The sequence below is a fragment of the Ursus arctos genome, unplaced genomic scaffold, assembly GCF_023065955.2.
Source record: "Ursus arctos isolate Adak ecotype North America unplaced genomic scaffold, UrsArc2.0 scaffold_5, whole genome shotgun sequence".
Lineage (NCBI taxonomy): Eukaryota > Metazoa > Chordata > Mammalia > Carnivora > Ursidae > Ursus > Ursus arctos.
In genome coordinates, this window is record NW_026623067.1 from 88,308,323 (window position 1) to 88,885,038 (window position 576,716).

General features: G+C 37.0%; 4 protein-coding genes and 2 pseudogenes across 6 annotated transcripts; 4 read left to right on the forward strand and 2 right to left on the reverse strand.

Moving 5' to 3' along the window:
- Positions 1 to 265: 265 nt before the first annotated feature.
- On the reverse strand, positions 266 to 247,227 carry TMEM232 (transmembrane protein 232). Of its 3 annotated transcripts, XM_057307002.1 has the most exons (18): positions 246,743 to 247,227; positions 244,356 to 244,533; positions 239,556 to 239,660; positions 237,975 to 238,096; positions 234,505 to 234,642; positions 224,550 to 224,685; positions 213,510 to 213,621; positions 211,798 to 211,903; positions 209,228 to 209,385; positions 205,057 to 205,156; positions 201,310 to 201,476; positions 193,232 to 193,386; positions 181,737 to 181,860; positions 180,320 to 180,572; positions 144,148 to 144,329; positions 121,828 to 122,072; positions 2,934 to 3,027; positions 268 to 1,036 (listed from the first exon to the last, which is right to left on the reverse strand). In XM_057307002.1, the coding sequence occupies exons 6-18, from the start codon at positions 224,666 to 224,668 to the stop codon at positions 788 to 790; spliced, it is 2,064 nt and encodes a 687-aa protein (XP_057162985.1). In that variant the 5' UTR covers positions 224,669 to 224,685; positions 234,505 to 234,642; positions 237,975 to 238,096; positions 239,556 to 239,660; positions 244,356 to 244,533; positions 246,743 to 247,227; the 3' UTR covers positions 268 to 787. The 3 variants fall into 3 exon arrangements, with proteins under 3 accessions (XP_057162987.1, XP_057162985.1, XP_057162986.1); XM_057307003.1 differs by lacking the exon at positions 268 to 1,036 and having other exon boundaries at positions 2,591 to 3,027; positions 247,133 to 247,227; XM_057307004.1 differs by lacking the exons at positions 224,550 to 224,685; positions 234,505 to 234,642; positions 237,975 to 238,096; ... (1 more) ...; positions 244,356 to 244,533; positions 246,743 to 247,227 and having other exon boundaries at positions 266 to 1,036; positions 213,515 to 213,593.
- Positions 38,653 to 40,082, forward strand: LOC113255005 (L-lactate dehydrogenase B chain-like; annotated as a pseudogene).
- A 22-nt stretch (positions 247,228 to 247,249) lies between the features above and the next one.
- SLC25A46 (solute carrier family 25 member 46) lies at positions 247,250 to 269,532 on the forward strand. Its single transcript, XM_026498477.4, has 8 exons — positions 247,250 to 247,679; positions 250,155 to 250,197; positions 251,418 to 251,475; positions 253,340 to 253,417; positions 253,884 to 253,984; positions 261,354 to 261,410; positions 262,625 to 262,682; positions 265,541 to 269,532. Exons 1-8 carry the CDS (start codon positions 247,388 to 247,390, stop codon positions 266,117 to 266,119), a joined length of 1,266 nt encoding a protein of 421 aa, XP_026354262.1. The 5' UTR covers positions 247,250 to 247,387; the 3' UTR covers positions 266,120 to 269,532.
- An 82,076-nt stretch (positions 269,533 to 351,608) lies between these two features.
- On the reverse strand, positions 351,609 to 353,406 carry LOC113254911 (thioredoxin-dependent peroxide reductase, mitochondrial-like; annotated as a pseudogene).
- Positions 353,407 to 477,191: 123,785 nt separating this feature from the next.
- TSLP (thymic stromal lymphopoietin) lies at positions 477,192 to 482,993 on the forward strand. Its single transcript, XM_026498436.4, has 5 exons — positions 477,192 to 477,482; positions 478,437 to 478,586; positions 479,449 to 479,493; positions 480,167 to 480,301; positions 482,157 to 482,993. Exons 1-5 carry the CDS (start codon positions 477,192 to 477,194, stop codon positions 482,271 to 482,273), a joined length of 738 nt encoding a protein of 245 aa, XP_026354221.1. The 3' UTR covers positions 482,274 to 482,993.
- A 16,135-nt stretch (positions 482,994 to 499,128) lies between these two features.
- Positions 499,129 to 537,691, forward strand: WDR36 (WD repeat domain 36). Its single transcript, XM_026498435.4, has 23 exons — positions 499,129 to 499,447; positions 501,398 to 501,425; positions 503,029 to 503,129; positions 504,570 to 504,687; positions 506,373 to 506,505; positions 507,294 to 507,348; positions 508,937 to 509,069; positions 509,353 to 509,528; positions 509,854 to 509,974; positions 510,671 to 510,736; positions 512,152 to 512,238; positions 513,302 to 513,447; positions 517,389 to 517,503; positions 517,997 to 518,162; positions 518,393 to 518,501; positions 520,581 to 520,660; positions 526,641 to 526,748; positions 528,322 to 528,419; positions 528,788 to 528,933; positions 531,306 to 531,425; positions 531,608 to 531,689; positions 533,095 to 533,282; positions 534,426 to 537,691. The coding sequence occupies exons 1-23, from the start codon at positions 499,286 to 499,288 to the stop codon at positions 534,573 to 534,575; spliced, it is 2,688 nt and encodes an 895-aa protein (XP_026354220.2). The 5' UTR covers positions 499,129 to 499,285; the 3' UTR covers positions 534,576 to 537,691.
- Positions 537,692 to 576,716: the final 39,025 nt, after the last annotated feature.

Here is a 576,716-nt window from a genome sequence, read left to right on the forward strand (position 1 = left end):
TGTTACCTTCCTAATCTGGTAGTCATTTATCATCCCTAATGAGGTAACTGGCTCTTGAGTATCAAGAAATTGAGGTGTGGTTATTATCTCTGTTTTTCAGAAAAGGAGTATAAGCCATCATGGGAACCCAAACCCAATCTATAGATTGAGAGTTTCAGAGGAAGTGAGTACCATTTAAGAAATGACTCCTAATTGGTTGAATCTCTTTGGTAAGTGTTCCTGTACCTTCCAGGACCATCCAGATCCATCCTCATAAACTCATCTGCCAAGGTAAAACCACTGTCACTCAGGGGTCTCCTTTGGTATCTGCCAAAACCCAAATCATCCTGAGATGAATGGCCTGCTCAGATTTGTCTGCTGTATTCATTGAACTCAAGTTCCTGACATATAGCCTGATGTGGCATTGACTATGAAATACAAACCCAAGCAGGTGCCTTAGTTCTTTTATTTGTATAATAGTCAACATAGGAGTATCAGTTGGTGCTCATTCTGTTTTCAAGGAATAATTCTTAAATGTGACTCATTAATAATTTACAGTTCGTTTCTATCTAACTGTCCACTGAAAATCAAGACTCTGAGAATCATTAAGTATGGTGTATGATCACAAAAAAAAGTCAGGAAGAGCTCTAGACATATTCCTGAAAATGTTTTAACTAGTAAGATCACTTCACTCAAATGTGATTAAGAGCTGCTAATTTAGGACTAAGATACGACTATTAAAGAGTCTGCACCAGGATAACAACTCCTAAGAAATGGCTTCTAGTTAATTAGAAATTTTTCCTACAATCTAGCTATCTTCATCTCTTTCATGCAATTTCTGGCATATGGACTTCAGTTTGGGGGGTTCTTTTATTTCTAATGAAATTACTGCAGTCCTCGGAGGAAGCTCGTAGGGTTTTGTTTGCTTGTGTAGTTTCTCTTCTCTTCTCTTCATAATTTCTCTGAAGTGATTTTTTTCCTCTAACTCTCTGTCTTTACGTTCCTGGGCCTCACATATTGCATCTTCTTTCTGTCGAATCTTTAGCTCTTCCTGCCACTGTCACAGAGAGAAAGTGTCATTTACATGTGATTTTCCATGAAAAAATGAAAAAATACATCAATTTAGCTTCTCAAAATACAGATTCTAAATCCAATTATCTTCTCAGTTTTTCTCACAGATATTCTTGAGGAATTTAACCCCAACCATAACTGGAAAAATATACAAGCCCTCTATTAGAAAGTATACGAGTCTCTCTCCCTCCCCCCAAAAAGAAAGAAAAAAAAACCAGATTCCCTCTTAACATTTTTAATAGTAATAAACCATTCAAAAGAAGAGATAACAGGGTTTGCATTTTTATATTACAAAAGAATGTCATTACTTAATGAATATTGTTATTTACATGATAGCATGGAGTCATAAAATGAAAAATCAAGCCAAAGCAAAACAAAAAGAAAACCAAATTAAAGTGAAAGGCAAAAATGTGATGCTATTACATATGAAGTAGAAAATGAAATTGATGGGCAGACAAATGCTGATTCTGCAACAGACAAATACAAAGACTTCTAAGGGATTCACCTCAATCGAGCATGTTAATTAATGCCAATAACAGCATTATGTGGAAGCAAAAGTTCTAGGACTCAGTAGTTGGAAGTAAGGACTGCAAATCAACCAAACGTCGTCATGAGGAGCTATTTCCCTTCTACTGTCTTTGATGAAGAAAATGGTTAAAGAGGTGGTAATCTGTCTTCAAGCTGGGTAAAAAAGTTCAGGAGAGAATGGCCCTTAGCATGAAATATTGGAAATTCCAAAAGACACTTCATACCCTTGTTCATTTCTTATTTTGTTACCCTCAGCCCATCCATACTCACAGACAACCAGACTAAGCTTAATGACCTACCAATTAACTTATAAATTACTGTATACTAGTGCTATGGATTACAACTATTATTTGGGGTATGTAGACATTATTAATAAGCAGGACTAAACCACAGAATTTACAACCGATCTCTTAGCTTTCCAAAGGCAATAAACATACTCAGAGTAAATATTAAACAAAAAAGTTTAATAAAATCATATTCATTTTTCTTACTCCCAGTTAAATTTTAAATACAAAGTTACCTTGATAACTATGATACCCATCTGTGACATAACTTTTGTCATATAACTGAATAATAATACTGTTTGACCAAACTACCGATTTTATGTTGTGGCATAAAAGTGGTAAGTGGTGTAATAATGACAGTGTCTATAACCAAAGACAACTAATCTGCCTTATTTGAGAGATTTCAGTGTACTTCATGACCTTGATCTTTACATTGTGAAAAATGAACAGAGGATTAATTCTTAAGAATTTAAACACATTCTATGTGCTATTTAGGCCATACTGTATTCTAAGAAAAACAGAAAATAAGTACTTTCTCTCCTATTCCAACTCTACTCCTAAAAAGAAGCAGTTACAAAATTATTTCATAAATCAACTAAATATAACTCAACGGATTAAAGGGTCTGAAGTGAACGGCCTTGTACTGCCACTGCTTGTTTAACTCATAACAAGAACAAAGTGAGTAAAGTCCCTGCAAAATTTCAAGGGTAAAGAATGGTCATCAAAAATTGAGTCAAAAGATTTTTGTTCCTTTATTAAAACTACACTATGTAAGAAATCAGTGTTCAGTGTTCAGTATCAGATCTTTGTCACAAGAAGTCAGTACTAGCCCAGGAAACAGGATAAAGCTAGTATTTCACAAATGACAGAAAGCCAAATTTTCTGTAACCCAGTAAAGGCACTGAAGTACATAGATAGCACAGTAAGATATAATTAAGTTTGGCAAAGCCAATCATGGCTTTATTTTTAAGTTCCACGCGTTAATGTTTCAGTCTCAGAACTACACTTTCTAATTCAAAGTGCCTTTAAAGAACAAAGCTTTTGCTGCTAATTCAAGGACGTCAGTCTTACGTGATGGTCAATGATTCTTGCCAACTCTTCATCAGCCTTGGTGAAGAAATCCGGGTAAGAAAACAGGGGAAGTTCTGATACAGAAGGATGTTCCCTACAAAAGAGCACAAGAAGAACAGATCCAGTGTTAGATATAGATATTCCTTCTCCAAGGGATACATGGATTTGCAAGTCATTTCATTACTAAGCATTTTCATTCTACCTTGTTAACATTATGTACTTTACTTATTCTTCAAAGACTATTATATCTAGCTTTTAGTTTCTGTAAGCCATTTTGGGATACCTAAACTGACATTTTGAAGAGTAGGGAATGACATATAGTATGAGAACTACAAAGTAATAAAAAAAGTAATCTTTTTCTAGGAGGTATAAATACTACAGCTGGTCAGTAACACAGGAGATGTTATGAAGGCTTCATGGAAGGCTGAAATAATTTGACTCCATGGGGAGATGAAAATAACCATAGTCATACACAACTCCATGACCTGGAAGTTCTGGTGAAAGTCTAAGCCTAAGAATTTGATCTAAGATATACAAAAAAAAAAAAAAAAAAAAAAAAAGTTTGATTTCAGTACCTCTCCAAGGTCTTTGTAGTGCTAAGGGTGAAACTGTGGCAGACACTTCAGCAACAGTTCAGTAGAAGTGTCGGCAGTGCAAATCTAGGCCCTAAGGTAGTGGAGACTTAGTGTTAAACTGTCCACTTGATAGGGGTTTTATGTTAAAGTTATTATGAAGAAATGATTGTGAGTCCAGAAATAAGTAAAGCAACAAAATGGGGGTAGAGAATATGGTTTTAAAGGAAAGAAAGTGGGTGTAAAGGAAAAGCTCTTAGGCAGGAGGCTAAGAAGAGACATAGCTCATGAAAATTTCCCTTATTCAAAAACCTTTGATCACTTTTTCAGACTGCAGTGTCTAACATGTACTTTGCGCAATTTGCTGTCTATACTATTTTAGCAAGCTTTGTATTTTTGACATCCTGTGCTTCCTTCATATCATCAGGTCTTACTTTTTGCTGCATTAAATGCTTCGCAAGTCTTTCCATTTATCTTCGTCTCCACCATCATTTCCCTACTCTAAACCATCATCTTTTATCTGGACCAACACTTCCTTTTAGGAATCCCTGCATCCACCATGCCTCAGCCTTTTAGTTCTTGTCTGTAGCCAGAATTTTTTTTTCAAAATACAAAGAGTATCATATCAATCTCCTACTTTGAACTGTTCAATAACTCCCAATTAACTTTAGAATTAAGATCCCATTTGTTATTAAAGAACCCTGAAGTAGACTGTGCAGTCGGTAAAGTGGCTCTGCACGTTTTCTCCAGGCTCACTCCGCTCCCTTCTTGGCCTAGCTTTATGCATCCCTAGCAATGGGCTGTCCTGTTGTTGCTGTAGTGTACCTTGCTCCACGCTACTGTGCTTTATTTGCATGTGCTGTCCTCCTTTCTTCAGTGCTCTTCTCCTCCTCCAGCTCTCTGCCATAGGGCTGGCTAATGCGTGCTTATCCTTCTGTTCTCTGTTCATTGTACTTACCTCAGCTGTAATTTTATATTCATCTGTGCATCTGTGGGAGTTTTGTTTTTCTCGCTTGACTATGAGCTACACGAATGTGGGGACTTTCATTTGTTTGGTTATCATTGGTCTCCCCAGTGCCCAGCACAGTGCTGCTAGACACTCAATGGATGCTTGTGTGTTCGTTGAATTATTGAATGAATAAACGAAAGCGGTGATATGCTTTAATCCCCTTTACATTCCAGGCAATGAGTAGCAGTCTACCAGACAGCACTTTCATGTCAGTGGAACAGTGTCCAGGATAACAAGATGGCAGTCTCAGGGGACAAGTCACAGAATGAAGCTAATAGCAGGAGCTCAAAGGGAAACAACTCAAGTGGTAGGTGAGCAGGGGACATATATGGACCCTTCTCCCAACTCGTAAGATTCAGGATTATTGTTGGGCAGAAGAGCAATGGGTTTCCCACTGCATATACAGTAGGGGCCTGTGCCATTCTATTAAAATATTAAAGGAAAATACAATCCTAGAATGCTGGGAAATTGGGGAACAACTGGGGGGCTGATACTTGGGTTAACTATAGTCAATAAAATTTGAGCACTTCTGACATTCAAAGAATTGTGCTAAATGCTGTGAAAAGATAAATAAGGGATGCTTGGGTCTCTCGGTTGGTTGTGTCTGCCTTCAGCTTAGGTCATGATCCCAGGGTCCTGGGATGGAGTCCCACATCAGACTCCCTGCTCAGTAGGGTGTCTGCTTCTCCCTCTTCCCCTCCCCTTGCCTGTGCTCTCTTGCTCTATCTCAAATAGATAAAATCTTTTTTAAAAAAAGGTAAATAAGACAGAACTTTTAAATTACTTAAAGGTTAAAAGTATTTGTACAACTTGCTTTAATTCCTTCCTGAAATATAAAAGTTGAAAGAAATGCATCACAATATAAATAATATTAGAAAACCTTTAAAATGGGAAGATTAAATGGATATGCTTGTGCATCTGTGATTTTTAGTTATCTTGGTTGAATGTTTGCAGTAGAAAAGAAAAATGCATAGTTATTTATAGAAGGCAACATGAGACAAACATTCAATCATATATACAGAAAAATATAGTAAAATCGTTAAGCACATGGGCTCTGTAGTCAGATCTCAAAGCAAATTTTCATTCTGCCACTTAGTACTATTTAATCCCTCTGCTCCTCAACGCCTTTGTTTTTAATATAAAAAATAATAGTACCTGCCTTGTTATGTTTTTATGAGGATTAAAAAGGATAAGGCGTAAGGTTGTTTGATGGAGCAAATACTAAACAAGTTTCTGCTGTATTATCCTTATCAGCAACATTATCAAAAGAATGTAGAGGAGGAAGCCATGGCTTTTGGCTGGTACTTAAAAGAGAGGAAAAAATAAGAGGAAAGAAAAAAAGGAATAGAGGACTAAACAATTAAGTCATTAATGAGATGTACAATTTTGATATTTGGAGTTAAATGAGAGCTGGAGAGAAACCTGTCAGAAAGCTGTTATATAACAATCCTAGGTCCGCCATAACAAATTACCACAAATTGATAGGCTTAAAAAAATCCATTCTCTCACAGTTCTTGAACCCAAAAGACCTAAATCAAGATGTGGCAGGGTTGGTTCCTCTGGAGGCTCTGGGGAAAATACATTCCATGCCTCTCTTAGCCTCTGATGGCTGTCAGAAATCCTTAGCGTTCCTTGGATTATGGACACAACACTCCCATATTTCTCTGTCTTCACCTTGGCCTTCTCCTTTTGTGTCTCTGTATGTCTTTTCTGCCTTTCTCTTGTAAGAACACAAGGACACTGATACTGGATTTAAGGCCCACATGAACAAGAGAGCCTTAACTTTCCCCTAAGCTTGACTAAACTTAGACAGGCTTCTTCCTGACCATAGGCCCCTGGCCATCCCTTTAAAATTCAATCAAGAAAGATAGTGCTCCTATCTTCTAGTCTCTGTGGTGGAGTAGGAGCCTAAGTTAGAAAGTGACAGAGAGCAAGCACAGATGACCTCATCACACTCCTCTAACATCCTCCGGTACTTTTCCACTACCTCACATCAGCACTTAAAAATCCTCCTGTCTTTTGTTTCAAGGGAGCTGAATTCAATCTCTGTCCTCTATTGCAAGACTTGAATAAAGTCTTCTTTGTTTAATTTCTGTGCAATTTTTCTTTCACACCCTATTTCAAGATGATCTTTTTTATTAAGTTTTTATTTAAATTCTAGTTAGTTAATGTATAGTGTAATGCTGGTTTCAAGAATGAAATTAGTGATGCATCACTAACATACAACACTCATTGCTCATCACAAGAAGTGCCCTCCTTAATACCCGTCACCCATTTAACCAAACCCCCCCACCTCCCCTCCATCAACCCTCAGTGTCTTCTCTATAGTGTAGAGTCTCTTATGGTTTTCTTCCCTCTCTTTTTTCCCCCTTCGCCTATGTTCATCTGTTTTGTTTCTTAAATTTCACACACAAGTGAAATACATGGTACTTGTCTTTCTCTGATTGGCTTATTTCACTTAGCATAATACATCCTAGCTCCGTACATGTCCTTTCAGGGTTCATTCTTTTTGATGGCTGAGTAATATTCCATTGTGTGTGTATATACACACACCATGCACACACACACATCATCTTTATACATTCATCAGTTGATGCACATTTGAGCTATTCCTATAATTTGGCTATTGTTGATACGCTGCTATAAACATTGGGGTACACGTGACCCTTTGAATCTGTATTTTTGTTGTAGGGTAGTTCTATTTTTAACTTTTTGAGGAACCTCCATACTATTTTCCAGGGTGCCTGCTCCAGTTTGCAGTCCCACCAACAGTATAAGAGGGTTCCCATTTCTCCACATCCTCCCTAACATGTTGTTTCCTGTGTTAATTTTAGCCATTCTGACAGGTGTGAGGTAGCATCTCATTGTGGTTTTGATTTGTATTTCCCTGATGATGAGTGATGTTGAGCATCTTTTCATGTGTCTGTTAGCCATTTGGAAGTCTTCTTTGGAAAAATGTCTATTCCTGTCTTCAGCCCACCTTCAACAGGATTACTTGTTCTTTGAGTGTTGAGTTTGGTAAATTCTTTATAGATTTTGGATACTAACCATCTATCAAATATGTCATTTGTAAATATCTTCTCCCATTCTGCAGGTTGCCTTTTAGTTTTATTGATTATTTCCTTTGCTGTGCAGAAGCTTTTAATCTTGATGAGGTCCCAATAGTTCATTTTTGCTTTTGTTTCCCTTGACTCAGGAGACATGTCTAGAAAAGAGTTGGTATGGCCAGTGTCAAAGAGGGTGCTGCCTGTGTTTCCCTCTAGGACTTTGATGGTTTCCTGTCTCACATTTAGGTCTTTCATCCACTTTGAATTTATTTTTGTGTATGGTATAAGAAAGTGGTCCCATTTCATTCTTTTGCATGTGGCTGTCTAGTTTTCCCAACACCATTTGTTGAAGAGACTGCCTTTTTTTCCATTGGATATTCTTTCCTGCTTTGTCAAAGATTAATTGAGCATATAGTTGTGGGTTCATTTCTGGATTTTCTATTCAGTTATATTGATCTCTGTGTCTGTTTTTTTGCTAGTTCCATACTGTCTTGATGATCACAGATTTGTAATAGAGCTTGAATTCCAGAATCCTGATGCCTCCAACTTTGCTTTTCTTTTTCAAGGTTCCTTTGGCTATTCAGGGTCTTTTGTGGTTCCATACAAATTTTAGCATTGTTTATTGTAGCTCAGAAAAATGCTAGTGGTATTTTGGTAGGGATTGCATTGAATCCATAGATTCCCTTGGGTAGTATAGATATTTTAACAATATTTGTTCTTCCAAGCCATTAGCATGAGAGGTTTTTCCATTTCTTTGTGTCATCTTCAAATGCTTCCATAAGTATTCTATAGTTTTCAAAATACGGATCTTTTATCTCTTTGGATAGATTTAAACCTGGGTACCCTATGTTTTTTAGTGCAGTTGTAAATGGGATCAATTATTTGATTTCTCTTTTTGCTGCTTCCTTATTGGCGTAAAGAAATGCAGTAGATTTCTGTACATCGATTTTGTATCCTACAACTTTGCTGAATTCATGTATCAGTTCCAGCAATTTTTGGTGGAGTCTTTCAAGTTTTTTACATACAGTATCATGTCATCTGTGACTAGTCAAAATTTGACTTCTTCCTTACCAATTTGAATTACTTTTGTTCCTTTTTGTTGTCTAATTGCTTAAGCTGGACTTCCAATACTATGTTAAATAACAGTGGTGAGTGTGGGCATCCCTATCTTGTTCCTGACCATAGAAGAAAAATTCTGTTTTTCCCTACTAAGGATGATATATGGCCTTTATGACATTGAGGTATGTTCCCTCTATCCCTACTTTTTTGAGGGTTTTGATCAAGAATGTATTCTGTACTTTATCAAATGCTTTCTCTGCATCTATAGAGAGTATCATATGGTTCTTATCCTTTCTTTTATTAATGTAGTGTATCACATTGATTTGCAAATATTAAACTAGCCTTGCAACCCAGAAATAAATCCCACTTGATTGTGGTGAATAATTTTTTAATGTACTACTGAATTCAGTTTGCTAGTATTTTGTTGAGAATTTTTGCAGCCATGTTTGTGAGAGATACTGGCCTGGAATTCTCCTTTTTATTGGGGTCTTTGGTTTTGGAATCAAGGTAATGCCTCGTAGAATGATTTTGGAAGTTTTCCTTCTATTTATATTTTATTTTGTATTTATTTTTTTCTTTACATTTTTATTTAAATTCTAATTAGTTAACATTCAGTGCAATATTGTTTTCAAGAGTAGAATTCAGTGATTCATCACTTACATACAACACCCAGTGCTCAATAAGACAAGTGCCCTCCATAACACCCATCATTTCTATTTTTTTGGAACAGTTGAGAACAATTGGTATTAACGCTTCTTTAAATGTTTGGTAGAATTCCCCTAGGAAGCCATCTGGCCCTGGACATTGTTTGTTGAGAGATTTTTGATTACTGATTTCCTGTCTTTGTTGGTTATGGAACTATTCAAATTTCCTATTTCTTCCTGTTGTAATTTTGATAGTTCATATGTTTCTAGGAATTTATCCATTTCTTGCAGATTGCCCAATTTGTTGGCATGTTATTTTTCATAGTATTCTCATAATTGCTTGTATTTCTGTGGTGTTAGTTGTGATCTCTCCTCTTTATTTTATTTATTTGGGTCCTTTCTCTTTTCTTTTTGGTAACTCTGGCTGAGGGGTTATCAATTTTATTAAATGATTCAAAGAACCAGCTCCTAGTTTTATTGATCTTTTCTACTATTTGTTTGTTTCCATATCATTTATTTCTGCTCTAATCTTAATATTTCCCTTCTGCTGACTTTAGGCTTTATTTGCTTTTCCTTTTCTAGTTTCTGTAGGTATACGGTTAGGTTGTGTATTTGAGACTTCTCTTGCTTGAGGCCTGTATTGCCATGTACTTCTCTCTTATGACTGCTTTTCCTGCATCACAAAGGTTCCGGACCATTGGGTTTTCATTTTCATTTGTTTCCATATATTTTCTTATTTCTTCTTTAAATTTCTGGTTGACTCATTCATTTCTTTAGGAGGATTTTTTTTTTTTTAACCTCCATGTATTTGCAGTCTTCCCAATTATTTCTTGTGGTTGACTTCAAGTCACATAGCACTGTGGTCTGAAAATATGCATGGTACGATCTCAACCTTTTTATACTTGTTGAGGCCTCATTTGTGACCCAGTATGTGATCTGCTCTGGAGAATATTCCACGTGCACTCAAAAAGAATGTGTATTCTGCTGCTTTAGGATGAAATGTTCTGAATATACCTGTTAAGTCCCTCTGGTCCAGTGTGTCATTCAAAGCCAGGGTTTCCTTGTTGATTTTCTGCATAGATGATCTGTCCATTGCTGTCAGTGGGGTGTTAAAGTCCCCTACTATTATTGTATTGTTATCGATGAGTTTCTTTATGTTTCTTACTAATTGATTTATATATTTGGGTGTTCCCAAGTTGGGGCATACATATTTACAATTGTTAGATCTTCTTGTTGGATAGAACCCTTATTATGATATAGTGCCTTTCTTCATCTCTTATGACAGTCTTTGGTTTAAAATCTAGTTTGTCTGATCTAAGTATGGCTAGTCTGTTTGATGTTCATTAGCGTGATAAACAGTTCTCCATCCCCTACTTTCAATCTGCAGGTGTCTTTAGGTCTAAAATAAGTCTCTTGTAAGCAGCAAATAGATGGGTCTTGGTCTCTATCCATTCTTATACTCTATGGTCTTTTGATTGGACCATTTAGTCCATTTACACTCAGAGTGATTATTGAGAAATACACATTTAGTGCCATTGTATTACCTGTTAGGTCACGGTTTCTGGAGATTTTCTCTGTTCCCTTCTAGTCTTAGTTGCTGTTGGTCTTTCTTTCTCACTCAAAGAATCCCCTTTGCTGTTCCTTGCAGGGCTGGTTTAGAAACCATGAGCTCCTTTAGTTTTTGTCTGTCTGGGAACCTCTTTATCTCGCCTTCTATTCTGAATGACAGCCTTGCTGGATAGTCTTCTTGGCTGCATCTTTTCCCATCCAGCAGGTTGAATATATCATGCCAGTCTCTTCTGGCTTGCCAAGCTTCTGTGGAGAGATCTGTTGCTAACCTTATTTGTCTTCCCTTGTATGTTAGGGATTTCTTTTCTCTTGCTGCTTTCAGGATTCTTTCCTTATCTCCATATTTTGCAAAATTTACTATGGCACTATGTCTTGGTGTTGGCCTGCTTTTGTTGATTTTGGTGGGAGTTCCCTGGATTTGGATGTCCATTTCCTTCCCCAGATTAGGGACGTTTTCAGCTATAAACTGCTCAAATAAACCTTCTGTCCCTTTTTCCCTCTCTTCTTCTTCTGGCACTCCTATGATACGAATGCTATTATGCCTTATGGAGTTAGTGAGTTCCCCGAGTCTACGTTTGTGATCTAATATTTTTCTTTCCCTCTTTCTTCAGCTTCACTATTTTCCATAATTTTATCTTCTATATACTTATTTGTTCCTGTATCTCTTCCTTCCTTGTGATCATTACATCCAGTTTGTCATCTCAGTTATAGCAGTTTTTTATTTCAGCTTGACTAGTTTTGAGGTCCTTTATCTCTGTGGTAAGAGACTCCCTGGTGTCTTGTTGGCTTTTCTCAAGCCCAGCTAGTATCCTTATGATTATTGTTTTAAATTCTGGTCCAGGCATATTACTTGTATCTGTTCTGATTAGATCCCTGGCCATGACCTCTTCTTTTTTCTTTTGGGATGAATTCCTCCATCTTGGCATTTTGTCTGGGTCTCTGTCTTCTGTGTGTTAGGAAAGCCTGTTATGTTTCCTGCTCCTGAGAGTAATGGCTATAGTAAGGAGAGGTCATATGCTGTCCAGGGCCTGGGGCTTCAGGAGGTGTTTCTGGTATATGCTGTTCACTCCGCTCTTGTGCTTTGGCTCTCTTTTCCTCAGGTCAGTCCTCTGCAGAGTTTCTCCTTGCCTGCTGGGGTAAGTGTCTGCACCTTTTCCACTGTGTGGCGAGTTTTAACTTAGGTTGTTTTGGTCTGCTTGTTAAAAGAGGCTAGATCCTATTTCCCCTAGAGATGGAGCTCTGCAGCAGTCTCTCATCAGTAGACTTGGTGTGTGCCACTGGGGTTTGTGGGGGGAGGTGCTGGTCTTCTGGGGGAGGGCCCCCTGCTGCTCTGACTTTAGGCACTCTTGCCCTAGTGAAAAACCACCTGCAGAGTGCAGGAGGCAGGGCTCTGTTAACTTCAAATTTTAGGGACCCAGCATGGCATGGACCTGCACTGATCCTTTGGGAGAGGGTCTTGCTGGGCTGTCACTGGTGCTGGTTTGTCCTAGAATGGCAGTCCAATGAATGTGCAAGGACATGGAGTTTACGTTAAGGTGCAGCAAAAAGCTGGCCTCCAGGTTAGCTCCCCTCAGCAGCTGCCTCTGCTCCTATGCTAATGAATGGGGCAGTTCAGTGTTGCCTGCTGGCTCTTTTGTCCCCAGAGAGGCAGTGTCACTTTTCCAGAATGCACTCCAAGAAGTGTAACTTTCTCTCCCCATACAACCCAGGGGATCCACCCACCATGTTTGCTCTGGAGCCTCTGCTCTCCTCCTCCGTAGGAGCACCCCTGTACCTACCAGGATCCACCCAGGCGATGGCAGGGACTTCTAAAACTTGAGACTTTGAGCTCCACTTCTTACAAAAACTTGTAATAATCGGCCCCTCTCCTTTTCCCATTAAGTGGTTTTGGGGAAGTATTTTTCTTGTGCAATGCCATGTACTCTGTTCTCTCTCTCTGTCTCCCTCTTTCTCCCCCCCTCCTTAATCAGGGCTCCTTCCCCTCCACAACCCGGTGATTCTTTTCTCCCCCAAATCACCTGTCTGCACCTCCTACCTTCCACAATTTGGCCTCTTTTCTCCCTCATGTTGTGCAGTTTGTTCTCTCAGCCCTTAGATCAATTTTGTGGGTGTTCAGAATGAGTTGATACTGATCTAGCTGTGTTGGAGGGATGAGGCTAGCATAGAGTCCTCCTGTTGCCTCCTGGGCCATCTTAACTCCTCCTCAAGATGATCTCATCTTGAGATCCTTATCTTAGTTACCCAAATAAAGTCACATTGACAAGTGTGGGGGCTTAGAACTTGGACATGTGTTTTGGAGGATTCAGTTCAACCCATTACAGGTGACAAAGCAAGAGCAAAGACAGGGATGAAGAAAACAAAGGACTCATATGAGAAGCACACAGACTCAGAAGAATGGAATCTAGAATACATATAAGGGAAGAGTTGGTGACTCATTTATTCACTCATTCACTCATTTATTCAACACTTACTGCAAGAGGGATATTATAAGGACTGGAAGAAAAATCATTTTTTAAAATTTGATTACAGTGTTCTAGAAATTTGACGTTCACATAGGATGTAGACATGTAAACAGCTACAGTACACTCAAAAAAACTGTAAAATGGTAAAATAGGATTATATGGAGTACAGAGGTGGGAGGTGACATCATTTAATGTAGTCTGAGAGTAAAAGAAAATTTCCTGAATGAGTTATACATGGTTGTCCCAATAGGATGATTACAGATTTTTTTAAGAAAAGACACATTTAGGAAACGTTCTGTTTCTTTAGTATGTCAAGGATGAGAGATGTACCGCTATATTTACTAAACAGAAAAACAAGGGATAACACAGTTCCTTATAGAGTTATGTTTTTTCAGGTTCCCAAGGTATTCTGAGGATATACAAGTATGGAGTGAACATCCCATCACACAAGAGGTTTCCGCAGGAGCATGTGATGACCGTATCTCAGGCCTCTTTAATCCTGCACTTCACACTCTGAGCTGTGATTCAGTGTTGAAGCATCAACTCAGCAGGTAAAATACTGCTTTTATCTCAGGCAGACTGAAATAACTTATGGAATTCCCCAATGAGGAAAAGATGCTGTACTGTTTAAACAACTCACAGACTACAACCTTGTTTAGCAATTGAACGACTTGTGCCTTTATCCCACATTTATTCATTTATTTGTTTATTTATTTGCAGGGAAACCGGGCACCCAGACTCATTGGCTGACATTTTTCCTAATAGATTTTATTTTCCTTTTTGATGTTCACCATAGATTTATGATCCTCAAAAACACCATGGATATTACTTTTCACTGATTCCAAACTTGGTCCAATCAATTGTATACTTTTCCCCCCTTTGGGAAGCTTAAATTTTCATTATTTGGCTACTAGAATACTGTCTTTAACAAACTTATTTCCTCAAAGACTTCCTCAGATCTACTGCAGTTTCTCCTTTTATTTCAACTTTATTGAGATATAATTGACATATAATACTGTAAATTTAAGATATACAACATGATCATTAAATACAGTTATATATTTACAAAATGGCTACCACAAAATTAGTTTACACCTCATTTCACACAACTAGCAGTTTTTGTATGTGATGAGAACATTTAAGATCTACTCTGTTAACATAGGTCAAATGTATAACACAGTATTGCTAACTATGTTAACAGTGTTACTATGCTATGTATTACATCTTTAGAACTTAGTCATCTTATAATTACAAGTTTGTACCCTTTGATCAGTATCATCCTATTTCTTCCTTACTCCCACCCCTGGCAAATAACAATCTACTCTCTATTTCTATGAGTTCTGCTTTTTTAGATTCCACATAAAAGTGGAATATTTGTCTTTCTCTGTTGGGCTTATTTCATATTTAACATAGCATAATACCCTCAAGGTCAGCACATGCTATCACAAGTGGCAGAATTTTCTCCTTCTTTTATGGCTGGATAATATTCTGTTGTGCATATATACCACATTTCTTTATTCGTTTGTCAGTGGACACTTAAATTGTTTCCATATCTTGGCTATTGTAAACAGTGCTGCAGTGAATATGGGGGTACAGATATCTTTTTGAGATAATGATTTTGTTTCCTTTGGATATTTACCCAAAACTGGAATTGCTGGATCACACTGCAGGTCTCTTTTTAATTTCTGAGGAACCGCCATATGATTTTCCATAACTGTGCTCATTTTAAATTCCCATCAGGAGTGCACAAGGATTCCCTTTTCTCCACATTCTCATCAACACTTAAGTATCTTTTTTTGTTAACAGACATTCTAAGAACTGTGAAGTAATAATTCATTATGGTTTTGATATGCATTTTCTTGATGGTTTGTGATGTCGAGCACTTTTTTTTTGTACCTATTGGCCATGTGTATGTCTTCTTTGGAAAGAATGTCTGTTCAGGTCTTTTGCCCATTTTACAGTTGGATTGATTTTTTGCTACTGACTTGTGTAAGTTCCTTATGCATTTTGTATATTAACTCCTATCACATAGATGGTTTGGAAATATTTCCTCCCATTCTGTAGGTTGCCTTTTCATGTTTTGATTGTTTCTTTTTCTGTGCAGAAGCTTTTTAGTCTGATGTAGTCCCACTTGCTTATTTTTGCTTTTGTTCCCTGTGCTTTTCATGTCAGGTGCAAAAAAATGTTGCCAATGTAGAGGTGCTTTTTTCTTGTTTTCCTCTAGGAATTTACGGTTTCAGTTCTTACGTTTAAGTCTTTAATCCATCTCACATTACTTTTTCTGAGTGGTGTAAGAGGGGCATCTGATTTCATTCTTCTGCATATGAATACCCAATTTTCCCGGCACCAATTATTGAAGAGACTTTTTTTCCATTGAGTATTCTTGGCTGCCTTGTCAAATATTAGTTCATCGTATATGCCTGGGTTTATTTCTGGGCTCTTGATTGCCCTCCATTAGTCTATATTTCTGTTTTTAGGCCACTACCATACCATTTTCATAATTATAGCTTTGTAATATAGTTTGAAATTGGGATGTGTAAAGCCTCCAACTTTGTTCTTAGGATTGCTTTGCCTCATGGAGGTCTTTGTGATTTCATACAAATTTTAGGATTGTCTTTTTCTATTTCTGTGAAAAATTTCATTGAAATTTTGGTAGTAATTACATTGAATCTATAGATTGCTTTGGATAGTATGGACATTTTAACAATGTTAAAATCTTCCAATATATAGGCACAGAATACCCATTTCCTTGTGTCTTCTTCAGTTTCTTTCATTAGTGACTTAAAGTTGTCAGTGTACAGAAATTTCACCTCTTTGATTCAGTTTATTCCTAAGTATCTTATTGTTTTTGTTGCTTCTGTAAAAGGTTATTTTTTAGGTAGTTCATTGTCAGTGTATAGAAAAGCAACTGATTTTGTATGTTGATTTTGTATCCTGCAACTTTACTGAATTCATTAATTAGTTCTAATAGTTTTTCATGGGTCCTTTTTGTTTTCCTATATATAAAATTAAGTCATCTGCAAAACAAAGACAGTTTAAGTACTTCCTTTCTGACTTCGATGCCTTTAATTTCCTTTTCTTGCTGAATTGCTCTGGCTAGGACTTCCAGTGGTATGCTTTCACCATTGAGTACAAGATTAGCTGTGGGCTTGCTCTTTATGGGCTTTATCATGTTGTGGTATGTTCCTTTCTATACTCACCTTGTTGAGTATTTTTACCATGAAGGAATAAAAATTTGAATTTTGTCATATGTCTTCTCCGCATCTATTGAGATGATCATATGGTTTTTATCTTACTCTATTAACATGTTTTATCACATTTATTGATTTAGGTGTGTTGAAACATCCCTGTATCCCAGGGATAAATCCCACTTGATCATGATGTATGGTCCTTTTAATGTGCTATTGAATTCGATTTGCTGGTATGTTGAGAATTTTTGCATCTATAGTCATCAGGGTAAATGACCAGTATTTTTCTTTTCTTGTAGTATCCTTATATGGCTTTGGTATTAAGGTTATGCTGGCATCATAAAATCAGTTTAGGAGTCTTCTCTTTAGTTTTTTTTTTTTAGAAGACTTTGAGAAGGATTAATCTTAATTCTTCTTTAAATGTCTGGTAGAATTAACCAGTGAAGTTGTTTGGTGTGGAATTTTCTTTGTTGAGAGGTTTTTTAAATTTTTTTCATTTTTTGATTACTGATTCAATCATCCTACTTGTTGTCTATACAGATTTTCTATTTCTTCATGATTCGTTCTTGGTAGGTTTTATAGTTCTAGAAACTTATCCATTTCTTCTAGTTTATCCAATTTGTTGGAATACCATTCATAGTAGTCTTTTATGATCCTTTTATTTCCTTTTTTTAAAGATTATATTTATTTGAGAGAGAAAAAGAGAGAGAGGGAGTGAGCACGAGTGGGGTGAGGGGCAGAGGGAAAAGCAGGGTCTCCGCTGAGCAGGGAGTCTGATGTGGGGCTCCATCCCAGGACTCCAGGATCATGCCCTGAGCGCAAGGCAGACACTCAACTGACTGAGTCACCCAGGTGCCCCAACCCTTTGTATTTCTGTAGTATCTGGTATAATGCCATTTCTTTCTTATTTGTTTGAGTTTTCTCCTTGGTGGGGGGGGGGGGGGGGAGTTGAAATGAAGTTTTGTCAATTTGTTTTTTATCTTCTCAAAACAACAGATCTTGGTTTTGTTAATCATTTTTATTGTTTTCTGGCCTCTATTTCATTTATTTCTACTCTGATCTGCTATTTCTTTACTTCTGCTAACTTCAGGCTTATTTTATTCTTTATCTAATTCCTTGAAGTATAAAGTTAGGTCATTTGAGACTTTTCTTAAGGTAGATGTTTATCACTATAAACGTCCTCAGAACTGCTTTTGCTGCATACCATAAATTTTGCTATGTTGTGTTTCCATTTTCATTTGTTTCAAGATTTTTTTGGACTTCACATTTCTTCTATGTTCCATTGATTATTCAGAATTATGTTTAATTTCCATGTATTTATGAATTTCCAGTTTTTCTTCTGTGATTGGTTTTTAGTTTTATAACATTGTGATTGGAAAAACTTCTTGGTATGATTCCAGTCCTCTTAAATTTGCTAAAGACATGTCTTGTTGCCTAACATATGGTCTCTCCTGGAGAATGCTCCCTGTGCACTCAGGTGCTGCTCATCAGCTGCTGGTAGGTAGAATATTATGTAAGTGTCTGTTAGGTTCAGTTGGTATAAATATAATTTAAGTCCAGTGTTCCTTTTTATTTTTCTGTCTGAATGTTCTATACATTGTTGAAAGTAGAGTATTAAAGTCTCCTGCTATTATTGTATTGTCTATTTCTCCCTTCAGATCTGTTAGTATTTGCTTTATACATTTTGGTGCTCCAATGTTGGGTGCACATAAATTTACAACTGTTATATCCTCTTGATGAATTGACCCCTTTTTCATTATGTTATGACCTTCTTTGTCTCTTGTTACAGTTTTTGACTTAAAGTCTGTTTTGTCCAATGTAAGTATAGCTGCCCTTCTTTTTTGTTTTTTTTTTTTTAATTTCGTTTGCATGGCATATCTTTTCCATCCCTTTATTCTGACTCTCTGTCTTTAGAATCGAAGTGAGTCTCCTGTAGGCAGTATATAGTAGGTCTTGTTTTTTTATCCATTTACTCTTTAGCTTTTTATTGGAAAATTTAGTACATTTACATTTAATTATTGATGGGTAGGATTAATTAATGCCATCTTATTTTTGTTTTGGACTGTTTTATAGTTCCTTTGTTTCTTTCTTCCACTTTTACTGTCTTCCTTTGTGAAGTGATATTTTTCCATATTGATAGGTTTTGATTCACTTTTCTTTACCTTTTGTGTATTTACTGTAGGTTTTTGTTTTGTGGCTACCATGAGGCTTATATAAAACATCTTATTAAAAAATACATCTTACTGATACCATAGTCTATTTTAAGCTAATAACAACTTTTATTACATACAAAATTAGATCTTAAGTAGAACTGTCCATTAGTACTTCAGCAGCATTTTTCCCAACTCCATTTTAATTCAGTAATATTAGGAACCCTGGAACATTCATGGAACTAAAAGTTTCAAGTCCTTAGAGATACATTTAACCATAACTTTGACACTCAACCTATTCAGATTTAATCTTTCATATATCTTTTTAAAATGAAGTTACAAAAATAAATTATTTTCTGGGCACATGAATGGAAGATTTTTATCTCAAATAAATAATGTTGGTTTTTCCACTTGGGAAGGATGATTGGTTCAAGCAGTAAATCAATCATATCTAAGTATTCTTTGAACATTATTTTTATCTTTCTTCACATAATCAGTTTGCCCAAATCACAGAGCCTCCAGATTACAGCTTCCCGTAAGGGTCAAGATTTAAAGCACAGATATTTACAAGAAGATTATCCAAAACAGGCTAGTAAAAGCAGACTAGTAAAGAAAAAAATTGTTCTCAACTTAACCGTTACTATTACGACTACTTAATCCTCCTTTTAAAGATATCTGAAACCTATTTAGTTGCTACTGTTTTGTAGTTCCTGTATTTTAAACCATTCTCTAAATACTGTTTGCTCAGTGTGATTTAAAAAATTGTTCTGCTCTCCCCCGTCTGACATCTTCATCCTGGGCAGTGATCCCATTTCTATTGGGCATGAAGAATTGCCAGTGAGGGGAGGCTCCATGGTCACTGGGCTTCTGCCATTCCCAAAGATTCCCATCGCAGGGGGCTCTGTCTCAGACATCAGGTTCTAAAGTTTCAGTCTCACTTTTCTTTGCCAGTCAGACTATTGATCTGGTGGTTTCCATATACAGTGCCTGCTGGAAAGTTCCAGGGTTCATTTTTACATTGACCAGAGCTTAAAGAGCAAATATGGAACTCAAAGTCAAGGCTTTTTGAATATTAATATATTTTCAATCATCTACTAAGTGAAAATTTGCAATGGACATGTTCCACTGAAATAATTCTTCTTGCATTTCCAGATACAAACTTTTGCAGTACTGAGCCAGGGATGGTCCTCTGCCACCCTAGCATTGCAGATTCATCTACTGTAGTTTTTCTACAATCCCCTAAGTCAATTTGGCCATTAGAGTCTGGAGTCATTTCATCCTTCTCATGTTAGATACTAATTTGTGTGGTTATCACAACAGGATTGTGATGTGATTGATTGAAAGATTCCAAAAGACATAGTAAAAGGATGTTAATTCTTTAAAATGTTATTTTTTTAAGGACAGCTTATAAAAACATGTAGATGGTTTCACAAAGCAGGAAAAAAATAATGATCTGCCCCCAGACAGAGGTATGGCCCTAGGAATACCTCTGAAACAAATCTGGAAGGATGGAGTGAGTAGGAATTAGTATAGTGTTAGTGAAAATAAGGATGTGTATAACTTCACTGAGTACATGTTAGTCCTTTAAGGGACACAGACTGTGTGGAGAATAAGTCAGGTTTGAACATGTTAAGTTTAAGTGTCTTCTTACACTATTTGGAACTGGTTGCTCTCTAGATCAACTGTATCACTGTCATCCTGGGAATACCCCAGGCCACTGTTCTGTGTTGGGGTCACTGTTTCCTAAACCTCCTATGCTTTTTCTTGATTTATTCCCTCCTTTGTGGGACATTCTCAAGAAGCTTCCAAAGACATGGTGAATAGAAAGTAAATCATTTGAAAATATCTTTATTTTACCCTCACATTTAATAAGCTGAGGCAGGAAAATATTCGGGTTTCATTTGTTATCTGGACTTAACCCAAATTGAAGAACAGAATAGATTCAGCTGAATTTTTATGTGAAATCTTGTCACATATTTCCCAAATATTATGAAGCAAATATATTTAAATACCAAGGGATATTTATAATTCTAGAGTGGATTGCTCCACTGTCTTCTTGCTTCTGATGCTGATTTTATGGCATCTGATGCCATCCTGATTCCCAGGCATTTGTAGTAGCCAGTTTAGTCTCTCTGGAGCTATATTATGTATTTATTGCTAATTTTCTTAATAGGTGAACATTAAAATCTCAATTAGGAAAGCAAAGCTTATTTCTTGTTCACACAAAGTCTGATACGGTTCGTTAGGAGCTCTCCTCCATCTGGTGACCCAGGAATCCAAGCTCTTTCCATATTGTAATGCCACCGTCTCAACGTGTGGCTTTCAAGTTTCCTTTGACAAAGGAAGAAAGACTGGGAGGAAATATGCTAGGTCTTAATTGCTTTGGCACAGAACTGTCATGTTATTTCAGCTTATAGTATTTAGCAAAAAATACATGATTCTAACCCAGGATTTCTGAACCTTGACCTATTGACATTTAGATTAGATATTGTTTTGTTGTGTGGGCTGTCCTATGCATTGTAGGATATGTGGCAACATCTCTGTTTTCCACATGAATGCCAATAACACTCCCCACTTATGACAGTGAAAAATGTCTATTAATGTTGCCAGGGCCTCCTGGGAGGCAAAATTACTGCTGACTGAGAACCACTACTCTAACTGCAAGGAAGTCTTCTAGAAAAACAAAAAACACAAAATATTTTATGATTGCTAATGTTTTCTGTCACAGGAAGTTTGAAGCTTCTTTTTTCCTTAGTTTTTAAATTTTCACAAGGAAGTGTGTGGTAGGCAGAGTTCCAAATTCACCCCAATAATCCCCACCTCCTTCTACTCATGCCCTGGGTAATTCTCCTGGAGTCTGTATGGGCTGGCCCAATGACTTGCTTCTAGCCAATGCAAAATAACAAATGTAATGGGATATCACTTCTGTGATTAGGTATGACTCCTGTCTTGTTAGCAAACTCTTTCTTTTGTCTTCTTGGCATTTATGAGTTGGTAAATCAAGTTGCCATATTGAAGAGCCCTATAAGGCAAGTAGCAAAGATGGTCTATGGCTGATAGCCAGCATGTTGTTTAGCTTCTCAGTGTAATAACCCACAAGGAATTAAACCCTGCCAATAATTTGTGAGTGATCTTGAAAGTGGAGTCTTCCCAGGTATGCCTTCAGATGAGACCCCAGTCTTGACCAACACCTTGATTGCAGCCTTGTGAGAGACCTTCATACAATGAACCTGGATAAATTATGTCTGATTCCTGACTCATTGAAACTGTGAGATGATAAATGTGTGTTTTAGTTGCTACATGTTGTAGTCATTTATTACATACAATGGATAATACAAAGTACCTTACAATAGGTCTTTTAAAAGTTATATTTGAGCACTATTTGGACACCTTAAATGTATAAAATTTGTCTTTAGTTCTTCAAATTAAAAAAGAAAAACAAAAACCTTTCATTGGTAAGTTCCCATGGTCTTCTTTGTTCTTTTTTTCCCCCTGGAATTCTCTTTATTCTAATGTCAGACTCTGGAACTATGCCTCTCGTGTCTTATCTTCTTGTTCCCATTTTCCTCCTCTGTCTTTATTTTACTTTCTGAGAGATCTCTTCAACTTTATCATCTAAACCTGTTGAATTTTTAGCTTCCTCTATTATTTTGTTAATTTCTAAGAATTCTTTCTCTCTTGCACTATTCTTTTTTATAGCCTCCCTTTTTAATGGATGAGAAAATTTTCACCTATTTCTCAGAAGATAATTATAGATTTTTAACTTTTTTTTCTGTCCTAGTGCATGGTTTCAGTCTTCTGAATGACTTTCCATTTTATTTGGGTCCCTGCCTATTATGTTTGGGAGTTGTTGCGTTGTTTTTTTTGTTTGTTTGTTTTACAAATATTTGGTGTATGTTATATCTCCATTCACATTTTAACAGCTTTATTGAGGTATAACTAGCACACAATAAACTGTACATGCTTAAAATATATAATTTCATATATTTTGATAATGCATATATACCCATGGAAATATCATCATGTTCTGGAAAATGAACATAACCATTTCCCAAGTTTTCCTCATGCCCCATTTCTTAATTATTTGTGTTTAAAAGCAAAATAGTAAAAAGGTGATGGGAAGCTCTGAGTGGGTTGTTGGGGCTTGTTGAATAATGGCTCTTATGGTGTGATTGGATAGTGATTATATTAGCTACATAACAAATTACTCCTAAATTAGCAGTTTCTGTACATCTTTAGAGCAGGAGGTTAATCATCTCATAGTTTTTCTGGGTCAGGATTTTGGACATGGCCTTTGGCTCAGCATCTCTTACTGGGCTGAAATCAAGGTGTTGGCAAAGGTTGCAGGCATCTCAGAGTTCCTTAGGGGAGGATTCACTTTCAAGCTTATTCATATGACTATTGGCAAGTCTTAGTCCTTGCTGGTTATTGGTCAGAGACATCAGTTTCTTACCACTCATGCCCTTCCTTGGGGCAACATGGCAGTTGATTTCCCTCAGAGTGAGTGAGTGAGAATCCCCAAGACAGAAGCCTCTGGCATTTTGTATCCTAATCTTTGCTATATTCTAGTCATTAGAAGTGAATCGCTAAATCCAACCCATACTCAAGGGATTACACCACGGCATGAATATCAAGAAGCAGGGATAATGGAGGCCATTTTAGGGGCTGCCTAACACAGGAGTGAAGCCATTTTCTTGAAGAACCCAGAAATATCAGGATTTATTGGCCTTTTCTTGTATGCCAGACAGAGACATCAGACAATCTGTTATGTCGGGCATATCATTCTGGTCCCCAATAAGAGGAGAAAAGGGAGGAAAGTGGAAGTGATAGAGATGGAAACTAGGGGCTCTGAATCTGACTGTTCTGTATGAAGCTTTTGCCTTCATTCAACACAATATCCTTGTAGTCTTTGAAGACTTTTAAGCAGTAAAACAGTATGATGAGAATTGTGTTTTGAAATGATTACTCTGACAGTTGTGCAGATTGAACAAGAAGTACTTAAAGACGTGGGACCACTTCAGGTGTTACTGAAATGGAATGGTGGCAGAGTATGAAAGATTGGAAGAGTTGTCTCACCAGAGGAGCAATTAATTGCCATAGCAACTCTACAGATTCGGGGTAGGCAAATGGGGAAATGTAAGAGACTGTTTTTTTCCCTCCCTTTCCTGCTTCTGAAGGACTCAACTGTTGCTAGAGAACATAATGATATAGGACCTTCAGGTTTGAAGCTAAACAACTAATAACGCCTAAATATTAGTATTCCACCAGTGTTTTATTCCACAAGTTGTCAACTATGATTTCTTGACATGCTAATATGTTTCTATAATTATGAGATTTACTACAAATAATGTTATTAATAATAGCTAAGGAAAAAAATCTGGAAATTATTCATACTTTTAAAATACTCTATGCTAGATTTGCAGCATCCCTATAATAATTCTCTTACCCTTATCCTTTATAATATGTCCTTGATTGGGCATTGATCAATGGAGCATGCTAAAAAACAGAGTATAACTGAGAATCTGTATTTACTATGTGGCAATCTTCAGTAATAGAGAAATCATAGGAACTGGATTTCAAAATGGAACTGAGAACCCACCAATAATCTTCAGACAGAAATAGGGAGAAATGCTCACATGAAAGCAGGTAGTCGTTACTCTATAATTGTTTGCTTACAAGGTTTTTACCGACCAATAATACAGGTACCGATATTTGCAGCATTACCTAAAGGGTTACTTTTCACCTCCCCATATCAGCTCCCCTATATATACAGTTAGCTTCTGCAGGCCATAAAAATTAATTTAAAAATTAATGAAATTCAAAATTTTTCTTCTATTTATATTTCCTTTGAGAGGGAGGGAAAGAGAAGCAGGGAGGGGCAGAGGGAAAGGGAGAAAAAGAATCCCAAGCAGACTCCACACCCAGTGCAGAGCCTGACGTGGGGCTTGATCTGACAACACTGAGATCATGACCTGAGCTGAAATCAAGAGTTGGATGCCTAACCAACTGAACCACCCAGGTGCCCTAAGTAGAAGAAAATTGATGGACAGAGATTAATTATATCCTAGAAAGGTTACTTAATCTAAATGAAGTTCTACTGAGGGTTAAAAGAATCTTGCAGGGGCGCCTGGGTGGCACAGCAGTTAAGTGTCTGCCTTCGGCTCAGGGCGTGATCCCGGCGATCTGGGATCGGGCCCCACATCAGGCTCCTCCGCTATGAGCCTGCTTCTTCCTCTCCCACTTCCCCTGCTTGTGTTCCCTCTCTCGCTGGCTGTCTCTATCTCTGTCAAATAAATAAAATCTTTAAAATAAAATAAAATAAAATAAATAAAAATAAATAAAAATCTTGCAGAAATAGGAAGGGCCCTGTTTTCCAAACAGACTGAGGATAATAGCACTATTCAGCAATATGAAATACAGGTAAAATGGGTAGAAAAAACAATTTCCTCACATTCCAGCATAGCCATATTAGATAAAAACCTACCAGAAACTGGGAACCATGCTATCCAGCTATAGATCTAACTTTGGGTATCCACTAGCTTGCAAATGTATAGAAAGGGACACAGGACAATTTGTAAATACCATTTGTTGGAAAACACCAGTCCTATATAGACCTCTCAATAAATGGCAAGTAGAAGAAAACTTCCAAAGTAATCTCTAACATACTGAAAGCCAAAAAAAATGCACATCATTGCATATATCCAGAAGAAAATAAACTTTTAAAAAATTATTTACAGCAGGAATTTGAAAGTAGGTACAGAAAACTACTTGGCACTCAATAGGATATAAAATTTTTCTACAAAATAGGAACTTAAAGTCCTAAGAATAGAAAAGTCAGAAAAAAATGTGAAAAGGATGGTATGAAAAGATAAAAATGCCATAGTAAAAGACCAAGACATAGGAAAGCATTTTAAGAAAACAGAAGACATTATGAAAAATAAACCAGTATTAAGGATTATGAAGTCAAGATTTCCAGTGATAGAGGAAAATATGAAGTTCGAATAAAGAGAAAACTAAAATGGGATAAAATATTATACAACCCAAGAATTATCAATTTTTTAAAATCCCAGAAAATTTGAAATAGAAGCAATATTCAAAGATATGACCACAGAAAACTTACAGAGCTGAAACAGACCTGTGTGTGTATGTTTTAATGATTTTCTATTCCAGTTCAAAAAACAATGAAGAGAGACCCGAGGAAAAAAGTAACTACAAGAATAAAAGCAAAATTCTACAAATAAATAACTTAAATAAAATAAGCCTTAGGTTTCACTGCTGCAATATGAAAATAATAAAAGAACTGATTCTGTTCCCAAGAATTTTTAGATTTTCAAGTACTTAAATTCTTCACATGTACTTTTTTCCTGTTATATTGGCTTTATTTTAATTTGTTCTAAAATGTTTTCCAATTGCATTTTTAAATTTCAATTCCAGTATACTTAACATACGGTGTTATATTAGTTTCAGGTATACAATATAGTGATTCAGTGATTCTGTACATTACTCAGTGCTTGTTGTGATAAATCTACTCTTAATCCCCATGACCTATTTCATCCATCCTCCCACCAGTCACCCCTCTGGTTTGGTATGAGGATAATGCTGGCGTCATAGAATGAATTCGAAAGCATTCTTTCATCATCATCTTTTTTTTTTTTTTTTTTTGGAATAATTTGAGAAGAGGATGTACTAACCCTTCTATAAATGTTTGGTAGAATTTACCTGTGAAGCTGTCTGGACCTGGATTTTAGTTTGTTGGGAGTTTTTTGTTTACTGATTCAAGTTCATTGCTGGTAATCGGTCTCTTTAATTTTTCTGTATCTTCCTAATTCAATTTTGAGGGTTATACGTTGGCTAGGAATTTATCCGTTTCTTCTAGGTTGTCCAATTTGTTGGATAATAATTTTTCATGATAGTCTCATAATGCTTTGTATTTCTGTGGTATCTGTTATTATTTCTCTTTCATTTCTGATTTTGTTTGAATCCCCCCCCCTCTTTTTATGATTTATGAGTCTGGCTAAAGGTTTATCCATTTTGTTGATTTTTTTCAAAGAACCAGCTCCTGGTTTCATTGTTGTTTTCTTAGTTTCATTTTGTTATTATTGTTTTGGTTATTTTGTTTATTTGCTTTATGTTTTGGAGTTTTTGTATTGTTTTGTTTTGTTTTTAAGTGGGCTCCATGCTGGGCTCAACCTCACAACCCTGAGCTGAGATTAAGAGAGACTTTTAACCAGCTGAGCCACCCAGACACCCCTCTGCTTTACTCTTTATTATTTCCTTTCTTCTACCGGTTTTGAATTTTGTTTGTTGTTCTTTTTCTTGCTCCTATAGGTGTAAGGTTGGGTTGTTTATTTCAGATTTTTCTTGCTGCTTGAGGTAGGCCTGTAATGCTATAAAATTAACTCTTAGAACAACTTTTGCTGCATCCCAAAGATTTGGACCTATAGTGTTTTCATTTTCATTTATCTGCATGTACTTTTGGACTACTACTTTGATTTCCTGGTTGACCCATTTATTGTGTTAGTAGCATATTATTTAACCTCCATGTATTTGTGTTCTTTCCAGATTTTTTTCTTGTGGTTGATTTCTAGTTTCTGGGCCCTGCAATGCAGTTTCCCCTGTTCACCAGGACCTGGCACTTCAGACGTATCTCCTATGTGTGTTGCATGTACCTTAGTCCTACAAGACTCTCCTACAAGACTGTTGATTTTTATAATTTTAGGTTTAAGTTCTGATTATAAGAACTCTTGAAATTTGGCCCCTCTGGTTTTCATAGCTGAATGTTATGAGGATTAGTCTCCCCATGCAGGCTCCCTAATATGAGTCTGTTTCTCTTCCTTGTCTGTGTCCGTGGTATCCATCCTTTCTCTGGACAGTTCCATAAGTCCAGTTAGCTTCTGACCTGGTCTCCACCCTTGCTGCTATCTTTGATGCGGCCTCTTGTGAAGAGTCCATTCTGCTAGTCTTCGGGTCATTTTCTTGGTTATTTACACTGATGTGGATTTCATCTAATTGTATTCTCGGAACTCTTCCATCTTTTTCCAAGAATCTAGTTTATGATTTTTTAAAAATCTAATGGCTCATGCTTTTGATGTAGTAATTAAATCTTACATAACCCACAAAAGATTTTCTTCTATTTTCTTGCAGAAATTATATTATTTTATTTATTATGTTCAATTAGCCAACATATAATACATCATTAGTTTTTGATGTAGTGTTCAACAATTCATTAGTTGTGTATAACACCCAGTGCCCATCACCTTACTCCTTCCACCACCCCCTCCCTTCTGTAACCCTCAGTTTAGAAATTATATAATTTTAAATGTGAAATTTATTTCAAATCCATTTTAATTTTCTATATCATACAAGGTATTTGTCAATTTTTTTGTATATGGAATTCCAGTCATCCCAGCACCATTTAAGAGACTGTCCTTTATCCATTGTCATTACATTTGCACCTTTGTCAAAATACAGTTGACTGCATTTGTGTAGGTATATTGCCAGACTTTTTCTGTTCTGTTGATCTATTTGTCTTAATACCCATACCACACTCTCTCACTTGCTGTAGTTACATAACAAGTGTGGATACCAGATAATCTTATTTTTCAAAAATTTTTTTTTAATTCTAGTTTTTTTCCCATGTAAATTTCATAACCAATTTTATGGGCTACAGCTATAAAAATACTTTTGAGATATTGATTGTGATTGCATTGTAGCTCTGGATGTTTCAAGAATATTGACATCTTGGGGCGCCTGGGTGGCACAGCGGTTAAGCGTCTGCCTTCGGCTCAGGGCATGATCCCGGCGTTATGGGATCGAGCCCCACATCAGGCTCCTCTGCTATGAGCCTGCTTCTTCCTCTCCCACTCCCCCTGCTGTGTTCCCTCTCTCACTGGCTGTATCTATCTCTGTCGAATAAATAAATAAAATCTTAAAAAAAAAAAAAAAGAATATTGACATCTTCACAATATTGATTTCACCAATTCATGAACACTGTGCCTCTCTCCTCTTCAGATCTTTTTTGGTTTATCCGTGTTGTTTTTTTTTAACTTTCTGCACATTATATCTAATTATTGCATGGTTTGGTTTTGCTGCTATTGTAAAACATTTTTATTGTGATTCTAATTCTTAATTACTAGTATATAGAATTACAGTTGATTTTGTATATTGGCCTTTTATTATGTAACCTTGCTAAACTCACTTATTTTGGTGACTCTTACAGATTTCATAGGATTTTAGCAGATTATTTTGTTCTGTAAGAGTGCATTTTCATTTCCTTTCTCCATTACATATAATGTAAGCCATAAGTTCTCATAGAGTTCCTTTATTAGTTTGAAGAAGTTCTTTTCTATTTCTAGTTTTATGTTTTTTAAGATTTATTTGTGAGAGAGAGAGAGAACATAAGCAGCGGGGAGAGGCAGACTCCCCACTTAGCAGGGAGCCAGATATAGGGCTTGATCCCAGGACCCCAAGATCGTAACCTGAGCCTAACGTAGATGTTAACCAACTGAGCCACCCAGGTGGGCCTAGTTCTAATTTTAAAAGTTTTTGTTTTGAAGGAATATTGAATTTAGTTAAATGCTTTTCTTCATCTATTTAAATAATCCTATAAAGGTTTTCCTTCTTCAGTCTAGGAATATGGTAATTATAATGATTGATTTTTCACTGTTGAAATGGCACTCCTGGAAGTAAAACCACTGGCTCATAATTTATCTTTTTCCCATATTGCTGAATTTGATTTGGTATCATTTTGTTAAAAATTTTATGTCTATGTTCATGAAAAATATCCATCACTGATTTTTTCTTGTAACACCTTTCTCTGGTTTTAGTATCAGGGCAGTGCTGGCCTCATAATATGAATTAGAAAGTGTTACTTTCATGAAGATTTTTTGTAGAGAAGATAGGATTTCTTCCTTAAAGGTTTGGGAGAATTAATGAATCCATTGGGCTCAGTATTTTCTTTCTTGGAAGGATTTTAACTATGAATTCAATTCCTTTATATAGATTAGTCATGTTACACTCATTTCTTCTTGAATGAACTTTTACAGTTTTTGCCTTTCAAGGAATTTTCCTGTTGCATCTAAGCTGTTCAATTTATGGGCATTAAATAGTTTGTAGTATTATTATCCTTTTAATGTCTGTAAGATCTGTGATGATGTTTCCTTTTTAAATTTGAGATTGATAATTTGTAGCTTCCCTTTTTTTTTTAAACTTGGTAAGTCTGGCTGGAGGTTTATCATTTTTATTGATCTTTGCCAAGAACTAGCATTTGATTTCCATTTACTCTATTGTTTTTTCACCTTCAGTTTCATTTATTATTGCACCTATATTTATTATACTTTCTTCTACTTCAAGTTTGCTTTTCTTTTCCCATTTTCTTAAAGTGGAAGCTTAGATCACCAATTTGAGATGTTTTGTTTTCTAATATAAACATTTAATGCTATACATTTCCCTTTAAACATTGCTTTAACTGCATTTTACATTTTATATTCTTTAACTGCATTTGTTTTCTTTCGATTTAAAACATTTTCTCCTTTTCATATGACTTCCTTTCTCATGGAATTAAAGTACACACTTCTAAATAACCCAAGTATTTGGAGATTTTCCAGATATCTGTTACTGTTTTCTAATTTAAGGTTCTATGTATACGTGAAAATGATTTATATTTTGCTGTTAGTGGGAATGTTCTATAATGTTAATTACTTAAAGTTTGTTGATAGTGTTGTTTCAGGCCTTGATATCTTTACAGACTTTCTAATTGTTATATTAGTTGCTGAGGAAGAGTTTTATAGATACTTCAAATCCAAAATATGGATTTCTATTTCTCTTTTCACTTCCATTATTTGGTTCATGTATTATTCGTAAGCACAGGTTTTAGGCCCATACATTTTGAGGATTGTTTTTTATTCTTAGTGAATTGATTTCTACCCCTATCATTTAGTAATGTCCTTTTTTAGTTTAGCCCTGGTAATGTTTTTTGTTCTGAAGTCTATGTCACACTGCTTAAGGTGTTTATGTTTTATAATATTGGCCTTTATTAATTGCCTTATGGAATTAAAAATGAGTCTTGGTTTTTATAAAATGAAATTGTAGAATAACTAAACAGGTTGACTATGATGAGTAACTCAGTTGAGGAAACCAAGGCTCAGAGAGTTCAGGCAAGCTAATAGAGGCTCAAATGAGATGAGGAAATTAAAGTGCTGAGAGGCCGGAGGCTGTGTTAGAAGCTGCACAGTGGTAGAGCCAGAGCTAAAATCCTTACACTGGGTCATCTCTAGTTTCACCCCAACTAAAAACAAACATGTCTGCCAATGAATTTGCTGTTAATGAGCACCTTATTATCTAATAGTTCAAAAGGTAAACAAACAGTAGAGATTTAAAGTCAAGCATCTTATGCCTGGGATTTTCAGAATGGGGATCCCACTTCACTCTGCTAATAAATTACAGGGAACAGCTCATTGTGCTGCAGGTAAATGCACCAAAAGAAATTGTAAAGTCATTTTCATTTTGTATATTCTGATCTCATGACATCAGTGAAATAATCAGTATGTGACAGCAATGTGACCCTCAAAGTCAGCTCCAGTTTTTGGTGCAATGCCTTTATGAATTAGCTATTATTTTTTGGTTTTCCAGGTGCTATGCTTTACAAAAAAGCTGTTAAGCACCTCACACATGGAAGAGAGTATATGTATGCATTGGGGTAGAGTGTCTTCCATTGTATTTGGAACTGAACACTGCCCTTTATCACTTTTGCAGGAGAAATGATTGACAAGTGCAGTTGATCTAAAGTCATTAGTAGATTGCTCTTTTAGTCTTTTTCTTTCACTGGTGTCATCCTTCTAAATTGATTAAACATAATTAAAACACTAGGCTATATATTGGGAAATTGTTTTATCGAAATATCTTTTCATTTCCTGTCCTTTCTTCCATGTTCTCTTATTCAAATTGCTACAGTAATCTTGGAATTTTTGTAGCTGTCCCTTTTAAGATACATTTTCAGAATTTGCTCAGAGAAGACTTGATGGAATCTATTTTCAGTCTCAGTAGGAGAATCCTAATTTGCATCTCCTCATGGGTTGCTGTGGCCTAAATTGATCTACACTGACCTAGTTCATTTTAAATCAATTCAAGTTTTTTTCTGTGTGCACACAGAACCAACTACTACCTGTACTTAGAGGCTGCAAAATCAATCCCAAGGAAATTTAAGCAATCTAGATGGATTCTTTAAATAAAAGTGTACTGTATTGTACTTCAGAATTGAGAAGGGCACTGAGGTGAAACTAAGAAGTTAGAAGAGTTTAATCAACCAACTAGTCAAAAATTTTATCAGTTGTCTGTGATACAAAATACATTTTGTTCCTACTAATGTCTATTACTGTATCATCTTATGTCATTGCTATAAAAATAAGTTCTAATACCATGTTACTATATTTCTTTTAAGCATAATTTCCTTTAAGTACTTTGTGGCAAGAGGGACAACTATTGCTCTCCTACAATTGTAGAGATTGTACTAGGCTATTTCTTAAAGCCAAGATTCTGTAGCTGGCTTTACTTAAGAAGTGAGATGTTTAGAAAAAAAAATCTAAACTGAATAAGGGTCTTCGGTAGTTTACTTTGCTAGAACTTGCTGTGCTATTTAGCCAGATTTAACAAAAATAATGGAACTTCTCTATTTTAGCCTTGCTTGTAAACAAAATTTCTCTTAAGTAAGCTGCTGAACTATAAGGAGTTAACAATTATAATTCTTTTGTATTTAAAAAAAGATCCGTACTGGAAATATATCACCCTATTGAGCTTTAAAAATACCAAATGTGCAATGAATGCTGTTCATAAATGCCTATAATATTAAATAATAAATGCTACAAGGAAAGTAGGGCTATAGGAGTTCCTAGAGGGAAAACAAAACTTCTTGCTGGAAGGAATTAGGAAATGTTTAATTTGACAGTAAGTCACTTCCACAATTTACCTGCACTTGTGCTAAGCCTGGAAGAGTGAGGGTGAATCCGAGAGTTGTATACTTTAACAAGATTGAGCAATAGATTATAAGATGAATCAAAAGTGCAGAGATTTGTAATAAGAATTTAGGAGACTATTTCAAAGTACAGGTGAGGGTTGTGAAACGTGAATAGAGAGTAGCCAGTAGAGATGAAGACCAGGTAGAAAAGTGAAAACATAACTTCAGGCCACTATTTGGATTTGAACAGGAGGGAGAAGAGTAAACTAACCAACTGACTACCTACCTACTAACAAACTAAATCAAGTCAGTGATATTGGGTCTAGATAGTTCAGAGGTTGACAGTGCTTTTACCAAAACAGAGGATAAGAAAGAGGGCCAAATTTTAGAGGATCCATTAAATTCTTAGCCTTTTGAAGGCTAAGGTAGATACTTGCTTGATTACTGGTGAATGACACTAATGGTGTACTGAGCTTTTGGTGTCACCAAGATGTTCAAGTAGAGGTACCACCAAGGAGCTGCAAAGGTAGAAGCGTGGTAGGGAGGTGATAAAAACTTCCAAGGGAAAGACAGTAGTTAAATCCACATGATTACAAGCAAGGAGGTAATAGCAAGGAGAGAAAACTTTGGAACAATCCCTATAGTTAGAGGGGAAGAAAATCCAGGGAAGATATAACCACAGATGGAAGAGGAAAACTAGAAAGAAAAAATGTGTTAGAAAACAGAGAAGCAATTTTAAAAGACGGTAGTTAGGCAAAGTCAGAGACATGGATATATGATATGTTAAGAACAAAGAAAAAAGCTTAAAAACCAGTTACATTTATTTTATTTTGTAGAAGGTTTTTTCTTTCTTTCATTCACTTCTTTCCTTTCTAAATATTTATGGGCATGAATCCAGAACATTATGTATCATGAAAGTGCAAATTATCTATCATCATACCTCCTTGAGATAATTGCTAATAATTTGGCATAATTTTCCTTTGGCTATTATGGATTAATGGTATTTATTTTTGTTACAATTTATATGTTGTCTTTTTATTTGCTTTGTCTTAAATGATCTCTTGTTTTTACTGCGTATATTTTCTATTTAGAATTTTGTTATTCCTCTTCTGATTTACTCTCATGATTAGGAAGGCATATATTTTATTTTTAATTCTTTTCATTACATTCACAGTTCTCAAAAAGTTCTATATATCAAAAATTATTAGGGTAAAAAATATACTTTGCATCATATTCTCCTTTTTTTTTTTTTTAAAGATTTTATTTATTTATGTGACAGAGAGACAGCCAGCGAGAGAGGGAACACAGCAGGGGGAGTGGGAGAGGAAGAAGCAGGCTCCCAGCGGAGGAGCCCGATGTGGGACTCGATCCCGGAAAGCCGGGATCATGCCCCGAGCTGAAGGCAGGCGCTTAACGACTGCGCCACCCAGGCGCCCCTCATATTCTCCTTTTGATTCTTTCCCCACTCTATATAAAGGGAGGAATATAACACATTTTTACTTCTTTACTTTCTCAGATTTTAAAACTATAATGTGTATTTTAGGAGCCACACTAATGTTATTTAAACTTATTAAATAATAATTTTATTTTTACACAATACTATTTTTTTTCGATTTTGTAACAAATTTAAAACAAACCAAAATCTATGTTTAATTTGATTCAATGTTCACTGCCAGTGTTTGTAGAAGTATTAGTTTCTAAAGCTATATAACAGATCATTGTCTTCAACGAATCTGTAGAGTGTAATGGCTTTCTTTCAGTGGTATTACTCTTTCTTGTTCTCTAATTTGGTTGAAAACACACTGAAGCTTTGCATTAAGTCCATTCTTAATCTCTTAATTTAGGTACTTTATAGAAAGTAGAGGTGTTCCAGTGAAGATGGTGACGTCAGAGGACCCTAACCTCACCTTGTCCCATGGATACAACTAGATAACGGACACATCAATAACCCAGAAAATGGCCCAAAGACTGATTGATAGAACAGACTCTTCTCAGCTAAATGTAGACAGGAATCCACATCAAAAAGGGTAGGAAGGGCAGCGACCAGGTCAGGAGCTAAACAGACCAGCAGGAATGTCCCCAAGAGGGAGGCACTTCGTAGGCATGGAGAAGGGAGAGAACTAGATACCCTCATACCTGAAACTCCAGGCACAGGGAGCCAGAATGGGGAAGATGAATCCCTGTAACATTTGGCTTTGAAAGCCAGAGGGGCCAAATTTTTGAGTTCTTACACTCAGTGGGGCTTAAAAGCTGTAATTTAAAAAATCAGTAGGCTTCTAGAACACCTGGGAGGGGAAGGGAAACTGAATCCCCACCCTTAAAGAGACAGCACAACAAAAGCCCCACAGTGATACAGCACAGAAGCAGCAGTTTGAAAAACACCTGTGGTATATGGGAGGAAGATTTGTTTACTAATGTCAGAGAGTGTGCTGGAGGGGCAGGGATCATTGGGAGGCTTCTCCAGCAACAGGGGTGGTATGTGCCATTTCCCACCCGTACTTCCAAGGCTAGGCACAGGGATACCTGTGGGGACCACCACAGCACAACACTCACCACTTTTTTTTTTTTTAAAAGATTTTATTTATTTATTCGACAGAGATAGAGACAGCCAGCGAGAGAGGGAACACAAGCAGGGGGAGTGGGAGAGGAAGAAGCAGGCTCATAGCGGAGGAGCCTGATGTGGGGCTCGATCCCATAACGCCGGGATCACGCCCTGAGCCGAAGGCAGATGCTTAACCGCTGTGCCACCCAGGCGCCCCACCACCTAACTTTCTAACAGTGCAAGTCACACTACCTTATTCTGCAGACACAGCCCTTCCATCCAGGCCTCAGCTCCAGGTTATCTCCCACAGCACACTGGACAAAACACTGCTACACCCTGCCTCCCAACCTTGTGGGCTTCTTTAGATCTGCCGCCTCTCACCTGGCCTGCCTAGGTCCCTGGGCAGAAATTACTGGCACTGCATGCCCCACCCCTGCAGTTTCATGCTGTTCAATGCTATCACGTCATTGGCAAATGCCTGGTCTGACTGAACTTAAGTCCAGGTGGCCCGAGACTGCCTACAAATAGGGGACCAAACTCTGCCCACAACAGGCAAAGAGAGCCATCACAGATAACTGGAAGGAAGGCAAAAGTAGCTCAGCCACAACAGCAGGGTGTGCGCAACACACACAGGAAACACCCCTGAAGTGCCAGGTTCTGGTAAACAGGGATAGTACACTGCAGGGCAGTCCAGTATCTCTTCTTCATAAGGCCACTACTTTCAAATCAGGAGATGTACCTTACTTCCATAACACACACATAAAGACACAGAGTAAGACAAAATGAAGAGTCAGAGTAGTATGTCCCAAATGAAAAAAAAGGACAAATGGCAAGAAACCTAAATGAAATGGAGATAAGTAACATGCCTGATAGAGAATATAAAGTAATCATCATAAAGATACTCAGTGGATTTGAGAAAAGAGTGGAGGACCTCAGTGAGACCCTTAACAAAGGGACAGGAAACATAAAAAGGAAACAGAAATGAAGAATTCAATAAATTAAATTAAAAATACACCAGATGCATTCATCAGTCGATGGAGACTAGATGCAATATATAGTAGACTAGAGGAAGCACAAGGACACATCAGTTACCTGTAGAACAGAATAATCAAAAGCAAGCTAAAGAGGAGAAACAAAAAATAATAAAATATGAAAATAGACCAAGGGAACACAGTGACACCATTAAGCATAATAACATTCACATTATAAGGGTCCTAGGAGAAATGAGATATAATAGCTGAAAACTTCCCTAATCTGGGGAAGGAAACAGATATCCAGATCCAGGAGGCAGAGAGAGCCCTCAACAAAATCAACCCAAGGAGGTTCACACCAAGACACACAGTAATTAAAATGGCAAAAAGTAGTGAGAAAGAGAGAAGTTTAAAAGCAAGAGGAAAGAAAACAGTTACATACAAGGTAAACCCCATAAGGCTATCAGCTGATTTTTCAGCAGAAACTTGGCAGGCCAGAAGTGAGTGGCATGACATATTCAAAGTGCTGAAAGAAAATATCTGCAGCCAAGAATATCCAGCAAGGCTATCCTTCAGAATAGAGGAGAGGTGAAAAGTTTTCCAGACAAACAAAAGCTAGGGTAATTCATGACCAGTAAACCAGCCCTACAAGAAATGTTAAAGGGAATCTGATTGGAAAGGAAAGACCATAAGAAGGGGTAAGAAAATTAGAAGCACAAAAGCAGTAAAATTAAGTATATCTATAAAAATCAGTCAAGAGAGTCACAAAATGAAAGGATGTAAGTATGACCCTATGGACCTAAAACATGGTGGTGAGAGGAGTAAAGAATGGGTTCAAACTTAAGTGACCATCAACTTAATATAGTTTGTTATATGTGAAAGATGTTATAGCCAAACCTAATGATAACCACAAATCAAAAACCACTAATAGATATGCAAACAATAAAGAGAAAGGAATCCAAGTATATCACTAAAGAAAGCCAGAAAACCATGAGAGAAGAGAGCAAGAAAGGAACAGAGTAGAACTACACAAACCACGAAACAAATAACAAAATGGCAATATGTACATACCTATCAATAATTACTTTGAATGTAAGTGGACTAAATGCTCTAATCAAATACACAGGGTGATAGAATGGATTAAATAAAAAAGATTGTATTTATATTCTGCCTACAAGAGACACATTTCAGACCTAAAGACACATACAGATTGAAAGTGAAGGGTGGAAAAGCATTATGCAAATGGAAGTGAAAAGAAAGCCAGGGTAGCAATACACATATCAGACAAAATAGACTTTAAAACAAAGACAGTATACAAGAGAAAAAGAAGAATGTTACATCATAAAGGGAATAATCTAACAAGATACAAACATTGTAAATATTTATGCATCCAACATGGGAGTACCCAAATACATAAAATAGCTTATAACAAACATGAAGTAATTGATAGTAATACAATAATAATAGGTGATTTTAACACCCTACTTACATCAACCAACAGGTCATCCAAACAGAAAAATCACAAAGGAAACAATGGCTTTGAATGACATACCGGAAGGATAGATTTAGCAGATACGTTCAAAATAATTCATCCTAAAACAATACACATTCTCTTCAAGTGCACATGGAACCATCTCCAAAATAGATCACATATTAAGCCACAAAACAGTCTCAATAAATTCAAAAAGATCAAAATCATACTGTGCATCTTTTCCAACCACAATGCTATAAAACTAGAAATTAACCATGAGAAAAAATCTGGAAAGAGCATAAAATCTGGATGTTAAATAAGTTATCTGATTTGTTAGTATGTAATTGGCTATAGTAATCTGTTATCACACTATGCATTTCTGTGGTTATGTGTTGTATTGTTTTTCTCTTCCCTTTCTCATTTTGGTGTTTGAGTCTACTCTTTTTTTCTTAGCCAATGTAGTTAAAACACTGAAATTTTATTTTTTGGAAACACTGGTCATTACTTTTATTAAAAAAATAACATGCTACTTCACAATATGGGCCAACCAAGAAATCAAAGAGGAAATCAAAACTACTGGAGACAAATGAAAATGAAAACATGACAATCCAAAATCTTTGGGATGCAGCAAAGGTTTTCTAAGAGAAAGCTTATAGCTATACCAGCCTACCTTAAAGACAAGAAAAATCTCAAATAAAAAACCTAACTTTACACCTGAAAAGCTAGAAAAGAACAAACAAAACCCAAAGCCAGTAGAAGGAAGTAAAAAAGAGTAGAGCAAAAATAAAACAGAAACTAAAAAAACTCAAAAGAACAAATCAATGAAACCAGGAGATGGTTCTTTGAAAAGATCAACAAAATTGATAAACCTTTAGCCAGACTCATTCAAAAGACAGAGAGAGAGAGAGAGGATCCAAATAAAAATTAGAAATGAAAGAGAAATAACAGACACCACATAAATACAAAAGATTATAAGAGGATATTATGAAAAAATTATAAAGCAACAAATTGCACAACCTAGAAGAAATGGATAAATTCCTAGAAATATATCACCTACCAAAACTGAAGCAGAAAGAAAGAAAAAATTTGAACAGACTGATTAACAGCAATGAAATTGATTCAGTAATCAAAAAAGCTCCCAGTAGGCAGATCCTACACTGGAGGAGACAGACATAGCTGACATTGTCTTCTTCCCATGACTCTTACAGCCACTTCTCTCCTGGGCACAATGGCAACTCTTAAGGAAAAACTGCACCAGTTGCAGAAGAGGCAACCATCCCAAACAATAAGATCATTGTAAGGGGTGTGGACAAGTTGGTATGGCATATGCAATCAGCATTCTGGGAAAGTCTCTGGCAGATGAACTTGTCCTTGCGATGTTTTGGAAAACAAATTCAAAGGAGAAATGGATCTGCAACATGGGAGCTTATTCCTTCAGATACCTAAAATTGTGGCAGATAAAGCCAATTTTAAGATTTTGGTGTAACTGTGGAAGTCCACCAGTAGGAGGGAGAGAGCTGCCTCAATGTGGTGCAGAGGACTATTTATGTCTTCAAATTAGTTATTCCTCAGGTAGTCAAGTACAGTCCTGATTGTATCATAATTATGTTTTCCAACCCAGTGGATATTCTCACATACGTTACTAAGTGGCCTAACCAAGCACCCTGTGATTGGAAATGGGTGTGAACTGGATTCTGCTAGATTTCACTATCATATGGCTGCAAAACATGTCATTCATCCCAGCAACTGCCAGGGATGAACTTTGGGAGAACATGGAGACTCACACGTGGCTGTGTGGAGTAGAGTAAATGTGGCAGGCATTTCTCTCCAGGAGCTGAATCCAGAAATGAGAATAGACGGTGACAGTGAAAATTGGAAAGAAGAGAATAAGATTGTGGTTGAAAGTGCCTATGAAATTATCAAGCTAAAAGGACATACCAACTGAGCTATTGGATTGGAGTGTGGCTAATCTCACTGAATCCATGTTAAAAAATCTATCCAGGATACATCCAGTGGCAACAATGGTGAAGGGAATGTATGGCACTGAGAATGAAGTGTTCCTGAGCCTCCTGTGTATCCTGAATGCTCAGAGATTAACCAGTGTTATCAACCAGAAACTGAAGGATGTTAAGGTTCCTCAGCCCAAGAAAAGTGCGAATACCTTATGGGACATCCAGAAAGACCTAAAACACTAAGACTTCTGGCTTCTAGGCTGTAGAAATTTAAAACTATAATGTGATTAACCATGAGCCTTTAGTTTTTCATCCATATGCATGGATCACAGTTGTTTTTATCTTCCTAAATATGTTAATCTGGGCTCACAGAATCAACACCCAGATTTAATGCTTGCAATAGGAGCCCTTGAACAAATATAATATCACAGAATCAACACCCAGATTCAATGCAAGCTTGATTTAATGCTTGAAAGGAGCCCTTGAACAAATAAGATTAATTATTGTAGCGTGCTTCTAAAAACAAAACAACAACAACAAAACTAATGTCCAGGACCAGAATGTTTCATGGGTGAATTCTGCCAAACATTTAAAGAAAAATTCAGAGCTATTCTCAAACTATTCTAAAAAATAGAAGATGAAGGAAAGCTTCCAAATTCATTCTATGAGACCGGCATTACCTTGATACTAAAACCAGATAATGACACTACAAAAAAGAGATCTACAGGCCAATATCTTTGATGAACATAGAGGCAATAATCCTCAACAAAATATTAACAAACTGAATCCAACAATACTTAAAAGCATCATTCCCTATGATCACATGAGATTTATTCCTGTTATGCAAGAGTGGTTCAATATTCTCAAATCAGTCAACATGACACATCATGTTAGCAAAACTTAGGATAAAAACCATATGATCATTTCAGTAGATACAGAGAAAGCATTTGACAAAGTACAACATAGATACATGGTAAAAACCCTCAACAAATTAGGGTTAGATGGAACATTTCTCAACATAATAAAGGCCATATATGAAAAAAACAACAGCGAACATCAAACTCAATGAGGACAAACAGCTTTTTCCCTAAAATCAGGAAAAGACAAGGATGTACACTCTCACCATTTTTATTTAATATAATACTAGAAGTGCTAGCCACAGCAATCAGACAAGAAGGAGGAACAAAAGACATCCAAATTGGTAAAGAAGAAGTAAAACTTTCATTATTTGCAGATGACATACTATATATAGAAAGCCGTAAAAACTCCACCAAAAAACTACTAGAACTGATAAATGAATTCAGTAAGGTCACAGGATACAAAATCAATATACAGAAATCTGTTGCATTTCTGTACACTAATAATGAAGCAGAAGAAAGAGAAATTAAGAAAACAATCCCATTTACAGTTGCACCAAAAATAATAATATACCTAGGACTAAACTTAACCAAGGAAGTGAAAGAAGTGTACTCAAAAACTATGAAACACTGATGAAAGGTATTGAAGATGAGACAAACAAATGGAAAGATATTTCATTCTCATGAATTGGGAGAACAAACATTGTTAAAATGATCATACTACCCAAAGCAATCTACAGACTTAATGCAATCTCTGTCAAAATACCAACAGCATTTTTTCACAGAACTAGAACAAATAATCTTAAAATTTATATGGAACCATAAAAGACCCTGAAGAGCCAAAGCAATCTTGAAAAAGAAAAACAAAACTAGAGGTCTCATGATCATAGACTTCAAGATATACTACAAAGCTAGAGTAATCAAAACAGTATGATATGCAGAAAAGTAGACACATAGATCAATGGAACAGAAAAAGTCCAGAAATGAACCCACAAATATATGGTCAGTTAATATTTGACAAAGGAGTCAAGTATATGCAGTGGGGAAAAAAGATTGTCTCTTCAACATTGGGTGTTGGGCAAATTGGACAGCTACATGCAAAAGAATGAAACTGGACCACTTCCTTACACCATACACAAAAATAAACTCAAAATGGGTTAAAGACCTAAATGTGATACCAGAAACCATAATAATCCCAGAAGAGAGCACAGGCAGTAATTTCAGACATCAGCCTTGCAACATTTTTCTAGATATGTCTCCTGAGGCAAGAGAAAGAAAAGCAAAAATATACTGTTGGGACTACATCATAATAAAAGGCCTCGGCACAGCAAAGGAAATGATTAACAAAACTAAAAGGCAACCTATGGAGTGGGAGAAGATATTTGCAAATGATGTATCCAATAAAGTATTCGTATCCAAAATATGTAAAGAACTTATAAAAATCAACACCAATAAACCCCCAAATAATCCAAATTTAAAAATGGGTAGAAGACATTTCTCCAAAGAAGACATCAGGTGGCCAACAGACCCATGAAAAGATGCTCAGCATCATTCATCACCAGTGAAAAGCCAAGCAAAATCACAATGAGATATCAGCTCACACCTGTCAGAATGGCTAAAACCAAAAATAAGACACAACAGGTGTTGATGGGGAGAAAAAGCAACCCTCATAACACTGTTGGTGGGAATGCAAACTGGTGCAGCCCCTGTGGAAGACAGTGTGGAGGTTCCTCAAAAAATTAAATATAGAATTACCATATATTTCAGTAATTATTCTACTGGGTATTTACCCAAATAATACGAGAACAGTAATTCAAAAAGATTTATGTGCCCCTTTGTTTATTTCAGCTTTATTTACAATAGCCAAATTAGAGAAGCAACCCAAGTGTTGCTCAATAGATGAATATTGAAGATGTGAGATAGATAGATACACATACAATAGACTATTACTCAACCATAAAAAAGTTTGAAACCTTGGGGTCCCCGGGTGGCACAGTTGGTTGAGCATCTGACTCTTGGTTTTGGCTCGGTTCATGATTTCAGGGTCATGAGATCAAGCCTCACATCAGCACCAAGTCTGCTTAAGTTTCTCCCTCCCTCTCCCACTGCCCCTCCCTGCCCCCATGCTCGCGCGCGCTCTCTCTCTCTCTCTAAAATAAATAAATCATAAAAAGAAAAGTTTGAAATCTTGCCATTTACTGCAACATGGGTGGATCTAGAGAGTATAATGCTAAGTGAAATAAATCAGTCACAGAAAGGTAAATATCTTATGACTTCACTCAGATGTGGAATTTAAGAAACAAATGAACAAAGAAAAAAAAAAAGAGACAAGAAAGCATATCCTCAACCATAGAGAACAAACTGATGGTTACCTGAGGGGAGGTGGGTGGGGAATGGATGAAATAGGTGATGGGGATTAAGAGTAGATTCATCACGATGAGCACTAAGTAATATATAGAACTGCTGAATCACTATATTGTACACCTGAAATTAATATAAAACTATTTTAACAATACAAATTTTTAAGTCATTAATTGGACTTCTTCAAAATTAATATGTTTCTCCTTATGAAACATACTGCCTTGAAAGATGTAAAGACATACCACAGATAGAAAATATTTGCAAACAGATATCTAACAACTTACATCCATGATTTAAAAAAAAAAAAACTTTCAAGTATTTTACAAAACAAGATATACAGATGCTAAATAAGTACTTGAAAATTTGCTCTGCATCAGTAATCATTAGGCAAAGGAGATTCAAGACTACAGCAAGATACTACTACATATCTCTAAGAATGTCTACAATTAAAAAACAAAAATTAAAATTAAAAAAAACTGACAATATCAAGTGTTCACAACTAGAGCTTTACTATGTTCCAGATGGGAAGACAGAAGAGTGTAGCCACTTTGGATAACAGAGTGGCTGTTTTTTATAAAACTAAACATACTTTTTACATACAATCCAGGAATCTTGCCCCTAGGTATTTATCTAGATGAAATAATAATATATATTTATCCAAAAATATTTATGGGTATATTTATAGTGACTATATTCATAGTCCCCAAAAAACTGGAAACCACATGTCCTTAAACTGATATAAAAACTTTGTATATTCATACAGTGAAAGCTACTCTGCAATGAAAGCTACAAACATATGCAGCAACATAGACCAATCTCAAATGCATTATATTAAGAGAAAGAAGTCACTGAAGACAGAACTTAGGTGCTATAAGTTAAAATGGAATTCAAATAATATCTTCCAATAGAAATAATGATATCTGTCAGAAGGAACTTCTCCATCTTTTTATGAAAATCACTGCAAATATCACAGATAATAAAAATAATAACATTATAATACATTCTAAAATTTGTATGTACTTTGGACAAGGTGGCAAAGTAGATACATATATATTATGTATATGTATTAATAAAGTCAGATATATATTCTATATGTTATATAACATATTTTTTTTCACTCATTGCTTATGATGATAAAGGTACTATATCCATATCTATCATCTATCCAGAAACAGAGAGAGAATCTTTATGATAAACTCTTGAGGATGGAAGCTGTGTTTTTCTGCCATTGTTTATCATAACTTCTTTTTTTAAAGATTTTATTCATTTATTTATTTGAGAGAGAGAGAGAGCACGCGCACACAAGCAGGGGCAGGGGCAAAGTGAGAGGGAGAAACAGATCTCCCCACCAAGCCAGGAGTCCGACACAGGGCTCAATCCCAGGATGCTGGGATCATGACCTGCGCCAAAGGCAGATGCTTAACCAACTGAGCCACCTAGGCTCCCCTATCATAACTTCTTATAAGTAAAGGAAGTTCTCCCATCAGTTATATCCTGAAGATCATATGTGTGTTTACTATTATTGTTTTTAACTTTTTGTAATCTTAGTTTCACCTTAACTTAATCCATCTTTCAGCCGCTGATTTTCTTAGTTCTCTTGTAGTATTCATTTGTGGGAATTTTGGTTGTAAGCTAATTTTAAGTTAATGTTGTAATTTCTCTCTCTCTTCTCCTTCACCCTTCACTTGCTTTCCTCCTCACTCTTTCTTTGCTCAACCTTTCCTGTGTCTTAGTTTTACAACCATCTTCTACAGGTTGTCCCAGTATTCCGGTGTTCTAATACAAAAGAAGGTCACATGTTGGCTTTGTGGGCCTCTCCTCCTTTAGTTACGTGGAGATACTGCAAATCAATGAGCCGGCAGAGTCTTAGCTCTGTCCCTAGTTTAGAGGTAATATCTGTGTCCTCCTAATTTCCTGGGAATGCAGCCTGATATAAGCCACAGGCTCAGGCATGATTCATAGCAGCTATCGTCATTCTTTCAGGAGAGAAGGGGAGCTGAATGAAGTTAGTGAGCCTGGCTACAGCTCCCTACCTTATGTTGGGGTGCTTTAATTCCCTGAAACCCCATTGCAGCTGAACCCAAGGAAATCTCTATGAGATTTGGCCACCATTATAAGCCCCACTTACTACTCTCCATTTCTTTTATGGTTTTTATATATGGATATGCTTTCCTCATTTTTTGTAGAACTATGAAGTTTTTATTTTTAAAAGCCATTTTTATATACCTTCTATGTGCTTGAAGCAGTTAGAAGGGGTGAAATGCTCTGGGCCTTAAAGTATGTACTTACTGTGCTAGCTTGGTTAGAAGTCTTGTATGTAAAACACTCCAAATATTTGCTAAACTAACTCACACAAAATTTCATCCAGTGTGAAACATTACGGTTACGTTCTACTGAATTCTTTTTCCCCCATCCATCATTGTGCATTGCATCAAATCAAAATGAAGGTCTCTGTGAGGTTAATAGGAACTAATCCTTTAGGATGAATATCAAGCATCTGTGAAGAGGCAAGACCACTGGATGGCATAGGTAGAAATTAACCTAGGCCCATTCTTTTCCTGCATCATTTGGCTTACATACTTCTGTGTAGCAAATACAGATATTAGAGATCACATTTTATGCTACTGCCTTGGAAACATCAACTTTCTGCTATTCTCAACTATTTCAGCAGCAATCCTTGCCCCCTGATGCTAGGCAAAGTAGAACTCTCTTTAGACTACACGGACCAACTCTTATTTGCACTAAAGCCTTTATTCTTTGATCTATTAGCAGGGTTGATGTCTCTTAATGTCAAAAGGTGAACAAAGCTTCAAAGACACGTAGCACTGAGTTTGATCTTAAAAATACAAAATCAAAAGATTTTTGAAATCTTAGGAATAAGTCCTGCCTTTTACCTTATACTAGTGAATTAAAAATATTACCAGCTCATGCCTACTGGCCATTGATATTAAAAATAAGTAGCTGTGAAGTAGGACTTCCAAATATTCTTCAAAGTATTTGCGTTGGTGAGACACGAAGAGCCTTGGTTTCTTAATGGCTTCTAAATACCATTCCCCACTAAAAGGAACCAGGACTCCTTGAAGAAAAGGCTGACCTCAGAAGGGGGGCAGAAAAGATACAAGGTGAAAAGTATCTTGTTCCAGAAAGTCTGAAAGCACTTAAAAAGACTGGGACATATCAAAATGACAGAGGAACCTGACTGAAGGGCTCCAAATGGCAATATGGACCAAGTAAATGATGAGAAAAATAGATTAAAATTCATTGAAAAAATAATCAGCAAAATGCTAGTGATATAAATAAGTAAATGAATAAATAATTGCATAAAGGAGGAGGACGGGAGAGCTCTTGTGGAAGACAAGTGACTTCATAAATGTAGTAGAAACACTAGAGGTAGAAAATCACAATTTTGCAACTATGATTGCTATGCAAGAAACACCAAACAAAAAATGTCAGTGAATACTGAAACTAGTAGGTGGAGGTTTAATGGGAACCAAGAAACAAAAATTAAAATCACCAGTAATTGAATAGGTTAGTATCATCCTTGGTATGATACACTGAGAAGAACATATCATTTCTGTACTTTCATTGCTGAAGATGGACAGCCTGAATCCAATTATGAGGAAAAATTAAACTCACATTGTGTTTCATTCTACAATGTGGTTTCCTGTAGTCTGTAAAAAATGTCAAGATAAAAAAACAAAGTTTAAGGAACAGTTCCAGACTAAATAAGACGAGAGAGATATGACAATCAAATGCAATGTGTGATTCTGGACTAGATCCTGGACGTAGGGGGGAAAAATAGCTATAAAGGAATTTTCAGAAAAATTGGAAAAATTTGAATATGTACTGGGTCTATCAATTTTAATTTCCTGATTTCAGTAATTGTTCTGTTTATATAAGAGAATATTCTTGTTCTGGGGAAATACACTATAGTATTTTGGAATAAAGGAGCATGACGTATGCAGTTTACTTTCAAATGGTTTGGTAAAAATGTATGTTGTGCCTGACGTACATATATTATGTGTGTGTGTGTGTGTGTGTGTGTGTGTGTGTGTGTGTGTGTTTGTGGATAGATGGATAGATAATAGGCATTGCATGATAAAGTAAATGTAGCAGAAATGTTAATCTCTGATTCTGGAAAAAGGGCTTATGAATATCCTTTGTACTACTCTGGCAAATTTTCTTTTGTTTGAAATTTCAAAACTAAAAGCCATCCCCCAAAATACTTGTATTAGGATGCTAAACATTTATTCCAAAAATATTGCAAATATTATTTTCCTCAGATCATTTTTGAAGTACTTTTAAAAAATTATCTTTAAGGATACTTTGCCACCTCTCTCTCACACGCACACGCACGCGTGCACACACAGATGCTTCTATACATATCATAGTTGGATATTTGTTAGATAGCTTACACTTTACGTGTCCCAAGCATATTATTTTTGCCCATTTAGTTCTGTCTTTTCCCTTGATCTAATTCCAAAACATTCTTAATTTAGTTAAATGGCAAAATTCTCCCTCTTGCTGAGTTCAAATACACGGCGCTTATTCCCAAGACCTCTTTTTCCTTCCTTTTCTCCGTCTCCAATTCATTAGTATTTACTGTTAGTTCTACCTTTAAACACTCTTCTCCAACTCTGCCTTTCCATCCTTACTCCAGACCCTCTACTGCATTTCACCTGCCCTTCAGTACCACCTTCCCACTTGATCTCCCTGTAGCTCCTCTTGCCTCCATGATCTCCATCACAGTGGCCTTCCTTCAGCCCATCCCCCAGCCAGGCTGACAGTTCTCATCTGAAGGCCTTTGTGCTTGCTATCTGAAACACTCCCTCCAGGGATTCACATGGCTCTCTCTTTTCATCATCCAGGTCTTCACTCAAACGTCACCTCCTCTGAGAGGCCTTTCCTGACCACCCTGTGTATTTTCATCCCATTACTTGAACTTTTTCATAGCACTTTTCACACACTAAACTTATGATAATATATTTTTAATATAGTTATTTTTATTCCCACATTAAAAGAGCCATAGAGGAGAGAATTGCCTCTTCAGTCTTTTATCAGCAGAGTACGGTATCTGACAAATTGTAGATGATCAATAAATATCAAATGAGTATTTAAAATGGAGAAAAGCTACACAAGAAATAGAGACTTGTAATGTTGTTGCTACTGGACAGTAATATCTCACTACTCAGTGCTTGAGTCAGCAACTTGGGACTACGTTGATGGGGGCTGAAAAGTAGAAAAGTTGGGGAGAGGAGAACAAGGGAAAAAAACTGCAAGACAGACAAGCCATTATGGGGCCTAGTCTGGGATCTAGATTTATGCTGCCAGTTTGCTCAAAATGCCATTAACTAGTAGGTGGTTGCACCCAGAAGAATGGGATAAATGTAAATGATACCTAGGAGGTCAGCCCTGCTCGCACATGGTATAACCTTTAAGCTCAAATTTATTCAGGTGTAACACACAGCATCCGTCGGAGGATGCACAGTTCTCATAGTCAAAAACATCTTTATATAACAAGAGAAATCATTCCATATAAAATATCAATGAAGAAGAACTTTACATTTTGAACAAGAGACATAACTGAAGACAAAATCAGAGAAGGAGACAAACCATAAGAGACTCTGAACTATAGCAAACAAACTGAGGGTTGCAGGAGGGGAGGTGTGTAGGGGGATACCGTAACTGGGCGATGGGCATTAAGGAGGCCATTCGATATAATGAGCACTGAGTGTTATAAGCAACTGATGCATCACTAAATTCTGCCTCTGAAACTAATAATATATATTAATTAAAAATTGATCTTAAATTAAATTTTTTTTAAAAACTCTTTTTTAAGAGTTTTAAGAGACATAACTGAGATAATATGAATCACCATAGCATTTGGAAAGACCTGAGAGCTAAACTTATATATACCATGAAACTAGTATATATTATGTATCATGAAACTACTATAAAATTCCATGCTTCTGGCCCACTAACTACAAATGTTTTCCATGGACTTTGACGCAGGAAATTAAAAGTAAATCATGCTAATGTTTGTCCTGGTAATACACAGGAAACCAGGCTTCGTAAGTCAGTACCATCCTCATAAGCAGACAATTTTCCTGAAGAAAACTGAGGCTATCTAACAAACCACACCAAGAAAAGCACTACCAAGAGGCAAAGATTTTCAGTGTAGATACAGAGTGAAAAACTGTCTTCACTTTCTGCCACTGCATTAGCACACTGTCAAATGAATACGCTGATAGACAAAGACAGGGAAAACCAGGTCAAGAAGATCAGCCTGATTGGGAAGCTGTCTTGATAAAATATTTTATCAGTGAGGCATCAAACTGGAAGTTCCTCAGAGCTGTGGTTATGTCTAGCTTTCTGTTTGTCACTGGGACCTCCACCTGACAAAGCTGTCACATTCAACTTCCTAAGACATTCCATCAGTGTCATCTGTGATTGGTAGTTAACATCATATGACAAGGCAGGTCCATGAAAGGGTAGACTAGAGCCCAGACCCTTTACCAGCCCTGAAGTTAGTCTGCCTAATATTTTGGCTGGGTCCAATTTCAGTAAAGGGATCTGAATGTACCAGAATATTACTTTCTTATCCTTCTTAGAATGCCTCTTATTTAAAGAAAATTTCAATTTCAATTTGCTATTTAAATAGACTACCTTCTCAGGATTTTGGCATATAAATAAACATTATAAAGTTTGCTTTAACAATTCAGCAATTCCAAAAATTTAACACATATGCACAACCACTAATTTAGGAACTCGAATAAATAATAATAAAACGTGCCCAACCATGTATCTACAAATTCGCTTATCAGTGCATCGTTAGTAAAAGTAAAAGGGGATGTAATGTACAATATGATGACCGCAGCTAACACTGCGGCGTGATACATAGGAAGGTCACTGGGAGGGCAAATCCTAAGAGTTCTCATCAGAGGAGACATTTTTTTCTTCTTCCTTTTTACTTTATATGAGGAGGTAGATATTAACTGAACCTACTGTAGTAATCATCGCACAAAGTATGTAAATCAAACTATCACGTTGTATGTCTTAAACATTTCCATGGTTATGTCAATTATTGCTCAATAAAACTGAGCGGAAAATGTAATAGGCTATTAGAGAGCCAGACTGTAGTGGAACAGCACCACTTCCAATCAGAAACAGCTGCAGAAATGTTAGGAAAATTCTATTTTTAATGACTAATAGCAAATTTCTGAAAGGACAAATGATTAGCCAACAAATCCCTGGGATTTGCTTGGCTCCTCCAAAGTAAACATTATCAAAATTCTGTGTTTTCTCCTAATAGGATATTAGGCATATGTGTTATGAGCAAAATTCAACAATAAATTTTATTTTATTTTAACTTGAAGTAAAATATTTGGAAATTAGCTAAATGACCAATGATAAAGAATCGGTTAAATGAGCTAGGACTCCTGCTGGCAATATGGTACTCAATACTACTAATTGAGTAGAAAATAATAGTTCATTTATTGATTTATTCTCCCAATATTTGCTGAGTATCTACCATGCATCAGCCTCTATGTTCGCAATGAACAAGACAGAAAAATCCCTGCCCTCATGATATTTTCATTCTAAAGAGATTTGATGAGTTGGAAAAACCTTCACATTCTAAGAATAACTGAAAAGAGATTAAAATTGTATATACAAAATAATCTCAATTATGTAAAATAAATAAGCTACTTATTTACTAAGTGAATATTGCTATTTGAATTGAAAGGCATCTGTGGAGAAATTGGGTGTTGCCTGAGAAAAGCGAATAGCTACTCGGACAGATCCCCACCGTGTTACCACCTCAGTACTTCTTAGACAGATGCTAGTTATATCAGTGCAGGAAAGTAGATCGCTCTCTAACGTAGATTCATATAAACTAATTTTTAAAAAAAGATGCACAAAAAACAGAATGCCGGATATTGATTTACAAAAAGAACTAATTTAGCAGCATAATCTCTCCCTATAGGCAATTCCATACAGGAAAGCAATTTTGTTCTTTTCAAGTTTGCATATTGAACAAAAGATCAGAGCAAAGGAAATTAGATTAGAGCTGGTTGCCGCAATGCTCACTTTTCTCTGCTTCCACCGCTGACTAGCCTCCTAAATTGACCCATTCTTTCTTGAGTTTTTTCACTCTGAAGAGTAAAGTAACATGATTGAATGAGGGTCTTTTGGCATGTATAATTTCTCCCCTTATCCATTAATGTGTATGTATTTCTATGTTTTGAAGTTCATAGGGCCACAGTGGTATCTTAGGGGTTGGCCAAAGTATGTATGGGGTGGGTGTGTTTTAGTTTTGTGTGGTAAACCACCTCCAAAAAACAGATCTGGAAGGGGACACACTAAAATAGTAATAACGATTATCTAAGGTTGATAGGAAAAGGGGTGAGTGAGGGCTCATTTCTTTCTCTCAATTTTTATGAAAAATACTATGTTTATAACCGGAAAAGGTATTTGTGACAGACCAATAGTCCCACCAAGAAAATGGGGGACACAAGCTTAAATCATTCACCTTTCAAAAGGAATAGTGCTGCTAAAACAATGAAGACCAGATAAGAAAGGTTTTCAATGGAAGAGAACAAAAGAGATGAGCTAATCCTTCCCCCATACTATTTCTCCATGTAATTTGCCAATTGTGAATGCAAAATAAGAGCTTAAAAATCTGGGCTTTGCCTGGGTAGAGGCCTACTGATGGGGGACAGAAAAGCTAGGAGAATTTTTGGTGGTCTTCTAAGGCTGGAGAGATAAAATTGAATAATTAATGAGCTTTAGAATCCAGCCAGTTTTTCTTTAGAAGTATCGCCAAATTCTAAAACTATGTAGTATGGGAAGTTAACACACTAGCAGAACACCTCTGAAAATCAAAAGAACATTTGCAGCATAGTTTCAAAACTATGCGTGCTGTCAATTCCAAAACTCATGAAATATTTCAAAAAGCTTGCAAACAAAAAATAAGACAAATAAAAAGAAAATAACACCTAGGCATATCATATTTAAAACTACTGAAAACAAAAGATAAAAATTTTCAAATGAGATCTATATTAGCTTGCTTTGGCTCCTGTAAAAAAAAGTGTCACAAACTAAGGAGCTTCAACAATAGAATTTTATAGTCTCGTCGTTTTGGATGCTATTAGACAACAAGATCAAGGTGTTGGCAAGGTTGTTCTCTCATGAGATCTATGAGGGAGAAATATGTTCCATGTTCCTATCTAAGCTTCTAATGATTTTCTGACAATCTTGGCATTCCTTGGATTTGGCTGCATCGCTCTGATATTGGTATCTTCACGTGGCATTCTCCCTGTGTGTGTGTCTGCATCCAAATTCTCCCTTTTTATAAGAACATTAGTCATACTGATTTAGGGGCCCACTCCAGTAGGACCTCATCTTTACCAATTACATAGGCAATATCTCTATTTTGAGGTACTGAGGAGGACTTCAACATATTAATTTTGGGGAGACAGTTTGAAACCATAACAAATTATTGCCTTAAATAAATGGATAACTTTAAATACAAATGTAGAAAAGAAAGACTGATAATTAATGATATTCCTTATGAGAAGGGATGTGATAATGGTAAATGAAACATTAGCAAATTTATTTGAGTGGTATATACAGACCATAATATATCATGATCATAAGGGTATAATTCCAGGAATACAAGTTCAGTTTATCAAATCAAAAATCAAGCAATGTAAATTATCAGTTTAACAGAATAAAAAAAAAAATATCATCTTAAGAGATACATGAATATATTTGATAAAATCCAAGATCCTTGCATAATAAAAAAAAATCTTAGTAAATTAGAAATAGGAATTTCTTAACTTGATAAAAGTGATTTTTAAAATCCACAGCTTATAATTAATGGTGATTCATTGAAAACTTTATCCATTTAATTTTTTGAGGACCCTCCCTACTGTTCTCCAGAGTGGCTGTACCAGTTTGCATTCCCACCAACGGTGTAAGAGGGTTCCCCTTTCTCCACATCCTTCCCAACATCTGCTGTTTCCTGTGTTAATTTTAGCCATTCTGATGGGTGTGAGGTGGTATCTCATTATGGTTTTGATTTGTATTTCTCTGATGATGAATGATGTTGAGCATCTTTTCATGTGTTTGTTGGCCATTTGGATGTCGTCTTTGGAAAAATGTCTATTCATGTCTCCTTAACTGGATTAGGAGTTGCTATGGTCGAGGGCAAAGAAGTTGTTGCCTGTGTAGTCCTCTAGGATTTTGATGGTTTCCTGTCTCACATTCAGGTCTTTCATCCATTTTGAATTTACTTTTGTGTAGAGTGTAAGAAAGTGGTCCAATTTCATTCTTCATTCTGCATGTTGCTTTCCAATTTTCCCAACACTATTTGTTGAAGAGACTGTCTTTTTTCCATTGCATATTCTTTCCCACTTTGTCAGAGACTAATTGAGCATATAGTTGTGGGTCCATTTCTGGATTTTCTATTCTGTCCCATTAATCTGTATGTCTATTTTTGTCCTACTGCCTTGATCACTACAGCTTTGTAATACAGCTTGAAGTCCAGAATTGTGATGCCTCCAGCTTTGTTTTTCTTTGCTTTGGCTATTTGAGATCTTTACAAATGATTGTATACAAATTACATACAAATTTTAGCATTGCTTGTTCTCACTCTGTGAAAAATGCCAGTGGTATTTTGACAAGGATTGCATTAAATATGTAGATAGCTTTGGGTAGTATATACATTTTAACAATATTTGTTCTTCCAGGCCATGAACATGGAATGTTTTTTCCATTTCTTCGTGTTGTCTTCAGTTTCTTTCATAAGTGCTCTATAGTTTTCAGAGTAAGGATATTTTACCTCTTTGGTTAGGTTTATTACTGGGTATCTCATGGTTTTTGGTTCAGTTGTAAGTGGAATTGGTTCCTTGAGTTCTCTTTCTGCTGTTCATTATTGCTGTAAAGAAATGCAACAGATTTCTGTATGTTGATTTTATAACCTGATTTTATAACCTACTGAATTTGTGTATCAGTTCTAGCAGGTTTTTTTGGTGGAGTCTTTTGGGTTTTCTACATAGAGTATCTTATCATATGTGAATAGTCAAAGTTTGACTTCTTCCTTGCTGTAGAGAACTACCCTACGACCCAGCAATTACACTAGTAGGTATCTACCCAAAGGATACAAAAATACTAATTCGAAGGGGTACATGCATCCTGATGTTTATAGCAGCACTATCAACAATAGCCAAATTATAGAAAAAGCCCAAACGTCCATCCACTGATGAATGGATAAAGAAGATGTGGTATAGGTATATATACAATGGAATATTATTCATCCATAAAAAAGAATGAAATCTTGCTATTTGCAACAACATAGATGGAGCTAGTGAAATTATGTATTCTAAGCAAAATAAGTCAGTCAGATAAAGACTAATACCATATGGCTTCACTCGTGGAATTTAAGAACAAAATAGATGAACAGAGGGGAAGGGTAAAAAAAAAAGAGAGGGTAGCAAACCACAGAGACTCTTAACTATAGAGAACAACTATGGAGGGGAGGTGGGTGGGGATGGGCTAAGTGGATGATGAGCATTAAGGAGGGCACTTGTGTTGAGCACTGGGTGTTATATGTAAGTGATGGATCACTAAAATCTACTCCTGAAAACAATATTATATACATGTTAACTAGAATTTAAATACGTTTGAGACAAGAAAAAGTCTATAGGAAATGAAAATAAAAGATAGTTAATAAGAAAAAGAAAGAAAAAGAAAAAAGAAAAGAAAAGAAAAGAAAAGAAAAGAAAAGAAAAAAGAAAAGAAAGAGAAAAAGAAAAAAGAAACCTTTATCTGTGAGACTGGGTATTATTCAGGAAATGCACCCTATCATCACTTCTCTTCAACTATAAACTGAAGGTCCTGGCCAGTATAATGAGGAGAGACAAGTACACAAAACACATAAGTCCTGGGACAGAGAAAAGGAAAGAAAAACAATATTATTTATCCTCAGTGACTTTTGTATGTAGAAGATAAAGATATCCATAGATACATTTTTAGACTTAATATCTATATTTAACAAGGCTGCTGTATACAAAATGCCCAAAACACTGCCATTTATGACAATAGCAAATAAAAATTTTAAGATACCATTGATAAAATATCAAAAAATCAAATATCCAGAAGTAATGCTAGCTAACAAAGGTATTTAAGCATTCTATACTGAATATTATCAGAAATTAAAGAAATCTTAGTAAATTTAAGAATATATTACTATGAACTGAAAGTCTCAATACTCTAAAGATAGTACTTTTCCCCAAATTAACTCCTGTATGCAACATTCATTAGCTGATGCCAAAATCTGTGTGAAAATTAAATCAGCCTGAAGAGCCTTAAGGCAATACTAAAGTAGAAGAATAGGTATTTCAAACAAGATTTATTATACCAAAAAAAAAATTTTTTTTTTTTACAGTCACAGAAATTCAGACTATGATATTAGTTAAGGATACAGAAGTAGATCAATGGCACAAAACACAGTCCAGGAAAAGACCACTCATTTACAGTTATTTACGACTAAGGTAATTCTGCAGTGCAGTGAGGAAAGGCTATCTTTTTTCTTTTTCAATAACTATGCTAGCTCCATTGAATATCCATAGAGAAGAAACATTTTGATATCTGTGGCATCAGATATTACAGAATTTACAAAATTCTACCCCTTATAGATTGTATTTTTTAATATGAATGACAGTTTCCAGGCAAGATAAAATAACAGAACTTAATGTATGCTCCTGTTTGAAAAATTGCTTTTTTAAAAAAGGAAAATGTATAAATACAGATTTTTTAAAAACCTGTTGTCAACACACTGGACATCAAAAAATGATAGACAGCAGGGGCGCCTGGGTGGCACAGTGGTTAAGCGTCTGCCTTCGGCTCAGGGCGTGATCCCGGCATTACGGGATCGAGCCCCACATCAGGCTCCTCCGCTATGAGCCTGCTTCTCCCTCTCCCACTCCCCCTGCTTGTGTTCCCTCTCTCGCTGGCTGTCTCTATCTCTGTCGAATAAATAAATAAAATCTTTAAAAAAAAAATGATCGCAATCCTCAAAGACAGGAAACAGAAGAGGTCCCATTATCCTAACTTACTGCTGACAGTCATCAAACCATGGTCTAAGGAGGGAGAATCCAGGCAGAACTCAGCTGTTGCCTGAATCAAAGAGGTGGAGCTGGTTGTAAAAAGAGGCCAAAACAGCTAGTTTTCAGGGCAAGTTTCTGGAAAGGAGAGAGCTTCATAGAGTGAGAACTCTAGACACCTCCAGAAGGCCCCACTCAGCTGAGTAGTGATCAACCCAGCATTTGAGGGAACTACCAGGGACTGAAAAAAGAACCAATGGAAAAAAATAGAGAAAACAATCCTTGGTGCTCATACAGGAGCAGAAATAGTCCAGCTGCAAACACATTTCTCCTTCCTTTCATTATCCCACCTTAGTGGCTTGAAATGCAGAAAGCAGTGATTTCTATCTTTTGTTGTATTTACCATTTACAGTAAATATTATAACATCTCTTGTATGATTTGCAACCCATGCAGAAGTAAAATTCATGACAGATAAAAGTATAGTGTCCTTATGTGATATGTGAAATATTATAGTAGCTCTCGGAAGTTGACTGTGATAGGCTAAAGATGTATACCATGACCCATATAGCAACCACATAAATAAGAGAGCAAAGAGTTAAAACTAATAAGCCAACAAAGGAGATAAAATGCATCATAAAATGCTCAATTAATTCCAAATTAATTCAAAGGTAAGAACAAAAAGACAGCAAAGAATAGGCAGGATAAATAGAAAAAAAAAGAAAGTATAATTAAACCAAATCATATTACTAATTAATGTATATGGTCTGAACATCCCAATTCAATGGTAAAGACTGACAGAATGGCTAAAGAAAGACTGAAGTAAAATCTGCCTATAAGAAACACACTCCTCACTACAGTAGATTAAAAGTAGAACAGAAAACCATATTCCATTCTAACATCAATCATACAACATGTTAACATTAATCAAAATAACATTGGAGTGGCTATAAAAATGGCCGTTTGTGGGAGAAACCACAGACAGGCTGTTTTTGGCCTACCATGATAATCAGGAATGATCTTGAAGTCTAGACAGAGGCCAGTGTGAGACGGGGTGACAGCTATGAGCCCATCAACTACATTCTCTCCTTCATTATCTCACCTTCCTCACTGGAAATACAGCAAGTAATTATTGTGTTTCTTTTGTTGTAAAAAAACATTACGTTTGGGCTCTTTATAAAGAGTATTTACCACTGATGGACAGGGTGCTCAGTAAAGAAGTTCAAGAGGCCACTGGTTCCCCAGCCACATCTAGTCTGGCTGCACTCAGTCCACTCTCTGCAAAACAATTATTCAAATATAAAAGGATACAATCTTTTCCCAGGTTATAATCTATGTAGAAAATCTAACATGAGCTCTTTCACAGCCTTACCTGGAGCAAAGAGAGATGTTATTGTCACAGTTTTTGTTGTAATTAAATTACTTTATCTTGTTGATTTCAGAAGGCCTAGTTAGCAGATCAAAGGATACATGAAAGCAAGCTTCTTAGTTAGAATAAAGCTGTTTTTATTTAGAAAATACATTTCAGTACATGACCTTTTTTATTGCCTAAATTAAGAATTTGAAATTATTAAAATGAAATTAGCTCTTGAGATAAAGAATTATTTTTCTCTGGAAATGCTGTTAAGTGTAGAAATGCTTTCATAGACACTATTTCATTTAATCCTTATAATCTCATGAAACTCACGAGGCAGACAAAATGATTCCAATTTCACATTCAGAAACTGAGGCTCTGACAGATCCCTTGCTTAAATTCACATAGCTAGTTTTGAACAAAAACTGGAACTAAAGTTTTTCAGTAACAATGAAAGTAACATTAATGCTATATCACAGCTCCCTCATAACATGTTGCTAATGAATTTAACCTGAACAATTGACCCTTAAAGTGAAAATTATTTTTTAAACTGTAATCTCTTTAAATTTGAAGAAAAATAATGAGAAAAATGTTGGCTTATTCAGTATTGATTTTAATGTCAGAACCAGGGTCTATATTTAACTATCAAATTGACTATTTTTCCAGACATGTTAACCTAATTGAGTTGCTCTAGTACTATCCATTAAATTTAATCAAAAGCATTGGGAAAAACATTTTTCATTCTTGTAAAGATTCGAATCATGATTCAATGGCTCACTCTTTCAAACGTATTTGCTCCAATGTGTTATGTCTCCTACTTTTTCAAAATAATATAAGGTACTTCAAATTATAATTACTTATATCGTTAAAGGAATTACTTGACCCAGGAGTTCCATTTTAGCCCTATCAATAACTCAATTAGAATGCTTGTTGAACATTTATTATCAGATCAATACAGAAACAGGAATAAAATATATTATCCTAATTCTCAATAGGTTTACAATCTAGCATTAGAAAGAACATAAAGGCAAACACTAAGTTAAATAAAAGAATAAGGAGATAATGAAGGAAAACTAACTTTAAAAAATGGGAAGTAATAATAAATATAAGGTAATAAAATTATCAGTACATAAACCATGTATAAAAACATAATTTTAGGTCTAAACTTTGGGGAATGCTCCAAGTGCTATAAGATTTCTGAGTTGGGAAAATAATGTGGGGTGGGATATCTAAGAACACTTCATGAACTCCAAAAATTACTACTAAAATGGACATTACTCAGAAGACACGGTAAATGAGGGCAATTTTATCATTGGATGGAGTGATTCTTATTACCATTGTAGAGATCAATCATATATCAAGATTCCCTCTACTTTTCTACTCAGAATGAAGGCACACCTCATAGGTAAATCATTCACTCAGTGAGGTAAAATATTAGTCGAATAGTAAAGCACAGGCTGGTTTCAAGAAAGTCAAAACTGGAAGTGGAGAAATCACATTGAGGCTACAGTAATTATCAAGATGAAAGATGATGGCAGCTTGGACTTGGGGATTAACAGTAGAGAGGAGAAACATCAGTGCATTGAAATATATTTCGTCAGCAGAACTCTCAAGAGTGTACTGAACTGAAGATAGTGCTAAGGAGAAGACCTGCCGAGGAAAATGAACATATCTTAATGAGTTCTATTTATTTGAGAAATGCAAGATTCTTAGCTTCCTTTGTTCTTCTATTCATCGTTCTCCTTCCATTTGGTTTACAACTGAAGAAGAATACAGTTGATTGTTATTAGCATTTAAGACCAGAGACAATGTTTTAAATCTCTTGTAGCTAAGAAACCACCAGTACAGAGAAGTCAGGATTTGGATCGTACTTAAAAAGTGGAGAACAAAAAAGGAGAAAAGACCTAGCCAGGATCAACACCCATCTTCAGACTGAAATAATATGAAAAATAAAATTTGTAAACCCTAGAGTTAATTTTAAATAATTTTAATGTACTTATAAAAATCAACATAGAAATGTTAAAAATAATTATTTAGAAAGAAAATTAAGATTATTTAAAGACATTTATTTGAGAGAGAGAGAGACTCGTTTGTGTGTAGTATGCATGTGGGGATAAAGGAAGAGAGAGAGAGAAATTCAAGCAGATGCTGCTGCTGAGCATGGAACCTGACAGAATGCTCAATCTCATGATCTTGAGTTCACTACCTGTGACAAAACCAAGAGTTGGATACTCAACTGAGTCCGCCACCCAGGCACCCTGAAAATTAAGATTTAAAAATTAATAACATTTCTGCTCATTTGGCTGTGAATTTAAAACTGCTCTAAAAAAGATTGTATTTCAGAAAAAAAAAAGTAATATGATCCTGAATCTAAACACCCAAATTATTCTAAAAAAATATGGAGAAGGCTATTTCTAGGAAAAATATAACAATTCAATTTTTTTTAATTGTATAAAGGGAAAATAGAAGAGGTAATGGATACCTAAAACAGCTGTCATTTTTTGAACATTATTTAGCAGGAACTATTTTAAATATTTAATCCTCTTGGCAATAAAAACTTATAATTTTAATTATGTTCAAAAAAGAAAAAGTATTTTAAATGTTAAAAACTGAAAAATGGGCACCTGGGTGGCTCAGTCAGTTGAGCATTGGACTCTTGTCTTTGGCTCAGTTCATGATCTCAACTTCGTGTCAGCCTCCACGCTGAGCTGAAGACTGCTTAGGTTTCTCTCTCCCTCTCCCCCTGCCCCTCTTCCCCCACCCCCCAGAAAAAGAAAAAAAATCACATAATACAAACAATATGGTTTTCAAAAAGTAAGTAATGAGAAAGGGAACATATATGCTTACCCTAAAAAGAAAAAGATTCTGAGAATGGAAAAATATAAAATAAAATCCCCAAATAGACTGTTTTGTTAAAGCATACGGGGGGAAAAAAGTAATAAAGAGATATTGAGAAAACAGAATGCAAAAACTAGGCTGAAAATGCCAATATATCATAAAAAGCAGTGTTAGGAGTATTGATAAAAAATGAGGTAGAATATACCAATAATGCAAGGATAGTTTAACATTTAAAAATTTTTTAATTTAATTTATAACATTAATAAGTTAGAGGGAAAAATTATCATCTCAATAGATTTAAAAAAACAAATTATTCAGTCCCAAAATAAATGCATTTTAAAACTCTAATCAAATTGAATTAAGGGGGGGGGCTTCTTTAACTTAAAAAAATATACCTTTGTAAAACTGCAGCAAAAAATATACTTAATCCTGTGACTTTAGAAGAATCTCTTTTTGATTCGGAGAAAAACATCAAAGATGCTCATTATCGCTACCTCTTTTCAAGATTACACAGACATCCTAGTCTAGATATAAGAAAAAGGAATAAGCATATAAATAATACTGTTATTTTCATGTGATATGATGTATACATAAAAATACAAGTGAATCGACAAACTATCAAGTACAGTAAGATGTAGAGTGATCAATAGTTTATGCAGTATCCAATGAGAAGTTTTGCAAGAAATTTATATAACTTCATTGAGGAACAAAAGATCTAAATAAAATGGAGGCCCATCGTGGAGATTACAAACATCTCCAATACTCTATAAACCCATTATAATTCAAATAAAAATTTTAACAAGACTCTTTAGAGAATTGGACAAATTCAACCTAAAATCTATAAAAAGTAAAGGATTAAGAAGAGATAAACCATGTGATACATAAAAAACTAGAAAAGAAGATCTGCCCTGTCACACTCAAAGACTCATTAGAAAGCTATAATCATTCAAGCAGTGAGTAATTGGAATAGAAACAGAAAAACAAAAGACCAAGTTGAGAAACAGACTATATGTGTATGGTATATGACATAGCATTACAAATCTGTTGCAAAGAATAGACTATTCGATAAAAGAATACCAAGACGATTTGTGTCCCCAAGAGAAAATGATAATAGATCCCTACCTTTAAGATGCACAAAAATAAAATATTTTAACCAGGTGGTTTAGAGACTGAAATGTGAAAAACAAAACTGTGGAGGTTTCTCAGGGAAATAAGGGAGAATAATTTAGGATAACAAGATAGGGAAGAATTTTTTAAGTAAGATACAAAAATGCAGAATACTTAAAGGAAATTATAAATTGAATGCACTAAACAACTTTTATACCTCAAAACCCATTTAAAGAAAATTAAAACTTCTATCTTAGGAACAATCTGGGCAACACTCAAATTTAAATTTAAAAAATCAAATTAATGAGAAAAATTCAAACAACGATAGAAAAACATGGCACAGTGTAATGGTCAGGTATTTCATGACAGAGGATTCAAAATAACCCATCAACATATTAATAAATGTACAACTGTAGGGGCGCCTGGGTGGCACAGCAGTTAAGCATCTGCCTTCGGCTCAGGGCGTGATCCCGGCGTTGTGGGATCGAGCCCCACATCAGGCTCCTCCGCTATGAGCCTGCTTCTTCCTCTCCCACTCCCCCTGCTTGTGTTCCCTCTCTCGCTGGCTGTCTCTGTCAAATAAATAAATAAAATCTTAAAAAAAAAAAAAAGAAATGTACAACTGTACAAGATAATGCAAATCAAAGCAATAAAGGGACACTCTTTCACATACTGGTAAAGAAATTTAAATCTCTTAAGTTTTGGCAAGAATTTGGATTATCAAGAATTTTTACACATAGCACTGTAAGTTATACAACCACTTTAGAGAACAATTTGGCGATAGCTAGCAAAGTTTAAGATGCACACTTATATGACTCAACAGTTCCTCTTCTGGGTATGTCTCTCTTGGAAGCTCTTACTCATGTTCCCAAGGAAACGAGCTAGAATATTCATTCTAACACTAGAAATCAAATATTTAAAAAGTTGGAATTACCTAATTCTCCAGTTGTAGCAGAAAAGATGATCTAAGGTTTAATCTTACATTTGTATACACCGTGCATGCTGTATACAACAGTGAACTAGATCTATAACCGTCAGCATAGGTAGTTCTAAACTACGTAATGTTGGGGAAAAACAATTGCCACAGTAGAGAATTTCAGAACCACAATTTTGAGTAAAAAGGCATGTTGCAAAATAAAGAAGTACTAGAAAAATTTTAATAAAAATTTAATACACTGAAACAAGTAAATTGCTTATTGATATATCTAGACTATGTATAGACATCTGGACACAAACGACAGCCTGCAATCTTAGAATAGTGATTACTTCTGAAAAGACAGGGAAGATACATGGCTGGAGGTATGACAATGTACTTGCAACTCTAATTTCTTTAATCAAAAAACAGAAAAAAGGAATATGAGCACAGTGAAGGAAATGTGGAAAGCTTACCTCTCTTAAATACACACCCACATGTGTTCTATTATTTTGTTATTTCGTTCATGTTTGACAATTTTTATATTTTCAGTTGTATTTAAACCTAAGACTTAGGTATAAAATATAGGCCATATGAAGGTAAGAAGGCCATTCTAATTCTGACACCAAAGATAGAAAAACATACGAGATAGTACTGACTCATTTGACTATAGAAAAATTGAAAATTAGACAAAATGTGTGGCTAAAACAACAAAAAGGAAATTTAAATATAAATGATTACCAGGAGAATATAATACCAACATACAGAAAAAAGTATTAAAAATTCTAAATTGAAAAGAGTTTTAACACAATTAGAAAAAAGTATAGACTATCTTTTTAAAAAATGAGCAAAAGAAGGAAGCTGTGGCCAACAAAATTAGAAAATAAAAACATCGTGGCAAATAAATTAGCAAGACATTGCACCTGCAGCTCTATAGTAACCAGAGACACACAAATTATAGCAATTTATAATTATAACTAACATTATATAATATTTTTCACTTTAAAATTGGAAAATACCCCAAAAATTAACACATTAAAAGTTAATAATAAAATTTGTATGGAACCACAAAAGACCCTGAATAGCCGAAGCAATTTTGAAAAAGAAAAACCTGGTGGTAACACGATTCCAGACTTTAAGCTCTATTACAAAGCTGGAGTAGTCAAAACAGTACGGTACTGGCACAAATACAGACGCATATATCAAGAGAAAAGAATAGAAAACCCAGAAATACACCCACAATTATATGGTCAATTAATATTTGAAAGAGGCAAAAATATGCAATGAGAAAAAGTCTTTTCAATAAATGATGATAGGAAAACGACAGCAACATGCAAAAGAATGAAACTGGACCACTTTTACACCATACACAAAAATAAACTCAAAATGGATTAAGGACTTAAATGTGAGATATAAAACATAAAAATCCTAAAAGAGAGCACAGGCAGCAGTTTCTCTGACATTTGCATAGCAACATTTCTCAAGATGTATTTCTGGAAGCAAGGGACATAAAACCAAAAATAAACTATTGGGACTATATCGAAATAAAAAGCTTTGCACAGTTAAAGAAACAACAAAACTCAAAGCAACCTACTGAATGGGAGAAGATATCTGTAAACGATATATCTGATAAAGGGTTAGTATCCAAAATAAATAAAGAACTTATACAACTCAACACCCTAAAATCAAATATCCAACTTAAAAATGGGCAGAAGACATGCACAGACATTTCTCCAAAGAACACATGCAGGTGGTCAACAGACCCATAAAAAGATGTTCAACATCACTCAATATCTGAGAAGTGTAAATCAAAACCATAATGAGATATCATCTCACACCTGTCAGAATGGCTGAAATCAAAAACACAAGAAGCAAGAAGTGTTGGGGGGTGGGATGTGGAGAAATAAGAACCTCATGCACCGCTGGTGGGAATGCAAGCTAGTGCAGCCACTGTGGAAGACTGTATGAAGGTTCCTCAAAAAATTAAAATAGAACTACCCCATGATCAAGAAATGGCACTACTATGTATTTATCCAAAAAATACAAAACACAAATTCAAAGGGATACATGCACCCCTATGTTTATTGTGGCATTATTTATAATAGCCAAATTATGGAATCAACCTGTGTCCATCGATAGATGAATGAAGAAGGTGTGATATATATATTTATATATATACACATACACATTGGAATATTATTTAGCTATAAAAAAAGAATGAAATGTTGCCATTTGCAACAACAAAGATGGATCTAAAGAGTATAATGGTAATCGAAACAAGCCAGTAAAAAAAAGACAAATACCATATGATTTCACTCATATTTAGAATTGAAGAAACAGAACTGAACAAAGGGAAAAAATAAGGGGCAAACCAAAAAACTGACTCTTAACTATAGAAAACAAACGGATGTTTACCAGAGGGGAGGTTGGCGGGAAGACGGGTGAAATAGGTGAAGAGGATTAAGAGTACACTTATCTTGATGAGCACTGAATAATATATGGAATTGTTGAATTGCTATGCTGTACACCTAAAATGAGTGTTAAGTCCGTACTGGTGGGAAATATAAATTGGTAAGGGCTTCTGAATGGTGGTTTAGAAGTACTCACCAACAGCCACCAAATATGTATACCTCTGACTCTATACAGTCGTGCTTATACACTTACTCTAAGTAATAAGAAAGAATGTTCACTAATTATTCATTGTAAGGGTATTAACTTCAGCAAATAGTTTAAATATGCATAAAATCATATAAAGCATAAATATGCATAAAATATAAGTGTTCAATAATTTGATAGAGGCAAGAATATACACTGAGGAAAATAGTTAAATAATATGGGTAACTACTCAATAGATTACTTAGAAATAAATACGCTACAAAAAATCTGATTATGATACATTAATAAGAGAAAAAACAAGTCGTAAACCTCTCAAACAGTTCAATTTTCTATGTGTATAGATTTATGATGTGTATACTTAATTGTATATGTTTAATACATGCCCCATATATGGCTTATGTGTAGGCGTGTGTGTACATACTGTTGAAAGAGCAGAATTGTATAGCGCTCAAGCAGAATACCTGGCCTGCCCTTTCCAACTGGTTTTTAGTTAGATCTAATTTTTTTTATATCTTGGGTAAAATTTGGTCAGGCCAGATCTAGTTTATGATCACTTTAGACAAATACTCCTTCAGTTATTTTTGTTATAATTTAATTTCAATACTTAAAACATCCAGTCACATGTAATGGACAAACTTCATTTTAGATGAATGTTTCTGTCCTCCTCCAGTTTGGAAACAGTACTGTCGACAGATGACACGAGCAACTTCTTTTTACTCGAAAAGCTCTTCTGTCTGTCTGCTAGCCCTGACTTCTAACCTCCCCAGGGCACCACAGAAGGAAGCGGGTGAAGTGGGGAGAAGAGGTGAAGAACGGAAACGGTGTCTGCTGTCCAGCGGCATCGTGCTGTGGCATAACCATCCTCTGGGCCTGATACATGCCTTATACATGCTTCCTGGAGATTTCCCAAGCAGTGGTTACGTTACTGTGAGCTGTGTCTTCTCTAGCTGACCACTTACTGCTCCCCTCAGCTATTCATTCCCTGCAGCCCTCCCATTCTGTTTGCTACCAGGGTCTCTCACTCCCGGACAGCCCATATCTTGACCATGAAAAACATCCACGTATTCTTTTGGTCTGAAAAAAGTGATGAGTATTTCAAAAGAGCCACTTCTTCTCTAGGACAGCAAGCACACAGGCCAGGTTTCTATGTATGTATGTAAGCATCTTGCTTGGCTAGAAGTGAAAAAAACTCTTAAGAAGGCAGACACAGAACACAGAGCACAACGCTCCCTTGGACCCTTCAGAAAGGAACACTTTTATATGATGCATCCTTAGTAATAACTGGTGGCCAATTGTAGTCAAACCTGTTCTTCGGGAATTCCTCAAGAGGTGCTGTATAGGTAACCCAGTAGCTCACTTTGGCATGTGGGTGCTTGCTGTCATTGTACATCCTTTTGGCACCTTGATCCATCTGAGACAGAAATAGACTCATTTCCACATTTATGTGGATTTACACACATATTTAAGGATACATAAATATTGGATGTTTATTTAACAAATGTTATCAGTAGTTATCACTAGCAAGTAGAATTATAATGACTGTTGCTTGCTTTTCTTGTGTCTTTTTACTTTTATTTTCCCATTTTTCCATAATATACATATAATACTTATATATTTTTTTAATTCTCTTAATAAGCTTAAAATACAGGTATTTCTTGGTGATGGAGGAAAGAATCCCTAAAGATTGTATAGAAATTTGTGCTCAAAGTACAATGATGTACAAAATGAATAATGTAAACACATCTCCTCGCTTGCCCCCAAACTACTAAGGATTTACAGTCTGGTTGGAGCTACGTATATGTTAAAGGTTCACAGCTCCACCGTTGCCTCTAAAACTCAGACTGGCAACTAGATGGATGTTTAATAAGAAAGTATGCGCAAAACCCCACCTAGATTTCAAGACAGTATAATTTTATTTCCTTTCTATTTTCTGCTCAATGTCTTTGGCTGGTAGCCATGCAATAAAATCTTTCTTAAATCTGTTTGGTGGTCATATTCTAAGAAATGTTTTATGTATACACTAAAGGATCATATTCCTGTGCTATCTTCTGCCATGATTGAGAGTTTTTCTCATCAGCAATAAGCTCAGGTACAAAATATCTAAATCACAGCTCTAAATTAATAACTGACTTACAAATTATTTCATCCTTTCATCCATCCATCCATCCATCCATCCATCCATCTATTCATCTATCCATCTATCCAATTATCCATTTATTTCCCTAATATTTATAGAGTGCCTAGATCCTGTGCTAGCTGTAAAGTGCAATACATACTCATATAAATCATGGTCTCGTCTCAAAGAACTTACTCCTTATAGAAAAAATAAGACCTAGAATGGAAGGAATTCAATACATAAATACTTTATCAATGTAAGATTATACCACAATGATAGACTTTGGGTTGTGGCCAAAGATTTAGAAGAATAAAAGTGACAATCCTTTCAACAAAGAATCATTTTTTTTCATGTTTTTTTGAAAATCATATATCGTAATGGCTTTATTGCTAACTTTATAGCTGGTGTTGGCAACCTATTTTCACTTAATGCTTCAGGTTTTTTAATGTATAATATTAAAATTCAAAAGATATCTTATTAGTATGTGTTATAAGCTGAACTGGGTCCCCCCCAAATTCATATGTTGAAGTCCTAACCCACAGTAACTCAGAAGGTGAGTGTAATTGGACATAGGGCCTTTTTAAAAAAATAAGGTTAAAAGAGGTAATATAGGTTAACCCTAATCCAATCTGACTGGTATCCTTATAAAAAGAGCAAATTGAGAAATACAAAAAGATGTCAGGAATACGCGTGCACAAAGTCCATGTGTGTGTGAGGTCCCAAAGGAAAGGCAGCCATCTGCAAGCCAAAAACACATATTTCAGGAGAAACCATACCTTGCTGATACCTTGATCTTGGACTTTTATCCTCTGGAACTGCCCCAGTCTGTGGTGTTTTTTTATGGAAGCCATAGCAAACTAATATAGTATGTGATCATAAAAATGGAGTTATAACAAAATTACCATAAAAACTGATTTCTGATTAGTAAAGAAATATCGTAATAATGATTCTAGGTCTTCTTTTCATAAAGGAAGTAATCTGACAGTGGACTGCCCATATTGTAATGAACAACCTAATGATAAGAGTATGACAAGAGTTAATGAAAGACTAGTGCAATTCTGCCAGCATTTACCAGATGACACTCTTACTGCACTTGTGGCCATTCTGATTTTTTTTTTCCTGAATGGCCTGAAGGATATATGTGCTTGATGATTTGCATTTTTATAAAAAAATAATAGCTTTTTCAGTTACTTTACTTCTTGTATTTTGAAGATTGAGCTTTTAATTTCCAGGTTTTTGGCCTTGTAGCACCAAGAGACAAAGGATTATAACATAGATGGCCTTAGAAATACAAAATTCATTTATTTCAAGATAGTCAACCAACAGGACAAGAAGGTATGTGAAATCAGACCTGCCTCTGTACTAGTTGGGCTCAACTTAAAAAGTTGGTAAAGCTTTTCAAAGCAAACCTGAGGCCTGTTTCAGGTGTTAAAGAATAAGTATTTATAAATGAAACGCAATATTCTAAACACATTCAGTGGAATACATGCAACTATTTTGGCATTCAAGTACTGCTACAATAGAAAGTAAGCAATGGGTTTCCATTTTCCACTAGAAATAATGGCTGGTTTGTCTTAAATGGTTGAGCTTCTATAAGAAGTCAAAAACTATCTTGCACAATGGGTCTTGGTATTATTTTTTTATTTTTTGTATAATAGAAATATGGAATGATGTTATAATGATATCTACTGTTATTAAGCAGTCACTCAAAGTAACAAAACTGGTTTTGTAAATGCCTTAGTAAAGCACTTTGAGAAAGAGTTCAACTTTGTGGTGTTGTGGTTTTTTGCTCAAATAATTTAATTATGTTTGCCTGTCAGCAAATTGAAATATGGAAGTATAATATTAACAAGACTATTACATAAACTTTTTTTGAGTATGTCAATCATAAAGTCCTTCAATAGTTATATTAACTATTACTTTCTTTCTTTTTTTTTTTATAATGATTTTTTATTATATTATGTCAGTCACCATACAGTACATCCCCGGTTTCCGATGTAAAGCTCGATGATTCATTAGTTGCGTATAACACCCAGTGCACCATGCAATACGTGCCCTCCTTACTACCCATCACCGGCCTATCCCATTCCCCCACCCCCCTCCCCTCTGAAACCCTCAGTTTGTTTCTCATAGTCCATAGTCTCTCATGTTTCATTCCCCCTTCTGATTACCCCCCCTTTCTTTATCCCTTTCTTCCCCTACCGATCATCCTAGTTCTTATGTTCCATAGATGAGAGAAATCATATGATAGTTGTCTTTCTCTGCTCGACTTATTTCACTTAGCATTATCTCCTCTAGTGCAGTCCATGTTGCAGCAAATGTTGAGAACTCGTTCTGATAGCTGAGTAATATTCCATTGTATATATGGACCACATCTTCTTAATCCAGTCATCTGTTGAAGGGCATGTCGGTTGCTTCCATGATTTAGCTATTGCGGACAATGCTGCTATGAACATTGGGGTGCATAAGGCCCTTCTCTTAACTACGTCTGTATCTTTGGGGTAAACACCCAGTAGTGCAATGGCTGGATCATAGGGTAGCTCAATTTTTAACTTTTTAAGGGACCTCCACACTGTTTTCCAGAGTGGCTGTACCAACTTGCATTCCCACCAACAATGTAGGAGGGATCCCCTTTCTCCACATCCTCTCCAACAATTGTTGTTTCTTGCCTTGTCTATTTTTGCCATTCTAATTGGCGTAAGGTGGTATCTCAGTGTGGTTTTGATTTGAATTTCCTTGATGGCTAATGATTTTGAACATTTTTTCATGTGTCTGTTAGCCATTTGTATGTCTTCATTGGAAAAGTGTCTGTTCATATCTTCTCCTCATTTTATGATTTGTTTCTCGTGTATTGAGTTTGAGAAGTTTTTTTTTTTTTAATGATTTTTTATTATATTATGTTAGTCACCATACAGTACATCCCCGGTTTCCGATGTAAGGCTCGATGATTCATTAGTTGTGTATAACACCCAGTGCACCATGCAATACGTGCCCTCCTTACTACCCATCACCGGTCTGTCCCATTCCCCCACCCCCCTCCCCTCTGAAGTCCTCAGCTTGTTTCTCATAGTCCATAGTCTCTCATGTTTCATTCCCCCTTCTGATTACCCCCCCTTTCTTTATCCCTTTCTTCCCCTACCGATCATCCTAGTTCTTATGTTCCATAGATGAGAGAAATCATATGATAGTTGTCTTTCTCTGCTCGACTTATTTCACTTAGCATTATCTCCTCCAGTGCCGTCCATGTTGTAGCAAATGTTGAGAACTCGTTCTTTCTGATAGCTGAGTAATATTCCATTGTATCTATGGACCACAACTTCTTAATCCAGTCATCTGTTGAAGGGCATCTCGGCTCCTTCCACGATTTAGCTATTGTGGACATTGCTGCTATGAACATTGGGGTGCATATGGCCCTTCTCTTCACTACGTCTGTATCTTTGGGGTAAATACCCAGTAGTGCAATTGCTGGGTCATAGGGTAGCTCAATTTTTAACTTTTTAAGGGACCTCCACACTGTTTTCCAGAGTGGCTGTACCAACTTGCATTCCCACCAACAATGTAGGAGGGATCCCCTTTCTCCACATCCTCTCCAACAATTGTTGTTTCTTGCCTTGTCTATTTTTGCCATTCTAACTGGCGTAAGGTGGTATCTCAGTGTGGTTTTGATTTGAATTTCCTTGATGGCTAATGATTTTGAACATTTTTTCATGTGTCTGTTAGCCATTTGTATGTCTTCATTGGAAAAGTGTTTGTTCATATCTTCTGCCCATTTTTTGATTTATTTGTTTCTCATGTATTGAGTTTGAGAAGTTCTTTGTAGATCTTGGATACCAGTCCTTTATCTGTAGTGTCATTTGCAAATATCTTCTCCCATTCCGTGGGCTGCCTCTTAGTTTTTCTGACTGTTTCCTTGGCTGTGCAGAAACTTTTAATCTTGATGAAGTCCCATAAATTCATTTTATCTTTTGTTTCTCTTGCCTTTGGGGATGTATCATGAAAAAGGTTGCTTTGGCCGATGTCGTAGAGGTTGCTGCGTATCTTCTCCTCTAGAATTTTGATGGATTCCTGTCTCACATTGAGGTCTTTCATCCATTTGGAGTTTATTTTTGTGTATGGTGTGAGATAGTGGTCAAGTTTCATTCTTTTGCATGTAGCTGTCGAATTTTCCCAGCACCATTTATTGAAGAGACTGTCTTTTTCCCACCGGATGTTTTTTCCTGCTTTATCAAAGATTAGTTGCCCAAAGAGCCGAGGGTTCATTTCTGGGTTCTCTATTCTGTTTCATTGGTCTATGTGTCTGTTTTTGTGCCAGTACCATGCTGTCTTTGTGATCACAGCTTTGTAGTACAGCTCGAAATCCGGCATTGTGATGCCCCCAGCTTTGTTTTTCCTTTTCAACAGTTCCTTGGAGATTCGGGGCCTTTTCTGTTTCCATACAAATTTAAGGACTATTTGTTCCAGTTCTTTGAAAAATGTCCTTGGTATTTTGATCGGGATAGCATTGAAAGTGTAGATTGCTCTGGGTAGCATGGACATTTTAACTATGTTAATTCTTCCGAACCATGAGCATGGAATATCTTTCCATCTTTTTATGTCTTCCTCAATGTCTTTCAAGAATGATTTATAGTTTCTAGAATATAGGTCCTTTACGTCTCTGGTTAAGTTAATTCCAAGGTAACGTATGGTTTTTGGTGCTATTGTAAATGGGATGGATTCCCTAATTTCTCTTTCTTCGGTCTCGTTATTCGTGTACAGAAATGCAACTGATTTTTGAGCATTTATTTTGTATCCCGCCACGTTACTGAATTGCTCTATAACTTCTAATAGTTTGGGAGTGGCTTCTTTTGGGTTTTCCATATAGAGTATCATGTCATCTGCGAAGAGAGACATTTGACTTCTTCTTTGCTGATTTGAATACCTTTGATCCCTTTTTGTTGTCTGATTGCTGTTGCAAGGACTTCTAGTACTATGTTGAATAATAGTGGCGAGAGTGGGCATCCTTGTCGTGTTCCTGATTTTAAGGGAAAGGCTTCCAGCTTTTCCCCATTGAGAATAATATTTGCAGTAGGCTTTTCATAGATGGCTTTTATGAGATTGAGAAATGTACCTTCTATTCCTACACTCTGAAGGGTTTTAATCAGGAAAGGATGCTGTATTTTGTCAAATGCTTTTTCGGCATCGATTGAGAGGATCACATGGTTCCTGAGTCTTTTCTTGTTGATATGATGTATCACACTGATTGATTTGAACCACGCTTGCATCCCAGGTATGAATCCCACTTGATCGTGATGGATAATCCTTTTAATGAACTGTTAGATTCTATTAGCAAGTATCTTGTTGAGGATTTTGGTGTCCATATTCATTAGGGAAATCGGTCTGTAATTCTCCTTTTTGAGGGGGTCTTTGCCTGGTTTGGGGATCAAGGTAATATTGGCCTCATAGAATGAGTTTGGTAGCTTTCCTTCTGTTTCTATTTTTTGAAATAGCTTTAGGAGAATAGGTATTATTTCTTCTTTGAATGTTTGGTAGAATTCCCCAGGAAAACCGTCCGGGCCTGGAGTTTGACCTCTCCTTTTTCATTCATAATTTTAATAATCTGGGTCCTTTCTCTCTTCTTTTGGATAAGTGTTGCCAGTTGTCTGTCAATTTTATTGATTCTCTCAAAGAACCAGCTTCTAGTTCTGTTGATCTGCTCTACTGTACTTCTGGTTTCTGCTTGATTGATTTCAGCTCTAATTTTGGTCAACTGCTTCCTCGTGCGTGGATTAGGCCTGTCCCTCTGTTGCTGTTCCAGCTTCTTGAGGTGAGAATATAAAAACTGCATTTTAGATTTTTCTATTCTTTTGAGTGAGGCTTGGATGGCTATGTATTTCCCCCTTAGGACTGCCTTTGCAGTATCCCATAGGTTTTGGACTGTTGTATTTTCATTCTCATTGGTCTCCATAAATTGTTTGAATTTTGATTTCCTGGTTTATCGAGTCATTCCTGAGCAGGATGATTCTTAGTCTCCAAGTGTTTGAGTTTCTTCCAAATGTTTCCTTGTGGTTGAGTTCCCATTTCAGAGCGTTGTGGTCTGAGAATATGCAGGGGATAATTTCAATCTTTTGGTATCGGTTGAGACCTGTTTTGTGTCCCAGAACATGGTCTATTCTTGAGAATGTTCCATGGGCATTAGAATAGAATGAGTATTCTTTGGTTCTGGGGTGTAGTGTTCTATATATATCTATGAGGTCCAACTCGTCGAGTATGGCATTCAAAGCCTTTGATTCTTTGCTTAGTTTTTGCCAGGATGTTCTGTCTATTTCTGATAGTGGAGTGTTGAGGTCCCCTACTATTAATGTATTTTTATTTATATGTCTCTTTATTCTGGTTAAGAGTTGGCTTGTGTATCTTGCTGCTCCCCTGTTGGGGGCATATATATTTATAATTGTCATATCCACTTGTTGAATACTTCCTTTAAGAATAATATAGTGCCCTTCTGCGTCTCTAACTATAGTCTGTAGTTTAAAATCCAATTTATCTGGTATGAGAATTGCTACCCCAGCTTTCTTTTGAGGTCCATTTGCGTGAGAGATGGTACTCCATCCCCTTACTCTCAGTCTGAATGCATCTTTGGGTTCGAAATGAGTCTCTTGTAGACAGCAAATGGATGGGTCATTTCTTTTTATCCAATCTGCAACCCTGTGGCGTTTGAAGCAAGAATTTAAACTATTAATGTTCAGGCTGAGTACTGAGAGATATGCTTTTAATTCTGCCATGTTGTCAGTAAAGTCTTTATTTGTATTGGCTGTGACTTTCTGTTCTGTATCACTCTTGGGGCCTTTTTACTTTTACAGAACCCCCCGTAATATCTCCTGTAGGGCTGGTTTCGTGGTTATGAAATTGGTTAGTGACTGGCGATTCTGAAATGTCTTTATTTCTCCATCAATTCTGAATGACAGCCTTGCTGGATAAAGGATCCTTGGCTGCATGTTTTTCTCTGAAAGAGCTTTAAATATGCTCCCCCAACCCTTTCTCTCATTCCAGGTCTGTGTAGACAGGTCTGACGTAATTCTGATGCCTTTGCCTTGGTACGTGAGAAATTTCTTTGCCCTGGCCACTTTCAATACTGTATCCTTGGATCTAATATTTGCGAATTGTACTATGACGTGACGTGGCGTAGGTTTGTCGTGGTTGAGCTTGGGAGGGGTCCTCTCTGCCTCTTGGACACAAATGTTTGTTTCCTTCGTTAGATTAGGGAAGTTTTCAGCTACAATTTGTTCAAATATCTCTTCTAGACCTCTGTTTTTCTCCACCCCCTCGGGGATGCCGATGATTCTAACATTGGATCATTTCATTGAGTCAGTAATCTCCCGTAACCTACATTCGTGGGCGTGGATTTTTTTAAGACCATCTTCTTTTTTTTTTTTTTTCTTTTCTTTTATTTTTTTTTAATGATTTTTTATTATATTATGTTAGTCACCATACAGTACATCCCCGGTTTCCGATGTAAGGCTCAATGATTCATTAGTTCTGTATAACACCCAGTGCACCATGCAATACGTGCCCTCCTTACTACCCATCACCGGTCTGTCCCATTCCCCCATCCCCCTCCCCTCTGAAGTCCTCAGTTTGTTTCTCATAGTCCATAGTCTCTCATGTTTCATTCCCCCTTCTGATTAACCCCCCTTTCTTTATCCCTTTCTTCCCCTACTGATCATCCTAGTTCTTATGTTCCATAGATGAGAGATATCATATGACAATTGTCTTTCTCTGCTTGACTTATTTCACTTAGCATTATCTCCTCCAGTGCTGTCCATGTTGTAGCAAATGTTGAGAACTCGTTCTTTCTGATAGCTGAGTAATATTCCATCGTATATATGGACCACAACTTCTTAATCCAGTCATCTGTTGAAGGGCATCTCGGCTCCTTCCACGATTTAGCTATTGTGGACATTGCTGCTATGAACATTGGGGCGCATATGGCCCTTCTCTTCACTACGTCTGTATCTTTGGGGTAAATACCCAGTAGTGCAATGGCTGGGTCATAGGGTAGCTCAATTTTTAACTTTTTAAGGGACCTCCACACTGTTTTCCAGAGTGGCTGTACCAACTTGCATTCCCACCAACAATGTAGGAGGGATCCCCTTTCTCCACATCCTCTCCAACAATTGTTGTTTCTTGCCTTGTCTATTTTTGCCATTCTAACTGGCGTAAGATGGTATCTCAGTGTGGTTTTGATTTGAATTTCCTTGATGGCTAATGATTTTGAACATTTTTTCATGTGTTAAGACCATCTTCTATTTTCATTTTTTCCTCTATTAACCCATCCTCCAATTCACTAACCTGTTCCTCTGCTTCTGTGACCCTGGCCGTCAGAGCCTCTAGTTTTGCCTGCATTTGGCTCATAGAATTTTTAATTTCTGTCAGATTCGCTCTCATTTCTGTCCTTAGGGATTCTATATTCTCAGTAACCTTCTCGTTAATACTTTTTTCAATTCTACTCATCATTTTGACCATCGTTACTCTGAATTCCATTTCTGATAATTTGGTTACATCCATATCCATTATTTCTGTGGCAGAGGCCACAGACTCACTGTCTTTTCTTTGTTGGGGGGGGCTTCTCCTTCTTGTCATTCTGATGAGGAGAGGTGGGGGGGTTGTCCAGAGCCCAAATTATTGACTGGGTCCCAGGCCGTGCCCCTTGTTTTATAGGGATCTTAGGGATGTGGGCTTCTTTAAAGATTTTATTTATTTATTTATCTGAGAGAGAGAGACAGACAGTCAGCAAGAACGGGAACAGAAGCAGGGGAATGGGGGAGGAAGAAGCAGGCTCCCAGGGGAGGAGCCCGATGAGGGACTCCTTTCCGGAACGCTGGGATCACGCCCTAAGCCGGAGACAGGCGCTCAATGACTGCGCCACCCAGGCGCCCCGGGTTGTGGGCTTCTTGATTTTTCAGCCTGCCTTCTGTGTTCTGGGGGAGGGGCCTGCCGCGCCGATACTCAGGCAACCCTGTTTGGGTAGAGTCTCCGTGTCCCCTGCGAGGGGGGATGGGGATGGGCACGCTGTGAGCCGGTATTTCCAGGCTTTTGTTCTCTGGCGGCTTTCCCTGGCGGTTTGCTGTGCCTCTTCTGAGAGTCAGAGCAGCAGCGGCCGGATTTCAGCCTCTGTCTCAGAACAGAGGGATCGCGGACAGTTCTCCACTGATGTTCTGGCCACTTTAACTCTGTTACTGTTGGTGCTGCTCAACCCTGCAGCGTCCCGGGATGTGCGCCCCACACCCGGCGTCCCTGCCCTCACTTCCAGGGCCGGCGCATCTCTGTCCTTTGTGTTTCTAATGCTGCTAGCCGCCCCGCGCGCTCCCGGATCTCCCGGTCTCAGTCTATGCCCGGTGAGCACACCGGGATTCCGGAGTTCCGTGAGAAGCCTGGTGGCGCGCGCACCCAGTTCAGGGTCTCAGTCTGCTGTTTCGCGGGTGCCGACCGACCACGAGTCCGCCCGCTCCCCCGTGCAGGTGGCCCGCCAGCCGCCAGCCGCCCCGTGCGCGCGCTCTGGAAGCTCCAGGTCTCAGTCTGGATCCAGTGAGCGTACCGGGATTCTGGTGTTCCGCGAGATGCCTGGTGGCGCGCGCTCCCGGCTCACCGGTCTCAGTCCGCTCTCTCGAGGGTGCCCTGAGTCCGCCCGCTCCCCCTTGCAGGTGGCTGCAGCTTCCCGGCGCCCTAACGCGGCGGCTCCCTCCCCCTTCCGTTTATCTTCCGATATCTGTGCGTGGTTTCACGGCTCCCCTCTTCGTACCTCAGTACTCAGCGCTGGAGATGTTCATTTGTAGAGATCCAGATGTATCTTCCTGCATCTCAGGCTGATTCCGTGGTTATTTAGGCTGGTCTGGTAACTATCCAGCTCGACTCAGGGGACCGGCTGAAAAAGGGGTCCCCTACTCCTCCGCCATCTTAACTCTCTCCAACTATTACTTTCTTAAGGAAAACCAACCTCTAGCTAGTCAGAAGCCTCTATTTCCCCTCACCTTAAAAGTTAAATTTCCTAAAACATCTGTATTTTCTTTAATAAACTGCCTACAAGACTACAACAATTTCATAACGATGATAAACCACTGTCAATTTACTACATCAACATACATCAAATGAATTGATTAAATCTACATGCTCATTTTATATAATAGAAATACAATCACTGCAATAAAACACTGTCATGGGATTAATGTCTTCTACACTGAAAATGTAAGTCTTGCCTTTGGCTTGGTATTTTATGAAGCAGCAGGAGACCATTATCCTGTGACAACATTTTATTTCATTGACGTCTCAAATATTCTTAATATCCTTTATATTTATGTTCAGTTTAGAATGAGGATTAGAATAGGTGTTATTATAGTGGAAAGGCATTCATTATTACATTCTGAATAGCATTACCATGTGACATGTCTCAGCCACAGAATCTCTTGGCAAGCATTGCATCTTATATTCTTATGTATTCACAGCAAAGCTGACTATATCCAATGCTACAATTTTTTCTTGTGTGAATCGTCAACTTCGACCCAGTTTTGCTGCTATATGTGCCCACTTTAATTTACATACTATGAAAATCAATCTGATCACTAAAACATTAATAAAATATTAAAAAGAGCAAGTTTTCTAACTTTAAGCCAAAATAATAACCATAAATTCAAATTCTTACTCTACTTTAAATAGATTCCTTCCTTTCATTTTGAAATCACTGCCCTCAGCACTTTTCCACACTCTGAATTCTAAGGATTGGCCTATGCATGTAAAATACAGAATTGCAATAATTATCCTTATAACTCAAACTAAGAGAAACACAACTTCATCTGAAATATCTAGGCAACTGGGGCCATTTTTTGGCTTGGATTATCCAGAAAATGACTTCAGTTTTCTACCACATTTTGTGTGTGTGTGTGTGTGTGTGTGTGTGTGTGTGTGTGTGTGTATAAGCAGATACAGGGTAAATTATACAAAATAAGATTCAGAGTGTTAAATGTAGAGTGGAAGATAGAATAAGAAACTATGAAAATTCATTTGTGGACATCAATATCGAAAGTCTATGCACAGCAAAGGGAATTAACACAATTTTCAAGATGCTGATATCATAAGGCAACGTTTTGAGTTTATTGAGCTTTTAAGGTGCCAAAGTTGCTTTGTGTTAGACCACTGCTGCAATTACAGTTCAGCTAGCTAATGAAATGCTAAGCAGTGTTTTGTCTATGCATTGTTACAGAAGAAGTGTTTTGATTAAGAGCAGATGGAGACATTAATTTTTTTGGCTACTTCTTTGTGGTTTAAGAGTAGGGTAACAAAAAGCCATGGGTTGGTATCCTTAGTTGAGACTTAAAATGTCAATGAATTTATGGGTAGGTCTACATGACCATGATAGAACTAGAAATTCTTTAAAAAGCTGCTGTCTGGTTTCAATATACCATGACCAGTCTATAATTTTGTGACTTCCCTTTTCTCCTAAAATATCCAAGAAGAACTCATGAGTCACAGCAATTAATGTCTTAAAGGCCTGAGGTATCAATTTCACTGCTTTATTTATTCATTTCTTTTTGTCCAGCTGCTCCTGTCAAAATACATTTAGATGTAAGTCATAATGAAGGTATGGTGATTTCTTTTAGCCATATATCCTATATATTTTTCTCCATGTAGGCCCAGTTAAATTATAATATATAGAGAAAATATTGCATATCATAAGTGCACAACTTGATGAGTTATCACTAAGTGAATGCATTATATTAAACAACACCCATATCAAGAAATAAAACATTGCCAAAGTAACAGAAGGCACTTCATGACACCTTTCGAGTCACTGGTCCCTTCCCAAATATAACTACTGTCCTACATTACAGCACTATATATTAGTTATGATTCTTTTTAAACTTTATGTAAGTGGCATAGCACATAATCTTTTCCAATTTGATTCTTTAGCTCAAACTTATTTTATATGTAAATATAGTCCGTTCATTTTCATTATATAACCTTTAATGATTATACTACAGTTCGATCTACTGTCCATGCATATTTGGATTTTTCCAGTTGTCCACTAGTTTTTACTTAACAGTCTGTTTTGCGGTAGTTGTTCATTAAATGCATTATTTTCAAAATATGGTCCTGTCAGTATCTGCCAAGGCACTACTGAATGCAACTTACTTTCTGTCTGTAGTCAAGGGCTCTATCCCAAAATCCAATTCTTTTTTGCAAAGGATTCCCTTAAATTCATAGCAACTTGTATGAGCATGTATTATCCATATATCAAATTCAAAATAATATTAAAATGCATGATTTTTTTCAACTGGGAAGAAAAATATATAATTCTAATTTTTCTTCCTTTAAATCTGTTCAATTAATATACTAGTTCCTTTTCATTTATTACTTTAAACATTCATCCTTAAAATGGCTAGTCATTATTTCTGTATTCTTTTTTTTTTAGTTCTCAGTGACATTTACAACTTGTTTTACATCCTATAGAAATAAAAATTGGAAGTTAAAGTTAAGTAATCACAGTCTACTTCAGTGTTCCTTAAATAAATAGCAATGGGAGGAAAGGGAAACCTCTATATTTTACATGAAAGAAATCATCTCCAGAGATTAAGAAATGAATTACTATTTCCTTTTTTAATACTCAGCTCTTACTAGAATAGTCTAACATCATCCTTTATTTATATCCACATGCAAGCCTCTGAGCAACTCACCCTACCAGTATGAAGAATTTAGAGATATTTTTCCTCCAAAGTAGTTAGAGATAATGAAAAGGATGAACAGTTAGAGAGTTCATATTAAGCTACTGACCACACCTAAATAGATTTGAGGGTTTTTTGTTGTTAGTCACCTGTTTTCTTAGAGAATAAAGGAGAAGAAATTCTTCCAGGTGCCCCTTTTTTCCCAAAACTTATAATACTTTTATTACAATGGGACTTGTTCTTCACTCATTTCCTTTGATATTGATGGGGACTCCACTTGAACTGGTTCTCTGGAGCATGGTACAAGATTTTAAAAAGTGGCAGGGAGCTTTAAAAGGAGTTCCTGTTCTATATAAAAAAAAGAGATGTGGAGAGTAAAGGTAAAGGTCAACTCTCCATCATCATCTAAAAAGGTGTGTGTCTACTGAAATAAAATATTCCATTTCCTACTTGTATTTGTAGAATAAAAATAAATAACCTATTTCACAACAGCATTTACACTAATAATTGTGTTCTCTTTAGTAGTAAAGACTGATCAGTACTGGCAAGTAAATGAGTGGCTTATTTTGAATCCAAACACCTGCCTCTCTGATTTATTCTTGTTTTATACTTTAAATTAGAAGATTACTATATATCATTTTTTCTTATATAAATAATATACACTTGATATCTGTTATCTTCTAGTTACCAATAAATAACTCACAAGTATTTAATAAAGACATCTGTTGTAATTTGGCACATGAGAATAAAGTGAAGTGATGTTAATACTGAATCTTAGACCTTTATTTTTTTTTAAGATTTTATTTATTTATTTGATAGAGAGCAAGCACAAGCAGGGGGAGTGGCAAAGGGAAAGGGAGAAGTAGGCTCCCTGCTTGAACACGGAGCCAGATGTGGGGCTCGATCCCAGGACTCTGGGATCATGACCTGCGATGAAGGCAGGCACTTAACCAACTGAGCCACCCAGGCACCCCTTAGACCTTTATTTCTAGGTAATCTTCCTTCATGTGATGCTAATGATAGTGAACTAGAGGGTGTTATGCTATGTGAAATTATCATGTGATCTCACTCATATGTGAAATTATCATGTGATCTCACTCATGTGAAATTATCATGTGATCTCACTCATATGTGGAATTTAAGAAACAAGCAGAGGATCATAAAGAAGGAAAAAATGAAACAAGATGAAACCAGGGAGGGAGACAAACCATAAGAGACTCAATCTTAGGAAATAAGCTAAGGGTTGCTGGAGGGAGGGGGACAGGGGGATGGGGTAACTGGGTGTTGGGAATTGGGGAAAGTATACATTGTAATGAGCACTGGGTATTATATAAGACTGATGAATCACAGACATGTACCCCTGAAACAAATAATATATGTTAACTTTTTTAATAAATAAGTAAAGTATAATGTTAATGTCTGTTTCTTAAAATTCATTAGGACCCTCTAATTTCACTTATAAGGTAAGCTTTTCAATGTTAAATTACATTATTTTATATGTGGATGATGAAATTACTTCTCAGATTATTTTATTGAAAAAACAAGTATGATATAAGGAAAATCAACACAAGTCAAGAAATCAAATTTCCATTCCTAGTTGCCAAAGAGCTGAAGATCTTCAAACAAAAAAAAAACCTTGCTTTTGGGATCTAGATTTTGTGTTTAAAATGAAGTGACTGATCCCTGGATCATGGTGATAGACTTGGAACACACTCTTCCCCAGTTCTGTCATGCCAAATCCTAGAAATTATGTAGCACTGCCCCCTAACACACACGCGCACACGCGCACACACACACACACACACACACACACACACCAAATATGTCGTATCAGAAAACAAGATGGGGTACATTTTGACCAATCTCTGAATCATGGAAAGTACATTTTGATACACCAAAGTAGGGGTGCCTGGATGGCTCAGTGGGGTAAACATCTGCCTTCTGCTCAGGTCATGATCCCAGGGTCCTGGGCTTGAGCCCCACGTCGGGCTCCCTGCTCAGTGGGGAGCCTGGTCTTCCCTCTCCTTCTGCCCCTCCCCACCTCCCACTTGTACTCTCTCTCGCTCTCTCAAATAAATAAGCTCTTTTAAAAACCACACTGAAGTAGAAAACCACAGCTCCAAATTATAGGAGCAGACTTTCTTCAGAAGATGGAAATGGCACTTGTAGTTGGTGTATATGAGGAGTGGACTTTGAAGCAATCATCTGCACAATCCTTTGGTCTTCTACATCCAGGTGCATGACAATAGTAGTACAAAGGGGAGGAAAGTATGAAGCTATAGAGGAGCAAAGTTTTCATACTGTTGAAATTAAATTGGTAGCAATGTGAACTAAATTTTCATAAATTATGATATTATTAATTGTAATCCCCAGGCAACCACAAAGAAAATAAATTTGATGAAATAGCAAAATAAATGAAAAGGGAATTAAAACAGTTCACTAGAAAAATATTTAACAGAAAAGAAGGCAGTAATCAAAGAATAGAGAAACAACAAAAAAAGATTTAAAAAAATTGGAAAATGACAGCTATAAATCCTCCTTTATCAGTAATATTAAATATAAATGGATTAACCACTCCAATTAAAGGCAGAGATTAGGAGAACATTTTTTTAAATGTAGATCTGTTAGCAATAAGACACTTTAGATTCAAAGACATATATATTTAAAAGTATATACCATTTAAATAGTAATCAAAATATCCTAACATGAAACATAGATTTTAAAACAAAAATTGTTATTAGAGGGGGAAAAAAGGACTCTCAATAATCATGAAAAGGTCAATCCATCAAGAAGATATAACAATTATATATATGTACAAAGCTAACAAGAGAGCCTCAAAATACATGAAGCAGAAATGCATAAAATTTAAGGGAGTAATAGACAACAATAATAGAAGAGACTTCAATATCCCATTCTCTGTATGCATAAAACAACTGGACAAAACGTCAATAAGGAATAGAAGATTTGAATGATACTATAAACCAAATATGCATAACAATGTTAGGAACAGAAAAATACACATTTTTCTCAAGTGCACATAGTAATGTTCTCCAGGATAAATCACACAATAGACCATAATACTACAGGTCTCAAGACATTAAAAAGGACTAAAGTCATACAAAGTATCTTCTCCACAAACGACAGAACAAAATTAGAAATCAGGAAAAGGAGGAAATTTGGGAAATTCACATGTATGTAGAATTAAACAATACATCCCTAAATAAGCAATTGGGCCAAGAAAAAAAATAACAAAGAAAATTAGAAAATACTTTGAGATAAATTAAAATTAAGCATAGCATACTAAAATCTTAAAAAAGAAGACAGCTCTCAAATCAAAAAACCTTCCATTTTATATAAAACTGGAAAAAGTAGAGAAAAACCAAAGCCAGCAAAATTAATGTAACTAACATTAGAGTGGAAATAAATGCAATAGAGAATAGAAAAACAATAAAGAAAACTGCAAAACCAAAAGTTGGTTCCTTGAGCAGAAAAAAGAAAAGACTCAGAGTTCTAAAATCGAGATGAAAAAGAAATCATTACTACTGACCTTACAGAAATTAAAAAAAAAAAATTACAAGGGAATATTGTGAATAGTGTGTCTACAAAATAGATAACTTAGTTGAAATGAACAAATACCTAGAAACCACAAACTACTAAAAATGACTCAAGAAGAAACAGAAATTCTAAATAGATCTATAACAAATAAAGGAATTGAATCCGTAAAAACAACAGTAAAATTTCCTAAACAAAATCCCAACACAAGATGGATTTACTGGTGAATTCTACTAAGTATTTAAAGGAGAATTAACATCAATATTTCATACTCTTCCAACAAATAGAGGGGGACACTTCCCACCTCATTCTATGAGGCTGATATCCTGATACCAAAACCAAAGAACTGACCAGAAAAGAAAATGACAGACCAATATCCTCATGAATTGGACACAGAAATTCTAAGCAAAATACTAGCAAACAAATCCAGGAAAACATAAGTAAACTGAATATAGGCACATTAGAAAAGTAAAATATCATGACCAATTTGGAGTCATCCTAGGAATATTAGAGTACAGTTAAATATTATATAACAAATCAAAACAAGAAAGTGAAGGTATCTCAATAATGGAGAAAATAATTTGATAGAATTGAATAACCATTCCTGATAAGAAGTCATAGCTAACTATGAATTAAACATTATCCCATATTCTAATGAACCACATCTACCAAAAATATACAGCAAATATTATTCTAATGGTAAAAGGTTCAAAACATTTCCATTACATTTGTGAATAATACACTAATACTGCTTCTATTCAAAATTAATGTAGTACTCAAAAGTGTAGTGAGTCAAGAAAAACAAAGCTCTAAGGATCTGAAAAGAAGATTTTTAAAAATCTCAGTCACAAATTTCACAGAAAACACTCTAGAGATTTTACTGAGATTTCAGAAAGTTGGCTATATACATAATAATGACAGAAAAACATATTTATTCCCATATATTTGCAACTATTAGGAGATATTTTCTTAAAAATTTTTCAAAGCCACCATTCACTAGTTATAAATGATATGATGTCAAGTATTTGCCTCAAAATAATCAGGGGTTGGAGGGAAACAATGGGTGGCAGGATACATAAATCACAATTTGCCATAAGACGTTACTGTTGTAACTAGGGGTTGTGTAAAAGGAGGTTAATTATATTTTTCTACCGATTTTAAATTTTTTGTAATGAAAGTTTGAAAAAGAGCATTCATAATAGCAAAAAAATATATGAAAATAAATTCAACAAAACATGAACAATCTTTATACAGGAAATTTAAAAACTTTACTGAACTTTATTTTAAAATCAGTAATTAAATGAAAAGATATGCTATGTTCATAGAGTAGAAACTTAGCATCATAAAGGAGTAAATTCCCAAAATTGATAAACTCAGTGCAATTTTAGGCAAAATCCACAAAAAGTTTTTCAAAAAAACATACCAATCTAATTCTGAAATTTATAGAGAGGACTACAGGCCCAATAGAAAAAAATAAAAATTTCTGAAGAAATATAAAGTGGAAGGAATTGTCTCACAAAATGTGAAGAATCACTATGAGTTTGTAGCAAATAAGTAAAGTGGAATGTTTTTAACATAAGGATGAATAAATTCACAAATGGAACATATCAGAAAGCCCATATTAAGTCCATTGTCTATATAGGAAATTAATATATAACATACATAGCATACCTGATAGTGTGAACAAAACAGTTTTCAATAAACAGTATATGACTATTGGCTATCCATTTGGGAAAACAAAAAACAAAACCAACCAAACAAACAAACAAAAAACCCTAGATTCCTATCCTACAACATAACCACAAATTCTTTAATGACCTAAATACGAGAGGCAAACTTTACAACTTTGGGAGAAGATGCAGAAGCATATTTTTAATGATATAGGTGTGGGGAAGGATTTTTTAAACTGGACAAAATATTTGAATAAGTAGTAAATTCAACCTCGCTGAAATTGAGAACTTACATTCATCATAAAATAGCCTAACATGTGTAGAAAAGCAAACTACAATCAACAAAATGAACAAACCAAAAGATAAATGGACAAATGACAAGAATAGTCATTTCTTAAGAAGCTACCCAAAAGGGAAACAAATAAAAATAAATTCAACCCATTATAAATCACTACAGTGAACTATTGTTTACCCACTAGATTTCCCAAAATAAAGAACTCTGAGAGTAGTAAGTGTTGGTGAGAATATGAAGCAGTGGGAAGTCTTACAAGTGCTGGTGAGACTATAAATCAACACAACCATCTCAGGGGCTGGGAGGGAACCAGTATGATCTTGAATATTATTCATTAACATATCTTATGACCCAGCAATCCCACTCCTGGGTGTATCGTAGGAAAATGGTACCATACATACACCAGGAGTCTGCATAAAAACGTTCATAGCAGTTTTGTTTGTAATAACAAAAATTTCCAAGAAGTACTGAATGTCCACTCAAGAAGCACTGAAAAACAGTTTATTGCATATTCCCACAATGAAATATTTTACCTCTGTAAAAATAATTGAATTACTATGGCTACATAAAACATGAGAGTGTCTCTGAATCATAATATTAATTGATCAAAGAGAGTAAGTAGTCTTAAATACTACATATAGCAAGAACATTTTTTCAAATTCTTATTGAAATTCTGGTCAGTTAATATACAGTGTAATATTGGTTTCAGGAGAATTTAGTGATTTATCACTTACATATAAAACCCAGTGCTCAACACAACAAGTGCCCTCCCTAACATCCATTACCCATTTAGCCCATCCCCTGCCTACCTCCTGTCCAGCAACCCTCAGTTTGTTCTCTATAGTTAAATGTCTCTTATGGTTTGTTTCCCTCTTCTTTTTCCCCCTTTCCCTATGTTCATCTGTTTTATTTCTTAAATTCCACACACGAGTGAAATCATATGGAATTTGTCATTCTCTGACTGGCTTATTACACTTAGCATAATACACTCCAGCTTCATCAATGTCAGTGAAAATGGCAAGATTTCATTCTTTTTCATGGCTGAGTAATATTCCAGTGTGTGTGTGTGTGTGTGTGTGTGTGTGTGTGTGTGTGTATGCACGCGCATGCACGTGCGTGAGTATTTTATCCATTCTTTATCCATTCATCACTTGATGAACATTTGGGTTCTTTCCATGATTTTGCTTACGGTTGAAAATGCTGCTATAAACATCGGGGTGGATGTGCTCCTTTGAATCAGTAGTTTTCAATCCTTTGGGTAAATACCTAGTACTACAATTATTGGGTTGTAGGGTAGTTCCTTTTGAGGAACCTCCATACTGTTTTCCAGAGTGCCTGCACCAGTTTGAATTCCCACCAACAGTGAAGAAGGGTTCCCCTTTCTCCACATCCTCCCAACATCTGTTGCTTCCTGTGTTGTTAATTTTAACCATTCTGACAGGTGTGAATTGGTATCTCATTGTGGTTTTGATTTGTATTTCCCTGAAGATGACTGATGTTGAGCATCTTTTCATGTGTCTGTTGGCCATCTGGATGTCTTCTTTGGAAAAACATCTATTCATGTCTTCTGCCCATTTTTTAATTGGAATATTTGTTTTTTAGGAGTTCAATTTGATAAGTTCTTTATAGAGTTTGGATACTAATCATTTATCAAATATGTCACTTGGAAGTATCTTTTCTCATTCCATAGGATGCTTTTTAGTTTTGTTGTTTCCCTCACTGTGCAGCTTTTTATCTTGGTAAAGTCCCAAGAGCGGGAAGTTGCTATGACTATGGTTATAGTGGATGCTGCCTGTGTAGTCCTCTAAGATTTTGATGGTTTCCTGTCCCACATTTAGGTCTTTCATCCATTTTGAATTTATTTTTGCATATGGTGTAAGAAAGTGGTCCAGTTTCTTTCCTTTGCATATTACTGCCCAGTTTTCCCAACACCAATTGTTCAAGAGACTGTCTTTCTTCCATTGCATATTCTTTCCTGCTTTGTCGAAGATTAGTTGACCATATAGTGGTGGGCCCATTTCTGGGTTATCCATTTTGTTTCATTGATCGATTTGTCTGTTTTTGTGCCAGTACCATACTGCCTTGATCACTACAGCTTTGCAAAATAGCTTGAGGTCTGGAATTATGATGCCTCCAGCTTTTTCTTTTTCAAGATTGCTTTGGCTATTTGGGGTCTTTTGTGATTCCATACAAATTTTAGGATTGTTTGTTCTCACTCTGTGAAAAATGCTGGTGGTGTTTTGACAGGGACTGCATTAAATGTATATATTGCTTTGGGTAGTATAGATACTTTAACGATATTTGTTCTTCCAGTCCATGAGCATGAAATGTTGTTTTTTTCCATTTCTTTTTGTCATCTTCAATTTCTTTCATAAGTGTTCTATAGTTTTCAGAGTACAGCTCTTTTACCTCTTTGGATAGGTTTATTCCTAGGTATCTGATGTTTTTTTGTGGAATTGTAACTGGGATTGATTCCTTGAATTCTCTTTCTGCTGCTTCATTATTGGTATATAGAAATTAACCAGATTTCTGTGTGTTGATTTTATATCCTGTGACTTAGCTGAACTTGTGTATCAGTTCTAGCAATTTTCCAATGGAGTGTTTCAGATTTTCTACATAGAGTATCATGTCATATGTGAATAGTGAAAGTCTGACTTCTTCCTTGCCAATTTGGATGCCTTTTATTTCTTTTTGTTTTCTGATTATTGAGGCTAGCACTTCCAGTATGAAGTTAAATAACAATGGTGAAAGTGGACATCCCTGTCTTGTTCCTGCCTATAGAGGAAAAGCTCTGTTTTTCCCCTTTGAGGATGATATTAGCTGTGGGTCTTTAGATGAGATGTAGTACATTTCTAGATTCTTTAGATGTAAAGTTAGGTTGTGTATTTGAGACTTCTCTTGCTTGAGGTAGGCCTGTATTGCCAGGTACTTCTCTCTTATGACTGCTTTTCCTGCATCACAAAAGTTCCAGACCATTGGGTTTTCATTTTCATTTGTTTCCATATATTTTCTTATTTCTTCTTTAATTTTCTGGTTGACCCATTCATTTCTTTTGTAGGATATTTTTTAACCTCCATGCATTTGCAGTCTTCCCAATTATTTCTTGTGGTTGACTTCAAGTCACATAGCACTGTGGTCTGAAAATATGCATGGTACGATCTCAACCTTTTTATACTTGTTGAGGCCTCATTTGTGACCCAGTATGTGATCTGCTCTGGAGAATGTTCCACGTGCACTCAAAAAGAATGTGTATTCTGCTGCTTTAGGATGAAATGTTCTGTTAAGTCCATCTGGTCCAGTGTGTCATTCAAAGCCAGGGTTTCCTTGTTGATTTTCTGCATAGATGATCTGTCCATTGCTGTCAGTGGGGTGTTAAAGTCCCCTACTATTATTGTATTGTTATCGATGGGTTTCTTTATGTTTCTTACTAATTGATTTATATATTCGGGTGCTCCCAAGTTGGGGCATACATATTTACAATTGTTAGATCTTCTTGTTGGATAGAACCCTTGTTATGATATAGTGCCTTTCTTCATCTCTTGTGACAGTCTTTGGTTTAAAATCTAGTTTGTCTGATCTAAGTATGGCTAGTCTGTTTGATGTTCATTAGCATGATAAACAGTTCTCCATCCCCTCACTTGCAATCTGCAGGTGTCTTTAGGTCTAAAATAAGTCTCTTGTAAGCAGCAAATAGATGGGTCTTGGTCTCTATCCATTCTTATACTCTATGGTCTTTTGATTGGACCATTTAGTCCATTTACACTCAGAGTGATTATTGAGAAATACAAATTTAGTGCCATTGTATTACCTGTTAGGTCACAGTTTCTGGAGATTTTCTCTGTTCCCTTCTAGTCTTAGTTGCTGTTGGTCTTTCTTTCTCACTCAAAGAATCCCCTTTGCTGTTCCTTGCAGGGCTGGTTTAGAAACCATGAGCTCCTTTAGTTTTTGTCTGTCTGGGAACCTCTTTATCTCGCCTTCTATTCTGAATGACAGCCTTGCTGGATAGTCTTCTTGGCTGCATCTTTTCCCATCCAGCAGGTTGAATATATCATGCCAGTCTCTTCTGGCTTGCCAAGCTTCTGTGGAGAGATCTGTTGCTAACCTTATTTGTCTTCCCTTGTATGTTAGGGATTTCTTTTCTCTTGCTGCTTTCAGGATTCTTTCCTTATCTCCGTATTTTGCAAAATTTACTATGGCACTATGTCTTGGTGTTGGCCTGCTTTTGTTGATTTTGGTGGGAGTTCCCTGGATTTGGATGTCCATTTCCTTCCCCAGATTAGGGACGTTTTCAGCTATAAACTGCTCAAATAAACCTTCTGTCCCTTTTTCCCTCTCTTCCTCTTCTGGCACTCCTATGATACGAATGCTATTATGCCTTATGGAGTTAGTGAGTTCCCCGAGTCTACGTTTGTGATCTAATATTTTTCTTTCCCTCTTTCTTCAGCTTCACTATTTTCCATAATTTTATCTTCTATATACTTATTTGTTCCTGTATCTCTTCCTTCCTTGTGATCATTACAACCAGTTTGTCATCTCAGTTATAGCAGTTTTTTATTTCAGCTTGACTAGTTTTGAGGTCCTTTATCTCTGTGGTAAGAGACTCCCTGGTGTCTTGTTGGCTTTTCTCAAGCCCAGCTAGTATCCTTATGATTATTGTTTTAAATTCTGGTCCAGGCATATTACTTGTATCTGTTCTGATTAGATCCCTGGCCATGACCTCTTCTTTTTTCTTTTGGGATGAATTCCTCCATCTTGGCATTTTGTCTGGGTCTCTGTCCTCTGTGTGTTAGGAAAGCCTGTTATGTTTCCTGCTCCTGAGAGTAATGGCTATAGTAAGGAGAGGTCATATGCTGTCCAGGGCCTGGGGCTTCAGGAGGTGTTTCTGGTATATGCTGTGTTCACTCCGCTCTTGTGCTTTGGCTCTCTTTTCCTCAGGTCAGTCCTCTGCAGAGTTTCTCCTTGCCTGCTGGGGTAAGTGTCTGCACCTTTTCCACTGTGTGGCGAGTTTTAACTTAGGTTGTTTTGGTCTGCTTGTTAAAAGAAGCTAGATCCTATTTCCCCTAGAGATGGACCTTTGCAGCAGTCCAGCATCAGTAGACTTGGTGTGTGCCACTGGGGTTTGTGGGGGGAGGTGCTGATCTTCTTGGGGAGGGCCCCCTGCTGCTCTGACTTTAGGCACTCTTGCCCTAGTGAAAAAGCACCTGCAGAGTGCAGGAGGCAGGGCTCTGTTTAAGTGGTTGAAGCCTCCACTCTGGGCACCGTGCCTCTCACTGAAGTCCACCTGTGCTGATCGCAGAGGTAAAAATGGTGTCAGCCAGCTCTGTTGTCCCCAGAGAGGGGAGTTTGGGCTTGCTACTATTCAGGAAGCCTTAACAGAGGGAACAGTCCCCCTCATTTGTCCTAGGCATCCCTCAGATTTCTGCCTTCACCCTGTCTGGGTCTGAGCCATCTGTCCACCTGGCAGCACAGTGCTCCTGTGTTTTATCTCAGGTGAGCTGCCTAGGTTTCAAAACGCCAATTTTTTTTTTTTTAAGATTTTATTTATTTATTTATTTGATAGAGATAGAGACAGCCAGCAAGAGAGGGAACACAAGCAGGGGGAGCGGGAGAGGAAGAAGCAGGCTCATAGTGGAGGAGCCTGATGTGGGGCTCGATCCCATAACGCTGGGATCACGCCCTGAGCCAAAGGCAGACGCTTAACCGCTGTGCCACCCAGGTGCCCCTCAAAACTCCAATTTTTAAGGACCCAGCATGGCATGGACCTGCACTGATCGTCTGGGGGTGGCTCTCACTGGGCTGTCACTGGTGTCGGTTAATCCCAGAAAGGTAGTCTTACTAATGTGCAGGGGCTTGGAGTTTATGTTAAGGTGCAGCAAAAAGCTGGCTTCTGTGTTAATGGCCCTGAGCAGCTGCCTCTGCTCCTAAGCTAATGAATGGGGCAGCTCAATGGTGCCCACTGGCTCTTCTGTCCCAGGAGAAGCAGTGCCCCCTGTCCCAAATGCATTCTAAGAAGGAGACTATCTCTCCCAGCATGACCCAGGGGATACTCAGAGCGTGCTGTTTGCTTCCAGGCCTCTGCCCACCTTTCCCAGAGCACTGTTACACCTGCAGTCTCAACTCTGGTGATGGTACAGACTTCTAAAACTTAAGACTTCAGCTCCACTGCTTGTAAAAACTTGGGATAAACAGCCCCTCTCTTTTTCCCAGTCAATGGTTTTGGGGAAGTGTTTTTCTTGTGCAATCCCCTATGTATTGCTTTATCTCTCTTTCTCTCTTCTCTCTCTGCGATCAGGGCTCCCTCCCCTCTGCAGCACCTGCAATTCCTTTCTCCCCCAAATCAGGTCTCCACACCTCCCACCTTCCCTGATTTGGCCTCTTTTCTCCCTCTAGTTGTGCAGTTTCTGGGGTGTTCATAATGATTTGATCATTATCTGGCTGTGTTCAAGGGATGAGGCAAACATAAGGTCCTCCTACTCCACCATCTTAACTCCTCCTCCCAATAAGGAATTTTTTTAATAAAGCCTAAAATCAAGCTAAATTAGATAACAAGCTAGTCATAGAAACATACACATATTATAAACATTTTCACAAAAACAAATGAAAGATAGACACAAAATTCAGGATAGTGGTTACCTGTGAGTTCACGCAGGTAAATGAGACTGTGAATAAGCACACATTATAACTTTTAATACCGAAGTTATATGGTGGACTAATGGGTATTTACTATCTTAATTAAACTTTATAACATATTTACATTGTGTATATTTCTCATATATTAAATGTTACACATAATAAATTGGAGCTTAGAAAAGTAAGCAAATCAGATCATTGCAAGAGCAAAAGATTTATGGTTTCAACTAGGTTAGTCTTATCCTTATATAATGTAAACATTTCCTACCATTCCAGTGGTTCTTAAACTTGGATGCATATTGGAATCACCTAGAGAATTTTTTTTAATTATGATATCTAGATTCAACCTTTAGAGAGTTTGATTTAATTGGATTGAGATAGGGCCTTGACATAGGATTTTAGAAGATTCCAGCAATTCTATGTGTAACAAAGTATGATACATCAAATAATAATGTCACAGACACTATCTCACTTGTTGGAAACAACAAAATGAAAACAAAGCTGTTGACTAAATTTTTAAAAAAATTCCATTTAGCCCAAAGGTCTTACTTGTATGAAGAAATGTTGAAATAAAAACATCAAGGTAAATAATAAAAGTATAAGATATGAAAATCATAATTTTCTAATCCAAAAATCTAGATAGAGGCAAGAATATATATTAGTATAGCCATTGTAATAACAAATGTAAAATAAAATTGAATAAAATATCCTATTTAACTCCAGGAAATAAATAGAGACATTGCTGAGCTATGAGAATAAACAGAGTGAATGTCATTAACTTAATGCCACATTTGTAACCTTTATATTTGCTAGAACCAAAATGAAAGTGATCTGTCTTTTTGGAAGAGTAATGACTCAATTATTAAGTTTCAATTGAAGGGAATAAATATTTGTTATATAAAAATGAGGACAAATGCATTATCCCTTTGTTAGTAAAGAACCACTGTGCTAAAATACTGACAAAGATATAACAGAACTTTAACATTTCATGAAGAGGGAACTATCCTGTTTGCATTATTTTTCAAGTTAGATATGCTTATTTGTAATTTAAGGCTGTGGTTTCTTAAATTGCATTCAAAGCACAAAATTAGGACAAAAAAATTCCATTCACAAATTATTGGAAATTTAGAGGTTTTATTTAAAACTTCTATAGTCACTTTGGTAGCTTTATTCTGTAGTTCATTATAAGAAGATTTTTAGTCTCTGCATGCTAAAAATTATGTGAGTATATTAAATTTACTTGTAGGGTATAATATTTAAGCTCTTTAACAATTGAAAATGATAGTGAATACAGTTTTATTTCATAAAAACAATTGCTACTTTTTTCATATCAAGTTCTGAACAAAGCAGCTGCAAATAATTGTAATGAATTGAAGCTCATGAATAATGTTACTCATCTAGATTTTTGGATTAAAAAAGCATAAGTTTCATAAATGTAAAGCCTTATATTTTTAACTTCAGTGTTGCATTTATAGAAATTGATTTAGGATGCCATCGTGTGGTATAATGACTCTGTTCAAAAGGCAAATGCATACCAGAGTAGAATATAGATTATAGCAATTCTACAGTTTTCTTAATAAAATTTAATTCCACTTAAGAATTTATGAAAGAATAGGTAGTTCAGATTAGAGGACAAATTCTGTTCTTTCACAATCAGGATACCTCCTTGTCTGTAAGGCTCATAAGGGGAAATAGATACTATAAAATAAAAATCTTGTAAACAACAGAGTTAGGCTGATTTATAATCTTCTCCATTACCAAACTTAAGTGATTGGATAAAGCTATCAGATAGTCTCAATTTGAGGGGAAAGATATTTTACATTATCTCTTTGGCTCTAAAGAATCTGATTCTATGTCACTCAGCTACCCTAAGAAGAAAGAACATACGGGAGGAAACAGAATAAATACATCTTTTGATACTAAAGGTAAAATACTTTGTCCTAAATCTACTGAGTTCTGTGTCTTTGGTGGAAAGAGAAACCAACAGGAGGTTTGGAGTTCTGAGATCTAGCCATCAACTTTCTGATTGCTCATTGGTAAATCATTTAATTTACTGGGCCTTAGTTTCCTCATTTGTCAAATAAGGGATTTGGATTAGATGTATCTATGAACTCCAAATCAATAATCCTCCTACAATTTCACCTTCCCTCACATTTCAAAAAAAGCCTTATGTATGAACAACTACCATAAATTCATAAAGAAAATTGAAAACCTATGGGAGAAATAAAAGACACTGGGAACTGAAGCACAATTCACAGTGCACAAAGGCGTAAAATTAAGCCATAAAATGTTTTCTAAGACTATAAACAGTATAGATTTCACAGAAGGAGAAGATGAACAATGAAGACTGGAAGACCTCTCAGCAGCTTTATGAGGATGTGAAACTTGAATTGAGCATAGAAAACAGGATTTAGGTAGATTTGCATGGGGTAGCATTCCAAATGAGTGAGGGAGAATAAGCAAATGGAAGACAAGCCAACAATGGAAACAAGTCCACAATTCAAGAGACAAGAATTCTGTATACTAACTGCTATAGACTGAAATGCCTATGTTGAAACCTAATCCCCAAAGTGATGGTATTTGGAGATAGGGCCTTTGGGATGTAGGTAAGTAATAAGAGCAGAGCCCTCATGAATGAGATTCATGCCCTTATAAAAGAGATCCTACAGAGCAACCTTGCCCTTTCTGCCATGTAAGGACACAGCCAGAGGCACGCACTAGACAGTGAATCTGCCAGCACCCTGATCTTGAACTTCCCAACCTCCAGAACTATAAGAAAGAAATGTTTGTTGTTTCAGCCACCAAGTCTATGGTATTCTGTTATAGCAGCTCAAGTGGACTAAGATTTGACCTGAGAGGTATTTTAATAATCAGGATATTTCACATAGAAATTCCTATTTCCAGCTTCTCTTAGAAGTGGAATATCTGGTAACACTGGCCCATAGATCCCTATATGCCAAATGCTGATGAGGTTTACCTTTTATATAATGCATGTTTTCTCCAATCTACCTCATTTTCCAGAACTCTCTCATGTTTCCCTATGCTGGCCTGCTTGACACATTTATGTTGTTCACCTAGGCCTGCAGGCATTACTTTGTTGAATATGGAACCTCTGGCTGTAAATACATATAAGCCAAGGTAGAGGACATGAGAACAGAGGGCAGTTAGAAAACAAGTGAAGAGAGTGGGTACTTTCAGTGTCTGATAAGAGTTTAAATGCATCTATTTATAAAACCTAAGTTAAAAGACTTTTGAAATAAGCATGGGAAATTATACAGACTATATATAAAGTAAGGTTTCACCAGATTTGGAAGCTTTTATACTCCCTAATCTTATAAAATGAATTTCATGTTAAAGCAAGAAGAAAACAATATTCTCTGTTTTAGCAAATAAACCACGTCCCTGTAACCACATCACTGGATTCAACTTTAGAATGAAGAAACCAGTGATAGAATTGACTTAAAAAAAAAAATAAGTAGGTTGATCATGCCACTGCACAGAGTTTGTATGTATCTAGATTGTATGACTTGCTAAGCCTTGTGTGGCTCAGAATCTTCCTCAGCTATTTTCTTAAGGGAGCCTTGATATATTTTTTTAAAATCATTTTCCAATTCCAGTTCTTGGCATAACAAAGTAGTTTAATTTTAATTAACCTCCCAGAAATGACAGTTATTAATTCCAGATAAGATATAAAAACCCAAAAGTAGGCAAACTGAAGGGAGTTGAACTCTCGAAAGTATAAGAATGCAACTGGGTGATATCAACATTTATGTGACCTCTGTTGAGGTCACACTCTAGTCTTCCCAGATTTGAAATAGCTAATAGTCAAGCAAAACCTTTAGGTATATTGCTTTAGGTGTCAGAGGATGGAGTTTGAGGCTGCCATAGTGGCTGGAAACTAACAGAGGAAATTCCAGAAAGCAGTGCACCATAAAGGATGGAAGCCTGAAAATCTGTGTGCAAACCCCCTTCAAATCTTGGACAACCCATGAACTGTACTCATATGAAAGAGATTCTTAAGAGCAGAGTGAAAAGTAACGGCTGAAGGCTGAAGAGCTAAGCAGAAATTTAAGCTGACTACTGCAGGAAAGAGTTTGGAATTTGCATACTGCTAAGTCTGAGGGGGTCAGCAAAAATTGTTAGTTGGTCATTAAACTTCAAAAAGACCATACCTCAGGAGTAATGAAGTTTCAGGACTAAGGAATGTTTCTTAAGACTAAAGGCTACAATGTAACAGACTCTCCTAAAAAAGTGAAAACCAAAACTTCTCAAGTTCAATGTGATCAGCCAACAATTAAATTGCTAGCTAACAAAAATCTAAACTCTTCACAGGAAGTTACCAGAATCCAGAGTCTCTACAATGTTCTTACATTTTATATGAAGTAATACAATACTAAGGATATGTTAAAGATGCATATTATAATACCTTAAACAACCATCAAATAATATAAAAAAATGACCCAAAAAAGCCAATAGCTGTTATAAAATGGAATAGTAAAACATATTCCAATAACCCAAAATAGGGCAGGAAAGAAGGAACAAAAAGAGGACAAAGATGCAACATACGGAAAACAAATAGAAAAATTGGTAGCAGTAAATCCAACCATAGCAATATTTACATTAAATTTATAGGAGCAAAGGGGTACCTCGGTGGCCTGGTTCAGCATCTGATTTCAGCTCAGGTCATGATCTCAAGGTCCAGGTATGGAGCCCCAAGTCAGGCTCCATGCTCAGCGGGGAGTCTGCTTCCTGCTATCCCTCTCCTTCTGCCCCTCCCCACACTTCTGCCGTCTTTCTCTATCAAATAAATAAATAAAATCTTTTTTAAAAATGTACAGGAACAATGAAGAAAAAAGAGACAGAGAAAGACAAACCAAGAAACCGACTCTAAGAAAACACACTGATGGTTCGGGGTGAGGGAGAAGATGGATGAAATAGGCCATGGGGATTAAGGAGTACTCTTGTGATGAGCACTGGGGGAATGTATGGAATTGCTGAATCACTATGGTGTACACCTGAAACTAATATAACACTGTATGTTAACTCTATTGGAAATAAAATAAAATAAAATTTTTAAAAGCCTTTTATATTATAATGAAAGAAAAAAACTGAGTATTTACCAGAAGTAAAGAGGGATATTGGGTCAATTGCTTAGGAAACATTAAAATAATAAATGTATGTGTACTTAATAGCAGAGATTCAACAAACACAAAGCAAAGTCTACAGGATAAAAAGGTGATACAGTCTAATCTATAATCATAGTTGGAGATTTTTACACCATACTCTCACAGATACAGATGTAAAAATGAGTAAAAAAAAAATAGTAATGATAGAGAAGATTTTAATTATACTACCAACCATTTTGAGCTAATTTGACATTTATATAATATTACACACAACTGCAGAATGCATACTGTTTTAAAGTATGTTCAGTAATGCACCTGGAACATTCACCAATATAGATCAAATGTTTGAGCATAAAAAAATCTCATCAAATTTTTAAAAATTGAAATTTCACCAAGTATGACCTCTAATAACAGTGGAATAATATTTTATATGAATAAGTATGATATCTATAAACCCCCACATATTTTGAAATTAAAAGGCATAATTCTAAATAACCATGATTCGAAGAAGAAATCACAAGAACAATAAGAAAATATTTTGCACTGAGTTAAAATGAAAATATAACATCTCAAAGCAGAATTTAGAGGGAAATTTGTGGCTTTGAGGACATCTTATAAAAAATAAGAGTTTTTAAATGAATGACCTGTTTCTAACTTAGAAAACTAAAAAAAGAGACAAAGTATACCCAAGGTAAATAGAAAAATAAGAAAACAGACAATAATCTAAGAAAAACAAAAACCAAAATACTATGAGATAATGACACCAAATAGTCACAAAAGTACATTGAAGGATAAAGACTAGGCAAGGGAACAACCTCCATGTAAAGCTGAGGACAGCAGACTCCCTGCTGCATCGTGGGGCTGAAAAGGACACTTAGGGAGGTGAAATACATAGCCACCTTGTGTTATGAAAGTAATTCCGACCACTTTTCTAACTTTTCATAAACTGGTCACAATAAAAGATATGGAATGGTGTGGTTTGTTTGCAAATGATTCTTCACCTGTTTCATAGGAATATACATCTTATTTCTGGAATAAATTTACATGTTATATCCCACTAAAATTTTCTCCAAAGAAAGTGACTTTCTTCCCATTGTTTCTAGAGCTTTTTTCAAGCACAAATGGATGTAGTAAGTAGTCCAAACACCTTTTACCTGCTTACAGTGGAAGAGGAAAGAAAAATAGCTGCCTTCTGTTATACTGTATACTGCATCAAATAAAAATGCTGAAGAAGCACTTGAGCTAAACATAAATAATTTAAAGAATTAAACTCTTTGAAGACAAAATATCAGCATCTGATCTATTAATTAGCTTATGTTTATAAAGGAATTTCATGAGAAAAGTAGAATGTAAATACTAATTAATCTTACTATAATGAATCATTATATTTCTTTATCCTTATGATAATGTTATATAACCCTTAAGAGGAAATTATGATGACATTTTAAGTATAATCGAGGACAAAACTTTCGAGTGCCTATATTACAAAGTTATAGGATATCTTCCCCTGAGACAAATTTATCTCAGGCAGGTGTAGCCTTAGGATGAATGCAGCATAGGCGACCATTTTAAGGGTCCTTACAGGGGGTGTAGTTTAAGGAAAGAAAGGCCTTCCAGATCTCAAATAGCCCCCACATGACTTGGCTATGTTCCTGGAATTTCCCCCATTAAAAATTCATTCTGTAGGGTCAATGGCTTTTAGGCCTTCAAGAGACCTCTATGAAATTTTCAGCAAACTGTTAGAAGAAAAACCCCTTAAGACATGGTAAATTAACATCTCAAAAATCATTGGTTGACACTAACAAAGTACACAAGAGGTGGTTGTGGAAAACACCATCAGAAGTGGGAAAGAGCTCTAGCATATTTAATTTGTGTAGGTCTCATCTATATTGAGACTATATTGTAGGGAAGCAAAGTTTCGTTAGCTTTTAATAGATCTGTATTGAATTATAGCTAGGAGCTATAGCAAGGAGAATGATCTCAGAGCCTAAAGTGTAAAATGTGTACGCAATATAAAATAAATTTTATAATTGGAATCACTATCAAAATGAGAATTTCCTTGCTTATTGCTTGAAATTTTGTGGTAACAGAAAAAGAGAACTACAAGAGAAATGCATGTTATTATTGTCATTGTTGGGATAGCAAATATCTTAACTATAAAAAAACAAATAGTTACTAGTACATAATTTCTAAATTTGTATGTTTTGTTTTTGCCTTAAACTCCCTATGGACTGTATATTTATGTATGTATATGATTTTTAAACAAGTTAAATACATGCAAATATCTCCATTTAAGCAAAACACCTAAAATTAAAGACCAACCTCAAGTCTGACCTTCTTTTTTTTTTTTTTAAAGATTTTATTTATTTATTCAACAGAGATAGAGACAGCCAGCGAGAGAGGGAGGGAACACAAGCAGGGGGAGTGGGAGAGGAAGAAGCAGGCTCATAGCGGAGGAGCCTAATGTGGGGCTCAATCCCATAACGCCAGGATCACGCCCTGAGCCGAAGGCAGATGCTTAACCGCTGTGCCACCCAGGTGCCCCTCAAGTCTGGCCTTTGATATTATCATAATTTAAAAATACCAGTATCATTTCATAAATACGATCCTATTCTTAGTATGCCAATCCCATTGAATGAGTTGATCAAATGTTGCCCTCATCAGGCCAGGTTTACCAGCGAATTTCTGCAGTTTCTAGGCGCTGAAACCATGGCCAGTTAATAGAGCTGTAGATGAAAATGGAAATCTCAATGATTGGGAAGGTTGAGTCCTATCAAAGCAATTTTCAACAGGCATTTAACATAAACCTAGGTTATTTTCAAGTCGAGTTTTAAATCTCAAAAAGGGGATAAAGGAATAAGGGCAATGCCAATTTAATTCAGCCTTCACCTTCAGACCACATTCTGTTCTCTTTAAAAAGTAAATTGGCTTCTGTTACACCTCTGATTAAAACCTTCCAGTGACTTCCTTTTGCAATGAAATGAAACCAGAATTCCTTATCTGAACTGACAGCCTTTAAGGTCTGGCTTCAGTGACAACTTCACCTGCTCCCCCTCTCCCCTCACTCATTACCCTGCAACCACACTGACCACCTTTTTAGTTACCACTTGTAGTAAGTCCTTTCCTTCCTCTGGGCCTCACACTCACTGTCCCCTCTGCCTACACTCTCTCTTGCAAGGCATGCTCATTCTCCTCCAGCAGGTCTCTGCCTAAAATAAAAATAAAAATAAAAATCTCCACTCATAGAAATCTTTCCTAGTCCTCCAATTCCAATCTTATCACCTAGTTAATTTCACTCATGGGCCTTAAAATAATCTGGAGTTACCTCATTTGCTTATAGATTTATCTGTCCACTATCTTAGATTATGAACTTCATGAAGGTGAACAGCCTATTTGCCTAGGTCACCACTCTTAGTGCTTAGCCCTGCATCTGGTCTATAGAATAGATTCCAGCTCTGTTGAGCTTCCTACTGTTTTTACCAATATTGCAAGGCTTAACAAAAGTCCCTTCCAAAGGCAGACTATCCTATCCCAAATGTCAATTTGTTTTCTTCTTTTTTGAATCAGGTGAAAAGAGTGGAAGTAGTGAAAGACTTTGGAAATATTTTGAAGGTAAAAACTACAGGGTTGTCTGACAGACAGAGTATACAATGTGAGTAAATTTAGAGTCAAGGATGGTTTCAAGGTCTAAATTAACAGAAGGATGAATTTTCCATTTACTGAGAAAATAATGGAACGGGCAGGTTGGTTCAGAAGAAGAGTAAATTTTGGTATTTTAAATTTAAGGTGCTTATAAGACCGTCTAAATGACAGCAACATGTAGGTGACTGTATACCTGAGTACAAAAGTCAAGGGACAAGTCAAGCTTCTAAGGGACCACGAGGATGACACAAAAACCCTTATCAGTTTGAACTTCACTAATTTAATTGAATGATTTCACTTTTTATCCAGATGTGTCTAGTAAATGCGCCCAGATCCTAGTTTACTCAGCTTTGCATAGGTTGAAACTCCATGGGATAAATTTGGCCAAGATCTTTGTTCTTCTCTCTCTCTGCTCTTAGCTGAAAGCTCATTTTCCTAGCCATGTACAAAAATACAGAGAAAGCCTTAAATTTTGCTGAATTCACAGCATGTGTTTTTCTTTCACCTTATCTTCTACTTCCAAAACACTGATCTGTGTGGTTGTCAAATGACTGAGCATTAAATGGAGCTGTGTGACTTTTTTTAGAAGAAAATGATGCCCTTGACTTCTATACCCAAGAAACTGACCCTTAAAATGGTATAAGAACATTGGATAATTGATTGTCTTTTTTTTTCCTTTCTTCTCCCCGTTTGTTGTTTGCAAGTCATACCATGTATTCCTTGGAATGAATATCTTGGCAGCTTTTAAGCCTAAATCAATCAGAAAATTTATAAGCATTAAACAAGTTGTATATGTGCAGCTATAAATGAAAATAGCTATTCATCTATCTTTAGTTGTAACAGTCACTTTAGAGAGTGCCATTTTAATTAGTGTAAGTTTTGGAACTAGTCTTCATCTTGTAATGTGAATACTTTACTACCTTCCATTAAAACTCTTTGAGATGTAGAGCTAAAGAATACCAATCAGAAAAAAATATATCTAAGACATATTTTATATAGCTACTTGAGCAGAGGAAAGTAGTTCCCTGAGAGTTTAAAATGCTGGGCTTTCAATGAGAGATGCTGATGCTGGAGTAGGAGAGAGCATAGCTAGAGCCCAAAGATAATATAAAAATTGCCACGTAAGTATGACAAGCATTTATTTTCATCTAAGAATTCCTGAATATTTTAGTTCAAGAAAGTTAACAAAATTTTAGTTGCTACCCATCCATATACCCTTTGAAGAAAGTCTATTTCAACTATTAGAGTGTTGCTACAGGTCTATGAAAGCATCCTGGGAATGAGGAAATCTTGGGTTCTTATCCCAAGTCTGCTGCTTTCTTCCTTATCTTCTGAGTGATCTTGGGAAAGTCAGTTAACCTTGTGAAATCTTAGTTTCCTCAAACACAAGAAGAGCACTAGACCAAGTGACTCCTATGCTTCTTCCATGGAATGGCTCTTGAAACTGATGATGGCTTTGCCTGGTTGGTCTCCCCACAGGTAGAACTGAACTCCCCAGTTCCTAACCTAAAACAAGTCCTTGCAGTGGTCCTGATGGTCAGCTAAGTAGAAGAGGCAAAGCAACATGACCTGCTAACCTGAATGGTTTACACTGATCACAGTTGGAAGAACCAGGTCTGCGGTACCTTTGGACGTTCTCAAACAGGCATGCTTAGATTCACAGAAGTTGAATTAAACCATTCTCCTTTCTTAATTTCCTGTTTCTGTTTTTGTTGTTATTCCATTCAAATGTCTTGAGCAGGGAGAGGGAAGTGGTAATGAGGGGAAAAACAACGAGGGGTGGAGGGGCCTGACTGGTGCCACAGCAGGGCCTATTTGCATGCCCAAATGAGACTTGCACATCTAATTCCTTGAATTTCCCTATCATTAAAACACAGAGGATGTTTATTGTTCTGGGATACTTTCACCCTCAATGACTCCCTAATAGTTACCTGGGGTATTTTTTTGTTTTGTTTTTAATTCTAATATAGTTAACATACAGTTTTATATTAATAGTAACCTGCTTTTTCAAGGCAGTGCCAACCACAGTAATCTTTCGCAGTCCCAGCTATATGAAAAGACTAGAAGTTTGCTTTCTATCACACCTCACAGATGCCTGTGGGTGTTAAAATGACCTAATTTTTCCCCCCACCAACCTTACATTGTTGTGGTGTTTTAATTATTTGCTTTTGTGTTTGGGGTTTTTGTATTTTTGTTTGGTGCCTGTTTTCCTTCAGATTAAATCTAGTTATTTTTTAAATCTATTTAAACTCAAATATATTAAAGTATTTAATGGTCCATTTTACCCCTCATAATTTAAGTCTCCAATAATCTAAATGCAGGTAAGCTGAAAAAACAGTATTAAAGGTAGTTGTTCACAAAACAGAGGGAAAATAAGACCATTATCCCACCGCTGTGATGTACCGAGATTGCCAAAAAGGATCATTGAAGCCCTAAAGGGAATTTCAGGGGTCTGAAATGCCCACTTTGGCTGTCTACATCAATCAAATTAACTGCCCTCTTCTCCCATTCTCAGTCATCCGGTAATATACAGCCACAATTAAAGGTGAACGATATGGAATGGCTTCCTGACAGTGAGGCTTGCTCAGCAACAGAGCATGTGAACACTGAAATTTCCATTTCTGATGACTGGAAACCCCATGGAGTCTCCGTTGGATTAGATGCATCCCTGAGTAGGGGACGGAAAGGGAGAAAAGCCTTCTTGAGAACTTCTGCTCTTCGATTTATTTAAGTACATTCTTTCTCAAATGTATAGTGTTCTGGATATATATCATCTCAAAATGCAATTATATTTTTCTTTTTCATATCTTGTAGCCAAATGACCACTACCTTGGGCCTATCACTTCATCACACTCCTGAACACATCTGACGCAGTGGCAGTAATATTCTCACATACAGGGCTAAAGTGACCGCTTACGTAGCCAGGGGTGGAAGAATGTACAGTAATACTACACACGGGTCCTATCTGGACTCATGTCCAGTATCAGTGGTTTTCTAGCATCCAAAATTTAGAGACTTTCATAACACTGGGCTTATCAATAGAGTAGAATAAGGAATTTGAACAAGAGATGGGGAAAGGGAGCCTCTGAATTATTCTTTTATAGAGATGGTTTTTTCTTTTATAGAGATGCCTCTGTCATAAACTCTCCCTGCTTGTCATCAGTATGCTTCACGTGCCATTGATTCTTTGGCCAGCTGTGTTTAAGGCTCTGTGATGGCAAGTGCTACATGATGATTGAAGACAATTAGAATGCATATAGAGATGTTGGAAGCTCTTCCCAAATGAAACAGAGGGTCTTGCAGGACAAGCCATGACTTGTCCAGTTGTGTTGCGTGTTCCTGCCACCACTTCCACTGCTCCATCACCTCCTCCATCTTGACCACCATTGCTGTGACACACTGATATGCCGAACATACCTGCCAAGGCTTCGGTCTGGGCTAATCCAGTTCACACTTGACTCGAACTCCTCGGAGGCAGATACACAGACTAGTGGCAGAGAGGTGCTGGCCCAGGTTCTAAGAGTGGGGTTAACTGCCTCAGCCCACAGGCTGTGTCACTTCCAGACTCACCCCTCCCAGCCAGATACAGTTCTGTCGGGGAAGCTGTCCTGAGTGCCAAATAGAATTCACCGTTTATTGTCCCTTCTTTCTATATCTTATCCATGGATAGAAGGTGAACATAATAGGAAAAAGATCCAAGGGCATTTGGGAATTTGTGAGGAGGAGTACGTTAGATTCCTTTTTAATGCTTGGCCTTTAGAGACAGGCTCCTGAAAATCACTGCTGGCTGCAATACATGCTATTTATAGCTCAGCAAGAAAAGCTAGTGAAATTATTAGATGTGACTTTTTTTTGGTACAATTCACTTATCACAGCTTTCCTTGCTTGATATCAGTATGCTAATAGGTGGTTGATTTGTCAGCCAGCTGTGCTTAGACTTCTGTGTGACAATATTGGTTTGCTCATGTAAATGGTTTAGTAAAATTACAATGCTAAAGATAGGCTTTTTCCTTTGGATAGCTTTATGTAGAGGGGAAAAAACCAGACGGGACCACTCGACATTAGTTCTAGCTTGACAAGACTCAGGTTAGTGAACTATTGTGAACAGCCAAGAATTTAGTGACACATCACTTCAGATGTGATGGATGCTTGGTAATTACTGATCTTATATTGCAGGGACAGAGTTGGCGCTGCAAGTGCAAGCTGTTCAGAGTGATAAATGCGTGTGACAATTTATTAAAGATTAAGACATGATTAGTGTTGGGTGTAGATGCACCCTCTTGAGAGGGAGGTGGAAGATGAAAGAAAAAAAAGGGAATTTAGAATGTGAGAATTAAAATTTGGGGAAGAAAGGTAAATTGGCAGCACACAACAAATTTATAGACAAATGCACAAATTCTAGTAATGTAGCAGCACAACGGTTTATCAATGATGAAGAAATGTAGAAACAAGTGTCACATAATTGTCACCCATTCACGGTACCATCTCCTACTCTCCCAGTCGGTACCTTCCCCATATGCTTGCTTTCTGCATTGCTCTTCCCCGTTGGACTCCGTAGTGCAGAACACCTGAAGCCTGTTTGAAGGACGTTCTGAACCCTCTCTAGGACCTCTGATTTCACTGCAGTCCTTGCCACGAACATTTTCACACAGTCTGGTTGACTTGTTAGGGCTGAGAAGGTTTTACTTTCTCAAGTGAAAATGGAGGACGTTAAGTGCTGGTTCTAAAAGTGCTTATGGGGAGATATCAATCCCCTAAATACACATCTCTGTGCCTTGTTTATCGGATAAAATGATGGAAGAGACATACTGCGCTACTGCTAATGACATAAATACATCATTAACAAGTTTTATCTTTAAAATAATTGGAAAGACTAGTAACATTTTTAAAAAGCCTATAAGCCTGTGAAATAACCAGAAAGGCCAATTACATTTTGCTCCTATGTGACAATCTATCTCTATAATTTCTGGGTACTTTGGTGCCAGTCTTGGTATTTCTTGACATGTGCAAATGTTTCATTAGAGGACAGAAATTTATTACTGTTGTGTGTACACAGATATACATATATTATGAGCAGTATACCTATTACTGCCCTTCCTGACTAATGGATCTTTTTTACAAACTTGGAAAGCTTCACGCACTGGTTGGGCACTTAATTTGTTTTCATTAGGTAGATATTGCAAGTTCTTTGAAAGTATGCTTCCTATACAAACAATTCTTTGCAGTTTTTTTGTCACCTGCACTTATATCTTTTTGTGCAGTGAGCAGAAAGTGTTGCTCAAAGACACTCAAAGAAGGAGATTCTATCACTATTTGGGTAGATTATTTAAGAAAGACTCCCTTACATGTCCTTAATATCAACATTTCCATACACTTAAATTTTTAAAAAGCATTACTGTACCATCTTTTCAAACGTTAAATGCTGGTAATCCTCAAAACTCCACCCTAGCCTTGCCTCCCCTCTCATTTAAGTTTCTTTACCAAGGCAGTGTTGTTTATGCCCAGGACTCAGTCAGCACTTTCATTCTATGACTCAGCTCAGACTTCTCTGAATTGCAGAAGTGAAATTCACTGCCTACAGTACATCTCCACTTGAAGAACTCAAAAGCACTACTTCAAATTCAACATGTCTAAACCAAACCACACTCTTCCCTTATCCCCAGCTACACCTTGATCTCCCCCACCATTCTTATCTCAGTGAATGGCACCATTATTGGACTAGTTGCTCAATCTGGAAAAGACATTTCCTTCTCCTCACTTGTCTCACTTTTTCATCTCTAACATCCTCAAATTCTGTTGCTTTTTCTTCCAGATATTATGCAGATCCATCTTCCTCCTACCCATTTCCATTGCCACCGACATCGTGCATGTTATATACAACAGCATCCTATGCACTTTCCCTACATAACCAAGCCATCAACAGCAGTAGCGAAAATTGTTATGGTGCATATAATATTGATCAATAACATAGCATATATTTATTATGTTGTATTTATAGTTATACTATAATACATTTATTAATATAATGATGATGAACATTTTTTGGTGCCTACTTTGTGCCAGATACTGTAATGAGCACTTTTTTTAAAGATTTTATTTATTTGTCAGAGAGAGAGAGCAAGCATACAAGCAGGGAGAGCTGCAGGCAGAGGAAGAAGAAGGCTCCCTGCTAAGCAAGGAGCTCAATGTGGGACTCAATCCCAGGACCTTGGGATCATGACCTAAGCCAAAGGCAGATGCTTAACCAACTGAGCCACCCAGGCATCCCTGTAATAAGCACTTTTAATTGACTTTCTCATAGGCATCCAATAAGAAAGGTGCTATCGTCATTCAATTTTATAGAGAAAGACATTTAGGTTTAGAGAAGTTAAATAACTTGCCCAAGGTCACTTAGCTCTAGTACTTCTCACCTGTGATCATGCCACAACTCAAACACACACACACACACACACACACGGCCTTGTACCATCCGCTCCTCACTCCACTACAAAAACAAAAAAACAAAAAACAAAAGACAACCCAACACATTTAATTCCTGCTTTGACTTCTAAAATAAAGCTGAAAACTGACCACCTCTCCAGCCTCAGCGGCCCATGGTCTCAGTGACCCAGCCACAGCACTATTCTCCTAGCTCTTCAGGTGCTTGTAATCCCTTTCACCGAGGGGACTCTGTGCATCCCGTGCCTCTCTGTTTGGCATGCCACCTTCCTTCCCTGATCTCCCCTCCCAACTCTGAGTCTTCATAATACCATGTACCTCTCTCCAGAGGCACTTATTCTTTATAGCGCCATGTAATTTTCCTTCACAGCACTTACCATTATAAAGATTTAACACATATGTGATTTTGATTAACATCTATCTCCTACACTTGCTTATAAGTTCCACTGGGAAGGACAGTAACTATTTTTACTATTTTGTCTGAGACATATTCTTTCATAGTATTTAACCTATATTAATCATTCAATAAATAATTATTGAATAAATGAATATATGAAAAAAATAGAAAATTTTTCAGTGCAAAACCCAACTAGAAAGGGGGAAGACTACCCTGATCTGATTAGTGCCATACCTAGGTTTACATTCTAATTAAGCAGCTAATACACATTTGTCAGCCACTGCAAATGCATTTCCTCACAAGCTGAGCACTGTGCTTTTCTTTGAAAGAGCCAAGTGCTGACATCAGCATCATGGCCCTGTGAATTGTTCCTCTTTTCTCTCCCCTTTGATATACAACTAATTAGACATCTATCACTGAGGGGGAGGGGGAAGCATCTCTGCACAGCATACCAGGACATCCAAGAGATCCATCCGTCTGTGAGCCCAGAACTGGACCATGGAAGAGGTGGTGGAGTGAGGGAAGTGGCAGTGTTGTCCACAACAGCAGAGGCAGTGATAGCAAAGAAAACAGTCGAGGGTCCAGCAGTAAGCCAACACAACTTGTCTAACAGAGGAGGTAACTGTTGGAAGTGGCGAGTGGGAGTCTACCCAGCTACAGGCACTGCAGTTAGAGGGACCAGTTGCTATCTCTAAGGGAGACCTCAGTGACTGGAGGGAGAGAAAGGACAGGGAAGTAGGCAAAGAGCACTGAGGGAAAGCATCTTCTGCTGTCTTCCCTGGAAGATTAAGGACCATCCACACACTTCTGGAACCCCCTCAACCGAGGATCCCCCTGCCAGACTGTGGGCAAACGCAAAGGCCCAAGTACTAACTGTATACCTCCCCCTGACCCCTGCCACCAACCTTTTTTTTTTCCCCATCTGTATTACTCCGTCTTAGCTGGCAAGAGAAACCAAAAACTTGTGCTGTAGCACCATCTTCTGGAAAACAGAAGGAAGGCTCCTGACTACCAACCTGTTGACCTGTTAGAATCAAAGTAAACACAACCTTGCTTAAACAAGAAAGCTGGTCACCACTTCAAATGCAGAGACAGAGGCTCTTCTCATCAAACACAATGAAAAATCACAATGATATGGTATCACAAAAAGAAAATGACAATTTTCCAAAAACTGAACCCAAAAATGCATGGAATATTGCAATCGAACTGAGAAGGAATTTAAAACAGCCATTATAGAGAAATTAAACAAGCTATAAGAAAATTCATAAAGGCAATACAATGATCTCAGGAATAAAATTAACAAACAGAAGGAGTACTTTACCAAAGAAATTGAAATTCTAAAAAAGAACCAAGCAGAAATTCTAGAACTAAAGAACTTAAATGAAATGAAGAATGCATTAGAATGCATTGGAAATAGAGCAGATCATATGGAAGAGAGAATTAGCAAGCTTGAGGACAGAAATACAGAAATGACTCAGGTGGAAGAAGAAAGATAAGATTTTTAAAAAGTGAACACTATAATAACTATCTGACGCCATTAGAAAAGCCAACATACATGGGTACACCAGAAGGAGAAGAGAGGGAGAAGGGAGCAGAGAGAATATTTTAAAAAATAATAGCTGAGAACTTCCCAAACCTGAGGAAGCAACTTGATATACAAGTTCATAAAGTTAATAGAACATCTTATTATCTCAACACAAAAAGACCTTCTCCAAGAAACACTTTATTAAAACCATCAAAAGTCAATGATTCAAAAAAGAATTTCAGAGACAATCAAGAAAAAGACAGTAACATACAAAGATACTCCCATTAAGCTACCACCAGATTTCTCAGCAGAAACTCTATAGGCCAAGAGACAGTAGAATGACATATTCAAAACACTGAAGATAAAAACTGCCAGCCAAGAATATTCTATCCAGTATTTACCCTTCAGATACAGAGGAGGCGGCTTTTTCTAGACAAGAAAAGCTGAGGGAGTTTACCACCACTAGACCTGCCTTACAAGAAATGTTGAAAGGAGCTCTTCAAGCTGAAACAAAAAGACAAAAGTATGAAAAACTCTGATTAAGGTGATAAACAGAATATTACAACTTTTTTAGAATACTATATTAAACTCTGAACTATTGCATATAGGTTAAAGGAAAGGAGCATTAAACATAACTTTAGCTACTACAACTTGGTAATGAAATCACAGCATAAAGAGAGATAATTTGTGAGATCAAAAATATAAAAAGGGAAGAGAAAAAGATGTAACTTTTATATGCGAATAAAGATAAATTGCTATCAGCAGGAAAAGGAATATTTTTTAAAGTAGGTTCCAGGTCCAGCATGGAGTGCAATGTAGGTCCTGAACTCAGGGCCCCGATATCAAGACCTGAGCTGAGATCAAGAGTCAGATGCCCAGCTGACTAAGCCACCCAGGCGCCCTGAAAAAGGACTATTTTATCTGATATGTTTTGTGTAAACCTCATGGTAACCACAAAGCAAAAATGTGTAGAAGAGACATGAAACAAAAAAAGGTGCAGGCGAAATACTGAGCAAATTGCCATGGAAAACTGCCAATTTACAAGGTAGACAGAGAAGGAAAAAGAAACAATGGAGAAACAAAATAACCAGAAGGCAAAAGATAAAATGGCAGTAGTAAATCTTTCCATATCAATAATCACCCTAAATGTAAAAAGATTGAAATCACCAATCAAAAGGCACAGAGTGGCTGGATGGATTAAAAAACAAAACAAAACAATATCCAACTAAAAGCTGCCTGCAAGAGACTTATTTCAACTCTAAAGATACACATAGGCTCAAGCTGAAAGGATGGTAGAGGATATCCCAAGCAAACAGAAACAAAACAAAGGCTGACACTTATTTCACTTACTTTATCAGTCAAAATAGACTTGAAGCCAAAAAGGGTAACAGGAAACAAAAAAGATCATTATATCATGATAAAGGGGTCAATATATCAAGATATATCATAAACATATACACTCCCAACACCCAAGCACCAAAATATATTAAGCAATTAATAATAGACCTTAGGGGTGAAATGGACAACAACACGATAATTTTAAGGGACTTCAATACCCCACTACCAGCAGTGGATCGATCATCCAGACAAAAAAAAAAAAAAAAATCAACAATAAAATGTTGGAACTGAATCATAACAAACTTAATAAACTTAACAGACATTCTCTCTCTAAATTCTCTCTCCATAGAACATTCTCTCCAGGGGCGCCTGGGTAGCGCAGTCGTTAAAGCGTCTGCCTTCGGCTCAGGGCGTGATCCCGGCGTACTGGGATCAAGTCCCACATCGGGCTCCTCCGCTATGAGCCTGCTTCTTCCTCTCCCACTCCCCCTGCTGTGTTCCCTCTCTCGCTGGCTGTCTGTCACATAAATAAATAAAATCTTTAAAAAAAAAAAAAAAAAAAAAAAGAACATTCTCTCCAACAGCAACAGAATACACATTCTTCTCAAGTGGACATGAAACATTCTCCAGGACAGATCAGACAGACCACAAAACAAATCTTAGCAAATTTAAGAAGACTGAAGTCATACCCCAGCGTCTCTGACTGATGGTATGAAACTAGACATCAACAATAAGAGGGAAGTGAGAAGATCTACAAATATATGAAAACTAAACAACACACTTCTAAACAGCCATTGGGTCAAAGAGTAAATGAAAAGAAAAATAAAATAAATTATCTCGAAATAAATGAAGACACAACATATCAAATTCTGCAAAAACAGTTCTGAAAGGAAAGTTCACAGTAATAAATGCACATACTAAGAAATTAGAAGGATCTCAAATACACAATCCAACTATACACCTCAAGAAAATAGACCAAAAAAAAGTAAGCCCAAAATTAGCAGAGAAAAGGAAATAAAAAGGATCAGTGCAGAAATAGAGAACAACAACAACAAAAAAAAACCCCAAACAGTAGAAAAGATCAATAAAGCTAAGAGATGGTTCTTAAAAAAGATTGACAAAATTAACAAGCCTTATCTAGACTAACTTAAAAAGGGGGAGGGGAGAGAAGACTCAAAATTAGAAACGAAAGAGAAGACATTACAACTGACATTACAGAAATACATGGAATCACAAGAGACTGTACCATGAACAATTACACACCAACAAATTACATAACCTAGAAGAAACTGGTACATTTCTAGAAACAACCTACCAAGACTGAATCAGGAAGAATTCGAAAATCTGAATAGACCAATAACAAGTAAAGACATTATTTGAGTAATCAAAAAATTCCCAACATAGAAAATTCCAGGACCAGATGGCTTCACTAAAGAATTCTACCAAACACTTAGAGAATACCAATTATCCTCAAACTCTTGCAAAATATCAAGGAGAAGGAAATACTTCCAAACTTATTCTACAAGGCCAGCACTACTTTGATTAACAAAACCAGATATGGATACCACAAGAAAGAAAAACTATAGACCGATATCCATGATAAATAAAGATGCAGGAATTCTCAAAAAAATATTAGCAAACCAAATTAAAGAACACATTAAAAGGCTTATACACCATGACCAAATGAGATTTATTCCTGGGATGCAGGGATTAACAGATGCAAATCAATAAATGTAATTCATCACATCAAAAAAAATGAAAGATAAAAATCATACAATCATCTCAATAAACATAGAAAAAGCATTTGATAAAATACAACATCCTTTCACGATAAAATCCCTCAACTGAGTGAGTATAGAAGGAACATACCTCAACATAACTGAGGCCATATATGACAAACTCAGAGCTAGCATTATATTCAATGGAGAGAAACTGAAAACATTTTCCCTAGGAGGAGAAAAAAGGCAAAGATGCTCACCCTCACTATTCAGTATAGAACTAGAAGTCCAAGCTAGAGCAATTAGGCAAGGTAAAGAACCACATGGCATTCAAACTAGAAAGGAAAAAGTAAAATTGTTGTTATTTGCTAAGAATATGATCCTATATATAGAAAAACCCAAAGAATCAGTCAAAAAAACATGCTGGAATTAATCAATGATTTCAGTAAAGTGATAGGGTACAAAAATCAACATATAGAAATCAATTGCATTCCTTTACACTAATGATAAAGCATCTGAAAAAGAAACAAAATCATACTACTCACAATAGCATCAAAAACAAACAGGAATAAACCGAACCAAAGAAGTGAGAGGTCCATACAGTGAAAACTACAAAGCTTTGCTGAAAGAAATTGAGGAAGACACAAACAAATGGAAAGATATCAATGTTCACATATCAGAAGAATTAATACTGTTAAAATGGCCATACTACCCAAAGCCAACCACAGATTCAATGAAATACCCATCAAAATACCAAAGATATACTACACAAAAAAATATTAGAAACAATCCTAAAATTTAAGTGGAACTACTTAAGCCACGTAATAGCCAAAGCAATCCCGAGAAAAAAGAACAAAGCTAGAGGTACCGTGTTTCTGGATTTCAAACTATACTACAAACCCATGGTAATAAAAACTGGATGGTACTGCCACAAAAAGTGACACATCCATCAACAGAACAGAGTAGAGAGCACAGAATTAAACCTCAGCATATATGGTCAACTAATATTCAACAAGGGAGCCAAGAATACCAGTGGGGAAAGGATAGTCTCTTCAACACATGGTGCTGGGAAACTGGAGAAACACAGGCAGAATAATGAAATTGAACCCTTATCTCACACAACTCTCAGGAAAGAAATGGATCAGAAGCTTAAACATAGGGGCGCCTGGGTGGCTCAGTCGTTAAGCGTCTGCCTTCGGCTCAGGGCGTGATCCCGGAGTTCTGGGATCGAGCCCCACATCAGGCTCCTCCGCTGGAGGCCTGCTTCTCCCTCTCCCACTCCCCCTGCTTGTGTTCCCTCTCTTACTGGCTGTCTCTATCTCTGTCAAATGAATAAATAAAATCTTTAAAAAAAATAAAAATAAAAAGAAGCTTAAACATAGACTTGATACCATAAACTCCTAGGAGAAAACATAGGGAAGAAGTTCACTGATACTGGTCTTGGCAATAATTTTAGGGGAATGACATGAAAAGCACAAACAACAAGAGAAAAATCCAACAAACTGGGCTATATTAAATTTAAAAACTTCTCAACGGCAAAAGAATTAACAAAATGAAAAGACAACATACAGTATGGGAAAAAACTTTTGCAAACCATATATCGAATAAGGGGTTAATACTCAAAATATATGAAGAGCTCAGTCAACTCAGGAACAAAAAAACATTTTCAATTTTTAAAATGGGCAAAACAACTAAATAGACATTTCTCCAGAAAGGACATCAAAATGGCCAACTGACACATGAAAAAATGCTCAACATCACTAATCAGGGAAATGCAAATCAAAACCACAATGAGGTATCACTTCACACTATTAGAATGGCTATCATCAAAAAGACAAGAGACAACAGATGCTGACAAGGACGTGGTGAAAAAGAAACCATTATATATTGTTGGAGCGGATGTAAAGTATCTATAATCCAACCATTATAGAAAACAGTATGGAGGTTTCCCAAAAAATCAAAAATAGATGTATAATATAATCTAGCAATTCTAATTCTGGAAATACATCCAAAGGAAATGAAAATGGGATTTCAAAGAAATATATGCACTCCCATATTTATTGCAGCATTACTCAACAATAGCCAAGATGTGAAAATGCCCCAAATGTCCATCAATGGATGAATGGATAAAAAAAAAGATGTGCTGTCAATACACAACAGAACATTATTCATGAGAATGGAAGATAGCTTCCCATTTGTGACAACATGGGTAGACTTTCAGCACATTGTGCTAAGCAAGATAATTCAGAGAAAGACAAATCCTGCATCTTACTTGTAAGTGAGACCTGAAAAAGTTAAAACTGTAAAAAACAGAGTAAAATGGTGGTTAACAGGTGATAGAGGAGAACAGTGATGCCGCTTAAGGGTACATACTTGTAATGAGCAAATAAACAAATAACCCATAGGCTATAATGCCCAGTATAATGAATATAGACAATAATATTGTACTATAATTATGTAATGTGATAAATATCACTATATTGACAATCATATGACAATTTATAAAGTGTATCAGAGTAATACCTATACATCTTAAACTTATACAATGTTACATGTCAAGTTTATCTTTTAAAAAGAGGAAAGTTCACATGATAAACCGAACAAAACACAGAAGAAAAAATAGATTTTGTTGTTTTCCATTACACAACTTTGTCTTCCCATAAGGCTATCATTTTGATTCTAGCTGACCTGTATTTGAAACATAGAATTTTTTTTACATCTCACCCAGTTCATTTTAATACTTAAGCCATTTTTAAGATACTGCATTCCCATCATGTTACTATGAATGGAAAACTCTTGGGGTTGATGATTGTATTGAAGCTAGACCCCTGTTGTATAAGCATAAAGACACCACAGTGAAAGTGACAGCTAAAGCTGTGGTCCCATCGATGACATCTAAAATTGCTGTTCAGACCAAGTCTCCAGTGAAAAGGCAGGAAAGGCTAGGAAACAGTAGAAGACAGATGAGGACTGATTTCTCTCTCAGGCAAGACTGCAGGTAAACTGAGTCACGTATTGGAATGGATTTGGGATGTGTGAAATTTGTTTCTGTCACTGGCAGTTGGACTTCACTTCTAATACCACTTTAAACTCTAGAAGTCTTAACACTTTAAATGATTGATCTGAGCTGATGATCTAACTAATTTTTAATAATCAAATCACAAAACCTCAAAAATTAGGAGCTCATCTCTGAAGACCCATTCATGCTCTTTATCTCTCTTCAGCTGAAAATTATGAATTGCCATGCTAACTATTAACGTTCCACTTTACTCTTCCGTAATGGGTCTTGACAGCATACCCTTAAAGCATGTATGACATAGAGCCATCGTGAAGTGTGTTTTCATTTTAAAACTAGAAACAAGGGGAAAAAACATAGCCAAAAAGGAAATCGTCATGAAACTATAAGCTCCCTTTGAAAAGTTGCTAACAGCAATTCATAGCTTAATAATATATATGTGCACAAAAATGTAAATCTTCCACTTATTGATCCTAATTTTCCTAAGAATTAAATATTATATTCTAAAGAAAAATATTTAAGAAAATCTACTAATTATAGAACAAAGGGGAAAAGGAACTGACATGCCCAGGCTCTGTATCCACAGTTCTACCTTCTATCGTCAGGACAGGCCTGAGAGGATGTACGGCTTTTACATTTTCAAAGATTAGAAGCCTGAGGCTCAGAAAAGTTAAATTACTTAATCTAAATCAGTCAGAAAGAAACTACAAATAAACATATTTGACATTTTGTGAGGGAGACACAGATTTCTTTTTTCCCTTCGTGAAACAGAACTAGAAAGTTTTAAAACATTTAAGAATTCTTTGCAGCTCTCCATTTTTTAACTTTCAGTCTCTCGCGCGCGCTCCTTCTCTCCCCCTCTCTTCACATATATGCACTCTACATCGAGGAGGAGGCACTTTCTAGTAAGTCAGTATGATTTTCACTAAAGCCAATGGAAGGGGAAAAAAATCATACTGACTTATTCAAAGTGCCTCCACCTTGACGTAGATTTCCTAATATTAACTAGAGAGATGCAGAGTCCAGAAAAAAACATCCCTTAATCAAAATCAAGTTCTGAAAAATCAAGAGACAGAAATTGAAAAGAAATAAAAACCTTTTTCTTATGAAGTTTAACAAACTGCTCAAGGCTTTGCCATCAGATTAATTTCACATGAGGGGAAAGACAGGATCACAGTAGACTCAGAAGTCAGAACGCACTTAAGTTCAGACTCCCACACTTAATGACTGTGAGTCCTTGGGCAAATTACTTAACCTCTCAGATTCCACATCTACAAAAGGGAGATTTTTATAGATCTATAAAATCTATATAATGGACAAAATAATCATATCTATCCATATCCAAGGGTCATACATCTAAGTGCTTAGCACAGTGCCTTGTTTTTAAAAGGCTCTCATATGGGATGGCAAACAGAATTGTTCAACTATGACATCAGAGATTCATCTTGAAATTGCCGGGCAACTTGCTGGCTAGAACTAGGGGTCCTAAGAGTCCGTTCATTTGGTGGAGTTTTTCCTAAACCCAACTTCACAAGGAGCCCAATGACTATCTTTTACAACCATTAAGAAAACTTCCCAAGGGCTCCTGGTTTTGGGCAGCTGGCATTTCTACTATCCCCTATCCAGTTGGTGCCCCACCTCAGATGGCTTGGCAACCGAGTCCAAAATGTGTATTTCTTCCTTGAGAAGGTATTTTTCCACACTTCCATTTTAAGAAGGTGCAGTAGCAGTCAGGCAGGGTCTCTTCCCTCAAAACACAAACCCAGTGAATGTCCAATTACTTCCCTAACCCCAGCACCCCTCTATGTGGGATAATGAGAAAGAACCATGTGCCTCATCCACTGACCACTGGTCTTTCCAATAAAGCCTGTTCTTACGGGACATTGAATTACCTTTCCCTGCTTTGTTGCTGTTCAATAAATGTTAGCTACTCCTCATTCTATTACTTTGGAATTAGCTCCATTTATAAAGGAAGCTTCAGGGAAGATGCAGTAGCCTTAGGTATGACTATTTATGAAGTCAGCTTTGTAAAATTTCCTGCCTAAATGACAACAGATACGCTCAACCCATTCTTGCTAGTTTCACCTCAGATCTCTTCCGTGTGCTGGTCTCATGAAGCCTTCTGACATAAAACTTGTGAGCAAACTAAGCACAACCAGAGATAAAGTTTTAAGTTAGAATTTTCCAAGTCTTGGGCCACCTGGGTGGCACAGCGGTTAAGCGCCTGCCTTCGGCTCAGGGCGTGATCCCGGCGTTATGGGATCGAGCCCCACATCAGGCTCTTCAGCTATGAGCCTGCTTCTTCCTCTCCCACTCCCCCTGCTTGTGTTCCTTCTCTCGCTGGCTGTCTCTATATCTGTCAAATAAATAAATAAAATCTTTAAAGAAAAAAAAAGAATTTTCCAAGTCTTTACATATGTGCAAGAAATTAGTTGTTCGTAAGTTTATAGGGATTCAAGACGTAAGCTTAGAAAATACACTTAGAAAGTTCAGAAGCAAAACAGATGTGGGAACTGGTTTTTGAAAATTTGGTCTTTAGAGTCCTCAATTCTCAGCCTTAAGGTAAATTTATGATATTTTTACTAACAATGAGAGAAAAGGAAAATACTATGCTTTGAAGTAGAAGTATTATATGCCTAGTTTTTTGGCTGCAGTTTTATGATATAGTAAAAAACCATAATGATTTTTTTATTTTAAAAAATGCTAAGGGGCAAAAAGAACATGCATCCAAGAGCATGTTCCACTAACTTGAAGCAAAACAAACAAAGAAAGAAAGAAAATATACAAAAGCAAAATAATTTTCTTTTGAAAATTTTCATAAAAGAAACCAAATCTGCAAATCCTTCAGAGTAAAATATATATTTATGAACATACAAAAGACAGAATTCCTGCTTTCAAAGAATGTTATAGGCTAAAAACACAAGTGAAGAAAAATATTTTTGGAGAAAATTATAGGTCATGAGATGTAGCAGATGCTTTATCAGTAAGGAAGCTCCCATTTTCTCCTTAATAGTAAATTTTCAGATTTTCACACTAAAGTAAGTATGCTTTAGTTCTCCAAGGCAATGAAAAAACATTCTCTTAGATTTCCTGTCCTCCTACCCATCTTCTGTAGGTGTCCTTAAATGTTGGCCTTCTCACTATCTTCCACATTGCTACTGGTGGAAAGCACAAAATGGACATTTCTAGGAACACTTGATGAAAAATTGGTGATACGACCCTGCACCCGACGACCTTTAAGAGGTGAAAAGAGCGGAGCACCCAGCAGGCTTTGCGTTAAGTCTTTGTGCACGAGCTACAGAACTTGAGCGTGCTCAGGTGTTCATTAACTGCGCTGATTCCAGCTTGTGGACCTGGAAGTGGCAGGAGGTGGAGAAGCAACACAAGGAGCTAGCTGTGAGGCTGAACAGATGCAGAACCCAGCGAACGGAAGAAATAACATTTCCTGCACTTCATGTTTAGTGAACCAGAGACATTTCATCAATGCGTAGCTTAGACTGAAGTTTGTTTTTCAACAACTTTTTGAAAAGCAGGGATTTCATTCACATAGCCCTACTGGACGGTAGAGACTGTTCAGCCAGGCCTGATCTAAACTGTGTCTTCAGGCCGCTGAGCTGTAGCCCTACTCCACTCACCCCTGCTGTCCCCAAGAGGACTCTGTCCCTAAAGGAAGCTGGTAATATGCACAACTCCAGGGGGCACTGTTCACACACACTACAGCATGAATGGTGCATTGTGAAAGCTGCACCCCCCACCCCGAGCTGTGCCACGTGAGGTGCTCCTGCCAGAGGGATGCTGAGGCTGCTGGGGCTCTCTCGGTCAGGCCAGAGACACTCTAAGTTAAATTGCTAGCGCCTGTAATGAGCTGTGAAAAATGGATAAGGAGATGACATTTTTTCAAAGATTAATGATGAATGATTGTCATTTGCGTAATGAACTGTAGACTCTGATGAGAAATTTAATTTACTAATCCTTCAAAACTATAGGCCTCTCTGAGTCATAACCCCACGCCACTACTCTTGTCTCAATTTCCCTCTGACTTTGCATCTTCTCTTCCCCTATCCCCAACCCTTGCCCACATCCCTCCATTTATACCTTTCATTAGTACATCTCTTCTCAGTCTGTCTCTTTCATCTTTCCTTCTGCTCATATTTCTCTGTTCTGCTATTTTTTAGAAGATTTTATTTATTCATTTATTTGAGAGACAGAGAGAGAGAGAAAGAGAGCAAGCAGGAGGGAGAGGGAGAGAGATCTGAAGCAGACTCCACGCTGAGCACAGAGCCCCACGGGGGCTCAATCCCACAACTGGGAGATCATGACCCGAGCCGAAACTAAGAGCCGGACCAACTGAGCCACCCAGGTGCCCCCCTGTTCTGCTATTCTAAACATTGACAGTATGTCTCTCCTCTCCTCTGCTTTTCCTTTCTGTGTCCCATCAGGCACCATTCATCTCCATCTGCCTCTTTACTGTCTATTGACCCTTTCCCCTGCTATTTCCTTCATCTCCTCTTGTCAGTATCCAGTTTCTTCTGTTTTTCTAGTTTTCTATCTTTTCCTTCAACTGAGCATAACGAGAAGCCAAAGTACACTTGTCCAATGTGCTCTCTGTGGCCCCAGATTGATTTTCTTACATGTCTTTGGTCCTTGAGAATATACAGAATACATTTGGGGATTCTAAAGTAAATCTGAATACCCTCGATATTGAAAGCTGACATTTTCATTATACTTTGATATACTGCAACCTTACAAATATTTATAATATACACTGAAGAGTATTTTTATAATATTTCTTCCAACAAGACTACTGAAGTCCAGGCCGTGTGATCCTTCAGTTCAAATGTACGTATCTTCCTTACTGATTTTAGAATTCTTGAAAAAATGCTCAACACTGTGTCAGAACGCTGCTCAAGCATTTATCTATTTTTCTGTGGACTTTTGTGCAGCCAAGCCTGCCTACTGGCCTTATTCCGCCCAATTATTATACCTCCAATAAAGTCTGCCTTTGGGCAACAACAGTTTCATAATTTTGGAACACAAATAATGATTAAGAAAATGCTGAGTTAGAATCTAAAAGATGGTTCAGTAGAAAAATAATATAAAATGAATAAAATTCTAAATTAATTAAGAGGAATAAAAGGGACAAAATGAAAATAAAGAAAATGAGAATTGGTTGAGGAAGAAAAGAACCACAGAAACAGAGGAATCTTAATATCTACTTTGGACAATTGTGACCAAATAAATTCTGAAAAGGGGGATAAAATAAGTAGTATTCAAAGGAAGCATAATCTGCTAAAATTGACCAAAGAAGAAAGAGAAAGATCGAAGAGACTGATATTCAGGATTGATACTCCAGATACTTCTATGACACGGACCTCAAACAGTAAGAACTGAACCTAGCTGTGCCTGTGCACTCTGGCTCCATCAGCCTTGCCAACAGCCATACAAAAATAGAAAAATTTGACAAAGAGCTACCTTAGAAGAGGTATAAGGTACTGATGGTTTAAAAGGGAATTCTACCAAACCTTGAAAGAGTAGATAATTCCAAATTACTGAAATTCTTTTAGAACATAGTAAAAGAAAATAAATAAGAACTTAGCATTTAATAAGTATAACATTTAAATCAGAATAAATGTTGAAAGGAGATAGGTGACTCAATAAATATTGTTGGGACAACTGAGTAGCCATCTGGATTGACAACTCACACACCACACACACACACACACACACACTTCAAATGAACCAATGACTAAACTATTCAAAATAAATCCTTAAAAGTACCAGAAAACAATATAAGATTTTAATCATAAAATGAAAAGAACTTTCCTAAATAGATATATAGTGAAAAATTGATAAATTATATTACCTAGAAAAATGACTAAGGCCAAAAAGTACTATAAGCAAAATTTAAAGATAAGTAAAAAGTGGAGGGAAAAATAAATATTTGTAGCTCTTACCATAGACAAAGGGACACATCAATTAATATATAAATAGTTGCCTCATAGCTAAGTGAAAAAGATACAAACTCAGTGGACAAATGGGCAAAAGCAATAGTTAAATACCACATAAAGGAAAAACAAAAGACTGTTAACATAAGAAAGTTATTCAAACCAATTACCTTAAGAAAACTATACACAGAAACCATATTTCACTTTTCACATTATCAAAACCCAAAAGTTTGTCAACACCCTCTATTGGAAAGATTAAAGAGAAACAAGTACTCTCAGATATTGCCGGTGAGGATATAAATTTGCACAATTCCTCTGAAAGACAATTAGGAAATATCTACCAAAATTACAAAGGCACATACACTCTGACTCAGAAATCACACTTCTGAGAATTTATCCTGCAGGAATTCTTCCTCATGTATAAAAACACCTATGTGGAAAGTTAAATTTTGTGGTAATATATAGTAGCAGACAATCAAAAACAACCCAGATGCAAACCAATAGAAAACTGATTAAATAAACTGTGGTACATTCATTCCAAGGAAAACATCATAACAGATTAAAAATATGATAATAATGAGAAAATTCTCTATGTACTGGCATGAAAAAAATCTCTAAGAAATGAAGTTAAATAAAAAATGTAAGATGCCAAATGTTATATTTAGTATGCTAACTTTAATGTAAAAATGGAAAGACAATTTACAATATATTGTAATTTATTTTGTTTACATTTTATAGACCCTGGAAGGATACACAAGCAATTAATGATAGGGAGAGATGGGGGCAGACTCAGCAAATGAAGGTCAGTGATGGGAGGGAGGCTGTCACCACATTAAAACACTGATCTATATTACATAATATTATCTGCTTTAAATATGGAGAAACAGTTGCTAAGAAGAGTACTTGCTTATGATAGAATACCTAGAAGTTGTTGGAGCCAAGATTTGAGTTGAAAAAGAGAACATGAATTAAATAATGTAGCACATGATAATATACCGTTTGTATGATTTTGAAATGCAGTGTATAGAATAACAGGACCAATATGAATAGTGCTTCACCTTACCTTACAGTAACATGTAGAACTCTCTCCTTCATGGAATCCTTTTTGTTCAGATATTTCACTGGATACCGTTTTTTCAATGGTTCTTTCAAAGGAAGAACATGGGCTCCAGTGGAGGGGAAGAACAGTTTGGAAAGAGCATTGGCAATTCTCCATCCTATATATTTGGAGAAAGTTTCATCCCCTACATTTGATGAGACTTTTGAACTATGCTTAGTGAAGGGATCAGTTGGGTCATTTAACTCAGCCTGTTGAAAGAAAAGAAAAAGGAATCACTTGAAATAGAATTAAATGAGAGGAAAAATGATATATTTTTAAATAAAAGATAAATGTATGTTCATTTCCTTTGACTAATGTTGCATTCTTCCTGTTAAATAAAAATAAGAAAAAAAAGCAGATTCCCAAAAGATTTTTTAAGTTATAAATTATTAATGAAATAAACAATTAAGCATGAACAAAACCAGTCTTGAAATTTCAAAAATTTAATGATATAATTTCCTTTCTTTTTAAAGATTTATTTGAGAGAGACACAGAGCACAAGTGGGAGGAGGAGAGGGAGAGAGAATCCCAAGCAGACTCTGTACTAAGCACAGGGCCCACCATGGGGCTTGATCACAACCCTGAGATCATGACCTAAGCCGAAACCAAGAGTTAGACACCTAACCGACTGCACCATGCAGGTGCCCCTTAATGATATAATTTTTAATTTGTATGGTTCCCATACATGAATTTCATATTTATAATATTAAGAAATTAAGTAATCAATTGAGTTTTTTATAATAATATTTTTTATTATATTATGTTAGTCACCATAGAGTACATCCCTGGTTTCTGATGTAAAGTTCGATGATTCATTAGTTGCGTATAACACCCAGTGCACCATGCAATACGTGCCCTCCTTACTACCCATCACCAGCCTATCCCAGTCCCCCACCCCCTCCCCTCTGAAGTCCTGTTTGTTTCTCAGAGTCCACAGTCTCTCATGCAATCAGTTGAGTTAATGTACCTGTTTTATTAAATGAGAATTTCATTTCTCTGTACATAAACTTTCTTTGAAACAAAAAATCTAAACTTTCTTTGAACAAAATTTGTGTTAAGTAAAAAATGGAAAGGGCTTTGTGTTTAGCTCACATTGAAGATGTTCTAGGATTTATACCTAAATTAAATTTAGTATGTTCTAATCTTCGAAAAGAGACCTAACAAAAAATTCCACAATACTTAAGCAATTTTTAGTCAGGAAAGAGCTCTTTTCCGAAATTTCCTATTTATGTTCAATAATGTCCATGACTGGTTTTTAATTAAACCTTCTTTTGAAATGGCTAGAGGCATATTTTCTCTGGCTAGAATTGGTAATGATAAATGAAGATGTAAGTTTCAAAATCTCATGTGTTACATTTTTTTTAATGTTCACAATATGTTTGTGTTAGGAATTCTTTTGTAAATAAATTGGATGCTGCCTCCTTGCATTAACATTTTTGCATTTTTTATTCAAAATTACCCATCTTCAGGCAGTTTATTACCAGTCACTCAGGATTCATTTTATATGCCTAGTGATCGTATGGTAGAAAATTAAGGAACAGAAAATGTTTTCCTGCATATGAACATCCAACTTAAAGACTTTTTTCTTTAAGATGACATCTCTTTAAGATGTCAAGATCAGGTTTGCCTCAGTCAAATTACTGTTTGAAAACTGACTATTGCATTTAGACAAAATTATAGTGAGAAAAAATGAGAACAATCTCATGATAAAAACTGAAAAACAAAGGGTTAAAGCAATGAAGAAAATAGCAAAAGGCAGGTAAGTAAATAGGGATTACTCTGAAAGCTCTGGAGGATGGGAAAGAATAAAATGCAAAACCATGTATGTTTATAGTATGTAGTGTAGACAAACAATTATGTCTCTATTATCCCCAGTTGTTGCATATCGTGATCATTAACTAGGTTGAAATCATAGAGCATTCAATTTGAACTAAGAAATTAAATGGTGTCTAGCACATTTCATACTGTTGTGACTTCGAGGAAATTAATGTCTCAAAGCCTGCAGGTTCATCTGTTAAAAGGTAATTACAGCACCTATATTTTTCTAGCCATTTCTTTTTATTTACAGTTTGCGTTCAATACAAATCAATTCCATAACCTGAGAAGAAACTATGAATAAAGACAGAAATGCACAAACACAATATATAATCCAAAATAGATGCACAACATTCACGTATGAAACAAAATGTAAGGTTCAATCCACACTCAGTAGCTTGAGATCTGTTGAATATGGTTGTTCCAGGGTAGGTTTCTAAAGATAAAAAAAAATGACCTTAGTTATCAAGACTACTGTGGGGATATTAGATACTGGACCATGTAAGCATCAGTGTGTGACCATGTGAACAAAAGACTTTAAGGAGTATGTATTTTTTAAAAGGTTTCTGTGCCCAGAGGCAGCTGTGAAAGATTTGCTTTCCAGAATTCAGCCCACTTTAGGCTTAGGACCAGGTTTTAACTATCTAAAAATATTGACTGGTAACAGAAAGCATTCCAAATGAGGCTATTCTAATTCACAGAGTTTCTTCAAAAAGTATTTACAGAAAGAGTACAAAAATTCTGAATTTAAGTTTCCACTCTTCACTTCCCAAATACTTGATTTACAGTTTGATTCACATATTTGTCATTTTAATTTCATGACGTGTCAATTTTACCTTCAAAACAGATCATTTTTTAAATTGTAAAAAGTATTCAACATATGCAGAAATAAAAAGCATTTTGAAATTAGTTGAGGTCAATGCACTTTTTGGAATCATTTCAGCTAAATGAATCTGGCATTTTTGTTCGAAAGGAACAGGTGATAAGCACATAAGCAAAATTTACTCATTATGGTTGGATTCGGGTTAGACTCAGTCCATCACTGCCCCAGTACATGTCAATTACTATATAAAAAGTCAAATGCGATGTCAAATCCAAAGCCTCAACGAGTTCAGTTCTCAAGAAACAGTGATAGCTTAACAATACCTAGAGCACACTGGCCTTAAATTAGCACAGCTGAGACATTAAGGAATTAGAGTAACACCTGGAAGTACCTTCTAATGTATATGTAAATAGAATCTTAGAAGCTTTTTATATTACCTATCTTATGGAATTAATGAACCAAGTGAAAACCGAATCTCTTTTCCACAACTCATCCTTTGTCTCTAGATGAGATAAAATCTATATTCATTTTCAGGTAGGGTTTTATGTGTCTTGTACTTCTTAAACCACATTTAAGCAAATCATCTCTTTACTAATTTTGAATGTTGTTTCCCTTCATCTTGTACTTGAAACTCCAGCAGATTTAATATTGGGGTTCATTATCTAGTCAAACCCTCCACATGCTCCCCAAACCATTCCATTTTGGGATCCTCAACATTTTCTGTGTCGATAAAATAAGGTATGGAATAAACAGAGTCAACGAAGACCTGTTTCTTCCTTGTCACACCGGATGTCTACACACCAACTGGACTGGATTTAGAAAATGAAAACGTACAGGAGACCCTCCTCCCCTTATCCACAGTGATATGTTCCAAGACCCTCGGTGGATGCCTGAAACCATGATAATACCAACCCCTATATGTTTTTCCCTTTACATACAGACCGACGAAAGGGTTTAACTTTATAAATTAGGCTCAGGGAGAGAATAAAAATAAAATAGAACAGTTGTAACAATATTCTGTAATTAAAGGTAAGTGAGTGTGGTCTCTCTCTGTCTCTCAAATTATCTAGTCGTCCTGTACTCACCCCTCCCGCGAGGACGCGAGACGCCTCGGTGAGAGGCTGGGGGTGAACGACGCCGGCGCTGAGGCAGCTTTAAGCTTCCGCCGGCATTCTGCTGACTGGCCATGAGCTTCGTCTGCTCCCGGACCATGGCGACCACGGGTAGCGAAGACCTCCGAGAGCGAAACTGCGGATGAGGGAGGCCTTACTGTGCAGAAGTTTCTTGGCTTGAGTCTCCTAGGAGTAGAGCTATGGAGCAGAACACGAGATCCTGAAGAGACAAGCTGTTGACTGCAGAGCGTCGCCCCTGGCACTGGTGGTGCAATTAGCTCAATACCGCCGAGGTATTCCGGGAGCAGCTCCTCGAAAGCACTGCAACAGTTGCTTGATTGGAACGAGTCCGCGTGGGTAGGAGCCGCGCCGGAAGCCAGAAACAGCAGCCCGGGTCCGCGTGACCGGCGGAGCTCTGCCCGGGCTCCCCGCCTCCTTGCGCCACGTGTGCGCGCCTCCTCAGACGCCAGGTGCGTGGAGAACCTCCAGCTGCGTGGGCGTCGGCCAGGTGGTCCACGGGTAGGGTCCGCCCGACTTACCTTCCCTGGCTCGTTTTTGTGTTTTGTTTTGTTTTTTTTATAAGAAAAGGTACTTCAAAATCAATAATAACGGGTAGTATATTACTACGAGCTCTTCCGTTATAGGAATGATGAATGAGGGGCACCTGGGTGGCCCGGTCAGTTAAACGTCTGCCTCCCCTCAGGTCGTGATCTCAGGGCCCCAGGATCAAGCCCCTGCTCCCTGCTCAGTGGGGCGTCTGCTTCTCCCTCTCCTTCTGCCCTTGCCCCACCCCCATCCCCCGCTATTGCTCGCTCTCTTGGGTGCTGTCTCGCTTGCTCAAATAAATAAAATATCTTTTTTTAAAAAGCGATGGATCAATACATGTGTGAGTAAATTAATGAACCAACAGAAAGCATTTTTGGTAAATTTCTGGTAAAATACATTGTTTCCAGACATAACATTACCCTGCATGACAAAATACTGACACTGTTTTTATCATGACTCATTTGGCTACCCCTTGCTGTCTATCCTCCCAGACCAGATAAATTGTAGATTCAGATGCCAGCTCTTTCAAGAAGCGAAAGGAAGGCATTTCTACATCTCATCATGGTTCACTGATTGAAAGCCCAGGTAAATTTCTCTCTCCCACTGTTGTTCAAGGCATTCGACTAACGGAAGTATAGTCTCAAATGTCAGTCAAATGCATATTTACCTTATCTAGAAGAGATTCTGTTTGTTTGCTTTTCTGGAGGAAGTACCAGCAAATAAAATGGGCTTTGCAATTAGATCTGAAATCAGTTCTGGCTTTTCCATTTATTAGTTGAGGATGCAAACTTTGGGAAATGTTACCTCTCTAGGCCTATGTTTTGTGTTTAGTTTCGTTCTGTCATGTTTTTCATTTGTGATATGGAGATAATAATAACCACTCTCAGAGTTTGGGGAGGGTTAACTTAGCAGGCAGTGAGAAGTTTAAAAAGTATCCATCCATTTCTGTCAGGAATGCCCTAAAACAGCCTTTGCAGCTTACCCCAGAGAACACTTGATACAATCTCTGCCAGGCTGAAAACAATTGTGTTACATTGTCACTTTTATGTTAACAGATTTGTGAAATAGAATCATGATTACTCTACCAGAGTCATTTCTTTTTTAAAGAGTCTTCCTTCTCTTAAAGCCATTATTCTAATGTTATAATCCAGAGACTTAAATGCCAACTACACATAAATATGTACCTATACTTTTTGGAAGTAGACTAACACAAAATATTAACGACCATTCCTTACAACAGATACCAAAATCACAAATTTACTACTACTTGGCCTACCAATAAACATTATCTCAAACTCCATTTTTAAACATTATTTATACATTATTTACATTTTTATCATATGTCCCTACTTTTTAGCAATGCCCAGGTAGGTTTTAAAATTCAGAATTTTCAGGACACCTGGGTGGCTCAGTCGGTTGAGTGTCTGCCTTCGGCTCAGGTCATGATCCCAGGGTCCTGGGATCTGGGATGGAGCCCCAGGTCAGGCTCCCTGCTCCATGGGGAGCCTGCTTCTCCCTCTTCCTCTGCCTGCCGCTCCCCCTGCTTGTGCCCTCTCTCTCTCTCTCTCTCTCTGTCAAATAAATAAATAAATAAATTTTAAAAAATAATAATAAAATAAAATTCAGAATTTTCCTTACTGCATTATTGAAACTTGACATTTTTTACTAAGAAATGAATGGCAATTTCTGAATATTTATGTTAATTTTACTAATCTAATATTAAAGTTGGGAGGGTAGTGTTTAAAAATATTTCTCTCACACACATATTCTAGCCATGGGTAGGGACATATGCCCACCTTTTTGTCTTTGTATTGGGCACAATGGTAGTAAAAAACTAGCATTTATGCAGGTTAGCAAGCAGATGGATAAATCAGCACAAAGGGAAATTCTCCAAGGAATTATGATGTAGTAGCAATGTTAATAAATAAATAAATAAATTAATTAAATAAATAAAGTCTCTCCAGACTTTTTAATTTTCTATCAATAATTAAGGAAATGTAGCAAACACATCGACATGTAAGCTAGCTCACACTCTGCTTGACGTGAGAGAATAAAAAAGAAAGAAATAGGATGGTAGCCATTGCAGCAGAGTTTACAGCAAATTCTGTTTCTCTCATCTCTCTCTGTTGTGTCTCCACTTCTCCTTAAGTAATCCTAGAGCTGGGAGTATTGAACTTGTTTGTAGGGGGGAAAATGACAATTTTATTCTTTAAATTTCAAAATTTAAATAGAAGTGAGTCATTGGTAGTCTCAAAAGATTATTTCCTACAGGAGTTACAAAATCTCACAAGGGAGGACAGCATGAGAAACTCCTAACTATTAAAATGTGGTCCTCAGCTCATCATTATCCGTCATTACCTGGGAGCATATTATAAATGCAGAATTTCAGGCCCTAGTCCTATAGGTCTTAAAATCTAAGAAGAACTGATGTAGTAGATTAAGAAAAGGACTGAGATGGGAATATCCATCTTTCCAGTCGTGTGATCTTGCACAAGTTATTTAACCTCTCTGAGCCGGTTTCCTTATTTCTAAAATGGGATGATGATAATACTCCCCTTTATAGTGTTATTATAAAGCTTAAACATAAAAATTGAATATATTTTCTAGTAATGTCTGACATACAAAAATTCTTCAATAAATATTAGTGCCTTGTTTATATTTAATTTTGGAGAGAGGACACAGCAGAGTGGAAACAGCAGAGCCTTTGGGTTAAGCGCACTCATAGATGCAGCCACCACCAGCCACTTATTTTCATTGTGTTTAGACTCAGACACTCCCATCTGTGTGGGTGATGGCGGTGCCGGGAGAGTTTATGGGGTATCGGTGAGTTAATATATGTAAGACACTTAGCACAGTACCTGGCTCACTGTTAAGTTCTACAAATAGTTTTGTTCTCTCAAAACAGTGTAACCTGTTCCATTAGAATTCTGGTAAGTGTTTAAAGAGACTGTACTCTTCCCAAAACACATCTCCCTTTCCACACTCAAGAGTTCCCATATATGTCGAAAGAAGAGCCATATGTGGAGGAGGAAAGAGGTAGGTACTGAGAGAATAGAGACTAATAGTGTTGTTTATTCTATTTTGCTGCTTTATAGAGTACATTAAGAGTATAATAATATCATTAAGAATAAAAATAAATTTTAGTTTAAAGATCTCACCATGAAATGTTAACCACAAAGTGTTACCTGATGAGTTGAAGGTACTCTGAATAAAGTCGCATATTCATTCTAGCTGTACATATTTCTTTTTGATATTTGAGGTCATATACCAGATGGAAGAAAGCATTTATACATGATGACTTTTCCTAGATGTGCCAACATATGCTGCTGAATTGCCTGTACAGAAGAGCCTTGCTCATTGCAAGTCTCCCTGGAAGTATTTCAAACAAAGCACATCAATTAACATTTGTTTATTATGCCACTATGAGTATATGAGTTTTTTTATTTCTTTCCCAAATACTCAGGTAACAGTTGGGTTTATATTGAATTTGTCAGATGAAGGGCTCATGTTCAGGGATCTATTTACAATTGTTTTTCATTTCAAATATGCTATTAAATATTTCACCTCTCCTGTAACCTCCATTAAGCATTAAATTTCATGAACAGACATAACAAGAATTATAGATGATAGGATGCTATTGTGGATTAAAAAAACATGTAAGACACGAGAGTACATAATATAGTTAGTAAAAGATTTACCAGTGATACAGATAAATTGAGGTATTAAGTACAAAATTTTATTCATTGAATTCAATAGTTTATCATATGAATTGCACATTTATTTTTAAAGTATACAAAGAGAACATTTCTACTTAATTCTATAAACATAGAGGTATATTCAATCCTTCTGAAACAAACCCTTCCCATTATAATGTACTATAGTTTATCATTAAGGCTTTGTTTCACTCTGTGTAGGTAATATGATGATGACTTTACGTGAGGAAAGCTTCTTTTTTTTTTTTTTTTTTTTTTTTAAAGATTTTATTTATTTATGTGACAGAGAGACAGCCAGCGAGAGAGGGAACACAGCAGGGGGAGTGGGAGAGGAAGAAGCAGGCTCCCAGCGGAGGAGCCTGATGTGGGACTCGATCCCAGATCGCCAGGATCACGCCCTGAGCCGAAGGCAGACGCTTTAACGACTGCGCTACCCAGGCGCCCCTGTGAGGAAAGCTTCTGGCAACAAGGTGTTAGGAGGGGAAGAATAAACAAAGGTTGTTCTATAAACATAGTCATTTGCATTAACTGAAATAAAAGTAGAATACATATTTTATTTTCGATGGAAGCATCTGAGACACAAGCCTTCATAGGTTTTTTAGATGTTCCGTACTCACATCGAGCAGTGAGGGAGCACCTAAAGATTGACAGAGTTTTTACCACTTGTGAAAGAAAGCTGCTGCCCATTTTACACCAGAGAACTTGTTGCCTAAACAGGTATCACAGGCTAGTAATATAAGTGGTTAAATGGAATTTGGGAATTAGTAAACTATTAAGGAAAATTTAAAAATATTTAGGAATAAATAACCTTTGTAGTTTTATTACTGTATGTAAGTGTTGCCAACGTAGTATCAAAAAAGAAAAGGAACCTTGATTTTACCACGCACATGTTCTGTAAGATTAAACAGACTTCAAAGAGAGGTTATATAGAAAGTGTTCAGACTATTCCGGACAAAAAAGCACGATTTTAATAAAATCAGAATATTCGCTATAACATATTACACCTATAGACCAAATGTGCTCCTTCTTTTGAAATCACTTTGCTTTTGTCTTGTTCAGATATCTGAAATTTAGTTGTTTAACTTATGCTACAGTATCACGATTAACTTCCTTTAAAAGGCAGCTTTTAAAATCTGAAATAAATATATTATTTTCCTCAGAGAAATTAAACATGAAAGGGAATGAATATGAGCTGTGGAATTTAGGAAGGAGGATCACATAGGAGTAACACAAGAACAGAGCACAGAGACCACAGAAGAGAAAAGCTGAGAACTGCAGAGAAGCTAATCACTTCGGTCACTCGAATAATTAGGTGTGGGGAGTTTAATGGAGTTAGTTTAGCCATTATTATTCCTGAAACCTACTATAGACATACTAATGAAACATCGAGCCTTACATCGGAAACCGGGGATGTACTGTATGGTGACTAACATAATATAATAAAAAATCATTAAAAAAAAAGACATGCTAATATGCAATTTAACATTAGAAAAATACCAGCTTATAATAAACTGAAAAAAACCTTTATGACCAAAGTCATAAAAAAGGATGCAAGGAACACCATTGCCTGGAAGAATAAACAGAGCAATTGATTAGACACTTAATTTTATGTCATATCTATACCAACACAGAATTCTTAGCCAATAAAACTATCCTTCAGAATTAAACTGAATGAAAACCTCTTCAAGTAAATGAAAATGGACAGAATTAGCCACCAGGAGATACTAAAAGAATATGAAGCAGTCTTCTTTGAGCAGAAGAAAAATAATCCCATGCAGAAGGTCAGAGATTCAAGAAGAATAAAGAAAGAAACATGCAAATATGTAGGTAAATTTAAAGAATATTAAGTGTCAAAAATATTAATAATATATTGATATCTGTAACCACATATACACACAAACAACATCCATATACACACACAATTATAATGTTCAACAGGAAGATTATGTAAGTAAAGGCAGACGCTTAACCAACTGAGCCATCCAGGCATCCCAAAGTTAAAATATTTTAAGACAGTTTTAAGGTCTAGGAAAATATTAAATTTATGTTAGACTTCAATAATACAAGGATTCACTTTGTAACATCTTGGGTAACAAGCAAAGGTGTAACCACCAGACAAATAAAGGGGATGGGATGAAATGGCATTAAAAAAAAAAAAACTTCCCCAAAAAGGCACAAAATGAGATTTAAAAAAGGAAAGGATGTACAAATAGAATGGTAAATAACAATATACAGAAATAAACACATATATTGTAATGATATTAAATGTAAATAGAATAAACATTGAAATTTAAAGACCATAATCTTTAGGTTAAAAAAAAAATACAGCTTCTCCAAAGAGCTACACATGAAAATAGATATGCAAACACTAATCAAAAGATCCCTCAATAAAGAAAGCTACTATGATTATACTCATAACCAAAAGGTAGACTTATTATAAAGAAGAACATTTTATAATAATGAGAGCATCATCACTGAGCATGGTAGAATTGAACTAGAAATCAAAATCACAAACATAACAGTAAACCCTCCATCTGTGTGGACACTAAGTCATGAACTTGAGTAACCTGTGGCTTAAAATAGAAATAATAGTAGAAATTCGAAACTCTTTTGAACTGAATGATAATTAAAATATTACTTATCACAACTTTCGGGATACATCTAAATTAATGTGTAGAGGGAAATTAATAGTATTAAAATCATATATTAGAAAAATTCTTCAAGTCAGTGACAAAATTACAGTTAAGTAATTTTGGAAAAGGAGCAACACATTAAATGCAAAAAAATTAGCAGAAGGAAATATAAATCCATATCAGATATTAAAGAAATTAGAGAAAACATAATATAGAATATCAGTATCAAGAGAATCAAGGTTTTTTTGTTTTTTTTTTTTAAAGATTGATTGATTTATTTTAGAGAGCGCGCTCATGAGAGGGGGGAAGGGAGGGAGGAGAAAATCTCAGACTCCATGCTGAGCGCAGAGCCACACTCAGGGCTCAATCTCACTACCCTGAGATCATGACCCAGGCAAAAATCAAGAGTCAGATACTTAACTGACTGAGCCACCCAGGTGCCCCAAAAGTTGTTTTTTAAAAGACAAAGAAGTTGATTACATCCTTAGCATGAGAGATTAAAGAGAACAAAAGCAAAAATAGTAAGAGTCAGGAATGAAAGAGAGGTTATCATGCCAGATCCTGAAGACATTGAGCTACCATACAAAGATATTATGAGCAACTTCATAAAATATCACAGATGAAATTCCTAGAAAAAAACTGATGCAAGGAAAATTAAAGCCTAGGAAGCTATACAACTGTAAAAGAATTCCACGGGGCACCTGGGTGACTCAGTTGGTCAAGCATCAGACTCTTGATCTCAGGGTCATGAGATTGAGCCTCACATCGGGCTCCGCACTGGGTGTGGAGCCTGCTTAAGATTCTCTCTCACCCTCTCCCTCTGCCCCTCCCTGCTCCTCTCTCTTTCTCTCTCTGTCAAAAAAAAAAAAAAAAATTCACAATTAAAACCTTTCCATAAGTATCCATGACAAATGGATTCCTTTGTCAATACTACAGAATTTTTAAAGAAGAAATTATAACCATACTACAAAATTCTTTCAGGGAATAGGGGAAAAAAGATAATCACTTCCCAATTCATTCCATAAATCCAGCATAACTTTGGTGCAAAACGTTATCAAAAACATTATGAGAAAAAAAATTATAGAACAATTGCACCCATCAACATGGATGCAAAATCTTAAGCAAAATATTATCAAAACAAATACAACAATATTAAAAATGTTATTACATCATCATCAAGTGTTTTCATTCCAGGAATGCAATGATTGTTCAACATTAGAAAAAGCAAACAATGTAATTTACCACACTCTCCATGGGCAAGTTACTTCACCTTTCAAAAAGTTTAAATGTCTTTATTTAAAATTTCAATTGCCTCATCTGTAAAATCAAGAGCATGAAAATACAAATAACATATGGTTTTTATGAGGATTAAATAATGCATGTAAAGTGTTTAGTACATGGCACATAGTAAATGCTCAACAAATCTACTATTATCAGTGCCTTTTAAAAAATGATAAAACGAAAGAAACATTTATATTGAATAATTTAGTAGACTAAAATCTCAATTATGCAACTCTTTTACTATGCCAAAAAAAAAAAAATCACCCCAAAACTTAGAGGTTTAACACAGTTATTTATTTAGCCCATAGTTCCACAGGTCAACAATTTAAGGTGGACACTTAATGGTTCCTCTGGTCTTAGCTGGGCCCATTCATATGTCTGTAGTCAGCTGTTCAGTCAGTCAGGAACTGGTTACTCTTGGGGGGGGGGGGCAGTGGATCAACTAGAATGGCTTGTCTCTGTGCCATGTTGTCTCTCATCTTCCAACTGGGTAACGGGTTTGTTCCCATGACAGTTACAGTGTTCCAAGAGAACAAGAGAGAGTAGGCCCCAATATGTAAGCATTTTTCAAATCTCCACTTGGGAGCACCGGGTGGCTCAGTGAGTGAAGTGTCTGCCTTTGGCTCAGGTCATGATCCCAGAGTCCTGGGATTGAGCCCTGCATCTGGCTCCCTGCTCAGCTAGGAGTTTGCTTCTCCCTCTCCCTCTGCCCCTACCGCCGGCTCATGTGTGCGCGCTCTCTCTCTCTCTCTCTCGCAAATAAATAAATAAAATCTTTAAAAATAATAATTTTTAAAAAGTAAAATCTCCACTTGTATAACATTGGTATTATCTTACTGTCCAAATCAAGTCATGTGGTCAAGCCAAGAATTTGAGTATAGAAGGAATAATGCCATGGATGTGAATATAGGGAGTCCTAAATAAATTGGGGACAATTACTCTAATAATGTACCAAAAGTTCCAAAACAATAATTCATCATAAAGGTATAAGAAAGTGTATACATGATTTTACCCAACACAAATTACCCATCTATCAAAATTTAAAAAAAAAATTTTCTCCTAAAACTAATTGTTTTACTTAGCATTTCTATTTTTATGAAACCATCTCTAAGTTTCTAAGACATTAGCTTGGTAACTCAAACATAACTTTCAAGTGTAATGTCTACTACTGCCCAATCCAAACCTTTTTCTCCAACTGCACAAGTAAACCAATGGTTTTTTCTTACAGTGTTCTTATTTCTGCGTGGCTCACATTTTCTTATGTAAGAGACACACTCCTTGACCCTGCTCCCTTGAGTCATTTAACATAACTCATCATTTAAGTTTCCAGCTCAAGTACTACTTAAAGATGACAACAATGTATTCCTCATTAATGTAAGGAAAAAGTTAGAGACCAAATATTTATCTGAACTCTCATTGTGTGCCATGAACTTTGATGGGACTTGCCATAGATATAATATTCCATCTTCTTTTTTTTTAAGATTTTATTTATTTGAGAGAGAGAGTGCACGCACACACATGCACGCAAGGTGGGGGATGGATGGGAGGCGGAGGACAGAGGGAGAGGGACCACTGAACGGGGAACCTGACCATGCAGGGCTCCATCCCAGCACCCTGAGATCATGACCTGAGCTGAAGGCAGACACTTAACTGACTGAGTCACTCAGGCGCCCCTACGATATTCCATCTTCTGAATCTTCTGTTTCCTGAATGAGACAGTAGAAATTATTGTGTAAAGGTCATTTTTTGGATTTCTTTGTGTCTTCCACAGAATTCAGCATGGCAAAATAGATTTAGGACCCAATATGTACATATTTATTTCATATTTTCTACTGAATTTGGTTAAATTTTTTATATAATTTATTAGTGTATATACTGGTAGTATCTTAATATTAAATAAGGGAATTCAAACTAAATTAAGTGATATTTCAAAGTCACTGGCTAGGCATTCTATCATTTATATCCATAAATCACATATTTTGTTATTTAACAATCCAAATGTCTCTATCTCTACCTAACTTTTAGATAATATGGATATAGAGTGAATTGTATCTTTTAGTTAATCTATCTAATGCAAATAAATGTATTTCTTACATTAAATACATACTATATCTAATTTAATATAACTGCCTTTAGAAATTTCTAGTTTAGGGGCACCTGGGTGGCTCAGTAAGTTAAGCGTCTGCCTCTGGCTCAGGTCATGATCCTGGGGTCCTGGGATCGGGCTCCCTGCTCAGTGGGGAGTCTTCTTCTCCCTCTCCCTCTGTCCCTCCCCTTGTAAGTGCTCTCTTTCTCTCTCAAATAAATCAATAAAAAATCTTTAAAAACAAAAAAGAAATTTATAGTTTAGATTTTTCTCTGAGGAAAACTTGCTTTCCCACAGATTTACTATTTAAAATGAAAGCATCCTTTAGAAGTCTTCTCACTAAGCATAAAAAATTAATTAGCACATCTAGTTATACTTTTATTATTTTATTCTCAGAACTGACTGCTTCAGTAATGGGTCTTTCCTTGGACCTACCAACTAAAAAATATCTGCTATGTCTGATTAACTGACTTACGAATTTCGAATGTAATCATCTATAGATATTTACTAGAATTTTGAAGAAAGAAGGTTATCCTATACCAAATGATTGGCCCTGAAAACAGGCACATAAATAGGACTCTAATTATAGAAATGACAAATTTGAGTTGTCTTATTTATTTGGTGACAGTATACAATCCATTTGAGATGTGAAGTAGCATATAAAAATAGGTGCAAAACCAGAGAATAATACGAATGATTGAAAATTGATGGAAAATGAAAAAACAAAGAGAAAATAATAAGACTGGGTGAGATGAAGACATATAGTCCTCTATTTCTGTTAAGCAACTAGCCAAAATCTGACTCTCATTTTTTAAAAACTGTATTGAGCAGCTTATACAAAATAATAATAAGGTTCAGAGAGCACATGAAACTAAGGAGGGATTATTTCTTAAATACCAACAAAGGGGATACTGAGTGATATAGTGGTCATCACTGTGATAGATACAATAGTAATTATTTTTTTCTTTTTCTTTCTATGTTCTATCCACAACCAAGAATAAAACGAAAACATGGTTGCATAAAAGCAAGCCCATGGAATCTAAAACAACATAGTTCAATTGGATAGCTCTTGATTCTCTTCTCTATAAAAAGATACTAGAAGTCTAGAGAAAAGGAATGCATGTTTTTAGATAGTCCTCCATAAAGATTATTACTCCAAGTCAGATTTATGATTAAAAAACAAGGAGTTTAAGTTTTTGTTGCCTAGTAAGAATCTGGAGCATAAATGGTCTGTGTTGCAATAATGGCCCACCCATATGCTTTGACAATCCATTACAGAGAATGAAATCATTATTTGCTCTTCTTGTTAACATTCATTCACATCCGTAATTATTATTAGAAAACAGGATATTAAGAGTGCTAGGATAATTGCACCTGTGAAACCAAGAAAAAACCAGAAACTTCAGTCATAGGAAGAAAAAAGTGTAGTTTAGGATAACAAACAAATTAACCTAGATCAAAATAAGACATAGAAAAGAAAAAAACTGGTGGGAGTTTTAAAATATCATAGGATACCATATGGATAAAACATTCTGGAAAATCACATTTGCATTTCATGAAGAATGGATAGCTCATTTCATAATGATTTTCTTTGAATGTGAAGGAAAAATATACATAGTCATTCAACTAGAACTAGAAAAACCAAGAGGTAGGAGGGGAGTTAAGATGGCGGAGAAGTAGGGGTCCCTTTTTTTAGCTGGTCCCCTGAGTCGAGCTGGATAGGTACCAGACCATTCTGAACACCCACGAAATCAGCCTGAGACACAGGAAGATACATCTGGATCTCTACAAATGAACATCTCCAGTGCTGAGTATTGAGGTACGAAGCGGGGAGCCGTGACACCGCGCACAGATATCGGAAGATAAACAGAAGGGGGAGGGAGACTCCGCGCTCAGGCACTGGGAGCAGTAGCCACCTGCACTGGGGAGCGGGCCAGACTCCAAGACCGGCACCCTCCAGAGAGCAGACTGAGACCGTGAGCCTTGGAATGCGTGTGCGACCAGATGGAAATCCAGAGCTCCGGAGCGCTCACTGGAACTAAACTGAAACAGAGAGCTCGGGAGCGCGGGGAACCAGGGGTGGCTGGCGGTGTTAGAAACACAAAGGACAGAGACATGCCAGCCCTGGAAGTGAGGGCTGGAACACCAGCTGTGGGGTACACAACCCAGGATACTGCAGGGTTTTTAGCGGCACCAACAGAAACAGAGGTAAAGAGGCCAGGAGAGGTCAGTGGAGAGCAGACTGTGATCTCTCTATTCTGAGACAGAGGCTAGGATTCGTCCACTGCTGCTCCAACTCTCAGAAGAATCAGAGAAAACTGCCAGGGAAAGCCGCCAGAGAACAAAAGCCCGGAAACACCAGCTCACATTGTGCCAATCCCCATTCCTCCTTGCAGGAGACAGGGCGACTCTACTCAAACAGGGATGCCTGAATATCAGCGCGGCAGGCCCCTCCCCCAAAAGGCAGGCTAAAAAAATAAGAAGCCCACATCCCTAAGGTCCCTATAAAACAAGTGCACACTGCCTGGGTCCTGGTCAATAATTTGTGCTCTGGGCAACCCCTGCAACCTCTCCTCATCAGACTGACAAAAAGGAGAAATCCCCCCAGCAAAGAAAAGATAATGAGTCTGTGGCCTCTGCCACAGAACTGATGGATATGGATATAACCAAATTGTCAGAAATGGAGTTCAGAATAACAATGGTCAAGATGATATGCAGACTTGAAAAAAATATTAACGAAAATATTAACGAGAATATAGAATCTCTAAGAGCAAAAATGAGAGCAAATCTGGCAGAAATTAAAAATGCTATGAATCAAATGCAGTCAAGACTAGAGGCTCTGATGGCCAGGGTAAATGAGGCAGAAGAACGAATTAGTGAATTGGAGGATGGGATGGTAGAAGAGAAAGTTAAAACAGAAACTTGGCTCAAAAAAAATCCAATCTCAAGAATGTAGATTACGGGAGATTACTGACTCAATGAAACGTTCCAATGTCAGAATCATTGGCATCCTCGAGGGGGTGGAAAAGAGAGAGGTCTAGAAGAGATATTTGAACAAATTGTAGCTGAAAACTTCCCTAATCTAGCAAAGGAAACAAGCAATTGTGTCCAAGAGTCAGAGAAGACCCCTCCCAAGGTCTACCACGACAAACCTACACGACGTCATGTCAGAGTGCAATTTGCAAATATTAGATCCAAGGATACAGTATTGAAAGTGGCCAGGGCGAAGAAATTTCTCACGTACAGAGGCAAAAATATCAGAATTATGTCAGACATGTCTACACAGACCTGGAAGGACAAGAAGGGTTGGCAGGGTATTTTTAAAGCTCTATCTGAGAAAAACATGCAGCCAAGGATCCTCTATCCAGCAAGGCTGTCATTCAGAATTGGTGGAGAGATAAGGACCTTCCAGGATCACCAGACACTGACCAAATTCATAACCACAAAACCAGCCCTACAGGAGATATTAAGGGGGGTTCTATAAAAGTAAAAAGGCCCCAAGAGTGATACAGAACAGAAATTTACAATCTATAGAAACAAAGACTTCACAGGCAACATGACGTCATTAAAATCATATCTCTCAATAATCACTCTCAATGTGAATGGCCTAAATGGTCCCATAAATGCCACAGGGTTGCAGATTGGATAAAAAGACATGACCCACCCATTTGCTGTCTACAAGAGACTCATTTTGAACCTAAATATACATCTGGACTGAAAGTAAAGGGATGGAGAACCATTTTTCATGCCAATGGACCTCAAAAGAAAGCTGGGGTAGCAATTCTCATATCAGACAGATTAGATTTTAAACTAAAGACTGTAGTTAGAGATACAGAAGGACACTATATTATTCTTAAAGGATGTATCCAACCAGTGGATATGACAATTATAAACATATATGCCCCCAACAGGAGAGCAGCAAGATACACAAGCCAACTCTTAACCAGAATAAAGAGACATATAGATAAAAATACGTTAATAGTAGGGGACCTCAACACTCCACTATCAGCAATAGACAGATCACCTAAGCAGAAAATCAACAAAGAAACAAGAGCTTTGAATGCCATATTAGACGAGTTGGACCTCATAGATATATATAGAACACTACACCCCAGAACCAAAGAATACTCATTCTTTTCGAATGCACATGGAACGTTCTCCAGAATAGACCATATACTGGGTCACAAAACAGGTCTCAACCGTTACCAAAAGACTGAAATTATTCCCTGCATATTCTCAGACCACAATGCTTTGAAATTGGAACTCAATCACAAGGAAAATTTGGAAGAAACTCAAACACTTGGAAACTAAGAACCATCCTGCCCAAGAATGATTGGATAAACCAGGAAATTAAAAATCAATTTAAACAATTTATGGAGACCAAAGAGAATGAAAACACAATGGTCCAAAACCTATGGGACACTGCAAAGGCAGTCCTAAGGGGAAAATCCATAAGCATCCAAGCCTCACTCAAAAGGATAGAAAAATCTAAACTGCAGTTTTTATATTCTCACCTCAAGAAGCTGGAGCTGGAACAAAAGAAAAGGCCTAACCCATGCACAAGAAGGCAGGTGATCAAGATTAGAGCAGAGATCAATGAATTAGAAACCAGGAGCACAGTAGAACAGATCAACAGAACCAGAAGCTGGTTCTTTGAAAGAATAAATAAGATCGATAAGCCACTGGCCAGACTTATTCAAAAGAAGAGAGAAAGGACCCAAATTAATAAAATCATGAATGAAAAGGGAGAGGTCACAACCAACACAAATGAAATAGGAAGGATCATTAGAAACTTTTATCAACAGCTTTATGCCAATAAATTAAACAACTGGAAGAAATGGATGCCTTCTTGGAAACCTATAAACTACCAAGACTGAAACAGGAAGAAATTGATTTTTTAAACAGACCGATTAATTATGAAGAGATTGAAGCAGTGATCAAAAACCTCCCCCAAAAACAAGAGTCCATGGCCTGATGGATTCCCCGGGAAATTCTACCAAACATTCAAAGAAGAAATAATACCTATTTTCCTGAAGTTGTTTCAAAAAATAGAAACAGAAGAAAACTACCAAACTCATTCTATGAGGCCAGTATTACCTTGATCCCCAAACCAGGCAAAGACCCCATCAAAACGGAGAATTACAGACCAATTTCCCTGATGAATATGGATGCCAAAATTCTCAACAAGATCCTAGCTAATAGGATCCAACAGTACATTAAAAGGATTATCCAACAAGACCAAGTGGGATTCATCCCTGGGATGCAAGGGTGGTTCAACATTCACAGATCGATCAGTGTGATAGATCATATCAACAAGAAAAGAGTCAAGAACCATATGATCCTTTCAATTGATGCAGAAAAAGCATTTGACAAAATACAGCATCTTTTCCTGATTAAAACCCTTCAGAGTGTAGGGATAGAGGGTACATTCCTCAATCTCATAAAAACCATCTATGAAAAGCCTACAGAAAATATCATTCTCAATGGGGAAAAGCTGGAAGCTCTTCCCTTAAGATCAGGAACATGACAAGGATGCCCACTCTCGCCAATATTATTCAACATAGTACTAGAAGTCCTTGCAACAGCAATCAGACAACAAAAAGGGATAAAAGGTAACCAAATAGGCAAAGAAGAAGTTAAACCTTCTCTCTTCACAGATGACATGATACTCTATATGGAAAACATAAAGAATCCACCCCCAAACTACTAGAACTTATAGAGCAATTCAGTAACGTGGCGGGATACAAAATCAATGCTCAGAAATCAATTGCATTTCTATACACGAACAAGGAGACTGAAGAAAGAGAAATTAGGGAATCCATTCCATTTACAATAGCACCAAAAATCATACATTATCTTGGAATTAACTTAACCAGAGACGTAAAGGACCTATATTCTAGAAACTACAAATCACTCTTGAAAGACATTGAGGAAGACACAAAAAGATGGAAAAATATTCCATGCTCATGGATCGGAAGAATTAACATAGTTAAAATGTCTATGCTACCCAGAGCAATCTACACTTTCAATGCTATCCCGATCAAAATACCAATGACATTTTTCAAAGAACTGGAACAAACAGCCCTTAATTTTGTATGGAACCAGAAAAGGTCCCAAATTGCCAAGGAATTGTTGAAAAGGAAAAACAAAGCTGGGGGCATCACGATGCCGGATTTCAAGCTGTACTACAAAGTTGTGATCACAAAGACAGCATGGTACGGGCACAAAAACAGACACATAGACCAACAGAACAGAATAGAGAACCGGGAAATGGACCCCTGGCTCTATGGGCAACTAATCTTTGACAAAGCAGGAAAAAACATCCAGTGGAAAAAAGCCAGTCTCTTCAATAAATGGTGCTGGGAAAATTCGACAGCTACATGCAAAAGAATGAAACTTGACCACTCTCTCACACCATACACAAAGATAAACTCCAAATGGATGGAAGACCTCAATGTGAGACAGGAATCCATCAAAATCCTAGAGAAGAACATAGGCAGCAACCTCTTTGACATCGGCCACAGCAACTTTTCTCCTGACACATATCCAAAGGCAAGAGAAACAAAAGAAAAAATGAGCTTGTGGGGCTTCATCAAGATAAAAAGCTTCTGCACAGCCAAGGAAACAGTCAAAAAAACTAAGAGGCAGCCCAGGGAATGGGAGAAGATATTTGCAAATGACACTACAGATAAAAGACTGGTATCCAAGATCTACAAAGAACTTCTCAAACTCAATACATGAGAAACAAATAAACAAATCAAAAAATGGGCAGAAGATATGAACAGACACTTTTCCAATGAAGACATACAAATGGCTAACAGACACATGAAAAAATGTTCAACATCATTAGCCATCAGGGAAATTCAAATCAAAACCACATTGAGATACCACCTTATGCTAGTTAGAATGGCAAAAATTGACAACGCAGGAAACAACAAATGGTGGAGAGGATGTGGAGAAAGGGGATCCCTCTTACATTGTTGGTGGGAATGCACGTTGGTACAGCCACTGTGGAAAACAATGTGGAAGTCCCTTAAAAAGTTAAAAATTGAGCTACCCTATGACCCAGCCATTGCACTACTGGGTATTTACCCCAAAGATACAGACGTAGTGAAGAGAAGGGCCCTATGCACCCCAATGTTCATAGCAGCATTGTCCACAATGGCTAAATTGTGGAAGGAGCTGAGATGCCCTTCAACAGATGACTGGATTAAGAAGATGTTGTCCATATATACAATGGAATATTACTCAGCCATCAAAAAGAATGATTTCTCAACATTTGCTACAACATGGACCTGAGGAGATAATGCTAAGAGAAATACGTCAAGCAGAGAAAGACAATTATCATATGGTTTTACTCATTTATGGAACATAAGAAGAAGGAAGATCGGTAGAAGAAGGGGGGGTTAAAGAGAAGGGGGGAATGAACCATGAGAGACTATGGACTCTGGGAAACAAACTGAGGGCTTCAGAGGGGAGGGGGGTGGGGGAATGGGATAGGCTGGTGATGGGTAGTAAGGAGGGCACGTATTGCATGGTGCACTGGGTGTTATACGCAAGTAATGAATCATGGAACTTTACATCAAAAACTAGGGATGTACTGTATGGCGACTAACATAATATAATAAAAGATATTATAAAAAAAACAAAGATGAGCACAGGTAATGTGTAGAATTGCTGAATCAGTATATTGTACACCTGAAACTAATATAACACTGTGTTAATTATACTTGAATAAAAAACTGAGGAAAAAAAAGAACTAGAAAAACCAAGAACTTGTAAAATACATATTTAACTTTAACGAAAAAGAGTAGTGTTAGTGAATCCAGCTTTGCGATTTGTATTATTGAATGCTGGAAGGAAAAATTTACAAACAGGATAACTAAATAATTTATTATCCAAATTGAGACGCTTTTGAGAGTGAATTAATTCACTACTAATAAGAAAGCTGGAAAATTTAGGCATAGACCCAGGCTAACCTGGGCAAACTGGAATGCGTGGTTAGCATACTTAAAATGTCTCTCAGGCACAAACCCAAAGCAGAACAATTATTCTTCCCCAAAATCACCTCCTCTCTTCAAGGTTCTTAGTCAGAAGTGTGCTAATCCTCTTATCTTTAACCAAACAGAGATCAATATTAAATTTTAAAAACAGTGTTCTCAGCTGTGAGTCACTGACACTCACTGAATATGGACATTCCCTTTTCCTCAGAGAGAAAGGACAAACACTTCCTGACAATAGAAGTACCAATTTATTGCCTTGGCTTTTATCTTACCTGAGCTATATATATGCCATTATGGATTCGCCCATCTTTCTCATGATCCTTTGTTTTCTGTAATATTTGCCATATTTTGTTTCTAAATCCATCCTGCTCATCATCTCCCCGAAGCTCCCATGACATTTTCACCAGGTTATACATTAAGCCGTAGTATCCAATCCATATCACCTGATCACCTGCTGAAAAAGGTATATTCTTTGGGAAAACATTGTTTTATTCATCTTAGAAAAGCACAGTTTTGTAAAAAGAAAAAACTTGGTTTTGCTAATATTTTAAAGTCTGAAATTCTGAGCTTTGGAATTCGTTTTACTCTTCACAGCTCTTACTCCTTTAATTTTAAAAGATCACAGATTATTTTAAAATTTCCAGCCATAAGAAAAGATCTGCACCTAACTAGTATCATACCTCATAAATTTAAAGTTGGACAGGCAAACCAGGTGTATTAAAAAAAAAAACAACCTTCAGGATTCAAGGAAAGAGGCACTTGTTTAAGGCAATAGGAACACTTAGACCACGATGGTGAATTTTTATAATGAACTAGAGAACAGGAGAAAAATCACTGCCTTTTATAAAAATGACCAAGCTTTATGAAACATGGCATTTGAACCAAGAAGAAAGCCTTGAAAATAATGTGAAAAGCAGACAAAAATTGCTAATATAATTATAGGCTGGAAGATTTTTTTTTTAAATAATAGAGACATAATTCAACTGAAATAGAGGAAAGGGAACAATGAATCCAGAAGAGATTTTTTAAAGTCTAAGACACTTCTCCTTCTAAGACTTATATACCAATTAGTAATTTATATAAATTATCAAGGTCTACTTTTAAAACATACTTCTCCCATATAGAAAGGAAAAAGAAGTTTCTCTTTACTCTTTATCTTAATTCTTATTTCTTACCTTATTGCTATGCAATACTATTCAGGAAAAGAGAATTCTTTTTTTTTTTTAAGATTTTATTTATTTATTTGAGAGATACAGAGTGAGAGCATGAGCTGGGGTGGAGGGGTCAGAGGAGCAGGAAAAGCGGACTCCCTGCTCAGTAGGGAGCCCAACCATGCAGGGCACCATCCCAGGACCCTGGGATCATGATCTGAGCTGAAGGCAGCCGCTTAACCAATTGAGCCACCCAGGTGTCCCCAGAAGAGAATTTCCATTTAGGTAGTGATGAGATAAATTTGGAGAAAAAAATAATACAGCAAGTCTCAAAGAGTATATGAACAAAGTTAGCCAAAGAGCAACATGAAAGTACCAAGTATTCTGAAGCAGGTAAGAAAAACAAGAGGAAGAGAAGGTTCAGGAAGGGAGATGGAAGGGTTTCAGAGTCAATTAAATTCTGTATTGTACTGTCTCTTAAATCCTGACAATAGCCTATACGACACTGGAACTCATCAGTGCTCTTCTTGAATAAAGATATAAGTACAGGAGGAGTTAAGATGGCGGAGGAGTAGGGGACCCCTTTTTCAGCCGGTCCCCTGAGTCGAGCTGGATAGGTACCAGGCCAGCCTAAATAACCACGGAATCAGCCTGAGACGCAGGATGATGCATCTGGATCTCTACAAATGAACATCTCCAGCGCTGAGTATTGAGGTACGAAGAGGGGAGCTGTAAACCGTGCACGGATATCGGAAGATAAACGGAAGGGGGAGGGAGCCGCCGCGTTTGGGCTCCGGGAAGCGGCAGCCAACTGCACGGGGGAGCGGGCGGACTCACAGAGGGCACCCGCGAGAGAGCGGACTGAGACCGGTGAGCCGTGAACGCTCGCGCCACCAGGCATCTCCCGGAACACCGGAATCCCGGTGTGCTCACGGGATCCAGACTGAGACCAGGAACTCCCGGAGCACGCACGGGGCGGCTGGCGGCTGGCGGGCCACCTGCACGGGGGAGCGGGCGGACTCGTGGTCGGCACCCGCAAAACAGCAGACTGAGACCCTGAACCGGGTGCGCGCGCCACCAGGCTTCTCACGAAACTCCGGAATCGAGGTGTGCTCACCGGGCATAGACTGAGACCGGGAGACCCGGGAGCGCGCGGGGCGGCCGGTGGCTGGCGGCATTAGAAACACAAAGGACAGAGACGCGCCGGCCCTGGAAGTGAGGGCAGGGACGCCGGGTGTGGGGCTCACATCCCGGGACGCTGCAGGGTTGAGCAGCACCAACAGTAATAGAGTTAAAGTGGCCAGAACATCAGTGGAGAACGGGCCGCAATCCCTCTGTTCTGCGACAATGCAGCCTCTGCTGCTCTGACTCTCAGAAGAGGCACAGCAAACCGCCAGGGAAAGCCGCCAGAGAACAAAAGCCTGGAAATACCGGCTCAGAGAGTGCCCATCCCCATCCCCCCCTCGCAGGGGACACGGAGACTCTACCCAAACAGGGTTGCCTGAGTATCGGCGCGGCAGGCCCCTCCCCCAGAACACAGAAGGCAGGCTGAAAAATCAAGAAGCCCACAACCCCAGGCGCCTGGGTGGCGCCGTCATTGAGCTCCTGTCTTCGGCTTAGGGCGTGATCCCGGCGTTCCGGAAAGGAGTCCCTCATCGGGCTCCTCCGCTGGGAGCCTGCTTCTTCCTCTCTCACTCCCCTGCTTCTGTTTCATTCTTGCTGACTGTCTGTCTCCCTCTCTCAGATAAGTAAATAAATAAAATCTTTAAAGAAGAAGCCCACATCTCTAAGATCCCTATAAAACAAGGGGCACGGCCTGGGACCCAGTCAATAATTTTGGGCTCTGGAAACCCCGCAACCTCTCTTCATCAGAATGACAAGAAGGAGAAGCCCCCCCCCAGCAAAGAAAAGACAGTGAGTCAGTGGACTCTGCCACAGAAGTAACGGATATGGATGTAACCAAATTATTAGAAATGGGATTCAGAGTAACAATGGTCAAGATAATGAGTAGACTTGAAAAAAGTATTCAGGAAAATATTACTGAGAATATAGAATCCCTAAGGGCGGAAATGAGAGCGAATTTGACAGAAATTAACAATTCTATGAGCCAAATGCAGGCAAAACTAGAGGCTCTGACGGCCAGGGTCACGGAAGCGGAGGAAAGGGTTAGTGAATTGGAGGATGGGTTAATAGAGGAAAAAATAAAAATAGAAGATGGTCTTAAAAAAATCCACGCCCACGAATGTTGGCTACGGGAGATTACTGACTCAACGAAACGATCCAATGTTAGAATCATCGGCATCCCCGAGGGGGTGGAGAAAAACAGAGGTCTAGAAGAGATATTTGAACAAATTGTAGCTGAAAACTTCCCTAATCTAGCAAGGGAAACAAAAATTCGTGTCCAAGAGGCAGAGAGGACCCCTCCCAAGCTCAACCATGACAGACCTACACCACGTCACGTCATAGTGCATTTCGCAAATATGAGATCCAAGGATACAGTATTGAAAGCGGCCAGGGCAAAGAAATTTCTCACGTACCAAGGCAAAGGCATCAGAATTACATCAGACCTGTCTACACAGACCTGGAATGAGAGAAAGGGTTGGGGGAGCATTTTTAAAGCTCTTTCAGAGAAAAACATGCAGCCAAGGATCCTTTATCCAGCAAGGCTGTCATTCAGAATTTATGGAGAAATAAAGACATTTCAGAATCGTCAGTCACTAGCCAATTTCGTAACCACGAAACCAGCCCTACAGGAGGTATTACGGGGGGTTCTATAAAAGTAAAAAGGCCCCAAGAGTGATATAAAACAGAAAGTCACAGCCAATACAAACAAAGACTTTACTGACAACATGCCAGAATTAAAAGCATATCTCTCAGTACTCAGCCTGAACATTAATGGTTTAAATTCTTGCTTCAAACGCCACAGGGTTGCAGATTGGATAAAAAGAAATGACCCATCCATTTGCTGTCTACAAGAGACTCATTTCGAGCCCAAAGATGCATTCAGACTGAGAGTAAGGGGATGGAGTACCATCTTTCACGCAAATGGACCTCAAAAGAAAGCTGGGGTAGCAATTCTCATATCAGATAAATTGGATTTTAAACTACAGACTATAGTTAGAGATGCAGAAGGGCACTATATTATTCTTAAAGGAAGTATTCAACAAGTGGATATGACAATTATAAATATATATGCCCCCAACAGGGGAGCAGCAAGATACACAAGCCAACTCTTAACCAGAATAAAGAGACATATAGATAAAAATACATTAATAGTAGGGGACCTCAACACTCCACTCTCAGAAATAGACAGAACACCCTGGCAAAAACTAAGCAAAGAATCAAAGGCTTTGAATGCCATACTCGACGAGTTGGACCTCTTAGATATATATAGAACACTACACCCCAGAACCAAAGAATACTCATTCTATTCTAATGCCCATGGAACATTTTCAAGAATAGACCATGTTCTGGGACACAAAACAGGTCTCAGCCGATACCAAAAGATTGAAATTATCCCCTGCATATTCTCAGACCACAACGCTCTGAAATTGGAACTCAACCACAAGGAAAAATTTGGAAGAAACTCAAACACTTGGAGACTAAGAACCATCCTGCTCAGGAATGACTCGATAAACCAGGAAATCAAAAATCAAATTAAACAATTTATGGAGACCAATGAGAATGAAAATACAACAGTCCAAAACCTATGGGATACTGCAAAGGCAGTCCTAAGGGGGAAATACATAGCCATCCAAGCCTCACTCAAAAGAATAGAAAAATCGAAAATGCAGTTTTTATATTCTCACCTCAAGAAGCTGGAACAGCAACAGAGGTACAGGCCTAATCCACGCACAAGGAAGCAGTTGACCAAAATTAGAGCTGAAATCAATCAAGCAGAAACCAGAAGTACAGTAGAGCAGATCAACAGGACTAGAAGCTGGTTCTTGGAGAGAATCAATAAAATTGACAGACCACTGGCAAGACTTATCCAAAAGAAAAGAGAAAGGACCCAGATTATTAAAATTATGAATGAAAAAGGAGAGGTCACGACGAACACCATTGAAATTGGAAGGATTATTAGAAATTTTTATCAACAGCTATATGCCAATAAACTAAGCAATCTGGAAGAGATGGAATCCTTCCTGGAAACCTATAAACTACCAAGATTGAAAAAGGAAGAAATTGATTTCTTAAACAGGCCAATTAATTATGAAGAAATTGAGTCAGTGATAAACAACCTTCCAAATAACAAAACTCCAGGCCCGGACGGTTTTCCTGGGGAATTCTACCAAACATTCAAGGAAGAAATAATACCTATTCTCCTAAAGCTATTTCAAAAAATAGAAACAGAAGGAAAGCTACCAAACTCATTCTATGAGGCCAATATTACCTTGATCCCCAAACCAGGCAAAGACCCCCTCAAAAAGGAGAATTACAGACCGATTTCCCTAATGAATATGGACGCCAAAATCCTCAACAAGATACTTGCTATTAGAATCCAACAGTTCATTAAAAGGATTATCCACCACGATCAAGTGGGATTCATACCTGGGATGCAAGCGTGGTTCAATATTCGCAAATCAATCAGCGTGATACATCATATCAACAAGAAAAGACTCAAGAACCATATGATCCTCTCAATCGATGCCGAAAAAGCATTTGACAAAATACAGCATCCTTTCCTGATTAAAACCCTTCAGAGTGTAGGAATAGAAGGTACATTTCTCAATCTCATAAAAACCATCTATGAAAAGCCTACTGCAAATATTATTCTCAATGGGGAAAAGCTGGAAGCCTTTCCCTTAAGATCAGGAACACGACAAGGATGCCCACTCTCGCCACTATTATTCAACATAGTACTAGAAGTCCTTGCAACAGCAATCAGACAACAAAAAGGGATCAAAGGTATTCAAATCGGCAAAGAAGAAGTCAAAATGTCTCTCTTCGCAGACGACATGATACTCTATATGGAAAACCCAAAAGAAGCCACTCCCAAACTATTAGAAGTTATAGAGCAATTCAGTAACATGGCGGGATACAAAATCCATGCTCAGAAATCAGTTGCATTTCTGTACACGAATAACGAGAACGAAGAAAGAGAAATCAGGGAATCCATCCCATTTACAATAGCACCAAAAACCATACGTTACCTTGGAATTAACTTAACCAGAGACGTAAAGGACCTTTATTCTAGAAACTATAAATCACTCTTAAAAGACATTGAGGAAGACATAAAAAGATGGAAAGATATTCCATGCTCATGGATCGGAAGAATTAACATAGTTAAAATGTCCATGCTACCCAGAGCAATCTACACTTTCAATGCTATCCTGATCAAAATACCGAGAACGTTTTTCAAAGAACTGGAACAAATAGTCCTTAAATTTGTATGGAACCAGAAAAGACCCCGAATCTCCAAGGAACTGTTGAAAAGGAAAAACAAAGCTGGGGGCATCACAATGCCGGATTTCGAGCTGTACTACAAAGCTGTGATCACAAAGACAGCATGGTACTGGCACAAAAACAGACACATAGACCAATGGAACAGAATAGAGAGCCCAGAAATGGACCCTCAGCTCTTTGGGCAACTAATCTTTGATAAAGCAGGAAAAAACATCCGGTGGGAAAAAGACAGTCTCTTCAATAAATGGTGCTGGGAAAATTGGACAGCTACATGCAAAAGAATGAAACATGACCACTATCTCACACCATACACAAAAATAAACTCCAAATGGATGAAAGACCTCGATGTGAGACAGGAATCCATCAAAATTCTAGAGGAGAACATAGGCAGCAACCTCTACGACATCAGCCATAGCAACCTTTTTCATGACACATCCCCAAAGGCAAGAGAAACAAAAGATAAAATGAATTTATGGGACTTCATCAAGATTAAAAGTTTCTGCACAGCCAAGGAAACAGTCAGAAAAACTAAGAGGCAGCCCACGGAATGGGAGAAGATATTTGCAAATGACACTACAGATAAAGGACTGGTATCCAAGATCTACAAAGAACTTCTCAAACTCAATACACGAGAAACAAATAAACAAATCAAAAAATGGGCAGAAGATATGAACAGACACTTTCCCAATGAAGACATACAAATGGCTAACAGACACATGAAAAAATGTTCAAAATCATTAGCCATCAAGGAAATTCAAATCAAAACCACACTGAGATACCACCTTACGCCAGTTAGAATGGCAAAAATAGACAAGGCAAGAAACAACAATTGTTGGAGAGGATGTGGAGAAAGGGGATCCCTCCTACATTGTTGGTGGGAATGCAAGTTGGTACAGCCACTCTGGAAAACAGTGTGGAGGTCCCTTAAAAAGTTAAAAATTGAGCTACCCTATGACCCAGCCATTGCACTACTGGGTGTTTACCCCAAAGATACAGACGTAGTGAAGAGAAGGGCCATATGCACCCCAATGTTCATAGCAGCAATGTCCACAATAGCTAAATCGTGGAAGGAGCCGAGATGCCCTGCAACAGATGACTGGATTAAGAAGTTGTGGTCCATATATACAATGGAATATTACTCAGCAATCAGAAAGAATGAGTTCTCAACATTTGCTACAACATGGACGGCACTGGAGGAGATAATGCTTAGTGAAATAAGTCAAGCAGAGAAAGACAACTATCATATGATTTCTCTCATCTATGGAACATAAGAACTAGAATGATCAGTAGGGGAAGAAAGGGATAAAGAAAGGGGGGGTAATCAGAAGGGGGAATGAAACATGAGAGACTATGGACTATGAGAAACAAACTGAGGGCTACAGAGGGGAGGGGGGTGGGGGAATGGGATAGACAGGTGATGGGTAGTAAGGAGGGCACATATTGCATGGTGCACTGGGTGTTATACACAACTAATGAATCATCGAGCCTTACATCGAAAACCGGGGATGTACTGTATGGTGACTAACATAATATAATAAAAAATCATTATAAAAAAAAAAAGATATAAGTACAATATGAAAAAGTCAAAATCCTTAACTTTTCCTAATTCAATATAGATTTTTATAATCCAGACTAGTAATAATAATTGTTACTATTATTGTAACTAGAAAACTTGGGCATTCCTACTATTATGTGCCCTTATTCTAGTCCTCACTACAATCCCTGCTATGAAGACCATCTTATACTTAGCATAATAGAAGGAACATATGACCTTCAACTTGTTTGAAAGTCCCCTAGCATTACACAGCTGATGAGTGACAGAACCAGGTGAAGGTGAGTCTAATCTTATCCCACTCAGCACAGCCTTTCCAATTCAGACAAGTGCTTTTCCTTCCTTTTGTTCCATTCATAGGAAAGGAAGAGACTAGAAGGTAGAAAGAGGAGGCAGAAGTGAAAGTATGTACACATCTTAAAAGTGGGAGGAGGAAGGCAAATGTCCAGCTTCCAAGCTTAAGACATCTTTCATCCTTTCTATTGATACTTTGAAAGAGATAGTATAAATTGCAAATACAAGGTTACAGTTAAGCAGACAATTCTTTTGAAAATGTAATTTCCCCCCACAAAAACTTAACAAGTTAAAATTAGCATGCTGCAGTATTTGAAATTATATGTATGAATTGATGTCAGCAAGATGATAGGATAGGAAATCCCCAGCCCTCATTCCCTCATAGAAACAATTTGGCAGCCATCCATAAACACAAGTGTCCTTTTCAGGACCTTGGGATCCAGGTAAGAAGTTGCGAAACCCCAGTGGAACCCAAGACTGAGTAGGCAGTCCCAGACCCAGGTGGCACTCCTGTTGGCACTTACTGGTGCCAGCCGAGGACCTGGATGCATCCTTGCCCCACTGTGAACTCAGCTCCAGCCCCGGTTATCCACAGTCTTATCTACCAAAGGACCCAGGAGGACCCATGCCTGTTGGTGCCCCCAGTAACAGATTCACTGTGTGTGAGCCCTGAAACAGCTCCGTGACCTGGCTCCAGCCTCACTCTCCCTTGGTCCAGAGGCAGCTCTTCCCACCCAGGAACCACCCATGGACCTGGTAGCAGTGTGCTCAGGGAAGTGGAGGGGGCCATATCCACTTGTACCCCAGGTAACAGGCCTAATATCTGTAGATGCAGAGGTGGTTCCATAACCAGGCTTCTGCCTTGTTCATCCGTGGTCCTGGAGGTGGTCCCATCTGCTTTGGGATGCGTGACAGGAACTGTGCCTACTCATTCCTTTGGCAACAGGCCTACTGACTCCTAGTAGAGAGGTAGCTACATAGTGAGGGTCTCAAACTGAGCTGAGGTAAAGAGTTCATATTAGAAATGGGTAAGGGGCGCCTAGCTAGCTCAGTCAGTGGACATGCAATTCCGATCTTGGGGTTGTGAGTTCAAGCCCCATGTTGAGCATAGAGTTTAGTTTAAAAAAAGACTTGCTGGGGCACCTGGCTGGCTCAGTTGGTAGAGCACGCAACTCTTCATCTCAGGGCTGTGAATTAGAGCCCCAAGCTGGGCATACAAGCTACTTTTTAAAAACGGATAAGGTAAAATAACTACAGATAAATGGGGTCAGATTAAGTGGTAGATATTTGAGCAAAAGAGTAGTGATCTATATGTTCAATGAAATGTTATGTCTATTCAAGCAATAAACTGAGAAACCAATGTGGGAATTTTATGAGGTAATCTAGGCCTTTACTGTGATGAGCAGTAGAAGCTTGGAGAGTAAAGGACAAACAAGATGTTGTGGAGAAGATCTAATAATGCTACTTAGCTATGGAGGAGGAGGAAAGAACGAAGGGGAAAGGAATAGTACATTTTTAAGCTAAGGAACTTGAAACAATAATGAAATCACTTGCAGAAAAGACATCACTGTAGAGGACCAGTTAGGGGAGAAAGGAGATACAATACTATTTGGAAAATGTGGCATGGCCGGGCATGAGGAGTATCTAATTTTCAGAGGTCTGTAACTTGTAAAAGTATAGCTAAAATTTAAGTGAAACAGCAAAAGTGAAATTACGGATTTGTGAGTCTATCAGAAAAATAAGCTTGAACTTTGAGTAACAAAATGAGTTTTTAAATTAATAATTCTGGAAATATGAACCTCAAAAATAAAAAAAATAGCTTTGAATAACAATAGGAAAAATAAAACATACTGTGATTTTTAACCTAGTTATATATTTGTTTATAGACTCCCAAACTCTTTACATTAATAAGAAGGATTGATTAAAGTACATATAAGCCACTTTCATATATTTTAAATTATTGGTTATTGAGGAATAAATATTTTATAAGCCAATAATAGTTGAATCATTGAATTGAATATGGTTTGTTTTTAGAATCTACAAGACCAGTGATTAGTCCATAAAATATATTCTGGTAACTGAGTTCTCAAAACTCACCAAACTTTTAAAATGCCATTGATAATTTTTAAAGTGAGCTGTTCACCTACTGATCACAATGAAATATTACTTACAGATAATATTTGTAGGGAAAATCTACTGCATCCAATTGACTGACAGTTAATGAAAAAAAAAACCTATAAAGACAGATGGGATGTGTTACAACTGTCACAAAAGGCAGAATGCAGTCTAATATGCACGTCTAGACATTTGCTAAGAAGCATACCTGCTATGAAACTCCTCATCCAGGGACCAAGCTGAAGAATAAGGCACTCTTTTGTTCTGCTTTGAGTGACCCTGTGGCAGCTATCAAAGATGTTACTTGAAATATACTGAGAGAAAATGTGTCTGTCTGCAGCTAAGCAGACAGTATCCTAGGAAATAACAAAGCTGAGCCAAAACAAAATTCTTAATAAATCTTGGAAACTGATTAAGAAACTATGCTGTTCGAAAGACTGTATCATGATCCTTTCTTTGTAGCAATGCTTTATTGTAGTGTTTGAACTCCACGGAAGACTTTAGTTGCCAGCCTAGATATTTAGATTTCACAAATTCAGTGAATGTGTAATATGAGTATTTCTACTCATATGAATAAGTATAAATGAATACAGCCTTTACAATTTTGACAAGTATAATTTGGCAGAATCAAATGTACCATAAAAGGTAACCTGACTGTAAGATGTAGTTTAAAACATGGTCTTTGTGAAATGCCACATAAAGGAAAGGAACTAGATCAATGCCAAGAAACCAATGGACAAGAACCAGTCAGCAAGCCAGGCATTTAACAAATATTTACTGAGTCAATGGTACATGCCAATGACTGTTCTAATCTGCCAAAGAAAAAGACAACATTACTGCTCTCGGGACACTTACTTCTAGTAAAGAAAGACGGATACTAAAAAAGTAAACAGAACAGTATCAGTTCATAATGAGTGTTAGGAAAATAATAGAAGGTAGTAATGTGTTCAACAGTGACTAGAGAAGAAAGTCACTACAGACACAATGAGAGAAAGACCACCTATGAAGACATCATATTCAAAATAGGATATGATGGATTTTTTAAAAGTTAACCATCCAAGAAGCCTGGGGAATTGCAGCATCTGTGAGTGCAGAGGCCCACTCTGAATTATTATGGCCAATTTGTAGACCATGGAAAGGAGTTTGGAATTTATTCTTAATGTAATGAAAAGTTAACAGAGCATTTTAAACAAGGAAGGGAACTGACCAGCTTTATGTTTTAAAAATCTTTTTGGCTTCTTGATGGAAAATGGATTCTAGGGAGTATAAGGGAAACAGGGAGACTTTCAGTTTTTGCAGTAGTCTAGAAGCAAAGTGATTACGTAGACTTGAGAGTTGTACAATAAAGAATTAACAATGTACAGAGAGAGGGCTGGCCTTTGCCCTTGCCTTCTGGGAGGTGACTCTTAGGCATTAGAATGTCCTGGCTGATAAGAATGTCTTTGTTTACCTGGTAGCCTCAGGCCATGGTATAAATTTGGCCTCTGGAAGGACCAGAGACTGAGATCAGCCATGCGTATGTGACTGAACCCCATTAAAAATTCTGAGTACAAAAGTGTGGTGACCTTCCATAGTTAACAAAACTCTATGCAAATTGTCATACATCGTTGCTAGGAGAAGTAAATGCTCTCTGCACAACTCCACTGGAAAAGGACAATGGATAGCTCTGTACAACTGTCCTGGACTCTGCTTTATGCACCTTTTCCTCGGCTAATTTTAATCTTTATCCTTTTACTATAGTAAACCATAACCATGAGTAAAACGGCTTTGCTGAGTTCTGTTAGTTCTAACAAATTAGCAAATCTGAGGGTTGTCTTGGGGATGCTCAAACTCACAGGTGATTTCAGAAGTGAGAGTAGTCTTGGAGACCCTTGAACTTCACAACAGATAACAACAGGGTATATTTGGATGACTAGTAGAATAAATAGGAATTCTAGGGTAGTCCTTATTTTCAGAATATTATACTATAGTGATAATAATTATCTATATCCACATACATATTAAATATTGATAGTTATTTTGTATATATCATATTTGATCATTATACATATTAAACAAATACCCAACAGAATAAACCAAAGAGAACCAAAGTATTACTAATTTACTCAGTGTTTGTTGCAGGTAATATAGAAAAGCAAAAAGCAAAAGTCAGCTGAATCCTATATTGGCATGGAGCAGTTAACTGAAACATGATGGCAAGTAGGATGCCTCAGTGAATACAAAAATTTAAGGAACTATGGGACGCCTGGGTGGCTCAGTCAGTTAAACATCTGCCTTTGGCTCAGGTCATGATCCCAGAGTTCTGGGATCGAGTCCAGCACCATGGTTCCTTGCTCAGCAGGGAGCCTTCTTCTCCCTCTGCCTGCCGCTCCCCCTGCATGTGCACTCTCAATCTCTCTCTCTGTCTCTCTGAAAATGAACAAAATCTTTAAAAATAAATTTTAAGGAACTGAGTAGAACTTGCCTTGCTTAACTTTTATGATATCTTTTGCCATAGTCGAGTATGGCAATCTGTTGATTAAAAATTATTATCTTCTGGAGTTATAACTGGGAACCAAAGAAGAAAGTGGTTGATTTACTTTTCAAGAACAACTGTGATTCTTATAAATAAAGAAATATCAGACTTCTGATTTTTGGATTTATTTTAAGTTTCATTAAACTAAACAATACCACCATGATTTGGGACTATCTCTATGGAAATAGTTAATCCTCACATGTTTTTGTATACAAGAGGCAACAAAGAAAAAAGAAAAATAATTAACGAAGATTCTTTTGGAAATTAAGAAAAAGGAATGGTAACCTTACAATTTATAAACACAGTACTTGCAAAATTTCTTTTAAAATCCATAATCTTGAAGAAACTAAGATTCTGAAAGATATAACAAGTTGCCTGACATCATCTAGAACATGACAACTGAGCTGAGACTCATCCCAAACTTCTGACACCAGTCTAGTCCACTACACATATATTCATCTACAACTGAACCGTTTTGGTGCTGTTTTCCCTCCCCTTCTTACTAAATTTCTCATCCTTCACCCTATTTGGGCAGCTGAGGGGGACTTCTATTGTTCCTTCTTAAAAGTAGCTACTTAGAAAGTCTTTAAAAATTAAAAAAAAAAAAAAAACTTTACTTTTGGGATGTCTGGGTGGCTCAGTTGGTTAAGTGTCTGACTTTGGCTCAGGTCATGATCTCGGGGTCCAGGGATCAAGCCCTGCATCAGGCTCCACGTTGGGCTCCCTGCTCAGTGGGAGTCTGCTTGGCCCCTTGGCCCCTCCCCCATCTCACGCATGCTCTCTCTCTCTCTTTCTATCTCTATCTCTCTCTCAAAAAAATAGATAAAATCTTTTTAAAAAATTAAAATAACTGTTCACTCAAAGCAGTAAGAAATATCTGGATCAAACATGGGAATAATGTATTAGATTAGAGATTTCTGTACCCATCAACATATTATCAGGTTACTTTTAATAGATGTGAGAGGTAAAGAGCAAAGTGACTCTAGGGTATTAGTATTCATTTCTGGACCAGATTAAATGACAAAAAAAAAAAAAAGTCAGAAGCACTTTAGAGGGTCTTAATAAAATTCTGTCCGGTATAACAAAGGGAGTTACAAGTATCTGAGTTATTTTCATCGATGCACATACCTCTGCTTCTAAATTAATTTGGACAGAAAGCCAACATCTATCATTCTTTTTCTTCTCTGCTAAGGTATATTATTACAAAAATTGATTTCTAAAATGGCATATTGTAATATACCTTAATATCATTAATCCTTTTTAAATTCTCACTATTTCTAGTTCATAGGTCTTTTTTTCACTATGTTCAGCCACAGATGGATTTGAGGCCATTGGCTCAAATATGATACAACTTTGTATTTATGTCTCAAAAATGTGAGTAATGTTCCCCTGAGATTTTCAGCTCCTTTATTTGAATAAGTAAAGACTTTTACATGGTCAAAGGCTTTTGACTGAAAAGTCCAGCATGTTGTTTTAGCCTGTCCCAACCAAAAGAAATAGTAGCAACCAAAACAGGGAATAAATAGAATGAGATAGTGGAATCTTTTAGTTTAAACATGTACAGAGCTAGATTAAGATTCTTTTGTAGGATGAGAGTAAAACTTCCTGAAAAGAGTAGCTACACTTAATTTTCAAAAATCATGGTAACCCTTTATCCTGGCTATTTGTGCTTTATGAAGATCCTCATGTAAACTCAGGAAATTAGGTCTTGGGGCGCCTGGGTGGCTCAGTCAGTTAAGCATCTGCCTTCAGCTCAGGCCATGATCCTAGGGCCCTGGGATCGAGCCCCACATCAGGCTCCCTGCTCAGTGGGGAGTCTGCTGCTCCCTCTGCTTGTACTCTCACTTTCTCTCTCTGTCAAATGAATAAAAATCTTTTTTAAAAAAGAAAGAAAGAAAATTAGGTCTTGCCTCTACAATCAGTAACTATTTTCTACAATCAGTACAGATTGAGTTTTGATTGCTGAGGCAGTACTGACAGGGAAAAAATGATCAGCTTTATTTTACCCATGTTTATTGGGTATAAAGTAGTCTTAGATCACAAAATATAGCTCCTATCCAAGAAATATTTGACCACAGGGACCATTCTTCCTTCACCTCATACAGTTTTCAGCTCTTCTCACACATTCTGAACCGAAACTCTTGTCCTCTGCCTCCCCCACATTCCCAAAAGCACTGATGGCAGCTCAGCCAAAAGCTACAGTCAGCAGAAGGGAAAAAAGAGTACGTGTAGCAGTTCTCAGCCAGCTCCCTGCAGTCTCTGACATCCCAGGCTCAGGCCCCGTTGTCTGGCAACATACTCAGTTCTAACCCCTTCCCACCCCCACCAGGAAGTACTAATATAAAGAAGAAAGAGTAAAATATCCTGCTGCGTCCTAGAGATTTGACCAGGTCATTTCAAACTGGACTCTTCTCAGAGAGAGGTTGTAGCTTTGGGAAACTATTTGAAGTTCCAAATTACAGACTTACAGGCCAACTTGTGACACACAGCTAATGACATGGCGGCCAGTGGAGAGAAAGAAATGTAGGTCAAATTCAGGTTTAGCCTTGGTCCACTTATAGCCATCTAACAAGTTCTGAAACCACACTGAAAACTGAGGATGGCAACAGTAATGCAAGTGATATGTCTTATTATTATTATACTACTTCATATATGCGTGCGTACAGTATGTCTCAACTGTCACTTGTATTTTAACTCTTTCTCATTTTTTTCTGCACAGATCTTGTGCATTTTTCTGTAGTCATCTTCCAATCATGTCTTTTATGATTTGTGGTTTTTCTCTTTTATTTATGAAATCCTTTCCTGCTTAACTTTTAAAGGTACTATGCTGTATTTTCTTCTAGTTATTTTAAAGGTTTTAATTCATATGGAAATTATTTTTAAAATTTACTATGTGTGGTTATGGTTCATGGTACTTAACTAACTTTTAAAAAGTCATATATATAATTATCAAAACAATCCACTGATAATCCAGTCTTTCCCACTTTATCAAATGCCAAAATAGACATCATATTTCCATATACATCTTCACATACCCTCACAGCCAATTTTACCCTTTCTCTGTCTCTCTCTCTCTCTCTCTCTCTCACACACACACACAGGTATAAATGTATACCAATATTTGTTTACATCCAAAACATTCTTTTTAATTTTTTTTTTAATTTTTAAGTTTTTATTTTTTTCTTTTTGATAAGTCTGGCTAGGTCTGGCAAGAGGGTTATCAATTTTATATCAAGAACCAGCTCCTGGTTTCATTGGTCTGTTCTACTAGGGAGGAAGGGTGTTGTTGTTTCTATATCATCTATTTCTAATCTTTATTATTGCCCTTCCTCTGCTGGCTTTAGGCTTCATTTGTTATTTTTCTAGCTCCTTTAGGTGTAAGGTTAGGTTGTGTGTTTGAGACTTTTCTTCTTGAGGTAGACCTGAATGACCATGTACTTCCCTCCTATGACTGCTTTCGCTGAATCCCAAAGCTTTTGGACCACCATGTTTTCATTATCATTTGTTTTCATGATTTTTAAAAAAATTCTTCTTTAATTTCCTGGTTGAACCATTCATTCTTTAGTAGCATGGTCTTTAAACTCCATGTATTTGTGGTCTTCCCAAATTTCTTCTTGTGGTTAACTTCAAGTTTTATGGTGTTGTGGTCTGGAAATATTCATGGTACAATCTCAATCATTTTATACTTGTTGAGGCCTCATTTGTGACCCAGTATGTGATCTGCTCTGGAGAATGTTCCATGTGCACTCAAAAAGAATGTGTATTCTGCTGCCTTAGGATGAAATGTTCTGTTAAGTCCATCTGGTCCAGTGTGTCATTCAAAGCCATGGTTTCCTTGTTGATTTTCTGCATAGATGATCTGTCCATTGCTGTCAGTGGGGTGTTAAAGCCCCCTACTATTATTGTATTGTTATCGATGAGTTTCTTTGTGTTTCTTACTAATTGATTTATATATTCAGGTGCTCCCAAGTTGGGGCATACATATTTACAATTCTTAGATCTTCTTGTTGGATAGAACCCTTATTATGATATAGTGCCTTTCTTCATCTCTTGTGACAGTCTTTGGTTTAAAATCTAGTTCGTCTTATCTAAGTATGGCTAGTCTGTTTGATGTTCATTAGCGTGATAAACAGTTCTCCATCCCCTCACTTGCAATCTGCAGGTGTCTTTAGGCCTAAAATAAGTCTCTTGCAAGCAGCAAATAGATGGGTCTTGGTTTTTTATCCATTCTGATACCCTATGTCTTTTGATTGGACCATTTAGTCCATTTACATTCAGAGTGATTATTCATAGATATGAATTTAGTACCACTGTGTTACCTGTTAAGTCACTGTTTCTGGATATTTTCTCTGTTCCTTTCTAGTCTTTTTTGCTTTGGTATTTCTTTCTCACTCAAAGAATCCCCTTTAATATTTCTTTCAGCATTGGTTTGGTGGTCACAAACTCCTTTAGTTTTTGTTTGTCTTGGAAACTCTTTCTCTCTCCTACTCTGAATGACAGCCTTGCTGGATAAAATATTCTTGGCTGCATATTTTTCCCATTTGGCAAGTTAAATACATCGTGCCACTCTCTTCTGGCCTGCCAAGTTTCTGTGGAGATCTGCTGCTATTCTTATTTGTCTTCCTTTTTAAGTTGGGGATTTCTTTTCTTTTGCTGCTTTAAGGATTTTTTCCTATCTCTATATTTTGCAGATTTAAGTATGATATGTCTTGATGTTGGCCAGCTTTTGTTGATTTTAATGGGAATTCCCTGTGTCCCTTGGATTTGGATGTCTGTTTCTTTCCCTAGACTAAAGAAGTTTTCAGCCATAATTTCTTCAAATAAACCTTCTGCCCTTTCTCCCCTCTCTTCTTCTTCTGGGACTCTTATAATATGAATATTATGCTTTATGGAGTCCCTGAGTTCCCTAAATCTACATTCATGATCCAATATTTTTCTTTCCCTCTTCTTTTCAGCCTCATTGTTTTCCATAATTTTATCTTCTATATCACTTATTCATTCCTCAACTTCTTCCATCCTTGTGGCCATTACAACCAGTTGGTTTCACATCTTGGTTATAGCATTTTTTTATTTCAGCCTGACTAGTTTTTATGTCTTTTAAAGAGACTCCCTAATGTCTTTTTTTTTTATTAAGATTTTATTTATTTATTTGACAGAGAGAGAGACAGCCAGCGAGAGAGAGAACACAAGCAGGGGGACTGGGAGAGGAAGAAGCAGGCTCCCAGCAGAACAGGGAGCCTGATGTGGGACTCGATCCCAGGACGTTGGGATCATGCCCTGAGCCGAAAGCAGATGCTTAATGACTGAGCCACCCAGGCGCCCTTCCCTAGTGTCTTCTATGCTTTTCTCCAGCCCTGCTAGTATCCTTATGATTGTTGGTTTAAATTCTGGGTCAAGCATACTTATGTGTGTTTTGAGTAGATCCCTTGTCGTGACCTCTTTTTGGGATGAATTCCTCTGAGCTGGCATTTTGCTTAGGTCTCTTTTTTCTGTGTGTTGGGAAAGCCTGTTATGTTTCTTGCTCCTGACTAATGGCTTTATGAAGAAGAAGTCACATATTGTCTGGGCCTGGTGCTTCAAGAACTGTCTCTGGTGTATGCTGTGAGAGCTCTGCTGCTGTGTTTTGGCTGTTTTTTCCCTCAGGTCATGCAGAGTTTCTTCTTGCCTGAAGTGGGGAGTGTTTGGACCTTGGCCAGACTGTGGTGAGTTTTAACTAGGTGTGCTCTGGTCTGCTTGTTAAAAAGAGACCTGGTGCTATTTCAACTAGAGCTGAAGCTTTGCAGAACTTTATGCTCAGTAGACATGGCCCACCGTGTATGGGGCAGGTGGCAGGGGGGTTTGCTAGTCTTCCAGTGGAGGAGCTCACTGCACTGGTTCTCAAGCACACTTGTCCTAGAAAAGCTGCACCTATGGAATGCAGAGGGGCAGGGCTTGGTGTAAGCATTTTACACCACTGTTGGTGCTGTACTGCTTACTGAAGTTAGTTAATGCTGAGAGGCAGGTGAGAGAAATGGCGCCCACAGGCTCCTTTGTACCAAGAGAGGCAATGCCACCTCTCCCAGATGCACTCGAAGAAGAAGGAGTCATCTCTCCCAGTGCATCCCAGGGGATCCTCAGATCACATCATCTGCCCCCGCCTCAAGCTATCTGTCCTCCTTCTCCACAGAAGCACCTCAGCACCCACCAGGTGCCACACCTGCCACTCCATAGACCTCTAAAACTCCAGTCTTTGAGTCTTTGAGCCCCATAGTTGTAAAAAAAAAAATCACAAACATCAGCCCCTCTCATGTTTCCAGTCAGTGGTTTTGGGGAAGTGTTTTCCTTGTGTGATCCCCTGTGTGCTCCTCTCTCTTTCTCGCCTCTTTCTGTGACCAGGACTCCCTCCCCTCTATGGTACCCATGATCCACTTCTCCCCTAAATCACATCTCCGCACCTCCTACCTTCTATGATTTGGCCTCTTTACTCCTTCTAGTTGTGCAGTTTGTTCTGTCAGTCCTCAGATCAATTTCTTGGGTATTCAGAATGATTTGATATTTATCTAGCTGAGTTCGAGGAACCAGGCAAGCCTAGGGCCCCCTACTACTCCATCATCTTAGTTCATCTGCTCTATATACAAAACATTCTTGACATGAATGGAACACAGAGAGCCAAAAGCCAGGGATGCTTAGCAATGATTCTGTTAAAGATGGAGTACAGCTACACAAAACAGCACAGCAAGGAAAAACTTTCACATCCTATTGGTAGATTTTGTTAGCAAAATAATAATTTATAAGCCACATAGATAAGGAGTAAGAAAAAAACTCCTCATAAATTTTCAGATTTAAATTTATCACTACCTAAGTCTGAGGCTCAGATCCATTAGAACCAAGTCAAATGTTATAACTTTCTCAAAAGAACACACTAATTGAGCTGCTGAGCATTATTTTATTCCCAAAAGCAACCAAGAAAATGAGAACTTGGAGGAAATAAAAGGGCAAAACAATTTCAGTGGGAAAACTGTAAACTTATAAAAAGAGAAGTTGAAAGTATGGTATTAAACAAATGTAACTAAAGTAATTCAGTATCAAAAAAAGGCAACTCATCAATTTTAAATGATAAGAATGGGCTATCAATTATTTTAGAGGATCAACATAATGGAGCATCATATTTATTAAGAATGTGTATACTATATATTCAAGTAAAAACAAAAGTAGCAAAAAATTACCAGGTGAATATGAAAATAAAATAATATGTTTTACTGGTATTTAACTAATGATGTGACACAAATTAATTTTTCACTTTCATAAATATCAACCAAATACAAAGCACTTCTGACATTGGATATGTTATCAAACAAGATGTAAACTCCAAATGAGTAAACACTTTGGCTATTCAAACTGCTAACACTATCACTATTAAAACATACACGATAAAATACATTACTAAGTTGTGTTAGTATGTTGAGCTGATGGCATCAGCTAACCATCTTTTCTAATTTTTATTTATTTTTAATTTTTAAGATTTTATTTATTTATTTGAGAGAGCATGAGAGAGAGCACAAGGGAGAGAGGCAGAGGGAGGAGTAGACTCTCCACTGAGGGGGGAGCCTGATGTGGGGCTCGATCCCAGGACTCTAGGATCATGACCTGAGCTGAAGGCAGATGCTTAACTGACTGAGCTACCCTGGCACCCCATCTTTTCTAATTTTTAAACAGTATAGGTAGTTGCTGGTCTATCAGCCATACATTGCCCCTTCCTTAAAAATAGAAACCTATTCTGTACCCAGGTAATGGGAACAAATTCTCATGGACCATCACAAATGCCTTTCTTCACTAGGCATTTACTTTCCCAGACTTCCTTGTAACTAGTAGTGACCAGGGTATCCAGCCCTGTCAATTTCACACAAGGGACAGTCTTCTGGAGTGCTTCTGGGAAATCTTTTGTTTTATAATAAGGTGGATAGACTCTTTAGAAGAGAGCCATTTCTTTCTTCTTGCCTGGCAATGCTATGTGAGTCTGTGATGTGTAGAGCTAAAAAGGTCTCTTAATAATGAGATAACAAGCATAGGAATAAAAACCCCAACATTCCTGAGCAGTAGAGTAGAAATACATAAAGAGACAGAATCTTGATGACTTCTGTAAACCAACAAAAGCCTCTCTATTCCTCATTAAGTAAGATAATGAAGCCATAAATAACTTACATCTTGGTAAGAGATTTGTTTACCCCAGTCTAATGCAAAAATTGGGTGGATGAGGAAGGAATGAAATTATGATGGCACAAGTGTTGTCCAAGCATTGGGCTATTAAAGAAATTGCATCATATAACATGATTTGTTAAGAAGAGAATTAACTACATACCAAACTAACCAGAAAATTTCTGTTCTTAGATGTGGCAATCAATAAGGCATTTGAAGGAGGAATGAGTGAGATGAATAGATGCTAGCTCCAAATTTTGAGGTGAGAATAATAAATAAAGGAAGAGACCTAAACTATTACTAAATTTGGAATGTGTTAAATGTCATAAGATGGAGTGAAACAAAAAATAGCAATGGGATCATTTCAAAAATGGAATTAGAGATGTCTTTCATACTACTAAGGACATTGTGCTGTGTGGTGACTCTGGTGACCCCCAGATCCTACAACAGTAAATGTCAGCAATGAAGACAATCTGGATCACTGCAGGGATGAAGGGTTGTCAACTTTTGGAAGGATGGTTTACCTAATTTGGGAGATAATGATCCTCTGGGGTTCGAGAATAAAAATTAAAACCATTACGAGTACTTACTTTCATCTTGCAGCCTATTAAGTCAAAAAGAAATTTATTGAAATGCAGCATCCTATTAGAATCTCTTTATCCCCCTCCCACCCTGTGTTTGGCTCTGTACTAACATTCAGCAAGATACTTACTGATGGGGGCGCTAGGGTGGCTCAGTCGGTTAAGCGTCTGCCTTCAGCTCAGGTCATGATCTCAGTGTCCTGGGATGGAGCCCTGCATTGGGCTCCCTGCTCAGTGGGGAGCCTGCTTCTCCCTCTTCCCTCTGCCCCCCACCCTGCTTATGTTCTCTCTCTCATGCTCTCTCTCAAATAAATAAATAAAATCTTAAAAAAAAAAGATACTGATGGATAAAAATGATACTGAAATTTCTTTTAAAAGATCATTTTTCTATATGCTTTTTATTGTGGTTTATTGTTCAAGAGTTTACTCACTTTTTTATTTCATGGTTTTGTTTGTTTTCAGTGACTAAAATGCAGATTATTTGCTTTCAGTGAACTTCATAATTTCTAGTAGAATATGACTGCATCTCCAGTCTTTATGATTTCCCATTGTTTCCAGTATATAATGTAATCTAATTGCATACACAAAATAATGGGTCTAATTGCACAGGAATACTTTAAAATCATCTTTAGTATATGCCCAAATGATAAAAGTACTTAATATTTTTAAAAATAGTCCGCATATTACGAAATTAAGGTATCTTATATACTAGTGCATCTTCTATATCAAAAAATATGGCAAAAGGTGGATACCATATTCATAGATACAAATACAGATATGTAGATATTTTATATTCCGTTATGAAAATCTATTAGTCCAGGTAGACTAATAGATTATTTTACTAGCATAATACAGAGAATTATTGTTGTTTGATGTTGAAGAAACTGCCCTTTCTCTAAGTTTTCTTGACTATATTCTTCCAGATTGTCTATAGAATTAACTTGCCAATTTATACTCTTTTGACTATTCTATTGGAATTACATTTAATTTATAGATTAATTAATATAGATATATAATTAATTTGGTATCTTTACCATACCAAAGTTATATTCACGTATTTCAAGTCTTCTTTTATTTCTCTAAAGTTTTATGGATTTTGTTCTTTATAGAGCACATTCCTTAGGATTTTGCTGTTTTTATGCTATTGTAAGCAGGGTTTTTTTTTTTTCTGTTTAGTTATTGCTGGTATATAGTAAAGTTACTGACAGTAATTTTTCTTGTAACTAGCCATTTTATTAAATTAGGACTAATATTATTTTCATACTCTTGGCTATTCAAAATAGACATTCAGATCACCCATAAATGCTTTTCCAATATTACACCTGCTTTTTTCTTTTTGTCTTTTATCAGCTAGGATATCCAGAATGTGGTAAAATATCAGCAATTAATGTAGAAATCCTGGATTTTACTTGACTTAAGTGAGATTATTTCTAGTTTATCATTCTTCAGGATGATGTTGATTTTGGTTTCTGATAAATACTCAGCAACTTAAGGAAGTACCCTTATATTTCTAGTTTTAATCCTGTTTGCTTTATCTTCTTAAAAAATCAGGGATGTGTTTTTCGCTTAATCAATTCTATTTTGGCATCTATTAAGATTAACTCCTTCCTTAGTTACAAGAGATTTAAATTTTGTAATAATGATCTCTCCTTAGATTCCTAGGATGAACAGCACAAATATATTATTCCTTTAACACACTGCCGAATTTGGTCTGCTAGTATTTTACTTAATTTTTGTACATATACATGCATTTATATGACAGAGTGGTCTATTTTTAATACTCTTGACACCAAGTTTAGGATTAGAAGAAAACACATTTTGCTTTAAAGAAATTATTCCCAAAATTTTTTCTAAATTATAATATTATGATATTATATATAAATTTGCCCACCACATTCTAATCATACACATAATGCTAGATATGTTTTGAACATGTATGTACATGCAGGTATATAAAGATAACACTGACCTGTGACAACAGATCAAGAGCCCTTCCATATTATAATTCAAAGTACAAGTTATATAAAAAGTAAATATTCGGGGGCGCCTGGATGGCTCAGTTGTTAAGCATCTGCCTTCAGCTCAGGGCGTGATCCCAGAGTCGTGGGATGGAGCCCCACATCAGGCTCCTCCGATGGGAGCCTGCTTCTTCTTCTCCCAATCCCCCTGCCTGTGCTCCCTCTCTCACTGGCTGTCTCTCTCTCTGTGTCAAATAAATAAAATCTTTAAAAAAAAAAAAAGTAAATATTCTTCCTTATTAATGTACATTTTATTACTTTCCCTGAAAGCTAGTTGTGAGGATATCCAGAATAAATCATTTTTTAATGACAAGGTTTGGGATTAAAAACCACTCTAATACATTCAAGAGGAAAAGATATATTCACTATAATTTAAAAATAATTTTAATAATAACTTTATTTAATTACTCTTCAACTCTACTTACAATTGTTTTAGCTAACTATAATTATCCTCAACACATTGAATGGTTTTTCTCAGTTACCTAAGAGGCTGGCAGATATTAAATTTAATTCAATACACATAAACTTGATAGAATGCTTACTGGATGTAAAGAACAATGTTAATATTAACATGCAGGGTAGTTATGAGTTGCTAGTATTTAAGGTACTTCAACCTGTGAGGGAGATTTAGATTTTATGAGAGCTAAAGCATATATAATTGTGAAGCCCTCTTTTTCAAAAGCTATAAAAGCTTCTCATTTTTTGCCAAGTTAAAAAAAAAAAAGACATTTTTCTATGAAGAGATATTCCTAGTGTCTTTCCTAGGATTTTAGAAGGGTCCTATGTGGTGAAAGGCCCTGAAAATTAAATGTCATTAGTTTCTCTGTAAATAAACCTGTGCTTGTGGGGATATTGAAGATTTTTCTACAGATAGGTTGATGACATTTTTGAATTAGGAATCCATAATCATCACAAAAAGCCCTGCTTTCAATGGACTAATAGAACTCATAATGTTCAAGATAAGAGTAGAATGTGTCTACCTAGCAAGTCTAGATAGTCTGATGTCCAAATGAATTTTCCTCACATGCAAGTTTTGTCAAGTGCTACTAAAAACATCAAATATTTATTTTTTAATTTTAATTTTTTTTAAAGATTTTATTTATTTATTTGACAGAGATAGAGACAGCCAGTGAGAGAGAGAACACAAGCAGGAGGAGTGGGAGAGGAAGAAGCAGGATTCCAGCAAAGGAGCCTGATGTGGGGCTCGATCCCAGGACCCTGGGATCATGCCCTGAGCCAAAGGTAGATGCTTAACAACTGAGCCACCCAGGTGCCCCAAAAAACATCAAATATTTAAAGAGAAATACAGATTCATCCTGCAATTTAATGCATTTAGTATTGTATATATCAAACTTCAGATTCCAGGACCAAGGATCCATTTCTTCCCTCCCCCCCGCCCCCACGCACCAAGGATCCATTTCTGATTGGCTGGTTTCCATAATGGCTTCTTAACTTTTCATGCTTTTTTAGCCCTCCCCATCCTGACTTCCCCCATCTGCATTTTCTTCCTTCTCCAAAATCAGATTTAAACAAGATAGACCCTTCAAACTACAGACTGAGTCCTACTTTCCATAACCACATCATAGCCATGTTTATTCAAAGTTGTTTTTCAAGTTCTTTGGCGTTCCATGAGTCATTAATCTAGAATGATACACCTATTGCACATTCACATTATAATGAGTAAACAAATGGACAACTCTTCTCTTGTGAATTGAAAAGAACTTGTGCCAATTATTTTTGGAAAAAAAAAAAGAATGAGATTAAGTGGATAAGCAATATATAAAGATGATGTTTAATAACCATTTGGAGGGACATCTGGGTGGCTCAGTCGGCCAAGTGTCTGCCTTTGGCTTAGGTCATGATCCCAGGGTCCTGGGATCGAGCCCTGCATCAGGGACTTCTCCCTGCTTCTCCCTCTGCCTGCCACTCCCCCTGCTTGTGCTCTCCCTCTCTCCGAAAAATAAATAAAATCTTTTTTAAAAAATAACAATTTTGAATTGAAAATGTCATCTCAACAAATCTCAATACAGTATCCATTTCCTATCCTTCATCCATTCATACATTCGACACTTGTTTATTGAGAGGTTAGTCTGAATGAGGCAATGCATTAGGTAATGTAGGGTGAAGCAATAATGGCTAAAACCTATTCCCTGACCTAAGAGAGAACAAAACTTGGTAAAATAAGCTTTGCACAGATTGTAAATTACTTCACAATATCCACTCTCCCTTTCTTCCTCAGTAATATGAACCACTACTTCTAGTTTGGCTGATTGATAGAAAACAAAATAAACTCTCCTTAGGTGTGGCCATATGATTATATTTAAGCCAATGTGTTTACAGCAATAATGCTATATGGTACTTTCTATTAAAAAGATTTAGTAGAAAATGGATATTATTCTTCTTCCCTTTTGCACCCTCAGAAGAGCAAAAGAAAATGAACCTGCCTCCCTGAGAACCTCTTAAGCCCCGACACCAACCTTAGACTGCCTACTTCTGGATTTATTTTATGTGGGAGAGAAATACATTTCATTTTATTTAATCTAATGTATTTTTTACTGCGGGTAGCCAAATCTACTCCTAACTAACATAGAGAAATAAAATGATTATTAAAAATACAAGCTATAATTTGTTAAAATCCACTGGAGAGGTACAAAAGAAAGTTCAGAGAAACATGAGGTTAAATATATTAGTAAATTAGCTTTTCTGTTCCATATATTTATCTCATATGTTCCACAGCATGTAGCATATAGAAATATGAGAAACAGAGAGAATAAATATCTAATAGCCTTATTCAATTGGACTGGGTTCTCTATTTGTTCCTTAAGCTATATGATATTCTCTGTACTTCCGTACAAATAAAAAACAGATGCATTTTATGTTGTCAATATCATGACATCAACTGAATATTCTGCTAACTATTTTCTGTCTCACAAGCCTGACAGAATTGATAATTTTTTCAAAGTAGGGTTTAATTAATTTTCAGTAAGTGATATTTGGCTGCATTAAGTGGCACATGTCACCTATATTAACAAGCTGAGAGATTATTTCAGATGCATAGGGTTTTTAGAGAAATTCTGAGGTCAATGATATCTCTTTTGAAAATTATGTTTTATTTAAAAGAATGACAGAAGAAATAAAGAATGATATACCAAGCAAGATGAGTTACAAATCTACAAATACATCCAAAAGAAAGCAGGGTATGTAGATTTTTGGATTGATGATTTCTGAATTCTTCTTCACTTTTAAAATACAACTGTGTTTTCTAAAAGATATAGCCTAAACCTAGAGATAGCATACCTGAGAATAGATCAAAGATAAATCTTCAAACATATGCTACATTGAGCAATAAGAAATAATATAATTTATTCTGGAGTGGGTAAAAGATGATTATTGCAAAAAAATTTTTAAATAACTTTTTTATAATTGCTCATTTTTGCAATTTTATAACTAACATAAAGCCAGTGTATGAAGAAAATGTGGTATACATCCATAATAAAGTACTTTTAAGCCTTAAAAATGAAGGAAATTCTGTCAAACGCAACAACATGGATGAACCTTGATGACATCATGCTGAGGACAGTCATGGAAAAACAAATGCTGCACGGTTTCCCTACATGAGATATCTAACATAGTCGTATTTACAGAATTGAAGAGTATAATCAAAGACTGTGGTTTCCAGAAAAGGAGGGAAAGGAGAAATTCGAATTACTAATCAATGGACATAAAGTTTCAATCAAGCAAAAATAAATAAGCTCTAGAAATCTATTATACAACACTGTACCCACTGCCAACAATAATGTATTGTACACTTAAACTTTTAAGAAGGTTGATTTCATGTAAAGTGCTCTTCCCACAATAAAACAATTTTTAAAAAAGACAGATACATTTGGTTAACTTCCATATTATATATATATATATATATATATATATATATATGGAATACCCAGGAGTACTATACTTTTAGATTTGTCAACACAAAGAATTGTGAATTATGAGGATTGCCTGAACTCTATCACTAACATGTACATGGATTTTTAAAGAAGTTAAATATTTCCCATGTATAATAAACACAACACTGTTACTGAATATTTTTCTGAATAACCTTCACCAAGATAAAAGGTATATTGAAGATTTAATAGAGTACCACTAAACGTTTCAATTGGTTCTAAGATTCCAATTAATTTGCATTTGCTTTTTAGAAAGGAGTTATTGCTCTGTAATAATGTGTTTTTCCTAAGTTAAAATGAATCAAAATGTAGCATACAAAGTTATTTTACAACTGTGATGTATATTTCATTCACTAAATCATTGCAGAACCAGTTTAAGAAAATAATTCTCAACAAAAGAATGAAAAAGGAAGAATGCCATATTTACTTTTCTCATTCATAGACAACATTGAATGAAAAAATACTTGGGTCTCACATGTCTTCACTTCATAACACTGAAATAAATTATTACCAATTCAAAGTTAACAACATTGCAACCTTCCAGTAATCATAAGAAGCTAATCATAAACCACATTGAAATATGTTTTTCACATATTACGAAAAGTTAGCACAAGAGCTTGGCAGTAAGCAGAGATGGGAGATGATGGCAAGGTGAAGAGGTGGAGAAAGAACCAATGCAATTATCATCAAATATTTGAGGGCTTGCATGTGGGAAATGGAATTTTTTTTCTTATTGCCTCCAGGAGGGAAAACTTAAACCAAAGTTAGAAAGATAGATTTCATTTTTATATAAGGAAGAATCTTTCACAGTGTTTAAAAGTGGAATGACCTGCTTTGGGAGATAGGGAGTTCTGAATCCCTGCTGACTTTAAGCAGAATGTGACTGTGGACTATTGCAAATTGGGTCTACTAGAGATTTGTGCATTGGATGAGGACAACACGATCAACAAGATTTTTACTATTCTATGATATATTTGGTTTTTATCCTTCATTATATATTTCCTGAAGAAGACACACTAAATCAGTTTCTGTAGGTTCTCACAGAATACACCATTTTCAGGTATTAATTTCACAACACAGATTCCGGATAATCAAGGCTTGTTAAAAGCCTATCATTTCAACACTCTGAAAAACAAAGAGGGGGAAGCATAGAGGATGGCATTTCAAAGATAGTGTAAAACACAAAGCTATGTTTCCCTCTTTGTAAAATTACATATAAATCATCTGATATAAATACTCTCCAACTGGATGCATAAAGGTCTGCAACAACAAGTAAGAAAGGCATTTTCCTCTATGATCAGGGCAGCATCTTACCAGCTTGTTTAACAGCTAAATTTATAGGCTAGGTTTTCTCTCGGCTTAATAATACAGATTCCTACACTCCACTTTAAGGATTTTTGATCCAAAATTCTAGAACAAGGCCCAAGAATTTACATTAGAAATAAGGACCACACATGATACAAAGTCTATGAAAATGCTTTTACAAACAGCGCTATAGGATAATGACTGTCAGACTTTCTCAAAGTCATCTTTTTCACATTCTTCAAAATGCAAATGGATAATTTTTTAAAAATTTTTCATTCATCAGGTCAACTAACCTAGTTAGTTCAGTATAGTGAGGTAGTTAGTATGGACGCTGAACCCAGACTGCCTAGGTTAAGACTCAGATGTACTGCTTACAAACTATATTTCCTTGGACAAATAAACTCTTAGTGCATCAGTTTCCTCATCTATTAAATGAGGACAATATGAATATCTAGGTAAAGTCATGTTGTAATGATTAATGAATTAGCCTAGACTTGTCCCTGACATACAGCAAGAGCTCAATAAATGTTAACTACTGTCATCCTTTTTGACCCATCGAGGCAAAATATTTCTCCAAATTGGAATTCAACAGGGATCAAGCAAAAATTCCATGCATTTAAATAAATTAATCTTTATCATCTTCCCTCATGTTCTTCCAGCTCAAAACTGTCTCTCATCTAGAGACAGTACTGCCTCTCTATCACACACCTGAAACTAGTATGACACTGTGTTAACTAGAATGAAAAACTTATAAATAAGTAGATAAGTAGGTAAATAAATAAATGAAAATACATAAAAAATAGAGACTATTGAGTTTCAGATAAGATTCACTCAGGCATTTGTGCGTATTCAGACCTGCCTATATCACAACACCCCTGGGGAGGTATAGTAGCTTTCTTGGGCCGCCATAACAAAATACCATAGACTTAGAGTCTTAAAACACAAGAAATTTATTTATTTTCTCATAGTTCTGGAGGCTAGGATTTCCAAGATCAAGGTGCCAGCTGATTCTGTTTATGATAAGGGCTCTTTTCTTGGCTTTTAGATGCTTTCTTACTGTGTCCTCACACAGTGGAGAAAGTGAGCTCTCTGGTGTCTTTTCTTATAAGGACACGAATTCAAACATATTAGGCCCTACCATCATTACTTCATCTCCAAATATGGTCACATTGCAGGTTATAGTTTTAACAAATGAATTGGGGGGGGGACACAATTAAGTCCATAGTAGCAAATGTTAAATGTATAATTGGTATTTATAAGCATACATAGAAATTTCTATTCAATCAAAAACACTAAAAGGCAGCACTTTAGTCACTGTCCAGAGACCTCACTCTACAATTAATAAATGTCTGACCCTATGAAAAGCTTGTTTGACACAAAATCTCAGAATGAAAACAGAATATGCTAGTAGTCATCCATTTCTCTAGATTCTTTAAGTTCTGCTCCCATATCAGATCAGATCACCAGGAAATTATCTTCATGGAAATCATTACTTTAGTTCCTGTAACATTGCCTTCACAAAACTATGATTTGAAGTGTTTTTTCATATGAAAGCTTTCATATAAAAATGGTCCATAAGAACACTATTTGACTCATTCGTAAGACACTATTTATATATTATATATACCATTTAAAAGTGTTTTTACTGTCTTTATATATTTATATAAAAATAAAGTAGGATCCTGACGATATAAAGTGTAAATAGTAATAAGTGTTAGGGAAAAAAATCCTTCCTCACTGATGTTTTCTCATTATAATGATATTAACAACCACATTAACAACCATAACATCTATTAACATTTATTGTACCTTTACTATGCATGAGGTACTATGCCAAGTGTTTATATATTTCCATAGTTTTTTTTTTCTCACAAAAATCCTTATGATATGAATAGCAGTCTTATCATAATTATCAGGTAAAGAAATCAGTCAGCAAAATTAAGTTAATTTGACCTAGGATTATAAATAAATTGTAGAATTAAAATACAAATCTGTGTGACTTCAGACTGGTTCTCTCACTCTAAAAATTACTCACTTGAAGGATAAAATCATGAGAAAAATTCATTTTCAATTAAATACGGCAGCAGCTCCAGGTTCTTTAAGTCACCTTCCAAAAAGACAAACTTATCTTCCCCAGTAATCATGTTGGCAACGCCTACACAGATGATACTACTTTTGGAGCTGCTTCCTGTGATCTTGTAAAACTGGTGATCATTATCAGTGATCATGCCTACAGGGTAACCCAGACAAAATCATTTTCCCCAGGTGGAAAACCCAGTCAGTGATGCTACAGGAATCAAGGGTTAATGAATCACATCAACACAGTTTTTAAAACCTATCATTTGACGGTTAAAATATTCAACTAGACATTTGTACAGTCAAGTGAAGTAATGGCTTACCATGGTAATGACTGATACAGGAAAGTCAAAAATCCAGTATGGACGTGAGGAGGAGACTAAAAGTTTATGACCAGAGGTTGTACATTCTCTGGTGCTGACAAAGATGAAGAAAATTTCCTCATATTCTTGACATGTCTTTAACAAAACAGTCATCAGATAATCAACTTACTTCAAACATTTCTCATAAGAAACAACAAAGTAAGTATTGAGGGCTTCAAACTATTCAGAATCATTAATGAGACAAATCTCACTAGTATTATTTATGGCTTGTACAAGAAGTTTGATGTCATAGAAATCAGACTGACTTTTGATTGTGGAGGAGGCAATTTTGGTATGTGCACCCTCTTTATTGCAGATCAAATCTTTAAATATGTTGCACAACCAGAAACATCTATTTGTCTACTTGGGTTGAGAGACAAAATACTGGTTAATTATGTCACTGCTGACTTCAAGTATAAGCATAAGAAGGACACTGATTAAAGCAAAAGAACCATCCACTGCCTCAGCACCATTTGTGAATTTATAAAGGTCAACTCTATCCAGAACTCACTTTGTTAGGGATTGCCTTCTACTGCTCTACTGTAATACCAGGTAAAGAAGAAAATAGTGATCCATTTTATTGATCCATAAATCGTCTGTTGGTCGCTACAGTGAGATTCAGAAATTCCTATAAGATTTATTCAATGACAAGAAATTATACAAAAGCATCAACTTCAATGAAATCATCACTTACAGATGCAGATGGCTATCTCACCTATGGTCACATATGAAAATATTCAGAAATTGCTGTTTCTTAGATGTCATACTTTTCCCTTGGTATTGAATTCACACCAAGCAGAAACAAGTGTGCTCATTCAAATGTATAAAGATGCGAAAACAATGACCAAGGACGACTATATGTTTGGCAAGTTCAAGCTCACAAATAGCTTTCTATAATGTGTGCATTGCTCAGAAGGAAGAAAGCTCACATAAATGTCAATGAAATTCTCAATAGGTCTGCTATTAACAGAGAAACAATTACAGGGAAAGAGAATAACATTTGAGCTAGGACAATTTGGGGGGTGTTGTCCAGGAAGCTGAGCAACATAAACCTGTAGATGATAAGCAGAAAGACAAATCTCTTCCAAGAACTCACCCGAATTCTGTACCTGTACCATCAAATTAAATTATTCAGGAGAAGATAAGAAACTTCAAAGAAGATCAGCAATGAGCAAGTGATGCAATGAAATCATCAACTGGCTGGAGGAAAAAACTCAGACTGCTGAGGAGGAAAAAAACTTTGAGTATCCACAGAAAGATGCAACCCTATCATCATGAGGTTATGACAGCACTCAGGGGTCATGGCCGGCAGGAGGCCAAGAGGCTTATGGGAATAAAGATCCTCCCCATGGAGAAATGCCTACTGGACTCCATCACTGAAGAGAACAGTTAAAGAATATAGAAAGAACTAATTCTACACAGCTAGACAAAAAAATTGAAAACCTAAAATTTATAGATGAATCTGGTTAGTGGCAGATTTAAAATTATACATTGAGCTGCTGTATAGGAATATCTCTGATCATTCTGAACACTTAAGAATGTGAACAGTGAAAGAGGTGAACACCTCCTTCACTTTATCAATAATATAAAAACAGGACAAATACTTATACTAATTTGTATACTAAAGACTTAGAATCTGTTCAAAATTGACACTAATAAAAAATAAACAATCTTCCTTTGAAGTGGGAAAAGGACAAGCAAATTGCACTCCGAAATGATAGGTTCAAACTTACTGTTTAAACCAAAAGTGTATTGAAAGTAATTTTAAAATATCAAGCAAGTTTTTGAAAATGCAATTAATATCTCCTGCTAAGTTCTTACTATTTAAAATTATATTCAAGCATAATCTATGCCAAATCAGTGAATTATGGTTCTGAAGAAAGACAATACTCTTCCTCCTTCTGTACTTTTAAAATCTTACAATTATACTTAAAATTTAGTGATTTAATTACATAATAAATCCACTATTATTAACTACCCACCTATGTTCTAGATGCTGGGTTAATACAAATATAATTCAGACATGATTCCGTCTCAGTTATCTCATAACTTAATGTGAATGAGAATCATCTACATAATATACTATAATGATACATAGATTGCAATGATATTCATACAGAAAAGGTCTAGTCATCTTAAAAGGAAACTCTTGAATTAACATTGTCCCTGTAGTACTCTTTTGAAAATAAAAGTATTTAATTCTAACAGCCCCCATAAACAATGATATCAAAATGACCTTTAGTCTTGAGACATAAGACAGGTATATTTTGATGGAGTCTAAAATGTCAGATGTGTATAAAATGTTGGAATGTACTCCAATATTTGAGTAATTGAAGAGAAACCCCCTGAATAGGGAGGGAACAAGAGAAACAGTAGATGCCTAGAGAAAATGGAGAAGATGGATGGAGAAGTCCTTATGTGGAAAAGAATAAAACAAACTTTATATATATTTCCTAAATTTTCCTAAGGTTATCTTTGTTTTCCACGAATATAATGTGAATCATAAATCAACTGAGTCTAGTTTATATTTAAGTTGTTCTAAAACTGTTAATTAAAAATTTCCATGTCATAAAATATTCTTCCTAATTTTGAAAAAAAATCCCTACTAAATTTAAAATATTTTCCAACTTCAAAATGTTAACTTTCTGTAAAAGGTTTATTGCTATAACATTATAAAAGCCATATATGAAAAGCCCACAGTGAATATCATACTCATTGGGGAAACACTGAGAGCTTTCCCCCTAAGGTCAGGAACAAGATAAGGATGTCCACTCTCACCACTTTTATTCAGCGTAGTACTGGAAGTCCTAGCGACATCAGTCAGACAACAAAAAGAAATAAAAGGCACCCCAACTGGTAAGAAAGAAGAAAAACTTTCACTCTTCGCAGGTGACATAATACTATATATAGAAAACCCTAAAAACTCCACCAAAAAACTACTAGAACTGGTAAATGAATTCAGTAAAGTCACAGGATTCAAAATCAATGTGAGGAAATCTATTGCATTTCAATATACGAATAATGAAGCAGTAGAAAGAGAAATTAAGAAAACAATCCCATTTATAATGGCACCAAAAAAATAAGATACCTAGGAGCAAATCTAAGCAACGAGGTGAAAGACCTGTACTCTGAAAACTATAAAACACTGATGAAAGAAACTGAAGATGACACAAAGAAATGGAAAGGGATTCTATGCTCATAAACTGGAAGAACAGATATCGTTAAAATGTCTATACTACCCAAAGCAATCTACACATTTAATGCAATCCCTATTAAAATATCAACAGCATTTTTCACAGAGCTAGAACAACAAATCCTAAAATTTATATGGAACCACAAAAGACCCCAAATAGTCAAAGCAATCTTGAAGAAGAAAAGCAAAACTGGAGGCATCACAATTCCGGACTTCAAGTTATATTACAGAGCTGTAGTGATCAAAACACTATGATACTGGCACAAAATAGACACATATATCAAGAGAAAATAATAGAAAACCCGGAAATAAACCCACAATTATATGGTAAATTAATCTTCAACAAAGCAGGAAAGACAATGCAATGGGAAAAAGACAGTCTCTTCAACAAATGGTATTGGGAAAACTGGACACTTACATGCAAAAGAATGAAATGGACCACTTTCTTACACCATACACAAAAATAAATTTAAAATGGATAAAAGACCTAAATGTGAGACCTGGTGCCATAAAAATCCTAGAAGAGAACATAGGCAGTAATGTCTCTGACATCAGCCATAGCAACATTTTTCTGGATATGTCTCTTGAGGCAAGGAAATAAAAGCAAAAATAAACTATTGGGACTATATCAAAATAAAAAGCTTTTGCACAGCAAAGAAAACCAACACAACTAAAAGGCCACCTACAGAATGGGAGAAGTTTTTTGCAAATGATATATCCAATAAAGAGCTAGTATCCAAAATATATAAAGGACTTATACAACTTAACACCCAAAAAACCAAATAACCCAATTTAAAAATGGGCAGAAGACATGAACAGATATTTCTCCAAAGAAGACATCCAGATGGCCAACAGACACATGAAAAGATGTTCAACATCAGTCATCATCAGGGAAATGCAAATCAAAACTACAATGAGATATCACCTCACACCTGTCAGACTGGCTAAAATCAAAAATACAAGAAACAAGTCCTGGTGAGAAAAAGGAAACTTCATGCACCGTTGGTGGGAATGCAAACTGGTGCAGCCACTGTGGAAAACAGTATGAAGTTTCCTCTAAAAGTTAAAAATAGAACTACCCTACAATCTGGCAATCACACTACTGGGTATTTACCCAAAGAATACATAAACATTAATTCTTATGGTTACATGCACCCCTATGTTTATAGCAGCATTTTTTACAATACTGAAATTATGGAAGCAGCCCAAGTGTCCATCAACAGATGAATGGATAAGGAAGATGTAATATATATATATATATACACACAATGAAATATTGTTCAGCCATAAGAAAGGATGAAATCTTGCCACTTGCAATGACATGGATGGAGTCAGAGTGTATAACGCTAAGAGAAATAATTCTGAGAAAGACAAATACCATATGATTTCATTCACATGTGGAATTTAAGAAACAAACAAAAAAATGAGCAAAGGGGAAAAAGAGAGAGAGAGATAGACAAACCACAAAACAGACTCTTAGCTAAAGTGACTGACGGTTACCCAAGGGGAGATGGGTGGAGGGATGGGTGAAATAGGTGGTGGGGGTTAAGGAGTGCACTTGTGATAAGCACTGCATGATGTATGGGATTGCTGAGTCACTATATTACATATCTAAAACTAATAAAACATTGTAGGTTAAAAAAATAAAAAGTAAATAAAAATTAAAAATAATATGAAATAAGAGGCTTATTGCTATATGTAGACAGGGACATTTAAGAAATACTTCTCAACAAGTTGAGAAATAATTTACTTACAATTATCTGACATTTTTGAAGAGAAATATTCCAAAAGACCTAATATACTTGTTTCCTTCAATTCTGGTGATTCTTCTGATTTATCCACAAGTAAAATATCTTTTTGTGAACTTTTACAGGCACAGAAACCAATAAAAGCAGTTTTTCGCAAATTAGAAGTGGTCGCATACAAGCAGATTTCTGCAAGAATTGTTGTATATCTGTAGACTACATTCCAGGCCCAGGAAAAGTCATCTACCTTGCAGCCTTCTTCCTAAAATGAGAAAATAGTTACTAGCTAATCAAAGTCTAATTTAAACTATATACTGTACTTATAAGAAATATCTTCAAATTTTATAGAGTTGGTAAAGAACCATAATCAATTAATATTTTACTCATTAAAAAATAGGTTTTCCATATGTAGATTTCATAAAATCTAGCTCCAAGAATAAAAAATACAAATAGCTAAAAAGTATATAAAGAACAACTTTTCAATTTCCTTAGTAATCAACAGAATATAAATTAATCCAATGAAATACCATTTCCTATATTATAAAAGAATCTTTTTTATATAAAGCTCAGTTGTTGTGTGTGGAACTTTATACATTTTTCATAGGAAAGCAAGACCATTATATATTCTGGAGAGGAATTTGGAGATCTATCCTACAAATATTAAAAGAAAGTTCATAGTCTATTATTCAGTCATTTAATTTTATGAATCTATTCTGAAGTAATAGTCATAAACACAAAGATTTTATGTATGAGAATACCAGTTCAACATTACTTGCAATTAACTGTGAATAATTAGAAATAAAGTCAATGTTCAACAATGAAAAAATGGTTAAATTATCTCATGCAGACCAAAATGTAAATTTTAATAATATGTAATTATAATGAAAAATGCTTTCATAATATATTATAATTTTTAAAAGAAGAAACCAAACCATATATGACTATATGATCTCAAGTTTGTGTAAAAAATTTAAAGTCCCTCTGATGTGTGTGTGTGTATAATCTATTTCCATATCTTTACACGTCTATCTATCTCCATCTGTCTATCCATACTGGGATATATGGGAAATGTGCATTTACTTAGGTGCCTGGATGGCTCAGTCGTTAAGCGTCTGCCTTTGGCGCAGGTCATGATTCCAGAGTCCTGGGATCAAGCCCTGCATCAGGCTCCCTGCTCAGAAGGAAGCCTGCTTCTCCCTCTCCCACTCCCCCTGGTTGTGTTCCCTCTCTCTCTGTGACTCTCTCTGTCAAATAAATAAAACCTTTAAAAAAAATGTGCATTTACTTTCATATTTAATTAAAATTTTTATCACAAGGTTATGCTCATTGTAAGTCCTAATATGATCTACAATTTAAATAGTGGCAAAAATAAAATTTGTTTCTCTTCAGGTCTTTTGAAACACCTAAATTAACAATATACTGTTACCTGGTTTTGAACAGACATAATGCTTAAAAGAAAATCTCTCATTAGTTCCATTAAAGCTTTCAAGCAGGCCATGTTTAGTTTGGCAGCCTCCCCAAGGACCAACAAAGCCAGTATTGAATCCAACCTAGGAATTTTGTGAACAAAACAACAAAGACCTTAATTAAAATAATAATAAACAATTTTTAATGAAAAAATTGGCCAGAGTTAATGAGTATCCCAGATTACCAGCTCCATTTACTTTTAATAAAGACCAGTATTGGTTGACACTGCTTCTGATTAAAGTCTACAAGAAAGAACCACATTTTGGCAAGATATTTGAATTCAGAGTAGAGTTCTGTGAAAACTCTGAGAGTAACAAATACTACAAAAATCACATTTCTTCATAGATTCTGTATAACAAGCAATTAAGGGCTCCGGTTCTAGACTGTCCCCAGATTTTCATAATAGGTTTTGATTTTTAACTTTCTGCACCTAAGAAGTGAATTTCAAGAATGTTTCCCTCTAAGAAAAGAGAACAAATTTAAAAATGACCTTCCTAAACACTCCAAAAGATCAGATTATTTGATTTAACAAAAAGTGTAATTTCTCAAAATCGATATTTCTGTTTGATTAGAAGACTGTCACGATTTATCATTCAAAATATTGTATAATAACTGGGAAATCACACAAGAATTTATTAGTCATTAATGAACATATATTTGATAGTTTCAGGAAATTACACATTTAGTGCTATTTTCTGAAAGAGATATAGTCTGAAAGAGAACTGGTGAGAATGCAAACGTAAACTCCCTCTACCTAGAGCTGCATACTGCCTTGGTTTATAAGCCACTGATAAAGAGTTAGCATATTTTACAATTATATTTGAACTTCACAACTGTGATATTTCAGTAAGTCAAGTTCATTATCATTTTCAAAAGGAAACACCTCTAATTATGGGGAAAAAAAACCAATTCTTTATATTTGAATAGAGCTTTACAGATCTACAGATCTCAATGTGCTTTCACATAAATTATCTCACTCATTGAACCACATTTTTTTTTAAAGATTTATTTATTTATTTATTTGACAGAGAGAAAGATGGCCAGCGAGACAGCGAACACAAGCAGGGGAGTGGGAGAGGTCGAAGCAGGCTCCCAGCGGAGGAGCCCGATGCAGGGCTCGATCCCAGGACTCTGGGATCACGCCCTGAGCTGAAGGCAGACACTTAACGACTGAGCCACCCAGGCGCCCCGAACCACAACTTTTTGACACATTCAAGACCTCTTGGAAATCTTTTATTTTTAATATTAGAAAACTGAAACATAAATAGATCTGGGAGATTTATCCAGATTCCTGTTTTAAGCTAGATTAATGGTAACTAAGGTCTTCTCTCACCTAAGGTATTTCCAGTATTGCTTTTCCAAACTGTTATTTAAGTACATAGAAAGTAGACTTATTGTGGTGATCATTTCACAATATATACAAACAGCGAATCATTACGTCATACACCTGAAACTAATACAATCTTACATGCTAATTATATCTCAATAAAAAAAATTTAACCTTAATATGACAGTGCTGCTTATTGCCTAATATTGTCTGCTCCTTCCTTTCAGAAATAAACCTCAGTTTTGTTCAAGATGGCAAAATGCTCAGTTAACATTGCTCCCCAAAATGGAAATGTTCTATAACTTGATTGTGATTACACAGGTGTATACATTTGTCAAAGATCATATATCTGTGTACACAAAATGTGTGAATTTTATTGTATGTAAATTATATCTTAATAAATTTGACTTAAAAAAATGAATTCCCACACTCCCTTGAAGCTTGGAATAGCATAAATGTAGATTTAGTCAATGAGATACAAATGGAAGTGTATTATGAAATACAGGTAAGCTATTATTTTTCTGATTAAGAAAGAGATTAAATTTAGATAATAAGTGATTTTTTTTTCTTTACTTATCCTTTCCCTCCCACTTGGAAAGCACACATGGTGCCAGAAGGTAGAGCAGCTGTCTTGCAACAATGAGGATGAAAGACCAGTACTATCAATGGAAGAAAAGGAAGCTAGAAGGAGCTTGGGTCTTGATTTTCTTAAGAATCTGCATATCAGTAGTGCACTGCTTGTTATGTGCACTAATTAGTGCCCTATTTGGTAATGCAATGTAGTTAGGTTACTGCTACATGCAGAACTCAATCCTAACCGATAGACTCAACATGATGTTTACAAGCATGAACTTAGAGTCAGAAAAATTATAGGTGGAATCTTAGCTCTGTCAGTAAGTAGGTATACGACATAGGGCAATTTGCACAGTCTACCTCAGTCTGAATCTATTCATCTATAAGTAAATAGAGCAAAGCCTACTTTTCAGAGACTCTTATGAGATTTAAGTAAAATACTCTATGTGAAATGGCTAGGTTCAAAATGCTGACCTGAATCAAATTACAAAAAAGACTATTTCTTCAAAGTCAAAGGATATGAGTTTGATAACTTTTCTCTGTGAAGTCCTAGAGCGCCTGAGGTCCAGATGACCTCCAAGGTGAATGACCAGTGAGTCATTCTCAGAGTACTCCTCATCCCACTTCACAATAAGGTCAAGCAAAGGAGAGTATAGGAGTATAGTCCCAGAGTTTACAGAACTTCCTTGCCCCTGAATATACCTCACAGTCCTAAGATTTTGGTTCTTCTCTTCTCTTTTGAGTCTGGAAACTTTTAACTAATGTAGGGCACTCTCACTAAAATATGGGTGAGAAAGGATCCATTAGCATTAGCGTCCTATAGTAGAAAAATGCTTCAACACAAACACACTATTTTCAGTCAATGCTACTGATCGCAAAATTTTCTGTAAGTGAAAGTACCTTTGCCAAATAGAATGGAAACACCAATACTTACAAATTGGAGTTTGTTAAAATTCAAAACTGAAAATCGATGTGCACAGAAAGACTTCAGAGTTGACTAGGTTAGAAATTTTGCACTAGCTTCTTTATGAACTCACTACAGTACAATTACTAGTAGACTGACTTGATTTTACAGTGTCATGAAATTAAACATGTATAAAGTAATTTATAAATATTATAAATATTTATAAATACTATAAATTTTCCCCTAATTTTATAAATAAAGAAACTAGGGCAGAGGTTTACTGGCTTGTCCAAAATAACATAGTTACTTGATTCATTTTACTTTAAATTTTTTTTTCACTTTTAAAATTAATGTGAACCACTGCACACAGGCAAATAGTACCAGATCCTAGACTGGACCTCAGCTAGCCTTACTTCGGCCCACTGTTCCTTCCACACTAATATAAATCAGCTAAAATACATCAAATAAATATATAGACAATAGATCGGCTAAAATGCAATAATAAGAGGCTTCATAAAAAGCTATTGACCTATCTTGACTATCTACAGAACCCTATAGAAAGGTTAGGAACATCAGCATTCAAGACAGTTTTCCTATCAATTTCTTCAATGATCAAATTGCAATTTTAAAAGATGGAATTAAAATGTCTCCAAGTCACAACCCTTACACAGGTTATTCCAACTTTTCAGTAGATCCCTCAGAAAACACTGTCAAAATCCACACAACCATAAAATCCACACAACCATAAAAATGAAAGAGAAGTCGCTAAGAGCAGTTAACTTATAGGGAATTTTCAGAAATCATAAAATTGATGGAGCTGGATTAAGAAGAGCAACAAGGAGTACACACATTCCGCTTCGTGAAATATAGCAGCCTCAGGTCCCCAACAAAAGTTAAAAGAAAAAAAAATGGTACCTACCATCCATGGTGTTTTTCACAGATTCAGAAAAAAGTAAAGCCAGTCCCTTACTTTGGAGGGAGTCAGAGTATTATTTCTGTGCTTCGTCCTCATCTCTCTCATCTGGCAACGTCCAGATGACAAACAGGGTAGAAAAGCATGCTGTGGCAGTGTGTGTAGGAGGCGGGGAGGAGGAGGGGGAACACCATAATGGGAACACTGGAGGGCATTTTCTCCTCAAAAGTAAAATATCAGAGAGTAGGAAGAATACAGGAAGGTCCCTGATGATAGTGCACGTTGAATGTTGCAGCATTTAACAACTCTGTTATGTGTGCTGTGAATACAAACTTATTTTAAAATACCAAGTTTTTGTAGATTTCTCCTAGGTAATGAGGTAAGTAAAATAGAAAATGGAGAATACTGAAGCAAGGGCTAAAGAGAATATCAGTCTGAATACTCAGAGAGGATCATAGCTCCGAAAATGATTTCTTTTTTCTTTTTTTTTTTAAAGATTTTATTTATTTATTTGACAGAGATAGATACAGCCAGTGGGAGAGGGAACACAAGCAGGGGGAGTGGGAGAGGAAGAAGCAGGCTCATAGCGGAAGAGCCTGATGTGGGGCTCGATCCCAGAACGCCGGGATCACGCCCTGAGCCGAAGGCAGACGCTTAACCGCTGTGCCACCCAGGCGCCCCCGAAAATGATTTCTTACAGGGAACAGAAGATATTTTTATAAGACTGTTAAGCGCCTTTAATAAAGCTGAATAAGAGTAAAAGAAAATGAAAAGCCTCGATACTGAGATGAAAGGTAGTATGGTAAGAAAATGAAAGACTGCAAAGAGATTAAAATACAAAAATATAATTCAAATCCATAATGAGGAAGTTAACTGCAAAAGTTGCTTGGAAGGGAGAAAACTGGTGAACTGAGACCCAGTACTATCCAATTCCCATTGAGATAACCAGGTACGTCTGGGTGGCTCAGTCGGTTAACGTCTGACTCTGGATTTCAGCTCAGGTCATGATGGTCTCAGGGTCTTGGGCTCAAGCCCCACCTGGGGTTCTGCGCTCAGCAGGGCGTCTCCTTGAGATTCTCTCTCTCCCTCTCCCTCCGCCCCTCCCCCTACTCAAGCTCTCTCTAAATAAATAAATAAAATCTTTTTTTTTTTAAAGAAACAAACAAAGAAACAGAGACTGAAGGGGGAAAAGTCTGTAGTACTACAAAAAAGAAAAAAAAGAAAGGAACTTTAAAGATTTTAAAGTTATGAACAAAATGGAATTTGAATGAAGGAAAACCTTTCCAATGCTGAGAAGCCAAAGATTATTTTAAAATTTCGTGCAGGCATATATGGGTTTTCCACATCAATGGTTTTTGTGGGGTTTTTTTTATTAGTTTTTTTTATTATAATAATATTTTTTTATTATGTTAGTCACCATACAGTACATCCCTGGTTTTTGATGTAAAGTTCGATGCTTCATTAGTTACATATAACACCCAGTGCACCATGCAATACGTGCCCTCCTTACTACTCATCACCAGTCTATCCCATTCCCCCACCCCCTCCCCTCTGAAGCCCTCAGTTTGTTTTTCAGAGTCCATAGTCTCTCATGCTTCACTCCCCCTTCTGATAATCCAAGCACAGAGAGGCAGGAGATAGGCACTGAGTGTGTGAACAATGACTCATCAATGGAAGGCCCTTCAGGAAATGCAGACCCATCACCAGTGCGGTGTGCACAGCTGCACATAGCAAGGCTCTTCTTTGAGTAAGGTGGAGGATTTGCCTCGACAGCTTCCTAAGATGACCAGTGAGACAAGAGAGAGGATGCCTGCTATATCCTAGCTGCCACATCACCAGGATGTGCCTAAAAAATTCTGGATTGAAAATAAAATAGAATAAAAAGTAGACTGGCTTTGAACATCTAATCATAAGTTAGGAAATGGCATAGCAACATTTAGAGATTTAAAGTGGGAATTAGAAAAAAAAAAAAAAACCCTAACTGTGAGCATAGAAACCCATTTCCAGACAAAATTTACATGGCACTTTTCAGGAGGAAATGAATGGTGACAAATGTTATTATTCTCAGCCTAGAGTTGTGCATAAGCAAGGGCTCACCTAATGAAATAGGTCACCTGTGTCCATACTTAGAATGTACTCAAGCCAAGCAAGAACTGAATAGTATTTAACAGCTTAAGAATGGGAAATCCTAGTGGTAAAAGGTGGACAGTGAGTGAGAAAAATAGATAAAGTTTAATAAGTCAAAATAATTTCAGAAATATGACCCTTAAAATTAAATATTGATATGTAACTCATCCTTTAAGGAGGGGATAGAACATTTTAAACAGTGATTTAACCTTAATGTTATCAGAAACTCCAGATTAACAGTCTAGGAAGGGAGGGTTAATATAAATAAATTAATCTCAATCTTCATTGCACATGAAGAGGACAGGCAGGATTTCATTCTTGACTTTGGCCATTTATGAAAACTACTTTGAAGAATGCATTTTTCTTGCCATTGTCTGATTTTTGATAATCAGAAAAGATGGACTACATGTGAACCTAGTCTTTGGTACGTCTGCTAAAAAGGGCTCTTGCTCCCGCTTGCAGAGCTTCATTCTCGGAGCTCCAGGGATAACAGTGGGGAAGGCGAAGGGCTGGAGGGTTGCACAAGCCAGGAATGCAGCTTCACCCGAGAAGGCACAGGTGGGTCACTAACTGTCACCTCCATCCAGTCCTTCAGGCACTTTATCTGTTTGGTTCGTTGGTGGTAATTAATCCTACCAGCAGGATCTTTCAGTCTTTGTTTTTGCTCTTCTTGCTTTTTTCTAATCACTGCAAGTTATGAGACCCTGATGTAACCCCTGTGTCATGTCAAAAGAGTTCTTATTAAATAATTTTAAGCCAGAGGGTGGTATAATCACATTTAGGTTGTAACCCTGGCAGCAGAGTATGACAGATTCTTGAGGGGAAAACTTAAGGCAAAGAGACCAGTTAAAAAGCTACAAGAGTCTTGAGACAATAATGGGCCTAAACCAAGATTGTGGCAGAGCAGGCAGAGAGCCGGGGAACAGTTCCGAAATGGAGCAGTTAGGCTGTGTAATTTGGTTAACTTGAGGAGGCGACATATGTCAGGTATGGAGATCAAAATTCAGTAGGCAGAAACCTCTCTAGGAAAAAAATAATTCAGATCCGAACTTGTAGGACATGAAGGATTAGGGGAGACTCTGAGTATAAAAAGGGTTTTCGTTACTTATGTCATTTAATCTCTCAAAAGCTCTCTGAAATGGCTACTGTCTTTATTTATCTGCTAACCAGACTCTGTTCATAGGGGTTAAGTGACTCATTCAAAATTAGACAGTAGCAAGAGATAGGACTAAAACTCAGGTCTTCTGACTTGAGGTTGAATGTTTTTTTACTGCACCATAACCTAGCAAGGCATGATTACATATTTACCCTTGCTGTAGACTGAAGGGTTATACGTAGCCCAGAGGATCAAAGGACACATTTAAAAATCCAGTCAATCAGTGTGAGGACTTACACTGCCATCTCAGCTCATGAAGAAGGAGAACTACTGACAAAGAAGTTGTTTGAATGGTTTTGGTTAGACTGTCACATGAACATTACCATTACTGGGATTCAAGAGATAGGCACCGTGGATATCAGTGATCTGGACAGAAATTAAGGCCCTGCTGCCCACACAAAGCAGTTGATTCTCTGCCTGATTCATTTCCATGCAAACACAAATACTCCACCTCTGGAAACCACTTGCCATGTCTATGTAATTTTAAATTGTCAAGCTTTTTTGGAATACATTCATGGAGCGCACTACATCAGCTATTTTGCTTTGGGAGATATAATTTTATATGTTATACAGCTCTACTGAAATGCCATACGGCATTTCTCAGCAGTCTTCATTGGCTAATAATTCAATTATAAACACAATTCATTATTTTCATGTTAGATTAGAAAGCCTTTTGCACTGGCTTGAGCTATCTTCCCAGAGCAAATGGGGCAGTTTATAAAAGGCCAAACCGCAGGGTGGAGCATTGAGAGTATGAAGCATCATATAAAGTTTAACCATATTAAATAGAAATCTGCCTTCCAGCAAACTGCTTATCTGCAGCTCAGGGCAGCTAAACTTCCCAGATAAAGGCTGATGCATGACAGCCAGGAGGGGCTCATATTGTCCCTTTTTCTCTACTTTTTCACACTGTTTTATAATTTATTGTCTTTAGTGCATTTCCATTTCCTCTGCAGGGTTTTTTCCCGTCCCCTAGTGAGCAGAGGTCACCCTCTGTGGTGCCTTCCCTGAGTCCTTTTGTGGATTCTGGGCCTGCTCTTTTTCAGGCTCAGCTGAAACCACTTGCTTCTAGTTCTTTCCTTTTCTACGGTATAATCTTTACAAAGGAGGCTATAAGAAGCAAGGCAGAGATCTACATGATGGATTATTTACTGCTGGATAACATCAGAAATGGGCAGATGAGAACCAATCACTTGTATGGGCACAAGCAATTTTTGCCACTAATAATCAAATGTCTTCTGATCAATCAGTTGAATGGTCTCCCCTCTGCATTTTAAATCTCTGAACATTGATTCATCATTACTGATATGCATGGAAAACAAAATTGTTCAGGTTATTCCTCTTAATAGTCACTTGGCGTTGACTTCCAAGTACTACACCAAATTTATCTTCCACCAAGTGTCACAACTCCAAGGCTATCTGGTCCAGCATATCCTGACAAAGTCTCAATTACTATCAAGGCCTGATGCCTCAATATTTCTATTTCATTCTAAATACATTGTTCTTTTTCTTAATTTTTTACATATACCCAATCTGAGGAGTATGTAAGACTAATATTCAAGTTGCCCCAGAAATGGAAAGCATTTCTGGTTTGATTTTGATAATTACATCAGTTTATTTTGTTTTATCTGGAATAATGACTTCTAGATAGCTGTATAGGCTATTCCATAAATAACTTAAATACTTCGTAAGAAAAAAAATTAATTCCTTAATATTTGTTATCTCACAACAGAAAATTTGACTAGCAGAAGTTAGGCAAATGGCTAACTTAAAAAATAATCTTTTAATGTCAATGGATTATTTTGTTTACTAGAGTCTTCACTGTTTTTTAAAAAAGATTGAAACCTCTTTAAAAAAACAGTAAATAAAAGAAAAAGAATCAAAATTATCTGGCAGTGTTTTTTTTAAACAATTATCTTTTCCTCTTGATTTTAAAGAGTCACTCACTGTATTTCACAATTTTTTCAGTTTACCCCTCTGTTCATTCAGCGTTGTCTAAACACTGCCATCCCCTCCCTCACCTGATTTCCACCATGTCTCTCCAGAAAACAAGTCAGGATTTAGTGACAAGATGCATCAAAACAGTCATCTCCTTACTCATGCAGCCAGAGAGAACAGTGAGACAAGGTACTGAAGCATGCTATACTGGGACCCTAAAAATCTCATTCTGCTCACTAATAAGCCTAATAAACATGGCCTCAGTTTCTCCACTTGCAAAGTCAGAATAGTTTTGTATGATCTCCAATGACCCCAAATCTGTAAAATACTAAGTATAAAAAAATAACTACCTTTTAAGATAGTTAAATAACAAAAATCAAGCAAGTAAATTTGAAGTTCTAATTGGCTTTATCAAATGATTCATGAATCAAGCAGCACCCCATCTAGTGAGTAGAGAGGAGCTCCAAGGAGTTGAAAGGTTTTTATAGAGGGAGGGTCTCTGGGGCAAGAAAGTTATTAGCAAAAGAAAAGAATTGTTCCAGGTGAGGCTGCTTTCCAGGGGGAAAAGCAAGGTGTCTTTACACAGATGATCTCATCTTTTTAGGGAGAGGGAGAGGGCCCAAGTGGTAGACTCGCTGGTGCAGACTGAAAAATTCCTAGCTGACCTTTTTAAGACTAAATTTCTGGGGGAAGTTAAAACTGCAATTAGATCATGTATTATGCACCAGTTTGGGAACTTGATCTAAGTGACACCATTTGGGGCCTGTGGTTGATTGGTTTGTTTGTTTAACAAGACAGATCATTAACAAATTAAATCAATGTGGATGCAGCGCAGTAAAACTGAAAGTTGGTTAAAGAAACAATTCCTTGACTTTCAGAATTAGCTATTCTTAATCAGTCACTTTTACTATCTCAGTATTTCTTTAAACTTGTTTATTTGGTAATTATTAGAGTGCTTTGAAAATAAACTTGTCATGAAATACTTATTTTTATATGTTAAAATGTAATTTCTCTTATTTTTAAAATCAAGTTAGAGTCTTCCAAGAGCTAAAATAGTTCTATACCCTTTTGAAAACTAAATTGTATATGTGAATCCCCTACAACTTATTTTCTATAGTAAGAGTGGTCTGAAAGAATCACCATGGCTGGGGCACCTGGGTGGCGCAGTCGTTAAGCGTCTGCCTTCGGCTCAGGGCGTGATCCCAGTGTTCTGGGCTCGAGCCCCACATCGGGCTCCTCCACTAGGAGCCTGCTTCTTCCTCTCCCACTCCCCCTGCTTGTGTTCCCTCTCTCACTGGCTGTCTCTCTCTGTCAAATAAATAAATAAATAAATAAATAAATAAATAAATAAATAAAATCTTAAAAAAAAAAAAAAAGAATCACCATGGCTTTCAGAATAACCAACTTTGCACCAGTGAGAATCTCTAATTTTTGTTGTATTTATCAGCTCTATATTAATATATACTTATTAAAATTATATCCTATTTTCATTGTAATTTTGCTATTTAAAGATATTATCCTTAGTTTTAAAACATAAAAGAATCACAGTCTTTGTTAACTGCAATATTGAGTAGATTTCTCCCATCACAGGACAAGACAGAATAAGTTCTTGACGAAACATCTTCTGAACTAAGCTATTTCTAAGAAATTAAGCAAACTGTAAGCCATCCTCCAGAAATCTTTACTTGATCTAGAATCCCAAAACCTTCCCAATGAAACTGGGAAAACACCTTTCCTTCATAAGGAATCCTTCAGATTCTTAGAATTTACATATACAAGGGACTTTGATGGAGAGTGGGCAGCCAGAGGGTTAAAAACAGGACCTAAGTTTAAGAAAACTATATGATGATTGAAGTTGCAACTTGGCAATGGCATGACAGCTGATTATTATTATTATTACCATTAGCATTGGAAGAGGAATTCAAAACTCTGATTATCCTCAAATACTGAAAAGGGATGTCTCCTCTGATCACTTTCCTCAGAAATACTCCTTTAAAATTCTTCTCCCCTCCATTGAACCCATGTCCTCTTTGGTAGTAATTTAAGACTTCTTTTTCCTTCTCAAATTAATGTGTGTACAGGAGGAAACTACCGCTTATCAGTCAAGATTTATTTTTGTTATACTTTAAAAATAAGGCATAAAGAAACAGAATCTCAATATATTTCCTCCAAAGATAATAAACTGTCCCTCACTGTTGTTTAACAACTTAAACAATAAAGGATGTTTTAAATGGGGGGAGGCACTATTTATCAATAACAAATTTCATTTGAAAAAGATAAATTAAGCAATACATGCATGCAAACTAGCAAAAAAATGAGAGAGAGAGATAGGAATAATTTATTGATGAAGTGAACTAATACAAAATATATAAATTGCCCTTGCATTTGGAACTGAGATTATAAATTATTTTCATACTCAACCAAGGTGTGATTAACATTTAAGTACAAAGGTTATTTAACATTTAAACACAAAGGTTTCTCTATGAATTACTTTGGATTTATGGAATCCCTCTTACCAGCATTCCTTTTGAAGCTGCGCTTTATGAAAGATGAGGTGTTCAAGCACCTTATTCAGCTGAGGACTATTCTTCTGAACACATGACCAGGCAGCAACACAGTGCCAGAGCAGGTGGTTAATTTCATATTCTCCCTGATTAAATTGCAAATGTTCCTGGAATTAAAACATAAAAATATATCTTGAAAAGAGTTATTTAAAGTGAATAAACATGAAAATAATTTTTAAATATTCAAATGAAAATGCATAATTTTTTTTAAAGATTTTATTTATTTATGTGACAGAGAGACAGCCAGCGAGAGAGGGAACACAGCAGGGGAGTGGGAGAGGAAGAAGCAGGCTCCCAGCGGAGGAACCCAATGTGGGACTCAATCCCGGAACGCCGGGATCACGCCCTGAGCCGAAGGCAGAGGCTTAACAACTGCACTACCCAGGTGCCCCCAAAATGCATTATTTTCTTAAACTTCATGTTACACCAAACAGAGCAATTTACTTAAGTACATTTTTGTAAATATATATAGTGTGGGGGAGGAAAAATAATTTTCCATCTACCCTTCCGGATTCTTGGCTGCGACCTCTGCACCCCCTATAATAAAAAGACAGATTAACAGGAGAAAACCAAACAGAAGTTTAATAACATGTGTACTTCCTGTACACATGGGAGAGACCCAGGAATACTTTTCAAAATGGCCCAAACCACCACCTTACATAACATCTCTAGCTAAAGACAAAAAGGGGGATGGGCAGTTATGGATGGCTAACAGGAAAAGCCTAGTAAACAAGGGTAAGCTTAATATGCAGATTTGTCATTGTCTTCTCCACCGATAAGAGTTTCTAGAGATTTAGTCATCCTTCTCTTCTTAGTACAGAGAGGAGACACCCGTACAAATGGAGACTTCTCTTAAAATGTAAATATCTCTTACAAAAAGGGTAACTTTCACTCAGTTTTCACAGCTTCTCCTGTGTCTGTGATTTCTTAAAAATAACGAGCCTAAAATAATCCTTATGCCAGAGTCATATTTGGGGGCAGCAATTTTGTTTCCCTTCAATTGTTAACCTGAACCTAATGTCTTAACTGCTTTTCACACGCATCCCTTGTGTTAAATGACATCAGTTCTACACTACAACAAAAATCCTACATCCTCTACTAATAATTAGAACAATTGGCTTTTAGACCCTGTATGACTTAGTTCTTCCTAACACCCAAGGAAGAGGGGACAGGGAAAAGTTTGAACCATGATCAAACAGCAAATTAGGTTTTAAAATGTGGATTTCCACTTTAAGAGCAAATATACGTGCCTAGCTGGACATGGTCAATGTCTGCTAAGTAACTATTTTAAAAGTCGACAAATTCAGGGAAAAAAGTGGGCTGTTACCTGTTTTTTTCTTGAAGTGCTTCCTAACAGTTTCATAGATTCAATTGGTCTACTAAAGTAACTGGTATAAAGAAACCTGATTTTATTGTTAGACAGTGATAACATAGCACTCTCATTGAATTTTTTCTAACAATACAGATTCAAATACACACCTTGTGATATGTACTTAATATTTCATTCTTTAATGCTCAAAAGAAACAAAGAGACTCCAAAAGTCTTTATAATTCTCATTTATTATACAAACAACATCAGATCTACAATTTAAAGATAAATTTTCATGTTAAGTATTTTTAAGTTGAAAGGCCAGAAATTCATATATAAATTTTAAATTAAGGTACATTAAGTTTCTAGTAAACTGTTTAGTTAAGTCCCACAGATGTGTATTGATCTATTTTTATGTTGGGAACTCAGATGCTGGAGATAAAAGTCATGAGTAAGATAAAGTCTCTGCACAAGGCTAATGACTGTAGGGAATAATCTCTCAGAAAGGCAAATGAAAACAAGCCAAAGTTTAGAATGTTGGAATATTTCATAGAAAAGCTTTATTTTAAAATAATGTAAGACAGGGGCACCTGGGTGACTCAGTCAGTTAAGCTCCAACTCTTGATTTTGGCTCAGGTTATGATCTCAGGGTCATGAGATCAAGCCCTGAGTTGGGCTCCATTCTCAGCACAGAGTCTACTTGTCCCTTTTCCTCCCCCTGCTTGTGCATTCTCTCTCTCTCTCTCTCTCTCTCAAATAAATAAATAAAATCTTTTCATAAAATAAGTTGAGAGGGATCTTTTAACACATATTGAAAAACACTGATCAGGGCATTAAATGACTCCCGAAGAATTTTTTCTTTTTACCCCCTCTCTTCCCTCCCTCTTTCCTTCCTTTCCTTCCTCTCTTCCTTCTTTCTTTTTTCTTGGCTTTATGACCACTTCCTATAGTTCTTTTCACCTCCCTGCCTTGTTGCCCAGCTTTGGATTATGCTCCTTTACAAACTGGACCCTGTACACAGAGGCCAAGCAGCAATTAAAGAAAGAGTCAGACCACTGCAGATTGGTAAGTGATAGGTCTAGGAAGCCAGGGAACGAACTTAGGAAGCTTGTCTTAGGTGGCTGCAAGACAAGCAAATCTCTGCACCCTCCTGAATCTTAAGGTTTATAGGAGGCCTTAACTGGGTTCAGTCACTTATACCACACAGATGGTCTCAAGAACACATTGCTCTCTCAAGGCTACATCCTTGAAATGGCTCCAGCTGTGGGAACAGTGAGCAGAATGTGCATTCCAAGGAGGAGCCTCAGATTGCCAGCTCGTGGGTCACCCAGTGGCCACATCCTCTTGATTACGTCCTCCAACAAGCTATCAGTTGCAACTTGTACAATACCTATTTTGAGAAGGCCACCTACAAAAGTGCTTGAATTTTATGCAAATTTGAATACACAAGCTCCAAATATCAAACCAGACTCTCTTTTATAACAGAAATGAGCCTTGAAGAATGGGCTGTATTTTGGCTGTTCAGAGACAGCTTTTTGAGTTTCATCCTTGTTTTCAGCCATTTTGGGAATGTTGACATTGCTGTGAAAGGACCTCTCAACACAAATGTGCTACTTAGATAATAGGATATGAATCATAGGATAATGCTCCTAATTTTAAAGAACTTGTGTCTCAGTCCAACCCAATTCCTAATAACCATGTACAACTGCAGTATATAGCACAAAATGTCCCAAATTTAGATAATGCCTTTGGTTTCTCAAGTACTTAAAGCATTAGAAGATGAGATTGCTAATCACATTTGAATGTAAACCCTGTGTGTTTCCTAGTTTTCAGAAAACTATTTGTACTTTAGGACAGATACGGCTATTTAGTAAAGGGTCTACTGCTTTTCAGTTGAGTTTAATCTACTATCTCCAAAAAACTATGTTGTTGTTATCATGTGACAACTGTACTCAGCAAATTCGGCTCTGCTAGTGGAAAACTCAATCCAGTGTTCTGGCTCTGAAAGCCACGGAGCTAATTAAAGTGCACCATTTGCCAAAGTCAATGGAAACTTCACATCTGGATCAGCTTTAAAGGATATTAAAAGAAGAAATAGGTTCTAGCAGCAGGGAAAGGAAATTTCCTATTCTTAAATAGAACCAACACCCATAGGGGCGCCTGGGTGGCACAGCGGTTGAGCGTCTGCCTTCAGCTCAGGGCGTGATCCTGGCGTTCTGGGATCGAGCCCCACATCAGGCTCCTCCGCTGTGAGCCTGCTTCTTCCTCTCCCACTCCCCCTGCTTGTGTTCCCTCTCTCACTGGCTGTCTCTATCTCTGTCAAATAAATAAACAAAATCTTTAAAAAAAAAAAAAAAAAAAGAACCAACACCCATATTGTGTGTCTCCTAACAGGTACATCCTACAGAATTCCTTATTTTTTCAGCAATCTTATGGCAGCAGTTGGAAAACAATTAAATGCTTATGCTTTTACGCCAATGCTGATAAATATATTAAAAACAAAATATTTTGCAGTGGCCAAAATATGCTGTCATGGACCTTTTAGCATTATCAGAGAATGAGGGCTGTAGGAATAAATCCTCAAATCCTCTACTATGGCATGTCAATAACAAAGAAAGGAAGGGGATGAATACAGATGTATTGTTTATATTCCCATTTTCCTCTCTGATTCCTCCTGTCTCCCAGTAGGTGAGAGAGATGCGTATTGAATGGCTAAGTACTCAGCTGAACTGGAGAGGCTGGCTTAGACCAAGCTATACCGAAGAAATTGGCCTGAAACTGGGGAACAATGTTCAAACATGTAATCAAGCACTGAATTAGATGAACCAGAAATTTTAGTAGCACTGTGACTACACTACCTTTCAAATTCTTTACATTGTGCGGGAATGAGAGGAGAAAAAGGAGAGCAATAAATCTGATAGGCTAAAATCTGTTATAATCCCCTCAAAGAGGGATACATGAATCAGAGGTATAGAGCTGAGACAGAACTTAAAAAAGATTGAAACTATGCCCTTTGTTCTTTGTGGAAAAAGGCACAGAGACTTAGTGACTTGTCCCACTCTAAGCAGAAACATTCTTTTTTCTTTTCTTTTTTTTTTTTAGATTTTTAAAAATTTATTCATTTGAGAGAGCACAAGAGCAGGTCGGGGGTGAGGAGGAGGAGAGGGAGAGGGACAAGATGACTCCATGTTGGGCACAGTTCTCAATGTGGGGTTCTATCTCAGGACTCTGAGACCATGACCTGAGCCAATACGAAGAAGCCAACACTTAACTTACTGAGCCACCCAGGCGCCCCTAAGCAGATACATTCTTTTCATGTGTTGACATTTTGCTGCTTCCAGTTTAGGTGAAGCTGTACTTCAGGAACCTTCCATTTCCTTGTAGCATTTGTGCACCAAGAGTGACAAGAACAGATAGATTTTTTTTTTTTTTTAGATAGCATCTTTCTAAAAAAATTTTTATTTAAATTCAATTTAACTAACATATATTGTATTATTAGTTTCAGAGGTAGAATTTAGTGATTCATCAGTTGCATACAACACCACATGCTCATTACTTCAAGTGCCCTCCTTAATGCCCATCACCCAATTACCCCATCCCCCCACCCATACATCACCCATGTATATATATATACATATATATATACACACACACACATCTTTTTTTTTTTTTAGATTTTATTTATTTGACAGAGAGAGAGACAGCCAGCGAGAGAGGGAACACAAGCAGGGGGAGTGGGGCAGGAAGAAGCAGACTCCCAGCGGAGGAGCCCGATGCAGGGCTCGATCTCGGTACTCCGGGATCATGCCCTGAGTCGAAGGCAGACGCTTAAAGACTGAGCTACCCAGGTGCCCCAACGCACCACATCTTCTTTATCCATTCTCTGTCAGTGGATATCTGGGCTCTTTCCATAGTTTGACTATCGTGGACATTGCTCCTATAAACATTGGGGTGCCCCTTCAAATCACTATGTTTGTATCTTTTGGATAAATACCTACTAGTGCAATTGCTGGATCATAGGCTAGTTCTATTTTTAACTTTTTGAGGAACCTTCATACTGTTTTCCAGAGTGGCTGTACCAGTTTGCATTCCCACCAACAGTGTAAAAGGGTTCACCTTTCTGCACATTCTCACCAACATCTGTTGTTTCCTGAATTGTTCATTTTAGCTATTCTGACCAGCGTGAGGTGGTATCTCATTGTGGTTTTGATTTGTATTGCCTTGATGCAGAGTGATGTTGAGCATTTTTTCATGTATCTGTTGGTCATTTATATGTCTTCTTTGGAGAAATGTCTGTATCTTCTGCTCATTTCTTGACTGGATTTTTTGTTTTTTGGGTGTTGAGTTCTATAAGTTCTTTAGATTTTGGAGACTAACCCTTTAACTGATAAGACATTTGCAAATATCTCCTCCCATTCTATAGGTTTCCTTTTAGTTTTGTTGCCTGTTTCCTTTGCTGTGCAAAAGCTTTTTATCTTGATGAAGTCCCAGTAGTTCATTTTTGCTTTTGTTTCCCTTGCCTATGGACACATGCCTAGCAAGAAGTTGCTGTGACCAAGGTCAAAGATGTTGCTGCCTGTGTTCTCCTCTAGGATTTTGATGGATTCCTGTCTCACATTTAGGTCTTTCATCCATTTTTTTGTGTTTATTTTTGTGTATGGTATAAGAAAGTGGTCCAGTTTCATTCTTCTGCATGTGGCTATCCAATTTTCCCAACACCACTTGTTGAAGAGATTGTCTTTTTTCCATTGGATATTCTTTCCTGCTTTGTTGAAAATTTAGATTCTTAAAAAGAAGCAGAATCAACATTGAAGGTTGCTTGCTTCATAACGAGAACACTCATATTGTCAAGATTTTACAATATCTTATTTTTTTAAGCAAAAACACTCAAATCACTACATTAAGCACAATTAACTTCATAGTAAAACACAATTATTTAGTCAGCATAATCATGTCCTTAGATGAAAATTATTATATTTAACTGCCTAAGTTAAAGTGAGTTCCTAAATATAATGTTCATTAATCATTGTCTGCATTTTCATGGCACTCAGTAATTTACAAGGCACATGCTTTTTTGCAATCTTCACAACAATCCTATAGATCAGTTAGGGTGAATATGATGATGACGATGATGATGATGATGGCGGTGGTCGTGGTGGTGATGATGTCTTTTTTACAGATAAGCAAACGGGGAGCTCCACGGACCTCCTCTGAACCATACGGTCAGTTGCTGAGCAGGTCTTTCTTCCTCATGACCAATGTTCTTACCGTTGTTCAGTATCTTAGATTACGTATTTATTGTTAAAATATTCCTTAAACTTAAAAACAAGATCCCTTTAGTGCATGAAGTAATTGGTGCTCATTAGTGTTTATACCAAAAGGTTCAAATTACTTAGCATATGCCACTCCACGTCAATGATTCACCAAGAAATGATTCACCAATGATTCTTTTTCACCAAAGAGAAAACACAAAAGCCTATAATGATTATGAATAGATGTGGTTAAATGTGTTTCCTTAAATACTTATGCTTTAGTGGGTTTTAGAAAAGGCCTAAGAGAAGCATGGGAAAACTCTGAGGCACATTATAATACAACTATTTGAAAAAGGAATCTTAATTTTTTTTAGTTGTTTCAACTTCCCTTATGTTAAACGTGTTTTCCTTTAAAAAAAAGATTTATTTATTTATTTATTTATTTGAGAGAGAGAGAGCATGAGTGGGGAGAGGAGCAGAGGGAGAAAGGGAGAATCCCAGGCAGGCAGATTCCAAGCTGAGCACTGAGCCCGACACAGGGCTTGCTCTCATGACCCTGAGATCACGACCTGAGCCGAAACTAAGAGTCAGGCGCTTAACCAACTGAGCCACCCAGGTGCCCCCATGTTTTCCTTTTTAAGAAATTAACAGAAAACAAATTTTCTGTTATATATACTTTATATATACTTATTAAATAAGTATATATAACAAAAAATAAAATAACAAAAGAATCAAAGTTTCAAAGTGTTCACTGCTTTCTTTTGGAGTATATGTGAGAGAAGGAAACACACATGAGCCCCAGAGACTGAAGTTTGTTTTTTGAGGTATATCAGCCTATAATGTATATGAACAATTTTATGGCTCACTGTAGCTCTATTTGCATAATACATAGTTTATTACATACCAAGGAATTACATGATTGGGACAGTTTCCTCTAATGTTGATCACTAATGTCCAAGTTAGAAATTAAAAGACAATTTTCCATAAATAGGGATTATTTTATTTCCTTAATTCTGAACCATTTAAAAACATTTCAGTTGATTTTAATAGCATTTTAAATGTTATTACATATGAATTATGGAAGCATCAAGTATTACGACTGCTCTCATTAATAGCCTGTACTTTATGCACCTTTCTTTTAATACAAATGTAATTAAAATCCTCATAAGTTAATCTAAATTGCACTGCTATTTCCAATTAAATAGCTGAGATGGAAACTATAAGGAAAAAGGTATAACATTACTCTATTTAAAGTAGTAGTGGTGCATATTGATGCCCCACTACTAATCCTATTAACTACTGTCCAGGAAATGTGCATATAGTTTAGTGTTTTTGCTATTTGTTCCTCTCACCCTACCCCCCCCCCCCCACCAGCTAAGCTCATCTTCAGCAATGTTACTATGTTGGCAAACATTACTATTTAATCATATTAATGTTATCTGACTCATTATACACTAGGGTATACTCACCATATCAGGATCTATGTTCTTATAGCTTTTCTTGTTTTCCACAGGACTAAAAATTGATCCAGAAAGGAGTTCTCTTTTATATATAATTTCCATGGTTTTCAGAATTAATTGCACATTTGAAAAGATGTTTGGATACTTGTAATATGAATCTCCAGAGAAACAAAGTGCTATTGTAAGAAAAATAATTTGTGATAAATATTTCATTAATATCTTTCATTATGTTTCATTTGTCTTTTAGTTACTAAAATATAATCAAATTCAGTACTTAGATGCTGAAACTGCTACCATTTCCCCATCTCTTCAAGATTTATAATGTTATGTGTGACCCCTACTGGCATAATAGAAAACTACAAGGTAAAAAATTAATACATAAGAGTTTATATAATTCAGAACAGCAATTGCATAATGGTCGAATGCCCAATTAAGTACAGTTACTGCACAACAATGCTTGGAAACTTCCAGGTGAATATAAATCAAGTTATAGCATACTCTATTCATAATGGATACTTTGAAACTGTAATCCTACAAACAAGACATCACTGTTAACCCTACATTCTCCAGTTTTATTCCTTTTCAAGATGTTATTGTTGTTGAGTTTTTAAAGAATATATTTTAAATGTAGCAACAATTATGTCATTCAACATAACACCATGTGGTATTTAACAGAAATATCTTTATGCTGTTCTTTTTGTAAACTTTTAGACAATTTTTGAGTTTCAATCGACAGTGGAAAAATTAATAATAACTACTCCTACTGGATGGCTATATGGATAGGAAGCAATTGCTAATGGTCCCAAGTAAAAATTATTCTGTTGCTAAAGACAGAGAAGCATAAGTAAGCCTCTACTTAACAGTATTTGATAGAAGGGCAAAATCTGGGGATTTTATCCTTATACAAAACAAAATTATCGGTTTTCTTGGGATAGATCTACAGTAACAAGCTAATGTGAGATCTTGAGGTTTTATTCATATAATTTTTCAAAATTTATTTGCCACTATCATCTATCTGCTTATTTGATGAGTCACTATGCTGAACACAGTGAGGAGTTAAAAAGAGGATTATAATGTATGAAGAAATCAAAACAGGTGATATGACAGACATAAATTCTTATTCTGCTCATCTACAGTCTTGTCTTGGCTTCATACCCAGTCAGAATTTGTAGTAGTGGTGCAACTTATTGGTCAGTCTCCAAAACACTTCCACTCTTATCTCTTATTCCCTCCTCCATGACTTTTTCCACCAAATATTCCTTTTCTTGTGTCTTGAGTCTTTTTATTTCTTATCCTACAACATACTAATCTTTTCCTCTTTCAACCTTGTTTTTTTCAATCCATTAAACTAAAAAGTTTATTTAAAACTTAAAAAAAAAGGGTTTTGAAAAGATAAATTGACAAGCCTTTAGCTAGACTCGCCAAGGGAAAAAAAGAGGACTCAAATAAGTAAAATCAGAAATGAAGGGAGATGGGGCACCTGAGTGGCTCAGTCAGGTAAGCATCTGCCTTCAGCTCGGGTCATGATCCCAGAGTCCCGGAATCGAGTGCCGCATTGGGCTCCCTGCTCAGCAGAGAGCCTGCTTCTCCCTCTGCCCCTCACCCTGCTTGTGCTCTCTCTCTCACTCTCACTCTCTCTCTCTCTCTCTCAAATAAATAAAATCTTAAAAAAAAAAAAAAAAGAACTGGAGAGAGATGTTACAATAGAAATACAAAGGATTAAAAAAAAAGAAATACAAAAAGACTGTAAGAGACTAATATCAACAATTATATACCAACAAATTAGACAATGGATAGAAATGGAAGAAATGGATAAATTACTAGGAACATACAATCTACCAAGACTGAATCAAGATGAAATAGAAGATATGAACAGTGATTATTAGTAAGGAGACAGAATCAATAATCAAAAACCTCCCAACAGACAAAAGTCCAGAACCAGACAGCTTCACTGATGAATTCTACCAAGCATTCAAAGAGAATACCAATCCTTCTCAAACCCTTTCAAAATACAGCAGAGGAAGTAACTCTTCTAAACTCATTTTACAAGGCCAGCATTACCTATCAAAATCATACAAGGATGCCACAAGAAAAGAAAATTACAGGCCAATTTCCCTGGTGAACATAGATTCAAAAATCCCCAACAAAATATTAGTAAACCAAATTCAGCAACAAATTAAACAGATCATACACCATGATTAAGTGAGATTTATTCCAGAGACACAAGGATGGTTTAACATCCCCAAATCAGTCAATGTGATACACCACATTAACAAAATGAAAGCTAAAAATCATATGATCATCTCAATAAATGCAGAAAATGCATGTGACAAAAATCAACATCCATTTATGATTAAAAGAACTCTCAACAAAGCAGGTATGGGGGGAATGTAACTCAACCTAATAAAGGCTGCATATGACAAGTCCACAGCTAACATATATTCAAGGGTGAAAAGCTGAAACCTTTTCCTCCAAGATCAGGAAAAAGACAAGGATGCCTATTCTCAACACTTTATTCAACATAGTACTTGCAGTCCTAGCCAGAACAATTAGGCAAGAAAAAGAAATAAAAGGCATCCAAATTGGAAAGGAAGAAGTGAAACTGTTTTTTGATGTTTTTTCATCCAAACTATTGATATATTTCTTTTTCCCTTTATAGCTAAGCTTTTTGTAATAGTTCACCATCTCTGTCTTGTGCTTAAACTTTACCTTTACTCTTTGTTTACCTCCAATCTGAATTTTGCTTCCACCTCTCCAGTGGGAATGCTCCCAAGATCAACAATGACTTTCTGCTTAAGAATCCCATCAACTTTCAGAACTCCTACTATTTAGTACTTGTCCAGCTCTTGATGATATTGATCTTCTTGAACCTCCCCTCTTCAGATTTCTGTGTCATTACTCCTTCTTATTTCCCTTTACTGATGTATGCCACTCCAATTATCTATGAAATGTTTTCCCCAAGCCTTTTCCTAGAATTAATTTCTCCCCCCCACACACACCTTCCACCCCGAGGTTATTTCAGCCATGTTAACATGGACCATTATCAAATTATCTATGTTAAGATCTATGAAATAAGTGAATCCCAGCCTTCACTTATTTCCCTAGTTCCAAATGTGTATTTCCAACTGCTCACTGGGTACATATACCTGAATGATCTTCAAATTTCAACATGTCCAATGGTTCTCCAAAATTTTTTCAGTTTAGAGTACCATTGTCTTGACTGTATTTGTCAATACGTAAAATTCAAGATTCCTCCTGAATTCCTCATTTTCCCTTATATATAGCCTAGATCCAACTGATCACCAAATTTAGTGTCTTTTTTCTTCTAAACATTTTTCAAAACTATTCTGTTCTATCTCATTCCCATTGTAAAAGTTGATAATCTTTAACATCTCCTGCCCGGCTAACGTCACAGCTCACTGAGGCTCTGCATCCACTCTCCTGACTCTAGGTCAGCATCTACCTTGTCACTAGTATTAACTTACCAAAATATAAAATTAACTTTCTTGAAATCTAGAAAAGTAGATACTATTACAGATGAGGAAACTGAGTCACAGACAAGGTCATGCACTTAGTTAAGTAGAAAAGTTAAAGTAAAACCCATGCAGTCTGGACCAGAAGCCGCATTCTGCAATACTGTACCTATTACTTTTCATGAAAAATAAAATACAGCTTATGTTCTTTATAGTGATCGTCTGAGCTTCTCAAACTATAACATAAAACATTTGTAAGTGCAGAAAATAAAAGATAGTCTACCGTATAAATATGGTTGAAGCCTACGTAAATGTTGTTTAAAACTTTCTAGGTGACCATGCAGGAAATATATAAAAAGTCGTAAGAAGACCAAATAGCCAATCTGTCAAAAGAAAAAGAAAAAAGTATTTTTGTGTTGCATCAATAAATGTTTAGAAACTATAAGGAAACTAAACCATTTTATTATTACATTTGCTTTTGATGAAACAATTTCAAACTCACTTGAGCTTATGTGCTTTTGAAATAACTTTAAAACATTTATATCAAGGTTGAAATACTGGTTCTGCCAAGAAATTTTTATAAATCATCTCTACATTATATATAATGACCAATACTGAATGCTATTTTGTTCCATGTCCTATAGAACAGTATTTTTCAAATTGCAAGTCATGCCCCTTAAGTGAGTCATGAAATCAACTGAGAGGAGATTTTTAAACAAAATAAAAGAGAAAAGAAAATATCATAGTACATTGCACAGTTCCTTGTTTCAGTATATAAATCAGTGTGTATTATGTGTGTGCTGGATTGCAATGCAAAAGATATTTCTTTCTATGAGTCTCAGTCAAAAGAGTTTTAAAAACATTTCTTCAGATAGTTTTGAGAAATATTCTGCCTGGGCATACTAAGATCCCAATACCCTTATGAAAAAAAATTCATTGTTAAATAAACACTACTATCTTACCTCTGTGAAGTTTCATGTGTAGCAAGTTTGTTTTACATAGAATGCAGAAAATGGAAAATCTGAAAAAATATATGATGTGCAAGTTTTCACAGAATATGAGAAAAAAGCCCACAAAGTATGGAAATAAATGGAATACAAATTCCTAAATTGCTAACTAATAAGATTTGGGGAAAAAACAAATAAAACGGTATCGCTATCAAGATACATGTCCAAATCCTCTTAACAGTGATGCAGGGTACTGTCAGATACAAAAATAAATAAAAACAATAAAATAAAAAAGATGATTCTACCAAGTCTCAGTGATTCAACCAAGACAATTTAACAAATAAGGGGCATGACTGGACTTTGAACCCAAGACTGTGCTGCACCAAAAGTCATGATCTTTCTATTATAGCAGTGATTTCCAAGTATTTTTATCATAAAATTCTATTGGTAAAATAAATTCTGAGAATGCACCACCAGTATTTGTAAATGTATCTGTAAATTATAAATACGTACCATTTATAGACTTAAATAAAAAGAAAGCATTTATAAAGCATATGCAAGGGATCTCTTCATACAGACTACTTTGATGTATATAGTACTACGCTTCTCTAAGAGATTGAAGCTAGATGGGAAGTGGAAAATGTCAGATCATTTAAAAGAATACTGCAATATTTTAAGTGAGAATATTAAAATAAAAAATATGCCTTGTTATAGACAATGAATGAAAATTAATCAAAGGGGAGAAATCTGCAAGGAATTAGAAATGGATATTGAAAGGAAAGTTCATGTTCAAAAATTTCATGTCGCACAAAATAGAAAAATACATGAAAAACAGATCAGTTTGAATGATCACTGTATTATACCCCAATTTGGTCATGAGTTTCACCTGACCCAGAAGCTATCCCTAGTTATAACTATACTTGGAAAAATGGTTTTAAAAGCTTTCATCTATAATATTCTGAAAGCCTAAATTTGTATTTAGAAATCCACCTTTCTATATCTCTAAAATATTCTGGGACCCTCTATGCATCTTCCCTCAAGTCTAATTTGTGTACATATTCTTTCTGCAGCTTGACAGCTTGAGCTTTGCCTCCTAGACTGAATCTCTGCTTGTCAACTTCTCTTTCTTCACTCTCCCATCTTTTCTTCCTTTATTCCTGAACTCTCCTTCCTTCCTTCTCTTTCCATGACTTCTTCTCTTCATTTCTCCGACTCTATTATCTAAGTGAAATAGAAATGCTGAATAATATTTATTATGTGTTATATTTTAATAGTTGGTTATATGCTCCATGTTTTTTATAGAAGCTTGCAGAACACTGTATTTCTGTCTAAAATATATTAAACTATCACTGCTTATATGTTATTCTCTACACTTCAGTTAAGTAGACTTTAATACTTAAGATGACTCTATACTTAGTGGTTAATGAGGAAAGAAGGCACACAAAATGTGAAAGTAAATATTATTATGGAATCAAATATTTCTGGCTCTTCCTAATGCTGAGTATACACTACTTTATCAACAAAATGGTGCATCTGAAGGTGGGTGATACTTCCCTGGCAATAACTTTCAGTATAGCATACTGTCAAAATGAAAAGATCAAAAGGGAGGTTCCAGCTGACTGTCAGATATATAATGAAAATTCTACAAAATCAAGGAGGATAACTGAAATGGCTTCTTGCCTGAAATCAAAAGTACTTATAGAGCATACTTATTTCCACTAGCTAACTTATATTATCTAGAACAATAAGGAGTAGACTTTAAAATTAGTAAATCTGAGAGCCAAGGTTAATGTATAGCATTATGGCTGAGGGTCCACTGTGTTTCAAAACCTTTTCTGCTAAGACCTTGAATAATTCACTAAGACTCTCTATGCCATGGTCTGTAAACTAATGAATAATAATAGCACTTACCTTTTAGGATTGTTATAAGGATTAAATAAGTTAATATGTCTAATACATCTAACGCACTGATCATTGTGTAAGGCATTGTGCAAGTTAAGTTCTAAGTGTTCGGCTATTATATGAACCTGTGCAAATTGTCTGTCGTATGAGAAGATACAGGAATCTTTTTAAAAATAAATGACATAGTGATGGGGCACCTGGGTGGCTCAGTTGGTTAAGCATCTGACTCTTGGTTTCAGCTCAGGTCATGATCTCAGGGTTGTGGGATCGAGGACCGTGTAGGGCTCCACGTTCAGTGAGGAGTCTGCTTGATATTCCCTCTCTCCCTTTCCTTCTGCCCCTCCCCTCCGCTTGTGCGTGTGCACTCTCTCTCTAAAATAAATTTTAAAATCTTCAAAAATAAATAAATGACATAGTGTATATAAGTTATAAGTAATTTGTGCAATGGCTAAAACTTTATTTTATAGTCATTTATTGGTAGCAGAAATATAAATGGCAATGAATGGAAAATGGTCACTAAAGGGAATGAGAAGAAAAGGGGAGAAAAGCCAGACTTGCTTTATGTTTCTCCTTTCACTCTTTTATCATGATAAAATATAGAGAGACACAGGCTTTTTTTTAAAATCTCTATAATAATTGTATAATCTTTTATATATCTCCATAATGGACAGTTTGGGAAATAGGAAAAAGAAGAAAAAGTCATCATGGTAACATCTTATCTCTCTCCTACCATCCTTCTTCATGGAAAGCCTCAGTTCTTTGCATGTTCAATTTCTATTTTGCGTTCTCTGAATCTCGCCTGGTCTCCATAAGTCTTTTACCCCCAAGCATGTCAGAGAGGATCTAGGCTTGATTTCTAAGGACTAAAATATAGTATCTTCCAAAAATGCCGTGGCTGACTCATGAATATTTTCATGGTTGGTTTCTAACAGTTCATAGTCAAAATTGAGTATGAAATTATTCTTGCTATACTTAATAATTTTTGCAAGTAATTCTTATAATACATATTATCCTAAAAATATATATTCTTAAATTTTTTTCTTCTAGCTTTTATTGTCTTTGCAATAAAACCACTACTTAACCTAAATTTTTTTGACTCATAATAAATTCTGCAACAGGCAACCATGATCATCACAGGAGCAGAACCATATGACATCCAAGACCTTACAAAACACGAACCCCATGAAGACAGTTTCCCATCTTATGGCTCTAAATGACACAGAATACTGAGAGAACAACTCATCTTCTCAAATTGGGCAACTAGTTAATGTTATTTGTTGGCATTTTTAAATGGAAAGTGGCATTTAAACATCCTTAAAATAGAAAGAGAAAAGTTACACATATGCAGACATAAATATAAACTTGATTTTAATTAAATATTATTTTCTCACAAAATTGGTGAAATTATATTTTCTCAAACTATCTCCATTTGGATATCAAATAATAATGTATTGTCCACATTTATAGAAGATTAAAATAAACTACCAAACAAGAGACTAGTCCATAATAAAACCAAATGGCCTGTTTAGATCCTAAAACAGCTGTCATGTGACTACATGTATTATGTGTAGCCAGTAAAACATATTAGAATGTTTTAAAACGTACCTTTATCAGCTTTGTTTCAACTGAATGTAAGTATGTCTTTTGGAATGCATCACAACAGAGCCTATATAAAACTGATTCCGCAACAAAAAATAAGGTTGGCAGATGACCATAATCAAATGAAGCACGGTCCAGGGAAGCATAAAGCATATTTAAAGCTTCTGAAATATTAAAAAGGTAGAAACTTCATAATTTGCAGGTCATGCTTTTGTCTACATGCTACAATTAAGTCTTCCTTTTGTCACCAAAACCAGATTGTGGTTTTAAAATATTAAAAATTTAAAATGTTAAATATTTACAAATTCTTTGACACCCCTCCCAACAAGAAGTGAAATCCACATTCCTTTGCCCTTGAATCTGAGTAGGTATTATGACTGCTTTAGCCAATAAAATGCTAGATCAGAAAAGACAATACAGCTGCCACTTGGATCTCTCGCAAGATACTGGCTTTGGAACACTTACCTGCCATCTGGGAAATCTAATTACTCAGAATTCACTAAGCTGGAGAGACTACAGAGCTAGAGATAGAAGAGAGAGAGGGTGATGCCCAAGGAGCCTCAGCTGTTTCAGCCAACACAAAATAGATCACCAGGCCATACAAATGATGATGGGGAAATGGGGCAGAACTGGATGACAAAAGATAGTGCTAAAGAGAAGAATGGAAAACTAGAAAATCAATGCAGAGGAAATAGGACCCAGGGGAGATGAATGAGGAAGAACATAGCGCTAAGGCCCTAGAGGAAATTACACCTCAAGTTATTACAAAGATTTTGAAGGGCTGTAATGTAAATATCTGAAAAGAACAGCAAATACAGGGACTTGAGGAAGGAAAAGCCCCAACATATCCAAGGAATAGGAAGGAGATCAGTATGACTGGAGTATAATGAGTAAGTAGGGAAGGCAGCCAGGAATCAGATCATACGGATCCCTATAGTCGGGGCTTCTTTAAAGTGTAATCAGAAGTCACTAGGAAAAAAAAAGGCACTAGGAATGATTTAAGCTTTAGTATGATCACTGCTGATGGAGGGTGAACCATAGAATGAGGAGCAGACGAGAGTTAGGCAAGACACAGCTGTGGAGGGTTTTCAGTTGTGCAGCTGGTACTAAGAATCCATATTTAGGGTTTTTAACTGGAGTTCAATATCTTGAAGAACGAAAAAACCTTGGCTGTGTGTAATAGGAAATGCAAAGGAATGTCTTCAAAATAAGTAAGTATGTTTATTATTTCACAAGATTATAGATGGAAAGACTGTAGGGCTGGCTCATATACCTGCCCTCTGTACGCATTTTTCTTTCATTTTCTAGTTCTTCCGATGTACCCGGCGACAGTGATGACCACACAAGCTCCAGGCATCTTTTTCTTACCAAGCCATTTAGAGAGGAATCAATCTAATCACTTACAAGCAAAAGGGAATCCCATGATTAGTTTAGCTCACCCAGGACTCACTGTCCTCCCCACCCCCCCACCCTGCCCCCAGGCTGGAAGGGCCAGTCCTCTTCCGAATCACAAGACTGCAGGATACCTGAACAAAACAGGTTTAAGGGGCAAAGAAAAGCAAGTAGCTGCTAGTTGTTGATAAGCCGGGGTGTTTAGTATTGAATATCATTTTTTTTAAAAGATTTTATTTATTTATGTGACAGAGAGACAGCCAGCGAGAGAGGGAACACAAGCAGGGGGAGTGGGAGTGGAAGAAGCAGGCTCCTAGTGGAGAAGCCTGATGTGGGGCTCGATCCCAGAATGCTGGGATCACACCCTGAGCTGAAGGCAGATGCTTAACAACTGCGCTACCCAGGCACCCCTGGTATTGAATATCATTTAAACATTTAATAGAGGTCAGGCGGTGGATAGCACTGTGATGAAAGTGCCATAAAGGCAAGTTAAATACGGAATTGTTCTTACTCTTCCTGTTGCTTGAAACCTCCCAGATAGCCCTACAAAACTCAATTTACATGGGGAAATACTCTCTGACCTCATATGGTTAACATTCTAAAACTCATTTTAAAAGGCATACACATAAAATTCAGGATAATGATAGAAGGAATTTTACCTCCTTAAAAATAATGTTTTTTAATTTCTTTTTTTAGATTGGTTGGAGGATGGTTTGGAAGGAGACATATAAATGAGAAGTGATAAATGAAAGGTAATGAGTAAAATGGCTGTTTAAATAAGTGAAAAACAAAGGACCATTTGGTTAACGTTTTATGAGTAAGAATTATAAAATGCCAAAACAAGTTTTTCTAAAGTATAGTGCCTATTGTAATTGAAAATCACTTCAGTGACATTTTATATTACTTTTTAATTAGTTACTAATTTTAGAAAAAGCAATGAAGACTGTGCTGAACAAAAGTTTTTAAAACAATTTTGTAATTAAAAAGTTGAGCAGTCAAATTCATAAATTCAAAATTACAAAAGGAGCTTTCACAGTGAAACATTACCAGATATTTTGATAGAGAAAAGCAAATTTTCCTTGGCTCCTGCACAATTTCTAAATATTAAAGGTCACAAGTTACACCTTTCTGCTAACCTAGAAAACACTCAGGGTAACTAAGAAGAGCTTAGTTAGAGTACATACCATCTTGGATTTCTCCTTTGCACTGAGCGAGATATATTACTTCCGTCCATGCGGCAGGAAGATGCACATGCTTCCCAGAGCCGAAGGTTTGGAGACCTAGTTTTCTCTGTTATGCGGAAGAACGAAAAAGGCAAACCAAAATGTATAGCTTCTTACAAATTCATTTATTGGTTTATTTATTTTGATTATCCCTTAATTATATTCTGAAAGTCACTCTATGAGAGTATGCTCCATAGCCAGAGTTATATAAAATTTTATATTTTGCTTTTATTATTTTTATTTTTTGACATTTTATGTAAATTGTATTAGTGCTAAAATGTAAAGAATGTTAATATTCTGAGTTACATCATTAGTTATTTGCTAAAAATAAATTCTCATTCTTCACTTTCAAGGGATTACTTCTACCTTATTACCCCACCAAGAGAATGCATCTCTGATTCTAGAAGGAAAAGTATATTGAATGTGATTCAAAAGAAATTAGTTTAATGCCAGTTTGCTGGAAAACTCTGGCTACTTCACTGTGAATGGGCCGAAATTAATGAACATGAGACAGATACCAAGATTGCCACTCTTCCCTTAATGGGCCCATTCCTGGGGCTTCCCCAAGGAGCAGTTGGCCAACTGGACAGAAGCTCATTGATGAATGTACCTGCTAGCACCTCTCAGCATGCATACTTACCAGAAGAATATTCTTTTTCTAATGAAATTTTTTCAAAATTTTAAAATATCTGAGCAACAGTGAACTGAAATACTGGGAAATAACAACCACCACCACAACAAAAAAGATGGCTCAATTTATGCTCCAGTTTTGTGCAACTTTGATTTCATGAATTTTTTGATATTATGTATATTGGTAATATGGTATATATGTATGTATATGTGTGTATACATACACCATATATATATTTGTACCATATATATATACATTGGTAGTATGTATATCTGGTAATATGTATATTATTTCTTTGCCTAACATCAACTGGATCTAATGTAGGGAAAGCAAAACAAGGACTTATTTCTCTTCCTATTCTGTTTTGATATGTGTTTGAAAATTTGGAAATTAATGGCATACTCTTAAAGAATGTATTTTCTACAAGTTAGGTGAATAGTTTGTTACAGAGAAAAAACAAGAGTATACTGTGCACGTATCATGAAGGTTTAAGGGAAGCTTCCTTTCTTCTTTGGGAAGAAGTGGAATTATCATAATTAAAAATTTATTTGCCGGGGCGCCTGGGTGGCACAGCGGTTAAGAGTCTGCCTTCGGCTCAGGGCGTGATCCCGGCGTTGTGGGATCGAGCCCCACATCAGGCTCCTCCGCTATGAGCCTGCTTCTTCCTCTCCCACTCCCCCTGCTTGTGTTCCCTCTCTCGCTGACTGTCTCTATCTCTGTCAAATAAATAAATAAATAAATAAATAAATAATCTTTAAAAAAAAATTATTTGCCAGCCTTTCATGTTTTGTGGTGAGCTCTTGGACTAGTGTCAACAGCTATATTCTTCAATAATTTATGGAGAATCTTCACCTAAAAAGCTATTTGACATTGAATTATTTGGTTATAAGCTTTAATTTTACTTTGCATTAATATATTTAATGATACTTAATGATTTTAAAAAGGTACTTCTTATTTTATTTTTGATATTTTAGAACGTGTAGCCACCCACCGATTAGAACAGAAAGTCCATATATTAAATAATCAAATAGTGTACTAGTACCTTACATCTGAGAATGTTTTTTCTAGCTTGTTCCAACAATTCTTCCTTCTCTTTTGGATTTTTTGTTTGGTTGAATCTCAAGATGAATTCTTTTGTGATTGAAAATGATGGGCTAAACCAAAAACAAATCAATAATTATAGCTAACAGTTCCCAAATTTTAATTAATCAATTTCTAGGGGCTAAACGTAACTATTTTCTTTTTAAAAAGTACTTAACCTTAATAAAAATGTTTCATACAGACACAGAGATATCAGTAAAATAAAAATATATATATGTGTACAGGACTCCTAGTTGATCTAATCATACTCTTGGATTAAGCGACATAATTCTCATGATGTAAAAGAATTTTGTAGCCTCTGAAAAGTTTCTGGAATAGTTGCCAGAAGTCTTGTTGGTATATGCCTTCTTCCTAGGTAAAACCCAGCACAGCTCCAATTATGTTGAAGGCTGATTTATCTCCTCACATATATCAGTGTTGGTTCAGTTTAAGCTACATTTTTATTCCCTCCGTGCAAGTGAAATCAGTCCAAGTGTGGCTGCAGTAAAATGAGCAAGGGAGGAAAGCTGTATGTGGTGAGGTCAGAGAGGCGACAAGTAGCCAGATTAACTCTGGGTAAAAGATGGGAAGTTACTGCAGGGTTTTGATAAGAGGAGTGGCAAGATTTAACTTAGGTTTTAATAAGATCATTCCAATGTCTATTGAGAGTTGGAGTTTGGAGAAGTGGGAGGTAGCAAGGGAGGAGGCACATTTATACTTTGGTGAGACAGAATAGTGGCTTAGACCAAGATCACAGCAATGTCAGTAAAATGAAGAGTTTGGATAAGGGGTATATATTGACATTGGCTCCCATAAGACTGCCCAAAGAAAGAGAAATTAAGCATGAGAGGAAAAAAAAAAAAGTCATGATTGAACTGAGTAACTGGAAGGATGGAATTGGAATTTTCTAAGATGGGGAAGATGGGTAGAGAGCAGATTTGGGGTAAGGGTAGAGAATAAGTTCAGTATTGGATATACTATGTGATGACCATAGCCATCCTAGTGGAGACATAGAATAGGCAGTCAGATATATGAGTCTGAATTTCAGGGGAGAAGTTCAGGCTAGATAACATCAATTTTGGAGTCATTATTGAGTCATTAAATACACACGTGGTATTTAAAGTCTTGCAAATGGAAAGGAACCCCTGGGGGAAATGCAGAGAGAGTGAAGAAGCATTTCAAAGAGAAGAGAGAAAAATAAGTTGAGGGTGTATGCAGGAGAATGAGTAGAGTGATTATAATGATATACCACAGGATTTAAGATGGGCCTGGGATCAAAAGTGACACCAGAGAATAATGAATAGGTAATAGAATCAAGGAGTTGTTTATTTGTGTGGTCAAATAACTGCTGGAGTCATATTATTAGAAGGAGAGGTCTGGAAGAATAAAACACATTTTTTTAACAACTTACTATATTCAGAATTTACTGAATTAGTTGCTTTGTGGGATACAGGGGGGGAAATATATGAATAAAAATCATATTTTGCCCTGCATAAGTCACAGTCCTATTGAGGAGAGAGATGTATGTAAAAATAATGACAGTGCCTTACGATCACAGAATAAGGAGAGGTATTGGTCATCCCCTATTGGGCTTGGAAGTGGGAATACAAGGATGAAATAAAAAGCCCTGCCCTCGTGGAGCCTGTACTAAAACAGAGGAAGAGCTGGGGTGTTAGCACGCACAAACTCTGCTAGAACTGGGCATTTTGAAATGAGTAACTTCATTCTTGATTTTGTGTTCTCTACCTCACTCATGCCCTTGGAGACATCTGGTTGGCTGAAAACTCTTTCTCAATAGTCATCTGGGATGACATATCTTTGATCCTCATAAAGAATCCAAAATAGCTTTAATCTTCCCATTTGTACAAAGTGGTATAGGAATTACAAGAAGGTAATGAATCCTTGAAAACATGGAAAGTGAATGCCTTTGAGCTTTCTGTATAGATATTGAGTCACTTAATTGGTGTCCCATAGCTCATGTCAGTAAATATTTAGTGGGAGATAAATATAGCTATTTGAACCATGTCTAGCCCATCACAAATAAATTGAGGTTGTTACACAAATTATCATATAATTATATACAAAAAACACCTATGAAACAAAAAAGACACTTTATAGAGTAAATACAGGCATTTGAAAAGAAAATATCCTTTAGCTTCCCACATTTCAATTTCTTCACACATTCTACTTCCTTCAAAAATAAATGTAATCTTTTGTAAGTATAGAAGTGCAGTCTTGTGGAACAGGTAGTAAATAAAGAGCATCATTTGAACTTTACATATAAAGAAAATATACTTTGTATTAATATCCTACCTAAACTATTTATCAGAACATTTTTAGCTGACAACTCATTTGTTCAGTAAATATTTAAGAGAAGTCTCTTACACACAAGATATTTTGCTATATAAGATGAGGGCTAGAGGAGAAGGCAGACTCAAAAAGTTCCCAATCTGGGACGTAAGTGACATGCAACAAAAAGATGTACGGAAGGAAGGAAGGAAGGAAGGAAGGGAGGGAGGGAGGGAGGGAGGGAGGGAGGGAGGGAGGAAGGAAGGAAGAAAGAAAAGAAAAATCCTGTAGGAGTTTAGAAGCAGAAATCATGATTCCAATGGTTCCTAGTCATATAATCTTTGCTTAATTACTTAATCTGTGTGAACTATCATTTTTCGTATGTGGAAATGAGGATAAAATCTTACAGAATTCTGAAAAGTATCAAATCAGAACACAAAGTCTGGTTCCTGGTACATATCAAGTGCTGGATAACTGTTACTTATAAGCATTACTGTTTTGGGTTAAAGATTCTGAAAAAACTTTTTTGCAGAAATGGCACTTGAGCTGTAAGTTGAATAGCGAGGAACTGGAATGTGACAGAATAGCAGCTGTCCTTTCAAAATTATTTTTCTGTCTTTTCTTTGGCCCATGATCACCTAGCTACTCTATATTTCCCAGTCTTTCTGGCTGCTAGGTATGGGCACATGGCCAAGCTAGTGGGATGTGAGCAAATGTAATACATGCAAATTTTAGGTCACCTCTAACTTAAAGACACACCATTTTCTCTAGAATGATGCATTTTTTTCTCCTTCCTGTGGACTGGAACACAAATATAGTGCTGAATCAGCTTTGATTAGGCAGATGAGTACAACACCCAATGAGATAATGAGGGTCCTGAGTTTCTAACTGACCCCAAAAACAGAGCTGTCCTGTCAGCCTAGACCCACTGACTTCTTATGTCAGATAAATACATTTCTATCTTATTTCAGCCACTGAAATTAGAGGCCTCTTTCTATAGTTGTTTCAAATTTACCCTAACACAAATAGGAACAAAGACAAAAAATAAGAATTTCAACCCAGCATAGACAGACAGAATGCTTAAAATCAAGATAGGAAATGAAGACGGAAATTCTGGGTTGAGAACAAACATAAATGGCATTGAATGGTGGTCTATGGCAGAGATTTACAGCTGCCTACATCAGTGTCTATTCTTCTCCTTTTCTTATGAAAAGATTATTTCTTGCAGTTAGATGTGCCTGTGTGTCTATGTTTCAGCCAGTAAATGTAAGTAAAATTCAGCTACTAATTCTGGAAATCTTACTTAAAAAAATCACAAGCCCTTCCGCCATTCCTCTATTCTGCTGTATGAAGCATGACTGTGATAGCTGGAGCTTCAGCAGCCACAATAAACCCATGACATGGCCTTACATTTGAGCCACGTACAGCAGAGCAGCTAGTTAGGTGAAACCTAGGTCCCAGATCACCATACCAGTTCTGGACTAACTACATTCAGAGAAAAAACTTTTATTTTATTTAAGTGGCATTGCGATTTTGGATATTCTTAGTTGCAGTGGGTGCAAATTCTATATTATGCACAGACTTTTGAGTTTTATTTAACAAATAAGAAGAAACTATTTGCAGAAGAGTTAAGAGATTATACTGTACTTTAGGATAATTAAACTGAAAGTCATATGTTGAATGGTTTTAAATGAGGAATGGCTGTTGGTAAACCACTGGGCAATTATTTCAACAATTTAGGTAAGAAGTAATAAATGTCTGCACTGTAGTTTGGGCAGTACAAATAAGGAAGAGTAAATGAATATGATAGATTAGGTGAAAGCTAAATCAATAGGGCTTGATGACTAATAGGATATGAGAAGATTTGTGAGGGTTTTGAGCCTACACAATTGGTAGTAGAGAGCTGACATCATGACAGTAAGATGGAGGAATGTGGGCAGATGATCTGCACTGTTGTGGACAACAGACTATCACTTACCTGTGAGGCATCCAAGTGTAGAGGTCTGTAATCCAAACCGACTTGTGAGGCAGGCATTAGGAAGTGGATAGGATATGGAAATAAAGATTTCAGATTCATTTACTATCAGTGATACTCACAGCTACAAAATTTCAAGAGGAAGAGTACGGAGAAAAAAATGGTCAAGGGAGATCTTTGGACAGTAGAGGCAAGAGGGAAAGAAGAAACAAGAAAAATAACAAGAGATTCGGGGAAGCACTACAATGGATTTCAAACGTGTATAATTTGGGGTGTAAATTCCTTCTCTGAGAATTGTTCATTACTCATAGTCCTTACTGAACCAATGGGTCCAACTTCTATATTAGTACTATATGACTCTACCTCCTTGACTGTAGCTGATTGGGTCACAACAGACATCTGAATTAAGCTAGCAATCGAATCCTCTCTCTGGTGATTTTGAATAATTAGTTGATATTTTAATTAGCTGACGTGAGAGCTGAATGGTTATGTATAGCCAAAAGGTGGCTTTTGCTGAGAGGTCATTCAAGACAACAACACACCCCAAAGCAGGAAGCTACTTGCTCACCATTGCAGCACCCAGTCAAAGTTTGTTGGATAATTTACTAATGTGTAGCCAGAGCCCCCACACTTTTCATGTTTATAGTCTAGTGTAGATGTGAACTACACCTGTCACGTTGACTATTTTATCTCCCGTATCAATTAGAGAGCATAATGAGTACTGAATGAATGAATGAGGCCTGGCTATGCCCTTCTGCTCTCAGGTTCTACAAGACAACCCTGTATTCTTCCATTACATTTTCCTTTTGCTTGAGTTAATTTGAACATGTGCCTGGTCCATGCAAACAAGCAATTCTAGACTGAGATACCAAAGAACAGAATGAAGATAGGGAGCATGACCAAAATTACACATGTGCAGGGATATCAAAACTAAGGACAAAGAGATCATTAGAGTTAATGTTTAGAAAGTCAGTGGAAATCTTTGACAGTGGTTTCATGGGATGCCTGGGTGGCTCAGTTTGTTAAGTGACCAACACTCGGTTTTAGCTAGGTCATGATCTCAGGGTCATGAGATCAAGCCCTGCAAGGGACTCCATGCTCAGCGCAGAGTCTGCTTCAGATTCTCTCCCTCTGCCCCTCCCTTCACTTGTGCTCTCTCTCCCTCTCTCTTAAATAAATAAATCTTAAAAAAAAAAAAAAAGGAGTAGTTTCACTAGTGGATTATTAATACTGAGTTGAGTTTAGGGATCAGAAAAATCTGATATCTGAAAACATTCTGCAAAATACAAAGCTGTAAGGGCTCCATAATTAGTGCCTGTATTGGCCATAAATATTGTATAGTCTCAGATTCACTTGACTCCTGCCTACATGATCTCCGTGGCCCAAAATAGTGAGCTGCCCTTCCTCTTCTACATTTGGAGTAGCCACATGCTGGATGACACAAACTGGAAGTATAGATGAGTTAGCACCTGTGGAATGAATTTTGACCAAGGAAAATGCTAGACAAAAAGCAACAGATGAGATGAATAACTCCTCATTTCTCCATTCCAGGGACTACTATGAGATGTGATTTCTTCTTGAAACCTGTCTTAATTAAGTCCCATTATGCCAGGTATGGATATGTCTGCTGTATTTCACCGTAGCAAGTTGTGATTTAGTGTTCCAGGTAGTAATGCATCAAGGTTTCCCATCTCATTTTCCTTTTTTTTTTTTTTTATCTTTAGTGCATTGACCTTGTAAACCCCAAATAAAGTATTAGAACTTTAATCCCCTTCTCATATTCTGCCTTCTAGAGACTTGTGCTAAGAAAGTGGTGGTTTAAGCCCAAGTATAAGAGGAGTCTGGTTTCTATGATTTTGCAAGACTCCACACACTTTGTACAGATATTCTCATCAGTAGCTACTGATCTCTCAACTGGGGTAATACATTCTAAAAGAAGCTACATTTAATTGCATGTGTTCATGCTCCTTTTGGCCACCCAGATCCTAAGTCACCATATTTTTAGCTAAATCATCTGCAGCCATCCCCAAATGCTACAATATAGATGTCTCAGGCTAAAATTAACAGACCTGATTACAAAAGTCTTCACCATTCAGAATTTCACTTAAAGACTTACAATAATTCAGATAAATGAAAAACACACTATAGATAGGATAAACAAATGATCAGAATATAAATGTAAATCTAGAAAAGTTTCTTCTTGCTGCTGCCAGCACACATTTATAGCCCATACTACAAAGCTATATTGTATTATAAATGTGTGCTTATCGAAATCAGTAACATTATATAGATACGTACATACAGAGCATTTTAAGATATTTAGAGCATGTATTAGTAGAGCACATTTCACTAACTATAAAAGTGTCAAAAACATGAATAAAAAGGAAAAATTTCAGGTTTATTAACATTTTAGGAAACTTAGAAGACTACAGCCTCCCAGATGTAAAAATAAGCAGCTTCTGTGGGAAATATGTAAAAATCTAATAGCTTGACTAAATCTTCCTAATGTAAGACCTATATTCCCTTTTATTCTTTCCAGTCAGCTAAAATAAATGTATACATTTGATGTAAGTCTTCAAAATCTTCCAGTCTTCTTCATCTCTGAGATGAAGTATAAAAAGCAAAACAGACTATACACAATAAAATAATCTTAGTTATAAAAGAAAATCATGACAAACAGTATACTCTGAACCAGTAATCCACTGTAAGATTGTGTGATTTTCTCTTTGGTCCAGAATAGACTTCAGTACCTCATCTGAAGGATTTACAGGGAGCCCTAACTGTGTCTGTAACAGAATCCACACTAGGCCTACAAAAAACGCATGTTTCTAAGGAAGAATAAGTGACGCAAATACAATATGAGGCATATGACAATTCGTGTGACACCTAAGAAGAAAAACAAAGATTATGTTGCTTCATTCAAGATAGGTGTCCGCTTCATCTCAAACAGGTGGTGCCAGAAGCAGAATCTGGTTTCTTTTCGTACAAGAGCCCATGGAGATAAGACCAAATACGTTTTCTAAGTGACCATGCTGTAAGCAAAAGCCAGGATTTCCAAGGTGCGGGAAACTTGGACTCCCTCCACATTGTCTGACTAAATGCCTAAGGTAAAAGCAATCAGAACTAATCCCAGTCCCTTCTCCCCAACCCCAGGGAGCTGTAGAGAAGGCTGTGTCAGGGCTTAGCAGAAAAGTAAAGCGAAAGGAAGTGTGTGTGTGTGTGTGTGTGTGTGTGTGTGTGTGTGTTGCTGAGATCAGTCTCAATGCAGATTACACTTCAGGTAGATTTTAAAACTCAATGGATAAATTTGGTAACAAGAGAAGTAGTCACACGGAAAACATCACATATCAGAATAAATTACTCAAAGTACAGTAAAAAGAGACAAAAAAGGAAAATGGAGACAAAAATGTGAAAGAGTGAGAGGTCAAATATACAATGAGATGATCTCATACACATTTAGTCAAGACTCTCAGAAGGAGAGAAAATGAGTTGTCAAGGTAATTTCTGAAGAAACAGTATCTGATAACTTTTCAGGAATCATGACACAGTCCACAGATTTAAAAGGCTTGAGAGATCCAAGCAGAATAATTTTTTAAAATTACATTCTGACACATCATAGTAAAATTGCAGAAAATGCAAGACAATATGAAATTTTTGAAAGTGCCCAAGGTGGGAAGACACGGATTAATATTAAAGAAAGAGCATCAAATTTTCACCTAACTTCTCAACAGCAATAACGGAAGCTATGAGTGGAATGACATCAGTCTGCTGAAGGGAAAAAAAAAGGAATAAAAGTGGTAACAGACTAAAGATAATTCCATATTCAGTTTTAAATTTCTTTCAGGAATAAGAATAAAATAAAAATATATTCAGATCAACAAAATCAGATTTTCTCAACAAAAAATTCTCACAAAGGAAAATTTTAGAAGTTGTGTATCTGGTAAAAGAAAAACAAGGTCTAAGAAACAAAAAGGAAGGGAAAGCAAGAAAAGTGATTAACAGTAAATAAAACATAAAGGAACATTAACTACTTAAATTAGTAATGAAGTCTAGTGGAATTTTTAAAAAACCACAAATTAGAATTCAATTGCTAGATAAGGTTTGAGGACACTAATTGTACTTAATCATGAAATGTTTAGAGTATTCTTTTTTAATCAGGATTGAGAGAAGTATGTTTAGAATTGATAAGAGAATTTAGCAATATAACTGCACGTAAAATCAATGTATAAACATCAATTGTATTTCTCTCTTCTGGAAACAGCTAGAAAAAATCTATTTTAAAAAAACATACGTGTAAAACATGTAATAGTATAAAAAATACCAAATACATGGGAATAAACTTAACAAAAGATGCATAGTCCCTCTATCAAAGAAACATTCACACTTCACTGAGAAAATTTTACAAATAACTAAATAAATGGAAGTTATATCTTGTTCATAAACTGGAATCCTTATTATGAATACTTATTATGATCCATTATCTTCAAATTTATCTATAGATTCAGAAAAATTAAATAACCATTCCCAACAAGTTTTTGAAAAAAATATGACAAGCTGATTCTAAAAATAATATCAATGAAGAAGAACAAATTTGGAAAATCAGTCATGTTAACTATTAAATTGTTATTATTAAAATGATGGTAATTAAGGCAGTGTAGCATTGGTATTGAGACAAACAGGCCAGTAAAACAGAACAGAGAAGCCAGAAATACCCATTATATGCAGACATTTGATTTATGCAATAGTTGTACTAGCAAAATATTGGAGAAGGACGTTCTTTTTGAAACATGGCGTTGATCAATTAGGTATTTACATAAAAAAGGAAAATTAGACCTGAACGTAACACCATTAACAAAAATCATTTCTACATGTATTACATGAGAGACAAAACAGTAAGGTGTTTAGAAAATAATGTATAAGAAATCTACACGATCTTGAGGTGGACCCAGATTTCTTAACCACAATACAAAAATGACTAATCATAAAAGACTGAGTTCTGTTCACTAAATGGCATATATTCTACGATCTAACAATTCCATTCCCAGGTATATACTTTAGGATATGTGCTAGGATGCTAGTACAAGAATGTTCATGGAAACATTGTTCAAAATAACCATAAAGAGGAAATAATTGAAGTGGCCAATAACAGAGGAATGAATGGATAGTTCACAGTATATTAACGGACTAGTGGAGTGAATGAACAAAATCAGCCACAAAAAGTATATAACTACTCTTAAAATCATAATGACTATATTAATTTCCAGGACTTCTGTATGAGGAAAGGCACCACAAAAACAAAGTTTTTAAAAGACAAGCCACAGACTGAAAGAATTCATAACAAATATTTAAGAATATCAAATATCAATAAGAAAAAACACAAAAATAAATTGGAAAATATTACATAAACAGAGAACTCATAAAAGTATTTCTAACAGTAACAAATATTAAAAGATGCTGAGTCTCATTAGTTATCAAAAATTTTAAAAAATTAGTTATCAGGCAAGTACCACTTATGGCCTATTACAATGACAAATATGAAGAAGTGTGACAGTATCAGGCAATGGCAAAGATGGGGGAGGTGATACTTTCATATACTGGTGAAGACAACGTAAATTGATTGCAATACTCCAGAGAGCAAGAGCATTAAGTAAAATTCAAAAAGTGAGGAATAAAAAAAAATCCCACTCCAAAGAAGCACTTACCCAGGTATACAACAAGAAATATATAATGATTTTCACTATAGCACTGATTCATTGGCAAAAATTTGGAAAATAAGTAAAATAGGAAGTATTAATTATATTGTAACACTATACAGCCACTAAAATGAATGAACAAATAATTATCAATAATAAAACATAATTATCAGTATGGATTGAATTAGAAACATAACACTGACTTTTAAAAAAATCAAATCACATCAAAAACTAATGAAATACTATATGGTGACTAACATAACATAATTTAAAAAAATACCATCACTACAGGCACTGAAAAAAAATCAAATCACAGATAAATGAGTTAGATATAATTACATTTATATTTACATGGAAAATACAATTTTATATTCAGGCATATTAAAGTAGAAAAATGAACTGAGATGATATATACCACAATTATTTTAAGTGGGAAGGCAGGTAGTCAAAGAGCTTCACGTTTATCTGTTGATCTATTCTTTACTAAAGAAAAATATTTGAAACCAATGTAACAAAAGTCACCATGCACGTTTTCTTACGTATTCTATAATTCTCTTCATTTTTAAGTTTTTAAAAATTTCTTAAAATCACACACAATTTTTAAATTATCAACAAGCTTTGATCTAGTAACTTCATTTTAGAAACTTAATGCCAAGAAAATAATTTGAAATGCAGAAAGACATTCTATTTTGGCTTAATTTGAAGTAGCAAAGAACACAGAAATAACTAAAGTGCTTCACGATAAAGTAGTTATTAAATACTTTCTCTTATGCATTTCACAGATTATTATGGCAACTTAATAGACATATATAATTATAGGAAAAATGCTTATTTTAAACAAAAAGTGTAGAATTCAAAATTTTAGAAATATATTATCATTACAAGCTATGAATCTATTTATTTAAAAAATAGTAAATATATAGATAAACATATTTTAGAACTACATGTGATTTTAAAGAAACTGTTCACAATATTCTGTACTTTCTAAATTCTACAATGCATATGGGTCTGCTAGTTTAATAATATGAAAAATTTTCAAACTTACTTTGATTTATTTTTCCTTCTTTTCCTTAAATTTTGGATTTTAAACCTCAAGAGTTTTTCATGATAAGAGGAAGATATCACTCCTAATTTATTAATCATGGGTGATTTGCTAACAGGCATATTCACAGATCATAAACCTAAAGAAAAATATTAAATTTTATGTTAGAATACAAATGCACTTACCGTACCAAACAATACATTACAGGCAAATTCATGATTTGTGGGGAAAAGGATGGTAAGAAGAAAAACTGGGCTTAAGAAAGAAATTACAGTAAGGAAGAATTTAAATTTAAATTTAACATGTCAGACCCAGGAGTCAAACACAACTTTGAATTGAAAACCCACATTCTTTCTATTATGTTAGTATTACAAACTTATCCTTTCATATAACATTTAGCCTTTATTATGCTTTAGCTGTTTTATCAGCAAAACCACTGGAAGAACATCATGGCATAGTAGTTAAGAGGATACAATCAAACTGATTTACTTAACTGCTCTGTGCCTCAGTTTCCCCGCTTGTACAATGGGAATAGTACCTCCTTACAGAGTGGCTATAAGATATGAATAGGTCAATATATGTAGATTGGTTAGAATAGAGCTTGGTATATAAGAAGCTTTATGTAGGGGCTTCTGATCATTATTAGATTACTATGCTTTCTGTTTTTTAAAATGACTTGTAAATTTTTTTTGTCTTCTGTCTTTTTACCAGTTGGATTATGCTTTCTCATCTTGTCCTCACATCCAGATTTATTTTCCTTTTGAAGTATGCGTGAATACCTTTTATGAGTATAAGACCAAACTAGAAGACACTATTTTTGTTTAGTGCAGTATTTAAATAGCAAAATGAAGTAATCAAATAGGTAGTCAGATTTACATTGAATTATTTTGCACTTAATTTTTAAGCTAGGTAAATTTTAAAACCAATCATTAATTAAGGTTCTAGCAGGCAGCAGACAGCACACTCAAATGGAGTAACTAAATAAAGAGATGGGCAGAGTTATTCAAATAAAAAAGAGATGGGCAGAGTTATTCAAATAAAAAAATACAATAAAATAAGATCTGAGATGGTGCCATTCTCAGAGTCTGAACAAGAGGGTGAACCCACCACTCTTGGAACAGAGGGAAAGAAGAACCCAGAAAGACTAGCTTTAGGAAACTGGTGTTTATTAAAAAGCTTTGGGCTTTGGTCTAGACATGCAGCCCATCAGAGGTTGCCCACTAAGAGGGAGCCTGGAGAACAGGAATTTTGATATCACTCTCCTGCCCTCCACTCCAATCACCTGCCTGCACTTCCCATTAACGAAGCCGAAATAGAAGCCAGAGAAGGTATAAGCCAGAGCAGAAAAGGACAGAAAATGGATCTGGAAGGCCAACGGGAAAATATCCAGCACAAAATTGATTATAAATATAAAACATTATTATCTATTGCTATCGTTTATAGCAAGATCTGCTTCTAATAATCTATATCCATTAGAATATAAGTAAATGTATTTTTAAGTCAGCAGCTATACTGGACTATATATAGGGATGTCATTTAGAGTGGCCTTAATTTTAATATACAAGTTATTCCTAAACAGGACAAATGTACTTAGGAGTTTAATTTTTAACAGTGAACAACGTCACATTGGATTCACATCGGATAATTCTACCTTAAAAGGAACTCAGGAAAATAATTACAAACAATTATTAATGATGGAGATAAAGTACACATAAGCCCCCAACAATAATGAAGACATAGCAATATTCAAAAGAGTTAACTGATAAATATGGTAACAAATGTTGCAAATTTACTGTTGCTATTATGTTTGACAAATATTTATTGTGAGTCATACAAAATTACGAAGATACGATGTTTAATTACACAAAGTCTTCAAAAGAAGACAAAAAGAAACCCACCATTCATAAAACATCACATATTTCAGAAATAGAGTTTAGAAATACAAATTTGAGTCAGACATACTCTAAGATAAATTACTTTTAAAAATTTAATTCCAAATGACTAGAAAGGAAAAAATACAGGCAACGTAAGAAGAAAAATAATTGAAGGGAAATTGAATGGAAAGCAAACTGGTCTTTGTGTGCATGTGTTAGGCATACTGATCTAGAGCTCTTAGCCATTTAGTGATATATTTTATAGGATTGACTACAGTCCTATTTCAAGAAGCTAGGGACTAAGTGTTTGAACTAATTGTTGACGCTATTTTCCAAAGATCCTGCACATCTGCTGGTACTAGCAGTAAGTATTTGCACCGTCTGCTCAACACGCAAGCTCCACAATACCCTGTTGATGACACTCTCCCAGACTGATGAGTGCAAAATGTCAACTTGCTGTAGAAGTTTCTGCATGCTTACTCTCTATTTCTGCCTATCGTGGGAGTACCAATCTTGAAAGTAATAGTGCCAGTGCTTAACCAACAGTAGTTTGTTATTCAAATAGTATTTGAATAGCAATGTGATATAGGAGAAAGACAGTATGACTCCTGAATGTATTTTATTAGTTAGGATTGCTTTTGACTAAGAATAAAAGAAACAACAACCAAATAATATCAAGTTTCTCAAAAGAAAAGATGAATGTCTTCAAAAATGTTTCTCATTGAGATGTTAGAATTAAATCCTACCCTAAAACAAGGTTTAAAATGACTCTCCTCCCCACAAAGATACTTCAGAATAGAGACTCTAAAAATATTACCAACTTGAACAAAATTTTTAGTTTTTTCATAAGAATACTCTTCATTAGGGGGTGCTTGGTGGGCTCAGTTGGTTACACATCTGACTCTTGATCTCAGGGTCATGAGTTCAAGTCCCTCACTGGGCTACACACTAGGCATGGAGCCTACTTAAAAATAATTTTTTAAAAATTTTTTTAATTGCCCACTTCAGATAAATATGCAAGGTAAATCTGTGGATTTCTCAGTAGAATCAATTTCTCAGTAGAATCTAAACCCTGAAGCTATCAACAAGGAATTGTTATCATTATTGTTATTATTATTATGTATACAATAGGGCCTTTTTGCATTGTATTATATACTGTATATAACTGGAGTCACATATACTAATCATTAGTGGAGCCAACATACCAAGTTTCTAACACACTGCTTGATAAAAAGGTTTGTTGAATCATTTATTAAAATCTAGGGTAATCATTTGTACCATTTTATTCCTTCTCAGGACAGTTACGTGCAGGGATGTTGACGGGTGAATTGTACAAAAAGGGACAGACAGAGGAATATACCAACCTCTTTAGTAACACCACCTTAAAACAAGAAAAGTAAAATGACAAGAATTTTTATTTTTCTGCTATCACAAACAAGACACATTTCTTTTACTCTACTGAGAAATCACAATCCGTTAAATGTAAAGAGATTAGAATGGACTAACTAAATTGGATTATTTCACTTTTACATCATTGTCAAGAAATCGACATTTTCCTGAATCAGCAAAACACGATGTAAACTTAAAATGAGCTTTTTTATAAGTTAAATAGATCTTTAAGATTTAAATACCCTTATATTCTCTGTAGTACCCAAAACACATGGTGCCGACCGAATTTGTGGATTGAAATGAAAACAGAATCTTAAGGGAATAAAAATGATCTTAAGGACTGGATTACTCTCCTTTTTAAATAAATCTTCCCTCAAATACTGAAATGAAAGGTAAAAAAAAAATCATTATTTTTGACAGCCACTCTTTCTTAGACCCACCTCTTCATTTGCTCTAATTTTCTTTTTTTTTTTTTTTTAAAGATTTTATTTATTTATTTGACAGAGATAGAGACAGCCAGTGAGAGAGGGAACACAAGCAGGGGGAGTGGGAGAGGAAGAAGCAGGCTCATAGCGGAGGAGCCTGATGTGGGGCTCGATCCCATAACACAGGGATCACGCCCTGAGCCGAAGGCAGACGCTTAACCGCTGTGCCACCCAGGCGCCCCCATTTGCTCTAATTTTCTTGATTTATACAGCACTCCACCATAGAGGGTGGTCTATAGTAACTCACATTTTCTCTACCACTTTCCAGGGATAGTTTCCTATAATTTAAATAAATTCCACAGATTTACCTTACATATTTATCTGAAGTGGGCAAAAAGACAGTGTGATTTTACCTTTTACTTACATCAGATGTGATTTTTATATTAAATTATATCTACCCCTAAATTTATTCCAGTACAGAACACCCAGTATCTGGAATCTAGTTTTTGTTGTCCCAGCACTGAGATAATCCTCCCAAGGCTGACAGTGATTTCCAGGTAAACAACTCCAAGAAGAGTTTTTCAGTACTGATCTTGCCTTATCCTGCTACAGTAACTGACCCTGCCTACCAACCCTTCTAGAAATAAGCATCTTCTTTTTCCATTTATCATGACACTCCACTCTTGGCTTATCTCCCTACTTCTGTGATGCCTCCTTTTCACACTTCTATATGGTATAGTGGGGAACCATGGAAGTGCAGGAATCAACAGCTTGCTTTAAATTCTGGCACCAGCACAGATTACATCTGGGTCACTGTGCAAATTACTTAACTGTCAGGTACCTCAGTTTCCTCATCTATACACAGGGATTATAATAGTATCTGGCAATGTGGCCACACATGAAGGAATGCTGGCAGCCACGGAAGCTGAATGAAGCAAGAAACAGATGTTTTCCCCTAGAGTCTCTGGAGGAAGTGCAGCTCTGCCGACACTGTGATTTATGCCTAGTGAAACTAATTTTGGGCTTCTGGCTTCCAGAATTGTGAGAAAATGAATTTTATGCCACCAAGTTTGTGGTAATTTGTTACAGCAACCACAGGAAACTAATATACAATTCATTGATACCTTCATAAATACAGTAAATGTATTTTTTAAAATATTGATTATTAGCTGTAATGGAAGATTAAAATAAAAAGGCTAATTGTTCAAAATAATAGTAATAGTAGTAATAGTATCTTCTGTGAATGGGTCATTACTATTCAAGTGAAGAGTAATACTCATTACTTACTATTTGTTCTTGTATAATATTCTTCTAATTAATTATATAAATGTATCAAGTAATAAACACTTTAGACACAAAATATTATATAATTAATATATCACAATGTATGAACTGAACTGATAATTGTTAAATCTGAGCTAAAAGTAAATGGGGATTAATTTACTAATCTCCCAACTTTTTTGCATGATTGAAGTTTTATATACATTTTTTAGAGTACTGATTCACACTTACATAGACTTAATCAATTTCTTCTCGGTATTTAATTAAAAGTCACAAGGCCACCATATGTAATATCATATAGATAAATAAATATAAAACAGATTACGTCCAACTAAAAAAAATTTCTGAATAAACAGTATAAAAAAGTGATATGGATTCAATGCCAGTAAAGATGACTAATTAACACAAGCTTTTGGATCCTGTCTTTAAAAACAACTTTGTAGGGGCGCCTCGGTGGCTTAGTCGGTTAAGCATCTGCCTTCGCTCAGGTCAAGATCCCAGGGTCCTGGGATCCAGCCCCACATCAGGCTCCCTGCTCAGTGGGGAGTCTGCTTCTCTCTCTTCCTCTGCTGCTCTCCCTGCTCATGCTGGCTCTCTCTTTCCCTCAAATAAATAAAATCTTTAAGAAAAAAAATAAAAATAAAAATAAAAACAACTTTGTAGGAATAAGAAATTTGAAATCTAAGAAGTTATAGGAGAAAAGTCCTGAACTACGCTATTGGGGGACAGAAAGGCTATTGTGAACTGGTACATACATAGGTGGAGAAAGACACAGACAACGTGGTTCTAACAAAATAAATCAGTAAGTCAAGTAGGCAACAAAATAGAAACTCAGCTAAGGTACAGAAGATTTAAACAATATAATTAATATAATGTACCAAACTAAACCAAATCAAATTCTGTATTCAATCAAAGAATATGCATTCTTCCCAAGCACACAAGTATAATTTCTAAAAATTGATCACATTCTAGCCTAGAAAGCAAGTCTTACTATATTACAAAAAGTAGGTAATGTACATAAGTAGATTATATTTCCTGGCATCAAAACATGAATAAGTTAGAAAATTATAATAAAAAGATTAATTAACACTCTATATAGTGGGAAATAGAAAACCAAATTCTCCATCACCTCTGGATCAAAGAAGAAATAACAATGGAATTTCAAAATACTTAGAACTAAATGATAATAAAAACATTGCATACAAAAACATAATAGGACTCTTCTCAGTAATAAAAAGCAAAATACTACTACATGCACCAAAAATACATTGAGTAAAAGAAGCCAAACACAAAAGTGCACATACTATATGATTCCAAATACATGAAGTTTAAGAACAGGCAAACCTATTCCATGGCAATGGTCTGTGGGAGGATGAAGACTTGGGGCTGGAGACTGAATGGAAGGTACAGATGGAAATATTAGATATTGGAGGTGCTAATATGAGTGTAAATATGTATCAAAACTCAATGTAGCAGACCGCATTTTTTCAAAATGATACAACAGTATCTCCCATACTGACTGTTGTTCAGCAGTGTGGCCTTGTCACTCCCTCGAGAGATGGAGTCTAAGTCACTCTCCCCATGACTCTGGGCCTAACATAGTAACTTGCTGGACTGACAGGATGCAGAAAAAGTAAGACTGTGGCACAATGAAACTAGACCATAATAAAGCCTCACTGTTCCCTTCTACATCTCCTAAGGATGTTCTCTCAGAGTCCAGCCACCGTGATGGGAGGCCAACATCTCATGGAAAGCCATGCAGAAGAGCTCTGGTTGATAGCTCCTGCTGAGCATCCAGCCAGGCCCCCACGGAGAGCAAGCAGCAACTGCCAGCCATGTCAGTGAGCCATTTTGGACATCCAACCTAGCCAAGCCTTTGGATGACTAGAGCCTCAGCTGACATCAAACTAAAATCACAGGAGACACCCCAAATGAGAGTTACCCAATTGTGTATAATCAACTTCAGGACCATGAGAGTTGATTTTTAAAAAATTATTTAAGCCACTAAGTTTTCGAATGGTTGCGACCAGAAATAGATACCCACAAGAGTCATTGAGTTGTACAGTGAACATTCATGCATTTCACTATATGCAAATTTTACCTCAATAAAAATAAGATTGTAAGGGAATATATTATATTAGAATTAAATTTACTGACAAAAAACAGAAGTAAAAATGCCAATGGCTCAGACAAGATAGAAGTGTATTTCTCTGATGTTAAACATTCTTTTAACTCCAAAGCTAGACAATTTGGGATCTGTTTGGCAGCTTCACACTCAAAAGAAACGAAGGCTGCATCTAAATCTTATTTTCATGGTCATTGTCAGGCCTCACCTTGCTTCGGGTTTTTCACTGGCTTGTGTAGCATCAAAATAACGGGGATGCAGTATTTGTCGCTATGTTGTACTGATTCCCATTTTCAAAGGAGCTCTGTTAATCAAGCCTCCTTCTAATCCCTTCTGCCATTCTCCAAAACAGGACACCATTACCTATGTCCTAGACAAATACCATAACTTCTTATCTCCCAGTCTCCTTCTGATCTCTCTTCCTCTAGCCTCATCTTTTACATGACTGCCAGGGTAACTTTTCCAAATATAAATCTCCTGATCATTACACCCTCTTTCCCCAGACCCCCTCTCCTGTTTAAAACCCTTTAATATAGCCCTAGCGCCAAAAATAAAATCCAAACTCAGACTAGGGAATATTCAGATTGCTGGAGCATAAAGTTTGAGTATATGGATTATATTGACATCAACTGTTTTTTTTTTAAATAGCTAATTATTTTATCTGCCACTGCAAAATTAAATTATATGTCTCAGTTATAAATCTTAATTCAGACATTTTGTACAAAATATGATGGGAATTGGATTATCTCATCCATTCTGGGGTCCTATGCTTATATTAAAAACAACCAGTTGGGGCACCTGGGTGGCTCATGGGGCGCCTGGGTGGCTCAGTCATTAAGTGTCTGCCTTTGGCTCAGGGCATGATCCCGGCGTTCTGGGATCGAGCCCCGCATCAGGCTCCTCTGCTAGGAGTCTGCTTCTTCCTCTCCCACTCCCCGTGCTTGTCTCTCTCTCTCACTGGCTCTCTCTCTCACTGGCTGTCTCTGTGTCAAATAAATAAATAAAATCTTAAAAAAAATAAAAAAATAAAAATAAAAACAACCAATTGGTCTATTTTACCAAGTGGCATGAGGGGAAAAGTAAAGAGCTATAAAACCATGTCCCTCTTGGAAATGGTTAAAAGACTAAAAATGTTTAGTTTGTAAAAGAGAAGTATGAGTTACAGAGTATCATGGATGCCTCTTAAATGATGGCTTTATATATTTTAAGAACTCTCCTTTTTGGTTTGTATTTCTCTATTTAAGGAGATCTATATCTATCTATCTATCTATCTATCTATCTATCTACCTACCTACCTACCTATCTATCCTTTCTTCCTTTCTTGCCTGAATTCCTCCAAAGCAGAAAGCTAAAACTGCCTTTAGTCTCTGGCTCCACCCCCTCTTAAAAAAGCAAAAACAAAAAATTAACCTCACTGAAGAGATGACACTGGGTGCCCTGTAAGGAGGAAAAAAGCTTTGGGGATTATGGAGAGAGATGTTTCCTGAAAGGTAACAGAGGTCATTCAGAGCCATCTCCTTTCTTGTAGCAGCATCCCCTGGAGGTGACCATACCATGGAAGAAATGTCTGTGCATTGCATCTTGAGAGATTGGATCCCACAGCATAACAGAGGCATAAAAATCTTCTCCTGGCCTCATTGTGACCCAGAAGGTATGCCAAAACAGAGAGGACCACACAGATGTGACAATTGCCCCAATGCCCCATGGTGACTCTCCAATGTTTTCATGATGTGTAAGTATCTAGGACCTTTGTATAACCCCAGGGCTGTGGCAAGACTAAACAAAACTAAGACTGAATATCTCACCAGTCAAGCACAACAGAGGGTTGGAGTATACATAGTCAATTTAAGCAAAGTACAGAAATATTTCTTGCAATACATAAGTCCATTTACTATGATTCATAACTAGTGCATGTATTTTAACTTTGTAGTAGCAAGTAAAATAATCATTTGCAATTAATATGAAATAGAGATATTCAAGATACTGAAAACTGAAGCATTTAAAGTATTTACAAATAATTTACAAAGCCCTGGACAATGAGGAAAATGAACTAAAAAGTACCATTAAAGTTTAAACAGGAACTACTTTCATTCATCACTCATCAATAACTTATTTACTAACTTATTCAGAAAAATTGCAATGATCTAATACTTAAATAATAAAGCCTTATTCTGACTGAAATATCTTAAATCTCTTTTGCTCCCTGTGAAAGAATTTGAATCTAAAATGTAACCAGAGGATATGGAATGGAGAATCTCACACATACACCATCAGGCAAATGAAACTCAAGAAATGAGAGACCGATTCCCCTGTAAATGCCTGGGTTTCAGAATATGGGAACTTATTTCCCCACCAATGAACATCCACCAAGAATCTTTCCCCATCCTCAAGCAAACGAACTTACTGCTTGGCTCTGGTTGGATTTCCCCCTTCTTTGCACTCTTTTCCCATAAACATAGTCTACCCCAACCTTCAACAAATCTGCCTGTAGTTTACTATTGTTTGTGTTTCCCAAATTGCAATTCCTCTACTATTCCTGAATAAACTCAATTTCTGCTTATTCGAGCTTGCCTCGGTTTACCTATTTAGGTTGATATTCATCATAGGAAGCAATCTGACTTTGATATAAACTACTAATGTGATCAATGGTCTGTGAAGAAGTTGCAAAAACAGATGTAACTGTCCATGAATTCTTTTATTGGGTTTATGTTTATGCCAGTACTTTTTACTCATTTGCAACATTCAGCAGAGAAGATGAAATAAAGAAAACTACACACACACAACAAACACACACTAACATATAAACTAAAAACAGAAGAATGTTTTTGACCATTTTATATTTAGCACTGTCAAACAATACTCACATTATTCATTGTAAGTGGTTGCCAGTTAGGGAATTCAATTTGGTTCAGTTTTCACGAAAATAAAAGTGCTAATGATGTCTGAGCTTCCTGTGTTTGAAAGATAATTAAAATATGGTCTCTTCCTCAAGAAATTATAATCTGGAGAAAAAAGACAGGCCTATAAACCAACATTATCACATTTCAAGATGCTGAATTCCATGATAGGACTCTGAGTAATTTTAGGAGGAAAAAATTACCCAAGAAAAATATTTGGTCAGTATGACATTCTATGAATATATGCCAAGATCTAGAAAACAGTGACATTTCAATTTAAATATGAATAGATATGTTTTCCACCTATCTGTCTCTTAATAGAATTCTTTCTCTATTTTGGTCCTGAGTTCAAATAATGTATCTTTACCTAATGAGCAAAATATTCAAAAATTGAAAGTACTTAACACAATGGAATTCTTTGCAGCCCCAAACTATGAAATAATATGGTGGTCTTTAATTGTTCTTTTAGTAACTTAAAACAAGTATAAATTAAAATTTTTAGGTCATTCCTGAAGGAGCAAAAAGATCATTAGAGAAGAAACAGGAATCAAAGAAATAATGGAGGGGTGCCTGGGTGGCTCAGTCAGTTAAGCATCTGACTTCGGCTCAGGTCATGATCTCTGTTCCATGTAAGATGGAACTCTGCACCAGACTCCCCACTCAGTGAGGAGTCTGTTTGTCCCTTCACCCTCCCCCTGCTTGTGCGTGTTCTTTCCCTCAAATAACTAAAATCTTAAAAAAGAAAGAAAGAAAGAAAGAAAGAAAGAAAGAAAGAAAGAAAGAAAAGAAAAAAGAAAAGAAAAGAAAAGAAAAGAAAAGAAAAGAAAAGAAAAGAAAGAATATCCTTGAAGGAGGACAAATTTTGGATTGAGAGAGCCAAGAAAAGTAAACCAGACTATGAAGACTAAAGGCAAATAATCAATAAACATAAAAAACATATAAAATGATACTAAGCTTTCCAAATAGGGGAAATGCCTGATTTGTGGCTCAATAAACAAAATAGAATTGACTATGAAAAAATGAACACTGAACATTGAGTATTGATATTCAGAAGACAGAGTACAGACATGTAAAGAGCTTCATGGTATAAAATATCTTAATATCTTCATGAAAAAAAATTTTTTTAAGATTTATTTGAGAGAGAGAGAGAGAGAGAAAGTGAGCGTGAACAGGGAGAGGGGTAAAGAGAATCTCAAGCAGACTCCCTGATGAGCGTGGAGACTAACACGGGACTCCATCTTACAACCCTGAGATCATAACCCAAGCTGAAACCAAGAATTGGACACTCAATGGAATCAACTACCTAGGCACCCCTGCATGAAAAAATTTCTGCTGAAAATTACATTGATGAATTTTCTAAGGTGATATCTGCTGAAAATCTTCTGAACCTAATGAAAGAGTTCTGTACTGTTGCTATATTCTGGAACAAATTAACCATGGCTGGGGAAAGGAAGACTGCATGTTTTAAGGACACTAAGGACTGGTTGGCTGTTCTTAGGGTACTAATGTTGTAGGATGAACTTGGCAGTAATTAGGAAAACCCAAGGTCCACAGTATATGAAGGATATACACGATTTGTCTATGCATCACTAAGCAAAAAAAGAAGTATGAATAGCCAGAGAAGTAGAAGAGTGACCTAAGAGCTGAATGTCCACTGTAACAGGTGTGTGAAGTTATTACAGCAATCTGTACAAGAAGAAAAATGTAAAATTTATTCTTCTCAATAACTGCTCTCTGTATCCCCTCCTGGACTTCTTATAAAAAGCATTGTTTTCAGCATTTGTTCAATATTTGTTCCTGCCCCTCGCACAACGTAACATTAGTGATAAACAAACACATGTGGCTGTGAAATTTTATATCCTATAAATATAAATATAAACTTGTCTTAACCGTGGACTTGCTAACACAGAGATCCAAGAAACCAAGAAGATGTTAATGACTTCAGTCTTAATGATGCCATTATCCATCATATACCAGATCATGTGGTAACCATTTGAGGACCTGCCAGATTGCTTTCCAAAGGGCTGCACTATTGTACATTCTCACCAGCAGTGTGTAAGGACTCTAATTTCTCCACATACTCACCAGCACTTGTCTTTTTACTTTTATTTTTTTAAATGTATTTATTTAAGTAATCTCTACCACACCCAATGTGGGGCTCAAACTCACAACCCCAAGATCAAGACTCACATGCTCCTCTGACTGAGCCAGCCAGGTACCCTAAAACTTGTCTTTTTAATTACAGATACCCAAACAAGTATGAAAAGATTTTATTTGAATTTTCCCGATGGATAATGATATTGAGCACTTTTTCATCTGCTTACTAGCCATTTGTTTATTTCCTTCGAAGAAATGTCTATTCAGATACTTTGCCCATTTTAAATTCAGTTGTCTTTTATTAATGAGTTATAACTATTTTTATATCTTCTAGATACAAATCCTTTATCAATGTATGATTCCCCCAATTTTCTCCCATTCTGTGGTGTCTTTTCACTTTGTTGATGGTGTCCTTTGAAGCACTAAGGTTTATGATTTTGATGACACACCAGGTCTGTCATTTCTTTGATTCTATTCGCTTTTGTTGTCATAGCCAAGAGACCACTTCCTAAATCAGGGCCACAGAGATTTATGCCTACATTTTCTTCTAAGGGTTTTTATAGTTTTAATTCTTACATTTAGGTCTTTGATCTATTTGAGTTAATTCCTGTATATAGTGTGAGATAGGGTCCCAACTTCATTCTCTTGCATGTGATTTTTGTATATTGATCTTGTATACTGCAACTTTGCTAAACTTCTTCATTAGACCTAATAGTCTATTAGTGAATTCTTTAGCATTTTCTATATATGCCATCATGATATCTACAAATAGAGATTGTTTTATATTTAAAAAACTAATCTCGTTTTTATAGAAATACAAGCAAAAATAGAGAGTACACTTTTTAGTTTTGAATAATAATTCCCAAATATGTTTTGTGGAATACAGATTCTTGGGATGTAATTACCTTCTAAAAGCTTTTTATTGTGAAATAAGTTTAGGAAATACTGCACTAAACAAAATTACCCTAAGATCTCTAGGAGTGGTTAATACGCTCCAGTGCACTGCAAATCTCCCTAAGCAGCAGGACAATGTATAATTTTTCCTACACTTGGCCACGAGAAACCTTCAGAACACTATCTCCTAGAGTCCTATGCATGACACATTTTGGGAAATTCTAACTGATAGCACTAAATTATTTACCAAAAGCACTTGTGGCCATGCCCTTTACTAGAAGCTCTGGATGGACAATGAACTTCAAGACAGAAACTTACCAATTTAATAATGCTAATGAATGGTTCTGATAATGAGTCAGATGTTCAATAAGAAAAGAGCATTCGTCATCAAGATCATAAGGGTTCATACAGAAAAGTTCTTACTGAAATAAAAATCTGGTACTCACCTTGAATCTAAAGATTTATGAGGGGCAGCAAAACAAAAAATGTTTACACATTGGAGAGATATGTTTCAGCTTTTAAAATGGCTCCAGCAAGCTGTCTGAGTGCTTGGCAGTTCATCCACAACCTGGCATAGACCCAAAATTTAAAAAAAAAAAAAAGAGAGAGTTTTTAACATTAAGCCCTAGTGTATTTTTTTAAGCTCTGATTAAAACGATGTGGGAAAAGTACACTTTAAAGGACAATTTCTGAGAACTAGACAATATTAAAATTATATCAAGCCTCTCGGTAGGTAACATGATGAAAGAATACAAGATTTAGACTATAATCTTAAAGATTGAATGATAATTTGATCAGGGGCACCTGGGTTGCTCAGTCGCTGAGCTGCAGACTCTTGGTTTCAGCTGGTCATATATCTCAGGGTGGCGAGATGGGGGGAGGAGCGATGAGCATCTGACCTCAGCAGGGAGTCGGCTTGGAGAGTCTCTTCTTCTGCCCCTCCCCTCACTCACATATGCACTCTTACTCTTACATCAATCAATCAATCAATCAATCAATCAGTCAATCTTGTAAAAAAAATAATAATTTGATCAAAGACCACCAAAAAGATGGAATCCATTCAGACATACTGTTGAGATAGGTAAATAAGGTGATCCTACCATCACCTTACCCCACACATACACACAGATTTTTCCTGATCAATAGTTTATACCTTTTTCTCAAGATTAACTGCCTTTTAAAAATCTTTTTATTTCACATTCTCAAGATACCCCCCACCAACACACACACAGCCACACACTTGCTCAAACTTCTGAAATTTCTCTTTTTAAGTACAAAAGAGTCTGCATACAAAAAAAAGGCGGGGTGGAGGGGTACAATTTCACAAACTATAGAAAGACTTGAAGACTGAACAGCAAAGCAAGGAGGGTTCCGAATTAAACTTGCCAGGAGGACAAGCAAATACAGTCCAGAGAAAATAAGAGTTTCCCCACTGATCGCAAAAGAAAGTTACCACACCTCCTTCAGTCTCCCCAGAAAAAAACCCATTTCCCCATGAAATGACCTGGTAGCTGATTCCCCACCTTCTCCCTCCCTACCCTCGCGGGAGTTTCCACACTGGACTGTTTAGATTCTTCGGAGGGGCGGGGATGGTGGGCCTGCGCTTGGGGCGCGAGCCGCAGAGGCTCCTTCCAACAGCCAGAGCTATGGAATCCGAGAACGAAGCTCAGCGCTCCCATTTGTGGGTCTTAGTGGGGCTCCCGGCCGCCCCCATGGTGAATGTGGCAGCATGAGCTCTCAAATCCTCGGAAGCAGGACTCACCAAGGTTCTCGAGGTCGCTGGGGAATGAGGCTGGTTGCTAAGGACGCCGTGGGAGTCACTGTAAGAGCCCGAAGGTTGCTCTTTTAGCGACTGGGCTTAGCCAATCAGGACCTGTAAATGCAATTCCACATTCCCTGCCCCCCCTTCACTACATTTGCGTTCAGTTTCCAAGGAGTAGATGCAATGATGTGTGAAAGACCTTTACTAGCTTTGAAATACAATCATACAGCACACAGTAATGATTCGTTTTAAATACTGTACATACATTGGATATGCAGCCAGCAGCTCCAGCGAGAAGAGGCTTGGAAGTGCTTCAGTAGCTCCTCAACCTTTAAATGCCTCCTCCAAAACTTTGCCAGTCCCCCCCAATCTAAATATAAAAAATAAAAACAACATGATTGCTATATAAAGGTAGCAATGTCTTCTAATCAAATTGCTGCTTCTAAGCGCCTTTTACACAGACTATCTAAAGCTGCCAATGTCCTCTGCAGTTAGGATAAACAAAGCATCCACAGTGTTCTGTATGTACTAAGCACAAGAGGGAGAATTTAAACACAAAAGAATGCCTGCTTTTTAAAGACAGGATCCAATAAAATTAAATTCCTATAAAATTCCTACCTACCAATGGGTGAGGAACTTCAAATGTTCTTCTACAAATGTTCACAAATGTTTCAATGGAAACATATAGAACAATGGAAACAATATGGAAGAGCAATTCTCATCAAATTCAAAGCTAATGTGCAGGTATTGTCCTAGTGAAATAACTGCCTAAAAAACATAAGAACTTCAAAAGAGAATTTAACTCGTGTCAACTTGAAATACACAATTCTGAATTATTTCTGTTCATAATAAGCACCAAATAAGTCTTCTGATTTTTTAGCATATTTTGATATTTAAAACAGAAATTATTGGTCCAAACCCACAGAATGTACAACACCAAGAATGAACTTTAATATAAACTACAGATTTTGGGTGATTATGATGTGTTAGAGGAACTATCGACTGTAATAAATGACTACTCTGGTTGAGGATGATGATAATCAGGAAGGCTATGCATGTGTGGGGTCAGAGAGTGTATGGGAGATCTCTGTACCCTCCTCCTAATTTTGCTATGAACCTAAAACTGCTCTAAAATTAATAATACTTTTTTTAAAAAAATAATTAACTCTAAAAAATGATAAAGTTTTGATATCAGATCCCAATATCAGATCCCAGGCTTCTCTGAAACACACTCTTCCTAGTAGATCAGTAAGTTGAGAGTAAGAATAAAAGTGAAATCGAGAAACACTATAAAATACATATTTTAGAAAGCAAATCTTAGAGTGCCAACCCACACAGAATGTGTTTCAAAAAGAGAACAAAGATAGAAATAATAATAAAGAATAGCAGGTCTCAAAAAAAAATTTGAGACAGCAAATCAAGAGTGCTTACCATATTCCAGCCATAGCAACATTTTTCTAGATATGAGACAAGGAAACAAAAGCAAAAATAAACTATTGGGACTTCATCAAAATAAAAACCTTCTGCACAGGAAAGGAAACAATCAACAAAAAAACAAAAGATGACCTATAAATGGGAGAATATATATGCAAATGACACATCTGATTAAGGGTTAGTATTCAAAATATATAAAGAACTTAAACAACATCCAAAAACAAAAAATCCAATTAAAAGTTAGCAAAAGATGTGAACAGACATTTCTCCGAAGAAGACAACCAGATGGCCAACAGAAACATGAAAATGCTGAACATCACTCATCATCAGGGAAATGCAAATCAAAACCACAATGAGATATCACCTCACACCTGTCAGAATGGCTAAGCTCAAGAACACAAGAAACAAGTAGTGTTGGCAAGGATGGGGAGAAAAAGGAACCCTCGTGCACGGTCAGAGGGAATGCAAACTGGTGCAGCCATGGTGGAAAATAATGTGGGTGTTCCTCAAAAAATTAAACATAATACTACCCTATAATCCATTAATTCCATTACTGGGTATTTACCCAAAGAACATGAAAACACCAATTGGAAAAGATATCTGCATCCTTATGTTCATTGTAGCATTATTTACTATAACCAACATACGAAAGAGCCCAAGTGTCCATCAATAAATGAGTGGATAAAGAAGGTGTGATATGTGTGTGTGTGTGTGTGTGTGTGTGTATCACATTATTTGTATATAATGGAATACTACTCAGCCGTAAAAAGAATGAAATCTTGCCATTTGCAACAATATAGATGGATCCAGGGGTATAACGCAAGTGAAATAAGCCAGTCAGAGAAAGACAAATACCATGTGATTTCACTCATATGTGGAATTTAAGAAACAAAACAAATGAACAAAGGAGAAAAGAGACAAACAAAAAAATAGACTCTTAAATAGAACAAACTAACGGTTACCAGAGGGGAGGTGGATGGGGGAGGGATGGGTAAAATTAAAAAAAAAAAAAAAAGGAGTGCTTACCATATTTCAAATAAAATGAATATAGAAAGACTGTAGCACATAAGCATAATTGATGGATATTTTTTATTTCCTGAGATCTAGGAAAAATACTAGATGAATTAAAAGTACAAAATGTTAAATGGATTACTCACACTAAAACATTAGATAAAAAATTCTTCAAATTTAAAAATCAGTTGATTCTGTAGAGCATTCAGGAAAAAAGTAACTAGTCACGAATTCTATAGGGAAGACAGCTAAAGGACATGTTTATATAAGGGAGAATCCACAAATGTCTTCTCCTACTCCTCCTACATTTTAGGATGAAACTACTCAAACCACTCAAAGAGCACATCAGTTAGACATTAATCAAAGTTAAGAACTCAAAAATGCAGAAGTTGTGGCTGGAAAGAACTGATGTTAAGCTCTGAAATCAGATATACCTAAACAATTAATTTTCTCTTGGCCACAAAATGAAATGACAAAAACAAATTTGAAAGACATATGTTTATAGCTTTTGTAATCCAGGTTCAAGTAAAGAAGTGTGAGAAAGGAGTGGGGGCAGTTCTCAATTTTCATAAAGAAGTGTAAAATAAAGATGTTACACTGTTGTTGGGTGGGGGAAGTTAGATCCTCAATTGATACCGTACACTAAAAGATGGATCTCAAAAAATAGGAATATATAACATGCTTTTGGAAGAGAACACTTAGTGACATAAATATAGACATTAGTAAATAGAAAACCATGCATCACTAAAGGAAATATTTTACAGAATATAAAAAAATCTAACCTGTTAAAGTTACTATATAAATTATATGTGAGTACATCTCAAATCCCAAAAAGTGTTGTATGTGTGCGTTTTAGAAGAATGAGAGTGAAGAATGAAATGTTTTTTAAAGTTCATTTGGAAGAATAATGGGCAGGTTAGCCAAGAAAATGAAGAAGCAAGAATATGAGAGTGTGGCTTACTACATATTAAAACTTACTTTAAAAAATTTTTCTTGGTCCACATATACATTTCAAATAAATAATTTCAGTATCTTCAAATTCCATCCTTGAGAAAATATATAACTGCATCATAGTACCTAACAGGGTAACTTGCTCATAGTAGGGTGTTTAATAAATATTGCTAGGTGAATTCCTGCATAAAAATATAGATGATTTTGTTTTATCTGGTGAGCTAAATTCAGTGTATGAATTTCTGAGTAAAATATTAATATAAATGAATGACCTGCTTCTTTTGTACTTTAATTTAGCAGGTCATATTATTTTGTGCCAGTTCTTGAAGACTGTCAAAATAATCTGCCTTCTCACTTGTATTTCAACTTAAATTTAACTGAATAATGACTGGACTTTTAAAAATATTTACTAAACTATTTCGTGATGATAAATCTTTCTGTCATATGATTCTTTCCAAAGCAAACTAATCCTTCAAATCTATTTACTAAAGGAAAAGGTAAAAAAAAGAAATTAATCCATATATTTCTATTAATAATATAATTTTGTGAAATTTTTCCTAATTTTTCATTTTTGATGCCTTCAATATCCTCTATCCACTCATTGTTATGTAATAGTTTAATTGTGGTTATTTAAAAATATGAACACAAATTGTTCAATAACCCTCCCTTCAGAAGATGGAGCCAAATTCTTTCCCCTTAGTGTGGGCTTGGATTTAGTGACTCACTTCTAGAGACTGGAATGTGACAGAAGGGATGAGGTGGACTTATGTCATAAAGACAGTGTAGGATCCCCTTTGCTCTCTCTCGAATCATTTGTTCAGGGAAAATGTCATCTATCACATTAGGAGGACACTCAAGAGTTCTATGGAGAGGGGCGCCTGGGTGGCTTAGTTAGATAAGCGTCTGACTCTTGATTTTGGCTCAAGTCACGATCTCAGGTTGTGAGAGTGAGCCCCAAGTCAGGCTCTGTGCTGGGTGTAAGCCTGCTTAAGATTCTTTCTCTCCCTCTGCCTTCCCCACCCCTCACCCTCCAAAAGAGTTTTATGGAGAGCTCCATGTGGCAAGGAATTAAGACCTCCTGATAGCAAACCAACAAGAAAAGGAGCCGTTCTTTCCTCAATTAGCTGAGTGAGTTATCATGGAAGTGAATCCTCCAGTCCCAGTCAAACCCAGTAAAGTCTAAAATAACTGCACCTCAAACTGACGTCTTGACAGCAACTTCATGAGAGACCCAGACCCCCCAGTGAATGCCTGAAACTGCGATAGTACCAAACCCCATATATGCTGTTTTCTTCCTATACGTACATTCTTTTTTTTTTTTTTAAAGATTTTTATTTATTTATTCGACAGAGATAGAGACAGCCAGCGAGAGAGGGAACACAAGCAGGGGGAGTGGGAGAGGAAGAAGCAGGCTCATAGCGGAGGAGCCTGATGTGGGGCTCGATCCCATAACGCTGAGATCACGCCCTGAGCTGAAGGCAGACGCTCAACCGCTGTGCCACCCAGGCACCCCCCTATACGTACATTCTTATGATAAAGTCTAATTTATAAATTAAGCACAGCAAGAGATTAACAACAATAAAATAGAACAATTATAACAATATACTGTAATAAAAGTTTTGTGAATGTGGTCTCTCTCTCTCAAAATATCTTACTGTCTGGTACTTACCCTTCTTCTTGTGAGGATGTGAGGTGATAAACGCCTACATGATGAGATAAAACGACCTAGGCATTGTGACGAAGCATTAGGCTACTATTGGTCTTCTGACTATACTTCAAAAGGAGGATCATCTGCTTCCGGCCTGCGGTTTACTGTAGGAAACTGAAAAGCAGAGGAAACTGAAAACCTGGGAAGGAGAAACCATAGATTGATTAGGAGGCACTACTCTACCGTCTCCTGCCGAAGCCTCTTACAGCGGTCTACTCAGTAGAGGTGGCTTCCACCTATGCCCCATACAGAAGTCATGCTGGTCCTTCAAGAACCTCATTAGGGTCACTTCATTCTTCTCCTCTAAAAGATCTAAATTCTTGTCCATCCCCAACAAAGTCCTGCCAAATCTGTCCCTTATCCTCTTTCAGCTCTCAGTGAGCCCTTGCTCACTGACTACCTAGCTTGTCATCAGGACTTTACACTTAACTCTGCCTTGGAAATTTTTCTTCCAGATTCACACAGGGCTCATTCCTTCGCGTCATTTAAGTCTGTTTAAAGATCTTTTCCTCAAAGAGGACATCCTTGACCAACTAATCTAAAAAACACTGCCTCTAACACTGATTTGATTTTATTAAATACATGTGTCATTATTTGACATTGCATTATATGTTTGTTTCATTATTTGACATGATTTCTCTATTAGTCATCTCCTAACTAGAACATGAGTTCTAGCAATGGAAGGACTTTGGCTTATTTATCATTCTAACTTCACTGTTTAGAGGATAGGTGCTCAATAAATATACTTTGCTTAAAGAACCATATAGATGAATCATTTTAATTAATGATTAATGGATAATTACTTGATATTTAGTATCCGAACAATTTTTCCTGTTACAGGCAATTATGTCATGAACATGTGCATAAGTAAATATATAAACCCTATATTTGTTTCCTAAGATTTCGGAATCATAAGATTATCATTTTTATGATTTTCTAGACATATTGCCAAATAGCCCTCCAAGAAAAAGTTGATATATTTTATGCCACTCCAAAAATGAATGACAGCTATTTTCTTCTCACATCGCATGACAATATACATTTTCCCTTTTAAACATTGTCATTTAAATATGGGAAAGATAGTTATTAAATTTTCCTTTCTTCAATTACTGGAGGGAAGACATTTTTCATATAACTATTATCCACTTGCATTTCTTTTTTTACAATTTGCCTCTTCATGTTCTTTGCTTATATTTCTACTGATATACACTTACTCATTGCTAAGCACTTTTTTACAATAAAGTCTCATTGTCTTTATCACTTTAAAATGTAATTTTTCCCAGTTTGTGATTTTTTCTTTCAATTTTGATTACTATGTTTTCCCTTTTTTATTTGCATATAGAAATTTAAATTTTATATGGTCAAATTGATTCGTCTTTCCATATGTGGTTTTTTACTTTTCTGTCAGTTTTAGAAAGTTTGCCAATTGACCATTTGAAAAATAATCACCTATTATTTTTTCCCAATATTCAATCTTTTTAAAAATAAAGAAAAAACAATTTATTGCAGCTGGAATTTATGTGGGGGTAAGCTGTGAGGCAGGGCTGTTATTGTTTCCTCCCCTCAACTAGCTACCCCACTGTCCTTCTTCTACTAATTCATCTTTTCTTCATTCATATGGATGTGAAACTGTGAGATGTTATTGTTTTTATATTAAAAGTGCGCGCGCGCGCACACACACAGGCCTTTTTCTCCTTCTCCTTTTAAGAAACAAGTTTTGGACCTGAGCCAAGTGCATCTTTAATTCAATCATTTTAAGAAACAGAAATATTTTGCATTGCCATGCTCAGTAATTAATTTGATATTAGTTGCCCAGTAATTTGGTATTAGTACTTGAGTAATACTAGATACACTTATTAAGGAAGAGACTCAATACAATTGTCTAAACCACGTATCAACCCAATGAATGAAGTTATCACTTTAAAGAAAGGGTCGCATCTGGAAGATTAAGAATTGTGCGTCAAGATTCTCTTGTGAAAGCCCTCAGAATCCTAGGTGTCCAGCGGGGAAGAAGGCACACAGGAAGAATCCATGGAAGGCTCGATCAGATCTCTGGAGAGCGACTTTGCCCGAAGAGCCCATGGAGCTCATGAAAACAGGTAGTAGAGGACTCTGTTCAGAACTGTCCTCTTAGTTGTTCCACTAGGGTCTCAATCTTGAACAGTATCACTGGGCTTTAAAGACACTAAGTGATTTAGATGCACCAGAAAAAAAAAGAAGAAAAAAACCCGACAGAAAACTATTTACAATTGTTCTGTAGCCTTAGAAAAGCAAAATGCTTAATTTCTAAAACCTGAGAGCGGTTTATATTCGTGGGGGGGCGGAGAAGAGGAGGAGGTTTTCCTCACCGACGGTCTTTTGTGATGCTTGGCCTAGCTCTAGGCGGTACCTCTGCGTTCACGGGGTAGAACCAGCTCTCAATAGATCCTCGCTAAAACTCCAGGTGCGGGAGGCAAAGCTAGAGAGACATTACTAACACCCCGCAAACTCTCTAACAGCTCCCTTGCAGCGGGTGAGGCACTAGACCAGTTAGGAAAAGTGAAGACCTAGATCTGAGGCCTACGAGTGCAGCGGACATTTCTGGCTGACATGTCAGTGCGTCAGCTCTACCGACGCGTTACGTCCCTCGATAAAACGTCTTTATTCGACCTCCGCTAATCCAGGGTGTCCCTCCCACCCCAGTTCCCTTGGCATCTCTTCGGTGCAATGTTCCATTAACCCCACAGTCATTTTCCCACCTCCTCCAAACAGCGACTGTTCTAAGGCTTGGCCCTAAGTCACCGCCGCGTCTCCTTAGCAACCCTCTCTCGCCACACCGCCGGAAAAGGCTACGATCACGTGCTCACCGAACTTCCGGGTTTGCAACGTGACTTCCGGATGTCAGATTTCCCCAGACGCGGCGAGGGCCGGGCAGAAGCCGTGTGGCCAGAGGTCGCGCTGGCCCCGGTGCTGGTGGGCTCTGGGTGGGCTCGCGTCATCCTGCCCCGTCTGCGATGCATCCGCGGCGCCCGGACGGATTCGATGGCTTGGGCTATCGGGGCGGTGCCCGGGATGAGCAGGGTTTTGGTAGCGCTTTCCCTGCAAGGTCCTTCAGCTCCGCGTCGGACCTGAGCCACTGGGTGACCACTCCCCCAGACATCCCCGGTAGCCGCAACCTGCACTGGGGCGAAAAGAGCCCGCCCTACGGCGTGCCCGGTCCCTCCACCCCGCTCGAGGGCCCCGCGGAGGAACCGTTTCCCGGCGGCAGCAGCGGCGGCGGAGGCGGCGTGACGGGGCAGAGCAGCGGTGAGGGACTTGGGAGCGAGGCAGGGGTGGGTGGAGTGGCGGAGCCGCGGCTCGCGGCCTGCAAACCGCGGAAGCCGAGGCGAGGGTCCCGCCTCCGGTGCCGCTGGACCTATCGCGCGCCACACCCTCTGCCCTCCTTTCGTCCTCTGCCCCTGCAGCGGGCCTGCTCCCTCTTCCTCGCACGAACCTTTCCTCCGGGATCACCTCCGGAAAAGACACCTGCCTTAGCTCTGGGCTGCGTGGTAGGAGTTTCGAAGGGTTTCGGTGTGTGACATCCCATGGCCTAAATCAAGAAGGAAGGAAATTGGATTATTTACTGTTTATTGGGAATTATGTGAACAGTACCTAGTTCACTGACGCCTTTATTGCCTTGAGTTAATAATGGTAGCTTTATGTTCTGAAACGTTTTTCAGCATTGGCAGGCTTGGGTTCAAACCTGGCTCTAGCGCTCTCAGAAGCTGAGACATTTTCTTAACCTCTTAGAGCCTTCCGTTTTCTCACCTTTAAGGTGGATGGAAGAATAATTCATAGAGTTTTTTAAGTGTTAAATAAAATGAGGTGTGAGAAATGCCTGGTACGGTATGGAGCACATAGTAAACTAAAAAATAATTCGTTTACTTCCTTTTCTTTTTTAATCATAGGAATTGTGTCTGTTTTCTAGACTGTCACACTTACCCCTATGTTTTCTTAATCTTGCTTTCCTATTTCTCACCTAAAAACTTCACTAAAGAGTAAAAAACACAGACAGTTTCAAGACTTTGGAATCAAGACATAGCTATTCTCTGTAGGATGTCGGAAGACCTGTGTTTTAATTGCAACACTGTGATCTAAATATTCTCAACTTGTTGTTTAGTCATAAGATGGAAATAATCACCGCTTCTTCCCATTTCGAAATCATTAGAATAATAGACTAGACCGTTAAATATTAAGTATATTCTAGATGTGTCATTCTCATTTCTTTATTTTGACTTCGAAGTACAATAATTTTTATTACATTCGAGTTAACTGGGAGGAAAGGACTTTAAATATCACCTCAGAGCAGATGAGGATGTGGAGGATCTTACTTAACCCAGTGTCATGCAGTTTGCTTTTTCAGCCTCTCTAGTTTTCTTTCTCTAGGTCCCAAAAGAGTACTGAAAAGTTATAAATTAAATAATTCTAAATGCATATACGATTGCTACACAGTTAACTTCTTAGGCAGTAAAGCTGATGTTTTTATCTTTTTATAATTTACGCTTTAATGCTTAAAATGAGGAGGAACTCTTAGTAAAACCGGGGGGGGGGGTTCTCAGTAGTTAAGAGGCTGGTGATGGTAATTTGCAAGGAGAATTGAAGACTGAGAGACTTAGTTAACTTACACAGTTAATAAACCTTTCTAAAACTTTCCAGAAAATATCAGCAGCATTTTCTGTTAATATTGGGGATGATCTGTACATGCAAAAAAAGGGAAAAGCTGAAAGGAGGAGAGTATCTTAATTGGCAAACGAAGCTTCTGTCTGGCTTGTACATTTTTCAAGGCAAGAGTTAACAAAATAGTTTCCCCAAAGACATGTTTACAGGGCCTTATTCTGACTCTAAGGAAATAGTGACAGCATTGCTTCATTTGAAAGAGCAGAGATGAGAGAGAGAGAAAAGAGGATGAGAGAGAAAAATTATCCCTTGTGAATATTGTATTATAGTAGAAATTTAATGTCTGGTCCCCCAAGGTTGTGGTATTTCACCATCATGATTTTGAGATTTTTAGCCAAGGAGAAATTTTTTTGTTTGTTTTGACATATGCATAGGAATGTTTCCAGCTATAAACTTTTCTAATAAGACAATAGAAATGCCATCAGCAGTAGCACATATGTACCCACTAGCCTCTACAGAGATCTAAGTAAGCAGTTATTCTCAAAATAAAACTTGGTGAGGGAGAAGAAGCGAGCCTCATTTAATCATTTTGATTACTCTAAGTACTCTTTCAATTTAATAATTTTGAGGTGTCTTACTTGCAACTGTTGGTTTAACATAGATGCTTTCCACCGATAACAGCAAATGACTAATTTTACAAGATAGGTGAAGTTGGTATAGTACCAGTCAGAGCCTACTATAGAAAAAAAGTTAAAATGTAGTTAGAAGTTGAAAAGTGGTAATCCTTACATTCTACCTGCAGACATGTTTGATTTGGCCCACACAGTGTTTTAATGCTTTTTAAAATAGTTGCCAGTATTTTAAAATTGGAAGATATTATGTAAAAATGACAATATCTCTTTAGAAAAATAACAGTTTAGAAACCCTGGGCCCACAGTCCCACATGGCAACGATGAATTGGAGCTGAAGAGCAGATCTGCCTTGCAACTTCCCACAACTTCCCTGGCCCATATCAGAATTTGACTTTGGGACCTAGAATTTAAATAAATGTCATGTTAATAAAAGAAAAAAATTTACAGTAAACCTAAATATTGGTTATGAGTAATCTTATTTCTTCTCTTTTAGAGCAGTTGAATAGATTTGCTGGATTTGGTATTGGCCTTGCAAGGTAATGTTTTCTTCTAAAGAGTTTTAACTTAAGTTTTTATTTAAAGTGTTTTATTCAGAGTGTTTTAATGTAAAATCTTAAATGATTATTGCTTCCTTTAGATTGAGTCTTTGGAGCAGTAGATTAAATGTTGAATAATATTTTGCAGAACAAGTTATTATTTAAAATCTATAACTTGATTTTTTTTGAGTAAGGATAGAGAATAGGCATTCAATTTTATAATTACGAAATAATTTTGTAAGTTATATTTTAACAACTTCCATGCGTCGATCCAAAAAATCTGCTCTAATTTCCCCTTCCAAGAGAAAGTAATTTTGCATTGAACTTTTTCCTAAACATTCTAATTATAATATGATATTTAGCAACATAGAGTCTTGGTTTTGCTTACAATCAGCATTTAATGAACACCATTATTATTTTTATTTTAAATGATCATTTCATGGAAGAAAAACCTCCAGTCTTGCTAACGTGATCTCTAGTGAATATCATTTCATATTACATCAGAATTGCACAAAGCATTACATTGCATGCCAGGATAACTCATTGTTTTAAAGTTTTAATCAAGAAAAAAATGATCTTATTTGCATAATTAAACCTGAGAGTGTCAGTGTAAATAGGAACAAAATTGTGCATTAAAATTTTCCTTCTGCTAGAGTTAATTTTTCTTTAGCCTCACTGTTTATACTTAAAGCTGTTGTTCATTTGATATATTATTTATGTGTGTGTGCGTGCCACATATGCACTCACGCTTATGCATGTCACTGTTAGTATGTAAGCCCACAGAGCATTTAAGTTGGCTAGGAAAGGAGTTTCCCATATCAGGCATACAGAGATGTAGTTTCAGCTTTAGATTGTACATATTACTATTTTATGTTATTTCCCTTGCTTACCAGTTTGCAGATCTGGCTTTAATTCTTCTCATACTGAATTTTGTTACTGGTAGAATGATTTGCAAACATGTCCAGGCAATTTTTTTTTACTGCTAGAATGGGAAACATAAAATAATGCATGATTCTTCAAGCAAGAATAGTTTCAGATACACATATTGTTGTAATTTAAGTTTTGGCTATTATATGTATGTGTGTGTATACACACAAAAATTATATATATAAATTATATACTATATTTTATATATTTATATTTTATTTACTTACATTTATTTATATATTTTATATCTATATATAAAATATAGATATTATATATAAATTATTCTTTTATAGTCTCTTTACAGAAAATGTACTGGCCCATCCTTGCATTGTTCTCCGCCGCCAGTGTCAGGTAAGTGAACTTTTCTGTGACCTTCTAAACAATAATCCTGACTCTGATTTAAAATACAGAACTCAGATAAATCACTGAAACTCTGTAACCCTTATTCCATGTGAAATGTACCAGAATCTATAATATATATCAGTCTCAAACTTTTTGATCTTCAAAACTCTTAAGTCGTAAAAATTGGTTTTGAAAGAAAAATGCCTAGCCTTATACACATATGTATTGAAAATGGGGTATTTTATATTTTTTTCAGATAATTGGCAGATTTTCTTCTTTGTTACTACACCAAAACTTAATAAGTAGTAATATATTAAAGGTTACTTGCAATGAGAAATCTCAAACCGTGTGAGTTAACTTGTTGTACTCTCTCACATTAAAATCTATTGATCGATACTGTATGTTGAATGGACATTTTTATCCATGTATGATTCTATAACATCATGTGTTGATTATTTGAAAAATATTGGGACGCCTAGGTAGCTTAGTTGGTTAAGTGTCTGTCTTGGGCTCAGGTCATGATGCCACCCTAGGATCAAGTCCTACATCGGGCTCCTTGCTCAGCAGAGAGCCTGCTTCTCCCTCTGCCTGCCACTCTCCTTGCTTGTGCCCATGCACGTGCTTACTCTCTCTCTCTCACTCTCTCTCTGACAAATAAGTAAAATCTTTTAAAAAAAAAATATTGATTTACTGAGTTCTGTAGATCTTCTAAATGTTAAGACATTTGATTATACAGTATTTTAAAAAATTGTCATTAAATCACTACCAATCCCACCAGGAAAGTGTTTCAGTATTGCTAAGTTCTTGATGGTAGATGCAGTTTTTTCAGAACTCTAATTTTTGTTTGTAAAGTCACATTTATCATTGGCATCACAAAGTGCCAGGTTTTTTTTCTTTTTTTCCTTGAATCAATAGACTCACTTTGTTCATTTTTATTTTTATTTTTTTTAAAGATTTAGTCACTTATTTTAGAGAGAGAGAATGGGGGGAGAGGGGGAGGGAGAGGAAAGAGAGACTCTCAAGCCGACTCCCCGCTGAGTACAGAGTCCAGTGTGGGGCTCAATCCCACCACCCATGAGATGACCTGAACCAAAACCTAGAGTCGGATGCTTAACCAGCTGAGCCACCCAAACGCCCCTGCATTTTTTTTCAAGATTTAATAACTATAGTCTGGCAGTCAGTTTTTGCAGAAGAAATGGTGTTCCATGAAACAAGTAGCTAGTTCAGCTTGTAACTCCATCAGACAAGTGCTTTTCCTCACAATAGCTGTCTTACTTCATTATGCAACACATAGAATGTTAATTCAAAAGATGTATACTTAAGAATCAAGATTTTGTAAAATTTACTGTTTCACCGAGGACGTTCTTTAGTGAAAGTGGCTTTTTCCTCCTTCCAAGTGAATGGGATAAAGAATATAATATATACAAAAATATAGTTTGCTGCCAACTGTCTTGATTCATGCTAGGGAGTTAGCAGTTTTAGCCGCCACTGTTTTGTGCTATTATTGAAAATGTCAACACAATAAAAAAGATAAATGATGCCTTAGTATCATTAAGAAAATAGTTTTAAACTTATAGATTTCCTGAAAGGCCCCATGGGTTAAGTGGACAACACTGTGGTAAAAGCTCCCATGATCTAACTTAATCTTCTTTGAAAATTTAGTTAGAAAATATATAAGTAATTACAAATTAAGCTGTTCATGCTTAGCACCAAAATATATATATAACAGTAGTTATTTTGTTTTTGAGTAATTTCTGATGACTTTAGAATTGAACTTTTGTGTATGCTGTGACTCCTTTGTATATCTTTCATGGCCTTGTTATTTCTTGACAAAACAATAACAAAAATAATTACGACATCATATCTTTTATAGGTTAATTATCATGCTCGGCATTACCATCTCACTCCATTTACAGTCATCAATATTATGTACAGCTTCAACAAAACTCAGGTGAGAATTAGTCTATAGGTTCTATTAAAATTATTTATAAAATTATTTATAATATAAGTGCCATTTGGTCTTAGTAGTAATTAAAGCAAGAGTAATTCCTTTTAATTTAGTTAATAAAAATATTTTAATGCTTCTAAAACTAATGTAACATGGTAATGACATCTTTTGATGTCACTTAATAATCAATGTATTCACATCGTTGCCAAAATTAATTAAATATTAGGGATATTTAATCAGTATTAGAGATTGAGTTAATTGGAATGTTCATATTGGCCTAAATGTAGGCCACTCAACAAATAATAAAATGATAGGAATTAACGTAGTTGTAGTTCTCTACTAAAATGTCTTAGAATAATGCCTTATTGGAAAATATCAGTAAACATTTAACATCAAGTTTTATTAAGACCTTTTCTGTGTTTCTTATTTAGGCATTAATAGAAATAACAATAAATTTTGTTCATTTTAGGGACCAAGGGCCCTTTGGAAAGGAATGGGAAGTACGTTTATTGTCCAGGGAGTCACACTTGGAGCAGAGGGAATAATAAGTGAATTCACACCTTTACCAAGGTACCTTTTTGGCATCTTTTCAATATTAGCTTTGTATTAAATTTTAACAAAATATGATAGTTTCTAAAAATTCCTTGAATTTGAAAACTTGCCTGACATAGCTAAGAGAAGAAACAGAGACTAAAATTAGTTCTGTCTTATTGAATTAGTATGTGATAAAGAAACCGCTTCCTGGTCTAGTGTCTATTGAGATAGGTCTTTCAGCGCCTACTGCTAAGTTTCAGCAAATGTCTACTAAGGAACAAATATGAGTACGTGAGTAATTCTTACTGCTTAAGTAGCCATTTGGGTGAAGGAGACACATGTAAGCAAATTATAGTAGTACATCAAGATTAGGGCTATGATTAAAGAAACCCCTTTCAGTGCCCAGGGGACACTTTGCATGAAGTTGTTGGCAAAGATTTCAAAAAAGAACTGAAACCTGAGCTTTATCTTCAATTATTGGTAGGAATTGACTTGGCAGAGAAGGAGAGCATTCCAAGTAGAAGTGACAGCATGCCCAATTTAATGGAAATTGGAGGGTCTGGGTAATAGAAGTCTTGTGCTTGGAATATTGAGCATTTATGGAGTAGAGTAATAGGAAAAGAGGCTGAGATGCTAGACTGAAGCATGGTCATGCCTTTGTAAGGGACTTTGGCTTTATTCTCTATGGAGTTGGGATCTAAGGTGTTTGTTTCAATATATGGGTTCTTTTATCAAGGATTTATTCAAGTGGCAGTGTAGCATGAAAAAGCAGACTGGTGGGGGCGCCTGGGTGGCTCAGTCGTTAAGCATCTGCCTTCGGCTCAGCACCTGATCCCAGAGTCCTGGGATCAAGCCCCACATTAGGCTCCTCCACTGGGAGCCTGCTTCTTCCTCTCCCACTCCCCCTGCTTGTGTTCCCTCTCTTGCTGGCTGTCTCTCTCTCTGTCAAATAAATAAATAAAATCTTAAAAAAAAAAAAAAAAAAAAAAAAAAGCAGACTGGTGTAGCCAGAGACTTGTGGAGAACTGTTACTCTAGGCCAGACTGAGAGGGATCTGAAATGTGGGACAGAACAGAAAGAGATAGATGTTTCTGAAGTCTAATAGGTAATTGGTGCTAGACTGGGGATCAGGGGATGGGAGAGTTTTCATCAGTGATAGATTTCTAGACTGGAGAATACAAGAAGAAGTTGGAGTGGGAAAGAAGATGAGAAATTTAACTTTCAACAGATGAAGTTTGAGGTTCCTGCAAGACATCTAGGAGGACATGTCTAATATGTGGTTGGCATCGTGGATTGTGGTCTTAGAAAAACTTTGAAGCTGGAGGCATAGCTTTGAATGTTCTGGCATAAAAATAGTAGTTGAAGTATTAGGATGGATGAATTTCCCTCAGGAGAAAGTGTACACTAAATGACAGAAAGTGGACCAAGGACAGTATTCTTGGTGATGTGTGAAGCACATGTGTATGTGGATATGTGGGTAGGAGGGTAGTTGAGGACAGTTGTAAGAGATACTCAACAAAACCCATTGAACATAGCAGGAAACGAGGGTAATAGTGGCCTAGAAGCCAAGAGAAGAAAATTAGAATTGTAGATATGTTTGGAGGGAGAGGGAAGAGAAATTAGGGAAACTTGCTTCTGTGTCTCTTTGCTCTCTGAAATAGAATATAACATCATTAGGTGAAAGAAGGATGAGCATTGGGGTCAAAGTAGAAAAGCCTGAGAAGAATGATACACATTTGAGACAGTCACAGTATGCGTAACAGGAAGGGAACCTTACAAGGAGTATATATGAAAGGAACATTAATAGATAATAGTGGAAATCATAAATTGTTTTAGGTACTATTTGGCAGGACTCTGACTTTCTGTATCAATGCTGTATTCCAGAGATAGCATCGAAGACTTTGGTTTGTTATCCAAAGTTCGTCCCTGGCAGATTGAATTTTTTGCATTGACTAGAAAGTGAGGTAGTTGAAGGTATAGCCACTAGTGTCTCAATCTTGGGATTCAGACTTTACAGGGAATGAAATGAAGGCAGGAAAGACTGAAATCAGGCTTTTTGCCAATGTGATTGCTCTCAAAGGACATCATAGTCAGAGTTCTTTAACACAGCCTTACTAAGTGTTAAAATCAAAACAAAACATTTGGCCAGCTAAAAGTTTCCCCTTTCATACTTAAAAATCTGAATTTCTGTCCTTGACTAAGTTTACTCACTCTATTGCTTTTTATATCGTAGGATAAGATCAAAAGTTAGTACTTGTCATCAGATGTTCTTGAAATTCTCTCACAAACAGAATTTTATAAAGATTTAATAAAATTCAGAAATTTCTATATAATGAAGTGTAAAGAATTCTGTATATTTGCAGTCAGGATACTGTTGGTCTTGGCTATACCACTTTTTACTTCTGGGACTTCAGACAGGTAATGCTATTTCTTTAACACAGAGATGAAATAGTACCTTTAACTTAAGGTTTAAGGGAAGGAAAAAGGAATGGGAAGGGGAAGGCACAGAATTTCATTAAATTTTATTACCTTCCTTACTCTATAGACCTATAGGTATGTCAGTTATATGGGTATATACTTTCTCTTGGTCATTTTGGATCTTATTGAGGAAGACACAAAAGGCTATCTTTGTTGTACTCTACTTGGATAATTTTTCAGATAAATCCCACTCATTAATTCACTTCCTGAGTACCTACTATGTGCTAGGTTCTGTGCTGGAAATCAGGTATATAGTGAGAAGAAACAAAAGGTTTCTATGACCATAAGGCTTAGAAGCCTGTATAAGGGACATACATTAAGTACAATAATCCCATTAATGAATAAATAATTACAAATTGAGATTTGTTCCCTGAAGGAAAAGAAGAGATTCTTTGAGATTAGTAAGGCGTTAGGAGCAGTGCGTCTAATAAAACTTGAGCTGGCATCTGAGTGGTGGTTAGGAGGCTCAGACCAGTCTGTGTGAAGACAGTGTTGCAAGGGGAGCATGGAGAATTCAGGTAAGTGAGAGAAGGCTCACATGGCTGAAGCTTGGAGAGCAAGAGGGAGAGCCGTGGGACAGAATGTGAGAGAGAGGTAAGAGCCAGGTTGATGCATGGCCTCGTAGGCCACTTTAAGGATGTTGAAGTGTTTTAAGGAGAGGTCAGTGACATGATCAGATTCATGTTTTTAAAGGGTCACTGTAAATGAAGATGAGAAGATTATGGGAGGACCAAAGTGGATAAGAGGACACATGTTCATGTGCTACAACAGTAATCTAGGTGACAAGTAATTGTAGCTAGGACCAGGGTGGCATCTCCTGAGATGGATCTAAGTGGATTCTTTTGAAATGCATTTAGGTAAAGCTAATGGTACTTAGTGATGGACTAGGATGGTAGGTGATAGAGGAAGAGCTGTCCTGGATGACTTCTAGGATTTTGGCTTATGTAACTGGATGTCAAATGAAGCCATTCTCTGAAGTACAGTGTAAACTTTTTTTAAATTCTGTTTTTGGGCAGGGTTGACCTTTCTTGAGGGAAATCAAAGTCATAGCAGACAAGTCAGCAAAGCAGCAAAAAGTGATTCACAGAAGTTACCACCTGAGGAGAATGAGCTTGGGGGTCTCCTAGACTGAGGTTCCTTAATTGCACAGCGATCACTAGGTAGAACGGGTGAGATAGTATGGATTCACCAATATTTAGATTTTTATTTTCATTTTGATCATATCTGAGAGAAAAAGAGCAAGTCTGTAGTGCCCATGATGTCACCATGGTTAGAGTTTTACAGTATTACTACTTTCAAAAAAAAAGTATATAACCCAAGATCATCATCCGTGATCTTTCTTTAGTGCTCTGATTCCTCCCCAATCTTTCCCCAAATCTTCTCCCAGGTGGAGTGATTGAGACTATGTATACCCTTTACTTTCCTGTGTCATTTCTCATATTAACGTAAGGAGCACCTGTAACCAATGCAACCTATGTATTTCAGTCTCTCACAAAACCCATATGGTTAACCTCCAACTTCATTTGCCGCATCTCACATTTGTATTATACCAGTACAGTAACATCTTACAGTTTCTCATCGTGTTTTTTGTTTCTCCTAACCACCCTTCTGAATTCACTGACTTTGAACATGTTCTGTTTTTTTTTTAAGGATTTTATTTATTTATTTGAGAGAGAGTACAAGCACAAGCAGGGGGAGAGGCAGAGGGAGAGAGAAAGGGAGAAGCAGGGAGCCCAATGTGGGGCTAGATCCCAGGCCACTGGGATCATGACCTGAGCCGAAGGCAGATGCTTAACCGACTGAGCCACCCAGGTGCCCCTGAACATAGTCTATTTTAAACACAATGAAATCTTCCTCTAATTTAGTAGATTTCCTTTCTGATTAACTGTTACTAAGTAGGGACCTCTAAAAGAGTCTGAGTAGGGAACAAAGATCTTTAGCTTGATTTTGGACAAGTTCATTTTTAGACGCTTTGCCATACCCAGGTGGAGTGACAGATGATATACATGATTGACATACAGAGAAATCTAAACTGAAGCTAATGGATTTGGGAGGTTTTGAAAGCATTTATCTTGGATAACATTACATCAGGAAGGAGCATAAAATATAAAGTAAGAAGAGGGCCCGAGTCTTTAGGAACTCTAGGATAGGTGGCTGGGTTAAGAAAAATCCCCCTTCAAAGGAGTCAAAAGTAGAGACTAGAGGGGGTGAGAAAAATCCAGAAGAATATGGGATAGTGGAATACAGGGGCAGAGAGGGCTTCAAGAAGGGAGGAACCTGAGGGCATGTTGGCTGTTGAAGGGGAAATAAGGTATATCCAGCTCCCAGTGCTCATCACAAGTGCCTTCCTTAATACCCAGCACCTATTGAACCCATCCCCCTGCCCACCTTCCCTCCAGTAACCCTCAGAATTAAACATGTCCATTGGATTTAGTGACATAGAGGTCATGGGGGCCTTGGCAAGAGTTGTTCTTTTGAATAATGGGGTAGATGCCAATTTGGAGTGGGTTCAGAGGTGAATGGGAAGTTAGGACATGGAAATAGCAAGTGTAGAAATTTGGCTGTGCAGAGGAAAGATGAAGAGAAGCAGCTGGAAGATGGGTTTTGGTTGAGGGGAGATTTTTTTTAGGAGGGCAGTTATCTGAACATGTGAAAATGAGAGAATGATAAGGGAACACTGTTTAAAAATAGTTATTTAAAAATTTTGTTGCTTTTTTGTATTGATTATGCATGGAAGCATGCATCTCAATCTGTCAAATAGAGGACTATTTTAAGAAAAGCAAGTCATTTCTCTTAAATTTGTTGCTCTTTTTCAAGGGCAGGTTGTGCTTGTGAAAGTAGTGAGTTAAATACATTTACCCCTGTTTTCATATTGATAATGAAATATAAAGAGGTTTGATCACAAGTAGATTTTTATATTACTCTCTTTCTTAAAGCATTTCAGTGTGCTAATTTAAATTTCTAGCACTGTGGCAATAAGTTTTACCCACAGATAGAGATACAAGGAAGAGAGTCTCATTTTTTATACTTAATTCTAAATTTCATTTTTCTTACTTTTAATAATCTTACTGATATTAAGAATTGACAGTAGTAATTAGTATTGTATTCAAAGGCAAAGTAGCCCAGTCCTTACAGAAATGCTGATCACAGACCCATCTGTCTCTAATGTTAATGATGGTTTCATCCTTAAAATCACTGTCGTAATGCCCTGTGATAATACTCTCTGGGGCTATGGTAAGAGTAACAGCAGTACCCAGATGATTTGCAGACCATGTAGCATATGTTGTTTTAGAATCATAAAGTCACTGTCAAAAAGACGGGAATCCTAATCTTTTTTATATTTTTCATCCAAATCATTGGTGGTCATTTCAGCTGTATTTCTCTGTGATTGTTCAGGCCTAAAATAGTAGTCTTAGTATTAATTTAATCAGAATGTGACCCAGAAGGCTCTCTAAGGTCTTATTGATCAGAGGTGGTTGGTCTGTTGTCTAAAAGTTTCTCTGCAGATCTTTCATTCTCTTAGAAAGTCCACATACCACCCATGTTAAAATTGTACTGAGTTTGTTTTTAGAGGACGTATTAGTGATTATTTTCTACAGCTTTTTAATATAAAATAAATTTATTCCCTGCCTCCTTAGGTTTGTCATATTCACTTATTTCAAATAGATGCTTCCTCAGCTTTCTGCTGGGGCTGTGGTGCCGTGGGCACTGGTTTCGTCAGGGGAGGTGGTGGTGGTTCTCTTTATTTTATACTTTCTTTCATTTTACACTTCCCTCTCTCAGCTGTTCTGCCTCTCTCTCCCTTTTCCTTCTTCTCCCGTCCCTTCCACCCCTCTCTCTGCCTTCTCAGTTTATTCTGCTTACTCATTTACTTTACCTTTTGCTCTCTCTCCATTCTCTTTTCTCCTTTTTGACATTTCCTTGGTACAACGTTCTCCTCTTTTGGTTTTGCAGCTTGCCTCTCTTCTTTTTCTGCTGTCTTTTCTGATTCCCGAGGGTGACCTAAACAGCAGGAAGCACACAGTGTGAGACCTTGGTTCCAGACCTGACGCTTTGCCTGTCACCTACCTGAACGTGTCCCTGTGGGTCTTCTGACCTTCCTTTCTCTCATAAGTAAAACAAATTGGACCATACCTCTCTGCTTACCTCACAGAATGTCTTCTTGTATCAAATGGGATGAGAGGCAGTGTGGGCAGAGTGTGCAGACTTCCAAGTCCTAGAGACCAGGGTTTAGAGCCCAGTTCTGCCACTAACTAGTTGTATGGTTTTGGGTAGGTTATGAACCCTCTCTGAGCCTATTTCCTCATCTATGAAATGGGGATAACAAAGTCATTGTGAGGGTTAGAAATAACTCCTGCAAAGCACTTTGCACCATGTCCTGCCTTGTAGGTACTCAGAAAGATCAGAATATAATAAAGGTCACACAATGTCATCATAATAAGGAAAGGCACTTTGGAAATTTGGTGCTACACATATGTCGTGTGTCATTCATTCTGCATATAGTTACTTAATTTTGTTTTGTTTTTAAATTCTCATCCTTTTTCATGCTTTTTCTTCCTTTATCTTGTTCCTTGTTTCCCTTTCCCCTCCCCAACTAGTCTTTCTTCCCCAGCCTGTCATTTTTATATCTTCTCCTTGAAGTTTTCATGTTCCTCCTTTAAGTTTTAAGTTTTTTATAATAAGTGGTAGCTTTTCCTCTTCTGTCAGCCCCTTCTTTGGGCACACAGAAAAGCACTTAGTACGTTTTTTCTTTTTAAACCGTCATAATTGTTTGAAGTATGTCCCAGAAAAGAAAATATTCACCATTAGAATATATTCTCCTATGGATTTTTTTAAAAAATGATAATCAATTACCTTTTTGAAAGTCAGGCTAATTCAGAATGTTGTAAATAACATGGCTTCTGTTTTGTTGAAATTTATTTTTTAGGGAGATTTCACATAAATGGAATCCTAAACAAATAGGAGAACACCTTCTACTAAAATCGTAAGTATCAAAAGTGTACTTATATTGAAAATTTGCATTAATTTTGTAGTGTTAGGACTGAAAAATCTTAATTCAGCAAAGAAAATTAGGGCAATAAAATATTTGTGGGACTAGAACTTCAAAAGACAGTTAACATAGAGTTAAGGAATAAAATCCTGAAATATATGTTATCTTTAAAATAAATCTTTCTGATTTGAAAGGCTGAAATCACAACCTGATTTCTCTGTGTTCTTAGGAAGTTAGCAAAGGTCTTCAACTTGTTTAACCCAAATTGCCAGAAAATTAGAGACAAAAACTTACCGTTTGTATAGTGATGAGCAGACTCAAACCTTAGTGTCATTAAAACGTAGTCCTAAAGACACTGTGATTTTACAACACTGACCATTTTTGTAGATTAGAATTTTACTCTTCACTTTTTAATTTTTTTTGAAGATTGTGAATTGGAAATCCCCCAGCTTGCTGGCTCCCTCTGTGGGACATTCCAGCACATTATTACTTAGTGATGTTCCATTCACCTTGAAAACTACTTCTTGCCAGGACCTGGCCCATAGGGTTAGGTAAGTCCCACCTTGATGTTATTTTAAATAACTATATTTTGCAGGCTTGCAAAGTTGTAATATTACTATGTCTAAATAGTGGTGATAGGAAACAACTTTGCAAAGCTGTACAATATTGTTTTTTAATAATAAAAGGGGACTTCACTCATCATTGAAGACTGGCTTAGCTCTGCTGGGTGGGAAATCTGGGAATGGATAATGGTAATCGATAGGATAATAGTAGAACAGTATATTTGTTCAAATGTCACTAAAAAGGCAAACAGTGGAATGGATCCCTCATCCTAACTTTTAAATATCCAATTTATAGGCTACATTAGCTATATGCAGGTAGAAAACAAGGTCACATTAGCTATGTGCAGGTTGGACAGTGAATCATAACCAAGCCTACATTTTACTGGTTTAAAATAAAATCAATTTTCTTTGCAGCCTTTCCCTGTGTTATTATTAATACTTAAATTTTATCATTAGCTGTTGAATAAGGCATCTTACAATATAGGTCTCCAAAGTATCTTTAGGATATAGATATTAATAGTTGAAAACCTTAAATATATTCAGGCTTGAATATAAATTATGCTAATATATTAAAGTAGATATTCAAAATTTGGTGTAAGCATGTTGTTTCAGTATACTGATAAATTTTTTTTTTAATTTCTACAGCCTAACTTACATGGTGGCAATGCCTTTTTATTCAGCAAGTCTAATTGAAACAGTACAGGTGAGCTACTTTTATTGTCATTTTTTTTTAGTTAAATATATTTTTTGAATATTCAGTATATTGTTTCTATAAGATTCTGGTTGTATACTAGAAAAATTTAAGACAGCAACCTTTTAAAATTTTTATCTCCCAGATACCACACATATCCCAAAGATTATATACTAGGCACATTGCTAGTTGTGTATCTTTCCTTTGCAAACTTACTTCACACGTCTAGTTTTAATTTTTTTTATCCCTTCCGTAGCCAGCTGTATTCTTCATTCAGCTGTCTCAGAATCCAGCCAAGGGTTTAATCTGAATACGAAGAATCTGGGGTTTTGTTTTTTTTTCAACTTTTTAAGACCGTTATGTACAACTTACAATGTTTATGGCTTGTCGCCAGACAGTAAATTACTAATTACCTGAGCATAAAACATGCTGGATAATTATCCCAATAGTGAGCAGCTAGTCTACTAACAGCATTCTTTTTAAATATGCCTTCTAAGGAACATTTGTGCCATGGTGTTAAGTACTACAAAGGTAAAGCAATTTCCTGTCAGACCTTCGTGTTTTACCATTTCTAAGCACATGGTGGCGCTTCAAGTACAGTGGATTCGTGTACTCTTACTGTATCATTCCTACATTTAAAAACTGTAAGGTGAAGATAGTTTTAACTTCACATATACTCAAAATCCAGTTAATTGTACACCACCTATCTCCTGCCTCCAACACCAAATCCTCTAGCTTAGTTCTTGTCTTCAATATGTATGTGTTTCCTCTGTAAGAACTTCACAGGATTAGCCTTTGCTTTTCTAATTACTCTTTTCCACTTAGTTGCTTTCTGGCCTTATTGTTGATTGATTATTTATTTATTATTAACTTGAGTTAACTGAAGTTAATGTTTTACTACGCAAATATACTTTCCTCTCCGCTTGCATTTGGCATAGTGTCAAATGATATGACCTTTGTATAAGGCTGCAGTTTACAGTTATCACTATGAAATATCTTTATTTGACAGATACGGGGGGAAAATAGCAGGTAGCAAGGTAGTTACTTGAAGAAAAAATAAGCAGCATGATATACTGGGGAGAACAAGTTTTAGCTTTAGACAGACCCTTATCAGAATCACATTTCTGTACTTAAGGTTGATCTGTGAGTAAATAAATGTCTTAACCGTTCTAAATCTTAATTTGCTCATCCATAAGATGAGAATAGCATTTTAATAACAGTTATAAAAATTAGAGTTATTTACGTAAAGTGCCTAGCTCACTATCAGTTAGTTTGGTTTTATTACCCAGTATCCAGCCCCTGTTTTTCCTTGCTCCAGATTCCACCTGCTGTCTCCTTTTGACTCCTTTTGTCTATTTTCTAGAAGCCTTTCTTTTACTTCTTAGAGTTTCTCTCTTTTGAGCAGCATCCTCTTCTTTTAATAACCCCTTTGCCATCTTTTCGCTCTCCTCCAAGGTGTAATCCTTGGCCTGCTCTGCTCTTTATCCTATATTCAGCATCCTGAAGAACTCATTTATTCTTGTGAATCATTTTAACTCTAATCTCTATGTGAATTAAATCATCTTCCCTTCAAACCCAACTCATATAAATAGTATCATCTTATGACCCTGAAAATTAGCTTCCTTTTGAGCTGCTTCTACTTTTCTATTAGTGGTACTATTGATATCTGCCCCCAAAGACTCAAAACTTCAGTTCTAGTTTTTAGGAAAGTCTTGATTTTTATGTTTCTTTTATCTTTCATAACCAGTCAGTCAGATGCCTTCTTAGTTGTAACTTCAGCAAGTATCCGAGGTTTGTCTGTTTCTCCCCACTGGCAGGGAGCCATTCCCATCCTTTCTTTAGCACACACTCAGCTTACTACAGTAGCTTCTCTCTCCCTACTTCCTTCATGTTCAGTGGCCTTTTTCCCCCTTCTGGGAGCTCAGATTGCCAAGGACACTTTTTCCCTTGAAAAATACACATTTATTTGTAGATCTCCTGTAGAACAACTCCTGAAGCTCTTAAATCTGAGCTTACTGCTGATCTATTGTCTTCATTAAAAGTCCGTGATCTAGTTCCTGCATTTTAAGTCACTCTGTACACTTATGCCATTGTTCTCAAGTTGCAATGTTTATATCCTTTTGTTGATCAAGAATCTGTGTTGAGTCATATTCCCTAATATCAGTTGTAAAAAGGCAGATACATTGTAGATGATAATGACTAACATGAGTGAGTGCTTCTGGAAGCCAGGCCTGTTTCCATGTGATACTCCCAGCAACCCTGTGCATAAAAGGTAGGTGGGACTAATCCTATTTTTACGGAATGATAAACTGATTCTTAGGAGAAGTAACTTGCCCAAGGTCACACAACCAAAAAGTAGCTATTGGAGGCAGGGTTTAAACCTGTGCTTCAGAACTCTAAGCACTATACAACCTCTTTAGGTGTCCGGTAGCTGTTGCTTTTAAAAATGAGTTCTAAGGAGCTTCTTGAGGGTAGGGGAACCAGGTGTGTCCACATGTCCTCGCCCGTTTCCCTTACCAGTAAGAATAGGTCCCAGCTTCAGTACTGTTAGGAAATTTCATTTGATAAAAAGAATCTAGGGGCGCCTGGGTGGCTCAGTTGGCTAAGTGACTGCCTTCGGCTCAGGTCATGATCCTGGAGTCCCCTGCTTCTCCCTCTGACCTTCCCCGCTCTCATGCTGTCTCTCTCAAATAAATAAATAAAATCTTTAAAAAAAATCTAATGCCTAGATAACATTTGAAGTGTGCAAGCTATTGATATTTTCCCTCTGTAGTCATAAGTTAGGATTTAAAAAGGACCTAAAGAGAGTCCTTTCTTGTGGCACAATAAGCAGGTATTAACTTTTACTCGTTTCATCATTTTTATTTCAGAGTGAGATCATTCGCGATAACACTGGAATTTTGGAATGTGTAAAAGAAGGAATTGGAAGAGTGATTGGCCTCGGAGTGCCTCATAGCAAACGACTGCTCCCACTTCTTTCCTTGGTCTTCCCTACGGTGCTGCATGGGGTTCTTCATTACATCATCAGCTCAATCATTCAGAAGTTTGTCCTCCTAATTCTAAAGAGAAAGACTTATAGTAGCCATCTAGCTGAGAGCACTAGTCCGGTGCAGAGTATGTTGGATGCTTATTTTCCAGAACTTATTGCTAACTTTGCTGCCAGTCTTTGCTCTGATGTTATACTTTACCCATTGGAAACAGTTTTGCACCGCCTTCACATTCAAGGGACACGCACAATTATTGACAATACAGACCTTGGCTATGAAGTGCTTCCAATTAACACACAGTATGAGGGAATGAGAGACTGTATCAATACCATAAAGCAGGAGGAAGGAATGCTTGGTTTTTATAAGGGGTTTGGTGCTGTTGTAATACAGTACACACTGCATGCAGCTGTTCTACAGATTACCAAAATTATTTACTCCACCCTTCTTCAGAATAGCGTTTGAGGTTTAAGTTCCTGGTTAGTCTAAAAGACGTAATCTGGATACTTTGTTATGAAATTATGAGGGATAAAAGTGAAATACTGGGAGAAAAATGGATTAGAAAGTGAAACTGATAGAAAAGCCCGTGCTGATTGTATTGACTCTTAATTTTTTAAAGGGTGTAGGTATATATTTTGGATGGAAACTATTCCAAATTTGAAAACTCAGTGAAAGTAACACTCACGCGTTGAATTCTAGCTAGTGTAGCAGTCATGCTAAACTAAAAATGATCCTGGGCAGAAGGAAAAATTTGTCAGCAAACATAAAATTCACAGAGCTGAATTTATTCCATCTGACTTTAATATTTATTAGAAGTTTATTTCACCTTCTAGATTGATATTGCTATGTCATCCTTAATATAGTATATAGTATCAGTATAGTTTACCTTTAAGTAAATAAACTGTGTCATCAGTGATAAAGATGGGAAGGACTAGATTTGGCCACATGTAAGTGGGACTTGAAGAGTTTTAAGTTATATTGTGCCTGTATAACTTTTTAATGGCTGTATATTTATTATATAAAGCCATTTATGTACACATAAGAAACTTGGGATTTCCTTCATTTCTACAAATTTTCCACTCTGAGATCAGCTTATTTCATAAAATGAAGTCAGGTACTTTCTGCTTGAATATCAGAACAAAACACTGAAAGACAAGGTACCCAAAAGATCGAAGGCAAACAGCTTATTTGTCCATATCCAAACCCAGCGTTTCAATGCCAACAACTGAAAATTTGTCATGTGTTTATAAAGTTTGATTTGCTTACCTAGATATGTGAATCATCAAGCTGTTTTTAGAGCCACTCCTAAGAGAGAGAGAGTAGAAAATAATCATGACAGCTATTACTGTTTCCACGTTTACAAATTGTGTTCTGAAAGGAATGTCACTTGCCTATATATATCTGAATGACTTGTCGTAGAGGAGACACAATTAAAATTCATGTGAAAATGTGTGCCTCTTGCCTTCCATATAGTCGTCATTAAATAATGGCTTCAGTTTTTATTTCCTTCTAGTTTTTGTTTGTAGTTTCATTCTCCAAACTAGATACACATAAAGGGAAAAGCAAGTTTATCCTCATCACCTTTTATTTAAACTTGTTTGAATGAATAATGAAGAAAAAATAAAAACCTTGAAGTTTGTCCTTGCTTTTTATGGATGAGGAAAAGAAGTAAATCTCAAAGATAATAAGCAAAAACATTTTTATCAGTTTGTTAAAAAAAATTCTTCCTGTTCCTAAATTGAAGTTGGTGGGTGAGGTTCTTTGTATAATAATAAGCATTTGACTGATCCATCATTAAACATTTTAGAGTTTCATTTCCTCACGGGAGTGATCACAGTTTTACTATAAACCATTTAGCACACTGAAGTGCAGTGATTTTGCACCAGTGTTGTCCAACCTAACACTGAGATTTACTTACTAAATGTCAGCGGAACAGTTACTTTTTGTGATTAATAGTTTTAGAACCAAAAAATAATATCCAAAAAGTGTCAAACCATATGTAAGTAGCAACTCAGTCTATGATCTTGTGTGGTATGTGTGTGGTTTTTTAAAAATCACTAAAATACACACGTTTTCCATTTTTAAATTCCACCAAGAGGGGAAAATAAAATTAAACGCCACTGGTCACATGTATTTTCTGGTTAATCTTTTAAATCATGGTTTATTTTTCCCTACCTATGACACTTAAATTGTTTTCAATGCTTTTGAATTGCTGAGTAAATTTTTAGATGTTTATAATCTGTTCAGCTTCCAATCATTTTTATTATAATCAAGATTGTTCAAATAAGAGTAAACTTCAGAAAATTTCAAGTAGATAATTTCTAGAAAAACAATCTGAATGCAATCAAGTATTTAATGAAAATCCATGAGATCCATTATGAATTAAAAATTCAAGATTTTTGACAGAAGTAAGTATAAAGATTCAGTTATATAAATCTATCTCATTATAGAATCATTACAAGATGGATAGTCTGAACCACACACAAGTAAGGTTGGTCTTTTGTCTCTTTGGAGGCAGAATACAAATTAATATTAAAATTGGAATGTGGCAAGTAAAATACTAATTGTTCTTTACTGCCATTCCAAATTAGTTGAAATATAAAAATCCTTAAAATTCAAGAGCTTAGATGCTGGCCAAATGTATTTAAATGCATTTAGAAAGGAATAAGTGTAATGCATATTAGGCACACTCTCCCTTTAAGAAACCGCTCTAGTTCCTTAGCATGTATGTGCCAAAGTCAGATATCCATTGGCTACATTTTTAAAGATGATAATAGCTCAGAATATTTTTTAGTTCCGTATGATTAATAGTATCATAAATAAGCTTCTATTAAAATGTTCCAGAGGCCCAATGGTCCTCTTAAATAAGCCGGATTTTGGCCAGGCAGCTGAAGTGTGATTTGCTTGCTTTACATTGTAGGATTTCTTTCATCTGAGTCAAATAGTATGAAAGTGAGTTAAAAACTGAAAAACCTGGCAAATACTAACTTAGTATGTTATGTGAATTTATGAATTGATTTAGTACATTTGCATATAAATTTCTTCCCCTTGCGCTACCCTTCTCTATTTTATGAGCCCTTGAAAAATAACCCCTAGGTTTTTAAAATTTCTTAAAGCCTCCAAACTCCCAGCGCTAGATGTTATAAATATGAAACAGTAAAAACAAACTGATTTCAAAATGACCAAGGTTTGGGGGATCTAATAACTCAGCCAGAGTTTTCAGAAACAACTGGAGAGTGAAGAAATCTCACTCACTTTTGCAAACATGCCTAATTACTCACAGCTGTCTTTTTAGCGCTGCCTTTGTCACAACTGCGCAAAGCATTCACTTTACTGACTGGGCACGAATGTTTTAATATTGCTGTGTATTCAGATATCTGCTCAGAAAATAAAACACTGCTTTGGAATTTGTTTCTTGCAACGGGATTGGGAAGGATATTTGCCCTCAAGTTTGATTGCTTGATCTTTTGGAACATGAAAGACTACCCTGCCAGCTCTTAAGACAGTTTCGAATTAATTATTTTCAATAATATGTAAGCAAATAAAATCCCCTTGGTAGCAATTCACATTGCATTAGAATTTGAGTGATACATTGGCATTTCTGCTTTCTCTTCTCTTTCAAGTAATTGCATAGTTCTCTTTCTCTAATATAAACTGGATGTGTAATGTCTATCTTTTGAGTCATTGAGTATCATTAATGTGATACCAAGTTGTATGGCAGAGTAACAAAAACTTGTGATAACGATGAGTCTTACACAATATTACCTCAGCTAGAAGAGGTGTTTGTGTGTGTGTTTAAGTTGTTTTTGTCTAGTATTTTAAATGTTTTCAGCAAATTGTGTAATATGAAAAGTTTCAATAAAATGTTGAAATAAAAACAGTATTTTTCTCTTACTCATGCTAGAGGACTTCTCAGGCTCCTGGTAAAAGAAATGTTATATTTTTGTAGGCAAAAATGAAGATAAGGAAAAATACATGAAGTTAAACTTTTTTCCCACCATTTAAAAAATCCTTCTGATGTAACTGTGATGTGGCTCACAAAACAAGTCACCTACTTTCTAAAATAAGGTTTCATGTGCATTATATTTTGTAAGTCTTCCACGTTCCCGTATTTGCCCCTTACGACAGCCTTAAGGCATTTTCTGAGTAGTTTTGCGTAGGGAAGAAACAGATACAAGGAGGTTGTGACATGTCCAGTGTTAAGTAATTAGGGGAGTGATGCCAGCAGGATGGCAAGTAGGCAGTTCCAAACTTCTGTCCCTCCATAGAAACTTAGGAAAAAACAACCAGAAAGTCAGAACCAACTTTGTTTGTCAGAACTCTTGAAAACAAGTTTACAGCAACCAAGTGAATGCGGAATCAAGAAAAAGGCAACTTAATGGTAGGAAAACCATGGGGTTTTTACTTGCCTTTGCTCCCACTGTTTTCCTGGCATCTGTGGTAGCCCACGCCATTGTGGGACATGGTCCTTGGCTCTGGAAGGAATAGAGGAGATGTTACTTGCAAGTCAGTGTGTTTATGTGTACTAACCTCTCTAGGGGCTACTGAAAAACTACTGCAAAGTGCTCATCTGTTTTCCCTAACTGGAGCTCCACTAGGGCCAGAAAAATGGTAGGCATTGCTTGAAAACATTGTAAGGTGATCAGAAAAACCTCAGGGCAAAGAATGACAGTCAGGGCATACAAGAGACTGTCTAAAGCCAGGGAGGAAAAGCCAGCGAGAGAGTTGCTTGGGGGAATCAGGGCAACCTGGAAGGAAGGGTGAAGCAGAGTTGTAAACAGCCTGGCTAAGTTTTAAAGGGGTGCTCCAACAATCCACAAAGGAAAGCAACTAACTAAAGCCAGAAACTGAACCTAGTTTTCTATCTAGTTCAGTGTCCCACCATACTGGGACCCCTCAAAGATGCTCTAATAACATCTACTCTTTAGGAAAAGAATAATAGCTTACATTTTCAAGCACTTAGTATAATGGCCAGATCATTAATAAATGTGTTAACTCATTAATTCCCTACAGCAACCTCATAAAGTAGGTCTAACTGTGTCTTCATTTTTTTTTAAAGATTTTATTTATTTATTCAACAGAGATAGAGACAGCCAGCGAGAGAGGGAACACAAGCAGGGGGAGTGGGAGAGGAAGAAGCAGGCTCATAGCGGAGGAGCCTGATGTGGGGCTCGATCCCATACACCGGGATCACACCCTGAGCTGAGGGCAGACGCTTAACCGCTGTGCCACCCAGGCGCCCCTAACAGTGTCTTCATTTTGTAAATGCAGGAAGTGTAGCTGGGAGGTTAAGAGCTTTGTCCAACTGAGAAGGCACACAGTAAGAAGAAGAGCTAGGATTGGGCCCAGGACTTTGCTCAATTCTTGCCCTCCTTGGCTGGTCACCAGGCCGAAGTTTGCCTTGCTTTAAATAGTGACGTTGAACAGAAGGATCAAAGGACACCACTGTTCTCACTAATTGATGAATTGCTTCTCAACTTAATCTGTCCTGGGTCTACAATGGAAGAGCTCTTTGGGAGATCCTCCCAAGTCCTCACCATCCCCCTTCCTTCTTAGGTTGGAAACATCTTCTCCCTTTCTCTTTGAGCTTCTGTAGCCTCTTAATTCTTCCTGTGACATATGGACTTTCTACCTTGTAGTTACATGTGAGCATCTCTTAAATTCTCTAACTTTATACTAGACACCATATTTTCTCCCTACTCTCACTACACATACATACACATAGACGTAATAAATTACATAGACATAATAGATGTTGAATGAATAAATAAATGAATCTACAAAATTGTGTACCCAACCTTGTCTATATATTTTGAAACATTCCTTTTTAGCTTAGAATTTCAACACGAGAGTGACCTTTGGAAATCATCTTGACTAAAACTCTCATTTCACAAATGTGTAAATTGAGTCCTTGAGATGTTTAGTGACTTTACTAAGGTCGCAGAATAACAGAGCTGGTGCTGTAACCCAGATCTTCCCAATCCCAGACTTGTCTTTTCCAGCTATGTCACCTGTCTCTTCCATTCACCATCTCCCTTCTTTCTAGCTACACATTACCTATACAAATATACACTTGAAACTCTGAGCTCTGTGGGACTTGATAGACTGTACTTTGAAAAAATCTATGAATGATTGCACGTTCCTTATCTCATTTGTTACTTTTTTCATTCCATCTTTTGTGTCCCTGTCACTGGCTCCAATTTCTAAACCTCACCTTAGAATTTTCCTGACTCTGTTCTAAGGTTTACTTTTTTGAGCCAAGGACATATCATGCACTACCATTGCTTCAATTGACTTCTCAACATTCTTCTTTAGCCCTGATTTTTCTCTAAACTCCAAACCCATATCTCTAATTATTTCATGCACTTCGGCACTTGAGTTCTACACTATTGCCTTGAATTCAATATATTGAAAGCTAAATTCATTATCTTTTGCAAACTGGTTCCCTCCTTTCAATAATGTTAGCATTTTCCCAAACATACACAATCAATTTGAAATCATCTTCAATTTCTCCCCAGATATTTCATAGTCAATCAATTCTCAAAGCCTCTCAAAAGAGCATGCCTTGGAGCCTGGGTCACCTGGCTTTGAATTCTGGTTCCATGGCATACTAATAATCTCTCTGGGCCTCAGTTTTCTCCACTGTGAAATGAAAATAAGGCCTACTTCACTGAAGTTTAAATGAAATAGTGTCTGTAAATAACCTGAAGTATTGCAAGTGTTCCCCGTTCCAATCTCCTTTGGACTTTCAGAGTTTAAGTTCTCATTATCTCACAAATGAGTAATAGGTTTTCCCTAGAGCCTTACTCTTTCTAACCATCCTTTTACTGACATTGCTTCCCTGCTCAGTTCCTTTCGTTAATCACCAATGCCCTTAAAATTAGTTCCTACTAGCCATCCAGGTGTTCATGCCTTCCCAGGGGCTTGCCATCTCTTCCCGGGCTTCCTCTGACCACTCACTGCCCCTGCATAAGCAGCAGCTAGTTTAATCACCGCACTTACGCTTTCATTCCTGTCTTTGCTACTTTGCTTGGTTTCTGCTCCACCAAGATTGTATCCTCTCATCTTACAAATCCTAACTATCTCTGGGGTCCCTAACTCAAATCCTGAGACACTCGAAAGGCCAATGTTCCTTGAGCACATTTTTTTATGCTAAGTACCCAGACATTGCAGGAGAGAAGCAATGAATGAGACACCATTCATGCACAAGGAAATTGTGGCCAGTCTTCTCAAGCTACTGCTTCGTAGCCAAGTCTTCTCTCCTCCTTTAAGTCTTACAGAAATAATCACCTTTATCATATCTTTAGGCAGGTAATGTGGGCTTCTTATTTAACAACTATGTTTATTATTGTTTCAACAAGACTGTAATCTCCATCATAATAATGGCTAATTTGTATTGAGTGTTGGATCCATAGGGGAGAAGAACTTTTCCTTTCTTCCCTTCTAGGATCTTTGGCTGGTCTAATAATTAAATTGGCATGAGACAGATTAACAGGAGGAAAACAAATTTAACTTTGTATGTATAGGAGCCCATAAAAATACAAGACTCAAGGAAGTGACCAAAGTAGGCATCTTTTATACCTTTTAGACAAGGAAACAATAAATTGATGATGAATTGACAAGACAAAGATATTTGCACATAGGATAGTAAATTAGTGAAGAAGTAAAAAGGTTTGTTTATACATATCTTTTAGCCCTAAATTCCCTATATCTGATGATAAGGATGCTTTCTACCCTCCTGGAAGGTACTTTCACATAGGAAATTTATTTCCTGCCCTCAGGGGCACAAAGGAGGGTCAGAGTGTCCTTCTCACATGGGCTGTTTCTTAAGTAACTATAATTCAAAATAATCTATATGCCAAAGTGGCATATTTTGGAGGGCATATTCTGCTCCCCTTCAGATGTGTGCTACACACTGTACTAAATGCTTTACAAATATTATTTATAAATTTTACAAACGTTATTATTTAATACTTACTGAGAACCCATGAGGGTAATTGCCCTCATTTCATTTTATATATTACTATATAATCATTAAATTATAATATAATTTAATATTATAATTATAAGATTTACATATGATTAACATTCTATAATTATATTAATATTATATTAATATAATTATTAATAATATTACTATATATTATCTCATTTTTTATAAGTAATCTCTACATCAAGCATTGGGCTCGAACTTATGACCCTGAGATCAAGAATCACATGCTCTACCTATGGAGCCAACCAGGCACCCCGTTGTCTCATTTTAAATAAAAGAAAACTATTTGTGACTTGGTGAAAGTCACATACCTAGCAAGCACCTGAAGTAGAACCTCTGGCAGGCTAATTACAGACTTTGACTAATATTACCTCCCAGACAGCTTTCTTAAGATTCGAAATAAATTCACCATCCCATTCCGCTCCAGCACCTACAACATTTCTGGGTACACCTAAGTATTGAAAAATATAAAGTGCGTTTACTATAAGCAAGTAGCTTAAGATCATAATTTACAGCGTCAAAAAGGTCCCTTTGATAATCTCAAATTTTCATATCTAAGAAATGAGTTAGGAACTCCTATAACTACCAGCCTGAAATCCAACTCTGAGGCTGGAGCCTATCTACAGAGCTATCTTGAGGAATGGTTCAGAGCCTCAGAACAAACCTAGACTGTTAAGACTATTTAGAGAATCTCTTTACCCCCAAATCAGATTCTACTGGGCTATGATTGAAACTGTTTTTAAACAAAAGTATAAAGGGTGCTAAACAAAGCCTGTATTTGGCTATTATGAAAGCTTGTTCATCCGAGCCAACCTGTTGACAAGGGAAAACTTTCCATGCCTCCCTCCAGCACCCAGTGCCCAAAGAAACTATGTGTTTGAAATGCCAACTTCTTTAAATTACTGATGTAGTCACAAGACTCCTGGATCCAACAATGGAAATGCAGGGCCCCAAGTACATTTTATGTCTTTAAAAAGACCTGTAAGGTGCTGCAACTAGTGAGCAAGATGACTTCTTTGGGCTAGCTCAAGTCATTCTGAGCCAGACAGAAAACATGGTCTGGATCCTGGTAAAAAGATAAACTGGGCATCATCAAGCTTTGGATAAAATAGAAGAGGTTCATTCTCAGTTACAGTGTCCGCCATAATTGCTACTGAAAAGTCCATAGCAATGACATCATTCCGTCTTTTATAACCAAAGGGGAAAGTAAATAGAAAAATTGCTTGATATACAACTTTGGATGTAGCATTTCTTGAATTACACCCTGAAGTTAAAATAAGTTCTTTCCAAGGGTAACAAAAATACTCTGTTGATGATGGCTCTGTAAAAATATCTAACCCCACTTAAAATAAAATTAGAATATTTACAGTGACATGTATCTATGTACACAGTATAGCCAAAGAAGGCAACATTCGATAATTCTGCTGATTTCTACTCTTTATTTAAATATTCACCTTTAAAAGACAAGGTAAAAAACAAGCCACAGACTGGGAGAAACTATGTGCTAAATATGTATCTGATTAAGGACTTGTATCTAAAATACACAAAGAACACAAAAAATTCAACCATAAGGAAAGTGAACAACTCAGTTAAAAGTAATTAAAAGTAAAAAAAAAAAAAAGTAAAAGTAATTAATAATTGGGAAAAAGAGCTGGACAGATTCACAGACATCTCACTAGAAAAGACATACAGATGGCAAAAAAGCATATAAAAAGATGTCAAACATCATATATAATTAGAGATTGCAAACTAAAACAGTAAGATAATACTATGTAACTATTAGAAGAGCTAAAATCCAAATCACTAACAATACTAAATGCTGGTGAGGATGTGGAGCAACAGGAACTCTCATCATTGCTGGTGGGAATGCAAAATGATACAGCCACTTTGGAAGAAGGTTTCTCAGTGTTCCTACACAACTAAACATACTTGTACCATCAATCAAGGAATCAAGCTGCTAGGTGAGATGAAAACTTATGTCCACACAAACATCTGCACACAAATGTTTATAGTGGTTTTACTCACAATTGCCAAAAACTGGAAGCAATGCAAATGTTCTTCAATAAGTGAATGGATAAGCAGACTGTGATATAGCCATACAATGGAATATGATTCAGTGATAAAAAGAAATGAACTACACAAAAAGACATGAGGAGACTTAAACATTTATTGCTAAATGAAAGAAACCAATCTGAAAGGCTACATACTATATGATTGCAATGATATGACATTCTAAAAAGACAAAACTGCAGAGGCACTAAAAGGATCAGTAGTTTCCAGAGGATGGGGAATGGAGAAGAGAGGGAGGGATGAATAGGTGGAGAACAGGGGATTTTTAGAGCAGTGAAATTATTCTGTATGATACTGTGATGGTGGATGCATTACATTACGTATTTGTCGAAACCTACAAGCTGTACAACACCAAAAGCAAAAGTTAATGTAAAGTATGGACTTTAGTTAATGCATCAATATCAGTTCATTAATTATAACAAATATACCACACTAATGCAAGTCAACAGGGGAAATCGTGGCAGAGAGGAAAAGAAGTATATGAGAACCCTCTGTACTACTTGCTCATTTTTTTTTGGTAAATCTGAAACTGTTATTTAAAAAGTCTCTTAATTAAAAAAATACAAATAGTTGCCTTTCATTCCTCAAAGTGCTTTCTTTAATATTAATATTTTATTTAACCATGGTAAAATTAACAAGAACAGATCAATAACATTGGAAATATATTATTAATTAAACTACAGACTTTATTTGAATTCCACCATTTCTTCCACTAATGTCCTTTTCCTGTTCCAGGATACTATGCAGTGTCTCATTATGCATTTAGTTATAAAAATTTTTTGTCTTTTTTTTTTGTCTTTAATGATCTTGATACTTTTGAAGAGTACTGATCAGTTATTTTGTAGCTTCTCCCCTAATCTGAATTGGTGTTATATTTTCTCATGATTGAAATGAGGTTGTGAATTTTTGGCAAGAATCCCATAAAAATGGTACTGCGCCTTTCTTCTTATCAAGGGATTTATGTCATCATGTCTTATTACTGGTGATGTTATCCTTATTTACTTGATTAATATAGTGTCTGCCGAGTTTCTCCTCTGTAAAGTTACTATACTTTGCTTTGTATTTAGTATAAGTATCTTGAAAGAGATAACTCTGAAACTATGCGAATTCTATTTACTCTGAAATTTTACTTGTTAATTTTATTATTCATTGGTGTATCCTGCCTGCAAAAATTGTTCCTGTGATATGTGCCTGGTGGTAATTCTTTATTTCTACATTTCCTTTTAAATTTATTAATTGGAAAATTGTAAGAGTAATTTTTTCTTCTTAGTTGTGTATTTATACCAGAACAAATTCAAGATACTTATACTAAATACAATTGTTGAGTCAAAAGTCACAAAAAATATATGACATTATGAATATCTATGCAACAAATAACAGAAACCACCTTTATAAAGAAAAAAATGAGTAAAAAAAAAGTAGTCAAGATGCAAAAAAAACAGATATAAGCTAATAATATCAAATTTTAACATGTCATTCTCAGTATACTACAGATAAAGTGAATAAAATGGTATTGATGTTAAAGATCTGAACAATATAAACAATCATGCAGATTTTATGGATAGATGTCAAATGTTATATCCTGATACTACAGAATAGATCTTCTAAATATACCATTGGAACATAATATATTGATTGAATGTTTATAAAATATTGGTCATAGATTACAAAGTCAACATCTGTAAATTCTATAATGTAGAGCTATTATAAATAATATTTTCTAACCACTAAAATTAGAAATTATTTTTTAAAAATTTTAAAGACCTTTCACCTAAAATTAATAAAATTTTCTACTAAATAGTTCTGGGCAAAAGAGGAAATAAGATCTGAAGTAATGATAGCAAAATACTAAATATCAAAATCTATGGGATACATTTAAAACAGTGTCAGAGGAAAATTCATAGTTCTATATACTTCTATCAATTAAATCAAAGAATTAAAATAAATTAAATTTCAAGCTTAAAAAACAAAGTAAATGAAAAAAAGCATTAAAGGGAAATCATAATTTAGATAAAGCAAAATTAATGAGGTAGAAAAAGGAAATAGATGGAATTTTGAAAAGATTAATAAAATAGACAAATTATAAGAAAATTTGATCAAGAAGCAAAAGGTGAAGCACAAATATACAAAATAAAAAATAAAAGGCAAACTGATATGGAGAAAATTTTAGAAAGTATAAGAGGCCAGTTTGCAGGGCCCTATGCAAATATATTTGAAAACCTTTATAAATTGAATAACTAGTCAAATACAGACTAACAAAAGCAACAGTGTTTGAAAATGGAAACTTAAGCTGACTAATTTTAGTAGAGGAAACTGAAAAGGTTATCAAGGAACTATGCCACAGAAGCACAGGCCAGATGGTTTCACAGGAGAATTCTAAGAAATGCTTAAATACCAGAGGTAGTCACAATGATCCATAAATTGTTCCAGAGCACTAAAGGTGAAGGAAAACTTCCTAATTATTTTTTTTACTTTTTAAAAAAATTTTTTATTTTGTTATGTTAGTCACCATACAGTACATCATTAGTTTTTGATGTAGTGTTCCATGATTCATTGTTTGCATATAACACCCAGTGCTCCATGCAATGTGTGCCCTCTTAATACCCATCACCGGGCTAGCCCATCCCCCCAACCCCCTCCCCTCTGAGGCCCTCAGTTTGAGAAAACTTCCTAATTATTTTTATGTAACAGATATAACTGAACCTGATAGTACAAAAAATTATAAACAAATATCACTTATGAATATTGATGCAAAATATTTAATAAAACATTAGCAGTGGATAAAACACCACATTAAAGAAATAGCATGCCATGATCAAGTGGAATTTATTACATGACTGCAGGATTGGTCAGTATTAGAAAACCATTAACATAATACACCATATTAATAAATGTAAGGAATAAAACATGCAATTATCTCCATACATGTTGAAAAATCCTTTAACGGAAATCAACAGCCATTTCTAACAACAACAAAAAAAAAATCAAGAAAAAACTACTTCATGGATACTGTCTTAACATGATTAAATATATAAACCCAAGTTAAACTTAATAAATAAACCCTAGAGATATTTCTCTCAGATTAAGAACAGAGCAAAAATGCCCACAATCTTGACCCCATTCTACCTTGTACTGCTGCTATTAGCGGATGCAAATAGACAAGAGAAATCAATTAGACATAAAAATTGGTTTAAAAGATCTAAAACTATCCCTATTTGCAGACGAAATTTCTGTTTGCCTAGAAAACCCTAACATATCAATAATAAAAAGTTTTAGTGAGGTATTCGGTTTGATAACAATCAATATACATTATTTACCTTTATACATTCAAATAACAAGAAATAATGGCAGGGAGAAAAATCACTCTTTCAATAGCAACAAGGAAGATTAAATGCTTAAGAACAAAATTAACAAAAAATATGCAAAACCTATACAGGTTAAAGAAAAATTTTAAACCACTCCCGAAAGATACAAAGTTATATTTGAAGAAATGGAAAGATTTCTATTCACTCAACATTGTAAAGATTTCAATTCTTTCTAAAGCTGATGCAATCCCAATAAAAATACCTATAAGATATTATGGAGCTTGACAAGTTAATACTAAAGGTCATATGAAAAAAAAAATTGAAAGCCAAAACAAAACCAAAATGGACAATTCTGAGGGACATGTCATCTTACTAAACATTAAAATATATTGTAATATCTCTGTAACTAAAACAATGTAGGGCCAGAGCAGTAATAGACAAACAGAATATATAAAGTCCAGAAATAGATCCAAGTGCATATGAAAATTTAGCATAAGAGAAGGGTGGCATTGCAAATCATTGTGGGGTGGGGAGGGAAGACACACTTTATTTTTATTTATTTATTTATTTTTAAAGATTTTATTTATTTATTTGACAGAGAGAGAGAGACAGCCAACGAGAGAGGGAACACAAGCAGGGGGAGTGGGAGAGGAAGAAGCAGGCTCCCAGTGGAGGAGCCTGAATCGGGGCTCGATCCCAGGACCCCAGGACCACACCCTGAGCCGAAGGCAGACACTTAACCACTGAGCCACCCAGGCACCCTGAAAAATACCCTTTAAATAAAATGTGCTGGACAATAGGTTTGCTGCTTGGAAAAAGACGAAGTTAAATACATACCTCAGAGCTTCTCAAGAACAAATTCTAAATGAATCAAAAATCTAAATATAAAAAAGGAAAGAGGAAAAATCAGAGTGTACGTACTAAAAAAAAAAAAAAAAGGTGAATTTCTTTATAACCTGTTTGTGGGAAAGTTTTTCTACAATTAAAACTCCAGGCCATAAATTTAAGGTTAACAAATGTGACTAAATAAAAAGTTTTAAACCTACATAGCAAAAAAACAAAAAACCCATAAACATGTTGAAAAGGCAACTGATACTAGAAGAAAATATTCGCAACATAAAGCTGCTATCTCAAATATATAAAAGACTCTTAAAAATGGATGGAATAGTGCGCCTGCGTGGCACAGTCGGTTGAGCCACTGACTCTTGGTTTTGGCTCAGGTCATGATCTCAGGATGGTGAGTTCAAGCCCCACATCAGTCTCTGCACTCAGCACGGAGTCTGCTTGAGATTCTCTCCCTCTCCCTATCCCTCCCCCTCTGCCCCTTCCCCTGCTCGTGAGCTCTTTCTCTCTCTCTCTTTTTCTAAAATAAATAAATAAATAAAATCGTAAAAAAAGTGGTATAAGAATGGCCTTTAAGTATAGGATAAAATTTTCACCTTCACTCATAGTTACAGATACACAAATTAAAACTACACTGAGATACTATTTCTCACACATGAAGTTAAGGAAAATTAAAAAGTGTGACATCTTTTGGCCGGATAATGAGGAAACACTCAGGTGCATTTCTGGTAGATACACAACTGGTACAACCCTTTTAGAATAGAATTTGGCAGTATCTAACAAAAAATAGATATGCATTTTCTCTTTGACTCAGGGATCCCATGTCGTTGTGGCTTCAAAAAAGAAGAGAAAAATGAACTCGGACATCATTTGTGTAAAAAAAAGGAAATGTGTTCCCTAAAATCCCCCAAAGACTTTCCCTGTTACTCATAGGCTCCAAAGGTGTCTAACAGTGACTCCCGACTCCAAGGAATTTGGAGAAGCAGGAAGTATGTTAGTTGGGTACCCTGACACTCTGAGTCTGGGTAGTAGGAGTTGTTACCAAGGGAAAAGGGGAGACTGGGAATTGGGGAGGCAGCCAGGGGTGCCTGCCACAACTGTGCGTATTTTTCACAGGGTGCTCATCATCTTCTGATAGCCTTCTTGTATTTGTGGAATGTCCCACGTTCTGAATCCCATCTTTCCAAGATAGAAGCCATTTTTCACTTTTCCAGGATCTCCGGCATCTAAGACAGCGGCATGTGACCTAGAATTTGTAGTCAATGCGTCTGTGTGAAATTTCAGATCAGAAAATGAAAGTGTACCAGAAAATCCATCTTTAGGTGAGGATATAACCGAAACATTTTGCTTTTCAGGAGCAGTGATGATGGAACAGTATCACTATTGTAAACTATGGTGTTAGCTTCCGGTGGGGGCACACTAGGATCACTGCTAAAGCCGTGGCAGGGTGGGTGTTAGTCCTTGCTGCACGTCCTCTAAGGCTGGCTCCTTGGTTGCTGCAAAATGCTTAATATAATTTCATACACACTCTTCTGCTTAAACTAGAATTTAATTTTTTAATTTACTTAAAAAGTATCATAAATATCATATGATATAAATAACAATCATCTAAACATAAATATATATGATAAAATATATAAAATAGATATAATTATCACTTATATGATATCATTTATATTCTATAATGTATATGATCTGTTTGTTAACTATCCCTCCTAGAATGTGAGTCCATATGGACAGGAATCTTGTCGCTCTTTTTCTTCATTTTCTCCCTAGAGTCCAGCATAGACCATGGCATGAACTCAATAAATATTTATTGAATTAGGTAATGAATGAGGAAGGAAACTTTTCCTTTGATATGTGAGAAAAGAAATAGGGAAGGCCACAAACTTAGATATGTTTGTAGGTGGGATGCTGGGAAGTTGAAATTCTACAGGAAATTCTAATGTATCTTATACTTCATTCTATAGGAATTAAAGTATATAAAATGAAACTGAGCTTTTTCTGATGGCTTGGGATTATCATTATAACTTCCCTATTTCTATATATTTTATCATATATGCTAACACTGGTGTTGCCATCAAGATATCCTATTCGTGTTAGGGTTTTTTTTCCTGTTTCTTTCTAGCTATTGCCATGATCACTTCTTATAATATTTGTAAACCTGTTATTTATTATAAATAAAAACTTATAATAAATAAAGTTATTTATTATAACAATTGTTGACTATGCCTCAGTTTTGTTTTATATACTTTAATTCCTATAGAATAAAGTATAAGATACATTAGAATAGATAGTTAACACTATCAATTGTTGACTATGCCTCAGTAAGACAAGGATAATACTGAAAGCCATATATGTTAACACTGGTGTTGCCATCAAGGTATCCCATACGTGCTAGGGTTTTTTCCTGTTTCTTTCCAGCTCTTCCCGTGATCACTTCTTGTAATATTTGTAAACTTGTCTGATTCCTGACTTTGAAAAATTTGCATGGGATACTGGAGAGAAAATGGACTTCAGAATTAAATCTATTTTTGAATTCTAGCTATATCCTTCAACACTGTTGTGTCTTTGACAATGTTAAATACTTTGAGCTTCAGTTTCCTCTTTGATGAAATGAAAATAATAATACCAAATAAACAAAAGTGTTGAAAATGTTTTTAAAGAGTGTGTAAGGTTGTGGCACATAGTAAGTTCTCAATGAAATATAGCTGTTATAAGAAAGTAGATCTTAATGATTTTAGAACTCTCAGCATTTTAGCCCATTTCTCTGCTACATCTGGTACTTGACAAATGTTTGATGAATTCCTTCTGCTGTCAAGGAGTCTGTTTCCTTTTGCTTTCATTACAACTTGTGTTCTGACGTTGCTGTCAGTTCTAAAAATTATGACTTTCTCTTTTTCCTGTCTTTCGTTTCCTTTTTGACTTTCTTTCTCCAGTTACAGCCATTTCTTCATCGCACCTTTGCAGTAAAATTTGATTCGTGTATATATCTCATGAGCCAGTACTTGACCTAGGTGCAAAAATCACGCAGTCATTTTCTCTCTTCTAGTTTCTCCAAATATCTGTTTGGTTTTGTTTCTTTGGTCTTTCCTCAAGCAGAGGATTTTGTAGATATTTTTGTTTCTGTGGTTAAAGAGGTCATTTGAGGGGTACTTATTTTAAATATGCTCTGCTGATTGAAGAAGACGTTTACAATGCAGCCACTCCTAATTTCCTATTGAAATACCTCCTAGAGAAAGAAAAGAAAAGAAAACTCAAAGCAACAAAAACCAGGACTGTCAGTCAACTGTTAGAATCTCGGAGGATTTTCCGCTTATTAAATATTATGAAACCTCACTATACATTGCATTCAGAGGCTGACCCACAGGAAATAAAGCATTCATGTCCAAAAGTAGGTAGGAATGATATCTGTCTTTTTTAACCCCATCGTCTTTTCAATCCTGTATTTGTAGCTTAGTCGAGGAAGAAACCTTTATCATTATGTGCTGACAAAGTTCCCGTGCTAACAAAAGGTTCAATCGCCAGCAAAGACTCCTACACAATATTCACGTATCTGTTCTCAGTAGATAGGTCTGTTTGGCTGTATAGACGCAAGGAGCTCCTCAAGTAGCTTCAGGAGCCAGAGTTCTAAAATTGGGTTCTCTGAAACCTAACCTTAGGAGCGTCAGAAGGTCAGAGGTTATTGCGGTTCTAATTTGGGATTTGGACTGACAAACTCAATATAGTTTGAGAGCATAACTTACTTAAAAGCAAATCATCTCTTTGGCATCCTTCAGGTAGATGTGGGTTTATTTTGTTTTACAGGTGTTTTTTTCCCCTCTACCCACACTTTACCAGCTCCAAGCCCAGCAGCATAAATGCAAAAGCTTGGAAGTGGTGCCAATGAGCTGCAGAGTTCTGATAAACCAATTAATGGTAACAGAGTGTACTAACTGCCTTACTATTTATTTCCTTGGTGGTTGGCAAAGATGAATATGCATTTAATTTGGGCTTTTGTAGTTTGTAATGGCCCACTTAGTCACTTGTGCTAACTCCGACTTTAGTTAATTATAACTTTTGTGTGGGTTATCTGGACCAAGGCAAACAGTACCTGAGGACTTTACTACCATAATTGGAGAAAGACGCAAGACAATAGATGGTTGTGGTTATGATAATTTGTTACACAGCAACTGATAATTAATACCATTAATGATTTTACAATACCTTTTTAGACACTCTACACTGATCAAGAAAGAAGAGTAAATTGCAGTTATTTATGGTCGTTCAGAAAATAAAAAAATGAACACCTTATAAACTGCAAAGTCTTTTCACTTTAATCATCACACTTTAGTCTCATAAGGGGTACAGATGGCAGACTAGGAATGTGATAGGTCCAGAGAGGCTTTCTGTCTGAGCAATATCATACAGCAAGTCAGCGAAACCTGGACAAGACCTCCGACTTCCATATTTCAACTCCCACGATTCTTGTTGCTAGACTACTCTGCCTCTGCTTACCATTTCTACCCAGCAGGTGGCTGGTGGTCAATTAAGTAAGAAGGCTAGAAAGCATTCAAGAGTTTAGCTTTAAGCTGTAATACCCAATATAAGAGTAGGTGTTGGAATGAGAGCTACCAGCTGTTATATCACTTGTGCCATTATTTTATAAGAAATTTTATTAAACCAGATAAACTCTCATATTATGTACAGCCCATGACCTAATAGGCAGATCTCCTGTCAACTCTTCATATATCACCTACTTGGTAAAACTGGTTTTTTTTTCTGGTTTTATTTGAGTTATAATTGACATACAGCACTATGTAAGTTTAAAGTGTACAGAATCATGATTTGACTTAACATATATTGTGAAATGATTATACCGCAGTAAGTTTAGTTAACAGCCATCATCTCATATAGATACAAAAAAAAAAGGGGGAAAGGAAAACAAGGTTTTATTCTTGTGATGAAAACTCTTAGGATCTACTCTCTTAACAACTTTCAAGTATGCCACACACCAGTGTTAACTACAGTCATCATGCCGTACATGACATCCCTAGCACTTATTTATCTCACAAGTGAGAGGTTCTACTTTTTGACCAGTTTCATCTGATTCCCCACCCCCCACCCCCACCACTGGTAACCGCAAATCTGATCTTTTTTTTTCCTTTGAGTTTGGGTTTTTTAATTTCAATTTGTTAGATTCAACTTATAGGTGAGATCATATGGTGTCTAATTTTATTGCATGCTAATAAAAGCACTTAAGACTGAGTTTCTTCAATATTTGGGAAGGCTTATAGAGCTTATAAAACTTTATCAGGCTGAAGATCACGTGGAAGAAACTAATAAGCAGTTGAAAAGGTTTACAAACTAACAACCAAGATGGCCTGGCTTCCACATTTGAGAACGCACCTGTTCTGCTGCAGATGCGTTGGCATTTGGTTATCTGAGATCTATGTTGATTTGTGAGTCACTAAAAATATTTCTTCATGAATCTTACTTTCAGTCTTGTCTTTAGATGTTTGGGCCAAAGAAAGCATGAGACGTCATAATATCAAGGCATTTGGTGTCATTTTACAAATGAGGAAACATATTTGAGTGGACAAAATTATTCTTCTCAAGCTAAGATATTAAAATAGCGGTCTTAAAACAAACATCCTTAAAACAATTGCTTTTCCCTGATTTTCAATTGCATTACTTTAGTGTTGAAGTCACCTGAAATTAGAGATCCTGGCTAGGATGGTAATATTGTCGCCCATCATGACACTTGGTGAAAGTCGCTAAACCTCAGTTTCTTTACTATAATATGGGATAATTAATGCTACAATCTTTAGAGTATTTTGAAGAGAATTGAACAACTTAATAACTGTAAATTACAATAGTATGTAGTGCCTATGACATAATTTTCACCAAATGCTGAAGACATTTATTATTTAATAATAGTTTCTTAAATGATAATAATCAGACAGTGGGACCAGGTTTTTCCTGCTTCTGGAGAAGCAATCTAGAAAAATGATAGTGAGTGAGAAGGAATGGGAGTTAAAAAAGTAAAAGATAAAATCAGTTATATTTATTACTTTTTTTTTTTTTAAGATTTTATTCATTTGACAGAGAGAGAGACAGCCAGCGAGAGAGGGAACACAAGCAGGGGGAGTGGGAGAGGAAGAAGCAGGCTCACAGCGGAAGAGCCTGATGTGGGGCTCGATCCCACAACGCCAGGATCACGCCCTGAGCCGAAGGCAGACGCTTAACCTCTGTGCCACCCAGGCGCCCCCATATTTATTACTTTTAATTCACATTATCTAGGAATAAATCATATCAAACTTTGGAAGGAAACTATGTATTACGCAGTACATATCAGACTCTAGAAATATTCTTTTACTCCATGAAATATATTTTCCAAAATATTCACCTGACCACCTATTTTGAGAGGTAGTTATTTTATTTCTTCATTTAAGTTGTGATGTCCACGACCATCTTTCCTTAGGCGACACTTTGAAATATGAAGCCTGGTTTCCAGTTCTAAAGCAGGTTTGGACTCCTGTTAGAATTTCTGGGCCTTCTATTCAGTAAGACCCAGATGAAATGCATCCTCTTTAATAAAGTCTTACCTAAGTTCTTCAGGCACAGGCAGCTTTTTCCCTTGGGCTTCCCCAGACAACATTGCACGACCATTCCTGTTGTGCTGTGTTCTAAACAATTATTTACATACTTCTTTGCTCCACTAGATGGCAATCACAGCAGAAGTACAAAGTTAATTTTTTTAAAATTGCGTGTTATGTAAATATTAACTAAGTAAGTGAAGAAAGGAGCAGAGTTGATCATCTACCCTGAAATGGTTAGAAATATGTAGTATACCGAGGTCTATATCTATATACCAATGCAGATATAGATACACATACATGGTATTTAGAGATCAAGACAATCCCTCTCCTGCTAGACCTCCACGGTTACTTCCAACGGTGTGATGAAGAGGGCTGAGACTAGTGGCAATTCTCTCTGCTCCCAAAGTGGCTTCCCAGCAGCCCCCTTTGGCAATTACTCTTGGCAGTGGCTCCTGGCACAGGCTCCCAACAGCTGTTCCCATCTGTAAGGGCTCTTCTCTGAAATGGTTCCCACTGGCAGTGAGTTCCATTACCAAACTTCAGGGCAGCAACAACTCACCCTACCTTGAAGGACACTTGCCACCCTTTCTTCCCTTGGTGCCTGTTTCCTGCTTTCGTAGCACCATTTCTAGGGGCAGCTTGCAGCAGGTTCCACGCGGAGCAGTTATAGAGTGGAACCACTCTCTTCAAGAAATATGTTGTAAGATAGGAAGATTAAAAAATCTAAGTTATAGAATATAGTGCTATATTCTCTGTAATTTTCAATGGTCTTCTCAATGATTCCTGAGGTTTGGGACCCCCCCCTTTGGAGTTGTAACTGCCTGAGGACATTCTACCAACCCTTAGTGACTGGCAGAACACAGTGTACTGGATGTTTTATTGTCTTAACTTCTCTGACAACACCCATCTTCCCTTTCTTCTGGTGAAAGCACGCTGATATTCTTTTGGGGATGCTTCCCTCACCTAGTTTCAATGCGTGTGGTTGAGGTGAAGATAGAGGACACCTACCAACCCTTTTGTTCAAGGGCTTACACTACGTTCTATGTTGCACAGATTCTATGGTGATCGAAGCAACAGAATTCCAGGAATTTTATCTATATATGTGTCTATGTATTGAAAAAGGTAAACTATCTTTCTGATGGCCTTGCTAAAGATAAAGGGTTATGTGATCTTTAGCTGCAGGTGGCAGTACACGGAAATGGTCGGCTTATGAGAATGTTTGTGTCTGTGTGTATGTATGAGAGACAGACAGACAGGGAAAGAGAGAGAGAGAATCCTGAAAATACTATTTGAATGCCAGGACCTAACCTGTCTGGCCAGCTCTACCCATGGGCTTCTCTGTTATGTAACTTAATAACTTACTTTATTTTCATTCTTATTCTTATTATTTGCATAAACTAGTTATTATTAGATTTCTGAAACTTGTAAACACAACAGCTCACCTAATTGATCAGAAAACTAATTGACCGATGGAAGCACCAAATCCCACTTGCCCATCTTTCTCTGAGTAGCAGCCATACAACCAGGAACCTAGGATTCATAGGACAATTTTATTTCAAATATTTCTTCTTATTTTCCCTATCAATATGGTTCTAATTTTCATATTTTATACTTTATTATTTTTTTTCTAGAAATAAAAGGTAATTATGTCCATAGGACATAAGGCCACCAATGAGAACCAGATTGCCCCATAGTTATTTTGGGCCTTTCAGTATTCTTCTATAAATCCTCAATTACAAAAGGGTTTAGTGGCAGGTGCTCTTCCACACAGAACTGTTGCAAAAATTAATTAGCATTTGTAAAATATATGTCAATAGTAGTGAATCAGTTTACATGGTATATCAAATAAAAAGGGTGTACAAACGTGTGGTTTCAATACTGTTACTCCTATGAAGAACTTGGCAATGATTGTGACGTGCTTGTGGATGGCCATGTCTCCCCTCATACAGCAGAATGCTTAGAAACAGCACCTGTGTCCTGACAGCATTTAGCTCCGTTTTTATTGCATGTGAAATGCCCTTTGTTGGCTGCTTGATCTGGATATGGTCCTCAGGAAAGTTCTAGTTGAGAACACTTTACTAAAATCAGGTGGTTCTAATATGGAAGGAAACAATGGAAAATGCTCATCTGGGTAATTCAACCTTCCCAAAAAGTATAAGAAAATTTCCAGAGAAATGAGGTATGTTGTAGGGGTAATAGTTCATTGCTTTGTATTTCTGTTTCCTTTTACATGTGCAGATGTACTTCATACTTCTGTGATCCGGTTGGAATTCCATAATAAAGCCCTTATTTTCTCATTATCCAGGATGTCAGGGTTCAGAAATGGCCTGTGGAGTCATTTCCTTATTCATGTATGAGTTGGGGTGCCAGGAAACAAGTTTAAATCTTTCCCGGGAAGTCTTCCTGGAACCAGTCATCACTCTTAGAAGGAAGACTATGAGAGGGACACCAGGAACTTAGAGCCCATCCATTTCATCCTCTCCCTCTCACATGAATAAATGAGCCTCAGAAAGCATCACTAATGCATGGATGTTCACCTGCTGCTATAATGCATCGCCCTATCCTCCATCACTCTGTCACCAATTCCACTGCACTGGGCAGAATTTGGGCACACATAGATGAGTTTTTTTGTTTTAATAATCACATATTTAACTAACTGTATATTTGAAAATTGTAACAATCAAACTTGAGATTTCATAAGTATTAGTATTTAGGACAAGAATAAGTTTAAAATAGTAGAGAGAGTTGGTTTAAGTAGGATTAATGAAAATTAAATTACATGTGACAGGTATGCGTCTGTGGCCAAAAATTATGAATGTGATCTGAGAATGGCTAAAATCTGAAAAGCGGTTTTTTTCATGACATGTGGTATGACAATATATATATGTATATATACTATGAAATAGGAAAAATTCTTACAAAAATGCAAACTTGAAATAATTTTGTTTCATTTTGAACAATTGATTCTATCAAAAATCATAGAAGTACATGAATATGTAAAACAGCAAATATGCATCAAGTAAACATTTATTTTTCTTAATTTTCTAATATGGAAGTTCAATTTTCTAGGAATTCTGTTTTCATAAAAATTGTTAGTTCTCTTTTTTTCCAACATATCTTGGCAAAAATAAGTTAATTTCTCTTAGTTATCCAAATAAGCTTACTCATTAGCTAGTGATGGTTTTGTCAAGTACTAACTTACTCATTTGATTAGTAATTATTAAGGGATCCCCACATGTTGGACACTAGGCATTGGGAATACAACAGCAAGAAAAAAGTAAAAATATTTGCTGTCATGGAGTTTACATTAAAGTGAATGAAGAAGGCAATAAAGAATGGTTATATAATATGTTTAAAAAATAGTTAAGTATTATCATAAAATGTACAGCAGGGCAAAGTGATAGAAATTGACCAGAAGAGACTTTTGTGTTAAAAAGTTCCTCTGGGGACACCTGGGTGGCTCAATCGGTTAAGTGACTAACTCTTTTTTTTTTAAGATTTTATTTATTTATTTGACAGAGAGAAAGACAGCCAGCGAGAGAGGGAACACAAGCAGGGGGAGTGGGAGAGGAAGAAGCAGGCTCAGAGCAGGGAGCTTGATGCGGGGCTCCATGCGGGGCTTGATCCCAGCACCCTGGGATCACGCCCTCAGCCAAAGGCAGACACTTAAGGACTGAGCCACCCAGGCGCCCCAAGTGTCTAAGTCTTGATCTCAGCTCAGGTCTTAACCTCAGGCTTGTGAGTTCAAGCCCTATGTTGGGCTCCATTCTGGGTGTGGAGCCTACTTAAAAACAAACAAACAAACAAACAAAAAAGAAAGTCCTCTCTGAGGAGACATATGAACAGGGTCCATATTGAAGTAAGAGAGTGAGCCTTATGAATATCTGGAAAAGAACAATCTGGGCAGAAGGAAAAGCAAATGTCAATCACTCCATAAACCTAACATCTCTTATTTATCCCTTAAGTAGTATATATTTTAGACTGTCTCTCTTCTTTTTTATTTAAATTCAATTAGCCAGGGGCGCCTGGGTGGCACAGCGGTTAAAGCGTCTGCCTTCGGCTCAGGGCGTGATCCCGGCGTTGTGGGATCGAGCCCCACATCAGGCTCCTCCGCTATGAGCCTGCTTCTTCCTCTCCCACTCCCCCTGCTTGTGTTCCCTCTCTCGCTGGCTGTCTCTATCTCTGTCGAATAAATAAATAAAAAATCTTTAAAAAAAAAAATTCAATTAGCCAAGGTATAGGAGGAAGGAAGGAAGGAAGGAAGGAAGGAAGGAAGGAAGGAAGGAAAAGAGAAAGAAAGAAAGAAAGAAGAAAGAAAGAAAGAAAGAAAGAAAGAAAGAAAGAAAGAAAGAAAGAAAGAAAAAGGCAGGAAGGCAGGAAGGCAGGAAGGCAGGAAGAAAGAAAGAAAGAAAGAAAGAAAGAAAGAAAGAAAGAAAGAAAGAAAGGAAGGAAGGAAGGAAAAGGAGCGCGGAAGGGAGGAAGGGAAGGGGGAAGAAAAAAGTTTAATTTTATTTCTCAAAATTAGATTAATATATGTTTATTTTAGAAACACTTAAAAATATGTAAAAGCAAAAGAAAAATTTGTATCTACACTTTGAAACACATTCAATTACTTTATTCATTCATTCAAATAATATTTATTAGTTCCTACTATGTGCCATGTATGGTGGCAGGTGTTACAGATATGGCAGTGAACAATTAAGACAAAAACCTCTGCCCTAATGGGTCTTATATGAAGCCCTTCCAGCGAGTGAGAAGGTCAATAAACAAGATAATTAACTGAAATATAAACATGTTAAATAGTGATAAGAACTGAGAACAATAGAATGGGTATATACTATGAAACAATAATTTACATTTAAAAAAATGTTTTACAAATAAAGGTTCTGGGTACATGTAGCCTAAATGAAACTCACTTCCCCTCTACTTTAAAGTCTAAGTGAAAAGACTGGTGTGAACTACAGGTATTTTGGTCCAAAAGAGGACCCTAACAAGAATAAACTGAGATATATAAATGCTTCGGAATCTTGAGTTGGAAGAAAAATGATTTAAGGAAGATCCTAATGTAGTCCGAACAGTCTAGAATAAAAACTTCTAAACTACTTCAGCAAAATGCAAAAAATTGGGATGAGGGTGGAAAGAGAAGAAAGACACTCAGTGGACTGAGATGGGGATAGGGAGAAAGGGGAGTCATGGAGAGTAAAAATATTTTACAGATCTCTCATCCTATTTGGGTTGGAAAGAAATAGAGTGGACAGTTTATGTTGTGGGAGAATGCATTTGTATTTTATTTTCAAACACTATTAAAGAAATGGGTGTGGTTATGAGAGTGGGTTATGAAGGCAGGCATTAACAGAACAGAGGAGTAAAGTAGGATTTTCAATAAGCCTGAGTAGTAAATGAAAAGAATAATAATTTGATCAAAGTAGCAAAAAAAATGGAACTAGAAACAGAGAAAAGACTAATATGAAGTAAATTTAAAAGAGCATTCGTTAGGTAGAATGAAGGACTGAATAATTATAACTCCTTATACTGAGAGCAAATAGACCATTTTCTCCAAACAGGAGAAAAAAGATAGTCAAATTGCCTGTTAAAATAAAAGCTACATGCTTTTTATAACACACACACACACACACACACACACGCACATCTAAACTACAGTGGCAAAGATGGGTTAGAAATTAAGGGGGTAGACAAAGAAATGCCAGTTAAATCCAAGAAAAACAAAAAACATCCAGAATGAAAATATCAATAGTGAAAAATCACTATTTAATTTATTATTAAAAGAATAAAACAAAATACAAATGAGTATTATATAATGATAAAAGACACAATTTAGAAAGATATAGCAATTATAACTTCTATGGCTCAAAAACATAACATATGAATATATAAAATCTTTTAAAAGGAGATATTAAAAATGAAATTTTAGAGGAAGAGTTTGAACTATAGATGTAGTGCATTGTACTATGTATAAATCCCCTCACTTCTGGTTTAAAGAAAAAAAAATTAGGGGAACAGCATAATTTAGTCAATAACCTTGCCCCAGTAGATCTATATAATCTCATGTAATACACACATACACACATATGTGCATACATAAGATTTAAGGGACATTATAGATTTTTAATCCATTGAATATTTACATAAATTGCACATGTACTTGGCCAAAAGAAACTTTAACATATTTTTAAAAATCACATTCTCTGACTATAATCTAAAAATTAGAAACTAATAATAAAAACTTAATATTTATGAATTTAGAAATATATTCCCAGAAAACTCATAAATTAAAGAAGAACTTAAAAAGAAAAATCACAAACTATCTAGAAAGCAATAAAAAATTTCATAACAGAATCTTTGAACACAATGAAAGCTGTGCCAAAGAGTTTAAAACATCTTTAAGTGCTTTTATTAAGAAATACCAATAAAAATGAGAAATATATGAAAATAAAAATAATTAAAAACTAGAAATAAATAAAAAGAGAACAAAGATGAAATTCATTAAATACAAAAATAAAAAAACAGAAAAAGATAAATAAATCCTCCCTTGAACTTTCACGTAAATAAGAAAGAGGAAAAAAGGGAAAATGAGAGAAGGTGGGAGGGAATAGAAGGAGAGAGGGAGCAAGCAAAAGCACAAATATAAGCAATATTGCGGATTAGATGATATAACTATGGATATAGGAAAAAGGATACTTGTAAGAGAATACTACATGCAACTATATTGAAACCAATTTGAAAACCTAAGAAGAAATATATATATTCCAAATAAAATATAAATTATTAGATTAACCCCAGTTGTGGAAACCATGAGTAGACCAATTTTCATGGAAAAGACTGGAGGGGCACCTGGGTGGCTCAGTTGGTTAAGCATCCAACTCTTGATTTCTGCTCAGGTTACCATCTCAGGGGTGTGAAACCAAGCCCCCCAATATGTGCCAGGTGTGGAGCCTGCTTAAGATTCTCTGTCTCCCTCTTCCTCTGCCCCTTCCCCCTGCTCGTGTTTTCACTTAAAAAAAAAAAAAGGACTGGAAAGTTCATTAAAAACCTGTCATAGAAATAGGAGCCCACTGTGTAGGACAAGTATCAGATAGACCCAAAACCTGGGGGAAAAGCCCAGAATAAAGTTGTTTGGAGGAATGCTGGTTCAGAAGGGCCATCTCATTCCCTGAAGTAGATGGAGAACCAAACACATGATCAGAAAAGACCTGAGAGAACCCTAGTTTTGCACCTCTGATAGACATGTGGGTTCTGGGCTCTGGTCAACCAGTAGATGAAAGCTAAGGCTGTTTTAAGCTGTCTTGGTGATAAAAGAATGATCAAACTCAGAGCCAAGCTACAAAAACTGAGAGAGTCAGGCCGCCTGGGTGGCTCAGTCAGTTAAGCATCTGCCTTTGGTTCAGGTTGTGATCCCAGGGTCCTAGGATGGAGCCCCCATCAGGCTCCCTGCTCAGCAGGGAGTCTGCTTCTCCCTCTCTCTCTGCCTCTCCCCCCATTCATACTCTCACTATCTCTCTCTCAAATAAAATAAATAAAATCTTTATTAAAAAAGGAGAGAGTGGTATTTATTCTCATCTTCTTAGCTCTGATCAGGTCACTGACTGGCACCTGAGAAAATATACAGACTTCAGTATTGATATATGACAAGGAATAGTCTTTGCAAAAATAATTTGGAAAAGTCATCAGACAGTTGGATGACTGAAGCTCAGTAGTTAACATAGAACCCTAGGATAGAGAGAGAATTTGAATTCCTGCATTTCTACATGATAATATTCAACATCCCCAGTTTTCAACAAATAACAACAACAAAAATCACAAGGCATACAAAGAAACAGTAAAGCATGGCCCATTCAAAAGAAAACAATAAGTTAACAGAATCTGGTCTTAAAAAAGGTCAAACATTAGACTTGCTGGATAAATACTAAATCAACTGTGTTCAATATACTCAAAATGCTAAAGAAGACCGTGGACAAAGAACTAAAGGAATTCTGAAAAGTGATATATGTGCAAAATGAGAATACCAAAAAAGAGATAGAAATACTATAAAAGGAATCAAAAAGAAACACTTGAAATAAAATCACAATAACTGAAATAAAAAGTTCCCTAGAAGGATTCAACAGCAGGCATGAGCAGGTAAATCTGTGAATTTGAAGATAAAACAACTGAAATTATCTGGTCTTAGGACCAGAAAGAACAAAGAATGAAGAAAAGTAAACAGAGTCTGAGGGGGCTGTCAAGGCACTATTAAGTAGATCAACATATCCTATATGGGAGTCCTAGAAAGCAAAGAGAGAGAAAGTGAATAAAGAATGTTTTGAAAAATAATGGCTGAAAACTTCCCAAGTTTGATAAGAGACATGAATCTACACATACAAAAAAACTCCACAAACTCCAAGCAGAGATCAATACTCAGACACATTAAAAGCAAATAAAAGACAAAGAAAAACAGAAAATATCAAGAGAGAAGTGACTAGTCATGTATAAGATATTCTCAATGAGATTAACAACAAATCTCTCATCAGAAACCATGAAGGCTAAAAGGCAGTGGGATGACATATTTAAAGTTCTAAAGAAAAAAAAAGCTGTGAAGGAACAATTCCATATCTGGAAAAACTATCCTTCAAAAATGAAGGATAAATTAAGATATCACCTGAGCTATAAGAAATGCTAATGGAAATCCTTTAGTCTGAAATGAAAGAACACTAGACAATAACTCAAAGCTGTATGAGAACATAAAAAACATTGGTAAAGGTAACTACATAGATCAATTTAAAAGCCAGTACTAATATATTCTTTAGTTTGTACCACCTGTTTTTATTTTCTATATTATTTAAAAGACAAATGGATAAAATACTCATTATAAACCTATGCTAATGGACACACAATGTATAATTCGTTAACAATTTAAAGGGGGTGGGAAAGGAAGCTTATTTCCTGTTTTTTTCTGAAAACTAGTCAGCTTACTCTATCTTGAATTTCTTCCCATTGCCTTTCACCACAACACCTATTGCTCAGCCTTCCAGCAGAACCTCTCCAAATTCTCTTGCAAATGAAGTTAGTTCCTTTGGGAAGAGATTAGGAGTTAACTCTTTTATAACTTGCTTCTCTACCCAGAGAAATTTCTGAGGCAGAGATCTGGAGCCAGGGGTGAGGACAATGGCAAGCTTCCTTCTGAGTGATGCCCTCACTCTAAAAGTTCTTTCTGAGTGATACTCTCACTCTAAGAGCTAAGTGCTTGGCGTTGGGGAGAAGGCAGCCTGATGTCATTTTGGCATGCCTCTCCTAGTATGGAACCAACACTGCATGAGCTGAAGCAAGGATAATCAGAGCCCCAAGATTCTCAGGATGCTGTGTCCTTGGTAGAGCCTCCATTCCACAAGTGGAGGCTAGATGGAAGAAAGGAGCTCCCACCACTGAACTACACTCCCAAGGGACTTAGCCTCGGTAACAGGCTGTTTTTGAAAGACAAGTAATTATTTAAATAAAATATAAAATTATATTATGGGATTTATATATGAAAGTTAAAAGAAACAAAAACAGCACATAGAATGGAGGAGTTTAATGCACTCTTTCTATCATAAGTTTTTTTAGTATCATAATATTAGTATCTAAATAGACTGGTAAGTTAATAGTGAATACTGCAATCCATACAGCAATTATTTTTAAAAATTTATACAAAGAAGTATAATTAACTTCTCACTAGAGAAAAAAAACGGTTTGTAAGTAGCAGAAAAGGAACAAAAAGTAGATGGAAACAATAGGAAAACATGGTAATATGGTAAACCCAAACATACCAATATATATATTAAATGTGAATATAATTATATTTTACATTTATAAATATTAATGTATTTTATAAGTAAAAAGCGGAGATTGACACCAATAAAAAGGCAGAGATTGACAAGCTACACATAAAAATAACAATAGCCAAGTGTATGTTTTCTGTAATGTATATACTATAAATACAATGAAATAGAAATGAAAAGCAAAAAGATAAAAAAAAATACCATGTAAACAGTAATCATAAGTCAGCTGCTATGGCTTTATCAATATCAGACAAAGAAGACTTCAAAATAAAGGGAATTATCAGAGATAAAAAAATATATATATATTCTATAGCGATAAACCAGTCAATCTGTTAGGAAGATATAAAAATCCTAAATAAGTAGGAACTTAATAAAAAGCTCCAAAACTAAAAATAGAAGAAAGTTTTTTCAATATGACAGTTGATTTTTTATGAATGTTCAAAAGCAATTCAGTGCAGGAAGGATAGTCTTTTTAATAAATGGAACAACTGGATATCCACAGACAAAAGTATGAACGTTGACTTAAATTTAATATGTAACATTAATTCCAAATGGATCATGGATTTAAATTTAAAACATAGGGTCACCTGGGTAGCTTAGTTAGTTAAGTGACCAACTCTTGATTTCGGATCAGGTCATGATCAAGGGTCCTAAGATTGAGCCCCAAGTCGGGCTCCACTCTCAGCACAGAGTCTGCTTGAGATTCTCTTTCTCCCTTTTCCTCTGCCCCTCCCCCACTCATACTGCAAAGAAAGAAAGAAAGAAAGAAAGAAAGAAAGAAAGAAAGAAAGAAAGAATAAAAGAAAAAAAATATTTTTTAAAAAATGTAAGAGGCGCCTGGGTGGGTGGCTCAGCTGGTTAAGTGTCTGCCTTCAGCTCAGGTCATGATCATGGAGTTCTGGGATCCAGCCCCACACAAAGCTTCCTGCTCAGCAGGGGGTCTGCTTCTCCCTCTCCCTCTGGCCCTATCCCCTGCTCATGCTCTCACTCTCACTCTCTCTTTCTCAAATTAATAAACTTTTTAAAAAATCAGAAAAAAATAAAAATAAATGTAAAATATAAAACTATGAAGCTTTTAGATGAAAAGCATTGGGATTGAGGATAAAGATTTCTTAGACATGAAATTAAATGTATGATCCAGAAAAGAAAAATCATGTTGAACTTCATCAAAATAAAAAAACTTTTGCACCTTGAAAGACTATTAAGAGATGAAAAGACAAAGGACAGATCCAGGAAGAAATATTTGCAAACTATATATCCAATATGTTTTTATATACCTAGACTATGTAAAGAACTCTCAAAACTCAACAGTAATAAAACCACAAATAACCTATTAAAAATGGGCAAAATACATGAATGAATATGGCAACAAAGGGATAATACGGATGGAAAGTAGGCACATGAAAAAATGATCAGTATCTCTAGCCAAAACCATAGACATGGGGAACATTTTAGAAGTTGCTAAGGAACTGGGATTTGGAGTGGGTGGCAGGTGGGTGAGAACACAAAGAGGTAACATGAGGGAGTTCTTTTGTGGTAATGGAACTGTATCTTGATTGTTGTGGTTACATGCACATACAGGTGGAAGGAAATTGCACAGAACTATATACACAGATTCATACAATGATTGCAGTTATAGCAAATGGTAAAAATTGGTAAGGTCTGTAGTTTAGTTAACAGAAATACACCAATGTCACTTTCCTAGTTTTAATATTGTACCACACCCATGTGAGAGGTTTGGGGAAGCTGGGGGAAGGGCGCACAAGACTGTACTATTTTTACAATTTCTATTTAGCCTTAAGTGTTTCAAAGTCAAATGTCTCAAAACAGACACCAATCTCCCTATGTAAAAGTACCCAAACCTATTTCCTGTGGTGAAAGGTAACCACAGTAAAAGGGGGAATGTGATGAACGTACAGAGTAGAAGCAGAGGGTGAACCTAATTCAGGAGGCGGTATCTGAGTTCACTTTTTGATTCTGTTAAACTCAGAAATTGCTCAAGAGTAACCTCGAGGAAGAATTAAGAGGACATTACCTTCCTGCCTTCTAGCTCTACAAGAGTATTATAAGTATTATAAGATACGTCTTCCTAATGTAAAAGCTCTTATGAAGTATTTTGAGCTTCTGATATTCATAATGCACAGTGACAGAGCAAGTAATGGCACACTGTCTGAAGACTGAAAGGGATCACTCACCCCCAAAACAGGTCTGGATCTAACAACTGAAATCTGTTCTTTATAATATGGGAAAACAGCCCAGTAATATAGCTTGGAATACACGTGCACATTTCTGACTTACCCAGTCTACCAAAGTAAAAATGCATTTCCCAGGAAAAACTGACCATTCTGTTTTTCAAGTGTCCCTTAAGTGATGTCACTTCATTGCTTGAGCCAACAAGAGAAATTTAATTGTTGCTATTCACTCCCAAATCCTTCTCAACCCAGTCTTGTCCATTCTGTACGTTTCCACTAACTTCTGCCCTTTAATACTTCCTTAAATGGAACCATCCCTTTGCTTTCTCAAACTATACACATTTTATTTTTTCTTATTATCCCTTATTTCTGTTTAGGGAATTTAGGTTTTCTGCCATCAAGTGAAGAAATTTTTAATTTATGTTCTTCACAATGAGGCATGTAGCTTACCCAGACAGACAAAAGCTCTAGTAACTAAAACTTGGTAAGCAGCCTGTGCATTTGGTGTTGTCTCCTCTGGACACTCATATCTTAACCATAATGATCAGGAATAGTACGTTCACTTCAGGGACCTAGGGGCACTTATTTACCTTAGACTTTGCGGAAATAAAAAAATAGTGATTTGTCAAATATAACTGAACAACTTTTTGAAATACCCTGATAAAAGCATAAAATGGGGTTCTGGCCCACATTTTCCTGACTTAGTCTTCTACCAGATTCTATGAATCTCCTTTGGAGACCCCTAGTATACTTTACCTGTGGATATAACTACTTGCTTCCATGTGTCAGTTTAATTCTTCTAAAGATAATAAAATTTGTTACACTTTCATTCTGTACAGTGCACAAGGGCCACTCTCCATCTTCGGTAGTTCCCCACCCCACTCCCTTGTTCAGTCCAATGTTTCCCTGGCCCATCTTTCAATTTATATCTTTCAAATTATTATCCCTGAACTTCTCCTCAATATTTCTCTACTTAGGTTCCTTAACTTGTCTACGTTCTTTATTCTTTATGATCTCTTTCTCCATTTGGATTCACGATGCCGATTCTCTATGGGGTGGGGAGAAGCTCTTGCTGCAAAGGGGTACCTGCACAGGCTGCCTGGCCACGAGTTGCCCAGACCAGGTGAACACACCCTACCTGACCAGGCCCCTCACCTCTGCTGTTGTCTGTCACCAGTGGGTTGATGCTCCATACATCCTGTGTATCTCCCCAGCCTGGTCTTGATCCCTGGAAGGCCCCAGGCCCATTGTCCGTCCTAATGACAACAACTCATAACCCAACCTGTTCCCAAAGCATTTGCCTCATCCTTGCACTTCACTGGAACCTCACAACATTCCTGTGAGGAGGACAAGATGGGTTATTGTGCCCATTTTACAAATGAGGAAGCGGAGTGGCTTCCCAAGACTGCATGAGAACTGGTAAGGGGTAGAGGCTGAACTCACTCCAAGGTCTAGCTGAGTCCCTTGTACTTCCTGAGAACTACTCTACTTTTGAAATCATAAATTCAGACATCCTCCTCTCTTATTGGAAATCCCTATTCCTCCAGCTCTTTCACGTTTTTATTCTTCCATAGAGTATGGGTGATTGCATACCACAGTGGTTAATGGCATATTCTCCAGGCCAGATTTCCTGGGTTTAAATCCCATCTCTATCACTTACAATGTACATAACTTTGTGCAGGCTGGTTAGTATTTAGGGCCCTCAATTCCCTCATCTACATACAGAAAGGGGAAAAAATAGCATCTAACTCACAAAGAATGGGAGATCTCTGATCCGTAGGGTAATAACATTTCTTGAATACATATTATGTGTCAGGCACTATTTTACATGTTTTACAAATATGAATTAATTTAATTTTCAAAGCAATCCTGTGAGTTAGATGTTATATACTGACTTTTTCACTATCTACAAACTGCTTCATCCATTTTTCTCTCATTTCCTTTTCAGCATAGTTTTTCTTGGGATGAAAATTTTTCCTCTAATACCTTATGTTGAAATGAATGGGTGCCTTTGAATTAACTAACAAGAGACAGATTAACAGAAGAAAAGACAAAGTTTATTCATATGCATATAGAAGAGCACAATAGAAGTGGTTTTCAGAACTAGGGGTTTTATTTACCAACTTAACAGAGGAAATCAAACAAATGGACAGTTAGGAATGAAAACTGGGCTTTGAGGGGAACAAATGGAAGGTATGACAGTTTGTGATAATGTTTGTTCGTATATGCAGTCTCTCATCCTGGTGCTAATGACTAGGTTCCTCTCTAGGGGATTTATGGCAACTGGGTTTGAGAGGCATATTTTGTCAGCCAAAGAAATTTAGATAAGATTCATTCAGAATTTTTCAGTTTAAAATAATCTTCATGCCAGTCCAGAAAGCTGAGAATCTACACATTTCCATGGCATGTAAATTTTTTGCTAACAATCTCAAATACTTATATAATATCTTTCTGTTGCACCAATCTGGCAGTATCACAGCTCAGGATCAAGCTAAGAATCTACTTTGTCCGTTCCTACATCTAAGGGACTGAATTTTGTAGAATTGCTATAAGATGTATTAGTCTGTTCAGGCTGACATAACAAAATATTATAGACTGGGTATCTTAAACAGCATTTATTTTCTGAAGTCCTAGATCAGGGTCTAGTGGGCTGATTTCTGATGAGGGCTCTCTTCCTGGGTTGTAGACGGCCACTTTCTCATGTGCTCTCACATGGTGAAGAAAGAGTGATCTTTGGTGTCCCTTCCTCTTTTATGAGGACATGATTTAATTTTAATCACCTCTTTAGTGGCTCTATCTCCCACAGGGCTTCAACACATGAATTTTGGGGGAAACCCAGATATTCATCCATAACACAAGACCATACAAGTAGGTAAAACTATAAATTCATGTGATAGACTTTGCCCACACCTTTGACATAAACCACAATCCTTCAATTTTTAGTATTCATTTTTTTCCTCCCATTCTTCACAGTCACTATTTAAAAACTCTACCCTTCTCAATCTTTGACCTTATCACTTCCACAGGTCCTGAGCCAACAACCTCTCCTATTTAACTTATAAAATAGAAATAAAATAATTTCTGTTATGTAACCTGAAAAAATATTTTTGTGCTCATTTAAAATATTTCAAATGAAAGAATTATTTAATCTTGCTTAAACATTTAGTTGTTTTCTAGATATCATCCTCTTCCATCTACTCAGGGATGACTTCTCACCCCTAAAATTCACTGTTTGCCTCTATAGGCATTTTCCAACCAGGATTTTTAAATATCCTTTGTGTTACTCATCTTAAAAGTATAAAACAGATAACTTCCCTCGCTTCCATGCTCCCTTCAGCTATCAGCCTATCTCTCTCCATCCATTTACCCCTTTAGAAACCTTTAGAAACAAACTTCCTACAGTTCTTGTGTGTACTTACTCTTTCCCCCTAGAGTTCAATTTGAAACCCACAGCAGTATGGCTTCAATCTCCACAATTCCATCAAAATGCTATGATCAGAAAAAGCAACTTGATAGTAAATTCAAGTGACTTTTCAATATTGACCTTTGCTACATGTGATCATGTTAACGTCATCTTCCCTCTTGGAAGACTTTCTTCTCTTGCCTCTGAAGATACAATTCTCTTCTGGTTTCTAGCTGCCATTGCTGGCATTTTGTATTCATTGTTTTTGTGAAGTCTTCTGACTTTCTGCAAAGTGTTGGTGTTCCTCAAGATTCTATACCAGGCCCTCTTTTCTTCTTCTTCTACATACTTATATTCAATAATCTCATCCACTTCCAAGACTTCAATTCTACCATGCAGACTGATGAATCTAAACTGCTTTATCTCTCTTTTTTATCTTTCCTGAGCTTCTTTCAGGAGTAAGCAGTTTCATTCAATATTTCTGGATTTCCTACAAGCACATAAAACTCAACGTAGAAAAAAATTAAGATTCTTGTCATCTTGTGCAAAATTACTCCTCCCCAGAGCCTTTTAACATAAATTCAGTCATTTGCTCATGCTAGAAAGCAAGAAATTATCCTCACTAATCCATAAATTATATACTCAGAGACTCCTATACATTATCTGTTCACTACTTTCTATCTTTTCCACTTTCCTTGTTTAGACCATCACCGTTTCTCATTAAAACTAGATATTAGCCAAAGTATAAATACTGATGTCCTCCATTTTCATGGTGTTACTTTCCTCCAATCCATCTTTTATACCTCAGCCAGCATGTCTTTCCTAGAATAGAAATACAATCATAGCTCTCTCTTGCTTAAAATTCTTCAATGTCTTCTCATTGCTCTTAAGAAAAAGTTTAATCTTATCAGAACTTTAAAAACTTTTCATTGATTCCATCCCAGCTTACCTTCCATTTTTATCTCTGACCAACTTTCAATTCTATGATCCAACTGTTTAAAAATTTTTCAGTTCCTTGAACATACCATGTTCCGCTTAACTTTCATACATGCCTTTGCCAGGTTGTTTTTGGTCATCTTTTCCTACTTTTTACCTGGATAAATTAATATCCATGCTTCTGGTATTAAGTTAAATATTGCTGCCTTCAGGAAACCTTCTCTGAATCCCAACTTTGAGTTAAATGTCTCTCCTCTGTGTCACATTATAAAATGTATCATGCTGTTGCCTGTTTACTTACCCTTATTTTCTACCAGTATTTAAGTTCTGTGTAAGAAACACCATTTCTGGTGGAGGAGGAAAAAAATGGGGGAGGAGTAGGGGTCCTCTTTTTCAGCTGGTCCCCCGAGTCAAGCTGAATATGTACCAGACCATGCTGAAAACCCATGGAATCAGCCTGAGATGTAGGAAGATACATCTGGATCTCCAGAAATGAACATCTCCAGTGCTGAGTATTGAGGTACAAAGCAGGGAGCCGTGAATCCATGCACAGATATTGGAAGATAAATGGAGGGGGGAGGGAGCTGCCACGTTCGGGCGCCTGGAAGCAGTAGCCACCTGCACGGGGGAGCGGGTCGGACGCATGGACTGGCACCTGCGAGAGAGCAGACTGAGACCGTGAGCCCAGGAATGCGCATGACCAGACTGAAAACCGGAGTCCCAGAGCTCACGCTTGAACTAGAGTGAAACCGGGAGCTCAGGAGCCCTCACGCGACCAGACCGAAAACCGGAGCACCAGATCGCTCACTGGAACCAGACTAAATCCAGGAGCTCAGGAGTGGGCGCACATCCAGACTGACAACTGGAGCTCCCGAGTGCACAGTCAAACTAGACTGAAACCGAGAGTTCGGGACCACGTGGGCGACCTGACTGAAAACCAGAACTCCAGAGTGCAGGTGAACCAGACTGAAACAGAGACCTTGGGAGCGTGTGCGTGGGAACCGGGGGCAGCTGGCGGTGTTAGAGGCACAAAGGACAGAGATGTGCCAGCCCTGGAAGTGAGGGCTGGGACACCGGCTGTGGGGCGCACAACCCGGGATGCTGCAGGGTTGAGCAGCACCAACAGAAACAGAGTTAAAGAGGCCAAGAGAGCTCACTGGAGAGTAGACTGCAATCTCTCTGTTCTGAGACAGAGGCTAAGATACGGCCACTGCTGCTCTGACTCTCAAGAGTCACAGAAAACCACCAGGGAAAGCCGCCAGAGAACAAAAGCCCGGAAATACCGGCTCACAGTGTGCCCACCCCCATCCCGCCTCGCAGGGACAGGGAGACTCTACCCAAACAGGGTTGCCTGAGTATCAGCGTGGCAGGCCCCTCCCCCAGAAGGCAGCCTGAAAAATCAAGAAGCCCACATCCCTAAGGTCCCTATAAAACAAGTGCACACTGCCTGGGTCCTGGTCAATAATTCGGGCTCTGGGCAAACCTGCAACCTCTCCTTATCAGAATGACGAGGAGAAATCCCCCCTAGCAAAGAAAAGATAATGGGTCTGTGGCCTCTGCCACAGAACTGATGGATATGGATATAACCAAATTGTCAGAAATGGAGTTCAGAATAACAATGGTCAACATGATGTGTAGACTTGAAAAAAATATTAACAAAAATATTAACGAGAATATAGAATCTTTAAGGGTGGAAATGAGAGTGAATCTGGCAGAAATTAAAAATGCTATGAATCAAATGCAGTCAAAACTATATGCTCTGACGGCCAGGGTAAATGAGGCAGAAGAACAAATTAGTGAATTGGAGGATGGGATGGTAGAAGAGAAAGTTAACACAGGAACTTGGCTCAAAAAAATCCAATCTCAAGAATGTAGATTACAGGAGATTACTGACTCAATGAAACGTTCCAATGTCAGAATCATTGGCATCGCCGAGGGGGTGGAGAAAGAGAGAGGTCTAGAAGAGATATTTGAACAAATTGTAGCTGAAAACTTCCCTAATCTAGCAAAGGAAACAAGCATTCATGTCCAAGAGGCAGAGAAGACCCTTCCCAAGGTCAACTACTGCAAATGTACACCACGTCGCATCATAGTGCAATTCGCAAATATTATATCCAAGGATAGAGTATTGAAAGCGGCCAGGGCAAAGAGATTTCTCACGTACAGAGGCAAAAATATCACAATAACGTCAGACCTGTCTACACAGACCTGGAAAGAAAGGAAGGGTTGGCAGGATATTTTTAAATCTCTATCCAAGAAGAACATGCAGCCAAGGATCCTTTATCCAGCAAGGCTGTCATTCAGAATTGAGGGAAAGATAAGGACCTTCCAGGATTGGCAGAAATTGACCAAATTCGTAACCACAAAACCAGCCCTACAGGAGATATTAAGGGGGGGTTCTATAAAAGTAAAAAGGCCCCAAGAGTGATACAGAACAGAAACTTACAATCTATAGAAACAAAGACTTCACAGGCAACATGACGTCATTAAAATCATATCTCTCAATAATCACTCTCAATGTGAATGGCCTAAATGGTCCCATAAAATGCCAAAGGGTTGCAGATTGGATAAAAAGACATGACCCACCCATTTGCTGTCTACAAGAGACTCATTTTGAACCTAAATATACATCCGGACTGAAAGTGAAGGGATGGAGAACCATTTTTCATGCCAATGGACCTCAAAAGAAAGCTGGGGCAGCAATTCTCATATCAGGCAGATTAGATTTTAAACTAAAGACTATAGTTAGAGACACAGAAGGGCACTATATTATTCTTAAAGGATGTATCCAACCAGTGGATATGACAATTATAAATATATATGCCCCCAACAGGAGAGCAGCAAGATACACAAGCCAACTCTTAACCACAATAAAGGGACATATAGATAAAAATACGTTAATAGTAGGGGACCTCAACACTCCACTATCAGCAATAGACAGATCACCTAAGCAGAAAATCAACAAAGAAACAAGAGCTTTGAATGACATACTAGACCATTTGGACCTCATAGATATATACAGAACACCACACCCCAGAACAACAGAATACTCATTCTTTTTGAATGCACACGGAACGTTCTCCAGAATAGACCATACACTGGGTCACAAAACAGGTCTCAACTGATACCAGAAGACTGAAATTATTCCCTGCACATTCTCAGACCACAATGCTTTGAAATTGGAACTCAATCACAAGGAAAAATTTGGAAGAATCTCAAACACTTGGAAACTAAGAACCATCCTGCTCAAGAATGATTGGGTAAACCAGGAAATTAAAAATCAATTTAAACAATTTATGGAAACCAACGAGAATGAAAACACAATGGTCCAAAACCTATGGGACACTGCAAAGGTCCTGAGGGGAAAATACATAGCCATCCAAGCCTCACTCAAAAGAATAGAAAAGTCTAAAATGCACTTTTATATTCTCACCTCAAGAAGCTGGAGCTGGAACAGAAGAGAAGGCCTAACCCATGCACGAGAAAGCAGTTGATCAAGATTAGAGCAGAGATCAATGAATTAGAAACCAGGAGCACAGTAGAGCAGATCAACAGAACTAGAAGCTGGTTCTTTGAAAGAATAAATAAGATCGATAAGCCACTGGCCAGACTTATTCAAAAGAATAGAGAAAGGACCCAAATTAATAAATTATGAATGAAAGGGGAGAGGTCACAACCAGCACCAATGAAATAGGAAGGATTATTAGAAGCTTTTATCAACAGCATTATGCCAATAAATTAAACAACTGGAAGAAATGGATGCCTTCCTGGAAACCTATAAACTACCAAGACTGAAACAGGGAGAAATTGATTTTTTAAACAGACCAATTAATTATGAAGAGATTGAAGCAGTGATCAAAAACCTCCCCCAAAACAAGAGTCCAGGGCCTGACAGATTCCCCGGGGAACTCTACCAAACATTCAAAGAAAAAATAATACCTATTCTCCTGATGCCATTTCAAAAAATAGAAACAGAGGAAAAACTACCAAACTCATTCTATGAGGCTAGTATTACCTTGATCCCCAAACCAGGCAAGGACCCCATCAAAAAGGAGAATTACAGAGTGATATCCCTGATGAATATGGATACCAAAATTCTCAACAAGATCCTAGCTAATAGGATCCAACAGTACATTAAAAGGATTATCCATCATGACCAAGTGGGATTCATTCCTGGGGTGCAGGGGTGGTTCAACATTTGCCAATCGATCAGTGTGATAGATCATATCAACAAGAAAAGAGTCAAGAACCATATGATCCTCTCAATTGATGCAGAAAAAGCATTTGACAAAATACAGCATCCTTTCCTGATTGAAACCCTTCAGAGTGTAAGGATAGAGGGTACATTCCTCAATTTCACAAAAACCATCTATGAAAAGCCTACAGCAAATATCATTCTCAATGGGGAAAAGCTGGAAGCCTTTCCCTTAAGATCAGGAACACAACAAGGATGCCCACTCTCGCCACTCTTATTCAACATACTACTAGAAGTCCTTGCAACAGCAATCAGACAACAGAAAGGGATAAAAGGTATCCAGATTGGCAAAGAAGTCAAACTGTCTCTCTTCACAGATGACATGATACTCTATATGGAAAACCCAAAAGAATCCACCCCCAAACTACTAGAACTTACAGAGCAATTCAGTAATCTGGAGGGATACAAAATCAATGCTCAGAAATCAGTGGCATTTCTATACACGAACAATAAGGCTGAAGAAAAAGAAATTACGGAATCCATTCCATTTACAATAGCACCAAAAATCATACGTCATCTTGGAATTAACTTAACCAGAGACGTAAAGGACCTATATTCTAGAAACTACAAATCACTCTTGAAGGACATTGAGGAAGACACAAAAAGATGGAAAAATATTCCATGCCATTGGATCGGAATAATTAACATAGTTAAAATGTCTATGCTACCCAGAGCAATCTATACTTTCAATGCCATCCTAATCAAAATACCAGTGACATTTTTCAAAAAAATGGAACAAACAGCCCTTAAATTTGTGTGGAACCAGAAAAGGCCCCGAATTGCCAAGGAATTGTTGAAAAGGAAAAACAAAGCTGGGAGCATCACGTTGCTGTACTACAAAGCTGTGATCACAAAGACAGCATGGTACTGGCACAAAAACAGACACATAGACCAATGGAATAGAATAGAGAACCCAGAAATGGACCCTCGGCTCTTTGGGCAACTAATCTTTGACAAAGCAGGAAAAATCTTCCAGTGGAAAAAAGCCAGTCTCTTCGATAAATGGTGCTGGGAAAATTGGACAGCTACATGCAAAGGAATGAAACTTGACCACTCTCCCACACCATACACAAAGATAAACTCCAAATGGATGAAAGACCTTGATGTGAGACAGGAATCCATGAAAATCCTAGAGGAGAACATAGGCTGCATCCTCTTTGACATTGGCCACAGCAACTTTTTTCATGACACATCTCCAAAGGCAAGAGAAACAAAAGAAAAAATGAACTTGTGGGACTTCATCAAGATAAAAACTTCTGCACTGCCAAGGAAACAGTCAAAAACACTAAGAGGCAGCCCACGGATTGGGAGAAGATTTTTGCAAATGACACTACAGATATAAGATTAGTATTCAAGATCTATAAAGAACTTCTCAAACTCAATACACGGGAAACAAATAATCAAATCAAAAAATGGGTAGAAGATATAAACAGACACTTTTCCAATGAAGACATACAAGTGGCTAACAGACACATGAAAAAATGTTCAACATCATTAGCCATCAGGGAAATTCAAATCAAAACCACCTTGAGATACCACCTTATGCCAGTTAGAATGGCAAAAATTGACAAGGCAGGAAACAACAAATGTTGGAGAGGATGTGGAGAAAGGGGATCCCTCTTACACTCTTGGTGGGAATGCAAGTTGTTACAGCCATTTTGGAACACAGTGTGGAGGTCCCTTAAAAAGTTAAAAATAGAGCTACCTTTTGACCAAGGAATTGAACTACTGGGTATTTACCCCAAAGATACAGATGTAGTGAAGAGAAGGGCCATATGCACCCCAATGTTCATAGCAGCATTGTTCACAATAGCTAAATAGTGGAAGGAGCCAAGATGCCCTTCAACAGATGACTGGCTTAAGAAGATGTGGTTCATATATACAATGGAATATTACTCAGCCATCAGAAAGAATGATTTCACAACATTTGCAGCAACATGGATGGGACTGGAGGAGATAATGCTAAGCAAAATAAGTCAAGCAGAGAAAGACAATTATCAAATGGTTTCACTCATTTTTGGAACATAAGAAGTAGGAAGATTGGTAGGAGAAGAAGGTGAAGAAGAAAGGGAGGGGTAAACAGAAGGGGGAATGAACCATGAGAGAGTATGGAGTGTGGGAAACAAACTGAGGGCTTCAGAGGGGAGGTGATGTGGGGGAATGGGATAGGCCAGTGATGGGTATTAAGGAGGGCACGTATTGCACAGTGCACTGGGTGTTATACGCAAGTAATGAATCATGGAACTTCACATCAAAAACTAGGGATGTACTGTATGGTGACTAACATAATATAATAAAAAATTATTATTAAAAAAAAGAAAGACCATTTCTTTCTTGTTCACCATTGTATCATCAGGGCCTAGAAGAATGCCAAACACATAATAGGCATTAAACAAATATCTCTAATACAAATGGATAATGCATAGATATGTTGAACTTTAAATATTTTCAAGGCAGAGATCATTTCTAGAGTATTTTTAAATTCCCAATAATGTCCTTATATGTTTAATAAATGCTCCTTTTTGTATGATCACTGTTCTTTTTAATTTGTTAAAATGTGTTTTATGGCACAGAATATGATCTATTTCAGTGAATGTACCACCTGAGTTTGAGAAAACTGTATATTGCTGGTGTTCTGTGAAGTATTCTATAAATATCAGTTAGATCCAGTTGATGGTGTTGTTCAGTTCAACTATGTCCTTAATAATTTTCTGCCTATTGGATCTGTAATTATTAATAAAGGGGTGTGGAAGTCTCTAACTATGCTAAGTAGACTCATCTATTCATTCATGTTCTTTTATTAGTTGTTGCATCACATATTTTGATGTTCTACTGTTAGACACACACACATTAAAGACTGTTATGTTTTCTTGGAGAAGCAAATCCTATGTCATTGTGTAACACACCTTTTGATCACTGAGAATTTCCTTGCTCTGAAGTCCGTTTTGAAATCTGAAATTAATATAGCTACTCCAGCTTTCTTTTGACTAGCATTATTGTGTTATATCTTTTCTACATAGCCTTACTTTTAGTCTATCTGCATCTTTATATATTAAGTGGGTTTCTTGGATATAATGGTCAGATGTGCAATTAAATACTGATTCATAGCTAGATGTTCAGGAACTTGGAAGGAACACTATTGGAAAATTGGTTTCCAATCTATTTGGAGAAGACCTATGTATATAGACCTCTCTGAATGGGCAAAAAAATGGACAGAAAAAAGATATTTTGTCCCATGTGAAACCTCACCACAGGGTGACCTCAGCAGAGGAGTATATTAATAATCAAGTGGATAGGATGACTTGTTCTGTAGATGCCAGATGGTGTCTCTTCCCAACCACCCCTGTCATCTTTCAATAGGCTGATGAACAAAGTGGCCATGGTGGCAGGGATGGAGGCTATGCAAGGGTTCAGCAACAAGAATTTCCATTCGCCAAGGCTTACTTAGCTACGCCACCCTTGAGTGCCCAATCTGTCAGCAACAGAAACCAACTCTGAGTTCCTGATATGGCACCATTTCTCCAGGGCATCAGCCAGCGACCTGGTGGCAGGATTATTATTTCAGACCACTTCCATGTGCATATGGATTTACCTTCCCTGCATGCAGTGCCTCTGCCAAAACTACTATGCGTATTCTTGTAAAATCCATTATCCACCATCATGGTATTCCACACAGCACTGTTTCTGATCAAGCAATTCACTTTACCACAAAAGAGGTTCAGGAATGGGCTCATGTTCACTGTCTTACCAAATGTGCTGGCACCTTGATCCTGAATCTCCCAGGCTCCAGAACTGTGAGAAAATAAATTTCTGTTGTTTAAACCACCCAATTTGTATTTTTTCATTATGACAGCCTGAGCTGATTAAAACAATTACTAATTTTCATGTATGGTGTGAAATAAAAATAAGGTTAATTTTTTTCTGTTTGCTATCTGATTGATCCAGCATCATTATTTAAAAAAAAAAAAATCTCTTTCCTCATTGAATTGGAGTGGCATCTTTGCTCTAAATCAGTCACTGTATATGTGTGGATCTGTTTTTGGACCCTTTCCTTTCTTTGATAATATGTTTATTCCTATATCAATATGTCTTAATTGCTGTGAATTCATAGTAAAATTTGACATCTACTAGTTAAGTCCTCAATTTTGCTCTTATTCTTTCAGATATTTTTGGATTCTGTGTCCTTCGCATTTCCATATTGAATTTAGAATTAGTCCATCAATTTCCACCAAGGAAAAAATCTCCTAAGATTATTTATTGAGATTGCATTGTATTTGTAGATGGTTTTGAGGAAAGCTGACATCCTAATATTAATCATCTAATTCATGGTAATGACAGAATTCTCCAGTTATTCAGGTTTTCTTGAACTTCTCTCAGCAACATTTTATAATTTTCTGCATGGAGGTCTTGAACACTTTCATTCCAAAGTGTTTTAAGTTAAAAATGGATATATAAATTTTAAATTTCTCTCTTTACATAAAGTTTACATGTGACTCATTGCACTTGGGAAATGGTGTTACTGTGCTAACAATGACATGAGAATTCAGTTACTAAAAGCATTACAAATTATATTTGTTGTTATAAATTAAGTTTTGAGGCTGTAAGTATCTACATGTAAGATAAATTAGTCATATCAAATTATTATTAAAAATCACTGAGCATATGATTTGAAAGAAGGTCCAGAAAAGAAAATTACTTTCGAGTATCTTTTGTATAATCTCAGGTAGGAAATTAATAGTGATAAAAAGAAGTCGGTTTAGTCCTATTCATATAAGAAGCAAAGCAAACACACACACATGCACACACACATATACACATAGAAATTATTAGAAATTCAGAAATCACCTCTTGTAAAGTTGAAATAGGATTAAATTTGCCAGCCCAATCCTGAGAATAGATATCTCTCAGTCACTTGCAATGCAGACATATATTATAATAGGCACAAAGGTAATCTAGAAGCTACTAGACTTGAGGACAAAATGAACAAAATACAAAACAAGGTAACCTTGTCAGAATAAAACCAAAAAAATGTAAAGTGAAGGAAAGTAACCAAATCATATACTTTTTTCTCACATGAGATTTAGATTATGGAATAGTGGTTAACTAGATTAATAGAGGACTGAAAAAAAAACTAATTCTTGTGACTTATCAAGTAATAATAACATTGATAATATAATTATATTGCCAGGCAATTGTCTAAACACTACACATTAACTCTTTAACTCTCATAACAACTGCCCCAGGTGTGTGTTGTTGTCAGCTGCACTTTACAGTGCTAGAGGGAGGACTAGAACTAGGAGCTGGCTCCATAGACCATGTGCTGAAAGGGGGAAAGTACTCAGAAGATGAGAAACCACAAAGTTCAAACATTAACTGAATAAAGTTAAATAAAGAGAAATAACACATGCGTATCTCATTCTTTGTTGCAACCAGACTTTGGGGGGGATTCCCCCCATCTCTTAATTTACCCAAATCCTCTAAACTATGTTTAAGCCAAATATCCTCTACAAAATCTTGCCTTAATTGATATTCACTGTTAATCTCTCCCTGTCCAAATGTTCTGTAACACTTATGGCCACTGTGTTGTTGCTTTGACATGATCTAGAATTTTGCTTGCAGAATAATCTCCTTATTGACAAAGAAAAGCTTCGCTTGTGTTTCTATTCAGAATGAACATTATCTTCAGCGATAGTGTGGCAGAGCTGGATGGCTAACTAAAGAAAACTTCACACAAGAAGGAATTCCATGTAGACAAGACTGTTTTACATTTGCTCCCTTGATGGTATCAAGAAGAGGAGACAAAATTAAACAAAGAAAGTTTATAAATATCTTAGGCTTCTTTCTTCTCTGATGATAAGCAGACATACTGTAACTTCTGAAGTTTATCTCAGAACCTGGTGCTACACTTGCTCTGGTCAAGAAAATGAATCAAGTCACATCTGTGCTCCTTCATTCACTTAGGGAGTTTTAAAAGGTGGGCAAAATAGGGGTGCCTGGGTAGCTCGGTCAGTTAGGCATCCGACTCTTGATTTCAGCTCAGGTCATGATGTCAGGATCATGAGATCGAACCCCACCTCAGGCTCCTTGCTCAGTGGGAAGTCCACTTGAGTTTCTCTCTCTCCCTCGCCCTCTGCCCCTCTCCCGCCCCCTGCTTATGCTCTCTTTCACACATGAATAAATAACTCTTAAAAAAAGGTAGGCAAAATACAGAAAGATGGAACAAGTGAGAGATCTGACAGTTAGGTAAATATTTTTAAAGAAAAAAATTTATCTGGATTTTATTCCATGAGCACCCAACATCAAACATGTTTTCAAATTTCTTTTGAAAAGCACCAAAACCTATAAGATCAATGATAAGAAGAAATTGTATCATAGTGCAAAAGTGCAGACTGAGACACTCATTAGCTTACTCCAGCTTTAATATCATCTCCCCTCCTTTCCCCTCACAATCCCAAACCACAGCAAAAGGAACAAAGAAAATACTAACTCTGAAGCTGGATTTGGCTGGTTTTTCTACACTTAACACTAAGAAGACTATCAACCTGGTCCACAGTGAGCCAGTCCTCACCAAGACTATTGTAAAGACCTGCATTGTATCAGTGTTGGTAGTGCTATGAAGTGCTAGATGTTACAGGTTGAATTGAGTTTTCCCAAAATTCTGATGTTGAAGTTCCCAGTACCCCAGACTGTGATTGTATTTGAAGATAGTGTCCTTAAAGAAGTAACTAAGTTAAAATGAGGTCATATGGGTGGGCTCTAATCTGACTGACTGTGTCCTTATAAAAAGAGATTAGGACACAGACACACAGAGAGGTTAGACACAGAGAGAGGACTGTCATCTACAAGCCAAGGACGGAAGCCTCAGAAGAAACCAACCCTGTTTCTCCTTGATCTCAGACTTCCAGTCACCAGAATTGCAAGAAAATAAATTTGTTGTTTAAATGATCCAGTCTGTGGTGTTTTAATATGGTAGCCCTGGCAAACTAATACACTGGGGTTGGTAGGAAGACAGCCAATGCTATTTTATATTCGAGAAGTAGAATTTAATTAAAAAGTAGTCTTCAGGAGCTCCCACGTGGCTCAGTCAGTTAAGCATCTGCTTTCCGCTCAGGTCATGATCTCTGGGTCCTGGGATCCAGTGTCGGCCTTCCTGCTTAGTGGGGAGCTGCTTCTCTCTCTCTCTCTCTCCGCCCCATCCCCACTGCTTGTTCTCTCTCTCAAATAAATACACAAAATCTTAAAAAAAAAAAAAAAGTAGTCTCTAAAGTTCAGAAGAAAAACATTGAACAAAATAACCCTAAGGACAGCAGCATTCTGGTGAGGCAAGACCATCAGGAAAAGTTACCTAAATGGCCCTGAGCCCACATTTATGACTCAAGCAGATGGTCATGTGCTAAAGGGCAGGTACAAATTTTTTTGCCCTAAAGAGGATGAGGGAATAGAAAAGCAAATCAGGGGCGCCTGGGTGGCACAGTGGTTAAGCGTCTGCCTTCGGCTCAGGGCGTGATCCCGGCGTTATGAGATGGAGCCCCACATCAGGCTCCTCCGCTAGGAGCCTGCTTCTTCCTCTCCCACTCCCCCTGCTTGTGTTCCCTCTCTCGCTGGCTGTCTCTATCTCTGTTGGATAAATAAATAAAATCTTAAAAAAAAAAAAAAGCAAATCAATATTCATTCTCCTACTCTTAGCTCATAGAATAAGTCTTTGTTGCCCTTTATTGTTTTAAAATGTATGGAATACAAAGGTATATGTTGGTGTGTAGCATAATATTCAAACTTGCAGTCTCAATTCATAAGGCTCAATCATTTAAAGTTTGAAAGCTCATATCCTTGGTTAGCATTCAACAGATCTGGATTCTGAGTCTTAAGTCCTTACCAACAAGCTGGTTGTCCCTGTTTATTCATTTTAGATTCTCTGAGCCAAGAGGAGCATAGAGTCTAATGCCTCTGTCTTCAGGAGCTTCTGCTCCAGCATTTGTGGTTTCTCCACCTTTCCCATCTTCAGCTTACTGACTGTTTAATTTAACAAAATATTAATTGTGTGCACTACTTGCTAGTGTTACTGACAGTAGGAGCAGGCATGTGTGCGTGTGTACACAAGCACACGCCTCATGACTTTAAAGTTCCAGGGAAAATCAAATACATTCACAAGAATGTCAGGACGTCTTTCAAAGGTACCATGAATTAAGCACGCCTCCAAGGCTTATCCCTTTGTCACATCTCAGGAGTCAACTCTTCCTTGTCATTTCTGGTAGAGCTACACGTAACAAAGGAACACGTCCTTGTTTGTATAAGCTACCTTGTTCAAGAATTCAAACACTTCCTTTTAAAAACTGGATTAAACTGAAATGAATAATTTCTCATTTTAAAGTGATTGAAATTCACTTACACCACTTATCAATAAAGTCAAAGCTTAGCTTCTGTTTCAGTTTAATAGCTTTTCCTCAGGTCTTTCCACTTAATCTATTATTTCATTCTGTCACTTTTCATTTTGTAAATAAATTTGTCATGTTGATTTGAGGCTTTCCTCTCAGTAATCATTTCTATACTTGGATTGCCTTTCCTCAAAGAATTTTCATAGCTGCGTGTTGAAATTAAATGGACTGGACTAGCAAGCTAATCAGCTGCTATTTAAGTCTTGTGACCAAATAAATACACAAATACATGATCTATTAATTTATTAGTTCATTCAGCAAACACTTAAAGAGAACCTACTATGTACCATGTATTGTGCTAATCTCTAGGGCTTCAGAAGTTTACTAACAGATATATGTCAGCCTTCATGGAGGGCTTTTTGGGGGAGGGGTTGTTCATTTTTTTTAGGATTTTATTTATGTATTGGAGATAGAGAGAGAGCACAAGCGGGGGGGAGGGGCAGAAAGAGAGGGAGAAAGGCAAGCAGACTCCCCGCTGGGTGGGGAGCCCAACTCAGGGCTCCATCCCAGGACCTGAGATCATGACCTGAGCGGAAGTCATATGCTTAACTGACGGAGCCACCCAGGCACCCCAGCCTTCATGGAGTTTTACTAGTGTTGAGAATGGAAAGTAAGTAAAATATTGCAATTAGTCTGGAATTTACTTTACAGAAACAAAAGTATAAATTCATGAAACCAAATATAAAGTTCATTGCAAAACTAGCTGTAGTACCAAAACACAAAACAAAACAAAATAAAGCAATGAATTCAACAAATCAAATAACCATCAATAAGGAAGCATTAAATTAATTTTGATACATCCAAACTGTGACATACTCTGCACTCAATAAAAAGAGTGGGATTGATCTATATGTCTTGACTTGGAAAGATGTTCTTAGCATCTATCAAACAATAAAGCAAGTTGAAGTCACTTTTATTGTTATATATTATAGTAGTTTTTTATATTATAATAGTTGTTACCTCAGTCAAGCTGTACATCATGAAAAATATAGTAATAATAAAAATAAAAATATATGAATCATTGGGAATCATTCGTGATTTGACTGAACTAAACAGAAACAGTGAAATAAATGGTATAGTGACTAGAAAAACATGACTGGGAAAGACAGGTGCCTTAGGATATAATTTCTTGGGGACTGATGATGTCAGAATAACATTAACTAAGAGATTTTCCTATGTATTCATACTTTCAATACTTTGAGATGGACAACAGCCCCTGTAATTTTATTTTAATTAGATAAAATTTATATACAGTGAAATAATCGTTATTTTATGATTAAACAAGTTTTAACAAATACATAAACCTGAATAACCAACATCCTAGTAACAATGTAGAACATTTCCTCCATTCCAGACAGTTTTTTCATGCCTTCTTCTAGACAAATTCCCCAATATACAAAGGCAACCAGTGTATTATTTTATCACCATAGGTTTTACTTGTTTATAAGCATCATATAGATTGAACCATTCAGTTTGTTCACTTTAGTACCTCCATATTTCCCTCAACATAGCACTTTGTCATTCTTCCATGTTGTGTGTATGAGTAGTTAATTCCTTTTATTGTTGAAGAATATTCTATTATAACATATATACTGCAATTAATTTATTCATTCTCCAAGTGAGGGCTATATGAATAAAGTTGCTATGAATATTTTTGTACAAATATTTTATTTATTTATTTATTTATTTATTTATTTATTTATTTATTTAAAAGATTTTATTTATTTGACAGAGAGAGACAGCCAGCGAGAGAGGGAACACAAGCAGGGGGAGTGGGAGAGGAAGAAGCAGGCTTCCCAGTGGAGCAGGGAGCTCAACAGGGAGGGAGCAGGGAGCAGCAGGGATCTCTGACCCTGGGATCAGGCCCTGAGCTGAAGGCAGAGGCTTAACGACTGAGCCACCCGGGTGCCCCGGTACAAATATTTTAAAACATATATTTTATTTATTTTGAGTAGATACCTAGGAAGAATTGCTTGGTTCTAATAATATAAGGATTTTAGGGATGTATATTTTTTAAAGATTTAATTTATTTATTTGAGACAAAGAGCACACAAGCAGGGGGAGGGGCAGAATGAGGAGGAGAAACAGACTCCCCACTGAGCAGAGACCCTGGGATCATGACCTGACTGAGCCACCCAGGTGCCCCTAGGGAATCTATATTCTTACCAACATTTGGTTTGATCAAGTTTTTTGTTGTTTGTTTTTTGTTTTAAAATAGCCATTCTAGTGGGTGTGCAATGGCATCTCATTGTGGTTTTAATTTTCATATCCTTGATAACTATTAAGAAACTTTTCAAGTACTTTCTATTGGTTTTTCAAATATCAATTTTATGAAGTATCTGTTCAAGAATTTTGCTCATAAATTGAGCTGTTTTTCTTATTTTTTTTTTAAGTTGTAACAGTTGCTTATGCAGTTTGAATAAAAGACCCTCATCAAATATATGTATTATGAGTACTTTCTTCCAGGATTTTTCACTTGCTTAAGAGTGTCTTTTGATGAAAAATACTTTTTTTAATGTGAAGAACTCCAATTTTATCTATTTTTCTTTTCTTTTTTTAAAGATTTATTTATTTATTTGAGAGAGACAGAGTGGGGGGGAGGGGCAGAGGGAGAGAATCCTCAAGCAGACTCCCTGCTGAGTGTGGAGCCTGACATAGGGCTTGATCCTATGACTCATAAGATCATGACCTGAGCTGAACCAAGAGTTAGATGCTCAACCAACTGAGCCATATAGGAGCTCCTATTTTTCCCTTATATTTCCTGCTTTTGACCACTCTAAAGTTGTGAAAACATTCTCTTATTTTTGCTAGAAGTTCTACACCTTGGGCTTTTACATTTCAGTCCATAATGCTTCCAAAATAAATGTTTAAATATGCTATAAAATAGAGGTCAATATTAATTTTGAAAATCATTTTAATAGATTCATCCAGTTGTTCCAGCATGATGTGCTGTAAAGATTTCCTTTCCATACCAAACGTCATTGGCATCTCTGCCCAAAGTCATGAAACTCTATGTATCTGAATTCTGAATTCTGTTCCATTGATCTCTTTACCTTTTCGTTTGCCAAAATCACAGTGTGTTGATTACTGAAACCTCATAGCAATTCTTGATTGTAGATACTGTGAGTCCTCAAAATTTCTTATTCTTTCACAGTATCCATTTGACTATCCTAGTTCCTATGCATTTTAAAAACAGCTTGTCAACTTCCACAAAAACCTGATTTATAGGATTTCAATTGGGATTGTGTTCAGTTGATAAGTTTTGAAGAACTGACATCTTCACAAACTTGAACTTTCCATGAACATGGTATTTCTTTCCATTTATTTAGGACCTTTTCCATTTATCTCCATCATGTTTTGTAATTTTTAATGTAGTGCATTTATTCTGGTTGGTATTTGCTGAGTTTCTTGGATTCTTAAGTTGGTGTTTGTTAACATATCTGAGAACTTTGGGGCCATTATTTCTTCAATATTTTTGGCCTTATTCTCTATTTCATCTTTTTATGGAACTCAAATTACACCTATAAATAGTTTAACATTTTCCCAAAAGTTCATTGAGGCTTTGTTAATTTTTTTTCTCTTTGCTGTTTGGGTTAGATAATTTCTTTCTTTCTTTCTTTTTAAAGATTTTTTACTTATTTATTTGATGGAGAGACAGCCAGCAAGAGAGGGAACACAGACAGGGGGAGTGGGAGAGGAAGAAGCAGGCTCCCAACGGAGGAGCCTGATGTGGAGCTCAATCCCAGGACTCTGGGATCACGACCTGAGCCAAAGACAGACACTTAAAGACTGAGCCACTCAGGCACCCCTGGGTTAGATAATTTCTATTGACCTATTTTAGAGTTCACTGATCCTTATCTATAATATGTAATCTTCTTTTAAATTTATCCAGTGACCTTTTCATTTTAGATATTATATTTCTTGTTTCTAGAATTTTCATTTAGTTATTTTTTAATTGTTATAATTTCTCTGCTAGAATTTATAACTTCATCCTTTAGATTCTTAAAGGCATTAATAATGCTTTTGTGAAATTTCTGTATGCTAATTAAAGACATCTTAATTGCATCTACTTCCTGCTTTTAATCTTGGTTATTAGATCCATTTTCCTGGCACTTGCCATGTACAGTAATTTTATATTGTATTACAGATACTGTAAAGCTACATCATAGGGAGTGTGGCTTGATTTCTTCCATAAACAATATTGGTTTATATGTGGCAAGTGGTAAAATTACTGGCAAGTCATCTTGCTTCTATCAAGCTTGGCTTTTGGCATGTAGTTCTTTCTCTTATAGCATAACTATTTGGGTCTCTTGTTATGGACTGAATTGTGTCCTCCCAAAATTTACATGTTAAAGCCTTAACCCCTAATATGACTATATTTATAGATAGAGACTTTAAGAGGGTAACTAAGGTTAGATGAGGACATAAGGGTGAGGCCCTAATTTAGTAGGCCTAGTGTCATTATAAGAAGAGGAAGAGACACCAGGGTTGTATGCACATAGAAGAAAGACCTTGTGAAGATACAGCAAAGAAGTCCATCATCTACAAGTTGAGAAGAGAGTTTTTACCTGAAACCAACCCTGCAGGCACATTGAGCTTAGACTTCCAGCTTCCAGAACTGTAAGAAAGTCAGTTTATGTTGGTTAAGCCATCTAGCCTGTAGTATTTTGTTATGGCAGCCCGAGCAGACTAATAAGGTCTCAACTGAATTCTCAACGAACTTGGTGAAGTCTCTGCTCTGACTGATTAAAATATTCAGATTTTACCAGCACTGCATGACTTTCAGCTCTCTACCCAAACATTAGCCATTTTCTGCCAGACTTTATGGAGTCTTGAATGCATGCACAGCTATTTTGCTCTTAGCAAAAGGCTTTAGGACCACAAAGACTTTTGGGACTCACCTCTTCAGAGTTTCCTTTTTTAAAACTCTTTCTGTTTCACCTGGTAGATGTACTTTAAAACTTAATTATTCGGGCCCCTATATGATGTTTACTAAAGAAGGAAGAAAGCAAAAACAAAAAACAAAATCAAAAACAAAACACAAAGTGTTGGGAGAATTTTTGCTCTTGTTGAATTCTTGATGTTACCTGATCTTATTAATAGCAACAATAATCACAATCATTATTATCAACATCATCATTGCTATAACTATTGAGAACTTAAACACATTCTAAAAAAATTCAATGAGGAAAGTATTACCCTCATTTTACACATTTTAAAACTCAGGCAATCCAAGTAGCAGAATTGGTGCAGAACTATGATTAAGACAAGCACTTGTCTGATTTCGATATCTGTTCCCTTTCCAACATGCTACACTGTCCCTGGTCATAATGGTTTCCATGGAAGACACACTGCATGATGTAGATTAGCAAGGAGAATTTTATTAAAGAAAGCTCTTGGAGTTACCATCTATGAGGGGTGAATGAAGTAGGATTGGGAAGAGTCAAGAAGCTGGGACATGGTGCAGTCACAATAATGTCTCAGATGACCTTGCAGGGAACTGTGAAGCCAATGGTCCATTGGACTTATCTGAGCTGTGGTATGGGTGCTGAGCCTTCATACTCATTTGTTATTAAGTCATTGAATGTGGTCTTCCCTGGAAGGGGATCTGAACTTGGGCAAGGCAGCTTTCTTCAGCAGAAGCAACTCCCAAAGAGGGCTGGAGACTGAGAGGTGTCATTTGACAATACTCTTAGAAGTCTGGAGAAGTCCCTCAGTCTGAAAGGGTAACTGAGTGGCATAGCACAGCAATACTGCATGATATCTCCTCAAGATAAAGCAGTGTTTATTTCTTTTTTTTTTTAAGTTCTGTTTTCTTCTAATACACGTATACAAACATACCCAGGTATATACACAATATACACAGGCATATATAATTCCAAAAATGCAATTATTTAATAAAGTCTATTTGTTATTAGACTGGCTTTTTCACATAACAATATATTAACACAACCCAACATAATTCATTTTAATCTAATTTAAATTTTTTGTCAAATAATTAATGTAAATAATTTAAAAAGTCAAATAGAACCCAGCAGCAACAACAAACTCCAGCAGTTTTCTTTTTTCTTTTTTTTCTGTGTGATTCCATTTACATATATTTCAAGAACAGGCAAACATAATCAATGCTAATAGGGAACAATTTTCTGTAATGATGATAGTAGATTTAATAGTGATTTCTTCTTTGGGATAATATAGTTGGATTACAGTTTCCTTTGGCCTGTTTCTGGATAGATTTTGACATTTTTCTCGTTTAGAGGAAGCATACGGATTTGAAACATAGTGCACTTTCTCCAGTAACTGCCTGAGTTCCTATTATATTTCAATGACGTCAAAATTGCTAATGAAATTGATTAAAAATTGTTTTCAAGCCAACTTTCAGCATTTTTTTTATTTTAATGTTTTTTTATTATATTATGTTAGTTACCATACAGTACATCCCTGGATTCTGATGTAAAGTTCGATGATTCATTAGTTGCGTATAACACCTAGTGCACCATGCAATACGTGCCCTCCTTACTACCCATCACCAGTCTATCCCATTCCACCACCCCCTCCCCTCTGAAGCTCTCAGTTTGTTTCTCATAGTCCATAGTCTCTCATGCATCATTCCCCCTTCTGATTACCCCCCTTTCCTTATCCCTTTCTTCGCCTACCGATCTTCCTAGTTCTTATGTTCCATAGATGAGAGATATCATATGACAATTGTCTTTCTCTGCTTGACTTATTTCACTTAGCATTATCTCCTCCAGTGCCATCCATGTTGCAGCAAATGTTGAGAATTCATTCCTTCTGATAGCTGAGTAATATTCCATTGTATATATGGACCACAGCTTCTTAATCCAGTCATCTGTTGAAGGGCATCTCGGTTCCTTCCACAATTTAGCTATTGTGGACAATGCTGCTATGAACATTAGGGTGCATAGGGCCCTTCTCTTCACTACGTCTGTATCTTTGGGGTAAATACCCAGTAGTGCAATGGCTGGGTCATAGGGTAGCTCAATTTTTAACTTTTTAAGGGACCTCCACACTGTTTTCCAGAGTGGCTGTACCAACTTGCATTCCCACCAACAATGTAGGAGGGATCCCCTTTCTCCATATCCTCTCCAGCAATTGTTGTTTCTTGCCTTGTCAATTTTTGCCATTCTAACTGGTGTAAGGTGGTATCTTAGTGTGGTTTTGATTTGAATTTCCCTGATGGCTAATGATGTTGAACATTTTTTTATGTGTCTGTTAGCCATTTGTATGTCTTCATTGGAAAAGTGTCTATTCATATCTTCTGCCCATTATATGATTTGTTTATTTGTTCTGGCATATTGAGTTTGAAAAGTTCTTTGTAGATCTTGGATACCAGTCTTATCTGTAGCATCATTTGCAAATATATCTCCCATTCCATGGGCTGCCTCTTAGTTTTTTTGAACTGTTTCCTTGGCTGTGCAGAAGCTTTTTATCTTGATGAAGCCCCACAAGCTCATTTTTTCTTTTGTTTCTCTTGCCTTTGGAGATGTGTCATGAAAAATGTTGCTTTGGCCGATGTCGTAGAGGTTGCTGCCTATGTTCTCCTCTAGGATTTTGATGGATTCCTGTCTCACATCGAGGTCTTTCATCCATTTGGAGTTTATCTTTGTGTATGGTGTGAGAGTGGTCAGGTTTCATTCTTTTGGATGTAGCTGTCCAATTTTCCCAGCACCATTTATTGAAGAGACTGTCTTTTTTCCACCAGAAGTTTTTTCCTGCTTTATCAAAGATTAGTTGCCCAAAGACCCAAGGGTCCAATTCTGGGTTCTCTATTCTGTTCCATAGGTCTATGTGTCTGTTTTTGTGCCAGTACCATGCTGTCTTTGTGATCACAGCTTTGTAGTATAGCTTGAAATCAGGCATTGTGATGCCCCCAGCTTTGTTTTTCCTTGGAGATTCGGGGCCTTTTCTGGTTCCATACAAATTTAAGGACTATTTGTTCCAGTTCTTTGAAAAATGCCATCGGCATTTTGATCGGGATAGCATTAAAAGTGTAGATTGCTCTGGGTAGCATGGACATTTTAACTATGTCAATTCTTCTGATCCATGAGCATGGAATATTTTTCCATCTTTTTGTGTCTTCTTCAATGTCTTTCAAGAGTGGTTTGTAGTTTCTAGAATATAGGTCCTTTACGTCTCTGGTTAAGTTAATTCCAAGATAACATATGATTTTTGATGCTATTGTAAATGGGATGGATTCCCTAATTTCTCTTTCCTTGGTCTCATTATTCGTGTATGGAAATGCCACTGATTTCTGAGCATTGATTTTGTATCCCTCCAGATTACTGAATTGCTCTATAAGTTCTAGTAGTTTGGGCGTGGATTCTTTCGGGTTTTCAATATAAAGTATCATGTCATCTGCGAAGAGAGACATTTTGACTTCAGATTACTGAATTGCTCTATAAGTTCTAGTAGTTTGGGCGTGGATTCTTTTGGGTTTTCAATATAAAGTATCATGTCATCTGCGAAGAGAGACATTTTGACTTCTTCTTTGCCGATTTGGATACCTTTTATCCCTTTTGGTTGTCTGATTGCTGTTGCAAGAACTTCTAGTACTATGTTGAATAATAGTGGCGAGAGTGGGCATCCTTGTCATGTTCCTGATCTTAAGGGAAAGGCTTCCAGGTTTTCTGCTGTAGGCTTTTCATAGATGGTTTTTATTAAATTGAGGAATGTACCCTCTATCCCTACACTCTGAAGGGTTTTAATCAGGAAAGGATGCTGTATTTTGTCAAATGCCTTTTCTGCATCAATTGAGAGGAACATATGGTTCCTGAGTCTTTTCTTGTTGATATGATGTATCACGCTGATCGATTTGCGAATGTTGAACCACGCTTGCATCCCAGGGATGAATCCCACTTGGTCATGATGGATAATCCTTTTAATGTACTGTTGGATTCTATTAGCCAGGATCTTGTTGAGGATTTTGGCGTCCATATTCATTAGGGCAATCGGTCTGTAATTCTCCTTTTTGATGGGGTCTTTGCCTGGTTTGGGGATCAAGGTAATATTGGCCTCATAGAATGAGTTTGGTAGCTTTCCTTCTGTTTCTATTTTTTGAAATAGCTTTAAGAGAATAGGTATTATTTCTTTGAATGTTTGGTAGAATTCCCCAGGAAAACCATCCGGGCCTGGAGTGTTGTTATTTGGAAGGTTGTTTATCACTGACTCAATCTCTTCATAATTAATTGGCCTGTTTAAAAAATCAATTTCTTCCTTTTTCAGTCTTGGTAGTTTATAGGTCTCCAGGAAGGCCTCCATCTCTTCCAGATTGCTTAATTTATTGGCATATAGCTGTTGAGAAAAGGTTCTAATAATCCTTCCAATTTCATTGGTGTTGGTTGTGACCTCTCCTTTTTCATTCATAATTTTATTAATTTGGGTCCTCTCTCTATTTTTTTGGATAAGTCTTGCCAGCGGTCTGTCAATTTTATTGATTCTCTCAAAGAACCAGCTTCTGGTTCTGTTGATCTGCTCTACTGTACTCCTGGTTTCTAATTCATTGATTTCTGCTCTAATCTTGGTCAACTGCTTCCTCTTGCGTGGATTAGGCCTGTCCCTCTGTTGCTGCCCAAGCTTCTTGAGGTGAGAATATAAAAACTGCATTTTAGATTTTTCTATTCTTTTGAGTGAGGCTTGGATGGCTATGTATTTCACCCTTAGGACTGCCTTTGCAGTATCCCATAAGTTTTGGACTGTTGTGTTTTCATTCTCTTTGGTCTCCATAAATTGTTTAAATTGATTTTTGATTCCCTGGTTTAGCAAGTCATTCCTGAGCAGGATGGTTCTTAGTCTCCAAGTGTTTGAGTTTCTTCCAAATTTTTCCTTGTGGTTGAGTTCCAATTTCAGAGTGTTGTGGTCTGAGACTATGCAGGGAATAATTTCAGTCTTTTGGTATCGGTTGAGACCTGTTTTGTGACCCAGAACATGGTCTATTCTTGAGAATGTTCCATGGGCATTAGAATAGAATGAGTATTCTTTGGTTCTGGGGTGTAGTGTTCTATATGTATCTATGAGGCCCAACTCGTCGAGTATGGCATTCAAAGCTCTTGTTTGTTTGCTGATTTCTTACTTAGGCGATCTGTCTATTGCTGATAGTGGAGTGTTGAGGTCCCCTACTAGTAATGTATTTTTATCTATATGTCTCTTTATTCTGGTTAATAGTTGGCTTGTGTATCTTGCTGCTCCCCTGTTGGGGGCATATATATTTATAATTGTCATATCCACTTGTTGGATACATCCTTTAAGAATAATATAGTGCCCTTCTGTGTCTCTAACTATAGTCTTTAGTTTAAAATCCAATCTGTCTGATATGAGAATTGCTACCCCAGCTTTCTTTTGAGGTCCATTGGCATGAAAGATGGTATTCCATCCCTTTACTTTCAGTCGGAATGTACCTTTAGGTTCAAAATGAGTCTCTTGTAGACAGCAAATGGATGGGTCATGTCTTTTTATCCAATCTGCAACCCTGTGGTGTTTTATGGGAGCATTTAGGCCATTTACATTGAGACTGATTATTGAGAGATACGATTTTTAATGATGCCATGTTGCCAGTAAAGTCTTTGTTTCTATTGATTGTGACTTTCTGTCTGTATCACTCTTGGGGTCTTTTTGCTTTTATAGAACCCCCTTAATATCTCCTGTAGGACTGGTTTCATGGTTACAAAATTGGTCAATGACTGGCGATTCTGGGAGGTCTTTATTTCTCCATCAATTCTGAATGACAGCCTTGCTGGATAAAGGATCCTTGGCTGCATGTTTTTCTCTGAAAGAGCTTTAAAAATGCCCCCGCAACCCTTTCTCTCATTCCAGGTCTGTGTAGACAGGTCTGACGTAATTCTGATACCTTTGTCTTGGTACGTGAGAAATTTCTTTGCCCTGGCCGCTTTCAATACTGTATCCTTGGATCTAATATTTACGAATTGCACTATGATGTGACGTGGCATAGGTTTGTCGTGGTTGAGCTTGGGAAGGGTCCTCTCTGCCTCTTGGACATGAATGCTTATTTCCCTTGCTAGATTAGGGAAGTTTTCAGCTACAATTTGTTCAAATATCTCTTCTAGACCTCTGTTTTTCTCCACCCCCTCGGGGATGCCAATGATTCTGACATTGGAATGTTTCATTGAGTCAGTAATCTCCTGTAACCTACATTCTTGAGAATGGATTTTTTTGAGCCCAGATTCTATTTTAGTTTTTTCTTCTGCTAACCCATCCTCCAACTCGCTGATACGTTCTTCTGCCTCATTCACCCTGGCTGTCAGAGCCTCTAGTTTTGACTGCATTTGGCTCATAGAATTTTTAATTTCTGCCAGATTTGCTCTCATTTCTGCCCTTAGAGATTCTATATTCTCATTAACATTTTTGTTAATACTTTTTTCAAGTTTACACATCATCTTGACCATTGTTACTCTGAATTCCATTTCTGATAATTTGGTTATATCCATATCCATTAGTTCTGTGGTGGAGGCCACAGACTCCTTGTCTTTTCTTTGCTGGGGGGATTTCTCTTTCTTGTCATTCTGATGAGGAGAGGTCGCGGGGTTGTCCAGAGCCCAAATTATTGATCGGTACCCAGGCTGTGCACCCTTGTTTTATAGGGACCTTAGGGATGTGGGCTGCTTGATTTTTCAGCCTGTCTTCTGGGGGAGGGGCCTGCCGCACCGATACTCAGGCAACCCTGTTTGGGTAGAGTCTCCGTGTCCCCTGTGAGGGGGGATGGGGATGGGCACACTGTGAGCTGGTATTTCCAGGCTTTTGTTCTCTGGCAGCTTTCCCTGGCAGTGGTCGAATCTCAGCCTCTGTCTCAGAACAGAGGGATTGCGGACCATTCTCCACTGATGTTCTGGCCACTTTAACTCCATTACTGTTGGTGCTGCTCAACCCTGCAGCATCGGGGGATGTGCGCCCCTTAGCCAGTGTCCCAGCCCTCACTTCCAGGGCCGGCGCGTTTCTGTCCTTTGTGTTTCTAACACCGCCAGCCGCCAGCCACCCCTGCGTGTTCCCGGAGCTCCCGGTCTCAGTCTGGTTCCAGTGAGCACACCAGAGCTCGGCGAAATGTCTGGTGGCATGCGTTCCCTGGCTCACAGTCTCAGTCTGCTCTCTCACGGGTGCGGGTCCGCGAATCTGCCCACTCCCCCGTGCAGGTGGCTACCGCTTCCCGGTGCCCTAACGCGGCGGCTTCCTTCCCCTTCCGTTTATATCTTTGCATGGTTTCATGGCTCCCCACTTCGTACCTCAATACTCAGCGCTGGAGATGTTCATGTGTAGAGATCCAGATGTATCTTCCTGCGTCTCAGGCTGATTCCGTGGATGATCAGGCTGGTCTGGTACCTATCCAACTCGACTCAGGGGACCAGCTGAAAAGGGGGTCCCCCACTCCTCCGCCATCTTAACTCCCCCAGTAGTGTTTATTTCTGACTCAGGAAAAGAAAGGATTTATTCAGAGGAATAATTGTATGAGATTTTAGAGAATTTGATTGATAGTGTTTGTGATCACAGTGTTTATTTTATGTGGGTGGTACTGTGCTGTAAACTTATTCTCTCTTTTTTGTTTATTTTGTTTTGGGGATCTCCCCATGGAATTTTGTATGTGTCAAGTTCATTTTTTCTCCTATGGTATGTATCTACCAAATATTACTTAGCCATTTCCTTAAAAATGGACATCCTTAGGTTTCTTTCAATTTCCTACCCCCGTGGGGTACAGAAGTGCCATGCTAATAAGATTTGTTATGATTAAAAGAAATAATAAATGCAAAATGCCAGAAAATTTTATACACACACACACACACACACACACACACAGCTTTTCAGTTAAAAACTATTTTCATTATAAGTTCCAAGTTCTCATGGCCAAACTTGCCTTCCAAATCCACTTGGAACAGAAGATCAGAGCCACACATCATCATATATCCCGTCTCACCAAGGAGGGATCACAGCAGCTCCTCCATCATTGTCCTCCAGGTTCTTTCCACTCTGCCAATGCTCTAATCATGGCATTCTCTAGCAGGTAGCGAGTGAAGTGGGGAGCAAGGTGATGCATCTGACCCTGAGCACTCCCCAATGCTATACTGAAGACTTTTCTCATCAAGACAGAGTTCCAAATGGGCCCAGAGCCGACCAGGCTTCAGCTTGCAACACCACGCCTGAGTTAATTCTCCTGCCAGGAAGTCATGCTCCTTCCTGATTCCAGAGAAGAAAGAAGTAGATGCTCTTCAAAGAGGTTGTTACAAATGCTCTGCTGGCAGCCAAATTATTGGCAACCAGGCTGTTGGTAAACTAACCACATCTCTAACCCAAGTGTATGCCAGGGAACTACTGAGAAACAATATGAGGGAAATAAACAATTTAGGGTTTACTTAGTAGGAGCAGTCAAGTCTAATAAGACAAAAAAAAAAAAAGCAACTCTTGATAGGCTACTCTTTGCTTCCAAATTCCTATTGCTTACAAATATATGCCACAAATATGGGATGCTCAAACAAGTAGGGGGTGGAGACTAGGTTCTGCTGGGTTCTCTCTGGGCATAATCTCAGACACTACGTTCTTCCCCTTGGCTCAGTTTCCACATCTATAACATGAAGACATTAGATGAGATTTTCTCTATGTCTTCTTCAAAGTCTCAGCTTTTTTTCTAAAGAAATGTTTTATGACCCATACTTATTTAAATAACTCTCTATTTTTAACTAGCATTTTCTTTTAAATTGAAGGAGAAGAAAGGATAGTATCACATATGGATGCAGACAAATTACTGTTAGCTAATGTATGGTGAAGGAGCAATTGGTCCAAAACGCTTATTTTTCAGGAATTAAATCTTAGAATGCAGTTGGACGAAAAATTTTAAATTATGTAGTCCAACCTCTTCATCTTACAGGTAAAAAGAATATGTAGTATTAAGCAGTGCAGATATCTGCCCAACAATGAATGACTGGCTTGTTAGATAAAGGACCAGGACAAAAACCCAAGATATCTGAAGGCCCATGTGTGTGGTTGCTGCATTATCTCTGGGAAAGACTCAATATGAGTTCTATACTGGATTCAAAGATGAATCAGGAATGGCTTATAATTTATAGAGAGAAAGACTCAGATAAAAAAATTAAAAGGAGGAAATAAAGTGGATTATGAAAAATGGCAAAACAAAGGTGAATAGTTGCTGTGGAAACACAAAGGTGGGTAAGACTCATCATCCTTGTCAACGGCCTGGAATATGATATCTCTGAATGAAGTCCACTTGTCCAGAAAAATCAACCACTATTAATATTACTTTGGCCATCTTATTTTTCAAGTCAGTTCTAACAGATTGATTCATTTCTCTTCCAGGGTTCTCTCCTTAGTGATTCCTGCTGGTGCTAGGAGAAAAAACTAGTCTCCATGGGGAAGCTAAAGTGAAAAACTAAAAACTAAAGTCAAAGCTGTGCTGTAGAAAAGGGAGCTGGTGCATAAAGAGAATACTGGCAATGATAGGAACAAGCAAATGGCAGTTTGTCATTTGGTGGAGTATTCCAGATACTCTGTGAGGCAGTACTTGAAATGGTGTCCATTTTGCTACCAGAAGCAATTAATACTTTATATTCTTATGCGTTTACTTTTTCTTTTCTGGAAGACCTTTGGCACTATCTTGTTTGTAATTTCCCCAGGTTAATCCAGTCAATCGTGGCTAGGGATCCGTATTGCTCTAAGAATAGGCTTATGAAGCAAGGAGGACTCCCTAACTTCAGGACCACAAGACTGCTGCAGAATCACCCACATCTGGTTAGATTCAGTTGAGTTTTGTTTTAATTTATCTGGGCCATTGTACTTCATAAAATGTCCCAGGACTGGTTTGGAACTCATGTACCTGAAGACAGTTATATACAAGGATACATGGTTCCATTTCTGCCACTTGCTTTCAGTCTGGCTCAAACGTGCAGCAGTTTCTAAGTTATTTTATGGTAGCTAAGTCCCAGCCTAGTGCAGAACTAATTAAGGTGGTATAGTTACATCTCCCTGGGCAACCTATAGACTGTTGTTTGCAGTTTTCATATTTGATTCAAACGGAAATCTACACCCACAACATATAATGTAATATTTGATATGATATGATAACGTAATGTAATATAATAATAATATAATATGATATAATATAATACAATATAATATTTGGAATGTATGAAACTTGGAAAAACCTAAACTCTTCTTTTTATTCCCATCCACACCCCCCACCCACTTCCTGGATATCTCTAATTTTCTCCCCTCTACTCATTTTGGAACCTGTTCAGAAAATTTCTAGTCATTGAATCTGAAGGAAGAGAGGAATATATTGTGTTAATGGTGTAATGGCCTGGTTTGACTCTCAGCTTAGTGTATGGGCCCTGTCCCTGCAGTCATCTTATTTCAATCTGATAGAAGTCTTTGATACCCTGATTTCCCCACTTCTGATGAGGCTTATTCCTTGATTAATAATATTTTCCTGAGAGGAATATCCAAGGTATTCTATGTTCACCGTAAACATTTCCCCTTACTAGCATGAATATGTTCACTACATGAATACATCCTTACTTCTGAGCCAGAACTTTTCAGAGTATATTCCTACATGTAATTACATATATATATCCCTTATATAGTCCCATATATATATATGAAGTCCCTTACAATACTAAATAAATGCCTTAGGGGTCTGGATGATTGGCAATATTACCTCTGTGAGGGAACAATTAAAATAAGTAAGTTATACATTTATGGTCAGGAGGATGACTATTGATTATGTCATTTATTCTATATTAAATTACTTCTAACACCCTCTTTTCCCTTTACTGATGGTTAGCTTGGCAATATACTGTCAATACTTTTAAATTTATGTACAGAAAAAACTTTCACATTCAATTTGGTCATGCAACTTAGCTGCATAATGAAAGTTAAATGAAGGAGCATATGATTTCTGGGGTATCTTTTAAACCCACAATATCCGACATAGGTGAAAAAAATAAACAATGTATATCCAAGTACCTCCAAAATTTAAGTAGATCCTAGAGATACCTCTGATTGAAACAACCTGGAAACAGATCCTTTCTCCATTTCTGACAACAGAAACTTTATTTTTTTATAACCAGGACCTTTTACTTGCTGAAGAACAATGGTCTTTGACCTGATAATAATATCAGGTTTCTGTTCCACTCCTACCAATTCTTTTAGTCTGACATCCTTCCCAACCCCTATTCTGCTTTACCCATCCCAAAAGACACAGGAAGTGATTTCAACATCCCCCTGGAGCATGTGTAAATTAGTACAAATCTTCCAAAGGGCAATCATACCACATCTATTAAATAAAACACCCATTCCTTATGACTAAGTGTGAAGTATTTGTCCTACTAGTTATCCACCCTAGAAAAACACCAGCATAATGTAGACAAAGAGACTTTTCCAAGAATATCTGATTGTAGCTTTCTTTGTAACAACAAAAATTGGAAAGAATTTCTTAGATTTGAGCTTGAGTGGTATCAGTGGAGGTGGTGAGAAGTGAATGAAGATGAGATGGGCCTAGTTAACAGGATGTGTTGACTGATGAGATAAGGATGGAAGAGAAAGCACAGAGTCTTGAAGGTCTCAAGAACCTTTAGCCCAAGAAACCTGGAAGAATAAAGTTGCCATTTACTAAGATGAGGATATCTGTGTTTAAAGCTACTTTGAGTGGTGGAGGTAGAAGGAAGGAATCAAGAGTTAGTTTTGGTTAAGTTTTAGGTATTCCATTAGGTAATACGTATAAAGATGTCAAGTAGATAACTGGATATATAAATCTGGAGCTCAAAAGAAAAGTGTAGGCTATTGGCATAAATTGGGGAGTAATGAACAGACAGTATTTATAGACATAATATTGGGCGAGTTCACCTAGGGATTAAATATAGAGAAGAATTTCAGGATTTAGAAGACAGGAGGATAAGGAGCATCAAACAGGAAGAAGAAAGACCAGGAATTAAGGGGGGAAATCCAGAACAGGTTATTACCCGAGAAGGCAAGTGAAAGAACAAGGTACAAAAAGGGAGTGATCAACTGTGTTAAAACTTGAAAATGCTAAAATGGTGTCAAATGCTGTGTTAAATTTTGAAAAGAGCATTCATGTTTGCTCTAAGTCAAATTATCAGAACATTCTAGCATGTAAAGAACCTCAAATATTTAAAGCATTAAGGAGTAAAACCAGGTAATCAGTGTGGCTTGTGGCCTTAGCAACTTCCCTATTTGCAAAGCAAAGTATGTTGTTGGAATTTTATTAGGACACTTACAGAATTCGTATCTTATTATGAAGAAAAGACAAGTTTTCTTTTCATAGGTTTTCATGTGCTCTTGGAACCAATTTGGTTACTATAGATTTAAGTTTCCAGTTCAGTTGTTCAGAATGGTTATATAAATGAAATGCTGATAACTTGGAGCATGTTTAACATGAATAAACCTGCTGCTTAGATGAACTTTCAATATCAGGAGTTACAGAGGTATTTTTGAAAGCCTTCCAATTTATCTGAATTGCATACGTGTTTGCACATGTCAATAGGCAGACAGTTTGTACTTTTTCTTTAATTTTCTTTTCTTTTAAATATTTTGATCCCATACCAACTACTCATTTGTTCATTGCTACTGGAGAAAATTACAAAACTATGTAGTTTTAAAGGGTCCTATAAATTAATATAATATTTCTCCAATTACAGTTCAATTCTTGATGCTTCCTGAGACTCCTTCTAGGATTCTCAATTATTAATTATTATTGTTGTTGTTGTTGTTTCTATTTTCTATGGTCTCCATTTGATTCAAATCTTTAATTCTTCTACACTTCCCAAATATTTCTCAAAATTAATAAAATCCACCTTATGCAAACTCCTTCCCCCACAAATTCTACACACTTACATCCATACCATCATTTCTTCTCTCCTGCTTGTGGAAATGATATCACTCATCTATATAAGGTATACTCTGACAGCTATATTCTGGATGCCCCAACTATATTCTGAGACACCTCCATCTACACTGTTACTTTTTTTCCCTGTATCTCCAAACTTTTCCTCTTCATTGGTTTGTTCTCATCGATATTTAAATTTGTTTAATTTTCTACCATTTAAAACACAAAAACAAATTCTCCATGGCTCTACATGCTCTCCTAGCTACTTTTCCCCATCATTCTCCTTTCTTTGCAAATGAAATTCTTTTTTTTAAAAAGAGTCTATTTATTTATTTGAAAGAGAGAGGGAGAGAGCGTGCACAAGTGGGGGGAGGGACAGAGGGAGAGGGAGAGGGAGAGGGAGAAGCATGTTCCCTGTTGAACTTGATCCTGGGACTCCTGGATCATGATCTGAGCCAAAAGCAGATGCTTAACCAACTGAGCCACCCAGGAAAATGAAATTCTTATCAACAATGATTACACCTCCCCTTCAAATCACTCTTCAGTTCATGACAGTTTATCTTCTGCTCCTGCCACCCTTGAAATTTGCCTTCCCCAAAACACTAGTGATTTCTTTGCTCCTAAATCCAATGCACATTTTCTTCTAATGTGATTGAACACTTTAGAACACTTTATTCTTTTAATGAAAGATTCCTGGGGCACCTGGGTGGCCCAGTCAATTAGTGTCCAACTCTTGATTTCCACTGTCATGATCTCAGGATTGTGAGATTAAGCCCCATGTCAGTCTCTGCGCTGGGCGTGGAACCTGCTTAAGATTCCCTCTTTCCATCTCCCCCTGCCCAGTCCCTCCCTGCCCCCAACTCCCTGTGCGCATGCTATTTCTCTAAAAAAAAAAAAGAAAAAAAAGGATTCCTGTATTTTGTCCTCTATGACATTACATTGACTTCCTTTGTTTGCTTTCTCTTTCTTTGGCCATTTCTTCTCCATTTGCATGCTATTCTGACTTTTCTTTAAATGCTGGTCTTCCTGATGATCATGATTCAAGCCTTCTTTTTTGTACATTTAATATATTCTGCCTCGGTAGTTTCATACACTATCATGATTTCAAATATGACACCATAGTGATACTTATCTTTTGGGCAAAAGCCAAACTGAAATCATAATTACTATTACTAATAATAAAAAACAAACTTTATAAAAAGTGCTGAATTAGAAGTCAAGAAATCATGGTTCCAATCTTGTTTCTATTATTCATAATTAAAACATGAGTTTAGGAAAGTAGTAAGCATCACCTTTAAAGGTTCAATTTTTTAAAAATAGGAATTAAAAGACTTCCTCTACTTATAGACAAGGTGGTTTTGAAATAGAGTAAGATTACTAAAGAGCAGTGAAAAGTATGTAGAAGTATATGCATATAGATTATGTTTTATGATTATATGTAAATTTGTACATGTATATCAATGATTTTGTACACGTGTATATTATAGGACTATAAAATGTGATTCATCATATGGGGCATTACTGCTCTGCTTAGACTTTTGAAATACATATTTTTCTAACCTGAATGGGTTTATTTTATTTCCCATGTGCCTAAAACATAATATGTTTTGGAGAACTATGAGGGAGTTATTATATTTTCAATATTATACAAAGGAAACTATAGTTAAGAGATATTAAATAATTTGTCTAAAGTCACACATGTAGTAAATGACAAAAGTGTAGTTGGACACAAAACTTATTTTTTAAAAAATCCCTCTTTCATCCCCACATTATCAGTCCTCAGTCCTGCTTTCAAGAGGTATCCATTTTTAATCATTTCAGGAATGGAATGATATGGCTGCAGATATTTTCTTAAAATAAAAACATGTGATAGATATCTGAAATACCTATATTTTGAAAGAACATAGATGAAATCATTTAAAGCCTGATGAAAACAATAAAAATCCAGCAGTAAATTGTGTGTCTGTATATGTATGTAATACCTTTATCTCTAAGTTGAATCAAATTAATGAATATATTTTATATCTGCCTTAAAACACTTTGCTACTGGAGTTTAACAACTCCACTTTTTTTTTTAAGTTAGACTCACATATATAGAGAGAAAGGAAGGTAGAACTCTGTGGCAATTTCCAGAAATTTCAAACAAACTTGACACAGAGAAAATAACACCACTCCTGAATGACTCATCCTAATTGCTGAATACATAACATGCATGGGATCATTACAAAACTCTCTATTTTCTTACATCTGATTAATATAGGGATTGTCAAAGAATCACTGGAGTGAAGCTACTAGAAGGAAGTGAGCTACAGAGTTAGAACGCGGCAGTTAGAGAGTAAGGTGTTGAAATTCAGGTCATGGAGATAGTGCGGTTGTTGCAAGGACATTTGTTTCAAGTTTGTTTGTTTGTTTGTCTGTTTGTTTTTCTGGTGATTGCCATCAAATTTCTACCTTATATATGTATGCCTCTATTACTTGATTTGTTAATTTTTAACAATATCTATTGACTTTCCCTTGGGAATGACAGAATATTTTAGCTCATTTATACTGTTTTTCACTTAATTTTCTCTACTTCTATTTTTTAAATTATTATTTTTTCAGTGTTATGGTAAATTAGCAGTTAATTTTTTTGCTTTTAACATTCAAATGTGAGCAATTTCCCTCCAATCATGGGTGGGGGGGCCCTTACAGTCTTGTGGCTCTATCATCCCAGAGACCTTCACTGTCCTCTGTATGCAACCAGTAGGAGTATAGAATTGAGCCAAAGTTGAGTGTATGATTGCGTAACATGATGCAGTATAAAATGAATTCCTTTACATGTTTATGGAAGAGAAGTCATTTGGCCTTTTTTTTTTTTTAAATACCAGCCAAATAAATCCGACTGAAATTTATTGAAATTATTGGTTGTATCTTTCAGTTATTTGGGCCCTTTCAAAGAGCTGTAAGAACTTATAATTGATCTGTAAGAGTAATATAGGAATGAAGTAACTTCATTAAATATATTTTGATCCTAAGTTATGAAATTCAGTCCACATCTCTGTAGTCTCAGAAATTTTAACTCTTATTTGTCCAAGATAACATAAAAGTTCTATAATGATTATTACTGTCCTTCTCCTTTAATCAACCTAATTTTAAACATTAATTACAGCTCTATCCCCCACCAAAAAAACAATATCTTTAAGCAACTGGGCAATTCAATTTGCCATGTAAGAAGACAAGTGTCTGGCTCCAACTTTCCCCCAGTGAAGACAAAGGCAAAAACTAATATTAAGAGGCAAACACTATGACAAGTAATAATGAATATAACAGAATAAAAAAAATGAAGATTTTTATTAAAACAATATTTATCATGAATTCTGCTAGAGTTATTAAAGCTCCTGAATCCATATACTAAAATGCCCAATTTTGGTATTTTTTTCACTTTGTTTTCTTTGATTTTTTATTTAAATCCCAGTTAGTTAACACACAGTGTAATATTAGTTTCAGGTATACAATACAGTGATTCAACACTTCCATACATCACCCTGTGCTCATCACAACAAGTACACTTCTTAATATCCATGAACTATTTAACCCTCCCCCCCACCACTTCCTCTCTGGTAAAGATCAGTGCTTTCTCTACAATTAAGAGTCTGTTGATTTCTCTCATCTATGGAACATAAGAACTGGGAAGATTGGTAGGGGAAGAAAGGGATAAAGAAAGGGGAGGTAATCAGAAGGGGGAATGAAGCATGAGAGACTATGGACTCTGAGAAACAAACTGAGGGCCTCAGAGGGGAGAGGGGTGGGGGAATGGGATAGACCGGTGATGGGTAGTAAGGAGGGCACGTATTGCATGGTGCACTGGGTGTTATACGCAACTAATGAATCATCAAACTTTGCATCAGAAACCAGGGATGTACTGTATGGTGACTAACATAATATAATAAAAAAACATTAAAATAAAAAATTGAAAAAAAAAAAGAGTCTGTTGGGGCACCTGGGTGGCTCAATTAAGCAACCGACTTTTGGGTTCACCTAAGGTCAAGATCTCAGGGTCCTGACATTGAGCTCCCATTAGGCTTCTCACTCGGCAGGCAGTCTGCTTCCCCTCTCCCTCTCCCTCTGCCCCTCACCCCACTTATGTACCCTCTCTCTCTCTCTCTCTCTCAAATAAAGAAATCAATCTAAAAAAGTCTCTTTCTTGGTTTGTCTCTCTCTCTTTTTTCCTTCGTTCATTTGTTTTGTTTCTTGAATTCCACATATGAATGAAATCAATGGTATTTGTCTCTGACTGGCTTATTTCACTTAGCATTATACCCTCTAGATCCATCCATGTTGTTGCAAATGGCAAGATTTCATTCTTTTTTATGACTGAATAACATTCATATATATATATATATGATGGTTTATATAATGATATATATATGATATAATGATAATGATATATATAATATCTTCTTTTTTCATTCATTAATCAATCGACACTTGGACTGCTTCCATATCTTGGCTATTGTAAATAATGCTGCTATAAACGTAGGGGTGCATGTATCTCTTTGAATTAGTATTTTTGTATTCTTTGGGTAAATACCCAGTAGTGCTATTGCTGGGTCATAGAGTAGTTCTATTTTTAACTTTTTGAGGAACCTCCATACTGTTTTCCACAGTGGCTGCACCAGCTTGCATTCCCACTAACAGTGTAAGAGGATTCCTTTTTCTCCACATCCTTGCCAATACCTGTTGTTTCTTGCGTTTTTGAGGTTAATCATTCTGACAGGTGTGAGGTGATATCTCATTGTAGTTTTGATTTGTATTCCCCTGATGATAAGTGATGATAAGCATCTTTTCATGTGTCTATTGGCCATCTCTATCTCTTCTCTGGAGAAATGTCTAGTCATGTCTTCTGCCCATTTTTAAATTGGGCTATTGGTTTTTTGGCCGTTGAGTTCTGTAAGTTCATTGCATATTTTGGATACAAGCCCTTTATCAGATATGTCATTTGCAAATATATAAAATGTCTGATTTTGAATTCCAACTTTGCTATTACTAGCTGAGCACCCTTAGGCAAATTACTTAACATCTCCAACCTCAGTACCTTCATCTTTAAAATGGGGACGATGATGATAATGATGATGATGGTGATAATGATGATACCTAAGTCATAAATCTATTGAGATGATCATATGAGGTAATAAAAGTAATCACCTAAAGCAATGCCTAGAATATGGCGAGTACACAGTAAATACTAGCTAATGATGATGATGATGATGATGTTGATGGTGATCAATTTTCAACCCACTATGTTACAGTTCTAAAGTTTAGTATTAATAAAGTCTTAGAAATTTGGATATCTTTTTTGAATTTAACTGATATTCAAGGTTTGCAGGAAATGTTGATGATTGTGATACAAAAGCTTATGAATTCCAGGATGGACTATGGGTACTATGTATGTTGCCACTGACCATTCATTGCATTGATCACAATCCAGCCTGAGAAATACTAGTTATTGTTTATTCTTCTTAAGTGCCTCATCTTATTTGGCCATTTGGCTGCCATTCTAGTTTGGGCAGAATGAGGAAAAGAACTACAAACAACACACTGTGAAAAAGAAAAGTGAAATTTAAGATAAGGTGGGTTTATTGGATTATTTAAGTAGTTCGAACCTCAATATTTCAATTTCATATAAATAAATCAAAACTGTGAATTATATTAATCCCACTCTGAGTTTTAATATCCTTTCAAGTTATCTCTCTAAAAGTGGACATAAATTGAAATCCAGGCTTTATCTGGGAATGATGGGAAATTGGTGCTTTACTTAAAAACTTACAGACTATAAGCTACTTGTGTTCAGAGACTGGGCATTACTCATTTATTATCAGGTACTCCATTTAAATGACTTCCCAGACACAGAGCAATAATTTAAGTGATACAGATTCAGAGAAAGACAAAATAAACATGTACTGCTAAGGCCAGAAAAGATGAGGAATGAATCTTGAGTTGTGCCCTAGATGATGGGTAAGATTTAGATACTTGTAGAGCTATGGAGATGGAATTTGATGTCTTGAGACCAGAATGAGCAAAAGATCTGAGTGAAGCCTAGAGGGAGTCTGGGATGGTGTAGGGGTGAGGTGATGAGCAGACACTGAGATTCTGGGTCTAATATTACAGACAAGTTTACAGGCAAGTCAGAGCTGTTCAAAAAAGCAAATTATAACATGAAATAAATGCTAAGATAATTCATTTGGTTAATTGCACCAGCAAGAAATTGAAGACATGAAGTCTAAGAATAAAATCTTATCAAAAATATATCTTAAAGACTTTGGATAGGATAGAAAGGGAGGGGTAGAGAGCCTACAGAAGGAAATGGAAAAACATATTGATTAAATATAGACTATCAAAGAGTAGGAAGAAAGGAGTATCTGTATCTTTTGTATCCTTGTACCTCTGCGGTAAATACCCAGTAGTTTCCTTTGTTGTGCAGAAGATTTTTATCTTGATGAAGTTGCAACAGTTCATTTTTGCTTTTGTTTCCTTTCCATTTGGAGACATGTCTAGCAAGAAGTCGCTGCTGCCAAGGTTGATGAGGTTGCTGCCTGTGTTCTCCTCTAAGATTTTGATGGATTCCTGCCTCACATTTAGGTCTTTCATCCATTTTGAGTTTATCTTTGTGTATGGTGTAAGAAAATGGTCCAGTCTCATTCTTCTACATGTGGCTGTCCAATGATGCTTTTAATGAGGTGTATTTTGATTCTTTTAGAAGATGGGTCTTCTGTTTCTAAATTTATCAAGACATTTTAGTTGACGGATGTTTCCTGTCTGTAGGAATTCTTGGATCAATATTTCCACTTGCTTATTATTTGAGACAAATAGCACTTTCTTTCATTGTCAAAATTTATTTCATTTACACTTCAAATGTTTTTTCTTTGCGTCATTTGAAAAACTTTGTGTTCACCTTATCCATCTTATTAATTGAGGTGTCTTAAGTTTCTGGTCTTAACACCCTTCTCAGGCTATGACTACTAAACCTGTCCATTTACCATCAAAATTGGGCAAGACGGTATGAAGAGGAATTCAGGTGGATTATCTAGCCACAAAATATATTCTTCTCTGTTCTCATTGTGTAAAAGCACTTCTACCTCAGGGTCAATATTTCAGTGTCAATTGCCTCTACTTGCATGGGGTCTCCTTTAACTACCAACATTCTTGGTTGGCACACCTGAAGTGTCAATGAGGCATTGGGTCTGCATCTTACTCTGAAATAATTCAGGGAAAAAAATTCATTTTTTCTCTTTTCTATTCTGTAAAGTTGTGATTTTTTCGTATATATAGGTAGATCAATGGTTATACACATGTTCATATGTGTGTATATGTATTGATATTAACTATTAATAATTGCTATTAAAATAAAATATTTATGTCTTCCAGACTTCTTTATCTTCTGAGAGTTTGTTTAAATTATTATTTCTCCCTTAATATTTGTGTAAGCTTATTATTTTTTCCTTAATATTTGTATAATACTGTTATTCTGTGATAGAATTCACCAGTAAAACTATCTGAGCCTGGAAGTTACTTCTGAGTAAGTTTATTGGTTTTGAATTCAATTCCTTTCTTTTTTCTGCACTGAATTTAATTTTTTAAAAAAATAGGTATACAACTATTTAAATTAGATATTTCATATTGTGTCAGTTTTGGTAGTTGTTTTCAGGAAGTATGTCCAATTCATCTTAGTTTTCAAATATTTTGGCTGAAAGTTGTTTATGCGATTTCCTTATTATCTTTTTAAATTTCTGCAATGATGTCCCTTCGTTCATTCATATTTCTAATTTTTACCTTTTCTCTGTATTAGTAAAGTTTCAATCACAAAACAAAACCACTATGAATTACAGAATAAGTGACAGGCAATTGTAGGAGATTGGAAAGAGTCCCAAATCTTATTAGTGGGTCAGAGAAAGCTCATTAAGCAGCTGAGTCCACCCTCCTGAAGAACTGTCATAATTAGATGATTTGGAGCTGACAAGAGAATTTAGGGGGTCAGGCACTTCTAGCTGCCAGATCTGATGGCCCTCAGAAAGTAATGGCTGCTGTTTCATTTCTGTCTTCCAAATTTTGTACAAAATTCTCAGGTGGCCAACTCTAACTCAAAACCATATATGGAAAGAAATTATAGGAATGTTACCACCTGGATTTATAGGCATTAATGACTCTATTGCCAGTGGTAAATGGAATACTAATAGTCCATTGCATGCAGTAATAAAATAGTGACTTAAATTATTACCTACATTTGCCTGTGATTGAATGACTATTGAGGGCAGCTTTGGCTGGCTGAATTATTGTCCCCATCAGTTTTTTTTTTTTTTTTAATTTTTATTGGGAGAGAGATGGAATGAGGGGAGGGGCAGAGAGAGAGGGAGAGAATCTCAAGCAGACTGAGCCCAGCACAGAGCCTGATGTGGAGCTTGATCTCAGGACCCTGAGATCACGACCTGACCCAAAACCAATAGCCAAACACTCAACTGACTGAGCCACACAGGTGCCCCCCATTAGATAGTTTAATGAATATAAAAACTATAGTAGGGTTGGTTGATGAATTCTAAATGCTTGTGAGAACTTGAAAAAAAGAAAATTATATTCTCAGGACTTTATATTTCCAGATTCTACTCCTTCTACTTGTCTCCCTTCTCTATATCCACACCTATAGCTTTATGAGGAGCCCTGTGATCTAAGAATAAAAACTGCAGGACAGGTTATAGATGGTTCTGGATTATATGCTGGCATTACCTGACATGGACAGTTATGGCATGTGGAATGAGTACAGGTTGTAAGGATATGTGTCCCACATAAATTCTCACCAAATAGTAATTTTAGCAAAGTTGAATCTTAATAATCTGGTGGACAAGATAATCTGTTTTGTATGTATCAATCAGCCTCATTCCCCAACCACCTCTGTACTTGATAAGTGAACTTATGAATAAATTGGCCATGCAAGCAGGGTTAGAAGTTATGAGCGTGGACTCATGAAATGATTTTCCACTCACTAAGGCTGATCTGGCTAGAGTCACACTGAGGGGCTGCCAATACCAGAGATCAACAAGGAACCCTTGATATGGCATCATTCATCATGGGAACCAGTCAGTTACCAGTGTCACATTAATTACATTAGATCATTGTCATCAGAAAACGTGGGGGCAGTACTTTGCTCTCATTGGAGTGGATATTTACTCTGGGAAGTATTTGTCTTCCGTGACCACATTACTGCCGCCAAAACCACCATCCACAGTTCTACCGAATGTATGTTCCACACAGAATTCCTTCTAAACATGGAACTCTTACTTCAGCAACTGAAATACGGCAATCAGCCCATGCGGAGGGAACTTATTTGTCTTACCATGTGCCCTGTCACTCTAAAGCAAATGACCTGAGTCAACAGTCACCTTCAATGTTACATTTACTCATTTGAAGGTAGCCCGATCTTACTTCTCTGGCTGATTATGAGATTTTTTTCTTTATTTTTTGTTTTCAGCAATTTCACATTATATTTCTAGGCGTGGATTTTTTTATTTGCTTTGCTCTGTATTTTTGGCCCCTGACTTTGCATACTGATATCTTCCATCATTATTAGAAATTAAACAACCATTATCTCTTTAAATATTGCCTCTTCCCCATACCTTTTGTCCTGCTGGGAATGGCCAGCAATCCCTGTACCAACAGATGAAAGATTACTCCAAACTTTGCTGTGAAAGAGAGGAGAAGGCAAGGGCGCCAACGTCATAGAGGAAGGCCCTTTGCTCTTCTTTGCTCCTGCTTTTATTGGTCCTTCAGGATAATCACAAATCCTTATCACCGTTTTCTCAAGCAGACAAGAAGGATCTGTTTACAGGAAAGATACAATATGCTAAGCTGTGTGCTCTCTGAGCTCTGCTGAACACAGCCTAAGGACAATGCATACACCCCTTAGATCACAGTGCAGCTATTTGGGCTAAGAAAGCTTCAGGGAAGGCAACTCCCACGGGCATTCCAACAGCAGAGTGGTCACGCAGGCCTCCGCATTCCCAAGGCGTACACCCTTCTCCGAAACCTTCCCTCCACCTCAGCAGCCTCCGTGTTGCCTTTTAGCAAGCCGGGTATTATGGCTGATTTCATGGCCTGCATGAACCACAACATTCTCCTCTACCTCTTGTACTTCAATTAAATATATATTAGATCTTATATTTTATCTTCTATGGTTTTTGCTCTCCCTCTCCTGCTTTCTATCTTTTCTTTCTCTCAATACTGCATTTTCCATAGTGTCTTCTGACTCTGTTGTTGTTGTGCTATTGTTGGTACTCCTCATGTATTTGAGACTCATCTTAAATCTACTATGGAATAAAGTACATAATTCTCCACATTTCCATGTTTCACAGTATTTTCCAAATCATTGCTTTCCTCTGTATTTCTGTGAATTTTAACTGAAAAAAAAAAGCAGATAAAAAGGACAAAAAGCAGCAGCTTAAAAAACGGCAGTGTTAGCTTACTCATACACCTAAGTATGTGAAGAAAAGCAAAACAGATCAAAAATGGCAAAAAGGAAGCAGTAATTTGAAATATGGCAGTGTTATCTTACTCATTAATATGAGTAGGGCAGGAAAATTTTTTAAAATAAAGATCAAAAGGCACTAAAAAGGAAAGAATAACTGGAAATAGCAATTTTATCTTACTCAGTGTATAGTGAGTGGTACAGATTTTACATAATTGTTCTACAGTAATTGAGTCAGAAAAAAATATTAAAATGAGTGTTTTGTTTTTAAAATTTTACTCACAATTACAGTATCCGTGATGGTTTGTGTTGTGCATTTCTCATTTCCTGCCAAGGGCTTATTTGAATCATTGACAATTTACTGCTACCTTCAACAACAGGAGTCCACAGGTGATAGCACACTGAGGATTGTACATAATGATATAAACACATTCAACAGATAATAATGATGTAAGAACATGTATTTTTTCAAATTATTGTATCAGATACTTCACCTTAATGATCAGTAACATGCTTGAGGTATGTTTTCATGAGCACTGAGAAAAAAAGAACTTTCTTTGTCACCTTGCCTTCAGCATTTTCCCCTCATATTAAAGCAAGAGTATAGTGGTTAAATGTTGTAATTTTTAGGCTGACAGAAATGGGTAGATATTTAAAATCTCTTGGTTACTATCCATGTTATTTCACCTCTTTAAGCTCTAGCTTCTTAACTGGCAAAATGAAAATAAAATTTTCACTTATGTTGTAGATTTTCATTGTGTTCCCTTAATGAGAAAAATGCACATACAGCACTTAGCAAGAGTTCTTGATGCCTACTCAATGTCGCAATAATTATAAGCTATCACTATAATTTCCCACGGGGGCTGGCTGCCAAGTAAGGATAGACCTGTATGAGAGGAAAAATTGAATTTGACTCAAGGTAAAGGAGACTAGGAGCACAAGGACTTCCAAGGTTACAAATGTTATGATGTCCCTGAATATCTAAGGATGTCACATGGCCAGGGTTACAAGAGGACCTTGTCCTACTTCACACCATACCCGAATCTTTTCCCCAACCCAACAATTTCATTCAGGGCTGCAGAATACTTGAGCTTCCACATAAAACAAAAACAAAACAAAACAATGATCATAGGGGGAAAAAAGAGAGGCAAACCAAATAACATCCTCTTAACTATAGAAAACAAACCGATAGTCACAGGCTGGGGAGGGGGGGGTGATAGGTTAAATAGGTGATGGGTATTAAGGAGGGCACTTCTTGTGTTGAGCACCAGGTGTTGTATGCAAGTGTTGAATCACTAAATTGTATACCTGAAACTGATATTACACTGTAGGTTAACTCTCTGGACTTTAAATAAAATCATTTGGAAAAGGAAGCATATAAAAAGAGTCATATACTTTTAACAAAATAGGAGAGAGCAGGATATAGGAGAAATTCTGGAAAAGAGGCAAGCAAATAAAATCAAGACTGATTCTACAGGAAGGATGGGAAACAACACAGAACAAAAACATTTCAAGATTTTGTGCTGATAGAGGAAAATAATGACAATGATTCATGACTGGGTATTAAAATCCATTGACCAGATTAGGGTAGAGTTAGGTTGCACGCATTTATGAGAAGAGGGTGTAAAAGAGAGAAATAAGGATATATAATCAGCTCTAGGCTTGTTAATAAGAGTGTCTATTTTTCCTGTAATTTGAAGAACTAATGTAAAAGATTATAATAAATATAATAGCTACACTGATTATTGAATAATATGTCATCTCATTGTGGTCCTTCTATCTATCAATAAAGAAGGCTCCATACAGACATAGGGATAATAAAAGTACTATCAAGGAAATTGTGATAGAGTTTCTGGTTCATTAACTATTTTGAATAGCGGAGTCAAGTTTAGATCTGTCCCAACCTGCCCTAGAGTCAAGATGACTATGAGCTAATGATTTTCAACATAAGGTTTAAATAAGGAATTAAAGTTTAAGTCTATAGAAATCATCAAAATAGATTATTTACTTGAGCCAGTCAATGGAAATGTTGCTAAATTTATAAAGTTTTGAATCTTTGTTTTAAAGATTTCTTTATTTTATTTTAGAGAGAGAAAGAGATAGAGCGGGGGGGGCACTTGGAGAGGGAGAGAGAGTCTGAAGCAGACTTTGCACTGAGCGAGGACCCCAACACAGGGTCCAGAGCCCCACATGGGGCTCAATCTCACCACTCTGAGAGCCTCCTTGGAAGTTCTAGCAGGGGAGCGCAGCTACTCATATACCCTTGACAGAAGAACGGTCCTCCTCTATCGGGGAAGCTCGTCCTCTTCGACTGAGAATGCAGCAGCTTGGGCAGGGACACACATGGAGTGGTGAGGGAGGAAGGGGACACCTGCCTCGCCAGCCAGATCAGCCAAATCAACCCTGGCAATCAGTGGGGTGACAGATGTTGCAGCAAGATCGCCCTCACATCCTCAATCTCACCACTCTGAGATCACAACCTGAGCCAAACCCAAGAGTTGGATGCAGCACCCAGAAGCCTGTAAAACTTTGAGTCTTTTAAAGGCTTTTTAAGTTAATGTAAGAATAACTATCTCTTATCAGAGAAACTCTCAGCAAACAAATTTTTTAAAAATGATTACAGCCACGCAATCTAAGGATTTTTTTCTACTATGTTAACACCTTACCTCCAAACTTCTTAATATTCACATATTTCAAATTTATAAAAAGTAAGTTATATGTGTGGAGGCAAGAGTGTTAGACATTCGTAGATTGTGGAAATGACCATGTACTTACATTGAACACCCGAAAATATTTCACCATCAAAATAGAGGCTTCATGGGACGCCTGGGTGGCTCAGTCAGTTAACCATCTGCCTTCAGCTCAGGTCACGATCACAGAGTCCTGGGGATGGAGCCCTGCATCAGGCTCTCTGCTCAGTGGGGAGCCTGCTTCTCCCTCTTCCTGCTGCTCCCCCTGCTTGTGCTCTCTCTCTCCCTCTCTGTCAACTAAATAAATAAAATCTTTTTTTAAAAATGAAGTTTTTTTCACCACAAAAAAGAAATAATAACTATGTGAGGTCTTGGAGTGTTACCAACACTATGGTGGTAATCATATTGCAATATGTAAATGTAGCAAGAAACATGCTGTACACCTTAAATACACAATGTTATGTCAACTATATACCATTTTTTAAAAATCTTCAAATCATAAAAATGATCAGTAAAATTTGAAATTTCTATGTGAGAAACAATACCATAAACAAAACAAAAAAGCAAGCCATGGGATGCCTGGATGGCTCAGTTGGTTAAGCGGTCAACTCTTGATTTCAGCTCAGGTCCTTATCTCAGTGTTGTGAGATCAAGCCCCATGTCAGGCTCTGTGCTGGGCATGGAGCCTGCTTAAGCTTCTTTCTCTCTCTCTCTTTCTCTGCCCATCCCAACCCCTTTCTCTGTCTCTCCCTCTCTAAAAAAAACAAGCCATTGACTAGAACAAGATATTTAAAAACATATAACTGCCAAAAAATTAGTATTAAAGTGCATTTTTAAAAAATAAAATAATGACAAAGCAAGCAATCTAAAGAAAATGATCAAAATATGTGAAATATAATTCACAATAAACAAAAGCCAAATGACCAATGAAGATTTTTTAAGTGTTCAAACACGGTCATAAAAATCACAACCACACTGAAATTCTATTCTACTTCAATCAGAATTGACAAAAACTAATAAATCTAATAACAAGTATCAGTAAGTATGTGAAGAAACAGATTCCCATATCCTGATGACAGAAATGTAAGTTGGTATAAACCCTTTGGGGAATTATTTGGCTATACTTATTAAAGTTGGTATGTGCATACCCTGTGATCTAGCAATTCTCCTACTATGTATCTGCACTTAGAAAAATCCTCACAAAGAAAATATTTACTAGGACATTCATAGCAACACTGTTCATAATAGTAAAAAAAAAAAAAATCGATAAATCCTATTTGTCCTTCTATAGGGTACAGAATAAATAAACTTTTTTATAGTAGAAAACTATGTAGTAGTTTAAATATATTAAATGATTCTGCATGTATCACCATCAGTAGCTCTCTCAAAGTAATTTTGATTTTAAAGTCAAATTGCTGAAATAGGGGCGCCTGGGTGGCACAGAGGTTAAGCGTCTGCCTTCGGCTCAGGGTGTGATCCCGGTGTATGGGATCGAGCCCCACATCAGGCTCCTCTGCTATGAGCCTGCTTCTTCCTCTCCCACTCCCCCTGCTTGTGTTCCCTCTCTCGCTGGCTGTCTCTATCTCTGTCGAATAAATAAATAAAATCTTAAAAAAAAATTGCTGAAATAAACAGTATATACCATTTTTTAAATTCTCGATTCAAAAAATAATTTATTTGCCTTGATTACAGAGACAAATATTTACAGTCATTGTTCAAAAACATGTAAAGCCATGAACTGTGATATTGGGGTGCTAATAAAGTTGTGAGGTGCAGCAAAGGAGAGCATATATTGTTAGCATTTAATTTCTTAAAAAGAAATCTGAAGCAAATATGTCAAAATATTAACAGCTAATTTAAGTGTTAGATGTACATTTGTTAAATATATTAGTTTCTGCATTTATGCACTTTGTTGTATGTTCATAATTAATTTTCTAATAAACATTAGAAAGACTGTGCAAGAAAAGAGTCAAATTCTTGACCCAAAAGATCTTTCAGGAATCAAAGAACTTGAAGAAAATGTGTTGTTCTCTTGAATCTATGAAAAGGAGAGATACATGCGCTTAGAAAGAAACTGACAGGTCATGGAAGGGGATTAAAAATCAAATGACAGCCTTGCCACTTTGACATATTAGTAACTAACGTGCTGAGCTTCCTTGGAACTTGCTCAGGCATTTCACAGTTTACTTGTTCCTTTTGGTCAGTACCTTCTCATCCTTGTGTGCTCTTAAGCATTTCTAAGGCAACATAGAATTCTATTTTAAATTTTTTAATTTGAGTACTGTTGACACAGAATGTTACATTAGTTTCATGTGTACAACATAGTGATTCAACTCCTCTGTAAATTATGCTATGCTCACCACAAGTATGCCTCGAGGGAAAAAAAAAAAAAAGCTAAAGGGATGAAAACATTATCTCCGTAGGTAAGCTCTGCAAATCTGAAAGCCACAGTGAAGTAAATCTTCATATGCAGCCTGCAGTGTTATTTTGTCACACTTTTAGAAAATGTCTGATTCCAGAGATGTTAGAGCCTTAGACTCCTGTAATCTGTTGGTTGACATAGGTCACCAATATACTTGTGATAATGTTTAAACATAAAATAAAAAGCAAGGAAAAAAATTCAAATGACCTAATAGATCTCAAAAATCAAATGCAAGAAGAAATCAAAGAAATGTGAATGTTTTAAATCATGAAAATGTAAAAAGCATATGTTACTGAGAAGTCTGGTAGTGGAGGAATCAGCTATTACATCTAAGGTAGCAATGCCAACAGAAATATGTGACCTACATGCGTAGTTTTAAATTTTCTAGTAGCCACATTAAAAAGAAACTGATGAAATTAATTTTAGTGATACATTTTATTTAGCCCAATATATCCAAAATATTATCATTTCAGACCATATGATCAATATAAAAACTATGAATGAGTTTTTTAACTTCTTTCAAAAGTCTTTGAAATTGAATGTGAATTTTGCACTTGGGGCACATCACTAGACACATTTCAAGTGCTTACTAGCTACCTGTGGCTAGTGGTTGTTACTGTATACGTAACAATACAACTATCTGAAAGATTACCTCAGGAAATCAAGGATTAAGCATATTATGACAATTATAAAAACAAACACTAGATGATCTAAAAAACGGAAACTGGACATGTAATATTTTTACCTAGTTGTTGAGTTTTTGTATTAAGTTGATGTTCTTCCTGAATACCCAGTATGATATGTGTATGAGAAACTTTCTTTTCAATTATTTGGATGATGCTTTTTTTCTGAATAGTTTCTTTGGCTTTTAAGACAATATCTATATTTGGGGGGGTGTCAAACATTCAAGAACTTATGGAACACATGACATCATAAACTACATTCATTACATTTAAAATGGATACATTTCATTACATGTAAATAATATCTTACTTGAAAAAGTGCTTTGTTTAAAAATATAAAGAAAATAGAAAAAGAATTGACACCTTTAAAACACTAATACACCTCTTTGAGATCCTTTGCATTTGCTGTTCCTTATGCCTAGAACATGTTGTTCCCACTTTCTTCTGGTTTTTACTCAGATATAACCTTTATATAAAGCCTTCCTTGGCTACCTAATCTAAAATGGCCAATGCTCCTGACAAGCCCTAACCCCTGTGCCTTATTTCTTAATTATCCACTATTTCCATTTCACATACTACGCATTTTGTTACTTATCTCAATATTATTTGTTGTCCCTCAAGAACGTAATGTCTGTGAGGGCAGGGATTTTTTTTCCCTCTAATTTAGCCCACTCTCATATCTCCAGAGTCTAGAATTGTGTCCTGTATCTGATACTGAATATAGACATGTTGAATTTGTGAATGAATTTGCACATTTATTCTATTACTCTATTTTAATAATCCATTTATTCATTCAACAAAACTTAATTATGTCTCTTTTAAGCATTGTACTAAGCACTGGAAAGTTGGGGCTTGGATGCAAATATAAGAATAATTTAAACCAGGGGTTGGCAATCTATAGTTCACTGGCCAAATCCAGCCTGTAACCTGATTTTGTAAATAAAATGTTATTGAAACATAGCCACACTCAGTCATTTATGTGTTGTCTATGGCTGTTTTCACACTACAATACCAGGGTTGGGTAGCTATGACTGAGACCAGACTGTATGGCCCTCAAAGCTGAAAATATTTGCTATTTGGTCCTTTATAGAAAAAAACTATGATGACCAGGACCTGATGACCCCTGCCCCAAAGAGGATAATCACTTCAACTTCTGAAGTCTTTCTGTTTGCAGATCAAATTTTGAAGGCTCTGATTATTGTGGTAGCATTTTTAGCAAATAAATATCCTGGGTTTACTATGAAATGAAGCTTTGAATACATGAAACTAGAAGTCACATGCTTTCTTGCTGACTGTACTCCAATAGAATATATAGTTGAACATGTCTTTTTATGCATATTTTTTAAATGTTTATTATGTACTTTACCTTGAGCACTTGAGAAAAGAAAATAATTACAATGATTTCAAAATGCAATTCCTGGATTCAATAAATATCCTTTATAATTACAACCAATCAATATATAGAATTGTATGTAGACCCTACGTCAACTAACAAATAAGTAAAATAACTATATTAATCTCAGGATAAGAAACATGTATGTTCACTTAAGTGACTTTGCCACCATGTTTTTTTAAAAACATGATTCACATTTGTTTCAAGTATATATACATTTATTGCAAGAGTTAAATTAGACCACTGATGTTAACACCTTAAAACTATGTAGGATTATGATCTTTGTTACTTTAAGAGAAAATTCAGTTTCGTACAAACGAATTCAAGAAGAAACTTTCAGGACCCTTGATCAAAGCCTTGGCACTGTGCTGTAGCACTCTGGTGTACACAAAGGGTCGAGTAAGGCCAAGAAGGAAGAAGGTTTCCTCTTCCCACTGAAGACACAATCCAAGGAATATGTGAACTAGCATTCTATAAACTAGCTAGCCATCAAGAGGTTACCAATAAAGGACACTTTATGCGGTGAGTACATTTAAAAGCCCTAGCCAATATTACAAAAAAAAAGGAAACATGTAGAGTATTATTTATGAATACAAGCATAACTGGAGTTTTGACTTCTATAAATAATCATCTTTGAAATGCTAAAAGTGAGTTCCAACTGTGGGAGAAGCTGGGGTACACATGGGAGAAGCTGGGGTACACATAGGAGAAGCTGGGGTACACATGGGAGAAGCTGGGGTACACATGGGATGATTGACCGATTTACCTTCTCAAAGTACTCTTTGGAAGCAGTTGGATGTGGTCTGATTGTAGGAGAATCTGGGGCCCAGTTTACTGGGCAGACTTCTCCATGGATTTTCACAAACTGGAACGCCTTCACCAAGGGGAAGATCTCTTCCACACTTTGGCCCATGGGGCGAACACTGACACTCAAATGCTTGATGACTCCACTGGGGTCAATGATGATGAGGCCTCTTAGAGCAACACCAGGGCCTTCTAACAGCATGTCGTAGTCTCAGGAAATTTGTTCAGTTAAATCTGGCAAGAGTGTGATGTTCATGTGGCCCAAACTGCCATTCTTCTTTGATGTGATGATCCAGGCAAGATGGATGAAGTGGGAATCCACTGAAAGCACAACAACTTCACAGTTCACATCGTGAAATTTGTTGGCTTTGTCACTAAAAGTACCAATTTCTGTAGGACACACAAAGGTGTAGTCCAGAGGGTAAAAGAAAAGCACCAAGTTTCCCCTTAAAGTCACCAAAGCTTAGGTCTTTGAACTCCCCGTTGATAATGGCCGTGCCCTTAAAATAGGGTGTGTGCTGGGTGATGGTAGAAGCATGGCATGAGAAACTGGTGCTAAAAGTGAATTTCCTTGACCAGAACAAGACCACGATACAATTGTCAGGCATGTTCTTCAGAAAGCAGCAGGTCTAAGGGCTGCAGAGGCCTTACTTATAATGTAAAAAGAAATACCCTGACTTTCATATTCAAACATTCAAACTGTCTGCTGTTGAGAATCTTTCTGTACAGGAATTTGAGGGGCAAGCTGCATTTGCAGGGTAATAAAGAATCCCCCCTTCAAGTGCTTATTTCCGTCATGTAACAGCTCCCATTTCACTACTATTACCCTCCTCCTCTGGTGTGTGTGTGCGCGCGCTTCCTCATGAAAAAACTTAAGAATGAATCGGTTATTAGGCAACATACCTAGATGAATGAACATTGGTTTACATTCAACCAGCTGCCCCAACATTAAGTGAGAAAAATGATCCAGGCATTGGTGGTAGTGGTGAATCAGCCAGTTAACTGGAGCTCTGACTAAACAGTGATCTGAAACTCGCTATGTGCATACACACAATCTTTTTGCTCAACAAAAAGTTTTGCAAAAGAAACATTTTTTTTCATTTTCAAAAGAAAGCTACATCTTTTTGAGTAATAGGAGAAACCCATTTAAATCCACAGATGGTATGAATCATTCAGGCTTTCTTTCTACAAGCTAGTGTAAAAAAATAAGTCATTTGCCAAAGTTGGCGAAATCTTGGTCTTTTTTCTGGGCATGAGCCACCCTTCTTCAAATCTTTTTAAAGACTCGATTTTTGGAGGGGGTTTCAGAGAGAGCTGATTAGGAGGTATAGAAAAGGAGGAATCTGCCAACTGTTTTGAGCCAAAATTGATTAGTCAAGAAGGGGAATTGTTATTTCAGTAAAAATCTGAAATAATATTACTAAGCAGGGGAGGGGCAGAAGGAGAGAGAGAATCCTAAGTCGGTTCCACGCCCAGTGCGGAGCCCAATGCTGGGCTTGATCTCACAACCCTGAGCCAATATCATGCATTGGATGCTTAACTGACTGAGCCACACAGGCACCTCATATTACTACTAAGACTTTTAAGGAAGTACACTAAAAAGTAGAATGGGCAAATTAACATTCTAATACTCATATATTCTTTTGTGTGTGTTCACGTTTCCTACCAGAAAATACTTCTGCTAAATGCTGTCTCATATCTGTACAATTTAAAATTTTCATTATTACATTGTAATTACCAATGAAAAAAATAATTTGTAAACTCCATGAAAAACTGAACATCTCTAATTTCAAAATTTGTCTTCCACAAAGCAAAAACTGCCTGAAATTTCACCATCAGTTCACCCTTTGCCATCCTATTTATTTTATAAATTCAGTTCATAATGTTGTCCTTCAAAGTTCCTCCACCAGAATCACCTATTTCAGCTAATTGAAATCATTTAGTCATCAAAGTTATAAATCTCTGCACTTCTCTTTTTATTCATTTCACCTTTATGATACACTATACTTCTAAACGCATGAATTATTCTCTCTTCTCCATCATGATTTTCATTACCCAATTCAGTCCCCTTAAAAACGCTCAAATGGGTCACTACAATGATCTCATAACTATTCTCATACTTAGCAGACAACCCTTATCCTATACTTCATGCTGCTTCCAAACTGCCCATTTACCATGGACTTAATCAGGACATCCTGACATTAAGGAAAAAAGAAAACAACAACAACATTAATATAAAAAGATGGATGATTCCTGATATTACCTACAGAATAAAAATTAAAAATCCCCACCAAGTGATTGAAGATGGTATGGAAAAAACATTGGTTTTACACTGTTGTTCTAGTATTTATCGGCTTTTTAATCTTACAGAAATTATTCAAATTCTCAGAGCCTTAATTTCTTTATAAAGGCTAGTAATACCTACCCAAGAAAGTTGCGATCTTAGTAAAATAAGACTATTCACATGAAAGTTTTAGTAGAGTAGAAAATCTAGAAATTAGTTTTTCTTCTTACTTTTCTCAGTATATTCCCAAACTGCTTTTAGATCCTCCTGCCAAGACCAACAACCCCTTGCAACACAAGCTCTAACATTCCAATTTCCCACACATGAGCACATCTGTATCTCATTTCTTTCGCCTGGAATTCGTCATGTCTTTTAGCCTTCTTCACTCAGCCAGCTTCTGCTCATCTTTCAAGACTTACATCAGGTATTACGTTTCCTGGGACAATTTCCCTCAGCCACCTGCACTTCCCAATCAGAGGAGATTTCTGAGCCCTCTAAGCTGACAATACCACATTTCCATGTTTTCACAAACTTTTTGTCAAGAACTGTAAACGATGTGAATTTTTATCTACTCTCAAGCTCACAAGTTAGTCTGTCACACTTTCGTGCTGGCAGAAGACAAGAGAATCCTGTACTAGAGACAACAGACTTTGTTATCACAGCACAGCAAGCAGCATGCGTTGGGTTTCCTTGCTTCTCAAGCCCCATGGTGTGGAGGGAGAGGGGGCCTGGGTGGAGGCAGAGCATAAGGTGGAACCCTGAGTTTAGAGCACCTGAATCTATTAATGAGCTGGGAACAAACCTGCCAATGTTTGCCCCAAAGGGAAACATCTTTATTATACTGGACAGCAAACAAACCTGCCCTTGGCTCTGCAAAGAGAGGCCAAGGCTTTCACTCTACAAATACCTGTACAAGCTAGAAGGAAAGAGCAATTAGTTCTGCTTGCATATTTTGCAGAAGCATGAAAGTCTCATGGAGAATCGTATCCCAATACTTTCATGGCAGCTTCCCCTTTGTTTCCAAGTTGGTGGTAGAGAAGGAGGATGCACACTGGACAGTGTCCTACTCCCAGTAGGATCCCAGTGCCCACAAAAATGGACATCTGCTGTATGTTTCAGAATAGAAAATCTCCAAAGAGGAGTAAACTAAGGTGAAAATCCAAAGTAGGTAAGGTAAGCCCAAATTCTAGGATAGTTTCAAATATACATATTTTTTTCTCCTTATCAGAAGTGATTCTAAATTATTTAACTCTAGATTTTTGACTTTTGTAAGGTTTATGATGTAAATAAAACCACAAAATCCTAAAAATTTTCTTTGTTTTTGGTTGGAAAACTACAAGCCTTATAGTTACCAAAAATTCATCTAAAAAACTGAGAAGAGTAGCTACATCTTAATAGGTATCTACTATGAGCCTCACCCTTTATCTACACCATTAATCCTCATAACAACCACATGAGGAAATTTCTATATTCCAAAGTTTTGGACTGATTGGTTAAGTGGCTTACCCAAAGTGACAGAACTAATAAGTGGAGAACATATGTTTTTTTTTAAACCCAGTCTATTTGGTTCCAAATTCTATGAACTAAACTCCCCCATGTGAATTCTCCTTTCAACTGACTCCTCTTAGGTCCACTAGCAGCCAAGACTGCAGAACCAAGTGAACTGGAGTTAATTCTAGAGGTTTGAGCAGACTCAGGTCCGTGAGTGACTACATTAATAGTACTAAGCAGGAGCCACCAAGTGCAGAGAAAGAAGAGCACCTAAGTCTCACTTCACTTGCCTTCCAATTTTGGCTGAAGTCTGTCCTAATTGTAGGTATACTGGAGCACAGGGGTTCCCTTTTCACTTCATAGGAATATTGAAGCACCCTCTCTTTGGCAGAAGAGATGGGGCCACTTAGAAATACAGAGCAATTTTATAAAGATTTCTATTAGCATTTCTATCTCTCAGATTAGACTTGTTCCTAAAGCCTCAGACGGTTTCTTTCAATCATCTATTCATTCATCTCTCTGTCGAGCCAATAAATATTTGTGGCAAGCTAATGAAGTGCCAGATAACTCCATAGAGTAAAGAGAGGACTCAGTGTAATGGAAGGAATGTGAACTTTTAAATCAGACAGAGCTTAGTTGGATCCCTGACTCTACCACTTAAAAGTTTTGTAACCACCCTGAGCCCCTGTTTCATTGTATGTAAAGTGAAAATAATGATCCCTATCTCTATGCATGTATAAAGATAAAACCAAAGAACTGTATCAGGGCACCTGGGTGGCTCAGTTGGTTAGGCGTCTGCCTTCAGCTCAAGTCATGATCTTGGGGTCCTAGGATTGAGCCCCACATCAGGCTCCCTGCTCAGTAGGAGTCTGCCTCTCCCTCTCCCACTGCCCCTGCCCCCACTTGTGGTCTCTCTCTCTCTCTCTCTCCTCTCTCCCTCTCTTCCACTCTCTCAATAAATAAGTAAAATATATATTTAAAAAAAGAAGAACAGGATCAGTTGCCTAACAGAGTATCCAAACAAGAATGCTATCCCTTTCCTTTCTTTCAGACACTACAAGGCTATGATGTATTATGTGCTACTCCTGGGATACTAATGGATAACAAAAAATGGTCTCAGATAATGGGAATATTTAATTTTAGATGAAGCTGTCTACATGCTAGATATGGATTTTGGATCAGAAATTAAGAAGCCAATCTTCTGCCTTAGAATGCCATTAAAGGAACATCAAACCCTTATGCTCAGTGCAATGTTTTCCAGAGGAAATTCAAAATTTGGCTGGGAAGTTTTGAAAGTAGAATTATCTGTGGCTGTTGGACAAGTTGGGTGGAGCCCACAGAGATGATCAGCAGACTGTTCTCCAACTTGACAAGTACTCAAAAAGTGGCAAACTTGCAGAAATTCTGTAAAACATAGGTGATGAAAGAACTACAATCTTTGTTGAAGCTAAGAAAAAAGCAGATTTTATCGCAACTCTTCTTTTTCAAGAAAAAAACCCCAGCAACTTCAAGTACTGATGTGATCTGGAACAGAGAGAGAGAGAAAGAGAAAGTTCTTGAGGCTCTTTACTGGGAAAGTGTCCAGTCCTTTTAACTACTTCAGTAACTGCCAGAGAATTGGATTTTGAAAATGTCATTAATTTTATCAATTTTTATATTCCTTCTACTATTGATGAAAGTGTTCATTGAATTTGGTGTGCTGGTCATTGCAGGAACACTGGTAGAGTGGTTTCTTTCTTTCTTTCTTTCTTTCTCTCTCTCTCTCTCTCTCTCTCTTTCTTTCTTTTTTTTTTTTGCTCAGTCAGATACCCTTTAGCTTAGTCACTAGTAATAGTACTGTTAGATACTCATGCAGAATGCTCCAGCATAGTTGGAAGACATGCCTTTAGCACATATGTCCTGGCTTCAGTGACAGTATAAGAGGAAATGTGTTTGCATCTGTTAATACTGAAAAGAATCATCAAGGCAAGAGCACTTTGAACATACAGAATTTTCGTCTTCAGAAACTCCCAGTCGGTATGATGACAATGATAGACATGGAATTAAAGCTAAAATATTGAAGCTTGTGCTACAGTTTTGCTGCAGAGAGCCAAACAGTTTTGATTTTTGAGCTTTTAACACAAACGTGAATCCTAATATTCTTGTGTCTCCGGTCTTTCTATTCTCACTCCTACCCTTTAAGAAATAAATTCTTACTGACCAGTTAATGTGAGATGCCAAAAATAACACTGTTGCAGTTACTGATACAAATGGTGTTAACCAGAAAGATGAAAGCGTTCGAAATGTCTTGCAAAAAAAAAAAAAGTCCTTTGAAGAGTTTGTAATTTACTTGGGGAGACAATAGAGGAGAACCAGAATGGAAGACAAAATATTCTTCAGGCCGTAAAACAGAAAGAAAGTTGGTACAATGGAAATATAAAGGAAAAGCTATTTCCAGCCTGCGATACTAAGAATTTCATCAACATGAACTTGCCCTTTCTTAAATCAATAGTAATGACCTGTGGGTTTCCATCTAGCTAGTTTAATTGCCCCCTCTTGTCTTCTTAATTGACTTCAGCATGATTAGAGGAACAGAGAGGAAAACAATCAGATGGAAACAAGAAAAGGCACAACTCAAGAGAATCGACCTTTTTTGCCCTTTCCAGAGAGAACGAACGGTATTGACATCAGTCACCCTGTGATTTTGCCCAGTCTATCTGTGGTTTTTGCCTAGTCTTTCTTAAAGAGTCTGTTTGGTAGTGTACCCTTGAAACCCATGTGTGAGTGAAAGCCACTGGCTTTGCAAACCACAGCTCATCTCTTAGCACCTCTCTCCGGTGCTATCAGTTTACCCTGACGGCAGTGTAAGTCCTTTAAAAATGAAACAGCCAATTACCTCCGTGCCTCTACTTTTACACTACTTACCAATAATCTGTTTCCCAGTTCTTGTTCTTTCTGCTCTGGCCTCTTTTCTTTTTGAGGTAACAGAACTTTATTTTACCCTTTTATTTTGAAATAAATATAGATCCACAAGTAGTTGCAATGTAACCTTCACCCAGTTCTCCCACTGTTTCCATCACTCATAATTATAGTATCCAAAGCAGGAATTTGGCATTAACAATGTATATATACAGAGGTAGCAGATTTTTGCTTTCCTTATTGCTTTTTCTTTAAGTGCTTCTTGTGAGACCCACAATTTCTTGCTGTGATTAATCCTGAAGTTGGACTGACAGGGTGCAGAAGTCAAAATGATGCCAGGTGTATTCTGTGTCATTTTTTTCAGCAGACACAAACTTTCCAAGATAACCATGTCTCCAACATCAGGAATCCTTTCTATGTAAGCTTTGGCAAGACAGTTGAAACACACACAGTGAATGCAGGAAATGTGGTTTGCTTAGGAAAATCTCAAACTAAGATATTTGGTTAATTTTTCTGCATTTTAATTGTTATTGTAGCAAATAAGTATAGATTATAATAAAGTCACTTTATTTTACTTTATTGTTGTTACTTTATGTATGTATGTATGTATTTTTGTTTTTTTAAGTAGGCTCCATGCCCAGCATGGAGCCCAACGTGGGGCTTGAACTCACAACCCTGAGATCAAGACCTGAGCTGAGATCAAGAATCAGACATTTAAAGGACTGACCACTCAGGCTCCCCAAGTCTTTTTTTAAGATCTTATCTATTTATTTGAGACAGAGAGACAGAGAGTACATGAGAGAGAGTGAGCGTGAGCCAGGGGATGGAGAGTGGGGGCACCCAGGGAAGGGCAGAGGGAGAGGGAGAATCAGGCTCGATCCCAGGACCCCGGGGTTCATGACCTGAACCAAAGGCAGACGCTCAACCAACTGAGCCACCCAAGCGCCCCTCCAGTGCATTTTTAAAAGATTTTGTTTATTTTTTCAAGTACTCTCTACACTCACAATGGGGCTTGAACTCACAACCCTGAGATCAAGAGTCGCATGCTCTACTGACTGAGCCAGTCAGGTGCCCCTATTGTGGTGACTTTAGGTTACTTTATTGTGGAATGCTTTGCAGTTAATAAAATGTCTTTATATCCATTTTCTCATTTCACCTTTAAATTACATTTTGTTGAAGAGTATATATTGTTTTTCCTTTTTAACAAATATAAAATTGTGGCTTAGGATGAGGGAGAAGACATTCAGTGCTATGAGAAAATTGAGCTACTCAAAATAAGAGCATTTAGCAATTGTGTTTTCATCTGAATGTAAGCCATCTGCTTAAAAACTGAGGTGGAGTTTAAGTAAACTACTTTCTCTCCCTAATTGCTATGATAGCAATTTTTGATCAACAAGTAAAATTTCAGAATCTAGATGAAGACTAAGAAGTAATTAGGAAAGATCTCCTTTATGGACTGAATGTGTGTCCCCAAAATTCATGCAGTAAGCCCTAGCCCCCAGTGTGATGGTATTTAGAGATGGGGCTTTTGGGAGGGAATTAAGGTTAGATGATGTCATGCCGGTAGGGCCGTCATGATGGGATTAGTGCCCTCATAAGAAGAGACACTAGAGCGCTCCCCCCATCCACCACCACCAGGTGAAGACAGCAAGAAGGTGGTCATCTAGAAGCCAAGAAGAGAGCCCTTAGCGGAGAGTTCTTCCTAGAACCTGACCAATCTGGACCCTGATCTTGGACTTCCAGCTCCAGAACTGTGACGACATAAAGTTCTGTTGTTAAGCCACCCAGTCTATGGTATTTTGTTATGGCGGCCCAGATGATTAAGACAACCTTGGGCTTTGGAAGAGTGGTCTCCAAATTTCTACTCTAAAACTCAATCAAAAGTTCAGGGACTTACTAAAAATGAATTGAAAAATGACCAGCAAACTTGAAAGTTTGGCTACCTCCTGAGAGAACAACTAAGCGGGACAGCACTAATAAAGGTAGGCATGAGAGGGCAGATGCTCTTACTTTGTTCAATATATTTTGTATGCCGTTCAAATATTTGAATATTTCATAGTTAGTGTATTATGTAATTTTAAACCAAGAAATCAGCATTTTCAATGCCTTCATTTGTGTGCGTGTGATAGTGCATTTTGTTTTTCAAGTTGTGGCAGGAAAAATGGTCAAAAAAGTTTGGAAATTCAGGTTGTAACTTTCATATGATCTTAAGGCAGCTACTCAAGCCAGTATTGTTCCCTTAACCTTCCTGACCCTCAAGCCACCACCACTAAAAACTCCACCACTCACTGAGCCACCTGCTATTATCTGCACTACGGCTCTATTTAGGGCCATCTGTAGAGGATTGCAGGGTCTAGGGAAAGTCACACTCTGTACTCTTCTCCAATATTTTTATTGAGAATAAATATTTGTAAATCATTTTCAGGAATCACATTCAAGGGGAAAACCAAGCTAAATAACACAGTGTAAACAGAGGTTTGTGCAGATATGAGTGCTGAGTGGTAAGGCCAAGCAGGCAACCCCAGATCTGAACTGAAATGTCACAGATCATTTCAGAATCATTGACATCTCATTCCATGGATAGCTGTGAAGTTGCTGCAGCTGATTCTCTATAGAAGAACAGGCTAAGAACATAGTCAGCTTTGACTTTAAAAAATAATTGTTCTTTTTCTAAATCATACTCGTGTATTCAATAATTCAACAAACATGGTGAATGATGTTCCAGGCACTGGAGTAGGCTTTGGGTGAAGAACATGGGTCAAGGAGGGGAGGGATACAGTCTAAGGATTCTCAATATACATTTTTCCATAGGTCTAAGTCACAAGGGCTGGAAAATTTAGTTGTCTGATAAGCATGCATGAGTGGAAAAAGAAGTAAGAGTGTAAAAAAGAACAAACACATATCAAGGTTCAGAGGCAGGCTAAGGGTCAAAAGCAAAACTATGAGTCTGAGCCAAAGTAAATCTAAGGCATTCATTCTATCCACCTGTCTATTTAAGTTACCACTAACCAAAGTCTACTAAGCATAGGCACCTTGCTACCTGCTGCGGGGAATACACAGATATGAAAACCACAGGTCCTGCCATCAAGGGGCTTATGGACTAATGAAGAAGATAGTATAATCAAATAATTCTGACACAGATTAGTGTGCACTAAATTTCATAACAGAACTTGAAGTCAAGAGCCAAGAACCCCATGGGAGTGAGACAGAACTTCTGGCTGGACAAGCCAAGAAGCCATAATGAAAGAGGCAGTATTTGAATACAGAGAATGATTTTAACAGGACCAAACTGTGGAAGACCAAACAGAGGAAGGGCATTTGGGACTGTGCCACTGGCAGAAACAAGGACATAAAATCAGGCAAGAAGGTGGGGGTGCTCAGTGCCCCAGGACCAGTGAGAATCCACTGATTGAGAAATGGGGTAGTCAGATGATCTCCAACAGATCTTGAGGAAGGTGGGCTGTAAAGATTATCTCCTAACCTAAGCCCCCCCATGGTATTATCTTTATCCAATTTGTAATTTGGATTTCTACATACAATTTTATTTGGGGAAAACAAGGCTTTATTCAGTAAAAATATTTTAAAGTCCAAATATCACTGAACTAGCGCATTGATTGGTTAACGTATGGAACGAGAGAACGTGCTCAGAAGAACTTTCAGCCCGGATCCTGGGAGGCATTAAGTGCCCAGGAGAAAGTCATTTATACAGAGAGCAATGGTGTGGTCTCTAGGGAAACAAGAAAACTGACTACTTGAGAAAAACTTAATTATGAAGTGACTTTTGGGTTTAAGATCAGGAGGGATAAGAAACTGAGGCAAAGAGTTTAATCAGAAGGGGACAGGAGCAGTTTAGGAAAAATAAGGGCCTGCATAAGTGGTGAGAGAGAAGAGAAGAAGAAAAAAAGAATTGTCATAGGACATCTGTTCACGCAACTGAGAGGCAGGCTAATGATTTGGGTCTCTTTTAATATCTGTTTAATATTTATATCTGCAAGAGGTACACCCACACACATTTTTAATAGACTTTATTTTTAAAAACACTTTTAGATTTATAGAAAAAATTCAAAAATAGTACAGAGAGATCCCATATAGTCTGCACCCAGTTTCCCCTATTAATATCTAATATCAGTAAGGTACATTCGTTACAACTAATAAACTAATATTAATATAGTATTATTAGCTGAAGTCCACACTGTATTCATATTTCCTTATTTTTACCTAAGGTCTTTTTCTGTTCTAGGGTTCAGAATACCTTACTACATTTAGTCATCATGTCTCCTAGGGTGTGACATTTTCTCAGACTAGTAATTTTTAATGACCTTAACAATTTAGCAAAGTATTTTGTAGAATGTCCCTCACCTGGGATTTCTCTTATGTTTTTCTCATGATTAGACTGGAGTATGGGTTCTTGGAAGGAAGATCACAGAATGGCAAAATGAAATGCCATTCTTATCACATCATATCAAAGATAAACACTGTCAACACATCATCAGTGATCTCCTGGCTGAGATAGTATTTGTCAGGTTTCTTCACTATAAAATTACTCTTTCCCCCTCTTTTCATATTTTACTCTTTGGAAGGAAGTCACTAGGTGAACATCAACATTTGTTAGAGAAGAAACACTTTCCTCAGTTCAGCTCTGATGCCTATTTGGATACTTCATTCAGTAATAAACAAACAAACAAACAAAAACCACCCAACTCTGCAGTTGTGAGGTTAAGCTCACAAGACCTAGAATTCACCTTAGCAGGGGCGCCTGGGTGGCACAGCGGTTAAGCATCTGCCTTCGGCTCAGGGCGTGATCCTGGCATTATGGGATCGAGCCCCACATCAGGCTCCTCCGCTATGAGCCTGCTTCTTCCTCTCCCACTCACCCTGCTTGTGTTCCGTCTCTCGCTGGCTGTCTCTATCTCTGTCGAATAAATAAATAAAAAATCTTTAAAAAAAAAAGAAGTCGGGGCGCCTGGGTAGCGCAGTCGTTAAGGCGTCTGCCTTCGGCTCAGGGCGTGATCCTGGTGTACCGGGGTCGAGTCCCACGTCAGGCTCCTCTGCTATGAGCCTGCTTCTTCCTCTCCCACTCCCCCTGCTGTGTTCCCTCTCTCGCTGGCTGTCTCTCTCTGTCAAATAAATAAATAAAATCTTTAAAAAAAAAAAAAAAAAAAAAAGAAGTCACCTTAGCAAACATCTGTTGTGACTTGAGAAGGCCATTGGGGGTCTCACTCCTAAGTGATTTATGAAATATCACTTTCACCATAAGCACTGTTCTCCCTGAGGACTTTGGATAGATCCATTTTCTCTCCATCCTTTCTCACCTTTCCAGTTATGTCTTGGTTCCAGGGATGGTCAAACACCCTTGGAAACTGACTCCAAGTTCACTTGGCTGAGGCACCCATACGGATTCTTCCTAGCAGCCTGCCCATCCCTACCCCAGCATCCCACCTCCACTCTTAACATCTCACTGAACTGCTGCCTTTCCAGCCTCGATCCGCCTCTCAGGTCAAGGGAGTGATCAAGCCCCCACTGCCACCCTGTCCTATGGACTGTAGGATCTCTCCACCACCTTACTTTCAAGCCACAGATGACACAGGAGAGGGAGGTTCAAGTTCCTCCCTCCTCCATGTCCTGGGAACCATACAGCTTCTCTCTCTTGGCATTCTTGCAGCAACCTGGACCAACATCCCTTTCTGTCTAGGTGACCATCCAAAACAGAAACTCTTCTGGTCACCCAACTCCTCTTTGTCTGCTCCTGACTTTTAAATGGCATGACAGGATGTTAGAATAGAATTCTACCTGCCTGGTTTCAACCAAGGTGCTGACACATTCTATATCATAATTCAAAGTCAGCATAAGACAGATCCCCACATGCAAACTTTGCAAAGGAAATGTATCAGAATCATTGCACATCTCCTGTAACCCCTGACTAGATCAAGGATATCAGGAGGCACTAGAGTGTGGAGACAGAAAATTGGTGAGGGTTTTTTTCGAGCCAGCTTTTAGAGCCCCAATCCTACCTTAAGTGAGAGGGGCTTCTGTGAGATCATGGGGAGAGTTCTGAAAGATGTAGCTGGGAGATGCAGTATCCAGGTGCCTAACTCTTGGAAGAGAAAACTAAAAAGCACTCTGGCAGCAAAATGGAACTAGTAGCCTGGAGTTTGGCCTGTACTCACAGAATTTGTCAGGGACTATGGTGGCCAAGGATTATCATAATTTTTTTTAACAGACCTTTCATAGAGAAGTAGGGGCTATGTTCCTTCCCTTTGGATTTTTATAAGCTCTGATGCTACTTTGACAATAAAATACAGTAGAAATGACTCTTAATGCCAATTTCTGGTCCACTTCCTCTCTTTTTGAAAATTCTTTCTGGGAACCCTGAAATACCATGTAATAAGTTTGACTATCCCGAGACCACCATGCTAGAGAAGCCATAGGTATCCACTCTGGACAACCGCCAACTTCCCAGCCAATCCCAACCAAAGCACCAAACATTTAGGTCTTGAATATTTCACACCAGTCTGTCCTCTAACTAAATACCACTGACTGACTTCCACCAATCACACATGAAGCAGAAGAAATGCCCAGTTGAACCCTTCCTGAATTCCCAGTGTAAAAAATCATGAGGTATAATAAAATAGTTGTTGTTTTAAGCCACTCAATTTTGGCATAATTTGTTATACAGCAGTAGATAACTGGAACAGCAGCAAAGGAATATTTCCCATGGTACTATGAGGGCCTCCCAGAAGAGAGCTACAGCACAGTGTTAGCATTTGGGTTAGAATTACACCTAGAGCTGGGTCCTGTCTAAAATGCCTTCCTAGAGATGCTGGTGGACCCAAGCATCAGGAAGCTGGAGGTGAACACCAAACTGCTCAGGGCGATGAGAGGAGTTGAAAGTGTCTACCCAGAATGAAATTTGTCTGTCCTGGTCAAAGGAACTGCAATTCAATGAGCTTAGTAGTGAATTATGGAAAAGCCCATGAAAGTTTCCCATGGGAGAAGCTTTACATGACCTCTAGACCAGAGAATGCAGCTTGCACTACACTGAAAAAAAAAAAATTAAGACTTGTTTTCTATCGATCCCTTTCCTCCCAGAGATGGTCATTGTTTTTCTTTGTCTCTATCTTTTCTGTCATTTGTCATAAAGAGGAAAACCACAGGGTAGAACATAGGCATGGGTCCTATAAGCCTGTGTCAAGCCAGTCTCACACACCAGTTAATTCACAGTTCTCACCAGAGTAGTATCTATTTAGACAAATTTAGCTGGGGGTTCCCTATGTAAAAACTGGATGTTTCCTTTCACCTAGTTCTACGGCCTTAGAGCTCAGCTTTGTAGCCAATGGGAATATTCTCTCCGGTCTCTGCCAGCCAGAAGATGCAAGTACCAGCTTGCATTTGATGTCCAGTTGAACAGACTGAGATTCTAAAACATGAAGTCACAAGCAGCATTCTCATTGCCTGACCATGCAGCTTTCAGGAAATTTGTTGTAAGGGATCCCAGTCCATTATGAGCTTTTGATGTCTCCACCTTCATTGTCTCGTTAGTACTGAAAAAGTCCCATTCCAGTAGCACCTGCCTCATGTCACAGAGAGCACACCTGTGACTGGAGGCATCCTATGGTCCCATAGGAAACAGAGAGGCCATTTTCTCTACATCATTCTTACCACCTGTGACAGTGAAGGTCTTTGCTTTCTTAGGTTAACTCTAGGTCTTTGTTTTCTTAGGCTAACTTTCTGGATCTTGTGAGGGCTTTCGCTTTTGCACCCCCTTTTGGACCATTTCTTGTGTCCTTGGTTAAGCCATAAAAGACCTTACTGAGTCACTATTGAGATTAACATAAAATCCTATTCATCAATGACCAGAATGATCTTGAATTGTAAAATCTTCTGTACTTAGGGAAAAAAATTGGAGCTCTCTTCTTATATAATTAATAATTATCTTATTGCTACCTGTGAAAATACAAATCAAAAAGTGGATACAAAGGAGCATAATGGCTAGCCCTAGGGATTCCCTTCACAAGATGAAAGGATAGAAAATAGACTTAGAAAAAATAAAGTACACATTCAACGTACATCCCCCTCCTTAAAATCTGGCCTAACCTCAACAAATTCCTTTAACTCCAAAACTCCTCCACCTTCCCCAGAAAATCCCTTAAACACCCACTTGCCTGCTTTAGCCCCCCTTTACTTACACGATTTATAGACAGCACTCCAGCCTATCCCCTAGGCCCAGGGTATACAGGTTACTCACGTACATGTGGAAAGCCAGAAAGTGAATGTAGCCGAAGCACCCAGGATAGACAGTAAGGCTCACTTCACTGGGCTCTGTAATCAGGCTGTACCAGCCTCAGGCCTTCCAGTGCAATGTTCTTTGCGGATGTGTCCTGCTTCCCTCCTTGCCTGCCCATGTAGGCAAAGAAATCACGTCCCTTGGACAGCAACAGATCTTTTAAAGTATGACGCTCTTTTACCTCCACTTTCAGACGATCCCACCAAACTTAGAAAGGAATTAGAAAGATTAGTGGCCATTCACAACTCCACTCACAAGGACATTGATTGGCTGCTGAGGGATGTTCTTCCCACCTATGATTAGACTGTAGTTAACAGAAAAGCTAGATGGCTCCGTGAGAAAAAGCCCCCCTCAGAGATGAAACAGATGACCAGCATTTCTCCCAGGCCATCCTCCAAACAATCAGGAAATTAATCAACTTGGAGACTGAGGTTCAGGAGCTAATAGAAGCAATGGTATACAAAGGCTTCTCACACTAAGGTGAACTGGTCTAAGGTTGAACTGTACACTTGGAAAGGAGAACATCTGGATGCCTTTGTTGAGTGCTTTATAGAGACCTTTCAGAGGCATGTACACTAAACCCTGTAGCTCTAGAACATAGAAATCTTTTCATTTCTGCCTTGCTGGGAAATTTTCTCCTTAATAAAAAAAAAAAAAGCAAATTCAAAATAGCATGTTTGGATAGTCAAACTCTAATCATTATAACGGAATCAGAAACACAATTCTGGAAGACAGCGTGCAGGAATTCAAGAAAAAGGAATTAAAAATCAACAATTCTTAATTTGCAATTTGAATCTAAAGCATGACAATGAAAGCAACTCGGAGTCCACTCAGACCCTTTCCTATTTGCCTTTCAGACATTTGCAGATATTATTTTTTAAAAAATCAGAACATTGGAAGTACAATGTCCCGCACTTAAGAAAAAGAAGGAAATATTTAAATAATAATTACCCTAGACTTCTAATAACAGACAAATACATTCCAAAACTTCTAGGAGAAAACTTATATTCTTTCTCTGTCCCTTGAAGATATAAATCTCAACATGTCTTTAAAATGTAAACACCCAGGAGATAAACAAAACATAGCCCACAATCACCTGAGACTGAAGAAAACAGAAAGAGAAAAAGGCTTTGTAAAATACCAACATCTATAAAAGTTCCCTTGCCCAAACTCTAGTCTACACCCTCCATAAAATTCCTTGTCAAGGACAAATACAAATCTTAAAAGTCTTCTCCACAAACGTTAGTAAAAAGCTTTAGCCATTTGAGCAGGGAATCTTACTTAACTTGTTCTGAGAGAGATAAAATTTGAATCCAACTGTTATTTTTTAATTTAAATTCAATTAGCCAACATACAATACATCATTAGTTCTTGATGTAATGTTCAATGATTTATTAACTGCGTATAACACCCAGTGCTCATCACATCATGTGACCTCCTTACTGCTATTTATAAACTACTGAGTTTCATATAATTGTATCTGATTCACAGCTAAAATTTTACTTATTTTTTAAAAAGATTTTATTTATTTATGTGACAGAGAGACAGCCAGCGAGAGAGGGAACAGAGCAGGCGAGTGAGAGAGGAAGAAGCAGGCTCCCAGCAGAGGAGCCCGATGTGGGACTCGATCCCGGAACGCCGGGATCACGCCCTGAGCCGAAGGAAGACGCTTTAACGACTGCACTACCCAGGCGCCCCAACAGCTAAAATTTTAAAATGGGAGCTATAAGATCTCTGGTAGTGTCTGTCTGTACGTTTATGTATATCTCTGTATGTACATTACAGATAAGGTATTTTTCTACCTCCAGATGGTATTGGCAAAATTAATTTAAAAAAGAACTCTATATAATTGGCTTAAAAGTAAATGCTTATGAATGAGATATTCCTAAAACTCAGATATACAGAAACTAACTCAAATGTTTTCAAGTTCGTGTGATCTGGAATAATCTGTAGTAAGTAAAAGCTGATTTAAGTTTGTTGGTTTAATTAAAATAGGCATGTCTTCAGAGTTATCAGCATTAAATATAATGCAGACATACAATGATTATTCTACCTGGCTTTACTAGTCAAATAAATTCATGCTATCTCTTTTGTCAGCAACGAAAATAGCTTGGGATGGTGGCTGACTTTCTCCACTGTCTCAAGAAGTTTTGATGCATAATACAAACATTATTTGTTGCAAGCAAATGATTTAGATAGATGTAAGTGGAATAAAAGTTTATAAGTAAACTTTTCAGCAATAATTATGTTTCCCAAATATTTTTGGTAACTTAAAGCTTTAGAGTTTTACTAAGTTAAATTAAATGGTGGATATTTATTAAATACCTAGATCATTTCCTGATAAGATAAAATACTGAAACATTAATTACTAAACATAGGTTATCAACCTCTGGCCTCCTATTACCAAGAAGCTAAATATATTTGGGTCTGTTAGTAAACATGCCCTGTGCTATACCAAAAGACTGTACTATGAGGAAACTTATATTTCTAGAAATTATGAGCTGTATTCATAAATTTGCCAATCTAACAGTTCACAAATGCTTACTTCTTAGTTTTCACTGGAAATTAAGGTTTCTAAAGTTAAAAATTGTGATTAGTACAATGTAATTAAAACTACTAGAAATAAGATGAGATGCAACTCTGTATGCAAGGAAAGTAGGATGTGTTCCGAGGTTTAAAAAAAAAAAAAAGTATGGTGATACACTTTTGTTAAGGAAAAGAAAATAAATTTGTCCTAAAGTAAAACTGTTTTTTTTTTCAGAATAGGAAGGAAAAAAATAAAGGACAAACTAAGTGAATATAGAAAGTTGAAGACAGAGAAAGAGAGAGAATTTTATCCTGTGTAGTCAAGTTGGCTAAACACTAGATTGCTAGAAGCATTTTTTAAAATAAGCTTTAATATTAATAGCTTTCTTACATAATTTTCTGCTAAATAATCTGCTAAAAAGAAAAATTTTTCTTGGACTATTGGTCTGCTTTTGATAAAATATTATGAAAGGTTTTTTTTCACCTTTTAAGCAATCTGCCTAGAAAGCAAAGATTTTATATTTCACTATAATTTCCTGTACTTCATGTTGTCTTTCTCAGGTCTTTGATTACTTAATTGTCTTAACAGTATGAACTAAGCTTTGCTTAAAATTATGTGATCTTCTGTATTTGTTGTTAAAATCTTTTTTCACTTTGGTTAAATAGATAATTAAAGATTGTTTATAATGATCTGTGATCCTATTTATTCAAGTGCCCAAACTTTTTGATATTTTTGACAAACTTTCCAAAATCAAATTCTGAGCAAAATTTTTTGACCTGGATGAAATTTGGGATTTTCTAAAGCATCCCTGGAACACCTCAAAAGATTTGTTCTTTCCATATAAAAAGAGAGCTATTAAGCTAATTAGGCTCATTTGATATGTTAAATTATAAGGGAAGCATTGTCAAATAAGAGATACTAAACCTTAGATTATACTTGTGTGATTATATATTATTAATATATGTTCTAGTAATTGTATAAAATTCCTAAGATTCTGATATATCCTGGTAAAATGTTATCAGTTGTAATTTTAGTTATTATCTTAAAATTTTGTGTCATAGACAACAACTAAATTTCTTTGTTAATAATGAACTCTCATCAGATCTTTAACCATGGCCATTTTTAAGTCTTTTTGCAATTTATGAAAGTTATTGTTTTATTCCAATGCTTTTGCAAATTTATTTCATCTTGAGAGAGATTCAAGGAAAGGACTCTTTAAAAAAAAAAAAAAGATTTTATTTATTTATTTGACAAAGACAGCCAGCGAGAGAGGGAACACAGGCAGGGGGAGCGGGAGAGGAAGAAGCAGGCTCCCAGCAGAAGAGCCTGATGTGGGGCTCAATCCCAGTACACTGGGATCATGCCCTGAGCCGAAGGCAGACACTTAACGACTGCGCCACCCAGGCGCCCCTCAAGGAAAGGACTCTTAACAAGCACAGGTTTCTAGTAACTTCCAGATCATACCATTAAACTGGTTAAGAATTTATAGAACTCTAATGGAGAAACTGATGGCTTCATAAAACTTCTAACAGAATAAAGATCAACAAAAATTAAGTACATGGTACCAAATGAACTGACTGGAATAATAATTTTTATGATATTTTTATTTAAAACATGTTGGTTCTTTCATGTTTTGTTTTTCCAGATTCTCTTAGCTGTCAGAAACTTGGCAAAATATATTTTTGTGAACAAAGAAGAAGAAACATTTATCTTTTTGTGCTTGCCTGATCCCTTAAGAATTCAGAAACTCTTAGTGAAGAGTAAGATCTTCATGCCAATGTAGTTATTTTCATAAGCTCAATAAGAATCTGTTCTTCTCGTAACAGGACACAATCAAAACATTGATTATATTACCAAGGCTTTGACTGGAATGTCATATTTGAGAATGATGTGCAAGAATCAGATATAACCAGATGGCTTTAAGGAACTAAGGTTGACTTTATGGAACGAATAAAGCCCCTTGTTTACAGGGTTCCAGACAATCTTACCAGGCGAGCAAGGAAGATCATTTCCTGGCAAGCTCAGTAATCCCAAACTATTTGGGGAATCTCAAGAAGAGAGAAATTTACCTAAATCTATAGATATTGCAGGCAAAGTCTGATGATGAGTCCTTGGCTTGGCTTCCTAGCCTCAAGTGTCTTTTAAAAATTCAGCCTGAGATTCCTTATGGAAAATTCCAGCAAAGCAGATTTGTACCTTGCTGTACTGCCTATGTAAATAACCAGGCCAAGTTTAGTAAGACTAGACTTATTTTGCAAACAAATTAGTCTTACTTTGATTATCTCTGATAGAAATGGAAGTGAATGTAGAGGAAAATTTTATGTTTCAATAGAAAACTATAGTATACCCTTTTGGATATCAGATTCTAGTGCTGTTAATTGTCTTCCCATTTTTATCTCCTACCTGCAAACTAACTGGATCCTGACTTCTAGTTTACTCCAATATTTGGCTACAACTCTCCAAACTAACATTTCCAATTTTCTGCCACTTAGACTTAATAATCACTAAGAACAAAACTGCCTTTTTCCCAGAAGCCCTGCAAACTGAGTATGAATGACTTCATATAAACTTCAGAGAAATCACCACGAAAACTTGTGTTTAGATGACCTTTGTGCCTGTTACTACTCTGAAAGTTTACCTGAACACCCACTGACATCATTAGAGATGTTCAAACTGCAAAAGATGCTTTGATCCTAATATCTAGAAATCATCTAGACTGGTTGCCACCTGGGCTCAGAAACTGGTTTAAATTTGCTCCAATCATTAACCATTGTTTTTGTTTTGTTTCAAAAGAAATATCCTTATTAGATACCTGACTTCTCATACAATATAGGTCTCACTTTGGTATCCCAGGTACATCACCACCTCCTAAAAGGAGACATGACTGTCAATCCAACTGACCTATTTTCATTACTAAGAAGTTAAATCAATGAAATAGTGGATCAATCTACCAACTCAGCTTCTTTTTTTAAGCAGTTATTTTTGGTTTTTGTTTGTTTGTTTTAATAAATTTATTTATTTAAGTAATCTCTACACCTGATGTAGGGCTTGAACTTGCAACCTGGAGATCAAGAGCCGAAAGCTCCACTGACAGCCAGCCAGGCACCCCAATCAACTCAGCTTCTAAATTGTGAAACTTCTTGAAGTTTCAAAAGTGGGACTAAAGGGGAGCAGAATACAACACCTCAAAATATGCCACTTAGGCATACTGATTATTTTGAATTAAAGTTACTTAAGAAACAGCCAATGCAAGAAACACACTCTGATTTCCTTTGTTCTCCTGAAAGCAGGAAATAAATCTTCCATGTGAAAGGTACCCTCCCTGTTCCAGAAGGATTGAAGACATCATCCTTACCACCAGAGATAGGGGATTTAGGGCCAAAAAAACTTGACGCCTCTTCACTAATTTACTATCCCAAGCCCAAATCCCTTTGTCTTGTCAATTCTTCACAAATTTGTTGTTTCCTTGTCTAAAAGATATAAAAGCTGCCTGCTTTGCGTTGGTTAAACTTCGTCAATCTCACATTGTTATGGGCTCCCATATGTACAGAATTAAATTAATATTTCTCCTGTTAATCTTATGTCAATTTAATTATTAGACCAACCAAAGCATCTACGCAGAAAAAAGGGACAAGTTTTCCTTGCCTATATGACAAATGCATAGAGTACCATACGGATCAGTTCCATCACCCTAAAAATCCCCTTTTGTGTACAGCTAACCATTTTTAAAAAACACTCATATATCTCCAGCCTTTTTCTTGGACACGGTTTAGCCAGTAGCTTAAATCTCACAGAGCTCTAGAGTAGCAAGCATGCTTTACAAGAGTAAACAGACAAAGAAACAAAAACACTCTACAGGAATAATGGCCAAGTTTGTTTGAAAATAAACTAGGATTCAATTTAAAAGACTGTTTTAGCATTGTTCTGACTTATCTGCACAGTGGAGAATGCAAACTGCTAAACAGGACGTTGTTTGTATGCATACACTGAGGGAATCACCACAAATAACAATTTTGATTGTTATCGACTTTACACATTCGTGTGTCTGATTGAGCTCTAGGGAAGTGACTCATAAACCCAAACTCCTTAATTCTCCTTTGTTTCCCTATTCTTATTGCTTTGATTCAGCTTCTTATTATCTCTCACCTAAACTATTAAAATAATTTCCTAGTTGGTTTCCCTCAGGCAATTGTCTTCTTACTGAAAATCTCTGTCTACTTATTCTCCAAACTTAATCTTTTTAAAATCCAAATCTGATTATGTTTCTCTCTCAATTAAAAACTCATGTTAGCTTGCCATCAGGAAGATCCCCAAACTCCTTAGCACAGCACATATAATGACTCACTGACTCTTCCAGCCAAACCTGTGTAGTTCACAAACACGCATATTTGACCACATAAAACTCATATCCATTCGGCACATAGACCCCCCTCCCGCTCCTCCTCTTCTCCCCATTCTTCTCTCTTTGCAAACACTAACCCTTCCTTCAAAACCCAATTAAGTTTCACCTCCTGTGGAATCTTTCACCACTTTTCAAAGTGATTTCACTTTTTTTTCTTGCTCTTTGTGCCCCACGGCCCTTCACAGCATTATTATTTTGTGTAGTACTTATCTTGATCTCTTTCTGATAAAGTTTGAGCTTCATTAAAAGAAAGATACTGTCTTTCGCCTTTGGTTACCATCTTTAAGACCTGGAAAATGCCTGGCTTATTAGATGGCCTTTGGTAGATATTTGTGGTGTGAGTGAATGATTGAGAGGGCAGAATGTGAATTTAGACAGTCACACCAAAAAATAAAATGGCAGAATCCTGGGAGGCTTTTGCTGGCCTGTTTAGTTTATTTTCTTCCCTAGGTTGCTTGTTAAAGCGAGAACGGGATGATTATGGTGTAGAATAACAAGGCATAAAGTCAGCTCCATCACAAAAATATGTCTGACGAGAGGCATAAAAAGTAAGCATAAGTTACGCAGACATGCGCTCTCCTGTAAGATTCTGGGGCTCTGCTGAAGTTGTTTACCACTGAAGTAGCTATGAGTATTTTTTAAGCCTGTTGACAAGAGTTATTTTTTTTTTAGATTAAAGGTAAGACACAACCTAGTATCATCAGCCACGTATTAAAATCATCTCTTAGAATGGGCTACTTTCAGAAAGACTTCATGAACCAGTTAATTACTAATACCCAGTGGTTTTATTTAGTGCTTGTCTCCAGGTCTTGCACATCCCGTGCATTCACTTATTCCCCTCTGTGCATGAGCTGGGACAAACAAGAGGAAAAGAGCTGGCGCCATTATCCCCTTAACACATATAGTACCCTCTCCTTTTTCCTAATCGTAAGATATGGTCCCCTGTGGGGTTAATCTACTCAGATTGAGTGAAGAGTCAAAAGTCTATTTAAGGAAGCTCTGAATGGACCTCAAAATTAGAGAGATAGTGCCCTCTGTTCATTTAATTCTGGATCTTCAGATGAATTTACATATCAGATAAATTTTTAACTTTTTTAAAACTTCAATTCTTGCCCAGGAGCAGCTGTTTTCAAACTAGAGTCTCAGATCTGATTTTCCCTTGGCTTTTCTACTCTCTCCACCACTCACCCTACCTATACTGCTAATTAAAATTACTATCAAACATGAAGACTATTAGTGTACATGATTCCACTTGAATTAACAATTCTTAACTTTTGAACAGTTGTCTGTAAGTATTTGAAAAAGACTTGTCCTTGGAGATATCAGCTATCTATTATCATTTTTACATAAAATTGTACATACAAGGAAAAAACCATTTTAAACTATTATACCTAAAAGGGTTATGCTTCCCATAATAGTACATTGTTCATCAGAAACACATAGTTAAGATTTTTGGGTAATATGTGGATCTTAATCAGGAATGTTTACTATATGAAGTACAAACACTGAAAAGTTCCTATATTCATACTGAATCAAGAGACTCCACTTGAAAAGTGTTTCATAGTGATGCAAAAACACAAATACCTCTGAAATTGGCTTTCTCCTATACCGATCCCTGGAGGGCACTCATTTGTTCTCCTAAATAAACCAAGGTATACGAACACTGCCCCCGTCCCCCGCACCCATCTCTGTTCTGTGCCATGAGTAGCTGCAGTGCTCTAGGCCCCGTAAAGAAAAACCTAAAGAATTAAGACTTATGCCAGTTTTCATAGTTATCTGCTTGGACAAAGTCTTAAGCAGCTAGGAGGACTCACCTAAGCCATGTATAAGTTATAGAGAAAAGAACAACCTGTTAGAAGTGGGTCTGAGGAGGCAGGTACAGGCATATCCTGCTGCATGATTTGCTCTCCCCATGCAGTTTCTGGAGGTATTGAACAAATTCCTTGAAGGAATTATGTAGCACTGTACTTGCTATTAAGAAATTGATGCCATGTGCTATGGTGAGCGCTGTGAATTGTGTAAGACTGAAGAATCACAGACCTGTACCCCTGAAACAAATAGCACATTATATGTTAATTAAAATAAATTAGTTTAAAAAAAGAGAAATTGATGCCAATATTAAAACTTTGTGCCTCTTAAGAGAAACGTCTTCTAAGTTAATGTAAGCATTCCAGACTCTGGAAAAGAACATGCGTAGTGAAGAGAAGGGCCATATGCACCCCAATGTTCATAGCAGCATTGTCCACAATAGCTAAATTGTGGAAGGAGCCGAGATGCCCTTCAACAGATGACTGGATTAAGAAGTTGTGGTCCATATATACAATGGAATATTACTCAGCCATCAAAAAGAACGATTTCTCAATATTTGCTGCAACATGGACGGCACTGGAGGAGATGATGCTGAGTGAAATAAGTCAAGCAGAGAAAGACAATTATCATATGGTTTCACTCATTTATGGAACATAAGAAGTAGGAAGATTGGTAGGAGAAGAAAGGGAAGAAGAAAGGGGAGGTAAACAGAAGGGGGAATGAAGCATGAGAGACTATGGACTCTGGGAAACAAACTGAGGGCTTCAGAGGGGAGGGGGGTGGGGGAATGGGATAGACTGGTGATGGGTAGTAAGGAGGGCACGTATTGCATGGTGCACTGGGTGTTATATGCAAGTGGCGAATCATGGAACTTTACATCAAAAACTAGGGATGTACTGTATGGTGACTAATAATATAATAAAAAATTATTATTAAAAAAAAGAACATGCATTACCAAGTATAAAGTTAAATAAATATTATAAAATATGGATCAGTCTCCTGTGAGCTGGTTTAGCCTGTTCTTCATGGGAGGCTCATCACTGGCTGTGCCTAAAATACCAAAGGTCCTAAAGGAGAGCAAACTCCAAGGTAAAACTTCAATATTCTGGAATGCCTCTTGGTTACCTGCTGGCATGCCTCCATGAAAGTGATGGTGTAGGGGCCAAGGACAGGCTGCCCGAAGATGGACCACTTGGCATGAAGATTATTTTAAGCTGAAGGCAACTGAGACCCAGTGGGCTCAAAAGAAACTTCTGCCTCTCCCTTAACTACATAGAAGAATCTAAATTAAGGATCTTTCCAGAGTAAAGGTTATTACCAGAGATAAATTTTATCTGAATCACGCATCTGTATGGCAAGGCAATTACCAAGCATCTGCTCTTCTTCTTCCTGTCCCGTGAATTGCATTCCTTCCCTTTAATTTCCCAGACCCCTATGCCCTTCTCCTTAGTTCAGGATGACATATACACCTCATTTTCCCGACTGCCTTTGGAATTTCCAAATCTTTGTGGATTCCCTGTACATATGCCATTAAATTTGATTTTCTCCTATTAATCTGTCTCATGTCAGTTTGATTCTTAGTCCAGCTAGAAAGACCTTGAAGGAGACAGGAATTCTTGCTCCCCAACAATGGCATTCCTCCTGCTCTGCACACTTTTCTCCATTTTGAAATTTCCACAATGACCAAATTGAATAATGAGCTCACATAGGATCTAATTCCAAGGCTTTTTAAACAACAATTACCTTTTTGGTATTTGTTGGCATATGCTTCAAAAAGAATTCTTACTATTTTACTCACTAAAATGATGCTGGGAGTGGTTAAATAAGTTATCTAGGCTTATAACTAGTAGAGAGCAGAAGTGGGATTTGAACCCAAATTCCTCTGCATGCATGCCTATGTTAACCCCAGTGTATGACACAGCAATCCATCTTTTCTTTTTTCTTTTTTTTTTTTCAAGCGAGAAGTTGAGTATGTGTGACTTGTTTATTTGAATAACTAGCATTTTGGCAGAGATGAACAGAGGGTTATTATGGCTTCATGGGTGAAAGCTACCAAACATTTAAAGAATTAATGCCAATCCTTTTCAAACTCATCCCAAAAATTGAAGAGGAAGGAATACTTCCAAACTTATTTTATAAGACCAGCATTACCCTTATACCAAAACCAGATAAGGATTCTACAAGAAAAAAAATTACAGGCCAGTATCACTGATGCAAAATCCTCAGCAAAATACTAATAAGACAAATTCAAAAACACATTGAGAGGTGTATATAGAATGACCAATTGGGGTTTATTCCTGGGATGCAAGGATGATTCAACATATGCAAATCAGTAAATGCAACACAACACTTTAACAAAATGAAGGATAAAAATTATATGATCAGCTCAATAAATACAGAAGATACATTTGACAAAATTCAACATCATTCATGATAAAAATTCTAACAAATTACATATAGAAGAAATGTATCTCAACATAAAAAAGGCCATACATGACAAGTTCACAGTTATTATCATTCTCAATGGTGAAAAGCTGAAAGTTTTACTTCTAATAAGACAAAAGTGCCTGCTCTCAACACTTCTATTCAACATAGTGCAGGCAGTCCTGACCAGAGAAATTAAACAAGAAAAGGAAATAAAATCTAAAAAAAAAAAAATAGTAAGGAAGAAAGTAGTTAAATTGTCTGTTTCCAGCTGATGTGATCTTATATATAGGAAACTCTAAAGATTCTACCAAGAAACTTTTCAAACTAATAAATGAATTCAGTAAAGTTACAGGATATAAAATCAAAGTTCTGAAGTCACTTGCATCTCTATACACTAACAACAATAGCATTCTTAAATATTCTTAAAATATTTAAGAATCAGTTTAACCAAGGTGCCTGGGTGGCTCAGTTGGTTAAGTGACCAACTCTTGGTTTCAGATCAGGTCATGATCTCAGGGTCAAGAGACCCAGCCCCACGTTGGGCTCTGTGCTTAGTGCAGAGTCTTGCTTGGGACTCTCTCTCTCTTTCTGTCTCTCAAATAAATAAATCTTAAAAAAAGAAGAATAAATTTAACCAAGCTAGTGAAAAATATATACACTGAAAATTATAAGACACGGAAAAAACAATCTAAAGAAGACACAAATAAATGGAAAGAAATTCCTGGATTAGAAGAATATTGTGAAAGTGTCCATACTACCCAAAACTATCTAAAGATTCAATGCAATCCCTATCAAAATTCCATTGGCATTTTTCATACAAGGGCATCTGGGTGGCTCAGTCAGTTGAGCATTGGACTCTTGACCTCAGCTCAGGTCTTGATCTCACAGTTGTGAATTCAAGGCCTGTGTTGGGCTCTGTGCCTGGCATGGACCCTACTTAAAAATAAATACATACAGGGGCATTTGGGTGGCTCAGTCGGTTAAGTGTCTGCCTTTTGCTAGGGTCATGATCCTGGGGTCCTGGGATCGAGTCCCTCATCAGGCTCCTTGCTTGGTAGGGAGCCTGCTTGTCCCTCTGCCTGCCTCTCCTCCCACTTGTGTTCTCTCTCTCCCTCTCTCTGATAAATAAATAAATAAATAAATAAATCTTAAAAAAATAAATTCGTACATACTTATGTATAGCAAAGTAAACAATCAACAAAATGAAAAGGCAACCTATGGAATAAAAGAAAACATTTATAAACCATATATCTGATAAGGGGTTAATATTCAAAATATATAAGGAATTCTGACAACTCTATAGCAAAGAGCATAATCTTATTAAAACATGGACAAAAGACCTGAAGAGACTTTTTTTTTTCAAAGAAGACATACGAATGGCCAACAGGTACATGAAAACATGCTCACTATCATTAATCATCAGGGAAACACAAATCAAAACAATGAGATATCACCTCATAACTGTTAGGATGGTTATTATAAAAAAGATAAGAAATAAGTGTTGGCAAGGATGTGGAGAAAAGGGAACTCCTGTACACTGCTGATGGAAATATAAATTGGTATAGCCATTATGGAAAACAGTATGGAACTTACTCAAAAAGTCAAAAATAGAATTAACATATGATCCAGCTGTCCCACTAGTGGGTATATATCCAAAGAAAATGGAATTGGGATCTCAGAGCTATCTGCAGTGACATGTTCACTGCAGCATTATTCACAATAGCCAAGATATGGAAATGACCTAAGTGGTCCATCAGCAGATGGATAAAGAAAATGTGGTATACTTATATGTGTATATAAATTTGTATGTGTATTTAAATGTATACACACATACATACACACACACACATACACAGGGAAATTACTAAGCCATTAAAAAAAAAGAAATCCTGGGACACCTGAGTGGCCCAATTGGTTAAGCATCTGACTTTGGCTCACATCTTGATCTCAGGGTCCTGGGAATGAGCCCCACCTTGGGCTCCTTGCTCAGCGGGAAGTCTACTTGTCCCTCTCCCTCTGTACCCCCTCCCACTTGTGCTCACCCTCTCTTAAATAAATAAATAAATAAATAAATAAATAAATAAATAAATAAAAATCTTTAAGAAAGGAAGGAAGGAAGAAATCCTGCCACTTGTGACAACATGAATAAACCTTTGGGGTGTTATGCAAAGTAAAATAAGCCAGACAGAGAAAGATACATACTGTCTGATCTCATTTATATGTGGAATTTAAGATGTTGAACTCATAGAACCAGAGAGTAAAACAGTGACTTCCAGGGGCTAAGGGATGGGGGGGAATAGGGATATGTGGTCAAAGGATACAAACTTTCAGTTATAAGATGAATAAATTCTGGGAATCTAATATACAGCTTGGTGAATATAGTTAATAATACTATATTCTATACTTGAAATTGGCAAAGAAAGTAGATCTTAAATGTTCTTACCACAATCCCCAAAATGGTAATCATGTGAGGTGATGGATATGTTAATTAACTTGACAGTGCTATCATTTCATGATGTATACATGTATCAAATACATGTACATCTTAAATATATACAGTTTTTATCATTACACCTCAACAAAGCTGGGGGAAAAAGAAGTCGTTTATGTTGTTGTTTATTAATTTTCAGTGGACAAAGTTTCTATTTGGTGATTCCTGGTTTCAATTTCATTGTTTTCTCAATTTTCTTCTATCCAGGTTATATGAGATAACTTATAAAAAAAAAAAAACTTCAGTTTTTTCAGAATTAAAAAGCCAACTTCCCTGCTTGACTTATTTCACTTAGCATTATCTCCTCCAGTCCTGTCCATGTTGCTGCAAATGTTGAGAAATCATTCTTTTTGATGGCTGAGTAATATTCCATTGTATATATGGACCACATCTTCTTAATCCAGTCATCTGTTGAAGGGCATCTCGGCTCCTTCCACGATTTAGCTATTGTGGACAGAGCTGCTATGAACATTGGGGTGCATATGGCCCTCTCTTCACTACATCTGTATCTTTGGGGTAAATACCCAGTATTGCAATTGCTGGATCATAGGGTAGCTCAATTTTTAACTTTTTAAGGGATCTCCACACTGTTTTCCACAGTGGCTGTACCAACTTGCATTCCCACGAAATAAGTCAAGCAGAGAAAGACAATTATCATATGGTTTCACTCATTTATGGAACATAAGAAGTGGGAAGATTGGTAGGAGGAGAAAGGGAAGAAGAAAGGGGGGGGGGTAAACAGAAGGGGGAATGAACCATGAGAGACTATGGACTCTGGGAAACAAACTGAGGGCTTCAGAGGGGAGGGGGGTGGGGGAATGGGATAAGCCTGGTGATAGGTATTAAGGAGGGCACGTATTGCATGATGCACTGGGTGTTATATGCAAGTGGTGAATCATGGAACTTTACATCAAAAACTAGCGATGTACTGTATGGTGACTAACATAATATAATAAAAAATTATTATAAAAAAAAACATGAAAAAAAAAATAAAAAGCCAACTTCCCATTTTGTCTTCTTTCTGATCTTTCTAGAATTGTCAGAAAGTTTTTATTAATTTGTTATATTAATGAGGTGAGTATTCCAAGTCTGACCTCATACTTATACACTAAAATGCATGAAACACAGAGAATATACCATGTAATAAATTAGTTACCTTTTATCTATGACTTTTATAATCTATATTTATAATAAACAGGAGGAGTGGGTGGAAAAGCCAGCTTGCCAAAAATAGGAATATCTTCAGTCTTAATGCTTAATAGCGCATGAAGTAGTCTCCAGTGCATTACTGTGGGATTGACCATCCAACCCCTCTGTCATTTGGAAAACTGCTCCCTCTTCCCCACCCATATGTCTGCAGGAGGACCCACATTAATGCTTAACCCTTTCATTAACCGGGTATTGGGAGTTGGTCTGGATCTTAGCGTCTTACCCAAGCTGAGCCAGTGAGACCCTAACCTGGGATTTTGCAACTGGGACATAGAATATAATCATACTATGTACTCCAAGTGTCAATTTCCTTCCCAGTTCATTGTTTTCTATCTCAAGTCTATGTGTAAATGGATTTTCTCCTGTCTCTTCCTATATTGTCCACACAGCCGTTATGTCATGGTCCTCACTGTGCTCTACCACAATATTTCTAGCTTCTCCATAAGAAAACTTTACATCACTGCTCATCACCCCCTATCTGCCAGGTTGCAGTCACCTCAATAATGTACTGCTGTCTGTGCCAGCAAAAGCTGGTTCTGGTACCAACAAAAGGATTCCTTTATTTCAGGATACATTTCCTGTACTGCCCATTCTTCAGTCCCACAGAGTATCATTACATGAGGTTGAACAGCTGTATGAGTCTTTACAGAAAGATTGAGGTAACTAAAGGAAATTACAACATAAAAGGGAGAAAATTAAACTAAATAATTAGTATAACATCTACCACAGTGTTTTGTAACTTCATGTGGAGAAGATGATCAGACCATGAACCATACAAAGGCGACCATCCAAAAGTATGAATAACCTGATAATGTTACAAATGACTTCTTTTTGGCCAAACATGTATCCTATTAATTAAATGTGTTTGAATTTGCCTTGTTAAATTGAACATTGTCAGGACTAATGTACCTGTGAGTCACACACAAGGCAGGAATACAAACAATGGCAAAAGAAGGTGATGGGCACTTCCTCAGATTTGCAGAAACCCACTTTGGGCAAGTCACTCCATATATCTAATGAAATATGGGTCTGCTGGCCTGTGAATCTCTGTGAGACCAAGGGATATATGGGGATCTTCCCTGTAAGCTGTACCCATGGTGGTGCCACGTTATCTTATTTCTTCTCTAGACAGGTATTCTTGAAACTACATAGCTTTCTATGATGGTATATTGTTGACTATCATCTGTTGTGAACACTATCTTTAAAAAGCAACCAAGAAGTTAAAAATGTACAGAACTAGCTTCTAATGGATGTCCCTGATCCCTAATCTAATGCCCTTCTCTTCAGGTCTGTCCCTTTCTTTAATGTTCCATATGCCTTTGGGAAAGTATGCCCATGATGACAGGAAACTATTTTGCTTTAAGATGCATCTGACTTCTCCCTGCAGCATATTTTTATAGTCAGAGTTACTCAGTCTAAAATAATAGCCTGTGGGTTCTAAAATTCTCTGCACCAATAGCAGTCACAGAACTTATTATTCTTCCTATTTCCAGGAAATACACACACACACACACACACACACACACACACACACACACACACACTTTCAAAATATAAATGTCAATTGTTATAAAACAGCATAGTATCAACTCATAAGGCAAAAGATATTTTTCTTAGCCACTCTAACAAGAAATCTCACAATTAAATATTTACTATTCTTACTGTGCAGACCAGTGCTAATTCCTTTCTTCCATCCCTATTTTACACAAAATAAATTTTTGGCCAAGAAATGTTCCATTCAGATTGTTTTTCTCCTCCCCCTCTCCATCCCCTACCCCTCCTCCTTCTTTTTCTTAGAGAGAAGGTGGACACAGTTTCTTTCTTCCAATTACAAAGTTACATTTAGGTGTTAGTGAGAGGTCATGCTTTCTACCACAGAGAGAAAGCCAATCTATACACATAGGGAAAGAGTCAATGGGAAAAAGAAAAGAGTCCTGAGGGTATTGCAGAGCCTGGTCCTGCAGTTTCAAAGGCCCAGGTGAATTCCTGCCTTTCTTATAACTGGATTGTTCTCTCCCTTTCATTTCACTGTATTATTGCTGTATTTCTCCAATCAAATTCCTATCTAACCAGGGCTAATTCAAATGTGCTTAAGTGACTAGTAAACCAAACTAACAACAACAACAACAAATGCTTCCTTGTCTCAGACCCCCTGGTACTGTTTGAGAAAAAGTAGACACTTACTCCAACTTAATCATTTGCATGAATGTTGTACAGTGTTAGCTCAAAATACTAGCAGCATGCTTTCTGTGCATTTCACTCCCCCTTCACTCACTCTTATTCAAGAGCTAGTTTTCGTCCTCCAGTCTACAACAAAGCAGAAAGTTCAATCTGAGAGGAAGACTGTCAGATCTGAACTTACAGAGCCAGCTTTCTTGCTTAATTAACTACAGGATTTGGGGGTGGGGAGTGGGGAGGATGTTGGACAAAAGGCAAAGAGTACATATAAGGTAGAGCAAAGATAGTTGAGAGAGAAAACCTAGTAGTCTTTGAAAAGGGAAGAAGAAGGAATACCTTTGTCTCAAATACCAGGAAGCAGACTAGAAGGGACAACAATGACCAAATGTATTCAAGAGTCAGCACCATTCCATGTCATTCACCTAAGGACAAGCCACAGTTCAACAGCTCTGGAAACTTCCTAGCCCTTTAACAGGAGGATGAACATTTGGATATCCTGTGTGGGGAGGGAGCACGAAAAGAGCATTTGCTCCTAACCAATAGGGAACAGAAAAGAGCCAATTGGGGATACCCCTATGTGAACCATCAGGAAACATAGAGCACCTGGTATGGATGAAAGTCAGTGCCCCATCCAAAAGGAAAACCCCAAGATTTCAACCACTTGTCTTTGAAACTAAAACTTTACCCAAGCCAAGACAGACCTTAGGGTTTACCCATGAAAGATTATAACTTGCCAGAAAAAGAAGAAATAGAACCAAATAATAGTTGGTTTAAAACACAAAGCTGTAAGTAATAACTGGTTACTGCTTTATATGTGTCTGCTTTCCCAATGCCTTCACCATCTACCGTTCTGAAGGATTAAGTATAATACCAGTTTTTCGGTAGTTAACAGTCATTTGCTACTTCCTTCCCTCATCCTGCCTTTCCTGGGATTCTTATCCATTTGTCATGCTGAGGATGGCTTAACACCAATGTAGGGCTTTGTGAAAGCATTCCAAGTCTGTCTTCACATTCACACCCCCAAAACAGCAAAACTACATGTAATCTTCCCATTTTAAAAATACAGACTTTCACTTATCTATGATCTATGTCATATGCATGGACAGTAAGCAGGAGATATGACAGCCAATACTACTGAAAGGCTTGTGTCTCAGCATCTTAGTACGTTAGCGGTGAGTTTCTCGGAGCTCCAGGCTTCATGCTGGATGATCCCTCCTGCTTTTCCAAAGAAGACAACTGAACTCCGTTGTTTACCTCTCTTTTCTTGTCATTTATTTTTGTCTACCACCTTCCCTCTTAACTTGAATCCCTGGAGTGAATTATTCCATATCAGCAACTCAAAGACCATATTTCTAATCTGTTCCCAGATACTTGAGGTAGTGGTAAGAAGAGTAAAAACAATGGGTTGGTTGGCCTGATTTTTTATATAGGAAAATAACAGGAAAGATGGCAACACATGGCATTATTCCATGTTCAAATTCAGATTAATCTGTCTGATTCAAATGCCTGTGGTGTTCATTATGCTCTGCCTCTCTTTTCCACTCAACTGTGTCATGATTTTTTAAAGCCAGAAGAAGGGGTAGACTTGCTAGAAACAAAATACTTGGTTAGCTCCTTTGATTCCTTGTTGATATCCTAAAAATAAAAATCTCATACAACTCCCTTCTTCTTTGAAATATGTTTATATATTTATCCAAACTTTCTTCTTTTCCTCATCTATTCCCCATCTTCCTAAAACTCACCAAAGTGTCTATTTTTTTCCTTCATATTCCTCAATATCTTTCTCCAAAAATTATTCTTCCTTCTTTCTCCTTTCTTACTCTATACAAGGTTAAGTATCTTAGTAAAGAGGAATTGGAAGGGTTTAAGCAAAGGAGATACTATATCCAAATTGCCATTTTAGTAAAATTTTTCTGAATTCAATCATCTGAATGGTGACCACAAGCAAAACATTAGATAAAAATTCCTCTCTAGGCTCATCCTAAATGCAATTAAACTCTGAATGTTTGAGCTTCATGTTCACCAGAGTAACATTAGCTCTCATCCTTAACAGCTCTTATTCTGACCTTAGAGTCAGAAATGTCCACAGATATTCAGTCTGTTTTCTTGGTCACTGCCAATTAAATTCTTGAACTTCTGTATTCTCCTTACTTTCCTCTTTATAAGATTTACTTTCTATGAACCAAACTCCCACCCTTTGACCTCACTCTTCACTCCTCCCTTGGCCCTCCCAGTCCAAGATTAATAAACCCATATATCTTCATTTACTAAACTTTGATTGTCCCCAGGGGAATGGACTCCCTAAATTTACTCAGTCATTTTCCTGTGTTTCCAGTGCAAGACTGCAAGATGACGTCAGGATCCTCCTTGCTCTCCACTGTCAATTCTGGACAATTACTCCTCTCCTTTAAAGCCCTACTTCATACTCCTTCACTTCACTGCCACATAATAAAATCATTCCCCCTTCCCTTTACTCATTGACGTCTTTGTCCTTTTCCTCATCCCTAAATCCCATCATTACTCAGGGACACATAGCTGATCCATCCCCAATCTTAGCTCCTCCTTATTCCTAAGGACCTCTCCTCAGCTCTGTTTCAGGCACGCACTTCCATGGCCTCATCTCGAGCCTTGTTTTCATTGTTTTCACCACTAAAATAATACACACAACTCCTCTAAAACAATACCTTCTTCTCCTTCCAGCTTGCTTTGTCTGTTAGACTCAGTCCAACAGATCTTGCCCGTCATCAAGATCATCGGTTCATGAATTCCTCTAATTTTGTGTATCAGTCATTCTTCCCTTCCCTCACCATTCTCTTTATTTTTTTTTTTAAGTTTCAGGTTTTTATTTAAATTCTAATTAGTTAACATATAATGCAATATTCGTTTCAGGAATAGAATTTAGTGATTCAACACTTACATACAACACCTGGTGCTCATCTCAACAAGTGCCCTCCTTAATACCCATCACCCATTTAGTCCATCTCCCCCACCCACCTCCCCTCCAGAAACCCTCAGTTTGTTCTCTATAGTTAAGAGTTTCCTATGGTTTGCCTCCCTCTCTCTCTCTTTTTCTTTCCTCATGTTCATCTGTTTTATTTTATTTTATTTTATTTTATTATTTTATTTATTATTTTATTTTATTTATTTGAGAGAGCACACAAGTAGGCCGAGAGGCAGGCAGGAGGAGAAGGAGAAGCAGGCTCCCTGCTGAGCAGAGAGCCAATGTGGGGCTCTATCCCAGGACCCCAGGATCATGATCTGAGCCAAAGGCAGACAGTTAACTGACTGAGCCACCCAGGCACCGCATCTGTTTTGTTTCTTAAATTCCACATATGAGTGAAATCATATAGTATTTATCTTTCTCTGACTGATTTATTTTGTTTAGCATAATGCACTCTAGCTCCATCCACTTCTTTGCAAATGGTAACATTTCATTCTTTTTGATGGCTGAGTAATATTCCATTACATATATACACATTTTCTTTATCCATTCACCAGTCAGTGGATTTTTGGGCTCTTTCTGTAATTTGGCTATTGTTGATAACTCTGTTGCAAACATCAGGGGTACATGTGCCCCTTCGAATCAGTATTTTTGTAACCTTTGAGTAAATACCTAGTAATAAATTGCTGCATCATGGGGACATAGTTCTATTTTTAACCTTTTGAGGAATCTCCATACCATTCTCTTTAAACTGAGAGAATTATATTGACCAGATATAGAGAAAAAAAATGAAATTTTTAAATGGGGTTTACTTCACTGGGAGATTACAAGCAATTTGACAGCAATTCCATTTGCTCCCCACCAAATGTTCAAAAACATGGGCCTGAACTCAGTTTGCTGCTTTTTCTCTTGCGAAATGTAGTCATTGTATATCTTGAGTTGTGCTCTGGAGGGCACAACTTGCCTTGCAAGGACTCAATGCCTATAATTCTCTCTCTCTCTCTTTTCTGTTAAGAACAGGTTCTATTTTTTTATTTTTTTTTTATTTTTTAAAAATTTTCTTATTATTATGTTCAATTAGCCAGCATATAATACATCATTGGGTTTTGATGTAGTGTTCAACCATCATCACTGTCAGCTTCTTCACTAGATCAATCCTGATTACACATGATCTTCCATCTTTCACCTTTAAACATCTCATTAACAGTCAATGCTCCTGACTTCCTCTGTCTTAAGACACTTTCTTCTTTTGGCTTGGGTGACTATGTAATCTTCTAGTTTGCCTTCTGTCTTCTGTGCTGGCATATTGTCTTACTCTAAGCTCTAAGTATTGGAGAGTCTTATATCTCAGTCCTGAGCCCTGTTCTTTTTTACACGGATTCTCTCTTTGGTAATCTCATCCAGTCTCATGATTTTAAATACCTTATATATGCTGTGTACACTGAAAACTCCCATAATCATATCTCTAACCCCTGACATTTCCATTCGGATGTCAAAGAAGCACCTCAAATTTAAAATTGTGTTTGGCTTCCCTCTTGCGCAGTAGAAAGTTAATTCAGCAGGCTCGAAACTCTGCGCTTCCAAAGGTCTTCGAGGCTGGCTCTTTATTGGCTTCTGGGAGATAACCTTTGAGGCTTTAAAATATTCTGCCTAATAAAGTGCCTTTGTACTCCTGGAGCACTGAGCCATGCTCTATCAGTTTAAACTTGGAGACCTGGGGACTGGACATTGATTACCTAAGGTCAGCCATGTTGGTATTCCATGCCTATGTGAATGACCTCCAGTAAAAGCCCCAGACACTAAGACTCAGATGAGCTTCCTTGGTTGGCAAGACTTCCATACATGTTATCCCACATTGCTGCTGGGAGAATCAAACACCACCTATGTGACTCCACTGAGAGAGGACAAAAGGAAACTTGTGCCTGGTTTCTTCTAAACCTCACCCACATTGGGTGACTTTTTCCTTTGCTGACTTTAATCTGTACATTTTCACTATAATAACCATAACTATGAATATAATAGCTTTTCTGAGTTTTGTGAGTCCTTATAGTGAATCACGGAACCTGAGAGTGGTCTTGGGAACCTGCCAATGTTCCCCTGAAACTTGTTTCTCCTCCACTTCTTCCACATTAGTAACTGCCATCACATCCACACATTCATTTAAGCCAAGAATCTAGCAATCATCTTTGAATTGTACTTTTTTATTATCCCACTCGTTTAATACATCACCAAGTTCATTGTTCCAGCCCCAAAATATATCCTAAATCTATGGATTTCTCTCCCTCATTAATTATCATTCCAGCCCAAGTCAAAGCCATCATTCACCTGGATTATTGCAATAGCCTCCTAATTGTTCTCTTCAGTTTCATCCTTTAAATCCTATAACCTCCTTATATAATACAAAAGGTAATCATCCACATTTGCATCCCTACAGGAATTTGTCCTTACACTTACAATAAAATCCAAGCTGCTTTACTTTGCCTACACGATCCTGTACGATCTGTCTTGTCTATATCATCTTCAATCACTCTTCTCATTGACACTGCTCAGGCCCTCAGACCTTCTCTCTACTCATCCAAACTTGCAAACTCTTTCCTGCCTCAGATCAGGTATACTTATTTATTGTCTGCCTGAAATAGTCCTACGCAAGATTATAACTTGGCTCACTATTTAGACATTGGCTCAAATGTTACCTCCCAAGAGGCCTTTTCTAATGTATCTACCACTGCCTTCTAGCACCTTCCCTCTCAGTTGTATATTCCTGTTGCAGTTCCTTCATTGTCCTTATCATGAAATGAAAGCCCCTTTTATGTTTTTTTTAGTGAATTGTTTTACGTATCTCCAACTATATTATACGCAACATAAAAGCAGGGGTCTTCGAGTGTTATTCTCTAACAGACCCTAAAATTGTCCAATATGTATTTGTTGAATGGCAGTTAGAAGAGTGAGAACCATGGAAGTTAGAGAAGACAGTCATAGGGGCAGATATTGGCAATATCTGCTCAAGCCTTGAGAAAAGAGAAATTTGATTACAAAATGTAATATAGCTCCCATTTGCAAGCCATCCTTATAAAAGATAAATGTGTCAGGTTACTTTTGTCTGATTCCAGTGGATTTATCTATCTAGATCCCTTTCCACTATGTCCATGCTTTTTCTCTTCACAGATAAACCTTTTTGTCCTCATAGATAAACCAAGTGATGGCTTTTGCTAATGACACTTAAAATTTACATTATGAATTAATTTATATTCTGATTATTATTTGCATTCTTTTCATGGCATATAGCCTATTGCCTAATAATATTTGAATTTTTACTTTATCCTTGACACTGTTCATGTTCTCCTTGTCCAGTTCCCTCAGTTCCTTCTCTGGTCTCTTGCCCATCTCTACTTTATCCTTCCATTTCCTAAATAAGAGTGTAACAGTTCAGTCCTGGGTCCTCTGTGTTTCTCAATCTACACTTCCTTTCACACACAAACTGTCATTCCTAGCTCAAAGATCTCATTTAGGCTTCAGTGAAACCCAAACCTAAATCTAACTCACTTTAGGGCTCAATAATTGATTGCTGAATTGATTGTTGAATGAATTTAAACTTTATTCTCGTCCCTCTAGTCGTCATATATGGCCAGTAAGCATTCCACTTAGACATTTACCAATTTGGTCAATTTTATGTATGTCAAAGTAAAGTTTTCATCCTTCTTCAAAATTGACCTCTTTCTTTATGTTTTCCTATTTTTCTTAATGGTGACATTAATTTTTTTCAGTTTTTAAGGGTTGAAAGTTTGCAGCAATTCTTAACTTTTTCCCCTCTGCTTCAGAGTCCCAGGAGGAAATAAGAGTTTACCCTTAAATGGTTCAAATTAAGAGTCTAATGAAAGGACTACTTTTAGAAATACAAACAGATTAAAGAAACAAAGATTGTGATAAACCCAGTGACTAGCAACAGTAGAAAGCTGTTAGCAGCCCTAGCGGTAAAGGCCCAGGGAACAGAAACTCAATGAGACCTGGAAATGGGTAGGAAGGACCACTTAATAGCAGCTATAATTGTAGAAGGATGCAGTCATTGCCACAGCACAGATCAAAAGCGGGAGGCAAGAGAAAGAAACATTCTCATCTCTGCCTCCTGTCACCTTCCAGTCTATTCTAATTCCTCCCATTGGATGAACCCAACTGGAAGAACCATGACAAGGAAGCTCGGATGAGGCTCAAGTTAGCCTTCTGTAGCACAGAGCAAGGCAGAGAAGGGACAGTGATGGAGGGTGAAGGAGAGAAAAATCAGAACCTTTCATGTCACCTCACATACAGAGTATTAATGTTTCATCAGTTGCTGAGTGTGATCGGTTTTCCTTTTTAATCCTCTTTAAAAATAAATCAATTCTTTCCTTTGTAATTCTACTGCCAATACTCTTGTATAAGCCCAGATCACTACACTTCTAAATTACTGCTATAATTCCTCCTCTGAAAAACCCAAACTATTTACCACTACCAGATTAATTCTCTTAAAACATCTCTTTATGCATGTCAGTGGTTCTCTCAAACACGTTCACTGGTTTCCTCTGCCTGGGTCTTCCTAGAGTTTACAATCTCACATCAAAATATTCTTCTAGGGGCGCCTGGGTGGCACAGCGGTTAAGCGTCTGCCTTCGGCTCAGGGCGTGATCCCGGCGTTGTGGGATCGAGCCCCACATTAGGCTCCTCTGCTATGAGCCTGCTTCTCCCTCTCCCACTCCCCCTGCTGTGTTCCTCTCGCTGGCTGTCTCTATCTCTGTTGAATAAATAAATAAAATCTTAAAAAAAAAAAAAACAACAAAATATTCTTCTAGTCTTAATTCCCACTGGTAATCTACATCAACAACAACAACACATACTAATTAATCACTATGTCCCAAGCACTATTCTAGGTATTGGAAGTCTGCAATATACAAAATTTTAAAATACCCTATTTTCATGCATCTTTTGCTTAGTTGGAAGAAACAGACAATAACCAAACACACAAAAATAAGTAAATTATATAGTATATTAGAAGGCAATAAGTGCTAGAGAAAAAAGAGATGAAGAGGGTCAAGGGAGTCTCTAATTATAAATAGAGTGATCAAGGCAGATCTCATGAAGTAGATAACATCTGAGTAAAGACTTGATGGACATATTGGCATAAGTCAAGTGAATATCTAGAAGGAAGGTATTTGTAACATTAGAAACAGCAACTACAAAGGCCCTGAAGCAGATGAACGCCTGGCAAGTTCAAGAAATAGCAAAAGGCTAGTGTGGCTGGCATGGGAATGAGTGAGATGGAGACTTGCAGGAAATGAGGTCAGAGAGATAATGGAAGCCAGACCAGATAGAGCCTTGTAGGCCAACATAAAGAACCTTCTCCTCCAACCAAACTGGCCACTACTACCTTTCCCACCTGTACATAACCATTTGTGCTTCTACAGATTTGCTTAGCAGGTTTCTTTTTGCCAGTAAGGATTTTCTTGTTTCTGTCTGCTTATCTAAAGCTTACCAGGCCCAGATTACCTCTCCCTTCCTTTGCAAAACCTTCTGTACCCACTGCAGCCTACAATGACTTTTCACATTTTTTAAAAGATTTTTTTTAATTAATTTATTTATTTATTAATTAATTTATTTATTTGTCAGGAGAGAGTGTGTGAGCGAGCACAAGCAGGGGGAGCGGCAGGCAGAGGAAGAAACAGGCTCTACACTGAGCAAGGAGCCTGATGCAGGACTCAATCCCAGGACCCTGGGATCATGACCTGAGCTGGAGGTAGATGCTTAACTGACTGAGCCACCCAGGTGTCCTGACTTTTCACATTTTATCGCACAGTTGACACTTGGCATATTTATCTTTTTAAACATCTTCCTAACTTGTTTATGTCTTTGTAATAACATCTCATCTTACGGATGATATTCTTAATAATATTAATTCATAATGATGATAGTGATTGTACTTAGGGCTTTGGTTGGAAAGTAATGCTAGCTATCAACCCCCTGCCCTACCAATGAAAGATGCAATTATCCATATAATTAGAGCTAGTATATGAAAAGCGCATAGCATCTGATAGATACTCAATAAATAACAACATTTATTGGGGCGCCTGGGTAGCTCAGTCGTTAAGCATCTGCCTTTGGCTCAGGGCCTGATCCCAGGGAGCTGGGATCGAGCCCTGCATCAGGCTCCCTGCTCTGTTGGGAGTCTGCTTCTTCCTCTCCCACTCCGCCTGCTTGTGTTCCCTCTCTCGCTGGCTGTCTCTCTCTCTGTCAAAGAGATAAATAAAATTAAAAAAAAAATAATGTTTATTATTCATTTCCTATAATCACTTATCCTTAACAATGTTATATTTCACTTGTAATGAAGAAGTCCAAATTTTTCATTGTCAAAATATGAGTGATTATTTGACCAACTCATGGTGATTTCTTCCTCTTACTTACTAAATATCTGAACCACTCAAATCTTACACAATCATATGCAGTCTTGTACATCTCTTGCATTCTTAATTTACTCTTGTTTTTACAAATTTATCTCTTGTCTCCTCAATTAAATAGCCAGTCGGCTTGAGGGCAAAACCTAATGCCCTAGTGCGCCTAGCTCGGCATTTCACACCACAGGTATTTTGGAATGGGTGTATCAGAAAGAATGATACTCTTTCTCCAAGCTTTTTGTATATTTGCTACAAGATACCCACTTCTCTTTTCAGCAAGGGCCATCTCAAGGCATCCTGAAAGACAATAAATCAGGCACTAAGTACTGTTATTCTGATCACCTTTGGATGATATCACTCCTGTATGAGCCACAGCTGCCTTTTTGCCAGGCAGGTCCTTGCCAAAAACAAGCCAGCTCCTGGCCTTTGTCTGAAGCAGTGTTTTGCCTTGCCTTAAGCTAGCTGACAGGAAGAAGAACAATTTCATACTTCTATTCTTTATCTTAGATCTTTTGGAGGGTGGGAAAAGCAAGTGCCAAAATTTTTTAGAAAAAAATAAAAACAGAGGAGAATATGCAGCTTCCTAGGGAACCAGAAAGGAGCATTTTCTTCACCTCAGACGCTTAGCATGACTTTGCTAAAAACATTCCGTGGAAATGGTTGGTTTACAACTGAGGAAACTAAGGCAGAGGGAAGTCAGAAGCTTGTCAAATATCACCCAGTGAGGAGGAAGCAGAGTGAAGTGACACCTGCTCTGCCACTGTGCTCCCTATTCCGTGTCCTTTACCTGCCCCTCAGTGTCCTTGGTTAGATGGGGAGACGGCGTGCAAGCAGTACATAGTTGGACTCAGGAAGTTAATTTTGTTGAAAGGGGGCACATTTAGTAGGCATTTCATATCACTACCTAAAATTATAAAAGCTTGCAGTTTATGAGAAGAAGAATATTCAGATCATTTTAAACCAACTTCCTTAAATATTTCTTATTAGAAATGAATCATGGGGGGGCGCCTGGGTGGCACAGTGGTTAAGCATCTGGCTTCGGCTCAGGGCGTGATCCCAGCGTTATGGGATCGAGCCCCACATCAGGCTCCTCCACTATGAGCCTGCTTCTTCCTCTCCCGCTCCCCCTGCTTGTGTTCCCTCTCTCGCTGGCCGTCTCTATCTCTGTCGAATAAATAAATAAAATCTTAAAAAAAAAAAAAAAGAAATGAATCATGGTGTGGGCTCATGTTTTTTGTTTGTTTGTTTTAACTAACAAAGGCTGTAGGTGGGCAGGCATTCTAGGGTACTGTGTGCACTGCTGTTATCAGGTATGGCATTTTGTATTTAAAATTGAAACAGACCTTAAAATCTCTACCTCATCCACGTAGAATTCAATTATTAGAGGAACTTAGTAGAAAAAAAAAACTTTCTTTTCAGACACCTTGGCTTTTCATGATGTTGCAAGCCAGTAAAATGAGCTAAGGCTAATTCATACTATTTTACAATTTTTCTCTGTTAGCCTCATCATCTGCCTTATCATTCTCTAAACACCTGACAAAGAGCAATAATTTAGGAGATTTAGAAAATATTGGTGGATATATATTGTGTTTCAGTTCCTGGATGATAACATCACTCCCTTTGTTTTAGGAACTTGCTCTTATACTCCAACTCAGTAATTCCAGTGAAAGGCCTTTATACCACACTCCCACCAACCACGCGAGCTAAAGTAGGTCCATCAGAGTCCAGTGACTTCTAAAAATTAGAACTAAAAAAAGCGTCTTATCCTTTTTGGTAATAAATCTGTAGGGGCCTGATGGTCACAGTTCTGGACACATAAGAAGAAGCTATTCAGGAGTGATTTCAACTCAGGGAAACAGAGGTACATAAAAGAAACTTTTGAGCCCTATGGCAACTATTGCCCTTCCCATCGTTCATATAAATTAGTCAGTAAATTGTTTTTTGGGTTGGTTGGTTTGTTTTGTTTTGTTTTTGGTCTAAGTTACAGTTGGATTTATTCACTTGCAGTCAAAACACTGTAAACTACTACCAAGAAAATGCCTTAAACCATAGTTGCAAATTCCTTGAAGATATGAGCTGAATCTTGGCTATATTTTTTTCACTATTCTCACTCAATGAAGTACCAAGCACATTGTAACTGCTTTTTAAAACATGCTTGCTGGTTTTCAGTAAAAGGAATGACTTTAATCATTTGAGGTCAAAAGGCATATCAGTCCAGACCTGGAGGGAGAGCAGATACCTTCAATCAGGAGGAAGATAGTGTGTCCCTCAATCACTCTGCATAAGTAAATTTTTAGGCACAGTCCTGGCCCTAGTTGTATACTGCCAGACCTCACTAAATACAACTTACAATCTCAAATCATAGTCCTGTAAATAAAAAACTCCTAAAGTATTACTAGATTAGTGTAAACTTTTTCTTTCTTTCTGACTAAAGCTGGTTGATGTCAAGATGGCTTTACTAATTTGAGCACAGATATTTAGGTCTTAAAGACTTAGGATGTATGGTAAATAAATATGTCTGTTGTATGACTTCTCTAACTGGGAATACACAGTCTGATGAACTCATGACCGGGGAATAGTCTCACAAGATCACATCCTGAAGAGGTTAGTGACCACTGGCCAAAATGTGTTTACAGAGGCCATTTATGAAAAGGATTTAATTCCAGATCAACATCCTCAGCATCTGACCTTTATTCTTTCCTCATTTCAAAGGCCTGTATCCAGTATTTGGCTTCTTGCCTCATCACCAAAGGCGTTCTGATTTCCCAAAAGATAAATATTAATAGCCCAGCAAACACATGGGCTTTACAGAATGCCGAGCTAAGAGTTTGACATTACTAGTTTACAAATTTGCTGAGTGCTTCCAGAACTACTTTAAAAGACAGAGTCCCAACCTCAAAACACTTCAGGACAACAGAGGAGGCAAGACAAGAACACGTCAGTTACCAAAATATAAAAGTATAAAAGTGTACTGCCGGGAAAAAAAAGGTAGGGATTATGTTGATAGCTGGAAAAATATGCTGTACAATAACAGCAGCTATCATTTTTTGAGCAATTACAACTTGGCGAGTGCTATATCTCAGTAACTCTGCAACATATGGAGATCTCCCCCATCAAACAGAACAGAAAGCTGAAGGCTGATAGAGTTAAGTGGTTGGCCAGATGCCATGTAATTGGTAAGTAACAGAGCTGGGATTCACTCCAGATCTATGCCCAACTTTTAGTCGTTTTTTCAATTGCTCTTATTCCTTGCCTTGGAACTGACTGTTGTACTCTCTTTTCTTGCCCTCCTCGGTTTCACGTTCCATTTTTTATTTATCTAATTCAGTGGCTAGGTACTTCCTACTCATCACACTACTTTGAAATCCCAGATGTTTCCTAAATGAGCATAAGTCCCTTCTACTCTGTCTGTAGAAACTTCTCATCAAAATAGAAAGAATATGGGTTAAAGAGAAGCATTTGAGGTATTGATTTATTCTTTGCTCTTCACCCCCTCATCCCAGCATATCCACAAACATATAAAATACATGGTCATATTCATTGCATCTCAAGCATTAGGATAACTTTTTGCTCAGAGAGACACTTAGAGCTGGAAGAGTTCATTCAGTAGCAATTACAGCACTCCTGGCCAGAGCACAATAAGCAACCTGGGGTCTCAGATCAATGGTCTTTCAAAGTCAGAAGTCTGGCTCCAACAAAATATGAAGGATTACATTGTAATTAACCTAATTGTTGTGCTCCTTAACAAATGCCCCTCCTAACTGTCTATCGCCCCAATGCCTAAGGCAGTACAAGTAGAAGGTGCCTAGTAAATAGGTGAGGGATGAATGAAAGAATTCAAGATTTATCTAAACTTTTCTGAGCCTGTGCTTCAGAGAGCCAACAGGAAATGATGGCCCACTCCAAGACTTTAACTGAGGACAGTTTATTGCCAAACACGTAGGCATCCAGGAATTTGCAACAGAGGGAAGACACTACCAACTTGCAGGCCTAAGGGCAAAGAAAGGAATGATATTACCAGAGCCTAGTGAGAGTTGGAACCAGGAAAAGCACCCATCCACAGCATGGGATGCATCTTACTCACATTTCCCACCAATCTAATCAGAGCAGAAGCCAGGAAGTAAGGGACTCCAAGTGATGCCATCCGTAAGGATCAGGGAAGGAAACAGACTGCATCTACGGAATTTGGAGCTAGGGGACCTGGGGGAGCAAGTGTAGAATGCTCACATACTCATTTATGCTTTCAGGGGAAGTAGGTCCTTGTTTTATCACTAATACATAAGAAGTAGGACAGAAGATGCTTTCATGAAATCATAATATTTCAGACTTTATCTTCTCGGATTACGGATTCCTTTTTTTTTCCCCCCTACTACCTGCAGATAAACCTCTCTGTGAAAATGTGTATTTAAAGGCAATAAAAATAGGCCAGAGCGCCTAGGGCCAATGGTGAAGGACACGACTTTTGCTCTCTTTCCTTACTCCCCTCTGTAGAAGACAGCTGCTCCTCTAAGGAACAGTGTGGAAAGGGATATGCAGAGAGAAAGGTTTCTAGTCGGAAAGAATGTTTCAGAACATGCAAGCAGTTAACACATGGTATAATCCAATGGCACTAAAAATCTCCCCCATCAGCTTGCTACATAGCTGGCATTCCTTCCCTCTTTATTCCCTCTACGAGGTCTTTTTAATTACAACTCAATAATGTTAAAAAAAAAAGTCATCAAATGACATTTAATGAAGACATGATCAACTAACACACTATGTAGAGACCCAGCAGAAAAGCAGATTTGAACAGAATGGGATTTTGAACAAGTGTATTTTGATAAGGAAGGAGGCATAGGTGAATATTCCCAGGAGAATATGTCCAGAATAAACATTATGCAGTGAACTGGAAAGGTAAAATTTTCACTTATGTGACAATCTTTATTATCTTATTTTCCTCAGACAGTATTTCCCAAATCCAGTCAGAGTTTTCTGAACTATAATGACATGCAAACATCTATTTTGCTGACCCTAAGTCATTTTTTAAGGCTAATACAGTTATCCACTTAAGTCCATGTACATGTACCATGGCCACTGATACTCTTTTATCCATGGACAAGAACTGGTTATCAGTGTCCTAGGAAAAAATCTGCAAATCACAATCTTAAACCAGGCTCAAAGTTGGGGGCTCCTACCCAAGAGCGAAGTCAGAACTACATCTAGGCATAGCATGGTCAAGAGCTGTCTGAACTGGAGTACACCCCAGGGCCTGTCCTCTCTCCCCACCTTCATCCCAGTCCTCATGCACCTCCCTTGCCCTAACACCCACAACTGAGCTCCTGCCAAGGGCAATGGTGTTGGCTTTAAATGATTCCTGTCATGACATCTGAAAATTTCTGTTTATCAAATCTGAAAAATGTTGTCTCTGGAAGTCACATGTACTCTGCCCTGTATAAAAATGGTGCATTGACAATGGGTTCCAATGGCTAGACTAAGACAATGCCAACACTAGGGCAATAAGGAATGGGACTTAGAAAATAGGGCTGGGACAAGTAGCTCAGAGGCACCATAGCAACTGTCCTGATTCTCCATATTCTTAGGATGCTTTCCCTGACAAGCAGATGTGGAGAAAGTACAGAGGTTGCCAGACTTCTTCTGACTCACTCTTATTTATGGGTTGACACCAGTGACAATGATGAGAGAGGGCCCAAACACAGCTGAGCTGCCTCCTGTCCATTCTATCTGCCCAGCAGAAGGGTCCTCATAGCCAGACTGACCACACTTCAGGTGTGTCTGAGAGGAATGCAGTTACTTTTCTATTCAAGTCATTCTTTTTAAAAAATTTTTTTTATTATGTTATGTTATTCTCCATACAGTACATCATTAGTATTTGATATAGTGTTCCATGATTCATTGTTTATGTATAACACTCAGTGCTCCATGCAATATGTGCCCTCCTTAATACCCATCACCGGCCTAGCCCAATCCCTCACCCCTCCAACCCTCTGAAACCCTCAGTTTGTTTCCCAGAGTCCATAGTGTCTCATGGTTCATTCCCCCTTCTGATTACCCCCCCTTCATTTTTCCCTTCCTTCTACCGATCTTCCTGCTATTTCTTATGTTCCACAAATGAGTGAAACCATATGATAATTGTCTTTCTTTGCTTGACTTATTTCACTTAGCATAATCTCCTCCAGACCCATCCATGCTGCTGCAAATGGTGGGTAACATTCTTTCTGATGGCTGAGTAATATTCCATTGTATATACGGACCACATCTTCTTTATCCATTCGTCTGTTGAAGGGCATCTCGGCTTCTTCCAAAATTTAGCTATTGTGGACAATGCTGCTATGAACATTGGGGTGCATATGGCCTTTCTCTTCACTACATCTGTATCTTTGGGGTAAATACCCAGTAGTGCAATGACTGGGTCATACGGTAACTCTATTTTTAACTTTTTGAGGGACCTCCACATTGTTTTCCAAAGTGGATGTACCAACTTGCATTCCCACCAACAGTGTAAGAGGGTTCCCCTTTGTCCACATCCTCTCCAGCATTTGTTGTTTCTTGTCTTGTCAATTTTTGCCATTCTAACTGGCATAAGGTGGTATCTCAATGTGGTTTTGATTTGAATTTCCCTGGTGGCTAATGATGTTGAACATTTTTTTCATGTGTCTGTTAGCCATTTGTATGTCTTTGTTGGAAAAGTGTTTGTTCATATCTTCTGCCTATTTTTTGATTTGATTATTTGTTTCTCGTGTATTGAGTTTGAGAAGTTCTTTATAGATCTTGGATACGAGCCTTTTATCTGTAGTTTCATTTGCAAATATCTTCTCCCATTCTGTGGGTTGCCTCTTTGTTTTGATGACTGTTTCCTTTGCTGTGCAGAAACTTTTTATCTTGATGAAGTCCCAAAAGTTCATTTTTTCTTTTGTTTCCCTTGCCTTTGGAGACATGTCATGAAAGAAGAGTCTGGGGTGTACTCAGACTCCAGAAATGGACCCTCGACTTTATGGTCAACTAATCTTTGACAAAGCAGGAAAAAACATCCAGTGGAAAAAAGACAGTCTCTTCAATAAATGGTGCTGGGAAAATTGGACAGCTACACGCAAAAGAATGAAACTTGACCACTCTCTCACACCATACACAAATATAAACTACAAATAGATGAAAGACCTAAATGTGAGACAGGAATCCATCAAAATCCTAGAGGAGAACATAGGCAGCAACCTCTTTGACATCGGCCACAACAACTTTTTTCATGACACATCTCCAAAGGCAAAAGAAACAAAAGAAAAAATGAACTTGTGGGACTTCATCAAGATAAAAAGCTTCTGCACAGCAAAGGAAACAGTCAAAAAAAGTAAGAGGCAGCCCACGGAATGGGAGAAGATATTTGCAAATGATGCTACAGATAAAAGACTGGTATCCAAGATCTACAAGAACTTCTCAAACTCAATACACAAGAAACAGATAATCGAATCAAAAAATGGGCAGAAGATATGAACAGACACTTTTCCAATGAAGACATACAAATGGCTAACAGACACATGAAAAAATATTTCAAGTAATTCTGCCTCTGTTCATGCAACTTAAGATTTCATTACTTTTTTGTCAAACTGTAAATTCAGTTTCCTTCCACCCAAACAAATTCTCAAAGTTCAACAAGAACTGCTTTTGGATCAGTTCTTCTTCATCCTGGATATATATGTATTTGTTTAATACAGTATTAAGGCTTTACATAATTCTGTTATATTTTAAAAAGAAGAAAAGAAGAAAGCCACTGTGTGGCTCAGTCAGTTCAGTGTCCAGCTCTTAATTATGGCTCAGGTCATGATATCAGTGTCATGAGATCAAGTCCCGGGACAAACTCCCCCCTGAGCAGAGTCTGCTGAGGATTCTCTCTCTCTGCCTCTGCCCCTACCCCTGCTCGGGGGTGCCTGCATGCATGCACGTGTGCTCTCTTAAAATAAATAAATAAATAAATAAATAAATAAATAAATAAATAAATACTTTTTTTAAAAAAGAAGAAAAGAAGAAAAGGAAGATATTCAATAAGAAGAAAAACAAAAAGAAAGACAGAAAAGGAAAATAAATGTACAAAACAATACAATTCCTTTTTTGTGAAGGTTCAAAACAAGGGTTGTTGATCCAGGCTGTATACATGAACACCTGTATATGGGAAATGAGTAAAGCCTTATTATAGTTTCTGGAGCCAATATTTACTCTGACCACAGTCCAACCAGTCAATATAGAAATATGAAAATGAAACTTGAAAATTGCTCAAAGAGCGAAAACTGAAAAATCAAAATATGTATCTATTCAATAAAATCTAATTTCCTGCTTTTATCATAGATTTAAAAAAAGGAAAATTCCCTAAAGGAGCTAGAGAAGAGAAACTTTAGAGGAGTTATAATTCTTTTCAAATATTCAAATGCTATGTGGCAGAAAACAGAAAATACAGCTGCAGAGACAGAAGAATGAACATGTAAATATTGCTGCAGCACAAAGCAGAATCTCTTAGTACTTCAAACTATTCAAAATATAGTTGATGCCCTGACAATACTGAACTCTCCATCACTGGAAGTGTGAAACAGAGTCTTGATATGAAGAATCAGGTAACAAAGATCCTTATACTGTATGGAAGCCTATGAAAAATCGTATTTAAATCTCCCTCCAACCCACCACAAAAATCTGAGAGTCTCAGAACTATCTACTCAGATTTGCAGGTTTCAAGAGTTGTGTTTATTTGTTTATGACTTTATTTTTTAAGAGAAGTTTTAGGTTCACAGCAAAATTGTGAAGAATGTACCCTCACACATGCATAGCTGTCCTCATTATCAAGGTCTCCCACTAGAGGGTAATTTGTGACAACAGATGAACCTACATTGACACATCGTAATCACTCAGAGTACATAATTTACATTAGGGTTCACTCTTGTTGTTGTATATTTTATGGGTTTGAACAAATGCATAATAACATGTATCCATCATCATGGTATCATATGCAGTATTTTCACTGTTCTAAAAATCACCTGTGCTCTGCCTATTCATCCTTCCCACCCCACCCCAACCTCTGGCAACCACTGATCTTTCTACTATCTCCATAGTTTGGCCTTTTCCAGAGTGTCATTTAGTTGGAATCATACAGTATGTAGCTTTTTAAGATTGGCTTCCAGCACTTAGTAGTATGCATTTAAGGTTTCTTCATGTCTTTTTGTGGTTTGACAGATCATTTCCTTTTAGTGCTAATTAATATTCCATTGTCTGGATGTATCATAGTTTATTTACCCATTCACCTACTGAAGGATATTTTGGTTGCTTCCAAGTTTGGATAATTATAAATAAATTATAATTACTGTGGCACCTGGGTGGCTCAGTCGGTTAAGTGTCTGCCTTCGGCTCGGGTCATGACCCCAGGGTCCTGGGATCAAGCTCCTTGCTCAGTGGGGAGTCTGCTTCTCCGTCTCCCTCTGCCTGTCACTCTCCCTGCTTGTGTTCTCTCTCTCTCTGTCACATAAATAAATAAAATATTTTTTAAAAAGGCTGCTATAAACACTAATGTGCAGGTTTTCATGTGGACATAATTTTTTTACTCCTTTGGGTAAATACCAAGGAATATGACTGCTAGATTGTACAGGAAGAGTATGTTTAGTTTTGTAAGAAACTGCCAAACTGTCTTCCAAAGTGGCTGTACCATTTTGTATTCCTACCAGCAATAAATGAGAGTTCCCGTTACAGCATATCTTTCCCAGTATTTGGTGTTGTCAGTATTCCAGATGTTGGCCATTCTAATAAGTTTATAGTGGTACCTCATTGTTGTTTTAATTTGTACCTCCCTGATGACATACAATGTGGAACATCTTTTCATATGCTTACTTGGCACCTGTACATCTTCTTTGATCCAGTGTATATTAAGGTCTTTGGCTCATTTTTTAACCAGGTTGTTTGTTTTTATTTGTTGGATTTTTTTAAAAGTATAGTTTAGTAGAAAATATTTGTATGCATTTAACCACATCATGATAAGCTTGGCTGTAAGATAATTAAGACATCACATTTACCTGGTATTTGCCCATCCTAATTGCTAAAACATGGAGAAAAGATACTCAGGCTGAAATCTTGGAGTCACTCTCGAGTCTCCTTTTTAATCTCATACCAACCAAACAACAAATCATATTGATTATATCATCAAAATACATGCAAAATCTGTCCACTTCTCATCCCATCAATTATTTCCACCTTCATATGAGTCACCACCATCTCTTACTTGACTTGTTGGAATAACCTTGGGACTGGTCTCCTTGCTTCCTACCTTGCCCCCCTATTGTATATTTTCTACACAGCAGCCAGAGCAATTCTTTTTAATAAAGATCATGTTATTTCTTTGCCGAAAGCTATTCAATGATTTTTCTTCTTCACACAACAGTGTCTGACACAGTTAATCACTCAAAAATTTGTTAATTAAATATTTTTATAGGCTTCCTGGGAGAGTCTATGATATAAATTTAAGAACCACTGATCTGTGAAAAGAAAGGGTTGTTTAGTATAAAGAAATTTGGGATTGGACAGACTGTTTATTCTATTAAAGGATTAAAGGTTTGCAAACACTTGAGTATCATCACACAAAGAAAAAATGTACAGAATACCATTCTTATCAGGTCTTCTTTAAAACATAGTTTCTCTGGTTTTAGTTCATACTATTATTTGTCTTACAGTAAAGTAATACAATTAAATTTTTTTTCTCTCTTTAAAAATATTTTTAAACATTGGGAAGGGATATATATCATTCAGAAAACAAGACCTGAGGGATTGAGGAAAGGCCTGAAAACTTAGAAATCCTAAGAGAGGGAGAGTCCAAAGGTGAATAACATGGCTATAAAGGAGAGTTTGGGCCAACTGACAACACTAGAATGTGAGGATAGATTAAATTAAATTATTGTATCAACGATAATTAAATTGAATTTGGGAACTATACTATAGTTATGTAAGATAATATTTCTGATCATAGGAAATACTCACTGAAGTATTTAGGGATTAATGACCATGATGTCTGCAACTTACTCTCAAATATTGTGTAAATGAAACATTTTTTGCATTGTGTACAATACTCCATGGCTACAGCCAGTTCAAGCAGGCCCAGAACCAGACAGGTGTGGTGCTCAGGAGGTGAAGCAGGAGTCAGAACCATAAGCAGAATGGCTTGGCACATGTATCACATCCAGTAAACAGAAGGAGACCCAGAGAGTTTTTTAGTATCATCTGAGATAGATACTTTCAACTGACTTTGAGTATTCATTCTTTTCTTAATTTAAATTCAATTAGCCAACGTATTGTGCATCATTAGTTTCAGATGTAGAGTTCAGTAATTCATCAGTGACATATAACACCCAGTGCTCATCATATCACATGCCCTCCTTAATGCCCATCACCAATTACCCCGTTCCCCCACCCACCTCCTCTCCAGCAATCCTCAGTTTGTTTCTTATAATTAAGAGTCTCTCATGGTTTGTCTCCCTCTCTGATTACTTCCCATTCAGTTTTCCCTCCATTTCCCTATGATTCTCTGTGCTGTTTCTTATATTTCACATATGAGTGAAACCACATGATAATTGTCTTTCTCTGATTAACTTATTTTACCAGCACCTGTACCCCAGTGTTTATAGCAGCATGTCCATGATAGCCAAGATGTCCATTAATAGATGAATGGATAAAGAAGATGCGAGATATATATATATATATATATATATAAATATATATATCTCTTTATATCTGTATATCTATATACCCACACACAATGGAATATTACTCAGCCATCACAAAGGATGAATACTTACCATTTACATCGATGTGGGTGGAACTGGAAGGTATTATGCTGAGTGAGTATTAATCCTTCCTTTATTTCTTAGTAACTGAAGTGTAGATCTCAGCTGAACACTTGATAGAAGTGTTCATACTTCCAGTCTTCCCTTGCATGCCCCAGGGAAGCTGACTAGATTTATTTGAAAAAAGGTATTCTTTCCAGAAATCCCTAGAAATACTGAGAGCATTGTGGAAGATTCCGAGAACACACCAAAGCAGGTAAGAGCAAGAGCCCATAAAATATGAGTTATTACTATTGATGTGGCCCTTTTTCAAATCTCTGGAGTGAAACCTGGAGACATTTAATTCATACTATAATAATGAAAAATAAAATGGTCAAACTCTTTGATGTGACAGATATGTTTCTTCCATATTATCGTAGATTGATATTTCTAATCGACCCTGACCATTCATTCTCCCTTTTATTTCTTAGGAATAGAAGTGTGGATGTCAGTAGAACATTTGATAGAAAATATATATTCCCAATCTTTCCTTGCAGCTAGATTTAGTCATTTAACTAACATTTGGCCAATAAAATGAAAGCGGAAATGTTGTGTGAGACCTCTAGAAAGTCTCCTTAAAGAATATGGATGTGACGGCTAGTGCTCCAGCTGTCATCTTGGGCCATGACGCAACATGCAAAAGAAGGCCCAAAAAGCAAGACAGAAGGAGTCAGGCTTTCTTGGTGACCCTCGTACTCTACCAGTCCTATATTCCCCACATCCAAACTTCCAGAGAAATAGACTACTGAGGAGTGCCTCGGTGGCTCAGATGGTTAAGCATCTGCCTTTGGCTCAGGTCATGGTCTCCAGGTTCTGGGATTGAGTCCCACATCAGGCTCCCCACTCATCAGGGAGTCTGCTCTCCCTCTGCTCATACTCTCTCTCTCTGTATCTCTCTGTCTCAAATGAATAAATAAAATCTTAAAAAAAAAAAAAGAAAGAAAGAAACTACTGAGTATTTAGGATCTTCTGTTATGTGCAACTAAATTTAACCCCAACTAATGCAGAATTCTTTGCCATTACTAAATATGAGACACTTACTTTTCACAACCATGAAGTTTTCACTCATTAGGTCTGATTGGTGCTATGACAAGCCATAGAAACCTGATAAAGATTCTGCTGTAGGGTAAAGTTTTGCAAGTGAAGATGGCTCATAGTAGGTAGGGCATTTGCCTAAAACTGCTCTTAGATCAACCAATTCACTGAGATCTGACCTGAGATTAGTTCATTATTATCATATATTTCAATCCATTGTGGTTTTTTGTGGGGCTTTTTTTGTTGTTGTTTTCCCCCTCCAATTTCTGTTGTAGAATAGTCTGATCACGTTCTCAGAGAAGTGTTAATACCCATATCCCGGCCATGCCTAGGTATTAACAATGACTAGAGTCCATAGCTATTTTCCGTCAAATGCCCATGCTGGTATCAGTTGTAAATACCAAGGAAAAAGTTGCTGTAAATTGTATTGCTTCCTCTCAGAGGAAATAGTTTCATATTTCTGGTCCCATTCATGCAGAAGCTTGGGAAAATCAAATGTCTTAGAATTGCAGTGCCTGGCTAGAGAAGTAGTAGCCATCACTAGAAGAAATAGGATTAGAAGAACCAAACTGGAAATAGTGATATCAACTGAAGGTCTGCAGCAGGCATTCTCTGGTTGTCGCCAGATTCCAGTATTCCCAGAAAACTGAACACCCAATCTGTTTTCTATTTAATGGTCTATCCCCTTTCAGTCACAAAATAAATAAGGAAAGTCAGAGAGCCTACATCATTCCTTCTGAATCACCCCTGATCCAAATGTCATTGGTAAGGATGTTAATTCAATATTTGAGTTAGGCTAAAATACTGTTTAAATCCTACTTATCAGATTATGATGTGGTGTAAAGGAATTTAAATATCCCTGTTAGCATAGCAGAAAATAAACTTCTAATATGGCCAAGTGAAGGCAAATTACTGCTGGGAATTAAAATATATTGTTCTTGGGGTGCCTCAGTGGCTCAGTAGGTTAAGCAACTGCCTTTGGCTCAGGTCACGATCTCAGGGTCCTGGGAATCCAGCCCCACATCAGGCTCCCTGCTCAGTCTGCTTGTCCTTCTCCCTCTTTCCCAGCTTGTGTTCACTTGTGCTCTCTCTCACTCTCTCTCAAATAAATAAATAAAATATTTTAAAAAATAGAAAATACTGTTCTTGAAAAGAATATCTTCAATTATGAATTAAGGGTGATGTAGAGATCTTCCTGAATAGAAATCACGTTAAGCACAGGATTTGCCACCGCTGACCATCTCCTTAACTTCCCTGTATTCCCTATTATGTCTCACAAAGGAATATTGATGGCCAAATTGGAAAATAAATAGAGGGACTGGGATGGATCACCACCCACTCATCCCTGTTCCTCCATGTGTTTCTCCAATTTCCCTATCAGAACCACTGACTTCCCTGAAATCTAGCACTGCTTCATAGTTTTATTTTGGTGGTATGCGTGGCTCCAGACCTTCCTATCTGACATAGCTGTTTGCCAGTACTCTGCATTTTATGAGTTCTATCCACTCAAGAGGGCTTTCCTCTGCAAAGAGATCAAAAATAATTGCAGTTGTACACTCAGGAAGAGAGGAATCCACCTTGAGAAATTTATTTGATCTTCTGTGTCAAACTCAAAATGTTAGCACAACTATACAATTCAAGTATGTTTTCTCCAAATACTTCAAGGTTAGAATTAGTCCTCATTAAGTCCAAGCTTCCTGGAATTACAGTTAGTCCTGAAATTCCTGATATTCTTAAATATATTAAACACTTACACTCAGATTTACAACCTATGATTTCCCCAAAGAGGCGTGATTTTTTAGTACATCTGAAGGTAAAAGATAGTGGAGTTATTAGGCCAAGCCTCTTCAAATTCAGAAATGAGAATACATTTTAAATTTTTTAAATAAAAAATTCTAAATAAGATTTAAACTTTAAAAAGTGGTATTTCAAAAATAAAAAATTTTAAATATCACTGTTTAATGTTTCTGTATGGAATTTCACCGTTAAAATTTTTGGCCTTATCCTGATGCTCTCTGTCTTTTCTCCATCCCAGAACTTTGGGTCTGGTTGCAGCACGTCAGTAATTGCTATGGTTCCTGAGAGTATCATTTACCAGTGCTGCGTCAATATTGTCTGTAATCTTACTCAAAAATAGGTTTACTGAGGATTTGAAGTGCTGGTGTTACACAACCAGTTTGCCATCTCCAATCATATTCTCTCTATTCAGACTAGGTAATAGAGAGAACAAGATACAGAGCAAGAGACTGACAACTTCAAGTCTTTCTCATCATTATTCTCTTTAGTAACCCTTCTCAATCAAAAGCTATATTAAGAGGATGATTGAAATCTTCGGGAATAGTAAAGAAGCCAATTTCTTTGCATTTCAATGAGAATCAAATTATATAGGTGACTGAGGAAATCTGTTCTGCTTTTCTGGATAGTAGTGTAGAGATCCTCTTTTCCACTTCCCTTGACTCCTTATGCATATTTCCTTGGCTGAGGTGTCCCAAATTTGGGCCATCATCATCTCCATTTACTCTCTCTCTCTCTCTCTCTCTCTCTATATATATATATATATATCCAACTCTTACAGAGCCATATTTAGGAGAGTGTCCTTACTAAGATTCCCTAGGATCCTACTAACAAACTCTCCACTAGTTTGCCTGTCCTTAAACTAGTCCTTGATAGTTATGGTTCACAGATTCCCTGGTTGAAGTGCAAACAAATCTACATGGATAGACCTGCTTGCTGCTTGTTCCCCTTGAGGGGATTTGCTTATCTCATTTATACTCTAGATGATTGATAATAATTGTGTCTAATGACAACTTTTCCTTTCTCATTAAGACATCAAGAGGTAGGTAACCATTATTCTCTATCAGAAATATACAAAGATAACAAGTAGGTAAAAATTATCATGATAAAGCACAGAATGTTAAGACAAAAAACAATTGCATGTTTTTATCCCATCTAGTTATATCTTATATCATCCCTATCTTGAGAAAATAGAATGGCCTAATCCATCTTTCTTAACTATTTCTTAATAGTTTATTAGGCCCCTGTACTCAGAGTTAAAGGAAGAACTGTAACATGCCAGATGGCCGAGAAAATCCCCTTGGTTTGCTGAGGCAGGGGTATAAGGTCGCCTAGGTTGTTAGGAGCCTGTTTCTCCAATACAAAATCTGAACCAAGTAATAAATGGAACAAGAGCCAAGTCTGAGTTCACATTCATTATGGCCTTTGTTGCTTGCAAAGTTGAGTTGGAGGGTATAGCTTGCATCTGTAGTCAACCTGCAATCCTCCTCCTGTTTGTCTCAAGTCTAGATATTGGGATCCACATGTGGGAAGAAGTGAAAGTACAGAGCCTCTTGAGCGTGTTCAGGTATTGAGACTCAAGGAAGACAGAGAGCCTATCCTGTCTTAACCCAGGAACAAAGAGAGAATCTATCTCGGGCCACAGTTTTCAACATGCTAACACCACCCAGTGAGAATCAGGCTCTCGTCAAGACTGTGTGCTTGCTCCTTTTGATGGAGGGAAATAACAAAGAAAGTGGAGAGAGAGATCAGAAGCATTTCACCCATCCTGATTCCCCTTGGTAGTGGGGTGGGAAATTTCTCCCTTCTATAGAAATGTGAGATGTGTGGCACTAAACCACCTTCCTATAAAAGAAGAAAGCAGACTGTCAAAAGCCAAAGAATTAAGGAAGGGGAGGGTCCAAGTAGTTTGAAATGCAACCTAAGAGGAACACAATGACACCAGAGGCCAATTCTATTGGATATTGGCAGCATGCCTACCAGCTTCAGAGAAAGTTTGTAAAAAGTGGCCACTGCTTGGGGATGGTGTCTTTTGGTTTTGGATTTTTTTTTTCCAGACATGATAAAACTTATTTTGTTAAGGTTGTTGTTGCTCTCACTTCAGGAAAGAGATAGTTAGGTATTTCAAAACATCCTAAGTAGCAGAGATGAAAGAATGGAGTAAATGCTTGGAAGCAGGAATTTTGTTAGTCATGCCTTCATTTGTTAAAGAGAAAAGTAAGCCCTTGCCAGGCATGTGTCTTAAGGCTGGCGTGGCAAGTAGGTGAAATTTTTCAAGTATTAGCAGGTGTTCATTTGGCTATGCTGTCAGAAACTTCTCTTTTTTTTCTTCCAATTTTGTTGAGATAAAATTGACATATAACATTGTATTAATTTAAGGTGTACAACATGATAATATGAGATATGTATGTATTATGAAATGATTATCGCAGTTAATATCTGTCACCTCATATAGTTACAACTTTTTTTCTTGTGATGAGAACTTTTAAAGTCTACTCTCAGCAACTTCCAAATATACAACATAGTGTTGTTAACTATCATCACCGTGCAGTACACTACGTCCCCAGAATTCATCTTGTAACTGGAAGTTTGTATCTTTTGATCACCTTCTTTCATTTCCCCTATTCCTCACCACCCATCTCTGGAAATCACCAATCTGTTCTGTTTCTACGAGTTTAAGGAACATTTTCTTCTTTTAGTAAAGACAAATATAGATAATCTGACATCTTTCTAAATTTGGTGAAATATTCTGGTTTTGTTTTGCTATGACATTTTTAGGAAGCCTACAATTCTAGTTCAAGTAAAACTAAAAGGGCAGTTGGAATGGAATGCCACTTCTGATCTTATAATTCCATAATATAACTCTAGGGTTGGCAGAACCTCTACCCTAAAAATCTAAGCTTGAACAGCACTATATTATGTCTTTTATTCTTTTTTCGTTTCTCGGGCTTTTATTTTATTTTTATTTATTACAGGTCTCTTGCCTTCTATGTCCTCACATGTTGTTCTGGTATCCATAATATTGACCCGCATATGAAAATGAGCCCCTTTTTCAGTTTTCAAACACACACACACACACACACACACACACACCTACACACAATCAATCTTATTTATTGACTCTCCTATAAAAGATTATAAATTTCTTAGAATACATCCTTGCTCTGGCCATTTGTTTTAGTTATAGTGTATTATTTTTTCTACTGATCGTATTCATGACTTTATATAATACATAAAAACCTCAATTTTGTATTGTTTTAACTTCAAAGAGTAACTCCTAATTCCATTATGTAAGATGAGAAAAGTACATAGTATATTTATATCTCTTTCCATGTACATCTTCCTCCTAACACTTCCCAAATTCTATCAAGTATAATGCTTTCTAATATTGTTAGGTTTTCTAAAATTTGGATTCTGTGCTATAGCCATGACTTTTTCCACTCTTTGATCATAGGTTGGTTTGAAAAATCAAAATCAAATAAATATTATTAAGAATATTGTGATAATAATTATGCATATTCCCTGTAACACCAAACAATATAATTGGATCTAAGAGGAAGAAGTCATGTATCTTATGTTACAAAACCTGTTCCCCTTGAAGAGGAATGTTTCACATAACATGCTTAAAAGGATTCTCTCTAGTTATACCCCACTAACCATGCCTTATTATAATTTTCCTTATATTTGGTCCTTGATTTTTTTGTATGAATTTTGTTTGGCTTTCATTTTTTTTGTCTGAAAAAAAGACTTCTCATCTAATCACTAAGATATTCCAAAATGTTATACATGTTGTTTGTGGAAGGCTTTAATATTAAACAATTTGAATACAAGAATGTTAATCTGAGTTTTTTTTTTCATTGCAATCTTACTGAGTTTTGTATTCCATATTCATTTGTTTCTGATTACTTCTTTGTTTTGCTAGAGTATTTTTGCAAGGATTTTTTTGAGATATGAAGCATGGGAACAAATTTTGAATGCATGCATGTCTGAAAACTATTCTGCTTTCACACTTGATTGATAACTGTACTGATTAAATAGACTTTTGGATTCAAAATCATTCCTTGTCATAACTTTGATGGAATGCTACAGTCTTCAAATATCCAAATGATGTGTCCACAGCCTAAAAAGATGTCTAATAGTGGTTGGCTCCACTTCCTTTGTAGGGGGACTTGTTTTTATTGTTGCTTTTTGTTGCTTATAGATTTTAGGATTTTCTCTTTATCTTTGTGTTCTAAAATTGCATGCTATTCCAAATATATTATTTTGACTTTGTGTCTTCTGGAACGATCTCCTAGAGCTCAACATTTTCTTTTATTTTCTATCTTCTTGCTATATGTTCTTGAGATTTTCTTAACTTTTTCTTATGGCCTTCCTATTAAATATCTACTTAAGTAATACGATTTTTTAATTTTCAGGATCTTCTTCTTAGGCTTAGAAGGTTTGCTTTCACTTGGTTTGGTTTGGGGTTTGAAGGTTCGGTCCATTGTTCCTGCTTTATAATAGATATACTATCTTCATAAATCTTTTTGAAGATAATAAATAAAATTCTTATAAATTTAAGAAGACCATATCATATGTTGTCTAAACCTGGCAGTTTTGACAGTAAAAAAAAGTGTGTTATCAATCAAAACCTAGGAAAACAGAAACCAAGGTTGTCATGCAAACTGGGAAGTATTAGCATCCTTTTTTAAATTTTTTGATTACCTATTTCCTCCAAGTTACATGTTCTGTTTGTTCTTCTAGAAATGGCTTCTTTGTGCAGCTATGCTTTCCCAAATGCCTAGAGAAACTTGCCTGTTTAAAATTGTTTATAATAGACAAGCTCCTTGATTTAGTTACCATATGTAGGTTTTCTCTGACCTTTCCTTTAAATAGGTGATGTGACCACAAGCCCTGTGATCTTAGGTGGACCTCTTGACCTGCAAGCATCACTAGGTATACAGGTAGGGAAGAGTCTAAAGCCAAAATAAGGAGTCTTGCTCTGGACCTCAGCCCCCACTCTGAAGGCCTTGGCCTTCTAGGAAGATTACTCAACTTCATTAAGATTCTTTGCCTGATTTAAGCCTGAGAACAATTTGCCCAGGTGTCAGGGTTAGGGGATCGGTAACACACGAAGAATTATTTAATCAATTCTCTCATTTCTTATCTCTTCCACAATTGCCATCCCTGTTCTCAGTATACGTTGGTTTGTGGTGGTTTTGCTCTGGAAGAAAAACTGGTTCTCATTTCTGCATCAGCCATTTCTTGTATGGGCTTGGACTTCAGCTCCCTGTAGTTTATCCACCACTACAAAAGCATCCATATTTCATTTTCCTGAAAAGTATCAAACTCTTTGATTGATTGATGCCTTTACTATAATTCTCAGCATTTCTTCTTTAGAGTAATTTCAATGTTTTTCATAATGAAGAGAACTAATGTTTACATTTGTCTACCAGCTACCATTTATTAGCAAATACTTACCAGTCATATTTGCTGGTGAAATTTATTTCCCAAGTGATTTTTATGCACCAAGAACTATGTTATAGAGGTAGGAATACAAAGATAAATAAGACATGGCACGTCAAAATGCTCAAAATCTAATGGGCAATTTTTTTTTCTACCATTCTGAGCTTGATTCTTTAATTTTAAAATGAGGAGGTAAGACTATGAATTATCATGTGTGTATTTTTAGACCAAGAACCTGTAGGATCTTCCTCCAAAGTAGCATTGCTCAAGAACAATCCTTCTTAGCTTACTGTCCTGCCATCCAGGCCCACTGGAGTAGCAGCATCACTCCCACAGATCTATACGAGGGGGACAGCACTGCTCCTTTGGTTCTGTGGGGTACCCACAATCCTTCAGCTTGGGGAGGGGTTGTGATCTGACCCCTCTGTGAGGGCCTCCACCATGTGGTTCTCTGCATGAGCCAGCCTCCTGAAACCAACAAGGAAGCAGCCTTGTCCCTGGCATTTTGATGGGAGTGGCAGCCCTGTGATCTCTGAATTGCTTTTAAAAAAGTCATTCTTCCCTGGCTTGAAGAATAATGTGCATTCACAGCCAAAGAGTTCTATGGTCATCTCCTATAAAATCCAAGAAATCAGAGAGTCTTCCTTCACCCTGTCCCACTTTCTCTGCCTCTTTTAATTGAAATTGACAGCATCTCTGCTGATATAATCCCATCTCTATTCCTGGATTCTGTTGAAATGTCCAGTTAAGTCCACGAGTTGTACTCAAGATCTCTTTATCCAATTGTTAGTGTCCTCTTCAAAACATTTTTTCTCATTTTTTATAATATGGGTAGGATGAGAATTCTCCAAGTACTGGTTCCTTTTTCAATTCATATCTCTATCCTTTCGAATTTTACTAGAAAGCAGTAAGGAGGACTTTGCTTAGAAATCTCCCCTGCTAAATACCCCTTTCATCACTCACAAGTTCTATCTTCTACAAAACAGTAGAATATAATTCAGCCAACTTAATCTGCCACATAATAAGGATCACCTTTCCTCTAGTTTCCAATAAGCTGGTCCTCATTTCTTCATGAGACCTCAACAGAATGGCCTTTAAAATCCAGTATTTCTAGGGGTGCCTGGGTTGTGAGTCAGTTAGGCACTTTTGGTTTTGGCTCAGGTCATGATCTCCAGGTCGTGAGATCAAGCCCCACATCCAGCTCCATGCTCAGCATGGAGTCTGCTTGAGTTTCTCTCTCCTTCTCCCTCTGCCTCTCCCCACCACACAAACACACACACTCTCTCTCTTTTTCTAAAATAAATAAATAAATCTTAAAAATAAATAAAATAAATTAAATCCAGTATTTCTACAAACAGTCCCTTTATAGCAATCTCAGATCTTTCTAATACTTGGCTCAAAAATCTTCTAGCCACTATACATTACCTAATTCCAAGGGCATGCAATTTTCAGGTATTTGTTACAGCAGCACTCCATACCTACTGCCAAAATTTGTCTTAGTCAGCTGGGGCTGCCAGAACAAAAAAAACATAGTCTGGGTAGCTTAAACAACAAAAAGTCATTTTCTCACAGTTCTGGAGGTTGAAGTCCAAGATGAAGGTGCCAGCTGATTCCATTACTGATGAGAGCTCTCCTCTTGGTTTATAGACAGTCACCTTTTCACTTTCTCCTCACTTGATAAAAAGAAACAAAAAGAGACAAAGAGTGCTGTGGTGTCTTTTCTTATAAGGACACTAACCCCATCAAATCAGGGCCCTACCCTTATAACCGCATTTAACCTTAATTGCTTACTTATTCCAAATACAATCACAGTTCAGGTTAGAACTTCAACGTATGAATCTGGGGGGAGGGAGGACACAAATATTCAGTACATAGAGGCATGCATGTTCAGGTCTTTCAAATGGGACCCCAAATCAGCGTCTCCTCTTTGTTCATTTCATACTGATCTACTTGTGGCCTGCAGTCACTACTTACTAGGTATTAAAAACAATACAAAAGAGAGTACATTAGATTCCACCATCAAGGAGAGATCAGAACAGGAGACAATAACTATAATAAAAGACAATTTTCTTTTTCCTTAAGGGAAGTAGAGACAGTGTGTCGTGAGGGCTCAGTAGAGTGAAAAATCAGTAGAGGGGATTAGGAAAAACTTCATGAAAAGTCATGCTTGAGCAAGTCATTTCAGAATTTAGAGGGACAGCTTATAGTGAAAGAGAACTGCCTAAGGAAAGGCTCGAGGTGAATAAAGTATAGACACAGTCAGGAAACAGAAAGTAATCCAAGATTGCCAGAACACAGGATGCATCAGGACAGGAGTAACCAATAAGGCTAAAGAAGTAGGTAACATATTATGAAAATCTTGAACGCTAGAATGAGAAATTTATAATTAAGTGAGTCAGCAATGTGAAATTAAAAACTTCTGGAAAAGAACACTGTGACCGGAGCCAGTGTTTTTATTTTATAAGTAGCCAAATTAGGAGCACATCTTCTGCCACTTGTAGTTCAACAAAGAGCAATGAAGAGTGTTGTGATTAAAACTGTTGCAATAAAACTCATCTTAATACTCATCACTAACCCAAGTTTTACAAGGTTATCCCATAAAGATGAAACCTAACCCACCCTCAGTATTACTATTCCCCACTGTATTCTAGCATTCGAAGCAGTGCCTGGCACATAGTAGAAATGCAATATACATGTCTTAAATGAATAAATGAAAGCTATGAAAAATTTACATAAAGACCTTAATTATTCCTTAACATCAAATGCAACTGTTACAAACCAACTCAAATAGAATTATTTTAAAATCTTAGAAACCAGTAAAAGACTATTGAAGTTACGTGACATCAGTAAGAACTACCTTTTAGTATGCCAAACTATACTGCTGATTTTATTTATTTTACTATGTTTTGAGGTCCTTTGAGGTCACCAAATTGGAAGATAAAAAAATTAATTCTCTGCTTTAGCATAAAGGTTTATCTGGTATCATTCACTGAAAAATATTACTTTCAATTATTAAGATTGACAGGACTGTCTCCTAAAATCAGCCCTTCTGCACTAACATGGTGGTAACCATTGTTTCTGAATATTAATATCACAACCAATATACAATATTACATTCCACTTACTCCTATGACCACAGGAGAAGACTGGTAATACTAATCCATCAACAGTACTCAAACTGGGAGAACAGGAGACTTACAACACAGAAAATTAGGGCACTGACTTCCTCCTACCATCCTGGAACCTCCAGCTCTGTAGAGCAGAGCCCTGTTCCACCATCTTCTTTTACCCTTTTTCTCCCATCATCTTCCTACTACCTGGAAGCAGACTCACTTCTAACAATTGTGAAGTACAAAGGAAAAAAAAATGGAAGCTTATATATCATATGTCTGAGTATTTAAAAATTATGAATTAAGCTTTAAAAACTCAAATAAAATGTCATATTTTCCTATATTTGAAAATATATCTTCATAATAATGTATAAGTTTAGGCTGTGTTTTGGAAATTCAGATTTCCTCAGCGTTCTGTATTGAGATGTGGCTACACAAGAAGTCAACTTCTGGCCCTCAGCCCATCGTGCTCCCTCTTCTTTTCCCACACCCTGGCCCAGCCTGCCCACAAGGGGCCATTTGCTCGTGCAGGTGGACACCCCAGTATTCATACCTAAGACTGGTCATTCTACTTACCACACCTCTAATAGCCATCTCTAAGCACTCCTAGAGCCAACAGATGGACACACCAGTGCAAAGTCCAGCACTCAACAAGATGGACCAGAGAAGAGAAATGTGCAAGCCCAAAAAGTGAGCTTAGGGCCATTTGGATGAGAAAGTCTGGAGATCCAGAGGCCCTTTATGTGTTTTACAGGAGGATACATGCGCTACAGGCATATGCTTCTCAATGGATCCATAGACACCACCCCTGTGGGCTTAGGCATGGCTGGAAATGACACAAAGTTGGGCACTCTACAGCATAAAACCTCTTGCCCAAGTTTCACAGTAGTACCATCTGATTTCAGAGAATATGTAAGTAGAAGGGAAGGGGAAACTGAAACTGATAGTGTAGCAACGAACTTTAAGGGCTGTGGTACTCTTTAAGCACTTAAGCACAATTTAAGCACTATAAAGGGAAAGCAGAAAAGAGAAACCCTTGTAACAGCAAATTCTAGAATTAAGCATTACATAGACATCAGTGTAGATTACCATGCAGAGGGAGTAGAAAGAATATCCAAGGTGAAGGTCTTCTATCAACTAGAAATATAATTGGAACCATGCCAATCAACACAATTTCCTGTTGTAGATTTAAGCCAAGGTTTCAACTCCCATTCCAATGGACAGAATAGTAAGATCAGACAGAGTCAGGCTATATTTCACTTTTTTTGAAGGATGCAAAAAGGAAAACAAAAAAATAAAAAACGAAACCTGGGTTGGGAGGGTGAGGGGAGTGGTACAAAGTAAAAGGAAATAGATCCTGGAGGGCTTCAAAAGGTATGTTATAGCAGAATCTAGAAGAAATTTAGGAACTTCATTGATACCTAGAAAGAGTAAAAGACCTGCCACTATAAACTGGAAGAAGAACATATAAAGGGAAAAATATTGAAATGAGAAGGTAACAGAAAAATAAAATTAAAAAGAAAAATTAAATTAAAATAAAAATAAAAATAAAATAATGAAATGAAAGACAACAGAATGAGATGAAAAGGAGATGGGTGTGATGAAGAGGATTTCAGGAAACCTAAAACCGTAAAACAGCAAATGACCCATATTTGAGGCAGTTAAGAGTATAATTAAAATCTTGGACAACTGAAAAGCTGAACATGAGAAACTTGCTAAGAATACGGAAGAAAAATGAAAGGAAATTAAAACAATAAAGTAAAATACTAGGTTATTCTACCCAGTAATTCCTACAGCAAACTGAATTAGAGATTATCTAGATATTAAAAACAATGAAAATGCTAAAACTGTACTCAAAAGAAAATTTGGAGCATTATGAGTATTTCTTAAATGCAGTAAAAAGAAAGTAAACTTTTAGAATAATAGAAGCTAGGTAAATAAAAACCATATGAGCCTACAAAAAGCAAGAAAATAAGAATTAAATTTAGAAATTAACAGTAAATTTAAAAGCATAGGATAAATACATAAATTCAAGAACTGTTCTCTGAAAAAAATACAATATAAAATGGCAAGAGTCATCCAAAAAGCAATGAAAAAGGCACAAATGTTTAAGAATTAGAATAGGAAATAAAATAATGATAGAAACTATCATTTACTTATGGCAATGCTCCAGAAACTTTATTGAGTGATTTATAATCAATGGTATCAACCTTATCAGGTAAATATTATTTGCATTCTATTTTTCAGGTGAGTAAATTAGTCACAGAACATTAAGAAACTTGTTCAAGCCAAAAACAAGCAAGTGATAATGCCAGGACTGAAATCCTGCAGCCTCTGTAGCCTGCAATCTCAATCATTATGAAGACAAACACCAACCTGGAGTAAATTTTTTAACTATGAGAGATATTATGTGCCACTCTAGTGAAAAATTAAAGGCTTTAATGAAAAGGATACATTTCTAAGAAAATGTAAATCACTAAAATGTATGAAAAATTCAGTAAGGAGAATTCATCTGAATCAATTTAAAAACCTATACCCCAAAAGCTCTGAATCCATGCATTTTTGGAAGTTCCAGAATACCTCCAACTTGTAGATCATGTTTATCCTACTTATTTTCCAGAACAGAAAAAAGATGAAAATCTACTCAGTTTGTATAAAGCCAAATCATTAGCTGATGTCACAAACCAAACAGGAGTACCATGTAAAGGAAAATAAAGTTAAAACTTACTTATGAATGTCTACACCACATTTAAAAATAAAACATTAGAAATTGAACCTACCAGTGCATCTACCCATGAGACAGCACGACTAGGCGTGGGCAGCTTGTGCCCAACACCTTTGCCTCAGTGACAATCTTCAGATAAAAGTAGAGCATAGGGGGTTCTCCTGGCAGAAATTAAACACTAATTAAATATTAAAATTAGGTAAATTGGAAAACAATAGGAAAGAACAGCGACAAAGCTGTTGCCACAGAGAGAAAGCAAGATGAATTTGAGCTAGCCTGGTCCTTGCTCTTCTGCTACATACAACCTGCTGAACGCTGCCAAGGAGATACTACCACCTGAACATCAACCTCAACAGTCAGATGCCTGCTCAGGGGTAGGTGGTGGGTTCATAAAGGCAAGACAAAGGTATCCTGGAGAGGCATATCTCTGAGCTGGTGATCCAGTATGTTCCCTTCAGGGGGCTTCCAACTAGTGAAGAGGGGCTGTTTTTATAATGGATGCATGTTCTCCAAATGAAAGCCTCACCATTATTTTGAAACACTTCATGTTAAAAAGTTGGATTGGTTTCAAACTCCACTCACAATTATCACAAGAAATGTTACCATTACCTTTGTCAGTGAAATAAAAAATAAATTTTTAGCTTGAAATGTAATTTCAACTATTAAAATTTAATGGATGTGGGGTGCCTGGGTGGCTCAGTCGTTAAGTGTCTGCCTTCGGCTCAGGGCGTGATCCTGGGGTTCTGGGATCGAGCCCCGCATCGGGCTCCCTGCTCCGCTGGAAGCCTGCTTCTTCCTCTCCCACTCTCTCTGCTTGTGTTCCCTCTCTCACTGGCTGTCTCTCTGTCAAATAAATAAATAAAAGCTTTAAAAAAATATTTGATGGATGTAAAATGTGTTCTGGAATTTAATTATCTACCTGTATGAATAAAGTTTCTTGTTGATGATAATTTACAAGAATTTAAAGAGAACATCACCAAGCCTTCCTCAAGGAATTGTATGTAACCATTTCAAGCATAAATCCATTTACATATTTACCAAAAAAAAAAAAAAAACCTATGTCCGTGGGAGCAAGATAAACTTTCTCATTAAAAATTTAGAAAGTATTTATTTGCAAGTTGGAAGTTTTATTCAAATTAAATGATTAATATCTTCCTCAATATGTTATATTTTATTTTTCTTATAATATAAAGAAAATATAATGATAATTTTATTCATATTCCATATAGGCAATGCTAAACTCCTTCCATTTTACTTCGGGCAAATATTGGTGGAGTCCCACTGAAGAAATGGTTCTCAACTAAGTGACTAGGAGGGGAAGAAGGCTGTGTGAAGAGGTCAGAAAATTATAACTATCTGTACTTTGAGAAAAATCCCATAGGGTGTTCTGAAATGTACTCTGTCCTCAAAATGAGAGAAAAGAATACTCTGAAGTTAGAAATATGATAGCGATAACTGCCATCACCATTATATGATTATAATATCATTATATCATTTTCATTTGCCAGATTAAATAACTAACTCTTTGCAATTTTACATATGATTTACTACTATCTTCTGCCTTAGATTGGCAAGGATTATAAAGGATAATCACATACAATTTGAAATACGACAAAACAACCACCATGTCGCACTTCTGTGTATTACCTAGAATTCCTAAGAATTCAACTTAGAATAATTATTGGACAAATGCACAGACATGTATGTTCAAAGTTGTTCAACTATTTTATAACAACAAAAACTGAAAAAAAAACCCTTAATGCCCAACAATAGAAAAATGATTAAATATAATTTCACCCATAATATTAAAACACCATATAGTTATTAAGAGAGATTTAGTAGATGTGCTCCAGTTATCTTCTGATATGTAACAAAACATCCCCAAACTTTATGGCTTAAGAGAACAATAACATTTATTTTCCTCATAAATCTGCAATTAATGCAGGGTTTAGAAGGACTACTTGTGTCTGCTCTACTCACAGTCAGCTGGGGTAGCTCTAAGGCAGGGGACTGAATTATCAAGTATCCTGGTGACTCATGCTGGGGTGTCTCTGTCTCTCTCTTTCCTCTCTGTCTCTCTCCCCCCCCCCCCCCGCTCTTTCCCTTTCCCTCCCTCCCTCCCTCTCTCATTATCTATCTGTTTCAATCTCCACCCCTCTCTGTTATTCCACATGGTCTCTATCTACACTGTGAATTTTTCAGGATAGCCAGACTTCTTACATGTTAGGGCTCCCAAGGTAGGTGTATATTCCAAAAGAGAAAGAGCCAAGTAGAAGCTGTAGTCACCTTTTATGATCTATTCTCAGGATAACCATAGTATCTGTTGAAGGGTATCTCAGCTGCTTCCACGATTTAGCTATTATGGACAATGCTGCTATGAACATTGGGGTGCATATGGCCCTTCTCTTCACTACGTCTGTATCTTTGGGGTAAATACCCAGTATTGCAATTGCCGGATCATAGGGTAGCTCAATTTTTAACTTTTTAAGGGACCTCCACACTGTTTTCCAAAGTGGCTGTACCAACTTGCATTCCCACAAAATAAGTCAAGAAGAGAAAGACAATTATTGTATGGTTTCACTCATTTATGGAACATAAGAAGTAGGAAGATGGGTAGGAGAAGAAGGGAAAAAGAAAGGGGGGTTAAACAGAAGGAGGAATGAACCATGAGAGACTATAGACTCTGGGAAACAAACTGAGGGCTTCAGAGGGGAGGGGGCGTGGGGAAATGGGATAGACTGGTGATGGGTAGTAAGGAGAGCACGTATTGCATGATGCACTGGGTGTTATACGTAAGTAATGAATCATGGAACTTTACATCGAAAACTAGGGATGTACTGTATGGTGACTAACATAATATAATAAAAAAATAAATATTAAAAAACCAATATTTATAAAACAAGCAGCAGAGCTCCATATGTATTACTATAGTTCATTAATGATAGATATTATTAAAGCTATTAACTGTCCAAAATCAAAAAGAATAACCATAGTATCATTCTGCCATGTTACTTTCCTTACAATCAAGTCACTAAGGCAGCCATATTCAAGAGGGAGAACAATTGAACTCTAACTTTGGATAAGATGGGATGGGAATATCAACAAATTCAAAAACATGCTTTAAAACAACTACATGATGTATACTCACTGACTTTTTAAAAAGTCTTTATATATTTATGAGTACAAATGTTACAAAACATATATACGTTAATCATATATATATATATATATATCAGTTTATATATATATTTGAATGTGAAAGTAATTAGTAAACCAAATATAATCTCAAGGTTATGCACCAAAGTATTAGCAGTATTTTTTATGGGAGTAGATGAATTAAATGGCACATCCATTTTGGTTGTTCTGTAGTCTTTCAGTAATTTTAGCAAACATACACTACTGTACGATTTAGAAGCAATACACAAATAATCAGTTTTGTGGAACATGGCGGAGATATTCTTTCTCAGAAAAAGATGTTTTACATCTAAAGAAGGTAAAAGTTTTCACTAACCACTAACTTGCTTAACAAGTCTCTGAAAGGTGGGTTCAGAGTTCTACTTCTTCATTTTTCTTATGGAGCTTCTACTTAATCTTTAACCCCTTAAAAATAAACCAGCTCTTCTCAGTTAATGATCTGGATGACGAATATGTATTCAATCCCCACAGGGAATAGAGCTTCAAGCGCCACAGAAAACTTTAAACGGTGACATACCCTCAATATACTTAAAGAGAAATAAAGAAAAGAAGTAACAAAAGAAAGAGTTAAAAATAGAAAAATTTAATAATTTCAATATTAAAATTTTTAAAAGGAGAGAAATAGCAGCTATTCTTATAAAATTAACTGGATTCTCTGCTCTTATTTCTTCCAAATTTAATTTCCTGAGGACCACCAATATTTCTGGTGGAGAGGGACAAAGCATTATATATAAATTTTAGACACACTTCCAGCAAGCATCACACACAATGATTTTCCCAGTGTCAAGGACTCATGCCATTTCCTTGGGGTTTGTTCCAGAAGATGACCCAATTCAGAACCAATGTGTGATTCTCAGGCCTGTCTCAGGCAGAACCGAGTGGTTGGGAAAGTTTGTTCTGGATGCCCTCCCCAGTTTCTTTGAGGGTACTTTTCACCATGGTCCTTCCTTGTCTGACCCCACTGCCCAGTGACCATACGTGTACTTAGAGACCAGGATCTTCCTCGGCACTGGATGTTCTTAATCTGTCAGCCCAGAAAGATTCCCTGGTTTGGGATCTTCCCAGCTCAATTCTTCGTCCCCATCACCTCTAGCAAGCATTAGTTGTCATATGAGTCAGTTCCCTCAGAGTGTTTTTCTTTACTTAGTAACATCCAAAGGTAAAAATAAACTCATACATGCAGTGAGTAAGGGGAATTCTTGAACTCTTCACTTAATGTTTTCATGCATTCAATCCGTGTTCAAATCCCACCTACTTTCCATATCTAGAAATAAAGACACAGAGTTGAAAGAGCTTGGCAGGCAAACATAATTACAATGCAATTAAAGTAGTACTGAGAGATAATTATCAATAAAGATTTATGAGAAAACAGGGAATGGCTATGCCATCTTAGGAGGGATTTTAAAGGTTTCATGCAGAAAATGCTTGAGCTGAGACTGGAAGGATCATTTCTTATATTATTTCTATTATACTTCAGTATTTTTGAAATTCTCAGGGAAGAATGAATTGGAAAAGGATACTTAAGAGAAACTAGTTATTCATCATGATGGACAGATGCTTAGCTTGAGGTGCAAATGACGTGACGTCCTAAGGAAGATTGGATCAGGAGGCTTGGAGATTCCAAGAACTGAAGAGTTCAATCAATTTTTATTTAAAACTTATTTATTATTGGGTGCCTGGGTGGCTCAGTCAGTTAAGCATCTGTTTTTGGCTCAGGTCATGATCCTGGGGTCCTGGGATCGAGTCCCACATAAGGCTCCCTGCTCAGTGGGGAGTCTCCTTCTCCCTCTGCCCCTTTCCCTGCTTGTGTGCTCTCTCTCGCTTGCTCTCTCTCTTCTTATATAATTAACTGGATTCCCTGCTTTTATTTCTTCCAAATTTAATTTCCTGAGGACCACCAACATTTCTGGTGGAGGACGGACAAAGCATTATATATAAATGTTTAGGCACACTTCCAGCAAATATCACACACAGTGATTTTCCCAGTGTCAAGGATGTATTCCTTGGCATTTGTTCCAGAAGATGACCTTATTCAGCATCAAAAAAGAGTAAAAACTTATTTATTTAAAAAATAAACAAAGAGTAAAACTTATTTATTATTCACCTATTACATCCTGAGCTCTGTGCTAAGCACTGGGGAAAGAGCAGAGACACCCTAATGATTTATAGTCCAGTAGGAGAAATGAACATATAATTTGGTGCCAAGATAAAAATATGTTTGAAGTATAAATTGGATTATAAATAGAGATTTCTTATTCTACCTAGAGAAGAATGAGCAGGATAGTAGTTTAAAGATGGAAATATGTGAAGGACAGGAGTTTGTATTTGTAAAGTTCATGTCTCCACAGGCAGGGACTTTAAGGAGGAAATCTGTAGATGAGATTTCTGGAAGCCTGGTGAGAGAATTATTTGAGGGTAGGATCTTTTAACATTGTACCCCAAAGATTTAAAGGGTCATTATACTATGTGCTTCTGATACAGCCATTCTGAAATTTCATTAAGTATCGAAGGAAAAGTATGACAGCTAGTAGTTATTAGTATTTGCTATGTGGTAGGTAAGATTCTGAGAGCTATACATATATTTTTATAGGTATATCATTATATGTATACATTTATTTTTATATGTAGATCATTTATACCCTCATAGGACTATTATTATTACTCTTACATTATGAATCAAGAAACTGAGGAACAGAAAGCTTAAGTAATTTGCCCAAGTTCACACAGCTAGTAAGTAGCTGAGCCAGTATTCTATCCCAGATAGCTTGGTCCCAAGGCCATGATATAGCAACATTGCCTCACAACTCATCATATTGAAAATTGGAATCAGTAAAGATATTTCCGGATCCAAAGAAGAACTTCCAGATACTATCATTTCTATGAGACTGCACTGAAATTGTTTACTGGTCACCTATCATTTCTATGAGACTGCACTGAAATTGTTTACTGGTCACCCATTTGTGATATCTCTGAAAGTAGGCAGGAAAACCCTTTATCACAATCCTCATTAAGGACTTTTAACTGAGGAGTAATAGGTAATTGCTAATTTGCTTTCCAAAAAGGATGATTCCTGTTAACTTCAGTTAACTTTGTTTTGGTGAATGGGGTTTGCATGTTTAGGCTAGATTGCAGGAAGACAGTTGAATTCTAAAAGTTAAGGGCTGCCACTCATAATCTTCCTTTTTACCCTTTCTCTTAGTTGGCCCTCAGTTCACTAATATTGAAGGAATAGTTTAACATTATCGTTTGGTGGGTTGTAAGATAACTAGGGAAGACTATATGTTTCAGCTAAGTCCATCCTCCATCAATGACTGCAGCTCATCATTGGGCACTGGTTGGCATGGAAATTGAACCCTTGGTTGACATAGGGACTTATTGAAAGTAGATTCATAACACTGATTATCTAACCCTGTATCAGAGCTCTGAAACGAGGCTTCTGGCCAAGGGACAGACACCATCTGCCTGAAGCAAACTCAGTTCAGTGCTCTTAACCAGAGAAATAGGAAAAGACACCTGTTATGGGTATTCCTGCAAACCTCTTCCTCATCACCTGTCATTTGCTTCTGGGAGGAGTAGCTGGCCCACTACCTTCAGCTCTCTGTGAACACCTGCTGCTGGAAAGCAACAAAATCCATCCTTAACTGGCAGAAGTGCACCCATCTCTACTCACATAAATCTCTAACCCAGGGGTACCCAAGAAAGAGCCAGCAAGGGATAATGGCTGTTAGTTGTGTATTTCTGGCTATGGGGAGCAGAGAAGAAATCTTCAGTCTTCAAGTTTCTCTGAGTCTAACCTTTGCTCTCTTCTCTTGTGATTATAGGAGATGGCATCTGGGAGGCACATGCCTGTTCACCCCACTACTTCTCCAGCTTGAGTTAGAAAGGGTTTTCCTCTCCTCTCCCATATTTCCCCTACCATCATATTTCATTTTGAAGTAGTACTTACTTAACAGTTTGCTTTTCTATGGAAGTGCTAAAATTCATAGATGCTGTAGACCAAGCATGGTTTTTAATGTTTTCCAGTCAACGATAAGGTGAAAATAGGGAAAGAACATTGGAACACAATTCTAAATTGCAGGGATTTTCCTGAGAGCCATATATAGAAACAAAATTTATATTCAAAGGTAAAACTATTGGCAGAGCCATTATTATCAGTTCTCAGATCACTTAATTTTTTTAAACTGTTATTTCACTTACTACGGCAATTTCTTCTTATAATTTTTTCTCTAATCTTTCATCCACCCTCAATTTCAGGCCAAAGATTTTGGGCCACACTAATGAGATGGAGCTATAACAGGAATAGTGAAAGTATCATTTTTTCTTCGGCTTTCTTTACTGGAAGATACAAGGAAATGATTAGTTTACAAATTGTCTTAACTTTGACTTGCTGCATATGAGGTAATTGTGATGACAAATATCCTTTTTTACTCCTGTGGCCTCATTGCAATAAGAAAGATCCCTTTCTTATTTTTCTGAATTGAAAGGAATTTTCTAATTGGCAAAGGGTACTATTGGCTGTGGCACTGCTGAGTATGCCAAGGCAAGAGGCAGGCCATGTCTCCTAGCAATGCAACCTGAATAACAATATAGTGACTGGCTGAAAAGGCATTTTGGCTAAGGTACACCTCTGACACTCCCAAATAGCCAAAGGGCATGATTTCAATAAAAAACATAGTTTAAATTTTACTAACTCCTTCAAAAAAACTTTGGATTTTCTTCATACTAAATAGAAACTTTAGCTTTCAAATCAGATTGTGGAAAAAAGTATTCCTTAATCTGTACATGTATGAATGGAAATCATGAAAATTTTGGGAAGAAACCAAAGGAAAATCATTCCATTAAATTCAACTTTTTTCTATCAGTTATTTTTAAAAACGAGTAATGCCTTTCTGAAATTCCCAAACTAGACGGTATATATTTTGGAGAAAGGATGAAAATAATGATTTTAGGAATTCCCCCTGAAACAGAAAACTTAAATCATTATAAACAATGAATGACCACTTCAATAGAGAATAAAGAATAAAAGGGTATTCTGGTTTTGGACAAAATATTTTTATCTTAGATGAAAAAATTATATAGGTGTATTTCCAAGCCATACAAATAGAGGAGTTCCTACAGTCTACTCCGCTTTTCTTCAAAATTCATATAAGAACCTAATAAAAGTGACCTCTCCTTTCTCCATGCACCTGTTGTACACATTTACTCTATTTTCAACTTACACCCAAACTAGTCTGCTATTCTCTCATTGTTTTGTGTATGTAAACCTAACTTCCACAAACAAGTTACAAACTCTTTAAGGTCAGAGAATGTAACTTTGATAATTCTTATAATATCTAATACTACCTGCACAATAAGCATTATGTTAAATAAACTTCATGGTTCATTATCCCATTATTCCCTCTGATAAAATTCCTTTTTAATAGATTTCACATCCAAAGTGTTACGATGTGATGTGAAGATAAATATGTGGCAAGAAAGTACATTCCCAGTCAGAAGACCCTGGGGATAAAACAGTTCCTAATCATCACCGTAATAATTTAGCAAGTACAAAGAAGTATACGCCCTCTCATTCACTGATGCCTTTAGCATCTGGTTTAATGTTCTCCTCTGACCCCAGACTTTCCAATAACCTGGAAGACACCCGTGTCTACATGAATGACCCATCCAAAGCTTAGTAACTGTTTTTTAACCTCTCACATCGTATTTATTACATATTCATAAACCACTTCCACAGTCAGATATGAAAAATTCTCATCTCACATAATTATCAACCCTGGAAACATTAAGTCTTCCATTTCTGACCATGACCTCAAGGCATGTCAGCTCTATCACATATACTTTCCCAACAAAATTTTTCAATTCTCTATTTTCTCCCAGTCCTTCCTCCTCTCCTCACCTCCTTTCATATATACTATCTCTTCATCCTCTGTCTTGCCAATATTATTGGATGTCTTGGCCCCTTTTTTTTCCCTGTCACATCTCTCTGGAAAGAAAAAAATCTGGACCAATGCAAAAGTCCATCTGCATCAGAGTTGCTGAGCACTGCTGTTGAAAATCATATAGGATTATACTATAGATTTCTATAAAACTAGAAATTCATGTTCTTTGACTTTAGATAGACCCTCCACAGTGGCCAGAAACTGTTTCTCTATCTAGTTTTACCTCTGAATCTCCACAGTAGCAATTTATTACAATGTGCTGAGTTTCTATTATTTTGCCTCCTCAGAATAGTATCTTCTCTTCATCTGAGAAATTCTCCTTTGAATGGGAGATGGCACCCTGGCACAGATCCCACACACTGTGTACTGTGGATGGACCAGGGTTGGCACCAAGGGCAAGCCTGAGCAGACTTAGTTCCCCACTCACCAGCCATCCTTGATTCATACAGAAAAAAACTTAATACGGTCCTTCTGGGGATATTTTTGAACTGGAACTGGGGAGGGAGAAGGATAAGATAGAAAGGGGAAGAGGAAAAAGGAGGACCACAATTACAATTAAAACAAATAAACATTAACACTCACAGGATCTAAACCTCAATGTGTCTGGAGCTGAGCTAGTGTTCTTTTTTTCTCACTGAAGTAGAATCGACATACAATGTTATAGTAATTTCAGGTATACAACATACTGGTTCAACAATACTGTATCATCTCACACCTGTCAGAATGGCTAGAATCAAAAATACAAGAAATAACAAGTGTTGGTGAGGATATGGAGAAAAAGGAATCCTCCTGCACTGTAGGTAGGAATGCAAACTGGTGCAGCCACTGAGGAAAACAGCACAGAGTTTTCTCAAAAAGTTAAAAATAGAACTAGCCTATGATCATGGAATTCCACTACTGGATATTTACCCAAAGAACACAAAACACTAATTTGGAGGCAACCTCTATGTTTATTGCAGCATTATTTACTATAGCCAAGATAGATAAAAAAGATGTGAAAAGATGTGCTGTATACATGCATATGTATATCTTTTGGGGGTGGATTGGGGAAGGTCTTAACCACTATCAAACAGACTGCCATTTTGAGCATTCACAGTTCTTCTCACACTCCCAGCCCTCAGCCCTTTCACTCAGAAGATCACCTTAATTTCCATTTTAAAGAGATGATATGTCTTAAGAGGGAAATCCCTCAAATTCCTGCCATCGCAACTACGCATTTCCACATCACACATCCCCCCTTCCTCTCTCTCTTGCAAGTGTGGAAGAAAATGTCCCCTTCAAAGACTTATCTCTCTTAGTGCTCTTGTTACAGTCCCCCTGGTCAACACATCCTGTTCCTTTGGGTATTTTCCTTCTCTACTATGTCCCCAGCCTCGTTCTTATCACTTCCTCTTTTCCATCAGCATAAAATCACCCTCAAGTCTTGCAATTCTTAAAAAAATAAAAATAAATAATAAATAAATTTCTCTAGCATGTCCCCTCCAAGTACTACCCTACTGTTTTCTTCTCCCACATTATGGTCAAATGTTTTTCTTTCATTTGACCTCAGGTGCATACAACTAGATTAATCATAATTCATGATTCATGATGACTGGTGGTCATCACTCCAAGACTGGTCCACTTTGTTTGCTTCATTCCTTAACTTTTAACTCAATAGGAAGCTGCTATGGACGTATCATCCGGAACAAAAGGTAGGTCCTTCAGACAAGCATGCAGCCTCCCCATCCCATCTTCCCGCCTTCCCCTTTTCTTTTCTTTTCTTTCCTTTTCTTTTTTCTTTTCTTTTTTTTTCTTTTCTTTTCTTTTCTTTTCTTTTCTTTTCTTTTCTTTCTGCCTTTCCCTTTTCGAGACGCCATCCTCCTGAATCCTATGTTAATCATTCACGGGCTTTCCTTTTAGTATTGTCGATTGCATTTACATGTTCTTTAAAATAGTTGTTATTTTAACCTTATAAAAAGAATGCCATTAAATATTATAATGTTAAAACTTATCCACCTCTTTAAACGTCACTGTAACTTATTTGTCTCGAGTGCTACATGGTATGCCTTTGCATTCATTGTTATCAGGTTAAAGAATTTCTCTTCTCTTTCTAACTTACAAAGATTTTTACATAATGAATAGGTAATATTATCCAATGTCTCCTCTGGATCTTTGTTGTTTGTTTTTGAGCTGGTTACATGAACTTTTCTTTTTTAATCTATTAAGACGTTAGGAATAGGTAATATTATCCAATGTCTCCTCTGGATCTTTGTTGTTTGTTTTTGAGCTGGTTACATGAACTTTTCTTTTTTAATCTATTAAGACGTTAGTTATATTTATGGATTTTTCTAACATTAAAACTTCCTTGTATTCTAGGAGAAAACCAAATTGGCTATAGTGTATTATCTGTTTTAAATACTACTGAATCTTGTTTGCAAATATTTTTTAAATTTCTTCATTTAGAGTAATTGAAAGAGGCATTTTCGTCATGTCCTTAATCTTATCTTGGTATCAGGATTGTGTAAGCCTCAGAGAAGCAGTTTGGAAGTAGTTTCTCTTTGTTATTTTCTGGGAGAGTTTACACGAAATTAGGATCATCTGTTCTTTGTTTATTCATATTTATAATGAAGAACACAATTTGGAGATGATTTCTTGGGTATAATCCTAAAAGCACAGACAACAAAAGGAAAAATAGGTAAACGGGACTACATCAAAATTAAGAACGTCTTTGCTTCAAAGGACACAATTAAAAGAGTGAAAAGGACCCTACAGAATAAGAGAAAACATTTGCAAATCATTTATCTGATAAAGGTTTAATATTCAGAACATGGAAATAACCCTTGTAACTCAAAAACAACAATAAAAAATGAGAAAAGGACTTGAAAAGACATTTCTCTAAAGAAAATACATAAATGGCCAATTAGCACTTTGAAGATTTTCAACATTCCTAATCATTAGGAGAATACAAATCAAAACCTTAATGAGATACCACCTCAAAGCCATTGAGATGGCTACCATCAAAAAATCAGAAAACAACAAATTGTTAGCAAGGATGTGGAGAAATTAGAATCCTTGTGAACTGTTGGTGGGTACATAAAATGATGCAGCTATTGTGGAAAACAGTATGGCAGTTCCTAAAAATTTTAAAATAAAGTTACATATTATTCACTGATTCTACTTCTGGGTATATACCCAAAGAATTGAAAGCAGGATCTCAAACAGATATTTGTACACCTATCTTCACGGTAGCATTATTCACAATCGACAAAAGGTAAAAGCAATCAAAGTGTCCATGGACAGATGAATGGAAAAACAAAATGTATTATGTGCATAAAATGGAATATTTTTCAGCTTTAAAAAGGAAAGAAATTATGACACATGCTACAGTATGGGTGAACTTTAAGGACATCATGCCTAAGTGAAATAAACAAAGAGACAAATACTGCATGATTCCACTTATGTGAGGTACTCAGAGTAGTCAAACTCATAGATTCAGAATGAAGAATGGTGGCTGCCAGGGGTTAGGGAGGACAGGAGAATGGACAGATATTGTTTAATGGGCATTTCAGTTTTGCAGTCTGAGGAGTTCTGGAGGTGGATGGTGATAATGGTTGCAAAACAATGTGAATGTACTTAATACCACTGAACTATACACTTAAAAATGATTAAGATGATAAATTTTATGTTTATTTTACCACAATTAAAAATATTTTTTAATGAAGAATACAGGTATTATTCGGTGGAGTTGATGTGGTTTTCCTTTGTTTCACTGAAAGACATGAAATTAATTTCTTTAGTTTCAGCTCTATCTCCTGCCCATTGCACACTTAGTGTATTCGCTAACTCTCAGCATGGATTTTGTGTGGCTACTGTCAGTATCATCCGCTCCTATCTTCCCAATACAACTTCCAGGATGGATGCTGTGTTGTGGAGCTCTTTGCTATGTTTCACCCATCAATTTGTCTCCAAACACTTCCTTTTATGTTTGTTGAAATTTCTTATTCATTGATGTCTTCTGCTTTCATGTTTTTCACTATATATTGGAACAGAGGTTAGTCAATCCTCATAAGCAATGACTTCATTGCTGCATACTACTGGAGAACATCACTCACCAGATTATACCTTAAACCAAGCCTTTTGGAATGTGCAATGATTACTTTTAGATAGTCAGAAGAAAGTTCAGCTTTCATGTCCCATGAATTTACAAATCTCATGCAGTTAAAAGTGTCCTTCAATATTGATCACCTTCTTTGCTTAAATAAATAAAGGAAACCCATCTATCCAGCTAGTTGACAAAGCTGAATTTTATAAGTAGCTTTTGTAAAGAAGAAGAAATACTTTTCTATAAATCTTAGTTACTTGGGTGTTTAGGGAGTTCTGAGTTAGAAATTTAAAAGTAATTTTCTCCTGGAAGTCTTCCACCAGCCCCCATGCATTTCCAAAAGTTTCAGTACTCATTCCCAAATTTTTTGGTAGGGAAGAAGAGAAAATTGTTCATAATTCTAAATTTGTCCTGGAAAAATTGTTATGAGGCTTTCCCTGCCCCCCATTTTTATTCTTATTGTAAAGATCCTAACAGATAGGGGAGATAAATAAATGTCTGTGCTCAGTCCACAATATTATACTGGAATCTTCTTTATTTTTAACTGGCACCTTAGTGGCTCGAAACTACTTTTTGATGATTTGTCTATATTCTCTTCCTACCACCTGCTATACATAATAGAATATGATCATAAATATTGATGACATAGATTTATTGTATGAACTAAGTAGGAATGATCTCAATTCAGGTTTTACCATCTATCGCTGCAATAACAACAACAACAAAAATAGCCTTAAAACAAACTACCTCAAAGTCAAGTCAGTATTTTTGGTGGATATCTTCCAAGAAATAATAGGTATATGTGCAACAACTTTATACGTCAGGTTAACTTAACTTAGGAATGAAAAGGTATATTTTAAATCTAAATCAACTTTAAGGGATCACCAGGAAATTATAATAACTAAAGTTAGCTACTTTGTTTTCAATTAGTTGTGGCCATGTAAAGTGCTTTCTAAGTTCTCTTTTGAAAATTTAACACTAAAATTATTTTAACTGTTTCTGCAAAAATAATCGGAAAACCGATTGGCAGCTACTCTCCAACATACTCTAGAGTAGACCCAAAACCTAGTTTTAAGCATTAGCCAATCTCCATATGGCCACGGGATGATCACCCACTCAGATATGTATCTTAGAATACGTTAACATATCCCTGGTTTTTGACAAAAGCATATCAACCTTATATTCTTTTCCACTTGATCATATAATCTGTAAGTCAAACCGTAATGGAAATGTTTATTATCTGCTTCATTGTGAGAAATAATATTCTTGGACGGTTGCCTAAAATAATGTGTATTTTATACACTTTTCCAGGTATACTAGATTTTGTCTTGCACCTGGCCATATCATCAAAGAGGTATACCTATAACACATTGCTCTGGCTGCTTAAAAATGATTTTCTGTATTGTGAGTTCATATCATGATATCTAGTGATTTTGTGTAATAATGAAAAGCAACAAAATTCGTTCTATTTATCATACTGTTTAGTTAAGAGTTTGCCCACCACATCACTTAGCATCTTATTGAGGATGGCTCATGATAGAAACACCTTCAAGTATGACATTGTCCAAAAGCCTAACTGAGGATCCAGTGAAAACAGGCCTTCTCCTGGACATATGGTTTGTATTTAGCTCATGATCGCTATGCGCATCACTACTGGGCTGTTTCTCTCTTTGTTTTGTTGGAAGGAAGCTCAGAACCACTTTTGTATCTCGTTTCCTACCAAATATGTAGCATCTTTGTAGTATGGATTTTTTAAATTAACTATATCCCTGGTACATCTTAATTTCTTATCCTGATTTTACTTTGACTCATACCTATTCCCTGGTATTTTTTTTATCCTACTATAATTTATGTATAAGCCACCTTTATTCTTTGAGGAAAAATGATAATATAAAACAAAACAAATCACTCCATAGGACAAAATGCAAGCGAGCAGCCAAACTACTGCATCACTTGCTCCACTGTCCTCTCTAACCTTGCACTAGAGTGACTGTTATAAAAACAGAGTTCTAAAAAAGCATTTACCATGCATTTGTTCAACCATTACTTCAGAAACTTTCAAGATATGCCTACTGTGTGCTAGATGCCATGACCATTGTTGAGCCTGGAAGATACATAATTCATGGTCTTTAATACCCAAGAAACTCAAACTCCAGTAGGAAAATCAGATGAGTTCAATAAAGCATGGTAAGTGTGACAGTAATAATAGAATTTTTAAAGTGACATGTATCTAGTAATATATAACACAAATATTAACATTATTATTGTCATGTTTTAGTTTGATGAATTATAAAACTTCAAATGTATCTTAGAGAAAGAGGTGAAGAATGCCAGAAAGATGAAAGACAGAAGGACACTTGAAGCAAAAGCAACCACAGGTAAGAAGACACGGTACTGAATGATTACTTGGTATATTCAGGGTTTTATATGGGTGGAAATTCTTGTGTTTGTGTAGGTGTGGGGAGCAGGAGCACCATGTGAAGCTGCACATGTTTTACATCGTATAACACCACTTACTTAGATTGCAATGTGAATGGTGGCCCCAAGGGAGGCGTGGAGCAAAACTTGCATAACTGTATATGATGGTAGGGGGTTGGGGATGGGGATGGAAGGAAGTATGGCATCCATAAAGCCTTGTTATTCACTGTAAGGACACTAAAATCAGTTCATTATAACAGTTCATTCTTTGCAACATTTTGCACCTTAATGAAATTTCATCTACATTCCTCTGCTTTGTTCATAGAACAAGAATCATTTCCATACATAAGCACATGATGTTGATTATGTATCATCATCTAATCTGGGTGAAGCTGTAAACTATGGGAGAATCTTTGAACTTTAAAACTCTTGATGTGAATGCTTGCTTAGGTCCAACTTCCCTAAGATTATTCCATAAGAGTAAGACTCATATAAACAGTATACAGGTAGGCAGTAATTCTGGTGAAATCATGCAACCGTCAGCCACCTCTCTCTAAATTAAGAGAAGGGTACCTAAAAACCAAGACTGAAGATATGTATCCTGTAAGATGGAAAATTACCATTTTAATAAAAAGAAGGGCAGGGAAGGGGCAAAAATCTATCCTAGATGAAGCCATAAGGCTTTAGCACAAATCTGGAGAGAACTAAAGTGACAGCCATGGCTCTGAGTTTTGTCACTGCTCATAATCCCTAGTAGACATGCCAAAACATTGGACTTACACTGTTCAAAAAGGAGCAACATGACTGGGGCCAGAAGATAGTCTGGCCAAACGCAGAGAGGGACATAATCTCATATGAACACCTCAGGACTGATCTGGATAAATCTATGAGAAGTTTACTGAAGAGTCATTTGGTGTTTCTAGGTAAGCTACCAACAAAGGTATTCCATCATAGTTCCTGGAAGTGATAATTAATCATGAACCAGCTTAAAAAGCCGTATCAAAGGTAAATGAGAGATTCTCTGTGAAAAGGTAGGCTTTTTAACTGGTGGGGTTTTAAATTTTATCTATCTCGATCCCTTCTTTTACTTATTTGGAATCAAAGAAGCAAAGGATAAAATGATTTACCTAACAGCAAAGAGAATTGGTGGAGGAGCAGTTAGAACTCTTTTCAATCTACTATGCTGACCTTGAAACCAACTTCGATACTATTCAGCCTCTTCTTCCAAAATTTTAGATGCAGGCTGAAGCGTAGTTCAGATGGCATATGATCGAACACTCTGACTTAACGTCTTAGCAGTTTAGAATCTAAACATCCAGATGAAAGCCTGCTTTCTTTGCAGTTTCTAAATTTATCCATACAATGTGCTTGACCTGCATGGCTCTCTGCTCCTGAATTTTTGACCCCACTCTGGCAAAACCAAACCTAAATGCAGTGAATAAAGTCATAAGGTTAACTCATTTATTCAACAAATGTTTATCCCGCAACTTTTTCAGTTTGTTTCCCAATATCCTTTTTTCTTTCCTAACAGCAACATAATTTTTTTGGAGGAATGACCTCTTTCCTATTTAATACAACCTGGTAGATTTTAATTAGCAAACTTTCTTCCCTCAGGGGAGGAGCATGAGACCTCAGCTAGGCCATTCAGAGGTTCTTCCCCTCATTTGCATCTTCAGCTATGCGTTTAAGAGACTGGAAGTGGTTGGAGACCCATCCTGACCAGCAGCAGCATTCTGATCATTGACAGGAGGACCACTGGTGCTCTAGTTCCCATCAGCTCCAAAACTTCCCAAATCCTTACCACAATTTTGCTTTTGTTCACATTAGCCAGAGTTGTTTTATCTTGTTTGAAACCAAAGCAGTGCAAACTACCTCTCATGTATTCACCACTATGTTAGATGCTAAATACTCATGAAAGAAATAGAATATAAATTAATTAAAAGGCAGAGCCCCCATTCCTCCAACAATTTCCTATACAGATGAAAAGGCAAGATATGCATATAAGAAACAAATGCATAATGCAATAGGTCATTTATTATCAAATTGATTGTTCCAAACAGTAAGAGTTGTAGGAATCAAGAGAAGAAAAAGGAAATCAGAAAAGGCTAGGTCTTAAAAGATGGGTATAAATAGCAGAAGGGAAAGGAAATGACTGCTTAGATGTGGGCAATCAAATAAACCAGAACTTTGAATCCAGAATGAACAAGTGTACCACAAGAGTAATAAAAGTTGATCTCCAAAAAGATGATAATCTTATCAATAAGACCAGAATGCAAGCCACATTTCCCCTCTGGAAAACAGTATGGCTACTTTATTGAAAGCAAGTGAACAGAGAGAGAAAATGAGGACAAACATCTGTTGTGAGCCACACAGGAAGGTGGCAGAAGAGGAAGCCAGCAAAAACGGAAGAGCCAGAAAAATAAGTAGAAATGAGAGAGCAATGAGTGAAGGACATTTGAACTGGAGTTTAAGGCACATCCTAAATTTTTCTGGTCCTCAGTTTCCTCATCTTTAAAATGGGGGTAATCATGATACCACCTCATAGAGTGTGGTGATGATGAGTTTATATGTAAAACACTTTAAACATAGTTGGACTAGATTAAGTTTTAAGTTTAAGAAAGAGCGTGCTCTCTAGCTCAAGCCTCCAAGAAGTTCAGGCCAAGAACAACTCCCCCGAATTTTGTTATTAGTTCATGGCTGACTATCAAGAAAACAGTTTTGAGATAGAAGTGGGATCACAACAGTTTAAAGAGAAAATAAGTGGTGAAAACATGGAAGATGTGAGCTTTTTACTAAAAAGTTTCGTAGTGAAATGAAAGTTAGAGAAACTATCTTTTTAAAGATTTATTTATTTATTTTAGAGAGAGCATGCATGTGTGAGTGTGTGGAGGGGCAGAGGGAGAGAATCTTCAAGCAGACTCCCCACTGAGTGCAGAGCCCCACCTGAGGCTCAATCTCATGTCCCTGAGATCATGACCTGAGCCAAAACCAAGAGTCTGTTCCTTAACCAACTGAGCCACTCAGGCAACCCGGAAAATATTTTGTAAAGAGTAGACATATACCACAACATTTTGAAGTCAGGGGAGAAGGATCGACAAGGAGGAAGAAGCAAGGATGAGAATGAGATAAGTCTGCACCTAAAAGATTTTCCTTGGAGTAAAAAAAAAAAAAAAAATCAAGAACACAGAGCAATTCATCTTAGGAAAGTGAATCCTGGGGCACCTGGGTGGCTCAGTCCATTAGGCATCTGCGTTCAGCTCAGGCCATGACCCAGGGTCCTGGGATTGAGCCTGCATCGGGCTCCCTGCTCAGCAGGGAGTCTGCTTCTCCCTCTCCCTCTACCATTCCCCCTGCTTGTGCTCTCTCACTCTCTCTCTGTCAAATAAATAAACAAAATCTTAAAAAAAAAAAAGGAAAGTGAATCTTTCCTCCAAATCTAGAGGAAAAGATAAGCATATTAATAGAGAAAATGATACACCGATGTAGAAAGTAAGTTCTATAATGAAATTCAGGACCAACGGACATGACCTTATCAGGAAAGGAAAGACCAAATGAAGTGAAGATGATGAGGTTATAGATGTTATGACAAGTCTTTGTACATCTTACTGAGACTCTCTGCAATCATAAGAAATTTCAATAGAGAAATTATAGAAAAAACATCGCTATAAATTGAAAGAGTAAGATAAAAACTTTTTTTAAATGACTTGTTGGGCTGAGTGATTGAAAACAAAACCGTAATTTCTAAGGAGGGAAATGGTCACTGGAAGGGCTCAGAATGGATAAGAGATATCATGGAAAAGATTTCTGCACAGAGTAGAAGGAAAGAAAAGAGAACGTCCAATACCCCATACATTTCTTTGATACTATGAATTTATATCAAGAACAGAAAATGAGGGGGTGCCTGGGTGGCTCAGTCTGTTGAGTGCCGACTCTTGATTTTGGGTCAAGTCAGAATCTCAGAGTCCTGAGATCGAGCCCTCCAGTGGGCTCTGCTCTCTGTGGGGAGTCTTCTCTTCCTCTGTCCCTCCTTTCCACTCTCTCTCATTTAAATAAAATAAATAAATCTTTAAAAAGAAGAAGAAGAGGAAGAAGAAGAAAGGAGGAGGACGAGGAGAAGGGGAATAGAAAATAAAATTTTATATCAGGAATTCCTAATAGGAACAAGTCAGGAAACAACAGATGTTGGTGAGGATGTGGAGAAAGGGGAACCCTCCTCCACTGTTGGTGGGAATGCAAGCCACCACTCTGGAAAACAGTATGCAGTTTCCTCAAAAAGTTGAAAATAGAGCTACCCTACGAGCCAGCAATTGCACTACTGAGTATTTACCCCAAAGATACAAATGTAGTGATCTGAAGGGGCACATGCACCCCAATGTTTATAGTAACAATGTCCACAACAGCGAAACTGTGGAAAGAGCCTCAATGTCCATCGGCAGATGAATGGATAAAGAAGATGTGGTATATATATATATACAATGGAATGTATATATTATGCAGCCATTAAAAATTAAATCTTGCCATTTGCAATGTGGATGGAACTAGAGAGTATTATGCTAAGCAAAATAAGTCAATTAGAGAAAGACAATTATCATATGATCTCACTGATAGGTGGAATCTGAGAGACAAGGCAGAGGATCATAGGGGAAGAGAGGAAAAAATGAAACAAGACAAGATCAAAGAGGGAGACAAACCATAAGAGTCTCTTAATCTCAGGAAACAAACTGAGGGTTGCTGGAGGGGTGCGGGGTAGGAGGGATGGGGTGGCTGGGTGATGGACATTGGGGAGGGTATGTGCTATGGTGAGCTCTGTGAATTGTATGAGACTGATGAATCACAGACCTGTACCCCTGAAACAAATAATACATTATATGTTAATTTTAAAAATGAAAAAAAAAAAAGGAATATCTAATAGGAACTCCAGGGAGTCAGGGGCTTCCCCATGATGTGTGAATCACAGGAAAAGGAGGCATGATTTCCAGAAGAATGAACTTTCTTTAGTCTCATAGTAATGATTGTATGTCCCTAGATACCCGTTACATAATTTTAAGCTAATCCACTGAAATGACATAATGACGGTCTCCAGGATTGGCTAAGGGGAAGGAGGCTGCCAAAGGATCCGAATTTTTTTTTAAATATTTTATTTATTTATTTGACAGAGATTGAGAAAGAGAGAGAGCACAAGTAGGCAGAGTGGCAGGCAGAGGGAGAGGGAGAAGCAGGCTCCCGACTGAGCAGGAAGCCCGATCTAGGGCTGGATCCCAGGACTCTGGGATCATGCCTGAGCTGAAGGCAGACGCTTATCTGACTGAGCCGCCCAGGCACCCAGATCCTAATTTTTCTTACAGATTGCTCTTTCTCTAGGATTCCCTAGTTTAACAGAAATGTTGTGAGCCTCTTATCTCCTATAGTTTCACTTCAATTTGAATGTTTCAATTCTTGTTTTGGAATTAGGAAAGACATCTAAGATGGCTCTTAATCTTATTTAGGCTATGGTCCCCAATGAACATTTGATGAGACCATTAGAATGCCTCCCCAAAAAAAACGCACACAAAATACGAATTCAATTTCTTTAAGGTCCAAGGATTCCCTAAACACTATCTAGAAATTCAGTAAAGAAAACTTTCTATCCAGTTAGGACTTTGCAAAACTGGATATCCTCCCAAAATATATATTCTAAAACTGCTTATCTCAGCAAGAATTTTAGTTGTTCTTCTTACATTGGAATTCCAGCACATAGCATAGTTAATTTACATAAATTCAGCCATTAAATCCTCTGCAAAAATAATTATTATTATTTAAATAAGGCAGGTGATGATTCTGCCAGTCATTCTAGAAGCCTAAGCTGTAGAGTGAGCACAACATGAAAGTGATGAACCTGGTCCCCTCAGTGGGTCCCAGGATGCTTCTGACAACACAGAACTCTTATTTTGCTAAGCATCATTCTAGTTCACAGAATATAGTCCCTAAACCCTAGCCAACTTCTCTATCTGGCACTTACCTGGAAGAAAAAACCTGATTTGGGGGGCATCTGGGTGGCTCAGTCGGTTAAGCGTCTGCCTTTGGCTCAGGTCATGGTCCCAGGGTCCTGGGATTGAGCCCCGCATCGGGCTCCCTGCTCAGCAGGGAGTCTGTTTCTCCCTCTGCCTTTCCCCTTGGCTGTGCTCTTTCTCATGCTCACTCTCTCTCTCTAATAAATAAATAACGTCTTTTTAAAAAACTGATTTGTTTTTCTGCTGAACTGGTATATTTGTTTTTCTTGACTTACTGGTATCCAATTGCTCTCCCACACCTTTTTAGTACCTTGGTTTCCTTTTTAGGTGGAATTTCCCCATGATTAAGCTTCTCCTGGGAGGGCAATATCTAACTCCTGTCTCTCGTGGTACATCCCATTACAAAAGCCAAGAGAGGTGTATTTTTTTTCTTTGTCTGACTCTTGGTACAAATAAACAGTGAGCACATAACCTAAGCTTAACCAATCAGAATTTTTAATCATAAGAAAAGGATGCAGAGATGTAATAACTATTTGAAGGCCTAATTAATTATAGTAAACTACTGAAGCATGGACCAGACTGTCCCTGCAGTCTAGCCTTTTCTAAAGATCTCTTCATTTTTGCCCATTTGCCAAATCTAGTTACCAACTGATTCTTAATGAAGACTAATCCCCCATAATCTTCTAATAAATAACCCTTTTGCTTAAAAATGCCAGAGGCGGTTTTTGTTGCCTACAACTGAAAAATACTGATAGTCTAGAGGAAAAACTAGCCAAGATGGACCTATAGCGAAACAAAGCACAGTGTCACTTGATGTAACATTTCAGGTGGCAACTGCTTTAAGAGAATTTCAGATACAATTTTGTCTATGAGATTCTTCTCTTACATGCTGACTAGAAACTAAGCTCCATATAATAAGTGACTACAATGCAGTATTATGCATCACAGTGAGATACTGGAAGCAACCTAAATGTTCTACAATAGGGGACTATCTAAAAATTAAAAATCTACAGCCTATGTATGGATTATTATGTAGCCAATAAAATCACGTTATACAATAATATAAAATAACATTGAAAAATATTACTGCTATATTATTACCAAATAGTTTGACTGGTATGACTCTATTTTTTACTCATTGTTATCCTTAGAAAAAAGGCTAATAAATGTTATATATAGTGTGTTTATGACTTTTTCTTGATGCTTTTATTTATCTTTAAATTTTCTTGAAATTAACATATATTACCTTTGAAATTAGATTTTTAATACTCTGATAATGTTACTGTAAATAAATAAGAAAAGTCCCACGTAGTATCCCAGTGCCTAATGCTTTTCTCTTCTATTTTCCCAGATAAATCGTTACTTTTCTAATACAGTCAAAAAGGGTAAAATCCTACTTTTAAAAAGAAATTACAGGGACGCCTGGGTGGCTCAGGTGGCTGAGCCTCTGACCCTTGATTTCAGCTCAGGTCATGATCTCAGGGTCCTGAGATCGAGCCCCATGGTCGAGCCCCATGGTCAAGCCCAAAGTTGAGTCGGGCTCTGCATTCAGCAAGGAATCTGCTTGAGATTCTCTCCCTCTGCCCCTCCCCCTGCTCATGCTCTCTCTCTGCCTCAAACTCTCTCTCAAATAAATGAATAAAATCTTTTTAAAAAGAAAATAAATTAATTAAAATTTAAAAGAAAATTAATTAATTAATTTGAAATGACAGCCATGGCTGGGGATAATCCTCAATGGGCTGTATCCTCTGTAAATCTCTTGTAATCTTACTAACTAGTTTTTGTTATTATTGTTGGTGGTGTTTTTGACATGGGCAATCAACCCAGAGGAATATTCACCAGGAGTTCTGAATGCTCCATTTAATCACTGGCTTATTTATCATCTATTAATTATTTATTTCATAGGGTGGGAAATGTCACTGATGCTTCAATCCATTATGTAGACTTTTCATAAAATCTTTGTAGAGTGAGCACATAATCCCTATTTTACAGATGAGGAAAGAGGATCCCAGAGGTCACAGTGGCTAATTAGGGGTAGAGTGAGAGCTGCCTATTAGTCTTTCTGCTATAATTTACTGTTGTGCATTAACAAGTTCTCGTAATTCATTCATCAGCATAAAGTGGAAATTTTGGGAAGTGTATGTAGTGAAGGGTGGGCACAGTTGACTATTCAAGCTGGGTTTCAGAAGGCAACACCTGGGGAAGCTCTGCTAGGGCCCAGAGTTTGTCTCCTATCCATGTATCTGCAACTTAGTAAAGCAGCTCCTCCATAAAAATTCATTACAAAGTAATGAATGTTGCTGGAATCAGCAGAGTTAAATAGAGGGTTAGTATAATCATCAAGTATAAACTAGATGTGTAACATTATCAGACTCTTCAAGTTGGTTGATATACATATGATATATATAAAATAAGTATGCATACTTATACTTTCATATATATAAGTAAACAATATACTAATTATTTAGGAGAAAATACTACTATTACTATCTAAAATCAAAATACATTTTAGAAAATTGAGCATACAAATACTTTACGATATTAAAAACTATAAAAGCACTAGAATAAAATATAAATTGCTATTTTCTAAGTATGATACCGAAGAAAGAAATTACAAAGTTTGAAACATTTGTAATAAAAAATAGATACAAAAGAAAATGAGAAACTGAGTAAAATGTTTGTAGCAAATTGGTAGCAAAAGGGCTGCTATCTTCACACATAAGAAAATCTATGAAATTATTAAGAAGCAACTCCCAGGTAAGATGGAGCTGTGGGGCACTTTTCTCACATGCACACACACACACACACACACACACACACACACACACACACACACACTCTTTCTTCCTGCTCTGAACATGCAACAATAACTGATAAAATATTCTTAAATATAGGGGTGCCTGGGTGGCTCAGTCGTTAAGCGTCTGCCTTCGGCTCAGGGCGTGATCCCGGTGTTCTGGGATCAAGCCCCACATCAGGCTCCTACTCTGGGAGCCTGCTTCTTCCTCTCCCACTCCCCCTACTTGTGTTCCCTCTCTCGCTGGCTGTCTCTCTCTCTGTCAAATAAATAAATAAAATCTTTAAAAATTATATTCTTAAATTTAATTTTAAAAAGACATAGTATTAGTAATTTTTTTAAAAGGTAAAATTCCACTGTAGTCCAGAAACAGAATCAAATAAACAGTTAGCTGGGCTGAGGTCTGCTGGCCTCTGGGCCTGGAAGCAGGAGACAGTTGAAATGACATTCTGTGGGAAATGAAAACGCAAAGTGGCCCACATAAGCTAAGGGACCAGCATTAGGTTCATTGCTTGGTAACTGGGAAGAGGTTACATCTCTCCTGTGTGCAAAGAGAAACTTAAAGAAAAACTAAAACATGAACTATTGCCACCATGTAGTCTATTGCTTATATAATGCTTTTTAATGGGGGAAATAGAGGAAAGCAGAGACACCTTAGAGCCAGGAACAAAATAAAACTAGTCGATCTAAAAGGGAACAGGAGCCTCAAACCTTGAATATGACCTGATTTGGGAATGAAAGCTTCACAAAAATACTCAAATATGAAGGAAAAATAAAAGAAAAACTTCCCAATCAAGATAAGCCTGAGTATTACACTTCCATTGAACATGAAGAAAATTTATAAAGACAGACAAGAGAATAAATTAGCAGATTAATGTATCCCAGTTAAAAGAAAATAGAGCAATCTAAAAAAAAAAACTTTAAAATAAGTGTTTTGGTGTTGGGGAGAAAAAATAAATGGAAAGGAGGGAGATTATAAGAAATGAACTATATGAAATTTCAAAGTTTTATAGATACAGTTATCAATTGAAAATAAAATGTATGAGACAAATTCTAAATGGAAATCAAAGAGAGCATCACCAAAATAAAATATAGTAATATTGAAATCACCAAGAAAACATTACAGGGAGATAAAGAGATTACATTTTGAACATTTTTAATAAGCATTCCAGAAGAAGAGAATAGAGGGATTGACAAAGTAAGAATATTCAAAAATTAGGTGCTGAGACTGTTCCATAAAGATGTGAATATTCACACTGAAAATGCAAACTAAAAAACCATGAAGACTATCAAAGTAAAAAGACAGCTTACTCACAAAGAAATGACTTATACTCAAAGAAGACAGGTCACCATAAACAAAAGAATATTGAAGGAAATTAGGCATATATAGTCAAAATGATGAGTTTTGAAAACTGTCAAGCTAAAGTTCTTAATCTGATAGAAAATAAATACACTTTGGGTATCTCATCTAAGAGGGTCTATCACCCACAGGAATTTGCTGAAAGAAACATAGAGAATCCATTACAAGAATGTTTAGTGTAGTGTTGTTTATAGAAGTAAACATTAAAGCAAACTAAAGTGTCTATCAACAGAAAAACAAATAAATTTTGCTACATTTACAAATTTAGTATTGAACACTATGTAGCAATGAAAACGAATGAGCTATAGCCATAGAATCAAGTGTAACTACAGAATCTCACAAAATGCCAAAAGGAAACATTCTCCAAAGACTACATATGATGTAATTTCATTTTTATAAAAGTCAAAGATGAACTACACAGATGTAAAGAAATCTGATTGAAAAATCTTTTCAGATTTTTATTTTATTTATCTTTTATAGCTGCCTTGTTTAGTCAATTTTTGTGTAGCAATTTTTTTTTTTTTTTTTTTTTTTTTTAGAGAGGAAGGGGGTGTACAGACAGAGGGAGAATGAGAATTCTAAGCAGGCTCTACACTCAGCATGGAGCCCAACATGGGGCTCCATGTGACAACCCTGAGATTATGACCTGAGCCGAAATCAAGAGTCAGACGCTTAACTGACCAAGCCACCCAGGTGCCCCTATGTGTAGCACTATTTATCAAGTTGTCTCAAAGCATTTAACCTAACTTTCATAGAATTAATATTCTTTCTGCTCATAATTCACATAACATTTAATCACATAGTTACATAAAAGAATTACATATAAACAAAACAGATGATTCTTAGTGAGGACAGAACTCAGCTGGAGAGAGGAAATATCAGCAGTCGGCTAGCGCCTTGTTCTAACACATGTGACAAACAATGTTACACTGTATAGAAGGAATAGGCTGTTCCAATAATTTCTTTCAATGGAGCTTCCGTTAAGAAGTCAATTAAGTGATTCTTTGTTTCTTGTGTATTGAGTTTGAGAAGTTCTTTGTGGATCTTGGATACCAGTCTTTTATGTATAGTGTCATTTGCAAATATCCTCTCCCATTCCGTGGGCTGCCTCTTAGTTTCTTTTGACTGTTAGCTTGGCTGTGTAGAAGCTTTTTATCTTGATGAAGTCGCACACGTTTATTTTTTCCTTTGTATCCCTTGCCTTTGGAGATGTGTCATGAAAGAAGTTGCTGTGGCCGATGTCAAAGAGGTTGCTGCCTATGTTCTCCTCTGGGATTTTGATAGATTCCTGTCTCACATCGAGGTCTTTCATCCATTTGGAGTTTATCTTAGTGTATGGTGTGAGAGAGTGGTCAAGTTTCATTCTTTTGCATGTAGCTGTCCAATTTTCCCAGCACCATTTATTGAAGAGACTGGCTTTTTTCCACTGCATGTTTTTTCCTGCTTTGTCAAAGATTAATTGCCCACAGAGCCGAGGGTCCATTTCTGGGTTCTCTATTCTGTTCCATTGGTCTATGTGTCTGTTTTTGTGTCAGTACCATGCTGTCTTTGTGATCATAGCTTTGTAGTATAGCTTGAAATCTGGCATCGTGATGCCCCCAGCTTTGTTTTTCCTTTTCAACAATTCCTTGGTGATTCGGGGCCTTTTCTGGTTCCACACAAATTTAAGGGCTGATTGTTCCAGTTCTTTGAAAAATGTCATTGGTATTTTGATTGGGATGGCATTGAAAGTGTAGATTGCTCTGGGTAGTATAGACATTTTAACTATGTTTATTCTTCTGATCCATGACCATGGACTGTTTTTCCATCGTTTTTTGTCTTCTTCAATGTCTTTCAAGAGTGATCTGTAGTTTCTAGAAGCAGTGATCAAAAACCTCCCAAAAAACAAGACTCCAGGGCCTGATGGATTCCCCGGGGAATTCTACCAAACATTAAAAGAAGAAATAATACCACTTCTCCTGAAGCTGTTTCAAAAAACAGAAACAGAAGGAAAACTACCAAACTCATTCTATGAGGCCAGTATACCTTGATCCCCAAACCAGGCAAAGACCCTATCAAAAAGGAGAATTACAGACCGATATCCCTGATGAATACGCTTGCCAAAATTCTCAACAAGATCCTAGCTAATAGGATCCAACAGTACATTAAAAGGATTATCCATCCTGACCAGGTGGTATTCATCCCTGGGATGCAAGGTTGGTTCAACATTCACAAATCGATCAGTGTGATTCATCATATCAACAAGAAAAGACTCAAGAACTATATGATCCTCTCAATTGATGCAGAAAAAGCATTTGACAAGCTACAGCATCCTTTCCTGATTAAAACTCTTCAGAGTGTAGGGATAGAGGGTACATTCCTCAATTTCATAAAAACCATATATGAAAAGCCTACAGCAGAAAACCTGAAAGCCTTTCCCTTAAGATCAGGAACATGACAAGGATGCCCACTCTCGCCATTATTATTCAACATAGTACTAGAAGTCCTTGCAACAGCAATCAGACAACAAAAAGGGATAAAAGGTATCCAAATTGGCAAAGAAGAAGTCAAACTGTCTCTCTTCACAGATAACATGATACTCTATATGGAAAACCCAAAAGAATCCACCCCCAAATTACTAGAAGTTATAGAGCAATTCAGTGATGTGGCGGGATACAAAATCAGTGCTCAGAAATCAGTTGCATTTCTATACACGAATAATGAGACTGAAGAAAGAGAAATTAGGGAATCCATTCTATTTACAATAGCACCAAAAATCATACATTATCTCAGAATTAACTTAACCAGAGATGTAAAGGATCTATATTCTAGAAACTACAAATCACTCTTGAAAAACATTGAAGAAGACACAAAAAGATGGAAAAATATTCCATGCTCATGGATCAGAAGAATTAACATAGTTAAAATGTCTATGCTACCCAGAGCAATCTACACTTTCAATGCCATCCCAATCAAAATACCAATGACATTTTTCAAAGAACTGGAACAATCGGCCCTTAAATTTGTGTGGAACCAGAAAAGGCCCCGAACTGCCAAGGAATTGTTGAAAAGGAAAAACAAAGCTGGGAGCATCACGTTGCTGGATTTCAAGCTGTACTACAAAGCTGTGATCACAAAGACAGCATGGTATTGGCACAAAAACAGACACATAGACCAATGGAACAGAATAGAGAACCCAGAAATGGACCTTCGGCTCTTTGGGCAACTAATCTTTGATAAAGCAGGAAAAAACATCCAGTGGAAAAAAGACAACCTCTTCAATAAATGGTGCTGGGAAAATTGGACAGCTACATGCAAAAGAATGAAACTTGACCACTCTCTCACACCATACACAAAGATAAACTCCAAATGGATGAAAGACCTTGATGTGAGACAGGAATCCATCAAAATCCCAGAGGAGAACATAGGCAGCAACCTCTATGACATCGGCCACAGCAACCTTTTTCATGACACATCTCCAAAGGCAAGAGAAACAAAAGAAAAAATGAACTTGTGGGACTTCATGAAGATAAAAAGCTTCCACACAGCCAAGGAAACAGTCAAAAAAACTAAGAGGCAGCCCACAGAATGGGAAAAGATATTTGCAAATGACACTACAGATAAAAGACTGGTATCCAAGATCCACAAAGAACTTCTCAAACTCAACACACAAGAAACAAATAAACAAATCAAAAAATGGGCAGAAGATATGAACAGACACTTTTCCAATGAAGACATACAAATGGCTAACAGACACATGAAGAAATGTTCAAAATCATTAGCCATCAGGGAAATTCACATCAAAACCACACTGAGATACCACCTTACACCAGTTAGAATGGCAAAAATTGACAAGGCAGGAAACAACAAATGTTGGAGAGGATGTGGACAAAGGGGAATCCTCTTACACTGTTGGTGGGAATGCAAGTTGGTACAGCCACTTTGGAAAACAGTGTGGAGGTCCCTTAAAAAGTTAAAAATTGAGCTACCCTATGATCTAGCCATTGCACTACTGGGTATTTACCCCAGAGATACAGACGTAGTGAAGAGAAGGGCCATATGCACCCAAATGTTCATAGCAGCATTGTCCACAATAGCTGAATTGTGGAAGGAGCCGAGATGCCCTTCAACAGACAACTGGATTAAGAAAATGTGGTCCAAATTCAGTGTTCTCCATTCAGTACAATTCAATTGAATAAATATGTATTGACCATATACATATATTAAAAAAGAAGAAGAAGATGTGGTCCATATATACAATGGAATAGTACTCAGGCATCAGAAAGAATGATTACCCAGCATTTGCCACAACATGGACGGGACTGGAGGAGATTATGCTAAGTGAAATAAGTCAAGCAGAGAAAGACAATTATCATATGGTTGCACTCATTTATGGAACATAAGAAATAGCAGGGAGATCAGCAGAAGAAGTAAGGGAAGAATGAAGGGGGGGGGTAAACAGAAGGGGGAATGAACCATGAGAGACTATGGACTCTGGGAAACAAACTGAGGGCTTCAGAGGGTAGGGGTGTGGGGGATTGGGATAGGCTGGTGATGGATATTAAGGAGGGCACGTATTGCATGAAGCACTGGGTGTTATATGCAAACAATGAATCATGGAACACTACATCAAAAACTAAGGATGTACTGTATGGTGACTAATGTAACATAATAAAAAATTTAAAAAAAAAGAAGTCAATTAAGTGATATTCTACTTATACCCAAAATGTTAACAATGGTCATTTCTAGTAATAGTACTTTAATTTTATACATGAAATGAAATGAGTATTCGTGGAATTGTATTTTCTAATTTTGCTTAGATGATACTGTATGAGTTGAACAAATTTATTTTGTTCCAGTACTGCTCAGATCCTGTATACTTGTTCTTACTCTCCAAAAACTTACTTATATATTTGTCAGTTAATTAATTTAAAATGAGGAAACTATCAGTGACACACTACTCTTGTTCTATATATAAATTATTCTCTACTTTGGGTCATGAATCCTGCCAAACTAGAGATTACATGGAAAAGAGTCGAGAGTCTTGACTCAGAGTTCATCTAGGCTGCAATGAAGCCTGCTCTACCTCATATGTTTTTATTGATCAAATTGCTTATTCCTGGCAGACCCAGTCCTCTCTTTCCTTTGACCAGTGATAAACATACATTGACAAATTCATACTAAGTCTCCTTTTTTAGATCAAGTGAGAACAATATCCATTTTTTAAAATTCCAGCAGAGTTAATATATAGTGTTATATTGGTTTCAGATGTATGATATAATGACTCCACAATTCTATATGACTCACTGCTCATCACGGTAAGTGTACTCCTAATCCCCTTCACCCACTTCACCTATCCCCCCTCCCACCTTCCCACTGGTAAGTGTCAGTTTGTTCTCTACAGTTAAGAGTCTATTTTTTTTTTTGTCTCTTTTCTTCTTTGTTCACTTGTTTTGTTTCTTAAATTCCACATAGGAGTGAAATCATATGGCATTTTTCTTTCTCTGACTTATTTCACTTAGCATTATATTCTCCAGATCTACCCATGTTGTTGTAAATGACAAGATCTCATTCTTTTTATGGCTAAGTAATAATCCACTGTATATATGCACACCACATCTTCTCTACCCATTCATCTATGCATGGACACTTGGGTTGTTTCTGTAATTTGGCTATTGTAAATAATGCTGCTATAAACATAAGGGTGCATATATCTTTTCGAAATAGTGTTTTATATTCTTTGGGTAACTACCCAGTAGTGGAATTACTGGATTATATGGCAATTCTGTTTTTAATTTTTTGAGAGCCTCCATAACTTTTCCACAGTGGCTATACCAGTTTGCATTCCCATCAACAGTGCAAGAGTTTCCTTTTTCTTCACATCCTCACCAACACTTGTTTCTTGTGTTCTTGAGTTTAGCCATTCTGACAGGTGTGGGGTGATACCTCATTGTGGTTTTGATTTGTGTTTCCCTGATAATCACTGATGTTGAGCACTTTTTCATGTGCCCATTGGCCATCAGTATGTCTTCTTTGAAGAAATGGCTATTCATGTCTTCTGCCCATTTTTTTTTTAAGATTTTATTTATTTATTCGACAGAGATAGAGACAGCCAGCGAGAGAGGGAACACAAGCAGGGGGAGTGGGAGAGGAAGAAGCAGGCTCATAGCGGAAGAGCCTGATGTGGGGCTCGATCCCATAATGCCGGGATCACGCCCTGAGCTGAAGGCGCTTAACCGCTGTGCCACCCAGGCGCCCCCTGCCCATTTTTTAATTGGATTATTTGACTTTGCGGTGCTGAGTTGTATAAGTTCTTTATATATTTTGGATACTAACTCTTTATAAGATATATCAGTTGCAAATGTCTTCCCCCATTCACTAGGTTGTCTTTTTGTTTTGATGATTGTCTCCTTTACTGTGCAGAAGATTTTATTTTGATATAGTCCCAATAGTTTATTTTCGCTTTCATTTCCCTTGCCTCAAGAAAGATAACTAGAAAAGTGTTGCTACTGCCAATGTCAAAGAAATCACTACCTGTGCTCTTTTCTAGGATTTTTGTGGTTTCACATGTTTAGGTTTTTAATCCACTTTGAATTGATTTTTGTGTATGGTATAAGAAAGTGGTCCAGTTTCATTCTTTTGCATGTAGCTGTGCAGTTTTCCCAACACCTTTTGTTGAAGAGACTGTCTTTTTCACATTGGATATTCTTTCTTGCTTTGTTGAAGATTAATTGACCATATAGTTGTGGGTTTATTTCTGGGCTCTCTATTCTGTTCCGCTGATTTATGTGTCTGTTTTTGTGCCAGTACCTTACTGTCTCGATTACTACAGCTTTGTAATATAACTTAAAGTCTGGAATTGTGATGTCTCCAGCTTTGCTCTTCTTTTTAAAGATTGCCTTGGCAATTGGGGTCTTTTGTGGAATAATACAAATTTTAGGATTGTTTGTTTTAGCTCTGGTGGTATTTTGATAGGGATTGCATTAAATGTGTGGATTACTTTGGATAGCATAGACATTTTAACAATATTTGTTCTTCCAATCCATGAGTATGGAATGTCTTCCATTTCTTTGTGTCATCTTCGATTTCTTTCAGCAGTGTTTTATAGCTTTCGGAATACAGATCTTTCACCTCTTTGGTTGGGTTTATCTCTAGGAATCTTATTGGTTTTGGTGCAATTATAAATGAGATCAATTCTTTGATTTGTCTTCCTGCTGCTTCATTATTGGTGTATAGAAATGCAACAGATTTCTGTACATTGATTTTGTATTCTGTGACTTTACTGGATTCATTTATAAGTTCTGGCAGCTTTTGTTAGTTTTTTGGGGGGTTTCTATATATAGTATCATGCCATCTGCAAATAGTGAAAATTTTACTTCTTCCATGCTGATTCACCTTTTCTTTCTTTTTGTTGTCTGACTGCTGCGGCTAGGACTTTGAGTACTATGTTAAATAACAGTCGTGAGAGTGGACATCCATGTCTTGTTCCTGACCATAGAGGAAAAGCTCTCAGTTTTTCTCCAATGAGGATGATATTAGCTGTTAATTTTTCATATATGGCCTTTATTATGGGGTATTTTCCCTCTAAACCTAATTTGTTGAGATTTTTTTTAATTTTTAAAAAATGTTATTTATTTGTCAGAGAGAGAGCACAAGCAGGAGGAATGGCAGGCAGAGCAGGCAGAGGGAGAAGCAGGCTCTCCGCTGAGCAAGGAGCCCGATGCAGGACTTGATCCCAGGACCCTGGGATCATGACCTGAGCCAAAAGCAGCTGCTTAACCAACTGAGCCACCCAGGCGCCTCTTGTTGAGGGTTTTTAGCATGAAAGGATTTTGTACTTTGTCAAGTGCTTTTTCTGCATGTACTGAAATGATCATATAGTTCTTATCCTTTCTTTTATTAATGTGGTATATGACATTGATTGATTTGCAGATATTGAACCACCCTTGCAAGCCAGGAATAAATCCCATTTGAACATGGTGAATGATTTGTTTAATGTATCGTTGGATTCGGTCGCTAGTATTTTATTGAGGATTTTTGCATCTATGTTTATCAGGGATAGCATCCAACAGTGATGTTGTTCCTCCCATTTCCAGGATTCATGGGTTCTGGAATCGAGGGATGGAAATGGGAGTAGTGGCATCCCACACTATTATCCCTAGAAACCCACTAGAAAATGCTTTTCTTCCTGTTCAGGCAATCTTATGCTTTGCTGACCAGAGGTCTTAACTGTAGAGGGAGGAATGTTTCCACCAGGAGTTACAATGATTCCACTGAACTGGCCTCTTTGGGCTACTCATGCTTCTGAATCAACAGGCAAGGAAGGGAGTTATTGTGCTGACTGGGGGACTGAGCCTGACTACCAAGGAAAATTTGGATTGCTACTCCACAATGGAAGCAAGGAAGAATAAGTCTAGAATACAAGACATCCCTTGGGTGTCCCTCAGTACATCATGCTGCCTCCTCTCATTCCTAAGTAATTTCATTAGGGCCAGTCCAACTCTAGAGCCAAATTTATAATCAGTACTGACCACTCAATAAATAGGTTTTTATACGAAAATCCTCTGACCCAGAAATTAGAGATCTTACAGAACTACAGGTTTAATTGCAAGTAGCCAGAAGGAGCCTCAATGTCATTGACCTAAAACATACCAAATGTGTCAATTTTCCTTTGTGCCCTTGTTGGTAAGCTGGTAGATTCTCATTACGCACCTCCTTATTGTTACAGCTGTGGCTCAAACTGGAAGGTAAATTAAATTCATCTAGAATGCTTTCTAAAAATACCCACATCTAGGGGCGCCTGGGTGGCTCAGTTGGCTAAACATCTGCCTTTGGCTCAGGTCATGATCCTGGAGTCTTAGGATTGAGCTCCATGTTGGGCTCCCTGCTCAGTGAGGAGTCTACTTCTCCCTCTCTCTCTGTCCCTCTTTCCAGCTCATGCTCTCTCTCTCCCTCTCAAATAAATAAATAAAATATTAAAAAAAAACACCCACATCTAGACCCCAACAGTTGAGATTCCAATTTAATTAGCCTTGGGGGGAGAGGGCTGCGCACTGGTACGTTTTTAAGGATCCCTGAGTGATTCTAATGCATTGCCTGAACTGAGAACCATATTTTGCAGTATTTCTTTACATTTACATAAGGCGAGAATTGTGAACATTCTCGCCAGGTCTTAATGTCAGAGCAGACATACAGAGCCTCACCAAGATTGAGTAAACACACTACCTTTACCTAGATCCAAAAGTGCCAGGTCTGAGAGCATTAATGGCTTATGTTCTCAGGACAGAAGACCCCTAACCTTGAAGCCACTGAGTGCCACCTGAGGCATAGTCAGTGGCAACCTCTGCCACAGGCAAGTGTTTTCCCCTCTTGTTATTTTCTATTTTCTAGTCATGTCTCCATTCCTTCTTTTCTCCTCCCTGGTTTTCACACCCTCCCAGCCTACCTTTTAGCTCTATCATATTCAATCATTGCTTTAGACCTTATCACAGAAAATAAAGCTTGTTACCTTTATTCCAGAACTTACACTTAGGCAGATGTCAGGATTTAGACTTCTCTATTTCAGATTTGAACTAATTCAGGAGGGATCTAAACTCATGACCACTTTGACCATGATAGGATTTGCCAAACAGGTGAAGAGTAAAATCATGATTATTGGGATTGGTCAGCCTACAGAAGAGGATTGTTTTCAAGTTTCAAAAGCACCCACTTATTAGCAGTATTTTCATTTGTTGAATTGTTTATAATTCTGCCCTACTTATTCTACAAAAATATCAAAATAGTCTTCTGAAAATTTAGCTTTACACAAAATCAGATAGGCGTTTCTTATCTACTGCTTCAAATTTTGTCTTTTGTCTTTTTTTTTTTTTAAGATTTTATTTATTTATTTGTCGGCGGGGGGAGCACAAACAAGGGGGGAGCAGCAAGCAGAGGGAAAAGTAGACTCATGCAAGGAGCCCGATGTGGGACTTGATTCAAGGACCCTGGGATCATGACCTGAGCCAAAGGCTGATGCTTAACCAGCTGAGCCACCTAGGTGTCCTAACATTTGTCTCTTTCTTTTGGTTGTTACAACTTATACAGCTCCCACTTCACACTGCCATAGTAGGTAGGTCACAACCAGTATTGAAGATGTGTGGGTAAGAATGATTCTGCGGTCAAACAGGCTAGGAAATTTAGTTCGAACACAAATGAAAGAGGTTGCTTGTTTTACAAAATTACTCATACATTTAAAATGTTAGCGTCTATCATCATTCTCCAAAGTGAAGATATATTACTGGTTTTGCAAACTTCATTGGGCACAAGGGAAAAAAATTAAAGAGTTATCTCGAGAAATTAATATCGCACAGAATACACCTATGAAATGCTGTTGAGAGCTTTACCATTGGTGATGACAAGGGTAATATTGAGTCTCAAAAGCTCTCCCTGGATTTCCAACCCAAGAATCCTGCATTCCTGCAATTTGACATCCTGGGAATATGTGGAAACTGCCCATGACCTCCACTGTCCTTCCCTCTCAGAAGCTCCATTCACCTCCCAGGGCAAACTCCACATTTTCTTAATATGGAGATTTAGGAAGGTGGAGGCTGAAGGTGGTCCTGTAGTTTTCATGTTAGGAAACTAAATATTGCCCCAGGCCCCAAGGATTAGGAGAGGCAGAACATTCTGGGGAATGCCAGGCACTGAAGGGTAAGAGCACATACTTGTGAGGAGGTAGGGGTGATGAGGGGAGAGGAGAGGTGGTGTTTGATGTTTACGTGCCATTTAAATGTATTTATTTATTTTTGAGTAGCTTTATACTTGCAAATAGTATTAGACTCAAAATATACATGGGAGTATATAGTGCACCAAGACTCTTCCTTTCCCAGTTCCTCCAGTAACCCTATTCCCTGTTCCCCTTGCAAGAATCACTTCCATTACTAGTTTGTTGCATATCCTTTGAGAGATGCTCTGTATTTTAGTAAACTAAAATGAGATACATAGGCAGGTAGCTGGCTAGCTAGAATCCAGAAAATTTTATAATTAAAAAAATTAATGTTATACATAAGAAAATGTAGAAAATAATATGACTCATATATAACAGAGGTAGCACTTCAAGTTGTGGGAGTAAACGGGATTAATAGAGAGTATGAGGTCAGTTAGACAGCAAACTAGGAAAAGAAGCAGATATCAACCCTAAAAAATTTCAAAGTGAAAATATAAAAGTGCTAGAAAAGAATGTGTATATGTGTGTACATATATTTGGCATATACACACAGTCTTAGCTAAGTAAGCTATCCAGCTTTTCTAAGTTATGGAATAAAAGATTGTTAAATTTGAACTTAAAAATTTTTTTAAAACAATCTTTATATGTTAAATTCAATTAACAAATTGAAAAGATATATGGCAAATAAAACATATTTTCAACCTATCAGCAGGAGAAAAGGCTAGTTCAATTCAATAAGAAAATGCACCTTTCCAAACAAAACAGTAGGGAAAAAATATAAATAGGCAGTTCACAAAAAATATATATATGTGTGTGTGTGTACATAGGTTATATTTATAGGCAACATATACATGAAAGCCTCACTTACAATTAGATAAATTGAAATTTAAAAGTGAGGTAGCAGAGTATCAGAGGCCACAATCACCAGAGAGAAAAGGCAACCAAAGGAATTGGTGAAAATATTTGCAAATCATAAATCTGATAAGAGGTTATTATCCAAAATATGTAGTGAACTCCTACAACTCAACAACAAAAAACCAAATTAACCCCATTTAAAAATGGGCATAATGCCAGGGGTTGGGGATGGGGAAAATAGTAAGCGGTTGTTAAAAGGGGACAAATTTTTGACTGTAAGATGAGTAAGATCTGAGGATCTAGCGTAAAACATGGTGACTACAGTTGATAACTCTGTATTGTATAATTGGAATTTGCTAAGAGAACAGAACTTAAATGTTCTCACCAAACACAAAAAAGGTAAATATGTGAGGTGATGGATGTGTTAATTAACTAGCGTCTAGGAATCCTTTCACGAAGTATACATATGTCAAATCACCATGATGTATACTTTAAATACCATACAACTTTTTATGACTTCAATAAAGCTGCAAATATAAAAATAAAAGAACCAGATCTTGGGGTTTCAAGAAAAAATGGGCCAAGGACTTGAATAGACATTTCTCCAAGAAAAATATACAATAATCAACAAGCATATGAAAAGACGCTCCGCCTCATAAATCATTAAGGAAATGCAAATCAAAACCACAGTAAGATAACACCAGTTCCCATTAAGATGACTACTACCAAGAAAGAAAAACAGAAAACACAAGTGGTGGCAAGAATGTGTACGTGTGTGCATCACACAGAGTGCTTGCTGCACAGAAAAAGATCTCCTGTGTCTGTCTCTATTCCTTCCCACTCCCTTAGGAAGTTTCTGAGACACTTATCTATCGAGAAAATAAATATGACAGTGTCCTTTCAAATATAAAATACTATAAACCAGTTATCCAAACAGCCTTGTGTTAATCACTCAGTGGTCTGGAGCCCTCTCATCCCTCCTCAGCTCACTCCCATAAGGCACTGGGCAGGGTATGTGATGATACTTGTTCAATCTGGTTATATTAAAATGACTATAATGCATAATAGGCTAGGCCACTCTTCCCATTCCCCACTCCCTCTCCACCTCCCACCCCTCTCACCCACATACAAACAGAGGAATAAATGTGTTGCAATCAGTGAGTTTAATGTCATGTGCTCAGGGCACCTGGTGGCACAGTCGGTTAAGCGTCTGACTCTTGGTTTCAGCTCAGGTCGTGATATCAGGGTCATGGGATTGAGCCTTGAGACAGGCCGTTTGCTCAGTGCAGGGTCTACTTGAGATTCTCTCTCTCTCTTTCCCTCTGCCCTCTTCCCCGCTCATGCTCTCTCTCTCAAATAAATAAATAAATCCTTTTAAAAAAAATAAAGGCATGTGCTCTGTTAGAATTCCTGACAGTGAATATCATGCAAACCATGGCATTTATGAAGATTACAAATGCTGTACAGAACTCAGCATGAAAAGAACTCCTGGAAGCTCAGCCAATCTTTTCCTTCGTTACTTCCCAGCAGTACTGCCTTGAACTACCCCTAGAAAAATTTAAATGTGTTCTTCAAAGTGTATTAGTCAGGATAGGCCATGAATTACCAATGGGATCAAAAGCACCCCTGGGGAGAAAAAAACTGTTCTTGGCAAGGGGGTGGGGAACAAAAATATCTTATCCTCTTTATTTAAAAAGTACAGACATACATATAGTTCCTAAACAGAAAAATACTATGCCTGTGGTATTAAAATTTCATGAAGGGGGCAATTATGAAAAAAAGTCTGGTAAGTCTACCTTGGGAAGTGATAAAAATAATGTTGAGAAACACTGGAGTAGGCTAAACTGCTATAACAAAACCCCAAAATCTCAGTGGCTTTACAAAACAATTTTTTTCTTACTGATATAACATACCGATGCTTAATAGTGGGGCCCCTGGAGTGTGCTCTCCTCCATGCAGTCATACAGGAACTCAGTCTCCTTCCATCCAGTAGCTCCACCATCCCCTAAGACCCTTGAGAATCTTCCAGAATCCTCTTCATTTGGAAGGCAGCTATGCTCACCACTATACCACCAACGCCAGAATCCTCTTCATTTGGCTGCCCAATGAGCAAAGAAAGAGCAAGCAGAAGATAACAGGGTATTTTAGGGTCTGGGCTTGGCCATGGGTGCACAATTTTCACCAACTTCAAACTGCTACAAACTAGTCACATGGCTTCTATCAAATGCAAGGCAACTGAGAAATATAGTCTAGCCTCGTCCAAGTAAGGGGAGCATAGAAATACTGAAGAGGAACAAGTTAGTTTTTGCCTCATAAGACAGAGATTTTAAAGCTTTAGTGGGGTCTCGCGATTGATGAAAATTGAGTTAAATTTAATACTTTCAATGATAAAATGTACCCTGGGAAAAGTGGAGAAGAGTTTATTTTAACCCTATTCTTCCACTTTGGGTTCTTCTTCAATCTTCCCTTAACTTTACTAACAGTAAGCATTTTAAGTAGTTAATAAAGAGGAAAAAAAAATAAAGGTTTGTTTCCCAACATATGCAATGTTGGAAAGAACATGGAGAAAAAGGTACACTTACCTGCTGTGTAAGTTGTAAACACCTGTGAAGGGCACCTTGGCGATATGTAGAACAATCTGCAGGCACATACCACTGACATAGCAACTCCACTTCTAGACATTTATCCCGGAGGTATATTACCTCAGGTAAGAATACTCACCATTGCATACTGCTTACCATGTCCCCACTAAAAACTGACAGAGCTGGCGTGTGAATGCAAGCAATTCATCTCTAGTCTCTACCCTCAAATACTATCTCTCTCATGCGCACAGACATATCAAAGCAGAAGACTGAAAACAACCTAAACATCCAACAATAGGGGAATGATTAAGTAAATTATGATAACATTCAAACATCCAACAGACCACTAAAAAAGTTCTTAAAAATAATAAGGCAGCTTTATATATACTGGTGAGAAACAACCTACAGGATTTACTACTGTTTAGCAAAAAAAACCAAAAAACCAAACATTACAGTGGAAAACAATGCATACAATAAGATATCATTGTATAAAAAAATTTGAAATGAATGTCTCTAGAGAAAAAAAATCTCAAAGAAAGAGTAATGTTGATAGGCCCTTAACAGAGGCACTGAGAATCTGGGGGGAAACTTTCGCTGAATATCATTTTGTGCCACTGGAATTTTGAGATAGGTGTTAGTAATTGCCATTTGAAACAAAATAACTTTCACTAATGCACAAAAACAGTCTTTTCAAACTCATAAACTTCATTTGCCTTATCCAGCTGGAAGTAGAGTGGATCTACTGATATTCATTTATCACCTTCTCTTTCCTCTCCTTACCTGTGAAGAAGCGGTTCTGTTAAACTGGGGGAGGGGCATGGGTGGAGGTCTGATTACATAAGCGCATTACAGAAGTCTGATCTATTGCCTCAGCATATTTCTCATCACCTTGGCCATCTTGTTATCCTTGGTACATGCTAGCTCAGACTGAAATACTAGCTGGATCCTCTCAAAACTCTTGATTCTAGCTCCTGGAATTTCCCAAGGCCTGATTCATATTCTACCTAATTTAAAAAACTTCTTCCTGTGAGTTCTCTATCAGAATGGGTAAAGGCTTTCCCTGAAGTTAATAGGATGTGAATCAGAGCTGCGTAAATCCCCTTGGATTAGAGTAAGTTTTTATTTACATATTTATTGTTTTAAATTTGTTATTTATTTACAGGTTATTTTTTAAACCTCACAAAAATAGAGAAAATGAAACTTTTGACAGCATTTTCAGGAATGGAGCTTAGTTTTCATAAGGTGGGGCTAGAACAAATAGAAGGTCAATGTGAGGGCCAAAAAAATTAAGAAGCCTCAAAAGGTTGTCCAATGGATAAGAACTTATTACCTCACTCTCTCTTTCAGTAAGGAGCCCAACATCTGAACTTTCTGAACATGTTGCAAAATTCCACTTCTCAGCCCCACCTCTCTGGATGCATGAGAATCATCTATATTTGACAGGATATATTACTCCCCCCCCCTTTTTTTCATTTAAGGAATGTTATACTGCCTTTCCTCACCATGTGAAAGCTGCCAGTGTTTTGTGCTTCTAGACAGCGTTTTGGAATTCTGTACCAGTGCTTATCAAACTGCTATGTCCATTAAAGGAGATTCTGTTTAAAATGCAGTTTCTAATTCAGTAGCCTGGGCGGGGTGGGGAGGGTGGGGGCAGGGACTGAGATTCCACATTTCTACTGGGTAGTGCCAATGCTGCTGATCCAGAGAACACACTTCAAGTAGAAAGGCCCTAGAGAGACCTTAATGCTTAGAAGAAGCCAGAGCAAGCAGTGCCATTCTGCGTATGGGCAAATGTGTATGTGGCCATAAGGAGTAGAAAAGTGAGACACATAGCCATATTATGAAAAGTTCTATGGAACAGCATATGCAGAAGCAGAATAGCATTTTGATTAAAACCATGAAATTGGAGTCTGACAAGCTTTATTTCAAGCTACCAGTGTCATCATTCACATATATAAAAGTGCCATCACTCACAATCTTGGAAAAGGAATTTAAACATGCTAAGCTTCTGTATTCTTAGTAGTTAAGGGTAACAATAATAGGTGGAACCTTATGATATTGTCATTTTTTATAAGTCAAAAATGGCCAGAAATGGTCGATAGTTCTATGTGATTCATTCTAATAGCATCACTTCCTAGAGCAGTTGTGAATATTAATTGGATAGTATATGCAATGATCATAACACAGTTCCGAGGAACCATAGAATAAGAGCACAACATATTGTAGTATGTAATACTTCAGTGTGCACACATACATTTGAAAGCATGAAGAGGGGAAGAAATATTTTTGTTCTTTCTCCTTTATCATCTGGAGTCTTCTTGGATTTTTCCTTTCCTTTTCTTTTTCTTATCAATATAATACTGTGCTTAAAGTCACTAACTCTGGAGCCTGATTGACTGAATTCCAATCCACCAGGTATTAGCTGTGTGACTTTCAGAAATTTACTTTGCCTTCCTATGCCTCAGTGTTCTCACCTGTAAAATGGAGAAATAATAGTCTACTTCATCAGTATTGTTATGATACTAAATGAGCTAATACTTATAAACTGATTACAGCAGTGTCTGCCACATCCTAAATATTATATAAGTAGATAGATAGATAGATAGATAGATAGATAGATAGATAGATGATAGATAGAGATACATACATACAAACTCTACCTCTGACTATCTCACGACTCTTCTCAACAGTACTTGTTGATAGTTGGTTAGTTCCAATAAAACAATTATTGCTAACCAATAAAACAACTGGTTAGTAACCACTACAAACAAGCCAATAAAAGCTCAATATTTTTCCCTTTTCTCTGGTCCATTTGAATCCTGGTGGACAAAAACAAAAAACAAAAAACTAGAGATACAGAATCTGAAACCTGGAAGAAACCTTAGAGACAATCTATTAAATTCCTTCATTTTACATGGGAAAATGAAATCTCTTCAAATATGTACCTAAGTGACTTAGGGATGGGAGATGTCCACGAAATCACCCTAAAGCTTCTCATCTCTCCTTAGCTACCACTGCCAATTTCCGCCCCCAGCAGATCTCTGATCAGGTACTATCAAGTGACAGAATTTCTTGGTCTCACTTTCACTTTTTTCTCTACTTTTACTAATCATCCTCTGTGGAAACAGCAGAATAACCAGCTACAGCCTTTGGAATAAATCTCCTGTAGAAACTGGACTCAGAAGTGGTTCTTAGATGGGACTCTCTCAGAACTTCAGGACTGATACAGGTTTTAAAATATACTTATTTGCTGTTGTCTACAATGATTCCAAAAACAAAACAGAACAAAACAAAACAGCCTGGACTGGAACCCATATTGAAAATATAAGAGTCTCAATTGTTCAGTACAAGCAGTTTCAGACATTAGTCAGAACTACTACCCCTTTTACATATTTTGTAATGGACATTGTGGCTCATAGAAAAGTAATAGAAAGCAAAACTGATAAGCAATTTCTAAAACTGAGGAGGAAAATTATAACTTGCTCCCATGGATATCTGGAATTGATGGAGTAATAGATAGTAGCATTTATGATTCAAGTTCACAAGACTTTAAAGATACAGGTAAAATCAGAGTTAACAATTCTCCAAATAGAACATATCCCACAAAATTGTATCAAAACATATGGCAGTTTTACTCATCTTAGAGCTAGGTCATTGATTCTGAATTTGTTTTGATAGAATACCATCTTAATTTTGGCAGATCTGCTACGGAACAGAGGTCAGTCATTTAAAGAGTAAAGAATTTCTTTCTTTCTCATATAACAAAGTAAAACATGCCTAGCTGCAGGGAAAGCTAGGATATAGTCTCCAGCGGGGCAATCACTTGTCAGTCACAATTTTATTAATGCCAAGAAAAAAAGAAAGGGTTTTAGAGGACAGCTACAAGTCTCTACTACATCCATAAATATGATTTAATAAAATGAAACATTAGTGAATCACAGTGAGATTTTTTAAATCACCTGAAAGATAGGTATCTTTTAGGATCTACATCTTCTAAGTTTTTTGTAAACTAGTTTGTGCCAGATTCTGTTATAACAGCTTTGCATGCAGTAAAACTAATCGCTCAATCCTACTATTCCACCATTATCAAAAGTTTCTTTTCTTTTAAAGACTTTGATTGATTTACTGATTGATTGATTTGAGAGAGAAAGAGAGGAGGAGGGAGAGCGAGGAGGGGCAGAGGGGGAGGGAGAGGAAGAGAGAAAGAATCCCAAGCAGACTCCGCCCTGAGCATGAGCCCAGTGTTGGGCTCAATCTCATAAACCTGAGATCATGACCCAGCTGAAATCAAGAGTCTGACACTTAACCAACTAAGCCACCCAGGCACCCCAAAATTGTCTTTTAATGAATAATTCTAACCCATACCAATCTTCATTTTCCTTATATCCTATAATATTTATTCATACTAGTCTTTCCAGTGCTTCATTATATATTGCTGTCCCATGCACACTTACAAAAGACCACAAACTTCTTAAAGATACCTTAATGTCAGTAGTACTCAGTAAAATGCAAAACTTAGAAGGTACTTAATAAATACTTAATGATTTGAAGTAAAGGCCTCTGAGCCAGAATCTGTCCATATGAACAAGAAAGAATAGCTGCTAACATTCTAATGGATACCAGCTTAATAATTTACTGATAATACTGTACAATTCCTTGTGACTAAAAATAGTGAAAGTAGAATGATTATTAACACCAAGGTGGACCACAAAGCAATGCTCCTTGGAAAGTAGCAAAAGAAAAAAAAAGAAAGAAAGATAGAAATGGTAGCAAAAACAAGAGAAGAAAGCAGATGTGCAATTGAAAGAGTAAAAAGCAAATGGTAAAGAAAGATGGCTCAGCCCAATGTGTGCTTTGTATAAAACAAAATTAATAATGGCCAAATCAATCTTAAAGTAAACATAATTGCAAAAAGACAAAGTTCTTCAAGAAAAGAATAGCAGATTTTGGATAGGTCATCAATTTTAACAGAAACTTGCCATACTCCCTTCCAACAACACTGATTTTTTGATAGCAGATAGCCATTGGAATCTTAGAGCCATAGACGGAGACAGGGAATAGGATGACTATAATGAAGTGACCATACATGGGGAGATAAGGCAGATAAGGCAAAAGGGAAGAGGTAAGTGATAAAGCCACGTATATAAGCACAAGTGAAAGAGTGACAACCAAACCCAACAGATACTCTTCAAACACAAGGCTGTTCTATCACTATCAACAGAACACTGAAGCAGCCCTTGCATGCAGTGAAAACAAACATCAGCTAACATTTGAACTGAACTGAAGTGAAATAAAGCAAAGCAAGAGAACAGAAACATCAGAACAAAAACAATAATGGCTCAACAGTCAATGTTGGAATGAAAAACAAACTGAACTGGGAGAAAAAAACTTTTATAACCAAATAAAACAAGATAATAAAGCAGCAAGAAGATCAAATTTCTGATTTCAAATGCCAAGCAAAGTTGCAATGACCAAAGCAACATAAAACAAATCCAGAGGCACTTGGGTGATACACTTGGTTAAGCGGCTGACTCCTGGTTTTGGCTGGGGTGGGGATCTCGGGGGCGGGGGGGATCTGGGGGTAATGAGATCGAGCCTGGCATGGGACTCTGTGCTCAGTGAGGAGTTTGCTTAGGATTCTCTCTCCCTCTCCCTCTGCCCCTCCCACTTGTGGTCTCTTTCTCTCTCTAAAAATAAATAAATAAATCTAAAAAAATTTAAAAACCCAATCCAATGCTTTTAGAAAATTAAGATGGATAATTTAAGAAAAAATTATTTGGACAGTATTTTTTTTAAAGATTTTATTTATTTATTTGAGAGACAGAGAGCAGGGGAAGGGCAGAGGGAGAGGGAGAATGCAGGGCTTGATCCCAGGACTCTGGGATCCTGACCTGAACCTAAGGCAAAGGTTTAACAGACTGAGCCACGCAGGCACCCCTATTCGGACAGTTTTAAGCAAAAAAATATTTCCACTTCCTTTAGTCAGGCTGCCCGGAGATGCAGAAAGATACCTGAGTTCTAGTTTTAGTTCTGCCATTGACAATTTATGGCCAACAGTAATTTAACCTTCCTTATATATATTAAAAATGTTGACTTTTTCTGAAAAAAAAAAAACCCACTAGAAAAAATCACATTTACTCAAGGTAAAATGAGAAGTTGCATTAAGATTCAATGAATCTTCAAAGTAAAAGAATGATTGTCTTTTTGCTTCTATGGTACACCTTTAGCAGGAAGCTGAATTGTAAGTTTATAATCTATATAATCAACTACAGATTGTCCATTTCTGATTAATTTTCTTTCCAAATTTTGAATGGTGTGTCTCATTTTAATTACATTCTATTAGTGTTATTTACTACCTCCATTTACTTTTACAGTGGCATTTAAAACTTGCCCTGTGCCAGGAACTGTGCTGGGTCCAAGCAACATTTATCCTTGCAGCCATTCTTCACAGTCATTATTACTGTGATTATTCCTGATTTTTCACACAAATTATTATTATTTCCATTTCCATTCTTGTTAAACTCAAGAAATGAGTTTCTTGAGGCTAAGGAAATTTGAGTTGACCTAAATTACACAGCTAGAAACAGGCAGAACTGGAATTAGGATGTGAGGTTGTGTAACTCCAAAGCGTGTTCTCTTTATATGGTACTGTGTGGGTCCCCTTGGGACCTTTAGCTGAATACTGATTGGCACTGGCACATAAAGATAATACCAGATGCCAGGAAAAGAATCATGTAGAAGGGGCAGTGAGTACAATCCCTTGCTCACACAAGGCCAGGAATAATATGTGACTAAAGTTGAAAAGCTCATAATTCATAGGTCATCAGGTAAACTACTGTTATAGCCATTGTTCTGAGGAGCTATTACCCACAGACCCTTATTCCACCTAGCAAAGCTTGAACGCAGAAACCAAAAGAATTAAACTTTCCTATTAGCTATGTCCCAGAATAAAATACAAAAGTATTCAACTCCTAACAAGGTAAAATCTACAAATCTACACTATCACTCATCCAATCAAAAGTTACTAGGAGCACAAGAAAGAAGAAAAATGCTACTCATGATGAGTAGAAGAAATCAATCAATAGAAACAAATCCAGAAATGACAGGTAAAAGAATTAGTAGAGAAAACATTAAATAGTTAATATAACTATATTCCATATGTTTAATAAGATAGAGAAAAGATTGAGCTTGTTAAATACAAACACGAAAGATATTTTAGAAATCCCCCCAAAATTTCTAAAAATGACAAATGCAAATCTGAAATTAAAAATACACTACATGACATTAACAACATATTCAACTCAGCAGGAGAAAAAAAATGGCTAACTTGAGGATGTAACAATAGACACAATCCGAAACGAAACACAAATAAAATGTTGGAAAAAATGTTTAAGGAATCAGTGAGCCTCAGGACAACTTCAAGTGGCCCAATGTATATGTAATTGGTGTTCGAAAAGAGTGGGGGACAGAAAAAAATATTTGAAGAAATTATGTCCATTTTCCAAATTTGATGAAAACTGTAAACCCACAGATCCAAATTCAACAAACCCTAAGCACAGGAAACATGACAAAAACTACATTATGGCACATGATAAACAAAAAGCCTACAACCAATGATGAAGATTTTATTCTTTTTGATGATATTATAAATCCGATTTGCTTTCTTAATTTCTCTTTCATTGTTAGTGCACAGAACTGCACCTGATTTTTGCATATTAATTTTTTGTGTATTAATTTTTTATCCTGAAACTTTGCTGAATTTATTAGTTCTAACAGTTTTTTTTTTTTTTTTGGTGGAGTGTTTTGGATTTTTTTATATATAATGTCATGTCATATGCAAATAGGACAATTTTATTTCTTCCTTTCTGATAAGGATGCCTTCTATTTCTTTTTACTGGATAGGAATTCCAGTGCTACGCTGAATGTATGTGGTGAGAGTGGGCATCCTTGTCTCATTCCTGATCTCAGAGGAAAGACTTTCAGCTTTCAACACTGAATATGTCAGCCGTGGACTTCTCATATATGGCCTTTATTATATTGAGTTACATTCCCTCGGTGCCCATTTTTCTGAGAGTTTTTATCATGAAAGGATATTAACTTTTGTCAAATGCTTTTTTTGCATCTATTGAGATGATCATATGATTTTTACTCATTTTGTTAATGTGATGTATCACATTGATTGATTTGAGATGATGAACCAAACTTGCATCCTTGGAATAAATTCCACTTGATTATGGTGTACAATCCTTTTCATGTAACTGATGAACTCAGTTTGTTAATATTTTACTGAAGATTTTTACATCCATGTTCATCAGGGATATTGTCCTGTAATTTTCCTTTTTTGTTGTCCCTTTGTCTGGTGTTGGTATCATAGTAATGCTGGCCTCGTAGAATGAGCTTGGAAGTACTTCCTCTTTTCCATTATTTGGAAGACTTGAAGGATTGGTATTATTTATTCTTTAAATGTTTGGTAGAATTCACCAGTGAAACCATCTAGTCTTTGTTATTAAGGCTGTTAATTACTGATTCAATCTTCTTATTAATAATTGGTCTGTTCAGATTTTCTATTTCTTCATGACTCAGTCTTGGTAAATTGTATGTTTCTAGGAATTTATCTATTTCTTTTAGGTTGTCCAATTTGTCAGTGTATAATTGTTCATGGTAGTCTCTTATGATCCTTTGTATTGGTGTGGAATCAGTTGTAATGTCTACTGTCTCATTTAGAATTTTATTTATTTGGGTCTTCTTTTTTTCTTGGTCAGTCTGGCTAAAGATCTATTTTGTTTATAATTTCAATAAACTAGCTCTTAGTTTGATTGATCTTATCTATTGTCTTTTTAATATCTACTTAATTATTTTCACTTTGATCTTTGTTATATATTTATTCCTGCTAACTTTGTACTTTTTGTAAGTTTGTTCTGTTTGTCATTCCTTAATGTGCATACTAAATTTTTTTTGAGATCTTTCTTTTATATTAATGTATGCATTTATCACTATAGACTTCCCTCTTAGACTACTTTTGCTGCATCCCACAAGTTTTGGTATGTTGTGTTTCCTCTTTCATTTTTCTCAAGATTTTTTTTTTCCTCAAGAGTTTTTTGACTTCTCTTTTTGATTTGTCTTTGACCTTCTGGTTATTCAAGAGCATGTTGTTTAACGTGCATATATTTATGAGTTTTCTAGTTTACTTCTTGTAATTGATTTCTAGTTTCATACCATTGTGGTCAGAGAGGATTCTCGACAGGATTTTAATCTTCTTGATCTTCAGGATCCAAGCTAAAGAATGTTTCATATGTGCTTGAGAAGAATGTGTATTCCGCTGCTTTTGGATGGAATGTTCTGAAAATATCTAAGTCCATCTGGTGTAATATGTCATTTAAATACAATGTTTCCTGGGACACCTTGAAGCCTCAGTTAGTTAAGCCTCTGACTCTTGTTTTCAGCTCAGGTCATGACCTCAGGGTCCTGAGATAGAGCCCCACATTGGGCTCCATGCTGGGCATGGAGCTTGCTTAAGATTCTCTCTCCCTCTCCCTCTGCCCCTTCCAGCCCTGCTTACTCAGGCTCTTGCTCTATCATACATACATACATACATACATACATACATACAATGATTCCTTATTGATTTTCTGTTTGGATTATCTAACCATTATTGAAAGTGGGTACTGAAGTCCCCTACTATTATTACCACGCAGTCTCTTTCTCCCTTCAAGTTTGTTAATATTTGTTTTATATAGTAAGGTGCTCCTAGGTTGGGTGCATAAATATTTATAACTGTTGTATCTTCTTGATGAATTGACCTCTTTATCATTTTACAATGACATTATTTATCTCTTATTAGTCTTTGCCTTTTTTTTTTTTTAAAGTCTTTGTCTTAATGTCTGTTTTGTCTAAGTAAAGCTCCTCCAGCTTTCTTTTGGAGATTTAAGGTACAGCATAGTTATTATAGTTGATAACATTTTATTATATACTTGAAAGTTACTAAGATTAAATCTTAAATCTTCTCATCACAAAAAAGAAATGGTAATTATTTGAAGTGATTCAGGTGTTAGCTAATACAATGATGGTAATCATTTTGCAATATACTAGGGTATCAAATCAACACTTTGTACACCTTAAACTTACACAATGTTACATGTCAGTTATTGTGTGTGTGTGTGTGTGTGTGTGTATGTATACATATATATAAAGTTAGGGGGAAAAAAGAAGAACCAGTGATGAAGAGAAAATCTTAAAACTAGCCAGATGAAAACGACATCTTATGTTCATCCGTCTGTCAGAAGGATGACAGCAGATTTCTTTTTGGAGATAATGCAAACCATTAGACATTAGAGGAAATCTTTAAAATAATGAAAGAGAAGACTTTCTATTTTCAGCAAAATACCTTTGAAAATTGAAAGCAAAAAAAGCAGAGAGATTCAGACATACAAAGTCTGAAATAGTTCATTACCTGCATATCTGAACTACAAAAAAACACTAAAGAAAGTTCCTTTCTAAAGAGGGAAATATGAATATACAACATAAAAGGATACAGGAAATAATAACAACATGGGTAAATATAAAAGGTAAATCTTTCTTATTTTAAAACCTCTTTGAAAGATAATTGCTTTTTAAACATATGATTAATGTGAAAAATTTTTAAAAATATGTAGCAATAAAAATACAAGCAATTGGATAGAAGTCAAGAGGGGGGGACTAGGACTATACTTTAATAACACACCTATACTACACAGGAAATGGTATATTACTTGAAGCTACACTGTGATAATCTAAGGATGTGTACTACAAATTCTAAAGCAGCCACACACACACAAAAGAACTAAGGCCAATAAGCAAATAAGGCAATAAAATGGAATTAAAAATACTGAATTAATTCAAAAGAAGGCAGAGAAAAAGAAAAAAGAAACAAAGAAAATTTTAAAATAATAATATAAATATACACATATATATGTGTATAATTTTCACTACAGAAAATTTTTTTCTGCAACTTGTCAGATAGATGTGTATGCTATGAAATGAATGGTTCTGTCCCCCAAAATTCAAACGTTGAAGCCCTAATCCACGAAGTGAAGGTATTTGGAGATGGAGCATGTGGGAGATAAGCAGGTCATGAGTATGGAGCTCTCACGATGGCATTAGTGGCCTAATCCTATTTAATGTCCTAATAAGTGTCCTAAGAAGAGACACCAGAGGGATGATCTCTCTCTCTACCACATGAGAATAGAGTTCTGTGCAAGCCAAGAAGCAAGCTGTAACCAAAAACCGAAGCAGCCAGCATCTTAGTCATTGACTCCCCAGCCTTTATAACTGTGAGAAATAAATGTTAACAACAGTTTAAGTCATCTGGTTTATGGTATTCTGTTATAGCAGTCCAAGCAGAAGAAAATACACTTAGCCTCACTCTGCAACTGAAAAATAATGACTCATGAAGATCGTTACTCTAAGCCCTTCTCAAAAGGAGATAAAAATGCCCATGGCTGTTCATTACATAATTGCTCTGGAACACTGTTTCTCAGGTGTATGTGATGTTGCACATTCCCACTGAGACACCTAGTGGTGGGCAGTTTATCTGAAGATGAAAGGAGACCTGTACACTCAGTGTTTTACATTTTAACTCATAAAATGCACAGTTGGGTCTCTCCCCAAAGGGCTTTTGATATATTAACTTCTCTTTACATCACTCCAGTGAGGCATAAAGAGAAAACAGAGGGGCACCTGGGTGGCTCAGATGGTTAAGCGTCTGCCTTCGGCTCAGGTCATGATCTCGGGGTGCTGGGTTCAGGCCCCGCAGGGGGCTCCCTGCTCAGTGCAGAATCTGCTTCTCCCTCTCCCTCTGCCCCTCCCCTTCCCCCTACCAGATTCCCCTCCCCCCATCCCTGCTCATGCTCTCTCCCTCTCTCTCTCAATAAATAAATAAAATCTTAAAAAAAAGAGAGAGAAAACAGAATGTATAAGCAAACTGCCCTGGGTCAAAGACAGAACCATATGCCCTCATTTCCTGATTCCTGTACTAGTTGACTACTCATTAATGCACTACATTTAAATTTTAATTATTAATAATTAAATAATATTTTAATAATAGCTTTAATTAACTCTCGTGTTTTTAAAAAAATCATTCATTTACAAAATAAAATGCCACAAGACATTATCTGAATCTTTGAATTTACTTCCGTGCAACTAATAAATAGTTGCTTAATAAACATTAACTAGAACCGAATTACATTAAGATATAATGAAGCCATGTTCTAGGCCCTAAACAGAATGTGGAAATAAGCACCATATCTAAATTCAAATGCATAGGTCTGAAATTATCAAAATTATTCAAAAACTATTGTCCTTTAGAAGAAATCCCTTAAAAAATTAAGTCACAAATAGAAAGACTCTGACTTTGCAAAAATTCAACTATACATGGGAGAAGTAATTCAGCTTATTGTATCAGAGAAGTTTGGGTGTTTAGAGGGAATACAAGTATTCTTCATTTAATTAGATTACAATGAAGTTATACATTGGCACATTCTTCTAACAGGAATAACAGACTGTAATTCTATAACTCTCTTCTTTCAAACAGGTGAGAGAAGCCTATATTCTCTGAGATGTAGAGTTATTGAGGTTCATTCCTAGCTTTGTATAATAACAAAGTACAAAGTACTTACTGTAGATCTTTGTTTTTAAATTTTATCTCTTCTTTTCAAACACATTTTTGAAACGAGGTCTGTAAACTTTTTCTGTAAAAGGCCAGATACCAAATATTTTAAGCTTTGCAGGCCAGATGGTTTCTGTCCCAACCACACAATTCTGTCTTTGCAGAGCAAGAGGAGCCAGAGACAATGCTGTAAAAAAAAAATGGGCATGTCTGTATTCCAATAAGTTTTATTTACAAAAACAGGCAGGTGAACAGGATTCAGCCTACAGGCTATATAGTTTGCTGGCCTCCTGCTCTAAATTCCCAACATCTGTTCTAGGTGATAGTCCCACCTGAGGTCTTAGACCCCATATTTCTTTGTCCACTTATCCTCCTCAACTTTCCAAAGTCTCCTCCTTCTTTCTCTTTCCTCCTCTCTCCACCCCCACCCTGAATCTGGAATTCTCAGGCATCCCTTTCTCAGAAACTCTGACGAGCTCTATAGGAAGAAAGTAGGCCTTAATGAGGCGCTACCATAAAATGGTTATTAAAGTCTTATTACGTTTAGGAGAGGAAATACTTAGGGTGATTGTTCAACCCAGATACATTATTGATAAGAGTGGGATTCATGACAGGGGAAATACTTGGAGGCCCTCAAACATACCAGATGAGAAATAAGCTAATGGCTACCACCTGACTCACATAATGGTCACTTTTCTTGAAAGCGTTTTATATGTAAACAATGAGGGCTCAATTATGAAGCAAGTTACACAACAGAGGCAAGTAGGTGTGTGTGTAGCTTACTTACAAATCTCGGCTGATGATATTACTAGGAAGAGATGTCATTTATAAAAAAAAGGAAAATTGCAGAATTTCTTATAACTCATCTTTCACACTTAAACTAAGAGTAGGGAAACTTTTTTCTAAAAATTATAATTTAATTATACAAGAACCACATTTCCTGTATAAAAGTTATAGAACTAGTATGATGCCACAAGGCAGACACAAAAGGCAATGAACCTGATGACTTCAAGTGATAACATGCTGGTGACCCCTGTAGGTAACTGTATCAGTCAGGGGGCTCACAGGAAACCAATGGCATACTCAAAATGGGTAATTGTAGAAGAATATAACAAAAGAACTCTTTACAAAGGGTATAAGTAGGGAAATCAACAATAATCATGTAATTTATTGTTTAAATTGTGCCACTTTTAAGGGTAAAAAGAAGCTTTCCTAATAAATTATGCCAGGACAATGGGTATAGACGGGGTCTGGCCCAATCAAATTGAAATGCTCAGAATAGAGCTGTACCCTTAGGCTAGCAAGAATAAGGGGCCATTACCACCCTTAGACCTAAAAATACAAAGAAAGGGAATGGTTACCAAAACCTGAAATGTAGCAAAATGAAAAGATCAACCAACTGGAGCTAGGGCCCTCAGGAGAGGACAGCATCCAGTCTAGGAGGAGCCAGCCTGGAGAGAGTGGGTGAATTAAAACCACAACTTCACTGTTCTCCTACTCCCTGATTGCTTGCCAAAATCTCCCATTGGCTGAACCCAATCAGAAGCTGGAGGTCAAGGGAGCCTATTGGTGCAGTTCTTATGGGCCAGCTTCCCTAGAGTATAAAGCAGGGTAGGGAAGGGTGGACAGTATATCTGCAGGTATTTGGTACAGTAAATACCATTGCAAAAGTATTAAAATTGGAGCTATCCTTCAGTTCTGACCTCTTCTACAACTCTTTTGAAGCATTCTAAGAAGGCTCAACTGCTACCTTTTTCCTGAACAATCTTCTCCCTGTTCATTGCCTATTACATTATAGAAGAGTTAAGTAAGCAAGATCTATCACCTCCAATTGGCTGAGGGTAAGACTGTTTCTTCACACAAAAATGAGTGCAAGCACTAGGTTTTCATACCTCTATTTGGCCTCTTTCACTACCTGATTAAAAAATATCTGGGAACATTTCTCAGCCATTGGTTGATTATATATGTATCATCAGCCTTGGAATAAAGTAAAATATAAAATAAAATAAAATAAAATAAAATAAAATAAAATAAAATAAAATAAATAGTTTTGTTTTGTTTTTTGCATTTGTCATAAGAAACTCCCTCACCTTCTGGTCTAGAAATGTCCCCAGTGGATCTTAGAGGGAGTATGGAGTTTGGTAAAACCAATCAATGGTTCAAACCAACAGCAAGGCTGCTTGAGTACAAATACGTAATGCAAAATTAATGGACAAAATGGACATGTGCCACAGTCATCACAAACCATACACTGACCACTTCACATTACATAAACACTACACCTGATTATGACCCATGAAGGGAGAATATAAAGAAAGAAAAAATGTTCACTTCTGCAAAGTGTGGCCCGTCCTTTCTGCATAAATGAGAACCAAGAGGTGTAGTGATTATATGACCAGCATTCTGGAAAATCTATTGTAATCACTTTACTTCTAGGCCCAACTACTGGGAAAAGTGCATTTTCACACTTCCCAAAATATTACCAAGCAAAAGTTGGTGTCATCTACTTTTCTTACTTCATAGTAGAAGATCTCACCCCTTTCATCAGTAACCCATGTGACAACCTTTCCATTTTTTGAGTCCAATGACACTATGCTTTAATAAAGTAAAAAATTTTAATTAAAAAAATAGCATCTCTTTTTCCTGACAACTTGGATCTATGTATTCAAACACAGACTGGATTTTGCATGAGGACTAGGCTACCTTAAGTATTCAGGATAGTCAAAGAAGAGAAAGAAAGTAAATTAAAAAGAAGGCAGGGAAAGAATAAGAGAATGAAAAAGAGAACTATTATTAAAAACAATAACAAAAATACTAAGAAAAGAAAGGAATGACAAATCTTTCTAGCGAAGTTAAGAGAAAAAGAGCTGTGTTATGGGTCATTTTCTGGCCTAGTTCACGGGTGAGAGCATTGCCTAAGCTCTCTGAGTAATCACAGTGCTACAAATGATCTCGCTTCTGTTTCCTACCATAAGAAAGACACCATTCTTAACCTAACCTAGTATTTCCTTAACTACACATACAGATACTGTTCACACCTTCAGCATTTTGAACAAATGGAAAGAGAAAGAAAACAGAAAGTTATTTAGCCCACCAGGAATTTTCAGAGATTCCCTTATCTGAGTGGTAGCCCCAGGCAAGCCATAAGTGGATTCTAGCAGGAAGGCAGCAAAAAGCTAGGAAAAAAGGAATCTTTCTAGAGAGATTCTTTCATATGACATAATGTGCTTCCTACCGATTCAAAGAAGGTTAATGTACTTTAATCTATTGAGGATTTATTGAGTATCTATTACGTACAGCACAAAAGACCGACCTGTGGTGGTTATGATGACGATCACAGACATAAGACAAATCGGCTTCCCCGAAGAGACTAGTGGAACCCTTCCTGTTCTCTCCTTTGCAATGGTTGCTTGGAAAATCAGAACCACTTTTGAGCTTGTCTTAATTCCCCAGTTTTCTTTTTAAATTAAAGTATAGCTGACACACAATGTTACACTAGTTTCAGGTATAAGACATAATGATTTGACAATCTATTCCTTATGCTATGCTCACCACAAGTGTAGCTACCATCTGTCACTGTACAATGCTAATTCAATACCATTGACTATATTCTCTGCGCTGTACCTTTTATTCTCATGATGTATTCATCCATAACTGCACGCCTGTATCCCCTACACCCCTTCACCCTTAATTCTCTAGTTCTTAATAATGTTATTCTATGGCTTCTTGTACCTGATCCACACCTCCTTTAATTCTTTGCTTTCTTTCTTTTGCTTTATCTTGACTGTTTCTGACCTTTGGGTACCAATACATTTACTGCAAGACACTTCAAATGTTTTTGGAAAAAGTAAATTGATGTTGAACAAATCAATTATAAAACATTTCTTGCTTCTAAAGACCTCACAGTCTAATAAAAAGATAAAGTTGAACAATATTATTGAAATACTACATCATGAATGGAGATCATAAAAGAGAAGCCCAAGGGGCGCCTGGGTGGCACAGCGGTTGAGCGTCTGCCTTCGGCTCAGGGCGTGATCCCGGCGTTCCGGGATCGAGCCCCACATCAGGCTCTTCCGCTATGAGCCTGCTTCTTCCTCTCCCACTCCCCCTGCTTGTGTTCCCTCTCTCGCTGGCTGTCTCTATCTCTGTCAAATAAATAAATAAAATCTTTAAAAAAAAAAAAAGAAGCCCAAAATAAATACGTCTTAAAGGAGAGTGACACCACATCCAGGTAGGAGACCACTTTGGAGATGTCCAGTGAAACGAGCATTGAATGACAGGAGAATATCAACACCTGAGGGCGTGAAGCTGGGAAGAAGAAAGCTTAGGGCACATTTAGAGGATATTAACGTCAGATACTATTTGGCAGAAGCCTAAGAGAATGAAGGAGATAAGACTGGAAAGACAGCTGGGAGCCAAGGGATTGTATATGTCAAGGCAACAGGAAGTCTAACGAGCAGAAAAGTGATATGATCAAAGTGATCTCAGAGGTCACATAGTTACAGATAAGGAAATGAGGGGCCCTGGGGATAAGTGTTCAGCAGTATGTTTAACAGGCAAAGAGATGGCTTCCAGGAAGCCTGAGGAGGAGGCACCCTGTCTGCATAATCTCTACAAAGACCCACATAGATGCCAAGTTTTAAAAGAAAAAGCAAAGGATGGGAGACAATTCGGTTATACCCTAGAAAAATGCAGGTTGAACCTCACGGAGGGCTGCTTCCTTCTGTCCCTACTCCCATCGGCATATCCCAACCCAGTGAAGAAATCTATCTCTAGCTCCTGCTTGCTGACCAGAAACACCTCTGATGTCACAGCAGAAGAATCAAGCTTTGGCATCATCCCACGACACCATGAAAAGTTGGTGATGGGGGAGAGGGGCAGCGAGATTTCTTTCCCAGGGGATGCTGCCATGACAAAAAAACTCTGAACTTGGAGGATTCCAGAAAAGCCCATTTGGAAGTCATCGGTGAATCAGCGCCTTTCCATGACTCGGGTTAGCGCCGCAGTCTTTATCTCCAGGCCCTAACTAGCGTACCGGTACAGCTGGTGAGCGCCTTCTATGAGAAAAAGTTCAGTTCTGGCCTGAGTCCCCACCCCACCCCCACCCCTGAGTCTGTGCTTTTCCCGCTCCCCTCGCCACCCCCTGCAGTTGTTCCCAGGCACCGCGTGGCCTGTGACCTTTGCTAGGACTCACGTGGGGCGCCCTGCCTGCCTCAGCTGCTTCGGCGATGATTCCTAGGAACTTCCCAAGGACCAGGGCTCTGCACGCTCTGACACGCAAGGGGTGGGGGTGAGGGAAGGAAGAGGGGAGCTGGTTGTCTGGAGAGCCCCGAGCGGCGCGGGCCAAGCTCGGGCGGAGCGGGGTTCATCCCCCAGAAGCCCAGTCAGTGTCGGCCTTCCATCCCTTCAACCCCCTGTTGGCGTTGCCACAGCCCAGGAGGCGGCTACACACCCTGTCGGGCTCTCTCCCTGACTCACTTCGCTGCGCTTCAACTCCCTTTTCTGGATGAACGAGGGTTTGCAAGTACAAATCCGCGCCCGCCACCTCGTTGTCGCTCCTGTCCCTACAACCCGCGCGGTGCTCAGGCCTGAGGCGACCGAAGCTGTCACGGCTGCGCAGCGCGGGACTAAGCGCCTGGGACGCACGGGCGCACGAACCCGCGCGCCTCCGGAAGAGCCGCGCGCTGGACAGCACCCTCCCTGCGCGCGCAAGGCTGCGCGCCACGCGGCGCGGTGGGGCCCCGCTGCTTGTCTGGCGCGCTCGCCCTTCGCCGGCCTTGAGGGTGGGGCTGTGAAGGTGGATGGGCGTTGGGCTTTGTGGTTCTAAGAGTTTCTTGACACCTATAGAACGTGCTAGAGAAGACCGCAGCCCCTGCGGTGCCCCCCATCACCCAAGAGTAGGCGCTTCTTTTCCTGAAATTAATAAGGGCGCTTTGAAAAGTGAGTGTTTTGAGGGCGAGCGCCCATCCGATCTTTTCCCATTCATTTCAACTTCGTATCAGCTCCGTGCCTAAGATTCTGGTCACTATTGCATTTTAATGCCTTCACGCGGAAGTGCAGCCCAAGCCTGAGGCTGTACCCACCTTCCAAAGCATCCCATTAAGTGAGCACGTGTGTTTTCTCAGTTGCCACAGAAGGAAAGAACTAGTCGAAAGTGGCCAAAAGAAATACGGTGTACAGTATGCATGACCATCGGTACCTAGTTCTTAGAGTGGGTGCCGTTTTGGGGTGTTTTTTCCAACAAGAAAGGGGCTTAGCTACGGAAATGGCCCTGTAGGAGAAAAATATAGGTATCTGTTTCTTAAAGCGCTTTCAGGTACGTATCAAGCGTTTAGGGGAAAGATAAAAAGGAGGAAGGTGAGGGAAATTCCTGATGATTTTACCAATGTGAAAATTCCATAGATTTGGCTAGTTCTATTTTTTCTTTCATGTAATCAATTCAGAATTCTATAAAGGAAGAGAATGACATCAAGGAAAATCATTGGCCTAGAAGAAAAGAGCCCGTAGGCGTTTAGGTGTTATATATGTGGAGCCAGAAAGCTCTGGAGCATCAGGGAGACTCCAACTTAAGGCAACAGCATGGGTGAATATGGGCTTCAAGTGCACTGGGAGTGAGAGGCAAAGAGTGGTGTCTGGGCACAATACCCCTAAGGCAGGCCTTGCAGATCTAAAGGCAATTCAGTGTGGTTGGAAAGAGTTTATTGTGAAACTGGGGTGGAATTGGGTTTCCAAGTACATTACCTGATACTTATTTGTTCTGTCAGTTTTTTTCAGGAAAATCTTCATCTTGCAACTGGTAGGGCTGGTGCTAACCTACAATTTTACTGACTGTGACTTTGAGAAGATTAGAAAGAAGTATCAGGAAGTCATTTATCAAGCCCTGGAGAAATACATGAATGGGGTAAGTGAAGAAGCATTTTAAAAAAAATAGGTGTGTTTTCATCAAAAGGTTAGTCATACCCACATACAAACTGCAATTTAAATTTTAAGGAAAGAAAAATAATGTGGAAAAAAATCATAGCCTAGCATTTTGTCAAAAAATTCTACAAGTGACATTTAAATATATTGGCCTCTCAGACGACAACTTAGACATTGGCACACAGTAAGAGTGCAGATATTGGTGAGGAGCATACATGGATAGATAACACATATCTACCAAGGCGTCTATTCTCTGCCAAACTGCTGCTCCACCAGTGCGGTAGAAAGAAGACTGTGGGAAAGGGCTTGAGAGAGAAAGGAGAGTAAAAAAAGAGGGAATTCTTGCGAGCTAAGCCCTAACTAGAGATAAGAGCCCTGGGAAAGGTGCATTTCAGGTCTTTTTAGTGTTCTAGAAGCCTTAGAATGCCATTAAGGGATAAGGTGCTCTTCAGAGTTGTAATATACTGTAGTAATCATTTTCCTGATTATTCTAATTTCTGGATAGAGCATACATGTGTGAAATGCATGAATGGCTACAAGGCAGATGTGGCCATTCGAGAGATGGTATTATTGCTCACCTGTGTAGACCTATACAACTGTGCCCAGTTTTGGGGGGGTCCTCTCTCTAGGACCAGGGTCCTTTGATATCCAGTTTCAAACACTAGCAAGCACCATCTGAACTCAAAGTGTTTCACTACCTTGTCAATGACAAGAACAGAAGCACAGGGAGCGAGTGCCTAAGCGGAAACTGCTTTCAGAGCATCCTTTACACCTGGGAGCAGGCGGGGGTGGGGGTTATGATTTCTACATCTTTACCTTTCTTGTCATATATGTTTTTCTTCCAGACCAAAAGCACCGAATTCAACAACCCCATCTACTGTGAAGACCCGGTGAGTGGGTGGGTGGTCAGTACTGGGGCTTCCTCCAGAGAGACAGCAGGCATTCCTGGGAGAGGGTGTGCTGCGGGGCGTAGAACCGCGGGCGGTGGCTGGGCTCCCAGGCGACGCCGACCACGTCACGACGCCGGGCTGCGGGAACCCTCTGGGCCGGCGCCCAGCTTGGGATACTACTTCGGTTCCAATTTAGGGCAAGGAAGCCTCCCTCGCGAGTAAGCGGGATTCCGGGAGAGTTCTCCTCCCCCCTCCGCCGCCCCCGGGAGGGAAGGCGAATCGGGAATCGGGAGCAGGCAATGACGTCAGGGGAACGTCTCCCGGGCTGCGGAGCCTCGGCTCTTGGCGCCGCCTCCTGGCAGCCGCCCGGGCGGCGGGACTGGGGCGGAGCGCGAACCGCACGCGCCCTCTCTCCTCCAGCGCCGCTGCCACTCTCAAAACGCCCTCCTTCCTCCTGCTCCCGTGGGTTTTTTCTCCTTCTCCTCAACCGAGACCTCTTCCTTCCGCTCAAAGCGAGTTTGTTGGGGCTCCCGCTGCCCCTCCCGCACCTTGCACTTATTTCTTACCGACTGTGATTTTTGGTTTTGTCTTGTTTTATTTCTTTACTGTTTTTTGTGGCTTTTTTTTCCTGGCGTTTTTCTCTTTTCTCGTAAACCTTGCCGCCCGTGAGCAGCCAGATTGCCTCACTAAAATCGAACGCATTACCTTCTATCCCACCCACGGCTGCACGTCTCTCGCCGAGGAAATCTTTGCAATAGGAACTAATGCTACGCTCACTCTCCAGTGCCCAGGCTACTCCGGAATGCAGGTAAGCCAATACATTGGACTCTCGCTTTCCGTAGCCTTGGAATTAACCACAGTTAAGGTCGAACTTTGTTGCAGAAGTCGTTATGATATTTATTGAGGACCTATCTTTCCAAGAGCAAATGAGCCGGCTAAAAGCTGTAGATTCAGCCCCTGAGTCTCCTACGTCCTGGCTGCCCGAGCGTGGGAGGGTGATTGTCCAAAATGCTAATTCCTAAGGACCCAACTTAGACCTTCAAAATCACAATCCCCATGCATGGGCTCTTAATGACATTCTTATCCATTCCAAACTTTGAGCAGCACTGCTCGGGTTTATCACTTAATAATGTGTGCTTCTTTCTTAAAATGTTAAATTATACATTAAATCCACCCATATTTGCTTAATTGCTTGTATGGCTGTCTCTCTACATAATGGATTTTTGCATATGCAGTACATGCATTTGAATGGATGTGTAACTTTAAATAGAAACAATAGTGCGGAGTTAAGAGCAGGAAGTCTGGAGAAGGTCTTGCCTGACTTTGAATCCTAGCCCCAAAACTTCTAACTTGACATTTCTAGGCTCTGTGCGCCTAGTTTCATCTGCAAAATGAGGGTCATGTTAGCAAATCCCATATACAGTGTTATGAGGATTAAATGAGTCAATAGATGTTAAAGTACTTAGAGTAGTGCCTGGCACATAACAGGTCTTCAATAAATATTTATTTCAGCAGGCAAGTAAAATAGGGCATTTATCACCCAGATGACAAATTTAAAAAAAGACAAAAAAGAGACAAGAGTAGGTATGTATGACTACGCCTGCCTATTAACTGGTGACTTTTCTCAGTCTCAGTGTAGCCAAGGCTGTCACTATTTTAGGGATTAAAGATTGAGCCATATGGTCCATCCGGATTGGGCTTGAGTTAAAAACTCAATACCAGACAGCCATGTGAAATACCTGTTTGGCTCTATGCCTTCTATCAAAGAGACTGGCAAATCTACAGATGGCTATAGTGACATCATCCGTATGAAGAGCACAGAAGACAGTCCAGTTCAAGTTCTGGACAGCATGTGAGAAAGAGAGTCTGAGTAATTTATTTCAGCCCCTCCCAAGCCCAAAGGGAGAGTCTAAGACCAATAATATTTATGATTCAACAGATTTTAGATTATAAGATTTTTGCTTAGTAACCTGATAAATTTGATTGATCTGAATACTGTGTGTCTAGAAGGCCCAGTTTGTCACTATCCAAGAGTAACTCAGGTGAAGGAATATATGGGAAGATTATCACAATCTTTTTTTTTTTTTTAAGTTTAAACTCCTCTCTAGTCTGTGGCACATGTAGGTGGTAGGTGGTGGGAAGGACAGAAAGGAGGAGCACTTTGGGTCCCAATAACAGGTCTACTGGATTATATCCATAAAGAGGCATACACCGTGTTCTTGATGAACTTATGGTCTTGTCAGAGAGATCATGAAGCCATCAACTGAGTCATTTATTTAGTCACTCAATAAATATTCAGTGTTTCCTACGTAAAAGACATTGTGCTCAGCATTACAGGGAATACCCATGATGCAATAATAAAAACAACATGTAAGTGAGAGCCACGTTAAATGAAACACACTCTGAAGCACTAGAAGAGTTTCCAAAAGAAAAGTCTGAGCAAATAGCAGAGGCCTTGTAATGGAGGTGGTGCTTGGCTTTGAACCGAGAGTAGGTGGGTGGAGAGATGGGTGGGCATTCCTCTGGAGAAAGCACACAGGAGCAGCCAGTGAGCGGATGTTTTGGGGACACACTGAGAGATGGATTTGCATCAAGAAAACCCTGACATTCGATAGTTGTTAAAGATAGAGACAGTCTTGACGATTGATTCTTCTCTTCTACAGATAAATAATACCCAGGCAAAGAAGAAAAGAAAGAAAAGAGAAGTCACAACAAATAAATGCCGGGAACGAGTTGCATACTTAATAGGACTGTGGCGTCGTTTCAGTCGCATTTCATAGAAACAAAATACACCTTCCTTAGGGCTGTATTTCATAGCAACAAAGTAAATCATCTTTATTAGGTAGATGTAATGTTAACTCTAACTGTGACATTTAAAAGACCACTGATAGTTATTTTTTGATTATGGTAGGGTTTCTTAACTTATATTGTTTGATGTGGGCTTATAACGCAGGGTAAATACATTCCTCAAATGGAGGGGGATATAATGGTGATGCTTGAGCCACTGGCTGTGTGAGGTAATTTTCAGCTGCACCTACAAAAGCCTTACTTCAAGGGAAGAATCTAAACGTGAGGTAGAAGGGGGAAGGAGAAGGTTAAGGCAGGAAAAGCTTGAACTCAATAGCATGTAAACATCTGTTTAAAAGGCAAGCATTTCTTCTACATGTACTAATACTTCTTATGTTCTCATACCAAAAACATACAAAGGAAGAAATAAAAGCAAAAGGGGGTGCACAAAAAGTTGTACATATAATGAAGCAATTTGAAAGAATTTCCAAGCAAAATATTGTGGAAGTATTGTAAATCAAGTTTTAAAAATTATCTGACAAGAGAGATATATATGCAAGTAGATTCTGAAGAAGTGCCTTTGTCAAAGCTAAAATATGTATTTTTTTAAATTTATGGAATATATTTTTAATTTATTTGTAAGCACTTTTTAAAGTGTACATATTGTTTTGTAATTGACACTATATATTTCTTAATAAAACAATTGTCAAATTATCTTCTTATGAATAGTCTTTTTGATGTAGTTAGTAGAAAGTTTCACACACAACTTTCTGACGGGCATCACTTTTCTTCAGTTTTTTTCTGAGGTCTAGCCTTAATTTTTATTTGTTTTAATTAAAAATGCTTTTTATGGGGCGCCTGGCTGGCGCAGTCGTTAAGCGTCTGCCTTCGGCTCAGGGCGTGATCCCGGCGTTATGGGATCAAGCCCCACATCAGGCTCCTCCGCTATGAGCCTGCTTCTTCCTCTCCCACTCTGCTTGTGTTCCCTCTCTTGCTGGCTGTCTCTCTCTGTCAAATAAAGAAATAAAATCTTAAAAAAAAAAAAAAGACCTGCTTTCAGTTTGTGGAAGTATGCTTTAAAAAAATGTTTTTTACTGAGGTATGATTGACATATAACATTATTTTAGTTTCAGGTGTACAACATAGTGATTCAGCATTTGTATATACTGCAAAATGACTGTCGCACCCAGTAAGCCTGGTTAGTATCTGTGATGAAACTAATTTTTTTGTGATGAAAACTTTTAAGATCTACATTTCTTCAGTTCGTTACTTCCCCTCATCCCCTCGCCCATTGGCTACTCCCCTCTTGCTTTGTGCCTTGGCCCTGCATATGGAGAGAATATTTGGGGATAGGTGGCTTCAACATGCATTCCAATCATCTTTTTCCTAAGTTGTGCCTCTAGCCCTCCCTTCCCCTGTTTAACTTCCCCCACATCTGGAAGAGACAATGGAGTCTAAGATAAACAATGCCAAATCCATTCTCCTATTCTGGAATGCCTGCTGCCAGCTAGAGCAGCGGGTACCCTCTTGCTCACCTTCCAGTGGGAGGGCCCCCCTAGCCACAGAGCCCAGGCCAAAATAGAGCAGATAGTAGTACCCTGATTTTTCCTTGAGTGGAAACTTTCCCCTGACCACTGCTCTGAGGGCTGGTGCTCACAGAATAAGAGAGGTTCAAGGTTCCTAAATCCATCTTACCTGCCAACAGGTAAGAGGAAACTTACATTATGTATCCAAAAAGCATTTATGGAGCACCTAGTGTGTGCCATGCCTTCAGCCAAGTACCAGGGATACAAAAGTAAATAAAACACAGCTTTTACCCAGAGAAGCTCAGAGTGTTACTGAATAGGCACTTTCCTTTGCCCTAAGAGAATTTCCTATGCCCTCTTTCCAAAATAAAGTTCTCTAAAGAAAGACCCAGCCCAGGGCCCTAAATGCCATCATAAGAGGAACTCCTTTGAGTCTAGCACAGGTTAGGATTGATTAATTTCCTATGCAAAAGGTGGGGAAAGAGATGACAGTTTAACCTATTAACTCCATTTTACTAGGGGTTAATTGACGAGATTACACTAAACTGTGAAAAGAAATATTTTCACAATTATTCTCAAGGTGTTTGCCAATTTCCCTATAAGCAGAGAGGAATGAAGAACTGAAGACAGAAGACGAAGCTCAAAGTCATCCGACTGAACGCAGTTTCTTTGAGTTTTCTGCTTTATCTTTAAAATTTTGTGTAATTTATAGATTTTATTTTTCTATGTACCCCATAGGTGTTTTAATATAAAAGCAATCATTTTAATTATTTACTATCCCCCAAAATGAAAAATAAAGCATTCAAGCATTAAACATTCACTAAGTCTTTATTTTGTGTCATCCCTGGGCACATAGCTGAGAACATGGATAACTTGAAAATCTTAAAATCTTACCAAAGGATATTTATCATTTATGAACCTTGTGTCCCTTACCTCCTGTAACACAGCCTTAATACTTCTATAAAGAAAAAGATACTACACTTTAAAAAAGATCATTTTTATTTGCTAACTTTCACACATTCCTCCAGAATTCATATAGGCTGTGGCCAGGTTATGGTGAGATAATAACTATTAATTCCCATTGGCTTGTGACAACAACAGTTAGTTGTCACTCATGTTACAACTGGCAACTGCAAATTAGCTCCAGGTTTTGTCCACATACCTTCTTATTCCAGTACCTAGGCTGAAAAAGCAGCCCCTATCTAGAATATGTCTTCCTCTCGTGGCAGAGAGGAAAAGAGCAAGTGACTGGCAGAAACATGCAATAACTCTTCAAGCTTCTGCTGGGACATGGTGTACATCATATATGCTCATGTACAATGACCAAAGCAAGTCAAATGTTCCCTACCCTGTCTACAAAGTATTTGCTGTAAGGCCAGGGCAAAGGGCAAGGATATAAATCTTCCTATAGGGAGGGAGTATAAATATTGGGAATCCTAAAATAATATACACAGCTCATTACTCTGGGAGGGAATATGGCTGATAAAGGCAAGAAAAAAATTTCACACTTTTAGCATTTTATATATAAGTTTTTTTCATGAAGCAAATGTTTATTAAGTACCTCTTTTGTTCCAGGCACTGTTCTGAGTGCTTGTTATTTATCAATGAACAAAACAAACAAAAAAACTCTACTTTCATCAAACTTATCCACTAAAATATTAAAATAAAATAAACCTATTAGATAAGCTAATAGTATAGTAAGCAGCTCTTCTCTCTTTTTGAATTTGAATAAATATTTGCAGGTAATTAGCATCTTGATCACCGTCAAGGCACACCCCAAACATGGCGAGAAATGTACACTGCTATTGAGAAATCCAGTGTAAAAATGAAAGTTCAAGTAAGTACAAGTCAAGAACGAGATAACAAGCTATCATTCTGTTAGCATCTGCTCTTTAATTACCGAACATCCCAAGTGTTCAAGACTCTTTTGTGCCAAATACTATAAATCAAGATTTTCTTGTTCAAGAATGTACTAATCAGATGTACAAGTTAGCTAACATGTTATTCTCATCTTTGAAATAAAATGTAACATTTTAGAACTGGAAGAAATTTAAGAGATTATCTACTTAGACCTCTGTTCATTAGATATAATTGGTAAGACCTCTTCACCATTGTCAAGTACAAATATGGTCACGTGCACTTTTACTTTTTATATGTCACTTGATCCAAATCTTATTAGGAGGCCAAGATTTTTTTTAATAATGAAAACCATATAGAAATAAAACAATAAGGATAAGAGGTTATTCTGTATGTTGAATTTGGTCCTTGGTTCTTAGGTCACCACTGTTTTAGTTCATTTTTACATGCTCAGAGTCTATTCCCCAAACCTACATCTTGGGAGGACAGCAGGCCCCAGAGACATGGAGCGACAACATCAGTCATCTCTGGCAGTCCTGGGTACATCTAAGTTCTAATCATCTGCCCAGACTCCCCCTCCCATTATGATTAGCTCCTCGTTAGAGCCCTCACTCTCTGTTTTTGACAGCAGACCTCAGAGAGAACTATTTCAATCCAGGGCTCCCGATAAAATTTAAATTTGATTTTTTTTCTCCCAGGGGGCATCTGTACCTATCCAAGTTGCCCAAGTAATCAGTTCCCTCACTCAAGTCGTAGTTGTACTCACCAGAGTCTATAACGGCTCCCCTTTGTTGAATTTGAAAGGTCCTAGGGCAATCAAACAAACTGACTTTCCTGCTCTATGCCTGATCAAGTCCATTCAGGTTATTTGTTATCACAATGAGGAAAAACTGCTCCAAGGATACTCACTGTTGTCCTCCGTAGGAAGCCAGACCATGAGCACTAGTTAAAGAGGAAACTCAGGCCTAGAGAAGTTAAGTGAAGTGGGTCAAATAGTAGAAAAGGACAATGCCTAGTTCACTATTCTATTACACTACACTGCCTTTCTCCTTTGATTCAGATGTCCATCTTCTTATAGCTACACCTGTTTCTGAAGCTCTCCTATACAGCTTGGAGCAAGGCAAAGTCAGTTCATAGTGTTCTCTCTGGCTCCCCTTGTAAAGAACCACTACCATATCCACACCATTAGCACACACTTGAGCCACACCGCTATGTTGGTGCAACACATATCTACATTAAGCACATCCACATTAAATTGATTATTAGTGCCAGGGAATGAAAACTAACATTGCAAGTGAAATTTGCAGAGTCTGCTTACGATTCTCTCTCTCCCACTTCCCTCCCCCCACTCATGCTCCCTTTCTCAAATAAATAAACACATACATAAAATCTTTAAAATATATATGTAACACTTTTTACTAGAAAGAGAAAAGAAAATCATATCCAACTCTCTTATTCTGCAAGTTAAATTGAGATCTATAGATCATCTCTGTGTTGCTAATGCTAACTAATGAAACCTCAGAGTCCAGCCTTAAAATGCAATAATACAGAATGTTTTTTATATTATCAAAAGAAAGCTTACACAAAGGCGAAGGAGCTCTCTCACCTCTGCACTAACTGAGGAGAAAAGATCATTCTTTGCCATTAACTATTCCTAAGAATCTGATTTGATAAAACATCATATTGTAAATTTTTACAAGAATAATCTGGTTTTCCTATGAAATATTTGGACTTACGTAAATAATCACAAATTTTATTAGCTTCTTTTTTTCTGTTACTATAAATCTGGTTTTTGAAGTAGTTTTTGGTTGGAAACCTCGTGTACGACTGAAAATTTTAGAAATTGTTGTCAATTCTATAACCTGTAATTCTGATTGGCACTATTTTCAAAAAAATAGTGGGAGTGGGAGGTAGGGGTGGGGCTAGGGGGTTAGGAGGCGAGATATCAGGAAGGAAAATAAAAAAATGTCCATTACAGTTTTTCATAGAACAAGATATTGAAAGTTTAGTGGTATTTTTAATTAATATTGTTATTAAAGTATTATGGTTTGTCATTTTAATTCAAAACTATTAAGAGTTTTAATTTCCTGAGATGAGATAGTATGAAAAGATAGAACAAAAAATTCTTCTCCTATGATTGTATTCTGTAAAAATATAAAGAGCCCTACTTCGATTTTTATCTATTATGAATGGCATCTCTAACTGGATATTTTTTTAGGCTCTCCAGTTGGGGCTACCCCAGAATATAAAGAAAAAAATTGTATTTATGCTTTAAGTCTATTGCTGTGGCTGGTGGCAGAGACCACCTCCCTCTAGAGATGCTGAAAATGCTGAAAAGTTGTTTTCCCAGTTTCTGTCGTGACTAAAACAAGAACTTATAGTGCAGCCTTGGTCAACTGGACTTAAAGTAAGTCTGCTGCAGGAATTCTGGAAAAAGTTTTCTTTTCTTATTCTTAACTTGACATTTTGTTTCTCCATATTATGTTTGGAATAGCTGCAGTCAGCTGTTAAAACAAAACAAAACAAAACAAAACAAAACAAAACAAAAAACTAGACAGACCTTTCCCAGAAGCCTCTCAAAAGACAGCGTCTAAAATCTCATTGGCCAGAATTAGGTCTCTAGCCTTTGCCCAAACCAATTGCTGGCAAGAAAAATGTTAATTACCACAATTAGCTTAGACTAATTAATGTTCACTCACTGGAGCTGGGGAGGGAGTTAGCCTCTACTGAACTATGACACCATCTGCTATGTGAACATAACTGAGATTCTGCTAGTTAAGAATGAAAAGAGAGTGTATATCCGTCATAGAAAACAAACACTACGTGAAGTGATACTCAGAAGTTCAGAGAAAGGAGAGCCCCTTTTGGGCTGAAAAAGTCAGAGAAGACTTTGTAGAGGCGGTAGAACTTGAACTGGGTTTGGAATAAAAGGGAGAATATTATCCGGATGTAAAGTATGAGGACACTGTGCAGAGAAAAGAGCTTAAGCAATGGCATAAATATTGTAACAAGATATTTAATGTGTTCAAGTTACTGTTGCTGCATAATAAGCCACTCCAAAACAAATACTTTATTGTGTTGTAGGTTCTGTGGCTCAGAAACTTAGAAAGAGCACAGCAGAGATGGTGTGTCAATTGAGCGGACTGAAATCTGGGAGTGACTCAATACCTATGGGCTGAAATATTCTAGAAGCATCTGTATCCTGTCATGCTTAGTGGTTAATGCTGGCTGTGAGCTGAGACCACAGCTGGGTGACAGGTTGTAATACCTATGCATGCGTCTTCACATGGTCTCTCCACATGAGCTAGTTTGGGCTTTCTGTCTGTGTCTCAAAGTGGGCATTACAAGAGATCAAGGTTGGAATGCAAAGGATTTTTATGATCTAGTCTTGCAAGTAACATGCTCACCATATTTTATTATTTGAAGCAGTCAAAAAGATTTACCCAGGTTCTTTTTGGAGTTAAGATGGCGGAGGAGTAGGGGACCTCTTTTTCAGCCGGTCCCCTGAGTCAAGCTGGATAGGTACCAGACCAGCCTGAACACCCACGGAATCAGCCTGAGATGCAGGAAGATACATCTGGATCTCTACAAATGAACATCTCCAGCGCTGAGTATTGAGGTACGAAGCGGGGAGCCGTGAAACCGCGCACAGATATCGGAAGATAAACGGAAGGGGGAGGGAGCCACCGCATTCGGACACCGGGAAGCGGTAGCCACCTGCACGGGGGAGCGGGTGGACTCGCAGACAGCACCCGCGAGAGAGCAGACTGAGACCGTAAGCCGGGGAGCGGGCGCCACCAGACTTCTCACAGAGCTCCGGTGTGCTCATTGGAACCAGACTGAGACCGTGAGCCAGGAACGCGCGCCACCAGACTGAGGGCTGGAGCTTCGGAGCGCGCGGTGGGGGGGGGGGGGGTGGCTGGCGGCCAGCGGCTGGCGGTGTTAGAAACACAAAGGACAGAGATGCGCAGGCCCTGGAAGTGAGAGCTGGGACGCCGGGTGTGGGGTGCACATCCCTGGACGCTGCAGGGTTGAGCAGCACCAACAGAAACAGAGTTAAAGTGGCCAGAACATCAGTGAAGAACAGTCCGTGATCCCTGTTCTGAGACAGAGGCTGAGATTCGACCACTGCTGCTCTGACTCTCAGAAGAGGCACAGCAAACCGCCAGGGAAAGCTGCCAGAGAACAAAAGCCTGGAAATACCAGCTCACAGCGTGCCCACCCCCACCCCCCCTCACAGGGGACACGGAAACCCTACCCAAACAGGGTTGCCTGAGTATTGGAGACCCTACCCAAACAGGGTTGCCTGAGTATCGGCGCAGCAGGCCCCTCCCTCAGAAGGCAGGCTGAAAAATCAAGAAGCCCACATCCCTAAGATCCCTATAAAACGAGGGCGCACTGCCTGGGTCCTGGTCAATAATTTGGGCTCTGGACAACCCCGCAACCTCTCCTCATCAGAATGATGAGAAGGAGAAATCCCCCCCAACAAACAAAAGACAATGAGTCTGTGGCCTCTGCCACAGAACTAATGGATATGGATATAACCAAATTATCAGAAATGGAATTCAGAGTAACAATGGTCAAGATGATGTGTAGACTTGAAAAAAGTATTAACGAAAATGTTAATGAGAATATAGAATCTCTAAGGGCGGAAATGAGAGCGAATCTGGCAGAAATTAAAAATTCTATGAGCCAAATGTAGGCAAAACTAGAGGCTCTGATGGCCAGAGTGAATGAGGCAGAAGAACATATCAGCAAATTGGAGGATGGGTTAGTAGAAGAAAAAGCTAAAATAGAATCTGGGCTCAAAAAAAAAAATCCTAGCTCAAGAATGTAGGTTACGGGAGATTACTGACTCAATGAAACGTTCCAATGTCAGAATCATCGGCATCCCCGAGGGGGTGGAGAAAAACAGAGGTCTAGAAGAGATATTTGAACAAATTGTAGCTGGAAAATGTCCCTAATCTAGCAAAGGAAACAAACATTCGTGTCCAAGAGGCAGAGAGGACCCTTCCCAAGCTCAACCATGACAAACCTACGCCACATCACGTCATAGTACATTTTGCAAATATTAGATCCAAGGATACAGTACTGAAAGCGGCCAGGGCAAAGAAATTTCTCACGTACCAGGGCAAAGGTATCAGAATTACGTCAGACCTGTCTACACAGACCTGGAATGAGAGAAAGAGTTGGGGGGAGGGCATTTTTAAAGCTCTTTTAGAGAAAAACATGCAGCCAAGGATCCTTTATCCAGCAAGGCTGTCATTCAGAATTGATGGAGAAATAAGAAACTTCAAGAATCGCCAGTAATTGACCAATTTTGTAACCATGAATCCAGCCCTACAGGAGATATTTAGGCGGGTTCTATAAAAGTAAAAAGGCCCCAAGAGTGATACAGAACAGAAAGTCACAATCTATAGAAACAAAGACTTTACTGGCAACATGGCATCATTAAAATCATATCTCTCAATAATCAGTCTCAATGTAAATGCCCTAAATGCTCCCATAAATGACACAGGGTTACAGACTGGATAAAAAGACATGACCCACCCATTTGCTGTCTACAAGAGACTCATTTTGAACCTAAAGATACATTCAGACTGAAAGTGAAGGGATGGAGAACCATTTTTCACGCCAATGGGCCTCAAAAGAAAGCTGGGGTAGCAATTCTCATATCAGACAGATTGGATTTTAAACTAAAGACTATAGTTAGAGACACAGAAGGGCACTATGTTATTCTTAAAGGATGTATCCAACAAGTGGATATGACAATTATAAACATCTATGCCCCCAACAGGGGAGCAGCAAGATACACAAGCAACTCTTAATCAGAATAAAGAGACATATAGATAAAAACACATTAATAGTAGGGGACCTCAACACTCTACTATCAGAAATAGACAGAATACCCATGCAAAAAATCGACAAAGAAACAAGGGCTTTGAATGCCATACTCGACGAGTTGGACCTCATAGATATATATAGAACACTACACCCCAGAACCAAACAATACTCATTCTATTCTAATGCCCATGGAACATTCTCAAGAATAGACCATGTTCTGCAACACAAAATAGGTGTCAACCAATACCAAAAGACTGAAATTATTCCCTGCATAGTCTCAGACCACAACACTTTGAAATTGGAACTCAACCACAAGGAAAAATTTGGAAGAAACTCAAACACTTGGAGACTAAGAACCATCCTGCTCAGGAATGATTCGATAAACCAGGAAATCAGAAATCAATTTAAACAATTTATGGAGACCGATGAGAATGAAAACACAACAGTCCAAACCCTATGGGATACAGCAAAGGCAGTCCTAAGGGTGAAATACATAGCCATCCAAGCCTCACTCAAAAGAATAGAAAAATCTAAAATACAGTTTTTATATTCTCACCTCAAGAAGCTGGAACAGCAACAGAGGGACAGGCCTAATCCATGCACGAGGAAGCAGCGGACCAAGACTAGAGCAGAAATCAATGAATTAGAAACCAGGAGTACAGTAGAGCAGATCAACAGAACTAGAAGCTGGTTCTTTGAGAGAATCAATAAAATTGACAGACCGCTGGCAAGACTTATCCAAAGGAATAGAGAAAGGAACCAAATTAATAAAAATTATGAATGAAAAAGGAGAGGTCACAACCAACACCAATGAAATTGGAAGGATTATTAGAAACTTTTATCAACAGCTTTATGCCAATAAATTAAGCAATCTGGAAGAGATGGAGGCCTTCCTGGAAACCTATAAACTACCAAGACTGAAACAGGAAGAAATTGATTTTTTAAACAGGCCAATTAATTATGAAGAGATTGAGTCAGTGATAAACAACCTTGCAAAAAACAAAATTCCAGGCCCGGATGGTTTTCCTGGGGAATTCTACCAAACATTCAAAGAAGAAATAATACCTATTCTCCTAAAGCTATTTCAAAAAATAGAAACAGAAGGAAAGCTACCAAACTCATTCTATGAGGCCAATATTACCTTGATCCCCAAACCAGGCAAAGACCCCCTCAAAAAGGAGAATTACAGACCGATTTCCCTAATGAACATGGATGCCAAAATCCTCAACAAGATCCTGGCTAATAGAATCCAACAGTACATTAAAAAGGATTATCCATCATGACCAAGTGGGATTCATCCCTGGGATGCAAAGGTGGTTCAACATTGGCAAATCGATCAGTGTCTTAGATTTTATCCAGAAAGAAAAATTCAGAAATCATATGATTCTCTCAATAGATGCAGCAAAAGCATTTGACAAACTACAGCATCCTTTCCTGATTAAAACCCTTCGGAGTGTAGGGATAGAGGGTACATTTCTCAATCTCATAAAAACCATCTATGAAAAGCCTACAGCAAATATCATTCTCAACGGGGAAAAGCTGGAAGCCTTTCCCTTAAGATCAGGAGCACGACAAGGATGCCCACTCTTGCCACTATTATTCAACATAGTACTAGAAGTCCTTGCAACAGCAATCAGACAACAAAAAGGGATAAAAGGTATCCAAATCGGCAAAGAAGAAGTCAAAATGTCTCTCTTCGCAGATGACATGATACTCTATATGGAAAACCCAAAAGAATCCACTCCCAAACTATTAGAAGTTATAGAGCAATTCAGTAATGTGGCGGGATACAAAATCAATGCTCAGAAATCAGTTGCATTTCTATACACGAATAATGAGACTGAAGAAAGAGAAATTAGGGAATCCATCCCATTTACAATAGCACCAAAAACCATACGTTACCTTGGAATTAACTTAACCAGAGACGTAAAGGTTCTATATTCTAGAAACTACAAATCACTCTTGAAAGACATTGAAGAAGACACAAAAAGATGGAAAAATATTCCATGCTAATGAATCAGAAGAATTCACACAGTTAAAATGTCCATGCTACCCAGAGCAATCTACACTTTCAATGCTATCCTGATCAAAATACCGATGACATTTTTCAAAGAACTGGAACAAATAGTCCTTAAATTTGTATGGAACCAGAAAAGGCCCCGAATTGCCAAGGAACTGTTGAAAAGGAAAAACAAAGCTGGGGGCATCACAATGCCGGATTTCAAGTTGTATCACAAAGCTGGGATCACAAAGACAGCATGGTTCCAGCACAAAAATAGACCATAGACCAATGGAACAGAATAGAGAACCGGGAAATGGACCCTCGGCTCTTTGGGCAACTAATCTTTGATAAAGCAGGAAAAAACATCCAGTGGAAAAAAGACAGTCTCTTCAATAAATGGTGCTGGGAAAATTGGACAGCTACATGCAAAAGAATGAAACTTGACCACTCTCCCACACCATACACAAAGATAAACTCCAAATGGATGAAAGACCTCGATGTGAGACAGGAATCCATCAAAATCCTAGAGGAGAGCATAGGCAGCAACCTCTATGACATTGGCCAAAGCAACCTTTTTCATGACACATTTCCAAAGGCAAGAGAAACAAAAGATAAAATGAACTTGTGGGACTTCATCAAGATAAAAAACTTCTGCACAGCCAAGGAAACAGTCAAAAAAACTAAGAGGCAGCCCATGGAATGGGAGAATATATTTGCAAATGATACTACAGATAAAAGACTGGTATCCAAAATCTACAAAGAACTTCTCAAACTCAATACATGAGAAACAAATAAACAAATCATAAAATGGGCAGAAGATATGACCAGACACTTTTCCAATGATGACATACAAATGGCTAACAGACACATGAAAAAATGTTCAACATCATTAGCCATCAGGGAAATTCAAATCAAAACCACACTAAGATACCACCTTACACCTGTTAGAATGGCAAAAATTGACAAGGCAAGAAACAACAATTGCTGGAGAGGATGTGGAGAAAGGGGATCCCTCCTACATTGTTGGTGGGAATGCACGTTGGTACAGCCACTTTGGAAAACAGTGTGGAGGTCCCTTAAAAAGTTAAAAATTGAGCTACCCTATGACCCAGCCATTGCACTACTGGGTATTTACCCCAAAGATACAGACATAGTGAAGAGAAGGGCCCTATGCACCCCAATGTTCATAGCAGCATTGTCCACAATAGCTAATTCGTGGAAGGAACCGAGATGCCCTTCAACAGATGACTGGATTAAGAAGTTGTGGTCCATATATACAATGGAATATTACTCAGCTATCAGGAAGAACGATTTCTGAACATTTGCTGCAACATGGACGGCACTGGAGGAGATAATGCTAAGTGAAATAAGTCAAGCAGAGAAAGACAATTATATGATTTCTCTCATCTATGGAACATAAGAACTAGGAAGATCGGTAGGGGAAGAAAGGGATAAAGAAAGGGGGGGGTAATCAGAAGGGGGAATGAACCATGAGAGACTATGGACACTGAGAAACAAACTGAGGGCTTTAGAGGGGAGGGTGGTGGGGGAATGGGATAGACTGGTGATGGGCAGTAAGGAGGGCACGTATGTCATGGTGCACTGGGTGTTATACGCAACTAATGAATTATCGAACTTTACATCGGAAACCGGGGATGTAATGTATGGTAACTAACATAATATAATAAAAAAACATAAAAAAAAAAGATTTACCCAGGTTCGAAGGGGAGGAGATAAAGATCTCAAGACTGGATGGTAGTAGGGTCAAGATCACATTTTATTAAGAGCATGAGGATGGGTGATATTGTGGAAATCATTTTTGGGAACTCAATCTGCTACAGAATGAAAGTCTCAAAAGTCTTCTAAAGTCTCAAAGCTTAGAATAAGTAACAATTCTCTCCCCATGTCTAAAGAAACCTTGCAAGCCATTCATTTAGGACTTGCTTAAGAGATGGCCAGACTGATCTAGTCACAACCCGAGAAAGACAGTTGTAATTAGAAGATTCTTTAAAGAGAATTTGTAGATGTAGAGAGAGCTGTGGTTTCCCCACCAATCCTTACCAAGAAGGGGTACCTGAGTTGCCCAACACCTGCAATTCTTAAGCTAAATGATGTGCCCTCTCCAAAACATTATAGAGATTAGAGGTCTGTATAAGCAAGTGAGTCTCCTGAGCTGCAGAATTTTGTAGGCTCACCCCAGGGCCACCTAAATGAGATGCAAGATAGTACTTGGGAAGATTCTCATATGTGTCTTTGAAGATGAGTCAGAGTGCATAAAAAAAAAATAAAAAGTTCTCATTGGGAGAGCTCTAGGGAAGGAAACTAGTCATAATAGACTGCAATGACTAGGATATTGAGAGAGATCAAGAGTTGGTCAAGATGCACGAGACAGAGGACACTTGATACTCAAGAGAACTACCAAGAGTATCTTCTAAATATGATGTTTATTTTGTATTTTCCTTTCCCTGATCCAAAAGGAGCAGACTCAAAGTGTCAGGGGCAAGGAGAGTAAAAGAAGAGGTTAGTAGGAGTGGGTCCAGTTCTGTCCTTTCTGAAGCATGGTTCTCTAATTTTTCCTTTAGTTCTTTCTTTTTATGTTCAGTTAACCAACATATAGTACATCATTAGTTTTTGACGATTCATTAGTTGCCTATAATACCCAGTGCTCCTTTTGTTCTAGAAACATTCTCAGCACCCCCACACCTCCTTGAGTAGGCAGAATCATTTTGTTTTAAAGTTTATTTCTCTGTGCTTCTGACCCAAACATTTCTAACCAATACAGATATAAAGGATATTAGGAGAGTGAGGAGGGGGGCGCCTGGGTGGCACAGCGGTTGCGCGTCTGCCTTCGGCTCAGGGCGTGATCCCGGCGTTATGGGATCGAGCCCCACATCAGGCTCTTCTGCTATGAGCCTGCTTCTTTCTCTCCCACTCCCCCTGCTTGTGTTCCCTCTCTCGCTGGCTGTCTCTATCTCTGTCGAATAAATAAATAAAATCTTTAAAAAAAAAAAAAAAAAAAGGAGAGTGAGGAGGATATATAGGCAAGACAAGAGAAAGAATATATAGGCAAGACAAGTAAAAAAGAGAGTTTTCTTAGGAAAATCAGTTTCTTACTTTTCAAATTTGGATATACCTCTCCTGTAGCATGAGGTTGCTGTCAAGATGTCAGCAAGGCTGCGGTCATCTGAAGGCTGCAGGCTTGACTGGAGCTGAAGGATGTGGTTTCAAGGTGTTTTTACTCACATGCCTTGCAAGGTAGTTCTGGTGTGTGGCAGGAGGCTCTCAATTCCTTGCCGTGTGAAACGCTCTATAGGACTCCTTGAGTGTCGTCTCAACATGGCTGTTGACTTCCTGAAGAACTAATGACCAAAAAGGGAGCAAGTCAAAATCTTCAAAGTCTTTTATGACCTAGCCTGGTTACACAAATCAACCCTATTTAGTGTGAGAGGGAACTACACAAGGGCGTTGAATACCGGGAGGTAAGAATCACTGAGGGCCATCTTGGAGGCTGGTGATCACAATACCTGAAGGTACCAACAAAAAAGAAATGGCCTTTATCATATAAACTACTCAGAAACAGCCATATTTAACCCTTTTTAAAAAGTTAGAAATGACAACATGGCATAGCTGTATATTTAATTTACCTGAATATTGTGAAGCCCTAGTGTGTTGAATTAAATGGAAAATGATCATTTGTCAATGATCTACTGTATCCATATTTTCTTTTACTCTAACTTGTGACTAGTATCCTTGGGGGCAAAAAGAATAAGAGCTAATTCTTTTTCTCCCATCACACACACACACACTTTGCTGGTGGCTGAATAGTGAGCAACTCAGGGAGGCAACTGGTGGAAAGAATTGAACCTGGGCCAACTGTTCAACTGGAAAACTCACAATCAGCCCATAACACCTGCTCTTTAAAAGATCACAGCACAATAGCTAGCATGCACATCTACTGCTACTATACTGCATTTTCCATGATGGTTCTAATTTTTTAAACTTTTGCCTCACTATCCAGATGTAGGTTAAAGAATATAAATCTGATTGTCACACAGGCCTAAATTCAAATTGCTATACTACCATTAATTAAGTGACCCTCTACAAGTTAAATAATCTACGGGAATTTCTGGTTCCTTATCTAATGTGAATCCACACCCACCCTGTGGCCCAAGGTTTGGTCTTGAAAATGTGATTGCTGGATGCATATTTCTCCTATCCTCCACTGCCCTTCAGTGATCTCCCCTTCTCATCCTTTTCTAACCTTTATGCTAGTCTCCATTTGGGCCCCAAATAATCTCAGGACTTCGTACAAACTGCTTAACCCCCAATGAAACAGTTTCCTCATTTGTAAAACAGTAATATTTTTTGCCCTGAACACCTCACAGCCTAGATTTGAGGATTATATTAAAATAATGGGTGTCAAAGGCTTTGTGAACTGTAAAGTCCTGGTTGAAGAAACTTTTTCGATTTTCTTACCAAACTGTCAGTATATGCAGAAGTCTTCGTCTCTGATTATAACAGCAACATCTGCATTACACACAATTTATAAAAGTCTTAAAAATGTCTATTTAGTAATTAAAACCATTCGTACACTTTTGCATCACTCGGAGGTAAAAAAAATTAATATTCCAATTTTTTGCTGTAAACAAACTTAGTAAAAAGCAAACAAAATATCTTTTTGTTATGGAAAATTTCAATTTTATACAGAAGCGAACGGATAATATTATGAACTCTCAAATATCCATTCCCCAGATTAAACCATTACCAATCCTGTTTCTTCTAAATGCTGCGCCTCATCCTCATTTATTTATTTTTTTATTAAGAGATGTATTTATTTATTTGAGAGAGAGAGCACGGAGGGAGGGAGAGAGTTAAAGAGACTCCCGCTAAACGCAGCCTAAGGCGGCGGATGGATCCCAGTGCCCTGGGTCACAACCTGAGCCAAAACGAAGAGTAGGGGGCTTAGGGGCGCCTGGGTGGCTCAGTTGTTAAGCGTCTGTCTTCAGCTCAGGGCGTGATACCGGGGTCCTGCAATCGAGCCCCACATCAGGCTGGGAGCCTGCTTCTTCCTCTCCCACTCCCCCTGCTTGTGTTCCCTCTCTCGCTGTCTCTCTCTGTCAAATAAATAAACAAAAACCTTAAAAAAAAAAAAAAAGTAGCGGGCTTAAGCGACTGAGCCACCCAGGCGCTGCCATCCCCCATTTGAAAGCAAATCCCGTTATATCACTACACTTCACTTGTATAGACACATAAAAGATAAAGAATCTTTAAAAGCATAATCACAATACTACTAACACCTATAAAATTAACATTAATTTTTAAAATATCATGTTATCCAATGTTCAAATTTACTCCATAGTCTCATGGTTTTATACCTTTTTATAATTACACGTTTAACTTGTCTCCACCTGTGTTAAGACTACACCTGGCCTCCCTTCCCCGTTCTGGGCGCAGCGCTTCCGCTGTCGCTCCCCTCCCCCAAAGTCCCGCGGAAAAGTGATTCCAGTCTCTTCCAGCCCCACCAGAGCTGGGGAGTATCGCGAGCACTGGAGACCGTGTCCCTCGGAACCGAAGTCGCGCCTCCCTTGCGAGCTCCGGAGGGAGTTCTTTTTCAGTAGCACTAGAGCAGACTCCGCTAACGCCATTGGCAGCGGGCACCGGAAGCCCTTGTAAGTATGCGGCGCCGGCAGAGTGCTGTGCCTCGAGAAGCAGTCAAGGGCCTGGTTCGCGGTTTCCTTCGGGGCTGGAGCACAGAGGAGCCCGGACCGCAGTAGCGATGGAGCGGGGCGCCGGGGGTCGCACCAGCAGTGCGCTGTTCGCAGGGTTCCGGGCCTTGGGGCTTTTTAGCACTGACATTGCGCACGTGGTGCGATTCAGCGCGCTGAAGCGCCGGTTCTACGTGACGACCTGCGTGGGCAAGAGCTTCCACACCTACGACGTGAGTGACGTCTTTCTTCGCCCGCTTCCCGGGAATCACCCCCCCCCCATCCCGAGCGCCAGCACTTTGCGGGGGAAGTCCCGCTCTCGTCCCGCTCTCCTCCCGCACCGAGCCAGGGCTTCCCTTTCTGCCCGTGTCTTCCTTAACCCCTGTCGGTGCTATTTCTCCACCGCTTCAAATCCACGTGCTGCTTAACTTAGCCCTTGCAGTGCGCTTGAGGCGACCTCGGACGCAGTCTCGCTAAGGGAAAGGACCGGAGAACAAACTTCAGTTCTGTGGCGGCGTATTTCTTTGTGCGCTAAATATCTATTGAAGTTCCCTTGAAGGTGTAAATGTGATTTAGACAAATCCTAGCCCCCTGAATTCTTAACGAGAGAGACTCGTAAGACATTGTATTGTGCAATTTCTGACCCACGCTGAATTAGAAATTTAAACTCAAATACAATGGAAGAACTGGAGAGGTGAAATTAACTATGATTTGGGGGACTGTCCACATTGGGTAGCAAACTAATTTCCTTAAAACTCCCCTGAGCATCTATTTCTACCAACACTGAGGGTCTGACCCCGTGCCTCTTAGTCTAAGCCTTGCAGCAATTTCGTTCTCTACGGGGTATGGACGGTTTTCCGGAGCGCCCTTATGTAAACTAGGAAACAATTTCAGAAATTAAGTTATTTGCCCCAGGCCTTCCTGCCTGTTAGTTGATGGTTTTTCTCCTTTAATTTCTCATCAATCATTGTAATAGTCTTTCGTTGCTGTTTACTTTTTTCCTTTATCTCCTAATGAATGTACGCTCTGTGAAAGCGGGACCTTTTCTTGAGGAGGAGGAGGAGAATAGCCAGTATTAAGTACTTTTTCTGGAAACCGAGCTGTAAAGCTAAATTCTTTGAAGGATTGTGGAAAGCAAATGGGTTATTAGCAAGAAGAGGTAGTTGTTGGTAGCTGGTTGAGTGAGTGGAAGAGGAAAGGAGGGCCATGCTCAAGGTGGAGATGGTGGTGGTGATGGCAGCGAACGTTTACTGAGCATTAACTGTGACTGGCTCCATTCTAACTGTTTTACACAAATTTTACACATTGGATACTCATAATAATCCCATATAGCAGGTACCTACTTTAATTCTTTTTTTATAGTTGAGGAATTTGAGGCAAGGGGCGTGGGGATGGGGTAACTTTGTCAAGGTCCTACTGCTGGGTCAATAATCATAGATTGGGGTCAGCAAACTACAGTCTGCAAGCCAATCCTGCCCACCATTTGTTTTTGTATACTTGTAACATTTTTATTTATTTATTTTACAGGTATGTTTGTTTATTCTAATATAACAACCTCCCAAATAAATTTTGCACAGTAGTAGGATGCAATATAATTAAATTTTGGCATGGGATGGAGACCTGTGTCTACTTGCATTTAAGAAATAGGATATTTAATTTGATCTCCAGGGCCCTTTCAGTCTTAGGATTTTAGCATCTCTGGGATTTGAATTTCTACTTATATCCCCTCTGAACCCTGTGCTTCAGAGATGGGTGGTTTTGACATTTTTAAATTGTTGGGGGAAAAAAAATCAAAAGAATGATAATATGTCATGGCATATGAAAATCAAATTTTTGTATCCATAAATCAAATTTATTAGAATAGAGCATATACATTTGTTGTGTGTGGTTGTTTTCATGTTTTATTAGCAGTTCAGCAAAGACCATATAGCCTACAAAGCCCTAAAATATTTACTGTATGACTCATTATAGAAAAAGTTTGTCTACCCCTTCCATCACTACTCCTGACGAAATAGTTGAAAATATAAGCTTTCCTAATAATGAAAAATTAGGATCAGTAAGTGTCTTTTTAAGGAAAGATAGCATAGCAAACTTATGTATGAGATTATATTTTAATTTTCAGGTGTTAAATTTCCATTAACAAAAGCAATTACTAATCTAATCATTTTTCTTTATTAAAACAGGTTCAGAAACTTAGTCTGGTTGCAGTAAGTAAGTGTAAACTTTATCCTGAATCTGTGCATGTTTAGTGTCTTTTAAAAATCATAAAAATTTTAAAATTAATTTAAGACTTACAGCGTATATAAGAAATCCAGTGTGTAGTTCTGATAAACTTACATAGTAAAAAAAAGAGTCCAGGATAGGATCATATGTTACTTGTAGTTGTCCTGTCTCTTGAGTCTTTTTAAATTTGTGTTTCACAGCATTGATAACTTTTCAAAAGTATAGGGAGTTCTTTTATAGAATGTCCTTCAATTGGAGTTTCTCTAATGTTTCCTCATGATTAGATTCAGGTTATGCCTTATAGCAAGAATAACAAATAATGGGAGAATTCTCGGTGAATCATATTAGCAGGCACATGCTGTTGGTTAATTCTGTTCCTGCCAGTGATAACTTTGATCATTTTATTAAGGTGACATTTGTCAGGAGGCTCCATTTTAAAGTTTTACCCATTATAATTAATCAGTATCTTATAAGATCCATTGAGACTATGTCAATATCCTATTGCTTTTCAAAGTTTTACCCACTGTTTTTATCATTTAGTGATGATTCTTGCCTGAACCAGCTATTAGAGTGATGATTACCATTTAGTGATTTTCTAAGTCCATCATTCCTTCTACTGTAAGGAAGAGTTTTCCCTTTTCTCCCATTTTGATATTTTTTTCCAATGAAAGAAATACTTATTTTTTTGGAAAGTGTTTAACAGGGAAAGGGCTTGCCAGGGCTGAAAGATTCTGGTTTTACCATCAAATATGATCATTGTAACAGAAACAGAGGACTTTAAGTTTATTAGTCTGATAAAAAATTTTTTTAAAGATTATAGAAGGCAAAAGAAGGGCACTATAATGTAAGTTGAATACAGAGTGAATGATAAACTTATAAAAATAGTATTTGGGAAGTGAAATCTTAAAGTGGAATATGTAGCATGAAAAATACTTAAAACAATCCTATATCTTCTAACTCTCCTGCCCCCAAAACAGGGAATAAAAAGAAAATGCCAGTGTGACCATGATAGAGAGGAGTGAAGAAATCCTATCATATGAGAAATGGCTAAAGATGACGGGCATATTTGCCTTGGAGACTGAATAAATACCATATTGTTCATTGTAAGGGTCAGAATGTAGAGAATCATATGGAGTTTTTCTGAGGTTTTTCCAAAGGATGGAGTTAAATAGGGTTCTAGGTTTTTATTAACTTTAAAAATTTTGCTAGAGTTGCTAGTGAACTTGATATTCCTGAAGGCATTTACATGAAGGGTGGATGACTGTCTGCCAGTTTTTTATATGAAGTGAGGAATTTTTCCACGTAACCTCAAAAACTTTTCATTTTAGGATTATGTTTTTATGTCTGTAAATTCTAGACATTAGTTCTCTTAGGGAAGGTCAAGGTGGTTTCATAGTTTGAGTCTGATAGTATTAAATGTATAAAATAACATTGAAGTCAAATTTATATTGATTCTCAGCTTTTGTATACACACACACATATCTACATATTTTTAAATTTTAGCCATGGAAAATGTTACATGTATATTGAGGTTTCTATCTGTGCCAAGATCTTAAAATTTCGTACTTATTTTATATTTCCTTTTACCTAGGTAACTCTCTTCCACAGGATATCTGCTGTATGGCAGCTGATGGGAGGCTAGTCTTTGCTGCTTATGGGAATGTTTTCTCTGCATTTGCCCGTAATAAAGAGGTTTGTGTCACTGAACTGTTTTGTTTTTTGCAGTCAATAGTTGATTGTCATGACAGTGAAGGGAACTTTTTTGTTGCCATTCTTCATCTGGGATGCTCTGGATATGTACTTTTTTTTATTGTAAACATTTATGTAGTTTTCTGGAGGAGGAAAAATTGATTTCATCAAATTCTCAAAATTAGTTAAAACTGGTACTTTAGTCCAGTTTTCTTTGTCATGGATGAACATCAGAATTATTTGGCCAGCTCTTCAAAATTTTCTTGCTCAGTTGGGCCCCATCTCCTGAGCACTCTACTTTGTATATTGAGTTGGGGTAGGATTTAGAAAATGCCTTTGAAAATGCTTTCCCGGGAGATTCATATTTATACCACTGCTTTATGTGGATTGACTTTTTCACTATGAACAACTCAGACCATGACTCCTTTTCTTGGAACCAACCAAGTGCTTGTTTTCTATATAGAGAAAACTAGATTCTCTCTTTTCTACACTGCTAAGGAAGGGTCTTTTCTTACCTTAATCTATCAATTGGTTTCTAAATTTGTTGTGGAACATTCGATTTGGGAGATGACCTGGCTCTGGTGGTCCAGAATGAAAGGGAAAGTGGCAGGGGATTTACCTGCCTAGATAGCCAGGTAATTGAATCACTGTACTTGTGAAGGCCTGACTTGGACTGACATTTGTTCCCAGAGTCCTCTATCATCACTGTCTGTGGCATAGGAAGGCAGTTTAACTGTGGAGTTCTTTAATGGGACCTGATAGGATTTTTAGAGTCAGGAGAAATGTCTTTTTTTTTTTTTTTTTTTGGCAAAATACTTGTTTGTAGTTTTCCCTGGAAGATACATATAGAGAGGGAGAAAGTAAGGATGGCAAGGCATCAGAGACTTAACTGTAGGAATCTAGGGTCAAAAGACAATAGTGGTTTTGGAGCCTGGTGAGAACTGAAACCATGGGGAAGGGGCTATATATAGTCTTGAGGGATGTAGCTACTGTAAAGATAAGGGTCTCTGTCAAAACAGAAAGCTATGAGGAAGAAGTGCTCTATCTCCCCTGTCATCTGGAAGCCAGCTGTTGAGGGAGTTTGTGGAGGTCAGCCTTCTAGAACATAAGCACTGTTTTAGGCTGCATGGAGTTCTGCTGGTTGGATTGGGTGAAGGACGTGGCTGTGTGTATGCAGCCTCCCTGAGTTCAGTTGTGAGGCTGAGTCCCAGAGGTCTCATTTCTGTGTTTCTAATCCATGCTTCCTTATTATTGGCCTGGTTGAGGGAGCAGGTGAAAATGCCTGGTTCCTTGCTATTTGTTAATCTAACCTGGATAATCAAAAGTTGGACCTCATTTCTCAACATGAGCATCTTTATGACTAGCATGTTTTTGGTTAATATGAATAATATTACATGGTGAATGAGGGCTAATATGAAATTCTTTTGCACTTTGACATTGTAGGTAGTACACACTTTCAAGGGTCATAAGGCAGAAATCCATCTTTTGCAGCCCTTTGGGGATCACATTATTTCTGTTGATACTGACAGCATTCTTATTATTTGGCACATATATTCAGAAGGTAAGAATCAACCAATTTATTGCATTATCTTGGGGGTAGTATATGTGTAGCTAAAATTAAAAACCTATATAAACACAACTTCCATATCAGAGGTTTCACATCAGAAAAAATTTTTAGACTCTTCAACATGTATGAGGAAAAAGGTTTTAAGTAAAATATGGATAAGCAATTTTAGTCAGCCAGCTGAACTATTTATAACCTGTTTAATATGATTCTCTCAGCTAATAATATTTTCCATTGCAGTTCTCTAAGTTTAGTGACATGTTAATTATTTTCTCTGTGGAGTGAATTTTGGTATATGTTTTTGGTTTGTATTTTAAACTTTCAGTAGAGGAGATCATAATAGTAAACTAAGATCTTATAATCTGAAGGAAAGTGTCCATCCTGTTTCTAAGAATAACGGTCGACGTCCTTTAACTGTGATACTCTATACAGTGGCGCTGAACTATGTCTTCAGGACGGTGTTATCCTCAAGGGTTGGGAATTTATCCCCAGAATATCCCTAGCTTTCCTCAGTAAAAGACTGTGGATCTACCATGAATTCGAACTTCTATGTCTTTTTTAATCTGTTTACATTGTTCTATGAGATATGTTTATTTTTAGTAAAAATTGCCCTCCTGGGAGCTGATCTATATCAAATTAGACCTTCTTTGTTCTGTCTTTGCCCAAGTAAAGGGAGCAGAATTTCTGAAGTAGTCTTTGTGCAGATGGGTGTTAAAAGGCTTTAATAAAGTTAGAGGATCTGATTCTTATAGTCCAGCAGGCTTTCTGTTGTTGCTGGTGCCAGCTTTTTATTATTGTTACAGCAGCACATTGAACCAGTGTCTTCAGGGAGCTGTTTATGTTGCTTATAATTAAAATTGCTAGATGCAAATAGAGGCAAGGATCTTTTAAAGTAGGATTTAAGGTTTATATGATTTTCACCTTCTATGCTTTTTAAAATGGGTACACATACCTCTGGGAATGTGTAACAGTATGCCACATAGTATGTGAGACTGAAAGTTAAGTGAGATTTACCATCTTTGATACTCAAATTTTGGGGAAAATTTAGTGAAAAGTTGTTTTCATCATGCATGAACTGTGAAGTAGAAAACAAAATTTACACATAAGAATTTTAAATATAGGTAAGATTTCAAAAAAACGGCTGGATTTGTTATTCTCTACTCCACAAGGCTGTACGTTCTTTTTCTCTCCTCTATTAGAGGTTCCATGGAAATGTGTGAGAAGCACTATTCTTAGTTTCACCAAGGTTTGCCTCTTATGTTTTACATCTTTGAGTGGTCTGTCAATCTCTCTAGATATTTGAGAGCTCAGTATAAGCACTTCACTTGGAATATTCGCTCTGCCTCTTGGTCAAATTATAAAAATAGTAAGGCTGATCCCTAGAGTCACTTTTTTTTAATCCTTATTTTTTATTCCTATAAACCAGCTCAGCAATGAGTGAAATTTTTAATAGTATTGATATCAGAACTTTTAGAAAATTTTTGGCAGTCTAAATTATATTTACAAGTTGCCCCTCATCACATTTATTTAATTTTTCAAGGAATGTGTATAGGTTAGTATGTAATTCTTTGGTTTATATTAGGACATTAATTTTTGGTATGGTAGCCTTACTTTAAAAAGGGGTAAATATATGGGTATATGAAAAAATAATTACATGTTATTTATAACTTTGACTTTTATAGAGGAATACCTGCAATTGACTTTTGATAAATCAGTATTTAAAATTTCTGCAATTTTGCACCCAAGTACCTACTTGAATAAAATACTTCTCGGCAGTGAACAAGGAAGCCTACAGTTGTGGAATGTAAAATCCAAGTAAGCACTTCATTTGGAGTATAAATATAAATATCATTGACTATCCATTCTGTGCTTGGTTCAGTGATGATGACCGAGAGGTATTTTCTCTGCCCCTAAGGTTGTCTGTTGAGGCTCTTTATGTGATGTTTACACTATTGTACATTAAGTATCCCTTGGATAATCATTGAGTAAATTAATCTGCGCCCACTTACTGAATTTACTATGTGATCTGATATTTTGTTGACTATGTTATAATGATTTCAGAATCTCTGTTTCTTCAAGGACTTATTACTTATCATTTGTGGCTTGACTCTGAAATTTAGAGCAGCGCCACTGTTGTCATGCAGTGGTTCTAGAAACGTTGGTGTCATAGTTATATTCCCTTCTGTAATATTTTTCTAGAGATCTACCTACATTCTATGATGGTTTTTTGTTACAGTCTGTAATATGAAATGGTTTTTAGTCATGTATTCTTTTTTCTATTTCTTAAAGAGTTGACATAGTATAGTAATTACCAGCAGCATCAGGCATAGGATCTAGAATTGGTCTGTCTGGGCTCTGAATTATTAGCCATATAACCTTAGCTTAATTGTTTCGCATAATTAAGTTTCTTAGTTTCTGTATCTGAAAAATGGTGATGATATCTACCTCATGGGATTGTTTTTAGTATTAAATAAATTAATATATGTACTTAGGGTAGTGTGGGGCAGAGTAACAAATTAAATGTCTTCTGTTACTATTTCCCTTTTTAATATGTAGTTGATTTTGTTTTCCTAAATAAAACCTTTCTATTTTTCTTCTTGTAGTAAACTACTATATACATTTCAGGGATGGAAAATTGGAGTAACAGCTCTTCAGCAGGTTAGTATTTTTCTGTTTAGTCAAAGGAAAGATGAAGTAAATAGTGTGATCTTTCAGTTTCAGGGGTCAACCATATTTTTAGTCCTGAAGACAATAATATATAGAACCAATTTATTTTTATAAATATTACCCTAATAAATAGTGTTTTGGAAATGTAATTGAAAACAAATAATAATGCCTTTGACTATAAACATTTTTAGAAATCTTTTTGTCTGGAATTAGGCTCTAAATGTATAGTTAGTATGGGGTTATGTTTACCAATCATTTTGCAAGCATGTGTCTTATACAGAGTGGAGATGATAGGGATGAGTTAGTTGTGCAGTAAGGGAGATTGTAGGTCATACAGAGAAATTTGTCAGGATGTTGAGAGCTGTAGCTTGGAATAATTGGGACCCAAATTCTACTATTTCATTAACTAGACTCTTCTGTAAATATCTGCTTTTGTTTTTATGAGTCTGCACAATCTGCACAACAGGTATGAATGAATGAATGTATGTCTGCAGAGAATCTTCTGCGTATATTGGACACATATACTTCCAGTGTACCCTTGTCCTTCTACCTATTGCTTATACCTGCGCAATTTATATTCATTCTTTCATTCTCTCTCACTGCCATCAACTTTGCTATGCTTTTGCCTACCCATAAGACCCCAAAGGTATCTGATGATTAGGTCCCTTGAGGACAAGGAATCATACTCATTTTAGTTTCCCTAGGGTCTTATGCATAATAGTCACTTGATGATAAATTACTAAAATATTTAGCCTGATTCCATTCTGTAATGGTATGGGACATTGATCTTCTGTGCTAAAATAGAGAAGCTTATTCAGCCTGTATGTAAGGCCATTGTATAAAATGAAGATTATATTCATAGATTATTAGAGCTGGAACAGACTAATTGTAAAACTTTTTTGCCTTTTAACGTGTTTTGTAGACTTTTCGTTTTCCTTGGATAAGTAATTCTTCACTTGCTTTGTAGTTGGCCTTTTATGTTGCCATGCATATGGCAAGCCTTTCTATGTTATGCTCTCTTTTTTAAAGATTTTATTTATTTATTTGAGAGAGAGGGAGAGCACAAGTGAGGGTCAGGAAGGGCAGAGGCAGAGGGAGAAGCAGACTCCCCACGAGCAGGGAGCCTGACTGGGACTCAGTTCCAAGACCCCAAGATCATGACCTGAACTGAAGGCAGACGCTTAACCATTTGAGCCACCCAGGTGTCCCTATGTTATGTTTTCTGAGAGTTGTCTCTCTTTTCTGTTTCCGTCCAGTCAGTGATCTGTAGTGACTTCATATATCAGATTCCTTTTCTTTTATGGCTGTTTACTTACTGTGTCAGCTATGTTTTCGGGGTGAGGAGGTTGTTGGTGGCTACCATATTTGAAACTGGGAGGTTACTTGAAAGCATTATTCCTAAATACTTACACGTGAAATAGCAATTAAAGTATGCTAGAATGGTGATACTTACTGTTTTTTTGCCATCCTCAGGAAGATATCCCTTTTTTTGATAACACATAAGTAATGATGCATAACATCAGAATTATTAAAGCTATTTTGATTAAGAAAATAAAAAGCTGAATAATTTAATTTTCAGGCACCAGCTGTGGATGTTGTTGCTATTGGTCTTATGTCAGGTCAGGTTATTATTCACAACATTAAATTCGATGAAACATTAATGAAATTTCGTCAAGACTGGGGACCTATTACTTCGATTTCATTTCGCACAGGTAACTTTTAACTTACTTATTGATAACTGTAAAGAACATTTAAAATGCATTACTTTGAAGCTCATCAAAATTTTCCTAATGGATATTTTCTTGCAATTTAATGTATTTAATAGAAGTGAGTGAAATACTACACTGCAAATAGCCAAAGGATTATGAATAGGTTATTGGTGCATGGTCTTTTCTAACTTTATGTTTATGGATAAAAAGGGTAGAGAGAAAAATTGTTAAGTTTGGTTGTTTTATGGTGCATGTTTTTCTTAATATATTTTATTTTTGATAACAGATGGTCATCCAATAATGGCAGCTGGAAGCCCGTGTGGCCATATTGGACTCTGGGACCTAGAAGACAAAAAATTAATCAATCAAATGAGAAATGCACATTCTACAGCAATTGCTGGGCTGACATTTCTTCATAGAGAGCCACTTCTTGTCACAAATGGTGCTGACAATGCTCTGAGGGTATTACGATTATCGTTACCATTTTCCTGGTTTCTGTCCTTGGGGTTATTATAAGCCTGTTTTAATGTATGAGCCTGGAACCTAGAAGATGAAAGGAAAATGGAATAAGATAATGGTATAGATGAAGTAAAGAGCACAGCAGGTTACATGATTGCAGTGAAGTGAGAAAGTTACAGTATAGTTTATCTTTCCCCCTGCCCCCTCTCCAGGGTCAGCAGCCTGGCAAGCACTACCTGGTGTCAGCTAATATATGTCGAAGATGATCTGACTGCTTGCAGATCACTTAACACATTGCAAAAGAACCTTATCTTTTTTTTCTTGGCAGATATGGATATTTGATGGTCCCACGGGTGAAGGTCGGCTTTTGAGATTCAGAATGGGACATAGCGCTCCTCTTACCAAAATCAGATACTATGGACAAAACGGACAGCAAATTCTTAGTGCAAGTGAGTTTCTGCTTTGTGCTTTTAGTTTATTCAAGCAAGTATTGAGAGCAGAGTGCTTAATATTTATTAGGTTTGGTATTTACAAATTTTCCAATTCAGATACCCCTAGAGTGATTTGGAAATCTGGGGAAATGAGGGGATTCTTTTTGAATACTTAAGGAAGCATTGTAGATGATATTATCTTCAGTTAGACTATTATTTTATTTACTAATTCTTAGAGACAGATGGTCGGATTCTGAAACTGTGGCCTTGCCTAGTCTAATAATCTGAAAATTATTAGTACCTCATTTTATCCTTTGTTCTTACTAAATGACATTCTTTGCATAGGTAAGTATGGTAATGAAGTAATTGCAATCCAGCTCTCCTTTTATTTATTTTTTATTTTCTTTCTTTTTTTTTTTTTAAAGATTTTATTTATTTGACACAGGGTGGGGGGAGAGAGCAAGCACAAGCAGGGGAAGTGGCAGGCAGAGGGAGAAGCAGGCTCCCACTGAGCAAGGAGCCCAATGTGGGGCTTGATCACGACCGGAGCAGAAGGCAGCCGCTTAACTGACTGAGCCACCCAGGTGCCCCTCCAGCTTTTAAAGTGTCCCAAATTGTAACTTCAGGTTTTAAGAATCTAATTTTCTAAGAGTCATTTAGATAATCCACTGTTGTGATGAAGTTTGACTAAGTATTTTCTGTCTATATCAACAGGTCAAGATGGAACTCTTCAATCATTTTCCACAATACATGAAAAATTTAACAAGAGTTTGGGACATGGTAGGTTACTTGCAAGGTGAAAATAAAGCTGCTGGTCACAAAAGAAACATTTCAAGATAGTGTGAGACAACCAGAGGAAGTTTTGTTGATAAATTTCCTCTTTGCTTGGATGAAATTAAAAAACCCTTGTACGGAAGAGTGTAGAAAGATTCTTAAGATCAGTGTTGCTATGGAAGTGATTGAGGTGTTGCTGTAAGGTTATTAAAAAGAATTTGACATCTTGGCTGGTAAAAACATACTGCTGCCACCCAGGAGACACTGATGATTTCACTTGAGCCATGTGTAGAGTGTAGGATTTTCAACATGAAAGGGACCTTAGAGAAAGCATCAAAGTAAGCTGTGTCCCATCTTTCTGGAAAAAGGGCTTGCTTTATTCTCTATCCCTTCCCATCATTCCCAGCATTTGAAAGATTTTGTATATTAAACAAAAAAATGTTTTTAGTTTTATTTATAATTACTCTTTTTAGCTACTATCCTGGCTATTCATGCATATATATACTTCCAGATGAGTTTTAGGGTGTTTTTTTTTTTTTTTAATTTTACTTATTTTTTGAGAGAGAGATAGCGAGAGAGAACACAAGGGAGAGGGAGAAGCAGGCTCCCCACTGAGCAGGGAGCCCGATGTGGGGCTTGATCCCAGGTCTCTGGGATCATGACCCCAGCCAAAGGAAGGTACTTAACCAACTGAGCCAGCGGATGCCCCTTTTTGGATCATTTTTTAATCAGCATCCAAAGTGATACTTGAAATTCATTGGAGAGATTTAATATCTTTAAGAATCTTCACATCAAGGGATATGCTATATCCTTATTCAAGTTGTGTTTTATATTCCTTAGTGAAGCTTTTTTTTTAGTTTTCCTCCTATTGGTCCTACATATTTATGATTATTCAGTGGCATTTTATGTATTTTAATATAATTTGCTAATATTTATTTTTTTGCTAGTAGTATGGATGTGATCTTTGTTCATTATATTTCCACTGTGCAATATTTAATATTTAATAATTAGTATGTAAGAATACATAATATATTGTAATTACAAAATGATGATAATGATATTAGATATTACTGCATCATAGGAACTTACTGGGTTCTTTTTTTATTGTTTCTGTATTTGGTCCAATGAAATGATTATTTGAATAATCATTTGATTGCTTTTCTTGATTACATGACTATATGACCATCATGTCATCTGTAAAAAATGATTATTTTTACCTTCATTTTTCAGTTGTTTTCTTATATAATTATATAGATTAAATTTCATAAATGATTAAATAATAGTGGTAATATCTTTATTTGGCTCCTGATTTAAATAATATTTTGAACTTTATAGTTACATGACAAGGAATAGCTTTTCTGTTATGTACATTTTTCATTAAGAAAGATTCATAGCTGTATTCCCTTCTCCCTCAACCCCAGGATTAATAAATAAAAAAAGAGTCAAACGTAAAGGACTTCAGAGTGCCATGTCAGTAAGACTTCCACCCATCACAAAGTTTGCAGCTGGTAAGTAACTTAATACTGTATTTTGAGAAGTTTTATTTTTCCTACTATCTGTTTTTAAATTTTCTACATTTTAAAAAATGTTTTTGCAAATATTAATAAGCATTTGGAAGTAACTCCAAGTGCATGCAAATCTAATGTGATTTACCTTTTAATTTCAGGTTTTGTTCTTTCTAAGACCTATTAATAAACAGTATTTGGTACTTCATTTTGTAACCCTTCTTATTCTGTTATGTCTGGTATAATGAGAGTCACTAACGTTAAAAAGGTGAGAATGGAGAACTTACAGCTCCGATTTAATCACAACCAGAATGCCCTGAGTTCTTAGTATGCTACATCATTTGAGCGGTGTTTGATTCAAAGAAGTGATTTTAAGAAAAATATAGATAGGCGATGGGATTGTTGAGTGAAAGCTATCATGGAAATAAGGCACCATTTCCATTTCAAGGTTATTATGTCCACCAGATGATGGATTTTTTTCCTTTTTTTTTTAAATAACTTTAATTTTGACTACCCTCCTATTTTTTATCTTAGAGCCGAGTAATCTTCCTAAAACATCTGAATCATGTCACTCACCTGCTTAAAAATCTTTCCGAGGCCCCTTATTACTTATAGGATGCAATCTCCTCTCCTTAACATGGCTTTCAAGATCCTTTGTGATGTGTGGCCCCAGTTGCCATCCTTCTCAGGAAAATACTTGCTCTGCTTCATTTTGTTCAGGTTACTCTTGGACCTGTTTGCTTGGACCTGTTTGTGCCCCTGTTCTCCACTACTCCATTAATTGCTATTTGTTTTACTGCTTCTTTCAAGGAGCCAGTTATTTCTGTCCTCAAATCTCTTAGTAAACCCTGAGTGCTTTTATAAGACACTGTATTCTTTATTATAGTTTCTTTTAATCAGAATCTCTTGTTAGAGTGGAAGCTCAGTGCTCTCCAGAATTCCTGTAAACCGTCATGTCTCTAGTGCTTAATGAAAACATGAATATTATGTGCTTAATAAATAATAGGTGAATGAATGAATGAGGGAATGAAAAATAATTTGATATATGATTTTTATTATGTTTTAGAGGAAGCTCGTGAAAGTGACTGGGATAGTATCATTGCTTGCCATCAAGGTAAATTATCTTGTTCGACCTGGAATTATCAGAGATCTACAATAGGTGCCTACTTTCTTAAGCCAAAAGAACTGAAGAAGGATGACATAACTGCAACAGTAAGTGAGCTTGAGTTTGTTGGTAAGAGCATTTTCTCCTGTAAAACTGTCCTATGGTAATCTTGTTATACTCAGGTTTATTAATGATAATATTGGTTGAAAGAAAATAACTTAACATTTTGAAATTATTCCCTAATAGTGTAAAGTTGTGCAACTGTAGAAAATAATTTTAGGCTTAAGTTAAGCTTTGCTTAATCAGATGTAATATATTGTTTTAGTTTTATAATTAATATAGGATTGCTCAGAATACCCTTTGAAGATGAATTCAGCATTTATCGATGAACTTTCTTTTTTTTTTTTTTTTTTAAAGATTTTATTTATTTATTCGACAGAGATAGAGACAGCCAGCGAGAGAGGGAACACAAGCAGAGGGAGTGTGAGAGGAAGAGCAGGCTCATAGCGGAGGAGCCTGATGTGGGGCTTGATCCCATAACGCTGGGATCACGCCCTGAGCCAAAGGCAGACGCTTAACCGCTATGCCACCCAGGCGCCCCTATCGATGAACTTTCTTACCTTAATTACGTCGAGTATATAGTACTATACGCAATGAATGTGAATCTTAAGGTTTCTTTTTTTTCTTTCTTTCTTGATTTGTTACAGGGGTAAGATTAAGCTAACTCTTTAATGAGTTACAGATGTAGAAGTTATTTAAAGCCTTTATTTCTTTTCTTATGTTTGTCTCTTGAGAAGTGCCTTGTAGAGAAATTCTGATTGAATTCTAAGCCTTTCTTAAATACAGCTTTTAAATGCCAGTATTTACTTAAAAATTTATTTCTGTTAAGAAATTTTGTTTTTGCTTGCTTTTGTTAATATGTAAGTCTACTTCTATTGGGTTCAAATTTAAGATATAAAGTAGCAGTGTCAAAGTTCGTTTGCAGAGTTGTTGCTCCTACTGTTTTAAAAACAGTTTTATTGATAAAATTCACATACTATAGAATGCTCTCATTTAAGTGTACAATTCAGTGATTTTTAGTATATTCATAGGATTGTGCAATCATCACTAAAATCCAGTCAGTCTAATTTTAGAACATTATCACCTCAATAAAAAAACCTATTCTCTCACTTCCACTCACCCATCTCCTTAACCTAGGTGACTACAGTGTGCTTTTTATTTCTATGGATTTTCCTATTCTGGGCATTTAATGTAAATGGAATCATATAATATATGATCTTTCTGATTGACTTCTTCTTCACTTAGCACAATGTTTTCAAAATTTATTCATGTTGTAGCATGTATCAATACTTTGCTCCTTTTATTGCTGAATAATAATCCATTTTGTGTATAAACCACATTTTATTTAGTTATTGGTCCCTTGATGGCATTTATGTTGTTTCTACTTCGTGGCTGTTATAAATAATGCTAACATTACTGCACAAGTTTTTATGTGAACATATGTTTTTGTTTCTCTGCATTTATACCTAGGGCTGGAATTGTTAGGTCATAATGCAACTCTGTGTTCAACATTTGTGAGGAACTGCTAACCTGTTTTCCAATTGGCATTCCCACTAGCAATGTATAAGGCTTCTAATTTCTGTCCTTCCTAGCTAACACTTGTGATTGCTCTTTTGATTATTGCCATGCTGGTTGGTGTGAAGTAGCATATTGTTGTGATTTTAATTTGAGTTTCCCTCGTGACTTAACAATGTTGAACATCTTTTCATGTGCTTATTGGCTGTTTATATGTCTTTGGAGAAATGTCTGTTCAAGTCTCTACCCATTAAAGGGGTTATTTTTTTTTACATTGAGTTTTGATGGTTCTTTATATATTCTGGATGCAAGTGCCTTATCAGATACGTGATTTGCAATGTTTTTCCCCCATTCTGTGGGCTGCCATTTCGTTTTCTTATTGGTATCATTTTCAGTGTAAGAGTTTTTAATTTTGATTAAGTCCAACCTATCTTTTTTTTTTAATTGCCTGTGGTATGTGAGAAATCCGTGCCTGAAGGCCATGAACATTTACCCCTGTGATTTTTCCTAAGAGTTTCATAATTTTAGCTCTTAATTTAAGTCTGTGATCCTTTCTGAGTTAATTTTTGTGTATGGTGTAATGTAGGGGTCCAAGTTCATTCTTTTGCATTTGGAAGTATAGTTGTCTGAGCATCATGTTCAAAAGACTATTCTTTATCCTGTTGCATAGTCTTGGTATGCTTCCCAGAAATAAATTTGACAAGACTGTAAGGATTTATTTCTAGATTTCTCAATTCTCTTCTATTGTTTTGTATGTCTGTTGTTATGCCAGTAGCACATTGTCTTTACTATAGTACCTTTGTATAAAATTTTGAAATCAAAGATCGAATCCTCCAAGTTCTTCTTTTTTCAAGATCGTTTTGGCTATTCTGGTCTCTTGCATTTCCATGCGAATTTTAGGATTTGCTTGTCAATTTCTGCAATGAAAGCAGCTAGGATTTTGATACAGGTTTTACTGATTCTGTAGATCAATTTGAGGACTATTACCATCTTAATATTCTGATAAATGAACATATGATGTTTTTCCATTTATTTAGAGCTTTCATTTCCGTCAGCAATATTTTGTAGTTGTAATTCTCTCAGCTTACTCATTTTTGATAATAGCTATCTTTGATAATAATGAGTAAATTAGAAAAGGAGCCAGAAGCGGGCCCATTAACAATAATTAATCATATTAAAATAAATGCAAATTCTAGGGACCTTTATTACTTGAAGGGTATAGCCAAATAGTTCCATTAATTCCTGAAAGCATAACTACATAACGTCGCATAAATATTTATAAGTTATTCAAAATAAGTAAGGTTATATATGTGTTCTAGGAACACATATAGGAAGATAGGATGCTTTTTAAGATTAGTCCATAATTTCTACCTAAAATATTTTATCTTCTAAGGAATACGCTTTTAGGAAAATACATATGTAATGGAACATACTTCTGAGAATGCGGTGTTAATATTATCTTGATTTGGTGTATCAGTTGTGTGCTGCTTTGCATAGTTGAATAGCCTCTATTAAATATTTTCTTTTTTTAAAGATGTTTTTATTTATTTGATAGAGAGAGAGAGCACGGGCGGGGGGGGGGGCAGAGGAAGAAGCAGACTCCCCATTGAGCAGGGAGCCTGCTGCAGGACTCAATCCAGGACTTGATCCAGGACTCCAGGATCATGACCTGAGCCGAAGGCAGTCGCTTAACCAACTGAACCACCCAGGCGCCCTAAATATTTTCTTAGAGGTGTTAGAAGTCATCTGTTTCTTTAGGCATAAATTCACCAGGCTTTTCAATTATCTCTTGGGGGAATGACATCTGATTGGCACACAGTGGCAATCAGGGATTTCTCTGGCCATTACTCAGTACATAGCCAGTCTCATTTTTTTAACATAGGAAAAAGGACATCTTCTTAATACAATACTGACACTTTAATATTAAAATATGAGTTTATTTTACAGAAACTGCTTACAAACTAAATGTTTTCTGTGCAATATCTTATGTATCCCCTTCCTAGTATGTATAATCAAGATATTTTGGGCTTTTTCTTTGGACATGCTAATTAATGTTATGTTTCCAGTTTTATATCACCTGTAGAAGCAGTTATATAAGTAAGGTAAAGAAACTAGGCAGTGGAATACTTTGACTTTAGCACTGTTGTGAATAAATTAAAAATTGAAGCCAAATGAAATATAATTCTTCTAACTTTGTACATTTCAATTGAGTTAACTTTAGTTATGTTTTATTTTCTTGGATAATATTTCTTTATACTTCTTAGAGAATGGAAATAGAATCAAGCAGATATTTCTTATACGCCCAAGTATAATTACATTGTGTTTAAGAAAATTAATGAGGCAACTCATTTAGCATGCTTCTTTTTTTAATGAGATAATTAGTAGATAAAAAGATATTTGGAAACCATAAAGTATAATAAAAATCTTAATTACTTTCTGTATCATTTGTGTTTAAATTTTTTTTTCCCCTAAGGCAGTAGATATAACTTCTTGTGGAAACTTTGCTGTAATTGGTCTCTCATCAGGAACTGTAGATGTATATAACATGCAGTCTGGTATACATCGAGGAAGCTTTGGTGAGGATCAAGGTATTGAATTTTTTTCCTTTTTCTTACTTAAAAAATAATAATATAGAAAGATGCAAGGCTAATAACTGTCTCTGGCATTTATTAAATTCTTGAGTGCTAGGCCTTTTGCTAAGGTTGTAGGTGGGTTATTGCCAACCCTGTTTGGCAGTTACTGCTATTACACCTACTATAAACACCATGTTGAAATACTTAAAGGCAATGAAATTATTGATAGATTAGGGAAAAGTGGATATTATACAAAATAAAATTTTTGTTTTCTTCCCCTTTGCATTAAACAGAAAATCTTAACCTTTGTGGCATCAACCTGATGGGTTTCTTTTAATTAGAGCAATATAATAATCTCCCTATTGTCTGAAATCCAGCTTTATTTTAAGATTTTAAGGGAACTAAATAGTGGGAACTTAGATATTTAAATGAAGAAATCACTCTGTGTAGTGTTCAAATAGGCAGTGCTAATTCTTATTTCTTTTTTCTTTTAACATATGCTTTAAAGCTCATAAAGGATGCGTTAGAGGTGTTGCGGTGGATGGGTTAAACCAGTTGATGATTACAACTGGTAGTGAAGGGTTACTCAAGTTCTGGAACTTTAAAAGCAAAATTTTAATACATTCTATGAGCCTTGATTCATCTCCAAATATGATGCTGCTACATAGAGACAGGTAAAGTTTTTCCTTTAATGATTATGGATTTTTTTCTTGATGATTTTTGTTTAAGTATTAATATGAATAATTTGCCAAGTGAGAAAATCTGACACTTAATGTAAAAGAACAGAGTTTTGTTTAATTTCCTCACAGATATATTTGATTATTAGCAAAATTAAAATGACTATAAGATTTTAGTTAAAGTTTTGTTGGTTTGTTTATTAAAACTGGTATATTTATCTTACTAGTGGCATTCTGGGACTTGCCTTGGATGACTTCTCCATTAGTGTTCTGGACATTGAAACTAGGAAGATTGTCAGAGAGTTTTCTGGACACCAAGGCCAAATAAATGACCTGGTAAAATGAACTTTTGATGTTTAAATAAAACTTGACTAATTTCTGTTTCTATTTAGGTTAAAAATTTTCAAATAATTGGAACTGTTATCTTTTAGTAGCATTAAATTTATCATATGAGATATTCAAAACAAATAGTTTGACAACTAATTCTCAAAGAATAGATTTTTAAAGAAAATATAGAAGTTAAAGAAGTTTAATATTTCTCAGGGAGTTAATGCCATCAGATTAAAGTATAAATCCCAGACTTCATCTTTTTTTCATAAACTCTAAATAAGGCTAAAGTATACTTTGGAGAATGAATGACCTATTGAAACATAAGTATATCATTTTTAACTTAATATTAAACTAGACTGAGAGAACTCATTTCTGATTCTCTACATGCATAACTAATAGTAGGAACCTGGAGTATCTGGTATCTGGTTTATTCTAGTTTAGCGTTATTTCTAGTTTGTATTTCTTAACTCTAAAAGAGTTTAGTCAATAAAAATGTATTTTAACTTACTATTACATTCTCATGGTGGGATATGTGATATGATACGTAATATGATATTATGTTCTTATAGTGGGATATGTGATATGATACAATATAGTGGGATATGATAATTTGAAAAGTGTATATTGAGGACTATATTAACTACATATTGTTATTTTTCATCAATTACAGAACCTTGATTTACTTGAAAACAGGAAAAAATTAAAATCTGGGTTATTCACTGGCAATTCCAGCAGCTACATTTATTTATCTGTTCTTGCACCCAAAAAACAGAATTTGCAATGGTTACCCATTTCCTTAAAAATAGGGGGAAAAAGTCAGGAAATTGTGTTCTGCAGATAGGAGATTGGCAGAACTACCCACTAACAGGATTTGCTGTGACAGCATCTGTAGAAATGAGGGCAGGAGTGGAGTAATTTTGATGAAATTTTTTTGATGCATTTTTGAAAGCAGTCAATGTCAGCTTCTCTTTGTATTTCTTTCCTTTTCCAACCTTATTTTGACCTTGTGTGTCTGGAATATCTCCTACTTAGTGAAGTTAATCCTGTTCAATTAAATCTATGAGCATTTATAACATGACTGTACCTATCAGAGTCATTTCTCCCCATCCTTTGTTAATGTGCAGTATTCTGTAAATCGAATTCACTGTACTTTAAGATTTGAGTTTCCAGTGTTTCACTGCAACCCGGTGAACAGATTGGAATCTGTTTATCCCATTATCATCTGTTAATATGGATGGTCATAATCCCTGTGGTGTGTTTAGACTCCTGGCTAAATAATCTACCATTATAAAAATTAAAGTTTTTTGTTTTGGGTCTTCTTTCACATATGATCTTATCTAAGCCTCATAATTCTTATGTGCTACAGGAAAATGAGAGCTATTTATCCATTTATATCAAGAGAACAAATACAGCTTCTTTAAGGTGGCATAAGTAGTTTATTATTTAAATTTATTTTGAAATTCTGATTATTGTAGTTTTAAGTTATATTTTGGAAATAAAACATCATTATAAAAGTTTTAACTGAAGCTGCAAGTAAAAGTTATTTTTTAATAACTTTAATATTTTAAGAGAATTTACATTCTTCAAAATCATTGTGGATTCTTAGAAAGTCAGTCTAATGTATAGACTCTTCAGTGAAACATGACTTTTGTTTCTTTCACCGAACTTTATAAATGAAATTAACAAAATATTTCTAATTGAATGTTCTCAGAATAGCAGTTTTATGCTAAAAATGTTTTGTAGTCAAACAGTTTGTTAACTCTCTCTCAAGTATAGAAGATTATAGAGTAATCTTTTCCTGTGGAAAATTGGATGATACTGTTAACTTTTAAAGCTTTTTATAATTCATATAAAAACTTAATTCTTATCTATATCCAAACAGTGGTATGTAAGAAATGATACCTTCTTTTTTATAAAATAAGGTAGTCTAAATTTTACTCAGACTTATTTTTCATGAAGCCTGCATCTTATTTTCATTTCTTACGTTCTATAAGCTGTTAAACGTACAGACACAAGCATACATAGGTAAATAAGCACATGCTCATTATATATGCTTTTTTTTTTTTTTTCCTTTTTTATTTGAAGGCTTTTAGTCCTGATGGTCGTTGGTTAATAAGTGCTTCAATGGATTGTTCCGTTAGAACTTGGGACCTTCCATCTGGGTGGTGAGTTTATTTTTAGATCCCTAACCTCTGTCAAAAGATTTCTCAATCATTGTCTTTACTTGTAACTTTTACCTACGGTTAATGCTTGTGTGCCCTGTGAATATGAATACATTTGGGGATTTTTCTGACCTTACTATATTTTTTCCTTGGAGTGTTTTTGATTTTTTAAATAGCAGGGAGTAGTGCTATAAAAGATAGTAGTAAGGAAAATGCAGTCTCTGTTAGGTATTCTGTTCCTGCAAAATTGAGATATAGAAGTGAGTTGCATAGACTGAAAGAAAGCTCATTTGACCTTTTCAGTACTCCAAAATAGAGTTCAGACTTTAGAACTGCAAACTTCTGTTGAGTGTCTTTTTGTTGTTCATATGAATTTAGTTAAAAGGCTGAAAAGCCTAACTTTCATTTGTGTATATTGTGTATTTTCTGTCTCTAACATAATTCTTTTTTTTTTTTTTTTTTTTAAAGATTTTATTTATTTATGTGACAGAGAGACAGCCAGCGAGAGAGGGAACACAGCAGGGGGAGTGGGAGAGGAAGAAGCAGGCTCATAGCGGAGGAGCCTGATGTGGGACTCGATCCTGGTACGCCAGGATCACGCCCTGAGCCGAAGGCAGACGCTTTAACGACTGCGCTACCCAGGCGCCCCTCTGTCTCTAACATAATTCTTGAAGATGTTTTAGACACCATAAAGTAATGAAAGTGTGTTTCTTAAGATTTAGGTAAAACACCAGCAGTGTTCAGAAATCTGTTTCATAGTGAAACTTGTTACAAAACAGCACTTAAAGAGAAAAATTATCTACTTCTGTTAAATAATTTGAACAGTGGAGACCTACAGAGAGAGCAAGGGAGCTAGCTTTGTTGTTAAAAATTATGTAGGAATAGACACAGTTTAAAATCATATCACTTAACGGAATTTCTTAGATGAGTATGAAAGTAGTGATGGGAACAGTGAAGTGTCCATTTTAACAGGAACATACTGTAAAGAAAGATGGGGAAAATGAGAAGGAACATGGCACTTTTTAAGCCTCTGAAATATTCCTAAATTAAGCGCTGTCCAATTGTACTTCCTCTTTTCTCAGGAATTGATAAGTTCATACCTGAAAGCAATTTGACCTTTAGAAAGGAAAAACCCTGATGTACTCATTTCCCTTTAAGTTTCATACAGGAATGAGGCATAGCTATCTTTCCAACATACATACAAGATTTGGAATATGCACAGCAACAGTGTCTAATGGGTCCAGCCCTAATAACTAGGGACCTTTGTCCACAGATGTGTCTTTTTTTCACTTAAAATATAGTAAAATCTAATTATTTTCTAAAAATGAATATTATGATTAAATTTCTTTACAGTAGGAAAGTTGTACAAGTAACAAGTTGGCATAATTTTTGCCTTTTTCACTTACCTTTTTATTTCAGTTCACATTAGATAGGAGAGATGGGTTAATGTTCAGTAGTACTAAATTGGCAAAATATTTTTTAAAAATGGTAAGCTTATCTTTGGAATGGAAGAATTAGGATCTGAAAGTAGCATTCAAAGCCACCAGTCTTTGACTCAACCTTAGCGTTTTCTCTGAATTTCTTACTTCAGTAAAAAATTGAACAGATTTAAATCTGACAGATTTAAATCAGAGTGATTTTCCATGATTTCTACTCTGATATCTTATTTTTAGAAGAGCACTGAGACAATATTAAGTGAATACAGGGGAATGCTGGGAGACACACATGAGCAAGAAATCAGTCATTGTTACAATAAAAGAAAATAATTTCTGCACCAATTGATTGAACCAAAATATATTTTTTCTTTTTTTTTTTTTTTAAAGATTTTATTTATTTATTTGACAGAGACAGCCAGCGAGAGAGGGAACACAAGCAGGGGGAGTGGGAGAGGAAGAAGCAGGCTCCCAGCAGAGGAGCCTGATGTGGGGCTCGATCCCAGAACGCCGGGATCACGCCCTGAGCCGCAGGCAGACGCTTAACCACTGTGCCGCCCAGGCACCCCGAACCAAAATATGTTTTAATGAAGAAAAACATAAGTGCTTATTTGTTCAGCTATGAGGCAGAGCAAATGAGAAAGCTTGAAAAGCAGTATCAGCACAACTGCTGCTGCCTAATTGCAACTAAGCTGACATTTACCGTGAGTGCTAGGCACTTGATACGCTTTTATTTTCATCTTCCCTCATATCCTAATAGCTGTAGGTACTACTACTACTGTTATTAGTCCCATTTTACAAATGAGAAAATGGAGGCTCAGAGAGAAGAGATTTACCCAAGGTGGCATAGTGGTAAATGACATTTTGCTGTAATAAGCAGAGGAGAAAAGCAGATTTCCCAGTAGTTGGAATAATCGACTTTGCTTGGTTGTGTCATGTTCTAAGGATGAATTGATTTTGTTGATGTAGAAGATAGTAAGGAGGTGAGGATCAGTATTTCATCATATGACCATAGGTAACTGTTGGGTTTTTTGATTCCTCCTCTTTTTAAAAACATAATTACTAGGGCAATCTTTGGATATTCATAGTTCTTTCTTCAGTAAGTAGTTTCATCATTTACATAACATGTTAAGTATTTAAGGAGTGAATTTACTTACTATATAGTCTGAAAAGTGAAACTATCTCCAAGCAAACCTTTGAGTGTGGCAACATACAGGTGTATCTATCTGTTGTACCGCCTGTCTAAAACAAATCGCATAGCTTCTCAGTGGTTTCCTGTAAAGTGTTTTGAAGTGCTGAAAATATTCCTGTGTCTGTAGGATTCTCTGAGAAGCAGAGTTGAAATTTTTTACTCTGAAATTATCTGGCACCCCTACCACTACCACCTCTTTTTTCTGGTTGTTTTTAATCTATTAGAAGTTCAGCTTGAACCCCTTTGGGGGTGAGAAAAATAGAAAAGTAAATAGTTGAATAGAATTTTGCATTTTGTTCTTTCTCACCGTCTGACACCTGCTTTCTGTGGAGCATTACATGAAAATGGTTGGACTAGAACATTGTTTTGGATTTTCTCACTGAGGCAGAACCATCTCTTTTGTTCTGTTCATTAAAGATACCTGTGTAAGGTAATTCTGTCACTTTCAAAATTGAACATCTAGACACTGTCTGCATTTGTTTAGAATATAGTCAGAAAGTACTTAGGGGTACCTGGGTGGTGCAGTCAGTTAAGCGTCTGACTCTTGATTTTGGCTCAGGTCGTAATCTCAGGGTCATGGGATTGAGCTCTGAAGTGGGCTCTGTGCTCAGTGCAGAGTCTGCTTAAGACTTCCTCACCTTTTGCCTCTCCCCCCTGCACTTGTGGGTGCGTGCTCTCTTGCTCTCTCTCTCTCTCTAAATCTTTAAAAAGAAAAAGAAATTAATGTTACCTGTATATGCACTTCTCTGTGCTTAAAAATCTGATCCCTTAGAATGAGAATTTTATTAATGTTCTCTCAAAAAATATATAATTTACCTAGGACTGTTCATTTTGTGGGATTAGCAGAAGACTATGTGGTAGTTAGGTCTGGGATTAAGCCCGTACGTACACTTACACTTTATGAGCTAATGTGGCAGTGTAAATACACTGTATGTGGAAACCACCTTTTTCTGTCTGATGCTTTTACACCATGGACAGCCAATCCGCCCACACACAACAGCTGTGGAAATCAAGTTGCACGGTGAATGTGACAAAATAATAAATTTGGTCAAGCATTAGATTCTCTTTTTAACAGATTCTAAATGTGTTAGGAAGTTTCAACCCTCACGTAACTTTCAATGAACAAATGTTGATGAAGACACAAGAAATGGTAAAATCTGAAATTGTTGTGTTTAAGTTTAATCTTCATCTATATGCACTGAGATAATGTTTCTGCTCCGGGTTGTTGGAATTAAGTGAATAACATAATTTAACTGTCTCTGGTATATAATAAATGTTTGGCAAATGTTTCCTTTCCGCCCAAATCTCCTTGATCCCTAAGAGAAACCATTCTTGTGAGCTTCCAAAGTAGGTTTGAGCAGAAGTCAGACAGGTTATTAGTCATCTTTGTTTCCCTATAACTAAGAATTAAACAGCAGTCATTGTCCTGAGCACACTCTGCTGTGTCTTCAGTGCTCCTAATTTTAGTCTTGTTTACTTATGTTGCATTCATTATTTAAAGGTTACATTTTTAATCACTCTGTACAAATTGAGAAAGAGATTTTATCATGAGCAAGTCACTTAATGTTGCCACTGGACAGTCTTCCTTAACACTTGAGCTGCTTAGAGTGTGTTCCATGAATCATCAGTGTCTGGGTCTGTATATGCTATTGAGCTATTTATTGTATCTTTAGTTTCAGTAGTGGTTTTGCTTAATTTATAGTGATTAAGAGTTCAGACTCCTTGGGTGACGATCCTTCACTCAGTTGCTTTCTACCTTGAGCAGGTTTTTAAATCTTCTGTACCTCATTTTTCTGCTCTGTGTAGTAAGGACAGGTCTGCCTCAGAGGGTTGTGAGGATTAAATTAAGTAGCCTCAAGTGCTCAGGGTACTTCCTAGCATGGAGCACTAGAGAGTGTTAACTGCTATTATTTTTTTTTTTACTTGAAATAATTTGTTTTATTTGATGTGGATTTTTTTTTTTAAATTTTAGAGCTTGAGAGAAAGAGAGCAGGGGGAGGGTCAGCGGGAGAGGGAGAGAGAGAGAGCATCTTAAGCAACTCCATCTCATGACCCTATGACCTGAGCCAAAATTAAGAGTCGGATGCTTAACCAGCTGGGCCAGCCAGGTGCCCCTTCTTGTGGATTTTAAACTTCAATCATTTTCCTGTGCTTTCCCATGGATAATGTATTGGCTTCAGTGAATAACGTGGTTTGCTGTGATTAAAACTGGTATTATTTTCTTAAAGTATACAAAATATTCACACTCAGCCAGTAGTCAGAGCCTCCTCTGCAAGATGCCAGTGGGTTAGACCTTTCTTTTTGCCCTTTAAATCTACCTTTTTTCACTTCCTGCTGCCACCACTCTAGTTGAGATCTTTGTTGCTGGGTTAGATGACTACTGCCCTCATCTCAGTGTGCTTCCTGTTCACATATATTCTATATTTTGATAGCAAGTTTTCTTACGAAAGTAAAGATTACACCACTATCTGCTCAAAAGCCTTTAGTGACTTTTCCACTGATTAAAAGATAAAAACAAACTCAGATGTTTGGTATTCAAGGTGCTGTATGCAGCCTTATGCTTATGCACCTGTTTATGTACCAAACCACTTCTCACTTGTACCCAATTGCATTTACCCTCACTTTACCCTCCACTTTTCCTCAGCCAGAAAGTACTTTCTCTTCCAACAACATCCCCTGAGATCCTGTTCATTTGTAAGGCTTATTTCAATCACTTTGTTCTCTGAGAATCCTCTTTTGTGTCTCCTGCCTGGGTGTGATCCCTCCCCTTTCCTTTCCAACTTTTCAGCTCCTCCAGCATTTTAAAATTGTGAGACTGGGTTTCCATTAGCTGTTTTGTGGTTATGCTCTACAGACTAAATTTTCATGTTTCACAAATAGGTAGAAGTGCTCAAAATTTTTTTCCATTATTTTCTTACTCTTATTTACAGCCATTTTGTCACTTACTAAGCCTTATTTAAAATTTCACTGGAATAACAAAAATACAGGAGAGTACTGGTAATCAGGTTTATTTTAAATGTGTTACGTCTTCAGAATTTGTCCCCAAGTCAGTCTACCAAAATGGCATTCCAGAAAAATAGAGCATTTCCTCTAGTATTTTCCCTATCGTTGAAACTCTTTCTTCATTTAATTGGCGTACTTAAGTGTTCTCGGTTTTCTCAGTAAGAGAGATTATTTTTACATATTAATTTGACAAAGCTCTTCGTTAGTGATGGATTTCTGGTATTGATTTGTGAGAATCAAAAATGAGTATTTTCTTCATCTCTCATCCCTTGTTCTTTTAGCAAAAATGTATTTTGTGAGTTATGTCCTTTTTTGGTAGAGTTTAAATACTTTAACATTGTAATTCATTTTATAGCCTTATAGACAGCTTTTTGTTGGACTCCGCGCCTCTTAATGTTGCTATGTCCCCTACTGGAGACTTTCTGGCCACTTCGCATGTGGACCACCTTGGAATTTATCTTTGGTAAGTTATTTCATACATTTCTGTTGTGGGTAAGGAGGAGGACGATGATATTGTCAGAAAGTCATAGTTGCTAACATTGCCATTTAGCTTTTTTTTTTTTTTAATTTATAAAATAGAAATTTCACATAGAATTATTTCACCATAAGTTTGTGACTGATTGAACATCTGCTCGATAATTTAGATCTTTGCTCAAGTGTGAAATTCTAAACCACATGACTGATTTTTATTTATCATATTTGGCTCTTTTTTTTTTCAGATTTATTTATTTATTTTAGAGAGAGAATGCAAGCCGGGGGAGGGGTAGATAGAGAATTCTCAAGCCGACTCTCCGATGAGTGTAGATCTGGATGCAGAGCTTAATCCCAGGACCACAAGATCATGACCTGAGCAAAGTCAAGAGCTGGCTGCTTAACCAACTGAGCCACCCCAGCAGCCCTATCATATTTGGCTTTGATTTGCAGAAAGGTTAAGTGAATTTTGAAATGTTAGGGAGGAGGAGTCCCCACTAGGCCCTGGTCTTCCTGCCACAGCTCCAGGACCGCTTTATGACTTTGGCCAACTTTTCAACTAAGCCATAAGTATGGGCAAAATTTTGCTTTCTAAGATTCAGTCTAGTTACATAACTCTTCATAACCCTGTAACGATATTAATGGTGGTGATGACGAACATGTAATAGTTTCAAATAAATGGTCCATCATCTTGGTCTAGAAAAATTTTATCTGTTTTCTGAGTTCACATGTTTAATTCCTTTATTATTATTAAGGAAGAGAAAAAAATTGATTCCTTTAAAATTTCATAATTTGATTTTCAGGATAGGAAAATAAATTAAATATATAATAGAAATAGACTCTGGCCACCTTAATATGCAAAATAGAGTATCTCCTGGAATTTAAGAAGCTTGAACAATCAAGACAAGAGAAGAATAGTAGAGTACCTGTGGGACCTCAGCAGGAGTATACAGTGCCACTATTAATATTACTCAGAACCAGATATTCCCAATTATTATTTTATATTCCAAATTTATAATATATGTGAAAGAGAATCTGATTAGCCCACTTTGGGAGAGGTATCTACAGCTTGATGAGTTATCCAAGGCCATGGTACAGGGTCAAGTGGCAGAAACACAACCACTTTAGAGGACTATTCTAGAGAAGGGAAGGTCCATAACTTCAGCAACCCAAAGGACTAATCAGCATATTCTCTCTCTGACTTAACTCTCTGAGTCCATCTTTCCTTCAGTTATGATTTCCCTAAATGATATAAATATATGGAGGTTGTGTTATCTTATAAAAGTATTATCCACTACTGATCTCTCAAATGCTTTTTTGTATTACATTAAAAATAAAGACTCCATTAATAATGTTTATGCACAACTTTCTTGTGATGACAGCTATGACATGAATCAAGGCATTTTCAAATTAATACTGTCTTTGAGATTTTTTTTTTTAACTTTTATAACTCAGAATCTGAAGCCGAGTGCAAGATAGTAGTGGTTATTACCAGTAATTGAAGTTTCTCGAAAAAAATCTATTTTTATAAATTTTAAAATATTGTTCATATGTTTATTTCTCAGGTCCAATATTTCCCTGTATTCAGTTGTTTCATTACGGCCACTTCCCACAGATTATGTTCCTTCAGTAGTGATGCTTCCTGGTACTTGTCAAACCCAAGGTAATCACAAAATAGTAGTTTTGAAGTGTAATATCTTAAACCTAACATGAGGGATATTACTACTGAAGGCAAAGTTTAATGCATTCAAAGTATTTTTCTAACTGATAGGAAATACTTTGAATGACTTCATGAATTAATGCAAAAATGTAATTGATATGGTATTGAGAAGAAATTAAATAGTATACCAGTGGACAGATGTTTTGGGTCTGGTGGTGGGGGTTGTAGACAATATGAGAAGAGGAGGAAATAAAGTCAATAGAGTTTATAAGGCTGTACTCATTGAAAATGTTATGAAATACTAATGGATTTGGAATAAAGTAATTTCATTCTGCATTAATTTGTTTTACCTGAAAATTTTTTGTTTCAAGATGTGGAATTATCGGAAGAAACCATAGAACCAAGTGATGAAATGATAGAGTATGATTCCCCAGAACAGTTGAATGAGCAATTGGTGACTCTATCGCTCCTTCCTGAATCACGGTGGAAAAACCTTCTTAATCTTGATGTTATTAAGGTAATGCTGTAGTACACTTATTATTGGTCCCTAAAGACACATTCCAGAAGCATTTTCTTTAGTAGAGATAGCTTCCTCTACTTGGTGGGTTTCAGAAGAAACAGTTAATGCCTAAGGGAGTAGAAGATACCATTTAGTTGAAGGCAGTTTGATCCAGTGTGATTATCACAGATTCTTTCTCTATAGAAATTGATTTGGAGAGCACTGAGCAAAAGTACAGCCTGCAACTACAGAACCATTAAAAATTGGATGTTTTAAATCTAACCCTAATAAACATTTTTAACTTACAAAACGAGAAAAAAAATTGGTGCCATGATGTGTGGTATTTCTATTGCTAGGCCCAAATGGGGACTAGAAGACTTTTCCCTGGTCTTTTAATTAAGCTTCATACCCTTTACCGTTCCATACCTTACTCTGTCAACTCTAAAAAGATTTTTATAGCTTGCTATGTTGAGTCCAGACACATAAATTAATAGGAACTAAGTACCGAGTATTGTCCCAAGGACAATAGCAGTGAAAAAAAACCTAGCTCCTTTGTCCTTGAGAAATTTACAATTTACATGAAAAATGGATAATTATGGAATAAATTAGTATTTTTCAAAGCATATTTTATGACCCCCATTTGTGAGTAGCAAAAGTAATTGGAAGGAATAGACTAGAGTAGAAAACTTCCAAGATTACCCTCTGATAGTAAGAAAAGTTGTTGTGTGAAACTTGACTGGTTAGATATATACACGTTCACATTCACCAGAGCTTATATGTGTGCTCAGTCATGTGCTAGGCCGGGCATAAAATGTGTCAGAATGGACAGAGATAACTCTCACAAGATGTTCTTTGTAACTGATTACTTAGCACCAGAAAAGATACGTGTGTCTTGGGTAAGGAAAGAGTTTTCACGTGTTAATTTTCTTCTCAGAAGTTAAATATGCTTCTTTTACTTGGCTCACTTTTTGAGAGATTGTACATTAGCTTTAATGTATGTTGTGTAGGAACATGGTTGTGAAATCTCTCCATCATGTTGTCCAGTGTGTCAGCTATAAAGCAGTACTTTATGGGGTAGCTTTAAAAGCAACGCATTAAAAAGTCCAAGTAGATCAGTGTGAAGGGAGCAATCAGAATAATGCCCAATTAATTGAGCTAAGGTTGACTGCTCTGTTTCTTGCTTAGATAACAGTTTTGTTCTGCATAAAAATTTATTTAGAAACCTGAGTGAATGATATTTATAGAAGAAATATGCTAACGTCTCCAATGTTTTTATTTCTTACTGAATGAAAGAAGTTAGAATTTCTATATTTGTCCTGTGGGTAACTTTCTTCCTTTTGGTTTTCCTTGCGAGATTAGACCATTTCCAGAGCCCTGTGGAGCACCTGCGAAAAAGTCTTTTGTTCTTATCTACAATTCAGTGACTCTCTCCCTTCTGACTCACTGGAAGGGTAACTGTGACTCTTACTGCAGTCTCCACCTCCGCCGAGAAGGGTTGTGCTTATGCTGTAGTTGGCAGTGTCTTGTCCTGCTTTCATGTGGTACTTTTCTTTTATGCTGTGCCTCCACAGGGCCACGAGTATCCTTGGTTTTCTTTCAAAATACTGATCTCGCTTGTATGATAGCTCCTAAAGAATGGAAGAGGAATAGTGTAAGGTAAAATTGTGAGACTCCTTTATTAGGCAGTTTACCATAGAAAGGCTCTTCCATCAGATGCTCCTGAGGTAGTGACGTGTGGCAGCATGTGGTCACCAAAACCAGATTCTGTCAGTAGGAATTCCAGTGGAATTTTACTGATACTTGAAATGTTTTATAAGTGAGCAATAGTGTTCCCTTGCTTTTTAAAGACAAAAAGTACTAAGGAAAAATCAATAGAAATTCCAGCAAAATAGAAGAATCAGGGCTGTTTTTCACAAGAAAATTTCACCAAATTATTTCTAATGGCAAATTATTTCTACCTCTGGCTCCAGATTTCTTTTGGAGAAAAAAAAATGTAAGAAACTGTTGAACATTTATGTAAGTTTTGTTTTCTAGCCCATTTTACAAAAAAGATTGTAGAAGTTCAAAATTACTTGTTATTTCTTTACCTAAATATTCATGTAAATCATGTTTGAGGAAAATGGAGCTCTTAGAGCTTCTCCTGAATGCTGTCATTTTTCTTCTGCCTTATCAGCAAGGGTACTAGAGGTCTGCCTTGAGAAACCCAGTTTAAAGATATCTGTAATATTTGTCAGTTGGCATTTTATTTTGGCATTCAAATTTAAGAAAGTTTCGTTCCTTTTTTTACTTTTTGCACTTTGTTTTAAAATTGATTTGGAATTAAATATTAGAAACTGTTGGCAAGGTAATGACTTATTAGTCTTTTTCCTTTCTCATTTTCTCTTAATCAGAAAAAGAATAAACCAAAGGAACCACCCAAAGTACCCAAATCAGCACCGTTTTTTATTCCAACGGTTCCTGGCCTTGTACCCAGATATGCTGCACCTGAGCAAAATAATGACCCCCACCAGGTAAGAACCACCTTGGAGCGTTCTAAGTATATAGGGTATGTTTTGTGTTCTGCGTTTGTAGTTCTTTATCAAGACCTCGTTTTCTAGATACAGAGGAAATTAATGACAACTTTTAATTATAAGCTTTAATTTTTTGGTTACACTTCCATTCTTGGAATAATGTATATTTGTTTTTGTTTAAGTCTAAAGTGGTAAATCTTGGAATTTTGGCTCAAAAATCAGATTTCTGCTTGAAACTTGAAGAAGGACTGGTAAATAATAAATGTAAGTTAAATTATACAATTTTTACCAAGTATCATCAATATATTGTACTTTATATGAAGAGAAGTTGAATGAAATACTAGCAGATTTTTCAGTGGCTGAAAGAAGATAGTAAAAACTTAAAAGGATTGAAATTTTGATTTTAACCTAAAATAATTGTAGCTTTTCTATTGTTACGTTAAATGAGTGACACTAACCTTGGATGAGTATCACTATTATAATAACCTTTTGAGAACATTTCACACTTTCTATATAAAAAATTAGTGTTTTTTTCCCTTGTCTGTTTCTTTTGTTTTTATTTACAAATACAGTTTATAATCCAGCAGAGACTTGTGTCTTAGATGATTTTTAGGTATTCCCAAGTTATCCCTTTAAGGCAATTTTAAAATGTATTTATTGTTAATAGATTTAAATTTTGAAAGCTATAGTCTATAGCTAATAATGATAAACAATAAGAACTATAAGCAATTAATAAAATCACAGTCACTCTCCTGTTTGATTTATCCTCTTGTTTTTTGGATCCAAATGCTTTTGTTTTCATACTGGCATCACTTGAGTCCACCTTGACAAAAGTCAAATAATGGTACTGATGGCCCTTATAGATGATCATAAAGATCAGAAAGGAGTAACTTATTATATTTCTGGAGAGACAAAGAAGAAAAGCACTATTATTTAGCATAGACTGAAGGACAGAGAATAGATTTTATTAGAGTTTTGTCATTGGTGTTACTTCTTTTCTAAAAGCTAAACGCATAGTCATTGCCACTGTACTGTTAATGAATAGTTGTAAGTGTAAGAGTATGTATTCGTAGGATAAGTATAAAACAAAAATGCTTATTTCTAGAGAAAAGGAGTAAATTTGGGGTCGGTAAGACTAAGGTGGAATCTTTCCCCCTCTTATATATTTCTGTATTGTTAATGTTTCTTAATAATCATATGGTACTTTTAAAAATTTTATAATGATAAAAGGAAAGAAAAATAAATTGCCCCACCTCATCCTATTCTCCATGCAACTACTCTTAATAATTTGATACGTACTTTACAGCCTTCTTACATTTGGATTTGTTCTGATTGATGTGTGACCATCCAGTAGATGTAAGACTTTCTTGAAGTGTCCACTGCTAGGTGTTAATTAGATTTTCTTTAACAGCTTGAGCAGCAGGGGAAAAAAAATATCCATGCAAAAATTTTAGTGCTTTAAGTACTTTTTATTGTATTGCTCTCATCATTTGTACTGATTGTTACTTCATTTGGGGTTCATTTTACTACTTAACAGGAAAAAATAAAGCCACAGGAAGGATTTCCTGTGTCATTTAAATAAACGTTGCTTGGGTATGCAGTGAAACTATAGTTTCCTAAGTGAAGTGATTGTAGGTAATAACTGGATTCTTCTTAAAACTTAATGCAGATGAAGCTGCTCTTAACCTTCTGAAAGAATTAGGCCCATCAGGAATTGAAACAGAGCTGCGAAGCCTGTGTCCTGACTGTGGTGGGTCTGTGGAAGTTATGCAGAGCTTCTTAAAGATGATCGGGATGATGTTGGACAGGAAGCGTGATTTTGAGTTAGCCCAGGCATATCTTGCATTGTTTCTAAAGGTAAGTCTAATGTGAGACGATATGCTCAGCTTGCCTTCCCCTGGGATAGTGTCGTGTGATAGAATTTTCTGCAAAGATGGCAGTGTTCTCTATCTGCACTGTCCAGTGTGGCAGCCGCTTGACGCATTTGGTTACTCAGCACTGAGAAATGTGGCTAATGTGGTTCAGAATTTCTTCTGTCCCTGTAGAAGGATTTCTTCTTTTACAGAAATTTAATTAATTTAAATTTAAATAGCCATCTTTACCTAGTGATCATTGTATTAGACAGCTGAACAACACAGCTTTGTAGTCTTTTTCTTCACTCAGCACAATTTTGACTCATCCCCTGACTTTTCTGTGTCATCCATTTGATTCAGTATACTTAACTATTAACTTCTTAAAGTCATTATATTCTGGCAGTTTTTCTGTGCTCATGAAGAGAAAGTTAAGTTTCATGTTATTTTTTGTTTTTGTTTTTTTCTGCTGCTAGAATCAGAATACTTCTGTCCTGGCCGAAGGGGTTTTAAGTGATTTGGCAAGAACAGTTGTTTTTATGACTAACATAATGGAGAACTCATGTTTATTTCAGTAGTATTTTATATTGAAGGAAGTAGATGATGCTGACTTTTAGAGTTAACAGATATACTTCCTCTATCCCATTAGTATATAAAATGAGTTTTCACTTGATCTCATTATTTAAAATTATTTTAAAAGTAGTTATTTAGATGGTAGCATGTAGGATGAAAAAAATAGAAAATTACCAGCTGTAGTTCCTGAACATAAATTTACTTTAACCCTTAGGAGTTAAAGCAGAGAGCCATCAGTCATTCATTACCAGTGGGTTCCAGTGAAAGAAGAAACCTAAGGAAGCACAGAAATATGGAGTTAGTGTTATAGTACTAGGACCTTGTTTCCACGTTTGTATCAGGGGTTTCCTTAGGTGGAGGAGAGTGATGACAACTTCACTTCTGCTGAGCGACAGACAGTACCATAAAGGAACTCATAAGAAAGTTTGATAGAGGAGAAGGAAATGGGAACTGGTAATAAACCAGCATCTAAGGAAAAACTATTCAGAATAGTATCTTACGAAGTTTCTTGGTAAGAAGGTTGAATCTAGAATAAACAAAATTTTAATTTTCTTAAATATTATATTTTTCTTTTCAGTTACACCTTAAAATGCTTCCTTCAGAGCCAGTACTTCTAGAAGAAATGACAAAGTTGTCATCACAGGTGGAAGAAAACTGGATCCATTTACAGTCACTCTTCAATCAAAGCATGTGTATTTTAAATTATATAAAAAGTGCTTTGTTATAAAAATAAATTTAAGTGACTAAAGACTTTTATATTAAATGGGTTCAGTTTAACTCATACCTTGTTTTCCAAGTTTCACTATGAAAAGAAAAGAAATGCTAGCACTACTAACTAGTAGTCACTCTTCATTTTAAATGCGAAATATTTTCTTGAAATAAAATTATACCTTCCTTTTGTTTTAAAGATTTATAGAATCTATTCAAATGACTTATTTTCTGAGTCTCTTAACATCAGTTACTTGTGTATGACTGAACTGTTGTCATCAGTTCCTATTTTTTGAATACCTGTAACGTAAGAGATATTAGGTGTTTCATGTAAAGTATTGCTGGATTGAAGACAAAACTGATGTGATGTAATTATAAAAGTGCATTCATGATCTGAAGTAAAAGGGTGTGTTTCCTTCCTTGGTGGCCTCTGATGAAAACATGGATCATTGACTCTTAGATCGTTGACTCAGACATTAGTGCAGCCCTCTTGTAATGCAGGAGAGGAAGTTGCTAAGGTCATTTTGAGATCTCAGTGTGACAGATGAAATTTGTAACACCTCCCTAGTGTTCTCCATTGGAGCCTTTCTAAAGGAACTTGTTCTTTTATAGGGAAGGTGAGAGGCACTTTCACAAGCCAAATTGCTATAGGAGACAGTTGAATAGGTACCTAGGATAGGGGAGGGAAATTCCGAATTCCATTGAAGATATCCTTCGAAGTGTTTCTTCCTTACTGATGATCTTCTTATTTGGAAGAAACTACTGCCTATATACTTTTCTCTCCTAACCATTGTGAAACCAGATAGCTCTGGCAGTTTTTCTGATTGTTTTCATGATTTGAGACTTCAGCAATACATGAATTAAATAAGCAATTCCTCTACCTGGCAAAGTGCTGAGAGGTCATCCTGGAAGCGCTTTGCCTCCTGTTTGTGTCTCCTTTCTCTACTACTAAAAAAAGTCTTTCAAGGGTGTAGCTAAGGTAACAAATGAGTGAATGAACTTCTAGTCTTTGTATCTGTTAACCAAAGCCCGCTCAATATGAGAGGTTGATAGAGGACTTGATGTGGGATTATGCTATCACAAATGCAAACACGTTCCTAAATAGGAGCAGAAAAAAGCAGGGGACAATTGCCACTTACATGGTAGGTCTTTAAGGTACAACGTGATATGACTGCTTTGGTGTTCTCTTTACTCTGTCCCTGTAGAAGTATGAAAAACTGTATTGCTACAGGTGATTTATTTAATAATTGGAAGCGTATTGATAATGGATGTGGTAATATCTATAAAGTTTAATCTACGTTAAAAAAAGTAATTCTAAGAGCACAGTCCTCTAAAAACAATTTTTAGTTTATATGTTCAAAAGTGTGTTATTCCTAAAATGTAGCTGGTTGTATATGAATGCCAATATCATTCTCATTAGAATTAAGGTTTTACAGAATAATCTTCAGAAAGAACAGTCCTCACAAGGAGTTGATCACTGGTAACTTTAAGTATCAAAGCATTTTTGATTAATGGTGTAAGGTAGAATTAGTAAACTACTAAAGAAATATGCCAATCTGGTTTTGTCTTCTGTTTTTCTTTTAAAAATGTGTATAAACTTAACTATTGACTGAAATGTTAATGACTTAAGTCTAACTTTAAAAATACTCTGCCCCAAATACTACATTCTAAAGATATGGCAAAATTTCAGTATATAATCATGTACCATGTGAATGTTAAAAATAACTGAACAAAATAATAAGAGCTCTAAACTGATACTGTATTGCTTTTACAAATCTTGAACTGAGTTTTCCTCTTTCAAATGAGAATATAGGAGTTGAATATACTGTTTCTAATGGAGATATCTAATGGAGATAGCTGTATAGTATTAGCATCATTTTGGCAGATAATCTTCCAGAACCTCTCCTGTATGTTTACATCAAGGAAGGAAGAAAGAAAGAAAAAGAAATACAAAGAATAATTTTGTGTGTATATTTTTTCTTAAAATGTATCATTTTCTGCATACTGCTTTTTCTTTACATTTGAAATTACAAATTTAGTATATGACTACATTTTACTTATAAAAACATCAGAGATAAGTCTATTTTTGGCAATTACCTTCAATCCTAATACCCTCCCTATAAGTACGAATTGTTAACTTTCTACCTAGACCTTTGTCCATGAATGTATATACATACTATATAGGAATAATACAGGAAATAAAATGTATAGTTTTAACTTGATATAAATATATGCATATCATTCCACAACTTTTCTACTTGGTTTATTTCAGTTTAATCAGACCTAATCTCTTTACTTTTGTAAAAATAAATAAATAATTACATAATCTATTTAGCCTAAAATGGACACTTAAGGGACTTTCCCTTTTCCCGCCCTAATTGCAAACAATGCTGAAAGAACATCATCCTGTGTGACTATGTGCGTATAAGGATTCCTCTGTAGTATATACTTAGGTTTTGAATTGTTGGACCAGAGTTAGGCAGTGTTAAAAAGATACTTCAGCTGGCTTCCAAAATGGCTATTATCAACTTACAGTTTCTCTGAAATGAATGTTCCCCATATCATTAAGGACATTTGATACTAGATTTTTTAATGAAAAAATGTGATTTTATTGTTTTAATTAAAAACTCTGGCTCTAGTAACGATGGGCATCTTTTCATATGTTTATTTTAGACCATTTTTATATTTGTATGAATTGCCGTTTCCCAACATGGTTCATTTTCTGTTGAATGATTTGTCTATTTCATTTTTGTTAGAAGTTTTTCAAATAGTATAAGTATTAGTCTTTTGTGTCTGTTACCAATGTTTACTCAGTCACTTGTATTTAATTTGACATACAGTGTCTTTTTTTTAAATAAATGTTTTATATTTCTATATATTCAAATTGGTAAATTTTTATGACATTTCAAAATATGAAGTATATTCTGTATTGTAAGACATTTACCATCCAGCCAGATCTTCGAGAATTGATTTTTGTGAAGTGTAAGGTATAGAGCTACTTTTATTCAAAAGTTCAAAAACCATTTATTGAAGTCCACTCTTTCTTTTCTCACCGATTTGAAATGCTCTTTTATTATATGCTAAATTCTTTAATTGAGGTATTTGATATCACAAATAAATAATATATTGCTTTGATTCTAGTTTTCTGGTGTGTTAGATTTGATGGAGGTAACGCCTTCCTAATGTTTTCCCCCAAAATTCCTTGACTATTGGTGAACATATCTTGAAGTTATGTTTTTAGTTGTGCTAAATTCATAGGATTTGGAACAATATATGTCTTCATTAAACCAGAGCTTTTGTGGGCTTGGTTTCAGAAGATTTCTCTATATCATCATACATTTTTTGACATTTATCTGGGCATTTAATTTTTGTTGCTATAGTGAAATACACCTTTTTTCTAATGTATTTTATAATTGGTCATTGCTGTCATGGTAAAGGTAATTTGGTTTTTATATGCTAATCTGTTATGGTGTAGAACTCTTAAAAGTTTGTTAACATAGTCTTACCTAAAAAATCCAAAAGAAACCCATCTTTGGCAATTGGTGAGACTTTATTTCCTTTACAATATTAATGTTTTATTTAGTTGTCTTAGGATTGCTTTAGCTGTGGTCTGGCACAGAATGTTGAATACTGGCAATGTGTAACAAATATTGCTTTGCTACAGACTTTAGTGAAAATGCTTTTAATGTGCCATCATTAAGGATAATATATGCTCTAAATTTCTGGTAGATATCCTTTGTTAAATTCTATTTTATTAATTCTCTACTTAAAAAAATTAAACTAGATGGTAAGTATAAAATTTTATCTGGTGATTTTTCAGCATATAATGGAGGATCAATATCTGCTTTAATTGGTGTAATTTAGTGAATTTTGTTCAAAGATTTCTATATTAAGTCATTTTTATTCTTGGGATAGAACTGTTTATAAGTAAGATGAAACTGGTGCATTTTTTGTTTCACAGAGTTATCTACCCTTGATTTTTTTTTTTTTTTAAATCTTTACACCCATCGTGGGGCTCAAACTCATGACCCCGAAATCGAGTCACATGATCTACTTGCTGAGCCAGCCAGGTACCCCTATCTTTGATTTTTCTTTTTCTTTTTCTTTTGTTTGGTTTCATAGTGGACTTTATTGGAAAAAGTTAGTGTAAAAAACATTCAAATTCATAAAATTTAAATAAGACAGTAAAATTATACCTTGTAGCTATAGTAATCGCTATAGTAATCACAAATAAGGTAAAGTCTAAATTATTGCCTAAGCAAACACTATTTTGTCAGGCTTCTGTTGCAAAGCCCAAGGCAGGAAACAATGCAATTATTAGAAGTGAGCCCAATGATGAATTTGCATTTGAAGCTGAGGAAAGGGAAAAAAGCATGTTCTGACTAAGGTATCACAACATTCTAGTCTGAAGAAAGCAATATATTTTTTATGTTCTGTTAGTCACTATACAGTACATCATTAGTTTTTGATGTAGTGTTCCATGATTCATTATTTGCGTGTAACACCCAGTGCACGTTACAACACTTGCCCTCCTTAATACCCATCACCGAGCTAACCCATCCCCCCACCCCCACCCCCAAACCCTCAGACTGTTTCCCAGAGTCCATAGTCTCTCATGGTACATCTTCCCCTCTGACTCCCCCCCTTCAGTTTTCCCTTCTTTCCCCTAATGTCCTCCATGCTATCCCTTATGTTCTACATATGAGTGAAACCAGATAATTTTCATTCTCTGCTTGATTTATTTCACTTAGCATAATCCCCTCCCGTTCCATTCGTGTCGATGTAAATGGCGGGTATTCATCCTTTCAGATGGCTGAGTAATATTGATATTCTTTTAAAACTTGCTTAATCAAAGGGAAAAAAAAGTCTTGCACAAAGTCTTTATTGAGATTTTTGCCTAGTTTTTTTCTATGGTTACTGAACTAATTTGATTTTCTGTCTCAAGCCAATATTGTAAATTTATTTTCTTTACAAATCATGACTTTAATCTAGATTTTGAAATTTATTAGTGTAAGTTATGTTAGGGTTATGCTTTTTTATTAATTGTTTGATTGCAAATGACAGAAATCCAACTCCTACATGAATATCTACAAAGTCCAGGGATTGTATTGGCTTTACCTATTCCTATATCCACAGATTTCTCAAGAATCAGTCATTTTCTCTAGATCTCTATTTTGCTGTCACTATTGGCTAACTGTATAGTCAAGATCCTGCTAATCCCCCGGACTCATCAGATGCTGGTTGAGGATCTACCATGTACTAGAATTTTATCTGTGCTAGGAATATTTAGTGATCAAAACTTGAGGTAATACAGCTCTGAATTTATATGTTTTCCCCTTACACTAATTAGAAAGTGATTATCTTTGTATGAATTCTGAAATATAAGCCTACTTTAGCTTTGAACCATAGTCAAGGGGTGACTGTATAGTGACAGGCAAAGGGAGTGGCCTGTGAAAGCTCACACAGGTTTCCATGACTGGGTGACGTGGAGAGTCTGCAAGTTTCTATCTGCTTCCTGAGGGGAAATGAGGCACAGAGTTGAGAGTCTGGTGCTAACAGGCTGGCTATAGAGCCACTGTGGCAGAGTGAGCTGTGACCCCACAGCAGAGTATAGCAGCACCATCCTAGTTAAGGGCCTAGTTGCAAGGCTGGCTGAGATAGAGGGCACAGGCTAAGTAGGGTGAAGATGGAGGGAGGAGGGAAGGATCTGGCAACACAGATGGCTTTCCCTCTACCCACATGCCACCTTGGAAAAGAGAAGGAAGTGGGTTGAGGCACTGAGAGGAAACAAAATTTGAACATAAAATTTCACTATTCAGAAAAGCCTAAGCTAACATGAAAGAGACGGACACTTTTTGTTTGGTAATTTTGTACCCCTCCCCCCACCTCAAGTCCAGTGGTACGAGGATTTATGAATGATATTTAATGTTAATGTAAAGAATTCTATGGGGATTTTTTCAGTGTCTGTACTGTATGCTGAATTTCCCGATTCCAATTATCCAACCGAATTCTAAATGCCTGTGAAGTGGTACATACAATATGCAATATTTAGTTTTCACCTCCATTTTTAAAAAAGTGATTTATTTGGACCGCAAGATATGTAGATAACAATGATTTAATGTCCACTGGGGGGAAAATAAGTATAAATACTAGACAAGTAATTTTTAGGAATATAATTTATTTGCTGTTGCAGCCAGGAATGGGTATTTCAAATCAGGGTTGTTTTTGGTTAGCTTTTGTTTTGTTTTGTTTGCTATCATTTAAGTTTTCCCACTATCTCTGACTCAGTTCCAGTCTTTACAGCTCATTTATTTTGGCTCTTTGTCCCCATCTGAACTTTGCAAGTCTGACATTTTGTCTTAGAACTTTGGCCCATGTTTCCTCGTTCCTGGTCACACCCTACTCTCCGGCGTAAATATTGTGCAAGCCCATTGGGCGAATGAGTGGCAGGTGAGTGGTTGTCCAGCCTGGATTCACTTTAAGAAGTATATTATACCAAAAGGTGAGGACTTCCCCATCCAACATGGTGTTGCGCTCCTTCCTTCATTAATTTATTCATTCTGTCTCATCAAATACTTAGCGCAAACTCTGACCCAGGTGCTGTATTATGCTCTTGAAATGCTTAAAACAAAACATACAAGGTCTCTGGTCTTATTTTAGCTCATCATTTGTTTACATTATTTTGCACGCCCTTGTGCCTTCGCTCTCTTTCACAGCAAGCATGAAAGAGAAGTTGTTTCTAAGGCATCACACAGCAAAACGGGGATTGCCAGGAATTTGTTTCTAAGTAAGGAACGTGCGTCCGTGCGCGTGCGTGTGCGTGCGTGCCCGTGCGCACGTGCGTGAGGGCGCCTGCGAACAGAAGCGCTCAAGTAGCTTCTGACAGTCACGTACGCTCGCATGGCGGCGGGGGGTGGGTACGGTGTGACCGAACGCCTGCATGCTTTTTGCTGTCGTTCTCGTTTTAAGGGATTTATAACTTCGAAAAACAATGCATATGAAGAGAAAATGATTAGGGAGGAAAAAACCCTACCTTTTTTCTTGGAAGACATCACCTCTATCGTGGAGGAAACTGGTTGGTACTAGTTGGCCAGATTCAGGGAAACGAAGACGAGACATTAGGTTTGCGCTGCTTGTTAGCCACCGCTCGTGGCTCCGAGGGCAGTTCCCCGAGGGGCTGAATGCCGGTGTTCTCTCTTGGCCCACTGGACGCAGTCTGACCCGATGGGAATGTGGCGGAAGGGGACGGAATGAGTTGTTCATGCCCACTGCTACAATGACAAGGAGATGGGTAAGGAAAAGGGCACTGCACAAGCGCCGCTGTGAGGGGTGAGGAAATAGACGTGTGTATCTCCCTCTCAAACCATCTCGTTCCCTCTCCTCACTGGCTCGTTAAGTAATTCTGTGTGGAGTTAACAAGATGTTGGAGATACCAATGCAAATGAGACAAGGTGCCTGACCCCCAACTCCAGGAGATGAGCGATAGAGGAGGAAAGGCTGCACAGCCATCTGCCTTTCTGGAGCCAGGGAAGGTTTCATGGAGAAGAGGACCCCTACCATGGATCTTGAAAGAAAGGTGAGTGGCAGGCGGGTGATGGTGCAGAGAGAGACAAAATTCAGAAACCAAGGGGAAATGAAAAAGTGGAAAATCAGGGGTGGCTAAATGAATGCTAGTTATTTATTACCTTTGGAGATGTGTGGAGACCATTGGCCCTTGAACTTTTCTGCATTATATCGTGTGTTTTATTTAAAATTAGACAAAACAAGGGGCGCCTGGGTGGCTCAGTCGTTAAGCGTCTGCCTTCGGCTCAGGTCATGACCCCAGTGTTCTGGGATCGAGCCCCGCATCACGTTCCCCGCTCAGCGGGAAGCCTGCTTCTCCCTCTCCCACACTCCTGCTTGTGTTTCCTCTCTCGCTGTCTCTCTCTGTTAGATAAATAAATAAAATCTTAAAAAAAAAAATTAGACAAAACAAGATGAAATGTTAACAACTGTTGATTCTCGGTTTTGTTATATATACATTTCAGTACTTTTTAGTAGTTTTTGTTTTTACTCTTCATTTAATTTTTCAACTAAAATTTACATATATTTTACTATCCTTCCATCCATACATGCATACATACTGTTATGTACATATATACTATGTGGCTGGCCACAATTTAACTTTCTTCTGGAAAGTGACCCCTGGAAGCTACAATTGTGTTTGCTGCCTGAACAAAGTTTGACCTTCCCACAAACCTCCAGGTACCACTTGACCTGATCAAATTTACATGGATGTGAGTCCCTGGCATTGGCTTTTAGAGGGTAGCAGATGGTCTCCAGGTCCTGTCTTCTTCTCTCCTCACGTGGCTGACGTGAGCTGGAGTTAGGAGACCCATGGAAGTGGCACTGACTCATCTGGTGCTTGGCTGAGCCTGGAGCTCCTCCAGGAAGTGGTGGGAAGGGCAGCTCTTGGCAGAAGAGATCCTCACCTAAATGGCACGGGATTTCCCAGAAAGCATGAGGAATATTGGGGTGGAGAGTTTCAGTCTCCTTCAGCAATGAACAGAAATAATTCACTTGATTCCAGATGAATTAAATGTTAAAGAGAGACATTCCCAATTAGCTTATCTCTTTACCCTTTACCAGAGCTCAAAGAAGGAAATTACCATTCCCCTTCCTGCTGGGAAATGACAATCACTCAACAAATATACCACACCTTGTATCAATTGAAACCAATTTCATCTTTAAAAAAATACTAGTTTGTAAGAAAAATTATTCTTTTTTTTTTTTAACAAAAGTCCTTTTTCTTTTTTTTAAATAGTTCTTATGTAACAAAACCCCTAGACAAATAGCACTGCCTGGAGGCACTTAGGATAAATTTAGGTCATACAGGAAAGTATCTCTCACTATTTTTTTCTCATCTTCAGAGTGGCTGGTTTCCTCCTCTTCTGCCAATATGGCAGTTACATTCTCATGGCTCTGACTTTGCTTGTGCCCTCGGATGAAATTCCAAATTTGCTGCAGAGTCCATTTCAATGTTGGGCAAACAACAGGTGTTGAATAAATACCTAATTCCATGGTTTTCATAGAGTGAGCCAGTGTTCCCTGGGGGTTCCAGAAATCTTTTCAGAGGATTAGCGAAGTATTATGAAAAACCATTTCGTAAGAAGACTAAGAAATTATTTGACTTTTTTTGATCTCAGTATTTCAAATACAGGAAAATCCAGTAGATATAAACTGTATAACCAAACCTTGGTGAAGTCCTTAGTAATTTTTGAGAGTGAAGGAGTGCTGAGACCAAAAATATTGAGAATTACTGCCCTAATTTATTGGTAAACAAAACACATAACTTCACCAAGAGGTGCTAATATATATAGTATAAGGTATGCAGTACCCAATGCCCATCTCCGAGAATGCCTTAAAACCTGATGTTCCAAGATATGGAATATGAATCAGTATTATTTTCACATCCTGTGAGAGGGCCAGTGGGACCAGGGCAGCTCTCAGGTTTTGGGATCTATTCAACTGCAGGTTAGTTGGGATCAGTGGTCTGTTGAGTTCAGTTAGTACTAGATAGATGGCTGACTTTGGGCTAAGACAATGAAATGATAAATCAAGAATGTTTAAATTGTGAATATAATGAAATGTATCACTCTGGGTATTTAGAATCAGTTTCAGCTATTTTCAGCAGAAGATAAATTTATTAAAGAACATTAGGAATCTTTCCAAATTTTTTGTGGCCCTTTTGGCTGGAAACAATGTCCAGATCATCCCAAACCACTTGTATGTCCAACACTGGCCCTGGATGCTGGGGGTCCCTGGTGTCTCTGAAGACTGGGGGTCTTGGCCACCACCTCTGGAACAAATTACACACAGTACCTCCTCCATAGCAACGACTTATAGTTCATATTGTCACGAGCATACATCCAGTTGGGAACAGCCTAAAGCTCACGCTTGTTCCCAAGTCACAAAGGAAGCCAAGAGAGCGAGGTTCTGGGTTCTGTGTTGGGGATTCAGGGATTTTAATTGGGAAATTCTCCAGACATAGAAAGAGTGTTCACAAGGTATTTGTTGTCAAAAGTAGGTCTTCCCATAGTCTTCTGCTTTGCTATCCAACACATACCCTTATTCCATACATTAAATTCCCGGCAACAATAACAGTAGCAACAATAATACAGTATTAACCTTTATACACATAAAAGCACACTTACCCTCTCCCCTGAAAGGAGAAACAATTCTCTATCAGTTAAAAATGATTTCAGGATTAAGTAACAGAAAATCCTAATTAACCATGATTTTAGCAGATGGGGGGCCTTATATTTTTTTATACACCAGGAATTATTCAGTAATATTGTGAAGGACATAGGGTTTTTCACTGCTTTCTCTTTCATTTTTATGAAATTTTATAAAAATTATGAAATGAGGGTCGCCTGGGTGGCTCAGTCGTTAAGTGTCTGCCTTTTTTTAAGTTTTTTAAAGCTTTATTAAGGTATAATTGCACATATGTAGTATATATATCTTGATGAGTTTGGACACATGCCGTAATACCCACGATAGCATCGCCACAACCATGGCTGGTTCGGAGTGCCCTCTGCTGATTCCTGGAGTCCCATACTCATTCAGCATGAGGAAGTAAAGTCACTCAGATCAAGTCCAGGATGTGTGAGCAAAGTGCGGATGAGTCCCTCTTTCAACACCTCCTCTGTCATTTGCAACACCCTGTGAAAGTTAAGGATTCAGAGGATGTTTCAGTCAACTGATGGCAAGCACAGCTAGTTACATCTCTCTCTCTCTCATCTAAAAATGTTAAGTGACCTAATATTAGAAAAAATGTGTTAGGGAAGGCTTAGAATATTTTCAGGGGTTTTGTGTTGAATTAAAAGCTATCTCAGGATATCATCTACATGAAAATATCTACCTTCAGAAAAAAGAATGTTTATTTTTAAAAATAAAGGCATATTTATAAATTTTACTTTCCATTAAAGAAGTGACAGAAAAGGAAATGCCATATTATAAGGAGAGAAAACATGTCACATCACTTTCTGGGAACAATTAATGCTGCATTTTTAAGTGAATCCTGAAGAAATCAAACGTAAATAACGTCGAACGTAGAGTACCTTATGTTTTTTCTCATTAAACTTATTACAACAACTTAAAAATTTATCTCTTCCTTCTCCTCGCTCCTTCAAAAATAATAACCACCAAACTGCCTCCTTAAAAACCTGTATCGTATGGCACCTTTTCAATGACCAGAAAGTTATTGGCCGTGGGAAACTGAATTGTCAGTAAGAGTCCTATAAAATGTCTGTACTCCAGACTTTTCTCAAGTTTGAGGCTTTAATCTGCTCCCAAGCTGAGGGTTTGCACTCTACAGGAAAGAATGGTAGTGGCTTAAACCATTTCATACCTAATCTCCTTGACTATAACCTCTTTGACCATTTACAAGGTGTATCTAAAGTGATGAAGTGAAGGGGAATCAGGAAAGCAGGAAGAAGAAGAGACTGTGGAGAAAAAGATAGCAGTTTGAGAAGTCTTCCTCCTCACTGCTCTGGCTGCACACCCTCACCACTCGGGTCTGAGTGTATCTAATTCCTGGCTCTGTCTGGTCCACATTCCAGCCCCTTTGTTGCCAGTGGATTGAGTACTGCCCCATTCTGCCATGCAAGTCCAGGATACAACACAATACTGGGCCTATTCCTTTGCATTCTCAACACAGCCATATTCAGCCTATTCCTTTCCTGAACACATACTAATCTTTAGGCACTTACACTGCTTATTTGAAATTTCCCAACTCTGTCCATGGCTTTCCTATTCCTAGGTTTTGCTAATGTTCTCGATGCCCTGTCTGCCATCTCCAAGTATAAAAGGAGAAAACATTTCTTCTAGATTAAGCCTCACCTGACAGCAGGCCTGATGGAAGCTCCGGAGTCCTTTCAGCTTTGAAGTGAGGGTTTGAAGATGAACTGTTCAACCAGGGCCCTTGGAAAATGCCACATCCACAGCCTTTTTTCATCATCCATGTGGGGTTGCATGTCTCTTGGTCACCTCCCTGTGCTGTATGTCTGAGGGGGTTTGTTTCACTCCCATTCTTAGATGGTGTTCTGCTGAAGTACCCTCGTGGTTAAGAATGAATCTCTGTCCTGCGGGTCATAGGTTTGAAATAATTTGGCCTGCCTTTTTGGAAATTGCATTTTTTACACTTCATAATATATGTGTTTGTTATCATGTAAAATAATGCAAAGCTTTTCAGTTGATATGTGCCAGGACGCATTGGTGATTCAGCACATGGTCTCCAGGTATGTGTTGAGATCTGGAATGCTCCTAGGCAGGTCACCTCCAGCTTTAAGTGGACCTGTCACTATACGTGAGTGTGCTGCACATGTATCAGCACTTTCTGTTTGCCTACGTGTGACAAACATTGAAAAACACTGCATAGTTGGTTCCTTGCACACGTCCTATCTCCTGCAGTCTTGCATGTGAGAAGCATCCCTGCCAGGTCACTTGGGGACAGACAGAGCTGGGCTGTTACTCATCTGTGAATCCCCAGTATTGATGGGCAAGATGGCTTGAGTACCTCTTCAGTGAATATCTGCTCCAGGTAATTGAGTTGAATGAAAGAGAGAGGAAAGTGATTCACCACAGCAGACCAAATCAGACCCCTCATTGCAAACCTGCAAGGATCCTGAAGCTTTCATTAGGCCTGCCAGGGTGTTAGGCTCACTCCAGAAGCAATGCCTTCTCCTTCACTTCATTTTCTTCCTTTCTCCAGATGGGCCTTCATACTAAACTTTGACATCAATATTTATTTAAATGAATATAAGCCCAGAAGAAATTAGGAAAGTAAAAACAAAAAAATCTATAGAAAAAAAAGGACCCTGAAATCAAGTCTGTAATTTCAGGGTCCTTTTTTTTCTATAGATTTTCTATAGATGTATCTCCAGAATATGAGTCTATGCTACGGAGGACAAAATGCTGTCCCCCCAGGATAGAAGAGGTCCAGCGTAATCAGTCTGTCACCAGGTGTCTAGCTGGCATATGGAGGCTCAGCGGTAGTCTCTGCTGTGCACAAGCGAAGTGCTCAGCAGTAACAGTAGGCAGATCAGCTTTCTCAAACTTATGTGTTGCCTCTGTCCCTGCTACCATGACCGTTTCGTACATGCGGCACTTTAAAGAAGCGCCAGTGTGACCGCAGAAGGAGGCTGACTGACATCCACAGAATGGGTCTTGTCCATTTGGTTATTGAAAGCTTCCTCTGCTGTGTATGCTTTTTAGTGATACTCACATGTCACATGAGACACAAATTCTTCCATCTTTATCCGTTTTGAGAATCATTGCTCTTGAGTTGTGAAACTAATCAAAATTGACATATGTTGTCTGGATAAAATGCCCAACATACTAATTAGCCAAAATAAATTAAGACCTGGGGATTTTCTGTCTGGATGTAGATGCAGTAGCCCATGAGCATTTCTTTAGCTATTTAATTCATCCAGAGTGGTGCATACATAATATGCACGGCTTTGATATCAGAGCGGAGGATCGTCATATTCAGACACCTCAAGCTCTTGCATGTATAAAAGCCACGACAGGAGCTGGTAGATGGTTTAGTCTAGGAATCTTATCATTTTAACAGTGTCTCAAGTCTGCTAACATGCCCCATTTTCTCCTCTGACAGTCACCTAATGTATTTCTCTGACCTTGCTGTAGCACCAAAGACACACCAGGTGAGCAACCCTACCCCTCTCCACTCCAGCCCTACAGTTCTCCCCTTCTGTGCTTCAGAAGGGCCATATATCAATGCTACCATTCAATCAAGAGTCATAAAGTTCTGAAGTTAAAGGGAAAGGAAATAAAATCTAAGTAATTAAGAATCATCCAGATGATCGGCTCTCTTCCCTAATGCTCACAAAGATTTTGGTATTTTCTGTAGTGATTATGATACCAGAGAAGCAAGTAGCCTGATAGAATGGTAGAATAGCTTACTGAAGACTCAGTTCCATGTCGGAGAAAAGCGTTTTCTTCAAAAGGAAATCAAAGTTCTTCTGCATATGTGTTGAGCATGCAGATTTCTGAGAGAAAACTTGAGAGAGAATCTCCTCTCAGGATTTATACCTGTTGACATCCCTTGACTATCCCAGATAAATTGTCTTACTTAATTTTCCCTTTACCTCTGAGAAGTGAAGTCATTTGAGGAAGTTTGGCCAAGATCACTCTTTAGTTGATGGTAGACAGTCTTTCTGTCTCCAAAGCCTGTTCTACTTAAGGAAGTTGGTACAGTGTCATTAATATCGAACAGAAGTATTTTTGTACATCCCGTAAATTCTGGGGTGTCCTGGCTGTTATTAATTAGTGACTGGAAAGCTCCTTTTCTCCACCTTGGCGATTGATCTGTATTTGTACAAATAAAAAAAAAGGTGACCTATTAATTTTCCTATCAACTGGAGAATCTTCTCACTGATCTGGTACCTTGATAGGAATAGCTGTGAAAAGTTCACATCCAATTGCCCTCTAGACCTGTTTGGGAAGTACATCAGAAAAACAACCTGGCTAATTAATAGAAGGCACATCTCATTGATCACTGGTTTTGATTTCCTTCAGAGCCCAGCACACTTAGGCATATGTAATTATTTGGAAACTGACTTCCTAACTCATTTACTCTTCTGGTGAACCTCAGTACTTCCAGAGGAGAAAAATTGTAGTCAGCCAGAAACTGATTGTTCAGCTACAATCTTCTCAGCTTTCAAGAAGGCAATTGGAACGTCAGGGTCCTTTATTTATGGGAAGTGCTAGCAGGGCTGTTGGCAATGTCTGATAGCCCTTACTTTTCTAAGTTTTCTTCTTGGAATTTAATTTACATATATGAAGTATACAAATATTAAGTGCTCAGTTCAGTTTTGGCAATTATACATATTCATGAAATCATTAAAACAAGATATAGAACATTTCTGTCACCCAGAATGCTACTTCTTGTCCCTTTGCAGTCTGTTCCGCTTTCTTTCACACACAGACCTCAGAAACCACTGCTGTTTTGATTCTGTAACCATAGAGTAGTGTTGCCTGTTCTTGGATTTCATATCTTTAGAATTATAGTGTTTACTTTGTGTTTGGCTTCTTTAACTCAACATATGTCTTAAGATTCATCCACATTTTTGTGTGTATCACACAATTCTTTATTGCTATTTATTATTCCTTTGTATGAATCTACAGTTTATTTCTGTTTATAGACATTTTGGTTGTTTCCAGTTTTGGATTGTATAATTTTCCTTTTTAAAAAGATTCAGATTCTTGGGGCTCCTGAGCGGCTCAGTTGGTTAAGTGTCTGCCTTTGGCTCAGGTCATGATCTCAGGGTCCTGGGATGGAGCCCTGCTCAGGCTTTCTGCTCAGTGGGGAGTCTGCTTCTCCCTCTGCCCCTCCGCCTCTCATGCTCTCTCTCTTTCTCTGTCTCTCTCTTGAATAAACAAAATCTTTAAAAAAAAAAAAAAAGATTCGGATTCTTTAACTGGAGTAGACTTCATGTAAAATTGTGAAAGGTGAGTATGTATTTTGCAAAGAGGAGGGTTCCTTAACAAAGATTCGTGTCTTTTCTGAACAGAAAATAGGACTGGGTTTGTTTCCAGAGCAAAGAGGATTTCAAACAGACTTCCCCAAATTTTCAGCTGTAAGGTTTGAGGGACATGGGATTCTTTTCCAAGGTAACATGTGGCATCTCCTTTATTGAAGGACATTAATGATATTTGTTCTGATTGGTTTGGGATAATTTGGATGAAATTCAGAGGCAAAAGAAAGGATCAAATCGTTAAACGCCAGATGTTGTTTTTAGTCCTAAGCTGATAGAGACACCATTCTTTCAAGAAACTACTTCATTAGCTGCCCTGGTACAGAGATGTGCTAGGCTCTCTGATTAAACTCTTTACTTTGCTTGTACAAAAACTTCAGCTTCCTTACCCTAATATGCTGAAATCGCATCCTGTACTTAATTCTTGTGTTCAGTCATTTGTTCATTTAATACATGTTTGTGTACCGCCTCTGAGTTTTGATAGAGGTTAAGGTTGAATAAAACGTACTTCTTTTGATATGATAGAAATCGATTGAGGCCTCTTGTGAGGGCCCAGTATAAAAGTATTCCATGTTATTGGTTGATATACCCTTAAGATACTATAGATAGCAGTCATTACATTTATTATGGCAAAAATCTAGCTTGTGCTTTTCTTCAGACTGGAAGGTCACTCCATGTACACCTAGGGGATAGGATAATCAGATCTGCTGAACTGTGGCTGCAGTGACCTAACATTTAATCTTTATTCCTGACCTTTCTCCTCCTACTCTTTAACTCCTGTCCAGGGAAGGATGGGTGACTTATCTGATTTTCCAGTCAAATTTTCCAGTGAATATATTATCTTTAAGTATACTCTCCTTCCTAAACTTGTACCTTTTCCCTAGCTTAATTATTTCCTTAATAAGAAAGTGGGGTATGATAAAATATAATTTTAAAAATTGAAAGTATAGCTCTCATACAAATACGTGATGAGCACATGTGAAAGATATATTATTCACTCATTAATGATGGGACTATCAGGAAAGTAAAGCTGGTTCAAAGAGAATATGAGAAATTGAAAGAAAGTAAAAGAGACTGCTGAAATCAATTCCTAATTTAGATATAAAAGTAGTTGATGTTTTATAGAGCAATAAACTTCAAACTTTGGGATATCTTTACTTCTGAAAAGAAATTACTTTCATCTCTACTGGACAAAAAAAAAGTTGCAACTTATCAATCTTCTCCAAGTAAAACAACTTTACAGAATTGGGGCCTTAGTCAAAAGTAAACAATAAGTCAAAGTACTTTGTTTCTCTTATATCATCATATGATCCTTCTTGACTGTGTAGCTTCTTAGACTGTGATCTAATGGCTTTCAAAAGGGATGAAGTAATCTTATTGCCTTATTTCCAAGTCTGGATACTTTTTCTCCCTTAACAGCTATTCTTTATCAGGATACCACAAATCCTAAAATACAAGTACTCTTTCAATTAAAAAAAAAAAAAAAATAGAAGAAAACACCCTGGCCTGGAATGTGGCCAACTGAAGGCAGTTGTCACTAACTGGGCACCTTAACTACCACAAACACTACTAAAACTAATCCGTATTTTACAGCATCTGTTATGGACTGAGTGTTTGTGTTCCCCTGAATTCATATGTTAAAATCCGGACCCCCCCAGTGTGATGTATTAGGAAGTGGGGTCTTTGGGAGATAATTAGGTCTGGAGAGTAGAACCCTTGTGATGAGATTAATGCCTTTATTAGAAAGACATAAGAGCTTGCTTCCCCTTTCTCTGCTGTCAGCCATGTGAGGATGAAAGAAAACAGCCATTTACAAAATAGAAAGAGGTCCTTCACCAGATACCAGATCTACTGTTACCTTGATCTTGGACTCCACCCACTTCCAGAACTATGAGAAATAACTGTCTGTTGTTTAAGCCACCCAGTCTATGGTATTCTGTTATTGCAGCCTGAATTGACTAAGACAGCATCTGTATTGTGATTGATTTTGGACAGAAATTTTTACCTTTTAGATAAATAAGTTGCAAAATGTGCCTTCAGATTGTTAAATTAATTGACCTGTTTTATGGAGTTATTTACTGCCTGGACCATAGCATGTCTTTATGTAGGTGTTAGGTTCTGCTTTTATGGTCCATATGAATACTAAGAAGTATCCAATATAAATTATGGCTTTATTGCCAATCATTAATAATTAGATCTTCTAACAAAAATTGACCAGAAAGTTTCTGGTTCTTTTTGAAACTACACTGTGTTTCCGTGCCATAAACATAGAACAGAGCGTTTGTCTACCTCTTAGCCATGGCTGGAGGCCATGGAGCTGTTCGTCTAAAAATGTATCTAGTCATTTTGACTAAAGATAAGTAGAACTGGGACACAAGACCATTATGCCATTTTGTAATGGAACTTGTTCTGTCAACTGCCTATTCCTAGTAACTCAGAGAATCACAATTATTTTTAGGAAAAAGATTCTGAGGGAGCAGTAATAGCCTGGTATCTATTTAAAGATGAAATAACTTGGTTCTTTGATTGTTTCTTTTTGTAGTATCAGGAATTGATAGCAGGAATATAATCAGAAATTGTATTATGATTCAGAACAGTGAAGAAAGCCCTAAATAACTCTTTGCAATTTACTAAATTGTAATACTTCAATAATATGATATTTTGTCCGAGATCTTTTTGTACCTTTCATAGAATACTCAGTTGTGAAAGCTGGACTAGTATATTGTGTATAAAATTGGTATAGATTTACAATGAAATACCTAAAGAAATTCAGTGATGTCCTTTTGAAAATAGGAGAATGATTGCATAGTGAAATATGTCTGAGAAGCCAACTTTAGGTATAGATAGATATTAATACATAGCCTATGTGCTTGGCTTGGCTTAAAATTATTTTACATATTTTACTGAGATGCATTAAGCTAAATTCAAAGCTTGACATTTCCCTTTTCTTATATAAGACAGTAGAAAGGAGCATTTTCAAAGTGAAAGATGCCAGGTGTAATGTGAATTTTCCTCTTTAAGGATATTAAATTTTGCCAGAGAGAGTGAGATAAGCAACAGATGGATGGAAAACACTTAGCTTTGTTAAAAGATAAGTAAGTTGGTAACCTGTGAGGTATGTGACACAAATCAAGGAAGTAGAGAATATCTGTGTGGACACAGATAGAAAGCGATGGAGGGAACAAGTAGACACTAAGTATTTAAAATACACTACCTATAGATGAGACACTCAATATTTGAGACGTCTTAAATCAGCCACCCATTACTAACACCCATTCTGGCCCTACCTACTCTGTGCCAGGTTACAAACCATAGCTGCTTCGCAGACTGATTGGCGAGCTACACTGTGGCCCAGGCATTTGCCCCTAGAACAGTTTGCCTGATCGTCTACGTACAGGCAACCATTGCATCAAGGTCATTCCCTATGTGACATCAGGAATTGAGAGAAAGAGTATTTCAAAATGTTGGAACTGTATTCATACACCTCAGGCAATGAGTTTTATGTTTGTATCCCTTTATAGTCTTTCCCTATAAACCACATTGCTAATTCTTATAGTGAGTCATTGATGGTAATGGCATTTATCATCCCCTTCATAGGTTTGGATCTTCAAGGTTCCCTATCACCTAACTGTATGTTTTATGTCCTTTCTTCGCCCTCCCTCCATCCCTTCTCCTTTCTGCACCTTCTTTCTTCCTTTCTTCCTTCCTCCCTTCTTCCCTTCTTTCTTCCCTTCTCTCTTTTTCTCTCCCCTGCCTCTTCTTTTTCCTATCTTTCAGTCTTCTTCCTCTCTGTTTCTTTTGACACTCCTTGCTGCTGCTTCTACATGGTTTATTTTAGGGATTGTTGTTTAATGGGATAAATAAGTGCAGCAAAGTAATACTTATGAAAATAGGTGAAAAAGAAACATGAAAATCTTGGTTGGAGATACATCATGAAACCATACCACAGAGCCTTCCTTGTCCGAGATGAGCCACAGACTTGGTTCTAAACCTTCTGAATTTGATGTGAAAAGGAGAAATTAATCAGTCATGGCATTCCAACTCTGGGGCACGATGCTGGTTTGAACAAAATTGGATGCTGTTAGTAAGAAATAAAAGGTCACTGAGTAGAAAACTAGAGGTTTCTACCACATGCTACCCCCTTGGCTTTGTAACATTCATGTACACCCTTCCTCCTATGGATTGAATACCTTCCCAGCCCCTTCCCAGGTTCATCAGTCATGCATTGTGTGATGTTTCTTTAGAAATACAGTTCCCTCTAAAATTGAGAAAGACTTTCAGTCTCTTCCATTTAATTCTATTTGTGAACAACAACTGCCAAAGATTTTATGAGTTATAATGTTAAAGCCTGAGAAATATTGGTTCCTAGTGACAGATCTTTATTTTCTATACCTCTTCCTACCCTTCCATCCTTCCTTCATTCCTTTGAGAATTTATTTATTTATTTGGCAGAAGAGAGAGTGAAAGAGCACAAGCAGGAGGAGTGGCAGAGGAAGTCTTCCTCTCCTTTTAACTTAATTGCCATTAGCAATGTGAAATAATAAATTTGGAGGCAAAGAAACACCTTTTATCCCTTCTTACCAGCTGGTTTACCTCCTTTGTCTAGCAGTGCACATGAAACAAGAACTGGGAATCCAGTACCAGCCCCTGGTAAGGCCGCTGCTTCAGCTCTGGTAGAAAAGTAGTATTTGTTCCTCTCACACCTGGAAGACTCACATCACAGGCTTCTCAGACAACTTAGATTACAGGCTGCAGGCAGAGACCTGCTTGCTTAGCTGTCCTCCACTAATCAGTTCTTGTCTGAATTCATCTTTTTCAGGTAGGACTTTGCAAAAATCATCAATAAATAATGCACACATTTTGCATTGTCCTATAACTTCTTCTAATACTAGAGCTGCCAGTAAACTCAAAGTCTGTGCATGAAATCAAATGTTTAATCACCACATAAGAAAGATCATCAAATTTCCAGATTGAAGTAGGAGGAACCTAGTTGTCTCTCTCTCTCTACCTTTTTTGCTTGGAAAATTCACATTTTTATTTCTTCTATGTGCAGCCTTCCACTGCTAGGTCGTGCACTTTGCGTCAATGAAGAATGCATATGCAATTACCAGAAAACTTAATAAAACGGCCTAATCAGATAGGCGTTCGTATTAGTAGGCTCAGGCTGCCATAACAAAATTGTCACAGACTGGGCGGCTTAAAAAACATAAATTTTTTTCTCATGGTTTTGGAGGCTGAGATTAAGGTGCTGGTTGATGAGGTTTCTGGTAAGAATTCTCTTCCTGGCTTGTTGATGGCTGCCTTCTCACTGTGTCTTCATGTGGAAGGGATAGGGGGATATCTTTCTCACTCTCTGTAAATTCAGTTAAACATTTGATTTGATGCGCAGAGAGATCTCTCTTTCTCTCCTAAGGTCGCTAATCCTATCTGGTTAGGGCCCCACCCTGATGACCTCATTTAATCTTAATTATCTCCTAAAAGCCCCATTCCCAATGACAATACTGTCACACTGGGGATTAGGACTTCAATGACACATGAATTCAGTCCATAGGTAGGTTCCCCCCTCCCTTTTTTGCCTATAAAATTCTAGAGGAAAAGATTTCAGGACTGGTACAGTAGCTCCATGATGTCACCACTGCGTCAGGCTCCATCTGTTTCCTACCTTAGCTTGTGACTTCTGTTCCAATGGTCACAAGATGTCTACTTCACATCTGCTCACCTGGCTGGCAGAAGGATGAAGGGTTGTATGTTTTTCAGAAAGCAAGAATCTTACATATATCCTGTTGGGAATTGTGTCGTAGAGAGACCCCTAACTGAGGGAGAGGGCTAAACATTGAGTTTTGTAGCTTGGGACAATTTTGCATGGAACAAGATTGGAATTCTGTTAGTGAGGAAGAAGTGGTGAATGGATGTGGAGAAGGCAACTTTCCGTGTTTGTCACGGTACCCCTCCAGACAGGCTGATAATAACATCCAAAGCATAATTCAGTTAAAAGAAAAATCAGGAGGGGCTCCTAATATAACATGTTCTGGATCTATAGCCTTTGATGTTTTGATTGAATCCACAGAAATACTGTACGGTTTTCTCTGTAAATATCCTCATACGTATTTGTTGTGTGTTAAAGCCCAGTTTGATCTACCACCAGCTTTCACATTTAGGCCCAGCATCAGATTTTAGTTTCTAGTACTAGTCTCTACCTAAAAGAACCAAGACTGCTTGGAGGGGGCTGAATCTATGTACTTGCGGCTAGAAAAAAAAACATGTCTTCCGGCAAGTAAATCACAATTACCTTCTGAGAGGAGGCAATCTTACTCTGCATTGCTTCTCTGGGGAAGAGCCACCTCCCGATGCAAGGATTGAGCTGCGGTATCACATTTTGCCAGTGGGTGGCAACACCATCTAACACATGAAGATTCTTGACTAGAAATCCCACATTTGAGGCACTATTGTTTAAGATCATTATTTCTATATAGATCTCTCATTTTCTCTTCAAGACTCCAGTAGGATTGGATTAACTTTCTGAGTGAGATGATAGCCTGTCGATGCAATAAGCTAAACTAAACACGGACAAATGCAACACCCCTCCTAGGTAAGGAAGTTTTAACAAGAGATCTCAATATACAGTGCTTTGCTTTTCCCAAAGTAACCAAGCCAAGGGCCTAAGAGGATGGGGAGTAGAGGATATGGGGTGAAGGGTGCTTAAAAGTATATTTTGGGGGATTTCCTCCTGGAATGCCAGAGAATACATCTGTAGCAGCCCACTCCACCTACACATAGGCTCTACATGAATAATCATATCTGTGTCAGCAAAGTGATGTGGAGTTGCTTCGTAAGTTTTTCCAGGGGAAGGGATGTGTGTGTGCGTGCACATTTGTGTATGTGTGTGTGTTCATTTTGGAAAGGAGGGAGTTGAAAGGAAAAGTCAGAATTTTTCAAGCTTCTTATCCTTAACTCTGAAAATATTTGATTAAAAATTGGCCATTACATTGTTGGAAAAATAGAAAACGTAGAACTTTGATTTCTGTAGATGTAATTCACATTTATGTAGCACTTACTGTAAGCTAGATGCTTCATGCACAGCCTGCTTATAAATCCAGATTTATCATTCATATTCTATAGGTAAGGAATCGATGGCTCACTGAACTTAAATGACTTGGAACACTGTATTCTGAATTTATCCTGAGCTCCAGATTTTCTTATCTCTTTACCAAATCTTGTTAAAATGTTGGTTAATGGTAAGATGAAGCACAGTCTATAGGGTACCATCAGAGGGATTGGCAAGTGGAGACTAGAATCAAATGACAGCCCTGCCACTGTCCAACTAAATAGGGTGACCATGGGGAAGTTGCTCAGTTTGTTAGAGACTTTGGTTTTTTATATATGAAAGCCTATGAAATTGCTGTTTTTGTAAATAAAAAAGATCAGAGATTGGCAATTTAATGAGACTGTTGGATCAGTATGACCACATGACACATCATTGTTATTTTCCATAATTATAATTTGATAACCAACATGATCTCTGTGGTAAAAGTTCAGCCATGATCGGTAGTGATGAAGCTGCAAGATCAGTTAGTTGATCCCTTGGAAGCTGCATTACTTACTGTTTACGTAGGATGATTCCACCCAACCAGAAGCATAATGAGAGGATTTTCTCTTGTTTCTGTGTACTAGTTTGGAGCCTTTAAACTTGTATACCAAAAGCAAGGAGACAGTGAATCTTAGAATAGCGTACTGAAGTCTGGACGTGTGACAAATTTAAAGTATAAGGACAGAGAACCCAAGGGAATTGATCTGAATTTTATTTTCCTCTTGCCATGTATCCCAATTACAATACCATTTCTAGGAGTGGCTGTCTCATGGCAAGCCCACAGATCTCTTTGTTGTAATCAGGACAGGAAGCCTGATGCTTTAGGATTCTGTAATTATCTTTCCATCAGCATTTTCCCAGGGCACCAGCTTCATTAGTCACAAAACTCTCCTGAAGGAAATGGAGTTGTTCTGATTTAAAAGTCATGGTTTCTACTGGAACTTGTATGGTCCCTAGCTTCAGAGGTTTAGGCCAAGAATCAAGGGGAAGGATCAAGTGGGACTTCTAGCCTCCAGAGCTGTGAGACAATCAAGTTCTGTTGTTTAAGCCACTCAGTATGTGGTACTTTGTTATAGTAGCCTGAGCAAATTAATATAGCAATGAGCTCACATCAGGAGTGAAAAAATGAGAACCCAGACTGAGGTAGTAGCTTTGGGTTTGAGAAAGAGATAGACAAATTGAATATAGAAAATAGGATGTAGTATCTGTTGCATTTGGGGAGTAAGAGAGAAGGAGGAGTCTAGGCCAACCCCAAGATTTCTAACATTGGTACTTGCGTAGATATTGATTTCATTAAAACAACTGGTGAACTTGTGAGTATGTGTGCATGTACCCATGTGTATGTGTATGTGTGTATTAGTTAGCATAAGGCTAAGAAGCTAAACACACACACACACACACACACACACAATAATTACTCTGTTGCTTACAAAGACAGACCTTTGTTTGTCTCTCATATATTAGCACAACATCCGCATTCCTGGTTGGTGAGTACCCCTGCTTCTCAATGACCCAAGTTTCTAGGTTGCTTTTTCATTCCTCAAAGCCTTGTCATCATATGCATAGTTGAGGTGGGGTTGCCACAGATTCCAGCTGTTGCAAAGGGGAGAGAAATGAAATACGGAGGAAACAGATCTAGACATCATAAGTCTCAGAGCTGGAAGTGGCACACATCACATCCGTTCACACTGTTTGACTGTGGTCGCACTTAACTTCAAGAAAAGCTAGTAAATTTTGTATGTCTGGGAAGCTCTGTGCCAATCTAAAATTCTGTTTCTGTTGAAAGAAAAGGTATTTTGGTGGACAGTGAACAGTCTCTGCTATGGTAAGGATGTGAAGTGGCTAAAGATGTATATTTAGGAGTCATTGATCTATGAGAATGGAGGGGATCTCTAGAGAGTGTGTGCAGGTGAGAAAGTAATGCGCAGAAGGAAACACCAGAATTTGGAAGAGGAGCCCATGAAGGAGATGAAGAAGAGCTAGACACTTCCTTATCTTTTTAGGTAGATATTTATCATTCTTTTAGCCTACCCAGCATCTAAGCCCTCTTCATAGGTTTGAGGAATTTCTCACCTCATGAATTTTGGTAGGAGGAGAACCACCTCCAAATAGATGCGTCCAATCAATCTCTAAGTTGCAAGCTAGGAAGATAGAGCATGGGAAACTGGGGAGTCCTCTGGCAGCAGTGGTGGATGGAGTGGGACGGAGTGTCCAGGGCAGCTCCATGGTGGTGCTAGGGCAGTGTCTGCATCCAGTGCTGGTGATGTTGGCAGTGCAAGCTGAAGAACTTGGTGCTTGTGGCGGTAATAATAGCAGTGGTGTCTTAGGCGGGTTACTTCTGCTGGATTATTTTAAGTATTGCTCCTGTCTATGTAGTCTGTGAGCTACCTTCTGTGGTTTGTCCTTTCATTTTTCAGAAGTCTAGTATGTTTCAGAATATTACATAAGAAGGAAAGCATATTTCCCAGAAAATTTTGAGGATCTAAATATGTCTAAAATAATATGCACGTGTATAATGTAGGTCATGAGATATATGTTGGAGTTGGTTACCAAAACCCTTGCCATGTTCAGGCAGGCAAACTCACAAATCATTATGATTTAGAAAATGTTCTAGGTTTTGTTTTTAGTAATACAGGTTGGTGGTTTTGTTAGATTGCACGAACATTGATTTAGATCACAAGAGAAGCTGGGCATGTACTTTCAGCAGTGGTTAAGTAATGGGAAATGAAGAAGAAATGCTAAGCCGTTAATGATGCCATTTACCTAATGATGCAAATTTCAAACATGATTTAAAATTTATTTTCCCAGTCAGTTGATGGTTTCATAAGTTAACCTATTCCCATGGGAATAAGTATATATTTAATAATTACAGACTTAGTATTTCTTTATCCGTCTCTGGGCTTAGCTGTTAGGATAAATTCTTTCTGATTAAAAGGACACGTTTAAATATAGAGGATAGCTGCTGATTCCATCAAAACCAGAACTCTTGCAGCTCTATTGTGACATTATGATTACTTTTTAAAAACTTATTCTTTGTGTTCCCTACTCCTTACCTTCTTCTTCTTTTTTCTATCTTCTTTTACCAAGAACTTTTTAAATGGACATTGACTTCTCTGTTTCTCATTCCCATTATTAGTCCTTTGTAAATTATCCAACCATCCTCTTCATTTTTCACTTGAAGAAGCAATAATTTTGAGGGTTGTGAATATGCTTATTTACTTAACAAGGCAATCTTAGCTGTGAAGATAGAGACCCTTAATATGTTCGGGTTTTGAATGAATGAAAGACTAAATGAAACAACAAACCATAGGACATGGATGATGTCCAATAAGGGAGGATTGAAAAAAAAAAATTTACTTCCAGCCATTGCTATCCTGGGTCTGTGAATTTCTGGGCTGAAATTTACCCAATCCCTTGTTTCTCTTAAATGAAATTAAGAATATTACTTTTAGGATATAATGCTTAAGAATGGAGCTGGGCTTATGCCCCAGAGAGCTGAGTTCATACCCATTATTATAATTTAGGCTGCTCCCTGTCCTATCAATGAAGTGAGGGGGGGGGCTTCTGTCCCACAGAACAACCTTAGGGAGAGTTCTTGCTCCACACCTGTCACACAGCTTTCGATGCTCTCCCCCTCCACCCACCCTACCCCGTTAGTTTTGTCTTCTAAGACTTGAAGTGGAGTTAGAGCATGTGGCGGCCTTCATGGATGGCACCGAGAACATTATCCCTGTTTTGATTCTCTCCAGTGCATACTTCACTTCTCTTCTTTACCTGAATATTTCTGTGTCTTGAGGCTTTACTGAAAAGTTGTTTCTTATCCTTGACTATCCCTAAAAATCCATTGGCTTCCCAGTTATTTCTAATGCTATTTTTATTATCTAAAGACAGAAAGGGTTTTTGAAAATAGGAACACGCTCCCAATTTGTTTCTATCCTGCTAAAGGCCTTATTAAGTTTATGTATTAAATTTGCTAGCAAAAATGAATGCATGAATTTTGTAAAACTTGGGAGATAGCACTCCTGCCTCAGTGCCAGAATCTTGAGAAATCTGGGGTTTTTTGCTCTCGATTGGGTCATTGCAGATGATATTGCTGGTGACGTTCAGGATCATAATTCAGTGTTATTGAAACACCATACAGTATAATTATTTTTCATAAGAATTAAGGAGAGAGGATAAATAGAAGGAAGGAAAAGATGAAGAAAAAGGAGAGAGGCTGAGAAGAGGAAAGATACTGGGAAGGAAAGGAGATCTGGGAGAAAGACCCAGGAGCAGAGGGCAGAAGATGGGGAAGAGCAAGAAGGAAAAATGTTGGAAAGATGAGAACTATATTCTTCAAGAATTCCAGGTGCAGATATATCTTCTCATTAGCCTAGGCTGCTTTGCATTATCTCCAACACTGAAAGAACTGGCCTCTCTTAACAATATAATCTCAGCTTGCCTTTTTGGCTTTAAACAAATGAGGGAAAATTGGCACAATATTTTAGGGTCTTTGTTGTTCCTCATAGAAGAGCCTGCTTTGCAGGCTTGTTGGGGTCCAGAAGTTACTTCAGATAAAAGTAATTTTATGTCTGAACTTTTGGTTGTATAGTGTGTGAGAACAGGTTTGGGTAATATATCTGATTAATTGGATGATCTGCCTCGTTCGGACAAGAAAAGCTATGTCTCCAGTACATTGTTGTTTTGAAAGTTTTTTGGGAAATACATTGAACTTACTAGGAGTCAGGGAACAGGGCTTATACTCTCAGACCTGGGGCTTGGTAACTCCTAGTGACTTGGTTTTGGGCAGTTCACCGAACCTGTCTGGTTCTTGAGCACCCACAGCGCGATCAAGTTGAGTGAGTTCTCTTTGTTTTGAACATTACTCAGTTGACTGATTTCAGACATTTCTTGAGATTCACTACATGTCTGGTTTGAGGAGACAAAGTCATGTAGAAAGGAGCAAAGCAACCGTCCAGTGTCCTAGAAAGTGTGGTGGTAAAGAGCACAGTCGCTAGAAGCCCTAATTTAAACCCCAGCTCTGTCAGTTAAACTTAGGCAACCTTAATCCTTATTCCAACCTTAATCTTTGTGTATTAAGAGAAAAAAAATGAGTATATAACTAACCTAGTTCAGGATCAATCGTCTAAAGGGTCAGAGTAGCGTAGCTCTCCCGTGACCTGTGTCCAGCCCAATAAAGAGTGCACACCCTCCCCGCGCTGCTTTCTTCCAGTTCCCTGTAACACAGACACTCCACATTGCCTGCTGCAAGGTCGCCGCTGCCCTTGCCAAAGCCATCCTTTATTTTGTTAGTGTGAAATTCAGGAAACTTTCTGTCCTTGTCTGACTTTTCTGTGGCATGTGCCACAGTCTGCCACTTCCTCTTTCTTGAAAATATTCTCTTGATTTCTCAAACACCACGCCTTCCAGGTCATCCTCCAACCTCTCTGGTCATTTCTTCCCTCTGAGTCAGTCTCTTTCTGTAAATTTCCCCACTAAATGTTGGTGTGCTTTTGGTTTTTTTTCTAGAAATTTTTATCACTCTCTGTATTCTCCTTGGAAGATGTCACTTGGCCTAAGAATGCACCTCCTAAAGAATCCTGTGTTTATCTGTTTATTTTTCTTTTTTTTTTAAAAACAACCCTGTGTCGGGGGCTGACTTTCAATAGACTACAGTGAGGAAGCTGCTTTGCCACCAATGAAACCCCAAACTTTTTTTTTTAAATGTTTATCTCTTTTCCATGGAATTTCTCACAAACTGTATTATTTAAATTTTTAAAAATTTCATCAAGGTTATACATGCATATAACTTAAACAATTGTACAAGCTTTTTATGAAAAATAACTTCCTACTGTCCAAACTCAACTACTTTAGTGCCATTGGTGTCCTCACATAGTTCTCAATCCATACCTCCAAATGATGAGCTTTTACTGCTTCTACTGCTTTCTTAATTCTTCAGTCTTCTTTCTGTGGAAAAGAAGAATTTAATGATTTTTTCCACGTCCTCCACAGCCCACCAAGTACACACACACACACACATGCACACACACACACACAGATCCTTCTGCTGTAGATAGAACACAATGGTACTGTATGGCTCATAGCTGAGCAATATAATATACCATGATTACATTTATTATATAACTTTCTAAAAAATTTTTTTGATTTATTCATTTGAGAGAGAGAGTGCATGAATGAGAGCACAAGCAAGGGGGAGGGTCACAAGGAGAGGGAGAAGCAGACTCACAGCTGAGCAGGGAGCCAGACATGGGACTCGATCCCAGAACCCTGGGATCATGACCTGAGCCACAGGCAGATGCTTAACTGAATGAGCCACCTAGGCACCCCTCTTTTCTTGTATAACTTTTTGTTTCCCTTAGAGAAGAGAATAAGTGTCTTTTCTTCTAGTTTCCTTCGTTTTCTATGTAGCTATCACTAAATCATCTGCACACTCTTTAACTTAAGAATTTCTAGGGTGCCTGCGTGGCTCAGTTGGTCAAGTGCTTGACTCTTGATTTTGGCTTAGGTCATGATCTCAGGGGCTCATGAAATCGAGCCCTGTGTGGGGCTCCATGCTGGGTGTGGAGCCCTCTTACGATTCTGTCCCTCTCCCTCTACCCTCCCACCCCCCACATGCAGACACTCTCACTCTAAAAAAAAAAATTCTGTCAAAAATTCAAGCTTAATAGATATTTCTATGAATTTCATCTCCTTTTATTTCCCTCCTTTGGAGCCCACTATTCTCTTGCCAAAATTTGAAATGATTTCTCTTTAAGCCTGTAGCTCATTCTACAGCTGTCATTCTAGGTTCATTATCATCCTCTAGATTTCCTTTGCCTCTTATTACATTGGATTCTCTATTTTATATATCCTGTGTTTTCTTCTTAGTTTATTTAAGTCTTTCAATGGAATATCTCTTTTTGAAGCTTCCTAAGAAAGGGTCAGTATGGAGATATACATGTGGGAATTCGGAAGTCTGAAAACATCTTTATTCAGTTTTGATATTGTTGTGTTGTTTCATTTAGTTGATGTTGGTTGATAATATTTTTCAAATATTCTATTTTTTTATTGATGCTTTCTTGTTATATAAATAATTGAGAGGAGGGCATTAAAATCTCTAAATCTTGTGAGTTTGTTTCCCTTTTCAGTTCCATCTGTTTCTGCTTCTTGTATTTATAATCTCTGTTATTAGGTACATACACATTTAGGATCATTATAGTCTCTTGATAAAATACTGCATTTTAACTATTCTTTAATTCTTCAGTGTTTAATCTGCTGTCAACCTTATCCAGTGTGATTTTCATTTCAGGTATTTTATTATTCACTTCTGGTAGTTTGGAGACCTTTTTTATGTTTTCTATTTCTTTTTTTATGGCACCACACTTACTGATAAATATATTACAGAGAGAAAGTTGCATAGATTATATAAATGAATAGTTTAAAGAATAATAGTAAAACAAATACCCATGTCCTTATCACCCAGCTTCAGAAATAGAACATTGTAATTCCTTTGTGTGTCTCAACTCTATGACTTCCCCTTGCTTTCATTGGAGATTTTCACATGCATGTGTATTCCTGAATGATACATTGGGTTTTCCTTATTTGGCTTTTTATGTGAGTAGAATCATATAGTGGTCCTGTGATGTAATTTTTATTTTGTTTTAGATACTGGTTTCAAAGATACATCCATGTTGGGGTGCCTGAGTGGCGCAGTCAGTTAAGTGCCCAACTCTTGGTTTTGGCCCAAGTCATGATCTCACAGTACCAGGGTCAAGCCTGACGTCGGGCTCCGTGCTCAGCTTGGAATCTGCTTGAGATTCTCTCTCCTTCTCCCTCTACCCCTCTACCCCTCCCACTCGTGCATGCTCTCTCTCTCTCTCTCAAATAAATAAATAAATAAATAAATACTTAAAAAAAAACAAAGATACATCCATGTTGATGTATGCAGTTGATTTGTTTTTACTATTCACTAGCTGATAATTTAAATATAACCAGTTTATCCAGTCATTTTAATGACTGAATATTGCCAGCTCTTGCTGTTATGGAGATGGTTCACTTACAACTGCTGTCTGCCTTGGATAAGAGTTAATGAAACAGGGAATGTACTTGTCCAGAGATACAATGTAATGACAGTTGATGTTCCCATTTACAGGCATGATGGGTCCTGTTGTTCTTCATTTTGCCAACCTTTTCATTCTTATTCTTAAGTGTTTGCCCAACTGTGAGGTGTAAAAATGTGTTTCATTGTGATTTTAATTTGCATTTAATTTATTACTAATGACACTGAGCATCTTTTAAAATCTTCATTGGACATCTGTATCTCACCTTCCATGAAATACCTGTTTATGGTTTTTTTTTTTGCCATCCTTTAACATCTATTTGTGCCACTTTATGTCTTTTCCTTCTTTTCATGATGTCTTTTTTTAAGTTTTTATTTTAATTCCAGATAGTTAACATATGGTGTAATATTAGTTTTAGGTATGCAGTATAGTGACTCAACACTTCATATGGTGCTCATCACAACAAGTACACTCCTTAATCCCCATCACCTATTTAACCCATTCCCCCACCCACCTCCCCTCTGGTAACCAACCGTTTGTTCTGTATAATTAAGAGTCTGTTTCTTACTTACCACATCTTCTTTATCCATTCATCTGTGGATGGACACTTGGGTTGCTCCCCTAATTTGGCTATTGTAAATAATGCTTCTGTAAACATTGGGGTGCGTGTACCTCTTTGAATTAATGTTTTTGTATTCTTTGGGTAAATACCAAGTGGTGCTGTTGGTGGATTGTAGGGTAGTTCTATTTTTTTTTTTAAAGATTTTATTTATTTATTTGTCAGAGAGTGAGCGAGCGCACAAGCAGGGGAGGGGCAGAAGGAGAAGCAGGCTCCCTGCTGAGCAGGGAGCCCAATGTGGGACTCAATCCCAGGACCCTGGGATCGTGACCTGAGCTGAAGGCAGATGCTTAACCCGACTGAGCCACCCAGGCGTCCCAAGGGTAGTTCTAGTTTTAACTTTTGAGGAACCTCCATACTGTTTTCCAGGGTGACTGCATCAATTTGCATTCCCACCAATAGTGCATGAGGGTTCCTTTTTGTCCAAATGCCTCACCAACACCTGTTGTTTTTTGTGTTTTCGATTTTAGCCATTCTGACAGGTGTGAAGAGATATCCCGTTGTTTTGATTTGCATTTCCCTGTATATCTTCCATTTCATAAACATACCATATTCATGTTTTCTTATATCTTCTGAATGTATAAATACATATAAACATATATATATTCTTTATATATATATTTATATCCCTATGGTATATATATTACATATAATCCCTATGTATGTTATATATATCACACACCATATATATATGCTATTTTAATATACTTTCCTCCTAATTTTATCATTTTTAACATTTCTGTTTCTATTAATTAAGCTTATTTCTTGTTATGGGACATTTTTTTTCCTCCCTCTTTCATGCCTGAATATTTTAGATAAGATGCTAGACATTTTAGGGGAGGTGGGTGGAAGGATGGGGTAACTGGGTGACAGGCATTAAGGAGGGCACATGATGTGATGAACACTGATATGCAACTGATGAATTGCTGAACTCTTCATCTGAAACTACTATATGTTGGCTAATTGAATTTCAATTAAAAAAAGATACTAGACATTTTCAATTTTACATTGTTTGTTGATGGCTTTTCAAAAGCTTGTTTCTTTTATTTTTTAAGATTTTATTTATTTGAGAGAGAGATAGTGAAAGAGAGCATGAGCAGGGGGTAGAGGGAGAAGCAGGCTCCCTGCTGGGCAGGAAACCTGATGTGGGACTCGATCCCAGGACCCTGGGATCATGACCTGAGCCGAAGGCAGATGCTTAACCAACTGAGCCACCCAGGCACTCCTCAAAAAATTATTTCTTTAAATAGTTTTGAAGTTTTTTCTGGGACACAGTTAAGTTACTTAGAAAGAGTAAGCTGCTTTAAAGGCTTGATTTAAAGCTTTATTAGACTGGGCCTAGAGCAGGGTTAGTCTAGGACTAATTTAGCCTCACTAGTAAAGCAATAAATTTCTGATGACTTCACCCAGGGACCCATCTAATAGGAAGTTTTTCATTTTGGTTGGTGAAAACAAGCACTAATTATAGCCCTTTTTTTAGCTATAGAAATTCTTTTGCTTACTCCGTTCCAATGGTTCTTTCCCCAGACTTGGGGAGTTTGCTGACATACATGCTTAGATCACTATTTGGCCAAACACAGCAAGTGAACCGCTCTGTAGATCTTAGAGGTCTCTATGAAACTCATTGCTCTCCAGTCTCCACCTCCCTCCACCATCCGCCCCACCTCCCTCCCCACCACACACAAATTCTGGTTACCTTAGCCTTTGAATTTCTGACCCTGTCTCACCAACTCAGCAAGATTGCTCAGGTCTCTTTGAAGTCCCCCTCTCTGAATGGCACACTGGAAATGTTCTCTAGCATAAGACTCCTTACTTCTTTCTTTCTTTTTTTTTTTTTTTTATTCGACAGAGATAGAGACAGCCAGCGAGAGAGGGAACACAAGCAGGGGGAGTGGGAGAGGAAGAAGCAGGCTCCTAGCGGAGGAGCCTGATGTGGGGCTCGATCCCATAACGCTGGGATCATGCCCTGAGCCGAAGGCAGAAGCTTAACCGCTATGCCACCCAGGCGCCCCAAGACTCCTTACTTCTTACTCTTCAGATTTCATTTCTCAGAATCTTCTTAAATGCCATACAAAGTAAGCACTGTTTGCTTATAATTCAGGTGAAAAGGCTTCTGGTAAACTTCCTTAAGATTACAGTTCATGAAACATTTATATGTATTTTCATCCTAAATGAATAAATCACTATGCCCCAAGTCAGTAAAATATATAATTTTTATTCCTGAATTCCCTAAATGGCTATCAGTCCATGTAAATAAGTCCCAGCCCTCACACTGATATAATTTGGCAATATTTTATTTCCTATTGTATATAGCTTGATACTATTGGTAAATTCTGATTTTCCAAGTATATAGGCATAGCAGTCTTTGCCATTGAGAATGTAAACTCTTCCTTAAAATTCCTGTGCAGTTTTTTCGGAACTTAGTTCTAATGGCCATCGTCTCAGCTGTGAGCAGGTTTGAGAAAACAGTCATGTTCTAAAAAGGTTAAGGTTCTTAATGTGTCTCAAAGAGTTCCCAACCCCATATGAAGGTGTCATTGCATTCCCAATTTTAATGTGCTTCAGTTACGAATATGGCAGACTTTTCATTCAGGGAAGATGACATGTAATCCTGGAAAAGATGATTTATCTAGCATAAGCCCAACCAGCCTCATGGCATTCAATGGTATAATATGTGTAATAAGTGCCTTTGAGAGTATCATATTTTCTTTTCTAAAACTGCAAGTTTCCCCAGAATCAAAGTGACATTAGAATCTATAAAGGTCACAATTTTAGCACAGACCAAGATATAGCTACAAGTGCTTATTCTAGGAACAAAATGCCATTGTTGACACACAGCAGTAAGCCAAGTATGTTAGTCACTAAAAGAAGACAGATACCTCCATTTTGTGTTACTGATGTGAGAAGGGGGGAAAATGTCAATCATGTGGGGTTTATACATCAAGAACGCCAACTTTTCTAAGTATTTTCTCAGGTGGGATGCTCATGTACCATAGGGGCTTTTCCATCCATGTTCTGAGATACATGTTGTTAGATCCAGTCTTGGAAGTGTAAGCATTTTGCATATTTTTTTGACAGCTCAGAGAATGTATTGTTACATTTTTATTATGGTATGGATCACCAGTAATAAAGGGTATAGTAATAGCCCTAGGTACAAACCCATAGTTTTCTGTATTTTTATTGTTATTTTTTAAAAAGATTTATTTATTTATTTTAGGGAGAGAGAGAGAGAGAGAGAGAGAGAGAGATGAGCAGAATGGGCAGAGGGAAAGGAAAAGAGAATCTTAAGCAGACTCCAGGCTGAGCACAGAGCTCATCTCGGGGCTAGATCCCATGACCCCAAGATCACGACCCGAGCTGAAACCAAGAGTCAGACACTCAACTGACTGTGCCCCTAGTTTTCTGTATTTTTAAAATGTTGAATAATTTTTGGGTATTCATATGGCTCAAAAATCAAAACAGTACAAAAAGATACACCCTGAAGATGATTGTTCCCTCCCAGCCCCCATTCACTTTCACACTTCCCTCTCTCCTCCATCTTACTAGTTTCTTGTGTTATCTTTCCAGTGTTTTTTTTTAATGACAAGCACATATAAATAAATAAAATGACAAGCAAATTTTTTAAAAGGACAAGCAAATATAAATCTGTATATTTTTATGTCCCTATTTTTAATACAAATATAAGCATAATATATTGAGTGCTATGAATTTTGCTTTTTTTAACCTAATAACATAGCATTGAGATCTTTTCCCCTGCTCATTAATATACTATTGAGTAGTACTTCTTTATATGAATGTATCATAGTTTCTTTAACCAGTCCCCTTCTAATGGATACTTGGGTTACTCCCTATAGTTTGTTATTTTAACAGTGTTGCAATGAAGAACCTTATACATATTGTCTTTGGTATATGTACTGTTTTAGCTTCAGGATTAATTCCTTGACATGTAGCTTAGGTCAAAGGGTAAATGCATTTATAATTTTAACAAATAGGATCAGATGTCTTTAAAGATAGATTGTTCAAGTTCTTAATCCTAAGCAATAGAGTGACTTTGCCCATAGCTTTGCCACCAGAGTGTATTGCTCAATTTGGATAACTGACAACGTAATAAATGAGAAATTATATTTTAGTGTGATTTCAATGTACCTTTCTCCATTTATGAGTCAGGTTAAACAATTTGATATGTATAATAATTATTTGTGTTTATTTTTCCGTGAACTCTATTGTTGCCTTTAACCTATTTTCTACAAATTTGTTTACCTTTTTCTATTTATGTTTAAGAAATATCTATAATCAGAGAGATTGGCTCTTGTGATATGAGTTTCAGATATTTATTTCCAGTGTGTCATTTGTTTGGAGTTTTATCTGGTATATATTTGCCAGTTAGTAGGTTATTTTTATATTTATTTATTTATTTATTTATTTTTTAAAGATTATTTATTTATTTGAGAGAGAGCATGAGCAGGGGGAGGGACAGAAGGAGAAGGAGAGACAGTATCTCAAACAGACTCCCTGCTGAGCACAGAGACAGGTGTGGGACTCAGCCTCAGGACCCTGAGATCATGACCTGAGCTGAAATCAAGAGTCAGACACTTAACTGACTGAGCCACCGTCATACCCCTTTTTAAAATTTAGTTGTTGTTTTATGGCTTTCAAATGTTGAGTCCTCAAAAGGCCTTTCAAGTCCAAGGTTATAAAGGAATTCTTCCATATGCTTTTATTTTTATGTTTTACGTTTATATATTTGATTCATTTGGAATTTACTCAGGTGTTTAGTTGAGGTATATAATTTTATCCTTTTCTCTGTGGCTCCCAACTACCCAAATATCACTTATTAAAAAGTCCAACTTTTTTGGCTTTTTGATATCCAACGTTTAAGACATTCTAAATCTAAATATCTATTTAGTGCTACTTCCAGACTTTTTATTCCATTCTTTCAGTAGAAGAAAATGTGGGAAGTAGGAAGAGATCACCACAAATATGTCTGAAACTAAGTTAAATGTAGTACTTGTTAAAGAAGATAGAAATATGTTTTTAGGACACAGTCTTTCTGAACAAAACAAACAAAAAACCAAACCCAGCCTTACAGAGTTTGGGGAAGCATGAAGGGTACAGATTGGCTGACTTTCAGAGTGGGGATAGAGACCAGGACTATGTTGATTGATTGATTGCAGCTTGTTTAAACCAGTTTTGTGGTTACTTATTTACAGCTCAGAATATGGGCAAGGAAGAGTCAAATTTAGAATGCAGGAACTTCTCTGTTCCATTTTCTTTCTACCTATTCATGTCCTATGCTAATTCCTGCCTATCATTTTATATAACCAGAAGGCCTATTCATGAGCATTTTATGAGGGAGACAGTTTCATACTCATATGAGCTGTGAGTATGTCTGGTTTCTGTATAAACCTTGGTGAGTTTATTTCACAATTCCATTTTGACCTTTTATTTCCCCCAATTGGTTCTGAGTGACATGGGCAGAGGAGGTATTGTTTAATCTTTAGGGTTGTGCAAGTTTCATTTGAAATACAGTTTATAAAATATATGCCTTGATTCTGTTAATAGGCAAGGATGTTATGAACCTAGGAATAAGTCATGTAAATGTTTCTTGCTGCCAATTTTTATGTTAGTTTTCATACATAAATATGTACCTATCCATCCTGAAAAGATATATACAACCATTAAGATATTTTAATGGAATCAGTACTTCTGACTTGAAAAAAAATTAAGCTAAATGTCAAAAGAATTCTCTCTAATGTGGAATATGAGTTGCCTGTATCTTGTCAGCTTTTCAGCATTGTAGTCCTGACAGATTGAACAGGGAGTTCTGACAGTGTTGAACAACATGGGGACCTTTGGAATAATCTTAGGTTTATGATGTTTTGGGTCTGCAAAGTTACTCATTACTCATCCATCTGGGTTTCATCTTAATAAATTTCACTGCCATAATTTCTTCTCTTCTCTTCTTCCATGTGGGTTTAAACCTTTAAGTTTTTATTTTTATCTTTTATAAAGATTTTCTTTATTTATTTGGGGGGGGGGGAAACGGAGGGGGAGGGATAAGGACAAGCAGACTCTGTGCTAAGCGTGGAACCCAGCATGGGGCTTGATCTTAAAACCCTGAGATCATGACCTGAGCTGAAACCAAGAAAGAGACAGACGTTTAACTGACTGAGCCACCCAGGTGCCCCTAAACCTTTAAATTTTTAAATTAAATTTTACTTTATCCTTTACTGTTGTTTCAGTGGGATTGTAATTGGGAGTGAAGATAAGTGCACATATTCAGATATCTTCTTCAACTAGAAACCGTCCCATTGTGTAAGTCTTATTTTATTCATCTATCTCTTTGACTAATTTGGATATCCCCTGAGAGAATACCTGTAATCAGAGATCTAGCTCGTGGTAAACCATCATAGGTTCCTTCTAGATTATTACTTTAATTAATTTTATATTGTGAAATACAGACACAACTGAAGGAAGGAACTCCTTTAAGGCTCTCTTGATAGAGAATTTTCCATCATACGGTGCTGTGCTCTAACAGATTAGTTTGGATCCAACAGGAGGTGCAAGTTTTTCTATTCGGTTCCCATTATCTATTTTAATCCACTTATTCTCATTATAAGCAACTTGCTTAGCTTTGAAATAAGATTAAATCTTACCCAGAAAAAAAACAGAACATGGCAACAGAGCAAATTGCTGTCATTTTATGTCAAGGAAGATAAATCTCATTTCATGATGATATATGACACACTACGATAAATTCCCAGCACACTCACTGCCTGTTTTTTCCAGACCAAAAAAAAAAAAAAAAGTAAACTTTCCATTCCAGGAACTACTTTCTACTCAGAAAAAATGTTTATGAAATGATTAGCTTTTCCTTTCCTCAAAATTAGTGAACTGATGTACTTTCCATTTGAAAGTCCTATGTCCATTCATTACAATGGACTGTACATTGGTGTCCATTCAGCACAGAAAACAAGAGAGCCAAATTAATCATAAATGGAGCATTCTTGCATACTTTTGTGCTTCCATTTATTGACACACAGAAGAGAGTCCCATTTGACTTTAAGGAAAAAGAACTGACCATATTTTCATTTTACCACTCAATCCAAAAATCATACTGTGAGCAATGCTAGAAGAGTGAATATTTCAGCTGTCAGACAAATTTAAAAATCTTAATGTTCACTCCTGATAAAACTCTAAAATCAACACTTCTTCCATCCCTCTGTCCTTTTCTTCCTTCCTATTTTCCCCTTCCTTACTCCTTTGAAGGGGTGATAAATAATACACAGTAAAAAAAGTAGTGTACGAAGGTACATAGTAAAGGTAAGTCTGTGTCCATGACCAGCTTCTTTCTGTCCCCAGAAGCAACCACTGTAGCACAGCTAATTTATTGCGAATCATTTCAGATATGTTCTATTCTATACCAGTGTATATACGCAGATATTAAATTTTTAATTTTCCTCAAATGTTTGAATATCATAGATACTTTTTGATCCTTTTTTTTCCACTTAATTATGTACACAGGAGAGCTTGTTTTTAGGAATATTCACAGTATTTAACAGCGGTGACTACTATTGTATGACTGTAGCAGCATTTAACATAAACCCCATTGATGAAAGTTTAGCTGGTTTTCACTTTTATGTACTACAAACAATGTGATAATGTATATTCTGGTACATAATTCTTTGTACATAGATAGTGTATATCTATAGAACAAATTCCCGAATTGTCCTGGCTGGGACATAAAGTATGTATACTTAATATTTTGATAGACATTTCCAATTTGCCAGTATATGGTCCCATTGGCAATGTATGGACACTCTGGTTCCCCCCCCACACACACTTCATGTGTTATCAAATCTTAAAGTATTTTCCAACCTGATTGAAAATTGAAATCTCATTTCATTTAATTTTGTATTTTTCTCTTTTTTTTGTTTTTATTGTTTTCTATCCCATTGATTTTTTTAAATAATTTTTATTTTGTTATATTAGTCACCATACAGTACATCCCCAGTTTTCGATGCAATGTTCCATGATTCATTATTTGCATATAACACCCAGTGCACCATGCAATATGTGCCGTCCTTAATATGTATTTTTCTTATTAGAAACAAGGTTCAGCATCTTTTCACATGTTGTGTAAGTTTTACTTTCTGTGATTTGTCTATTCATAATCTCTGCTCATTTTTCTTTTGGATGGTTGATTCATACAAGTTTATTATATTAATAGCGTTAGTTCCTATCATCTTCTGTGTTGCAGAAACTTTTTCGTAATTTTAATTTGTCATTTGAACTTGTTTATGTGAAACTTTTTATTTTTGGTGGGTCAAAATGTATCTTATTTTCCTTGCTTCTGGGTTTTGTTTGATTGCTGAGAGAGAGTAGGAGAGAAAATTTAAAATGTTTTTCATATTTTCTTTCGGTGCCCTCATCTGCCTTATTTTACATTAAAAATAATGCTTTCCCTTGGGTGTATTGTGGTGTATAGTGACACATGAATCCAGCCATCACAACGTCTACAATTTACTCTGAAGATGCGTTAGCATTTATATTGTAGTATTATGTGCGTTACTTACATTGAGCTATAATGCAAGTCAACTAACATTATATCAGAAAGCCCTTACTCCTGAGAACCAACTACAAGCTCTTCTATTATACCCATCTCCATCCAGCCTTGCTGTTCGAATCAGCATATTGAATGTCATAAATTTTTTAAAAAGTTTTCTGTTGAAAATTGTTACCTTTCTACTAATTTGATGAAAATTAGAAATGGAATAACACTGGTGAAATTAAAGGTATTTACGATATATGGATGGGTCAGAGGGTTTTAGAAACACTCAAACCATGCATGAGCAGGGTTTAAGAATCCATTGAAGTTCCAATCTGGACCCTTCGTAATAGAGCTTGAGTCTTTTTTTTTTTTTTTTTTTAAGATTTTATTTATTTATTTGAGAGAGAGAGAGAGAGAGAGAGATCACGAGCAGGGGGAGGTATAGAGGGAGAAGCAGACGCCTCACTGAGCAGGAAGCCCGATGAGGGACTAGAGCCCTGGACCCTGGGATCATGCCCTGAGCTGAAGGCAGATGCTTAACTGACTGAGCCACTGAGGCATCCTAGACCTTGAGTTTTGAATCTCTAAGTAGTTCTGAATCCAACCATTAGTTTAAAAGTTTGGTTGGTTGTATGCTGATTATCCTTTCTCAGGAATGCTCTGGTCTGGCTCATGTGAATCTTCAATGCAAGGTAGTGGTTAGAGCATCTTGGACATTTATTTAACATGTGTGATGTGTGTGTGTGGTGTGTGTATGTGTGTGTGTAAGCTTGCTTTCATTCTGATTAAAGGAATATCTAACTACATTCATCTTCTCAAAGGTTGTCAGTGGCTATTATTATTTACTGAAACTTAGCTTCACATACCTAAGTTGGCTTACAACAACCTAATTCATTTCTGATGGTCATTCTTATGTTATACTCTTATCTCTTAAGTAATCCATATTCCCTCACTGATTTGAAATGCCACATTTATCATATACTAAATTCCCGTAGACATTTTGGTCTATTTCTAGATTTTTCACTTGGTTTACTCAACCTATGCTAACATCAAACTTTTAATTATAGCTTATTTTTGAGAAATTTCTTGACTTCTTTTTTCATATAAATTAAGAACCTTGTCTCTCCCTATCCCCATCATAAAAAAAAAATCCATCTTTATTTAATCTATTTATCTATCTGGCACTTACATAGTTCTTACTGGGTACCAGGCACTGTTGTGAACATGTTAAATTTACAAGCTAATTTAAGAGACACATATATAATTTTTACTCTTCTTAACCAAGAACAAGTATGTCTTTCTAGTTATTAAAGTTTCTCTTATATTTTTTCAGTAGGATTTATAATTTTCTTCCTATAGATTTCATACAGTTTTAAATTTATTTCTAAATTTTAACTGGAATTTTTTCCATTCATTATATTTTATAATGGGCTGTTGCTTATATATGGAAAGGCTGGTGGTTTTCAGTATTAGTTTTATAGCCACCCAGAGTATTAGATTCCCTTATTTCAGTTTCTAGAAATACAGCTTTGTTATCAACAAATAATATATTTGCTTTCTCCTTTCCATTGCTTATATCTTGCCTTTCTGGTAGCTGACCAGAACTTCCAGACCTTTATCAAATGTTCTCTCAGTGGATATTCTCACTGCATGATATTAGGTTGATCCCTCGTCAAAAAGAAGACTGTTAGATATTTGGAGGTCCTCTCACCACAGTCTGTAGAATGCAGTTGCATGGTTTGATTTGGTTTTGTTTCATTTTTAAGGTTGTAACTCCAGTACCTAGTTTAGTTCCTGGGACTTAATAGGTGCTTATCAATTATTTACTGTATGCGTTAGTCAGTGAGTGAATGAATGAATGAATGAATGAATGAATGAATGGTATAGTTATCTGAGGGAGATATGCATTGTTTTTTCCTTAAACGTCCTGGATGTACTTTTCTCATTAAGCTTCTTTCTTCGTGTCATATTTTTTACCCTCAGTATCCTTTTGTTTTCCTAACTTATGTTTTTCATGCTGTCTAGAATTCTGATGTCCTCTGGAATCTGATCCCACCCTACCTATACAAACCTAATTCTACCGTTTCCACATATTTGCTTATTTTTCTCCATAGGTTCATCTCTACCATTTCATATGAGCACACTAGGCTCATTCCCATCTTAAGTGTCTTCATTCTGGGTTCCCTTTCTGACTTCCCAGTACGTTTTACATTGCTCTTTGTCTATCCAAACTCTGCCCGTTCTTCGTACTCTAGATTAGAGACTATCTCTCCCGTAAATATTCCCAGTTCTCCCAGCCTGTATTCTCATCCATCTTTCAAAACACCT

Bases quoted from the DNA above. Each gene is read 5' to 3' on its own strand.
- TMEM232 (XM_057307002.1), bottom strand. From the start codon at position 224,668: ATGCCTGTTAGCAAATCACCCATGATTAATAAATTAGGAGTGATATCT. The intron at 211,904-213,509 runs GTACTAGTACAC...TCCGCATAACAG, and splicing joins AAAACATTCTCAGATGTAAG to AGAAAACTAGGTCTCCAAAC. The intron at 122,073-144,147 runs GTAAGATAAAAG...TTCTTTCAACAG, and splicing joins ATGGCATATATATAGCTCAG to GCTGAGTTAAATGACCCAAC.
- SLC25A46 (XM_026498477.4), top strand. From the start codon at position 247,388: ATGCATCCGCGGCGCCCGGACGGATTCGATGGCTTGGGCTATCGGGGC. The intron at 253,418-253,883 runs GTGAGAATTAGT...TGTTCATTTTAG, and splicing joins ACAGCTTCAACAAAACTCAG to GGACCAAGGGCCCTTTGGAA. The intron at 262,683-265,540 runs GTGAGCTACTTT...TTTTTATTTCAG, and splicing joins GTCTAATTGAAACAGTACAG to AGTGAGATCATTCGCGATAA.
- TSLP (XM_026498436.4), top strand. From the start codon at position 477,192: ATGAACGAGGGTTTGCAAGTACAAATCCGCGCCCGCCACCTCGTTGTC. The intron at 478,587-479,448 runs GTAAGTGAAGAA...TTTTTCTTCCAG, and splicing joins TGGAGAAATACATGAATGGG to ACCAAAAGCACCGAATTCAA. The intron at 479,494-480,166 runs GTGAGTGGGTGG...GCCCGTGAGCAG, and splicing joins CCATCTACTGTGAAGACCCG to CCAGATTGCCTCACTAAAAT.
- WDR36 (XM_026498435.4), top strand. From the start codon at position 499,286: ATGGAGCGGGGCGCCGGGGGTCGCACCAGCAGTGCGCTGTTCGCAGGG. The intron at 509,070-509,352 runs GTAACTTTTAAC...TTTTGATAACAG, and splicing joins TTCGATTTCATTTCGCACAG to ATGGTCATCCAATAATGGCA. The intron at 533,283-534,425 runs GTAAGTCTAATG...TTTTCTTTTCAG, and splicing joins ATCTTGCATTGTTTCTAAAG to TTACACCTTAAAATGCTTCC.